The 475,301-nt window shown below is 40.7% G+C and overlaps 4 protein-coding genes and 1 long non-coding RNA gene across 30 annotated transcripts; 2 read left to right on the top strand and 3 right to left on the bottom strand.

Annotated features, from left to right (window-relative positions):
* Positions 1-88,857: 88,857 nt before the first annotated feature.
* SEC22B (SEC22 homolog B, vesicle trafficking protein) lies at positions 88,858-107,995 on the bottom strand. The gene is made up of 5 exons (XM_081257095.1): positions 107,754-107,995; positions 99,019-99,128; positions 96,150-96,310; positions 94,401-94,547; positions 88,858-90,807 (listed from the first exon to the last, which is right to left on the bottom strand). The coding sequence occupies exons 1-5, from the start codon at positions 107,826-107,828 to the stop codon at positions 90,653-90,655; spliced, it is 648 nt and encodes a 215-aa protein (XP_081113221.1). The 5' UTR covers positions 107,829-107,995; the 3' UTR covers positions 88,858-90,652.
* A 19,096-nt stretch (positions 107,996-127,091) lies between these two features.
* On the top strand, positions 127,092-426,856 carry PDE4DIP (phosphodiesterase 4D interacting protein; the record flags this gene model as incomplete). 25 transcript variants are annotated; one of them, XM_081219778.1, is made up of 48 exons in its annotated part: positions 154,808-155,510; positions 172,396-172,451; positions 177,583-177,728; positions 199,886-199,996; positions 228,899-228,975; positions 231,536-231,659; positions 231,796-231,971; positions 244,544-244,661; positions 268,985-269,116; positions 269,843-269,962; positions 270,208-270,300; positions 270,433-270,645; positions 271,533-271,691; positions 272,553-272,666; positions 272,856-272,993; positions 273,704-273,883; positions 275,041-275,235; positions 277,649-277,816; positions 277,988-278,069; positions 281,572-281,663; positions 285,899-286,015; positions 286,409-286,546; positions 287,768-287,880; positions 289,024-289,151; positions 299,639-299,727; positions 304,949-305,181; positions 307,812-308,247; positions 310,350-310,542; positions 311,435-311,554; positions 312,175-312,703; positions 314,180-314,415; positions 315,443-315,494; positions 316,614-316,837; positions 317,457-317,609; positions 319,632-319,817; positions 323,390-323,641; positions 323,990-324,121; positions 324,804-324,923; positions 326,391-326,580; positions 327,193-327,317; positions 344,589-344,828; positions 346,186-346,302; positions 346,858-347,084; positions 348,246-348,389; positions 349,491-349,629; positions 349,922-349,968; positions 350,880-350,931; positions 351,609-351,863. In XM_081219778.1, the coding sequence occupies 48 exons, from the start codon at positions 155,491-155,493 to the stop codon at positions 351,752-351,754; spliced, it is 7,392 nt and encodes a 2,463-aa protein (XP_081075904.1). The 25 variants fall into 25 exon arrangements, with proteins under 25 accessions (XP_081075896.1, XP_081075904.1, XP_081075888.1 ...); XM_081219762.1 differs by lacking the exons at positions 319,632-319,817; positions 350,880-350,931 and having other exon boundaries at positions 154,809-155,510; positions 244,547-244,661; positions 351,609-351,763; XM_081219785.1 differs by lacking the exons at positions 319,632-319,817; positions 350,880-350,931 and having other exon boundaries at positions 154,809-155,510; positions 311,438-311,554; positions 351,609-351,763.
* Positions 413,294-417,553, top strand: LOC308612504 (myomegalin-like; the record flags this gene model as incomplete). The annotated part of the gene is made up of 4 exons (XM_081224978.1): positions 413,294-413,400; positions 413,747-413,878; positions 414,561-414,680; positions 417,363-417,553. The coding sequence occupies exons 1-4, from the start codon at positions 413,319-413,321 to the stop codon at positions 417,551-417,553; spliced, it is 525 nt and encodes a 174-aa protein (XP_081081104.1). The 5' UTR covers positions 413,294-413,318.
* Positions 426,857-428,269: 1,413 nt separating the features above from the next.
* On the bottom strand, positions 428,270-441,628 carry LOC308607746. Of its 2 annotated transcripts, none has more exons than XR_014014040.1 (3): positions 441,549-441,628; positions 441,147-441,229; positions 428,270-429,564 (listed from the first exon to the last, which is right to left on the bottom strand). It is a non-coding gene; the product is annotated as an uncharacterized lncRNA (long non-coding RNA). The 2 variants fall into 2 exon arrangements; XR_014014041.1 differs by lacking the exon at positions 441,549-441,628 and adding an exon at positions 441,367-441,485.
* Positions 441,629-447,788: 6,160 nt separating this feature from the next.
* Positions 447,789-466,730, bottom strand: LOC308630027 (NBPF family member NBPF6-like; the record flags this gene model as incomplete). Its single annotated transcript, XM_081258417.1, is given in 19 exon segments — positions 447,789-448,516; positions 449,681-449,886; positions 452,351-452,444; positions 452,450-452,577; positions 456,232-456,490; positions 456,923-457,042; positions 458,289-458,439; positions 458,837-459,033; positions 459,808-459,849; positions 460,787-460,868; positions 461,155-461,391; positions 462,177-462,233; positions 462,861-463,570; positions 463,839-463,950; positions 464,549-464,600; positions 465,526-465,741; positions 465,744-465,880; positions 466,302-466,525; positions 466,689-466,730. Coding segments are annotated over 18 exon segments (3,057 nt in total). The 3' UTR covers positions 447,789-448,516; positions 449,681-449,689.
* Between the last annotated feature and the right edge of the window lie 8,571 nt (positions 466,731-475,301).

The following is a 475,301-nucleotide window of genomic DNA, read 5'->3' as shown; positions in this document are numbered from 1 at the left end:
TGAATCACTAGGGTTGTCGAGATCCTGAACTTGCCGGAGCGACAGACATCATCCAGTGAGATAGGTTTCGCCCCCACACACCCACACGTCCATCCACACACTCCCGGCCAGCAAGAGGAATGCGGTAGAGAGGGACCAGTGCTGTCAAAGAAGGTAAAGGGCCAAGACGCCAAAGTCCATTTAAAATGAACAGAGCCATCAACTGGGTTGTGTTGCACCCTTCATTCATTCATTCATTCATGCAGTCAGTCAGTCAGTCATTTAGCAAATATTTCTTAAGCGCCTTACTTTGAGTAGCGTTGTGCCCCGCACAATGGACTGTTACTAAAGACGCATGATGCACAAGCTAGTTTTGAGGGCTGAGACATTGCTGCTGCGGGCTGCAGGATTCAGGGAAGGCTTTCATGAAGGAGCTGGGATGAGAGCAGGATCTTGAAAGGTTAGTAAAACTGGCATAGGACAAGGAGATCAGCTAAGAATATCCCATTGTAAGATGTTGATAATAGCTAAAAATCGGAAACAACCTAAATGCCCACCCATAGAGGAATGGATGAATAATGTATGATATATTTGTAAAGTGAAACACAATACAGCAATTGAAAAGACTGTATTCATATATGTCAATAGAGATAAGTCTTAAAAATAAAAAGATAGTAAAAAAACTAATTGCAGAAGGAACTGTCAAGCATACCATTTCTGTATATTTAAATGTTTTCCAAACAATACTATATATTATTTATGAATACATAATACACAGTATATGGTAGAAGACTATAACCAGAATAATGGTTACTTCCCTGGCAGGAGAGTGGGGAATGTGATCAGGTATGGGTACAAGTGGGCTTGCTATTTGTAAGAAAAGAGCTGAAATAATCAAAAAGTTTGTGTGAGCATAACATTCCAGGGGAAAGCCATCATTAAAAGCAAATAAGGGGCTTCCCTGGTGGCGCAGTGGTTGAGAGTCTGCCTGCCGATGCAGGGGACACAGGTTCGTGCCCCGGTCCGGGAAGATCCCACATGCCGCGGAGTGACTAGGCCCCTGAGCCATGGCTGCTGAGCCTGTGCGTCCGGAGCCTGTGCTCCGCAATGGGAGAGGCCACAACAGTGAGTGCGAGGCCCACGTACCGTAAAAAAAAAAAAAAAAAAAAAAAAGCAAATAAGATAAGGAAATCAGTAGATGAGCTCTGGCACTATTTTTAATTTATTTATTTTTGGCTGTGTTGGGTCTTCATTTGTGTGCGAGGGCTTTCTCCAGTTGCTGCGAATGGGGTCCACTCTTCATCGCGGTGCTCAGGCCTCTCACTATCGCGGCCTCCCATTGCAGAGCACAGGCTCCAGATGCACAGGCTCAGTAGTTGTGGCTCACGGGCCCAGTTGCTCCGCGGCATGTGGGATTCTCCCAGACCAGGGCTCGAAACCATGTCCCCTGCATTGGCAGGCAGATTCTCAACCACTGCGCCACCAGGGAAGCCCTGAGTTCTGGCACTATTAGCAACGACCCACCGGAGTCAAGGCGGGAAAGGAGGTTGGCAGAAGATTATGCAGGACCTTGAATGACAGTCAGGGGATGAGGGGTACAGTTATCTCTCAGGTCATAGAAAACCATTGAAGGTTTTTGAACACGAGTGAGACTTGATGGAAAGGAAAGTTGCTCTGATAATCCTCTGCAAATTAATTGTCAGGAGCAAAAGGTGAACCGGAGTCCAAGGACCAGTCAGGAGCTTGTGAGACAGTCCAGGCATGGGGCGATGAAGGCCTGCAGTAATGAGGTAAATTCCAGAATGGAAAGGAGGGAATGGATCTGAGACAATCTTGAAGAAAAACAAAGGGGGGTGGGAGGTGGGAGGTGGGAGGGGAGGCAAACCTATGTGACTAGTTGGATGTGGGAGCTTATGATCCTGTTGGGAAGGGGAATCCTACCCACAGAGCCTCTCCCTTGCTCCTGCAGGACAAAATCCAAACTTCTACAAATGGTAAACATAAGGCCTTTACTTCACTGGGCTCCAGATCTTGTCCTCTCTGCCCCCACTGTGAACTTTACACAGTAACAGTATTGAATGACTTGAGATTCCCCTGAACATATCGTCTTGCTTCAGGCTCTGCACCTTCTGTCCCCTGATTTGGAATGACTCTTGTAGTCCCCTTCCCTCTTCCTCTTGGTGAACTTCTAATCCCTCATCCTTCAGGCCTGAGAAGGCGCTACAGAAACTGTTACGAATTTCCATCCCTCACTGACAGTCCCTCCACTGTATTGCTTCTTTATCTTACACTGTTATCTATTTTTTCACACAGGACCGTTTGTATTTCTATCTTCTCAACCAGATTAAGAGGGCCGTACGGGCAAGGACCATGGCCTTATTCATTCCCAGTATCTATCACATAAGAACTAGAATGTAAAACAACACTAAACGAGTGCAAGTCAGTATGATCATAGGCCTATGAATTTCCAAACCGGATTTTCATAAGCACTTTATAATAGAGAAGCAAGTACTATTATTGAAAGTAGTCAGCTTGGGATGCTAAAAACTCTTTTCAAAAATAACATAATTAGTCAAAATAGTTTTGGAATTTCCCTTGTACAAATATGTTCAGAAAAAAGATGATTAAATTACTTTTTAGGTGTTGACCCGTGGGGTTACCAGCTTGATCATTCACCTTACTCACTAAATACAGTTCATAATGACTTGGCTGTATACAAATTTTTGAAATCACCTACAAAGATTTGATTTGTCATTATTAATAGATCCAGAAGAATGTAAAAGTAATCATCCCAAAGAGCAGCTCCAGAAATGACTGTGGCTATGACAACATTATTAAAATATGTATGTGATTTCTCAAGGTGACTGTCTCAAGGAAAGCAATTATTTTGTTCACATGTAAGTTTCGTTGGATTTGTTATTAAGTTAAATTTATGGCATACATCCCCATAAGGACAAAAGTAATAAAGAATAAATGTCATGAATGGAAGTAGGGGAAGGCTATGACCAAAGAGGTATTTGAAGGGACGTGTTTTGAAGGAAGTTATGCATATAAATTGGTAAAAATGAAACAAAAAGGGAGCTGAAAATCAAGGGAAGAAATTGGAATCAGCAAAGACTGAGAGATGAGAGCAAGTAAGTCCAACCCATCAACTGTCATTCCGGTGAGTATTTACCATGGTCCAGATCCTGTATGAGGAGTTGAGGGATAAAGAAAGAGAGAGAGGAATAACAGACAATTAATATCCAGTGCAACAAGTAGAATGTTCACAGCTGAACATTCACAGCTGAGGGACTGTGTGTCATGTCCCAGCCCAGGGGTGGTCAGGGAAGGCTTCCTGGAAGACCTCAACAGCTGGACTAAGATTTGGAGGACCAGAAGATTAATGAGGTGAAGAAGTGGCGATTTCGCATGGTTAGAGGTCTAAGCCATCTCAAGCACAGGGAATGAGTGTAGAGGCAGGTGAACAATAGAGATGAGAGATTGTTCCCTGAAGTTAGGCAGGGGCTGTGGGCGTGCAGGAAAGATAGGCATTGGCTCCTAAGACTTGTAACTGCTTAGGTGAGAGAGGAAAGGTAGACCAAGGAGTCAGCAATGACCTCAGTATCTTGAGGTGTTATGAGCTATTCCCGGATACAGGAAATACAGAAGGAAAAGGAGGTTTTGTGGAATAGATAAGCAGGCAAAGGAGCAGTGTAGCTGAAGTGGAAAAACTGTGTTTAGCAGTAGCAGCTTGGGCTGTTGACTGCTTTAAGGAGAGCTGGGAGGAACCCGACTGATTAGCAGGATGGAATTGCACTGAAATATGCTTTCTACTATGGGTCTCTCCCCAAAGCTAAACCTAAATTCCACTGCGTGCATTTAGATGACTGTTTCCCTGATCCCTGCCAGAAGCCGGGGGTCTAGTGGTGGTGCCTCAAAACATGAATAGCATCTGAGGACAAAAGATGCCAGGATCTACCTGGTGATGTCAACCCAAAATGTACTCAGCAGTTTAATTACTCAACTAGATTGGGGGATGGCCTTCCCCAAGGACAGTACTTCTAGTCAAAGCAAATTCTAGTGTATAGGAGAAATTGGCAGGAAAACATTCAGGTGATCCTATAACTAAGCAGAGCTATTGCTATTCCTTAAAGTTCTATAGCTTGACTGATACAAAGGAAAGTGAGATCCCACAGACTTTCATCCAGGGGAAAAAAAATCAGTCTCCAAGACCAAATTAAAATCTATAGACCATTAGTAGTAGAAAAACATGAATAAAAGCCACCGCTAGGGCTTCCCTGGTGGCGCAGAGGTTGAGAATCTGCCTGCTAATGCAGGGGACACAGGTTCGAGCCCTGGTCTGGGAGGATCCCACGTGCCGCGGAGCAACTAGGCCTCTGAGCCACAACTACTGAGCCTGCGCGTCTGGAGCCTGTGCTCCGCAATAGGAGAGGCCGCGATAGTGAGAGGCCCGCGCGCCACGATGAAGAGTGGCCCCTGCTTGCCACAACTAGAGAAAGCCCTCGCACAGAAACGAAGACCCAACACAGCAAAAATAAATTAATTAATTAATAAACTCCTACCCCCAACATCTAAAAAAAAGAAAAAGCCACAACTTTTGGTTTTGTCAAAACTAAAAATATACATATATGTCTTTACTAATTATAATTCACACATAAAATTGCCTCCCAAGACAAATGCAGAATTAGGCACTTACTTGTTCTCATGTCTATTCTCTCAAACACAATAAGCTGAAAAAACCCTCAGTGGCAGAGATCCTGTGTTGTCTATTTTGCCCCAGTTGTAGCACAGTAGTTAGTGCACATAAGTGCTCAACAATACATGTTTTAGATAAATGTAGAATGAGGAGCATATATATCTATATGAATTGGCGAGAGGTGCAATATTAACAGAAAGTTTAGGTGTTTTGGAAAATCCAGTGCTAAATCAACTAAACACTATATATGTTGAAGAAGAGATTCTGGAGTTCTTATCAAGCATAGGTTGATGTATCAAGGCACTTCATAGCTTGACATATAAAGCTACTCCATACATCTCACCATATAACCCAGGGATGCATAATGAAATGTTTGTGGAAGAGGAATTAAAAGGAAGATTTTTTTGCAAACTAATGCCTTGCATTTGTGCAGTGCTTTAGGCTTTCCAAAACACTTTAAAGTGTATTATCTCATTTGATCCTCAAAGCAGTTGTGGGGAATAGCCAAGCCAGTCATTATTATCTCCATTTCACAGATGAGGAAACTGAGATAGAACATGTGTCTTGCCTAAGGTTAAATAAGTAATTGGTGACAGAGCTGAGACAAAACCCCACTATTTCTGACTTCTTATTCAGTCGCATTCCACTGTCCCTTCCTGCAACACTGTGAAGCATATCCAAGATGATATTTAGTGCGGGGACCTCTGGGCAGAGGTCTGGGCACAACTTCTCATCACTTCCCTTTCAGTACAGGACAAGCTGACCCACTTGTAACTAGGAAACCTAAGCAAGCGAATGCATTCTTTTATTTAAAAACATTTTTTGAGAGCCTACCTTCTGCAAAGCATGTCCTTGACTCTGTGGCAGTACAGACAGGAATCAGATCCAGCCCCTGTTCTCCAGAGATCACAGTGGGAGGCCAACATACAAACAGCATAACTACAACAGTGATAAAGCACAGGACTATGGGAAAGTAGAGAGCACTGTGATTAATTCTAAGGCCACTTTCATTTCGCCCTGTCTCCAGCCAGCAATATATAAATGACCTGAGGTGGCCTATACAACTGGAGTGTAAGCAGTATAAACACAAGAACCATTTCTTACTCATATTTATAATCCCACAGTAGTTAGTTCTATGTCTTGCATGGAATAAGTGTCCAATAAAGACACATTCTGAGAGGTCTTCAAGTTAAGCCAAACAGAGGACAAGTTCCAGAAGGCAGGAGTTAATCTCAAGATTCAAACTAGCTCTGAGAATTAGGAGCCAGTCAGACCCTCCAACTGAACATAGACCCAAATGAGTAATATAAGAAATCTTAATGGGAGCTTCTTGGCATATGTTTGCCCCTTTAGGAATGTGATTATCTCAATTTAATTGGTGTCAAGGAGAGGAAAATTTAAGATTGTCCTTTTATAATTAAATCTTCCTCATATGCATGTGCTCTGTATACTATATGGCAATGTCACCTATAAAATTTAACTAGAAATCCAAAATTCTCTGCTATCCATGAGATAAGCAGGAAAGTTAGTATAGGAATGCTCACTTTAGTACTACCTGACTTAAAATTTTCTTTTAAGTATTTTATGCTTCAATTCCTAAGTGGGTATATACTTTTTATACATAATGATGTAAAAGAAAATTGACCTGTATGTACCAGGATGTCACCTCAACTCAAGAACAGCATAAATCCACAACTGTGTAATTATCAAACCACAATATTATTGAATGAGTTGTAGCATTTCAGTCACTAAAATGGTTATGTAACTCCAGATATTTGTAAAGTGTTAAGGTTTTTGTTCTCAGAAAGTATTCAGTTGTTTCCACCCAACATTCTTATTTTCTTCCCTCACAATTAGCCAAGAAATTCTTGAGCAGTGAGGTCCAGGCATACAGAAAGTTTCCACCTTAAAATTTGGCAAAATGTTTAAACTATATGAGTGCAGATCACATCTAAGTCCACTTATGGGGCATCGAGAGTAAGGAAAAGAAATCCCACTTTTAAAAGTAAGAATAAAAAAAACCTTCTAAAGTAATTCATCAGGAGATAATTAATGGGTGGCAACGGGTATTTACAATGGAAGTGTACATGGCCTTAACAACAGGGTGTGCTCTGAAGACATTCTAATTAAAAAGGGAAAGAGTAATTTTGTAGGAAAGTACAAATCAGTGGTGTGTATGCATGCTAATGTGTACATAGACAGAGGTGGTAATTGCTGGGCTCAGAGCACGCATCTGTTGCTGAAGATAATGACCTTGTAAATATACCAATAGAGTTTCCAACAAAGCTGAGAGTATGTCATTATTATTTGCCAATGTGGAAAGGAATGTGAACTTGGAATTCAGCAGGTGAATCTGCTAGATACCAACTTGTTTTTGTTTTTAATTATTCTGATTTCTGTTGAGAACAGTATAAGATGAATATTTGTTCTCTTGCTCAGACCAAAGACCTGGTCATTTTTCTTTCAAACCGTTGACTCCCTCCCTTGTATCACACTTCTTGAAAGTCTAAGCGGGAAAAGAAGAACAGATGCTAGCGAGACAGAGAATGTTCCCCACATTACGATCTACATCTGAGTCCAGAAAAGTACACCTCATCGCTGAGAAGAGCCCTGTGGACAGTTCACATCTCCATTGGTTTCTTTTGCAAGGTATAGTTACCTCAAAAGAGCCTTCCTTAATTGAACTCTTATGGTCTGGAATACTTGCCTGTGTACTGATGACTGTCATTTAAGAGTATTTACTCAAGACAATGGTTAGGGGTATAGATATCTTTGTAGGTAAGTGAAGGAGTGGATAGGGTGAACACAGACTGATTTCTATCAACTCCAAGTGCTGAAATCAGTAGACAAACTTCAAGTTTTGAAAAGGCCAACTTGGAACATGCAAAATATAGTGTAGTTCCTTGCTCATCCACCCCTTGGGGTTTTGAGAAGAAAAGGGAAGTAAGAAGGGTTGAAGACAAGAAAAACAGAAGAGTGGGAGAGGAAGGTGAAAGGGTGCTCTGGAGTAATATGCACCTGTTTAGAAGTGGGGAAGTAGCATGAACACTAGCAAAAGAAGAACCAATGCGGAGTTCCTCCTTGCACGGCTCCTTCTTCCCTCCTGAAGGCTTGGGGTGAACCCACAGCACTATTCTAGAGGTAAAAGAGAACCTCACTCAGGACACCTCCCTGAATTCCCTCCAGATAACTCAGAGTGCCCCTACTCTAAATCAGTTCCCTCCATCATAAATATTTATGGGTAATTATCAATAACAACAATCATTAATAATGATAATGGAGTTAACTTTTATGGACAGCTTACTGTGTGTCAGGCACTGTATTAAACACTTTACCCACTTCATTGTTTATAATGCTCCAGCCAGTTTATGAGTAGCTATTAGTATTCCCATGTTGCAGAGAAAGGGGAGCCTGAGAAGTTGCCCAGGATCACACACCTGCTAAGCAGTGGCACAGCCCAGGTAGCTGACCACCTCCAGTGGCCCACGGCTGACCTCTGTGTGGTATATATGCCTGCCCATGGGTCTCCGCCTGAGAGATCCAATCCCATCCATTGTTCAGACCATCCACTTGAGCACTGTATAAGCTGTTCTCTTGTCATTTGTTTTAAGCCTGGTCTCCCAAACTTTTTGTGAGACAGAGCTTGTTCACATACCTCCTTTGTGCTCCCCTACAGCACGATGCCCCAAATCAGGCTTGTCAGCCTCCAACCCTGGGACATCTCGAGGACTTCATTTCCCTGCTTCTGCCCCCGAGATAAGAGAAGGTCAGACAATTCTGCTGGTTGGCTCTACACTACATTTTTTAATTCTGAAATACTGCCTTCTATGTGTACCTAATGAAAGAAAACGCCAGTAGAGAAAGAACCAATTCTATGTATGGCCATATCATTGTTTAAATTATAAACAATATATATTATATATATTTTTTAAATATATATATATATATATTTAAAAATTAAAGGAAAATCACCTATAATACCACCACTGATAGCATTTTGCTATATTTTATTCAGTTGTTCCTTCATATGCACATTTCAAATAGTTATAATCAATCCTGCTTTCTCAGCTAATTCACATAGCATAAATCTTGTCCTGTGTTGCTACATAGGCTACATAGTTATCATATGTAAAGTAACATGGTTATTGTCTGCACTATATTACAGCATTGATGACATAGAGAGCTAGAATGCTTTCTACGTAGGTGTCGGGATTTGTAGCCAGAGTTGTCCATCCTATTGCAGAAACAGCCTCTGCAGACAATCCACCTATACTGCTTCCATTGCCAAAGCCAGTGGGGTGAATGGGTGGGCCCTTCAGCAGCTGAAATGAATCAGCCCCAAAGACTCCCCCGCTGCTGCTCTCTAACCTCAGTCCTTCCCCCCCAGCCCCTTACCACACCTCCATAACTTTTACAAACCTTTCCCACTGTCCTCTAGCCTCTTTCTCTTCCCTGTTTCCTTCCCAGCAAAAGGCCTTACTTCCCACTTCACTTAAAGACATCTCCTAGCTCAAACATCACCTCCCCTGTAACCTTCCCTAGCCCTCCCCATTTCTATACTGGCAGGCCATCTAAAAACTCCCCAACCTCTCTCCCTTCAACCTCACAGCTTAACTCTTGTGCACCCACCTTTATTTCCTTTTCTTGTATCTCAGAGAAAGGCCTTTCCTCCATTCCAATGCTAATATCCTTCTGCACTGGCCATTGATTTCATCCCCTTCTGCCTTTTCCAAAACCATGTTGCCATTCATGATCCATCTGCCTCCACTGTCACTCTCATTCATCTCTCCCTCTCTGCTGGCTTAATCGTCTCAGCCAACAATTTTCTTCAGTCTTAACTCACACTTGCACAAGTACTTTCTATGGTAGGCTCAGGCACCTGTCTCTTTCCTTGCACTTCCCAACCTCTTCAAAGGGTAGTTTGTCCCTTTTGTTCTTACTTCTTCAACCCATGACAACTTCCTCTCCCTACATTTGTTGAGCATCTACTATGTGAAAACAATGGGGAAATAGAGATGAACAAGGCAGTCCCTACTCCTGAGGGGCTTCCAGCTAGTGGGGAAGACAGATACTAAAGCAAACAACACAATACAATAAAACAAGTTGCATAATAGTAATATGTGCAAAAAAGTATCTGTAGAAAGGCTGCCTGGGGAATATTGGAAAGACTTCTGAGGGAGGTGACACTTGAGTTAAGCCTTGCAGAATGAATTCCATATCACCAGGTAGAGACTATATATGTATATATATTGCATTGGGGAGAGCACACAACTGACAGAAGAAACGGCTTATGCAGAGGGCGGAGAAACCATAAGATTAACAATTCTTTAGGGAATAGCAGACAGCTCAGTTATTGGAAGGGTAGGGTTCCTAGTAAGGAATGCTTAGAGAAGAGATGGAGAAAGATTTGTTTAGGCCACTGGTTCTCAAGCTTTCATGTGTTCAGAATCACCCAGAGGGCATTTGAAAACAAATTGCTGGACTCCAGCTCCAGAGTTTTAGGGTGGGGTCTGGGTGGGGTCTGGGTGGGGCTGGGCAGCAAGTTCCCAGGTGATATTGACATGTTGGTCTGGAGACCACACTTTGAAAACCCTTGGCTTAGTAACCTGACTTCTGCTTGAATTGTTCCAGTGAAATTACTTTTAGATGTCACCAGAGACCTTCAAGTGCCAAATCCAGTGAACTCCTTCTCAGTCTCATTCTCCTTGACCATTTTGCAGCACTTGACACAATTCATTTCTTAATTGGTCTTCCAGCTTCCAGTCTCACCTTCTTTCAGTCCATTCACTACACTGATGCCCACAGGACTATCCAAAATACAAGTAAAATCTTATCACTCTGTACTTAAAACCCACCAGTGGCTCCCCATTCATTGTGGTTAGAGCCCGAACTCCACAGGCGGGGAACAGAAAACCCTGGCATTCTGGCCATACTTACCTCCTCTCCTGCTGTTACCCCATATGGTACAGCCCATATTCCAGGTACATCAACCTACCAGCCAGTTCCCAGACATGCTGTGGGCTCATGTACTCCTCACGTCTGCTCCTGCACTTTCCTTTGCCTGACATGCCCTTCCTCCCTCCCCTCGTCCACCCCATCTTCCCCTTGACCTGTGGAATCCTAGCTCAAGGACTAGCTCAAATGTTGTCTCCTCTGTGAAGCGTTCTTCAGCTTTGTTGCTGCTTTCCCCAAGCCCCTCTGCAGTTGCTTTCCGTATATCATACATACCACTTACCAGTTAGATGAATATATGACTACTACATTGGGACCTACTTGAGTGCACAGTCTGAGTCTATCTTATTATTTTGTTATTCTCATAGAAGGTGTTCAATGTAGATGTGTTGTGTTGTGTGAATGAATGTTGGTTACGTAGTACTCACTGAATAAATAGTGACTGGGGTAGACACACTGCCTGCCCGGTAGAACCCAGCAGTAGGCAGGCAGGCAAATAGGAGGAGTAGGAGGACATACAGAGAACCTCTGTTAATGAACAAGAGTCAAATGTGCCACTTCACAGCCACCTGACTCCCTGACTGGGAGGTTGAACCACAGGCTTTTATTTCCCATGACTCTCTCTTTCTTTGATGACACACTGGTTTGTCAGCTTCATGGGCTAGGCAGTTATGCAGCTGCCTTTCTTGCTTTCAGCAAAATGCTCTCCAGGGGACTTATCCAGACTAAGGAACAACATCTGTGGAGACTGGGCAGGAAACACTTTGGTTGTTTGGCTTGGTGAGCACACCACCAGCAGGCAGCCATTTCTTTTCATTCTTGTCCCACTGCTGACGGAATGCTAGAGATTCTTTACCTTTGAAAAGCACAGATTCCCCATTTTCTCTCTCTGTCTCTCTCTCTCTCTTCCTCAGCCCCTCCCTTACTCCTGCGCATTCTGATTGTGGGGTGACCAGATCCTGTAGAAATAAAACAGGCCTGGATTTCCATGGGGCCAGGCTGCATTCTCCTCATTCTCTAATGATACCATAAGGTTAGGAAACCATTTAGCAGCTAATGAGCTCAGAACACCCATGCTTTTTGGCACCTAGCCTCTTATCTCTGCACAGATATTCCTATGAGAGCAGCCATGTATTTAGTGACTCCTATATACTAGGTGTTTTATATACATGATCTCACCAGACCCTCACAACATTCCTGCAAGGCAGATATCTTTATCTCCATTTAACAGATAAAGACACTGAGGATCAAAGAATTTAAATAACTTGTCCAAACCCAACAAGCTAATAAGTGGTAAGGGTAGGATTTGAACACATGTTGTAATAATTCCAACACCTGCGTGTTTTCCTTTAGTCATATATCTTGGAGAACCAAAAAGACTGAAAGTTACAGAGTCAGCCAACGTCACAGCAGGGATTAAATTCAAGGTGTCCTGATTTCTAGGTCAGCCTACAAATACCCACTATATTGAAAGAACTGTTTGAATGGGTAAATATGATGTTCCAAGAATTTACAAAACTTAAAAAATGTATTGAGGCTGCAATGTGAAAATGACCCAGAATGGGAAAAGCTGTCTAATTATTTACCAGTGTCCCTCGTCTCTATTCTCCTATGGCCAATGGCCCCTCTCAGTTGGGTGCACCCGAGCAGAGATGTTTCCCTATCCCCTAAAGTGATACACTTTTCTGTGGCTCAAACCCCCCCACTCAAAGCAGTGTTTTAAAAATCTCCCTTCTCCTGTTTTCCATCCTCTGAAGTACGAAGTCTGACCAGGAAGAAGGAATAAAACTGTGACTGCATGCACAAGTAGTTTGACAAAATATAAATGATTGTTTATTTCTACAACAATGCCAAATTCAATAAAACAATGATGTTTCTTCTTTTCTGGTCAACTTGACACTTAACAAGTATGTTTTCCTGAAGATTTCCGTGTTCAACTGGTGCTCTTGGCATTGTGAATAAACAGAACTGATGATAACATCCATCAGAGTTAAGCACACAGAGTGGGTGATAAAAGTCAACAAGAAGCTGAAGGCAAGATTCACCCCCGATAAGCTGCCAAGAGTTGGCTATGGATTCTCAGCGGACACTGTGACTCATTCATCTTCCCCCTTCAGCCTTCCACCACCACCATCATCCCTGCTTCAGCACTCAGGACAAAAGCAGGAAAGCAGGAGAGAAGGAAAGCTCAGGAGTCAAGTACATGAGATGAATACGTAGCAGAGATGATCTGACTAGGATAAAAGGCGAAGACTCAGTGGTAGATTCTTAATGCATGCCATAAGAGAACAAAGAAGGGCCCTTTAAAAGTCAAAGCAAACAACCAAATAAAGGTCACGCTCTAGAAGAGCAAGCAGACACCAGTGATTACTAAGCTTCCTTTAAGCACCCTTCCATTTTCTTGTCCTAGCCTCCTCTAGCCCAGCCAAGGAGGTTCCAGAGTCTGTGCATTGTTCCAAGACTTGAAATTGTTTGCCTTGGATTATTCCCACTCCTGTATTTTCTTTGCCTCCTTTTCAAAAGTAGGTTAAGGATGTTCAGGTTTCCCTCAAGCATCTTAATCAGTTAGTCTTGATTACAATTGCATCTTTTAAATTGCCCAACCCATTGAAAGGCTGCCATGAAAGGAGCTTCTACAAACACAAGCTGGGCTGTGCTTTTCATTTTATTATGTTGCAAAATGTGAAGGAGGAGTTACCTCCAAGTGTGTAATTAGCATAAAAGCTACCCAAGCAGAGAAGAGAGAGGTGGGCTACTGCCTCAGTGGAAAACATTTCTATTGTTCCCACAAGGGACATGTCCATTGAGACTAAAATAAAGAGAAGCGTTTTGCTAACAAATGTGAAAGTGTTTCACACAGCTCATGGCTCATAATACTAAATGCTCAAAATGTGTTTGCTAGATTGGAATCTTCTCCATGATCTACTTCTCAGTCAAGTAACCAACCATGGTCACCTCCATTTCCTCACCCACTCTTCTTGTACTCCTCTTGGCGCTTGAATTTGTTCCTCAACATTTCTCCCATGACTGCCCTCCTAAGGAGCCATTTTAGACATTTTTAATTGCTCCCCCCACAATATATATATATATTTTTTTTTTTGCGGTACGCAGGCCTCTCACTGGTGTGGTCTCTGCCGTTGCAGAGCACAGGCTCCGGACGCACAGGCTCAGCGGCCATGGCTCACGGGCCCAGCCAGTCCACGGCATGTGGGATCTTCCCAGACCGGGGCACGAACCCGTGTCCCCTGCATCGGCAGGCGGACTCTCAACCACTGCGCCACCAGGGAAGCCCTCCCCACAATATTTTAATACCACAGATATATTGTTATATCAGTTTAAGTTCTGCATTTGTATCTGTACTCTACATTAAAAAATTATTTTTCATCCCCCAAGAACTATTCTCGCACTCCTGTTAAGAATGCATGACCTACCAAGCCAGAGTAGGCTGATCTAGGACATAACAGAAACAGATCACAGAACTAAATGCTGGATGAAATCGATTTCAGGGAAAATCCAGGCAGGTGGCAGGCATAAGAGTTTGTCTAAATCAGGCTTGAAATGGGTCAAGGCAGACAGCTGGCCATAAAGGTTTGCCAAGCAGGATGTAGGTTGGAGAAAGCAGCTTTGGTGGAAGACAGGAGAGCAAGGTTCAAGGCAGGCAGAGGCATGGAGAATACTGGTCTGTTGGGTCAGATAATGCCTCATATAGAGAAATCCCAATATTCAGAAAAGCTCCATGGAAGAGAAATTGCTCCCAGCTCTGAAGCCAGATTAGACAGTTACCTTTGATCCTAAAGAGCCCCTTGACTACCAGGCTGACTATGCCCCATTGATGAAAATCTCTGGTTATTATAGGGGAACACGTCAAGTTGGTCCCCACATTCCCTGAGAACCAACATCTCCCAGTACTTTGAACCTTCGGTATCAGATGAAAGAACCAAGCCTTCTAACCTGACTTGGAGCTTTGCTGTGGCGTTCATGTCCTCAGGCATTCAAACAGGTTGGTCAGATAAGAAGTCTGGCTTTCCTCTTCCTCAAGTCATCTACCTTCTGGAGAACCTTCCCCTCCTGACCTAAAAACAGGAGTGGACCCAGGGCCCTGACTGAGCACACCCAAAGCTGTGCTTCCTAAAGCCATTAGAATCTCTTAAAAGTCAACTCCGTCAGCCATTCTCGCTGATTTCCCAGGTCAGGGTCTCAGTGACATTTCTTACTGCAGCTCACACTCTCCTCCTTAGTTAATGGTCAGGCAGTCTACCTAGGGTCTTCATCACACTCTACTTCCTTGGTCCTCTGAACACTCACCTTCTCAGTCTCCTTATTCCTCCTTACCTTCCTCAAGAGCATCCTTTACCTTTGGTTCCTTCCCGTTGCCCTCCATGCTCATCCCCACGATGCTGATCTGTTCATATGTTCAATTTAATTTCATAAACATGGTTGAGCACTTGCTATATGCCTAGCATGGGTGTAAACAAGATATGGTCCTTGCACACTCTTCTGGGGGGAATAGATATGTACATAACCAAGCAAAACACAATGTGAGGTATGTAATACAGATATGTACAAAATATCTTAGCACCCCAATGAGGAAGTGATGAATTGTGTATTGAAGAGACTGTAACAGGCATGAATTTTCCCAGAGGGAAAATTTTTGATTTGTGCCTTGAAGAATGAATAGGGATTCATAAAATAGAAAAGGTGGAGGAAGGGCATTACAGATAGAGAGATGAGGATGGGAAAGTCACGGCATGATCAAGAAGGGTTAGAAAGCCCTTGTGACTTGAGGGGAAGTAAGTGTGAAAGTGGGCAGGTTTGGGGGAGGAGTGATAGGAGATGAGGCTGGAGAGTCCGGGACACACTTCAATCACCATTTAAATTTACGTTTCTAGGTAAAATGAAATGGATCATCACATTGCCCAACATATTTAAAAAACTAAATAAATTTAGCTCATATTTACTATATGCTGTGTACTGTGCTAGGTGCTGGTGATACAAAGATAAATAAGCTGTCCCCTTGGGAGCTCCTAGTAGAGAGATAGACACGTCTAAAAAATTAATATATGCAATACAAGCTAATCCATGCAGTGATGGTAGCTTGTACATGACACAAAATACAGAGGGACTGGCTTTGAGTGGAAGGATTAGCAGAGGATGCTTCAGAGAAAAAGTGATATGTGAGCTGAACTTTAAGAGATCAACTGGAATTGGATGGTGTGGTAGGCAGAATAATGGCTCCCCAAAGATGTCCATGTCCTAAACCTGTGAATATGTTAAGTATCATAGCAATGGGGACTTTGAAGATGTGATTAAATTCAAGGATGATAGAAAGATTATAGATTATCCAGATGGGCTCATTGTTATCATGAGGGCCCTTATATAAAAGGGGACGGGAGTGTCAAAGCCAGAGAAGGAGATGTGGCAATGGAAGCAGCGGTTGGAATGATGTGGCCATCAGCCAAAAAAGCATAGGCAGTCTTTAGAAGCTGGAAAAGACAAAGAATAGATTCTCTCCTAGAACCTCCAGAAGGTATGCCGCTCTTCTGACACTTTGATTTTAGCCCCACAAGACTTACTTCAGACTTATGATTTGCAAAAAAGCAAGCCAATAAATTTGTGTCATTTTTAAGCCACTAAGTTTGTGGTAATTGTTACAGCAGCAAAAGAACACTGATACATACGGAGCAGTAGGCAGGCTGTGGGATGGAGAGACTTCCAGACAAAAGGAATAGCATCAGCAAAGGCATAGAGGCACAAACTACATGCCACACCCTGGGGCAGGGCTTACAAGTAGTTTAGTGTTGCTGAGGCTCAAGGATCACCAGGTAAGGAGCAGAAGAAAAGGCTGGAGTGTGAGGCAAGTGCCAGATGATAGACGTCCTCATAAGCTCCTACCAAGGAGCTTAGGTGTAATTTAAGCTTAGAAAGTAAATCAGGGGGGTTTAATGGTTTTAAACAAAAAAGTCTAAGTACCACATTTTCAATTTGAAAGGAAGGTTGAATGGGAAAGAGCCTGGGGCAGGGAGACTACTTAAGAAACTACTGCAAATGTCCTGGGGAGAGATGCTGCAGCTTGAACTACAGGAGTGTAAGACAAGTCAGAATAAAGAGATATTTAGGACTCAGAGAGTGACAGACTACTGGGGGCAAAAACAAAGGGAAGAGTCAAGGATGACTCCAGAGTTCTGAACTGGACCTTAGGGGATGGCCATGCTGCCAGCTGAGAAGGGAAAAACTGGAGGTTACTCCCAATAATTCTTAGATTCATATTTTCTTTACTCCTGTGGCCACTAGGCTGATTAGTCCCATCAACCTATATTTAAATTGTCTTTAAATTCTCCGGCTAGCCTTTCCTCTCCTCAATCTATTCTCTATGTTGTAGGTAGAACAATTAACTCCATATTTAACAGATTCTTACTTAGTGCCTACCATGCGCCAGATACTGTTATAGACCCTGGGCATATTGTAATGAACAAAATAACTTAAAAAATAAACTAGTTTACATTTAATCTAGAAGGTCTTCTTAGAAGGTAATTTTGGACATTTCCATCACCAGTTCACATCTTCTACACTGAATTCCAATTTCCTCTCATTTTATAGCTAAATTTTTGGGATGTGCTGAAGCTCTCTGTCAACTAACTTGTCTCAAACTATTAGAAATCTTAATTTACAAATGGGTTGTGATCTGAATCTGTGCTTCTCAAACTATCTGGGGGCGGGGTGGTGGGGTAGTTGTATGGGTTGTTTTTTTTTTTTTTTTTTTTTAGTTTTTAAAAAATTTCCAAACTACTGTTTTCTGCTACCTGGTCCCCCTACACAAGACTAGTGCACAGGTCATGCCCCGTCTGACTCACTGTGTGAATTCCACAGCACCAAAACTCATCCATACCCTGCTCAGTGACACAAGTCCACTGATGACCTGTGTGTATGTCAAAGAATTCTTGATTTGCTCTGAAAATTTCTAAGTGCTTCCTCTCAATTTCTGTACCCTCAAGTTCAACACTGTCCATAGAACACATGCTGAATCCCCACATTTACCAAGTCCCTTAGTAAAATCGTTTTGAGGAATTTGAAACAAATTATATGGTGATTGCAATTTTCTGGCCCACTGAAGCCTATATTGGCCATGCTAGCTTATAGTTTTCCTATAAATAGACCCTAGACTATGTGGAGGCAGGAGAATAAAGACCTCTAGGACAGCTGTTTGGCAGATCACCTTTTTAAAGAGCAAACACTTCTTATTTCCCCCTCTTTTTCATGTTTTTTAAACTTCTTTAGTCAGCTACCTCCTTAACCCAATCCCAATTCACACAAATGAAGAAGAAAATTAATGTGAGAGTCCCTCAATTCTTTATCAAGTTCTTGCCAGAGATAATCCAACAACCTCAGTTTCACTAGCCCTAAATAGATGAAGCTATTTAGCATAAACCATAGTTTAAGTCAACCTCAGGCTTATGGATTGTATGGGTCTAGGAAATAAAAGGAGCCTTTTGTCTCTGATTCATTGGCTCAACGCTGGGGCTGGCTTATCCTGGACTTCCTCCAGCCCCCAATGAGTATGTTTGCAGCCTTATATTACAGTTCTCCTAGAACTTTTTTTTCAATCCTCCTCATCCTTTCTTCGCTTTTGACACCATTAACTCTTTCTTTTCAGTGAATAAACTCTCTTATTCGATGGCTTCCATGACTCCACATTGGATTTCTTCCTACTTTTTTGTTTCATCCAATTTAGTCTTTGTGATCTCATCTTCCTTTCTCTCCTCCTTTCCCAAGGGCCTTATGCTAGACCTTCTTCCCTCACTCTCACATGATGTTCTCACTCTCCAGATGCTCTCATCCTCCCCTGTGGACTCAGTTATCATCTAGATATCCTCATGACCTAAACTCTTTCCTCAGCATGATACACATAATTCCAACCATTCTCAACATCTTCATCTAAGTATCTTACAAGCATCACAAACTCAGCTTAATGTTACTTCTCAAAAACCTCTCCTTCCTGAATTTCATATCAGGACACTGCTATCCACTTAAACATTCAAGATCAGTGCTTGGAGTCATTCACAACTCCTCCCTTCTCCTCATTCCTCATCTTCAGTCAGTCACCACTCATCATTCCCCCACTGCTGTGTTTCTTCAATCATTCTCTTTTTCTCCACCTCCACTGCCTGACTTCATGCTCTCATCACTTCTCACCAAGACCATTCTCAGTTCTCCACAACCCTCAGTGCTGGAGGGTGGGTCTTCCCAGGACTCAGAGCTCCCAGTCCCATCCATCTCTAGAGCAGCCTCTGCTCAGTTGCTGCATTGCCCTTTCTTTTGACAGGAAAATCCAATCATTCATACTCTTGAATACTGACTTTCACAACTCTTCTTTCTTTAACTTCTTATAATACAATCACAAATTTTTTTCTTTTAATGGATTACCAGGACTTTCACACATAGGCCTTGACTGACTTTTATAGACTCTTCTAGTTTAACGACAACAAAAACACAGCCTTTATCAAACTTGTCAGCATTTCTCAGACTTCTGCATTCTATTCTTGCCACCAAGTATGAGCCAATGCCTGCCATCTGCCTAGATGGGTTACTAATCATCTAAAACTTGGTGCATATGCTTTATCTTCTGGGGCACTCCTCCAAGCACTGATCACTGCTCCTTCCATTGTGTTACCATAGCACTCTGTAAGGGCCTCTGTGGGCAGTTCATTCAATGGAGTTTTATGAGCAAGTTGCTGAGTTATACTCTAAAGGTACAAAGACGATGGTACTGCCATCAAGGAGCTTACCTTCAATTAACAGAGAAAGACATGAGTGTAAATAGCAAATATGTTTATTTATTTTTAAGAAATCAACATTACAAAGTACTACTGGTGCTGCAGGAGAAGTATAGGCAGGACACGGTGGACAATAAACAAAAGAGGGAGTGTCCGCTTCTACCTGTGAGACTGGAGATTGGAGGAGAGAAACCTAATGAAATATGTTATAAAAAAAGATAACCCTCCTAGCAGGTGATGAAAAGAGGGCATTCCGGGCAGAGGAGAGCATATGCAAAGGCCTGGCAGGATGAAGCAGCAGGTCATGTTTCAGGAAAAGCAACTGGTTCTCTATGGCTAAACAGGGGCATCAGCATAGACGCAGTAAGACAGGAGGTCAGAGAACAAAGAGAAAGATTTACCTTATAGGCAATGAAGAGCCGCTGCAGGATTTTAAGCAGAGACAGATAAGATGTTCCAATTTGTATTTTTAGAAAAATCATTCTAGCAATAGTGTACAGAAGATAACATAAAGCTTTTTTGGCAGGGGGAGGGAAATCTGTCAAAATATCTATTTTCCCTATTAGATCTTGAGCTCCTTGATGTCAAGTACTAAATCTCTTACATTTTTATCTTCCCGGTGCCTAACACATTCATTCATCAAGCAATAAGAGAGAGGCTTCATGATGTTTGTGCTGGAGTGTGGGTCTAAGAGTCAGGGGAACTGAGCTTTGGACCAGGCTTTGCCCCAGCCCCTGTGAGCCATCAACAAGTCACTCTCTGCTTCAGTTTCTTCATCTATAAAATGGTGGTTTATTCAAGATCATCTTTCAGTTCTCTTTTGCTCTAACATTCTGTAATTCTATAAGGGAGTTTCCTTTCTTCAAAGTTTGCAGTCAATATTTGGTAATGCAAAAAACAAATCTGTCTCCAGCTTATAGAGGTGAGTGTCAAGAGCTTAGTGCACCATGAAGCACAAGTTGACCCAAAGGTTATATAAACCATTCTCTGAATAGTGAGCTCTGATTCTGGTTAAACTATTCACACGGTAAAAGGATGGGTTCTTCCTGCTGAAGGGGTATAGAATTTTCTCTTCAAATGTTTATTCCTTTTTTAAGGAAAATACACAGAACTTAGGTTACTGTTATATAAGCCTTTAAGTGATAAGACAAATACATTTTGAAAATATTAGAAGCTTGAGAGACCCATCAGTTTTATCCATCTTGAATTAGTTAGTTCTCTACTTATCAGCTCAGCAGAATACACAGAGTTCTATCAGGTTCTCCATGGTCCTTTCATAATTTTAATACATCTTTGACTTGGTAGAATATCCTCTGACATTGCTGCTTCATCAGTTTAATACTGACCTGATTACCAGAATTTAAATTTCAGGATCTCTAGCAACAAAGTTAATATGTATTGACTGCACCAGCAAAGGCTTTTCTTAGCCTTCATACTATTTGATATTTATCTTCACAAGCTATAACCTTCAACTCTCTTCAACTTTCTTTTTTGGCTGATGATGTGACTTTACTATCTTTTACCTAGAGGTTTTTCTTAGTTTAAAACAAGCTTCTTCAGCCGCAGAGCACAGGGAGATCAGCTCGGTGCTTTGTGACCGCCTGGAGGGGTGGGATGGGGAGGGTGGGAGGGAGGGAGATGCATGAGGGAAGGGATGTGGGAACAGATGTATATGTATGACTGATTCACTTTGTTATAAAGCAGAAACTAATTAAAAAAATAAATAAATAAACTTAAAAAAAAAAAAAAAAAAAAAAAACAAGCTTCTTCAGTGTACTTCTCTACTCTGGTCTTTCTCCATTGATACTGGAATGTAATTATTTAAATTTAATTTATTGGAGATATTAAATTTTAAATTTTATATTTAATTTTAAATTTTATAATGTAATGTCTTATGAGGCTTTTCCTAGGAAATAATTTACTCTCTAGTACTGAGCTCAAATATATAAATTATCTAATTTCTTAATATACTATCCATTCATTAAACAAAATTCTCATTTTGACCACATTCTCATAATAAACAATGTGCCTGGATTTCTTTTTACTGTAAAACAGCTGATAAATTTGTTCCAGGGCATAATTTTACAGTGTGGCTTGTAAACCAGCCACAGTAATTTGAAGATGCTTCAACTGAGTTGTGCCTCCTTTATAGCAAACATTTAGACCAGGAAAGGAGGTTTGTTTATTAGATTGGTGGACACAAAGAGAAAGACAGTGGTGACACCACCCTTCCCTATTCTCTCACAGACATTCTCATGTCAGGTGGGCGAGTGTGGCCTGTGATGCTAGTAATCCCTTGGGCTTTGACTTAGCTGAGTGTGGACCATGTTTTCAGTTGCTTGGCTCGTTCTTAGAGAATAAGCCAGCGGAGTGGATTTGGGGCTCAGAATATCATCCAAACAAACAAGATGTGTGGTGCAGCAATTCCACCTCCAGAGAGGGGCTCGCCTTCTTACAGTACTCCTTTCTTGACCCCCTCAGCCCTCCTGTACATGGGAAGAAGCAGGTCTGTCCCTGACTGGTCCATCTCCCTGAGGCTGTCATTTCAGAAAGGGCTTATTTTCATTGGCTCATTTACCCCTAAACCCATAAAGAGCATCTAATTTTCATTTGTTGAACTACATATGAAATATACTTGGGGGTATAGGATTAATAACCTTGAGGAACCACAAATGTCTCCTGGCCAGGTCACCAAGCCCCGATGAAAGTTCTAAAATTCATGGCATATTTTGAACCAAAACGCACTGTCTGAAACTTAAACAGTTTAGAGTATAACTTTAGCTTCTCTTTTATCTCATGAAGAAGTTCAAAATAATGTTCTCTAGGAAAATCCCCAGTATACAGGCTGTACTTGCTTTTCCTTTCCTTATCACCAGAATGAGATTTTTAAATAGTTTTTAAAATATCCTATGCAAGGACTAATAATGGGAAGGAGAAATGTCGCTCCAGGTGAGTTTCTCCTCCCCATCACAGTCCTAGCAGAAGCTGGAGAAAATAGCATGATAAGAGTTACTAAAATGCTAAAAATCATAAATTAACAAATAATAAGTCTGAACTCTTTCCCATCCACTTCTTTTTCCTGGTTTTTCCTTAAAGGTATCAGATGTGAAAAGGCTAGTCTTATATCAAACCTGGGAGAAATGAGAGGGAATTCTGTACTGACAAGAAAAATAGCAAATAAGAAAAATGAAAGGTACTTTTTGTTATAAAGAAAGATTTTAATGTATATAAATAAGCAAATTTATAATCTTTTTCATTAGTATACAGATTGCCTTCACATACTGGCAAATGAAACCTGTTCAAAACAAGGTTCTGGTTATGGAGAACAAACTAGTGGTTACCAGTGGGGAGAGGGAAGCAGGGACGGGGCATGATAGGGGTAGGGGATTACGAGCTACAAACTACTATGTATAAAATACAATAAAATACAATAAAATAAAAATAGATAAGCTACAAGGATATATTTTATAGCACAGGGAATATAGCCAATATTTTATAATAACTTTTAATCTATAAAAATATGAATCACTATGTTGTACACCCGAAACTAATATAATATTGTAAATCAACTATACTTCAATAAAAACAAAAACAAAGTTCTGGGATGCTGGCCCAACTCATGAAAGAATGGCCTTCTACCATTTGTCCTCACAAAAGTAACTCTACATTCATTTTGTTTCTTAAAAATTTACTATCCAAACAACTACCTCTTGTGGAAAAGAAAGCAACAAAAGATGGTTTAAAAAGCTAAGCGTGTTGGGACGAAGTGAGAGTAGCATCGGTGTATATACACGACCGAATATAAAATAGTTGGCTTGTGGGAAGCAGCCTCATAGCACAGGGAGATCAGCTGGGTGCTTTGTGACCACCTAGAGGGGTGACATAGGGAGGGTGGGAGGGAGGCTCAAGAGAGAGGATATAAGGGGACATGTGTATGCATATGGCTGATTTGCTTTGTTGTACAACAGAAACTAACACAGTATTGTGAAGCAATTATACTCCAATAAAGCTCTATTTAAAAAACAAAACAGCATGTTGCTTTTAGAAACAAAGTTAACAAATTTCAAAGGGTAATAGGTACTCATCCAACAAATGGGTGCCAAACATTTAAACATCGAAGAGTTGTTTTAATAAACCATTTACTTGGAGATGTGTACTGGGAAAACTAAATCTGCAGAGCTCGGGTAGTATGGTGGCTGCCAGTGTGGCCTCGGGAATCAGACGGGGCGGGAATCCTGACTGTCACTCACTAGCTGTGAGATCTTGGACAAGTTACTTACTCTCTGTGCCTCAATTTCCTCCTAGGTAAAACTGAGTTTAATGAGATTTGAATGAGTTAATACATGTAAAATGATTAGAAAAGTGCCCGGCATAGATTAGGGCCTTAATAAATGTTAAGATTGAATTACACTGATTGATTCTGCTTTAAAATTCTTTGTAGGAATGAATGGCCTAAATTTTTAAGGGGGTATAGGTCTAAGACTGAAATAACACAGACCACAGATCTAGAAACTTTTAGAAGAAGCTCCTAAAATCTGTCTCCTGGAATCCTCATTGTTTACAAAAGCAGAGATTAAAATCTTTTCAGTTAGAACCCATACCTATAATCATATATCCATAATTAAATATGGTTTTAAAGGGAACTTTCATTTTGGCTCCTTCTCTTGTTTCTTCTACTATTCTTTTCCCCTTTTTCTACTGGTATAAAAAATTTTTTCAATTAATATAATTTGAGTTCCAGTTATAGAAAAGACAGTGGGCTACAGGCTGTATAGGAGTCTGCAGTCTGTATAGGAGAGAGAGAGAGAGAGAGTTTTAAATGGACTATTATAGAAATCTTACAAGTATGTACAACACTGTTACTAGGGAAAACACATTCCACAAAGGCAAAAAATTGTTTGAGTATTCCTCTCCATTCTATTTAATAAGTCAAGAAACCAGGGTTGTTGATTACACCAGCTCTGTTTCTTCAGTTCCCTTCTAGTAACTAAGAGGAATACTCTTACCATGGAAAATAGGACTAATCTCGTAGGCCCACTTGCAGGCTGAGTGAAAGGGGGCAAACACCCTAACTTGGGAAGTTCATAGCCAGGTTGCCCTTATGAGTTAAGTGGTTACCAAATGTAGTACCTAAAGGGTTTGGGGGGGATCATCGCTCCAGATTATCCGCGCACTGACCTCTACCCTTGCAGTGATTTAAAATCCCTACACTCTACTGTGGCTTTCCCCTGTGATTTATGGTTTGGCCATATAATAAAGGGGTGATGGATCATGCCCTTTCCCCTGTTTGCTGCTGCTTCTATTGAGTGATTTGAACCATACTTGTTTTAAGTGATTATTAAGCCCCATAATTTAGGCACACTGCTGCATTTAGGACTGAAAATCAAAAGTCCCTCCCCTGCCCCCCACAAAAAATGTCATAACTGTACATCTAGAAATTAGTTAAAGAAAGCATAAAGTAGTTAACTTGCTTATCAAACGTAAATAAATAATATCAAGTTGAGCATAGAAAATAAACACAAATTCCCAGGACAATATAAGTATTATATCAGCCAGACTGTGCTGTCCCCAACCTGATCTCTCTGCCCAAGCCACTGTCTACCTCTTGCAGATGCAGCCCTGCCCAGTCCTTGTGCCAGTGAGAGCCAGACATCATTCCAATTCTTTCTCCAGAAGAGAGGGGAGAAATCAGGAAATAGTGTATTAGGAGCTTGATTCCCAGCACCTAGCCCAGTGCCTGGCACAGTGCCTGGCATATAAAGTGCACTCAGTAAATATTGACTGATTGAACAAATACACTGCCAACCCCCAGAGCCAGTATCCAGTGGGACTTGGGATGGATTTTGCCTTTTGATGCTTCTTGTACATATTATTTCTCAGTTTCCCTACCTGCCTCTCACCATGTGTGACTGACCATCCTTGCTGGCCCTTCTGATCCAGTCATCTGCCCCTGGTTCCCCTTCCAAAACCCCTGGAAGGATCATAGCATATTCTGCAATACCAGCTGATGGACCAGAGGTGAGGGGGAAGGTGAAGTGGCCTGACCTTGTTACCTGGGTCCTACGGTTCCTTTTCCCTAAGCTAAGGCCTGTTTCAAGACCTCTTATGTTGCCCAGGAACCTCATGATTAATAACCCCTCATCATACTGTTAAGACTCCCCTCTCCCCAAGGCTTTGCACTGCTTCCTGACTCATTCCTTGGACACTCTTGTCAGAATCTTCTCCATGTTAAGACACAACTTTGACTCTTTTTGCCATAAGGTCTTTTACTCTCATCTGTTTTGCAGTTAAAATCCAATTATGAAATCCACATTAACTTTACTATAAATATGCTCAAAGCTGCAAGGGCTTACATTTACTTGATCTGTTTCTTTCTTTTTTTCTTCCTGAAATAAATTGAAGTTACCTCCCTCTTAGAGGAAATCCCCCTTTCCTCGTTTGATTTTTACGGGCTACTTCTAGCAGTGCATTGAATTCTGTCTCCCATGTTTCTAATCAGTCTTCACAATTTCTTTCCTTTCCACCTCTTTTTTTTCCGTTCCCATTTCTACCGTATCAGTTAAGGCTTTTGTTAGCTCTTGCCTCTGCTTCAGCAATACCTCCTACACGGTCTTCATACTTACTATACTAGTTTATTCTGGCCTTGGCTCTTATCTGTGGGGCCTGGGCAAGTTGCTTTTGCTCTAATCCCCAATTTCCTCATCTGTAAAATAGGCATATTATAGTATGTACCTTATAGGGTTATTATAAATGAAAGCACATATTCTAGGTTCCTCTAGGCTATAAATCCAGATGCTAATTAAAATCTTAATGGTTCTCATCCTTACCCAAATTTGGGGGAAACTTACAAAATGGATGAACTCAGTGACTATTTATTGAATACTCTGTGCCAGTCACTGAGCTAGACTCTGGGGACACAGCAATAAACACATAGACCTGGATGCTACTTTCATGAGTTTACATTCTGGAGTAGGAAAAAGACAACTTTTAAAAAAGAAGAAATAAGAAAAACTATGGTATGTGAAATGGTGATAAATGCTGTGGAGAAAAAGTTGGGGTGGGTGGTACTGGGGAGGTGGGGTGGCAAGGGTATTTGGTTTTATACAGGGTGTGAAGGTGTTGTTTGCACAGCACAAAAGATGGGAAAGGTATTGTTGAATCATTAGTGAGCAGCTCTTACCTGTGTTCTTGAATCAGTTATGCCATCATTTGTTGTTACAGTTAGCTTCACCTAACGCCATGACGCTGGCTCTGACAGCACCACGGTGAGCTAGAAGCCCACACCCATGCCTCATTTGGAGCCTTGCATTGTTCCCCTAGTCAACAATGCTTTTGAAAAACAGGAAGTAAGAGAGTCCATTTTTTGCAGCATTAATGCTCAAGGTAAAATGTTACCGAACTAACTGAAGTCTGCTACCGTTACCTTGCTGCAAATTAAAGAAAAACTTTTTCTGCCACCACAGCTGGCCCCATGGTGCTAGTTTTGTGGGAAATTTAGGGCTGGATAGCCCCTGTGATGCCTGTCAGCATCCTCTCTCAAAGTGAGAAAGGAAAGACTCTTTTCCCGGATGCTACACTCAGTTACCCACCGGGTGATAGGCCCTAGGGCATTTCAGAGTTTCACAAAATGGCTCTTGCTGTTACACAGAGGCCATTCTTTGTTTTCTTCCGGAAAGAAACACACGAGGAAGCTGAGTTAGGCCCTGCCACATAACAGCCAGACTGGCCATGGCCTTGCAGGACTAAAGCCCAGCCTTACCATTGCAGACTCCTTCCTCAACAGGCTGTGCTTTCCCTGGGGGCCCCACTATACCTGCCAGCCATGTCTACCTCTGGAACTACCCCCAGACATGGCTATGCACAAGCAAAACCCTCCTACAGCCAGAATTTGAGTTTTCCCCCAACAAATTCTTAGCCCCCTTGTAAATCAGTGGATGCTAATTATTGCTTGAGGGGAGGAGATATTGTCTTACTCCATGTCACAGACATATCTGTCGTAATTCTGGCCCAGCTGGGACTTTTTATCGCACAGTAAATAGAAACGCTATTTATAAAGTGACTAGAACAATTCTTCTGTTTAGTAGGTACTCAAAAATGAGTAACTATCATAATTATGTAGGTAGTTGAATTATGGGGAATTATACATTTATTGCTTATAATTTTTATTTTTTCAAAATGTTGGACAAAATTATGTATTATACAATCAGAGCAAACTCTTAAAGTTAAAAAAAAAACACAAATCTTGACATGTAGATGTTTCCTTCCCCTCCTTTTCATCTAAACTTCTCAGAAGAGTAGTCTATACTCACTATTTCCACTTCCTCAACCTGCTTCTATCTGGTTTCTACCCCAATCATTCCTCTAAAATTTCTCTCACTGAAGCCACCAACTATTTCTTAATGTCATGCCCTCAGGAATATGTTGGTGGGCTGTGAAGGGAAGGCACCCTCAGGCAAATGATAACTTGAAGCAGGGTGAATCTGAGTAGAAAGGAGGGGGCAAGGGTGCAAGATGTGAGGCCATTTCATCCAAGTTGAAAGCATGATCCAGAACCAAAGCTGAATCCAAACACTTACCTTGTCCAAGAGTCACGCAGTCTAGTTAGAAGCCAACTCACCTAAGTAGAAGAGAGTCCAGAAAGAGCCAACTGCAAACAGGTAAGAAGCTGACAAACCAAGGTAGTCCCAGAAGAAAGAGTGCAGAGATGGCAGGCCAAGAGGAATTCCAAACTCAGCAAGTTACCAGCTGCATTTACCTGGGCATTCCTGGGAATGCCTAGTGAAAAGTTCTAACTTACAAAGTCACTTTTCAGAGATGAGAGATGGGCTCCCAGGAGCACTCCTATACTGGATATGTCAACAAAGTGCCTGCCACACCCAACTTCCTCTTCAAGATGAAACTGCCCCACCCACAGCCCCCTGCTCTGAGAAGCAGAGCTAGATTGTTCTTTACCCAGGGATGGCTCCTGATTGGACCAGGAATTGGGCCCTGACATTAGAGATGCCCCTCCAAAAACCAGGGCTTGAATGGAAAAGGTGAGTTTGGTCAATCAGATTCTCTCCTTCTGGGATTTGAACTGGGAAACATGGAGATAATGGGGCAGTTAGCCATGAAAACTGGAGTTGAAAGGATGCCATACAATGGAGTGGTGGCCATGGAGGGTCATACTAAAGCTGCTACTTTACTACTCTACTAAAAACCACTTTCCTGCCACCCAGATTTACTAGGGTTCCTGTGTTCTTCATTGGGTCAACCCCAAATTCCTGTATTCTGTGCTAATATTTGTTAGTCACCTACTACTAGCTAGGCATGGTTCTAGGTGTTTGGGATCCATTAGTGAATGAAACAGGGAAGTAGTAGTTATAACAAACCCTTCATTACTTTGAGTAGGGTCTCTGTTTCAGAGGGCCAAATTAAAACAATTCCTCATGCCCTCACTCTTTCCCGTGGTCCAGTTGGTGAGGTCAGTCACAGTGTCATAATGAGTCTACTTCCTCTTGGGAATACAGTTCATGTTTATTCCCCCTCCTCTTTGGGGTTGTGGCTGGAGATTTAGGAGTAGAGAAAAGAATAGAAGGAGCTGGGAGATTGGACATGGAGGAAGTTAGCTGATATATGACAATGACAGCAAGGTGGCTGAATGCCCAGGCTTTAAATTAACTGGGGTTTGAAATTTGGCTCTACCACTTACTCATTATGTGATCTTTGGCAAGTCAGTTTTCTCAGCTATAAATTAGAGGTAAAATAGTATCCTCTTTATGGCATTGTTGTGAGGATTAAGTGAGAAAATATATGCCAAGCATGTAGCACACTACCTGACCCATAGTGAGTGCTCAAGAAATGATAGATCTCTTTGCTGGTGGTGTTATTATTATCAGCAATCCTTAGCTTTCATATTAGATAGGTAGAATAAATGTGTTAGGGGAGAATGAGATGGTATCCCATACTCAATCTTCCTCTCTGAAGGCTGCTGCTAGCAAAAACTTGGTATACTCATCAAAATTCCTTCAAGTTGGTGCATACCTTCCCAGGTACTCTTTAGCTGCAGGAGTATCAATAGTGCAAGGAAGAGGGGGTGCAAGAAAATGATAAGGATGCAAAATATTGTTGCACAGAAAAGTAATTCTGAAAAGAGGGAAACAATAAATTCTGAAAGCAAATTTTGTGGCAATGACACTAGACAGAGCAGTCAATTGTGTGTGTGCAGTAGAAGAATGCAGGTATTCCTTAAGCACTACTCTTGTCACCCATTTAGGGGTAGCAGGCAGGTGGATGTGGACCTGATAGGCCCAAGGGCTCTGGTTGGAAAGCAGTGCTTTGACAGACCATGGAAATAGAAACTCTCTTTTACCCGTCAGGGTGTAAGGGGCCGGAGTGGATAAAGGAGCAATGCAGGGAGGGAAGCATGCCTTCTTTATAAAGCTGTCACTGCCAGGACAGAGTAATGATTGGGCAAGAGAGGCAGACCAGAGATGGGAGTCCCATAGGTGGAGTCCTGGAGGTGTGTGAGGATCAGAAGGAGTCACAGCTACTCTTTAGGAAACCCAGGTAATATCTGCTTGAGGTCCAGGTCTTGTGGTAGTGTACCAGAACACATCATAGGCCACAGATTGTGTTTTGATAGAAGAGCAGATGGGTGGCTGAGCTGAGGCTACATTCAGGTCTTCCTGGCAGGATGTGCACCACCCTACTCTTATAGACGTCTTCCTAGTATTTCATACCTCTCTGAGTTGCACCCAAAAGGCTATGGATCTGGATTAGGAATACATGTATATGAATACATGTATATGACTGAAAGATAATTTGGGCTGAAGGACTGTGAAATATTCAAGTCAGACTCTTCCAAGGTTGATGGCCTCTGCTGCCCCTTGTATTCAGGCTTACAACCTAGACCATCTGCCCTGTGGTTCTGTTGCTGGGTGTGTAGCTGATGGAGCACCCAAGGCTCATAAAATAAGGCAAGCCACCTTGCATAGCATGAGCTAAGCTTCCAGGTTTGTAGTGGATGCTTCAGGCTACTGCAGACTGAGCTCACTATCATGCATTAGACCCTCTAGGCCTTGAAGACATCTTCAGAGCAAGCCATTCTCCTTCCCAAATGGGGATAATGGAGGACAGAACAGTGTCCTCCTTGGTCAGGAGCACCAGTGTCAGCAGCACCAGTCCCAACAGTGTTAGGTTGAACCAAGCTGGGTCCAGGCTACCTAAAGTTGGCACAAACGTTAAGAGGACAGATTCTGGAGCTAGACTGCCCACATTTGAATCCCAGTTTTTACTTCTTAGCAACTTTTTAACCTGTGTGACCTTAGAGGAATTACTTAACCTCTCTATCTCAGTTTCCTCATCTGTAAAACAGCAGTGGTAACAGCATATACCTCATAGGGTTATTATAAGCATTGAATTTATTAATACAGGCAAAGTCCTGTATTAATAAATTCAATGTAGAAGAGTTTCTGGCACATAGTAAGTGCCAGCTAGTGCTATAATGGGGCAAAGGTGAAGGGAGTCTTGATCTGCATGAAAAATATTGTCCAGCTCAGCACATCAGGCCAACTTCCCTCTCTTTTTAGGAAGTCATTACTAGGTCAGTTGCACAGAAAAGAACAAAATGCTATCAAGCCGAATTTGGAATGTCTATGTCAACTGACCAGGGGCCTCTCACTCTAGAATCATAGACACCTGGCTACACCAAACTGGAGTTGTCTGGAGATGGTTTTGGAGGTGCTGATGCTTCAGGTAATTCAGGATTGCCGGACTGAAGAATTATATGAGGCATAGTTGGACAGGGTATGTGTGGAGGTGTTCAAGTGTAGGTTAGGACATTGTCCAGGAAATGCAAAAACCACCCCCTGGACAGTCATGCAGGATACTGATCATTTGGTGCTGCCACAGATCAAGGATATCATGGTCTCTACAAACTGTCTAGACACTTCTAAAAGCCATCTTTCCCTCTTTGTCTGCCAAATGCAGCTGAGGGAAGGCAAACAAGGTTCTAGGCACTCAGGAGGTGTAATTTCATGGGTTCCCTGGAACTGCCCCAGGAGCATAGGAACCCAGACAGGATCAAGACCCCAATAATCATAGCAGAGGCCCAGTTCTCTGATTTTATTCTTCACAAAGTGCCCCAGTGCCTTCCTGGGAGAAGTGGAGACCAATAGATCCCAAGGCCTGTGAATCCCTACTGAGTCTCAGGTAATGGGGGATAGGACAATCCCATAGGATTGTCCAGTAAAATACAGGACACCTAGTTGAATTTGAATTTCAGATAAATAATGAATAATTTCTTAGTATAAGTATAGCCCAAATGTTGTATAGCACATACTAAAAAAGTATTTGTTGTTTATCTGAAATTCAAGTTTAACTGGGTGTCCTGTATTTTTATTCAGTAAATCTGGTAACCCTTGCTGGGGGGTTGTGGTCATAGAAAGGTGATGGATGTGTGCAGCATCCAACTGAACACAAAAAGCAGAGATGCTGGAGGATCCTAGAGCCCTTACCTCAGAGGGCACCCATAATACTGGTTCATTCAGTTCAAGCTGCTGCGAGTAGAGGAGATCTGGATACTCATCCACTCTAACGGTGAAGTTGGGCACTCCATGGACAAAGGGTTCTTACCAGTCAGTCATGGCTATGAAAAAGTCCCAGTGGTGCCCACAGTGTAGCCTTCCCAGCTGTAGTTGAACAGCTGTTCAGCGTCCTGCTTTCCCAGCAGACATGAAAAGTCCCATTTACATTAATGTCCTCTTGTCCCAAATATAACTGTCATAGCTCCATAAACTGCTGGAGCTGGATTAAAAAGCATGGCAACTGGGAGGGCTCACCTGAAGACTAAGAGGCTGCTCTGACAAAAGGCATTGTAAGGCTTGGCAAGGTCTGACCAGCAACCTGTGATCTCAAAGCCAGCAGCCCTACTGTCAGTAATTTGCCACATCATACAGCAGCCACCATCTGAAACCACACTCCTCATTTCAATTCTGGAAGCTGAGTTGCAGAGAATTAGCAGGAGACACAGCCCTGTGGATTGAGGGACAGTGTCCGACCTTACTCCCTCAAGTTGGGAGTAGGTAGTAACCAAGAGTAGGCATGTGGTGTAAGGATGGGTTTCCTAAGCAGAGAAAACAGGCCAGAACCTCAGACATGTACACACAGGTACAGAGTCCAAGAGCCGGGTCACCAAAACCCAGAAACATAGACCTACTCAAACAGGTCAAAAAGTCAAGGCAGTCTCTGGAGGCAGAGTTCAAAGAGAATGAGCCAGCAACATGTTGGTGTTTACAATGTCAGCATGTGACCAGCCACCTACAGTTGATATTTTACTCCTGGGGTTCTGGGTGGGGAATATAGCCGGTTATGGATGCTTCTGTGAGGATATAGGTATTTTCAGGGACTAGACCTAGCTGCCAACACCCATGGACCTTTCCCAGCCCTGATCTTCAAGTACTCTGCAGTCACTGCCTCTGTTAGACACTCTCTTTTCATTGTCACTCTCTACACACTTGGCTTCTGAGACTTTGCACTCTTCTGGTTTCCTCCTACTTGTTCCTTCTCTGTCTTCTTTAAGGGATCTTCTTCCTGATCCTTGAATATTCATATTCCTCAGAGTCCTACCCTTGACCCACTGTTCTTATCTTCTCTCTCTTTCTGTAGTGCCTGGATGTTCTCATTTGCTGTCATGGTTCCAACTAAGAGCATACTTCATTGAAATGTGGGTTGTGGAGGCAAAGCACTTGGGTCCTTTTTTGCAAATTCCTAGCTGTGAGACAGGCGAAGTTTTGTTTGCTTTTTAAAGCTTCTTTAGATTTCATACCCTTATCTACACAGTAAGGATAAACAACACGGACCAGGGATATGATGAGAATTAAGTAAGAAAATGTATGTAAATTGCTTCTCACAGTGCCTGACATAGTAAGTGCTCAATAAATATAATCATAATAGCTGTCACTTATGACTACTTATATGTGATTGAATCTCAGATCTTTGCCTCTAGCTCAGTACTCTCTTGGGAGCCACACTCATATAGTCATCTGTCTACTGAATATTTCTACATGGATGTTCCAAAGACACCTCATGTTCATTGGGTCAAAAATAAAACTTGCCCCCCCAAAAAAGGAGGAGAGGGTGAAAGAATCAATAAAGTGGGTTTTCAGGGGACAGCTATAAGGGGCAATAAAGTTGTCTTCTCAAGCTAAAACAAAAACAAACTTGCCCTTTCTCCTTCTAAACCTCCTCTCCTTCTCTGTTCTCTATCTCAGTTGTTGGCATTATCACTCATCAGTCCTGGAGTCCTAGAAGTCATCTTTGGCTCTTGTCTTTTCCTTGACGTTTCTCATCCACCTCTGCTCCTCAACAAATCAATCACTAGAATCTGACAATTTTGCCTCTTCAACTCTTTCACTTTATATTCTTCCCCCATTTCTTGCTAAAAACTTCTTGAAAATGTAGTGATTCAAGGCCAAGGCCCTGGCTCTGAGGAAGTTCATGACTTTGGTGACAAAGACAGAGTCCTGTGGTAGATTATATTATTGTTCAGAATATTCACTACCCCTGCCTGTGAGGCCTGTAGGAAGAATATACATCTCTGTCCCATTGACATCTGGCTTGGCTATTGACTTGAGTTGGCCAATGGAATGTCAACGCAAGAAACAAATTGGCAAATGGAACATGTGCCACTTCTGAGCAATTATGAGCAGAAGCTATAAGAGTTATCATGTTGTTCCACCATCATTCTTTCCTCCTGCTATGATACCATCATGTCCCAAATAGGGCCTGCTCCTTTAGTCTAAATGATGAATGAACAGATGAAACAGGGCTGCAACCAATACATGATGAACACACAATATGAACAAGAAATAAATCTTTTTTTGTGGTTAGGATATTGGGATCATTTGTTGTTGCATCATAACCTAGCCTAAACTGACTGATACAACTCCTTTCAGGATTATTTATTGAGTATTTTAAGCTAATGCACAAAGATATGGAAATCAGTGAGTCACAGTGACGTGAGGCATAGTGTTCTCCAACAAAGTAAGAAAGCTGGATGTCTGCCAAACATCACAAATACTTCACATATGAAGATTCTTCTTCTGGTCAAAGTTCTGTTTGGCAAAGTAAATTTTTACCATTTTGAAGATGTAGTAGCTATAGGACTTTCCAAAAGAGGCCAACAAAATCAGACTTAAAAAAAAACTCTGGGGCTTCCCTGGTGGTGCAGTGGTTGAGAGTCCGCCTGCCAATGCAGGGGACACGGGTTCGTGCCCCGGTCCAGGAAGATCCCACATGTCACGGAGTGGCTGGGCCCATGAGCCATGGCCGCTGAGCCTGCACGTCCAGAGCCTGTGCTCCGCAACAGGAGAGGCCACAACAGTGAGAGGCCCACATACCGCAAAAAAAAAACCCCAAAAAACCAACTCTGTTTGGTGTATGCATAATGGGAAGGGAGACAAAAGAAGAGCTGACTGAACTGAGAGATATCAGGGATTCACAGAACTGCATGTTAAAAGGAAATGGCATTGCTGTGAGTTTATTTATGACCTATTTCGACATATTGGAAGAAATGTCAGCAATTTGGAGGATGGTAACATAATTTGACAGAAAAAGAGCTTCAGTTTTCTAACTCTACCACAAACCCCAAATCGGCTTGACCATTTCTAGGGCACACATCTTTGCTTGGCAACAACAACAGTAACAACAGCAATAGTAATAACAAATATTGCGTAGATTGAACTGTGTCAGCATATCTAGAGATGTTAAAGAAAACATACTTTGTTGTTCTATGTGACAAATTTGTGTATTAACAGGGCTCTTCGAGACTAAAGTAGTCTTACTAAATATCAATATTTAGTACTTAGTCAATAATAAATACTCAATATTAAAGCAATTTCTAAACCTCAGCATATTGACACTGGGGCCAGATAATTCTTTGATGCAGGGACAGTTGTGTGCATTATAGGATGTTTAGCAGCATCCCTGGCCTTACCCATTAGATGCCAGTAGCACTCCCACATCTGTGACAACCAAAAATGTCTCTTGACATTGACAAATGTTCCCGAAGTGTCTTCCTGTTCTAAAGGAATGACGCTGGTGGTGGTAAATGAGAAACCATGGCATACTAAACTGAAAATACTTCCTAGTAGACAGGCCTTTGGTTTATCTAATTAGTTCAGGCAGTTAGCTCTTCACTTTGCTTATAAATCAAGCTACACCTGACCCAATACCTTATAACAGCTATTGATTGAGTACCTTATTGTAGGCAGTAATCATAATTTGCATAGTAACATGGAGATTAAGCACTTGGCTTTGGTGTCAGACAGCCTGGGTGAGAATCCTGGCTCTGCTATTTGTTTGCTGTGTGACCTGGGGTAAGTCTCTTTACCTCTACCATTGTTTCCTCATCTATGAAGTGAAATAACATAGCACATATGAACTAACCTAGGGCTGTTGTGAGAATTCAGTGAGTCAGTGCACATGAGGTGCTTAGAACTGAGCTGACGTTACGGAAAATAGTCAGTAGATGTTTACTGTTATTCTTAATCCTTACAGAAGCCTCCACAACTTAAGCAACATCATCCCCATTTTATACATGTGGAAGCGAATATTCAAGAAAATCAAATCCAAAATCACACAGCTGCTAAATTACTTGGCTGTCAAGAAGGGGAATCAGGATTCAAACTCCAAGACTGAAGTGTTTCTCACTACACCCCAGGCTGGGTGGAAGACAGGTTAAACCCAGGAGGAGTTTTCTTTCAGAGATAAAAATTGGAACTTGTCCACTTGGCTTGTTGTGTGTGCGCATAGTAATGGAAAGACCCACCAAACAGGCTGTGAAAAAACGGCTTTTACCACTGACTAGCTGTGAGAACTTGGGCAAGTCTCTCAAACATCCTGAGGCTGTTTACTCATCTGCAAAATGGACACAAAAACACCTGCTCTGTGTTCTTCACGGGTGGTGGTCAGAGTGATGTGAGAAAAAGTATGCAGCAGAGTACTGTAAAACTGTCAAGTGCTCGACGGCTGTCGGGCTGGATTTGTGCCATGGGGTAGGCACACCTAAGACCTGCCTTTCCTTGGTCCCGTCCAGCAGCTCCGCCAAAGCGAGTTTTTCGCCCCACCCCCACCCCCAACCACGGTCATTGGGCCTCAGCCACAGCAGACGGCCCTGGAGGCCCTGTGGTCCCCCATCCCCCAGTGGACAGAGGTTGGCCCTTCTCTGCCTGGTTCCAGGGTGGGCAATCTGCATGCAATGTGGATGCAGCAGCTGCTGCTTATCTGTAGTTAGTCAGCAACCCAGACAGATGAGGTGTCCGTGGCGACCTTCCTGCCTCAGTGAGTGTGGGAACTCGGGGCTTCCCAGGGCCGAGGGGTGGGAATGTAAACGAAATGGTCCCTGCTGAAGGCTGGCCTCGCATCCTCCCCCTGCTGCGCTAAGGAGGCATGAGAGATGTGGAGGCTTCTGCACCAGAGTGCAGAGGGGAAAAAGCCAGGGCTTTAGGGTGCCAAGGTTGCTCTACCTCCTGGCCCAATCCTGACTCCCCCAGAGATGGACACTTCCTGTCAAAAGTCCCACTACTGCCACTGTTTGCTGTCAACAAGGCAGAGTCAGAAATACCTCACCCTGGTGGAAACTCTTCTTCCCTCCCTCTTCCCCTCTGTATTCTGTAGGCAGTCATCTGTAAAGAGCAGGAGTCCTGATCTCTTTCTAGCAAAAGGCAGCCAACAAGAGGCTGAGAAATGTCTTGTTCTCAGCCCCCTTTCATTCATCAGCCGAAGATTGGGCCTAGGATGGGCTCTTCCCATGTTTGTTACTCTTTATTTTGATTTGCTGCTCCATGCCTTTCTTGTATGTTGGAGTCTTTCCTTCAGTTCCTTCCAGTTGCCCAGTCTACATTTCCTCACTTCTCCAATAGAGGAGTGTATCTGTGGCTCAGAGTGTATCTGTGGCAAAATGGTAAAACATTTTAAGTTCTGGTCGGTGTCTTCTCACTTTTTTCTTAATCTTCTTCCTCTTCATCTTTCTATTGGCCAGCACCTGCTCTGCATTTAACAAATATGCCAGACACCATAAGGGTGCTGGGGATACATCAGCCAGCAAGCAGGATAAAGTTGATGATTTTTCACTGCTTACATTCCAGCTGGGGAGAGATATTGGACAAGTATTCTCACAAGAAGGCATTCAGGGTGCTGTGGGTCCCTGTATCAGTAGGTGAAAACCTAGACCAGGCTCGGGAAGGTCTCCATGAAGAGCTGTTTGTGTTGAGCCTGGAAGCCTGGAGCATTATTCAGGTGAAAGATCCGGGAGAGGAGGGAAGGCAGGCGGGAAAGAGGACAATATATGTGAAGGTGATGAGGGAAGACAGCATTTGCAGAACCAAAAATGAATAGCACAGCCGCTTGTGGTACATGGCCTGGGCCTTGTCTCTCCCCCCACCACCCCTTGAGCAGTGCTTTATCTCTAAACACTTCTGGCTACTCACCCACCATAAAAACTGTCAGGAATGCTCTTCCTCTGAGGCTCTGCTTTTTTCCTCCCATGATTGCAGTGTCAACTGATAATTTCCTAAAATGGGCTTGGAGTCTGGAGACTTAGATTCTTAACTGAATTCCACCACTTAACTGTACAACCTGAACAAGTAACTTAGCCTCTCTGAGCTGTGGGTCCTCATCAGTAATATGGGCCAGTCATGTACTAATAGTAGCATTTAATACTGTTTGCTCTGTGCCAGCCCCCAATGCTAAGTAGTTTATTGCATTTAATCCTCACAAATTTCATCCTCATGAAGTAGGTAATATTTTTATCCCTTTCTACCGTCTCAAAGGGAAGTCTGAGTGTGACACTAATCACGGACATGCTCTGTAAACATTAAGGGTTAATGCAAAAATGACATAATATTACCAAGGTGTTCACAAGTGCATGTGCAATGAATAAATTCATTTGTTAAATGCCATAACAGTTCTGGGCTATACATAATTAAATGAGGGTCAAAATCTTTTGTGTCTGCCTCCTAAGCAAACCAAACAAAAAGCAGTAGCAAGAATGAGGTGTTGTCATCACCAAAGAGCTAACTGCATGTACTGCCAAACCACTGAAGGGAGAATTCCACAGACGTGATCCCGAACCTCTGAAGTTTACAGTCTGATGACCACCACTGCCCGGAATACATATGTAGACAACAGAGTGAAAGCTCAGAATCAGCTCATGAAGAGACACTGAGGTTGTCAAACCTATTGCCCACCAAGGGTAAGGGCCTTTCAAGGAGGCTGAATGAGCTGGGAGAAATTCATAAGCTTATAGCAGAATTCAAGGTTGGAGCTGAAGCCAGAAGGGTCTAAGTTTCTTGGTATTCTCCTTAGTACGTATCCCTCCACTTTTTTTTTTTTTTTTTTTTTTTGCGGTACGCGGGCCTCTCACTGCTGTGGCCTCTCCCGCTGCGGAGCACAGGCTCGGGACGCGCAGGCTCAGCGGCCATAGGCTCACGGGCCCAGCCGCACCGCGGCATGTGGGATCTTCCCGGACCAGGGCACGAACCCGTGTCCCCTGCATCGGCAGGCGAACTCTCAACCACTGCGCCACCAGGGAAGCCCCTCCCTCCACTTTTTATCACTTTATCGTAGCATTTTTCACTCCAAAGCCCAATTCTGGGAAATTATTTGTACATGACATATGCACTGTCATAATAATGACAAACTCTTAAATTGTCAGGTTCTGAAACCATGGATGTGCGTACAAAGTAATATGAATATATGTGTGTGCGCGTGCATGTGTTGATGAGCGTGGGCATTTGTGTGCTTGCTTGTGAGTGTGTGAGCGTGGCTTCCTACACTTGCACTCCTCCACTTGGCAAGAAGTGGCGCTGGCTGGCCCTGAAAGCAGCCAGTGTGGGAGGAGAACTGACATCAAAAACAAATGAGGTGAAAGAGGATAACGGTGGTTTGATACTCTCAGATCCACATGAAAAGCAATGAATAAGAAAGTCAATGAGCTGAAAATGACTTGAGTACAGGCACCTCCTTAGGATTATAACTCCTCTGAATGATTGTAATAAACATTTTCTTAAACTCCTTTAAAGTGCTTTGAAACTTTACTATCCATTTCTCCCATCAAAATATAGGTAGTCTATCTTGGAGGTTAAGAGTACATTCTGTGCTCAAGTCCAATGTCTTATTAGATTCTGCCACTTACTAGCTGAATGATATTGGGCAAGTCACAATTCTCTAAGCCTCTATTTCTTCACCTCTAACATGGGAAGAGTACCATCTACCTTGGGGAGTTCTTGTGAGGATAAAGGAAAGTAATATGTGGTGAGTGTTTTTGATGACATTTTATAGGTTACAAAACAGATGTGCAGAGAGGTTAACTTCCTCTTCTGGGGCCCCCCAGCTAGTTAGTGGCAGGGCTGGGGAAGCAGTCAGGCATCCCGTCTCTGGCCCAGGGCTCTTTCTACTCAACCACGTGGAGCACCAACCCCACACTGAAATAATTTTCAGGTCACAAGTGATTTTTTATGCATAACCTTTTTAGTTTGCACTTCTCTGCCAAATCCACACACTAGCAAGCTTGGAGCCCTGAAGGGAAGGGTTATGTAGGACCTTCTGGAAAATTAGTCTAGGTCTGAGGTGGCCGGAGGAGACCTAAAGAACTATATGTGAGAGAAGAAAAAAGACACCCCACCCTCTCACACTCCCTTCCATTGTGGACATGTAGATTATTTACTCTGTGGATTGATGTAATGCAATCTTTAATCCCATGTTGGCTACGCTCTACCACTTCCCTCCACCATCAGGGGGTGTGTGCTCAAGCAATGTAAACTCAGGAAAGTAATGCAAAACCAGGGAAATAAATCTGCTTTTTACACCTTTCACCCCACTTCAGCCTCCTCCTCTCTTTTTATTTCATCCCTCTCAAGCTTTAGAAAACCAGGGATAAATGCGTTTTCTATTATCTTTGCTCAACTCCCATTATGGAAATGATAGAAAGACAGCTGGACTAGGAGTCAGGAAGCCAGGGGCTTTAGTCCAGGGATGACATTGGTTAATCAGGCAAGTTAGATCAATTTTTCAGGCTTTGGTTCCTCATCTGTAAAATAAAAGGAAGAAACGAGTATTTACAGGGTGCCCACTCTTTGCCAAGTGCCTTCAATTATGTCACTTTATTTAGTCCTTTTAAAAAACAATGCTTGATAAGAATTTTGATCTGCATTATGCAGATGAGAAAATAAAGGGGCAGTGAAGCTAAGTAAATTGCCCCAGGCCCAGGTGGCAAAGAGAATCCGAGGTGAAAATTGAACCTAGGACCATCTGATTCCAAATTTTATGCTTGTGCCAGTAATCCAATACAATCTATGATGTTCCTTCCTGTTCTAATATTACGCTCCTCTGTGAGCACAGTTAATCAATAGTTGTCTGAGTTTGTCACAGTGAGTCATTCCTGCATGTCTTGAGGTCTTATTCTGAGTGGGCAGAGGACCTGAGGAGATTTACTACTGCCCTTATTTGATCAGCTGTATACCTTAATATTATAAGAAGTAGTTTTATCACCATCAATGGAAGTTTGATACTTACCTTCATCTTAAATGCTTCTCCCAATAAGGAAAACATTTCCTTAGAAGTCCTTCCCTTCCTTGGAAGCTTAATATTTATATAATTGACATTACCCTCGATTATTGAAGAGTGTTCATTAAGAAACCAAAGATATTTCACATTTATCTATTTAGACGCTTCTAACCCATATAGAATCAGGGGGTAGTATGAAAGGTACTGGATTCCTGAGATGGGGGAAGATGAGAATATTGGTGAGGAGCACAGGATGTGGAGGCCCCAGCTACTCACCATTGTATGGAGATCTGTCCTTCTCCCTCCTCTTCTCAGGTGCCTCTGAAGTTGGACTCAAAGAAGAACGTAACACGCCCTAACTGTAACTTCACTGCATGATGGCTGGGAGAGTGAAGTACTATAGTGGAGTGTACTTCATGCTACAGGAGGAGAGACAGGTATACTAAGTGTTACCTACTCCTTTTGTAGTCAGCCAGGTATACCATCAAGCCTAGTACTTTCACACTGTAGTTATGCTTTCTAAAGGTAAGGATGACGTTTATTTGTTGTTGCACCCTAAGGCTAGCCCAGTGCCTAGCACACAGTCAATAAATATGTGTTAAAAAATGAACTGGACAAGGCAGGCCAATAGGGAAGATAATTAGGGTAACCTAGGTCATCACTGGATTAAATGTTAGTTAGCAATTTAAATCTACCTGAATCATGTGTTAGTAGCTCCTTGAGAGCAGTGACCATATATTACTCATCTTTGTGTTCCCCAGAATTTAGCCTTGTATAATAGGGGTTCAAATGTTTCTATGGAATTAAATCATCTTTAGGGACTCCTATGACAGTGTAGTAAAAGCACCCTAGAAGGTGAGATGGTGGAGGGATGAAAAAAGTTTAAGTGATTTGAAGGCAGTAATGATAAGGACAATAACAATGATCACGTAATCAACCTTGGTGCTGGTGGAAGACCAAGTGCTCCCGGAAAGGAATGATACTAGTGCTGGTGAAACTGCAGCAAATGTCCAGGGAAGGGTTGTGGTGTCTGAGTCCTTTCTCTGCTGCTCCAAGGGTGCCAAAGTAGGGTCCATCCACATTGGTAATTTAGGGAAAGGGATTCCTGAACATTTCACTCCATTTTTCCCCCATAATATTGTAACTATCACCGATCAGGTTGTTATTTCTTTTTTCCTGGTCTCATATACAGCCACTTCCTGGATACATGATCCAGGATGAATTCCAGTGTCTGCCATCCTGGACCCACTACCACATCCCTCTTTCTCTCTAATGACAACTTTTCACCAAAGGATGGGGTGGGGGATTTCATTATACCCATGACTCCTCTCCTTGCCCTATCCCTCTAAAGATAGCCATGCTTAGTGATTCAAAGGTGATTCCCTATTCTACACTGTGACTGACAACTTCTACTAAAGAGGAGAAAAACCATATTTTTTAATCTTTACTGGGACAGCTCTGGTTAAGAGGGCATCTTGTTATGTAAGAAGCCCAGGATTGGAGAACAGAGGATGTAATGATGCTTCATAGACTTTTGGTTGTGGGGTCAACGTAGGAATTGACTCAAATCCCATTTACCATTGCAACAAAAAGAATAAAATACCTAGGAATAAACCTACCTAAGGAGGCAAGAGACCTGTACTCAGAAAACTATAAGATATTGATAAAAGAAATCAAAGACAACAAAAACAGATGGAGAGATATACCATGTTCTTGGATTGGAAGAATCAACATTGTGAAAATGACTCTACTACCCAAAGCAATCTACAGATTCAATGCAATCCCTATCAAATTACCAATGGCATTTTTCCCAGAACTAGAACAAAAAATTTCAAAATTTGTATGGAAACACAAGAGACCCCAAATAGCCAAAGCAATCTTGAGAAAGAAAAACAGCTAGAAGAATAAGGCTCCCTGACTTCAGACTATACTACAAAGCTACAGTAATCAGAACAGTACGGTTCTGGCACAAAAACAGAAATATAGATCAATGGAACAGGATAGAACGCCCAGAGATAAACCCACACATCTATGGTCACCTAATCAATGACAAAGGAGGCAAGTATATACAATGGAGAAAAGACAGTCTCTTCAATAAGTGGTGCTGGGAAAACTGGACAACTACATGTAAAAGAATGAAATTAGAACACTCCCTAACACCATACACAAAAATAAACTCAAAATGGATTAAAGACATGAATGTAAGACCGGACACTATAAAACTCTTAGAGGAAAACATAGGAAGAACACTCTTTGACATAAATGACAGCAAGATCTTCTTTGACCCACCTCCTAGAGTAATGAAAATAAAAACAAAAATAAACAAATAGGACCTAATGAAACTTAAGTTTTTGCCTAGCAGAGGAAACCATAAACAAGATGAAAAGATAACCCTCAGAATGGGAGAAAATATTTGCAAACAAAGCAACTGACAAGGGATTAATCTCTAAAATATACAAACAGCTCATGCAGCTCAATATCAAAAAAACAAACAACCCAATCAAAAAATGGGCAGAAGACCTAAATAGACATTTCTCCAAAGAAGACATACAGATGGCCAACAGGCACATGAAAAGATGTTCAACACTGCTAATTATTAGAGAAATGCAAGTCAAAACTGCAATGAGGTATCACCTCACACCGGTCAGAATGGCCATCATCAAATGATAAATGCTGGAGAGGGTGTGGAGAACAGGGAACCCTCTTGCACTGTTGGTGGGAATGTAAATTGATACAGCCACTATGGAGAACAGTATGGAGGTTCCTTAGAAAACTAAAAGTAGAATTACCATATGACCCAGCAATCACACTGCTAGGCCTATACCCTGAGAAAACCATAATTCAAAAAGACACATGCACCTCAATATTCATTGCAGCACCATTTACAATAGCCAGCACATGGAAGCAACCTAAATATCCATCTACAGATGAATGGATAAATAAGATGTGATACATATATACAATGGAATATTACTCAGTCATAAAAAGGAATGAAATTGGGTCATTTGTAGAGACGTGGGTGGACCTAGAGATTGTCATACAGAGTGAAGTAAGTCAGAAAGAGAAAAACAAATATTGTATATTAACTCATATATGTGGAATCTAGAAAAATCGTACTGGTGAACCTATTTGCAAGTCAGAAATAGAGGCACAGACATAGAGAACAAACGTACGGACACCAAGGGGGGGAAAGGGAGGGTGGGATGAATTGGGAGATTGGGACTGACATGTATACACTCTTATGTATAAAATAGATAACTAATGAGAGCCTGCAGTATAGCACAGGGAACTCTGTGGTGACCTAAATGGGAAGGAAACCCCAAAAGGAGGGGATATATGTATACGTATAGCTGATTCACTTTGCTGTACAGCAGAAACTAACACAACATTGTAAAGCAACTATACCCCAATTTAAAAAAAAAAAGAATATGTTGTGAACTTTTTCTCTGTTCAATAAATATGAAAATGTTGTTGTTAAAAAAAAAGCTGGCAGGGCTTCCCTGGTGGCAGAGTGGTTGAGAGGCCGCCTGCCGATGCAGGGGACACGGGTTCATGCCCCGGTCCGGGAAGATCCCACATGCCGCGGAGCGGCTGAGCCCGTGAGCCATGACCGCTGAGCCTGCGCGTCCGGAGCCCGTGCTCCACAACTGGCAAGGCCACAGCAGTGAGAGGCCTGCGTACCACAAAAAAAAAAAAAAAAAAAAAGCTGGCATAAATAGGAATAAATTAATGCCTTTGGTGGAGGGTGAGTAAGACTGCTTTAAAGTCTGGAGGGAGCAGTATCCTACATAGTTTAATAAGACAGGAAATATTCTTAAATGGAGCAAGAATGTTGGAAACATTTGGATGAGAAAACTGAGATGAATAAAGAAATGCAGAGAGCTTTAAAGTCCACATTGAAGGTTTTGGAAGATAATAATAACTAACATCCACCTAGCACTCCTCTAAGCTCTTTAGATATACCACTCTATTTAATCTTCACAAGTCCAGGAGGTAGATATTAGATTTATCTCCATTTTACAGAAGGGGAAACCAAGGTACCAACCTATGGAGTAACTTACCCAAGGCTACATACAACTAAGTGATAAAGAAAGCTGGAATTTGAAGCTTAAGCTGTATCTGGATCTAACATTTATTCAGCACAATGTGCTAGGTAGTATGCTTTAGTCTACATCTGGGGTGACCCCAGGAGACCTAAAGCACTATGAGTGAGAGGGGAAAAAAAATTCCTGTCACACTTCCCACAATTGTCAACATGTAGATTATTTACTTTGTGAACTGATATGACACAGTCTTTAATCCCACATTTTTTATACACATCCTTCCCGTACACGCTGTAAGTGTGTATACGTTGTGGTATTTATATATTCAAATACAATTTACCACCAGTCTTCAAGATCACAAGATCATGCCTCATTATTACCTCTAGTTTTTAGTATGGTTTCCATTAGCTGTTTCTGGGGGGAAACGAGCCAGTCCTTCCATTTTACAGATGGTGAAAGTGGTTTGGAGGAGGTCAATGGCTGGAGCAAGGTCACGAATCAAGTTAGCAGCATTTGGCTTAAATCAGGATCAATAACCTCTGTCTCTCCAGCCTGATCCTCAGAGGGTCTGCCTGTCCTGGGGCCTGGGCCACATTCCAAATTGGGTAATCTGGTGCACGTTGCCTGTCTGAAATTCCCCTTGTGGTTTTGCTCACATCTGGTGTTTTTCACTTCTCTTTCTAAACACGTGCTTTGATCCTATTGCTGCTACAGCAGAAAGATGTCCATAGTTCCAAGGAGCATAGTTAATTTAGTGAGAGGTGAAAGATACTCCTCTCAACAGGAGTTCTAAAAATAAACAGTATCAGGGCCTCACCATGTCATGCTTGAAGCACTTCCCGGAAACCTCCACACTTAGTAACTTCTTCACAGTGTCTCTATAGCCCCCAAACCTCTAATGTGCCTGGACTCCTAGCTCTCCAGCTCTTCTCAAGTGCCAGGCAGGTCTGAAGTCTTGTGTTGTCCTTCCTTTTGTTCATTTTCAAAGTAGACAGGCTGACGTGTGGTTAACTGTCTTCCATAAGAATTTTGTGGTCATATTTCTCCATTGGTTAACATACACTGAGCTGAGAGCTATGTATATTTACTTCCAGAAAACCTTATCTATAATTAGCTTTCCTGTTTTATTTATTTTATCAGACTTCCTTATTCAATCTGCCCTTTACCTAATCTTAATAAGTCTGTTTCTTAATTATAAAAGCATTTTTCTGTTACATTAAAAATTTTAGATCAATAAAGAATAAGAAAAAAATCCACAATCCTAGTACTCTAACATAGCCATTATTAATTATTTAGTTTGTTTTCTTCTAGGCCTATTGTCCTTGTATATGTATTTTTTATTTGTTCATTTGTTTTTACATTGCCAGAATCATAATTTACATGCAATTTTTGTGTTGTCTTCTTTTCACTATTAAATAGTATAACTGTTTCCCATATTGCTACAGAATTTTGCAGGTATAAAATGAAAGGGGACATGAAGGTTTTGGCAAGAGAAGTGGGCAAAAGCCATCAGTGACCTCCCATAAAGGCATGAATTGTGAATATCATTTGTGGGGACACAATTTTTCCCTAAGTTGCTGGGATTTCGAGTGGGGATAGAAAAGACACAGCTGAGTATGAAGAAGCAAAAAAGCCCCCAATTTTTGGAGACCAAGGATTAGTTTGAAGTCATACATGGCTAAATTCAAGATTCAAGACAATTCACCCTCCCTGCTCAGATAAGTCAGAGGCAAAGCTCAATGTTTTAGTAGCATCTACCTAAACAGTCTCCAGAAAAGAACATCTTATCACAGGTCTGGATAGAAAGGGGATGTCTGGGGAACAACCCTCCTCAGGAAAGAACATCTTCCCATGGGCTGTGGAAAGTTATAAGTAAATTGTGTTGCCCACACCATTCCCGGAGTGTTTTCAGAGAAGAAATGAGGAGGCAGGGCATTCTTCCTATTGGAGGCAATTGCTTGACTTCCTGACTATGTTTTCTACTTCATCTTGGTCCCTCTTTCCTTTTCAGTCGCCCCATCAGACCCCCACCCCAAACCGAGAAACATCACCCCAAATGGACTGTTATCTTCATTTAATTAATCTTCCTCCAATCAACCTTCCAACCTCTCTTGCTTTTCTTTGCCGACCCTCCCAAGCCCAAGGCATCCAGCCAGCTCCTCTGTACCATCCCACTCCCCATATCCACCCTTACCACACAAGGAGACCAGTGCTTAGCAGCCTTGGCAAAGCCTCCTTTTATGAACTGAGCAGTCCCCTAATGATGAACTGAAGAACCACAGGCTGTTATGCCCGGCTTTACTTCTTTGGAGCTGCTCTCCCTAGTCTAGGGACACCAACTGACATACTATGTGTCAGACACTTTAATCCTCACAACAATCCTGGAAGATTGGTATGGCTGTTCTCAAGTTACAGATGAAGCTAGAGGATTTGTCTACGTAATAATAAGTAATATTGCAGAGATGTAAGAGAATTGAGAAAATACCTAAAGGCGCAGGGGGAAATACAAAGCAAAATTACTCATCATCCACCTCCCCAAAAGAACCACTGTACACTTCTGTATATATTTTCTTTTATTTGTGTGTGTGTGTGTGTGTATGTGTGAGAGAGAGAGAGAGAGAGAGATAAGAGAGGAGAAGGAGAATCCCTAACATACACAAGTTTGTTTTGTTTAACAAAATTGGGATTATACTATTTCTATTAGTTTGCTAAGGCTGCCACAACTATGTACCACAAACTGAGCAGCTTAAACAACAGAAATGTATTGTCTCACAGTTCTGGAGGCTAGAAATCTAAGATCAAGGTGTTGGTAGAGTTGGTTCCTTTTGGGATCATGAGGGAGAATCTGTTCCAGGCCTTTCCCCTAGCTTCGGGTGGCTTTCTGGAATCTTTGTTGTTCCTTGGCTTCTGCTGCCAATATCTGCCTTCCTCTCTATATGGTGTTCTCCCTGGGTGCATGTCTGTCTCTCCACATTGTGTTCTTTTTATAAGAACAACAGTCATATTGGAGTAGGGACCCACCCTACTCCAATATGACCTCATTTTAACTTGAATAATTACAGTAACGATGACCCTATTTTCAAATGAAGTACTGGGGCTTAGGACGTCAACATATGAATTGAGGGTAGATAAAACTCAACTCATAGCAACTATTTATACAATATTTTATCATACTTTGTTATTTTCACTTACCATTCTATTGAGAACATTTTCTGGGACGGGTACATTTTTGTCAGCAAAAGGGACTAGAATATGCAGAGGGCGTGTGTGGGCAGGGAGAGAAGACCTGAGTGGGGCACCACGATGGGGAGGAAGCCAAAGCCATGGGGAGAAGGCAGGAAGTGAGAAGAGAATATAGAAAGTGCAGGAGAGCGGTCAGAACACTGATCAGCATCACGGTTTGCCTGCCTCACAGGTTTTCTGAGGGCTTCTCAGAAACATGTGTTAGAAAAGGAAAGCTGCCAGGACCACCCGGTCTCCTCCACGACCAGTTCCCCACCAGGCACCAGGATCCAGCTTGGAACAGATTCGGGGAGGAGGACACAAGAGGAAGCATGAAAACCATCAAGAAGGCATAAGCGTGAGGGCAGTTTTGGAAGGTGGATGTAGAAGGTTTGTCAACTAGGAAGCCCTATAACATGATAATTAAGAAGTCCTACACAGAGTCAGAGGAACGTATTTTCAAATTCTAGCTCTGACACTCATTCTCCTGTAAGATCCTCAGTCTTTCTAAGCTTCAGTTTCCTTGCCTGATAATAGGGGTTGAATATGGGTTGATGTGAGAATAAAAATGAGGTGACTTATGTAAAGAATTAACTGTAGTACCTGGCATGAAGAAATCACTTCATTCATTCACTCATTCATTCATTCAACAAAAATTAGTATTTACTGTTCAAGGGACGGTACTGAATGCTAAGTATAAGGTGGTAAACAAAACTGACACGGTTCCCGTCCTCATGGAATTGACACTCTGGAGAGAAAGGTAGATATTTAAGCAAATTAACGTATAATGAAACGAAAGCCTGTGATTACAAACTGTAAAAATATTTTGAAGAAAAAAAAATGAGTTCTAAGACCAAGAAGTGGGAAAGCAGATTTAGTTTTGTGGGGGTGGGGTGGGGAGGCCATTCAGGAGGAGCAGCCTGAGGAACTGATAGAAATCCGAGACCTAAAAGTCAAGCTGGAAATAGCCAGATGGAGGGGTGGGGAAGAGCGGCCCAGGTAGAGGGAAGAGGCCCTAAGACGACAAGAGCTGGTGCATTAGAGGAGCTGAAGGAAAAGTCAGTGTGACCAGAGTGTAGTGAGCAAGGGAGACAGGGTACACATGAGGTGGGAGACAGAGGCCAGATCTGGCAGGGAGTCAGTGGATCTCTGGGGATGCCTATTCTGCAGAGGCGGGTGGAGGAGAGGGCAGCCAAAGAGAGACTAAGAGAGATGGGAAAACCAGGAAGTGTGAGAGGTGCAGAATATGGGAGAAGGAAGGGAACCGAGAGACAGAGACAGAGAGCTAGCAGGAAGAGGTTTTAAAAATCAAAGGCTTAGGGCTTCCTTGGTGGCGCAGTGGTTGAGAGTCCGCCTGCCGATGCAGGGGAGGCGGGTTCGTGCCCCGGTCCAGGAGGATCCCACATGCCGCGGAGCGGCTGGGCCCATGAGCCATGGCCGCTGAGCCTGCGCGTCCGGAGCCTGTGCTCCACAACGGGAAAGGCCACAACAGTGAGAGGCCCGCGTACCGCAAAAAAAAAAACCAAAACCCAAAGGCTTAGAGAGGTTGAAGAAGATGAGGACTAGATAGGACCAAGGGTTTAGCAGGTAGGAAGTCCTGAGACCTCTGAGGGTAGCAGGTTCAGTGCGATGGTCGGAGTGAAAGCCAGATTGCGCAAGGTGGAGAGGCAGCATGTGGTGAGGAAGTAGAGGAAGAAAAGGAAGTTAGCGTGTGTTCTTTTTAGAAGTACTATGATGAAGGAAAAGAGAAAGTCGGGGTGATAGCTAAAGTGAGAATTTCTTCTTTGATCATTTTTTATTTTAGATGGGTAATTTTTGAGCATTTTTCTAGGCTGAGGAGAAGGATCCAATGGAGAGAGATTGAAGACAGGATGAGAAAAGAGGACTAACTCAGCTTTCAAGAGGCCTCATCCCCATGGATATTTAGCCTGCAATAGAAGGTGGCAGACTCTGGTGTCTTGATGGGGCCACAGACCTAAACAGTGTGATTTCAGTCATAGAGATGGTTAAGCAAAACTCTGTAGAAAGCATTTCCATGTTTTCTTTAAATTAAAATTATAAATCAAAATAGCCATATTTTTAAATTTTGGATTTTAAGGCAATAGGCATTTAAAGTAAAATTTCAAGAAGTGTATATCCAGACACAATTAAGAATTTATTCCACTGACACTTTAGTGCTATTAATATCCCCCTTAATGTAATGCTGTTTTTGTTTTTTAATTTGGTAGAATTATTTCTTTGCAATTACCTGGATCATTTCCTTGGGTCAAAATCCTCCTAGGTCAGCCCCAGATTTCAGGTCAGTTTGGCATCAACAGCTGTTTTAAAATTTTTTAAGTCTTAATTTCCCAGTTGCTCATAATTTTTTTTCCCTGCCTCAACAGGAGATGAAAAGACAATAGCTTTGCTGGGTTGATAGACTCAAGAAACAAGTTTCACTTTACCTTCCCAGCTTCCTTCTCAGCTGGGAATGATGCACATTCTCCATCTCACTTCCTCCCTTTTTCATATAGCAGAATAAAAAAGATAAATTACCAATTTTTATTATTTATATCAAAATTAAATATGCACATAGTTTAAAGAATTGAATAGTTCTACATTACTAAATAGCAGCCCCCCACTCCACATCCCCCCACTTCTCACTCTTCAGAGGAAATCACTTCTAATGCTTTAACTAATCCTTTTTTTTTGACTCACCATATCTCTAAATAGCTCCTTCTTAATTTAATCTATTGACTTTCTAATGTGGGAAATGGGGATTTAGCTTTCACCCTTTCCATACCACACACACACACACACACACACACATATTTCCTGGACTTATATAGCTATATCATTATTAGGTTGATACACAGTATTTACATTATTTTGACCAAATAAATACTACTCACACCTATGTTGTATAATAAATTATAATCATTTTCCTGAAAAACATTTTGCTTTCTCTGGAGTTAATAATTGCCTAGATTTCCTATGCATGCCACTAATTTAATCCCTACTGTCCTCCAGTTGTTTAAGTCTCCTCTCAATTCCACCTCTTCCTCTTTCTTGATTCACTCCACTGTTTGGGCAGAGCACATCTTCCAGTAGTTTCCTAAGAAACAGCGCAGGAAAGATAGAACAGCTGCCCTCAGTGCCTGCCCATGTTCTCTTGGTACCTACTAAATCCAGGCATTCTAAATTACCAGCACGATGTCCCTTTGCATGAGGGCTTTTTCTGGCCAGTGAAGGTTTGCTTAGGAAGTATTGGTGAATTAACCCCCTCCTCCCTAGGAGCAGCCCTTAATGAGAATTGGTAGATAAATACCCCAGCTTCCTCAGCTCTGAGTGGGGCTAACATTGAGGTATGATTTCTACACTGGCCTCCCAGAGTTCCCCAAAGGAATCAAGTTACAGCTATTCACAGTAACTTGCTGGTTATATTGGTTTCCTTGTTTCACTTCCCTACTGCCCTTCAGGTGTTTGCTGGGATCATCTCCAAAATAAACTACTTTTGCTCTTTATCTTCCATTTCCCATATCTCATCTCTCTGCTTTATTTTCTACCTTCCAAAGCTTCTACTGAGCTTTTTTATTTCTGTAATCATATTTAAATTTCTAAGATCTCGCTTTTGTTCTCTAAATGTTTCTTTAAAAAATAGCCTTCCATTCTTATTTCATGTGTGCACTATCCCCTCTTATCTCTCTGAGGATATTAATAATTTTTTGTTTTCTTGTCCTCTCAGAGATGCTGCTGTTTCCAAATGATCTTTAGGGCATCTCTCCAGTGTGTCAGGCTCCTAGAGAATGCGTTCCTATCTCCTGGCTGGATGCCAGGATTGTACAACCTATGTAAGGGAAGAAGGCAGAGGGTCTCTAGGTAATGTTTTCAGTATTTTGTCCTTTCACACAACTGTGCCTGGTCCTCCCTCTGTCTGGCTCTCCCATCAGAAGAAAAAAAAGAGTCCGTCCACCTGACAGCAGCAAGGGGAAAAAGGGGTCTAGGACCTCACTGCTTCTTGAACTGAATTTCAACTCAGCCTACTGTTTTAACCACAACTTTACTCACAAAACTCACAAAAGTACCTGGTGTCTCCAATTGCTGGGTACATGGAGGATTCTGAAATGTAAAGCAAGTTGCTGTAGCTTTCTCTTCTGCTGGCTTAGAACTCAGCTTTCTCTTGATTCAGGTATCACTCATTTATCTACATTCCAGCTATTAAAGTCATCCTGCTGTTGTCCCTTTCACATTCTCTTTGTCTTTGTAGGTTTATCCTTTTACCTAAGTTTTTATTGCCTTATATACGTATAAAGAAACTCTGGAAACACACATGAGAAACTAGTAACAGCGCTTACGTATGGAGAGGAAGGAGGTGGGTCCTGGGCCAATGGGAGACATGGATGAGGGAAACGTTTTGGTCTGTGCCTTTTTACATTTTTTGGCTTTAGAACCACATGAATGTGTTACTTCATCAAACATTAACTTGTGGTTGAGTTCTAGGAGGGATCAGAATACAGTGCATGAGTTTAATCTTCTGTCTTCAACCAGAAATCTCAAGTGTTGTTTTTCTAAATAAGCAGCTTTGATGTTGAGACCATAAGAAGCTTCCCAACCAAAAGGCCTTCTAAGCAAAAATATGGGCAAATTTGACTCCATAAAAATTAAAGATTTCTGCGAGGCAAAAAAAAAAAAAAAACTGGGTAAAGTGAGCAAGGTCAGAAGACCAAAAAAATTGGGAAAAAATATTTGTAAAAAATAAGGGCTAGTTCCCTTAAAATATGGAGTTCTTACAAAATAATTTAAAACAGATCAAAATCCAATTTAAAACAACAGGCAAAGGGCATGAATAGAATACATAGGTAAATAAATAGTACATATAAGAAAATGCTTTTTCTTTTTATATATAAGAAAAATACTCAACCTCACTTATGGTTTAAAGAATAAACATTAAGACAATGAGAAATCATTTTTCACCTATCAGAATGGCAACACTATAAAAATCTAATAACACATTCATTGGGTGAGAATATGGAGAGACATGGAGTTTAAAGCATTTTAGCAGGATTAAAAATTGATGCAGGGGCTTCCCTGGTGGCACAGTGGTTGAGAGTCCGCCTGCCGATGCAGGGCACACGGGTTCGTGCCTCGGTGCGGGAGGATCCCACATGCCGCCGAGCGGCTGGGCCCGTGGGCCATGGCTGCGCTGGGCCTGTGCGTCTGGAGCCTGTGCTCTGCGGCGGGAGAGGCTACAGCGGTGAGAGGCCAGCGTACCAAAAAAAAAAAAAAAAAAATTGATGCAATCTCCTTGTATAGTTTGGTGCTATCTGTCAAAATTAAAAAGTTATACCCTTTGACCCAGAAACTTCACTGTCAGAAATTTATCCTATGAATATGCTTGCACTGAGCATTAAGACATATTTAAGACATATTTTCAGCTTCTATAAAAGGGGGTTGTCTCTGTAACCCATCAGGGCCCATAAAGTGGGGTGTGTCCCAAATACAGAAAGTTTAGATAATGGGTTGTAGCAAAGAAAAGAGGGGTAGGGGAGGAAGAGAGTTTTCCATCAATTTTCACTTTGGTTTGGAGGAAAGTAAGAACTTCTCTCCTGGCTCCCATCTGTCATGCACACTTTCCAAGCTGGGTCTTTGCATGCACCGTATTCAGAACCATAGGTCTTCAGAGTAGAAAGGTCCCTATAGGTTATTTGGTTTAACAGCCTTGTTTTGTCATCGAGAAATCCAAACTCAAGTTAAGTTTGGGCAAATTCAAGTTGCCCAAGGTGACTAAATGAGAGTTTTGATGATGTGATTAGGGCCTCCCAGTCTGGGCCTCTGCCCTCTGTAGAATCTGTGCATGCTCGGTACTTTAGCAAGGCCTCTAATGAAGTATAAAGATGCAGATTTGTTTCTAGCAGAGCCTCTTCTTGAATAGCAGGTGCCACTTATTACAACTATTGTTGAAACATTTGTATAGGACTTCTAAGCTTTATTTTTAAAACAATTTTATCTTTAATTATTAAAGTAGTTTATTAAAAACAAGCTAATGATATAGAAGGATTTAAAGTAAATGATAAAATTTCTACCCTCATCTCCACTCTCCTACACCCTAGGAATAATCATTGTTAAAAGTATGGTGGGTATCTCTCAGTTCTTTTTCTGGGTATAAACACATATATTTATATTTATTTATAGATATATACAACATACAAATAGTCTTTTATAACTTGCTGTCTCACTGTACATATGTAATGGACATTGCTGAGACTGAATGAAAGTGGCAGCATGTCAGTAGTTACTGGTGGTCTGGTAAGCCCCTCATAGAAACACAGTGTCTGAGGGGGGGATGTCATGCACCATGGAACGCTGGTGGTAAGGTGATGTTTTTGGTCCAGTGGGCCTCACGGTGCCCCTCAAAGTGTAGTTGTCTCATGTAGAAAATCACCAACTTCAACTATATTGATGGATGCTTCAGAGCGTGAAGGGACCTCCATAATCATGTAGTCCAACCTCATTTGTAGGTAAAGAGCTATTTTCCTGAGAGGAGAGGAGGGAGAAGTGGTTAGGGGCCTCACTCAAGATCACCCAGCCAGGGAGAGTGACAGAATTGAAATTTCTCCAAGATCCTTGCTCATTGTATTGTGTTGTGTTGTTTTCTGAAGCTTTAGGAGGAAGAGGGAAGGCAGTGCTCAGTTTGAAAACATTCAGATGCTCAGACCACACTTTATTTCTCAGACAGCAGAGCTGGTACTCCATATCTGACTTTCTGCCCATGCTTCTTCCATGATGTTTTACTTTTGCCTGTTGTGTACATTAAACTACCATTAACTATCTTCTTTGGGACTTTCAGTCTTGCACTTTAAATTAATTAATAAATTTATAATTGAAGCATAGTTGATTTACAATGTTGTGTTAGTTTCTGTTGTACAGCAAAGTGATTCAGTTCTATATATACGTTTATAACTGAATATGTATATATTTTCTGTTTCATATTCTTTTCCATTATAATTTGTTACAAGATATTGAATATAGTTCCCTGTGCTATACAGTAGAACCTTGTTGCTTATCTATTTTATATATAGTAGCTTGTATCTGCTAATCCCAAACTCCTAATTTATTCCCCTCCCCCTTTCCCCTTTTATAACCATAAGTTTGTTTTCTATGTCCATGAGTCTCTTTCTGTTTTGTAAATAAGTTCATTTGTATCATTTTTTAGATTCCACATGTGATATCATATGATACTTGTCTTTCTATGTCTGACTTACTTCACTTAGTATGATAATCTCTAGGTCCATCTATGTTGCTGCAAATGGCATTATTTCATTCTTTTTTATGGCTGAGTAATATTCCATTGTATATATGTACCACATATTCTTTATCCATTCATCTGTAGATGGAAATTTGGGTTGCTTCCATGTCTTGACTATTGTAAATAGTGCTTCAGTGAACATTGGGGTGCATGTATCTTTTTGAATTAGAGTTTTCATCTTTTCTGGGTATACGCCCAGGAGTGGGATTGCAGGATCATGTGGTAAGTCTATTTTTAGTTTTTGTTTGTTTGTTTGTTTGTTTGGCCATGCTGTGCTTTATGTGGGATCTTAGTTCCCTGACCAGGGATACAAACTGTGCCCCCTGCAATGGAAGCACGGAGCCTTAACCACTGGACTGCCAGGGAAGTCCCTATTTTTAGTTTTTATACTGTTTTCCATAGTGGCTGCACCAATTTACATTCCCACCAAAGTGTAAGAGGGTTCCCTTTTCTCCACACCCTCTCCAGCATTTATTATTTGTAGACTTTTTAATAATGGCCATTCTGACCTGTGTGAGGCGGTACTTCATTGTAGTTTTGATTTGCATTTCTCTAATAGTTAGCAATGTTAAGCGTCTTTTAATGTATATTGTATGTCTGTATGCCATCTGTATGTCTCCTTTGAAGAAATGTCTATTTATGTCTTCTGCCCAATTTTTGATTGGGGTTGTTTGTCTTTTTGTTATTGAGTTGTATGAACTGTTTGTATATTTTGAAATTTAATCACTTGTCAGTCGCATCATTTGAAAATATTTTCTCCCATTCTGTAGGCTTTTTGTTTTGTTTATGCTTTCTTTTGCAAAAGCTTATAAGTTTGATTAGGTTCCACTTGTTTATTTTTGCTTTTATTTCTCTTCCAGTTTTGTACTTTTCAACGTTCTCATGGTACTTGCACTCTTTACTTCTCAAACACAGCTTTATTATTTGCTCAGGTCTTGGCAGAATATTGAACAAGACATGGGATTATATCAGATGGATGACAAAAGGAGGGGAAAAAGCAAAGAAAGACAACCAAGTTCATATAGATGCAAATTCATTTGTTTGGGGAATGGTTAATTGCTAGATACTGAGGATGAAAGTGGGATACAAATCAGAAATACGCACATCTCTTGCCCTTGAGGGGCTTACATTCTAGAACAGTTATGTGCAAATTCTTTTCATCATTCCACTCCATCAAAAATATTGAGCATACTTGTTATAAATTATATATGTTATACGGTACTAATCTTTAAATATTGGTAAAGCTTAATTTTCTTCGTATTTTAAAGAATAAATAGAAGCAAGTGTTTACATATTTCCTTCCCACATCTCAGTGTATTATCTTAGGCAACCCACTTTGGAGCTCACTGTTCCTAGGGGAAATCAGATGGATACTCAATAATACTGTAACATGAGAGAGTGTGAAGAAGGCTCTAATAGCAGGGTAAACAAAGTATTCTTAGAGCATCAAGGAAGCACTGCCAAAAGAAAGGAAAGTTGAGAATATTTGAGGACTTCTGACCTAACCCCCGAGCCCAACTTCCCTGGGCTTGGGCTAGGGATTAATGCCAGGCTTCATTTCCTAGCTGGTGTCTGTGTAAAGACTGCCTGATAAAAAAGCTGCACATGAAAGCCTACATCACCCCAGAAGCATCCATTTCCCAGTACCTTGAGCATGTGAGGGCTTAATAAATAACATGTCATTCTGTGATGCTAGGGACAGTCAATTCTGACCCATGGCCCAGAGCCACCTTCAACCATCTACACTCAGCAGTGGAGTGGCAAGTGCCCTGGATGTGGTGTAAGGAGGCTGAGCTGAATCCTGACTCTCTTACTAACCAGTTGTAAGACTACAGCCCTTTAGCCTCTCTGAGCCTTAACTTCTTCATCTGTAAAAAGGGTACAATAAACGCCTCCTAGGGTATTAACAATTTCTACATTTGTTGGGTTTTTCATTGTGCATAACATGTACCATCCTGTGAAATCTTCATGAAAATATGACAAAGTAGATGCTATGATTGTTTCCGTTTCACACGTGTGGAAACTAAGTTGTGGAGAGAGTAGATAATTTGTCCAAGTTCACACAGCTACAATGTGCAGAGCCTGAGTTCTGAGGCTTGTTGGACTCTAAAGCCCATGCCCTGCCCACTCTGCTCAGCCACTGACCTCACAATGCTGCCTGGAGGGGCAGATGTGTAACATGAACTCTGAAGTACACACAAGGTACACATAGGGTAAGATTTAGTTCTCGTCCTTAAGTCTAAATTCAAAATACGTTTTTCTACAAAGCCCTGAAGGTCAACAAAATAGAATTTGGTTAGAAAGAAAAGGTGGAGAAAGAGAACTTTAAAGTTAACTTCCTTACTTTTAGCCCCTTACAACAGTGTACGATAATCTGGAAAGAGCACTAGGTTAGGAACGAAGAGACCAGTTCTGCCCCAGGCTTAGTCTCCACCTTTGGGCACATCATTTAAGCTGAGTTTACTTGTCGATTAGGGGTCCGAGTAAATGAGCTCTACAGAGTCTTCTTGTTTGACAATACCCAAACTCCAATCTGAAAACACTCTGCAATGTGGACTCTCCCTGTTCTGCGGGGAGGGCACTGGAGAGAGGCCTGAGGACAGGAGGCGCTGGCCAGGTCAGCCAGGGCTTACCCAAACAAGGCCATGGGGGCAACAGAGAGGGTGGGTGGGCACTCTAGCCAGAGCTCTGGTGGGCCGGGCCAGTAATTTTAAGGAAACATTGCAGAGAAAGTTTCTGTTGTGGTTGTTCCCTCTGTTTACTTTGGGCAGTTCTGTCATTTTTTAACTGACCCTTCCCAGATGAGATCGTCAGTTTTCAGCTGAGTAAAGTCAGAGCCTTGAAACTGATGGAGTATTTGAATTCTCTGTGGCTCCGTTGTTAGAGGGAGGCCAGGGCAGCTGACCCCCCTCTCTCACCCCCGTTCAGGGAAGTGAAGCCAGGGCTTCAAACTTGCTGACAGTGGCCGGCAGCCTGCAAACCCAAACATCCTCCTCTCCTCTGCCTTGGTGTAGCAATGCGAAGAAAACAAAGCCACAAGCTTTCCAGAGCAGGGGAAGGCTCCAGCCATTCCCTTCCAGCCTTTCCCTCCTGGCTTCAGCTCACAGCCATGTGGGTACAAGGTTATAGTTACAGTTGAAAACTGCTGACATCTACTTTTCAGTCACTACTTTAAAAAAAAACAAAACAAAACCACATACATACACTTTCCTTCATGGCTTAAAACTTCACATAGTTGATTCAAACCCAAAGGTGAATATTTATTCTGTTTTGCTTTTCATATTTTCTTAAGTTTGAACAATATGAATGTGACGGTTTAAGAGTCAGAGAGAAGGAAAGCTCATCTGCTTAGTACTTTTCCTAAACTTTCCAGTTTCTTTTGGCTTCTGAAAAGCAAAGAATAGAGTCTTTTATGCGCCTAAGATTAGAAACATCTGGCCATCACATTTGAGTAAGGCTGGGCCGAAGTGGGGCAAAGCCAGGTGGACTGGCTTGCCTATTTGAATTATGAAATTCTAAGCACTGATGGCACTAAAAGTCACTAAATTCAACCTCTTCATTTTACAATTAATGAAACAGGCCCAGCGAGGTTAGGATTTGCTTAATGTCACACATCTGATAAGTGTCAGAGATGAAACCAGACTCAGGAGGTAACTGGGAGAACCTTACCCCCAGCCTACCACTCTGTTCACATACCCATGCATAGGGAGGGCTCGTTTATTAAAAAAATAAAATGAGGGCCTCCCTGGTGGCGCAGTGGTTGAGAGTCCGACTGCTGATGCAGGGGACACGGGTTCATGCCCCGGTCCGGGAAGATCCCACATGCCGCGGAGCGGCTGGGCCCGTGAGCCATGGCCACTGAGCCTGCGCGTCCGGAGCCTGTGCTCCGCAATGGGAGAGGCCACAGCAGTGAGAGGCTCATGTACCGCAAAAAAAAAAAATTAAATAAATAAATAAAATGAAATATTCTTAATCCCTCTATTTGCCATACCCAACTATTTCTACTTTTGTATCCACCCAGTTCTTATCCACTGGATATACAGTCTTCCTCAGGAGAAGATAGGAATTTAATGTTCATAGAGCACCTACTATGTGCCAGGTGTTCACCTATAGTTTCTCATTGAATTTTTTAGTACAACAGTACTATGAGGGAGGCGTTATCATACCTGGTTCACAGAGGGTGAAGCCGAGAGGTTATGTCCACTTGCCCAAGGTCACACAACTAGAAAGTGGCAGAGTCAGGATCTGAGTCCAGACCTCTCCAACTCTGCAGCTCCCAGACTGCACTACTCCCAGGCCACACTGCCACTGCCACCATGCACCATGGTGCATGCACCATGTGACCATTTATATCTTTATATTTTCCCACTTGCAAAATTACAAACTAGTTTTGATAATTACTACTTGTATGGAAGTATTCATTCATTCAACAAATATTTTTTAGACAGCTTCTCTGTTCAAGGCAAGTCAAGACACTGACAATATGGTAGCAAGCAACATACATAAATCCCTGCTCCCATAGAGCACAGATTCTATGGGGAGAATTGGATAGTAACCCAAATACATAAGTCAGATAAATGCAATGGGGAAGAATAAAGCAAGGAAGGGAAATAGGAAATGCTGGGAGCTGGGCGTTGGGGGCAGAGAGCAATTTTAAATAGGATGGTCCAGGGAAAGAAAATCTCACCTATGACATTTGAGCAGAGAGCTGAAGGTGGTGAGGGAACAAGCCAAATGGATATCTGGGAAAAGAGGGAAGAGTGGGTTCAAAGTCACTGAGGCAAAAGAAGGCCTGGTGTGTTCAGGAAAGAGTAAGGAGGGCTGTATGGTCAGAGTAGGGCGTGAAAGAGGAAAAGTAGCATCAGATGAGGTCAGAGAGTAATGGGGGCCAGAGGAGGTAGGGCCTGGGACCAACAAAAGGCATCAGCTTTAAATGAGAGGGGAGCCAAAGTTTTTACATAGAGGATTGACATGTTTAAGTTTTTATAGGGTTCCAATGACTATTGTGTTGAGAGTAGACAAGGGAGTGGGGTGAAAGCAGAAAAAACAGTTGGGAGGTCACTGAAATAATTCAGGTGAGAGATTATGTGACTTGAACCCAGGGTAGTAGAGAATGCAGTGTGAAGTGATGCCATTCAGGGTATTTTTTTTTTTTTTTTGCCGTACGCGGGCCTCTCACTGTTGTGGCCTCTCCCGTTGTGGAGCACAGGCTCCGGACGCGCAGGCTCAGTGGCCATGGCTCACGGGCCCAGCCGCTCCGCGGCATGTGGGATCCTCCCGGACCGGGGCACGAACCCGTGTCCCCTGCATCGGCAGGTGGACTCTCAACCACTGCGCCACCAGGGAAGCCCCAGGGTATATTTTGACCATGGAACTGATATGATAATCTACCATATTTACATGCCATGATGTCATAAAACATTTATTTTAGAGATTTAGGTTGTCTCAGCTGGTGCTGTTATAGATAACATCCTCATTAACATTGCCACTCACAGCTTTTTCATGTTTTATTTCCTTAGGATAAACTATCAGGAGTTGGATTCCTGAGGCAAAGAATGTGATCATCCTGACACCTCTTGTTACATATTGTCATATTCCAGAGTGGGCTCCTCCCACGGTACCTTAAAGATCTTTATTTTAAGTGCTCCAGAATTCCTCTCCCACTCCAGCATCTCTAACCCTCTCTCCCAGTATGGTTTTCTTCTTTTTCTCCCTCCCCTCCCTCTCCTTTTGGGAAACTTATAAAGGGGAAGGGGAACAAAGATGGACAAAGGTTAGGGCTGGCCACAGAGAGAGGTAAGATGGGGAGGAATTTCTTCATTTTTTCTTGTCTTACAGCCCAAAGAAAGGGCCAGCTGCTTCCCTTAGTTAGATGAGAATCTTCTTCTGTAAGAATCAACAAACTAACAATACTGCTTACTTGGAGATCTTTTTTTCTTCTGGGGAGATCAATGGACTTAACAATTTCAATTATCTTTCACAATGTCCCCTGGTGCTAGATCAAACTGCCTTCTCTGAACAAACATTCCTCTCACTAGGGTGGGAAGTTCACCAAACTTTTTGGCTCCCTTATTCCCCTCCTCCATCAGTTTGGTCCCCCTTTCAAAGGACCACCCTGCTTTACACAACTCCAAAGTGTACTTTATTCAATCCTTCTTATCCAATTTCATCTTGAGTATGGAAGAAAATGTTTTAATAATTTAATAAAAGTGGGGAATGAATTTTAGGATCAGTTTGTCAATTTCAGCTGATCCTAAAATTCATATGGAAATGCAAGGAACTCAGAATAGTCAGATGATCTTGAAAAAGAAAAAAGTTGGTGGACTCACACTTCCTGATCTCAAAGCTTACTGAAAAACTACAATAATCAAGACAGTGTGGTACTAGAATAAGGACAGACATATAAATCAATGAAACAGAATTAAGAATCTACAGATAAACCCTAACAGTTCAACTGATTTTTTTTTTTTTTTTTTGCAATACGTGGGCCTCTCACTGTTGTGGCCTCTACTGTTGTGGAGCACAGGCTCCGGACGTGCAGGCTCAGTGGCCATGGCTCACGGGCCCAGCCACTCTGCGGCATGTGGGATCTTCCCGGACCAGGGCATGAACCCATGTCCCCTGCATTGGCAGGCGGACTCTCAACCACTGCGCCACCAGGGAAGCCCTCAACTGATTTTTGACAAAGAGGCCAAGACAATTCAATAGGGAAAAAATAGTCCTTTCAACAAATAGTGCTGGGACAAGTGAATAACTATGTGCAAAAGAATTAATTTGGACCTCTACCGAAACTCAAAACGGATCATGGACCTAAATGTAGGAGCTAAAACCATTAGACTTGTAGTAGAAAACATGGGAGGAAGTCTTTGTGACCTTGAATTAGGGAACAATTTCTTAGATATGACACCAAACACACAAGTGATAAAAGAGAAGACTGATAAATTGAACTTGATCAAAATTAAAAACTTTTGTGTTTTAAAAGAGGACTGTATGAAGAAAGTGAAAAGACAACCCATAGAATGGGAGAAAATATTTGCAAATCATAAATTTGAGAAGGGACTTGTATCTAGAACTCTTACAATTCAATAATAAAAAGACAAAAAATCCAGTTTAAAAATGGGTAATTACAATAGACATTTTCCCAAAGAAAATGCTTATACAAATAGTTAATAAGCACATAGAAAGTCATTCAGGAAATGCAAATGAAAATCACAATGAGATACCACTTCTCACTCACTAGAATCGCTATAATAAAAAAAGGCAGACATTAACAAATTTTGGTGAGGATGTGGAGAAATTGGAACCCTCATACACTGCTTATGAGAAAGTAAATAGTATGATGCAGCCACTTCAGAAAACAATTTAGCAGTCCCTCTAAATGCTAAAAATAGAGTTACCTTATGACCTAGCAATTCCAATCCTAGGTTTCTATCCAAGAAAACTGAAAACTTATGTCCACACAAAAGCTTGTACATAAATAGTTCATAATAATTTTATTCGTATAATAGTCAAAAAATGCAAACAACCTAAAAGTTCATCAACCAATGAATGGATAAACAGAAAGTGATATAATCATACAATAGAATATTATTTGGCAATAAAAAGGAATGAAGTACAGATGCCACATGCTACAATATAGTTGAACCTCGAAAACATTATGTAGGTGAAAGAAGCCAGTCACAAAAGACCACTAATGTGTGGATCTCATTTATGTAAAATGTTTAGGAAAGGCAGATCTATAAAAAGAGAAAGTGGTTGCCTAGAATTAGTGGGAGCAAAAGGGTGAGGAGGGGGGTGAAAATAGTGAGTGACTATTAACTGGTATAAGGTTTCTTTGGGGGATAATGAAAATGTTCTAAAATTAATTAGGGTGATAGATGTACAACTCTATATATCAATACTATAAACCACTGAATTGTACACCCTAAACATTTGAACTTTACAGCATATAAATTATATCTGAATATGGTTATTTTTCATTCATTATTGGAAAAAGACACCAGGTTGTTCCATTCAATGTCCTCAAAAAATTTGTTCATGTAATGAATGAAGGAGCATGCTATGGATTGGCCTGAGGGGTTGCTAGTAATAAAAGCTGGAGGTGGAGAGGGGCCAGGGGAAGAGGAGGATGGACTAAGGGATGGAGGACGGACGATAAGGAATAGGTGAAGAGATGCGCCCAGAAATGAAGGCATAAATCATCTCAAGGTTGGAAAACCACACAGGAAAGGGAGAGGAAATGTGGGAGTGGAATTTGTAGGATATCTTTACTGCAAACTGTGTAGGAATGGGGGTGGGATGGCTCAAACAAAGTTACAAAGCAAATAATTACGAGGATAAAGACTGATTCGCTGAGTATATAAAGCTGTGTAGAGCTGATGGGAATTGTTTGATAAAAGGAATCATGATTGCTGTGGCCAAATTTGTTTCAAAGCAAAATTATAATGTGATCCTGTAAATAGCCAGAAAAGATAAGAAGTTAACCCTTCCTACAAAACTGTGGATTAGCATTAGGTAACTTCTAGGAAACTGCTCCTTTGTCTCAGCAGAAATTCATGTCTATAATATTATTTGTACATTCCCTTGCATTTCAAGAAGGGTATTTTTAGTTTCTAAAAATGTTTTCCCTAAATTAGAGCTTTATGGAGAGATGTTGGATCTGAATGTGTCCATTTTTTTAATAAGAATTTAAAATAATAGATAATAAAATAAGAAACAAAAATAGTATTATTTAATATTATTATTATTAATAATATTATTAATAGTATTATTTGGTAACAAAGTATCTAGTAAGACACACACATGCACACACACACAGACACCATCCCCCAAGGTTCAAAGCATGACAAGATACAAATCATACCACTATTTATTAGCCTCTTCCTTGTATGTCTTGGCCCTGCCTACTCAAGAGCCCATCTCGTCCTCACAGCTGTCATATAGGGTAGAAGACACAGAGACAGAACAGCTGTGACCAGGGCTTACTCATCTGTATAGTCACTAGATGATGATAGTTATAATAATCAACATGTTTAAAAGGGCTTTGCAATGTTCAAGCTACTACTGTGGATTTGATTTTAATTTAATTGTAATCTTCATAGAAACTTCTTTTTTTCCCCAGATGAGAGAATCAAAGTTTAGAATGAAGTAACTTGCTTAAGATCTCTCACCACACTCTTTCTCAAGTATGTGCACTTCCCTAAACCTCTCAATTAAAAAAAAAAAAAGAAGTCCATTCTTTACTCTGTATGTCCTCTAGCCAACCCCTCTTCTTTCATAAGTAAGCTTTTTCAAAAAGTAGCTCACATTCCCTGTCTCCCCCTTTGCACTCATATTGTGAATTTTCCTTGTCTAAGGAATGGAACGTATTAAGGCAGGTCACCGGCTGAAAGATGGCACCTGGGGAGCACAGTCACCCAGCTCCTGCAGCTTGTATCACACATAATTATTAAACATAACTTGAGGGTTTAACAAGAGGAATGTCCTTGACCGCTGAAGAAAGTAGGCAACCTCTGGGCAGGCACTCAGTCTTGGGAAGCTTGCAGCATTCCTCTGAGCTTCAAGGAGCTTCCCATTCTATGGCTACATTTCCCTCTCCTCCTTTCTGAGAGGAAGGGAGGAAAGAAGGAGGCAGGAAAGGAGGGAAGGAGGATAGTTTCAAAACAAAGTCATCTGACTACAATTCCATTCCCTTCTTCCTTGATTAGGATCCCTTCCAACTCACTGCTGTTGGTGTTGCTAAAACAGAGGCCAGATTTTTATCACTTGTAGCTCTGGCCTTGTGAGAGAAGATGGTCCATCTACTCAAGAATTGTTTCCCTCACCTCCTATCAAAGTGCCCATACTCCTCCATTTAAATTTCATTGATGATCTAGATCTTGGAAGATTTTCTGGGTTGAAGAGAAGAAAGAAGCTGAACATGACTGGAGAGGTGAGACTGCTGCAAGGGAAGGGGGTACACCTCAGGGGACGATTCACCTGCTCCCCAGTGCTCCCCACACTCAGTCCCTGTCACTTACAGGATAGAAAAGTGTGATGCTGAAAGGTCAATGGGTAACTTAATGGTCTTGGGTACACAGTAATTTCTCTCTCACCTCTCAGCGCACTAACCATACTTCCTGTTCTGTTATCTGAAGTGAGTCTGGCACTCTGTGAAGACACAAGTGCCCACTTCCAGCCAAGCAAAGCAGACTTTCTTCCAGACCAAGATGGTCACCCCTGGTCTCTGTGCTCTCCCTCTCCAGCTGCAAAAGTGGGGCCCAGCTCTCGCCTCCCAAGATTCTGAGGTAATGAGTAATGAGCTGCTGTGAGACTCTGCAATTCCAAGGAGTTCCCAACCTTACCAGTGATTAAAATCTAGACCTAGTTACTACACATTTTTCCATACTTTTCATCCCCTTCCCTATAATTCTGGCTGCTGAAGAATTAGTATCTCCTTTGACAGCAAAGGTGACAAGCATAAATAGTCAGGGTAGGCATGCGCTAAATCATAAAGTAGGTGGAATACATCTTTGATGCTCTCACCTCCTTCCCTTCCCCTTCTCCCTCTACTGAAGTCAGGAAAGAATCTAAAAATAGTCATTTATACCTTAATGTGAATTTAAAGCTCTCTAATTATATCTCACAGGGGCTTTATCTTCAGTTATAAAATAAAAAAGTTTTGGCCACTACTAAACCAGCCTTTCAGCCAGGTAGCAAAGGAGTTTTCAGGGAACATGGGAGCCTACATCTCTCACCCCAGGTAGAGAGCTCCTTTGAAACACTCATATACCCGGGATCTTCCTGCTCACAGAGCTGGACCATGTGGGGAGTTTGAGATAAATGGTCCACAGTCATTCATTTTAGGGACTTTCCCCCAGGCTCTACCTCTCTGGTGGCTTTTCTGTCCTCACCCACTTTCTTAGGCCAGTACCTGGTGACACTCATGGTGACCCAGGAAGGCTGGATCACGGGAAATGGAGAACGGCCTGTGCTGATGATTTATTAAGCTCTGTGGCTTCTTACTCCTCCACAAGACTCCTCATCAGAGGGTGCGGCTTGGGTCATGCTGGGCACTCAGCAGCTTTGTGGTGGGTATCGGTTTGTGCTTCCTCCCCCTTGCTTTCGATTCAATGCTTTCCTGTTGCAGTCTGAGCAGTTCTATTTAACCGCAGCCCCACAGCAGCTACCGCTGCATGCAAACTGGATCCACTGAGGGGCAAGTGTAGGGTAACCAGAGGGGAAGGGTTGAGAGGTAGGAAAGGGGAGTAGTAGAAACCAACTGGAAATGAACAAAAAATTCCAAAGATAGAATGTCATGATGAATAATAATCAAGAAAACATTCCAGTAATTTAAAAAATATGTTCTAGTTCACATTCAGCTATGGAAAAACTCAATCCTGATCTAAGTTAATTAGTTCAAATACATTTTCATTAGAACACACCCTTGGATGTATTTTTCAAAGAAATAAGAAAAACATCAGATGAGATAAGGTTAATTTGGGTTTTAATTCAAGAACTGATTTAAAATTAAGTATCCAAATTCAGTTCTGATTGAGGAATAAGATAAATGACAATTTGGGGGTAGAATTTAGACTGGATATGTTTGAGGCCCTACAATAGAGTGTTCCAGGCAAAGAAAAGAGTATTTGTGAAGGCCAAGAAGCAAGAGGAAGTACTGTGTATTTGAAACATTGGAATCCAGTGGGAGTGGAGCACAGACTGATGGCAGGTAGGCAGGCTGCTGATCGTGAAGGACTTATAAGCCATGCTAAGGAGTTTGGACTCTAGCCTAAGGACAGTGGGAAGCAACTAAATGATTTTAAACAAAGGAGGTGAACTTATCAGAATTACATTTATAAAAAGCTTTCTTGTGACTGGTGGAAAACAATCCAAGGGGAGAAAAACTGGAGGCAGGAAACTAGCAAAGACTTGCAAAAATCCAGAGGTGATCACTTTGGTCAGATGGGGATGAGGGTAAGTGGGTAGATCCAAAGAAACAGATTTTACTGGACTTGGTTATTGATTGAATGTGGAGGGTGAGCAAAAGAGTAATCGAGGATGAATCCTACGTTTCTGGCTAGAGTATCTGGATGGATGTTGTGGCATATATTTGGATAAGGAACATTAGAAGAGGAATAGTTTGAAGGAGCGAGTTAGTATGGTTTTAGGAGTTTCCAACTGGACAGGTTCTAGAAGGCAGTTGATACATAAGTCTGGAGTTCAGTGGAAGTAGAGATTTGGAAGTCATTGGTATATAGATCTCAACTAAAGCCATGGAAGGGGATGTGACTTCTCAGAGAATGTGTAGAAGAAAGAAAGGCTGACATAAGATGGGGTCCTAAGGAACACCAACACTTAAAAGTTCCTAAAGAAAGAGGAGCTTGCAAAGGATACTGAAGATCCATGACTAAGGTAGGAAAATAACAGTGTGTGAAAACCAAAGGAAGATGGTGGGTCCATCAAGAAGGTCAAGAGCATCAGATGCTGTGCAGTCAAGTAAGATAGAGACTGATGTATCCACTGACTGGATTTAGTAATATGGGGGGGGCATTACTGTCCTTAGTGAAAGCCCCTTCAACCCTTCAACACAGTGGGAGCCAATGTTGGATTAGACTGGGTTGAAAAGTGAGGGTGAAATGAAGAATAAGAAACAACAGGGTAGACAGCTCATTCAGAGAGGCACACATACTACTCCCTCTACCTCAAAAGCCCTTCCACACCGTTCCTACTTGGTAAAATCTTGCTCATTCCAAGGATATGGCCGAAGTGAAGGGGATTTATAAACAAATAAACAAAAATCTGAGATATATTTTTTTTCCAGAGGCAAATTCAGCCAGGGCTGGGAGTCAGGAAGTGAGTGACTTATTCTGTGCTCACCAGACAAGAACTTTCAACCAATAAAAAAGAGGCCTGTGCACTCCCTGGTGCCAGTGTGGGGGTGCTGGTCTACCGTAAGCCCAGAATGTGATGCAATGCTTAGGAACAGGAAGAGGTTTAGCTGGAATGGAAAGAGGACTCTGACTTGGGGAAGGCAACGGAGGGGGCAGAGTGAGAAACAGAGGAAAATTTTCAAAGTGCAGAGCCAGAAATGAACCGACAAGAGCAGAATGAATTGAAAAACTGTCACTGAAAGACTTTCTACCCCATCTCTGATTGTAGGAAAGCAGACAGAAAAAGCATCAGTTTCTGAATTGGCTCTTCTATCATTCATTAGGAAAGAGAAAACACCCACCCCTTGGGACTCTCTTGACATATGAGGCATCTCCCTGAACTTTCCTCTTTAAGCAGAGAACAGCTAGTCTGCTTACAGATGAGAAAACTTATCTGTAAAATGGGGAGCATGGCTATCAACCTCACATGAAAACAGGTATGAGAGTACCTTATATGCTATTACGAACAGTTCAAAAAAAAAAATCAGTTCAAATGTTAGCTGCCGATGTTCTTAGAAGGTATAAAAACAGAAGGATATTTTAAAACAAATATAAATAATAAAAAATAAGAAAGATAGATACAGATGATACAGATAATATTTGCTCCAAATGACACAGACACACTCTATAACAGACATTTAGATACCAGTGGAAATCATTCTTTGGACTTTTAGCCGGGCACCTGAAATGGAAAGAATCAGGCCTAAACAACTTACCTTCATCTTATTAAAAACATTTTTATTTAAAAACCGGTGCAATGTGAGATCTAAAAATCTGGGGTTAAATGGAAAAACTGGCTGGAGGTGGGGGTGGGGGGTGGGTTCTGGCTACACAGGTCAAATCATTAAAATGAGATTAAAGAAACATCCCCAATTATTTTCTTCAGAGGTTACAGAAAAGGAAAATATTATTTGAAATGAGTGAATGTTTGTTGTGGCATTTATAGTATCGGGATTTGCCTCATCTGTCACCTAAAGACCATCATTTTTTAAGGGCTGTTGTTCTCTTTACAATACAGTTGTTTTCCTCTCAAGGAAACACTGCTTTACTTTGAGGAAGTGGCAGACTCCTCATATTGGAGTTTTGCTGCCCTCTTCTGGAAACACTAAGTCATAGCCTGAGAAATGCACTGTGCTAAAGGATCCTAAATACTGCAGTACAGCCAGACTGCAGTATCAAGAATAAAATAATTATGAACTGGGTTGTTAGTTTTCAGAGGAACAGGCAGGGCTGCACTCATAACGAATGCTTTCCTTGATCAGTTAGAATAATAATAATAGTAATACAGTGCAGTATTTACAGGTCACTTCACAGTTCATAAAACCCTCAGAACTATTATTGCATTTTTACCTCCTTTTATACTCAAATAGTTCATGTGAAGTAGGCAGAGCAGATACCATTCCCATTTTTTCAACCATGGGAAATTGCGGTACATAGTGCCTAAATAACTTACCCAAAGTCTTACAGCTGCAGAGTGTGAGATGATCTAGAAACCAAGTCTCCTGACTCCCAACTTAGTATTTTCTACCCTTTCATATCCACAGACCACTGCTGCATGTGATGTCAGTAATTTGTCTCTGTTGCAGTTCATATAAATCTCTATCCTTCTTCAGCAATGTCCATTTTACACTATAATGTTCACATAATTGATGAAAATAAATATGTATATGATTCTAGCAAGGCTATGGTTATTGTAGCAAAAACAATAACAACAACACCCCCCCCCAAATATATCTACAAAAATACCACAAGCAAGTGGATGGGCTACAGCAGAAATTCTTAAACTTTTTCTTGGAAGTTCTTTACAGTCTTTTTTATTTTTAAAGAATCTTTAGCAAGCAGCGTTTTGTACTATTAACTCCCAACTCTACTCTTAGGGAAAATCGAGTTTGAGAAAGATGGAAGAAAAAGCAGAGTGTAAAAATGAAAAAAAAATCAAGAAAAACCAATTTGAAAGTCAAGTTACTTTTATTCTAAAGTTCTAGGTGTGCAGATTAACACACTCTGAATATTTATGCAAATAGCCAAAGAAAAGACATGCAAATGATAAGCTCTTCAGTCCTTACTACCACCCCCTGTGTGCCCAGTTCAACATACCTCAATGCCTACCTACACTATTTGTAAGGGAATCCTTGAGAGAAGTCTGGCAGGTGCAAACTGCCATCGGTTGGTTAAAACTAAGTCTTAAACCAGTTTCTTATCTTTAGCATGGTAAAATATGTCTTACTTTGTATGGCATATGGGTCAAGGTATTTATAGCTGAACTGGAGTCACTTTTCCAGATGACAAATTGGTAAGGAGTTAAGTGACATGAAAAGCTCATTTAATGTTATCCACACAACATACAAGCAACCACAGGCTCTGTGGTCAACTGGAAACATTTCCAGACTGAGATCTGCCAGTCTGACTTTTGTGCTTTCTCTTCAAGTCTAATTTGACTCCATGCCTTACTCTTCACCCTTTTACCTTTCAACTGTTTCTGTCCTAAAGAACAAATTTCATTGGCTATATTATCTTTCTTCCTCTTCCCCAATGTGTTTACTATATATACATAGAATCTTCCTGTTGGTCCTCTTTTTTGTTCTGACTTCTTTTTAATGTGACTCTCTCCTTTCCAATTCCCTTATTAGGCCTATACCATTTTACCCCACTTTGTTTTCCCCTTCCATTCAAATTATGTGTATATCCATGACTTAAAGCACAGCCCAGTTCCAGAAAACTTGTGCATAAATTTTTGTAATCCAATGTACTCATTCTGCAATTATTTGCTGAGTACCTCCAACGTGTCACTGTACTGAGTGCCAAGCACTCAAAGACATGAATATCAATTTTTCTCTACCTTAGGGACTTCACACGGTACACAGCCAAAGAGACAAATGAGTACACATCAACCACTATTTTAAATTGGTAGGTTCTATGCTGGAAATATGAACACGTTGCTATGGGAGGATGAAACCACAACTTCTCCCAGGTTGATAAGAAAGAGGATGTGAGAACGTTAGAAAGGCTTTACAAGGAGGTGTTAGAGCTGGGTCTTTGAGAGAGGAGCAGAACTTTAGTAGATTGAAAGTGAAAAGGAAAGGGGTAAAGTACACACACAAAAAGAAATTCTGGAGAGAAGGTCCCAATGAGCCAAGGCACAAGGTAAAGTGGTAATCTGACTGATTAGAGAAAGCTAGAGAATTCCATGTGGATGAAACAAAAGAGGTGGTGGGGAGTGGCAGATGAGTCTGAAACTATACAAGGTCACACTGTGGAAGGCAGACTGGAGTATGTGACCTTTTATTCTATAGGAAATGGGGGTGCGATTGGCTCTTTATGAAAGTTTTTGGTATTAACACTGTAGTAGTACTGGGTTGAAAGAGGGACGTGTGTAAGGAAAGTAGTAAGAAGGCTACTGCAAGAGTCCAACTTAAAGTTAATGAGAGCTTGAATCTAAGACAAAAAAGAAAGGAAGTGATGAATGAGAAATATATTGGCCATTAAGAAAAACAAGTTTTGGTTAACAGTTGAGAGGCGGAAGGAGAAAACAGAGGAGTCAAATGCAATTCATGACTTGTAGCTCAGGTAAAGGAGTTGCAGGTGATGTCTAAAAATTAGAAATACATTAGGAAGCACAGGTGAGGTTTTAACTTTGAAGGTAATGGAATGAAAGTAATAAGATGTTTTAGGTGCACTTAAGTTTTATGGGATATTCAAACACAGATATCCAATAAGCAGCAAAAAATTGGATCTAGATCTCAAGTTTAAGGATAGACAGGTATATTTGGAGCTATCAGTAATACAAGTGATAGTTGAAGCCCTAAATATAGAAGACAAACTAGAGGATCTTCTTCTTGAATTCTTGCAGTGTTTGAAATATTTTATAAAGGGATTCCTTAAAGCAGGGGCATATCTTCATTGACTAATAAGAGAACACAGTATATTATGAAATCAATTAAAGGTAAGATAAATTAAGATCTAAAAATAATGAGTAAGTATAACAGTTAATTTTAAAGCTCTTGCTTACAGAAGTAAAGTTGTAGTAAAATATCAACTGCTAAGTAAAAGCAGCATCTAGGGAAATGAAGTAAAATGGAGAGGAATAGAATAGGAGTGAGGAAAAAGTAAGGGAAAAAAAGAAGAGAATGGGCAAAAGGACATAAGAAAAAAAGGGGAGATTTATTTTTAAAAATCACTTTGCTAAACCTTAAGTGAATCAGATGTAGAAAAATGTTGAATTAACACTGAGATCAAATGTAAAAGTAATGGAACAAATAAAATAAGATGTATTACAGGAGATTAGCTCAAGATGGAGGAGTAGAAGGACGTGAGCTCACCCCCTTCTTACGAAACACCAACACCAAAACTAACTGCTGGACAACCATTGATAAAAAACGCTGGAACCTACCAAAAAAGGATACCCTACATCCAAAGACAAAAAGGAGGCCACAGCAAGATGGTAGGAGGGGTGCAATCATGATAAATTCAAATCCCACACCTGCTGTTAGGCGACCTACAAACTGGAAAACAATTATACCACAGAAGTTATCCCACAGGAGTGAAAGTTCTGAGCCCCATGTCAGGCTGCCCAGACTGGGAGTCCAGCAATGGGAGGAAGAGTCCCCAGAGAATCTAGCTTTGAAGGCTAGTGGGATTTGATCACAGGACTTCCACGGGACTGGGGGAAACAGAGACTCTACTGTCGGAGGGTGTGCACCAGGACCCAGGGGAAAAAAACAGTGACCCCATAAAAGACTGGGCCAGACTTACCTGCTAGTATTGAAGGGTCTCCTGAGGAGGTGAGGGCAGCTGGGGCTCATTGTGGGGACAAGGACACTGCCAACAGCAGTTCTGGGAAGTACCCATTGGCATGAGCCCTCCTTGAGGCCATCATTAGCCCCACAAAACAGTCTGTAGGCTCCAGTGCTGGGTTGCCTCAGGCCAGACAACCAACAGGGTGGGAGCACAGCTCCATCCATGAGTGGACAAGCAGATTAAGGTTTTACTGAGCACAGCCCTGCCCACCAGAGGGACAAGACCCACCTCCACCCATCACCAGGCCCTCCCATCAGGAAGCTTGCACAAGACCCTTAGACAGCCTCATCCACCAGCCTCACCCACTTCTGCAGACAGCAGAAGTCAGAACTACAATCCTGCAGCCTGTGGAATGGAATCCAAAATCACAGAAAATTAAACAAAATGAAATGGCAAAGGTATATGTCCCAGATGAAGAAACAAGATAAAACCCCAGAAAAACTAAGTGAAGTGGAGATAGGAAAACTTCAAGAAAAATAATTCAGAATAATGATAGTGAAGATGATCCAGGATCTCAAAAAAGAATGGAGGCAAGGATCGAGAAGATGCAAGAAATGTTTAACAAAGACCTAGAAGAACTAAAGAACAAACAAACAGAGATGAACAATATAAAAACTGCAATGAAAAATACACTAGAAGGAATCAATAGCAGAATAACTGAGGCAGAAGAATGAATAAGTGACCTGGAAGACAGAATGGTGGAAATCACTGCCACAGAACAGAATAAAGAAAAAAGAATAAAAAGAAATTAAGACAATCTAAGAGACATCTGGTACAACATCAACCATACCAACATTCACATTATAGGGGTCCCAGAAGAAGAGAGAGAGAAAGGACCTGAGAAAATATCTGAAGAGATAATTGCTGAAAACTTCCCTAACATGGGAAACAAAACAATCACCCAAGTCCAGGAAGTGCAGAGAGTCTCAAGCAGGATAAACCCAAGGAGGAACATGCTGAGACACAGTAATCAAACTGATAAAAATTAAAGACAAAGAAAAACTATTAAAAGCAACAAGGGATAGGGAGGGTGGGAGGGAGATGCAAGAGGGAGGGGACATGGGGATATATGTATACATATACTTGATTCACTCTTTTATACAGCTAACACAACACTGTAAAGCAATTATACTCCAATAAAGATGTTAAAAAACAAAAAACAAACAAAATAAAAAACAAACAAACAAAAAAAGCAACAAGGGAAAAATGACAAATAACATACAAGGGAACTCCCATAAGAATATCCGCTGATTGTTCAGCAGAAACTCTGCAGGCCAAAAGGAAGTGGCACGAAATATTTAAAGTGATGAAAGGGAAGAAACTACAATCAAGAATACTCTACCCAGCAAGGCTCTCATTCAGACTTGACAGAGAAATCAAAAGCTTCACAGAAAAGCAAAAGCTAAGAGAGTTCAGCACCACCAAACCAGTTTTGCAACAATTGCAAAGAGAAACTTCTCTAGACAGGAAAGACACCAGCAACTGAAAACAACCTTGTACATATGTAGACTGCTATATCAAAACCTATGGGATCAGCAAACCCAAAAGCACGATACACACACACACACACACTCACACACACACACACACGAATAAAAAAAAAAAAGGAAAAAGAAAAGAAAAGGCTACCCAAACACAACACTAAAGATGGTCATCAAATTCCAGGAGAAGAGAACAAGACAGGAAGGGAAGAAAAAAGACCTATAAAAACAAACCCAAGGGAGAGGGGGAAGATGGCAGAAGAGTAAGACGCAGAGATCACCTTCCTCCCCACAGATACATCAGAAATACATCTACACGTGGAAAAACTCCTACAAAACACCTACTGAATGCTGGCAGAAGACCTCAGACCTCCCAAAAGGCAAGAAACTCCCCACGTACCTGGGTAGGGCAAAAGAAAAAAGAATAAACAGAGACAAAAGAATAGGGACGGGACCTGCACCAGTGGGAGGGAGCTGTGAAGGAGGAAAGGTTTCCACACACTAGGAAGCCCCTTCGCGGGCGGAGACTGCGGGTGGCGGAGGGGGAAGCTTCGGAGCCGCGGAGGAGAGCACAGCCACAAGGGTACCGAGAGCAAAGCGGAGAGATTTCCGCACAGAGGATCGGCGCCGACTGGCACTCACCAGCCCGAGAGGCTTGTCTGCTCACCCACCGGGGCGGGCGGGGCTGCGAGCTGAGGCTCGGGCTTCGGTCAGAACGCAGGGAGAGGACTGGGGTTGGCGGTGTGAACACAGCCTGCAGGGGTTAGTGCACCACGGCTAGCCAGGAGGGAGTCCGGGGAAGTCTGGATCTGCCGAAGAGGCAAGAGACTTTTTCTTCCCTCTTTGTTTCCTGGTGCGCGAGGAGAGGGGATTAAGAGCGCTGCTTAAAGGAGCTCCAGAGACGGGCGTGAGCCGCAGCTAACAGCGTGGACCCCAGAGACGGGCATGAGACACTAAGGCTGCTGCTGCCACCACCAAGAAGCCTGTGTGCGAGCACAGGTCACTATCCACACCTCCCCTCCTGGGAGCCTGTGCAGCCTGCCACTGCCAGGGTCCCATGATCCAGGGACAACTTCCCTGGGAGAACACACGGCGCGCCTCAGGCTGGTGCAATGTTCTGCCGGCCTCTGCCGCTGCAGGCTCGCCCTCCATCGTGCCCCTCCCTCACCCGGCCTCAGTGAGCCAGAGCCCCCGAATCACCTGCTCCTTTAACCCCGTCCTGTCTGAGCGAAGAACAGACACCCTCCAGCAACCTACACGCAGAGTCGGGCCCAAATCCAAAGCTGAGACCCCGGGGCTGTGCGAACAAAGAAGAGAAACAGAAATCTCTCCCAGCAGCCTCAGGAGCAGCGGATTAAAACTCCACAATCAACTTGATGTACCCTGCATCTGTGGAATACCTGAATAGACAACGAATCATCCCAAATTGAGGAGGTGGACTTTGAGAGCAAGATTTATTATTTTTCCCTCTTTTCCTCTTTTTGAAAGTGTGTATGTGTATGCTTCTGTGTGAGATTTTGTCTGTATAGCTTTGCTTTCACCATTTGTTGTCATAGGGTTCTATCCGTCTGTTTTTTTTTTTACTTAAAAAATTTTGTTCTTATTACTTTTTAATAACTTTATCTTACTTTATTTTCTTTTATCCTCTTTCTTCCTTCCTTTCTTTCTCTTTCTTTCTTTCCTTCTTTTTCTTTCTTTCTTCCTTCCTTCCTTCCTTTCTACTTTTTCTCCCTTTTATTCTGAGCCGTGTGGATGAAAGGCTCTTGGTGCTGCAGCCAGGAGTCAGTGCTGTGCCTCAGAGGTGGGACAGCCAACTTCAGGATACTGGTCCACAAGAGACCTCCCAGCACCACGTAATGTCAAATGGTGAAAATCTCCCAGAGATCATCTCAAAACCAACACCCAGCTTCACTCAACGACCAGCCAGCTACAGTGCTGTACACCCTATGTCAAACAACTAGCAAGACAGGAACACAACCCCACCCATTAGCAGAGAGGCTGCCTAAAATCATAAGTCCACAGACACACCAAAACACACCACCAGACGTGGACCTGCTCACCAGAAAGACAAGATGCAGCCTCATCCACCAGAACACAGGCACTAGTCCCCTACACCAGGAACCCTACACAACCCACTGAACCAACTTTAGCCACTGGGGACAGACACCAAAAACAACGGGAAATATGAACCTGCAGCAAGGAGACCCCAAACACAGTAAGATAAGCAAAATGAGAAGACAGAAAAACACACAGAAGATGAAGGAGCAAGATAAAAACCCACCACCATACCTAACAAATGAAGACGAAATAGGCAATCTACCTGAAAAAGAATTCAGAATAATGATAGTAAAGATGATCCAAAATCTTGGAAATAGAATAGACAAAATGCAAGAAACATTTAACAAGGACCTAGAAGAAATAAAGATGAAACAAGCAATGATGAACAACACAATGAATGAAATGAAAAATACTCTAGATGGGATCAATAGCAGAATAACTGAGGCAGAAGAACGGATAAGTGACCTGGAAGATAAAATAGTGGAAATAACTACAGCAGAGCAGAATAAAGAAAAAAGAATGAGAAGAACTGAGGACAGTCTCAGAGACCTCAGGGACAACATTAAACGCACCAACATTCGAATTATAGGGGTTCCAGAAGAAGAAGAAGAAAAGAAACGGACTGAGAAAATATTTGAAGAGATTATAGTTGAAAACTTCCCTAATATGGGAAAGGAAATAGTTAATCAAGTCCAGGAGGCACAGAGAGTCCCATACAGGATAAATCCAAGGAGAAACATGCCAAGACACATATTAATCAAACTGTTAAAAATTAAACACAAAGAAAACATATTAAAAGCAGCAAGGGAAAAACAACAAATAACACACAGAGGAATCCCCATAAGGTTAACAGCTGATCTTTCAGCAGAAACTCTGCAAGCCAGAAGGGACTGGCAGGACATATTTAAAGTGATGAAGGAGAAAAACCTACAACCAAGATTACTCTACACAGAAAGGATCTCATTCAGATTTGATGGAGAAATTAAAATCTTTACAGACAAGCAAAAGCTGAGAGAGCTCAGTACCACCAAACCAGCTTTACAACAAATGCTAAAGGATCTTCTCTAGGCAAGAAACACAAGAGAAGAAAAAGACCTACAATAACAAACCCAAAACAATTAAGAAAATGGGAATAGGAACATACATATCGATAATTACCTTAAATGTAAATGGATTAAATGCTCCCATCAAAAGACACAGACTGGCTGAATGGATACAAAAACAAGACCCATATATATGCTGTCTACAAGAGACCCACTTCAGACTTAGAGACACATACAGACTGAAAGTGAGGGGATGGAAAAAATATTCCATGCAAATGGAAACCAATAGAAAGCTGGAGGAGCAATTATCATATCAGACAAAATAGATAAAATAAAGACTATTAGAAGAGACAAAGAAGGACATTACATAATGATCAAGGGATCAATCCAAGAAGAAGATAAAATAATTGTAAATATTTATGCACCCAATATAGGAGCAACTCAATACATAAGGCAAATACTAACAGCCATAAAAGGGGAAATTGACAGTAACACATTCATAGTAGGGGACTTTAACACCTCAATTTCACCAATGGACAGATCATCCAAAATGAAAATAAATAAGGAAACACAAGCTTTAAATGATACCTTAAACAAGATGGACTTAACTGATAGTTATAGGACATTCCATCCAAAAACAACAGAATACACATTTTTCTCAAGTGCTCATGGAACATTCTCCAGGACAGATCATATCTTGGGTCACAAATCAAGCCTTGGTAAATTTAAGAAAACTGAAATTGTATCAAGTATCTTTTCTGACCACAATGCTATGAGACTAGATATCAATTACAGGAAAAAGATCTGTAAAAATTAAAAACACATGGAGGCTAAACAATGCACTACTTAATAACGAAGTGATCACTGAAGAAATCAAAGAGGAAATAAAAAAATACCTAGAAACAAATGACAATGGAGACACGACGACTCACCACTCTTATTCAACATAGTTATGGAAGTTTTAGCCACAGCAATCAGAGAAGCGAAGGAAATAAAAGGAATCCAAATTGGAAAAGAAGAAGTAAGGCTGTCACTGTTTGCAGATGACATGATACTATACATACAGAATCCTAAAGATGCTACCAGAAAACTACTAGAGCTAATCAATGAATTTGGTAAAGTAGCAGGACAAAAAATTAATGCACAGAAATCTCTGGCATTCCTATACACTAATGATGAAAAATCTGAAAGTGAAATCAAGAAAATACTCCCATTTACCAGTGCAACAAAAAGAATAAAATATCTAGGAATAAACCTACCTAAGGAGACAAAAGACCTGTATGCAGAAAATTATAAGACACTGATGAAAGAAATTAAAGATGATACAAATAGATGGAGAGATGTACCATGTTCTTGGATTGGAAGAATCAACATTGTGAAAATGACTCTACTACCCAAAGCAATCTACAGATTCAATGCAATCCCTATCAAACTACCACTGGCATTTTTCACAGAACTAGAACAAAAAATTTCACAATTTGTATGGAAACACAAAAGACCCCGCATAGCCAAAGCAATCTTGAGAACGAAAAAGGGAGCTGGAAGAATCAGGTTCCCTGACTTCAGACTATACTACAAAGCTACAGTAATCAAGACAGTATGGTACTGGCACAAAAACAGAAAGATAGGTCAATGGAACAGGATAGAAATCCCAGAGATAAACCCATGCACATATGGTCACCTTATCTTTAATAAAGGAGGCAGGAATATACAGTGGAGAAAGGACAGCCTCTTCAATAAGTGGTGCTGGGGAAACTGGACAGCTACATGTAAAAGTATGAGATTAGAACACTCCCTAACACCATACACAAAAATAAGCTCAAAGTGGATTAAAGCCCTAAATGTAAGGCCAGACACTATCAAACTCTTAGAGGAAAACATAGGCAGAACACTCTATGACATAAATCACAGCAAGACCCTTTTTGACCCACCTCCTAGAGACATGGAAATAAAAACAAAAATAAACAAATGGGACCTAATGAAACTTCAAAGCTTTTGCACAGCAAAGGAAAACATAAACAAGACCAAAAGACAACCCTCAGAATGGGAGAAAATATTTGCAAATGAAGCAACTGACAAAGAATTAATCTCTCAAATTTACAAACACCTCATGCTGCTCAATATCAAAAAAACGAACAACCCAATCCAAAAATGGGCAGAAGACCTAAATAGACATTTCTCCAAAGAAGACATACAGATGGCCAACAAACACATGAAAGAATGCTCAACATCATTAATCATTAGAGAAATGCAAATCAAAACTACAGTGAGATATCATCTCACACCGGTCAGAATGGTCATCATCAAAAAATCTAGAAATAATAAATGCTGGAGAGGGTGTGGAGAAAAGGGAACACTCTTGCACTGCTGGTGGGAATGTGAAATGGTACAGCCACTATGGAGAACAGTATGGAGGTTCCTTAAAAAACTAAAAATAGAACTACCATATGACCCAGCAATCTCACTACTGGGCATATACCCTGAGAAAACCATAATTCAAAAAGAGTCATGTACCAAAATGTTCATTGCAGTTCTATTTACAGTAGCCAGGGGATGGAAACAACCTAAGTGTCCATCATCGGATGAATGGAGAAAGATGTGGCACATATATACGATGGAATATTACTCAGCCATAAAAATAAATGAAATTGAGTTCTTTGTAGTGAGGTGGATGGACCCAGAGTCTGTCATACAGAGTGAAGTAAGTCAGAAAGAGAAAGACAAGTACCATATGCTAACACATATATATGGAATCTAAGAAAAAAAAATGTCGTGGAGAACCTAGGGGTAAGACAGGAATAAAGACACAGACCTACTAGAGAATGGACTTGAGAATATGGGGAGGGGGAAGGGTAAGCTGTGACAAAGTGAGAGAGTGGCATGGACCTATATACACTACCAAATGAAAATAGATAGCTAGTGGGAAGCAGCTGCATAGCACAGGGACATCAGCTTGGTGCTTTGTGACCACCTAGAGGGGTGGGATAGGGAGGGTGGGAGGAAGGGCAACACAAGTGGGAAGAGATATGGGAACATATATATATGTATAACTGATTCACTTTGTTATAAAGCAGAAACTAACACACAACTGTAAAGCAATTATACTCCAATAAAGATGTAAAAAAAAACAAAAACAAACCAAAAACAATTAAGAAAACGGCAACAGGAACCTGCATATCAATAATTATCTTAAATGTAAATGAATTAAATGCTCCAAGCAAAAGACACAGACTGGCTGAATGGATAGAGAAACATGACCTGTATATATGCTGCCTCCTAGAGACCCACTTGAGACCTCGGGACACATACAGACTGAAAATGAGGGGATGGAAAAATGTATTCCATGCAAATGTAGATCCAAAGAAAGTTGGAGTAGCAATACTCAGATCAGAGAAAATAGACTTCAAAATAAAGACTGTTATAAGAGACAAAGAAGGACACTACATAATGATCAAGGGATCAATCCAAGAAGAAGATATAACAATTGTAAATATATATGCACCCAACGTAGGAGCACCTCATTATATAAGGCAAATGCTAACAGCCATAGCAGGGGAAATCAAAAGTAACACAATAATAGTGGGGGAGTTTAACACTCCACTTACACCAATGGATAGACCATACATACAGAAAATTAATAACGAAATACAAGCCTTAAATGACACATTAGACCAGAGGGATGTAATTGATATTTACAGAGGCTTCCATCCAAATGCAGAAAAATACACATTCTTCTCATGTGTACATGGAACATCCTCCAGGATTGACCACATGCTGGGCCACAAAGTGAGACTCAGTAAATTTAAGAAAATTGAAATCATATCAGGCATCTTTTCCTACCACAACGCTATGAGATTAGAAATAAACTACAAGAAAAAAAACTGTAAAATCACAAACACGTGGAGGCTAAACAATATGCTACTAAACAACCAATGGATCACTGAAGAAATCAAAGAGGAAATCAAAAAATACCTAGAGACAAATGAAAATGAAAGCATAATGATCCAAAACCTATGGGATGCAGCAAAAGCAATTCTAAGAGGGAAGTTTATAGCAATACAATCTTACCTTAGGAAACAAGAAAAATCTCAAATAAACAACCTAACCTTACACCAAAAGCAACTAGAGAAAGAAGAACAAGCAAAACCTAAAGTTAGTAGGAGGAAGGAAAATCATAAAGACCAGAGCAGAAATAAATGAAATAGAGATGAATAAAACAATAGCAAAGGGGCTTCCCTGGTGGCGCAGTGGTTGAGAGTCTGCCTGCCAATGCAGGACATACGGGTTCGAGCCCTGGTCTGGGAAGATCCCACATGCCACGGAGCAGCTGGCCCCGTGAGCCACAATTACTGAGCCTGCGCGTCTGGAGCCTGTGCTCCACAACAAGAGAGGCCGCGATAGTGAGAGGCCCGCGCACCGCGATGAGGAGTGGCCCCCACTTGCCACAACTAGAGAAAGCCCTCGCACAGAAACGAAGACCCAACACAGCCATAAATTTAAAAAAAAAAAAAAAAAAAGAGCTGGTGACACATACGTGCGCCGAGACAGCGCGAATTGGAGGAAAAAAAAAAAAAAAAACCTCAATAGGTTACCAGAGTAATTCAAGGTAAACTACAAATAAAGGATAATTGAGACAGCACCCAATTAAAAAAAAAACAATAGCAAAGATCAATGAAACTAAAAGCTTGTTCTCTGAGAAGATAAACAAAATTTATAAACCTTTAGCCAGACTCATCAAGAAAAAAAAAGGGAGAGGACTCAAATCAATAAAATTAGAAATGAAAAAGGAGAAGTTACTACTGACACCACAGAAATACAAAGGATCATAAGAGACTACTACAAGCAACTGTATGCCAATAAAATGGACAACATGGAAGAAATGGACAAATTCTTAGAAAGGTACAATCTCCCAAGACTGAACCAGGGAGAAATAGAAAATATGAACAGACCAATCACAAGTAATGAAATTGAAACTGTGATTTAAAAACTCCAAGAAACAAAAGTCCAGGACCAGGTGGCTTCACAGGTGAATTGTATCAAACATTTAGAGAAGAGTTAACACCTGTCCTTCTGAAATATTTCCAAAAATTGCAGAGGAAGGAAACCTCCCAAAGTCATTCTATGAGGCCACCATCACCCTGATACCAAAACCAGACAGACACCACAAAAAATAAAATTACAGGCCAATATCACTGATGAACATAGATGCAAAAATCCTCAACAAAATACTAGCAATCTGAATCCAACAATACAGTAAAAGGATCATACACCATGATCAAGTGGGATTTATCCCACGGATGCAAGGATTTTTCAATATCTGCAAATCAATCACTGTGATACACCACATCAACAAATTGAAGAATAAAAACAATATGATCATCTCAATAGATGCAGGAAAAGCTTTTGACAAAATTCAACACCCATTCATGATAAAAACTCTCCAAAAAGTGGGTATAGAGGGAACATACTTCAACATGATAAAGGCCATATACAACAAACCTACAGCTAACATCATACTCAATGGTGAAAATCTTTAAGCATTTCCTCTAAGATCAGGAAGACAAGGATGTCCACTCTCGCCACTTTATTCAACATAGTTTTAGATGTCCTAGGTACAGCAATCAGAGAAGAAAAATAAATAAAAGGAATCCCAACTGGAAAAGAAGTTAAACTCACTGTTTGCAGATGACATGATACTATACATAGAAAATCCTAAAGATGTTACCAGAAAACTACTAGATCTCATCAATGAATTTGGTAAAGTTGCAGGTTACAAAATTAACAAACAGAAATTTGTTGCATTCCTATACATTAACAACAAAAGATCAGAAAGAAAAATTCAAGAAATAATCCCATTTATCATCACATCAAAAATAATAAAATATCTAGGAATAAACCTACCTAAGGAGGTAAAAGACCTGTACTCCAAAAACTATAAAATGCTGATGAAAGAAATCGAAGATGACACAAACAAATGCAAAGATATACCATGTTCTTGGATTGGAAGAATCAATATTCTCAAAATGACTATACTACCCAAGGCAATCTACAGATTCAATGCAATCCCTATCAAATTACCCATGGCATTTTTCACAGAACTAGAACAAAAAAAACCTTAAAATTTGTATGGAGACACAAGAGAACCCGAATAGCCAAAGCAATCAGGTGCCCTGACTTCAGACTACACTACAAAGCTATAGTCATCAAAACAGTATGATACTGGTTCTAAAACAGAAATATAGATCAATGGAACAGGATAGAAAGCCCAGAAGTAAACCCACGCACCTATGGTCAATTAATCTATGACAAAGGAGGCAAGGATATGCAATGAAGGAAAGATAGACTCTTCAATAAATGGTGCTGGAAAACTGGACAGCTACATGTAAAAAAATGAAGTCAGAACATTCTCTAACACCATACACAAATATAAATTCAAAATGGATTAAAAACCTAAATGTGAGACTGGACACTATAAAACTCCTAGAGGAAAACATAGACAGAACACTCTCTGACATAAATTGCAGCAATATCTTTTTCGATCTGTCTCCCAGAGTAATGGAAATAAAAACAAAAATAAACAAATGGAGCCTAATTAAACTCAAAATCTTTTGCATAGCAAAGGAAACCATAAACAAAATGAGAAGACAACCTGCAGAATGGGAGAAAATATTTGCAAATGATGTGACAAGGGATTAGTCTCCAAAATTTACAAACAGCTCATGAGGCTTAATATCATCCAAACAAACAACCCAATCAAAAAATGGGCAGAAGAAAAAAAAAAGAAAAAAAAAATGGGCAGAAGGGCTTCCCTGGTGGTGCAGTGGTTAAGAATCCACCTGCCAATGCAGGGGACATGGGTTCGAGCACCGGTTCAGAAAGACCCCACATGCCATGGAGCAACTAAACCCGTGTACCACAACTACTGAGCCTGTGCTCTAGAGCCCACAAGCCACAACTACTGAAGCCCGTGCACCTAGAGCCTGGGCTCTGCAACAAGAGAAGCCACCGCAATGAGAAGCCCGCACACTGCCATGAAGAGTAGCCCCTGCTCTCTGCAACTAGAGAAAGCCTGCACGCAACAACAAAGACCCAATGCAGCCAAAAATAATTAATTAAAAAAAAATGGGCAGAAGACCTAAATAGACCTTTCTCCAAAGAAGACATACAGATGGCCAAGAGGCACATGAAAAGATGTTCAACATCACTAATTATTAGAGAAATGCAAATCAAAACTACAATGAGATATCAACTCACACCAGTCAGAATGGCTATTATCAAAAAATCCACAAACAATAAATGCTGGAGGGGGTGTGGAGAGAAGGGAACCCTCCTACACTGTTGGTGGGAATGTAAATTGGTGCAGCCACTATGGAGAACAGTATGGAGGTTCCTTAAGAAACTAAAAATAGAGCTACCATATGATCCTGCATTCCCACTCTTGGGCATATACCCAGAGAAAAACATAGTCTGAAAGGATACATGCGCCCCAATGTTCATTGCAGCACTGTTCACAATAGCCAAGACATGGAAGCAACTTAAATGTCCATCAACAGAAGAATGGATAAAGAAAATGTGGTACATATATACAATGGAATATTACTCAGCTCTTAAAAAGAATGAAATAATGCCATATGCAGCAACATGGATGGACCTAGAGATTGTCATACTGAGTGAAGTAAGTCAGACAGAGAAAGAGAAATATCGTATGATATCACATATATATGCAGAATCTAAAAAAAATGATAAAAGGAACTTATTTACAAAACAGAAACAGATTCACAGACTTAGAGAACATGGTTACCAGGGGAGTAGGGTGTGTGGCGGGGAGGGATAGTTAGGGAGTTTGGGATTGCCATGTACACACCGTTATGTTTAAAATGGATGACCAATGGGGACCTACTGTATAGCACATGAACTCTGCTCAATATTCTGTAACTACCTAATTGGTAGAAGAATTTGAAAAAGAATAGATACATGTACATGTATAACCAAATCACTTTGTGGTACACCTGAAACTAACACAACATTGTTAATCAACTGTACTCCAATAGGAAATAAAGTTTTTAAAAAATGTGTTACATGGGGAGGGTGGGAGGGAGGGAGATGCATGAGGGAAGGGATGTGGGAACAGATGTATATGTATGACTGATTCACTTTGTTATAAGCAGAAACTAATTAAAAAAATAAAAAATAAATAAATAATAAATTAAAAAAAAGTCCTCTAATTAAAAAACACATTTTAAGTGCAAAAAAAAAAATGTGTTACAAGCCAAGAATGAGAAAAGGCAAACAAGAACCCGAGAGCAAAAAATATTTAAAAATAAAGGGAGAAATGACAGATAAGTAAACGAAAAAGAGATGGAAATAATAAGATGAAATTGTATTTTTAAAAAGCCAAACTTTTCCAAAAAAAGACAAAAACAAATAACTTGGCAGGACAAAGTGAAATAGTGCTTAGGACAAACACTCCTGCATCATAATTTAGGAATAAACAGTATATGTAGTGGTTGGGTGTCTAGCAGTCCTGGATTTGAACCCAAGTACTTCAACTTGCTTGGGCAAGCTGGGAAAACGGTTATGAGGACTGTAATAATACATGAAAAATGACTAACACATATGCTCAATTAATGAAGGTTATAGAAGGTTAGTCCAGTTTTGATTAGTATACGGAAGTCAAATTTCCAACAATTTTTCTAATCTAGGACATGGATTCAATTACAGCACTTGAAATAAACTTTATTAGAATGGAGTGATTAAATTGCTCAAGACAGTTTTATACTGTTGGGTCAACCCTGTCTGTAATGATTAATAGGATGTGAGACTCAATTTGGCCCTTCTACCTCAAACTATGTCACACATGCTACAAATTTTTCTTTGGGACTTTTAAAAAGTACAAGCTATTTATTTGGTCCAATTAGTTAATGTGCATTTACAGTAGTAGCATCTTTACAACCACTGCTCTTTGCCTTTTTGCTGAGCTGTCTAAAAAGACAACCAGGTAGGGCTCAGTCAGTTCTGCTAAATACACTAACTAAAAGCCTTAATTGTGTGTCCACCAATATTCAAACTCTTAGGTCATGAAAACTCCCAATAAGATGGGAATTTAAATTGAGATGTTTTCTCATACATGTATTATTAAATACTATGTATGAAGAAATGATTATCCATTTGCCTTCTTAACTTGCTTTTGCAAGACTTCCTACTGATAAAAGTAGAAATAAAAAATTTAAGATCCTTGATTTTGATTTTGAGGAACTGGACCAAATATTTTTTTTCTGTAGAACAAGATCCAAAAATATTTAATTTTTTTTTTTTTTTTTTTTTTGCGGTACACGGGCCTCTCACCACTATGGTCTCTCCCGTTGTGAAGCACAGGCTCCAGACGCGCAGGCTCAGAGGCCATGGCCCACGTGCCCAGCTGCTCCGCAGCATGTGGGATCTACCCAGACAGGGGCACGAACCTGTGTCCCCTGCATCGGCAGGCAGATTCTCAACCACTGCGCCACCAGGGAAGCCCTGAAAGAATTTTTTTACGCCATTTTTTAAGAATGAATCTCATCCACAAAGTTAGTTCCAACTGTAGAATTTTTCTAGTTCACCTCAGCTGTACAGTTTTCAAGGTTTCTGGATTCTTTCCTTTGAGTTCCACATCCTCTATATTTGGAGTTCTTAGCTGGGGGATCATGGACCACAGGTGATGAACAGGCTTTGTAGAGTTCTTGAAAACCCTGGCATAGTATGTGATACTTGGTATACATGTACACATGAACATTGTTCTGGGGTAAAGGCACATACATTTCACCAGATTTTCAAAGGTTTTCCAAAAAGCTTAAGAACCAGTTAGACATTTAAATGAACAGATGTATGTACAATGTGCCAAATATTGCTATGTTAACACTTGTGAGATTTCTTAATTAAAACATGTTATGAAGTTCAGCGCCATAACCAAAAAAGCTACTTCTAAAGAGTAGTTCAACGTCTTTACTTCCTAGTGGTTCACACAATCCTCAACCCGCTGCAATCTGACTTGTGTCTCTACTGCTCTGGAATTACTCTGCTTGTATGATTACGCTCCTAATTGTTAAATTCAAAATACATTTTGTGGTACTTGTTTGATTTGACCTCTTGGTGGTATAGTATGATGGAGAAAAGCACAGACTCTGGAGTCAAACTGTCTAGGTTCAAATCTTAGCTCCGTCACTTGCTAGCTCTGCATCTTTGGATAAATTACTCAACTCTTCTGTGCCTCAGTGCAGTAAAGTTTCTTCATTCACATGGTGTGAACAGTATTTACTTCAAAATGTCAACATGAGTATTAAAATAAGCTCCTAACAAAGAAAGCATTGTGTAAATATTTCAGAATGTGGGATTATTCCTTTCTTGAAAATCACTTGAAACCTGTCTATGTCTCATTCTACTCTGATGGCTCCTTAGTTTCATCTCCCTACTTTCAGGCTTATTCCTCTCTAATATATCTTTTATAGCATGGCCAGAATGATCATTTGAAGTTATAAATCTGATGCCATCTCTTGCCACTGATGTTAGTATAGTCTGATTGACTTGCATGACAGTGTACCATCTACTTCTCCTTCCTCAAGTCTCAGTTGCCTACATTACCGTATGAGTTAAGTTGAACCAAGCTATATGATCCCCCAAATGGGCCTCACTCTTTTAACTCATGACTCTGCACAAGCCATTGACTCCGTCTGGGAAATCCCACTCTCCTTCTCTTACCACACCCCTTCCCACAGTAAATTAGGTGTCCTTTTTTAATGTGCCCCCGATAAACCTGAACAGTATTTATCATTCTATTTTAGATACCTGTTTGGTTTCTGGTTCATTTCATCTAGTCAGATCTTCCCACTTCCTCCAATAAAGAACAGAAGCAGGAGTCATGTCGTGACAGTCCTGTTCTCTCAATTCCTACCCTCATAATCTTAAACTACTTTCTTATCCCTTTGTTTATCATCCCCCACCCCAATTCATTTTTTAATGAACCCACTGAGTTTAGGTAGAAGTGTATCTATAGAAGATGTGCACGTAAATTAACTAGATAACAAAACTTCACACTAAAGGGAACATTCTAGAAGTATTTATTTCATTGCTGACTACTTGGTTGCAGCATGCAACTCTCAACGAGCTGCCACTCTCCACTCCTACAGAAGTACCAAATGCTATGGTACCACTACTTAGGTTTTCAGCCTTTCAAAGGCTTTTATTACCAATATCATTACTTAGGATGAGCCTTTCAGGGACTTCAAAGCACTTATTCTCTATAAAAAGTAACTTCTTATTTCATGCACAAAACTCCAATTGGCAGACATAGGTCCAAAATGGAAAGAAAAAAATTTTATTCTAGTTCTGTAAATTATCAGGAATAAAATAAGCATTTCTCCTTGCCTTGTTTTAAAGAAATATAATTTTTTTTCTCTATCAGGAATCAGAACAGTAGGTTTGATGATCCTGAGTTATAAAATTGCTTACTGGTTAAAGTTCTTTCCAAAGATTTTAAGAAGTAGGCTCATTTTCCTGTACAATTTAAAGAAATGTTTGCAGTATGTGTAGGAATTATAGGTTATATTGTAGACCCTTGTGACAATATTTAAAAGGCCTATTCTCCCCATTTAAAAAATTCTACCTCAGAAGGTAAAAGGAAATCCCCATTATCCCTGAGCAAAAAAGGGAAAAATCATAGGTACTTTTATTTGTTAATAGAAGCTACTGTAAATGAGTTACCTATTTCTAGAACATTCTCAGAGAATTACATAACTGAAGCAGATACAAGGTGCTCTCAGATTTTCTCAGATAAATGTATTTAGTAGTTTGAGTAGTTGCTCTGAAAAATTTCAATTTAATTAACTACGCAACTGAATATTTTCCATTTTGAAATTTGAGGATATCCTGAGAGGGACATGAAACTATTGGACATAGAGGAATTTAAAAAATGTTAGCAAATTGTGGCAGGAGGAAGAGTGGGGAAAATCGTAGTGGAGAAAAAGTGAGAAAGGGGCAGGACAAAGCTGTAGTCATGAGCCGGCCTCTCTTTGTCACTAAGTCAGGGGCCTCTGGCTACCAGTATGCTACATTCACTCTTAGATTAATATAAACCAGATGCGGAAAAATAAAATTAAGAATGTCCCAAACAAAACATTTAAGTCTTTTAAGGAGTAAATGACAGAAAACATTTTAGCTTCTTAATCACGGAGTGCTATAATTTCAAGGCATCAATATAATTCATTTAACCCTAAAGCAATTGTGCAATAAGCAAAACATCATAAATGGAAAACAACAAAGGTTAACTTCCTACAGGGGCCAATAGACAGGATCTCTTGCAGCACAGCAATTAACCTTCACATACTGGAGTCTTGTTTAAAAGGCCTTCAACAACTCAGATTCCTGAAAAATCACAAGTGTCACCAACAAACGGAATGTTGATTAAACAGAGTCCAAAAACTTTCCAAAGGGCTGCCTTCTCTGAAGGGATTTCAGACTGTTGCTAGCACAGGTTGGTTAAGCCAAATCTCACTGACGGCTCCATTAGAGATGAGAATGCCCAGTCAGTGCTGTTTTAAAAATGTAAAACACTGGGAGGGAAAAAAACAAATAAAACAATCTACTGTTCCCTAACATATATGGCTTAGCACCCAGAGAAAGCCTCTGCCCCCAAAAGATACTTTCTACATAGGGCTAAGCTTCATTAAATGAGGCGTAATCTTTCATTTTCAGGACATGTCTTTCCTTGCAAGGTCTTTAGAGGCAGAAGTTCCACTTGGATTCTAATACGCATCTCTGTGAGCTCAGCTTCCTGAAAACATACACCTGCTGGGTTCTAGGTTCTCCCTTGCCAGTGACTGGATTCACTACTTTAGAGCCACCAGAATCTCACATACACTATTAACATGATGAAAAATACAGCTACTGCTGCAAGTTTGGCGTAAGTGGAACGCATGTTCAAGTACTTCGCATCCTGGCGGTATTTCTTGGACAGACTGGACAAATTGTTAGCCTTCGAATCCAATGCTGTCAAAAAAGAAAAAAGGATAACATCAATTAGTCCCTTAAAGTATTTTATCAAATGTATTAAGACATAAAAATAACCAAAATCAGTGGCACTATTTCAAACCATGAAGCTTAAATTATCATTTTTATTTTAAGGGTAAGGTTGCATACACTGATTAACTCATGATCCTGAAGCACTGTAAAATCTACAATGCATTTTAAAATTATCAGGTCAATTTATGTTCAAATTCTTGAGACTGTATGCAGGCTCTGGCCTCAGATCCTGGTTCAAATCTCAGCTGTACCAGTCATGTGGTATTGGTCAACTCAGCCTCTCTAAGACCCAGCTTCTTTTGTCTATAAAAATAGGGATTATATAGTAACAATAAACATATCATAGGATGCCCGTAAAGTGAGCACAATGCCTACATACAGTAAACACTTGACAAATGTTAGCTGACCGTAACTATCTTCATAATCTCTTAATGGTCTAAATCATATTCGCTCATATTTTGACAAATGATAATCCAGGTAAGATAAAAGATGCAGGTAACCAGAAAATTCAAAGAACCAGACACTGAGTATTAAGCTATATCTCAATGGTGACTGCTACCAAATTTCTAAGACTTTCCACATAGTAAAGACTATTATTATGAAGATAAAGCTATCAGAAATTATATTTTAACAGATATAGGAAAGCTGTATTATAATGAAAATACAATTACAGGTGCTAGAAAACCACCAATATCTACTAAATTAAGCTTTTTAGAATCTTAGGCAAAATTTTTCTTTTTTCCTATAAGGACATTTGTAATGTCAGTATCTTCTTTTAATTGTTAACTGAGCACTTAGAGAAATAGTCAGCTACACACAAGCTAGACTGGGCTTAAAATATACGGCATATTTTTAATAATAAAAACAAACTCTCTGTTTGGCATAAATAAATTCTAATAAAACTTTTTACTTTTTATAAATTTTTAAAAACTATATTGCAATCTGAATTTATTTGTTCTTCCTTGGAGAATGCTTTTGGAATATTTGGAGTTGCTTAATAGAGACTGGTTTTGATTGAGAAATGTGGCATTACTTAATAACACAGGCATGCCAGCCATTTCCAAATTAGAACTTGTCCTGTAAGAAAAGCACCTAGTGTAAAAAAACAGTTAAGGGATGAGAAATAGCCATGACAATGCTGCAAGGAATCTTTCCAGCCAGTCTACTAGAATGTACAATCCATTGGACAGAGGTTTTTAACTACTACTGTGTTTATTACTATATTCCCAGTGCCTAGAACATGATCTGGCATACAGTCAGTGAAAAATACAGTGAAAAATCAATAAATAAATATTTGCTACATGAACCTAAATCTGCTGAGAATAACTGGGCAAAGAAATAAATATTAGGTCATATGAAATAATTAATAGTTAAGAGAATTCCTTTACACTGGAACATTTGGAAACACGTAGTATCATAAAGACAAAGCTGTTGCTTGGAGAAGTCATTTAGCAAATATTCATGTTATGGGCACCATGAGAAGTGCTAGAGGATACAATTATGATCAAAACATACATGATCCCTATATTTGTGGAATTTACAGTCTAATAGGGTGACACCTTTGAATAAAAAATAAAACCTATGGCTTAAAAGAAACAGGTATATTTAGGCAGTAAAAAGGACATAATTTGATCTTGCTAAAAGAACCCACAGGAACTATTCTTGGGTCATAAATGCAAAGCTGATTAGCTCTAAAACTTTAAAACTTAGAAAGAGAAAAAGGCGTAAAAGATGGACTCTTATTATACAGCTTAAAGAGGAAGAAAACATTTTTTGAGGTGGGCTAATCTTTCCACTGTCTTCATATATGCTCTGTTCAGCATATGCTTTTTCTTCCTCTTAAAATACCACTCTTCACTCCTTCCTGATCTATTAAAACTCAAGAAATCTTTCCTGTTCATTAATCTACTTCCTTCTACATTTTTATAGCTCTTATTGTCTATAGATCTCTATATAATGATTTAAAACTGTCATTCACTGAAGATGGACAAGGACTCCATAAGCCAACAAATTCTGCCAGGTACTAGCAGTGTAACTTTTATAGTAAGCTACTTTTCTGAGTCTTTCCTTCTTTATCTGTGAAACTGGTTTGATACCACCCACTTCACATGGGATTACTCTAAAGAATAAATAAGATATATGTAAAGTCCCCCTACCATATTGCCTAGCACAATGTAAGTGTTCAATTGATGTTTGTTCCCTTATACTATCTATAAATTACTCTGTGACAATCTTTCTTATCTTCCCAATCACATGAAGTTATTTAAGGGTAGAACTGTACTTCTTTTTTAATCAGCATACCAGCTTTGTAGCAATCAGCAGAGCCCTAGAAGAAAATCTGTTACACTTTTGATAAATTGACCAGTATATACATTTTGGATTTAAGAAAAATTCCTGTGCTGGTTTACTTTATCCCAAGTAGAACCTGTGAGTCTGTAATGATGAAAATTTACACAGACTCACTCATCCAAAATTTGATGTTTAAAGAGTTTGAAGCTATATGCTGGGACAACTGCTGACTACAAACATAAAGGTTAAAATCTGCAATTCATAATAAAGGAAAACCCATTATTCATGAATATGTAACAAGGCTGAATTCAAAAAATACACATTAAGGTAACTACTTGTGATGATTACTGTGAAAGAAATAAAAGAAGTATATGAAATAGATATGAAACACATACATACTACTTTTAAAAAGTATATGCTCACATTAAACACTTAGGTAACATTTAAGCATTAGGTAAACATATATATTTTTAGGTAAATTAGTACACACACATACACATAACACATTATGTGCTAAAAAACATTACATATGTAAGTGCTTTAAGAATTTGAAGGACAAAAGAGATTAATGCATTGTGGGATATGAGGATCAGGTAAGGCTTCTTTGAAGAGGCAGTTCTTATCTAGATCCTAAAGAAGGTCCAGAATGATAAGGACACTGACCTGGCTGAGGCAGAATATTTGTGAACTAGGGAGAATGAGAGACGTTTGCAATCTCCTTATCTTCCATTATAGAGAACACAGTGCCTTGCACATTACAAGTACTCAATTAATAATGACTGAATGAATGAAAAGTAAGTTGAGATGAGACTAGACCTTATCTTGCAGTCACAGGTTTTCAAAGTTTTTCAGCAGAGGAATGCCTTGATGAAAATAGCATTTTATAACATTTGATTTGGCAGCAGTAAAGTCTCCCAAAGTGGCTACTCAGGAAACTACTGCAATAAATCTTTGACAATTTCCTCTCGTTCTTCTTTTCATCTCCCTTAACTTATGTGTTTCTGTAAATATTGATTTAATTTTGTAAATATCTTGGAAACAGTAATCACTTCTGATATGGAATGAGACTACATTGTTCCAACTCAATAGAAACTAACCACACTAGGAAGAAACATATATATTGGAAGCTTGCAATGTAATCCATCTTTGAAAGATGAATTCTTAACAGTACTAGATAGAATCTGACAGCATAAAAGGTACTCCCAAATAAGCTATCCTTGCCTATGGAATAAGAGCCACTTATTCATAAGACTCATACTGCTTTTAGAGACCTGAGAGTGCTTCTCCCCGTTGTAGCACTTCTTCAATATTGGCCACCATGATCCTCTGCACATCTTGCAATTCAGTGTTGATGGAGCCTAGGTTTCTCCGAGCACGACTGTCAATGTAAAGCTTCTTGGTTTTCTGAATGTAGGTATCTAGAATGATGAAGAAAAGTGACTGTTAACAACTTCTTTCATGTCCATCAAAGAAGTAGGAAAGAGTAAATTCTGAGTTTCGTCCTGGATCTGCAACTGTTCGTGATTAACCAAGCTCTTGAATGAGTATCAACGGGACAGGCATTTCCCAAAATACTACTACAAAACTGCAGGCTCGTTCATTTTTGCCAATGTCTATATAACACAAAACTATGAAAAGAATGATTATTAAAGATTCTATTTTCAACTTTTGGAAAAAATCTTAAGATGTGCATGCTTGATACACTTCATTTGCCTCTAGATCTCCTCTCCACTCTTCTGGGCCTGCTTTCTGCCTATAGGAAGCTGACCTGCATGGATTACATCAATGGGTTCCTTGCCCTCTAGGTTCCGGTTAGGTTCAGCCAATGGGGGAGCCCCAAGAGTACGGAAGAAGGGGAGTGGATAGTGATGTCAAAGTATTTATTCCCCTAGCTCCTCCCTGAGAAGTCATCTTGGGCTGGCAGTATACCTGCACCAAAAGTTACTGCTCCTCTCAGATGGGCCTTTTCCATAAATTTTCTCCTTCTTAGTTCCAGAAACTGCTTTCTCTTACCCATTCAGGCTTAGGGATGATAACAATTACCATGCTACTGGTCTCAGGTTACTGTACCTTACAGTTCATCTATAACCCATTCATATCTCTGTATATAAATCCTTTAAGCTAATTTGAGTATACCAACTATTTCCTGTGTGACCTTGATATGGCAGTCTTATTTTTTTATTGGGTTTACTGAACTGCTATTGTCTACAAAAATAAAAGTTGCAAAACCAGACATTACAAAAATTAGCACTTGGAGAGTTTATAGTTTTGAAACACTGGAATGCTTTGCTAGATTTCTTTATTTCTAAAAAGCAAGAGGACCCATTTATCTAGCAAACTCGAAATACTTCAGAAATTCAGAGACAGTAAACCAATTTCTTTTTTAACTAAAAATGTCAGTGATGTAGTCTAATCATACTTGTTCTCACTTCCTCTACTTAAAGGCCATTTCCTTTGATCTATTGCCATCAGATACTTTACCAGATCTGAACAGTAATGAGTCTTTCTATAATTCTTATACAAATATGTACACCCATGCTCACTACTTCTGCATGTAGTAAATGTTATGCCCCAATACCAATATATCCTCTAGTACTTAAATTAGAGGATCTCGTTCACCATTCCTTCTGATTTCCATAAAATGAGTCTCACTATGAGTATGTGAGTGTGTGTGTGGCGGGGGAGGTGAGGAGGTTGGGTTGGGGGAAAAAAGAACTCAGTTATTACATGTCAATCTAGATCTTTAGACACAGTTTTTCATCCTAATGAAGAATCAAACTAAATAACAAAAAAGAGCAAAGGGCAACAAGTTCTATGAGGAAAAAATCAAAAGACCAGAGAAAATTACTTATGAGAAGGAAGCCTCATTCATTCAAAAGGAAAAAAAAAAAGACTAGGACTAGCAGGGAAAATCCAAAACTTCAGTAGGTAAGCATAAAAAAAAAAAGTGTCAAAATTATATCAATAGCTTCTTCATATCAACTACTCCCTTGATAGAGAGGTGAGGCGCAAAAACTTACCGAACTCAATAAAGGAATAGGGTCTAGACACAGTTGGCACCTTCTTCCCATGCTGTTCATCAAACTCTGAATGTAAATCTTCTAGGTAGGCAAAAGCCAACTTTTTAGGGAAGGCAGCTTCGCACAGAACCAAATAACACACCCCCTGTTCAATAATGTAGCTGCAGAGACAAAAAAAAAGCAAGAAAAAGTTGTTTGTAGATTAACAATACCTCCAACAATCTGAAATAGACTCTCAGTGCCATACAAACCTTTTTTTTTCTTTTGGTCATGCCACACAGCTTGTGAGATCTTAGTTCCCCATCCAGGGATTGAACCTGGGCCCTTGGCAGTGAAAGTGTGGAGTCTTAGCCACTGGACCGCCAGGGAATTCCCTATACAAACTTTTGAAAATATTCTAGCCCAAGCCCTTTGAGGCTAACTAAATCAGAAAGTCAATTTCAAACCACAAATCACTGGAATCAGAAAGCAAACATCTTCCCATTATTAGAAGTATATTCCAAAAGGAATATTTAGACATATTTATTCATTACATAATTCTTCAACTAAAATATCTTAATACCTAAGACTTCTTCTTGAAAACTCAGAGTTGTGACTCCATCTACCCTTTGATTATGTGTGGTAAACAAGTATATACACATTTAAATTTCTTCCAGCTGTAAGAAAAATAGTGGAACTGGAAATTTTTGTGGATACTTAAAAGTTGGAAGTTAATGTCACAATATTTACTGGGTACAGAAAATAATCTCAGGACTAATAATATTCCCGAATTTCCAGGATAGGAGAACTCTGTATTGACTGCAAATTGTTCAATAACAGAACTGACTCCTCTTGTGCGAGTGAGCTCCCTGGCAGTCTGGAAGAGGCTATATGACTACATGTCTGAGATAGTTTTGGAAAGAGGTTAGGTTACTCAGTGGTATTCAAACTTTTTAGCCATAGTACTCTTTATTTCAGCAAAAATTATATCCAGAAGACTAATATGTACAGCAAATAAAATCAGAAGTTCTTTAGCTTAAGTAGGAGTTTAAGGGCCCAAAGCATTACACATACCCCCACCCCTGTCCTTTCTATGTGGCTCCTAAGGCATCTTATGACTCCACAGAGCATAGTTTATAGCCTATTATATTATATGATCTCTCATGACCTTTAAAATAATAATAATAACAACAACAATAATAACAATAATACTGCTGTCCTATTTCTTGCTTGGGCACCTAAATTAACCAGTCTCCTTGCCTTCAGTCTAGACCATCTTCTAAACCACTAGCTTTATTCCTAAAAAGTAAATATGATATTGCTTAAAAACTCTAGAGGTTCCCTAATACCTATAAAATAAAATCATACACCTTGGTATAGTATTCGGAGCCCTCCAAAACAAGTGTAGGCTGCTTTCCATCATATATCCCATATATCCTAACACACCAAACAACATGTTGTTCTCCAATAAGCTAGGTTCTTTCACATGCTCGTGGACTTCTGCTTATATTGTTTTCTTCTAACTATAATATTCTTTTATGTACCTGGAGAAACCTTGTTCATTTTCCTATGCTCAATTCTACTATAATTTTTTCTGTGAAATTTCTCTCTATTCTCCCTCCCTCTTTCCCCTTTCCTGAAACTTACTCTCTATAAATGGGAATTTATTGCTTCTTTCTCTCTGCTCTACAGCACTTCTTGTCCTAAGGTATTACAGTATAGTTGTTTGTGTATGTGTCTCTCTCTGCTAATAAGAGGATAAGCTAAAACATTATAGGCAAGACTTAATACACTGTCTGGCAAAGAATAAATCTTTAATAATTAGTTCTTGGATGGAAATAAAGGAAGAGATGAGATTATAAAGAACCAAGCAGAAGAAAATCTCTTTTCAATTCCATGAGATCTTTCCTACATCTTTTTTGTTCCTAACGTATGGTAGAGATAAAAATACTATATAATGAAGTGCCTCTAATATTTTTTGATGTTGAAATACCTTACAAAACTTAATATTCACTACTTTCTTAACCAATAGGCCCGGGTTTTGTTTTGGTTTTGATTCTTTATACTTGTTTGCTTGTTCTTGATGAGTAGAGGGTTTGTTTGTTTGAGTTAAACAGAGCAGGTTCTTCCCAGGTCTATATTATCTTAGTATCTGCGTTCCTAACATAGTAAGGATTATTTAGCTTATTCTTTTTTATTTTCACCTGATCTTCTTGCCCTCTCTTTTCTTGTTTAATCCTTCCTGTTTTATCACCTTCAAACTTGACATGTATTAAACATTTAATACCAATTATTTGTAGATAATTTGAAATCCAATAAAGTCGCTTTGATCCCTCTCTCAGCTGTATGCATTGTCTATAACCACTGATTAGATGCCCTTAAATTATCTTTTATAATTTTCTTTTTTCTAAATAATAACTAACACTTATTGACTATTCTCTATGTGCCAGACAAGATGTTAAGTGATATACATGGATTCTCTCATAATCCTCACAGAACTATGATTCCCTATTTTATAGAGGAAACTGAGGCCCAGAGAAGTACATGTGAGTTGCTCAAGGTTACATTGTCAGTAAATGTTTGAGCAAGGGTACTAACCTACATGTGTCTGGCTCCAAGAAGCTCCCAAAGCAAAAGTTACCTATTACTGCATGATATGTATAGCATTTACTAGACACAGGATAACAGGTTGAATTATTGTATGGAAATTGAATAAAGAAACCAAAATTTCAGTTTTGCAGAATTAGAGCCAGGAAAATTGCTTCCATGGAGCGACTGTATTTTTAAAGTTACCTTTACTTTTAAAAAAGTTACCATTCTTATCAGGTGTTACTTGTATTTACTGTATTTCATATTTAAATAATCACAAAGAAATCAGGACTATACTCACTGAAAAGTCATGGCACCAGCTTCCAAGGTGCATCTGGTAGGGGACTGTTCATTCAACTTTCGAAAGAGTTGCTTAGCCTGACTCTGGTACTGTTGAAGGTCCCGGCCAGACTGAAAGAAGACACCTTCATTTAAGAATTTTCCACCAAAAAAGCAGTACCAATTTGTGAGAAGCATCATATTTTGAGGACACTATGTGAATATGGTCCTTCATTTACAGGTTAGTAAGATTTATTTTAACAAAATAAAAGTGGCCTATTTTAGAGAAAAAAGGAGGACCAAATCCCGAGTTTTTCAACAAAGTCACAATAGTTATTTGCTAAAAAGCAAAAGTGTACTCCTTAAGGCACTCTTTCAATCCAGTGTTCTTTCCACTATTACGTCAGTGACCTCCTCCTAACCCATTTCAGTTGCACAGTTACTAGCGCAGAACTGTACAACATGTTCCATACTCAGGGGAAAGTCCTGGGAACAACAGACTGAATGAATCATCTCATTTCTGTGCTGAAATATCAAGCAAAATCTTCCATAAAGTGTTACAGTATTGAGCATTTAAGCAAAACTGTGTGCACCCATGACTGCAAATTATTATGAACACTATAACTGCAATTAGGTAAAAATGAATAAGAGCAAGGACAAAGATTGGAAAGTCAAATATCCTTTACTAAATAAGTCTATTAGGTTCCTGAGTTTGGATAGCAAAAGTCTGGGTAGCAAGGGGTATGTTCATACAAAAATGAAAATAATAACATTTGGATGATAGAGTTACAGGCAATATTTTCCTAAACAATTTCTAAATGATTTTACAATATTTTTTAAAGAGAGGAAGAAGTCTACTGGGGGAAACAGCAATGTCATTTCAAAAGGAGAAAATCATACCTCAATAACCTACTAGATCCAAAATAGAAAAGAAGTGCATGAAGAATGGGAAGCAAATATACATTATTTATTCATCCACATACTGGGGGAAACAAACAAATAACTTTTGCCATGTGATGGGAAGGAATTGTTTTATTTTGAATTATTTAGTTTGAATTGAAAGATATAACACTGTCTCTCCTTGGTAGATGTTTAATAACTAAATGTTTAAATAGAAAAGTGTTTACACAGGGTTCTCCCAGGGATTGGACCTACGGTATAACTATGAGAAAGTACAGAGTGAAACTTAAAATTCCAGATAGTGAACCACTGAGCTGAGAGTAAAATCAGTCAAGGAAGCAATGATAAAATTGTGTAACTTGCAGATAAACAAATGTACAAGTATAGGATTCTAAGCTATATTTAAAATAGTGAACTGGAAGTGCAAATCAAAACCACAATGAGGGCTTCCCTGGTGGCGCAGTGGTTGAGAGCCCGCCTGCCGATGCAGGGGACACGGGTTTGTGCCCCGGTCCAGGAAGATCCCACATGCCGCGGAGCAGCTGGGCCCATGAGCCATGGCCACTGAGCCTGCGCATCCGGAGCCTGTGCTCCGCAACGGGAGAGGCCACAACAGTGAGAGGCCCACGTACGGCAAAAAAAAAAAACCCCAAAAAACCCCCAAACACAATGAGATATCACCTCACTCCTGTTAGAATGGCTATTATCAAAAAGACAAGAAATAACAAGTGTTGGTGAGGATGTGGAGAAAAGGGAACCCTTGTCAACTGTTGGTGGGAATGTAAATGGGTGCAGCCACAATGGAAAACAGTATGGAGGTTCCTCAAAAAGTTAAAAATAGAACTACTACATGATCCAGCAATTCCACTTCTAGGTATTTATCTGAAGAAAACGAAACACTAATTTAAAAAGATATATGCATCCTATGCTCACTGCAGCATTATTTACAATAGCCAAGATATGGAAATAATCTAAGTGTTCATCAACAGACAAATGGATAAAGAAGATGTGGTATATATACACAATGAAATACTATTCAGCCATTAAAAAAGACTGGACTCCTGCTCAAAAAACAAGCTCATAGATAGAGAATGGACTGGTGACTGCCAGAGGGGAAGTGGGTGGGGGAGAGGGCAAAATGGGTGAAGGGAATCAAAAAGCACAAACTTCCAATTATAAAATAAGTCATGAGGATATAATGTACAGCATGGTGATTATAGTTAATAATACTGTATTGCATTATTTGAAAGTTGTTAAGACAGTAAAACTTAAATGTCCTCATCACAAGAAGAAAAAAGAATAAAAATTTTCGTAACTATTTTTTCATGATGGAGGGTAACTAGGCTTATTGTGGTGATCATTTCACAGTGTCTACAAATATTGAATCATTATGTTGTATATCTGAAACTAATATAACGTTATATGTCAATTATAACTCAAAATAAGATAAAATAAAAAAAATAAATGGGAAATTGGAAATTTCAATATAAATAAGGAAGTAAATAAGCATGAGGTGAACCAGGGGAGTTAGGCAGAGACCACTAGAAGTATCGATTTGTAGTTTAACACTGTTTTTATGGCAACGATTTGTTATAAGGCTGTTCACTTGAGAAATACTCCTACATTAACATGTATATGTATATTGTTATATATTAACAATACTTTGTAACAATTAACATTATAATGTATATTAACATTATCATATTAAACAGTATCACTAATCTATATATTGTTTTTCTCATGACTGGCCAGCCAGTTGGGGAGAGTGAATACCACCATCACATGCTTTGAACTAGTGCACAATATCCTATGTTCCTAAATTTGAGTGGTACTTGCCAATCTGTTGGCTTCACCAATGTTGTTATGTGGCATTCCAAAGATATCTGACCCCACAACAGTAGATTAAAGGGATGCAAACAAAGCTGGAGATGCTACTAAAGTGCCAAGAAATAATACCAACATAGACCAATGATTTTCAACCTTGGCTTCACACTAGAATCACCTAGAAATCTTAAAAAAACTACTCCTGCCCAATCTCCACCCCCAAATCAATTAAATCAGTGTCTCAGAGGTGTTCATAAAATAATCACAACCATAAATGTTAATTAAGTTTTTTGACAGCTAAAGGCAGGTAAGCACCTTAAAGGAACTAGTTAAATAAATACATGGCAAATAAAAAGAATGAAATTCTACCATTTGCAACAACATGGATGAACCTAGAGGGTATTATGCTTAGTGAAATAAGTCAGAGAAAGACAAATACTGTATGTTATCACTTATAGGTGGAATCTAAAAAATAAAACAAATGAATGAATATAACAAATCTGAAACAGACTCGCAGATATAGAGAACAAACTAGTGGCTACCAGTACAGAGAGGGGAGGGAAGAGGGGCAAGACAGCAGTAGGGGGGATTAAGAGGTACAAACTACTATGTATAAGATAAAAAAGCTACATGGATATATTGTGCGGCACAGGGAATACAGCCAATATTTTATAACAACTTTAAAATAGTGTATAATCTATAAAAATATTGAATCACTATATTCTAAGTGTGAAACTAATATAGTAAACCAACTACACTTCAATTTAAAAAAACGGCAAAAAACTGTCAGTGAAATGAAGATTAGCACAAATCCTTTGACTTTATAGGAGGCACTGTAAATATTACTGCAATCTGAGAGAAAGAGACTAACAACTGTACGAACTACAAGAAACTATGGCCAAAAGCATGCTACAATTTCAGGAATTTACAATGAACAAAGCAGTGACTGCCAATGTATAACACTGGGGACATATCTACATAGGAATTACAGCACACCAACCAACATTTTACAGTGCTGGTTCAGTTGGCATTACCATTCCTGGGAACAAGATGCTGGCACAATCTTTCTGGTAGTTATTTTGACAATATGTATTAGAAATTTAAAAACTTTGCATAATGTTTTATCCAACAATTCCACACCTTCTAACACAACACTGTAAAGCAATTATACTCCAATAAAGATGTTAAAAGAATAACATATGGTATATATTTATATAATGGAATACTACAGAGCCATTAAAATGATGCTGTGTAATATTTAATGATATGAGAAGATATTCATTATACACTAAGTGAAAAAAATTAGGTGAACAGTATTACAGTATTACCCATTATTTGATTTTAAACACACACACCAAGATTAAGGTTAGACATCAAGTGGATATAATTTAAGTAGGGATTACTTAATTTTACCACTACTTTTAATGGTAAAAAAAAAAAAATCACCATTAACTTTTTGGTCCTTTTGTTTGTATATATTTACTGAATTTTCTACAATAATCAGAAATTAATTTTATAATGGGAAAATTATTCATTCATCCATTCCTATTTACTGCGTATTTGCACCCACAATATTAGGACTTGGGGCCAATAAGGGGAAGGGCTAGGATTTGAACAATATTAGGACTTGGGGCCAATAAGAGGAGGGGCTAGGATTTGAACCCAGGCATTCTAGCTTTGAAGCCCCTGCTCCTAAGCATGCTATATCACCTGTATAGTTAAAATTGCTTCAGTAATGGTAGATCCACCTTCTAGGTGATATCTTACTATTTAATATTAAATCTAATACGTAAGAAATGCTCAAGAAACCACATGGCAGCTCTGATCTAGATCTCACATAACAACATAATCATGGCTTTACAGATAAACCCTAGGTTCACTTTTTTTTTTTTTTTCTTTTTGTGGTATGCGGGCCTCTCACTGTTGTGGCCTCTCCCGTTGCGGAGCACAGGCTCCGGATGCGCAGGCTCAGCGGCCATGGCTCACGGGCCCAGCCGCTCCGCGGCATATGGGATCCTCCCAGACCGGGGCACGAACCCGTATCCCCTGCATCGGCAGGCGGACTCTCAACCACTGCGCCACCAGGGAGGCCCCCTAGGTTCACTTTTAAGATTACAGTCACAAAGGGCTCACAGTCAGCCAGTCTATCTAAAAATAGTTAGATTAGATGTCCTAATTCTGTTTTCTACTTCATCTAGAACAGACCTGATGAAACTTACACACAGTATAATGGAAGACAGCTGTTAGCAATCCAATAATGAAGTAGATGTGAATGTCTACACAAATTCTGAAACTAATTTGAGATCATCAGTATATTTAGGATGTGGTTCTGTATACAAAGTGCAGGAGGTACAGGCTAGTAAATTGCCACACACCACAATCCTTTTTATTGCTGTCACCTATGACTGCTGAACAAGTAGTTGTATCAAATGCCATCTTTTGCCTTTATAAGAATGTTTAGCTAAGCTCTTATCATTTGTAAATTCCTGTTGAACTCTATTGATCAAAGGCCAGGGGCACCAAGAACCAACCATTTTCTTCTAACAGCAATAACAGTAAGGTGATTAATCAACTCTCAATGATTGGGTGAGTGCGCCAGTTTAACTGTGCAAAAGACTATCTGCTTCTTGGGAGTTCCCTGCCCTGTACTCAGTTATATCTAACACCTTAAGAGAACATGGTTCATTTTGAGGTAGAACAGAAAGGTAGATAAAGAAATTGCAAACATCTAAAAAGGAGAAATATATCAGAAAGGAAGAAATAGATAGAATATCAGGGAGTCTAGGTTGGAAAAGAAAAGTTCATCTGTCTACCTGTCTTAGGCCTACATTTCTAGTTATAGCACAGAGGAAACAGTGCATAAGATACTCTGTATCTTTTTTGTAATGCTCTATTGTATTATTTGAATAACTGTTCATCTCCAGTAAGAAGACAGTTTGTACAAGGACTAGCATCTAGTAACCACCTAAGATATGGTATCTGTTATCAATGTAAATAATTGAAAGAATACACTGAATTATTTGGCCCGGACAATTAGGGTACTTAACTATAAAACTATTTGATCAAGATATCCATTTCTTAAAAAGTTATTTCCAGACTCCTAAGAAGTAAATACATTATTAAAATGTCTTAGAACAAGTGAAGCAGTTAGGTACTAAGCCTGTAGTGTAGAATCAAACAGATATTGATTAAAAAGAACAAACTAGTGGTTACCAGTGGGGAGAGGGAAGGGAAGAGGGGCATGATAGGGGTAGGGGATTAAGAGGTACAAACTACTATGTATAAAATAAATAAGCTACAAGGATATATTGTACAGCACAGGGAATATAGCCAATATTTTATAGTAATTATAAATGTGTATAACTATAAAGGAGTATAACCTTTAAAAATTGTTAATCACTATGTTGTACATCTGAAACTTATATAATATTGTGAATCAACTGTATCTTAATTAAAAAAATTTTTTTAAAACCAAAACAGTGGTCTCAACCAGGGGTGATTTTGCCCCTCCTCCCTGCAGGTGACATGCAGCAATGTCAGGAGATATTTTTGGTTGTCACAACTAGACGGAGGGTGGTGGTAGTGCTATTGGCATATAAGGTGTAGAGGCCAAGGATGCTGCTAGACATCCTACAATGCACAGGACAGTTTTCCCACAACAAAGAATTATCCATTCCAAAATGTCAACAGTGCCGAATAAAAAACCCTGATGACAGAACAATCAAATCCCTATGTTATGTACCTGGAACTAACATAATGGTTGTAAGTTACCAGGGAAGGAAGGAAGGGAAAAAAAGGAGGCAGGGAGGAACCCTGGTGAAAAATTCTGTTGTGCTACTTATTAGCTATGCGACTTTAAGCAAGAGACCTATGCTCTCTTAGCCTCAGAGATTCCTTATCTATAAATGGGGATAATAATAGTACCTATCCTAATAGTTGGTATGAAGATTGAATGAAATCATGCATTTAACAGGCTTAACACAACGGTTGGTATGTAGTAGGCACTCTTTAAATGTTCTGTATACTATTATAACAGTAAAAATAAGTCAAAGATTCATATTTTTGTGGATATTAAAAGTTTTGGAAAGACGTTATCATTCAAAGTCAAAATTCCTAAAGGAAATCACTATGGAATTACAATCACAAAAATATTTTTGTGTAAAATATCTTTCCTTGTCAATTAAACAAAGCAACCCATCTTGGTAAACTGATACCTAATTTGGAATTAAGAAACACAGTAATAAGTCAACTAATTTTTTCAATAAAGTATGAAGGCAGAGAATTAGAGCCTACTGATATATGGACTTCCAAATCCAATTTATATTCTTTGCCCACATTGGAATTCAAAGCAATAGTTGGAAAACTGACCAGATTTCTGTCCCCTTGGGAAAACTATTTCTTAATCAAACTACATATCCTTCAAGGAAAATTTCCCCCACACAATCTCCCTTGTTTCAAATCATGTTCCTGCATTCATTTTAACAATTTCACTGCTTCTGCACAGTCCTGGAAAATGTTTAACATTGGATAAGAGAAAAATATTTCACAATTGAAAATTCAGGGTATACTATATTTTTCAAATTTTACCTCAACTTAGACTTTGTCTTGTGGAATAAATAGAAAACATTTCACTTAGCATGACCTGCTAAGCAACTTAGCAACTTCACAATCTGTATCATTACTCTCCTAGAAGTGAACATAAACATATTTCCAAATCAAACCTAAAAAGGCATATAACCAAATAGAAGCTTTCCTAATTATGAGACACTACTGTTGGCTTAGATGTCATTTCTTCAGGGAACACTTTCCTGAGGTCCAAAAATCAATTTAGATACCTTTTCCATGTTCAACCACAGAAACTTCTTCCTATTCCATAGCAGTTATACTACATTATAATTGTTAGTTATCTGGTTTCCCCACTAAACTGTAAGCTCCATGAAAGTAGGGACTATGTTCCCCAAACCCCTGCATTAACACCATGCTTGGCACATCTGATGTGTTTAACGAGGTTTTTTTTTTCATGAATATATGAATGAAAGGTTCAAAAAAATGTGCAAAGTATTCTTTTTTTAGGCCTTGAGGTTTTTTTTTTTTAATTACATTACTTGGGTTGTATGAGAAAGTAAAATAAAGTTGAACACTTTAAATAAATTATATAAATTTCATTCTCAGCCTCCTTTCTTCAGGAACTTCCTGAACTTGCTCCAGGAACTTGTCTCACACCAGAAATTTGCCTTGTGATTTTGAGGCACAAAGCCTCTTCCTCTCAAGCTATCTAGAGGTTTTGTGTTGTTTTTTTAATCAACGCAATACATTTTTGAGCACCTACTAGCACAAGCTGCTATTGTAAAAGCTATGGGAAACACATAGATGACTAAGATTTCTCATTTGCCTGCTAGGAAACTTTGAAAGACAAAGGCAAAATTGTAAAATAAAGGTACAAAGCATCACAGGAATATAACACGAGGGTTATAATTCCAACAACAGAAATTTAGTAAGGCTTATTGGAGGTGGGAATTGGGCATAACTTTGAAAGAAGGTACTGTACTGAACTTCAAACAGGTGCATACATGTGGCAATAATACCTCATCTGCTTTCACTAGATGTCAGTAAACTAGGTCAAGGATCAGGTGCTACGGAAAGAGGACTTAACTTAGGAGCTGATTTTTCCCAGGACCTGTCAGTCAGCCTTATTAACAGCAAAAAAAAAAAAAAAAAGAAAGAAAGAAAAATCTTGAATATTAACAAAGTCCCTAAGGAATTACAGAACACTGGATGATCACAATCAGCCAAACCTATCCCTTCTCCAGAGAGTTTTTCTAAAAAGAAACAGGTAACACAAAAATCTACCTCCGCCTTCAGGAAAGATTTATTCTAACAGGTAGTCTTCTCCACTGCCAAAAGAGGAAAAGCACTTCAGAGGGGTCAGAAACGCCTGGGCCACAAGGGTCTCCCGCGTCCTAAGGAGGAATCCCGTGCTGAGAGCACAGCGCTCTGACAGGAACTTGGGGTCCCGGGGATCTAGCAGCTCACCTGTTCGTCCTCCTGCATCGAGGCGGCCAACGGGAGCCCGTCCGCCACTCGGGCGATCATCGTGAGCAACACCATCTTCACAGGCTACCGAAACTCAACACTGGCCCGGACGGCCGTAGGTGCGTCTTGACTTGCTCCGCCGCGACAACAGTTAAACCTCTACCTCAGTTCCCAAAGACCCAGCTGCTCGCGTCTCCGATTCCCGCTGAGGTGGCCGGAAACAAGCTCCAGAGCTCTCCACTACCGGTCCTCAGAATTGGCTTCCCACCGAGAACCACAGCTACCGCACACAAGTTCCGGCGTCTCTCCTTCCACCTTCAGAAACTTCCAAGGCCCTATCCACTTTTCTGGATTTCCAGCTTCGAATAAGCCTTGACGCGTGAGAGGGCATGGCACACAAACTGAAATAGAATTTTCTAGTTTCTGATACTTTAAGCTTGGGGAGAGGGCTGGGAAGGAGGGTGGGAGTTAATGGGTACTTAGATGAAGTGTATATGAAAAAACTGACAAGCTTATATACTGATATTTTCATATTTAATTTTTTATATTGTATATCCTGTACAAAATATTTTCTGTATTTGTATATTTCTAGGCAGAGATTTTTGTCTGTCTGTGTGAGTGTGCATGTTGTCTTGGGGTTTTTTGCTTGTTTATGCTGTATCTCCAGGTCCTTGAGCACTTTCTGGTAAAAAAAATACTAATTGCATGTGTGAATAAATGACCAAGTTACAGGACCTCAGAAATCACCTAGCTCAGTCACCCTTCCAAAAGCTGTGATCTATGGTGATAGGTAGCAGGACAGCCTTGCAAAACTTCCAGTAACTGCATTCACTCCCTATCAGAGCAACCTCTAGACAATTCCACTTGAGGAAGTGTTATCTCTTTTTTATTTGGTGTCCCTATCTCTAAAATGAGAATATTATCTGCCTCTCAGGATATTTGTGATTATTTAGCAAGAAAGTGTAGGTGCACACATTTTGTAAACTAAAAAAGAAGTTATATAAATGTTGTATTTATTATTTATACTAATAACTACACCTTATTAAGCACTAATTGGTGTTTGCATTAATAGAAACACTGCTAAGTGCTTTATGGATACTAGTTATTTAACCAAACAACTCAGCAATGTTATTTAATATTAGGTCCCCACTTTGAGTTGGAGAAAAAGCCTCAGAGAGTAATTTTTCTAAGGTGACACAGCTAGTAGTAATGGGAACAGGATTTGAGCTGAGGTTGAACTCCAAAACCTATGCTTTTAATCCTGATATGACTCTGTCTTAACATTTAACCATAGGTTAAAGAGCTCATGCTTTTGTTACCTCTTCTACAACTCTACAGCTATTAGGAGAAAACTAGTATTGTTTCTGGAGAGGATTTTGGGAGGAAGACCTAATGACTGACTCCACACAAAAGATGAAGGACTGGGATACAGACAAGACAAAAAACCTGATGGTGCTATTAACAGAGACAGTGAGAAAGTGAAACAGAAAGCAATCCTTGTGTATACGGGAGCCTAAGCTGGTAAAATCATATCTTACATTTAGAATAGCTCACAGATGTAACCTGATCTAACTTCCCTTCTGACCAGTCAACAAGGACATGTCTTCTACCACTGTCTCAAATTATGGTCACTCAGCCTCTGCTGCAACAATTCCAGTAATGAGAAATTAATAATACAAGTATTTTAACTAAGGGTATGGCTATGTGGATGAGAGAAGCAGAGAGAGAAGAATGCACGGAGAAGCAAATTTGGAGCATGAATCCCAGCCTCTTTCCAGTTCCTGAATCTAGGCTCTTCCCTAGGCCCATTGTTTGCCTGAAACCTGACAACAGCACGGTGAAATGGGTCAAATTCAAGAATCTTGGAGCTTGTAAACGGTGTACTGGGGGAAAAAAAAGGTAAACAAATTTGAATATCAGAGCTAACAGCAAATTCTTACAACTTATCAAAGAAACCGAGTAAAGCACATATATCTAAATCAAATTAAGCAGATAAAACAGAATGAGACTTTGCATAAAGCAGAGTCAGAAGATTAGAGATTTTACAAGTGAGATCAAAGGAAGCAATAGTTAGAGGCTTGTGTCCATTTATTTTTAAACAATTCTTGAGTGCCTAATTAAATGCCAGACACTGAGCTAGGTGACGAAGATGAATAAACAACAGTCCCAACAACCTGTGGCCCGTAACAACCCCCAGACCAAACACTGTCGCTTCAGAGAAGAGGTCTACAAGTAAACAGCAGCTTCTGTTTGAATTACATAATTGCAAAAATGAAAAAAGCATTTCTTAGGAGGTGACGCTCTTGGCAGACAAAAAAATAGATAACCACTATAGCTGGGCTGCTATCCAGACATATGCGCTAGTACGGCTGACCGGTTATTTAAAAATTGAAACGCTTTCTTTCAGATTAGTAAAAAGCACCTTCTCTAAGCTGCCTCTCTTCAGCCCGCACCTCCTACCAAACAGCGCCAAAACTCTTCGGGTTCCGCCTCAGCAATTCATCCAACTTAGCTTCTGATTGGCCGGTTTCCATGCCAGTCAGTTCCAAAACCTCCGCCTTCCAGGTGGCCATTGGCTACCTCCCGGAACACCAGAACGGTCCCGCCTTCCACCGTGGTGTCCGCCCTTCCGCCTCGTGTAGAACGCGCCTCTCCACGTAGGTCCTGACGTCGTTTGGAAGCAGCGACCCAGGTGCACGTACTGATGATGTCTGTGCTGGTGTTTATTTTGAATTATCATCCCTGACTGAACCTTCTTACAATGCGAGCTCCGTGAAAGCAGAAATGTATCTTGTTCAGTCTTCAGTTCGTTCACAGACTTGGTCCAGACATTAAAGTGAAAGTAAAGATTTGGGGGAGGAAGGAGGAAAAACGAACAAAGTGCACATTGTAAGTAATGTGAAAGCTCCTATTTAAAGTAATTACTACCTTAGAGACCCACTTCAAATATCGAGGCTTAGCAAAACTTCTCCTTGCCTTCTAGAAGCTACCTCATGCAACTGTCTTTCATCGTGTTTGTCCAGTTTCCCTACTTTGTCAGGAAAGCCAGGCAGAGACCAGGCCCATCCCTTGGAGTTTGAGAAGGTGGGGTTGTGAGGATAGTTGGAGTAGTTTTGATAGCATCTAAAATATTTTATTGAATTTAAAAGAAATTTTTAACATATTTCTTTCTTCCCCTGATAGCCTCTAAATCCTTTCAGCGCAGAAACAGTAGTCATTTCTTATTCCCCAGAGTCTAGTATCCTGTTCCTGGAACCTAGCAAATGCTCAATTAATGTTTATTGAAAAAATGACCGAATGAATGGCATGCTCATGGATTGAGAAAATACTTCATTAGTTGTACAGCATATGTGTACAGCATAATTCACAGTTGATACTGTACTAAATTGTACTAGGATAAAAAAGGTAAAACAACACTTATCAAAGAAACTGAGTAAAACACATATTTAAATCAACTTAAGCTGCTGAAACAGAATGATACTTTCCATTAAAGCAGAGTCACAAGGTTGTAGAGATTTTAGAAGTGGGATCAAAGGAAGCAATAGTTAGAGGCTTGTGTCCATTTTTTTTTTTTTTTTTTTGTGGTACGCGGGCCTCTCACTGTTGTGGCCTCTCCCGTTGCGGAGCACAGGCTCTGGACGTGCAGGCTCAGCGGCCATGGCTCACGGGCCCAGCCGCTCTGCGGCATGTGGGATCTTCCCAGACCAGGGCACGAACCCGTGTCCCCTGCATCGGCAGGCAGACTCTCAACCACTGCGCCACCAGGGAAGCCCCTCCATTTATTTTTAAACAATTTTTGAGTGCCTAATTATATGCCAGAGACTGAGCTAGGTGACGAAATGAATAAATAACAGTCCCAGCAACCTGTGGCCCGTATCCACCTCCAGACTGAACACTGTCGCTTAAGAGAAGAGGTCTGCAAGAAAAGTGAAGACATATCCATCACCATTCTCTACATTCATCCAGTTAGTTATTCAACAAATATTTATTGTTCAATTGGCTAGGAATAGCAGGCACTGGGTTATACAAAGGTGAACAAAAGGAACATGTTGTTTGCTGGTAGAGGTTACATTTTTCTAACAGAGACCTGGTTCTGTCTCTCTCCCGTTATCCCCCAAACCACCTCCACCTCCATTGCTTTCCCACCACTCAGTCTGGAATAATAAAAGCCTTGGGTAGTTCCTTCTTTTTTTTTTTTTTTCCCCCGAGTGTCTACCCAGCTTGTCCCCTCAGACCTGCAGCCCTATTCCCTTTCTGTGGAGTCCAAATGGCTTGAGTTGTTCCTAGCAGCCATGACAATTTCCTGATTGTAGCTGCCGTTGTCTAAACAACTTCAAGTGTTGTTTAGCTTCCTCCTCTTATAGTCCTTCAGCTCCTGCTTCTTTACTCTCTTCTACCCATACTGGTGTTTCAGAAATGAGTGAACAACTTTCTTTCTGAGTGATTTTCTTTCCAATCTTAAGGGTCAGATCTTTCAGTTATTACTAATCTTTGTTATCCTTCCTTATTTCAAAAAATTATTAGCCTGACTTACTTGGCTCTACGTGCCATAAAACCGAATCCAATATGACATTAAATGTGACTAAATGGGGAACAACCTAACTTACTGATGTTTCTTCTTTGTGGTAAATTCTGTCCTTTCCAAAGACACAATTTTTGTTAATCTGTCTCTTGTGTTCATCCTCCCCCAGCTTCCTAGCCCATCCTTTCACTCCATCACTATCTGATATGGGACTTTTTTCTCCCTACTTTGTTAGGGAGTATGATCCTCTGGTTCTGGGAATCTGACAGTCAGACCCAAAGGCCTATGTGCCATTTCTCGAAGGAGGCTTACCTCCTTCAGAGCCCTTAGGCAGATGTTAACCAAAATCGCAGAAGCAATTCCTTTTGTTTAAATCTGCTATTTATGCAACCTGTTGCTTTTTGAGGACATGACAATGGCAGCTTTGGGTTGGGGTTTTAGGGGATCAAGACAACAATCCTTTCTTCCTCTTATAAGTTGATATCAAATTGGGAAATAGACATAGGAACCAAACAGAAATAATAATACTACTTTTACTACTGATCAAACTAAGTGGGGAACATGGATTTACATCTGTGATGATGCAAAGGCCTTACTAACATTTTACCCCAGAATTAGGCAGACTTACCCATCTAGCTTAGAAACAGCAGGGCTTTGCTAAAGAGGCAGGCAGACTCTTTACCACACAGAGAGAGCAAACTAGAATGTACCTGCACTGAGGCCAGCATCTTCTCAAAAATACTCACCTATTATTGGATACAGCCCTACACAGAGGAGGACCTAGGCCCTACCAGGGGACAGAAGTGATCTTAGCACCTTTGTTTCCCTCTAGTTTAATGGCTGGAGGTCATAGACTTCCAGCTGTTCTCTCTCTGCTAGCCTTTAGCTGGGAAGAGGTTGTATTAAAATATACATTTTGTGGAGGATTTGAATTTTTTAAATTTTGGATGATACATGCCTTTTTTATTAGTCTCCTCATTCTGACTGTGTGTTGTATGTACCCCAGTTTATGAAAAAGTTCTTTCTCCAAAAATAAAATTATTAGATTTTTATATTGCTCTGGGGATAGGAAGTATATTTTTGTTGGTATCCATCATTTTTGTTACCACAAATGGCAAAACTTCAGCTTAAATTACTACAATTGAGTTTGGGTTTTTAACAAGTTTTATGTTGCTATTTGATTTTTTTTAATATGCTCTATGAAAAAAAGGTGATAAATACTGCTTAGAAAACCTAAAAATACCCATAGGACAGAAGCCTCAGTTGAACTTCTAAAGTGCTTCAGCACTCTGGGAAGCAGGTATTATGTATATTGGAGGATATTTGAGTGCTGTCAGAGCTCTTATAAAATTTCTATAAATTTTAAACCACTTTTTTTGAAGAGTGAACAAAAAGAACTCAAGAAGGTAGTTTACATCCATGTTAGACTGGATACAAATACCATTTACCACATTTATGTAAATGCACCAGAAGCATTTTGTGTGTTTTTTTTTTTAAGTTGGTCTTTGTAACTGTTGAAATTTGTCTCAAATGGAATTTTCTGGAGGTTTCGTTTTAGGGGAGGAGATGCTGGTGGGGACACAATTTTTTCTTGAAAATACATGGATCAAATTACAAATGAAAGAGGGCATATTTCTACTTCCCATAGAAATAAAAAGGATTATAAGGGAATACTATGAACAACTGTATGCCAACAAATTAGATAAACTAGATGAAAAGGATACATTCCAAGAAAGCCACCTAAACTGATTCAAGAAGAAATAGAAAACCTGAATAGACCTATAACCAGAGATTAAATGAGTAGTAGCAGTCATAGTAGCAGTAATAGTAGTAGTAGTAAAACTTCCCACAAGGAAGAATTCAGGTCCAGAAGGCTTAACTTGTGAATTATAGCAAATGTTTAAAGAACACTAATCCTTTGCAAACTCTTCCCCCTACCAAAAAAAAAAAAGAAAAACAAAACTAGAAGAGAGAACACCTCCCGAGTCATTTTATGAGGCCACTATTATTCTGATACCAAAACCAAAGACTTCACCAGAAATGAAAATGACAGACCAATATGCCTTATACAAAGATAAGTAGCAAAGTAGTAGTAAACTATTCCCAGCAGCATATAAAAAGGATTATACATAATGACCAAGTGAGATTTATCCCAGGAACACAGGTTGGTTCAACATATGCAAATCAATAAATGTAATGTACCATACTAATATAATAAAGGACAGAACCCACATGATCATCTCAAAAAATGCAGAAAAGCATTTGAGAAAATCTAACACTTTTTCCTCTTAGAAACAATCAACAAACTAGGAATAGAAGAGGTTTTCCTCAACCTGATAAATTACATCTATGAGAAACCCACAGCTAACATTATACTTAAAATGAGGGACTGGGGGCTTCCCTGGTGGTTCAGTGGTTAAGAATCCAACTGCCAGTGCAGGGGACACGGGTTTGAGCCCTGGTCCGGGAAAATCCCACATGCTGCAGAGCAACTAAGCTCGTGTGCCACAACTAGTGAGCCTGTGCTCTAGAGCCCGCGAGCCACAACTACCGAGCCCCTGTGCCACAACTACTGAAGCCTGCACGCCTAGAGCCCATGCTTCGCAATAAGAGAAGCCACCACAATGAGAAGCCTGTGCATGGCACCGAAGAGTAGTCCCTGCTCACTGCAACTAGAGAAAGCCTGCGTCAGCAGCGAAGACCCAATGCAGCCATAAATAAATAAATAAATAAATTTATATTAAAAAAAAAGTGGGAGATGGAAAGCCTTTTTCTCTAAGATTGGGAACAAGACAAAAATGTCCACTCTCCCCAATTCTCCTCAACATTGTATTCGAAGTTCTAGCTAGGGCAGTTAGGCAAGAAAAAGAAATAAAGCCAACAAAATTGGAAAGGAAAACTCTAAATCCGTTTGCAAATGGCTTGATCTTGTATATAGAAAATTCTAAGGAACCCACACAAAAATTTATAATTAATTAGTGAATTTATCAAAGTTGTAGGATACAAAATCAATATGCAAAATCAATTGTATTTCTGTGCACTAGAAATGAAGAATCCAAAAATAAGAATTCAATTCCATTTATAACAGCATCAAAATAAATGAAATATTTAGGTAAATCTAACGAAAGATTTATGCACTGAAAACTGCAAAACATAGTTGAAAGAAAACATCCCATGTGCCTGGATCTGAAGATTTAATAGGGTTAAGATGACAATGATCCTCAAACTGAACTACATATTCATTGCAATCCCTATCAAATCCCAGCTGGCATTTTTTTTTTGGTAGAAATTGCAAGCTTATCCTAGAATTTATATAGAAATGCAAAGGACCCTGAATAATAAAAACAATCTTGAAAAAGAATAGCAAAGTTAAAGGACTCACACTTCCCAATTTTAAAAATTACTGCAAGCAACAGTAATCAAGACAGTATGATACTAGAATAAGTATGATACTAGACATATAAATCAATGGAACATAATTGAGAGTCCAGAATAAATTTATACAACTATGGTCAACTGATTTTTTTAAATTTTTTTAACACCTTTATTGGAGTATAATTGCTTTACAATGGTGTATTTGTTTCTGCTTTATAACAAAGTGAATCAGCTATACATATACATATATCACCATATCTCTTCACTCTTGCGTCTCCCTCCCACCCTCCCTATCCCACTCCTCTAGGTGGTCACAAAGCACCGAGCTGATCTCCCTGTGCTGTGTGGCTGCTTCCCACTAGCTATCAATTTTACATTTGATAGTGTATATATGTCCATGCCACTCTCTCACTTTGTCCCAGCTTACCATTCCCCCTCCCCATGTCCTCAAGTCCATTCTCTAGTAGGTCTGTGTCTTTATTCCTATCCTGCCCCTAGGTTCTTCATAACCATTTTTTTTTTTTAGATTCCGTACATGTGAGTTAGCATATGGTATTTGTTTTTCTCTTTCTGACTTACTTCACTCTGTATGACAGACTCTGGGTCCATCCACCTCACTACAAATAACTCAATTTCGTTTCTTTTTATGGCTGAGTAATATTACCTTGTATATATGTGCCACATCTTCTTTATCCATTCATCTGTCGATGGACACTTAGGTTGCTTCTGTGTCCCGGCTATTGTAAATAGAGCTGCAGTGAACATTGTGGTACATGACTCTTTTTGAATTATGGTTTTCTCAGGGTATATGCCCAGTAGTGGGATTGCTGGGTTGTATCGTAGTTCTATTTGTAGTTTTTAAAGGAACCTCCATACTGTTCTCCATAGTGGCTATATCAATTTACATTCCCACCAACAGTACAAGAGGGTTCCCTTTTCTCCACACCCTCTCCAGCATTTATCGTTTGTAGATTTTTTGATGATAGCCATTCTGACTGGTGTGAAGAGATACCTCATTGTAGTTTTGATTTGCATTTCTCTAATGATTAGTGATGTTGAGCATCCTTTCATGTGTTTGTTGGAAATCTGTATGTCTTCTTTGGAGAAATGTCTATTTAGGTCTTCTGCCCATTTTTGGATTTCTTTTTTTTTTTTTTTTTTGCGGTACATGGGCCTCTCACTGTTGTGGCCTCTCCCGTTGGGAAGCACAGGCTCCAGACGCACAGGCTTAGTGGCCATGGCTCACAGGCCTAGCCGCTCCGCAGCATGTGGGATCTTTCTGGACCGGGACACGAACCCGTGTCCCCTGCATTGGCAGGCGGACTCTCAACAACTGCGCCACCAGGGAAGCCCTGGTTTGTTTGTTTTTTTGATATTGAGCTGCATGAGGTGTTTGTAAATTTGATAGATTAATCCTTTGTCAGTTGCTTCATTTGCAAATATTTTCTCCCATTCTGAGGGTTGTCTTTTCGTCTTGTTTATGGTTTCCTTTGCTGTGAAAAAGCTTTTAAGTTTCATTAGGTCCCATTTGTTTATTTTTGTTTTTATTTCCATTTGTCTAGGAGTTGGGTCAAAAAAGATCTTGCTGTGATTTATGTCATAGAGTGTTCTGCCTATGTTTTCCTCTAAGAGTTTTATAGTGTCTGGGCTTACATTTAGGTCTTTAATCCATTTTGAGTTTATTTTTATGTTAGGTGTTAGGGAGTGTTCTAATTTCATTCTTTTACATGTAGCTGTCCAGTTTTCCCAGCACCACTTATTGAAGAGGCTGTCCTTTCTCCACTGTACATTCCTGCCTCCTTTATCAAAGATAAGGTGACCATATGTGCGTGGGTTTATCTCTAGGCTTTCTATCCTGTTCCATTGATCTGTATTTCTGTTTTTGTGCCAGTACCATACTGTCTTGATTACTGTAGCTTTGTAGTATAGTCTGAAGTCATGGAGTCTGATTAATCCAGCTCCGTTTTTCTTTCTCAAGATTGCTTTGGCTATTTGGGGTCTTTCATGTTTCTGTACAAATTGTGAAATTTTTTGTTCTAGTTCTGTGAAAAATGCCAGTGGTAGTTTGATAGGGATTGCATTGAATCTGTAGACTGCTTTGGGTAATACAGTCATTTTCACAATGTTGATTCTTCCAATCCAAGAACATGGTATATGTCTCCATCTATTTGTATCATCTTTAATTTCTTTCATCAGTGTCTTATAGTTTTCTGCACACATGTCTTTTGTCTCTTTAGGTAGGTTTATTCCTAGGTATTTTATTCTTTTTGTTGCATTGGTAAATGGAAGTGTTTCCTTAATTTCTCTTTCAGATTCTTCATCATTAGTGTATAGGAATGCAAGAGACTTCCGTGCATTAATTTTGTATCCTGCTACTTTACCAAATCCATTGATTAGCTCTAGTAGTTTTCTGGTAGCATCTTTAGGATTCTCTATGTATAGTATCATGTCATCTGCAATCAACTGATTTTTAACAAGGGTGCCAAGATAATTCAATGAGGAGAAGAATAATCTCCTCAACAAATGATGTTGATATAACTGAATATTCACATGCAAAGGAATGAAGATGGACCACCTACCTCACACCATATATAAAAATTACCTCAAAATTGATCATCAACCTAAATGTATGACCTAAACTATGTATCTCTTTGGATAAAATATAAGAATGAAACTATGACCTTAGATTTAGCAATAGTTTCTTAAATATGACCTCAAAAGCGCAGCTGGGGAAAACAAAATAAGATAAATTGGACTTCATCAAAAGTAGAAACTGTTTTGCTTCAAAAGACTTAATCAAGAAATTGAAAAGACAAACCCCTACATGTGAGAAAATATTTGGTAATCATATATCAGATAAGGGAATTGTGTGTGTGTGTGTAATGTAAAATCATGCAGCCACTTTTGAAAACAGTTTGGCAGTTCCTCAAAAAGTTAAACATAGAGTTACCATATGACCAGCAATTCCACTCCCAGGTATCCACCAAAAAGAACTGAAAACATATGTCCACTCAAAAGTGTGTACATGGGGGCTTCCCTGGTGGCGCAGTAGTTGAGAATCTGCCTGCCAATGCAGGGGACACGGGTTCGAGCCCTGGGCTGGGAAGATCCCAAACACCGTGGAGCAGCTAGGCCCGTGAGCCACAGCTACTGAGCCTGCGTGCCTGGATCCTGTGCTCCACAACAAGAGAGGCCGTGATAGTGAGAGGCCCACGCATCACAATGAAGAGTGGCCCCCACTTGCCGCAACTAGAGAAAGCCCTCGCACAGAAACCAAGACCCAACACAGCCAAAAATAAATAATAAATTAATTTTTTTAAAAAGTGTGTACATGAACCTTCATGGCAGCATTTTTCATAATAGTCAAAAAATGCAAACGATCTGAAAATGTATCAACTGGATAAACAAAATGTGGCATTTCCATACAATATGATATATTTTCAGCAATAAAAATGAATGGAATTCTATGACATGGTACCTTGAAAATTTTATGCTAAGTGAAAAAAGCCAGACATGAAAGACTATATTATTGTATGATTCTATTTATATGAAATGTTCAGGATAAGCACATCTATAAAGACAGAAAGTAGATTAGTGGTTGCCAGGGGCTGGGAGGAGGGGGAGCAGATGATAGGAATGGAAATGGTGAGTGATAATGGCTATGGAGTTTCTTTGGGGGGGTGATAAAAATGTTCTGAAATTAGATAGCAGTGATGGTTGCACAATTCCGGGGATATACTAAAAACAAAACAAAACAAAAAAACCCTGTGAAATAAAAACTAAATAAATGGAGAGATATCTCACGTTCATGGATGGGAAGACTCAGTATTGTCAAGATGCCATTTCTTCCCAACTTGATCTACAAACTCAATACAATCCCAATCAAAATATCGGCAAGTTATTTTGTAGATATCCACAAACTGATTCTAAAGTTTATATGCAGAGGCAAAACACCCAGAATAGCCAACACAATATTGGAGGGGAAGAACAAAGTCGCAGGATGACATTACCTCAGTAATCAAGACAGTGTAACATTGGTGAAAGAATAGATGAATACATCAATGGAACAGGATAGAGAGCCCAGAAATAGACCAACAAAATATAGTCAACTGATTTTTTACAAAGGAGCAAAGACAAATCATGGAGGAAGGATAGTGTTTTCAACAAAAGGTGCTAGAATAACTGGACATCCACGTGGAAAATAATCTAGATATAGGCCTTATACCTTTCATAAAAATTAAATAAAAATGGATCACAGGCCTAAATACAAACGCAAAATTAGAAAACTAGAAGATAACATAAGAGAAAATCTAGACGACCTTAACTTTGGCGATGATTTTTTAGGTACACATAGATATGAGCCATGAAAGAAAGAATTGATAGATTGAACTGCATTTTATTTTAATTAAAAACTTCTGCTGGGTGAAAGGCACTGTCAAGAGAATAAGAAGACAAACTACAAACTGGGAGAAAGTATTTGCAAAGTACATATCTGATAAAGGATTGTTATCCAAAATATTCAAAGAACACTTAGAATTTAACAATCTTAAAAAAAACTATTAAAAATAAGAAGAAGGTCTGGCCAGACACAAAAGAAGATATACAGATGGCAAATAAGCATATAAAAAAGATACTCAACATCATATGTCATTAGGCAATTGCAAAATATAACAAAAATGAGATACAACTAGGCAATTGCAAAATATAACAAAAATGAGATATGACTACACCTACTAGAATGGCCATCTGCAAGCTGGAGATCCAGGAAAGCCAGTGGTATAGTCCAGCCCAAGTCTCTAAGGTCTGAGAACTGGAGTACTGATGGAGTATATTTCAGCTCAAGCAGTTAGGCAGAGGGAGAGGATTCAGCCTTCTTGTGTCTTTTTGTTCTATTCAAGCTTTCTATTAAGGCCACAAGGTGCCCAGACATCTGTTTAAACATTTTATCTGGGTGTGTCTGTGAGGGTCTTTCTGAAAGAGATTAGCATTTGAATTGGCAAACTGAGTAAAGTAGATTGGTCTCCTCAATGTGGGTGGGCATCACATTGATTTACTACACTTTGTTTATCCATTCATCCATTGATGGACACTTGGGTTGCTTCCACTTTTTGACTATTGTGAATAATGCTGCTATGAACATGGGTGCAAAATATCTCTTTGAGAACCTGCTTTCAGTTCTTTTGGGTACTATATACCTAAAGGTGGGATTGCTGGATATGGTAATTTTATTTTTAATTTTTTGAGGAAACACCTTACTGTTTTCCATCATGGCTGCGCCATTTTACATTCCTACTAACAGTACACAAGTGTTCTGATTTCTCCGCATCTTTGCCAACATGTTATTTTCTGGGTTGTTTTTGATAGTAGCCATCCTAATGGTGTGATTTTATGGGCTTTTTATTTAAAGTCTCTGTCATTTTAGGGTTTTAAAAAATATACTTGATATCAAATATTGAAGTCTTGTTTTAAAACAAATTTATTACTAAAGCAAGCAAACAAAAAACTAAAACAAGTTCATTATTATTAAAACTTAAAGAAAAAATCATGATTCAGATAAGTCACTCCTTCCTGGAGGAATGATAAGTGAAAGGGATGAGAAAGAATAAGGAGCATTCCCCTAAAAGGAGTCTAAATGGAAGTTTCTCTATTATGGAAAGATGGGCACTGTGGCAAAAGAACTTCCTCCTAATATTATCTAGCTTTTTTTTCTCTTAACCATTTGGGCTTCGCCATTAAGCCAAACCAGAGGTTGGCTTTCTTCCTTGGGGAGGAGATAGCAGTCTATTAGGGCAAGTTCTCCCCCACCTTCATGTGGCCCCACTCTGAAAACCACAGGAGGATAAATTTTATGCTAAGAAAACTCTGAAATGGGTCAAGCTAGTCCGTATTAACTTAATTCCAAAGACTTACTGTAAGCAAGGCCAAAACATATAATCCCTACTATTTCCTATTCCATTTGCTAGGTTAAACTATTGACCTGTTATGTTGTCTAATCTTGTACACTAAAAATTATGTAATGAAATAAAATGTCAGGAGAAAGACACTAAAATTGTACATTATCAGAAGATACTTCAAATTTGGATATTAACCTTTTTCATTATCAAATTTCCAGGAAAGAAATAAAGTTGGCAGATTAAATCTCCATCCCTTTGTAAATTAAACCCCATAGAAAATCCAGACTCCTTTACTTAAAGTTCACAGAAATTAAAATGCAAAAATCATTATTCTCCAATTACTTATTCTACTCAGTCTCAGCTAGCAGTGTTCTTAGACAGGTGCCTGGGTAGAATCAGAGTTCTTTCATCAGGTATAGCTTGAGCTGTTTTCACTGGAAATTTTATTTAGTATCCTGAATTTCAGGATTCAGTCAAAATTTCTCATGTCTCTTACTTTCATACAATCCAAAATGTAATAGGATACTTAATATTAAATTACTGAATTATTAAAAACATTAAATTAATATTAATTTAATCAAGCCAAAACATTAAAATAAAAACATCAACTCCAAGGCCATAGAGCTACCCAAACAAATGGTGTTATCAGAACACAGTGTAGTACTTGGTGAGATATGTCAGAACCACATAGCTGTTTCTAAACATCATAGCAGAAACTCAGTGTCAAGAATAGAGAAAGAAGAGAAAATCTTTACAGGGTTAGCTTCTCTGGTTTACTAATTGCTTTATGACAGTTATCTGCTTTATGCCAGTAATCTATGATTTGTAAACATAGTCTCATTGAGAGAAATGTTTCCCATGAAGAGGTTAATTATGGTATTGTGTTTAAAATGTGGCAGGTAGAGGTGGAACTCACCTACATAAATTGCTTCCTCTTTCAGGGAAGGACACTTGAGATCTTCCTGCCTTGTTACAAAATTTAGAAATTTACAGGTTGGCAGTCTCATTTTCAGCTTACTAACTATGGTATTGTTGACGAAAAAAATTGATCAGCAGTCAATCTAAGAAAGAAATAGAGAATTTTACTTGAGCCGACCTGAGGATTATAAGCTGGGAGACAGTCTTTCAGAAAGCTCTGAGGTCAAAGCACAGTTACAAAAGCTTTTGAGACAATGGGGTACACATCAAATGATGTATTATTGACAGTTTACACAATCTGATCTACAGGTGCAAAGCAAGTTGTGGGTCATGGGTCATCGCAGCCCCTTACAAGATTAAGAAGGAAGGTTATCTCCTAAGGAATTGTGACCCTTTATAGTTTAAGAAGGAATGTAACTTCCTAAGGAGGTCTGGTTAATGCAGATGCACAGCACACACTAAGGGGGAGGGTGGAGGCCCAAACAGGCAGAGAAAAATTTTATGTTTAAATTTTTCTTGTCTTGCCATAAAATATGAATTTTATTTCATCAGTCTAATGAGCTTATTGGTTTTGATTTTACATGAGCATAATCAAAATTTATTAATTTTCATTTCCCCTTTGAGCCCCCTTTTCTTGTGGCACCCAAAGGCTGATTTGAATATAGTCTCTGTTTAGTGACATAATTTCCTATACTCTCTTGTGCATGTTCATTTTCAGCCCTTGCACAATGAGTCCTGCCACTGTGTAAATGCTATGGAATTGACTAGGTCTATGAAAACTGCCTCTTGGTCAAGATTTACCCTTTGTTTTAATTGGAGAATTCTCTTTAGCAAATTTCAGAATTTTAGAAACTGCTTCTAATATTCTGAGGGATATTGGTCATTTATTCTACGTGGGATTTGCGGAACTTCTGGAATCTGAGAAGTCAATGTCTTCTACCAGTTTTAGAAAATTCTTGGTCTTTATCTACTGGAACATTTCTTCTAGCCCTTACTCTTTCTCTTCTTTTTCAAGGACTGTAATTACACATATATTATACTTTTTTACTGTATTCCACGAGTCTTTGATGCTGCACTCTTTTTTTTTTTTCTGTCCCTCATTTTGGAATCACCTATTGACCTATCTTCCACTTCACTGATTCTGACTTCTGCTGCATTCAGACTGCTGTTACACACACCCAATGGGTTCTTATTTCCATTTACTGTATTTTTCATATTTAGAACATCCATCTGATTTCTATAGATGCCAACTCTATATTGAAGTAAATTATCCATCTTTTCATCTTTGCCCATCTTTTCCTCTATTTTCTTAAACCTACTAGTCATAGTTAATTTAAAGTCCTGTTAGCTCTAATATCTGGGTATGTTTCTGTTAACTTTTAGTGTTTAGTCATTTGAATTTCATTTTTACCATGCCTTATAATTTTATATTGGATCCTATACATTGTGGATGAAAAAATTGTAGAGGCTCTGGATAATGTTATCTAACTTCCGAAGAGTTAAGTTTTGTTCTGGTAGGCAGAAGGAATACAAGTGGATCACTTTGATCCTATAAAGACTGGGTCTTAAGCTTTGTTAGATCTATTCTGTTTCATTACTGTACTACACTTACTCTAACGGTATGGCCTTTTTAGGGGTCTCAACTGAAAGCTCTGGCTGTCTTTCTACCTTGGAGAGGCTTGAAGTCCAAATTGTGTTGGATGCTGAAATCTCTACTTAGCTCATTACCCTCCAAACTGCTGTTTCCTGGTATGCTTTTTGGCATCTTGTTTTGCGTATGCTGGGTTTAGAAACTGGCCACTATCTTGAGGGGAATTTGTACTGAGATTATTGAGCTACTACTTCTCTGCCATTCTCCCCTGCCTGGGAGTCCTCCTTCAAGTCTCAGCCACTTTGGCAGCTCTGAACTTTGACATTTGAGTCTTCAGCCCAGTAATACTGCATCTTTTACTTGGCCTTTATTCTCTAGCACCTGATTTGGAAAATTCCCTCAGGAGAAAAATCCCAGGGTGAATATGGAGTTCATTTCATGTACTTCTCTTCTCAAGGATCATAGATTCAAGTCCTGTCTGCTTAGGTTACTAGTCAGTGCCTTCAAACTGTTGTTTTTATATTATTCTATATTTATATATGTAATACTTACATATTTATAAATATTTATATATTCTATTCTATCCCAACCCCCCCCCACCCAAGGCGGGGAAGAGTCAGTCTGATACATGCTCCTCCATCTTAACTGGAACTGCAAGTTTCAGCACTTCTTAGCTTTTGAGTTTAAAGTAACTTCACTGAACTGTTTATCTGCCTCAACTAATGAAGACAGCATATTCCTTTTAAATTTGGGAACCCCATTTGTTTCAATTTGTGTATTAGATATAATCTACCACTAGCCTATGGGCAAAGCCAAAGTCTGAGTCTGCTAGGAGAGAACTTCAGCTAATAGGATTAGAAGCCTGATTTCAGAGAATTAGGTGGCAAAGAATGTATGTAAAGCCAGGAAGTATAGACATCAAATGCATACAGTGTATATAAGCAAACTGGTTATGAACGGAAGTGAGAGATATGATGGTGGTTAGAGGGGGAAGGCTTTGTTTTAGCGATGAGGAAACTTGAGCATGTTTATAGCCTGGGCATGGAGCTAATGGAGAAAGGGAGGCCAAAGATATTAAGACAACAAAAGATAATTAAGAATTCCCTAGTAGAGATGAGAGTGATAGAGTAAGTTGCTTCAGTAAGATAGATTGGGGGAAAAAGAAAGGTAAAGATATAGATTAAGTTAGGAGGTTTGAAAGAAAGAATGAGATACCTGATAGTGTCATTTTCTGGAAGCAGTTGGAATCATGATGGGAGAGACTACTTAAAGAAATAGTAAAGAAGCAGAATGAAAGACTGGATGAGTTTCACAAGTGAGATACATCTCTGATGACTCCCAGTTTTGAGGCTTAGGCAACTCAGTGGATGGTAGTGTTGGGGTTAATAAAACAGAACTGAAGAGCAGATTTGGGAGGAAAAAATGAGTTAAGAAGAGTTCAGCTTTATTCACACTGAGTTAATCAATAATAGTGGCTGGGCTTCCCTGGTGGCCCAGTGGTTGAGAGTCCGCCTGCCGATGCAGGGGACGCGGGTTCGTGCCCCGGTCCGGGAAGACCCCACATGCCGCAGAGTGGCTGGGCCCGTGAGCCATGGCCACTGAGCCTGTGAGTCCGGAACCTGTGCTCCGCAACGGGAGAGGCCACAGCAGTGAGAGGCCCGCATACCACAAAAAATAAAATAATAATAATAGTGACTATTGCCTATGAACCTTGGGATCCATAGTACCCACTACAAAGATAAACCTTCTCCCTTGCAGGTCTTGCAGGTCACAATGGGGTTACCTCCCTATAAACCCATTGTAAGCTGAAAATATCTTAAGTCAAAATGCATTTTATATACCTAACTTACCAAACATCACAGCTTAGCCTAGCCTACCTTAAATGTGCTCAAAACACTTACATTAGCCTACAGTTAGGCAAAATCATCTAACACAAAGCCTATCTTATAATAAAAAAGTGTTGAATATCTCATGTAATTTATTGAATACTATACAGAAAGTGAAAAACAGACTGGTTGTATGGGTACAGAATGGTTATTAATGTATCTGACTGGGAGCCCAGCATCACCAGGGAGTATTACCCCATATCTCTAGCCCAGGAAAAGATCAAAATTCAAAGCTCTAAATCTGGTTTCTACTGAATGCATATCGCTTTCACACCATGGTAAAGTCGAAAAATTAAGTGGAACCAGTTAGCGGGGGCCTTGTGTATAGAATAGTGCATCAGGAGCATTCTGCTTTGCTGGAGACTCAGCTTCCATTCTTAGAGGACACTTGAATATAAGAAAAGGATTTTCAGAACAAACATTTAGTGGATGATTTATTTGACCTAGGAACTTTTTTTTAACCATGGAAACTCCCTCTGACTTGATGGTGGATACCAAGCTATATATACTTTACTATGAGTTCTTCATGAAAAATGACAATCAGAAAGTCTCAACAGAAAGGAAAATTGAGGTTGTTTAGGAGAAAGGTTTTTACAATAACTAAAAGAAAAATTGAAAAGATTTTAAATGAGGGGATAAGAAGGGAAGAGAGGGAAAGGAGGCTAGACAACAACCTGGAGAAGTAATGATTCTGAGGAGAATAACATAAAATATAAGAGGATGACTGATTTGGAGGGTGGAGGACAAAAACCAGGAAAATATGGAGAGAGGGAATGAGAAAAGGAGAAACTTTTTGAGGTTGGAAATTGAGGACGGTGACAATGAAGCAGACAGGAAGAAAAAAGAAAGCAGGTCTGGGAATGAAAAGCTCTCCAGGTTGAGGTGGTGGGTGGAGAGAAAAGTGGGAGATGACAGAGGGTTAAGAGGCAGCGGCGGGCGTTTGTGCGAGAGGGACCGAAGCAATCTGGGCGGAGCAGGTGGCCGAGGCAGCCGCGGAGGAGGCCTGGTCTTTCCAGGTCTCCACCACGACAGTGGCAACTGGAGTGGATGGTCATCCACGCCCAGAGGATGCGCCCTGGCAGTGCGGGAAGACCTTAGGAAAACCAAGCAAGGACGGTAACTAGGATTGGGCTGGCCAGGCCCGTGAAATTCATGAAGAGGACTGACAGCGGGTCCTGCTGCCGCCGCCGCTGCGACTGCGGCTGCTGCTGCCGCGCGTCCAGCCGGGCGCGCCACGCGCCCTACTGGTCCAGGGACGCGGCGCGAACCCCACAGTCCTCACGGCAGTCTCCTGGCCGGGAACGACGGCATCCCGAGCCGTCCGGGAGCTGGGCAGCAGCGGCCGAGGAGGAAGAGGCAGCCGCGGCAGCCGCACCCTGGATGAGGTGAGAGCGGCGCGGGAGCCCCGGAGGCTGCAGACCGCACCGGGAGTGGCGGCGCCCTTTGCGCTGTTTAGGAGAACCGCTTTCGGGAATGGGACCCATGGGCTGCAGCCCCGAGCGCTTGGGAGGGGTTGGCACAGGGTGACATTAGCTTGGAGCAAGTTGGAGGGCACGGCTGGGGACAGGGGGGTGATGGGGCTGGTGGCGGGGACGGGTCGGGGAGAGACAGTAGGGAGTTGCCTAGAAATACAGGTGTGGCGCTGGATTGTACCGGACTAAAGCTTAGGAAACCCAGTCTCTACCCCAAGGTCTTTGCTTAACGTGTAGTCAACGGCTTTGTTGGTAGAGGTGAGATGGAAGGCCATGCCAGTTGGGTCGAGTCAAAGGAGAGATGAACACATGATTCAGAAGGCCATGCCAGGTTGGAAGCGCTAAGAATGGTAAAGAAGATAAAGGACCAGGAAATGTGTGTGGGTGTACAGTTGAAAGAGTACCCATTGACTTATCGTATCCTTTTTTTCCCTTCCAATCTTAGATACAGACAGCAGGTTGGGGGTTGGTTCTTTCCTAGGCTACCTCTCTTCTCCTGCAGAGCTGGAGCCTTGCCTGTTGGCTGGATGACGCCCAGCAGGATGAGCCCCACCTAAACCCAGTCACTTCCGTTGCTCTGGCTTGAAAGACCAGACAAATTAGGCCTAAATTTTCTTCATGTAGCAGCAGCAGAATGAAAGTCTGCCATACATACTATTTCTTTGGAGAAGAGACAGATTGTGCTGCTGACTTTTTGAAATAAACATTTCCTTGTCAGAGCATCTTTAGCTTATTGTTTTATGCGAAACTAGCACTCATAAATCAAACTACAAGGCAGTAGTGGTTTCAGTATCTAAGCTGCCATTAACTAACTGGGATCTGAAAAAAGTTTCTTCATTTCTCTAGGCCTGTTTCCTTTGCATAAAATCAGGATTTGTGTCTTCTGAGTATTAATTACAGAACCAAATATTAATGGGATCTGTATTTTGTGTTCAAGACTATGTTTTATTTGTGAACGAGGAAACTTAATTTATTCACAGACAATTGTATTTATTCATCACACTGTCCACTGTTTGAGAAAACAGACTATTCAGTTAACAGTACTTAAAGGAATCACATTTCTATTAAGAAACTCATGATAAATTATTGCTTTTAAGAAGGAATGAAGCAAGAAGTATTCATTATTTGATTTTTTATAAAGTGGAAATTTAGCCCAAACATAATTACTTTTTTTTTTTTTTTTTTTACGTTACGCGGGCCTCTCACTGCCGTGGCCTCTCCCGTTGCGGAGCACAGGCTCCGGACGCGCAGGCTCAGCAGCCATGGCTCACGAGCCCAGCCACTCTGCGGCATGTGGGATCTTCGCGGACCGGGGCACGAACCCGTGTCTCCTGCATCGGCAGGCAGACTCTCAACCACTGCGCCACCAGGGAAGCCCCATAATTACTTTTTTAAACATATGTATCTATGGTGTGTTGAATATTTTTCACAGATTACTTTGGATTTTTTTTAAAGCCTGAAACAAAAAAAATTAATCTGAATATATATTTATAATTTAAAGTTTCTTAACTACTTTATATATACTGGGGTGAACTCTTTTCATCAAAAGAAGCATTACCATTGCAAAATTTTAAATGTGTCATGACTCCTTATCATAAAGATGTGATTTTTCTTACTGTCTTCAGTAACAAAAAGTTTGTAGTGTTAGAATTAGTTCTCTAAATTGTGGTTTAATTGTTAAAATAGAAGGTATATGCTTTCATTATTTCCTTAATAGTTATTCATCTGACATGTCTCTACATTCATCTTAGTTGATGTGATGAGGCTTGAAATGTTTTTAAACATTTCAGGAATACTCAAATGAAACAGTGTCAGAAACTTCATTGAGGTTGGTGTTACTCTGACCCTCATTTAAAAATCAGTTCTCTAGGAATGTGCAACGTACTTTTAAAAACATACCTGTCTTGGACTTCCCTGGTGGCGCAGTGGTTAAGAATCCCCCTGCCAATGCACGGGACTTGGGTTCAAGCCCTGCTCCGGGAAGATCCCACATGCTGCGGAGCAACTGAGCCCATGTGCCACAAATACTGAGCCTGCACTCTAGGGCCCGCGTGCTGCAACTACTGAAGCCCACCCACCTAGAGCCCATGCTCCGCAACAAACAGAAGCCATCGCGATGAGAAGCCCGTGCACCACAACAAAGAGTGGCCCCCACTCGCTGCAACTAGAGAAAGCCCACACGCAGCAACGAAGACCCAAAGCAGCCAAAAAAAAAAAAAAAACCCAAACGAAGCAAACAAACAAAAAATTACTCCATATTAAAAAAACAAACAAACAAACAAAAAAACCAAACTGTCTTAGCTATAGTACTAGAGGTTTATGAGTATTAGAGGCTTGCACTTGGGAAGGAGTGCCTTTGGTATCCAATTTTCTAACTCCCAATCAACTAAAAATGGAATTAAGCAGCTCATTTTAATTCAGTGTTTTTTTTTTTTTTTTAAATCAAGCAATGATGGTGGAGGCCAGTACAAAACTGGATGCAAAACTACCCTCAGGTAGTTGAGAATCTATAGTTCTAAACTCTGCTCACCTAACTACAGAATGGGAAAAGGGCTATAACAGTAAGATGGACTGTGGAAATAAAAAATAAATAAATACAAGACTACTATATAAACCTAGAATGGCAAATTACTAATATATAATGAGGAGTCATCTTAGGGAACTAGACCCTCTTTTTTTTTATTTAAGTGAGGTCTCTTGGCATACTTGCCACATTTGGAAGCCAAATTATAATCAAAAGGTTGTTTGTGAAACTTGAATTTAGAATAAGGAGAAATAATCAGTGAATTCTAAATTTAAAAAAAAAAGTAATAGCTTCAAACAGAGTATCAAAGGATACAGATAGGTTCTTTCTTCCCTGGATGGTGAGTGGCATTAATGATCAACCTCTCTTCTCATGCGCACCTTCTTTTTTTCGCTGACATGTTATTTCTTCAGGTAGTGGTCTGTTTGGCTTGGGAATCTTTATGTCTGTTTCAAGTGTCTGCATATTTCTTCTCTGAACCAGTTTGTCTTCATTGTAAAATTTAAATTCCAAATGACAAGCTTACTTGCCTTAGGCAAAATTCATGGTGGGGGTATAGGGAAGTGGGGCTGGGGGACCTTGTTATAGCCCCTACATACTGGTAATATGAACCACGTGGTTAATGGTAACTGGATATGGCGCTAAGAGGCAGAGGATCAGAGAGGGCTTCACACACACAGGAGATAGACTTTTTCTGGCTTAACAAGATAACGAAGCCAGGGTTGGATGGGAAGTAAATTTTATTTTATTTTTATTTTTTTTAACATCTTTATTGGAGTATAATTGCTTTACAATGGCGAGTTAGCTTCTACTGTATAACAAAGTGAATCAGCTATATATATACATACATCCCTATATCTCCTCCCTCTTGTGTCTCCCTCCCACCCTCCCTATCCCACCCCTCTAGGTGGTCACAAAACACCGAGCTGATCTCCCTGTGCTATGCGGCTGCTTCCCACTAGCTATCCATTCTACATTTGGTAGTGTATATATGTCCATGCCACTCTCTTAGGAAGTAAATTTTAGCAGAGGGATATAAACAAAATGTATGGCCCTGGGAAAATGCCTTATTGATGTGAGACGCATGCTGTGATAGAACTTTTCTATGAGGATTTAATTCAAACGTTTTCCTCTTTCAAGTATACAACTATTTAAAAAGAGGAATTAAGTGAGTTGCCAGATTATGGCAATGTGCCTCAATGGGCACTTGTGAAGCCTAGCAGATTGCACATTCTAGGTGGATAGCCTGGAACCAGCAGGCAACTATTGGAGGTTGGCGGTGGTGGGAAATCACGTCAAAGAAGGATCAGTATACTTCTAACATCAAACTTCAACCATTGTGTCTCTTTAGCCATCTCTCTTTTTGTTATATTTTTTTACTGCTTTATTGAGATGTAATTGACATACAGTAAACTGGGCAAATTTAAAATGTACAGTTTGAAAAGTCTCAATATGTGTATCAATACATACCTGTGAAATCATCACATGTCCATCATCCTATATTCCTTCTGCCCTTTTATAATCCCTCCCTTCTGTCTTGTCTTGCCCCAGTAACACACAGGCAACCACTGGTCCTTTTGTCACTATATGATAGTTTGCTTTTTCTAGAATTTTATATAAATGGGATTATACAGCATGAACTCTTTGTTTTTGCCTGGCTTCTTTCACTCAGCTTAGTTATTTTAAGATTTATCCATACTGTTGTGGGTATCAATAGTTCATTTTCTTTCATTGCTGAGTAGTATTCCATTGTATGGATATACCACAATTAGTTTATTCATTCACCAGCTGTTGGGTTGTTTCCAGTTTTATGGCTATTACAGATAAAGCTGCTGTGAATATTCGTGTACAAGTCTTTGTGTGTACATATGCTTTCATTTCTCTTGGGTGAATTTCTAGGAGCAGAACAGTAGGCATATGTTTAACTTCTTAGAAAATTGCCAAAATCTTTGTCAAAGGGATTTTACCTTTTACATTCCCAGTAGAGATGTATGAAGGTCCCTATTTCTCCACATCCTTGCTGACATTTGTTACTGTCTTTTTTTATGATAGCCATTCTAGTGAGTGTGAAATGGTATCTTATTATGATTTGGATTTGCAATTCCCATTGAATACTGATATTGAACATCTTTTCATGTGCTTTATTACCATCTGTATATTTTTGGTGAAGTGTTTTTTGAAAATTTTTGCCATTTTTTGTGGAGTTGTTTGCTTTTTTATTGTTAAATCTGAGAGTTCTTTATTCTAAATACAAGTTTTTATTATATATGTACTTTGTAACTATTTTCTCCCAATCTATAGTTTGTCTTTTCATTTTGGTAACAGTATCTTTTGAAGGCCAGAAGTTTTTAAAATTTTGCTAAAGTAAGTCCAAACTATCAAATTTTTTTAAGGATTTTGCTTTTAATGTTACATTTAAGACACCATTACTTAACCCAAGGTCACAAAAATATTTTCCTATGTTTTCTTCTAGAAGTTTTATAGTTTCATGTTTTACATTTAGATCTATGATCCATTTTGAGTTAACTTTTTTATCTAGTACAAGGTATTGATCAAGGTTCTTTTTTTTTGCATGTAGTGTTCCAACACTGTTTGTTGAGAAATCTATCCTTTCTCCATTTAATTGCCTTGGCACTTTTATTGAAATCAATTGACCATATATATGAGAGTCTATCTCTGAATTTTCTATTCTGTTCCATTGATCTATTTGTCTATCTTTAGACCAATATCATACTATCTTGATTACTATAGTGTTGTAAATCTTGAAATAATATAGTACAAATCCTCTAATTTCATTCTTCTTATTCAAAATTGTTTGGGCTATACTAGGTTCTTTGCATTTCCATATACATTTTAGAATCCACTGGTCAACACAGACAAAAGGTCTGCTGGGAATTTGAATGGGATTCTATTGAAGTCTATATATTAATTTAGAGAGAATTGATATTTTAGCAATATTGAGTCTTCTGATCCATAAACATGGTATATCTCTTCATTTGTTTAGGTCAGTGGTTCTCAACTGGGGACAATTATGCCTCACAAAGGACATTTGACAGTATCTGGACACATTTTTGATTATCCTAACTCACAGCAAGGGTGATACTGGCATTTAGTAAATAGAAGTCAGGAATACTGTTTAATAATCTACAATACATAGAATAGTTCTAACAATGAAGAACTATCCAGCCCAAAACATCAATAGTGAGTGAGGTTGAGAAACCCTCATTTAGTTCTCCTTTACTTTTTCTCAACACTGTTTTATGGTTTTTAGCATACAGAATTTACATATCTTACGAGACACATGCTTAAATTCTTAATATCTTTAATTCTATTATAAATCATAATGTCTTTAAGATTTCAATTTCTGATTGTTCATTGCTAGTTAATACTGTTTTTTGTATACTCATCTTATATCCTGTAGCTTTGCTAAATTCACTATTTAGTTCTAGTAGATTTTTTGTAGATTTCAGAGAATTTTCTACATAATAATTATGTCATCCACACAAAGAGAGGAAGAGGGAGGGAAGGAGGAAGAGACAGAGGGAGACAGAGAGACAGTTTTACTTCTTTCTTTCCAATCTCTATGTCTTTATTTATTTATTTAGCCTTATTGCACTAGCTAGCACCTCTAGTACAAAGTTGAATTGAAATAGTAAAAGCAAACATACTTTGCCTTGTTACTGATCTTAAGAGGAAGGCATTCATTCTTTTACCATTAAGTTTATACCTGTAGGTTTTTCATAGGTACTTTTCATCAGATTGAGGAAGTTCTCTTCCATTCATAATTTTCTGTGAGTTTTCATTAGGAATGGATGTTTGATTTTACCTCTGATGAGATGCCTATATCATTTTTCTTTTTTATTCTATTATGGTAAATTACATTGATTGACTTAAGATTATTAAAATCAACATTGACTTCCTGGAGTAAATCCCACTTAGTCATAATATACTATCCTTTCTATACCGTTGGATTAGAGCTGCTGAAATTTTGTTAAGAATTTTTGCATCTATGTTCAGGAGGGATATTGGTTTGTATTCTTCACTTGTAATGTCTTTGTCTGGATTTGGTATAAGGGTAATGTTTTCCTCATAAAATGAGTTGGGAAATATTCCCTCTTCTTCAATTTTTGGGGGAGAGTTTGTGTAGAATTGGCACTATTTCTTCCTTAAATGTTTGATAGAATTCAAAGGAAAATTATTAGCATAATGTCTTCAAGGTTCATCCATGTTGTAGCATGTGTCAGCATTCTGTTCTTTTTTAAAGGCTGAATAATATACCATTATATGTATGTATCACATTCTGTTTATCCATTCATTCACTGATGGACATTTGGGTTGTTGCTGCCTTTTGGCTATTGTGAATCTTCTATGAACACTGGTGTACAAATACCTGCTTTCAATTCTTTTGAGTATTTACCCAGAAGTGGAATTGCTGAATTATGTGTCAGTTCTATGTGGAACTCCCATACTATTTCCTACAGTGACTGCACCATTTTACATTACCAATAGTGCACAAAGGTTCTGATTTCTTCACATCCTCACCAACACTTGTTATTTTCTGTTTTTTGGGGCTTTTTTGTTTTAGTAATAGCCATCTTAATGAGTGTGAGGTGGAATCTCATTGTGGGTTTGATTTTCATTTTCTGAATGATATTTTCTAAGGTCTCACATTTACTCACATATTTCCCATTTCCAGTTTTCTTTATTAGTTTGCTTAGATCTAGATTTCAATCTTGTATCATTCCCCTTCTGCTTGAAAGAATTTCTTTAACATTTCTTATTTTTATTGTGCAGATAAACTGTTGGGGAATCCTTTCAGATTTTGTGTGTCTGACAAAGTGTTTTTTCCACCTTCATGTTTAAAAGATATTTTCGCTAGTTATCAGGACTGACTACATAATTTGTGGGGCCCAAAGCAAAATGAAAATGTAGAGCCCTCTGTTCAGAATTATTAAGGATTTCAAGCCATCAACAGCAGAATATTAGGGGAATTCCCTGGTGGTCCAGTGGTTAGGACTCAGCTCTTTTACTGCCAGGGCCTGGGTTCAATCCCTGGTTGGAGATCTAAGATCCAGAAAAAAACCAAAAAACAAAAAACAGCAGAATATTAAACCAAACACAGTCTTTTTGAGCGTAGTACTGTGTGACAATACAAGTTGCACATGCAAGAAGACTACTCTGCTAGTTACAGAATTCTAGGTAACATTTTTTTTCAGTCCTTTAAAGATGTTGTTATGCTATCTTTTAACAATTTTTCTGATGAGTATTCTGCTCTCATTCTTATCTTTTTTTCCTCTGTACATAATGGAGGTTTTTTCCTTCTGAATGTTTTAAAATTGTTCTCCTTTATCACTGATCTTAAGCAATTTGATTACAATGTACCTTGGTGTAGTTATTTTCATGTTTCTTGTGCTTTGGCTTTGTGGAGCTTATAGTTTTCATTAAAATTGGACAACTTTCAGCCATTATTTCTTTGAAAATTTTTTGTCACTCCTTCTAACTTTTTTCCTTTGGGAACTCTAGTAACACATGTATTAGACCACTTGAATTTTCCCCACAGATCACTGATGCTTTGTTCTTTTTTTAAAGTCTTTTTTCTCTTTGTTTTATTTTGGATTATTTTTATTTGTATGTCTTCAAGTTCACTAATCTTTTCTTCTGCAGTGTCTAAATTGCTTTTAATCCCATGCAGTGTATTTTTCATCTCAGATACTATCTTTTTCATCTCTAGAAGTTTGATTTGTGTCTTTTAAAAAAATAACTGCCATATATTTTACTTAACTTGGTCAATCTTTATTCTACCTTCTTGAATATATGGAATGTTATAAAAATGGTTTTAATTCTAACATCCCTGTCAGTTCCTAGTATGTTTCTAGTGATTGGTGTGATTGATTTTTCTCTTCATTTTGAGTAGTGTTTTCCTGCTTCTTTGTATACCTGGTAATATTTGATCAGATGCCACATATTGAGCATTTTATTGTTGGATTCTAGATAATTTTTTATTTCTGTAATTATTCTTGAGCTTTATTCTGGGACATAGTTAAGTTGCTTTGAAATAGTTTGACCCTTTTGAGTCTTGTTTTTAAGGTTTGTTAGGTGGAACTAAAGAAACATTTCATAACTTTCCCCTTTACTGGGCTGATACTTCTTTGAGTACTCTACCCAATATCCCATGAATTATGAAAATTTTTTCTACTTCTGTTGCTGGAATAACAAACTCTTCTCATCCTGTATGAGCCAAGAAGATTGTCCCTCTGATTCTCTTATGTGGTTCTTACCCCAGCCTTAGTTTCCTCATACAAACATGCTGATCAGTACACAGCTGAATGCTCAAGGGGGTTGCTTTGCAGATCTCTGGAATTTTCTCTCTTTTTTGGTACTCTGCTCTATGAACTCTTGCTACCTTGGCCTTCCCAAGTTCCTAGGTTTATCTCAACCTAGGGAGATAACTAGGCTCTGCCTTGGCTCCCTCTCTTACCACTACCAACTATAAACTCTCTCCAAGAAGTAAACTAGGGCAATTGTATGCCTCACTTTGGTTCTCTTTTCTCTGGGATCACTATCTGTGTTGCCTAATATCCAGTGTCTGAAAATCTTTCTTTCATATATTTTGTCCAGGTTTTTAGTTATTCCTATCAGCGGTGAGTGGTAATAAATATGGACCCTGTTACTTCATGCTGTTTGGAAGTAAATGTGGCTTTCTAGTTATCTTTTAAATTGCATTTTTAAACCCTGGCTATACATTTGAATTACTGAGGGAGGTTTTAAAAAACTTATGTACAGGCTCCACTCCAGAACAATTAAATCATTCTCTTTCAGATTGAGGCCCTAGCCTCATGTACAAAAGCATGTACAGCAAGTTTAGAGAACCACTGAATTAAAGAACTGTTGCATTCATAAACAGTTCTGAGAGAATTTTGTGTTCTGTGTTCTGTTCTTTTGTGTTCTGTCACTCCAACTAAGACACAAAGGTGGTTAGGTTTTTGTTTTTGATAAGCAGTGTGGAGCTATAGAAGGTTTTAAAGCAGGGTAATGATGTACTTAGATCTTTGTTTTAGAACCGTAAGTGTGCCAACTGTGTGGGAGATGGAGTGAAGTGGGTTGAGTGAAAAGAAGGGATAACTAAGAAGCTGTTACAAGTGGTTTGGGGTCTGAGGTTATGAGGTCCTGAACTTAGGCAGTTGTAGTAGGAATGGTGAAGAAAGGATAGATTTGAGAATTTCTTTTTTAAAAATTTTAATTAATTAATTAAAATTTCATTTTTGGTTGCATTGGGTCTTCGTTGCTGTGCACGGGCTTTCTCTAGTTGCAGTGAGTGGAGGCTAGTCTTCATTGTGATGCTCAGGCTTCTTATTATGGTGGCTTCTATTGTTGCAGAGCACAGGCTCTAGGCACATGGGCTTCAGTAGTTGTGGCATGCAGGCTCAGTAGTTGCGGCACAATCAGTAATTGCAACATGCAGGCTCTAGGGCATGTGGGCTTCAGTAGTTGTGGCTCGTGGGCTCTAGAGTGGAGGCTCAGTAGTTGTGGCCCACGGGCTCTAGAGTGGAGGCTCAGTAGTTGTGGCACACGGGCTTAGTTGCTCCATGGCATGTAGGATCTTCCAGGACCAGGGCTCGAACCCATGTCCCCTGAATTGGAAGGCAGATTCTTAACCACTGCTTCACCAGGGAAGCCCCTAGATTTGAGAATTTCTGAGGTAGAATTGATGGCACTTGTTGATCAATGAAGTATGGGAAATGAAGAAGAGGGAGGAAACAAGAATTACTCTTAAATTTCTAGGTCAACTATGGAATGATTACTAGTGTCATCTACTGAGAGATAATATGGTAGGAGAAGTAGATATCAGGGAAATGAATTACTATCATGTGGGACATCCAGAAGGAGGTGTCTTGCAGAACTGTATCCTGACCACTAAATCTTTCTGGGGCATAAAAGAGAGAAAACATTTAAGTGAATATCTTTTGAGTGTGTTGTATGGTTTTGAACAGATGTTCAAAAGATGTATCATTCTGCTTTTATTTGATTTAGGTTAATATTAAAATCTGTTTGCATTTCTTAGGCATACATCAGTCTACATTAAAGTAAAGTGGGTGTCTTCTAGATGATAAGATATCACGTCAGGGATTAGTGCAGACATTTGTTTCTCTTTCTGTTTCTTTTTTTTTTTTGGCTTTTTTTTTTGGAGGGGGGAGCATTTACTCATTCCTCCTTTCTCTGGGCAATAACTCTACATCTCCTTTGGAGAATTACCCTTTTTTTTTTTTGCCATTGCTTTACTAAAGTCTTATGCGATGGTCTATTAAAGTACCCTGCCCTCTTCTAGATAGGTGAGGGTAATGAGACCCACACTAGTATAACCTGACTCTCTGCATGGACCTCGCATCTTCATGGAGCAACACAAGAGTAGAAAAAATGGTTGGGACCAATTGGTTTCTTCTTGCTACCTGGGTTCTTATTGCTTCCCCTGCTTCTGTCCCTTCTGAGCCCCTTTTTTTTTTTTGAGTTTTCAACTGTTCTGTTGATTCTGTGGGTCTCCCCTTCCAGTATCCTCTTTTTAGAAACTAAATTTAGCCAAATTTAGTTCTGGTGAGGAGATAGACAGTAAACAAGTAAATAAATATACAAATAAAATGATTTCTAATAGTAATAAGGCTTACAAGGAAAATAAAGTAGAGTTATTGGTTAGAAAGGAACGGAGGCAGATGATGGGAGAGCCTCAATTGTAAAACCCTTAAGGTAGGAATAAGCTTGGTATGTTTGAGCAACACAAAGAAGACCAAGGCAGCTGGAACATGCTAAACAAAAGGAGAATGGCAAGAGATAAGGGGGATGAGGTGGGCTGGGCTAGGTCACCTGGGACCTTGTAGGCCATAGTAAAAAGTTGATTTTATTCTAAGGACATTGGGAAACCAAGGAAGAGTTTGAAGCAGGAGCATGATATGATCTGGAAAATGTTTTAAAATATCACCCTGCTATTGTAAAACAGACTTTAGGAGTGAAAGAGTGCTTCTAATAGCGGACGCAGGGAGGCTGCTTTGAAGACTATTCCAGTAAGTAGTACAGATATAAGAAAATGGTGATTTAAATCTTGGTGCCAGCAGTGGGGCTGGTAAGAAGTGAACAGATTCAGAATGAGTTGGAGGTAGAGCCAACAGGGTTCATTGGTGTATTGGATGAGGAGAATGAAGTTTAAAAAGGAGGTATCACAGGCCTCTTAAAAAAGAGTAATTTAACTCTAAAATTGCTCTAAAAATTAAGTCTATAAACAGAAAATAATTTTAATGTCAGTTTAAAAAGAAAGAGAATAATTTTTCCTCACAGTCTCAGGAATTAGTTCAGGTAAGGGCACTGACTCAAGTTAGTCCAGACAGGATTCTACAGGAACCTTCTGAAAGTGGCAACCTTTCTTCTAATGGATGTGAACCTGAAGAAGAATGTAAGCGTGGGCCTGATGGCAGATAACTTGCTACCTTGCAGACACTGAAAATAAAACCAGCACAGAAAATAATTGACAGAAGGAGAGAGAAAACTCCATTTTTGGAGTCTCTGTATTAAGCCATATTTGAAACCTCTGGTTGAGGTTTTTGCTTAACCTTAGTTGAAGTTTTATCCCCACTCAGTATGGGAGTGGTGGTGTTTAGGTGAAGGGACAAAAGGATGACAGTCACTCCCATAGAGAAGACCCTGGATAATGTAAAAAATACCTTCACAGAGGGTTGTGTATGTTGACCAGATGGTGCTAGTGTTTATGGTGGGAAGGTGTAGCAGGCGGGGAGATGTTTGCCTCAGGACACTGCAACCTCTTCTTCAAGTTACTTGTTCTCTCAGTCTTGTTTGCCAGAACATGCTCATAAGTATAGGGGATTTGTACTAGATCTCACAGGAGTTCCAAACAGAGTTCGTGATGTAGATTTTTGATCACTGACATCCATGGCAGCAACATTGTCATTGTTATTATTATTACATGTATAATTTACATTATTAATAATATTTATTGAGTACTGGCTACATGCCAGCATTATACATATCTTAAGCAATGTATAAGCATAAGCTCATTTAATCCTCACTACAATTCTGTGAGAAAGATGCTATTATTATCCCTGCTTTTTTAGAAAGCTTAAATAATTTGACAAGATCACACAGTTATGAAGTGGTAGAGGTGGTACTCAATTGGCAGGTGCTAAATTTTTGTTTCATGTGCATTAGAGTCATTATTTTTCTTCATCTTGTATGCTTTAAATTCTTTTTTCTTTTAATGGCCCTAGATCTGCTTTTCCTTAAAAAACAAATCAAAACAAACAAAAGCAACAAAAAGCCTTTGATGGAATTTAGATGAAAAATGGTTTGGTCTCCAAATTAGCATAACAAGCGTGAAATGTCATCTGTTTTAAAATAATAAACTGCATTACTAAAATCTGACCTTGTGAGGATTTGCTTTCAATTCATATGGCAAAATGCCTGAAGGTCAACACAGAAATGAATGACCTGTTTAAAACAAAAGGAGGTGTACCTAGACATGAGTGAGAGTCTATCAAAAAAGCATCAGATAGCTCCATATTCAGGTTAATAAAATTGGGTGAATTGCACATTTCAAAAGAGAATCTGGGACACTGTGCAAATAAAAAAGACTTAAAGCAAACTGGGCTCCCTGCCCAGAACAGTGGGCACATGTGGGGGGCTTTTCTCCACTGTGTGTGTGCTCTTGCACACCCACATTTAACCATACAACACTTGCCCAGGGAAAATGGAACCAATAATAGAATTGTCAACATGAACAAGTGATCTTAGTATACAAACAGAAACAATACCATATTTTGGCATCCTTTTAGTCTCCATAATATTCCAATCTATAACATCTTTTTGCCTCATTGCTATATAAATCTTGACTTTGGAATCTCCAACTAAATATTGAAACTAAAATGTACAGCTTTATTGTTGGTTCAATAAGAAGGCATTTCATGGATTTCACATATCTTCTAAAAGAAAAAAAATGTTCTTGGTAGTAATTAAGAGCATATCTGGAAAGAGAATGCTTAGGCAGTATATTCTACAGAATGGTCCTACAAAAGTATTACTTATCATTCCCTTCATTTTCACCATAAATCTACTTTCCAGTTGTGCAGCCTTAAATAAATGCTCTGAATTCCTTGTCCTTCTTTACTGTAAAGAGAATAGCTTCTTTGTGAGTGGGAGGGCTGGATCTCTAACTCTACAGCATGACCTTGGATTGAGGGAAGGTTCAGGAATCTGTGTATCAGTTATCTGTTGCTGCATAGAAAATTACCCCAAAACTTAGGGACTGTGATGGTTAATTTTATGTGTCAACTTGACTGGATCACAAGGCGCCCAGATGTCTGGCTAAACATTATTTCTAAGTGAATCTGTGAGGGTGTTTCCAGATGTAATTAGCATTTGAAATTAGTAGACTGAGTAAAGCAGATTGCCCTCCCCAATGTGGGTAGGCACCATCCAATCCACTGAGGATCTAAATAGAACAAAAAGATGGAGGAAGGGAGAATTTGTTCTCTCTCTCTGCCTAACTACTGAGCTGGGATATTAGTCTTTTGACCTCGGACTAGGACTTATACAGTGGACCCTCTAGATCTTAGAACAACACCATTGAATTTCTGGGGTTTCCAGCTTCCAAAAGCAGATCATAGGATTTCTTAACCTCCATAACAACATGAGCCAATCACTTATAATAAATCTCTTTCCAATACCAAGAGTGTGATTACCAAGGATTATTGGGGGCCCTCTTAGAGACTGGCTACCACAGTCTGCATCCGTTACCTGAACTCCTGGAAATTAGAGGAACAACAGTATTTATTCCTTCCCTTACTTCCCTCTAGAATGAGACTATTACAAATCAAGCACAAAAATCAAGGAGGAGTATAACCAGAGCTGAGGCTAAAGATTATGCCAAGCTATGTATGTCCCGTTAAAGATTTTTGACCGTATCTTCAGAACAATAAAAACCTCAGACCCTGCTAGCTCAGTCAGCTCTCCAAGCATCCCTGGAAGGTATTGCTGGCAGTGACTGGCTCTGGCTGTCTTCTTGGATGCCTTATGGTTGAGGGAATTGATTTCTGAGTAGACAGTGTAACTTGTTTGCAGCAAAAGAGGGGGACTGGTTGGGGAGCTCTGCCTTAGATAACCTATTGGGAGACCACGCTGTACATGTAGTTTAGTTTCTAATATAAATTAGCAAAGCTGCTTTCAGACTGGTCAGGGCTTGGGAGAGCCAGAAACTGGGGGAATATATGCAGTTTAAATAACTATTAATAGTGATATTAATGTTATTAATAAAAATAATAACTTGATTTTTACATTATTAACTTTCACAATCATTTTTCATTGTTGCATCATTTCACTCTTGAAGTAATAACTAAAATTTTATGTTTGAAGGATTACCAGAATTTCAACATGTAAATCATATAAGGAGATTTTCACTCCAAATAATATCTTGAATACTTACTTGTATCTGAGAGTGATTGTTCAGATATTAACAAAAATCTAGATGGCATACTTTATTTGTACTACTGGCATGTTATGCTGATTAGCTATTATGGGAACCCACATGAGCACAAGTTCAGAGATGTAAGAAACAATATGAAGTTAGCATTCAGTTGTTGGGTTTGCCAAAGCCAAAGCCAAATAGCAGATTTTGGCTCAATGGCAATGCCAAATTTTGATACATCTCTAAATTTCATACCCTCTTTTTACTCTTCTAGTTTGACACAGGGGCTAGTTTTTCTCAGCCTTCAACTTCAGCTCTGCAGTGGCTGCAGCTGTTTTCTCTTTTCCTTGCTTCAGTGAAACCTTAAAAGACTTTCACCTCCCTCCTTTTCAGCTGGCCCTCAAGACTTCCCTTCCCTTTACCCCATCCTCTCAGGACAGTTCCCTACTCACTCTGTGGATGTCAAGGAGCACCAGAAGCAAGGCCCAATCCCTAAAAATAAAGCTATTGGAAACTGAGCTAAAAAGTCAGGCCCTGCCTTCCATAAAAGAAAACTGGAAGCAGAGTCTGGCCCTCGGTGAAGGAGCTGTCAAGAACCTGGCAAATGGTTCAGCTCTCCAGGCTAATGTTCAGAGCTAGGACTCTAACATCCTGCCCAAAGAGTAGGTTTTTTAAAAAAAAAATTGTACAAGGGACCCAAGACTAGCAAGACAGGCTGTCCTTGTGAAGCCGATGTAGGTAGAGAAGCAGAAGGAAGGCCTCTGTACCTCACCACTAGGAGCCAGACAAGCCACATGAAGGAACATGCAAATGCCTGGTGCCTACAGAAGGCCTGGCAGGTAACATAGATGTTGAAGCAAGTCAGGTGTAGGATCATACGTAGGGGAAGTGTTGGTGACTGTGATTACCTGGATCTTTCATGTCCCAGCTAATGGCCAAACAAGATACATTGTAAGGCTGAGTCCGTAAGATAGGTTCTGCCAGCAGGGGCACCTGTAGGTGGTTTGCACTGTCACACCATCAGCTCTGGTACTCATGGGTGAGCAGCTCTTGCCAAAGGAGAGGCTCCAGTTTGATGAAGTTTCCTAAGCAGCTGGTATTCATTAGAGCCTTTATGGAGGAGGTAGCATGGCTACTTTGATTTCCAAAGCCACCTGCAGTTCATGTGACAGAAAGACTAAAGGTGAGGCAGATTTGGATTTTGAGTTGAGTGAGCAGGTACCTCAAACTGAGAGTAAGGGCTCAGGGTTTTCTTAAAAAGGATAGGTGCTTGAAAATTCCATTCTAGTTATATTAGCAGCAACTCATGAGGTAAACTGTTCTTTTTTCCCTCTTCCACCGTCTCCCCTTCTCATCTGTTCCATCATCTCCCTGATGCCCTATACAACCCAGAAACGTTCCCTTGAGCCTTAAAACTATTCGGGAAGGAGGTTGGAAGAGCTGGCCTTGGCTGATATAGTCACTTTTGCCCTGTGGTGTCTTAAAGATACCATCTGATATCTGGCAGTTCATTACACACAGAGAGCTGTTGCCAACAAGGTCAGCAGAACACAGCATTAGAGAGTACCTGTTTGGCTCTTGTCACACCACCTGGGATGAACAACAGGGTGCCGACCAGAGAGAAGCAAGTAAGGTGCTCACTGCCAGGATTATGCACATGCAGATCCTGTCTTTATTTAAGATTTTGACATTTTGTTCATTATGGATTTTTTGCAATAATTTAAGTTTTTAAAATATTGCATTTGAATAATGCATTTGTCTTGGTTACTGAGCTTCTGACATCTTTTAAAATTTGTACCACAGGTGACTACCTCCCTCCCCTCACCTTAGGTCCAGCCTTGAACACCTTCATGGTTGAATCAAAAGCTTGAACCAGTTGTCAGCCCATCAGTACCAGGAAACTTCTGGCCTTGATTTTTCCCTCCCTCTATCTCCTGAGAATTTACCAAAGCCAACAAATAGAAGATGAAATAATTCTTTTCTTTATATCACAACCTTTGATTTAGAGTCAGCTAGTATTTCTATACCTATTGGTATAGCACAGACCTAGCCTAAAAATGGGAAATACTTTTTGTCTAATTTAAAGATTATTTTAGTTGAAAAGAATCATAGTGGTTAAAGTTGGGTGTGTTTGTCCTTTTACTGAACTGATATGATCTAGAATGGGATTAACTCTTATGGCCACTCTACTCACGTGAACTTTGCAAGGATAAAGGACTGTTGGGGTATGCTCAGTTTTTGTCTAGGATTGCCAGATGTTTGATATTGAACTCCACAGCTCAGTATTTTGGCTTCTTCTATGCTAAGATGAAAATGAAAACAAAAGTGCATATACAAATGAGGGATTTTTCTCATTAAAATGTTTTCTTGATTGTATGAGTCTTTCTGAGGCTGTATCTCAATATTTCTGAACCCTTGCCAGCTAGAAGAAAGGACAAACAGCTGTTCTAAACTGCCAAGAAATTTACTTCCAGTAGTGCCAAGTGTAGAAGAGGGAATTTGTCTCTGTTGTATATTTCGCCTTTGTCCTTGGAGTGATTATTTTGATGAGCCCTCTTGGTTGTGCAGATTTAGGCCAAATAGCTACCAGGGAGAGCTACTGATATTAATTAAGTAACAATGCAAATACGTCAATCAGATTCTGTTTAATAGTGACAAAAGCTGACCTAGGAGAGCTAGTATATTCTTTTACATAATCACAGTAATTTAATAATTTTAGTTATTCTTAGGATATACACACTGAAATATTTAGGGGTGAAGTGCCTGCATCTTTCATATGGTTCATCAATAATTGTGTGTGAGGGAGAGAGAGAAAACAAATGTGGCAAAATGTTAACAATTGTGAATCAAGTGAAGGATTTGTAGAACTTCATTGTACTATTTTTGCAACTCTTCCATATGTTTAAAAATTTTTAAATTTTTCGCAAAATGGAAAGTTTTAAAAACTGATTCACATTGTAGATAAATACAACGTGAAAATGAAAACAAAAGTGCACATACAAATGAGGGATTTTTCTCATTAACATTTTTTTCTTGATTTTGTGAGGCTTTCTGAGGCTGTATCTCAGTATTTCTGAACCCTTGCCAGCTGGGTCTATATACATGAAAATGTATATATAGATACATCTATATGAAACATAATATATAAATGTGTATATATATATATATATATATATATATATATATATATATATATATATAAAGCCTTAGCTATCAAGGACACAGAACACCAGGGATTCTTAGTGTCTGCCAGAATTTTAAAGCCAGAAAAGTCCACCTTGATCAACTGGGGGACAAGCTAGTAGATCGTATGATACGAGAAACAGACAGGGACCATAGCTGTATGGCTGCCTTGTCCTTAGCAATATGTTTCCTAATTCAGAATCCAATCTGAGCTCGAAACCAGGATCATCACTGCCTTTAGTTATAATCTCCATGGGTTTTTTAAGCGGCCTAGGTTGCCTGATAACATGCTTCTTGGCCTTGAACTGGAGCTGCTTGTCCTGTCCTGGAAAATGACTCCGGTTTTAGTGATGGTGAAATTGTCATGAATGCCTTGAAAGCTATTTGTTAATTTATTCCAGTATTGTTTCTGGTTCCTGAAATTTATTAACCCTCACATCAGTACCTTCAATTTTTAAGGCCCAATATCTATGTTCAAAGCAAGGAGAATTATCCAGGTAATTCACACAAGTCTTTCTTCACTGTTCTAACCCCTTTTTCCTAGAAATTTACATACCACATTTCTTGCATGATTCCCCCTCCTCCAACATCAGATACACATAAATAGTGGGTGTTGAAAGGAAGGGGATTGTATGGGTAAATTACCACCAGCTGTCTGAAAGCTTGGTCATAATTTCTTTCCTTGAGGCTTTTGTTACAGCTGACAGACAAGGCTAGCTAGTGAAGTGTGAATAAACACACACACACACACACATACACACAGTCCTCAAGACAGGGGGAGAAGTTTTGAGATAAAGGGAGGAATACAAGACGGAGGAAGTATCCACTTTTTTGTCCCTGGAACTCCATCCAGGAAGTGGGAGAACCAGCTTATTCAGCTTCCTTGCCAGTGCCTTGGTCTCATATGATAAATCAGAGAGCTGAGAAATGGAAAATCTGCGTCACTGGCCTAGCCCGAGAGAGCAGTTTGGAGCAGAACTGAAATTAAAATTCACAACTTCTATACAGGGTTGAAATCCTGCCTGGTTTGCAAACATTAACAAAAGAATAGCTATGATTTATTGAATGCTTAAAATGTGCTGGGCAATGAATTAAACACTTTTCTTGTATTATTTCATTTTGTTCTCACAACTACCCTATTAGGTAGTCATTATCATTACACTTATTCTACAAGTGAGGAAACTAAACCACAGCGTTTAAGTAACTTGTCAAAATCACAAAGCTGGAAATTGACAGGGCTGATCTGAACCCAAGTCTCCCTTAGCCAGTGACATCAGCTCCGCTGCACAGTTCTTCCAAATGAATGGGACCCTAGGCAGTCACTCAGAGGAGACTGGGAACATTTCTCCTTCTACCAATGAAATTTTAAATTTTTAAATAAAACTACTGTCTTTTGCAATCCTACTATATGATAAAGTTTTTTATCCCTAGCATCCTTCAGGACCTTACTCAGACACTACCTTCTTTATGAAACCTTCTCTAATCAGATTTAATTAATCACTACCTCCTTTATGTTCCTCTTTGTACCTTTATGGTAGCACTTACACAATCCGATATGTATTATGGTTTGATGAATTCCTGCCTCACTTCCCACATTAGATTTTAAACATGTAGTACAATGCCTAGCACATGCTCTGTAAGCATTTGTTGAACCAATGTTGAATTGAGTGAACTAAGGTAACCAAACTGTCCCTGAGTTTTATCAGCTTGTGGGAATAAATGAAGTCTCATGAGCTTTGAACTCCCACCTTTTCATTTAGGAAATGAAGTATTTTACAAAGCCCCCTTCCCCATCGCAAGTATTTCTGCTTATCCCAAGGGGTGTTTCCCAGTCTCTCATAAACTGTTCCTGGTTTTGATTTCTGTTGCTCTGAGGCACAGCTGCCACTTACTATGTATAGTCCCCAGAGTCACACATCTCCCCAGCCCCTGCCCCACTCCAGCTACTGAAGGGCAGATCTTTCAATTCATATAGTACTTATAACCTTTTTTCTCCAGGTTACTTGCATGGCCTGGGTAACCAGGTACATCCATCCAAGCCTCAATTCTGCCAACTAGATTCCTCTGTTGAACTAATAATACAGATAACAGATTTGAATTTATGAACTCTATTGGACAGTTTTTCACCACACAAACCTCCAGTTTTACTATACCTGGGAACCTGTTTCTCTTACTGGCCTATCATTTAGTCTCTCTAAGGCCCCATTTCCTCACTTATAAAAGAGGGTTGCCTTGCTGGGATGCTCTCTTAACACTGCTGGGTTTCTCTTCATTGCACTTATCACCATCTGGCATATTGTAGTTATTTCTTTGTTTATTGTCTGTCTATCCCAGTAGACTGTAAACCCCATGAAAACAGGGTCTTTGCTGGTTATTTTTTTAACTGCTGTGTCCCTAGTATATAGAATAGTGCTTGACACATTACTGTCCTCAGTAAGTATTTTTGAATGAATGAATGAAATAATGTATCAGAATTATTGTGTACATTTTAAGGCATTGCTCCAGTTGTCTATTTCTGCATAATGATTTACTTCAAACAACACCATTTTATTATATCATGTGATTTTTGTGGGTCAGGAATTTGGACAGGTCTCAGCTGAGCAATTTGTCTGCTTCATGTGGCATTCACTGGGTCACTCAGTAGTATTCAGCTGAAGGCTGCTCTGGAGGTCCCAAAACAACTTCACTCACATCAGGCATAGAATCCGAGTGATGCCTGGTGCCTTCATGTGGACTGCTGGGTAATATTGAATATTTCACAGGTGGTCTTGGGGCCTCTCCTCAGTGTCTCTACAGCAAGGTAATCAGACTTCTTTCATGGCAGCTCAGTATATCAAGAGACCTAGGTGGAAGCTGACCCAACCTTAGAATTTATGACCTCACGCCACATTCTATGGGTCAAGAAAGTCACTAAAGCCAGCCCAGATTCAAAGGGAGGAGAATTAGACCCCATCTCTCAATGGGAGAAGTAGCAAAGAATTTTCAACCATCTTTAATCTATGATATTCTTGTACCTTTTGGCCATAAACATTACTATATGCATTGCTTACTTCCTCCCAAATCCCCCAGAAGTTTCATAACTTTTACTGTGTCGGTTCAAAAGTCCAGAATCTCACCATCTAAATCAAGTTCAGGTGAAAAGGAGGCTTCTGGGGTCTGTCCTCTGGGGTTTTTTCTTTGAGTCATTCTTCTTTTTTCATAGGAAATGGTCCTTTTCTGCAATTGGGTAACTTTCTCAGCCTGCTTCCCCTCAGTAGCTGGTTGAAGGTCCAAAGGTATCTTTTCATGCTGTGCTGTCTTAACCCCTTTCAGTCCTTGCTGGTACAATTTGCTTAAAAACTTTGAGGGCATCTTTTGTACTAATTTATAATCAAGTCTCCTAGACAAAAGACATGTCACTTTTTATTCTGAAACAAGGTCTTCTGTACCTTGGGCTGCCTGAGAGGCTGCTGTAAAATAATGGGCCCTTAAAATTTTAGAAGCTCTTTTGTCTAGTGGAAAGGCACACCCTTAAGATTCGTACTAGCCTCTTTGTTTAACTGAAATGGTATATGAGGTGCCACCTTAAACCTTCTTAAAGTCTTAACCATGTGTCTAATAGTTACATCTTGGATTTGATTTTTTTTCCCCCGAGACTACTTCTTATTTTGAAAGCTTTTGCTATTTGGAGAAACTGAAGATGAGAGAAGCAGTTTGATTTTTGAATCTAGCAAATCCTGGCTATATTTACTCTAAGTTCTGCTTAAAAACTGAATGTTTCTTTTTTTTTCTTTTAGCCCATCTTTTTCTATCCATATCTTATCATATGTGGTTAAAAGCAACCAGTTAGTACGTTTGAAATTCTGCCTAAAAATTTCCCTTGCCAGATCTACCGATTCATTAGGTGCATTTTCTATTTTCCACATTTCTACAGGTAATCGTTTTGCTAAATTTCTGCCAGTATATAACACAGGTCATTTTTTTTTCAGCCCCCAATAATATTTTCTTCACTGTCCTTCACAGTGTCTTTAGCAGTCCCCTCAGTGTCCTTCCAGCTTTCACTAACCCTCTCCTAGAGGTCTTTCCAGCTTCTGCTGCATTCAGGTCCCAAAGGCACTGCCACCTGTGTTAGGTTTTTGTTATAGCAACAACCCACTTACAGGTACCAAATATGGCTCCGCTATTTATTGCTACTTAGTAAACTACTCCAAAACTTATGGCTCAACGCAAAAAACATTTTATTAAATCTCATGGTTTTAGGGATCAGTAATTCTAGCATAACCCAGCAGGGCAAATTTACTCCATATAACCACAGCTGGAGCTGCTCGATTACATCCAGCTGATGGCTGAACTGATCTAGAAGGTCCCAGACTGCTTCACTCATATGCCAGACACCTTGGTGGGAACTGCTAGATGGTGGGCCCAACTAGGCCCCTTCCCATCTCCATGTAGTGTCAGGGCTTCTCCACATGGTTTCTCTAGCGTGGGAGTTTGTTATATGGCAGCTCAGGGCTTCAAAAGCAAGTGCCTTCAAGAGTCTTGCATGAAGGTGCAAGGCTTTTTTTTTTTTGAATTAGCCCTGGCAGGCCCAGACATCCCTTATATTGTATTCTATAGTCAGTTAAGTCTAAGGCCAACCAAGATTAAAGGGGAGGAGAATTAGATTCCATCTCTCAATGGGAGAAGAAGGAAAGAATTTGTGGCCATCTTTACCACAGACACTCTATCCTCGCCTGCAGAATGATTCCTCTCTGCAAAGGACATTTTTTAAACCCAAGGTTAGAGAGGTGGACATGGAGCTGTGAGGGACAAAGGAGACATCTGCTGACTAACCAAATCAGCTGAGCCAACTGCAGTGGGCAGTGAAATGACAGACGCTGCAGACGTTGTCCTCCTATCTAAGTCTCAGTGAATGTTAGGGGTCAAAATCAGGGAAGCAGTGCACATAGTGAGTGGTTAAGCATGACGTTATGGAGCTAGACTGGTTTCAGATCTCAGCTTTGTATGCTTAGGCAATATACTTTACCTCCCCGTGTCCCACAGTAGTCACTTACAAAACAGAGTTAACTAGAGCCTATCTCATCATGTTATTGTGAGGATGAAAGGAATCGGTACCTATAACACTTTTAGAAGAGAATATGGCAAAAATATGTTAGACATGGTTATGTTTATTATTGCCTTATAGTTCATGGAGTAATCTATATCAAGAGCAATAGTCCTGAGCTTTCCTGGTGGTGCAGTGGTTAAGAATCTGCCTGCCAATGCAGGGGACACGGGTTTGAGCCCTGGTCCAGGAAGATCCCACATGCTGCAGAGCAACTAAGCCCATGCGCCACAACTACTGAACCCTCCTGCCACAACTACTGAAGCCCGCATGCCTAGAGCCCATGCTCCACAACAAGAGAAGCCACCTCAATGAGAAGCCCACGCACCGCAATGAAGAGTAGCCCCCACTCAACACAACTAGAGAAAGCCCGTGTGCAGCAATGAAGACCCAACACAGCCAAAAAATAAATAAGTAAATAAATTTATTTAAAAAAAGAATCTGCCTGGCAATGCAAGGGACACGGGTTTGAGCCCTGGTCCAGGAAGTTCCCACATGCCATGGAGCAACTAAGCCCATATGCCACAACTACTGAGCCTGCGCTCTAGAGCCTGCGAGCCACAACTACTGAGCCCACGCACCACAATTACTGAAGCCCACATGCCTAGAGCCTGTGCTCTGCAACAAGAGAAGCCACTGCAATGAGAAGCCTGCGCACCGCAACAAAGAGTAGCCCCCACTCGCTGCAACTAGAGAAAGCCTGCGCACAGCAACGAAGACACACCGCAGCCAAAAATAAATTAAATAAATAAATAAAAAGAACAATAGTCCTTTTTACCCAGAGTCCAGCTGGGGAGAATGAAGGGAAAGGAAATTTAAAAGACTAAATAAATGGAAGGTAAAAGTACCACTGGAGTATTTGGAGCTGAGTATGAAGACAGAGATACTTTCCTATTTTTTGTCCCTTATCATCAATTTAGACATTTCCTGAAGCACAATCAATCGACCATTTCAAAATCAGTGTACTCAGGAAAGAATAACGTTAACTGGTTTAATTTATCAACATTATCTATCCAGATTCTTTGAGTTCTAATCCAGAAAACTGGGAGAGATACGCAAAAAAGAAGATGTGTGACTTTCTACCATAATGATCCATGGGATCTATAGTCTTCTCTCTGCCTTGGTCTCAAAATGAGTTAAAAAATAAAATGAAATGAAAAAAATTTTAAAAAGTGTGTCAGAATAGACCACATTATGCTGCAGTAATAAATAGTCCCCAAATCTCAGTAACTTAATACAACAAAATGTATACATTTTGAAATACAACAAAAATGTATTTCTTGCTCATTCCACATGTTCAGTTTGGGCCAGCAGGAACACTGATCATCAGAGTCACTCAGAGACCCCAGCTGATGAAAACTTCATCTTGACAAATATTGTCTTCAAGGATCAGTACAGCAGTGGAAATTGACAGTAACTGGTAGATTTTATTGTTGTTCCAAAATACTCACCCCTTCTGCACTCTGTGGGCAGAGTGTACTTTTCTGCACCAAGGACTCTGGACTTGGCCATGTGACTTACTTTGGGGAATGGAATATGGCAGAAGGGACAACGTACCCATTCTGAGCAGAGATTTTAAGAGACATGACAGTCTCTGCCAACTCTCTTACACTCCTGTACTCTACCATGAGAAGAATATTCCCCAGGTATCCACTGCTTCTTCAGTGGGGGTCCTGGAATGAGAGCTACATGAAGCAGACTTGAACCCATGCCCAACCAAGCCATACCTGAACCACAGATCCTTGAGTTGAACTGGATGTTTGTTGTACAATGCTGATATTTGGGAGCTCTTTGTTAAGCAGCATTGTTTCAGCAAAAAGATGACTAATACAATGACTCGACACAGCAGGATTTCATGACTAGCTACTACAGATAATGGTTTTCAAGTAAGCATATAAAAGAGGAATACTACTTACTAGTTAGTATTCTGAGAAATATAAAGTAAAATGAGATGACATTATTTATATACTATATAGATAGATATAGACAGATATCTAAAATACCTTATTACTATTAAGTTATTTGTTATCTATTAAATAAGGAAAAATTAAAATGCTAAATCCTAGTGCTCTTGAAGCTGTGCAATATGTTAAAATTAGAAGGTCCTTTTATCCTAAAATTCCTATACCTTAAGAAGTTATACTAGGGAAATAATTCAAAAGACTAAAATAATGAAGGTAGAAAAACTTCATTAAGGCATTGTTTATAAGAGTCTAATATTAGAAACAGCATAACTATGCAGTAATAGAATATTATTAAGTAAACTATGGTTACATTGATTTATATAATATACAATCATTAGAATAATAAATATGAATATTCTCTAACAATATGGACAAATATCTAATAACTGAAAAAGAGGATATAAACATGTCTAAGCTGTACGTAATTGTATCTATACAAATAGGTATGTAATATATATGGATAATAATTGTAGGGAATATGGAGAAATTTAAACTGTTGTGCTGGAGGAGTGGATATGTGGGTGAATATTTTCTTTTAAAATATAAGACAAAAGTTAGTTCTTTTGACAATACATTTAATTTTAAAAACAAAAAAAATTTTCCTTTTTCAATAATATACTCTTATATGTGTAAGGGAGAGTCAGCATTTGGGTTAAATGATATATTTTTAAAAGACTGGAAAGAAATTAAACTTAACTTTGATTATCTCTGGGTATTATGGGTAATTTATTTTCTATATACTTTTCTGTAATTTTCAAACCTTTTACAATGAATGTGTTATGAACTTAGTAAACAAGTTATTTTAAAAATGAATAAGCAGATTTTCTAGCCTCGCTTCTGGGACTCCACAGTTTATCTAGTTAGTGCTATAATTTCTTGGATGCAGCACATGTCTGGCTGTAGACAGAGTTCCTCTCCAAACTCAGTAGCCCATAATTTGATTTGAGACAAAACTAAATATAGTACCAACTTTCGTATGGAAGATGGAACTCTGACTCTCCCTGCTCCCCCTTTTTTTCTTTCTTTCTTTTTTGGCTTCAGAGGCAGCAGGAGATTTTTTTCTAGAGAAGTGACCTGTGAGCCTTGTCAATCTGGACAGGCTTGACCTTGTCAATCAGGTCAATCTGGACCTTAAAACATTTCCTGGAAACATTCTAAGCTCAGGAGCAGTGTGGTCTTAGGTACTAGTTGTGTTGAGGTTGGGGGGTTGTAGACTAGGGGCCTTTCAGACATTTCTTCTGAACTCTCACATGTTTTAGAGTTACCCTGCCCTCCCAACCCTTATTCTGTACTGATAATTAGGGGAACTAACCCAAGAGATGGGAGGCAGAATGCTAGTGTGCCCCAAGAATACAGGCTCCCCACAGTCTCAGCAATACTTAGGCATGCTAGGGTCCTTCCTGAGTTAAACTCTTAGGATACCTGAGAGAATCAATTCATTCTAGAGAAGGCTTATTGGTCTTTTCTTCAGAGGACATGTCTCCGGGGCCACACCATGTAGAAGACGGCCTGTATCAGAGCCTCTTGAGACCTTCAGCCTTTTTTTCTCAAATTTATCATCTGTGAAACGAATACAACTAAGTCAACATTGCCACATGTGGGCACTATAAAGCTTTCTGCAAATTAAAAAAAAAAAGGTCAGTGGTAATGCTAATAATAACAGTGATTATGTCACTTAATAAAAATGTCACTTAATAAAAAGTTTTTATTTTAGAGCTAAAAAGGAGCTTCAAGGCTGTAAGCCCTTTAAGTATAGCATGTCTGACATGTCTAAACTTTGTTACATAAATAGATGATACAGGGTCTCAGGCAGCACCATCCCCAAAGAGCCCTTTTCCATGATCTTAGAACAGTTATAGGGAAGATCCTAGGTCCTGATGGCCACTGTCTTGAAGCTTTTCTAGCATTCTGGGAAGTTCAGGAACCCTCTGCCCTCTTGAAGCTAGTGGAAGAGCCCAGTAGCCTCTGTGCTTGGGAAATTGAAACCCAGGGAGAGAGAATACCATAAAAGCAGGATGTCTGAGATGGAGGTAGCAAATAAGGCTGCAAGGTTTTGTAAGGATGCTTCCCTTACTGAGGAAGGTTCTTGGTCTCCGCATCAGTGGTGACACTAATATATCAGATCTCTAAGAAAATAACATCATGTCCTATGATCATTTAGTGTCTGCATCTGCATTCACCCAGGATTGCACCTAAAACCTTCCTAGACTCCAGCTCTGGCTCTGGGGTTACCTGTGGGTGGGGTGATTCAGGCACACAAAAGGACTTCCTCTCCAAATTTTCCCGACAGTTGGTTGGTTTTTTCCAAAGCCTCTCAGTGGGACAGGCGAGGGACAGAGGGCTGGGTATGGAGGCCTCTAAGCTCTCTGCTCCTCTGCCAGCATCATCCAGGCAGGGAAGAAGGAAGGGTGTGTTCAGCCGGCAGCGTGCAACCTGGGCCGGCTCGGCCCCAGCACACTGGCTGTGGGGAGCCCCGCCTCCCCTCGCGGTTGACAGCTCAGCTGGTGCAGAGCAACTCGTGCCAGCCAGTCGTGTCTCAGCCTGGGAGTGTGTGCGGACACCGCGGGCTGCCTCTGGCCCTAGCTCCCAAAACAGCTCCGCGCGCCGCTCCGCTCTACGTCCAGCTTCCTACTGAGAACAGTCCCTCCCTTGTGTCCGTAGCACCGTTAGCTGGAGCTTTGGCCACGTCAAATCGGTCTTCTAAAGAAGCGGGGAGCAGAGCTCTCTCTTCGCCGACACAGAAGGAGGGAGCTGGGGAGGAAAGGTTCTTTGCGCTGGAGAATCGTGGGCCAGGCTTCTCATTTTCCCAGGCTGCTTCCACTCTTGGGTGAGGAGCGCCCCGCGAGTAAGGTCAGCGCCTGGAAAATGGAGCAGACGTGGACAAGGTAGGTGAGCTGCTTCTTCCCCCCGACCCCCGTCGCGTTCCGGATTTGGTGTCCCTCCACCCCACCCCACTCCTGCCCTTGCGCCCTTTTGGAGAGGTCGCCCCTCGCCACTAGGGGCCTTTGAAAGCTTCTCTTTCGATTGTCTCCCCCTCCCTAATTCCCGGCCTACTTCTCTTGGTCCTCCTGTACATGTTCTGTTCTCTGGTGTTTTCCTGCTTAATGAATCTCCCTTCCACCTAGTTTTGATGTTAAAGATATCCAGTGAGGCTGCCTGGAAGTTTTTGTAGAAATGTTTCTCTGTCTTATAACTGTTCCACAGATGAGAGGGATTCCCCCAGGTCTTTCTTTAGAGATACCTTTGATGTCAGCTATCTTGAAAAATATCAGATTCCTTCTGACCCTGACACGGTTTCCTACACAACCTCTACTAGTCACATAAAGGCAACGGACTGAGTGAGCAGAGCCTGCAATGCTCATCTCCAGAGTCTCCAGTTGGAACTGATGCTGGGAGAAGAAAGGAGAAAGAAACAAACCAGGGTGCCTGTCATTGCTCAGGCTTTGTCGAGGTCGGGGTGAGAGCTGCTTTTAGGTCAGATTTTGGAGATGCACTGTGGAACTGTGTTTCCTCCATACCCCGTTGCTTCCCCCCCCCACCCCCAATATACTTTAAAATGGGGCTCATTCAAGGATAAGAGATGATGTCTTGAGACAAAGACTTCATTTTTGTTTTTAAGGGGGGAGGGTGATGGAAAGGCTATTCAGAGGTGTTTCTGTAACAGGTAGGCCTCCATCTCCAAGATTTAGCTTTGGAGAACTGGAGCGGGGCCAGATGCGTGTTCTGAGTCCTAACAGAGGGCAGACTGTACTAACACAGAAGGTAAATGTGGGGCTTAACAGTACTTTGGAAAAGACCTGGCGGATCTTAGCTGATTGTTCAACAGCAGAGAACCGTATAATGTGAACTTGGAAGAAAGGGCATATTGAAGGTTAGAGGGTATTGATAAGAAGTTCACTATCTAGATGTACTTTTTGCTCTTTTCTGCTCTTCACAGGCCTCTCCTAAAGGCTAGTGCTCTGTTCCGAGCATCACTAGATTAAAGGAGTGCAATCAAGAGACACGAGGGGACTGAGAACCATACTTGAGGGGTGACCAAAGGACCTGGGGCTCTTTAGTCTGGAGAAGTAAAGACTTGGGGTAGGGACATGGATATGGTGGCTCCCTTCAAATATTTGAAGAGCAGCTGGTGGTAGAGGGATTAGATCAATCAGATCGATTTGGAATCTCTTAGGAGGACAGTACAACAAATTGGAGCAAGTTGTGAAGATGCAAGTTATGGCTTACTGTAAAGGAAAAGCTTTCTAACAAGTGACCTGCCTGAACAGTAAATAGGTTCCTGACCTTGCCTGTAATTATTCAAGCAAACACTAGGTGACCACTTGATGGTAATGAGGGTGAGTGTATCAGGGATTCTTGCTCTCTATCAGTGTTTTTCACACTTAAAACAGTATTATTTATTAACTTGTTTGAACTTTAGATATAGCCATTTCAGACAAATTCAGAAATAAGTTAGAAAAATCACAAATCATATGTGTATAGTTCAATTAATTTCACAAACTGAGTATACCCATGTAATGAGCACTAAGATCAAGAACCAGCACCCCTGAAGCCCTCATGACCCCAAGGATAACCATTATCCTAACTTTTAGCACAATAGATTAGTTTTGCCTGGTTTTGAACTTTATGTAAGTGAAATTATCCACTGTGTACTCTTTTGTATCTGGCTTCTTTCACTAAATCTTATGTTGTGCAAATCTTCCACATTGTGTGTAGTTGTAGTTCATTCATTCTTGCTTCTATATAGGATTCTGTCGTGTGTAGATATATCAAATGTATTTATCTGTTCTGTTGTTAATGAGCATTTGGGGCTATTATGAATAGTATTGCTATGAACATTCCTGTACGTGTCTTTTGGTGAACATATGTACACATTTCTTTTGGGTAAATACACAGAATTTCTGGGTAATAGGAAATGCATGTTCATCTTTTGAAGATACTTTCAAATAATTTTCTAAAGTGGTTATGAAGAGGATATTCAAAGGTCTGAGATACAGCGTAAAGGTGCGCCACATCACTGGTCATTAGGGAAATGTAGATTAGAACCACAATGCCATTCCACTATGTACATATCAGAATGGCTGAAATGGGGACTTCCCTGGTGGTGCAGTAGTTAAGAATCCACCTGCCAATGCAGGGGACATGGGTTCGAGCCCTGGTCCAGGAGGATCCCATATGCCAGAGAGCAACTAAGCCCGTGTGCCACAACTACTGAGCCTGTGCTCTAGAGCCCGCAAGCCACAACTACTGAGACCGTGTGCTACAACTCCTGAAGCCCACGCACCTAGAGCCCATGCTCCGCAACAAGAGAAGCCACCGCAATGAGAAGCCTGCGCACCTCAACAAAGAGTAGCCCCTGCTCACCGCAACTAGAGAAATCCTGCACACAGCAGCAAAGACCCAATGTGGCCAAAAAAAAATTAAAAAAAAAAAGAATGGCTGAAGTGAAAAAGACAGAAAATAACAAATGTTGCTGAAGTAGAAGAGCCATTATGTTCACAATTTTTTTCTATCCCTACCCTCAATAAGAAATGTATTTACGTTACAACCAAGTACACTCCCATATGTAACTGAAACAAATGTGTCATGTAATAATACTTAACCTTACAACGTTAAGTGATCTGATCTTTCCCCACCCTATTCTTTTCCTTTAAAAAAAAATGCTTGTGTGACTCAATTTATTTCACCACCCAGTGGGTCACAGATGGAAAAATCCTGTAATCATATATTGTAACTGATGTCTCAGATACTTCCTAACTGGAAGCTAAGATCAGTTCATAAACATTTATTTTAAATGTGAGCCCAATACAGGTGAGGCACTGTGCTGAATGCTAAGAGTAAAACAATGAATGAGAGAGACGGTTTCTGTCTTTAAGGGTTTGACTTTGTTGTCTATAATTCTAATAGAGGCTAAGGCAGACATATGCATTGGCAGTTCTGGGAGCACAGTGGAGGAGCACAACCTGGGGGATTCAAAGACTAAAAATTAACTCTAAAGCTACCATTTATATTAAGCTTGCATTTGTTAGCTTTTGTGTTAATCCCTTTATGTACTTTATTTCACCTAATCCTCACAACCCTATGAGGTCTGAAGTCAATGCTATTATAGTCTTTTTTTTTTTTTTTTTTTTTTTTGCGGTATGTGGGCCTCTCACTGTTGTGGCCTCTCCCATTGCAGAGCACAGGCTCTGGATGCGCAGGCTCAATGGCCATGGCTCACGGGCCCAGCCACTCCGCGGCACGTAGGATCTTCCCAGACCGGGGCACGAACCCGTGTCCCCTGCATCGGCAGGCGGACTCTCAACCACTGCGCCACCAGGGAAGCCCTATAGTCATTTGTAAGACAAGAAAATTGAAGTTTAGATTTAAAATTTGACCAGGTAACACACACAGCTGAGGAAGAAATATAGCCTGGAACTATCTAATTCCAAAACCTATTCTCTTAGCTGCTTCACTTGAATTGAGTCTTGTAAGTGACTTGGTTTCTGAGTTGCTTCTGAACCCAGCTACTTATCCTGACTGTGATTAGGCTTATGAATAAGTTTAAGACTATGATTCTATTCCCAAATTTCATTCTTGGCAGTTCTGGAAATTCTCCTCTCTGAGGGGTTCTTCACATGAGCCTCCATATCCTTTATCTTGCTCAGTCTACCCACAAAGGACAGGGTGCTGAGTATTTGAGTTCTCAAACTTAAATATCTCCTACTCCCAGCTGTATATCATCTGCCCTCTACAAGTCAATGGGAGTATTTTTTCCCAGGGATGTTGCCTGACTGTTGTCAGTCTCTTTGGTTAAATCATTTGGAGAGAGCATGTTTTTTTTCTGGAATAGCAAATTAATAAGCTAGTTTGGTCCCTAACTGAACTGATATCCATGAATCGGGAAAGAGCTGTCAAAGGAATATACTCATGGAGGTGATGAGGAACCTGATGATGAAGGTGATTTGCTCACTTTGTTAGCCTAGTATCAACCAGGCAAACAGCTTCTGCTGCTCTAAATGTTTAGCATTCATGTATCTGGACTAGCAACTCCCTAGAGCAGTGTGAGTGTTTCAGAATCCCTGTTTGTATTAGTTTCCTTTTGCTGCTATGACAAATTACCACAAATTTAGTGGCTTAAAACAACACAGACTTATTATCTTGCAATTCTGGAGGTCAGAAGTCTGAAAATTGGTCTTCTAGGCAAAAATCAAGGTGTCAGCAGGACTGTGTTTCTCCTAGAGGCTCTAGGGAAGAATCCATTCCTTACCTTTTTCTAGCTTAAAGAGGCTGTCCATATCCCTTGGTTCATGGTCCCTTTCCAGCAATGGCATCACTCCAGCCTCTGTTCCTTCATCCTACCTCCTCCTCTCTCATTCTGACTCTCCTGTGTATCTCTCACAAGGACCCTTGTGATGACATTGGGCCCAATGGGGTACCCCAGGATAATCTCACCGTCTCAAAATCTTTAATCACATGTGAAAGTACCTTTTGCCATGAAAGTGGCAAAGTCACAGGTTCCAGAGATTAGGAATGTGGACTTCTTTGGAGAGCCCTTATTCAGCCTGCCACACTGTTAAATGCTGGAAAAGACATTACTAATTCTCTCCTTTTACATGGACATTTTCTTGTTTCTAGCATATTGGAAAGCTGAATAAAAGTCAGATAAGTTGGGCTTCCCTGGTGGCACAGTGGTTGAGAGTCCGCCTGCCGATGCAGGGGACACGGGTTCGTGCCCTGGTCCGGGAAGATCCCACATGCCACGGAGCGGCTGGGCCCGTGAGCCATGGCCGCTGAGCCTGCGTGTCCGGAGCCTGTGCTCTGCAACGGGAGAGGCCACAACGGTGAGAGGCCCGCATACCACAAAAAAAAAAAAAAAAAAAAAAAGTCAGATAAATCATATATGAACCTTATACAACTTCCCTGAACAAACAACTCAAGAAAAAGAGAACTTGAAATATTTAGGGGCTACCTTTAAGATTGAAGGTTAGGAAAGGAAAGCAAATTAATTAGTCTGTTTTGTTTTCTCTTACTCTGTAATTTGATTTAATAAAATGCAAGCATTAATTGTATTTGCCTGCCATGGCTGTGAACATTTGGAGAAGGGAAGTAGCATCCAAGAAAAATAGTGATTCGGTCTCAAAATTTTAAAATTCTTTATTTTGTTTCTCCTCTCCCACATGGTTAAAGTGTAGCCTTCAAGTAGGACAAAATGCCCATTTACCCCGCTTATGTTGCATTTAAAAGATACCCCTTCAAAGCTTATTTGCAATTATTCTGCTCAGTATTAACTCTCAGCCTAAAGGAAGCAAGGACATTTATTTCTCTTTGTATTTGTGGTGAGTTAGCAGAGAGTCCTGTTTACTAACGCATAGTTACAACCAGAGATGGCATTTCTCTCCATTTTATAGATGTGGCAGCTGAAGCTAGAGAGGGTAAGCAGGCGTTGGAGCATGAAGGTCTGGTTGATTCTGGTATCTTTGCTTACAGCGGTGCTGCAGCTTTGCATACAGTGCTTTTTATTAGGAAAATGCTACTTTTCATAATTCTATAATTGAAACATGTTTGGACATTGGATTTCCTATTTAACATTCAGCACTTCTAGCGATTAATTTTCTGCATTTGGGGTAGGAAAATCTCTGCCTTTGCAACTCTGATCTGCTTTTAAATAGGCCTGTACTTGGATTTAGGCTTGAGAAATTTATCTCAATCAGTGCTTTCACTCCCACTTTCTTATTTCCTATACACTAGATCAGACTGGACCCCCTTCTTCTTCTTGCAGCTTACATGCTAAGGCTGGATGTAAAATACCAGAAGTCTGGGAAGTGGTTATTTCTGTCTCTGAAAGGATAAGTTGGCTGACCCTCATCACAAGGCCCTCTGCATTCTGGGTGGCTCAGGGGTAATTTATACAAGGCTGTGTGGAGTATCCAACCATTTAGTAGATGCACTGGGACACTGCTCCTATTGAAATGGGCAGAGAAATTGAAATTTTATTCTATAAATAAAATTCCAAACTGGGCTCAGAACATTCCACAAGTTGTCCCTGGCAAAAATTCAAATAGCATTTAAAGTTAGAAGAAAGTTCAGAATAAAAGAGATGTCATGGTGACCCAAGGTAGCTCTATCCAATTCTATTTTAAAACATTCAGAGGCACTGAGGACTTGTTTTCCTCTGTTTCAGGACATCTTCTGAGCTTTATGATCATCAAGACAAGCATGATCTGAATTTTCTTTTTTTTCATGGCTGAAGCACTTCACTAGTCATAGACTATTATAACAACAACAACTTGTATTTTTCATAGCATTTTAGTAGTTTCTAATACATTTTCCCTTAATCTGTCTCATTATCTCCATTATCTCATTATCTTCTTTTCTGCATGTTCCATTCTGCAGAAACTTCTTTCTCCCTTTGCTTTTCCAAGGCCAACTAGGGAAGAGGTAACCTGCACCTGGTGTCTACTTATCCTGGCCAAGGTAGAAGAGTGTAAAGAAGCAATAACTGCTGATATATAGAAAGCATTGACTGACAAAGAAAATTGACTAATTTCTAGCACTTCATACAATTTGAGAATATATTTTCCACTTCATAATGTGGAATAATGTCATGTCATATTATAATACTTTACTTAATCATTATCCTATAGTGAGTCCTTTCGGTTTCCAGTTTTTAACTATTATAAGTAATTCTTGATAAACTCTTAAGTGCATAAAGCATCTTCTTCCATGGGATTATTTTTGAATGATAGATGTTCAGAAGTAGAATAACTGTGTCAAACACTTTTAGTTCTTGAAAATACATTGCAGATTGCTCAGGGTTTAGACTCATATAACTCATATTAAAATGAAGGATATTTCATTCCATTTAAATATCTTTTTCAAGACCTGAGTCCCTATATTGCAGAAGGGGAAGTGGAGGCACACTGACATAAAATGGCATATCCTAAGATAATCCCAGGTGAATCAGTAGCAACATTCTCAACTTTTAGCCTCTCCAGAGTAAAATGCTTCACTACTGCTATTAATCTCTGTTACCATCTTAAAGTGTTTCCTGAAATGATAAACAGAAAATTTCAATATAAGAAAGTCAAAGTGGATATAAATTACTTCAAAATTCTGCAAACATATTAGGATGTCTATTGCAAGGAGAGAAAAAAATAGATGCTGTATTTGGTTATGGGATTATGGATAATACCCCTTATATGCTGCTTTAAAGCTAAGTCAGTATATGTTTTTTTGTTTGTTTGTTTTTTGGGTTTTTTTTGCGGTACACGGGCCTCTCACTGCTGCGGCCTCTCCCGCTGCGGAGCACAGGCTCCGGACGCGCAGGCCCAGTGGCCATGGCCCACGGGCCCAGCCACTCCGCGGCATGTAGGATCCTCCCCGACCGGGGCACGAACCCGCGTCCCCTGCATCGGCAGGCGGACCCCCAAACACTGCGCCACCAGGGAAGCCCAGTATATGTTTTTATAGCAGAAAGAAATTTACATTTATTCTACCAAGTGACAACATGTAAAATTTGGAACTGAGTTGGTCTTAGAAAAGATTCTTCTGTGCATTATTTATAGATTTCCAGATTATTGGTGCCTTGGGGGCAGAGTTATTGCCAGCAGACCTAGGGAGCTGGTGTCTCTTTACTCATCCTTAGCTAAAATTATTATGAGTGGGCCTTAATATACCAGTTGTTCCCGCCTACACACCTAGCGTTGCCTTTGCTAGGATAACTTTGTTTATTCTTTAGAGGTTAGTTTCAGCATTATCTCCTTTTGGAATTATTTTTGGAACCTACTTCTGGATGTTCTCTATAGCTAGAGCACACTCTGCCTTCTCTGTTACTGCATGTGGCTAGTTAGTTTACTTGGTATTTTACATACTCTATAAGTTTATTGGAAGAAGGAACTGTCTTTTGTCTCTAAATCTTCAGTATCTTACAATATTTCTAGCACATAGCAGATCCTCAGTTAAGAACTTTCTAGAGAACAGTCCCTGCAAGGCTCATGTGAATATCTGTTTGGTAGGTGTCTCTTTACTATGGAATGGATACAGCAGGTTATCAAATCTTGATGCCATTATACATTCAAATTGTATTTATTCGTTGTTTAAGAAATATACATCAAATTCCTGTTACGATCTAGACTTCTTAAATGCTGGGTACCTGATAGTGAATGATATAAAAACCCTGCCTTCAGGGTGCTGACATTCTAGACAGGTCACAATGCACAAGTATATATTACTGCTGTAACTTGACCTCACAGTTCCTTAACTAATTCACTTCAGCACACCATGAACACAGCCGTCCTTTGTAGCTCATCCTCACTCCAAGTTCTCTATCCTTAGGATCCTTAACACTGAAATTATATTCCCTGACCACATGGTCAAGTCCTCCATCTCTTCATTCTTTCTGAATATTCAGTTTACCTTATCACTTACTCCTTCATATCGTCTAGGCCATCTGCTCTTCATTCATCTCCCTACTGACCCGAGACCTCAGGGTCAGCTATTTCGAATCATTTTCAGCACTGCTTTAGAATCTCTTACTGCTTTAACAGTCCCCCACCCTTGGTAACCCTCAGTTAATTTTATTATCCTCTGGGATTCTATAAGCTTTGTTCCAGTACATTGTAAAACCACACTGAGAAGGAAGACTCTAGATTCATTCTTTCTAATATCAGGCAGGTTAATGGGCAGCTCTTACTCCTTCTCCCCTGACTCTTCCTCTTCCCCTAAAAGTGCAATCCTCAAAACCTCTGATTTCAATAATAGGAGTAAAATCAAGATGCAAAATTGCATGTTTGGCATTATTTCTATTTTGTGGAATTCACACAGGCATATAAACTGAAGAACAACTAAAAAGAAATACATGAAAATCTTTCTCAATGTTGCCTTTAAGTGGTAGCATTTTTTATTTTTCCTGTACACATTTCTCCTTTCCAATATTTCTGGAAAGAACACATAATTCTTTAAAAATCATTAAAATCAGGCACTATAAAGGAAGGAAAAAGTAAAAGATGATGCAAATAAAAGATCAGGTGAAAACAGAAAAAAATCATCTATCTCTTGATGTTTGGTCAGGGGCTCTGAGATAGACTGAGCCACAGCCTCGGCATTCCCCAGTGCCTTGTGAATAGTGGTTGCTAATGAAAACTGCATTGCCCGGACCAAGAGTAAAAAGCACAAGCTAAGTTTTAGAAGTAGGTGGAGAGACCATATACCACCCCTGAGTGATGTGGCTGAATTCAGAGAAGATTATTTTCACATCTCTTTTGAAAGCGTGATGTCAGTGTCTTGGCTGATTCAGGGGACAGGGAAGATAATTTATTAGATATTTGCATGTCTAATAACCTCATAAGGCAAAGTGAGGAAAATAATTATTTGAACTGCCTTTTATCTGTTTACAGTATTAAGAGGTTACTCTGAACCTTGAGGAATAGCAGCATGAAAAATGTTAGTTCCTTTTAGGATAAAGACAGTGCAGGAGGAAAATAAGTCATAAAACTCAAAGTTGTTGCAGATGCACAATGATGCTTGTAGCTCCTGGTAGCTATTGAGGACTTAACACCACAGAAAACTGTCTCCCAGAGTTCCATCTGGCCACGGCCACACTCAGTGAATAGATCCTGTTGAGTGAAGGGTGTAATTGCAGCCTGTACTGGAGAAAAGTGGATGTTACTGTATCCATGCCAAGTCAGCTCACACTTAGTCAGCATGCAGAGGGAGACTCACAAGTGATGCTTTCTCTGTTCTGAGGGGCTTTGCCAGTTAAGCATTCCAGCTTGCAGAGGTTATAATGATAGGTCTTGAGATGAGAAAAAAAAATTATAATCTCGCTGTATTTATTATACAACAGTCTTGTGCTCTGCATCTGCGACTTCTACCGTATTTGCATTTGAATGTATGTTTTTGCAATTCTGTTGCCAAATGGGGGATGTTGGCAATATTTGGAGCAGACAAGATATACTCAGTGTCTCTCTTGGCAAGAGAAAAAAAAGATCTGAGAAGTCTCAGAGCTTGTTCACTAATGGCCTTCCCAATTTTGATTGTCTATTTCCATCGCCTCTCCTGGCTGTCAGCTTATTCCCTTTGTCTTTTAGGGACAATGCCAAGTGTTATTACAGAAAGGATTCAGGGGAGGCATGAATATTTGGAGGAATGTGGGTAGAGATAGGGATGTATAAAATAGTGGATGACTCACTTTTCAGGATAGAACCTATGTAAGAAGTCATACTTGCCACTTCCTTTTTATGATTTTAATTCACTTGTCACATGGCATCTGTTATACCAGTACTCAAATACTCCATTGTGAGCTCTGTATGTATTGGGGATGAGTTGGTGTCCCAAGAAACAAATCTGTGTCAGGATTTGAGTCTAAATTGGATCTCCTCCTCACAGCAGCACTGCCCACACTTCCCTTCACCTCACTTTCTCAGGGGTCATTTCCCTGGAGTCAAGGCAGTTACAAAGGAGGCTCCTGGCAAAAGTGTGGGTAGAAATAGGGCATGTTGGACGAGTAAAAGTTTGGAGTCAGACAGATACAGCTTTCAAGTTCAGGCTTACCACCAACTAGCTGGATAATCTTGGGCAAATTACTTCATTGTTCTAGGCCTCTTGTTTCCTCATCTGTAAAATAGGGGTAACAGTACCTACTGAATTTTGTGAGAATTGAATGAGATAATGCCTGGAAAGTATCAGTCAGTCAATAAATGGTGGTGGGTGGTGATGGTTGTCCACAATATAATGATAACTGTCATTTAATTCAAGATTAGTGCTGAGGAAAATTCCAGTGTAAGAAAACACGTTGAACTGTAAAGTTATGCACAGGCAGTCTGAAGACTATTACCTGTAGATGTCTTTGTTTCTAAGTTGGCACTACTTGTGAAACCCTACCATTCAAAAATCCTCAGAGCTAGAGCATCACGTATTAAAGAAAGTAGGCCACAGTTCTCCTTGTCCTTCTGGCCCTTTTATATCTGCAAGGGTTGATTGTGGATATAAATTTAAAACATGAAAAAGAGATGCTTGAACATTAGAAGGATTTCTTTTATTTGCATCAGAATCTAGAAATTCATGTCAAATGAGCTTTAAAAATATGGAATTAGAACAGGGTGTGTGTTTGGGCCCCAGTAAACAGCAAACTTGAGCAATCTTCCTGTCACACTACATATCCCTCACTATCTGAGACGGCCACACTGAGACTAATCCCTTACATATTTTATCTTTTATCAAGGGCCTTAAAAGAAGACCAGTGTAAATAGATCAGAATATGTTCCTTAACTTTTTAAAGAAGAATTAACCTTTTAGTATAAAAATAGTAAGAAATTTAAAAAAGGAAGATATTCACTCGTATTTTCTACCATTGTAAACCCCCAGCCTTTTCACTCCTCTGGATTCTCTGCTACTCTGTATAGCCTGTATCTGTACACATTTTTACTCTAGTATAAATCTTAGTCCTAATCCTTTCTTGCTGACATTATTTTAAATCACCTTTAGGGATTCTAAGTAGTTAGATGAAGCTGTAGTGTTTGAGGAGGGAAGTGTAGATGAAGAACCTGTTTTCCCTTTGACTCCCCCTAATACTCCTGCCTCAGGGTTAGAGTTTGGGGGAAGAAGGCTTGAGGAGGGGAAAGGTAAAAAGGAAGTTGGAAGGGGTCCTGAGGAGCAGTTAATACTTACTCAGGTTGGGGGGAGCAAAATAAAGCCCTGAACACACCCTTTATTTTCCTATTTTGGGGCCTTTGTCATGTTTCTTTATGTATTCATACCTATCCTCCAAGGCCTGAATTCAGTGTTCTCTGTTTTCTGTAGATTTCCTAGACCCCCCTCTCCTCATCGGGACAAAATTAATTGCTGTCTCATTTACGTTCTGAGATTTCTGTTTTCGATCTCATCCTTCTACTCATTATCTCTTTGAATCCTGTCCACCTCCCCCAGTAGACAACTCTGAGCACCTTGATTTCAGGGCATTTCTTTTCCACCTTTATGTTTTTGGAGCTTGTCATACAAGCAGCTCCTCAATAAATGTTTATGAAATGGGACAAAAAACTCTAAAAATAGCAACCAAGGCCCAGTTTTTTGCTCTAAGTGCCAGTATGGCAGATTGCTTTTCCTCCTCCTGAACTTTTGTTCATAATAAGAAAGCCATATAAGAAGGAGTTTGAGAGACAGAATGTGCCTCTGGGAGATGGCCTTTGTCCCTCAGCCTCACCGTGAAGGAAGGGTGGTGGCGCTCAATAAAGCGGGGGGTGGGGGGCAGACTGTGTGGTGCCCCGACGGCCTGAGTGTATGTGATTGCCTTGGGGAGGCAGCCTGAAAAAGCAGCCGCCACTTTGGGGGTTTGGACACTCTTATGGGAAGAAGTAGCCCTAGGTTAGTCATCTTAATAGGCTGACCAAGGAAAAGAAATTAATGGGGCCTCGACAGACAACAGCTCCTTAGATATAGTTTGGGGTGGTTTGGGTCTGCGATACTAGTATCTCGTAGTGTTCAAAGAATTGTTGCAGACCTGCTTTGTAATGTTGAAGTTGTATGATTGCCATCTTGCCCTTGCTCATGAATAATATGGTCCATTAACACAATCCATTGCTTTTCTCGGTCCACAAATTAAACAGACCAAAATACAAGGCAATAACATCAAATACGCAGTTTGCAAAGATGGTCTATGGCTGCCTTATAGAAAATATCCCTCTGCAGACTCCATCTTGGTGTTACCCTTTGGTAAGGAAGGACCCAAGTTTCGACCCCTCCTCCCAATGTTATGAGAGACCAGACTAGTGGGACCAGTGAGCTGCTCACATCTTGGAAAGGAGCCATATGAATGGCCATTTTCAAGAAAAGCAAAATTGAGTGCTTGGCTAGTCCTAATGTAATTGAAACTACCATACTTAGAAAACTACTGGAAGAAATCACCAGAGCACAGTTTGACAGCATCAGAATGTAGCAGATAGCTCTGAGAGGAGCAGTTATTTTCTGATCATCCTCAACCTAATCACCCTGGAAAACTGTAGGAAAAGCTAGTACTGTGGGATATTGAATGTTGATGTATTGTTTGGGCCCACTATCTTCAGAGCTCCTTATCAGCAAGTCAGGAAAATGTGGGTAATACACCAGGCAGAAATTAAGTGGGTGAACAGCTGGTAGGTGGGTTGTACTTGGAAAATGTTTGGTTCTTCAAATTAAGCAGGAGAGTGTCTCAGCAAAAATTAGTAAGTATGGGGAATTCCCTGGCGGTTCAGTGGTTAAGACTCCGAGCTTCTACTACAGGGGGTGCAGGTTCAATCCCTGGTTGGGGAACTAAGATCCAGTGTGCCGTGCAGTGCAGCCAAAAAAAAAAAAAAAATTAGTATGATTTTAGTGGAATTGGTATCAGTATTGACACATTGGTGAGGTAGCGAGCAAAAAGGTAAGGCTCACTGAGGGAGAGTTTAGTTCATTTATACAAGAAAAGCATGTGAGGCGAAACATGCAGGTAACATGTATTGATAAGGTAGAAGTATCTTTGGAGAAAGATTATATATGTACATCTATGCAGGAGAGCTGTAAGTGCCCTAGTGAACCACATGCTAGCTGAGCATGAGTCATTCATTGACTGATGTTTTTTTTTTAAAAAAACTAGAAACACTTGAATTTGAGAAACTAGGACAAGGGTATACAATTTTTTCTGGGCTTGGGTAATAGAGAAAAATTTACCAACATATGTTACTGCTGTGTGTGTGTGTGTCTGTGTGGCCAGGCTTGGAGTCTGTCTCTAGCATACCCCAATTTTCTTTGCACTTTGGTTTATCAGATATTGTCACAAATTGCAATCCCCTAGACATATACCCTGTGTTTCTTTACCATGTGCCCCTTCTCTGGGGAAGCATCAAATTCCTTACCAACCTTTCGGAGCAGCTGAGTGAGCCCCACTCTCTGGCAATATGAGAGGGAACTTGAGCTGTTAACAGAGTTAAAGTGATTTTTAAAAAATCTCCTGAGACTACAGAAAGCCCATTAACTCAGTACTCATCCAAAGTGACCTCTCTACCCTTCTGGTTATTGCTTCATAGGCAGGCAGCCAGCTCAGTGTAAGCGTGGGGCTGGGGAGAAGGTGAAGTATCTTGTGGCATATGCATCGCCTTTTTGTAACTTTCTCCTGGTCTAGAATGTGGACTCTTCGGAGCAAGGAGAATTGAATGAGATCATGTCTGGAAAGTTCCCCCATCCTTGGAAAGTATTAAAGTGGGTTTTAATACTATTAGCATCTAGGAGAATAGAATTGTGTAATTACTGCAAGGAACCTTAGAAATTCATGCATGTCTTTTACACATATTTAAGGAAGCTGAAGCCCAGAGGTAAAAGTGACTTATAAGCCCCTTAGTAGCTTACCATCCCAAATTAATGAATTGTGTACTAAAGCCAATAGGTAACCCAAGACAGTGTCTTAAAGCAGAAATGAAAATTTTGTCTGCATTTGATCTATACCAGGGTGACAGCCTCAGAGACCTAGAAGGAGCCAGGCTAGTATCATAAATGAGAGCACGAGCTAGGATTACAAGGAGAGGAAGTGACAGGAACTGTGGCGAACTGGAGAACATGTCTCTTCTGTTTAACGGCAGCAGATTATCCCTCTGTGTGGGAAGGCAGGCCCAGTACTGCCAGACCCATTCATTTTGCAAGAGAAGTTAGAAATGGATCAACCTTGTACTGACCAAATCAAGCATGTTGGATGGGCTGAATTTGGCCTGAGGAATGGCTTTGCTGCTGACAGCAGATACACAGCTACCCAGGTCTGTGGGCTGAGCACAAAGGAATCCATCCAGTGCATGAACAGCAGCAGCTAGTTATAAGTTTTTTCCCCACAAATTTTTTAAGACATTGTTCTAGCTGATAGTTTCAAAATCCTTGCCCTACTTTTTCTCAACAGAGGGAAATCCATAAGTAGTACGTTCATCTCTTTCCTTCTTCACTCTCAGGGAAAGTTTTTAATGAGAAGTGGAGAAGGGGAAGAGACAGAGGGTCTGGAAGAACCCCAAAAGCCGGTGATCTGCTTTTGAATACTAAAGAATCACCAGGTGGTGGGTATAGTCCAGCCTGCCCTGTCTGGTACTTTCATGTCCATCTGGAACTTAACAAAGTGAAGATTCATGCCAAGATCCAGCCCTGAGGCAGAGGAGAAAGAACACCAACAGTTTCTAAATAAATGCCAGGCTCTCTTCCGCCTCTCTGTGAATGTCTTCTGGCTTTTAAAAAGAAAAGCCCTCTAAATCTCTGGCAATATAATTATTTTTAGAACAACTAACTGGGAGGACCCAAGGGTTTAAGGAATAAGCTAAATGTTGAAAGCATCTCTCTGTAGGATTATTGCAATCACCTCTCTGTTTCTGCCTTCCCCACCCAGAGAGTCTATTGTCAAAACATTAGCCAGACCTTTCAAAACAGTCGTCACTCTCTTTTTATTGACTCACAAGACTCCAGTGACTAAATTTCTGTCAATGTCCCAAAGGCTTTATACAATCTGCCCTCTGCCCAACTTTCCTATTATTTCCTTCACCTCACCTCCTGCTACTTAGTCTGCCCAGCCACACTGGCCTCCTTGTTGTTCCAGAAATGCTCTGGCATGCTCCCTCCTAAGAGCCTTTGCATTTGATGTCCCCTGCTTAGAAGACTCTGCCCAAATACTCATATTATTTCTTCTCAGAGAAACTTTGCCTCCTGAAAATTGAAATCCCTTTCTCCTCCCCATAGCTCCAGGATTCCCTACCTCTATTACCTACATTAATTTTTTATAATATCTGTCCCCAATTGCTACTGTACATTTTGCTTGTTTGTTTCCTTTTACTATAATATTAGTTCCATGAGTGCAGGCATTTTGGTCTGTTTTGTTCACTGCTACATTTGTGGAGCTTAAAACTGGTGCCTAAAAACATAGTAAGTGCTTAACAAGTATTTGTTAATACATTTTGAGACTTTTTTTCCCCTTCTGTGCTAGGAATCGTGGCCTTCACTGTGCTGGACAGATACACCTCTGGCTACTGCATCATGGTGTTTTTAACATTTCCATTAATAGACTGTTTTCCAAGTTTTCTAGGTCAATTCTACTTCCTAAACATATTTTGATTTTTTTTTTTTTTTTTTTTTTGCTTCTCTCCATTTCTCCTATCCTATCCCTTAGTTAAAACTGTCACAACTTCTTGCTTTTCCCAACTACTTTTGTTCCCTCTACACAGTGTCACTCAGCAGCCAAAATGATCTAAAGTCTAAATCTGGTCACTTACCATTCATTCCCTCATTTAAAATCTTTCAGTGGTTTCCCATTGACATGCACATAAAACTGATATCCTTACCCCATCCCTCAGGGCCCTGCATGGTCTGGTTGCAAGATTGGCTTTCTCTGTTCCTCTAACAGGCCAAGTTCCTCCCTGACTCAGGGTCCTTACTGTTCCCTCATGATGGAACACTCTTCTGTTCCCGTTTTTCATCTGGCTGACATTCTCTTCCTCTCAGTTTAAATGCCCGTTTCTCTGAGTCTCTCTACTAGTTAAATTACTCTGCGTATTCCTATTGTAGCACTTGCTACAACAGTAATTCAGTGCTTGTGGAACTGTTTGTCCAATGGCTGTTTCTACAAATACCTATTGAGGATAGAAACCCTTCCTGTGGGGTTTGTCTTTGTCTTTCCAGCACTTAACACTGTCCCTGATACATAGTACTAGCTTAATGATTGTGGAGAAATAAATAAAAATAGATGTCTTGCCACCCAGGGACTGGACAATGTGTGGGGTGGTATCTCATCAATTAACGATGTATTTCTCTCCACAGAGATTATTTTGCAGAAGATGATGGGGAGATGGTACCTAGAACGAGTCATGCAGCAGGTAAGGAGGTTGTGGGCCTTGCTTTGCTAAATTCTTGGTCTCCTGCTGATCATAATTCCCTTAAATTATAGACCCTTTAATTTCACCGTGGCATGTAGTATATAATTCTCCATCTTCCCAGAACAGTGCAGTAAATCATAACTGAAACACTTATGCGAACTCTTCATACTTTTTTTTAATTTTTAAATTTTTAAAAATTTTATTTATTTATTTTTCGCTGCATTGGGTCTTCATTGCTACGCGCGGGTTTTCTCTAGTTGCGTCAGGCGGGGGCTACTCTTTGTTGTGGTGCACGGGCTTCTCATTGCTGTGGCTTCTCTTGTTGTGGAGCACGGGCTGTAGGCGGATGAGCTTCTATAGTTGTGGCACGCGGGCTTCAGTAGTTGTGGCTTGCGGGCTTAGTTGCTCCGTGGCATGTGGGATCTTCCCAAACCCATGTCCCTTACATTGGCAGGCAGATTCTTAACCACTACACCACCAGGGAAGTCCCAACTCTTCATACTTTTAACAGTTCTGTAATTGCAAGTTAAAGTCACTTGTAAAATGATTAAGATAGATTCTTCCACTGAAATGAAATCTCTAATATACCATTAAAATGAGTATAATAACAGGGTCAACCTCATAAATGAGATTAGAAAAGCTCTCAGAGCTTGTCAAGGAATAAACACCCAGTAAATATTATTATTATTAATGTATTCATAATAATATATCATTTCTGCACTAACATTAGCTAGGGGTCTACCTAAATTACAAAACCAAAGTGAAAATAACTCTCTTCTGGGAGCTATTTTTCACAAAAACTTTTAGTCACTTGGTGTTTTACTTACTTTGCTAAGTGAGTTGCCTTTTCACACCAGCCTTGAAGCACAGATTGTTCACATGCACAATGTAGAAAAAAGTTTTTAATTTGAATGTGTTAAGGACTTTGGAGTCACTTAAAATTAGCCTTTGTAATTGTGTATGTGAAATCTATAAATTCTACGGGCCTACCATACTCATTTTGAGCATCAAGAGTCTCCATTTTGAGGTAAAAATTGAAGGACTAGGGCAAAATAGAAGGGGAATGAAGAAAATGCCAACTATAAGCAGGATATTAGGCTGGGTACTTTCACTGATTATTTCATTTAATCCATATAAATGCTCTGTGAGGTAAACATTATTATACCCATTTTTTACAGAGGCAGTGATGCTTAGCAAAGTTAAAGAGATTTGCCTAAATTCCCACAATTAGCAAGTGGTCAGGATTCATACCCAATCTTTTTTTCTTTAACATTTTCGTTGTGTCCATATCCAATCTTCAAAGGCTCTTATCTTTTACCATATCCTATGAATCTAACTGTAATGTATTGTTATTTTATCAAATTTTCTTCCATTTAATTGCCTATTTAATTTCACCTAAATGTGGAAAAAATCATTTTTTTCTAACTTATTTTAATTAAAACATTTGCATTTACTTAGAAATATCAAGTTATTAACAAAACCATTACTATTACTACTATTATTATTATTAATTTGCAATCACAGTGTGGTATACAATTAACAGGACAACAATTATTTTGAACAAACTGAATCAAAGACAATTGAAAATGGGAAAAAACCCAACTCTATCTTTAAGTAATTTGTGCTGTGTACCAATAAAACCTGCTTTAAATTTCTGTTCTAATTTAAACCCCTGTACTCTATCAGGCAAGGTTAGTGGCTATTGAAAATACCATTAAGTATAGGGCTATCTAAAGACACAGTTGATAGTACATTATTTTTACAAACATGAAAAGACACTGTACAGTGTCCAGTTTAAAAACAAATCATATAAATCATATGGCCTTGCATTCCCCCCCCTTTTTTTTCTTTAAAATTGGTTATGTAATGAGTAGTTAAATACTTCTAGACAAGAAAAAACCTGCCCCTGGAACCACACTGTTTATCATCATTATTTTTTTTTTGATCTTCATCTTCTTCATATTTCTCTTTGTCATCATCTTCTTGACCCTTTTGTCTTTCTTCTTTTTCTTTCTTTCTTTTTTTTCTAAACAGGGAATGCTCTTCTTTTTTTTTTTTTTTTTTTTTCGGCCGTGCCCTGTGGCTTGTGGGATCTTAGTTCCCTGACCAGGGTTTGAACCCCAGCAATGAGCATTTAAAAAAAAATTCTGAGAAGTTGATTGAAGCATCTGGGGACTTTTTCTTGCATTCCTTCTGGAAAGTTTGTAGAAAGAAAGAGAAAGAGGGAAGGAGGGAGGGAGGCATATATTCTCCCATCCCATAGGTTGCCCTTTCATTCTATTGATGGTTTCCTTTGCTGAACAGAAGCTTTTTAGTTTGATGTAGTCCCACTTGTTTATTTTTGCTTTTGTTGCCTTTGCTTTTGGTGCCCATGCATATATGGTCCATTAATTTTCGACAAAGGAGATAAGAATATACAAGGGAGGAAGGAAGGAAAGAGAAAAGAAAAAGGGGAAAAAAAGAAAAGAAAAGGAAAGGACAGAAAAAGAGCATATTGTGGTATTTTTCTTCTTGGCCCTTTCAGAACGCCTTTGCCCATGTGTCTATGTCTAGTTAACTTTTCCTCAGTGAGGTACAGAGTCACCTAGAGCCCATTTCACTCTCATTTGCACTGACACTGTCTATGGATCTCAGTGTGTTGCTATGCCTGTCATTCTTTCTGATTAAAAAAAAAAATTGTTCAGTAATAAAGGTGCATTGCTTCTTACTGTCAGCCAAGAAAGATGTATTTTTCTGTCTTCTGCCTGAATCTACAACCCCAAGCCCACCTCAATCGGTGGTCATTTGCGTACCATGCTTGAAGTAAGCCCTGATTTCTTATTCTTTCACAGTGTTACTTCTCCAAGGCAGGCCTAGGGTGAGTAGCAGCTTAGCCTTCACTAGCTTCTCCCAGGGCAGTGCTTCCTTTGGTTAATGGAAAGACTGTGTCTCTTCCCCTTTGCCTGTTTTTCCCTGACTCTCAGGCCTGTTACAATCCCCTTCCCTGCTAAAATAACACAGTATTAGCATACTGCTAGGAAGGTTGAATGGAAGGAATGTGGGATTGGTTCTGCCACTTTTTGCAATGTAATCTTGGGCAAGCAAACTTGCTGAACCTTTATTTACTCATTAGTTAAATGAGTGTAATAATCACATCAGTCTATTTCACTGGTTGCAGTAACTATAAATGAAATTATTCCTATACAATAACCTAAAAGATCCTCTGTAGAGAGATTTTGTAGAAATACTTCTTAGCTAGTAGCTTGATTTTTTATTTCAAATAAAGCTATGGTTCAGTTATCTTTGGTCATGTGACACACCACGCTAAAACTTAGTGGCTTAAATACATATAGTTGATTCCGTTTGTTATACAGCGGCAACTAACACAACAGTGTTAAGTAATTATACTCCAATAAAGATGTTAAAAATAAATAATGAATAAATAAATAAACAAATAAATAAATAAAACTTAGTGGCTTAAAACAGGGGTCAGCAAGCTGCAGCCCATAGGCCCAATTGCCAGTATTTGTAAACAAAGTTTTATAAAAGCACAGTCATGCTCATTCACTAACATATTTTCTGCATGTTCTTTGAGCTATCAGGTCAGAGTTGAGTAGCTGTGACAGAGTTGATGCCCATGAGCCTAAAATATTTACTATCTGGCCCTTTAAGAAAAAGTTTGCCCACTCAAGCTTAAAACAACAGTGGTTTATTATTTCTCACAATCCTGGATGTTAGCAAACTGGGCATTTCTTCTGTTGGTCTCACTTGGGATCACTCAAATAACTGCCATCACTCAAATAATCTGACAGCTTTTTTTTAATGTCTTTATTGGAGTATAATTGCTTTACAATGGCGTGTTAGCTTCTGCTGTATAACAAAGTGAAACAGCTATAGGTATACATATATCCCTATATCCCCTCCCTCTTGAGCCTCCCTCCCACCCTCCCTATCCCACCCCTCTAGGTCGTCACAAAGCATCGAGCTGATCTCCCTGTGCTATGCAGCAGCTTCCCACTAGCCATCCATTTTACATTTGGTAGTGTATATATGTCAATGCTACTCTCTCACTTCGTCCCAGCTTCCCCTTTCCCCCCGTGTCCTCAAGTCCATTCTCTACGTCTGCGTCTTTATTCCTGCCCTGCCCCTAGCTTCATCAGTACTGTTTTTTTAGATTCCATACATATACGTTAGCATATGGTATTTGTTTTTCTCTTTCTGACTTACTTCAATCTGTATGACAGACTCTAGGTCCATCCACCTCATTACAAATAAGTCAGTTTTGTTCCTTTTTATGGCTGAGTAATATTCCATTGTATATATGTGCCACATCTTCTTTATCCATTCATCTGTCAATGGACATTTAGGTTGCTTCCATGTCCTGGCTATTGTAAATAGTGCTGCAATGAATATTGTGGTACATGCATCTTTTTGAATTATGGTTTTCTCAGGGTATATGCCCAGTAGTTGGATTGCTGGGTCATATGGTAGTTCTATTTTTAGTTTTTTAAGGAACCTCCATACTGTTCTGCACAGTGGCTCTATCAATTTACATTCCCACCAACAGGGCAAGAGTGTTCACTTTTCTCCACACCCTCTCCAACGTTTATTGTTTCTACAATCTGACAGCTTGACTGGGAATGAGGGTCCGAGACAGGCTTTCTCAAGTGTCTGGCAGTGGTGACTGGCATCTTCATTCCCCCTGTACTTGGCCTTTCCTCCCCATGGAAGGTAGTCTGGGCTTCTTCACAACAAGGTAGTCTTGGGGTTTTAGGAAGACAAGGACAGAAATGCAAGGCGTCTCAAGGCCTAGTTTCCTGAACGTATCCAACAGCAGCATTTTCATCACATTCTCTAGGTCAAAGCAAGTCACTAAGACAACCCAGATTCAAGGGGTAGAGAAATAGACCCCACTTCTTGATGACAGGAGAAGGAACATCACATGACAAAGGCGTGTGGACATAACCTAGTGTGCTGTGCTGGGGACCACTACTAATATGATCTACCACAGGCTACTGTATGTGAACTGCTTCTCTGTGTCCTAGAATTGGTTCATATTTTGCAGAAACCAAATTCTGCTGGAACATGCAGGTTGGGATGATCATAATGCCACTATTTTATACAATTTTCTGTTGTTCTGTTTCACTGGCAGCTTTTCTTAGTGACACCAAAGATCGAGGCCCTCCAGCACAGTCACAGACCTGGAGAAGTGGTGAGAAGGTCCCCTTTGGGCATTCCTTGAGAGCATTTGAAAGACCCCTTCAGGTGCAGACCCAGGCTCTTCGAGACTTTGAGAGGGTAAGTCACATGGGTGGATAATTGTTATCCCAGTTAGAAGGAGTATCAGGGGATAGTGGTGTCTTATAAAAATATGACCCATAATTTAGCTTGGATTATGGGTGTTTTTATCAAAATGTTGTCTCTTTCAATAGCATTTATCCCAATAAGCTTATGCACTGTTAGCTATATGCTGAGCACTGTGGTTCATGGGCAATTGCCCGTACCACTATTTCTGTCTTAACATTTTTACCCCTGGTTTACTTCTCAGATAAATTTAGTAAGTTTAAATGGCACCCCAAGAATCTGTAGGTGGGCCATAGTGAGCCCAGGAGACCTAGTCAGTCGGCTGGCATTATATGCTCTGCTGCTGGCTTGGACCACTCTGGATATCTGGATACCGTCTGCAGCATGAAGTGTCTCAGCCACAGCCATTTGCTTCTCAACAAGAATCTGGCATTGTTGCTTGAAACTCCTGATTTAACTCTTGAAGTGCTCTGCATCTTGATAGGTTTATCCTTAGATTTGGCCAAAAGCCAAATTACTGACAATGTAATACAGGCCCCCAGTTCCCTGTGCCCTGGTTTGATCCAAGGAGGTCTGCACAATAGAACCTACCTACTGGAACCTATCTACGGCCTGGAAAGAGCACCCAGGATTTCTTATATCCCTGTGTGCTAAAAAAGGAAACAGCTCTTTGGTGCCCCCTGGGGGTTGCCCAGGAATCAGGACACACATGAATACTGTGTAAAAATGCCCTGAGATGTGTGGGATTCTTTCATTCTTGAATTGATAGCTTTTGTTATATAAAATAAAAATTCCATTTTCAAAAAAAGGTTAATAAAGTAGTGTTGACATGGGTTTACCCTGTCTTCTTTCAATTTGTAAATAGAAATGTTTCACTAGGACCTAATGTACATCCTACCAGACATTCATGTAGACAAAGAATGTGTTCCATATAATGTGTGCCTGAGAATCTAAACAGCCCACTCTTGGTTTTTGTGCTCAGAGTTGTCATGGCCACCGTTTTTTTTTTTTAAAAAAAGACAGAGTTTGCAGGAATATTAAGTGGTTTTGAAGACTAACCCTCTGAACAGCTGTGGTGCTGGTGGTAGGAGTGGGGCAGTACCACCCACCCCCTTCCTCTTTTCTGCCTTTTGCATCTACTGCAGTGCAGAAAGGGTGAGCAGACCTGCGGCACTCCCCAAAGCTGTGAGGGTGCTCTCTGAAAGGCAGTCTGCCTGCATGCTCCTTTTGGTGGAGAGGTGATTTGGATCATAGAAATGAAGGGTGTCACCTCCACTGATCAGATGAATGCCCAGGTGCTGTGGGAGCGCGAAAATAATGGGCTGAGCTGGGTGATGAGCAGGGGTCAGCTGACTTTCAACTGTGGAGTCCTAAGTCTTTTTCTCTGAGCAATAAGGTCTAATATCGCTGGTGAGTCCTTACTCCTCAATGCTGGGAACCACTGACAGAAACCAAGGTAGGATGCAGAGAAAAGGCCAATAAGAGATATTTTACATGTCTCTCCCCTATGTGTCAAGCAGTATATAAATAACAATGAGGCTACAGCACATGCATTTGTCAGAATGGTCATTGTCAGTAAACCAAGCTGTGACCTGCTCACAGGTCTGTTCATTCTTACATCCATTCATCCATCCATTCATTCTGTAGACTTTGAATGATAGCACCTGCTGTATGAAGAATCTCCATGAAAGGATTTGAAAATCAGAGGAAACATTAGTTAGAAAAAAAAATGTAGGAGGGAGAGTGACACATTACAATGTCACCCTAAAAACTGGTAAAACACTAAATAACATGATATTTTCTCTAAGGTTTAAATCATGCATTCAGTAGCCTTGGGATAAAGGATGAGATCTGTACTCGGAAAGGGGAAAGGGACATATTAAAGGTTTGTGCCAGAGAAAGGTCGGCTCCTCCAGGGCATGAAGCAGATGTCAAAGAGATACAGGCCTGGGCTGGGCAGCCAGGAATCCATCTATCTTAGTCCATTCAGGCTACTATAACTCAGACTGGGTAGCTTATAAACAACAGAAATTTATTTCTCACAGTCCTAGAGGGTGGAAGTCCAAGATCAGGGCACCAGCATGGTTACCTTCTGGTGAAGGCCCACCTTCTGGTGAAGGCCCTCTTACTGGTTCATAGCTGATGCCTTTTCACTATGTTCTTATATGGCAGAAGGGGCTAGGGATCTTTCTGAAGCTTCATTTATAAGACATGAAACCCAAAGGCCCATCTCCTAATACAGTACCATCATCTTTGAGGTTTAGGATTTCAACATATGAATGGGGGCAAGGGGGACACATTCAGACCATGGCGCCATCCTTACTTCACTTATCCCTGCAACAAATACTTGATCACTTCAAATAAGATGCTATTCCTATCCTTAGTAATAGTCTATTGGGAAGTACAGACATTGCATTACTTACAATATAAGGTGTCCTTAAGGTAAAGATAAGGACAGTGTACTCTGAGATCTTGAGAGAGAATGTTTAATTTTATTAAAGGACAGAGAAGGGCCTCCTACAAGAGGACACCTCTCATGGGGCTGCACATTTAGTGAGGTCTTCAAAGTTCAGTTAGATTTTACCAGTTAGAGAAGAAGATTGTAATATTCCGGACAAAGGGGAAATTTGGGTGAAAGGAAGAGAAGTATATTCATGTGTAGATCTGATAAGAGACTGGGCTAGAGGGACCCTATGTTCTGAATGTTTGTGTTTGCTCAAAATTCATGTGTTGAGATACTAACCCCTAAAGGTGATGGCACTGGGAAGTGGGGCCTTTTGAAGGTGCTTAAGTCATGAGGGTGGAGCCCTCATGGATGAGATTAGTGCCTTATGAAAGAGGTTCCAGAGAGATTTCTAACCCCTTCCACCATGGAGGATACAAGAATTCTGTGACCCAGAAGAGAACCCTCACCTGACCAGGGTGCCACCATGATCTTTGACTTCCACCCTCCAGAACTGTGAGAAATAAACTTCAGTTGTTTATAAGCTACCCAGTCTGTGATATTTTCTTAAAGCAGCCTGAACAGACTTAGTCAAGGGAGGTAAGGAGGGAGACTTAAAACAAGGAAAGAGGAAGTTTATAGCAATACAATCCTACCTTAAGAAACAGGAAACATCTCGAATAAACAACCTAACCTTGCACCTAAAGCAATTAGAGAAAGAAGAACAAAAAAACCCCAAAGTTAGCAGAAGGAAAGAAATCATAAAGATCAGATCAGAAATAAATGAAAAAGAAATGAGGGAAACGATAACAAAGATCAATAAAACTTAAAGTGGTTCTTTGAGAAGATAAACAAAATTGATAAACCATTAGCCAGACTCATCAAGAAAAAAGGGAGAAGACTCAAATCAATAGAATTAGAAATGAAAAAGAAGTAACAACTGACACTGCAGAAATACAAAAGATCATGAGAGATTACTACAAGCAACTCTATGCCAATAAAATGGACAACCTGGAAGAAATGGAGAAATTCTTAGAAATGCACAACCTGCCAAGACTGAATCAGGAAGAAATAGAAAATATGAACAGACCAATCACAAGCACTGAAATTGAAACTGTGATTAAAAATTTTCCAACAAACAAAAACCCAGGACCAGATGGCTTCACAGGCGAATTCTATCAAACATTTAGAGAAGAGCTAACACCTATCCTTCTCAAACTCCTCCAAAATATAGGAGAGGGAGGAACACTCCCAAACTCATTCTACGAGGCCACCATCACCCTGATACCAAAACCAGACAAGGATGTCACAAAGAAAGAAAACTACAGGCCAATATCATTGATGAACATAGATGCAAAAATCCTCAACAAAATACTAGCAAACAGAATCCAACAGCACATTAAAAGGATCATACACCATGATCAAGTGGGGTTTATTCCAGGAATGCAAGGATTCTTCAATATAAGCAAATCAATCAATGTGATACACCATATTAACAAATTGAAGGAGAAAAAACATATGATCATCTCAATAGATGCAAAGAAAGCTTTTGACAAAATTCAACACCCATTTATGATAAAAACCCTGCAGAAAGTAGGCATAGAGGGAACTTTCCTCAACATAATAAAGGCCATATATGACAAACCCACAACCAACATTGTCCTCAATGATGAAAAACTGAAAGCATTTCCACTAAGATCAGGAACAAGACAAGGTTGCCCCCTCTCACCACTCTTATTCAACATAGTTTTGGAAGTTTTAGCCACAGCAATCAGAGAAGAAAAGGAAATAAAAGGAATCCAAATTGGAAAAGAAGAAGTAAAGCTGTCACTGTTTTCAGATGACATGATACTATACATAGAGAATCTTAAAGATGCTACCAGAAAACTACTAGAGCTCATCAATGAATTTGGTAAAGTAGCAGGATACAAAATTAAAGCACAGAAATCTCTGGCATTCCTGTACACTAATGATGAAAAATCTGAAAGTGAAATCAAGAAAACACTCTCATTTACCATTGCAACAAAAAGAATAAATATCAAGGAATAAACCTACCTAAGGAGACAAAAGACCTGTATGCAGAAAATTATAAGACACTGATGAAAGAAATTAAAGATGATACAAATAGATGGAGACATATACCATGTTCTTGGATTGGAAGAATCAACATTGTGAAAATGACTCTACTACCCAAAGCAATCTACAGATTCAATGCAATCCCTATCAAACTACCACTGGCATTTTTCACAGAACTAGAACAATAAATTTCACAATTTGTATGGAAACACAAAAGACCCTGAATAGCCAAAGCAATCTTGAGAACGAAAAGCAGAGCTGGATTAATCAGGCTCCCTGACTTCAGACTATACTACAAAGCTACAGTAATCAAGACAGTATGGTACTGACACAAAAACAGAAATATAGATCAATGGAACAGGATAGAAAGCCCAGAGATAAACCCACGCACATATGGTCACCTTATCTTTGATAAAGGAGGCAGGAATGTACAGTGGAGAAAGGACAGCCTCTTCAATAAGTGGTGCTGGGGAAACTGGACAGGGACATGTAAAAGTATGAGATTAGAACACTCCCTAACACCATACACAAAAATAAGCTCAAAGTGGATTAAAGCCCTAAATGTAAGGCCAGACACTATCAAACTCTTAGAGGAAAACATAGGCAGAACATTCTATGACATAAATCACAGCAAGATCCTTTTTGACCCACCTCCTAGACAAATGGAAACAAAAACAAAAATAAACAAATGAGACCTAATGAAACTTAAAAGCTTTTGCACAGCAAAGGAAACCATAAACAAGACCAAAAGACAACCCTCAGAATGGGAGAAAATATTTGCAAATGAAGCAACTGACAAAGGATTAATCTCCAAAATTTACAAGCAGCTCATGCAGCTCAATAACAAAAAAACAAACAACCCAATCCAAAAATGGGCAGAAGACCTAAATAGACATTTCTCCAAAGAAGATATACAGATTGCCAACAAACACATGAAAGAATGCTCAACATCATTAATCATTAGAGAAATGCAAATCAAAACTACAATGAGATATCATCTCACACCGGTCAGAATGGCCATCATCAAAAAGTCTAGAAACAATAAATGCTGGAGAGGGTGTGGAGAAAAGGGAACCCTCTTGCACTGCTGGTGGGAATGTGAAAAGGTACAGCCACTATGGAGAACAGTATGGAGGTTCCTTAAAAAACTACAAATAGGAGCTTCCCTGGTGGTACAGTGGTTGAGAGTCCGCCTGCCGATGCAGGGGACACGGGTTCGTGCCCCAGTCTGGGAAGATCCCACATGCCGTGGAGCGGCTGGGCCCATGAGCCATGGCCGTTGAGTGTACGCATCTGGAGCCTGTGCTCTGCAACGGAAGAGGCCACAACAGTGAGAGGACCATGTACCGCAAAAACAAAATAAAACAAAAAAACTACAAATAAAACTACCCTATGACCCAGCAATCCCACTACTGGGCATATACCCTGAGAAAACCATAATTCAGAGAGTCATGTACCAAAGTGTTCATTACAGCTCTATTTACAATAGCCAGGAGATGGAAACAACCTAAGTGTCCATCATCGGATGAATGTTAAAGAAGATGTGGCACATATATACAATGGAATATTACTCAGCCATAAAAAGAAATGAAATTGAGTTATTTGTAGTGAGGTGGATGGACCTAGAGTTTGTCATACAGAGTGAAGTAAGTCAGAAAGAGAAAGACAAATACCGTATGCTAACACATATGTATGGAATCTAAGAAAAAAAAATGTCATGAAGAACCTAGGGGTAAGACGGGAATAAATTGACAGACCTACTAGAGAATGGACTTGAGGATATGGGGAGGGGGAAGGGTAAGCTGGGACGAAGTGAGAGAGTGGCATGGACATATATACACTACCAAACATAAAATAGGTAGCTAGTGGGAATCAGCCACATAGCACAGGGAGATCAGCTTGTTGCTTTGTGACCACCTGGTTGGGTGGGAGGGAGGGAGACGCAAGAGGGAGGAGATATGGGAACATATGTATATGTATAACTGATTCACTTTGTTATAAAGCAGAAACTAACACACTATGGTAAAGCAATTATACTCCAATAAAGATGTAAAAAAAAAGAAAAAAAACAGAACAAGGAAAGAAGTAATATTAAAGATACTTAATCAGTAAAAATTAATTGATCAGTTAATGTGATTGCTTCTGAAATATTTGTTGATGTTGGAAGTTCTAGGGAAAAGAGCCTTTGATTCCAGAGTAAGGGATAATACACTAAAAATGTAAATACTGGCACATTATGGAAAATACATCATTGGTCAATTAACAAGTGAAAGTGACAGCATTTTTCTTCACTATATTGGTGCAGGAGGAAGGGGCAAAGGGAACAGAGCTTTGAAGATATAGTTTTCTTTCCTTTTCTTTTCTTGCATTCTGTATCCCCGACCAACAGTATGAGTGGGGTTAGAGAAGGATAGGCAGGGGTAAGGGGTCAGAAATAGTGACACAGATGAGCCTACTCAAGTTTACACTGGTAGAAGTAAATTAATAGGTATTGCTTCCCATGATAAAAGAGTTTTGCTTAGTATGTATGCTTCATTTGTACTTTTTGAATGAGTAAATGATTTAATTAATTTTTAAACCTTGTCAGCTTTGTTTCAAAGGCACTTCCCCCCGCCCCCCGAAGATACATTGATGGAGTGATCTCTATTCTTTCCAGAACTATAGACTTGAGGAGTGGGTTAAGTGCTTCTCATAAATTGCCTTATTTTGTCTTTATAAACCTGCATGAAACAAGCATCACTGTTCCTATTTTCAAGTGAGGGAACCAGAACTCATAGAGATTGTGACTTTTTCAGGATCATGGAGTTTAGGTACCATGATTACAAATCCTGACAGGTTGTTGGGTCATTTTACATAGTCATATGTCAAATGGCCATAGTCATATGTTGAGAAAAATTCTCTCCTATATGTTTTCTCACTGATCACAGCACGCACTCCACCTCCAGCATCTCTGGGGTGAGCGAGACTAGAGCAGCACATAGATAACACTAGCTAGCATGTGTTGATCACTTTCTGTGTGTCAAGTAGTGTACTAAGTATGTGCAGTATCATCTCATTTAATGCTAATGGAAACCCTGTGAAGAAAGCATGATTATTACACCAGTTTACAAATCAGGAAATAAAGGCACAAAGAGTAACAGAGGAACTTACCAAGCAACTCATAATGTGCTGAGAATACTCGTCATTTTTGTGACCTAAAATAGTACTTTCTATGTTGGTGGTAATAAAAGTGCTGACTCATATAGGCCTGGAATCATGAGCTCCGCCTATCTAGATGGGCACAGAGTGCAGTTCTATCTTCCCTAGGTAAACTGTAAATCCACTTTTATCTCCCAGTATTCTCCATCACATGCTTTCTATTCCATTAATTCTGAACTGCTTGCAATTCAAAGTTGTTTCATACTTCCAAGCCTTTGTTCTGGCTGTTCCCGCTGCCTAGAATAATTTTTCTCTCCTCTTCTTTACCTGGTTAAAGCCTACTCATCCTTCAAGTTTCAGTTCAGGTCCAGTTTTTTGTTTATTTGTTTTTCTTTTTAGGATGCCTCCCCTCATTCTCCAGTCTCAAAATTTATACCCAGACTCTAGGCAATTCAGAGGCAGAAAGCCTCTTGTTCACCTTTTTCTAGTCTCTAGAACCTGGCATAATGCTGGTACCTAGTAAATGCTCAGTAGATGTTCATCAATTAAACTAAATTTGTTGAAAAGTGTTCAAGATTAGGTGTTATATTGGATTTGTATTCCCCCTGGCCTCTACTTCAGTATTCACTGAGTATGTTCACAGTAAGTAAAATGATTCTAAATAGGGTATTGGTATATTAATTAATTGGTTAGGATAGGAAACTGAGAAGTCAGGAAAAATACATTTATTTTTATAAGTCCAATGCGCTATCCATTGTACTACAGAGCCAGGTGGGAAAAGTACATTTATTTATTTATTTTTTAGCGGTACACGGGCCTCTCACCGCTGCGGCCTCTCCCGTTGCGGAGCACAGGCTCTGGACGCGCAGGCAGAGCGGCCGTGGCTCACGGGCCCAGCCGCTCCACAGTATGTGGGATCTTCCCGGACCGGGGCACAAACCCGTGTCCCCTGCATCAGCAGGCGGACTCCCAACCACTGCGCCACCAGGGAAGCCCAGTACACTTATTTTTAATGGTGAGTTTAAAGGGAGATAACTGTCTACCTAAACTGGGATCATAAAATTATAAATGTAAAGTAAGAGAAAGAAAGCAGAGGCCTTTTGAAATATTTGACAGGAGTTATTAAGAAGATAATAATAATAGCTAATAATAATATTTATTGAGTGTTTATTAAACACAAGGCACTTTTTAGACATTTAACACATTTTATTTCAGCTCTTTTTCAGTTCATTTTCCTAACTTATGAGATAGATATTATATATTATATTACATCCATTATATGAGTGAAGAGACCAAGACTCAAAGAACTTGATGTAAGCTATTACAGGTATAAAGTGGCAGAGCCAAGATAATTCCAAGAGTCAAGGTTCTTGGGGAAATGAAAGGACCATTCAGAGAAGGAGAGGTTATATTAGTGCAACGTGTGCAATTTGGTTCTATGCAGAGAATCAAAATGGCAAATGCTATATATAGAAAAGCCATGGAAAGGGTAGGGGTCTGTGGCTTTAAGGTCTAGAGGAGGCCTCCACTGCCCTCCCCTGTTTACACATTTTCTAATAATGTTGTCTTTAACATGAAAATGCCAACAAGACCAGCTGCAGTGTTTGCTTAATTATAGTCTGAAGCTAGCTTTTCTGGGCAGTCTGAATCCAACCACAGTGAGTCAGCCTGTTGAGGCCCCACCCATCCTGGCAAATTTTTCCACTTGGGTCTTGAAGTCTGGGGTGTGGGGTGCGGGGAGTGAGTCCTAAAAGGGACTTTTCTACATTTATGGAGATCTGAGTTATCACGGCCTGGGTTTCTTGTTCTAGTTTAGGTGAGTCTGGGTCATGTGACTTCTGCCTTTCGGTCCAGCCATTTCAAGTGCTTCTTGAGTTTTTCTTTAATTACAGCTTGGGAAAATGAAAGCTGCTGGTGAAGTACATTTTCTTTCTTTTTTTTTTTTTTGAAAATGGCATTTATGTTCCTCAAACCACAGTGCCCCAAGCATACTGGTTTTGGTTTCACAAAGTCTTGAGACTTTCAAAAAGTTATTAGATGAGAAGGGAAGGGGGGATAAATCTGAAACTTTCAGCAATCGTAAGCACAGGATTTTTTCTTTCTTGTTAAACATGACTTTTAGGAGGGATTCCACACAGTCACTCCACAGAACTTCGGCAACATTTTCATTCCTAAGCAACACTGCCAAAAATAGGCATCAAATCAATCACATTTTTCTTAAGAACTATGAATAAAAGGAATGATTCTGAGTGCTGTAGAGGATGCAGAGATGTATATGAGTTAGCATTCTCAGAGAGCATACACTCTGATTAGGGACATAAGAAATTTAAATTACTCGAAATTTAATTTAAATAACATCTAAGGCACCAGTGGAAGAGATCACAAGATTAGAGTAATTGCCAATCAAATGTATGTCTTTAAAACCTAGATGTTAGGGTCTTCCCTGGTGGCGCAGTGGTTGAGAGTCCGCCTGCCGAAGCAGGGGACACGGGTCGTGCCCCGGTCTGGGAAGATCCTACATGCCGCAGAGTGGCTGGGCCCGTGAGCAATGGCTGTTGAGCCTGCGCGTCCAGAGCCTGTGCTCCGCAACGGGAGAGGCCACAACAGTGAGAGGTCCGCATACCGCAAAAAGAAAAAGAAAAAAAAAAAAACCTAGATGTTAGGACAAAACATTTTTTCTAATTTGTATTCATATGTATAGTAAACTTTATAAAGTTATAAATATTGGCTCACATTTGGTTACACAATTAACAAAGTAACTTTATCAAAAAGAATGAAATTACAAAAACTGAACAACCTTGAAAGTTCTGGAAGGTATGGTTACCAACACAGAAAAGAGCAGTCACTTCCACAGAGAAAATGGCACTTGAATGAGAATAATCCTTCTTATTTTTTGTTATCTCCTCTCTGTGTCCTCATTAGACTTGTTGTCTTCTCCTCTTCACTGTATGAAGAGAAGCTCTGTCTTTCTTCCTATGGACTTGAGGAATTTCCATTCCAATGATAAAATTTTAAAATAACAAAAATAATGATATCAATTAATATTTATTGAGTACTACAGGGTGCAGACCTCTGTGAATGCACCTGACTTGCATTATCTTATTCAGTTCTGAAAACAGTCTTTTGTTTTTTTTGCGGTACGCAGGCCTCTCACTGCTGTGGCCTCTCCCGTCGCGGAGCACAGGCTCCGGACGCACAGGCTCAGCAGCCATGGCTCACGGGCCTAGCTGCTCCACGGCATGTGGGATCTTCCCCGACCGGGGCACGAACCTGTGTCCCCTGCTTTGGCAGGTGGACTCTCAACCACTGCACCACCAGGGAAGCCCTGAAGACAGTCTTTTGAGGTTGATACAACCATTATTTTCATTTGTACAGGGAGGGACACTGCAGCTAGGAAAAGACTAGTGATTGCTAGAAAGTGCTAGAGCTGGGACTTTAACAGAAGTGTACCAATTCCAGAACCTGAACACTTAGCCACAATTTCATTATGCCTCTCTATGTGCAGCTGCTCCCCTTATTCATTTGTTTGTTCATCTACTCAGTATGTGGGTACAATCTATGTGCCAGGCCTGTTCTAGTTTTACATGCACAGTGATCAAGTATGAAAAGATGTGTGTTGAAGGATGAATGTTTCAGTGATTTTATACTAATAAAATATTAGAAACAATCTATTATTCATCAAGGCAAGGATTGATTATTTCAGCCATGGTACACATACAACAGAGCATCACAGAGCAATGTACTGACTTGGAAGGATGTCTGTAATAATAATAACAAATTTAAGATTAAACAACAGAACAACAACAATTTGAATATTACATAAAATAAGATCTCTTTAAAAAACTTTTATTTTTACACAATTTTTAAAGGTTACTTTCCATTTCCATTATTAAAAATATTGGCTATTTGTTATACAGCACATCCTTGAACCTATCTTACACCCAACAGTTTGTACCTTCACTCCCCCACCCCTATACTGCCCCTCCCTCCCCACTGGTAACCACTAGTTTGTTCTCTGTGTCTGTGAGTCTGCTTCTTTTATGTTATATTCACTAGTTTGTTGTATTTTTTAGATTCCACATATAAGCGATATCATAGTATTTATAAGATCTCATTTTTGAGGGAGAAAAACTAGAAATGTCTGGAAGGATATACACCAAAATATTTAAAGTGATTAGGTCTGGGTGATAGGATTAGCCATGATTTTTACCTTCTTTATAAGTTTTGGTATTATCTGCATTTTTAATCGTGTGCACTCCTTTTATTTATCTAATCATTCAACAAATATTTCTAAAGTGCTTACTGTATACAACATAATGTCTTAAGCACTGCACATACAATAATGGATAGGCAAACGTGGTTCCTGCCCTCATGGAGTTTACAGATTAGCCAATTACAGCAGAATGTAATCATTACAGTGCTGTGGAGGCACTCAGGAGGGACCCTTACCCAGACTTTAGGGTCAGATGGGCTTCCTTTAGTAGGTAATATCTAATTCAAATCCGTACAGGCTAGTTGGAGATAGTGAAGTCAGAGCTGAATGGAAATTGAAGGGGAATGACTTTCCAGGCTGACACTGCTACCCATGAAAAGTCCTGGAGACAGCAGAGAGCAAGTTCATCAACAGGAGGCTTTTTGTCATGGCTGGAGCACTAGAGTATAGAATGGGGTTCAAGCTGGTTTTATGTCCCCCTACCACCTGCTCCTCTCGGTCAAAGCCTTATTGTTACTGCCATGGTTATTCATGGTATCACTGTGAACTCAGCTCTTATGCCTAGACAAAGTCCTAATTGTGACTTTGAAATCACCTTCTTTCCTAGAGAAGGATGGAGAAAGAATTAATGAAAATCTAGAAAAATAGGTGAGGCCGTAAATTGACACGTTCCCTCTGAATACTAAAAGCTCAGCAAATAATCTTCCAGGGTCGAACCAGTTGTAAAGAAACAACACCAAGTCCTGCTCTTGTTGGTCAAGCCAAACTGTGGGAGAATCTAGTTTGGAGCCTAGGAATCCTTGGGAGCTCCCAGCATCAGTGCAGCTCAACTGTTGTTTGCCATGGAACTCATTTAACTGTCTCTGACAGTGCTATTTCTGGCTGGGCCATTTATTTTTGGTAACCAGGGAAGTTGTTATTTGTTTTGTTTTGTTTTTATATAGTTCGTAGTGCTCCAATATGATGATGACAACACCCTGTTATTCCAGAATCATTGTGGGTGGTGTGGGTGTGTATCTATGGTGGGGGAAGGCAGCAGGAACATCACTGGAACCCCTGCCATTTATCTACACAATGATGCTGCCTAAGACAGGGTTTATTTATTGACCTGATATAATAGCTCTGTTGTTAGCTGTCTTGCCATCAGGCCATGTATTTCAAGAAAAGACTGTGTAGAGGATGGGTATCAGTATGCTTTTGAGTTTAAGGGGAAAAAATGGAATGATATTGTTAATATTTTAGCATTTAAAAGACTAAAACTTCAGGGATTATGTTGAAATTTCAGAAATAGAGTTTCAGAAGAAAGATTTGTTTATTGTGCAACCCAAAAGAAAAAAAGCCAGATGTTTGTAGAGTTCTCAGTCTGCTTTCTGAGGCAGGCATCAACAGCTGACTTATGGAACACTGGACAGAAACCCTGTGTGGAAGTGAAAGGTTGATGAGTGGAAGGCCAAGTTGATTGACTTCGACTGACATTTTCCTTATTAGAATGTTCTGCAGAAGTTATGCATATTCTTCAGGGCAGCCTAAGGAGTATGTTTTTCCTGTCAAAATATAGGGTGGATCATGTTTTCTTTCTGTTTTATTTAAGGATTGTAACAAAACTTTAACTTTTGATAGAACATAGTAATCCATGAGTATTTAATATTGAGGGCCACTTAAAGTATACTTTATCTAGCCTTTATGTTAGGGCCCCATAATCTAAATAGGATTAATATACATTTAGAAATGGTCAGTTCTAAACCATTTGCTTTTAACTGAATTGAATTGAATTGAACTTGAATCTTTATCATAAAAAAATCCTTTGTAAAAGGCAAAGGACTGGACATGTTACTTCTCACAGCTTTAGTTTCTTTCTTCTTTTTTAAATAACAGCTTTTTTGAAATGTAATTTACATTCCATAAAATTCACCCTTTTAAAGTGTACAATTCCATATTTTTTGTATATTCAATGAGTTGTGCAACAATTACTACTATCTAGTTCCAGGACATTTTCATCACCCCCCAGAAACCCATCATACCCATTAGTAGTCATTTCCTGTTCCCTCTTCCCCCAGGCCCTGGAAACCACTCATCTAATTTCCCTATGGATTTGCCTAGTCTGAAAATTTCATATAAATAGAATCATGTAATATATGACTTTTTGTGCCTGGCTTATTTCACATTATATAATGTTTTCAAGGTTCATTCGTGTTGTAGCATGTGTCAATACTTCATTCCTTTTTATGACTGAGTAGTATTCCATTATATGGATATGCTAAACTTTGGCATTCAAACTTCTGTTTTTGGATATGTGGGATGTTTCTGCTTTTTGACTATGCGAATGATGCTTCTGTTTTGTGTGGACATATGTATCACTTCTCTTGGGTGTATACCTAGGAGTGGAATTGCTAGGTCATATAGTAACCCTATGTTTAATCTTTTGAGGACTAACTTTGGTTTAGTCACCTTGAAAATGGAGAAAACTATGTTTTATATAGGTTCAGGTGGTCAGATCCTCTGAGGTCACAAGCAGTATTATTTATAATGAAGGATACTTTTTGAAAAGATGCAGGGATCTGAGGTAGAATTGGAAGTACCTTATTAGTCACAGAGGAACCCTAGGTTCACAGGGGTCACTTAGTGTCAGATTAAGGCCCTGATGAGTAGGAAGTATGGGTCAGACTGCTGGAAGCTGTAGTCTGTGCTCCTCCACTTTCTAGCTAAGCAAATCGGCTAACTTCCTGATGTCTTACTTTCCTGGAGTATAAAATGGGGATAATAATATCCAATCCACTTACTTCACAGTGTTGTAATGAAGATACAATGAAATAATACATATATGGAAGTGCTTTGTATATTGTCAAATCCTATACAAGTGATTGTTGTTGTGAAGATAGTGTAATTATATCTAATTAATTTTGTAATACAAGTCAAAGTCATTCAAAAGAGCCAGTAATTAAACTTTTGTATTTCTCCAAGTTAGATTTTATCAGAAAAGCATAGGGACTCCCAGACACATAGATGTATTACAAATAAAATATTTATATGTGAAACAAGCCATCCTCCTCCTTCTCCTTGCCCCATCCCTTCGTGTCTATCTCTGCCGTCTAATCCAAAACAAGTAGGGTTCCTGGGTGCTAAAGAGCAGGAAGCACTCTCTAGCCATTGGTGTGACTTTCCCACAGGTCTGTTTTGAAAATGTAACAGTTAGCAAAGTCTGTTGAGGGTCATCCTTAGGTCCCCAGTCCTTGTTGCTGCTTTTGTCTTGGAATAACATGTGCTTTATTCTCACTTATCTCCTCTTCCTCTTCCTGCGCAAGGCAACCAGAGCACTCAGTCTGAACAGGTAGACTCCCACTACCTTTTAGGGCTCTACCATAAGAGAGCTAGTGGGGTGCTCTGAGATCTTTCAAAAAGTGACAGCTCTCTCATTGGTGCTGTCTTTGGTAATATCGTTTCTATGAGAAAATATGTTTCAAACATAGAATCTCAGGATGGCTAAAGACCTTAAAAGTTCTCCAGAACTAACTCCTAGTGGATGTGTGAAGATTGTTAACAATATCCCTGACAAGTGGTTCTTTAGTTTCAGTTGATTCCTTTTTGTGGCAGGAAATTTACTATCTCTCATAATGTAAGTGCTAAGTAAATATTTGATGTATGAATGTATGGATGGAGTGTGGCAATAAGTTCATTACATCCAACTCTACTAGAGAATTTATTCTTATATTTAATTGAAAGCTGCCTTCCTGTAATTCCTAGTTTCATTCCATTTAAAATAGTTTTTTTAAAATAATAAACTATTTCACAGACAAGAACATACAAAGAACAATAAAACACTTGTCCATGTATCCAATATCTAAATTTTTTAAAAAGTTTTTTTGATTTGGACCATTTTTTTAAAGTCCTTATTGAATTTGTTACAATATTGCTTCTGTTTTATGTTCTTTTGGTTTTTTGGCCACAAGGCATGTGGGATCTTAGCTCTCTGACCAGAAATTGAGCCCATACCCCCTGCATTGGAAGGCAAAGTCTTAACCACTGGACGGCCAGGGAAGTCCCCCCAATATCTAAATTTTAACACATATTATTTTCGCTCTATTTGCCTCATATTGAAAAATAAAAGTTCACATTACAGATGCAATTGCAACACTCTTAATAGCCTACCCCAATCCGACCTCCTGACTCCTTTCCTACAGTTAATTACTATTAAGTATTTTTCCGAAAGTCACACAATTAGAAAATAGCAGAGCTGAGATTTGAACCCAGGTCTCCTTGGTTCAAAAGCTATTGCCTTTTCCACAATTCTGTGCTATCCCACCTAGATAAATACGTATAATAGTGATAATATTTATTGCCAATTTGTAAGTGGATAGTAAAATGTCAAGTGTTGCTTAAAACACTATTCTCCTGTTCCTCTGCTTACCATATTAAGTTATTTAAGAATATTTTTATTTTCATGAAATGTAAAATTATGAATTATCACAGATATCAAATTAGTGGAGTTAAGTTGCAAAAGTTTCATTATATTTGAAAAGAATGTGTCAATTAAGATGATTAATCATTTTTAGTGGTGTGGAACTGTATGTTTAGGAGAGGGATTGGTAAGAGATTAATATGTTTTCAAGCATTTCCATTGTAAGAACTATCTGGGGGGTCTGAATATGATTAAGCAAATTGAGGCTGAGTTTTTTTTAAAGGCTGACTTGACAGTCGGTTATGTTAATGGGGCATGACATACAACAGCTGGGTTGTAATCTCCTACTATTGTTGGCATTGATTGAGTTCTTATTAAAGTCTTGTTTCCAGTCTGGACTAATACATTAAGAAGCGGTGGGAAGAAGAAATTAAGGAAGGAGCAGGGGAGAACTGTTAATGTTTGGAAAAAATATTTTCAGAGAAGAGTAAAGATTTTCTATATACTACATTAAAAAGGAAGAACAAAGATAGAAGCACTGCCCCTTGCTCAAGAACCTGCAGTGTTTATTTCCTAAGCAGTGCAGAACTTATCCAAAGTTCTGAGAGGCCCTGATTTAGGAGGTCTAGTGAGCAGCACAGGTGTGTGTGGTTTTGTTTGCTAAAGCTACAAAACACAAACAAATAAAACAAAACATAAGCAATAAGCGAATAAAGTAAGTAGTAAGTAGTTCCTCACCCTTTGTTCAAACTGAGAACCAGAATCTGCTAAAGGAACAAACTCAGGCTCCTCATCCTGACTTTCAAGATCTTTCTAAAATGGTTCTTCACTTCCTGTCCTCTCTGTTTACCCACTACAGGACAGCACATGCCCTTTGTTTCAGTCCACTTGGTCCTCTGTACCTTTGCTTATGTTTTACCTGCCTAGATTGCCTTGTATTCTCCCTCCAGCCTATACAAACGTGATTCATCCTTTAAGGAGCAAAAATGTCACTTCTCTCTGGAACCTTCTCTGGTAGCCTCTCTTTCCTAATTTCTGTAGTTTTTACTATTTGTACAGTTCATACTGCCCTTTGATTGTTATTTATCATATATTATTCCCCATTTATTCAGAACTCTTGTACATAGTTCAGATTCTGCAATGTGCATTAAAATTAGTCTGTTAGAATTAATTTACTCATAAAATTACCTTTAGATATGCTCTTCCTCCTACAAGATCTGCATAATCTTGTATACAGATTGAATTCTATTAGGGTTAAATCCAATGAAGTCAAAGTCAGCTATTCATCCATTCTTTTATTAAATATTTCTTGAGCACCTACTATGTGCCAGGCACCATTCTGTGTACAGATGATATAGCAGTGAACAAAATAGGCCCATATCCTGGCTTTCTCATGGAGTTCACATGCTAGTAGGGAGAGACAGACAAGAAACAAAATAAATAAGTAAACATAATATTTTAGAAGGTGATAGTGCTATGGGATTAAAAAAAATAATGAAGGGAGACATGGAGGGCTGGGGTGAGGCATAGGGTGAGTAACAGTTTTAAATAGGGTGGTCACCTCATAGAGGAAGTGACATTTGATCAAAGACTTGAAGAGGGTGAGGAAGAGAATGCAGATAACTAAAGAAAGAGCATACTATTGAGAAGGATCAGTAAGCTGAAAGGCCTTGAGGAGGGAGGGTGCTTGGTGTTTTTGAGAAACAGCAAAGAGAAACAGTGTGGCCGGGGCAGAGTACACAGGGGAAGAGTAGTAGGAAAAAAGTAGAAGAGAGGGTAGGGGAGAGGCTCCAGATTATGCAGGGCCTTGGGACTTATGGGCTAACAAAATGACTGACTTAGCCTTTCACTCTCAATTAGATGGGAAGCCATTGGGGGTTTCCAGCAGAGAAGCAATCTGACATTTTGTAACCCTCATAGTGATATGGCTGCCATGCTAAGAATCGACTATAGGGGAGCAAGGGTGGGAGTGGGGAGAACAGTTAAGGGGCTATTCAAATAACTCAGAGGAGAGATCACAGTATCTTGGGCCAGAGTGGCAAAGTACGAGTGGCAGTGGTGGTAGTTAGCTTCTCTATATGTGTTGAAAATAGAAATCTTGATAGACAGATTTACAGACAGATGAGATGATGTGCATGAGAAAGAAGGGTCAAGAATAATTCAAAGGTTTTGGCCCAAACAACTGCAAATATTGGTGGTTACAAACTGAAATGGGGTCCAAAGAAGAAGGAACATACGTGCTGGGAAAAATTAGGAATTCACTTTTATATATCATGAGCATGAACTATCTATATTCAAGCAGAGATTTCTACTAGGAAGTTAGGTGTAGATTGGAGTTCAGGAGAAAAGTCAAGATGGGCACATAAACTTAGAAATTTAAGTGAACAAAACATTATTTTTCTAGTCATCATTCTAGCAGATGTAGTTTCTTTGGAGCCATTAAAACAAACTTTTCTATATCATTGGAAAGTTATGAGAATAATATTGGGTTGGCCAAAAAGTTTGTTTGGGTTTTTTCGTAAGATCTTCGCCGAACAAACTTTTTGGCCAACCTAACATAAGCAAGCTAGCCCATATTTAACAGATCAAATCAGCAAAAAAATGAAATATATATGCAATAATTATCTATTCATTAATTTAACAAATATTTAGGGAGTGCGTCCTAAATATTCTGCAATGAGAATACAAAGACACAAAATATGCCTTGCCAGCCCTCAAAACACTCTAGTCTGACTGAGGTGATTGTATACTGCACAGTGGGAAGAATTAACTGGAGAGGTCTTCTTGGCAATTGTGGGAGCTGAAGGAATATAGAGAGACATATAAGTCATTGACCCTTGGGCAGCTTACAGACTAGTTGGAGAGGTAGACACATGAAAAAGTTAAAAGCTCTAAAATGTGTAAATAACCCTGCAGGACAACAGAAAAGCATTACCATAAGGCAGCATATGAGCAGTTGCCAAACGTTAGTATTTGCCTTAGGAGCTCAAGAGGAAAAAGTTTTTCCAGTGTGGCATAGCAGGGAAAGCTTCATTTGGGTGGAATTCAAACTTGAGAAAGTGACTTGAAAAAAGAGGCAGCGTGTCTTGAGAGGGTGTGATTTTTTTTTCTTTTATGCTGAGTGATGAGATGCCTGTGAAGGAGTTTTAAGTAAAGGAGATGACAGGATAAGATTTGAGTTTTGAAAATGTGTTTTTAAAATAATGGGTTTTCTTAGCTTTAATAAGGAGAAGAACTAGGTAGATGAATTCTGGCAGACATGATAGACACTGTTGCAAAAGTTTTTGCCATGAGGTTTGTCGTGAGAATGGCACATTCAAGTTGAACTATTTAGCAAAGAGCTGGTTATGTAGGGTTAGGTCTTGGGTGAGACAACTCAGTTGGAGGTTTGGGGACTGTTTGGGAGGCAAAAGTCAAAGCCCTAAAATTGGATAAAATCTCTAAGGGAGAAAGTGTGAAGAGAAAAAAATCAGAAGGCTAACAACTAATTATCATTTAAGTAGTAGCTTTAAAGAGCCAGGAAAAAAAGAAAAAAAAAAAAAACACACACAGGGAAGAGGCTAGAGAGATAGGAAAAGAACAAGGGATCACAGGGAATCAGAGAAAATAGGCTTAATGTGAAGAAAGAAATATATAGGTTGGATAAGAGCACCTGCATTCATATGCAATTTTACTTTCCATAAAGCTTCTATTAAATTATCTTACATAATGAAAGAATCCAAGTAGACATCAAAAGCATGATTAAACACTAATCTAGAATCTGGCACCTGGTTCCCCCTGTGCAAAATGGAGGTAATAATAACCAGGTTATTCCTCTAGGAGCTTAGACCAGGAAAGGACCATAAAATCACCATTTCCAACCACTTCATTTTATTAATGAGGACAGTTAGGCCTCTAGAGAAGTGTACTCCCAAGGTCATATGTCTATTTAGTAACAAAGCTGGGACCAGAAAAGGATCTTCTTGAGTCTTAGACTTTTCTCTTCCTCACTGTCTCTAATTAAGCCTAGGTGAAATTCATTTATTCTAAGAGCACAGATTTAATGAAATTAGCTAAATGCATTTTAAATGTGTGCATTTTTTTAAAAATGAGGAATATTTTGTCTTAAGTTACCCGTGGTCTAGGTAAGAAATGTGTTGCCTACTTATAATCTAGCTCTATTTGAGAGAATGCTCAGTTCTAATTATTCCCTCCTGAGGCCACTTTATTCACTCAAATTTTTTCTGTCTTTCAAGGCAAAGTGCAAGTGCAACTCCTAGTCGAAGCTTTCTTTCTCTCACCATCCTAATGAGAATGAATCACTCTTTCTTCTGGGTTCCCACAGATTCAGTATTTTTCAAACTTTAGGACAAAACTTATTAGTGGGTCATGGAATCAATTCAGTGGGTCACTCCCAAAAAGAGAAATGGAATAGGAAATATCAGAGTGCATCCTACATAGTGATCGTTAACATTACTTTGGGGAACTTTTACTTCAGTTGTGTGTGTGTGTGTGCATGCACTGGATTGCAGTGTGAAATGTAAAATGTTTGAATAACACAGGCCTGGAGGATTATAGTGTAAAACATATGCACCTACATCTCTACGGCCACCTATCTCTTGGAGGGCTGGGACTGTCTTCACCTTTGTATTCCTCATGCCCAACATACTACCTGCTGTGTACAAAAAGGGAGGTTGATTGGAATTATTATGAAGAGTGAAGAAAGAATTAGAAGAATGAAGAGCAGGTAGGTTGGGGAGGAACCTTATACTTGAATTAAGTATAAAGTTTTCGTTTCTTTTACTTTGGATGTTAATATTAATTTTTTTTCAAGCTAGCATTACTGCAACCAAGAGCCTGTGTTTGGTATCTGTGCTGTGCGGGTCTCCCAGTCACCTTCAATGTCCCGTGTGGTGTGGTATAAATAATACTTCCTGCCAACGTTGCAGCTGTCATTCAAGGATCTTAAATTGCTTTAGGAGCAGGATCTGGTAATGAGTGCCTAGCTCCACTTGGCAGGTGCCGGAGTTAAGAACTAGTGACTGGGTAAAATCTCTGGGCTCCAGCCTGACACCTCCCTCCATCACCTCCCACCCTCTTTTCGCCCTCATCCCTTAGAGGGAGGAAACTTTGACCCTGCCTCTTGGAGCTTGTGTAACTGGTAAACAGATTTTGCAAAGATTCCGCTGAACTAGAAGGTTGGCCCTTTCTTGGAGGTGGCTCAGGTGTGTATGGGGGGAGGGGCATGGTAATAAAGGCTATTTCTTTAACTGCCTCAGGGCTGGAAAGGTCCAGGGAATAAAACTGGGAAGGAACTGATGAGAGGTGAGCTTCTGGATCATCCAAGGAAATTAGAAACCCCTCTGATGAATCGTTCTTTAAGATTTGCACCTGACAGAGGGGGATATTTGATACATGGTCACCATTTTGTGGGTCATTCTGTGTCCTTGCAACCCAACCATCACCTTGAATTACTCCCATTCCCCATTTCCTGGAAGCTTCTGAGGGTCAGCCCCCTCTCTTTTCTGAGAAACTGTTAACTGCCTACAGTTGGGCCTGAGAGGCTGAGGGAGGGTGAGAGCCGAGTCCTAGCTTGGAGTCGGGTTACACCACTTGTGTCTGAGTTCACGCAGCATGTTCCTCTGTCAGGGATTCCGCAAATATCTCCCGAGGTAAAAAAGGAAAGCGCGCTGCGCTCCAGCACCCAGAGCAGCGAGCCCAGGCCCAAGTGCGGGAGGGAGCGCCAGCCATCAGGGGCATGTCGCCGTAACCTCGCAGCGTCGCCGCCGGCTCGCTTCATGCCGCGGTGCAGCTGCGCCACGTTCCTGGGCTGAGGCGGCGACTGGGCATGTGCGCCTCCCCATGGGTTGCCCACCATGTCTAATGGATATCGCACTCTGTCCCAGCACCTCAATGACCTGAAGAAGGAGAACTTCAGCCTCAAGCTGCGCATCTACTTCCTGGAGGAGCGCATGCAGCAGAAGTATGAGGCCAGCAGGGAGGACATCTACAAGAGGGTGAGTGCGGGGGCCTGCGGCTCGCGGGGGACAGGGGCTGGTGGTGGACACATCCAGATTCCGAGCTCTTCCTAGCTGGTGCAGTGCGAATCAGTGGGGTAGGCGGGTTCCCGGCCTGGTCTGGTCACCTTAACGCCAGTGTGACCTTGGACAAGCCCATTTCACCTCATCTGTGCCTGTTTCCTACTTTCCTACTCTGTAAAGAGAGCGAGCTGGATTAAATCAGAGGCTCTCGACCTCTGGTTTGGAACTGTGTAGCACAATCACCTTGGGGGCTGGTTTAAAGTGCCGATTACTGCCTTACCCCCCGGGGATTCTGATTTAGTAAGGGAGGGGGAGCTTAGAAATCTGCATTTTTAAACAAGCCCCAGAGGTGACTGAAGCTGGTAGTTTTCAAGTCACATGCTCTGCTTAGAGAAGGGACCCTTCTAGTTCTGGCACATGGGGGCAGGGGATGATGCCATGAGGAACAGGGCAGGGGCTGAGGACATTTCTGTTCCTTGAGAAATTCGTGTTTGTTTTTGAAGATGATTATGCAGATGAGCTTTTAGGACAGGGTCTTAGGCATTTTCGTCTTTAGGAATAGTTCACCTTAGAATGAAGAAAGGGTATTGATGGAATGAACAGCCGTTGGCCTTGGGTGGGGTGGGAGAGGGAATGGCGGCTTCCCTGAAAGGGAAGGGCTGTCTTGATTGATGGGGGAGTGGGGCTGGGAAGGAAGACAGAGGGGATTGGCTGAGTTGAGGGTGACATGAGACAGCACCTTGGTAAGAGGACATTAGGCTATGGTTTACAAGGATTAAGCTTCCTAACTGGTTGCCACAATGTTGGTTTCCTTAGCTTTCTTAGTGTCTGGGCTAGCAGGACCTGAAGTGGCCGAGCGACCTGCAGCTGGTGGCCTCTGACAGTTTCTAAATCTCCAGCTGTTTGCACTGGAGGACTATACCAATATTATCATTATCTATATGTGCCCTGTCCTGTCGAGAAGGAGTTTGGGAAGCATTACAGGCTGCTAGATAATACTTTAGATCAGAGGAATAACTGGTGTCTCTGAGACCCAAACCACTGTTTGGTAAATTCAACTAAGATGAACAGCTAAATCTGAGGGATTTAGCCCTATTTTCTGACTTTCCTGGATTTCCATTGTTTTAACCTGAAATTGATCCAGACTCATCTTTTGTCTTTTATGTGACTATATAGTGAATGTGCCTCAGTGGAGCTGCCAGGGGTCGAGGAGGATATTGCCAAGTGAGGGTTGGTAACTCAGAGAGAGGGAGAAGGGGAGCGTGAGTGCAGTATTTGCCTCGCAGTAGGAATAGTGAATGAATCTGTTCACTGTGCAGAGGGAGGGACATTTTCCCATTAACTGTCTCCAAAGCAAGGCGGAAGAAAGGGGCAATTTCTTAGATAATTTGAGGGAAAGGATTGTTTTAGCTTGAATCAAATGACCACTTGAGTCAGTTGGTATCACCCTCTGCTCTGCACTGGCTAAGGGGACACTCTGGGTGGGTGTGAGAGGGCACCGTTGCTGTCCTGGAGAAGTGTGACTGAGAGGATTATAGGAGCTGCGCTGGGGTATGGTGGGGGTAAGTGGGCCACAGGACATTGTCACATGCAGAGGTGACAACCGTTTGTTAGACTCCCGTATTGCCACTAGTCCCACTCAGGAAGTAGAAATGGCCCTGTCTCTTCCTGGTCTAAGAGCAGAGTAGTCAGGCAGCTACAGGCATCCTATAATATGGGGAATCTCAAACTACTGTGTCCCCTCCTTTCGCTTCTCACCATACCTTTGTTCCATTCGCCTGTCACATTACTCATCCTGTTTGGCTGTGATTATTTGGGAAGCACCGACAGCTTAGGTTAAAATGCCCTTATTTGGGAAGCAGAACACATAAAGCCGTTATCAATCATTAACATCATAGTTGAAGTTAGTTTATCATACTAGTGATGAGGGATTGACAGAAATCAGGGCAGTTGCATTTTGATGGAAGGACAAGGGGTTAGAAAACCACAGATCAGGAGCCTTGGACAGTTGGAGACCTGGGCGAGTTACTTAGCATCTCTGAGCCTGTTCCAGTCCCTGTAGAACTGGCATTAAGAATAATGCACAGCACCATAGGCCCTGAAAATTATTTGTTGAGAGTATGAATAAATAGCAGCCATAAAGATTAAATAAGAAGACATAATCAAAGCACTTTGTAAACTTCATAGCATCCTACATGTATGAGAGGGTAGTAGTTGTACTAGTAATAGTTATTATGATATTTAAAAATGATAAAGCAATTTGGTTCCTATAATCTCACCCTCAGACATTCCCATGAATGTGTTTTATGTTCATCCATGTTAGTCCCTTTGTGCTCCACAAGGTTAGGACAATTAATTAGCAGCCATGTTGGCAGAGACAGGGAGAGTGATGTGCAGTGCATCACATGGTAAGTCAGGTAGTTCAGATAAGAATTTAGAGCCCTGTTCTGTGACTAAACTTAGCTTGATTTTTTTTTAGTGTTGGAGGGACTCTTTAAATATAGTAAAAGCATTAAATCATGCCCAACTAAGTGAGAATCTGCAATAATTTGGGTGCTGTATGCATGGATTCTCTTAAAGAAAACCAGTATTTGTGAAACATATGTAATAAAATTCTATTATAAATAGTAATTTATCATTTCACATATTTTTACTACTGCAGACTTTTGTTGAGATATTTGTACTGAAGAGTAAAAAGTTACTGTCTTAGTGAGAGGCAATCAAGCATTTCACCATAATGACTACAGGGAAGGGAAATATGAGAAACTGCAGGAGAAAAGGACTGGAGAATGGGTTCTGTCTTTTTCTTTCCAAGTGGCAAGTCCTCCTTTATGTAGCTGATTGAGGGAGAGACTAAAGTAGATATACATAATTCTTAATTGTAAAGGAAGCTACAAGGCTGTTTAATTTTAAGAGAAGTTGTAAGAGTTACATAAAAACCTAAAAGTAGGGCTTCCCTGGTGGCGCAGTGGTTGAGAGTCCGCCTGCCAATGCAGGGAATACGGGTTCGTGGCCCGGTCCGGGAAGATCCCACACGCCGCGGAGCGGCTGGGCCCGTGAGCCATGGCCGCTGAGCCTGCGCGTCCAGAGCCTGTGCTCCGCAACGGGAGAGGCCACAACAGTGAGAGGCCCGCGTACCAAAAAAAAAAAAAAAAAAAAAAAAAGGAGCTAAGGATTTCTCTCTTTCAAGATGCTCAGAGAATTCAGAAATAAAATAATATTAAATTATACATAAGAGTTGGTTCTGCGAGACTGGCTATTTTTGGTTGAGTGATTAAGTTAAACTACCCTTTAAGCTTCAGCTTCTGTAAATATTTAAACACACAGAAGGAGGCTGCTTACCCTCAGCACAAAACAACTAGGGCATATACCTACATGATTAGGTACCACTGCCCCCTCTTGATAGAAAATATTAATCGTAGGTTCAGTTTTGGGGGAAGACAATATATAAAGCAAGAAAGTGAGAAACCGTTGCAGTACACAGAGATCCTGATTCTGGAGCAAAGTAAAGTGAGAAAACACTGTAAGTGGTCTACAGCTGAGCATGGCCCACTCCCAGGAAGACCGGCTTGTTAGCATTTCTGAACAGCAGCTGCTCTGGTAAATAATTTCTGGGCGGCAACTTGGCTGACTTCCTCGTTGTTGTTGATTATCTAATCCTGCATCTTCTCATGATAGCTGAGCATGCCCCCACTAGAAATATGCCCAACCCTGGAATTTGTGAAATCCACTGCTGTGTGATAAACACCCAATCCCCAAACAGCACACAAAACCACCATCCACTGTGTTTTGCCACACAATGACTACTTACTTGCTAAGCTTGTGTGAATTTATTATTATTCAAGATTGTTTTGAAAAGATTTAAGGTTCCATTCTAAGAATGGAATTTAAAATCTGACAGGGTCAGATCCAATAACAAAAGCGACAGGAGAAACTGAATGTTGTCACCCTGGATCAGATAGAGTCAATGTTTAAATATGACATAATTGATGTTGGACGGTTAAAGTCGATTTGGCCTTTAGACAGGAGTTGAAAGAGTTATGTTCCATTGTTTTGTGGTCTTTAAACTGCCTGACTTCTTTGAGCTGTGCTTTCTTATCTTTGAGACTGGATATTTTTCCTGAGCAAACTTTGAAGTTTATGCGTAGCTTATTTCAGCAGCTAGGTTTGTTTGTTTTTTGGTTTTGGGGATTTTTGGAGCTAGGTTTTTAAAATCATGATAAACAGCTCACTGACTTTACTTGCCTACCAAATTTTTATCATTTCTACTGTTCTACTATCACTGGGCATAGTAGTTACGAGTTAGGAATAAGACAGGCTTGAGATGGAATCTTGGTTCTACTACTTGCTACCTGAGTTAACTTGGGCAAATACTATAATTTCCCTGAGCTGAAGTAGGTCTTGTAATAATTTCTATCTTACAGGGTCTGGAGCAGGATCAAGTGAGCCAATCCTTTGAAACCAGCACAATGCCTCTCACATGGTAGTAAGCCCTCAAACAATATTTGCCCCGGTTGTGACAAACTGGGAGATGGAAGAATTATCCAGATAAATCCAGTTACTGGACACATCCAATTTGGGCCACATTTGAATTCCAAATCAGTTTCTTCTTCTTCAGTAGTGGATTTGGGACAATTTGTCCTATTTGTCTCAATTCTCCATTTTAGTTTGCCCATGTATAAATAACATAATATAATCGAAGTGTCCCTATTACAGCACAATTACTGTCACCCTCACATACAAATGTTTCTTCAAAAAAAAAACAAGAAAGGCTAGATTTGTTAAATTTTTTAACAAAATATTTAGTGATAATACAAAGTCCTTTGCTTTCACAAAAATCATTATGACTATGATTGATTATGATTCAAAATTTCTTATCATCTTAGTTTAATACTTTGTAGCTTGGCCTGGTTCTAAATTATTTAATTTTTAAGACTTAGCTTTCTTTTTAATGGAGATATAATTAACATATTGTATTAATTTCAGGTGAACAACATAATGACTCTATATGTATGTCATGAGATGATCACCACAGTAAGTCTAGTTCACATGCATCACCACACATGGTTACAATTTTTTTTTCCTTGTATGAGAACTTTCAAGATCTGTTCTCTTCATTGAATTTCTTTTTGGCTCAATGACTGATTTTCTTTAGTCCTAACCTGATTTCTTTAGGCTGTGGGAAATATGATGAGTAACAGTGTACGTGCAGACTTTCTGTGCTAAGTACCCAAAAGTTCAGTGAAGCCCCAAGGAACTCCATCAGGCCATATAATTTGGGAACCTTGACTTGAACCAATGGAGGCAATTACAGAAAAACAAGTATCTTTGAGGGATATCAAAATGTAGGGACACGAGTTTTGAACTCAGTCAGAAAACTTGAATTCTGTGTTCCTTTTTTTTTCTATTTTGACTGTGCCACATGGCTTGCGGGATCTTAGTTCTCTGACCAGGGATTGAACCTGGGCCACCGTGGTGAAAGCATCAAGTCTTAACCACTGGACTGCCAGGGAATTCCCAGAAAACTTGAATTCTGAATTTACCTTTTCCTACTACATATCCTTGGCCTGGTCCTTCACTTCTTTGAACCTTAGTTTCCTGAAATGGAAGCATGAATTCCCACCCTGCCCTCCTCCCTATATGTAAACATGTTTAATGTGTTAGATGTTAAATAAATGTAAAGGATTATGACCATCCTGCATACCTGGAGACACATACTAGAGAGTGTGCACCTTCTCAGATTACCGTCTAAAGTAACTGTTGCAGCTGCTGTTGCAGAATAAGTGGTTTTCTTATATTTAACAGAGTTGACTGTTTTCTTTTTATAGTTGGATACCTTGTTTAGTCAGCTGCTAAGTTTTTTTCCCCTATGTTTTACTTATGTGAACTTTAAGAAATGTGTACAGTAAGGAAGGGGGAAATGTAAATAAAGAGAAAGAAATAAGGGTGAATTTGGCCAAACTATTTTTAAACATTTCTGTGGAAGTCACAGAGTCTCGTGTGTCCATGTTTGTACATACTGTGTGTGCTGACACCTCATTCTCTGCTTTCTGAGGTTCTTAGAGGCTTGCTTGCGCATTTCCTCTTCTTTGGGGGAGTAGAAGTAGGAATAAAGTAGGGAGACTTCATTCATTAAATAGTTGTAACCAATAGTTGTGTTTTTGATTAAAATTTTTTTAAACTTCACACCCATTTGGATGGCTATGATAAAAACAAAACAAAAACAGAAAATAACATATGTTGGCCAGGATGTGGAGAAAGTGGGAACCCTGTGTATAGCTGGTTGAGAATGTAAAATGGTGTCACCACTGTGGAAAACAGTATGACAATTCTTCAAAAAACTGAACATAGAATTATTATATCCAGCAATTCAGATTCTAGGTATATACCTAAAATAAGTGAAAGCAGGAACTTGAACAGATATTTCTACACCCACATTCATAGCAGCATTATTCACTTAGCCAAAAGGTAGAAGCAAACTAAGTGTCCATTGACAGATAAATGGATAAACAAAATGTGGTATATACATACAATGGAATATTATTAAGCCTTAAAAAGGAAGGAAATTCTGACACACGTTACAGCATAGATGAACTTTAAGGATGTTATCCTAAGTGAAATAAACCAGTCACAAAAGGACAAATATCATATGATTCGACTTATAGGAAGTACCTAGAGTAATCCAATTCATAAAGACGGAGAGTAGAATGGTGGTTGCCAGGGGCTGTGGGGAGGTAGAGAATGGGGAGTTATTGTTTAATGGATATAGACTCAATTGGGGAAAAAATTCTGCAGGTGGATGTTTGCACAGTGTTAATGTACTTAATGCCACTGACCTGTATACTTAAAAATGGTTAAAATGGTAAACTTTATATTATGTATATTTTACCACTACAATTTTTTTTAAAGCAACTTTCCCATAACTATCATAGTTACTTTAAAATTTTGTGAAATCCTTAACAGATACAACTTTTGGCTTTGTTTTTGCCTAACACAACTCTTCTCTTTTTTTTTTTTTTTTTTTTTTGCGGTATGCGGTCCTCTCACTGTTGTGGCCTCTTCCGTTGCGGAGCACAGGCTCCGGACGCGCAGGCTCAGTGGCCATGGCTCACGGGCCCAGCTGCTCCGCGGCATGTGGGATCTTCCCAGACCGGGGCATGAACCCGTGTCCCCTGCATCGGCAGGTAGACTCTCAACCACTGCACCACCAGGGAAGCCCCTCTTCTCATTTTTAAGAGCTCTTAATTAGATCATAATACTTAACCTGTTCGGAAGAGGAAATTTTTTTCCTTTGAATACTTAAGACCTTTTCTTTCAATCACTAGGAAACAAATCTAAAACTAAATCCTGGAGCCTGATTTAATTTTAAACCACTTTCAACTATCTCCTTAACTGTGTCTACATAATTTGTACTTCTGCATGAACTTAACAGAAAGCCACTTCTTCCTATTAGTTATGTACATCCAGGTTTACACACTGACAAAAGTAGCATAATATAGTTGAAAGACTAGGCATTGTAAGTCCCTGTCTCAAGCGTTTACCTTATTTACATTATCACCTTGGCCATTCATTTACTCATGTCTCTACGCATGCATTCATTAATTCAAGCATCTATTGACTACTGTATGCCAGCTACTGTGCTAGATGCTGGTGGAGAAAGTTATCAACAAATAAATAAAAATGGTATAATAAGGGCTACTATAGAGGTATGTACAGATTGCTCTATAGTACTAAGGAGAACAGTAAAATGCACCAGAAAAGGCCTTGCCAAGCATATGAAGTTTGAATTGAATCTTAAAAAATAATAATAGAACAAGGAACAGGGTAAAGCATTTCAGGCAGAAGAAATAGTATTTACAAGGGCATAGAAACAGGAAAAAGCATTGCATGCTTGACACACTTCAAATCTTTCAGTATGACTGGAACACATGATATTGAGGACTTGTGGTGGTGGCTGGAAAGGTAAGCAGGGGACAGATCATGGAGAACTTTGGATTTCACCATTCATGCATTAATAAACATTAATTGGACACCTACTATATTCCAAGTACTATGCTGGGAAGTTGAGGCTTCAAAGATGCGTGAGACACAAGTGATATAGAGTATGGTAGGAGTCAGTAATAGAGATCGTATGAAGTATAAGGGAACTCAAATGAGGCATCTCTAACCCAACTGAATAGAGGAGATGGAAGGAAAATCTACAAAGGAGTCTTTGAGGAGATGACCCCTGAGCTTTGTCTTCAAAGGAGAGTAAGCATTGGTTAGTCAGTTGAGGGGGGCGGAGGGAGGGTTAAAAGAAAGAAGCAAAAGCTTAGACACAAGAAACCACATTGTATGTGTGGAGAATTATAAGTGGTTTTGTGTTGCTAAATTTAAGTTCTAGGCATAGAATGAGGCTGAAGGGTCTGCAGGGTGTAATCCTTTGTGCCATTTTAAAGAGTGTAGACTTTATCCTAAGGAGGATAGGAAGCCACTGGTGGACTTTAAGCAGCAGGGAACATGCTAGATCCTTCTGATGGGTGGGGAAGATGGATTCAAGGAAGATAAGACAGGAAGTCAGGAGAACAGACAGGCCAACCAAGAGATGATGAGGGCCTAAATGAGGCCCATGGCAATAGGAGTGGAGGAGAGGGAGCTGATTTGTGAAATATTTGGGAGGTAAACTATCTGTAGGACTTGGTGATTAATGGGATGGGAGGGTTGACAGAAAGGAATCAAGAAGACTGCCAGGATCCTGGCTAAGACAAGTCGCTTCTTCTGGGTCTCTGGTTCTTTAGGTATAAAACGTGTGGGCTAGGCTTCTCTGGTGGCGCAGTGGTTGAGAGTCCGCCTGCCGATGCAGGGGACACGGGTTCGTGCCCCGGTCCGGGAAGATCCCGCATGCCACGGAGTGGCTGGGCCCGTGAGCCATGGCCGCTGGGCCTGCGCGTCCGGAGCCTGTGCTCCGCAATGGGAGAGGCCACAACAGTGAGAGGCCCCCATACCGCAAAAAGAAAAAAAAAAAAAAAAAGTGTGGGCTGAACTGGGATTGACACTAACATCTCTCCCAGCTCTGAAGTTCCGTGATTCTGAGCAGCCTCTTTGGATATTCTCACCTTAACTAAGGTAGTTGCTTCCCTTCTCCCAGTCTCACAGCTCCTCTGATGCCTTCTCAGGAAGGCACGTGCCAGCAGAGCTGAGATGGCTTTAAAACTGCCAGTCAATGTCAGGAAAATCTAGTGCTGTTACCAGGTAGCTGGAGTTATAATTAGCCCGGTTGCTAGGGAAAAACTGAGATTCTGTAAGCATGGGCTGCCAGAAACAGCGTTTCCCAACTGGATGAATTTATTTGTTTACGAGAACAAAGAGGATATGGATGAATGTTTTTAATGTGTTTTTGGAGATTTCAGCTTTTGCCCAGGGTATAGGGTATGTTAAAAGCAAAAAATAGGTTTGTTGCTTGGGCTACTCAACATCTCATCTGCGGTAGGAGGAGTGGATCTGAGAAATCCACTTTGATATATATTTGGATAGCTGGAAAATGACTTATTTTCACTTGAAAGGAGATAAAATAAGAACATAGAATCAGTTTAGAGTTACAAAAGATCCTGGAGATAATCTGTATGCCCCCTTCACTTTTTTTTAAAATAAATTTATTTATTTATTTTTGGCTGTGTTGGGTCTTCGTTGCTGCACACGGGCTTTCTCTAGTTGCGGTGAGCAGGGGCTACTCTTTGTTGTAGTGCATGGGCTTCTCATTGTGGTGGCTTCTCTTGTTGTGGAGCGTGGGCTCTAGGTGCGTGGGCTTCAGTAGTTGTGGCATGCGGGCTCAGTAGTCGTGGCTCGTGGGCTCAGTAGTTACAGCACACGGGATTAGTTGCTCTGGGGCATGTGGGATCTTCCCAGACCAGGGCTTGCACCCGTGTCCCCTGCATTGGCAGGCAGATTTTTAACCACTGCGCCACCAGGGAAGTCCCCCTCACTTCACTTTTTAAGAAAGCTTTTTATTTTAAAGGAACTTTAGATATACAGAATAGTTGCAAAAATAGAGAGTTCCTATATACCATTCACTCAGCTTTCCCTAATGAGTAAAACCTTTATTTTAAAGATAAAGAGAGGGAGACCCAGAGTGGTAAAGTAACTCACCTAAGGTCACACTGCAAATTAATGGTCATGTTGAAACTAGAATCCAGGAGGCCTTGCTTCCTGTCCAGGCACTTGCAGTGACTTCCTCGGTCTTCAAAAAAAGTTCAAGGAATTTATATGCTTGTCAGAAGTTTAGACTTTCTTCTTCTTTGTATTGATAATCCTGGGCTAAAATAGGGTATACACAGCAGAAGCTAGAGTACTTCACAGATAAATGATTCTGTACCCTGTGCCTGCTGCCAAATATTTAGTTCCTCAGCCTACGTACCCCTTCCCTAGGAGTTTCATCATTATATGTTTCCAAAAGCCATGGGGATCTCTTTTTTGGGCGGGGGTCTGTGGGTGGTTTCTTCCTCCTCTGGCCTTTGCCATCTCATCTAAACAAGTTCAACTTCCCAGAGAAATGAGGCTGTGTTATACATGGAGAAGTTACAGAGCAGGGGGCTGGTACAAACTGGAAAGGGGCCCACCCTATCATGTTAAGTAGCAGCTAATCCACCCACACACCAAAAGACAGTGATCTGACTTGGTACATGCCGTTCTGTGGAGAGCTAAGTAATAGGTGGCTTTTTGCCAAGCAACTTTAGAACAGACTTTGGGCTGCACTGGGCAGTTATCATCCCTGTTATTTGGAAACTTGGCTCAAAGAGGTTGGGAGTGAATGAAAGGCACCGACTGCCTTGTCATGCCAGCTTTTTACCTCCCAACCTCACATAAGGCCCCACTGGCATGTCGGGCAGGAAGCCACCTCTTTATACACACAGAGCCTTAGCCCACATGGAGACTTGAGGAGGAAGCCCTCCTCTGAGGCCCCTGGGTGGACAGAGGCTGCCAGCATGAAGGCCATGACCTAGAGCTGCAAAAGGAGAGTCTGGGCCCTGGCTGAGGGCCAGAAGTAAGCAAGTCCTTCCAGGTCACTTTTCCTTGGTACGTTTCAGAGCTTCTTTCTGAGGCCACAGAGGTGGCTGCCCCTCCTAGAAATACTCCATCAGACGCCCCCATCCAGATTCTCTCTAGTCAAGCGGCGTGTATGCTCAGTACAAACATAAACCTTGTCCTGCCCACAACACAGCTCAGTTGATGACATGGTGTGTTGTCATCTCTCTGCTGCAGAGTCAGGAGCTCCTGAGTCCAGAGCTGGATTCTAGGGTCTTCCTGGCACAGAAATCAGATGAAGGTAGTGGACCTCTGGGTCTCAGAGGAGAAGGTCCTTTAGAGGTGGGGAGCAGTCTCCATTTGAAGTCTTTTTCTTTCTCTCCGATCCCTTCCAGGCTTACGGGATTATGAAGAAGCCCAGGTTGCTGCCAAACCATTTGAAGCCTCAGAGAACTCAGAGTCAGGATGGTCGTAACTGGTCCCTGCCAGTCTCTACAAAGCTGGGGGTGAGAGCAGAGAGGTCCCTTCAGCTGTGGAAAGCTTTGTTGTGTTGGGCTACATCAGGGGGCTTGCCTGAATTGCTGCAGGTGGAGGGTGGTGATGTCAGTTAGAACCAGAACTCCGCCTCAGGCTTTCTCTACCCTCCTTTGGCCCTCAGTGCTAACTTCCTAATTACTCTCTCCCCTCTTTCCTCTCCTGTTCTCCCTACTTCTTCGAGGTATCAAAGTATGTCACCAGTGCCTAAGGGTCTTGATATAAGATGGAGGGCAATTAATGGTCATGAGGAAAATAGCCTGAGGACACATTCTCTATCTATTTCTAGGCTACTTATCTCCAGGAGAGGTTTCTAGGCCCAGGTCTTGTCCCACCTTTTGGTATCAGTATTCTGTCCTTCTTCGTCTCGTATCCTCTCTCCTCTATCCCCAAATTTGTGCATACACATGGAAAATATATGCTAAATGCTTCACATTTAAACCCTATGGAGGAGGGGATCCATTTAGTGTTTACTACGTGCCAGGCACTATACTATGCATTTTACATATATTTAATCCCAACCACATAATAACTCTATGAAGTTGGTTGTCCCCATTTTTCACAGGACCAGATTTGCCATTAATAGCCTTAGGGTGTATACCTGGTATCCTAGCAGCTACATGGCCTAATTCTTCAGTTAATAAGCAAGGTCTTGGCACATTCTTTAGAAACTAAAGTTAGTGACTGTTCAAATGCAAATGATGTTTTTTAGGGAATAACTCTACATTGCGTTAAGGTGAGACTAAAAAGAAAAGAAGGAGCTCTAGTAAAATGATATCCATTTTCATGGTGGTTTTTACCAAGATTGTGGCAGGAAGAGGTGGCATTGTCTCATTGATGTATCTGCCCTAAAAGGTGGCATCGACCTTATTTTTACTTGTGAAACAGGTGCAATTGCCATGTGGAATGTAATAGAAACCAGGCTGTCCTTATCCCCGTACATGGCCCTGTCAGACTAGTGCTGTCTGGTGTAGAACTCCAGAAATTTAGAAGAAATTGAGAAATATTCAAACTCAAAACTTAGAACTTATAAATTAGAAAATGAGGCTAATGAGAAAAGGGCAATGGAATTGGGATTTTTAATTTGGGGAAGAACAAACTCAGAGGTGACCTAATAGAAAATTTTAGAAGTCTCAGTATGTGACAGACAGTGATTAGCTATGCTCTGTCTCTGCAAGAATAAAAATAGGTTGATCCTAGTTGAAATCTAAGCATTAGGCCTCGTTCATTTAAAAATATTTATTGAATATTCAATAACACCTACTATGTTATATTCGTAGTACCTACTATATTCATTCACCTATATTGATAGCACCTATTATGTTCCAGGTGCTATTGGAGGTGGTTATAATAATAATATAAATGAGCAAAACAGATGAGCATTCCTACCCTCATGAAATTTATATTCTATTATGAGGGGGAAGACAATAAATAAATATTAAATAACATATGTAGAATGTTGGCAAGTGGTAAGTCCTAATGGGGAAAAAATAGTAGAGTAGGGTAAGGGGGTCAAAAAGTATAAGAATGGAGGGGAGGTTGCAGCATTCAAGAGTGGTCAGGGGAGGCTACATTTAGAAAGTGGTCTTTAAAACACATTATCTCACTAGGCTACAACCAAAATAATGGCCAGGCTGAATTCTTATCTGGAGGCTTGACTGGGGATGAATCTGCTTCTGAGCTCACTTGAGTTGTTGGCAGAATTTATTTCCTTGTAGGACTCAGGGCCCAAACTTCTTGCTGAATGTTGGCTAGAGACTGCCCATAGTTCTTTGAAGCCACCTACTGTTCCTTGCCATGTGGACTTTCCCCACACATTCATATCATCAAGGCAGCAAGGAGAAGCTCTAGAGCAAGTCAGCTAGTAAGATATTCTTAATACTTAACATAGTCACAGGAGTGACAGTACGTCGCCTTTGCCATATACTATTGGTTGGAAGCAAGTTACACATCCTGCTGTACTCAAGGTGGGGATTACACAAAGACATGAACACTGGAAGGCAGGGATCATGGGGAGCCCTGTTAGAGACTGTCCACCACATGATTTTCCTGTATCTTTTTGTAACTTTATTATACAGATATGAGATGGGAAGGAAAGTCAATAAACATGAGAATGACCAGTGGATGGAGGAAGATTTATTCATGGGTTTACCATCACAGCATTTATAGCCCGTAAGGCTGAGCTGAGGCAATGAAGCCATCCCAGATTGGTGGTCTCTATGCTGAGCTCCTTACTCACCCTTTGTACCTGGCTGTTTGTGTTGCCATTTCCTTTGCTGTTTCTGTTTTCCTCTCTCTTTTTTTTTGTTTTGTTTAAATTAACTGTATTAAGTGTACAGTTTGATGAATTTTAACAAATATATATATATATATATCTACCTATGCAATAGCCACCCCACAATTGAGATATAAAACACTTCCATCGCCCAGAAAAGTTCCTGTGTGTCCCACTGGTGCCAGTCCTTTTACATCTCTGACTGCTGGAAACCATTGATCTGCTTTCAGTCTATAGTTTAGTTCTGTCTATTCTAGAATTTCTTGTAAATGGAATCAGGGAGTATAGATTCTGGTGTTAGGCTTCTTTCACTTAGCACAATGATTTTGAGGTCATCTATGTTGTTTGTATCCGTAGTTTATTCTTTTTTATTGCTGAGTAGTATTCCATTGTATGAATGCAATTTGTTTATCCATTCACCTGTTGATGAACATATGGATTGTGTCCTGTGATTGGCTATTATGACTAAAGGTGCTGTGCATATTCATGTACAAGTCTTTGTTGTATTTCTCTTGGATAAATACCCAGTAGTAGAATTGTTAGGTCATATAATAATCATGTATTTCAATTTATAAGATACTATCAAACTGTTTTCCAGAGTGGCTATGCAATAGAAAATAGTTTTTAAGCAACGACTTAAAAGAGATGAGGCAGTTAGCCAAACAGATAACTGGGAGGGAGACCATTCCAGGTAGAGAAAGAGCAGGAGAGCCATGGAGGCTGAAACAGCATGAGAATGGGCGAGGATGTTGGGAGATGAGGTCCCAGAGGTAATGGAGATTGTGCACATCAGATAGGCCCTAGTAAATAATTTTAAAGACTTCAGCTTTTACTCTGAGTGACAAGATGACACTCAGCCAGTGACAGTCCTATCTGACTTTTGAAAGATCGTTGTAGTTACAGTATTGAGAATAGCCCATAGAAAGGCAAGGGTAGAAGCCAGAAGGGCTATTAGGAAGCCATTGCAGTCGTCCACATAAGAGATGGTGATCAGGCTAAGGTAATAGCAGTTAATGTGGGGAGAAGTGGTGAAGGTAACACCAAGATTGCTGATGGACTGGATATGGAATGTGAGAGAAAGAAAGGAATCAATGACGACATCAGGGGTTTTGGCCTAAACAACTGGAAGGATGGAGTTGCCATAATTGAGATAGGGAAGGGTATGTATAGAGCAGGTTTGAGGGTAGAGAGTAGGAGTTCCGTTTTGGACATTTTATGTTTGAGATATTTGTTGGACATTTCCAGTGGCAATATCATGTAAGTAGTTGAGTGTATAAATCTGAAGTTTTGGAGAAAGGGTTGGGCTGGAGGTATAAATTTGGGAGTCATCAGCATATAGAAGGTATTTAAAGTCATGAGACTGGACTTCCCTGGTGGCGCAGTAGTTAAGAATCCACCTGCCAAATAGAGACACAGTTGTAGAGAACAAACGTATGGACACCAAGGGGGGAAGTGGCGGGGGGGTGGTGGTGAGATGAATTGGGAGATTGGGATTGACATGTATACACTGACATGTATAAAATGGATGACTAATAAGAACCTGCTGTATAAAAAAATAGAATTCAAAAAGTAAAAAAAAAAGAATCTGCCTGCCAATGCAGGGGACACGGGTTCGAGCCCTGGTCTGGGAAGATCCCACGTGCTGTGAGGCAACTAAGCCCGTTCACCACAACTACTGAGCCCACGCTCTAGAGCCTGCAAGCCACAACTGAGTCCGTGCTCCACAACTACTGAAGCCCAGGCACGTAGAGCCCATGCTCTGCTACAAGAGAAGCCACCACAATGAGAAGCCCGTGCACCACAATGAAGAGTAGTCTCCGCTCGCTGCAACTAGAGAAAGCCCATGCACAACGAAGACCCAATGCAGCCAAAAAAAAAAAAAAAGCCATGAGACTGTACAGATCGCCAAGGGAGTTAGTCCTACCAAGGTGGAAGATAAAAGGACCAAAGACTAAGCCCTGGGTCACTCTAACTTTAATAGTTTGGGGAAAGGAGGAAGAACCAGCAAAGGAGATGGAGAAAATGTAACCAGTGAAGTGGGAAGAAAACCAAGAGAATCTGGATTCTGGAAGCCAAGTAAAGAAAACATACAATGGAAGAGAGGGGGATCAACCTTTTGAAATGCTGCTGATTGCTCAAGTATATGATGACTAAGAATTGACCTTTGGATTTGACAACATGAATGTCATTAGTGATCTTGATTAGAGTAGTTTTGGTAGTGGTAGAGGCAAAAGTCTGATTGCAGTAGGTTTAACAAAAAATGGGAGAGGAATTGGACTGATTACGTTGAGGAGTTTTGTTGCAAAGGAGAGCAAAGAAATGGAACAGTAACTGGTAAAGGTAAGGAGTCCATAGAAGATTTTCTAAAAGATAGATGAATAATAGTATGCTTGTGTACCAGTAGAATTTTCCAGTAGAAAGTGAAATATTGATTAAGGAGACTTTCTGGATGCTACTTTTGAGAAGTAGAGAGAATGGGACCTAATGCCTAAGTGGGAGGTTTGGCTTTAGATGGGAGCATGGATAGTTATCTGTGGTCACACACAGAAAGACAGTTTGTGAGCACAGATGCTAGTAGATGATGGATAGATATGGTGATAGGAGACTATAGGGGTTTTCTTCTAGTTACTTCAGTATTCTCCATGAAGTAGGAAGCAAGCTTTATTCTCTCACTATGTATTTTCAAATATATTCCTAGCGTGAGTCAGTCTCCCTCATGTGTGCTAATTCCTGCTGACACATCCTTGTTCACGCCTGGAATACCTGTATCCTTTTTCTCTGCTTATTCCAAACCCTACTCAGGTGTCAAAGTCCAACTTAGAGTCTACCTGCTCAGGTGGGCCTTTCATCATAATCAATCCCTGAAACCATCTTTTACTTTCTGTGCTCTTCCAGCAGTTATAGTTCAGATATATTATTTGGCACATGTTTAATCCCTGGCTGGCAATTATCTTTCCAATGTGTACCTTGCTTATTTCTTCTTCTAGATTATAAGTACTTTGTGGGTTGGATTGATCTCAGACTTACTCTATTGCCTTCAACATTCTCTTCAACATTGTTGAGCCCATAATAGAAACTCAGAAAGTTGGTGTTGATTGATTGCAAACACCCTGGAAGTTGCAGGTGAGGCTCATCTGTACTTGTGAAAAAGGAGGCCACCTTTCCATCCTTTGATGTCTCCTCCACCTGAGAGCCCACAAGCTGGCTTTGGAGCGCTCCAGGTGAACCTCCAACTCTTCCTGGAACTAAGAAGTCTCTCCAAGAGAAGGGTTAGCAGAAGTAGGAAGCAAACAACTTGAGAAAAGAAACAGTATAGGAAGAGGAAATTCTTGACAGTTAGAATGGTTTAAGAGAGGGTTGTGTTTTTATTTTTAACAACACCCATTCATTGGATAAATAATCATCTTCCATGTGTGGGCACTTCTGTGTTTGGGCACAGTGCTAGCAATAGGGATGCAATGGTAAGGAGATAGAGGGGGTCCCTGCCATCCTGACACTTGCAGTTTAGTGTCTGAACATAGTTTGAGTAGTACTGTGACCTGACTTCTTCAGTGTGGTGCCTATCACCCCCTAGATAATTTTGCTTCACTTATAATTAGCTAGAGTCATTTCTGTTTTTTGTTGGTTGATGAATACCATAACTCCATAAAACTCTTACAGGTGCTCTTAGACCATGGGATTAATTGTGATGCAGGTCAGGACATGTCTTCATGTAGTGTACTTAAAACTAGTACATCTTTTTTCTAACATTTTGTAGAACAGCACTGTCCAGCAGAAATTTAATGTAAGCCACAGATGTAATCTATCTATCTATTTACCTACACCAGGTCTTAGTTGAGGCACGTGGGATCTTAGCTGTGGCATACAGGGTCTGGTTCCCTGGAGCAAGGAGTCTTAATCGCTGGACCACCAGGGAAGTCCCCACAGATGTAATTTAAAATTTTCTAGTGGCCACATTAAAAGAAAAGTAAATTAATGTTAATAACATATTTAAAATATCGTTTCAACATGAAATCAACATTAAAAAATCATTAGGATTTTATGTTCTTTTGTTGTAGCTAGTCTTTTCAATCCAGTGTGTATTAAGTCTTTGAAATCCTTACAGCACATCTCATTTTGGACTAGTCATACCTTAAGGGTTCAATAGCTTCATGTGGCTCGTGGCTGCCATCCTGAATGACACAACTTAGAGTCTACAGTCTAAGTGCTGCCCCTGTTCTCAAGCACAGGTATTATTTTAGAGGAGTTGCCTGATCATAGGACCTGACTTCAGGACACAGATAGGCTTCCAAGGGAGGAGTGACTGCCAGGTGTTGGAACTTAGATTCCATTTTGTAGTGCAAGTTTCAATGCAAGAAAAACTGTCCTGGACTTTGCAGAATACCAGTGAGTGGCTTTATTCTTTTTGGAGAGTAGATCAAAGCAAGTGTAGATCCAGAATGGAGAGCTGAATTTGGGGATAAATGTCAGATCATGTTAGATGACACAGATAATTTAAAAATGTTTAGGGCTTCCCTGGTGGCGCAGTGGTTGAGAATCTGCCTGCTAACGCAGGGGACACGGGTTTGAGCCCTGGTCTGGGAGGATCCCACATGCCGTGGAGCAACTGGGCCCGTGGGCCACAACTACTGAGCCTGCGCATCTGGAGCCTGTGCTCCACAACAAGAGAGGCCGTGATAGTGAGAGGCCTGCGCACCGCGATGAAGAGTGGCCCCAGCTTGCCACAACTAGAGAAAGCCCTCGCACAGAAACGAAGACCCAACACAACAAAAATAAATAAATAAAATAATAATTACATCTGCAAACAGCCTTTAAAAAAATGTTTAGACGGCCTTAGGTTTCCTATGTACCAATTTATCTGTAGAAAAATTAATATAAATTTTATACTTTATAACTCCCAATTCTATACCTGCTACCCAAAGGGAAGTTAAGGAAAGCACAGGATGGTTCCCCTGAACTCCAGTTTCTAAATAGCTGAGGGAAACAAATCATTCTGAGCATCTCTTTTATAGCCCCTTCAGTGGGGCCGGGTTCCTGTCTCCACACAAGGTGTCCTGGGATTGTAGGGGCTCCAGCCTCACCCCTGACTTTCATAAGAGGCCTGCACTTTTCTAAATTAAGCCCAGCCAGTCCTATTTATGAACAGAGAGGCTCCAGCCAAGTGAGAGAGATTCGTCCTGCTAAGGAATGTGCTGGGGACAGGGAGAGAATCACTGAGATCACTGGTATTTATATGGATGTTTTCTCACTTGCCAGCTCAGTTGGCCAGATCAACAGAGGCTTTTGGGACTCTACCAAGATTTTAACAGAGTGACTAAGAAGGGTTTAAGTTGATCATTGTGTAAACCAAGGCAGTGTGTATACTGGGACCTCTGAGCTCAGAGTGTAAATAAAAAATGCCCAAGACAACTCATATTTTTCCCCATGTTTTTAAATGGACTTTATTTTTTAGGGCAGTTTTAGGTTTGCAGCAAAATTGAACAGAAGGTACAGAAAATTCTCGTATGTCCCCTGCCCCCCTCCCAAATCACAGCCTCCCCCACCATCAAAACCCAAAGCTTTTAGTTAATCGTTTTATCATTTAACCTCGTTTTAATCTATCTTTCTTGGGTTCCTAAACTCAAGGTTGACCAGAAGTACCAATCTCTGCTTGTGATTCATACATCTTACTACCTTTGGGGAAACTAATGTTTATTGAACACCTACTATATGTCAGGTATTTTCATTTACATCCTTTCATTTAATTTTCACAGTATCCTTGAAAGGTAGTGATTGTAAGCACCTGAAGGAACTACAACTTAGGTTAAGTGACTTATTTCTAGAATATAGAGGATGAACTATGTGGAACTGTGAAAAATGGTTGAGTATTTGCACTTTCATATGATTCAGCCTAACAGAATGTGATAGTAAGTATTTGAACCCAGGCCAGTTTAGTTCTAAAGTCTATACTCTTCACCATACTGCTGCCCAAAGTACAAGATTCTTTGTTTTCCCTTGGCAGCTCTGTAGTTTGAGATTTATATTCCTCCTCCCTTAAAAGATTAGAACCAGGGAGCTGAAAGGAAGGGCAACCCAAGGTATAACACATGTTGAGTTGGGTCTAGGAATGTTTCTTTGGAGGCTAAAGCCAGGAGTTACAGGATGGACTTGCATTGATTTATGTATCTGCTACTATTTATATCTACCACCTGTGTGTATTTCCATGCAGCTATTTGATTCTGGGTCTCTTTTGTTTATCACATTCTACTATAATTATCTGTTTAATTGCCCCCATAGGCTGTAAATTCCCTGAGGACTGTGATTGTATCTGCCTTGCTCTTTTTAATACTTATTAGAGTGCCTTACATATCCAAAGGAGATTCTCAATAAACATTTGATTAAAAAAAAGTGAATAAATAAATGCTGCCATCTCACAAGTTAGCTACCTGTCTTCTGCCCAGTGAGTACCCTTTCTGTCAGTCTCTGTCTCTCACACACATACACATGTGAGCCCTGGTTGTGTCTGTCCAAATACCTGGCTACCTTAGAACTCATCCACAGCCTCAGTGCTTACTCAGAGGTGGGTGTCTGTGTTTGTCTAACCAAGGTAAACTGAGCTGGGAAGGAATTGATATTGTTTTCAGGCCTCTACTAAGGACTAACATGGTTTGGGCTTGAAAGAGTGACCTGAACAGAGGAGTTCAGTCATCCGGATGTAGATCCTTGTACTTTGTATTGTATAAACTGAAACTTTCCACTTGGTGTTTTTCCATTTCTTTGGGGAACTGGACACTAAAGCAATCTCTGGCAGGAGAGTGCCTGGCCTTGTAGTCTTCTGCTTACTGAGGCTGGGGACACTGCCCTGCTATCCTTTTCCTGGCAATGACCTATTCTTGTCACATGTTGGGGCAACCTATGTGTCTAATTTGGGGCTTGATTGCACTAGTGGATGACAATGAACCTGGAATCTGTAGAAAGGCAGGGTCTGCACCTCTGAATGAGGTCTTTCCTCCACCTGAGGGTCTGAGGACTTTTATGATTTTCACTTGAACACCTTCTGGCTAGGTGTCTTACATCAACAGAGGAGATGAGCAATGTAGGTGGTATTATAATTCTTACGGGCAAGAGAGAGAGGCTCTGATTCAAATTAATTGACTGTATTAAAACATAAAGCTCTGGGAGTGACTAGTCTAAGGTCACACAGTTAATGACAAAGCCAAATAGTTAGACCCTCTAGGGTCTTATTTTTGCTTTAAAACTAGGTGAATGAAAGGAAATCTCATCTACAAAACAACTCACTTGGAAGCTACTAAAATGTGTTTCCAGGGATTGTGTAGCAACAAAACCCTTGCCCCTTGTTCAGGACAGATAGAAGAACCCCTTATGAATATATTCAGTACTTCACCCTGTTTTATAGAGCTAATGCTTTGCCCCAGTGGTTTCAGAGAAGTCTGGAAAAGAAATTCACTGTGAACAAAAATATTTCTGAGCTACACTTTTCCTAGAAAGGATATGGTTCTAAAAAGAAAAGAAAACATTTAAAAATAAAACCCATCCACTAGAGTGACTTTTCACTTTGGGTTAATAATCAGGAATTATAAGAGGATCTCCTCACAAGAGTTTGAGACTCTTCCTCCTATTAAACTATTTCTTTTCAAATTCCTTTAGTCTACAGAACTGATTCAGAGTAAGATCTGGCCATATTTATTTTTGTCCCAAGTAAAAACTCTTCCATGATAACCAACAAGGACCTACTCTATAGCACAGAGAACTCTGCTCAATGTTATATGGCAGCCTGGATGGGAGGGGAGTTTGGGGGAGAGTGGAGACATATATATGTATGGCTGAGTCTCTTTGATATGCACCTGATACTATTACAACCTTGTTAATCAGCTATACTCCAATATAAAAGGAAAAGTTAAAAAAAAAAAAAAAAACTCTTCCATGGAAGGCCTGCTTTTCTCTGGTTTGTTTCGTACTGACTTACAAAGGTGCAGTACCCATTTCCTTCACTCACTGACCCTAATTCACATCTTATCACACTGAAAAGCACTTTGGTTCTGGCAATCTTTAATCTCCAGTGCATAGTTACTTGCTGATGTTATCAGTGAATGTATACTGGTATGCTGTCAAGGTTTTTTTTTTTTGAGTACTCTTCCCCCAGCAGCAAACTATGAGATATAAAGTAAGACATAATCCTTGTCGTCAAAAGAGCTTGAAAATCAGTTGAAACACACACACACACACACATGAAGTTTAATACCAAAACAAAAATGTAAGTTAGCAATTCAAGACAAATGGTAAAGTGTTTATTCCATAAACATATATGGAAAGCTAATGAGGGCAAAGTACTTTTCCAGATATTAAAACCTAGAAGGGAAGCCAGACATTTTAAATAACTAATCGAAGCAGAGTGAATTGAGTGCTATACTAGAGATAGGTGTCAGATGACCGAATCCTGGTTTACTCAGGACAGTCCTGATTTCGCCAGTTGTCCTGGTATAATTGTGATAGTGCCTCTTTTCACTTTCAGAAGATTCCCAGTATGGATGCTAAGTTATAGTCATCTTAGTTGTAAACAGTGGAAGTGAAGAGAAATGAATTATTAAGTTCTGACTAGGGGATTAGGGAAGGTTTCCTGGAAGGGGGAGTGGGGGGTGCTTGAGCTGAACCCTAATGAAGAACAGTTTTAGAAAGAAGAGAGGGACTTCCCTGGTAGTGTAGTGGTTAAAAATCTGCCTGCCAATGCAGGGGACACGGGTTCGATCCCTCGTCCGGGAGGATCCCACATACTGCAGAGCAACTAAGCCCATGTGCCACAACTACTGAGCCTGTGCTCTAGAGCCCTCGTGCCACAACTACTGAAGCCAACTAGAGAAAACCTGCACACAGCAACAAAGACCCAATGCAGCCAAAAAATAATAATGATAATAATAATAAAAAGAAAGAAGAGAGAAGGCATCACAGGCTAAGAGCAACTCAGGCAAAGCCTTGGTGGCATCCAAGGGTACTTACATGATTGATTTCTCAATCAGCAGTAGCCCTTAGTTTAGAGGTGAAGAGGGTGGCCCCACCAAAGGCCAGCGGTGTCTTGGAAACTATCTTGCCATAAACTACTATCACTCAGAACTCTGGTTTTCAGAAAAGATAGCCATTGGATAATGACTGATGTTATCTCGGTGCAGTGTCAGACCAGAAGGGTGCAGTTCCAGCTGGGTAAAGTGAGCAGGGAGGGGAGGGAGAAGAAGAGGGAGTGTGAGGCAATGTGAGAGTTGAAGAAGACTGGAAGAGGGTTGGAGGTGAAGTGAGAGAATTGTGATTTTATTAGCTCCGACTGCCCAGTTAAAGAAGTTGCAGATTCCTCTCTAAAAGAATCTTGTTTGTAGTTTATTTCTGCAGATCTTCCTTCCTCCCTATGACTCAGTTGTATTCTGAGTCCCCCAGGTTTAAGAGGCAGGTTTATTTTCTTTATCCCTCAGTATTCGGAAATGGACTCAGCACCACTGTTTTATGTAAGTCTGATGGCTGAAAGGAGCTGCTGTAGGGAGCCAAACGTTCTTTGCTATCTGTGACCATAGTTCAGGGAATTCCAGAGGTGAAAAGGAAAACATTAAAGAAGAATGTGGATATCTACCTCTTTGTGATGAAAATGCCCTTTCTAACTTTTCATTAGGAAATTTTTCAAAAGTAGACAAAGATAAAGAGAACAGTGCCTCCCATGTACCTGTCCCGAGTACTGGGGACCTGTGTACCTGTCACCCAGCTTCAACAGTTACCAACATTCTGCTGCCTCTCTCCTCCCTTCTCCTCACAGCAACTCTCAGACACTACAGAACTGCATCTGGACAGACATCAGAACGCACCTCTAACCAATAAGATCTTTGTTTTTAATTATAACCATAATACCATCATTGTACCCAAAAACTTAAAGATAATTTCTTTTTTAAAATGTAATAATAGTCTTTTTTTATTTTAAAAAATTTATATTTCATATTGGAGTATAGTTAATGTACAATGTTGTATTAATTTCAGGTGTACAGCAAAGTTACTTAGTCATACATATATATATTCTTTTCCCATATAGGTTATTACAGAGTATTGCATAGAGTTTCCTGTGCTTTAGAGTAGGTCCTTGTTGATTATTTTATATATAGTAGTGTGTATATGTTAATCCCATTTCTATCATTTTTTAGATTCCACATATAAGTGATATCATATGATATTTGTCTTTGTCTGACTACTTCACTTAGTATGATAATCTCTAGGTCCATCCATGTTGCTGCAAATGGCATTATTTCTTTTTAATGGCTAAATAATATTCCATTGTATATATGTACCACATCTTTATCCAATCCTCTGTTGATGGACATTTAGGTTGCTTCCATGTCTTGGTTATTGTAAATAGTGCTGCTGTGAACAATGGGGTGCGTGTTTCTTTTTGAAGCCTGGTTTTCTCCAGATATGTGCCCAGGAGTGGGATTGCTGGGTCGTATGGTAGCTCTGTTTTTTGTTTTTTAAGGAACCTCCATACTGTTCTCCATAGTGGCTGTACCAATTTAAGGTACCATCTAATGCTTGGTCCGTGCTCACCTCTCTCTAAAATGTCTATTTTAAGGTCTGGAGATCTTAATTAGTAAGTCTGAGTCTCAGAGTAGACTAGGCCCAAGAGTCGAATGGCCCTTTTATGGGGGAGGATGAAAGGTAGAAGAGGAGGCTGGAATTCTAAGCAGTATTTGGAATTCTACTAGTGACTTGAGTTGCCCTGCAGCAAGTTATTTTTCCTTTTCCTGCCTCAGATTTAGCTACCTTTTATCTTCAATGAGTTAATAATATACCTCTTAGGGAATATTCATGATTTAAAACAGAGAAGGTCTTTTAAAGACTTCAGATAAAAAGTTTTCCTGTATAATTACACAGCATTAGCCAATCCTTTTTTTCTTCAACAAACATATTGTCATTCCACTTCTGCCTAGGTGTATCTGTTCCTGTCAGTTGGTTGGTTCACTCATTCAGTGCATTTACTAAACACGAAGTTGCAAAAACACTGAGGGCCTCAAGTTAGTCACAGCTGCTAGATATTTGGGTCAGGCATTATGCTGGGTACTTAGGTTATTTCATTTACCCCTCACTATACCGCTCAAGGTAATTTTTGTAACCCCTTTTTATTGATGAGGAAATTATGTTCTAAGAGGTTAAATAACTTACACAAAAAAGATCACCCAGTTAGTAAGTGGCAGAAATGGATTTCTGCCTTTCTAGGTCTGCTGTCCTGAAACCCATGTCCCAACATCGCAAAGCCAAAAGGCACAAGCTTACAACCAGCACACCTGGCTAGTTCCACCACACCATCATTTTTCTCTGTCCCAAGGGAATCTGTAATTCAGAAGTGTAAAAGGGCAGGTAGAAAGACATAGCATTATTTGGTATGTCAATGTTGAAGTACAAAAAGAATGATAGTTATGAAAAATCAGAGGCATATGAAATGATTTTTAGTGGGGGAGATTGGTGGAGTGTGATGGCAGATAAGGCCGGATAGGTAAGTTGAGGTCAAATTTTGAGTAGACTCCATTTTAAAGCTGAGTAGTGTAAAATTTAATTGCCGTGCAATTAAAAACCATGAAAAGCTTTCTGAGTAAAGGGAGTAAACTAATCAGAAATATGCTTTAGGAAAAATTTAAATGGTGGAGAGACTGAGGTTGGGGAGATCAGTTTTGAGACTATTCACTCTGATCCCAGTGGTAAGGAAGGAGTACCTCATAGGGTGGTAACCATGGGTGCTGGAGAGGAGGGGCAAGATTGGAAAGAGATTTTGAAATACCCAGTGCTAACTTCTGTTAGAGATGCTTGAGGGCAACGTATAGTTTTGCTCTTTAGTTCAGATATAATAATGATGTTCCCTGGGTGCTGGACACTGTTCTAACTGCCTGTGTGATATGCAATACGTAATCATCGTTATCATTTAATTATAACCACTATAACTTCCTAGGGCTTATTTTATTTTATTTTATTTTTGCGGTACACGGGCCTCTCACTGTTGTGGCCTCTCCCGCTGCGGAGCACAGGCTCCGGACGCACAGGCTCAGCGGCCATGGCTCACGGGCCTAGCCGCTCCACGGCATGTGGGATCTTTCCGGACCGGGGCACGAACCCGTGTCCCCTGCATCGGCAGGCGGACTCTCAACCACTGCGCCACCAGGGAAGCCCCTTTCTAGGGCTTTTTGAAACATTTTTTATAATTTAATTGAAATAAAATTCACATACCAATACAACTCACTTATTTAAAGTGTACAATGTACACATCTGTTTATAGAATATTCACAGAGTTGTGCACATATCACAGCAATCAGTTTTAGAACATTTTCATCACTTCACAAAGAAACCCCCAACCCATTAACCATCACTTCCCAATTCCCCTATCCCCCCAGCCCTAGTCAACCACCTATCTACTTTGTTTCTCTAGATTTGCCTATTCTGGACATTTCATATAAATGGAATCATACAATGTGTGGTTTCTGTGACTGACTTCTTTTACTTATCATAATGTTTTCAAGGTTCAGCCATGTTGTAGCATCTACCATTCCTTTTTATGGCCAAATAACATTCCATTTTGTTTATCTGTTTATCAATCCACGGATGAAATTTTAAAAATTATTCTAGAATTTTGCTGTATGAGATATCTGTGCTTGAAATAAGTGAGCTACTGAATGGACTGTAGAGAAGTTTCTAGCTTAATACCATATTTCCTTATCTACAGTGACCTTCTCTACCCTTGTATATCTTACACATTAAACCTTCCCTGGGTTAGGCTATATCCTAAACTTCCTCATCAGTGATAACCTTTAGCATTTTAAATCCATACCTCAGAATTTTGCTCCTCTCAACTGGACTGCAGGCATACTGAGTATAAGAAACAAGTGTCAGGCCTCTTCATTGTTCCCCACAAGACCTGATAAGTCCCTTTCCACATTAAGAGTGCTGTTAGCAGTGGAGGAGAGGGGTCTGCAAGAGTCAGAGCAGACCCTTTAACATTCCCTGGCTGTGACCACACTTCTTTAGTTTAAACTTCTCCCTCTCCCATTCCTAGAAGTGTCTTGTGGAATACTGGTGGGACACAGTATGCAAACTATCGACCTAGTTAATATAATGGGTAATAATGCTTCTAATCTAATGATGAAAGGACTGATACATTTTGCATTAAGATCTTTTTTTTCCTACGGTGGTCAGGCAAAACAGTTTCTCTTTTGATTTTTTAAAAAAGCAGTTTTGTTTTGTTTCGTTTTTTTATGATTCCTGGTGTCACAGCTTCTGCTGGGGCAAAATTTTGAAAATCTCTATTTTTAAAAGGGTTAGGCACATTGTGGATTATATGAGCAGTAGATCAATTTACAGAGTTAAAATTGAAGCCTTGGAAAAAAATTTTTTTTCTATTTCCTTCATGTTGTATTTATATGGGATGATGGATATTCACTAAACTTATTATGGTAATCATTTCATGATGTACGTAAGTCAAATCATTATGCTGAACACTTTAAACTTATACAGTGCTGTATGTCAGTTATATCCCAATAAAACTGGAGGGGGTGGAAAATTTTATGGCATGTTAAGTAAAAGGATAGAGTCTTAAAAAAAAAAAAAGAGAATCCTTGGAAAGGAATCAGGTAATTGGTTACTGGTTTCTTTTAACCCAATTCTATATTGAACTTTGCAGTACACACCAGGGTGGAAATCAATTCAGGAGAATCCTGTGTTTAACATGGATTGGCGTTAAGACTCTGTTCAAGTGATGTGTCCTGAAACAAAACAAGCTACCAACACAGAGAAAATCTGATTAAACACAGTTAATCTATAAACTCATTGTTAGCCCAGTCCTCTAGTTCTAGGTACTAATATCATAATGAAAGTTTATTGTATTGCTTATCATTTAAGTTCAGCTTCATCATTGAAACTTTTCCTTGGGTTAGGTGGGTGGATATTCTTCTGGAGAGTAGAAGGAGAGAAAGGTGCTCTCCCCCCAGCCAGCCACCCTCTCTTGAGTACATGCATTTCCTTGGATATCTTGACAAAGAGCTGATAAGATAAGAAACTGCAGTTAATTTTGGATCCACTTCAGCTATTCTTGGAATTTAACAATTTAAATATTTACTAACGGAGAATGGAGAAATGTGATTAACTATGTGGTGATTTTTCTGCAGAAAGAGGGTAGAGAGGGTTAGAATTTAATGCTGTAAATTGGAATGTATGTGCATTTCCATGTGGTAGATTTTGTAAAGCCCATGAAATTACCTTGATCCACCAGAATAATTGATCATAAGATTTAGGATCTAACCTTGTGGGATGAAACTGTTTTAGCAGTTCTCTGTGAGACTTGTAAACTTTATTATATTGTCTATTTGCTTGAATAGACATAGTGCTAAAGCCTAGAGAAGTAACTATATTTTTTCTTTTCTCTTTTTTTTTCTTTCCATCCTTTTCATTTCTCTTTTCTACTTATGTAGAAGAATAAAGCTAACATGAAGAATGTTCAGATCAGATTGCCTAGGATATCCGACCTTTGGTGTAATAATTTTCTTTCCTTTCTATGACATATGATTAATGTAATATGTGATTATGACTGAGAACTTCAGCTATCCTAGTCAGGGAGGGAAAACTGTTGTTTTTATAAGTAATAACAGTGAACACTTAAAAAAAATTGAACTGTAGTTGATTTACAATATTGCATAAGTTTCAGGTATAAAGTGATTCAGGTGTGTATATATATATATATTCTTTTTCAGATTCTTTTCCATTACAGGTTATTACAAGATATTGAATATAGTTCCCTGTGCTATACAATAAATCCTTATTGTTTATTTTATACACAGTGGTGTGTATTTGTTAATCCCATACTCAATTTTTCTCTCCCCACCCCCACCCCGCCTTTCCCCTTTGGTAACCGTAAGTTTTCTACGTCTGTGAGTCTGTTTCTGTTTTGTAAATAATTTCATTTGTATATTTTAGAGTCTACATAAAAGTGATATAATATTTGTCTTTCTCTGTCTGATAGAGGGTCTGTGGCAGTTAATGACGATTAATGCCTGTGTACTTTTCAGAACATCGAGTTGAAGGTTGAAGTAGAGAGCCTGAAACGAGAACTCCAGGACAAGAAACAGCATCTGGATAAAACATGGTGAGTTGCAGTTTGAACTAGTTGAGCTCTTGGTCCTTTCCAGTCTGGCTCATTAACTGAGAGCAATAGATTTGGAACCAAATTCCTTACCCTTAACTCTGGCATTTGAATGCTGCATCCAGTTAAGAAACTGAAACAATGTGCTTTTCTTTCCTTGGGCTCCAATAAGTCTGAGAGATGTTGACATAGATTGGTAAATTCATCAAACCTAAGCTTATAAACTTCCCAGTCAGTAATCTACTAATAACATCCAGGGCTGACATAGACTTTGGCGGAAATGGGCACTCTCATATAGTGCTGGTGAGAGTGTGAATTGTGATAACATTTTTGGAATGTGGTACTACCTATCAAAATAAAAAAATTAGCACTTCCCTTGGTCAAATAATTCCTAAAAGGAATCTATTCCTTATAAATAAAAGCAAGAGTATGAAAGGATAAACGTATAAGGATATTAACTGCATCATTATTTGTAATGGCAAAAAAAGAACTAGGAACAACTATACATCAATAGGGCAATGGTTGAAAACATTTTGATATAAACATACTGTGGAATATTATGTAGTCATTAGAAGGAATGAGTTAGCTCTATATTATTATCCTGATGGGAAGTCCCTGATAGACTAAGTAAGGGGGAAAAGTGCTGAGTGATATTTAGAGTATAAGCCCCTTTGGGTAAAGACAATCTATGTGTACATGTGTTTGCTTGAATATGAATAGAAAAAAACTGCAGGGTTACATACCAAACTCTTTAACATTGCCTGTATCAGGGGAGTGAGAGTGGAGTTTGTGATGGGGAGAAGACTTCAATTTTTTTTCTTTCCATACCTTCTGTATTGTTAAGATGGTTACTTTTATAATTTACAGTTTTTATAAATAAAAAACCCTTAGTTTTAAATGACAAGTACTATTGAAATTGTTACTAAAAATAATTTTCAGATTATATCCTAGAATCAGTATACATTCAATCTGATCTGGCGTTCCTTCTATCTCCACAGTATTTCTTGATGCTTAGGATGATAGTCCAGAAACATCAGAATACTTAAACCAGACTCAACTATACGTAGTATGCTGGAATTACTCAATACTTACTAAGGCATTAAGTGAACTAATAGATTTTAGGAAAACTTATAATAACAATTGAGTTACAAGTTTTGAGATTTGTGTAGTGCTTTTTAAAAAAAATTATATCATTTCAGCTTTTAATTAGGAGGCATTATCCTATTTTTAACAATGAGAAAACTAAGGTACAGAGTGTTAAAGTCTTCTCAAATGAGTGGCAGAGCCCACATCTTCTGGCATCAAGTCCAAGGCTCTTCGGACTTCACAACAGCTGTAGCCTATTAAATCAGGCATTCCTGGCTGACTTACTCAGAAAATGTATAACTTCCAATCTTAAGACATTGTAGTTAGCTGTTGTCTATTGCATTTATCAAGGAATATGTAGTCAAAGTTGATGATTCCTGAGGTCTATTTAAGGGTCTTAGGTTATTCTCTTGACTTGTGTCCCTTGTACAACAAAGACCCTTCTACCACCAAAAGGCTGCATAATGACATGGGAACTCAAGATAAATATAGTCTCTGGGACAGTGCTGAGTAGTGTCCACTATCGACCAAGGAATTCTATAATCTTTAGGGAAGTTCCATTTGGTCACCATGGACACAGCCTTCTGGGGCAAATATTAAAATACTACTGGGCTTGGATAGAGCAACTTTGATTTATCATGAGCCTATGAAGGTTCAATATCATTCTCTGCCCTGAGAACAAGAAGATTGTCCATGGTTCTCAACAAATGGCTTAAAACAAGAATAAAACCAAACCGGAATTAAGATCATTCAGCACCTGATACTGCCCCCAAATTTCTAATCCTCAGACATCCAAAGGCAGCTGTTGTTAGCTATAAATAAGCTGGTGACACCTTACCCGCTTCATGCTAGCGCCTGGGCATTCATTCCTAAGGACATCAGAGAAGTAAAGCTGGGCCAGAACCCTGAGCTTCCATAGATTAAATGTCTGCTTTCTGCATGGGACTGTGGGAAAACTGGATAGAACTCTGGGTAGGTAGCCCAGATTCAGGACAGTCTATGGGTTACTGGCTGTAAAGGAGAAAAACATTTCTGTGGCTGTCCAAATGGATATTCTATTCCAGCAACCTAAATGGAAGGAACACTCTAAATTCAAATAGCAAGACAAGCAAGGAACTAGCAAAGCACTCTGGGAGAGCAGTCTTAATGGGAAAGTCCGGGGACAGATGATGGTGAACATGGATGCTGAGTTCTAAACCATTTGATGACTACCTGCCTTTCATATGCAAGATTCTTCTCTTGAAGCTATAGCAGTAATGAAGCCTCTAGGTAGTCAGGTATATTCTGATTGACAAGCAACACAAATCAGAGTTCCTAAAAGATTACCTGAAAAGTTGGAAAGCACAAATAATTGCAGAGGAAAAAAATACTTCATTTCTTTTCTCATCAATGGGACTCTGAATTACTGAAACAGCCTTAATGGGTCCACTTGCTAAATTATGTGACTGGCTCTGACTGGCCAATGCTCTGGTTTTAGCACTGATGTGGAGAATCTCAACAGCCATAATGAAGCTGAGCTCCGGCGCCAGTTTGAGGAGAGACAGCAGGAGACGGAGCATGTTTACGAGCTCCTGGAGACTAAGATCCAGCTTCTGCAGGAGGTGAGTATCCACGGCTAGGGGTCCCCTTTTACCTCTTTTCCGACTGCTCTGCCTCCTGGCATTCACCTTTTCCCTCCCTAAAGTACCTATGTTTGCAGCCTTTCAGGTTTTGTTCTTTTCTCGTTCCTTTTTACAGGAATCCAGGCTAGCAAAAAATGAAGCCGCACGGATGGCGGCTCTGGTGGAAGCAGAGAAAGAGTGTAACCTGGAGCTCTCAGAGAAACTGAAGGGAGTCACCAAGGACAGGGAAGATATACCAGGAAACCGAGTCAAGCCCAACCAATACACTGAGGCCCTGGCCCAAAGGGACAAGTAGGTGCTTTTGGTGCTCTATTTGCCATTTGTCTTTTGCCTGTTCTTGAGCCTGTGTGAGTATATAGCAGCTGCACTGTTCCCTTTGAAGGACTTACGGTGGACCTTCACCATTACCAAGACTTTATTGTTCCCACAAGTAAAGAAATCTCTTTTTAGGGCTGCATCTTTAATGGTATCCATTAACAGAACTGACTAGCTGGCAATCAGGAGACTTAAGTAGGTATAAGTAGAACAATGGTCAAATGGTAGTAAACAAGAGACATGGATTCACTTATTCACATTTACTGAGCACCAGCTATATGCCAGACACTGGGCTAAGCACTCAGGTTACAGAGATGAAAGACCCACTTCCTGTCATCAAGACACACGTTACACAATTTTAATAAGTTCTCTGATAGAAGTAACATGGGATGCTCTGGGGTGTATAGAATTGTCATCTATTCCAGACTAAAAGAGCGAGGCGCCATTGAAAGTGTCCTGAAGGAGGTGAAATCTGAGATGAGTTTTGATGAGTGAATAGGAGTTATAAGAAAGAGTGTAGGAGGTGAGTGGGGAGGGGGAATGTCCTGTACAGGAGGAGACACCATTGAGGGGAGATACAGGGAAGGGCATATTTCAAGACGTGTAATTAGTGCTATGTAACCAGAGCAGAGGGTCTGGGGAAGACTAATGAGAGATAAGCTGTATTGGGAATAGGGGGTCTGATTGTGCTGGCTTTGTATATAGTAAGGAACTTGAGTTTTCTCATAAAGTAAGTGGGCATTTGTTGAGGCCACCACTGTGTCTTGGTTACTGCAGCAACTTCCTAACGGTTCTCTTTACTTCTGGTTCTACCCTCTGCATTCCATCCCAATCTAACAATTCAGAGCAGCTTTGAAGTGGAAAGTTCAACAATATGAAATTGACAAATGATTTAGCCTCTTCAAAGCATGATACTATGGTGGCATAAAAAGCCTTAAGTGGTTTTTCACTGAATAGGTGAAAACACACACAAGGTATGCACAGTGACCAATGTGACCTTTTTGAGACACAAATCTGATCATATTATTGCAGAGCAATTTAGAAAGTTCTCCAACATCTTTAGGAGATAAAATCTGTTCTTAGTGTGGCCATCAAAGCCTGTTATGATTTGACCCCTGATTTCCCCCAGACCCATCCCCTACCAGGACCCCTTCATATATCACTGATGCCAGACTAGTAATAATAATGCCGACTAAGGTTTGTTGGGCTCTTGCTGTACAGCTGAGCTGAGTACTTTACATTCTTGTTTAATTCTCCCATACAGTTTAATTCTCTCAAAAAGTTAACAATCCCATGAGATAGGGATTATTATACTTTATAAATGAAGAAATTGGCATTTAGAGAGTTATGTAACATGGCTTCAGGCATTGCTGGAATCAAAACCCTAAAGGCACAGCGCCTCCAGAAGCATATACTGTGCTATGTCAGGTCCCCAGAATTTTGCTCATGCTCTTCCTTCTGTGGGAAACGTGTGTTTTCCCTTCCTGGTGAGCTCCTAATTCATTCTTCAGAACTCACTAAGGCATCAATGGTTACTTCTGTGAAGGCTTTTGTGACAGCAGAATTAAGTCTTTATATTGTTTTGTTTTTAAGGAATTTTGCCTTTTAAAAAATATTTATTTATTTATGGCTGTGTTGGCTCTTTGTTCATGTGCGAGGGCTTTCTCTAGTTGTGGCAAGTGGGGGCCACTCCTCATCGCGATGCGCGGGCCTCTCACTATCGTGGCCGCTCTTGTTGCGGAGCACAGGCTCCAGACACGCAGGCTCAGTAATTGTGGCTCACGGGGCTAGTTGCTCCGTGGCATGTGGGATCTTCCCAGACCAGGGCTTGAACCCGTGTCCCCTGCATTGGCAGGCAGATTCTCAACCACTGTGCCACCAGGGAAGCCCTATTGTTTTGTTTTATATGCACATCCATTAGTGTACAGTTCTCTGTGTGGTGTTGTATTTTCTTCAGATCTTCCCTGCTAGGTTCCCTGAGACTGTCTCAGTCCAATAAATGCTTGTCAAACCAAAAAAAGAAAAAAGAAACAAATGCATACCTGACAAGTAAATTGAGGGAGTTCATATCAGATGGCCTTGAATAGCTTTGTAAAGTAGGAGACTAGATTATCTGTAGAGACTGAGGGTCAAAGGGATGAATGAGGTATGAGCTTGAGAAAAGTAGAGACATTCTAGCACAGATACCGTGGGGAAGTTGATATGGAGTCCACATTCATCATCATAATTATCATTATAGCTTGCCTTTGTATAAAGTTTTTAAAGTTCTTTCTGATCCCCAAATCTTAGCTGATCCTCATACCTTAATTTTAAGAGATTCCTACTTGACTTTCTGATACCCTTCACCTTTCTGCCAAACTATTTTCCTGCCAAGGTGCTATCACTATCTTACATACACAGGAATAATAAGCAAAATTGGAAACATTTCATCTAGTACCAGCATATTTCCTAGGATAGGTATCTCTAGTACTCAAAGACTTACACACAGAGAAACAGCAAGATATGCCCTGCACGTAGTAGGTGATGAATAACTGTCGAGTTGAAACTGTGGTTTATATACATCATCACAGCATGCACAGTCTTTGACAACTGAATTCTAGTCTGAATTTCCAGCCTCTTCTCCAGCCATTGTCTCTTCCCACCAGCCTTTCCCCCTTTTCCCTTCCAGTGATGCTTCCCCATATGTCTCATATCTTCATGCCTTCATTCCTTCATTTAAACTCCTCCCTCTGAGCCTGGAAAATAACCCAGTCTTCACAATCTCTTCTCCTGAGCTTCCCCCCAGACTCCTCCAAGTCAAATGAATTGCTTCTTTATCTTTCCTCCTGTAGCTCCATGGCAACACTCAGTGTACTATTTGGTATATACCTCTGGTGTGGTAGCACTTATTATATTCTATCTAATATATATAGCTGTTGATATAGCTGTGCCTCCCCATTTCCCAAACTCTTGGCACACAAACCAAAAGAACTTAAGTTTCTATAGAGCACTTCCGGGTAAGATGGCGGAAGAGTAAGACGCGGAGATCACCATCCTCCCCACGGATACACCAGAGATACAGCTACACGTGGAACAACTCCTACAGAACACCTACTGAACACTGGCAGAAGACCCCAGACCTCCCAAAAGGCAAGAAACTCCCCACATACCTGGGTAGGGCAAAGCGGAGAGATTCCCGCACAGAGGGTCGGTGCCGAGCGGCACTCACCAGCCCGAGAGGCTTGTCTGCTCGCCTCGGCGGCGCTGGAAGCTGAGGCTCGGGCTTCGGTCAGAGCGCAGGGAGAGGACTGGGGCTGGCGGCGAGAACTCAGCCGGAAGGGGGCTAATGTGCCAAAGCTAGCCGGGAGGGAGTCCGGGAAAACTCTGGAGCTGCCGAAGAGGCAAGAGACTTTTTCTTCCCTCTTGGTTTCCTGCTGCACGAGGAGAGGGGATTAAGAGCGCTGCTTAAAGGGGCTCCACAGACGGGCGCAAGTCACGACTGAAAGCGCGGAGCCCAGTGACGGGCGTGGGACGCTGGGGCTGCTGCTGCCGCCGCCAAGAAGCCTGTGTGCGAGCGCAGGTCACTGTCCACACCGCCCTTCCGGGAGCCTGTGCAGCCCGCCACTGCCGGGGTCCCGGGATCCAGGGGCGGCTTCCCTGGGAGAACGCACGGTGCGCCTCGGGCTGGTGCAACGTCACGCCGACCTCTGCCGCTGCAGGCTCGCCCCGCACTCCGTGCCCCTCCCTCCCATCCGGCCTGAGTGAACCAGAGTCCCCAAAGAGGCTGCTCCTTTAACCCTGTCCTGTCTGAGCGAAGAACAGACGCCCTCCGGCGACCTACACGCAGAGGCGGGGCCAAATCCAAAGCTGAGACCCAGGAGCTGTGAGAACAAAGAAGAGAAAGGGAAATCTCTCCCAGCAGCCTCAGAAGCAGCGGATTAAAGCTCCACAATCAACTTGATGTACCCTGCATCTGTGGAATACATGAATGGACAACAAATCATCCCAAATTGAGGAGCCAGGAGTCAGTGCTGTGCCTCTGAGGTGGGAGAGCCAACTTCAGGACACTGGTCCACAAGAGACCTCCCAGCTCCACATAATATCAAACGGCGAAAATCTTCCAGAGATCTCCATCTCAACACCAGCAACCAGCTTCACTCAACGACCAGCAAGCTACAGTGCTGGACACCCTATGCCAAACAACTAGCAAGACAGGAACACAACGCCACCCATTAGCAGAGAGGTGGCCTAAAATCATAAAAAGTCCGCAGACACCCCAAAACACACCACCAGACGTGGACCTGCCCACCAGAAAGACAAGATCCAGCCTCACCCACCAGAACACAGGCACTAGTCCCCTCCACCAGGAAGCCTACACAACCCACTAAACCAACCTTAGCCACTGGGGACAGACACCAAAAACAACGGGAACTACGAACCTGTAGCCTGCAAAAAGGAGACCCCCAACACAGTAACATAAGCAAAATGAGAAGACAGAAAAACACACAGCAGGAGAAGGAGCAAGATAAAAACCCACCAGACCTAACAAATGAAGAGGTAATAGGCAGTCTACCTGAGAAAGAATTCAGAATAATGATGGTAAAGATGATCCAAGATTCTATTTCCCAGATCCAAAATCTTGGAAATAGAATAGACAAAATGCAAGAAACAGTTAACAAGGACCTAGAAGAACTAAAGATGAATCAAGCATCGATTAAAAACACAATAAATGAAATAAAAAATACTCTAGATGGGATCAATAGCAGAATAACTGAGGCAGAAGAACGGATAAGTGACCTGGAAGATAAAATAGTGGAAATAACTGCTGCAGAGCAAAATAAAGAAAAAAGAATGAAAAGAACAGAGGACAGTCTCAGAGACCTCTGGGACAACATTAAACACACCAACATTTGAATTATAGGGGTTCCAGAAGAAGAAGAGAAAAAGAAAGGGACGGAGAAAATATTTGAAGAGATTATAGTTGAAAACTTCCCTAATATGGGAAAGGAAATAGTTAATCAAGTCCAGGAGGCATAGAGAGTTCCATACAGAATAAATCCAAGGAGAAATACGCCAAGACACACATTAATCAAACTGTCAAAAATTAAACACAAAGAAATCATATTAAAAGCAGCAAGGCAAAAACAACAAATAACACACAAGGGAACCCCCATCAGGATAACAGCTGATCTCTCAGCAGAAACTCTACAAGCCAGAAGGGAGTGGCAGGACATAATTAAAGTGATGAAAGAGAAAAACCTGCAACCAAGATTACTCTACCCAGCAAGGATCTCATTCAGATTTGATGGAGAAATTAAAACGTTTACAGACAAGCAAAAGCTGAGAGAGTTCAGCACCACCAAACCAGCTTTACAACAAATGCTAAAGGAACTCTCTAGGCAAGAAACACAACAGAAGGAAAAGACCTACAATAACGAACCCAAAACAATTAAGAAAATGGGAATAGGAACAGACATATCGATAATTACCTTAAATGTAAATGGACTAAATGCTCCCACCAAAAGACACAGATTGGCTGAATGGATACAAAAACAAGACCCATATATATGCTGTCTACAAGAGACCCACTTCAGACCTAGAGACACATACAGACTGAAAGTAAGGGGATGGAAAAAGATATTCCATGCAGATGGAAACCAAAAGAAAGCTGGAGTAGCAATTCTCATATCAGACAAAATAGACTTTAAAATAAAGACTACTAGAAGAGACAAAGAAGGACACTACATAATGATCAAGGGATCGATCCAAGAAGAAGATATAACAATTGTAAATATTTATGCACCCAACATAGGAGCACCTCAATACATAAGGCAAATACTAACAGCCATAAAAGGAGAAATCGACAGTAACACAATCATAGTAGGGGACTTTAACACCCCACTTTCACCAATGGACAGATCATCCAAAATGAAAATAAATAAGGAAACACAAGCTTTAAATGATACATTAAACATGATGGACTTAATTGATATTTATAGGACATTCCATCCAAAAACAACAGAATACACATTTTTCTCAAGTGCTCATGGAACATTCTCCAGGATAGATCATATCTTGGGTCACAAATCAAGCCTTGGTAAATTTAAGAAAATTGAAATTGTATCAAGTATCTTTTCCGACCACAATGCTATGAGACTAGATATCAATTACAGGAAAAGAGCTGTAAAAAATACAAACACATGGAGGCTAAACAATACACTACTTAATAACAAAGTGATCACTGAAGAAATCAAAGGGGAAAATAAAAAATACCTAGAAACAAACGATAATGGAGACACGACGACCCAAAACCTATGGGATGCAGCAAAAGCAGTTCTAAGAGGGAAGTTTATAGCAATACAATCCCACCTTAAGAAACAGGAAACATCTCGAATAAACAACCTAACCTTGCACCTAAAGCAATTAGAGAAAGAAGAACAAAAACATCCCAAAGTTAGCAGAAGGAAAGAAATCATAAAAATCAGATCAGAAATAAATGAAAAAGAAATGAAGGAAACGATAGCAAAGATCAATAAAACTAAAAGCTGGTTCTTTGAGAAGATAAACAAAGTTGATAAACCATTAGCCAGACTCATCAAGAAAAAAAGGGAGAAGACTCAAATCAATAGAATTAGAAATGAAAAAGGAGAAGTAACAACTGACACTGCAGAAATACAAAAGATCATGAGAGATTACTACAAGCAACCCTATGCCCATAAAATGGACAACCTGGAAGAAATGGACAAATTCTTAGAAATGCACAACCTGCCAAGACTGAATCAGGAAGAAATAGAAAATATGAACAGACCAATCACAAGCACTGAAATTGAAACTGTGATAAAAAATCTTCCAACAAACAAAAGCCCAGGACCAGATGGCTTCACAGGTGAATTCTATCAAGCATTTAGAGAAGAGCTAACACCCATCCTTCTCAAACTCTTCCAAAATATAGCAGAGGGAGGAACACTCCCAAACTCATTCTACGAGGCCACCATCACCTTGATACCAAAACCAGGCAAGGATGTCACAAAGAAAGAAAACTACAGGCCAATATCACTGATGAACATAGATGCAAAAATCCTCAACAAAATGCTAGCAAACAGAATCCAACAGCACATTAAAAGAATCATACACCATGATCAAGTGGGGTTTATTCCAGGAATGCAAGGATTCTTCAATATACGCAAATCAATGAACGGGATACACCACATTAACAAATTGCAGGAGAAAAACCATATGATCATCTCAATAGATGCAGAGAAAGCTTTCGACAAAATTCAACACCCATTTATGATAAAAACCCTGCAGAAAGTAGGCATAGAGGGAACTTTCCTCAACATAATAAAGGCCATATATGACAAACCCACAGCCAGCATCGTCCTCAATGGTGAAAAACTGAAACCATTTCCACTAAGATCAGGAACAAGACAAGGTTGCCCACTCTCACCACTCTTATTCAACATAGTTTTGGAAGTTTTAGCCACAGCAATCAGAGAAGAAAAGGAAATAAAAGGAATCCAAATTGGAAAAGAAGAAGTAAAGCTGTCACTGTTTGCAGATGACATGATACTATACATAGAGAATCCTAAAGATGCTACCAGAAAACTACTAGAGCTAATCAATGAATTTGGTAAAGTTGCAGGATACAAAATTAATGCACAGAAATCTCTGGCATTCCTATATACTAATGATGAAAAATCTGAAAGTGAAATCAAGGAAACACTCCCATTTACCATTGCAACAAAAAGAATATAATATCTAGGAATAAACCTACCTAAGGAGACAAAAGACCTATATGCAGAAAATTATAAGACACTGATGAAAGAAATTAAAGATGATACAAATAGATGGAGAGATGTACCATGTTCTTGGATTGGAAGAATCAACATTGTGAAAATGACTCTACTACCCAAAGCAATCTACAGATTCAATGCAATCCCTATCAAACGACCACTGGCATTTTTCACAGAACTAGAGCAAATAATGTCACAATTTGTATGGAAACACAAAAGACCCCGAATAGCCAAAGCAATCTTGAGAATGAAAAATGGAGCTGGAGGAATCAGGCTCCCTGACTTCAGACTATACTACAAAGCTACAGTAATCAAGACAGTGTGGTACTGGCACAAAAACAGAAAGATAGATCAATGGAACAGGATAGAAAGCCCAGAGATAAACCCACGCACATATGGTCACCTTATCTTTGATAAAGGAGGCAGGAATGTACAGTGGAGAAAGGACAGTCTCTTCAATAAGTGGTGCTGGGAAAACTGGATAGGGACATGTAAAAGTATGAGATTAGATCACTCCCTAACACCATACACAAAAATAAGCTCAAAATGGATTAAAGACCTAAATATAAGGCCAGACACTATCAAACTCTTAGAGGAAAACATAGGCAGAACACTCTATGACATAAATCACAGCAAGATCCTTTTTGACCCACGTCCTAGAGAAATGGAAATAAAGACAAAAATAAACACATGGGACCTAATGAAACTTAAAAGCTTTTGCACAGCAAAGGAAACCATAAACAAGACCAAAAGACAACCCTCAGAATGGGAGAAAATATTTACAAATGAAGCAACTGACAAAGGATTAATCTCCAAAATTTATAAGCAGCTCATGCAGCTCAATAACAAAAAAACAAACAACCCAATCCAAAAATGGGCAGAAGACCTAAATAGACATTTCTCAACAGAAGATATACAGACTGCCAACAAACACATGAAAGGATGCTCAACATCTTTGCTCATTAGAGAAATGCAAATCAAAACTACAATGAGATATCATCTCACACCAGTCAGAATGGCCATCATCAAAAAATCTACAAACAATAAATGCTGGAGAGGGTGTGGAAAAAAAGGAACACTCTTGCACTGCTGGTGGGAATGTGAATTGGTACAGCCACTATGGAGAACGGTATGGAGGTTCCTTAAAAAACTACAAATAGAGCTACCATATGACCCAGCAATCCCACTACTGGGCATATACCCTGAGAAAACCATAATTCAAAAAGAGACATGTACCAAAATGTTCATAGCAGCCCTATTTACAATAGCCCGGAGATGGAAACAACCTAAGTGTCCATCATCAGATGAATGGGTAAAGAAGATGTGGCACATATATACAATGGAATATTACTCAGCCATAAAAAGAAACGAAACTGAGCTATTTGTAATGAGGTGGATAGACCTAGAGTCTGTCATACAGAGTGAAGTAAGTCAGAAAGAGAAAGACAAATACTGTATGCTGACACATATATATGGAATTTAAGGGAAAAAAATGTCATGAAGAACATAGGGGTAAGACAGGAATAAAGACACAGACCTACTAGAGAATGGACTTGAGGATATGGGGAGGGGGAAGGGTAAGCTGTGACAAAGCGAAAGAGAGGCATGGACATATATACACTACCAAACGTAAGGTAGATAGATAGTGGGAAGCAGCCGCAGAGCACAGGGAGATCAGCTCGGTGCTTTGTGACCGCCTGGAGGGGTGGGATGGGGAGGGTGGGAGGGAGGGAGATGCATGAGGGAAGGGATGTGGGAACAGATGTATATGTATGACTGATTCACTTTGTTATAAAGCAGAAACTAATTAAAAAAAAATCTAGAAACAATAAAAAAAAAAAAATGCTAGCAAACAGAATCCAACAGCACATTAAAAGAATCATACACCATGATCAAGTGGGGTTTATTCCAGGAATGCAAGGATTCTTCAATATACGCAAATCAATGAACGGGATACACCACATTAACAAATTGCAGGAGAAAAACCATATGATCATCTCAATAGATGCAGAGAAAGCTTTCGACAAAATTCAACACCCATTTATGATAAAAACCCTGCAGAAAGTAGGCATAGAGGGAACTTTCCTCAACATAATAAAGGCCATATATGACAAACCCACAGCCAGCATCGTCCTCAATGGTGAAAAACTGAAACCATTTCCACTAAGATCAGGAACAAGACAAGGTTGCCCACTCTCACCACTCTTATTCAACATAGTTTTGGAAGTTTTAGCCACAGCAATCAGAGAAGAAAAGGAAATAAAAGGAATCCAAATTGGAAAAGAAGAAGTAAAGCTGTCACTGTTTGCAGATGACATGATACTATACATAGAGAATCCTAAAGATGCTACCAGAAAACTACTAGAGCTAATCAATGAATTTGGTAAAGTTGCAGGATACAAAATTAATGCACAGAAATCTCTGGCATTCCTATATACTAATGATGAAAAATCTGAAAGTGAAATCAAGGAAACACTCCCATTTACCATTGCAACAAAAAGAATATAATATCTAGGAATAAACCTACCTAAGGAGACAAAAGACCTATATGCAGAAAATTATAAGACACTGATGAAAGAAATTAAAGATGATACAAATAGATGGAGAGATGTACCATGTTCTTGGATTGGAAGAATCAACATTGTGAAAATGACTCTACTACCCAAAGCAATCTACAGATTCAATGCAATCCCTATCAAACGACCACTGGCATTTTTCACAGAACTAGAGCAAATAATGTCACAATTTGTATGGAAACACAAAAGACCCCGAATAGCCAAAGCAATCTTGAGAATGAAAAATGGAGCTGGAGGAATCAGGCTCCCTGACTTCAGACTATACTACAAAGCTACAGTAATCAAGACAGTGTGGTACTGGCACAAAAACAGAAAGATAGATCAATGGAACAGGATAGAAAGCCCAGAGATAAACCCACGCACATATGGTCACCTTATCTTTGATAAAGGAGGCAGGAATGTACAGTGGAGAAAGGACAGTCTCTTCAATAAGTGGTGCTGGGAAAACTGGATAGGGACATGTAAAAGTATGAGATTAGATCACTCCCTAACACCATACACAAAAATAAGCTCAAAATGGATTAAAGACCTAAATATAAGGCCAGACACTATCAAACTCTTAGAGGAAAACATAGGCAGAACACTCTATGACATAAATCACAGCAAGATCCTTTTTGACCCACGTCCTAGAGAAATGGAAATAAAGACAAAAATAAACACATGGGACCTAATGAAACTTAAAAGCTTTTGCACAGCAAAGGAAACCATAAACAAGACCAAAAGACAACCCTCAGAATGGGAGAAAATATTTACAAATGAAGCAACTGACAAAGGATTAATCTCCAAAATTTATAAGCAGCTCATGCAGCTCAATAACAAAAAAACAAACAACCCAATCCAAAAATGGGCAGAAGACCTAAATAGACATTTCTCAACAGAAGATATACAGACTGCCAACAAACACATGAAAGGATGCTCAACATCTTTGCTCATTAGAGAAATGCAAATCAAAACTACAATGAGATATCATCTCACACCAGTCAGAATGGCCATCATCAAAAAATCTACAAACAATAAATGCTGGAGAGGGTGTGGAAAAAAAGGAACACTCTTGCACTGCTGGTGGGAATGTGAGTTGGTACAGCCACTATGGAGAACGGTATGGAGGTTCCTTAAAAAACTACAAATAGAGCTACCATATGACCCAGCAATCCCACTACTGGGCATATACCCTGAGAAAACCATAATTCAAAAAGAGACATGTACCAAAATGTTCATAGCAGCCCTATTTACAATAGCCCGGAGATGGAAACAACCTAAGTGTCCATCATCAGATGAATGGGTAAAGAAGATGTGGCACATATATACAATGGAATATTACTCAGCCATAAAAAGAAATGAAATTGAGCTATTTGTAATGAGGTGGATGGACCTAGAGTCTGTCATACAGAGTGAAGTAAGTCAGAAAGAGAAAGACAAATACTGTATGCTGACACATATATATGGAATTTAAGGGAAAAAAATGTCATGAAGAACATAGGGGTAAGACAGGAATAAAGACACAGACCTACTAGAGAATGGACTTGAGGATATGGGGAGGGGGAAGGGTAAGCTGTGACAAAGTGAAAGAGCGGCATGGACATATATACACTACCAAACGTAAGGTAGATAGCTAGTGGGAAGCAGCCGCATTGCACAGGGAGATCAGCTCGGTGCTTTGTGACCGCCTGGAGGGGTGGGATAGGGAGGGTGGGAGGGAGACGCAAAAGGGAGGGGATATGGGAACATGTATATGTATAACTGATTTAATTTGTTATAAAGCGGAAAAAAAAAAGTTTCTATAGAGCAGAGATTGTGTGTTTTCCAACTTTATATTCCCAGTACTTGGTAGTGTGCATTGAGTTATATACATAATGGTTACCTAATAATTGTTTTTTGAATGGAACAATAGCAATTTAAAAAACTCTACAACTTCTGGCCCCTATTCCAAGAATTTTATATCTATGGTCTGTAGATCCATGGATTAGCTTCAAGAGGTCTCTGAACCTGTGACAATGTAAGCAAAAAATCGTTTGTGTGTATATTTGGGGACTGGGGCAGAGAATACATGGCTTACTGAATAAAAGTTTCAAAGAGTTCAATGACTCTTTGTAAAGTAAACACTTACTGTACTGGACCATGCTATCTTTGGAGTGGGCTGAAAAATGAAAGTAGTAATTGTACCATGGCCATAATTGTTCTTACTTTTTCTTTGCTCCAGAAGAATTGAAGAACTGAGTCAGAGCCTGGCTGCACAGGAGAAACTTGCAGAACAGCTATCTCAAGAGAAGCAACAACTGCTACATCTGTTGGAGGAGCCAGCTGACATGGAAGTGCAGGTGAGGTTTGGGCTGTACTTCCTGAGGCACAAAGCTTCAAGCTTTCAGGAGCCCTATTTTACATTTATATGTATTCGTTTTCTATTGCTGTGTAAGAAATTACTACAAATTCAGTGGTTCAAAACAACATGTATTTATTATTCCAGTTTTTGTGGGTCAAGAGTCCAGGCATGGTTTAGTTGGGTTTTCTGCTCAGGGTCTCACAAGTCTGAAATCAAGTTGTCAGCTGGACTGCTTTCTCAGCTAGAGACTCACTTAGGGAAGGTTCCACTTCTAAGCTCCCTGAGGTTGTTGGAAGAATATCTCTGTGTGACTGTAGAAGTTATGGCAGCTTGCTTCTTCACAGCCAACCATGGAGAGAGACAGTCTCTTGCTTCTCTCCCTTCTAGACACTCTTTTAAGAGGTTCATCTGATCAAGTCAAGCCCCTCAGTGTACTGTCCCTTTTGGTTAACTTAAAGTCAACTGAGTAGGGACCTTAGTTACATCTGCAGCAACACCCCTTCACTTTTGCCATATAGCAGTGCATAACTGTGTAGCAATATCCCTCACCTTTGCTGTATTCTATTGGTTAGAAGCAAGTTACAGGTTTCTTCACACTCAAAGATTGTACAAAGGTGTGGATACCAGGAGGTGGAGGTCATAGGGGCCATCTTAGGATTCTGCCTGCCACCCTTTGATGTATAACTATAGAGAATGTATAGCGTGGTTTTATTATTGAAGAGAGAACCCTCACTGCTGTGAAAATTATTGCATTAATCTGTATTGTTGTTCTTGGAGGTTACCTCAGAGGGAACTCCCCTCCTTCATTCAACTTTTAATTTACTAAAAAGATACTTTCTGAAGGAACCCTAGAATGTATCTGTGCCCAAGCAACATACACAATTACTAGGTATTCTTACAAATCTTAGATCAATGATAAAGCAAAATATGTGCAGTTTAATTTATTGGTCACATATACAAAGGTTGGAATCAGGATAAAAAGAGCAGTGCTAAAAATTAGTATAAAGCAGTGTTTCCTCACCTTTCCTGTGTCATGACAAAAATAGCAAATAATAATAAGAAACATGTAGAAAAAGGCATGATTTACAACATAATCAAATTGCTTAAAACCAGTGACTTTTTCTCATTTTTCTCATTATCCACTGCTCTTTTTTTATCACTCAAGTAATAAATAGCAATTACCTAAAAGTCTGCAAATCCAAATAAGCAAAAAAAAAAAAAAAAAAAAAGAAAGAAAGAATTACAGTTTTCAATAGCTATGATAAGTATAGAAGAAAGGCAATGATTTGGTACATTTTTTAAATTGAGCCCCTGCAATAAATTCACTTATTAATTATAATTTTAAAAAATAACGAATGATAATATTTATAAGGTGTAGCAGTAAATGGATGGAGCTCCTCACTTGAAAGTGACCATCCTGGGTGCTTAGGCCACAACGAGGGCAGAAGAAATCACTATCTTGGCTACACTGTAAACACCTTGGACTCTGGATCCATTTTGGTTGGAAAGCTCTGGTTAACAAACTCAGGAAATGATGTGTATGCATATAATTTGATAGATATGAGTAAAAATTAAAGTTTATAGGCTTTTTGCAAGATACATATTGAAATGTATGGAAGATCCCATAACATTTTTTAATTAGGAATAACTTGGCTGGGAATTAGGAGAAGTAGGTTTCTATCCTGATTCTTTCTTTATTAACTGTATGACCATGGATACCTCACTCTCAGCCTCTATATGTGTAAAATGGGAAAATTAGCCCAATCTCCAAAGTATCCTACAATTTTGACATTCTATTCTAATGAGTCCAGCATCATTGGGGAAAGTGCATAGTCCCCAAGGTAAGCACTTCGAAAGAAAAATACGTAAATTCTGAAATAAAATCACTCTCATTGTTCTAGTTTTATAGTTACAGACATATAGAAACATATATTTAGGTACACATACTTATTTTCATTAGTATCTTTGGTAAGCACTGAAATGGGTATATGTAGTTCAATATTTGCAATGCTAATAAGGAGAAGTGTGTTGGTATCAGTTTTTAAAACAGACTTGAAGAACAGAAAAATTATAATTTCAAAGAGACTAAATTATTTACAATCTATCCTAAAGGAATGCTTAGAACAAGGTTAAGTACAGCGTCTAGAGGATAATAACATTGGGTGAGCAGAAGAAAGAAATACATTGTCACATAAATTGTGCTAAATTTATATGCTTCTTTAATGTTGCTGGTACCTATAAAAATTTATTATTATTGTTATTGCCCAACTCTTTGTACATTTATAAACCTGATTACATCATGCTGTGAATTCTGTCAATCAGTGTTTCCCAACATTTTTCAGAGAAAGTTCAGTTTCATAGGAGCTGATTATGTGACTATGTTACTCTGAAGTAAAGTGACTGAGGCTGGTCATGGTTGGAGGTGATTACCTGTGTCCACCTTCAGAGCCTCCACCACCTGAGAGCTAAGGGGCTGGCATCTCATCACAGTGGTGGGCCATTTTGAGGCACACTGGCCAGAATACCCAAGCTGGAAAGCTCTGCCACAGGGGTCCTCTGACAGTAGGTCCTCTCAAATGTGGAGGACAGAAAGCCTCCCATAGCTCATTTTCTAGTTTCTCCCTTTGGGTCTGTGCCTTATGAAGAAAAAAAACAAAAAACTAGGCACCAAGTACTGCTCATTGTGCGTAGAATTATTTTATATTATCATTTCTAAAACAGCCCAAAGAAGCCTGGCCAGAGAGTCAGCCTTTTAGTGAGTGTTCAGATAATCCTCTGAAAACTTCCTTCTCTCAATGTGTGTCCAGACTCCAAAAGAAAGGAAATGGTTTTGGTCACTGTGCTTCTATCTTATACTCTATGGCCTAGACAGAAAGATTGAAATGATTTCTGTAATACCTTGGGAATATTTAGCCATGCTCAAGTGGTTCAGATTGACTTAACGGAAGGAAACATTCAAGTCCCAGTTTAAAGAAAGAATCTTGGTCCTTCAATAACGGATTCTAGTATGAAGTCTCCTGGATTTTATCTGGGGAAGCAGAGTGGTATGAAAGAATGAGCTCAGGTTTTGGAATTTGATCTCAGTCAGCATCAACACTTTTTATATGTATGGCCTTGGACAAGTTACATAACCCTTCCAAGTACAATTTCCTCCTCTGTAATGTTCATCTATTTGTAAGGGTTAGAAATAGTATATGTGAAGTGCCTAGCACAGTGCTCAAAACACGGTAACTACTGTTGTCCTTATAACTACTGTTGTCTACGGTAACTACTGTTGTTAACAACCTGAAAGAGAGTAAGGCTGTTCTTAAAATGAGTAGTGGCTAAAAAAGACATAGTCAATGAGTCAGATATTGTAAACTTCATTCACGTTGTAACTATCTTTGTCTTACAAAAGACAATGACAAAATTATTAAGTATAGCAGTATTAGTGAGATTAATGGTCACAGTTCTCCCTCTGGACCTGTTAGCCTTGCACATAGAAAAACTGTTTTATAGGCAAAGACCAAACTCAAAGTTGTCTATTTGTGTTATTGCTCCCCAGGAAGACCACAACAGAGTGTGAATCATTCAGGGCAAATTGATCACAATGAGAATTATATCTCACTTTTGTCCCCTAGACAAAAAGAAATGTTGAAGCACATTCTATAACATCTTGGGATCATGTAGTCACACTCAAATGGTTCAGATTATTATAATATAAAACCTAGAAGTAAAGTCACAGGATTTCTTAAGTACATTCCAAATATAATTTAAAATATTTATCAATGAATATTCAACAACTTTTCTGTAGTAATAACATCAGCACAATATGGTAGCATTTTCTATGTGCCAGGTGCTGCTCTAAATACCTTATATAATGAACTCAAATTAGTTTAAGCCTCAAAGCAATCCAGCGAAGTAGATACTGAACTACATGAAACATAAAAAGAGATTAATTTATAATAAACTAATGTTTATTTTAATATGTAAATTCTTGGGCACAACTATATTAAAGGATATAAAGAAATAGGCAGGTGCTTGTATGGGAAGTCACAGCTTCAAATGCAGTCTGGTGCAGGCATGTTATATTGGCAATTCAAAACTGGCAAGGGACAGTGCCGTTAGTTATGATCCAGTGGCAGTGCCAAAATGAAAAACTCTTGGTAAATTTCCAAATAAACAAATAAATTAAATAATGTTCCTTTAATTTATGTAGCAGTTTAACTCATAGAAAAGTCAGAGTATATTAACGTTGTGTTCATATGTACAATAGAATTAAGTCCTAGGTCCAGATGATTATATAAACAGTTTGATTACCTGCATCACTGCCCAGTGGAATATTTGAAAGTCATTCACATTTTGGAATAATGCTTTGTCTTGCCCATTGAAAGTTATGTAGCCCCCCTAGCCCCACTCATCATTGAAACAAGAAATGCCCCCGCAAACTTCCAAAATGCACTCTAGGATATGGCTGCTCGATAAGAACCACTGGTCTAGGGGGTCCTGGCCTTCAAAGCGTTTAAAGCCCAATAAGAGATTGGCATGTAAACAAAGAACTAAAATGCAGTGTGATAAATGAAGAGAGAGCAGTATACTCATAGTGCTAAGAGGACCCAGAGTTGAGAGGGATTAACTCTATCTTTGGAAGTCAGAGAAAGCCTCACTTGGAAGTCAGCCTTGACCTGGGGCCTTAAAGGCTGAGTACACCAGGCAGAAAGTAGGAGAAGGGCATTCTAGGTTAGGGTAACATTATATACAATGGTGTGGAACACACCTAAGGAATTGGAAGTAATTGATGTTTTCAAATATATGATAAGTGTTGGAGAATGATGGAATATATAGCTGGAAAGTCCCATAAATGTCAAGCTAAGGACTTCATGTTGTAGGCAATGAAGAACTAAAAATTTAAAAATTAAGCAAAGGGAATAAAAGCTTATGAGTTGCATTATACAAAGGCAATCCTGGTGGTTGTTTAGACAGAAGACTGAGCAGATAACTGATGTCACCTTTTGAGATAGCAAATCATGGTTTGATGCAGCTAGTAACTGCTTCAACTAGCCCATTCTGTGAATTAGATAAAGGTAAAGAATATTGTAAAACCAATTATAAAGCACTTTGTCTAAACAGTGATGTGTGACAACTATTTGTGACACCTGAAGTCCTTGCTAGGGGTGTTATCGTTGCTAACAGTAGCAGCATCTTAGTTCTACTGTATTATACTCAAACCTGAGTCTGCCATGCCACTTCTATTACTCCACCACAGGAACCATACCTCTACAATGCAGAAGGCACAGGTTCAATTTCTAAGCCCTGGGTCTGCTCCATAGAGGCTGAAGAATTCTCTCATTGCCAGCAAAGCCATCCCTTGAACCCCTTATAGATGTTAGGGAACAGAGAAGCTTGAGTTCTGAGGCCTGAACTCCAACCCCTCACAACTGGGGACACCACAGTTGGGCTTTAGAAGAAAGAGAGCTCGCAAGTCATACGCTTCTAGGTGTGAGTTGTCCAGATGAAAAACACTTATCTTACTCCACCTCCCAGAGATAAATACTTCTCACGTGATCCCAGTATGAAAGTCTGAACTGGGAAATAGTCTCTGAGTACAGGAAGTTTTACTTCAGAGCCTTTCTTCCTCAAATAAGTGAGACAGTTTTGATAAAGATTATTTGGTTTAATTGATTTTATTATCCCTCTAGTTGTTTGACTTTTCCATTCTACCAAAACATTGTTCAGCATCCATTTTAGCTGGAGTGTACCTGTAGAATACTTATGAACTTCTTTTATATAATTAACTTCATAGAACAACAAAAATGCCACAAACTTGACATGCCACGGATTGACAACACTCCATGTATGCTCTCAATCCTCCATGGCCATTCGGATCGACAGCCTGTGGTGACCAGAGGGCTCAGGAGCTTTGTGATGGCGCTGTCATGCTGCGGCAACTTGTCTACCTCTTTCTCACTAGGGAGTCAGAAAATCTAATGAAGTGCAGTTTACAAAGCGTTTTTCTCTTCCTTACTGAAGGTATCCACAGAGTTGCAGGGAAAAGCTGGCAATCATTCCATCCCTTCTACAGAATGGTGGAAGCTTTATCTCAAAGAACATTTTAAATGAAACCAGACCTGGAGGGTAGGAAGGTGGGGGTCGGGGGGGTGGGGGAATGGCGGCGGGGGTGGGGAGGGGTGGTGTGGTGCGGAGGTAATGTACTTGCAAAGGAAACGTCTGGAGGAATCCTTGTTTTGTTTCCTCTTTTTTCTCTCCATCTTTCCCCCCAGTATTATATAAGCACTATTTATTAATGTGTAATTACACTGTGGTTGGCCTAAAAAATGAAACAGGACAACAGAATTAGGGAGAGGCATCCATTAAACCATCAGGACCTTCCTACTCACACAAAGCAGCAGACAGTCAAGCCATTGCATTTATGCCTTGTCTGGAACCTAATGTAAATAGCACTGCATGCAGTGAGGCAGATTTCCTAAAATAGCAAACATTCCAGTGTTACCGTGGAGAGATCTGACGTAGAGGTTAAGGCAAGAATGCTCTCTAAATGCTCAAGGCAGAGACTGAAAACCTGGCAGGGATTAGCAGCTCAGGCAGCTTCAGCCAACTTCATGTAAGAAGAATATTTTTTAGAGCAGCTTTTCAATATCCCTTTCTTAAGCTGATGAATATTGAAGCTGGAGACTCATTTACAAATCCTCATTCAACGTCACTGTCTCCCAGGCAAACCTTCATTGGTAACATGTCTCAGAAACGGACTTTATCAGATGGAAAAAAGAGGGGCTTCTTCATAGCTTTATTTATTGAGCACTTACAATTGCACAGGTACTGTAAGGTGAAGGAAGAGGAAGACAAAGACATAAGGTTTAGTCTCTGACTTCTAGGGATTACAATCTAATTGGAAGGTAAGAAAGTCTCTGATGGAAACAAAATACAAGGCAGGAGAGAAAGGAAAAAATCAGGGGCTGGGGTGGGCCGTGAAGATTCTGGTCTGTAAGGAATGAGAAGGATTTTAATAAGACATAAAAATATTAGGCATCAATTTATTTATTCATTCAATGATTATTTACTTAGATCTGGGAACATACTGATAAAAGTACCTCAGAAGATAGCAAGATGAGTAAAGTGTGGTTCCTCTTCTTAAGGAGCTTACCAGCTAAAGGGAAGAAGGCAATATGGAAAAATGACACACATATTACTATAGGAATAAAAAGTGCTTTGGAAGGTCAAGGAATAGAAAGATGTCTTTTGAGGGGATTAAGAAAGGCAGCTTAAAGAAAATACTTGAAGGTTGGTTAGGATTTTGACAAGAGGAGATGGTAGTAATGGGAAAGAACATTACAAGTAGATAAGAGAGCGGTAGGGAAGTTCCAGGTAAGGAAGCAGTAGTTGGAATAGTGAGGGTGTTCAGGGGGACAGTGAGTTTAGGCTAGAAAGATAGGGTGATACTAGAGTCAGAGGGCCTTGGATGGCAGGTCAAGAAGTTTATGATTGTGGGTAAGTCATTAGGTCTCCAGGTTACTATGCCAGAAAGTGATATATCTGAGATCTGTTTTAGGAAGATTAGTCTGGAAGGAGGAGTGAGTAGAGGAGAAAGAAGGTGAGAGGACTAACTATTATGGAACTCTATTAAGATATGAAGTCACTAGACGGTAACCAAGAATGGAAGTTTTGTGCTAAGGCAAAAGAACGAAATAAAATTTTAAGATATAATAAGTCATTCATTCATTCATCCGTTCATGTAATCCAGTCCATGACTGTTTATTGAGTGCCTACCATGGCCAGACACTGGTGCAATTAAGTGCTGGAGAAACAGTAAGAATAAGCATGGCAGAGTCCTTCCCCTCAGGGAGCTTACATTCTAATAAGGGAGCTAGTTAAATAACCACGTAATCAAACAAATAATTGCAAACTGTGATAAATACATTGAAAAAAAAAGAGCAAGGATCAGAAAACTTTTTCTATAAAAGGCCAGAGAGTAAATAATTTAGACTTTGCAGGCCATAAGATTTCTGCTGTTGCAGCACAAAAACAGCCATATGCAATACATGAAGGACTTGGCATGGCTGTGTTCCAATAAAGTTAATTTACAAAAATAGATGGGGGTCGGATTGAGCCCACAATCCATAGTTCCCTGATCCTTAAGAGAGAATTAGGAGGAAGGAGGGGGAGGCACTATATTTAAGGGGAAGACGTCAATCAATCTTTCCTGGGGTAATTTTGAGATGTCTCTAACACATACAGGTGCAGATACAAATAGGTAGTTGGCCATTTGAGAGTTGAACTCAGAGGAGAATTCTGGAATAAAGATATTCTTTTACTGGTTCTGAACACCAATTCCAACACGTGTATTGAGAGCAGGGACACTTCCCACACAGCACCGAGCAATTCTTAGACACAGAGTGTCCAAGAATTCAACTCAGTTCTGACACTGTCTACCTGGAGGTAGCATCAGAGGCCACAGGTTAAGGATTCAGTCTTATAAGACTGCCTCCACACCCCTCCCACTGCTCCCTCCCTCCCCACTCCTCCCCACCCCTGGACTTCAGACAACAGTTGCAATCCCAGTTTATCACCTGTGCTTCTGACCAGCAATAGATTAGAGGTTCCAGCAACGCCTCCTTGGACTTCACCAGTCACAAGTCCAGATGTTACATGTACTACTGACTGTCTTTAAATTTAGAGGTTCACATGACCCCTTCCTCAGGTTAGATTAGTTTGCTAGAGCAGGTCACAGAACTAAAAGAAACATTTTACTTACTGGATCCCTGGTTTATTGTATCAGGATATAACCCAGGAACAGTGAGATGGGAGATATGCATAGGGCAAGGTATATGAGAAGGAGTGTGGAGCTCCCAAGCCCTCACCAGGCACCTCCCTGAATTTCCACATGTTCACCAACCCAGAAGCTCTCTGAACCCAGTCCTCTTGGGATTTTATGGAGGCTTCATTACAAAAGCATGATTAACTCATTGGCCATTGTTGACTGACTCGGCCTCCAGCCCCTTTCCCTTCCCTGGAGATTGGAGTGTGGGACTGAAAGTTCCAACCCTCTAATCACATGGTTGGTTCCTCTGGCCACTACTGCCAAGCCACCACCCCCACCCCCCCACCCCAGTGTCCTAGTGACATTCCAAAACTCACCTTATTAACAAAATAAAAGACCTTTATCACTTTCATCATTTAAGAAATTCCAAGGGTTTTAGGATTCTATGCCAGAAAGGGGGACAAACCAAATATATATTATTATAAATCACAATATTACAAATATATTGGAAGATACTCATATAAAGGTAGAAAAGGATGAGATGATATTGAAAGAGAATAAAGGTGAAAAAGGCCTAGGACTGACCCTCATTGAACACCTACAAAAAGTTCATAGTGGATATGACTCTTACTCTGAATTCACAAATTTAGTTTTAGGAAATATCACATTTACTTTCTTTAAATCAATTTAATGTTACCCTGAGTCCCTATCCTAATCAGGCTGGTGGGAAATTAAATTCCATTCATTTGGTTCTTCCTCCTCCCCACTCTCTCAGTTATGTGAAGGTGAAGGTCCCTGGGCTTTATCAGGTGTCAAAGCATCAAGGAGACAACTCTGATCATTGGTCCACCACTGAAGCACCCCTGCCCCAGCACATACAGTTCTACTAATCCTAACTGCTTGCTACATTGGACTCTTTATGGAGCCCCTTGACCTAGAGTCTAGCCTCTCTAAGTCACCCAGTGCCTTCTCCCCAACAGGTCCTGCTTCTTCTGCAGGGCACTGATAATGGAGGTGGGTCCTTGTTACTCTTTCACCCCCTCCCCAGTCTCTTCCCAACTGGGGTGAAATCTCACCCTCTCCTCTTTTGTTGACCTCAAAGACATTACTCTCTTCTCTTCCCCACTGGGACACCTGGCTTAATCTTCTCAGTGTGTTTAGAATTTTATCCAAGTCAGGAAATTCATTTGACTTCAGGCAATCTCTGCTCTTTGCTCTGCAAAAAATCCCATGTCAAGGGAATGCTAAGGGCCTTACCATCAGACTAGGAAAGAGGTAGGTAGGGGTATACAAGTAACATATCTGTATCCAAAAATTTACCCTGTCACCATTTGGTTAGAGAAGAAATGTGAGATGAGCTGATAGAGAAGTAGATTAGGATCTTTTTGTACAGATATTGAAATGCCAAGCTAAGAGTTTTGGACTTGGTGCTATAGGTAGTGGCAATTATGGATCTTTACTATGAATATTCTAGAAATAATATGCAGGGTGATTAGAGGGGTAAGCTTCTAAAGCTATGTGACATGATTCAGGTTTCAGGTTTTAAGAACCTGAAAAGGACAGTGTAGGGAAAATGCAAAACAACATTTCTGAACACACTAGAGATGTTTAGAAATAGAGTCAAAAAGAATTTAGCATTTGGCTTGATAGGGAAGGATTCTGAGGAGTTAAAGGTAACAACTCCTTAGTTTACAAGTTTACCCTATTGTAGAAAATGGTATGCCTGACCTCATCTCTCCTGATCCTTCTCTAGATGTTGACAATGTTAACTACCCCTCTCATTCTTGAAACTCTGTCCCCCTCTCACCTGTGTTTTGATTGTGGAAGAGCTCAACGTAGTGTTTTTCACTTAGTTTTTTCCTCAGTCCCTAAATACTGCATGTCCCATGTCAAATTTTGTATTATCTTTTTGCAAATGGACTCAACTCCCACATTTCTGTTTGTTTAGGCATTTTTTTTCTACCAGTCTTCCAGGCCAAAAACTTTATCTCTATTTTTAACCTTTTTTTCCTTCATCCTCTCTGCATATATGTCATCAAGTCCTGCTGCTCATTCCTTCAAAATGACTCTCATATTTACCAGTTTCTTTCCATTTTTATACCAGACCTTTTTTATCTCACGTGTGAATAATGGCAATGGATTTTTTTTTAAACTTTATTTATTTTTGGCTGTGATGGGTCTTTGTTGTTGCATGTGGGCTTTCTCTAGTTGCAGTGAGCAGGGGCTATTCTTCGTTGAGGTGTGCAGGCTTCTCATTGTGGTGGTTTGTTGCGGAGCATGGTCTCTAGGCAATGGATTTTTAACAGGTCTTCCTGTAACCATCCCAAAACCTGTTCCCTAAAACTCCAAGCCATCCTGTTGTCTGACTCATTTTCCTAAAACAAACTTTTCATCATGCCATTCTTAGCTTAAATTCATAACAGAAAGTCCAAATTCTTTTGCCTTTCTCAAACATTAACCAAATTCTAGTTGCCAATTCCCTCCATAGCATAGTGTCTGGCTTTCAGTTCGCCCTTTATATATGTTCTTTGAATGAGTAATTACTGAGATGTACAGAGTGTATGTATAGATGTATAGAGTAGGATGAACCTGGCCACTCAGATATCCCACAAAATCTTTCCCTTTACTGACAGGCTAGCATCATATTTAACCCAACTTCCAAGACTTTTGATGATGCTGTTTTCTTTTTCTGGAGTCCTTTCCTTGGTTTCCTCCATTCTAAGATCCATCTCAAGTCCCACTCTTGCCCCCTTCACCTGTACCAGCTCCTACTTAACTTCTTCTGCACTTTCATTGAAGTTGTCGGTACCATTTAGTTTACCAATCAGTTATTCTGATTGTAGCATGCACATTCTCTCCCCTTCAACTAAACTGAAAGTTCTCTGAAGACAGAGGAAAAAAAACAAAACAAGAACTGAGTTTGCATAATTTTTTGCTCATCAGTTGATTAACAAATATTTTGAAATTCACTTAAACAGCTGTGGATATTTAATAACTTGAAAGACTGCAGTGTTTACTATTTTAAAATCAATTCTGCTGATAACCATATTATAGCAATCTGTAGTTGAACTTGAAATCTCCCAGTTTTAAAACAAGTGTTTTGAAATGCTGTGCTATTAATGAATGCAAAGCATGATTGTTTCTGGATTCTTAAAGATTTCCAACCAACAGAGGGAAATCATGAACATGCTTGTGGTGTTACCATAAAGCCTAACTGGCTTTACTTTGATATTCTTGCATTTCCTCATCTGCTTTTGCTTCTCTGCCAGAATCACTCCCCCCACCCACTGTGGCATAGTTTTTAGTAATTAGAACAGCTATTTCCAACATCATAACTAGGATAATGAAAGCTAATACAACTGGTTTGGGACATGGGGATTTTTCACCTCTTGGAAACTCCCTCCCAGCCCAGAATTAGGTCTTAGAAACACTACAACACAGGGAGTACAAAAGTAGCTACGGTTCGAACAGAATCTTCCTGGGCCCTCAAATCTAGAGATCAAAATAGAGATAGTGCAAAAGATCCCTACCATAATAATACTTAGGAATCTTGTTCCAAATGGGCATATAGTTCTCTAAATTCAACAATTTTGTACGTAGTTCTTCATTAATGGGTTTTTCCATTTATCTGCAGAACTTCTGATCCTTTGGCTGACATTTGTCTGAATACACTTTAAGAGAGTTCTAATTCAGTAGTTTTCAAAGTGTGGTTCTCAGCAGCATCTGCCTGCTCTGGGAATTTCTTAGGAATTCAAATTCTTGGGCCCCTTCTCAGACCAACTGAATTAGAATCTTGTTAAATCTACCATTTAACAAGCCCTCCAGGTGATTCTGATGCATGCCAAAGGTTGAAAACCACTGTTTAAATTCAATATGTTTATTTTGTAGCTTAGGAAATTAAGGGCCAGATATAAGTGATTTGACTTAGGATAGACAGCAAATATGTGCTTGTGAATGCATTTATCAATCCATTTTGAGGGCAAACTGCTGATATATAAAATTAATCATTTGTTTAACTTATTATCGCTTATCATAATATGAAACCTGTTCTCAGTCAGATTTTCCTTTATTATGTAACTTTTGATAAGTTTTAGAAGTAATCATCCTATTCTAAATCATCACAAAAGCCCTAGGTCCCACCTTAACAACATGCTTTGCTTCCATCGTAAATGTATGGTGTGTAAATGTATATAAAACAATATTTTCCAACACTCATATGGATAGGAACTATGATGTTTTGAAGTCGCAATTGGGCCTTTTATAGAATTTCTTCTGGGCTATATTTTCCCAATTTTCAAAGCTGTTCTTATGATAAAGTTATAGGGGTTACTTTCCATGAAAGAAATCCCTCAGATTAAAAATTTATGGGTAATACATATTTTCATAATAATTTACTCCTTATCTTTTTTTTTTTTTTTTTTTTGCGGTACGCGGGCCTCTCACTGTTGTGGCCTCTCCCATTGCGGAGCACAGGCTCCGGACGCGCAGGCTCAGCGGCCATGGCTCACGGGCCCAGCCACTCCGTGGCATGTGGGATCTTCCCGGACCGGGGCACGAACCCGTGTCCCCTGCATCGGCAGGCGGACTCTCAACCACTGCGCCACCAGGGAAGCCCCCCATTCTTTTTTATTGATGGTTAATATTACATTATATAAACATATCAAAATGTGTTTATCCTGTCTTCTTCTTAGTAACACTTTTTTTCTTATCACAAAATCAATACATGCTTATAGAAAATTTTAGAATACAAATGAGGAAAGAAGAAAATTCTACTTTCTTTGAAGTTCTACTTTCAAGTTTTACCACTCAGACTCTGATATAAGTGCCTTAAATTGGCACAATTCTTAGTTTTAACTATAGAATATTTCCTAATTTTAAAACACTTAAAAAATAATATATGAATATACATTCATTGCCCCAAATTCAAATGATACATGGTATATAGAATAAAAGTAAATGTTGCTGTTCAGCTCCCCATTTTCTTGCCTCCCCATAGATAGCCAGTGTTGACTAAATACAAAATCTTGACCAAGATAATATTGATAAACCATGAAGTGCTGAATTTATTATCACATAATTTTCCTTGTTTCATTTTTTAATTTTTATTTTCAATTGATCTGTACAAAAGTGATCTTTTAGTTTTATAATACCAAATGATCATGTTTAGGAGTGGTTCTAGTACTCTAGTTTACTATCTGTTTTGAGATATGGTCTTTAAATATGTTCTCTGGGAGTGAAGAGTGCTGTCTTCAAATTTTCTTTGATTGTTGAGTGATTTATTTCTATCTGTTGGAAGCCTAGATATGTATGTATAGCTCTTTCAGTATGTTGATCTTTACTTACATATTCTTTACAAACATATTCTTCAATAGTAAGTTGCCTTTTCTCCATTTGTACTGACTTGCTCTTCTATACCAACTACCCATATGTTGTCATTAAAGTTTAGAGACTACAGGTCAGGTGAATACAAAGTATTATTTAGAGTTTGCTCCCCAGGAGCACTTTGTTTCATTAATTACTTTGTTTCATTAGCATTTTCCCCAATAGGAAAAAATGGCTGGCATCCACATTCAAAGATGAGGCCTTGATTAATGTCTTAATTTGCACTTTTTGCACTTTTGAGTCCTTGCTGTTCTTTAGGATAATACTTAAGACAGGGTATGGCAGGGTAGTGTCCTGGCAGGCCAGAAACTCCTTGCCTCTCTATAGATCACTATGGATTCCAAAGATTGTTACGATTGTTACTTAATTTCTTCTGACTCTGAAGCTCATATCCCTAGAGGTAGGCAGAAATGCACCTGTAGTGAGTTTTACTTGGAACTCTATTTTACATTCTTGGTTTTGGGACCAGAACATGCCTCTTTAGGTGAAATCACAGATGCAAAGTTCTGTAGCCTACTAAAGCCAAAGCTCTAAGAGCTGTTCTAATCTCTCACGATGGAGCTACTAAGATTTTGTTTTGATGATTAAATAAGAGAGTGATACAATTTTATGTGTGCAGAGCCCCGTAAAGCTTTAAAATTACTTTAAAATATTGCATTATATTAAAATAATAATATTAGCTATTATTATTGACATGATATGAGCCAAAATCTGTTAAAGCACTTCCCCCAAATCATCTCATTTAATGCTCAGTAAGAAGTTGGGGGTTTATTATGGGCTTTCATCGAAGGCCTCTGAATGTCTCCAGGTTTAGGAGTATGGGCTGTGCCCTGGAGATGAGGTTCAGAAATACTTTGACTGTTGCTGGCCTTATTATCTCACAAAGCCAAGTTAGTGAAATCTAGCATTATTTTAATTGGGAAACGTCCTGCTCTGGGAAAACTCCAGATGATCGTGTGGGACTGTTTTTCCTCCCATCTGGAGTTTGCATACCTCTCAAGCCGGGGAGAGAATTGTTTATTATAAACGGACGTTGACACCTCGATTCCACCTAGAGAGCTCCAGCTTCCCTCCACTCTTTGTGTGCAGTCTAAGTTCTGTACCCAAGGCTGGGTGACTTACTACTAGATGATGCTGAATAAGACAAGATACTAACTGAAGTCAGTGAAATTCCCAGCCCCACTTCTGCAGACAGCAACACTCTCTGATACTCTGGACTCTTGCTCAAATAAATAAGGCCTTTTGTTACAGTGTTTGTCTCCCCTCCCCACCCCCAAAATAAGGCCTACAGTCTACCTGAACCTGAAAGAGGATTCAGTGATGACAATCTACTCTCAGGTGTCTACATTCTTGAAAAAGCTCATTTTCTCTGTTATCATCAAAATCTTGGTTAACCAGCTGCATTCATGTGGCTTTTGTTGGACTCCTTCTCAGGTGACTGACTGCTTTGTGCCCTCTCTTGATTTCTTTTCTAAAAAAGGGCAAATCATCCAGGACTGCTAAACTCAACCGCAATATCACGAGGGGAGAAACACTTGTCCTCTTTTCTAGGTGCTCCCAACAGTCGAGGGGGAGGTTGAACTGAGCCTCCTAAAATCCGCCCTACTTGCCACCTCCGGTTTATCAACCCATTCTCCCTGGCCGCTTGTGAAGACCTGGGGCCTTTTAATCCAGGCACTGGACTGGGTAGGGAGAGGAGGGGGGGAGCTGCAGGCGGGAGGGAGGCGGCGCGCAGCGGTACCTAGTGGCGCTGCCAGGCTGCTCCATCCAGAGTACGTGGCATTACCCGTGGAGAGAGGGGGAGGGGATTCGGCTTTCTCCTCCCCAAGCAGAGCCTTGGGACATGCCGCAAGGGCGGAAGGGAGGATCCGTGAGGGAACTGGTGCGCTTTGGGGGTGAAATTTTAGCAGATAAAAGTGGCCTAAAAGAGGTCAGCATCCATCCTGCTCTCCACTTCGGTACCCACTGCTAGCCAGGTCTGTGCTCTACCGCGAGGAGCACTAAGTCGTTTGGGGGCGAGGGGACGCGCTCGCCACCCCGCATGCGCAGAGCGAGGAGCCGGCCTCCGGGACTACAGCTCCCAGAGGAGTTTGCCGGTGGCCGCAGGCGCCGAGCCTCTGGCGCCATCTTGAAATCTGATCCTCAATCTCTGAGTTTTTGCGTCAGCCGCGGGCGGCCGCTTGTGGACCGCGAACCCAGCCAGCTGAAAGGGAGGACATTGAGGACGACACCGCGGCTGGTGGGAGAGACAGCTGGAGGAGACATGGCAGGTTCTGAGCGCGGCCTGCGCTGCTGTCACTTAGCATCCGCCTGAAGTGTTTCCTCGCCCGCCCCCTCCCCGAGGGGCGGGGCTGACCACTCTGGTACCCAGAGCTCGCGCGCGGGTGGCAGCGAAGCGCCTCTGCAGAGTGGGGACCCCATCGGGCTGTTCCATGCCGGCCGGAGGCCACCGGGGCGGGAGACGGAATGCAACCAAGCGCCAGTGAGTGATCACCGAGCAGCAGCCGCATCAGGGAAGCTCGGCAACCGCAGGAGGGAAGATGAAGGAGATTTGCAGGATCTGTGCCCGGGAGCTGTGCGGAAACCAGCGGCGCTGGATCTTCCACACGGCATCCAAGCTCAACCTCCAGGTTCTGCTGTCGCACGTCCTGGGCAAGGATGTCTCCCGGGATGGCAAAGCTGAGTTTGCTTGCAGCAAGTGTGCTTTCATGCTTGATCGGATCTATAGATTCGACACCGTCATTGCCCGGATCGAAGCCCTTTCTATCGAGCGCTTGCAGAAGCTGCTGCTGGAGAAGGACCGCCTCAAGTTCTGCATTGCTAGCATGTATCGGAAGAATAACGATGACACTGGCGCGGAGACCAAGGCGGGGAATGGAACGGTTGACATTTCCGGCTTACCCGATGTAAGATACTCTGCACTGCTCCAGGAGGACTTTGCCTATTCAGGGTTTGAATGCTGGGTAGAAAATGAGGATCAGACTCAGGAGCTACACAGCTGTCATGCTTCGGAAGGCCCCGGAAACCGACCCAGGAGATGCCGTGGTTGTGCAGCTTTGCGGGTTGCTGATTCTGACTATGAAGCCATTTGTAAGGTGCCTCGAAAAGTGGCAAAAAGTATCTCGTGCGGCCCTTCTACCAGGTGGTCCACCAGCATTTGCACTGAAGAACCAGCATTGTCTGAGGTTGGGCCACCGGATTTACCAAGTGTGAAGGTACCCCCAGATGGAGAAAGCATGGAAGAAGGGACACCGGGATCCTCTGTGGAATCTTTGGATGCAAGTGTCCAGGCTAGTCCTCCACAGCAAAAGGAAGAGGAACCTGAGAGAAGTGCAAAGGAACTTGTAAAATGTGACTGTTGTTCAGATGAACAGGCCCTACAGCATATGTGTAACCACAAGCTGGAGCTAGCTCTTAGCATGATTAAAGGTCTTGATTATAAGCCCATCCAGAGCCCCCGAGGGAGCAAGCTTCCTATTCCAGTGAAATCCAGCCCACCTGGAACCAGGCCTGGCCATATCATGACAGATGGAGTTAGTTCTGGTTTCCTTAACAGGTCTTTGAAACCCCTTTACAAGACATCTGTGAGTTATCCCTTGGAGATTTCAGACCTCCAGGAGCTGTGGGATGATCTCTGTGAAGATTATTTGCCACTTCGGGTCCAGGTATACAAAATGGCTGCATAGTGCCTTTCTGATTGAAGTTAGCTAGGCTCAGGCTTCACATGATTTCTGTCTAGGTGAAGGTTAATAATATTCTAGACTTGAGAAAATTAATCATTGAGCCCATTTGTGTCCCCTTTAGTAAATGTGATTCATTCAAATAATTTGTTTTTCACAATCCTCTTTATAAGATTATCTATTGGCTTTCCCATTAATTATCAAAATTGCACACCTTTTAAGACAAAAAGAGAAAGATTTCTAATCACCTTTACCCTATAAAAAACATTTAATCTTATTTCTGGCACTAGAACTCTTTCCTCTTACTTCCTTTTTCTATCCCCTACCCCCTTCTTTTCTTGTTTTCATTTTTAGATTTATGAATGTTTCTCCTATTCTGTAAGGGAGTTAGTTCTGCTATTTAGCCTTCCCTAGAGCATTAAGCCTTTCATCGCACCTGTGCCTCAAACTGATTAGAGCTTAGGGCAAAGGTTTGGGGAAAAACCTATTAATCCACCAAAGTATTGTAACATCAGGGCAATATTTAAAATAAATTAAGAGGTCATTTGAGGACTAACGATGACTTGTTCATAAAACAGACTTGGGAAGTCAAGTATCGTCATTTAAAATGTTAAGGCAAAAACTCATTACAGCCAGTTTGTATACTGAGCTCTGTTTGAAGAAGTTTGATATTAAGTAGGGATTCATCCATTATCAGATGATAGGAGAGTTTTTTCCGTTGTACTCATGAATTTCTTAATGACTGGAAGATGACAGTTGATCTTAATCTGAGCTGTTCATGTCTGCCCAGTTGATTTCATACCAACCTTTTAAATTCAGCTACTAGTACAGGGACCTGACAGATGCTATTTTGTTTCTACAGCAACAGTAAATGCTAGGTTCAATTAATTTTGTGAAACATCTGGCATGTTCTACTTGATACAGATTCTCTAGTGATACCATTACAAAGATGGACAATCTAGAAGGCATTTTTGGAAAGCTTGCTACCAGTCAACATCATCCCAGAAACTTAGAGCTTCTAAATGAAATTGTTGATTGTCACTTGAAATTAAAAAAAAATAGTTCTATTATGTATAATATTTGCATGTCAATAAGAAAGAGGAAATGGGAGAAATATTTTTGAATTTGCACAAAATTGTCAGAAGTAGCATATATTAATGTGTTACATAAAAGTATGACTATCCAAAAGTTTAAAACGTGTTTTTATTTGTATAAAATGTTTAGTATGCCTAACGCTTGTGTACTTTTCTTTTGCTTCCTTTTCTTTCATTGAGCTTTGCAGCTAAATTTGGGCTTTACAATACAGTATTTCTGTGAGCAGACATAGATGTCACAAATTAAGCATAGTGTTTTCATATTAGGATCTAAAAATAGTTTGGACAGGCTGGATGGGAAATAAGCTTTTTTTCCCCCTTTCAAATATGGCCAATATTGTAGAAAGGTGAAGACTTAGAAAATTACAGGTAAAACAAGAGGAATTTTTTCTCCATATTAAATTAAAAATACTCTTTTGGTGCCTGGGCTCAACAAATTTTGGAGCTGGGAAGGAGCTTAAAGATCATCTCATGCAGTCTCTCAATTTAGAGATATGGAAAGCTCATGGTTTAAATAACTTAGCCCAGGCAGAGCCAAAGATTCCTAACCATTCTCAGCCAAGACCTTTTTATTCTGTATATTAAACCACATTGTCTGATGTACCTTGAATTAAATAAATACTTGTTTTAAATTCAGGACCTTCTTTCTATACCCTAAGGATTGCTGGAGGATTCTTTAGGAATTCTGTGAAGAAATCTGGCATCCTAATGAGCATATTTAAAGTATGGTAACTGTACCTTTAGGTCAAGCCCCTTTTCTTCACTAAATTTAGGCATCAAAAAAAAATAGACCTTTAACACAGCAGGGTTTGACCTTTCTGCTGTAACCTGGCTTACCGTCTTTACTGTTTGTAGAATAATAAAACATTGAGAGGAGGAAGAAAACATTCAGCTTGAAGAATCATGGCATTTGATTGTTGTGCTGTTTTCTCCAATAATTAAGAAGTGGAAGGAAATAGATTAATTAGGCTCAAAGTGTTTGTAGATAAAATGTATGTTTTGGATTCTGGATCTGCTGTGTAAGTCTTGACTTTTAAGCTCCCTAAGGCCTGTTGTGCTTTATGGCAAAAGCAGATCTAAGTGGGACAAAGGCAGACTGATTTTTGTCTGTTTCTGAACAAATGTGGATAGAATAGAAATAAGTGTAAATTATTTTTGGTAGTTCTCTTTTTAGTTTGTAGAAAGAAAAAACTTGAAAGAAAAAAAATTTCCTTTAGCTAAATTCTGCTACAAATATGAAGAAAAGCTCTTATCCTAAGAGCAAGATTGTTCTGTAAGGTCATTTTGATTCCTTTGTTTAATCTGGTTGCTGTTAAATATCACCATCAGAATGCCTCCTGGTTGCTTTTCTTTTTCTTTCTCTCTTTCCTTCTTTCTTTCTTATATTAAAGAAAAACTGCAACAGCGTAGTTCTCCTGCTTACTAATTTTCTGACATTATGCAAACTGATTGATTTGCCTTCTACAGAATTTATGTCTGAAGACCCAATGTTGTCAAATAGCTAAAGAAAGGTTTGAAGCCTTATTCTAGGTGATAATTTCCTTCTTTATTGTCTGGCCCTGAACTACAATAGAAAAGCTGTCATAGAAGGGGTGTGGTCCCTTGGTAAACATTAATTCAGCTCTGGTTCACGTGCAGTTTTCTTTTCTACCTAGATTCAGAGAGTAAGAGATCTTTGCTTCAAGCCTTGCAATGCCAGAGTCGGCTCTTGTATGACTATGATAAATTTATCCCTTTCTATAGCTTAGCTATGTAACCCAGATCAGGCCCTTTGGCAGGGGTAAGCATTAGATGCTGGTCAAAGATTAGGCCTTTAATTTTATGCTAGTTGATAGTTCTTGTGTATCCCCTATTGCTAACAATAGGATAGAAAATTATAGTAGTTTGAGCCCTGTGACTTTCTATTATGACTATGAAAGTGTCAAGAAAACTGCTGTTAATCCAGAAGATCTAAATAATTGCCTTGTAGCCTAAAGGTCTTATTTTATGCAACCTTAGGCCTGGAAGCAATTCTCTTTTCTGATGCTGAAAAGCATTTGTCCTGAGTCAAAAGCAACTGAATTTAAAATTATATTATGATTACAACATGATTTTAGTAACTGATAGCATGGAGATTAACACGGATTCAACCAAATCAAGTATTACTTATTTCAGGCTCTACAAAATCTTCATAGGAGTGGTTGGTTTATGTACTTGATATTTCACAAGAATTCATTATGAGCTGTTTACTCAATGGGACTTTGCTAGGTACTCTTTTGGCAGACTTATCTGAAAGGACATTTTTTTCCTGAGATTTAAAATAATAAAATATTATGAATAAAGAAGAAACAAACATCTTCTAGCCTTTAGGTCAATACATTACATTTACCAAATTAGGGGTTTCCTGTGATGATTCATGCCAAGATGGGTTCAGATGAGATCCAGACTCATTATGTACTTTTCTGTGGCATCCTTTGGATTTAAAGTTGATGTTGAAATGCCTAAATTAAACATCTACCTTTTAATCTATTTATCTGGTCTTTTTCTAAGAGAGCCACTGAGAGATTAGAGCAATGGTCTGGGAATTAGGAGACAGGCCTGTTTTTGTTAATTTGCTTTTGTTTTTATTGTTCTGTTTACTTTATTGAACAAAAACTTTTGGTCCGTACAATATTCCAGGCATTATGGTAGGCAATGGGTTTATAAAGATGAAAAGGAAGTTACCAACTTAATTGCATTTGGTTTAATTGGATCCTTTTCCTGATTTCCAGTTAACTTTTGACAAATTACTTATCTGTCTAAGTTCCCATTTCCTCAAATGTAAGACAGGATTGGACCAGATGGCTAATTTATAAAGTGTCCTTCACAGCTCTAAGATTCTTTGGTGTACAGTGATTAAATAGGGCCATTTAAAACTTGAAGCTATTTAATTCTGCTTGTTATAGTTTAAATTTGAAAAATATCTTGTAATAGATGTTGTTGGAAATTTGTTTTACACCGAGGAAGTAAGAAGGCAAGTTTGGTAGAGAATGTTTTATCGTTAAATAAATGATAAAATTATTTATCAGTTAGAATTGTTGTAAATATCTATTAAAATAGTTACCTCTCCCATGGTGTGACATAATTCACATCACTTCAAGGGCAAGGCTCCCTGTTATACCCACAACAACAAATATCTCCGTCTTTTCTAGGAGTCATTATCCTTGCTACTTTTCTCTTTCTCCCTGTCTCACCATCCAGTCCTGTTGACTCTACCTTCAAAACATATCCAAATCTATCCATTTCTTTCTCCCTCCATTACTACCACTATAATCCAAGCCACTATTATCTTTCCCCTGCAGTACTGCAGCAGCCTCCTAGCTGGTCTTCCCATTCCTACTGGTACTCCCAACAATCTATTCATCACAGAGCAGCTATTTAAAATTTAAATATGATTGATTACTTTTCCGTTAAAAACCCTGCAGTCCATTCTCATTTCAATTAGAATGAAATCCAGCTTCATTACCTCCGATGTAGGTTCTTTACACCAGATCTGGCCCCTCCTTGCCTTTCCACCTCATCGTGTATTACCATCCATTTTGCCCAGTATGCTGTAGCCCTGTGCTTTCCAGAAAGGCAGCCACTAGCCCTGTGTGGCTATTGAGCACTTGAAATTTGGCTAGTCCAAAATGAGATATGCGGTGAGTGTGAAGTATAACTTTAATTTTAAAGACTTATTATGGAAAGAATGTAAAGTATCTTGATAATTTTTCTATTGAATACATGCTTATGATAATATTTTAGGTATAATATATTGGGTCAAATAAAATGTTTTATTAAAATTAAGTTTACCTATTTATTTTTACTTTAGTCAATGAAGATACTAGAAAATTTTAAATTACATATGTGGCTCATTATATTTCTCTTGGAAAGTGCTCCTCGAACCACGTAGGCTTTTCTCTTTCCCAGGGGCATATCTACCTGAGGTCTTTTCCATTAGTTGATCCTCTGCCTGGATTATTATTCTTCTGTTGATTTTGCAGAGCTGGTTCCTTATCATGTAGATCTTCATTTAAATGCTGCCTCATCAACCACTTTAAAGTAACTTAACAACTTTGTCATGCTTTCCTATTTTATAGCATAGGACTTGTCACTAGCTTACATTTTGTGTATTTCCTTGTTCTTTTATCATTTAGCTCCCCACTCCAACTCCCACAGTGCTTTGCATATTAGGGGTACTTCATAGATGTTTTAAAAAATGATGAACAGCCCTGGAAGAATAGAAAAGATTTTTCTTCTGAAATCTCTATACTTCCAGTCAGTTGCTGTCAGGAAGGGGTTTAAGGTAAGCTGAAACCCCACTGCCTAGAAGGTGGTAATCAGAGTTTGAACATGTGAGGTAAAGAAAAAATGAATAGCTGCCTTTTTTCTCTTTCTAATGGATTTGTATTTTCCCTAATTGGAGTGCAGAGGAGAAAGGGAGGGGGGATAGGCAGGGAGAAAAGAGATGGAATTTAATGCCACAGTGAATTGCTAAAGTTTTATTTTTGTATCTTAGCTCATAATGAATATTAGGTACAGTTCAGTAAGTTTATCTTAGTCTGATCATCCCAAATATAAAGAGATGTTTTTTTCTCCTGAATCTTTTTGATGAATTGATATTCCTATAAAACATACCTCCTTCCCAGACCCTATGGATTTTAAATTTTATCTTAATTTTTGTTACTTTTTATTTTGAAATAATTTCAGCGTTAGAGAAGTCATAAGAGAAGTACAAAGAACTCACAGTCTCACCAGTTGCTATATGTTGCTACATTTGCTTTATCACTCTCACTGTTTATAGACACATTTTTTTATTCCTGAATTATTTGAGAATTAGTTGCAGATATTATACATCTTTACGTTCAATAAGCATATATTTCCTAAAGACAAGGACATCTCTTACATAACTACAGTACAATTACCAAAGTTAGGAAATTTAGTATTGATTAAATACTATTATCTAATGTATGGTCCATATTTGAAATCTACCCATTTTTCCAATAATGTGAATAGGCATGTTGTAAGAAAGATTGTTGAACTATAACTTTTTCTCCCTTAGGGATGGTGTGAGTTTGACCTTTTGAATTCCCTGATTGAAAATAGGATAAAGCAAATATTTGGTCATCATAAGCATTTAAAAAAATCCTCTCTTCTTTTAAATCTCTGAATTACTTGCTTTAACTGCATAGTGTTTGTGTAGGTTCATAGAGAAAGGTGGGGAGGGGAGCTAGAGAGGAAGTGAATCGGTGCTCAGAATACGGAACAGGACTGGCTTCAGGAATTACTGATAAGCCATTCAGCAACGCTGGTTTTCTAAGTCTCTGGCAAAAGATGCCAAAGACATTTGAAGATAAAATTAAACTTTATTGTTGGCTACGCTTAACTTAATCGTCTCGCTGCTTCTTCCTAGCCCACGACCGAAGAGTTACTCAGACAACCAAAGCTGAATTCAGGTGAGACCAGTACAACTCAGCAGGCTGTATCTGATTCCCATTTGACAGAACTCCAGGAAAAAATCCAGCAAACAGAGGCCACTAACAAGGTATTGGAGATCACAGGGTTTCTTGAGAATGCGACTGGCTCTAGCTGGGTCTGTGTTAACCTCTCTGAGTAGGACCTGGGAGATGGGTACTGTGTATGCCTGGTGCTCTGTGGAATATATTCTTAAAAGTGTAGTTCTTTCCTGTATCTCTCATCAAGATTTTAGCCTGTTCTGCACAGATCAGAATTTCTGGTGCCTTTTAGGTCTGAAATTAAAACTTGAGTGCAATTTTCAACTGTATAAGGCACTGAGACAAGAGGTTCATGCTTTTGATTTTGGTTTAACTTCTTACCCCTTTATAGCCCTTGGGTTTTAACATCTGCTTAGAAGAAAATTCCCACAATTTGGGACGCTGTGCTCCTGGCTTTGTGTACCCTTGTTGTGTCCTGTCCTGTAGTAGATAGCAGAACCTCCTTGGTCTTTGTGTAAAAGGTCCACAGTGACTCATGTGGACAAGTACCCCCAGTATGACTGCCGTCATAGAGAAAGCACAGTGCATGAGAACTGAAGCAATTGAGTATTAAAAGAAGCATTTCACATTTCCTGCTACTTTTCTCTTGCTGATTGACTTAGGACTTTAATGGTTATGCTATGTGGGGAAAAATTAATAAGGTAATATTCCCTAAGAAATCCTTTAAACCTAGATTTGAGGAAGGACTTCATGGTTGCATTTGAGGTTAAAAGAAATCATTGACCTGCCAAACTTTTTTTCTTTGCTGAATTCAGGTTCTTCAAGAAAAACTGAATGAAATGAGCTGTGAACTAAAGTCCGCTCAGGAGTTGTCTCAGAAGCAAGATGGTACAATTCAAAACCTCAAGGAAACTCTGAAAAGCAGGGAAAATGAGGTAAAATGTTTGGCAGTCAAGGACCCATGAGGAAACAATTTTTCCCATCAAAGTAGACAAGTATTCTATAATTTATTGAATTGGATATTGTCAGACTAACAGATCTTAGCCTAGAGAAACAGTAGTGTCTTCTAAATTGGAATTTTGGAATAGTCCTGCTACTAAAATCTGTACAGTACAGGCGAGATAACAGAATTTATACTTAGCTTGCTAACATTTTTGGTACTCCCTGTCTTTGTTTTCAGACCGAGGAGTTGTACCAGGTGATCGAAGGTCAAAATGACACAATGGTAAAGCTTCGAGAAATGCTGCACCAAAGTCAGCTTGGACAACTTCATGTACGTGAGGGTCACCTGGGACAGGCATCACTTGAGGATGTGCCACTCTCAGCCACAGTTTTGATCTTGTTGTTCTTCTCAGCTGCTCTGTGCTTGTCCTCCTTGTGATAATGATTTTCACTCTCTTTTCAGAACTCAGAGGGTACTTCCCCAGCTCAGCAACAGGTGGCTCTGCTTGATCTTCAGAGCGCTTTATTCTGCAGCCAGCTTGAAATACAGAAGCTCCAGAGGGTGGTACGACAAAAAGAACGGCAGCTGGCTGATGCCAGACGATGTGTGCAATTTGTAGAGGCTGCAGCACAGGAGAGAGAACAGCAGAAAGAAGCTTCTTGGAAACATAACCAAGTAAATCATTAATCATTTTGTGGCACTGTGTAAATGCAGACTTTGCCCTGATAATAACTTTTTATAAGAATAGCTTGTGTTGAACCCTTGAGTCACTTACTTAATCTAAGTATTTCAGCTCAACATTTGTTGCCCTTATACCGTGTGCCAGGTATTGGGCTGTGTTCTGGAAATACAAGGGTGAATATCACAGGCTCTTTCCTCTTAAGTTATTTGTAATATAGTATGAAAGACAGTCAACATAAACAGTATTTCAATGTGGTAAATACTGTAGAAGAGGCATATAGGGGTCCTGTAGGAATATATACAAGGGGCCGGGGAAGGGAATCAGGGAAAGCTTCACAGAGGAGGAGATATCTGAGATTATTCTTGAAGGGTGGGTAAGAGTCAGTGAGACAGAAAAGTGGGAAGAACAACCAAGTCAGAGGAATGGCGTATACAATTAGTCACGTATGTTTTTTTAAATAAAACACATAATTCTTAAATGGTTTCTTGTTAGCTTAGAGCAAATGCCATCTTTTTTTTTTTTTTTAAGATTTAAAAGGATAGGTAGGAATGTTGTATCCTTGAGCTTACTGTAAAGTAAAGGATCCAGGTTTATGGTAGAACAGAGTCCCACTTAGTACTTATATAGGTGTATCATTTTTAAGCCAAAAATAAGTATTGAACTATAATATCAAATTTACATCCTACCCCCATCCGCGGTTCCCATGATTTCCCGCATCATATTTGACTCAGGTGTAGTAGTATCTCTATAGTAATTTTAAGAATGGCACTTTTTGCTACTTTATCTTTTGTTCTCTGTGCTTTGAAAGTTTTAAGGCCTCCATATCTAATGACCATGTGAAATTTTTAGATTGTTTGAAAAGGGAATCTATTTAATTCAGGAATTGCGAAAAGCCTTGCAGCAGCTACAAGGAGAATTGCAGAGTAAGGGCCAACAGCTTCATACCCTGGAGGCTGAAAAATACAATGAGATTCGCACCCAAGAGCAACACATTCAGCACCTCAACCATAGTCTGAGTCACAAAGAGCAGCTGCTTCAGGTGAGTCCACAGAATGATTTCAAGTAAAACTGGGTTCCTAGAGCTCGGGAATTTATGTTCATATCATCTCAAAACATTAGTCCACCTGTGTTGAGTACCTGCTACATGTAGAACATTAAGAGGTGGGAATCTGGAGGATTCAGAAGAAATAGAAAGTACAATCCATCAACCAAGATGCTAACCAGCAAGTGTAGGAAACAAGAAATATAGATCTGAAACACTTAAGCAATAAATATTCAGCAAATAGTTATTAAGCACCTCTGAGTTAGATACTAGGCTAGGTATGAGGAAAATGAAGAGAAGATATGTCCACTGCTCCCACTGAAGACCTTTGTGTAGAAATTTCCAGAGTTATGTAGATGATTAAAATGAAAGTTATAGGAAAAAATGGAGCGCTTAAGAAGAGACTGATCAGTTCTACCACCTACTCTAAGCTTTAGTCACACTGGATCCCTTATATTTCGCTGAGCATATGACTTTTTCATGGTATACATATGTTGTGCCAGTTTTTTTCTCTGATAGAGATACCCCACAGCCTCTTGGGAAACTCCTAGTCCTTTAAGACTCAGAGCAAATGTAACCTCTTTTGTGAGAACTTTAGTGACACCTTCAGGCAGAGTTAGGCAATGCAGCCCGTGTTCCCCTAGTAGCTTGCTACATGCGTATATGTACACACCTGCGTATATGTGATGCAGAATAGTTGACATTCTGTATGTCTGTCATCTCTGCTAAACTGTGTTCCCCTTGAGAGTGATCACATTTTGCTTTTTATCCTGAATCACTAACAAATTCCTTGACAAAGTGGAAATTCAGTTAATACTGAATAAATGAATAAAGGAAAATATTTTTTGGTCTCATTAGGAATTTCGGGAACTCCTGCAGTATCGAAATAACTCGGACAAAACCCTTGAAGCAAATGAAATGTTGCTTGAGAAACTTCGGCAAAGAATACAAGATAGAGATGTTGCTCTAGAGGTATGTACCATAATTTTGCTCATGATGCTGTGGATTATTTCATCCACAGGGGGACTTTAGAAATGTATTTACTTAATTTGCTGCTTTTGGGAGTTGGTTTTCCATTCCTTTATATTTGGAATCTTATTGAATAAGAGTGATCAGAATAGTGACTCTTGTGGAGCTTTGGGATGCTGACTTTGCTTGCAGCGGGCTATAGACGAAAAGTTCTCCAGTCAAGAAGAAAAAGAAAAAGAACTGCGTCAACTTTGTCTTGCCATGAGAGAGCGAGATCATGACTTAGAGAGATTGCGTGGTATCCTCTCCTCCAATGAAGCTACCATGCAGGTAAGAGCAAAATCTGTCATGACTTGGTATCCCTCTCTCACTTGGATTCTAAACCTGAAACATCTCCCCTTCCATCATTTTCTGAAAACCAGGATATTTGCTTTATTAAAAAAAAATACAAAAGCAAACAAAAATAGCAGTCATTAGTTCTGTCATTATACATAAGGGAGTGAGAAGTTTTAGCACTTCTACTGTGAACTTTGTGGGAGGGGGCAGTGAATATGGATTTTTATACATAGTTCTAATTTATTTCTAATCCTTGCTAATATTTATATACTTTTATATAAACGTTGCTCAGATGCAGCTATTATATTGTATTTTTCTCATTAATATTATGTACATGTCTGTGTACAGCCACAATCAGAACACTTGTTTCTCTTATTAATGTTTACTCTGGGCTATTTTTGTATATTTATTTTAGAGTTTAAATATCTAACCATCTGACACTTCTTGAAGTTCTTCACTTCCTCCAAAGTACTTCATTTAACACATACATTACACTTATCTCTCTACAAACTAGATGAGAGTTTCTAAAAACAACAAATAGACTAGTATGGCATTGTTAGATTAGATACTACGTTTTTTCCTTTTGCAAAAGAAATTGATAGATAACTTAGGAGATAATGTAAAGGTGGATCAGGTTTCCTGTTTATGCTGAGGAGTGTGGGGTGGCCCTTTAACTTAACTGGCTGCTTTCTTTGTGACTGTAGTGTATGGAGAGTCTCCTGAGGGCCAAAGGCCTGGAAGTGGAACAGTTGTCTGCCAGCTGTCAAAACCTCCAATGGCTGAAAGAAGAAATGGAAACGAAATTTAGCCATTGGCAGAAGGAGCAAGAAAGTATCATTCAGCAGCTACAGACATCTCTGCATGACAGGAACAAAGAAGTGGAGGCAAGAATTTAGTTAACTTAAGGGCAGTTGGTTTAGTGTTGACATAATCTCAGTCTTGCATTAGGACTCTTGAGGTCTGAGAGGCCGGTGACCCAAGTCTTTAATCCCATCCTGTCTCTGGGCAGGTCACTGGCTTTCACTGGGACTTTTTTTTCCTATACCTATAAACTCAAGGGGACAATTATCTTTCTCAAAGAAGTTATGTGAGAATTAATGAGATCTAAAGAATGTACCTACAATACAATAGCTAACCTTTGTTATGGTGCTCATGCTGCGTCAGGCAGTTTTTTTTTTTTTTTTTTTTTTTTTTTTCTTTTTGTGGTACGCGGGCCTCTCACTGTTGTGGCCTCTCCCGTTGCGGAGCACAGGCTCCGGACGCGCAGGCCCAGCGGCCACGGCTCACGGGCCCAGCCGCTCCGCGGCATGTGGGATCCTCCCAGACCGGGGCACGAACCCGTATCCCCTGCATCGGCAGGCGGACTCTCAACCACTGCGCCACCAGGGAGGCCCTAGGCAGTTTTTTAAGAGCTTAATGGATGTCAATTCATTGAATCCTCACAAATCTATGAGGTACATACTATTATTCCTCTTTTACAGACAAGGAAACAGACTTCTGAAGTGAAGCAACTTGTCCAAAGTGACATAGCTAATAAGTGGCAGAGCCCCTGTGCACCCCAGGCAATCTGGCTCCACAGTTTTAACCCCCATGTATTACCTCCAGTGTAGAGCTAGCAGCTGTGTCACCATGCTAATAAATACAGTGCTTCTTATTTTTTTCAGCTGATCATTTCGTGTTCCCCCTATAAAGTCAAACAGGAGTAGATAAATGAGATAAATGAACCGAGTGCCCCTTTATCCACACCTAACATTATTATGTGCCCTGAGCATTATAGGGCAAGGACTTATTTTAGAAAACAATATGTAAGTTGCCATTCTAAGTATTTTTTTCTGTATTGTTAGTGTTCATTCACTGAGCATGTATTGACAGTCTTTTATGTGCCAGGCCTATGCTGGATCTGCGGGAACAAAAATGAATAAAACATCATACTTGCTCTCTCTTCTATGATAGATTCTTTTAAGCCCTTTGATATAGATAGTAGATTTGATAGTAGATGGAATTCTTTCCTCCAAAACTTACACTGTCTCTCCTGTATTAGGATCTTAGTGCAACATTGCTCTGCAAACTTGGACCAGGACAGAGTGAGATAGCTGAGGAGCTGTGCCAGCGTCTACAGCGAAAGGAAAGGATGCTGCAGGACCTTCTAAGTGATCGGAACAAACAAGCGGTGGAATATGAAATGGAGATTCAGGGCCTGCTTCAGTCCATGAGCAGCAGGGAGCAGGAGAGCCAAGTAAGGACTAATGCCCAGTCCAGAAGAGTACCACTTTGTGCGTTTATAGTTCACACTATAGGAAGCATTAGAACTTTATAACGTGTAAAATTTACGTCATTTTACAGTCCATCCTGTTAGTTCTTTTCCTTCAGCCTATTAACTAGACTACAGTTTTACATCAGTCATCAGAGTATGAAATATTTCTAGAACACTTTGCATTTGGAGGGTGCCTAAATAATACATGTCCCCACTCATTAAATTCATTATGTACATTTTCTTTTCCTTAATGTTCTGATAATTTTGACAGGAAGGAATATAGGATTCTGGAGTGTTTTGATTTTCATTCTAAATTATCAAGATTTGAGTGATATTTTGTTTCTAGCCAGGGTATGGGAAAACTTATACTTTACATATTTTCTCTTAATTCATGTAAAATCTGAGTTATTTTTAAGAGAGAGAAAAAAAGTTTGTTTTTTCAAAGGCCATGATGAGAATAAACAATCTCATAGTAATATGGCATATAGTAATTTCAAAATAATGGTACACAAATATTTCAAAAGTAAATTCTTAACTTACCCTCCTTTTCACGTATCTTTCTCCTAAAGGCTAGAGAAAGTCTAGTATAGTTGACTTGTGCTGCATTTCAGGGACCAGTCACTCAGAATTCTCCCTAGTCAGTTCTCAGAGGGAACTAGATTCTTATCATTTGCCTATGTTATTTGACAATAATATTCTCTAATGCTTCCTTATATTATGGGATGGTTATATTCCACTCATCCAATTCTTAGGCCCACTGAAGTAAATACACATTTTGTTAGATACATGCTGCCATGTGCTGCAGAAATTGCTTCTAGAATAGACCTAACAAAATCATTGTGAATTATTTAAGTCTTTGGCAAGAGGCTAACAGGTCTTTGAGTTTTCTTTTTCACCCCTTTGTAATTTGAAAGAATTAGCCTTATAACACTTAATATACCGCTGGTAGTAAAATAATGGAATCTAGGAGATGCCTGAAATTACAAAAGATTTTCAACTCAAGAAAAAGTGTAATGATTGTATTCTTCTAGATCTGCTTCTCGAATTTTATATGCAGAAAAATCCCTTGAATAGCTTTTTAAAAACATAGCCTCAAGAATTTGCATTTCTTACAAGCTTCCAGGTGATGGTGATGCTGCTGGTCCACGAGCCACACTTGGAGGAGCAGTGCTAAAAACAGCACTGTTAGAAAAAGAGTACCAAGCCAGATAGATCATGTATGTGGCACAAGATATCTTGTGTATTATTCACTCTGTTTCTTCTCATAATTTCACAGAGATTTTTATTAAGGCAAATTAATAATGTACTGTTACTTCTAAGATGGTTATGTCCAAATCCCTAAAGAGTCTGAATTTTACATACTAAAACTGGAAGGTTATTCTTTTATTTCCCTTTGAAGTTATGACAAGAGCTCAGCTTCTTATTTAAAATAGTAGTAATTCTCCCAGAGACAGTCGATGCTATAATATAGCTAATATATTCATCATCTTATACCTTCTTTTAGTCTTAGTTTATTATTTCTAGATTTTCTGATTAAATGCAGACTTTCTATGTGGTAATGGTCATAAAAGAATGTTCTAAATTTTTTCCTTATTGTACCATCATATGTCTTAGAAAACTGTGGGATTGAAATGAAATAAACTGGGTTTGGTGATTTTGAGGTTCAGATTCTCCTGATCATGTGGTCTGATAAAAATGTTTCTGTGTAATTGATTCATTCAATAAATAGGTCTCGAGCACCTATGAATTGAGTGCCTGCTATGTGCCAGACATTGTTCTGCGTGCTTGGGATTCAGCACTGAACAAAACATAGTACTTGCCCTTAGAAAACTTACATCCAGTTGGGGCAGGGCGGGGGGCTGGGGAGAGAGAGAGAGACAATAAATAGATATATTGATTACTGGTAAGTGCGTTGTAAAAAAAAATTAGCATGACCGGGGAATTAGGAGTAGAGATGAGATTGCTGTTTTAGATACGAAATGCAGACTAGGCCAATCTGATAAAGTTGACATTTGGCAAAGACCTTAAGGAAGTGTACCAAACAAATGTTTGGGCAAAGACCATTCAGGCCAAAGGCACATGAGTAAAGAAAGACATATGTTACCCAATTCAAACCAGAATCTTAATACCTTAGCCTGATAGTTCTAGCAGAACAAGTTTAGATTATTTTATCTGTAACAGATGTGTTATATTCCGTTTTTCCAGTATTGTGCCTATGAGAGACTTTCTTTCCACTCATTGACTATGGTTTTTCCTATAAAATAAAAGCAAGGAAACTATTTCTTAGGGCCCCACTGGCTTTTCTTAAATGGTTGGCTTTTAACAATGACATCAGAACACAAATTTTTTTTTTATTAGAATATCTCTCTAATGTTATGTGTAATTTCCTTACTAGGCTGCTGCAGAAAAGATGGTACAGGCCCTAATGGAAAGAAATTCAGAATTACAGGCACTGCGCCAGTATTTAGGAGGGAAAGATTTCATGATGTCCCAGGCACTCATCTCTAACCAACCAGCTGAAGTTACCTCCATCAGTCCCCATCTTGGAGAGCAGACTGATCAAGTAAGAACCATAGACTTGTATAGATGTTTATGCCAACTGCATTTTCTTTTTATATCTGAGGCATACGTATGATAATTTTAATATCAAGTTGTGCGAGAATGTTCCAAGTCCTTGTCATTGTGATCATGGTTCCTGTATCTTCCTAAATCCCCTGACTCTTCTAATTTTTAGGGTTCAGTGCCTATACCCTCCAGAGATGATACCTCTTCATTGACTGACAAAGGGGATACTAGCATACCCAGGTCTGCGTTAGGTAAGTATCACATTTCATTTCATTCAGGAACCTCTGTCTTTCCTTCCTGTAACTCTCTGTTAATAGGTTCGGCCAAGACTCTCTTTCTCTTCCTACCATAATGGAAAAAATAAGTTTGGATTCCACCGAAAGGCTGAAGACATGTGTCTTCTAGGGAGAACTGCCCTTGCCTTATTTTGAATTAAAAGTATTGCTCTGGCTACACGATTTGGCTCAGAGAAACTGCATCCTAATTCTCTTTTTCAGTTAGCTTTGCAGGGATTCAAGAATGCGGGAGGCAGTGTTTCCAAACCTGCACAGCAGGACCACGGGGCTGACGCTGTCTCCTGGGTACCTTAAGCAGGCTGAGGCTGCTCACTGTAAATTGACATAACCCACATTACAGTGTTGGGAGGGGTAGGCAGTGCCAAGCTCCCCTCCATCCAAGGGATGGTTATAGACCTTGAACTCCCTAAAAACAACTGAGCAAAGCTCAAATGGGTGCCTTAGAGTCTCTGACTTTCACAGACCAAAAGGTTGGGATCTAGGAAAGCATCAAAGAAACTATTATCCAGTGAGTTCCAAAAATAGGGGCTTATAGTGCTATGATAAGAAATGTTGTGGACTTGGACTTACGATTTTTTTAAATGATTTTAAGAATGTATAAACTTTATGTTATAGTGTAGGGTATTATGGAATTCATAGATAGGTTGTGCAAATAGTCATTTTTTAGTGGGAAACTTTATGCTAGTTAAAGAATAAAGGATGCTGGATTTGTTTAATTTACTCCATATTTACCTTTTTTTAAAAGCATCTTTCCCCAATTTTTTATTTTGCAAATTTCAAGCCTATAGAAAAGTGGCAAAAATAGTACAATGAATACCCATACACAGTTTTATTAAGATTCACCAATTGTTAACATTTTGCTACTTTTTGCATTATTTCTTGCATGCACCCACACACAGATATAATGTTTTTTTCTGAACCATTTAAAAATTACTCACAGACATCATTGACACTTTATCCCTAAATACTTCATTATGTACTTCCTAAGAACAAGGGCATTCTCTTCCATAGCTACAATATAATTATCACGCTCAGGAAATTTAGCTTTAATATAGTCCTAGTATCTAATGTACAGTCTATATTCAGAGTTCCCATTGTCCCAATAATATTCTTGATATCTGGTTGTTCTCTTCCCTCAGGGGTCATGCATTGCACCTACTTGTCGTGGTTCTTTTGTCTCTTTTAATCTAGAACAGTTTTCTAGCCTTTTTTGTCTTTTTTGACATTGGCTTTTTTTTTCAATTGAAGTATAGTTGATTCACAATGTTGTGTTAATTTCTGATGTACAGCAACTTGATTCAGTTTTTTATATATATATATATTCTTTACCATATTCTTTTACATTATGGATTATTACAGGATATTGAATACAGTTCCCTATGCTGTACAGTGCGACCTTGTTGTTTATCCCTTCTGTATATAATAGTTTGCATCTGCTAACCCCAGCCTCCCAATCCAACCCTCCCCCCGCCACACAACCGCAGGTCTGTTCTCTGACATTGGCATTTTTTTAAAACTCTGGGCCAGCTAATGGCCCTCAATTTGGCTCTGATTGTTTCCTCACGGTTAGATTCAAGTTAAACATCTTTGGCAAGAATACTACATAGATGATGTCTTTCTCAGTGCATCACATCAGGAGCGCATGGTATCAGTTTGTGTTATGCTCGGTGATATTAAGTTTAGTTGTTTGGTTAAGGTTGTATCTGCCAGATGTCTCCACTCTAAAGGCTCATTTTCCCCTTTGTAATTAATAAGTGATCTGCCAACATATGCCTTGAGATGTTGATAGTTCTGCTTTCCCACAGTCATTCACCCAGTGGTTTTAGCATCCTTTGAGCTTGTTTGAACTCACTATTTGGTAGTTTAAAAAAGAGATTTTCTATTCCTAAAATTCCTTCTTTGTTTAGTAGTGTGTATTCTCTTATAAAGAAGAGACGCCCTTTCCCTATTCTTCCTACTCCATTTGTTTATATCAGTATGGAGTAATGGGTTCTTTTTTTAAAAAAAATCATTTTTTATCCATTTCTGTCATTATTCCATTTGATAACCAAATTATCCCGGATTTGGCCAATTGGAGCCCCTTCAAGCTGTTCCTCTGTCCTTTCAGTATTTCCCCATCTGTTTTTGAGCACTTCCATACTTTCTGGCACAATAAGCTGTTCTGTGATTTTCTTTTACTTTGCCTACCTCGGCCCTGAAATTATCCATTACTTCAAGGAGCTCTCTGGTTCCTTTTAGTGGGTAATGACATTTATATACTAATATCTGGACATAAGATAGGTTCATAGCTACAGGTATGTCATTTGCTTCTAGGATCTTTTAAGTGAACAGAGCTAAGGATATTTATATGTATATGTGTGAGAGTGTGTGTGTGTGTGTGTGTGTGTATGTATACACATATATATGTATATATATACACATATATATGTATATATATATGTGTATACACACACACACACACACACACACACACATATATCTCCATTTGATACTGATTCCTCTAATTCCAGTTAAACAATACAAGTTCTTTCTTTCTGTTATTTCGTATTTGTATCTGCCTTCTCCCAACATTGAGAAACCTGGTTACCTGTAACATCACTATATTTATACATTTGCACAGTACACAAAAATAGTTTCAGAATAGCTACATGAATACCACTATCAACACTAAATCTATTAAATAATGTTTAAAATTTCTTTACAATTCTTTTTATCCTTAGAATATTTCCCACCAAGGGTGTAGAGTTAGAATACTGAGTTCAAAAATTATTTGGATTAATTTTTTTTATTATCTTCTGGGTGGTTATCTTATCAATTTGTTATTTTGTTTCATTTATTTATGTTAGTATTCAGTGTTTGGCTTTTACTTCTTCATTGTGGAACTAACTTTACACGTTAGTAATAAAACACTAACGTGCTTCAAAGCTCAAAAATATAGAAAAGTGTACTCCGAAGTCCCATCTACTTCCCTGTCCTTTCTCTCCTATTTTTACTCATCCCCTGAAGACAACCAGTTTCATTTCTGAAGTGTCCTTCCTGTGTTTCTTTTTGCAAAAATAAGCAGATTAGTCCTATGTGTATATGTGATGTGTATGTGTATGTTCTTATTTCCCCTTTTCCTAATATAAAACATACTTCACTAGATGTATTCTTCTGTGCCCAGCTTGTTGTACTTAATATCTTGGATATCACTCCATATCAGTTCATAAAGATATTCCTCATTCTTTTTTATGGCTATATATAGTATTTCACTGTGTGGATATACTATGTTTTATTCATTTTATAGGCTTGTAGGTTGATTGTAGTATTTTGCTATTACAAATAATGCTGCAAAGAACAACCTGTGCATATATGTTTTGTTGTTGTTGGGTTGTATCTTAAATTCCTTAGAAACAAGGCAGCAAAGATCACATTATGTTGATACTGATTGTAACTAGCATTTTGTATGCATTTTTAGGAGACTTGGATACAGTTGCAGGGCTGGAAAAAGAACTGAGTAATGCCAAAGAGGAACTTGAGCTCATGGCTAAAAAAGAAAGAGAAAGTCGGGTGAGTTTTCTTGTTAAGCCTAATTTCTTAATTCCTGCTTTTTTCAAAATACTTCATATCTAAAAGAGTAAAATTCTCCAAGTATAGTATCTGGGTCCAAATGCAAGTTGAGCCTTTTTTGTTTCTGGAGAAAAATAGAAATCTCTTTATATACATATTTCTCACCAAGATGCTCTTGTTATTTATATTGGGGATCATTAAAACTTTTTAAGTGCTGAAAAAACACAGCTTTCTCGGCCCATTGCTAACTGGAATAAAATAATTACAAAGGATTTGTGAAAAAATGAAGCGCTATATAATTGCTGCTTAGAATTATGACATTAGATCCATGAAATTAGTTTTAGAAACATGGAACAAGAGAAATTTGAGAAGGACCCACGTTTATCGAGTACTTGTTATATGCAGTGCACTGTACTGTATATTTAAATTAGCACTAATACTTACAGCTCTGCTAAGTAAGTCATATTGGCCCTATTTTATAGATGAAGAAGCTGAAACAGTGTTTTAAAACCTGGAGGTGGTGAAGAGTTATATGGCTATAAAATGCGAAAGCTAAGATTTAAACTCAAGTCTTTTGTGACTCAAAACACTTCCTAAGAAGTCATTTCCTGGAGCAGATAATTTTTCCCATTCATATGCCCTATTTCTAGCAATAGAGGTTTCATCAATTTTCTTAGAAGAGGCCTCTCGGCCTTACAGAATCCCTTCCACTTCTTCTTCCCTATACAGCTAGTTGTTTGTACTATGATGTAGAAGAAGCATTAGGTCCACAGTATAGAGTTATAGACTAAAACTGAAAGCCTTTAATGTTACTATGGCCTTTATTTTAGAAGATCAGTCAGTGTCATGGGTTCCTAAATTAAGTTTAGCTGGCTAGTCTGTATAGCTCCTTAGTTTTGTTCTACCTCTTTGTCATAGTTACATCTATAATATAAAACCTGCATTCATATTTGTGATGAAATTATCTTATTGTACCTCTAATTTCTCTTTTCATTACCATATTTCTCCTTACAGAGTTATATGAATCAAGTTTTGAGGATATGAAATTGTGTGGCATTTAAAAAATACCAGTTTAAAAAATCCCCTAGTTCCCCTCCTTTTTCTTGGTTCTGGCCTAGCCATTATCATGTCAGATAATTTAGTTTCCACATGCTGTTCCTGTTTATCTCACATATACTCAATTAAGAGTAATGTTACTTTTGGTTTTGTCCTGTTTTCAGGATCATAAAATTATAATGACTATAAATGAATATTTTGAAGAAAAATATTTAAAAGAAAAAAATGGGTATTTTGAGTGAGTTATATTTAGCTCTATTGCTAACGTCTGTATGTTCTTAATCAACTACAACTTCTCAATTCAATGCTATGTATTTTCATTATCACATTTCCTCTAATATTAGGTATTTACCAAAGCCATATAGATTTTCCCAGTTTTTTCAACATTCCCCCTACTCCCTTGAGATAATAGTAGTGGTTATGATAATAGTTATGATAATAGTTATCATTCACTGATTGCCTGCTATATGCCATGCACTTTAATACATTTTCTCTATTCTCACATAACCCTGAAAAGTAGATATTATTCCGATTTTACAATTGAAGAATCTGAAGCTCAGTTTAAATTGCCTTGTTCGGGAGATTATGCCAAGATTTAAGACCCATGTCTATCTGACTGCAGACCTTTAGCATGCTGCAATAATGTTTTTTCTTTATGTTTTCATGTTTCTTCAATGGTGCAACTACCTCAATATAAAATGGCAGAGGTCTCTGAAGAGAGCCTAATAAAGAGCACCCCTTTTTCCATACCCAAGATCTGAACAAAATGAGAAATGAAACAAAATAGTGGCAGATAGTTTGGTACTTTATCAACTGTATTACTGATAAAGGCTTACATAGAGAATTTAATGCAAGAACCAAGTGGGCCTGCTGGCCAATCCCCAGAATTAGGTAGACTTATCTGCCCAGACAGGCAACGCTGGGCCTCAGCAGACCATTCTGCATGGTGGGGAAGAGCTTGCCTTTGGAGAAGCAGTAGCTTCCTACAGGCAGCTGTCTCCCAAGAAGAGGAAAGGTGGAACTAAGTCAAGCTTGCTTGGTTTATTCTTCCCCAGTCTACTGTTAAGTCCCTTTGCCTGCCCAGGGTTGAGTGAGTAAAGGGGTGGAGAGAGGTCAGGAGTTACAGTAACTGAGCTCCTTCAACAAGTAAGGAAATATGAGGAGAAGCATTTCCTCTTAATCTGCTGCAGTAGCCCAGAATCATCAAATACCTTTGTATAGTTATAAACCATCATAAGCCCACACAGTGATTCTATAAGCATTGATGGAGTTAGAAGATACACAAGTAGGACTTCCCTGGTGGCGCAGTGGTTAAGAATCCATCTGCCAATGCAGGGGACACAGGTTCGAGCCCTGGTCCAGGAAGATCCCACATGCCACGGAGCAACTAAGCCCATGTGCCACAACTACTGAGCCTGCTCTCTAGAGTGTGTGAGCCTAACTACTGAGCCCTCATGCTACAACTACTGAAGCCCGCACACCTAGAGCCCATGCTCTGCAACATGAGAAGCCACCACAATGAGAAGCCTGCGCACCTCAGCGAAGAGTAGCCCCCGCTCACCACAACTAGAGAAAGTGCGTGCGCAGCAATAAAGACCCAACGCAGCCAAAAATAAATAAGTAAATTTATTAAAGAAAAAAAAAAGAAGATACACAAGTAAAATTTTTATTGCTTATAACTTACGTTTTATATTACTTAAGGAAAAAGGAGCTGCTTCCTTTAGGAAGCTTGATTACACCTTAAACTAGCTGTGTGTCATCCATCTTCACTTATCACAACTACTTTTAAAAAATTATCTCAAAATATTTCCTTAAAATGTTTACTTACAAATAACTTGCCATTACCATGAAGCATATAAGACATAGTCTGGTGGCTTTGAGTCTACTTCCTTGAGTTTACATTCTGGATCTACCACTTACTGGCTGTGATTTTGAACAAGTTCCTTAATTTCTCTCAGCCTCAGTCACCTCATCTGTAAATTGAGGAGTAGAAGAGTAGTTATCCTGTAGGGTTGTTGGGAGGATTCACTCATTCTTTCATTCATCAGCTATATGGGTACCTTCTCTAAGCCAGGGCAAGTGGTGGGGATGAATGGGGAACAAAATCAACAGAGTCTCTGACCCTATGTAATTAATTCCTACTGGGGAGATTCAGACAACAAATAATACAATTACAGATTGTCATAAGCCATATGAGGGAAATAATAGAAAGTAACATGTATGGGACCATTTGAGATAGAATGGCTAGAGAATGCTCTGAGCAGATGCCGTGTAAGCTGGGACTCGAGGATGAGAAGGAGGCAACTCAGGAAGATATTTCAAGCAGAGGGAACAGTGGGTGCAAAGGCTCTGAGTCAAGAGAAAGTCTGGTATTCCTAGAACAGAAAAAGTCCACTGTGCCTAGAAAATCATGAATGAGGTAGAAAATGGTTCATACTGAGGTTGAAAAAGTAGGCAGAAGCCAAGTCATTAGGTTTGTTAAAAGGATTAAATATATGCAAAGTATTTTTATATAAGGCCTGGAACACAGTAATAAGCACCTAGTAAATGTTAGCAGCTGTGGAAATTATCATGATTTTTAGTGAAATTTGTCATAATCGAATATTTGGCTGTCATTTTCTGGTGAGGAGAGATGAAAGATACAATATTGAACGTTTAGGGCCTACAGTGTTAACTTTTGAAGGACTTCTTCATAGGTGGTGGTGTGTTCTTCCATCAGGAGGTGTGTAATGTTTGGTGATCTCTTGTGATATTGATGATCGATGCCTCTATTAATTCATTAAGGCTTACAAAAATGGAGATGTTCTGTTTTTTAAATCTTTTAGCTGAAATACTTATGTAAAGAAAAACATCTATTCTTGCATCTGCTAATGGTAACCCATTTTCTAAAGTAGCATAATAAGCTCATTAATTAAACAAATTTGGTATGTTTTGTAGTGCTAACAAAGATGGAGGATATCATTAAAACCACATTACAACTTCCCATGAAACACCCCTTAGTACTGCACAGTGCAGTTTATTGATCTGATCCAGTAGCGCACTATTCATGTTCTAGTTTCTATTTGCACTACTGGCTGATAGTGATAAGATATGGAAGTGCATTTGCTTCAATGTTAAAATGTAATTGTGACACATATTGTTTCCTCTACCCACTGACTTCAGGATTTCTTTCTCCACAGATGGAACTCTCCGCCCTCCAGTCCATGATGGCTGTGCAAGAGGAAGAGCTGCAGGTGCAGGCTGCTGATATGGAGTCCCTGACCAGGACAATACAGATTAAAGAAGACCTCATAAAGGTCTTTCAAAGCTTTTTAAAGACTATTGGAAATTATTACAGCCCAGAATACCTGTAGGGCATCTTCAGACAACACTTGGATACATTGAGTCTTCTTATGCACTGTTAGTTTGAGCCTCTTGATATTGCCATATTCTCTCTGGTTGATGTCAGAGTTGCTAAGATTTCATAAAGAAGCTATTGTTACCGCCACACGGCTTATTAATATCCCACTTAAAGTATAGCAGACTATTTCAAGAGATTTGTTACTTTGTTCCTGTGCTGAATAGTGTTTTTATTACTTATTGGGTTGGCCAAAAAGTTCATCTGGGTTTTTCCATAAGATCTTATGGAAAAACTCAAACTTTTGGGGCAACCCAATATTTTTATTACTATACCTGTTTTTGACTTTTAGGACCTGCAAATGCAGCTGGTTGATCCTGAAGACGTACCAGCTATGGAACGCCTGACCCAAGAAGTCTTACTTCTTCGGGAAAAAGTTGCTTCAGTAGAATCACAGGGTCAGGAAACTTCTGGAAACCGAAGACAACAAGTAAGTTATTGAATTACAAACCTTATTTTTTACTGTGAGATAAACAGTGAACAAGCCGTCAATCTCAATTACTTATGAAGGTGTCTGTCGATGGAATTTCATAGAAAATCTGTGCTCTAAAGTTCCCTGCCTTGGTCGTAGCAGCCACAGATGCTCTCTTCTCACACGTGTAGTTCCTTTGTAACTGCTGCCCCATATGTGACCTCTCTTTAATGCCAAGCTTCTTAAAATGACCTGTTTGCCTGTACTCCTCCCTGTCTCCACTATCATCTCTCTCACTAACTACTCATCTCATTCCAAGCTAGCTTTTAACTCTACCAGTTCACTTAAATAGATCTCTGTGGTTATGCACTATCGTAGCTCATCTTCTTTATAGCACTTACTGTAGCTCACAATATGTGTCTGTGACTCATGAATGTCTTTTCCCCCCACTATATAGTAAGCTTATCCTTAGAACAGAGTCTGGTACACAGAAGGTGCCCAATAAATGTTTACTGAATGAATGAAGAGTACTAGTAAGTCCTATTGTATGTTTCCCTCTTGCCCTTCCTTGCTTTCTCTCCCACTCCTTCTTCTTGGCCTCTTTCCTGTCCTTCTGGCTTCACTCTCCTCTTTCTTCTTCTTGCTCCCATATTTGAATTCTGCCTGATAGGGTTTTTTTTTTAATTAATTTATTTTATTTTATTTATTTTTGGCTGCGTTGGGTCTTCGTTGCTGCACGCGGGCTTTCCCTAGTTGTGGCGAGCGAGGGCTACTCTTTGTTGTGGTGTGCGGGCTTCTCATTGTGGTGGTTTCTCTTGTTGCGGAGCACAGACTCTAGGTGCACAGGCTTCAGTAGTTGTGGTGCATGGGCTCAGTAGTTGTGGCCTGCGGGTTCTAGAGCGCAGGCTCAGTAGTTGTGGCACATGGACTTAGTTGCTCCGCGGCATGTGGGATCTTCCTGGACCAAGGCTTGAACCCGTGTCCCCTCCATTGGCAGGCGGATTCTTAACCACTGCACCCACCAGGGAAGCCCCCGATAGAGTTTTAAAGATAAAAAAAGATAATATGGCATTGACTTGAAAACTGTAACATACTATATATAGAAAAGTTAAGTCAGTAATGAGATAGTGAGCTTTTTGAGTCATAGTTCATGCTAATACATTCTTTTGGTCTCTTTCTCAGGATTAACTATGGCTTCCTGTCTCTATTTGCATGTTGCTTCTATTCTTTTTCCCTCAGTTGCTGCTGATGCTAGAAGGATTGGTAGATGAACGGAGTCGGCTCAATGAGGCCTTACAAGCAGAGAGACAGCTCTATAGCAGTCTGGTGAAGTTCCATGCCCATCCAGAGAGGTAAGAGAGTGACTACACTGTTTTTCCTTTTATTCCTCATTAAGTGCAGATGCTTACAGATGCTTACAGTATATAAGGAGGGAGATAAAGAAAAGCATAATTGGGACTACCCGACTTGTCACTAGTTGTAGGGATTGCTCTGAGCCTCAGTGTCTAAATCTAAAGTCAGGAGTAGCATCCATTTCATGTAGCTATTGCAAAGATCAAATGAGGAGACATGTCAGGTGTCTAAAATAATGCTTGCATATAGTAAGCACTCATTGTATGTTTCTTCCTCTCTCTAATCCATGTCCTATTAAAGGCTGCTTCGTTATAAGACTATAAAGGGCACTGATACTCATTGAATATAACTGAAGAAGATATAATTGTTGTTATGGCTAATATTACCCCAGGATTACTCATAGCCATGATGATGAATCTATTTTCCTGTACCTCTTGATTTTTGGTCATGTATATTATATCCTTCTGGTTCATTTTATATTCCCTTAATTTTTTTTCTTATTTTGCCTTCCCTCCTAGCCCCTTTCTCTCTTTCCTAATTTTTATTCTTTTACTATTCAGTTTTTTCTAATTTATTTTTGAGTTAAAAAATTTTTTTTTCTTTCTCCTTCAAGAAAATGAAGGCAGAGGAAAGGTAAAATAGGACCACGTGTGGAACTTTATAAAGAATCTCTGCATCTTTGTGAACTGGATTCCTTTTCAGAGCGCTATCAATTTTTGGTAACAAATGAGAAAACAAATATCTTCAGTAGCAACCCTACTTGGCTCAATATCGATTCAGTTTGCATTTAGTTTTTCCTGGGTTTTGGCTTTTCAGAAACAAACGCTCTTAGTTAAAAAATGAAATTTCTCTTAGTGGGCTATAAGGGTGTGAGATAAATATTAGGAACTGTAATTTTATGTCAAATTGGCCCAGAATCTAGGATAAAGGGACAAACTTTACAGAAAGCAGGCCTTGCTAATCTACCAGCATTGAACACAAGGGCCACAACAAAGAACACATTCATTTACTGTGTCCTAGAGAACAATTACTCCAAAAGTCTCATGGCTCAGAGTGGCACTGATGGCTCTTTGGAAACATCTATGGACTCATTACATTGATGGCTAATCCATTTTCCTTCCATGTGTGGCATGTTTAATCAGCTCTGAGAGAGACCGAACTCTGCAGGTGGAACTAGAAGGGGCCCAGGTGATACGGAGTCGGCTAGAAGAAGTTCTTGGAAGAAGCCTGGAGCGCTTAAGCAGGCTGGAGACCCTGGCCGCCATTGGAGGTGGGGAACTGGAAAGTGTGCGAGTTCGTCACGAGCATGCCTTCTGAGCACTGGCGGGTCAGACTGCAGCCCGGGATGGAGACCCTTGTTTGCACTAACCAGAGAGCCTTGTCTGACTTTGGCAGAATTAAACAGTGACTTACTAATGATAGAACTGGTACAAGTAGCATCAACTACAAAGTGAAACTCACTTTAGTCTACCTGTATTTCACTGTACATAGCTGTCTATAAGTTGAATCGTGGAGGTTACAAAGTATATTTGCACACTATAAATCATTCCATTTTAGTTTTCCCACCTGCTTTCATTCTTTTCCCCAGCCCTTCCTTCTTTGCCCTCATCCCTTCTACAGGCCAATAAAGTTTATTCCTCCCCCACTTTCACAATCCATTTCATATGTTCCATATCATGTCATAAATGCATGCGTGTGTATTATTTTTGCCATTCAATCAACTCCTGCTCTTTGAGTGAGAGCAATTTTTTAATCAAAAGTTTCAAGATAAGAGAGAGATAAGAGATTGAGAGTCTATAAGAATGACTTTGCAAAAGTGGTATAATCCTTATCAGAAGGTAACCAAAGCCAAGTCTTGCAATAGTAGACTGAAAGTATTTGGAAGGCCAAGTTAAAGAGCAGAGGCAAAGACTGTTAAAGTGTTTATAGTAAACCTTTACCTCTAATATTGTTTCAGAGTTGATTATTGAATGACAGCGAAATTAGATTAGGTGCAGATTAGATTCCATTAAAATTTTTTTCTTTAAGGGTGTAGTATTTAGTCAGAACACAACTTTAAGAAAGCTCCCAGGTCTTCCAGAGTCAGAATTCTCTATATAAAAAGATAATTTCAAACGTAATGTCCCCCTTTAAATTCAGTATTTCACCAAATAACTCATTATGACTAGAAGAAAATATTTCTTGTATTTTTTTCATTTGGTAATGGCACTAGATGGAGTCCTGTATTTTTTACATTTTAGTGCTCTTGCATTTCTCCATATTACAATAAGTAATAGGCTTCTGGCTTTGATGTGTTTTAATAGTTTAGAAAGAAATGTTGCAGATCTTTCTAGGTTTTGGTCATTGTCTCAATGCTTTCTTATTTCAACATGACATGTAAGGAAAGGGGACCTTGAGATTATACTTCTGGTATCTTAAATGTCAAGAGTATAAAAAGTAACCAAGGTTACTTTGTAGCCTTGCTAACCCATGAGGTTTGTTATTTCTGCTGGAATTAATTTCCTAGATTAGAAGCTGAGGTTTCAGTTTTTAAACATGGAATTTGGTGAATATGGATTGAGGCTCCTTAGCCCCATAAATGTGACCGAGTACCCTTTCTAAACGAGGGTGGAGCACAATGGTTTTTCTTTTTTCCCTCCATTTTTCACATGACACTTTTATTTCTTTCACATTCATGTGTTGACATGGCTTGCTTACCTTATAAATTCTGTCCAAGTTTCTGTAACCTTAGCCACTCCTGTAACAGATAGAGCATCTGTCACTCTAAAATGGACAGGGAAGAAAATATTCTACTGGAGAAACACCATGGAATTCTCTGATTAAGTATTGATAGTTTGTAAAAGATTGGTAGCCGTAAGCTTTCCTCTTAATGGAGAGCTTTTCAGTTTAATAGGCTTTGGGTGGTTCAGGGGTCATTTAAGAAAGAAGATTGGAAGTATAAGCAGAATCATCCATTTTTTCTTAGTCTTCCAATGTTTAGTGACCCTTTCCAGCTCTGTAACATTGTAGAAGTAAAGAGGAGGGTAATCGAGCTGTAGAAATATCACCCCACCAAAGACTAGCCTGTCATATGATTACAAGGCATTTAAGAAATGCCTTTCCTTATTTTTACTAATAGACCAATGACACTTTCTAAGTTTCCTATTAAGATTCAACCATGGGTGATATTTGGGTTCTAATGGCTCATAGTGATTACAGTAATTTATGTAAACTACTACTTCTGTTTCTGTCATTCTCCAACGAGAATAGGAATTTCCCTTGTTATCTTGAACAGTTGCTAAGTGTTAGAAATATTAAGGTAATGGGGTGAATAATGAGAAACTCAACTTCCTACTGAACAGTGGACAAAATACGTAGATTGGGGGAGAAAGTAAGTGAATTCTAGTCCTGATTTGGATCTTGAAAAGATAGAGTAACTTGTGCTATAGCTACTTACCTTTGATATTGGTCCTTGGGAAACATTTTAGAAAATTAGGTGATTTAGTGGCACAAGAGTAATTAAAAGTTTGGTCTTGATAAAGTAGATGTGACTAAAATCTGGTACTGACTTTCTGGTCTGTATAGCTGGAATGAGGCTTGCAAACAGTGCTAACTGGAGAGAGCTTGCTGGTCTAACAATTTTGTGTGGTAATTTGGCATCTTATTAGAGAACATGATTCTAATGAATTTTGTTCTGTATTCCACAGATAGATGATGCTTTGGCCACATTATTCATATAATCATATTTACCATGCTATAATATGATTCCATTCTCTCTTCAGGGGCACAGACATTTTCTCTTACTGAATTATTCTGCTTTTGCCAGGAATTTTTCAACCTTACAATAATTTTAGATAAAGCATTGTGTGCTTACAGAACCTTGTGCTTGAATAAAAAGCGTGAAAGAAAATGAAATGAAATTCTCACTCAGGCTATGCTTAATTGCAAGCATAGAACTTAAATTGAGAAAAACGCATATTGATGGATTTGGTCTTTCTCACATTTCCTTTTTGGTTGTAATGGTTGTAAGAGGTCAGGGTAGTTGAAGTCTATAGTTTTTAGAGCTAGAGAGTTGAAAAGGACCTCCAAGAAGATATATTTAATGAGTGAAATGGAGTCCTTTTGACAGATATTTCCCCCTAAACTCTTTTGTATTACAGGTTTAAACTATATCATTGAAGTCTGGTGATTGCTAGTGCCTAGTATAAATCGACATTTTTCTGGTGTTCTCTTTTTAGCTATTTAGCCAAGTTATAACTTTTTCTGAAAAGGCCTGATGGGACTATTTTAACATTGTCAACCTTTTACTTTGATGGGGTGTACTTCTTTCCTTATCCCCCCTGACCCAACCCTCTCCCACACCCACCTCTCTTCATTCAGTTGTGGATGGTAGCAATATTTTTGGTTCCTCCACTTCCTCCTTCATGTTTTTAAAAGATTTGTCTTTGTCATTATGTATAGTGAGAGATCTGTTAAAGATCAAGGAAATCTTGACCTGGATAGGATATTAGATCCAAGCCACGAGTTTCCTTAGGAGGTTCTTTTGTTTATTCTACTTGCACAGTTTATACATAAATGGCAGATATATATAAAAGACCTATCACTTTTGTGCTTACTTATGCTTCTAATTCAGTATCTGGTTGAGAGGTTTGGTTCATAGCTTCAAAACAGTTCAAGAAAATTGATTTCAGTTCTCTCTGCTTCAGTCTTCTAGTTGGATCTAGAGTCTTCTGATTAGGGAAAGAAGGAATAGATCAGATTACACCCAAAATTGCTCCTTTCATTGAGGAATAAAGGTTGACTGACCTACCTGAAGTCACTTCCCTTTGGACTGTAAGCCCTAGAGGAAACTATAATTTAATACCTTTGCTTTCCTTGAGCTAGTATTGGAAAACTCTAGTTCCTGTTGTTAGGATAAAGTTACTGATTTCTGGTTTCTTGGTCTTTTTATTTGAAAACGTCACAGACTCTTCATGTCCCTGAAAAACTCAAGTTGCCTCTTCAACTAGGGTCTCAGTAGTAATTCTAGAGGCCTGCAGGCAGTGTGCAGGGATATATGACAAACTTCCTAGGGAGTCGGGAAGGAATACAGTGACCCACATACTTTTAAAGTCCATTTTCCATCCTGCCTCATAGAAATGGCACTAGAGGTGGGATAAATGAAGTTAGCTTTCTTTTTCAGATACTAACATCCTCTGAGATACAATCATATAGAGTATTTTCTCATTTCCCTTTGGGGTAGAGCTCAGAGGGCTTTTCTTCTCCCTTTGGTAGTATAGAACCATTTATACTGTAGAAAGAATAGCTGGGAATACGGAGCCGCATATAAGCCAACCCAATTAAAAAACAGAAGGAATGAGTCAGTGGGATAGTACATCAGAGTGATTTCTGTGGGGTAATAGTTTCTGCATCTTAATGCTTTTTGGACTATGGATTTAAGCCACTCTCCCACTAGACTTTTGGAGCAATAACTTTTTTACGCCTTTTTTATTATGGTTGAAAGACTACCATGTTGCTTTTAAGTAGTTTGAGTATTGACGAAGGTAAGTTCTCAACTTCTTTCTATGTAATCACTGAGCCAGGATGAATTTCCCAAAGAAATTTCCCAAATAAAGCAAATTTATAATTTGCTTCCAACAAAGGATGAGAAGTGGAAGGGACACATAAAACTGTAGAGCAATACTAATACTATTAGTATTGCTATTGACAATACTAATTTTATCAGATTTCAAATAAGAATAATTAAACTTATAAAGTGACATACTAATTCTTTTTGCATTACTTTCCCTTTTTGTTGTTTAAAGTCAAATTCCAGAAATAAAAATCTTTATCATACTGTTTTCTTCTTGCTAAAGCTGGAAGGATAAAATAGAAAGTTCATCAACATCAGAAAATGTTTGATCTAAAGTAATATGAAGAGTAGGGTTGTTAATTAAGTACATGAACCAAATGGACTTCCTTGTTCCCTTTGAGAACTCATGATTGTCTAGGAAATGCATATAGGTTTGTTTTTGGTATATTACATGAGTATACAGTGCTTCCTTTTGCAATTATCAGAATCACTGCTCTGAAATACCAACCTGTCTCTCAATCTGTGAACTTTAGAGCCATGTGTATATACAAATATGTTTTATAAACCATGAATTTCTGTCTTGTTTCCATGAAGTACTATCAGTTTCATAATAAAAGCAGGTTTACTTTTACCACTTAAAGTTTTGGTCTTAGGGCTGTTGAGAAAAATTAGAGTGATTCATAACAATTTAAATGAAGAAGGAAAGTGATATGTTAAATAATCCAGTAACGTGGTGCTAGATTATTTCTAGGACTATTTCCCCACCAAAACAAGCTGTAAATTTTCATTTCTTCATGGCACTGTGTTGTGTTAAATTGTGTTAACATTTGTGCTGAAATGGAGCGTGTACTTTTTTATATATAAGTGTTAGAATTTCAGCTACTTTAGTTGAGACACAGAAAATTGTCACTGATCCAATAAAATTATCAAAGGCCAAACAGTAACTATTTGGTTTCATTCTTAAAAGATTTATGAGAAAAGTAGAGAAAGCTCATATCTTTTTCTTTCCCTTATAGGAGAATCAGTCTATTGATTATTGTAATAAAATTCCAAGTCAAATAAGGCTCAAGAAATTTAACTAAAGAAAGGATGAGGAAGAAACCTGAATTTTTCTACTCTCAAGGAAGTGAGACTAAAGAAACAGCATTATACTTCCCCCAGAAATGTGAAATGGACTACTTTACCTTAAAAAAACATTTCTTGCTCTCCTTGCTGAAGGAAAGTAGTAGAAAGTGGGATGAAAATTCGAGGAGTCCATTGTTTTGGTGGGTGGTGCTGTCCCTGTGTATATTCCTGGAAAGGCCTGTTTCTTGTGTTCTTTGAGGAAAAAAGAGATCATAAGCAGGAAGAATTCCTTGACATTACAGACTTTTAAGTCACTGAAAACAGTTGCCTTCTGAATTGTAAGCTTGTAAGCTGGAAGGGTACCTAAGAGATGTTGCAATTTAAAGACAAAGATATACCATGAAGGGGCTTGACTGCAGACAACAGATTTCTAGCTACTTCAGTTCCAATATCAAAATCTGTCTAGTTAAAGAATTTTATTTCTTGGCAGAAGCTTATGGAAGATTATATGAAATCTTAACATTTTCTTATGGTCCAGAAGGGAATGGATGCAGGTAATACTGCAGTTTGATAGGAGACCTTTTTTTCTTTGATCCTCTCATGTAGCATCATAATATTTAAGTCATCAATAGTTGGTTCATGACGTGAACAGGTGAGAGTTCTTGTAATGAGCACATGGCAGAGTGCCTAGGAGTGAAAGTGAGGTGAACCCAGAGGACATAAGAGCCTGGCACTGAGGGAAAAACAGCTGGGCACTTGTCACTGCAAACTTGTTCGTGCTGTAAAGTTTAGCTCTTTGAATCCCCTTTCAAAATAGTCAAATAGGACTCCTATGTTCTGAGTAACTTTATGGGAAAATATTACTCCTTTTCTGTTGGTTGCGTATAAATGGCTTAAAAAGGAAACAATAATGATGGTAGAGTAGAATTTGGAGAATATGGTCTTGTTGCAGCCCAGTTGGGACTCATTACTGAAGAATTAAAATAACACTTCATGACTTTCCCTCAAGGCTTATTTGTGCATGATGGAGTTTTAAGGCAGTTATTATTTAATGATGATGAATCCTATTTGTAAAACCGATTCAAAAGAGTTCATCTTAATCTACTGATAGATCTGTGTTTTTTCAACTGTCCTGCAAAGTAGGGAGAACATAAGAGTGTTACTTCAAACCTCCTGTTGGGGAAACATATTCAGCAGTGAAAAAATACAGATAGACTCGATTAAGATCATCCAGTAAAAACATTAGGTATAGAATTTTCTTCTGCTGAGTACTTTTAGGTTCTACGGTCTTTTTCTACCCTCAACTTTTCAGCCCATAGACCAGTTTACCAACAATAATTTAAAACAGTAATAATAATGCAATATACTGAGTACACAGTATATGCCAACCACTATTCTAAGCCCTTCAAAAGCACCAAACCCTTGAAAGTTGACAGGTGTATGGAGTGGATATTACTATTAACCCTAATTAATAAGTGATGGAACTGAGTTACAGAAAGGTGGTGATTTGTCTAAAGTCACGTATCTAATGATGGGAGCAAAAATCTAACCTAGACAATCTGGCTCCAGAGTCCATGTTCTCAATAATTATGCCATCCTCAATTTAGAAAGCACAGAAGTATGAATTTTTGCCTTGATGAAACAAAAGACCTTATTCTTGCATACCACTTAAATTTTTGCCCAAGGATTTTTTTTTTTTTTTTTTTTTTTAAATTAATTTATTTATTTATTTATGGCTGTGTTGGGTCTTCGTTTCCGCGCGAGGGCTTTCTCTAGTTGTGGCAAGCGGGGGCCACTCTTCATCACAGTGCGCATGCGGGCCTCTCACTATCGCGGCCTCTCTTGTTGCAGAGCACAGGCTCCAGACGCGCAGGCTCAGTAATTGTGGCTCACGGGCCCAGTAGCTCCGCGGCATGTGGGATCTTCCCAGACCAGGGCTCGAACCCGTGTCCCCTGCATTGGCAGGCAGACTCTCAACCACTGCGCCACCAGGGAAGCCCTGCCCAAGGATTTTATAGTATTATAGAAGTTTATTTCTATACATTTTATAGAGTCAGGTAGTTGGTAGAAAATAATTTTCTAAATCTAAGAAACAGAAGTTTTGGTACCACCTCCATTATGTGTGGTTCAGAACCTAGAAACTTGGAAGAACCACAACTTGAGAAACTACCATCGAAGCCTCAAATAAAAGGTTTTAATAAAATTTCCAGTCTAACATGTAAAACTTAATCCTGGAGATAAAACCTGGAGAAGCAAGTTAAATTTGAATGAACAGATTCTTAGCTTTCAGAAATTCTAAAGGTGGCAGACCATTTTATTTATTTATCAAACATAAGCACTCACTTCATCAATATATAGTACCTTTAAGTTAGAAATTTAAAGTACTATTCCAACTTAGTTCTGAAGACAGTGTTTTGTTGCTTTGTGAAAGCACAGAAAAGTGTATCCTCCACAAAAGAGAAGTCCTTTATTGTCATTTAAAAAAAAACAGAAATGGTAGAAACAGAAAGAGGAATGGCTAATATAAACTTATAGATAGGACCTTGTGTGGGATAACTTATTCCAATGTTTTCTATAAACTTTTTTTTAACTTTACCCCTCAAACAAGCACACACAAAAAAGGCTTTAGCATTCTACTTCAAATTGGTAAAGGGCTGAGCAACTCTTAAAGCTGCCCTGAAGGAAGTATGGCAGACTAAGCTAGATGAAAAAATGAATGAGGAAAACAAAACCCCTAGTAGTAGAATGTCAGGATGAAACGGGCATTTTTGCTTTGTCTCCACTTAACTCCTGATGAAGTCAAAATCATGGTATCCTGCCCCAGAGTGAATTAAAGAGGGAACATTATGTAGAAATGGAGATGTGGCATCAGAAAGGTTGACAAAGGTAAGTGGAGGGCAGAAAGGGTTAGACAAAAGCCTTCAAGGCCAGTGACAATCACTCTTTCTAATCCCCACTTACCTTACTTCTGGAACCTAGTACAGGAATCATCATGGGATGTGGGCCCAGAGTGGTATGGGGGTGAGGATCCTGACCTCATAGAGCTGAACCTTCTTCAACCACAGGATCATTCTCTAGTCCAACACTCAGAAGGGGAACAGTGTGAAAAGTGTGTTTTCTTAATCTATCACTGAGTGGGACAATTCATTTTCTTTGCGGGGAAAGAAAAACATTCTGATCTCTATTGCTGTACAGGGAAAGATTTTCCAAAATGAGCATAATACGATAGGGATGTCCTCAAGTGAATTAGCATCCTGGGTTCAGTGAGTTTCCAAAGCAGCCACAGCTTAGGAATTGTGTTCATTCACCTCTACACAACCAGTGTTCTGAATAAGATGGTTCTAGGGCTGGTTTGAAAAAGTAAGTATTGGAAATCCCTACTGTACACAGCCTGCCAAGGATCTCTAAAGATGCTGAATGGTAAAGGTGCCTCCTTGTGAGTAGGGCTTTATTGAATAGAGTACTGCCTTAGTCCAAAGTTAACACAACATTCACAGTAAAGACCAGGGAATAAGTCAAAAGATTAAGCTGTTAGGAGCTTAATGAGATTGGCCTGGGCCATTGTGAATCCCTGGTATAAACTTGCAGATGCCAAGAGATGGAACATAAGTGTGAACTGGCCCTGTTCACCTTACCTGTTGAGGGTAGTGAATGCTCATTATTCACGCAGAGCCTTTCATTCACAGATGTCTGAGCTCAGGAGCAGGTTCTTTACTCTTGGAGGAAGAGACAAAGATCTGATTTGTCACCAGAGGGAACAGTGAGTTGCCTCTGCCTGAAAGCCCAGAGACTTGCCATCTTTGGCACAGCTCTTACCTAGAACTAGCTACGTAACCTAGGTCAAGCCACCTAATCTCTTTGAGGCCCAGGTTTCCCGGCAGTCATAAGAGGAGTTTTAACAGGTTGGTTGCTGAGGCCAGGGTCAGAACTAGATCTCAAAGTTCTCTAACTTGGGCAGGTTCTGTAAGACCCGGGGAGTGTCACGGTAGATTTTCTTTGGTTTCCAAATGAATTAACCACTATAAATACCTACACTTTCAGAAGAAATCAGTAATGTGGGCCACTGGTCTCAATCTAAAATTTGATGAATGGTCTTATTTTAACATATGTGGAGAAGAAGAAATGCCCTAGATTTGTGCTGTCTGATATGGTAGCCACCAGCCATGTGTGGCTATTTGAATTAAATTTAAATTAATTTAAATTAAAAAATCAGTTCCTCAATCATGCTAGCCACATTTCAAGTGCTCAGTAGCCACATGTGACTAGTGCCTACTGAATTCAACAGCAGAGACATAAAATCACAGAAACTTCTATTGGTCAGCACTGCCCTAGACCTTTACCTGGACCATGAACTGCAACTACTTGTCCCTTAGTGCAGGGCATAGATGTTTGCACCCCAGGGTGACTGTGTTCATCTTTGGGGAATGGAAGAATGGAGTAAATTCCATTTGGACAAAGCAGTGCAGGAAACCCTTCAGGCACAGGATGTTGGCATTGGACAAGAGTTTGAGGGAGGTGGGAGGAGGGGAGGTTAGAGGAAGGGGTTAGGAAACAGCTGAACTGTTTGTTCTCTGCCACAGGGCTGGACTAGACCTGAGCTTCTGTAGGACACAGGACACTTAGAGGAGGGTTCCTCAGCAAGATTATCACCCCACTCATGACTGATCCCAGCAATGGAAAAGTGTGAGAGGAGTCTGGTTGCCCTAATCCCAAGGAAATCAGGGACCCTCTCAGCACTCAATGGTGGGAAAAAGTTGTCACGTTGGGCCCGTGTCACAATAGGGAAAGTTATTACATAGACAGTCAGTGGCTGGAGGGGAATAATTCTGTCTTTCTGGAAATGAGTGAGGGGGGTAACCACTCTATCTAACAGTCTGCTTCTTAGGTACAGGTCTGTGCAGTCAAGCCAGCTTATGTTTTGAGGTTTAAGCTTGAGTGTTAGCAAGAAAGTATCAGTGATATGGTGAAAAAGCTTTTCTACAGAGTTGGTACCTTAGTGCTGCTTTCCCTGCTGGCTAGGGGGCCATCCACGTGGGGAAGGGAAGAAATCAGAGGCAGATGGCAAAAAGAGTGTAATTTTAGCTGCTGTCTGGAAAGCACGTGTGAAGGGAGTCACCTTTGTCTTCTGGACCTACTTCTAGGTGCAGCTGCAGGGGACGACACAGAGGATGCGAGCACGGAGTTCACCGACAGTATTGAGGAGGAGGCTGCACACAATAGCCACCAGCAAGTAAGTCCAAGTCAGGTGCTGGGGCCCCAGGGTGCAGAGCTCATAGCCCTTTGGGGACTGGTGGTCTCCTGCAGCCCTTGTGGGCCTGGAGTGAGAAGCTTTCTTTTTAGATAAACCACTTCCCAGTCTTCTTCCTGCCCTCCCAGCCACCTTGCCAACTCCTATCCTCACTCCATTTTTCTTTCCAATCCACCCATTTTACTCCTTGTATCTTGTGTTCCTGCTCCCTGCCCCCTCCTACCCTCCTTTGCTCCTATGTACCGTCTATAGCTATAGCTTCAGAAGAATTTTTACTTACAACAAGACCTGAACACTTACACTCTTGGGCTTTTGTAACTGAAACACATCACAGAAGACAGGGAGTCATCGAAGGGCTACTTGGGGAGGTGGCAGGCCTAGGACCTGCTTCAGGAGAGTGTTTTCTGAGGAACTCCAAGAGGATCGGAATACTTCCAAAGCAGGGATCATTCTCAGTGAAGTCTCACTATATAAAAGAGAACCTTGTTGGACAACCTGACAATCTACCCAGGTTGTGACACGTCAATGACCAGCAGATGACACTTCAAGAGCAAGCCCCTGTCAAACCTCAGAACTTGGTACCCAAGGCTAAAACATTGTTCCCACCAACCATCAGTGAAGGTGTAATCAGCATTTTCTCAAGCTCAAGAGCAGAATGTCCTAGACCTCAGAGATTAAGTCACCAACAGTGATCCCATAGCACCCACTGGAACTCCTATGTGTCTTCACCTTGCCCAGTGACATTTAGCAATCACATGTCCTGGATGGACCAGGCCTGCGACTCTCTGAGTTTTTAAGGGGAAATTGGATCATTGGTATCTGTCCTTCTGCAGAAGCAGCTGGGCTTTTCCAGTGATAGTCTCCTTGGAGCTATTAGGGAAACTATAGGGGACATGAGGCTTTCTGGGTCTGCCTCTTCATCTCCTGCATAAGAAAAAGAGGAGACATCTAATAAACCAACGGAAAGACCCAAGTGAGCAGTCCCCAAATCTCACAGGATTTGGCACAGTCTTTGACTCTTAAGGACACAAGCAGTTGTCTGGAATACCTCACATCCTCAGCACAGTTTCTTTACCTTCTACCAAGATTCCCTTTTTGCTGCTCTAGACACACCTGACCCTAACTTCTCCCTTGAGTTCCTGCATGAACTCCACTTCTCTTTTTGCTTGGACAGCTTCTTCTGAGTCCTGCTAAGCGGTACTTGTAACTTTAATTATGTACGCCACTGCCCCTCTGGACAGATCCCTTACCTCTCACTCCCTGATTTCACTGAGGATCTTGGGTGAGAGAGAGGGATCTGCAGGATGAGAAAATATCCACTCTAACACAGAGCTAGATTGGGATGTCAGCAAATCACTGATGGTTATTGCTACTCTGGGTCAGGGTTAACTTCAGAATAAGTGAATAGGAGACACAGATATGGAGAGAACCAGATTCCGACTGATGTGGTCCGAACTATCCCTGATAGCACGAGTTCTTCACTCTGCTTCTCAGTTATAGGCAAACTGGTTTGTAAAGTCACTTCTTCCTCAACCTTCTTTTCTATAGCTGAGCGTGGAGAAAATGATCAGACAACATTTTGAGGTCAGTCCAAGCCTGGAATAAACCTTTACATTGGGGCATTTGTACTTCCCTTGCAATGTCTTCCCTATCACCTGGCATAGGAGATACTTATTAAGTTAGACAAGTATTTACCTGTTGGATGAAAAATATCTTGGGTAAGCACTGTTTTTCTCTGTATCCCCTTTCCTTGAAAATCAATCTTCAGTTTTGGGGAAAGAGGTGTGTGAAATCATTGTAAACTTACTTCAACTTTTCTGAAGTTTGTTGGTGTGACTCTCCTGCTACCAACTAAATAAAGCTTTTTTTGTCATAACTGTTTTGTGTCCAGATTCTCAAAAATGTGTTTGCTTGTTTCCCGGGAACTGGTCCCTTAAGATTGAGCTCTGAGCTTCTCCTATTTGTGTCCTTGGGAGGTAGACCTTATTCTCAACACCTCCCTTCCCACCTCAAGCATAGGCACACTTCTCCTAACAAACACATCCAACTTTGTGTGCCTTTTAAGGCAAGAACCACCTTTTGGCCAAAGCAGATTGGTTCATCTTTATTTTTGGACTCACCCTCCTCAGGAAGTGCCAGGCCTGGCTGGCCATGATGGTACTTGTCCTCAGATACCTCTCACACAATTCCATTCCCAATCAAATGTAAGATCTGTAACAAATACCTAGGAAGTTCCTGTGAAAGAAACTAGAGTAATCAATCATTGCCTTTCTTCGTTCGAATTTTTGCAATGGAGAAAAGTTAATCAACAATCAAAATCGCAAAGGAGAGTCAGTGATGAACTTGAAAAAAGATAATTTTTAATACCCTAATGCTGTCTGAGAAATGAACTACACTGTGGGAGGTATGAAGGAATAGGCCTAAAACAAAACCACTCTATTCAAATAAGAGACCAGATCTGCACATTGATCTCCATGGGGCAAATGAAAAGCCAGCACACACAAAAAAGTTGAATTATACCATGGAAGCAAAAGAATAAATGAATTAGGAGATGTGAAAAACAACCACAGCAACAACTACCTATAAGAGATGTAATTAACAATAGAACTAAAGGAGTCATACTACCACCACATACACTGGAAGCCCTGGGGTTTTACTTCAGGAAAAACAATAGAAATACTAGCTTTCCGTAGATGTTAAAGAAAAAAAATAAAAAGGTTAGATCCTGAGTCACTTTTCATGCATTTACATTTAAATTTTACAGACAAGGCAGCTAAAGTAAACTCCCTTGGACATGGAAATATGAAAAGGCAAATTAGCCTGGGAATAAATCAGACCTCTGTTTTCTCATTTAAAAGTAAGAAATCGGACCAGATGAACCTTAAGGTCCCTTCTGGTATTAACATTCCATGGGTCTTATTTTTTCTTTTTAAAGAAAGTAGGTATATTTAAATCAATAGATGATAACATACATCTAGAAGGCACTTTAAAAATAGATGGTATCATTAAAGTTAGACATTTTTAAGCAGAAGGAACCCTTAAGGTTTAGAAAAGAATAAGTGTGTCCACATTCAAAGCTGATGACATTGTTTAGTTAGTTGCAAAGAGTTTATTTAGAAAGGTAATGTCAATTTAAACGAAGGGTGAGGTCATAAACTTTCAAAAGTGGTTTTATCCAGTCCCCCTTCCTTTATTTTGACCCAAGTGCTTCGTGGCACATGTGGGGATGGCCACCAGTCCAACTAAGCCTGGCAGTAGAACCATAGAAACACATTCCCAGGAGCCTCTCAAATCTCAGGCTTACAACCCCAGGTGGGATTGGATGCCTAGGAAATGAGCACCTGTGTGAGGCATCTCTTTCTTCTTTGACGTGGGTGCGTATCTCGCACATCTCTTTACAACCTCAACTGCTATGCTACTAAATGCTTTTACACATACGTGCCATATGAATCAACCCCGCAACATACCTGAAACCTAGATTTTATCATGCTGTTACGAGGTCCAAAGCAACAGTCAATGGCTTTGTGCCAAGCCAAGCAGCTGTTAATCACTGATCCATTTAAGCTCCTCTGAGCCCTGTTCTGTCCAATATATCAATATTTCTGACCTAAATGAAGCAATAAAGCACATAATTAATTCTACAAATCATCCCTAATCAAGTGGCCACAACATGATTTATGGAGATGCACATAAATATTTTGATGACTTTGATGATTGTGAAATGATTCTGTATAGCGGGAATGAATTTGTGACAGGTACAAGTCATTATAGAGATAAAAGAAAACAATATGACCCAGAAATAGCTGTGGGGAGAGTTGAAAAATTGGGAGGTCAAAATTGACCTGAAGTTAAGTAAAACCCAAAAATGCTGCCACTGAAAGGAAAAATAAGCCAATATGACATTGGGATATAAGATTAATATTCAACAGACAGGCAAGAAATTCACATACTAAAATGATTAGTCATACACTAAGTAGATTATCATACTCATGTTTTGGTTTCTAAACTTTTAAAAGCATGGGAAAAGCTGGAGAGGAGCCCAAGACGAACAATAAAAAAGTTTAAAAGTTAAAAAAGTAATTTTTAAAAATTATTTATTTATTTTTATTTTGTTTATTTTTGGCTGCATTGGGTCTTCGCTGCTGTGCGTGGGTTTCTCATTGCGGTGGCTTCTCTTGTTGCAGAGTGTGGGCTCTAGGTGTGCGGGCTTCAGTAATTGTGGCACACGGGCTCAGTAGTTGTGGCTCACAGGCTCTAGAGCGCAGGCTCAGTAGTTGTGGCACACGGGCTTAGTTGCTCCGTGGCATGTGGGATATTCCCAAACCAGGGCTTGAACCCGTGTCCCCTGCATTGGCAGGCAGATTCTTAACCACTGTGCCACCTAGGATGCCCTAAAATATTATCTGAGGAAAAACTATACAATCTGCTTTAGTTGAACATTAAGGAGTAACTTCAAGAGTATCCTCAAAAAACAAAGGTGATGGGAAATTGCTTCTGCTTGTTTTCTTCTCACGTGCTTAGATTTGTAGAGAGAGTTTGGCTGGCAACATCAGCATAAGGTGATAACCAACAAGGGAAATTGGTTGCTAGGCAGGTAGCCTCACTTTAACTTCTCAGCAATTGTAGAATGTGATTCGCCTGTTGCCAATGAAATTAAGGTTGCTTTGTCTTAACTGTAGCTCCGCCTATACCCTGATTCTCTGACTATGACTCCTGATTCCTGAGTGCCCAGATCCTTTCTCATAATCATCCTTTTTGGAGTCTGAGTTACAGCCTCAGGCTTTGAGCTTTGGTATCTTAGCCATGATCTTTGCAGTCAAGGACTCAAGTGTTGAGCTGATGAAGCTTGCTGACTGTGAGAAGACTCCCGGAGAACTCTGTCCCCTTAGAAAGAGAAGAATCACAGCATCCACACTCTCCAGTCCTGTTTAAACCTCATTTGTTTGCTTTTGTTCTAAATTTGTTGTGTGCTTGTGTTTTTTTCCTCACCCACCTCTGCCCGTGGCAACAATTCTCCCTGCTTGTGTGGTATGTCCTCTCACCCAAGCCAGTCTCCAGGGCCCTTATGGCTGAGGAGTCCTAGAGGGGGAGTTCCTTTTAGATCTGCCTGTTTTGTTCCCCTAGAAGTCTGCCTTTGTGATCTGATGTTCCTTGTAGATCCTCTTCAATGTACTAACTTCTTTAAACCATGATTTTCTTTCAGCTCATCAAGGTAGCTTTGGAGAAAAGCCTGGCAGCTGTGGAGACCCAGAACGTATCTCTTGCCCCTCCGTCCACAACAGGAGGGGACAGTAACAGGGGTCTTCAGGAGGAAATGCTCCACCTGAGGGCTGAGATTCACCAGCTCTTAGAGGAGAAGAGGAAAGCTGAGGGGGAACTGAAGGAGCTAAAGGCTCAAATCGAGGAAGCAGGATTCTCCTCTGTGGCCCACATCAGGTAGGATGTGCACCAGAGAAGGGGAGCCTGCTGATGGAGAGGCTACCATAGCCAAGGGACTCACCTTGCTGCTGCCAAGGCATTTGTGCTGCCATGGGGCTTCTTGATCCACATCCCATGCTCCGTGCATTAATTGTTCTATAAATTCTTAGAAAAGTTAATAATATTGGATAATGGGGATTATCAATAATTACCATTCAAACTATTCAAATAAATCTGGTCTTAATTCAGTATAATAATGTCCATTATTAGCTATACATATATGACTGCCATGAGTGGAAATCTAGTTGTATGACTCGCATTGCTCTTTTGAATTGACTGTGACATGTAAGGAATCTTCTGCTACCCAAGATGCTTCACTGCTATATGCAGAACCAGAATAGTCCACGAGGAGGAGGATTTATACAGAGGCCCTTCCACCTCCACTCAGCTCTCTCTCAGCAGCACAAATCCTTAAATCACAGAATAGCAATTTTAATAATCTCTGCTGTTTTATTTATTTGCAAAAGTGGTAAGGAGCTTATTCACTGGCTAGATTGACCACTCTGTCTTTAATGGCTTTTTTTCAAAAGATGCTTGGGGAACATGCTGATAACATAGGGCTAATCCATTTATTCATTCATCCCTGAGGGTCATAATCATATGGCCTGCTGTTTAGAACACAGCTGTGCAGATGTACAACTTCTAATTCATGCCCTATTGTTTCCCTGCCTATTATGTGCCACTTAAATGTCCCTGAATCATAGAATAATATTAGTACAGAAGAGGACCTTGGCATCCAGCATAATGTCTTATTTCATAGTCGAGGAAACTCTGGCCTAAAAAGTTCTGGTAACTTGCTCAAGGTTGCATAATAGTCCCTGGCTAGACCCCTGGCTCCCAATTATTAAATTATAAACCTTTTCTTCTATACTGTATACTTTGTCAAACAATTTTTGAAATACTCTTGTGATCATCCTTAATGTTGGTTCTTTTACTCTGAATTATCATGATATTTCTTTTCTTCAATTCTACTTAAGTTAAAGCTTAAGTTTGACTTAAACTTTGTTATATGTAAACTTTGTTGTGCTATCATGGGTGAGAACAATGCATCTCTTTTGATCCTACAGTTGAATATACAGTCCAACCAAATGTAGTACCTTCATGAATTATTTTCCTTTTTCCTCAGAGTTACTAACCTAAAACTGATTGAACTCTTCATCCAACCTGAAGAACCACTGATACTGTAGAAGATAGAATCTATGTAATTCGTAGTCCCTCTTGTGAGATTTTGTTGAACGTTGCTGTTGTTAGTTTGTATTGTGAACACAGCAAATATAAAGTTATGACATAATATTAAATATTCTTTATACCACACATGTGCCCCTTTCTTTCCCTTTTACACATCAGTTTTGATAAAATACCTGTCCCACTTTTCTCCATTGAAACTCTCATAGACGATTTCTCTGACTCCTGTGTCCTAAAGCATTTTCATCCTTGATTCATGGTAGACAAACTCTGCTCTATTCCAAAACTTCAGGATCTGAGAAACCCAGTCTAGGGGCATAGCCAACTGCTGGTCCTTCAGGCTATGAATTATTACTTCCTTTGCCTCTTCTGGTCAGCAGTTCTCAATTTAACGTGCTTAAGAATCACCTGTGGAACTTAAGTAAAATGTCGATTTGTAGGCCTTAGCTCTAAAGGTTTTTAGACAAGCACCTCCTAGGATTCTGCTGTTAGTATTCCTCAGGTCTGCAGCTAGTATGAGCAGGATTAAATGACTTCTCTGTTGCAGACACCGAACCAGCCATGCCACTTATGTAATTTCATGTAAGCATCCAATAACTCCACTAGGTCAGTGTTAGAGGTTAAGTGAACTGCCTTTTTAAGTAAATTGCCTTTTTAAAGCCGTATATTTTATTGCTTCCACCCAGTCCTAGTGAAATATTTGGTGGGAGGAAAGGCTGCGTCTAGAATGTCTTGGTGAAAATTAGTTATTTAGTCCATTTTATTTCCTCAACAAATATGAATATTTTATGCGCAGCTGGCACTGTGGAGGTTCTGGAGATACAGGGTGAACAGGACACGCAGAATCCCTGTGTTCATGAAGATGATCTCCTATCACAGGAGCCAGACGTAAAGCAAATAATTAACATAAGTACATTTGATTATAGTTGTGATTAGTGTTGTTTATTTCTTCTGTGTTCTTAGGTCCAAATTTCTCATCCAGTAGTTGAAAAGTGACTGATGATAATTAATAGAACTGTAGAATCCATAATAATAAATTTGTCCCAATGTCCTTTTTATTTTTTTCTTAACAGTGTAGTTACCCTTGTTTTTTCTGGAGGCCACTGAAAATTAGAACATGAGGCTGCAAGCATGAGTAAACACAATTAGACTGGGTGTCTTGAGTCCTAGATTTTTAGTGATGATGATGCCACCAAGTAGCTAGGGGAGTGCGGGTAATCTCTTGCTCTTTCTGAGTCTTGGTTTCCTCGTGTATAAAATAAGGGAGTTGTTGTAGGTCTCTGAGGTCACTTATGCTCTGGGGTGTCTCTGAGTCTCTGATGGCCTGAGGTGTGGGTAAATGGGGCTATTAGGAACTGAGGCCAAGACCAGACCTGGCCCCTGATTATGTATGTTTCCTGTAGGAACACCATGCTGAGCCTTTGCCTTGAGAATGCAGAGCTGAAAGAGCAGATGGGAGAAGCAATGTCTGATGGATGGGAGATTGAGGAAGACAAGGAGAAGGGCGAGGTGATGGTGGAGACTGTGGTTGCCAAAGGGGGTCTGAATGAGAATAGCCTTCAGGCTGAATTCAGAAAGCTCCAGGGAAAACTGAAGAATGCCCACAATATCATCAACCTCCTCAAAGAACAGCTGGTGCTGAGCACCAGGGAAGGGAACAGTAAACTTAATCCTGAGCTCCTTGGGCACCTGGCCAGGGAGATCGACAGAATGAACACAGAGCTGGTTTGCTCTTCTGGAAAGCACCAATGCCAAGAGGAGGAGGGTGTGACCGTGAGGCCTTGCCCCAGACCCCAGAGCCTTGACCTTGGGACTGCCTTCACAACGGATACCCACCAAGTAAGTGTGGGATTAGATGGAATGAAAGACCCTTGGAGAAGGGTTGGAAATGTCAGTTTCTACCTTAAACAGTTCTGCCCTGTGGGTCAGGAGGTACCAAGGGAAGGGCACCTTTGCACCACAAGTAGTGATGATAATATTCCTCACACATCAACCTTTAGAAAGGTTTTTTACAACATTATCTTATAAATATTACATGAATAATTAATTTTCCATAAATATATGAGTGCCTAATTTTCCAGATAAGAGACTAGACATTGGAAGCAGGCAATAAGGCTTTGTCTCTGTCCTTCAGATATTCAGTATGGTGGGAAAAGATGGCACAAAACCAGATCATTTCAATAGGATGCAATATAGGGATACATGGGGTTTTAAGGCAGCCAGACAAGTGGTGTGTAATGACATCTCTTCCTTATCACTGCCATTTTCGTCACAGCTCATCACAGGTGTCTGTCCCTGAGCCTCAGAAGGAGTTATCAGGATCCTCTAAGGGGAGGCAGCTGAGCTGAGGATTAAGTAAAATGGAGACTACAGAGGATTCTTTTTTTTTTTTAATTGGGGTATAGTTGTTTTACAATGTTGTGTTAGTTTCTACTGTACAGCAAAATGAAGTAGAGTTCCCTGTGCTATACAGCAGGTTCTCATTAGCTATCTATTTTATACATATTAGTGTATATATGTCAATCCCAGTCTCCCAGTTCATCTCACCGCCCTCCCCCTTTCCCCCATTGGTGTCCATATGTTTGTTCCCTACATCTATGTCTCTATTTCTGCCTTGCAGACCAGTTCATCTGTACCATTTTTCTAGATTCCACATATATGTGTTAATATATGATATTTATTTTTCTGACTTACTTCATTCTGTATGACAGTCTCTAGGTCCATCCACATCTCTACAAATGACCCAATTTCGTTCCTTTTTATGGCTGAGTAATATTCCATTGTATATATGTGCCACATCTTCTTTATCCATTCATCTGTTGATGGACACTTAGGTTGCTTCCATGTCCTGGCTATTGTAAATAGAGCTGCAATGAACATTGTGGTACATGACTCTTTTTGAATTATGGTTTTCTCTGGGTATATGCCCTTTAGTGGGATTGCCGAGTCATATGGTAGTTCTATTTTTAGTTTTTTAAGGAACCTCCATAGTGGCTGTATCAATTTACATTCCCACCAGCAGTGCAAGAGAGTTCCCTTTTCTCCACACCCTCTCCAGCATTTATTGTTTGTAGATTTTCTGATGATGCCCATTCTAACGGGTATGAGGTGATACCTCATTGTACTTTTGATTTGCATTTCTCTAATAATTAGTGATGTTGAGCATCTTTTCATGGGCCTCTTGGCCATCTGTATGTCTTCTTTGAAGAAATGTCTATTTAGGTCTTCTGCCCATTTTTGGATTGGGTTGTTAGTTTTTTGATATTGAGCTGCATGAGCTGTGTATATATTTGGAGATTAATCCTTTGTCCACTGATTCGTTTGCAAATATTTTTTCCCATTCAGAGGGTTGTCTTTTCGTCTTGTTTATGGTTTCCTTTGCTGTGCAAAAGCTTTTAGGTTTCATTAGGTCCCATTTGTTTATTTTTTTTTATTTCCATTACTCTAGGAGGTGGGTCAAAAAAGATATTGCTGTGATGTATGTCAAAGAGTGTTCTTCCTATGTTTTCCTCTAAGAGTTTCATAGTGTCTGGTCTTACATTTAGGTCTTTAATCCATTCTGAGTTTATTTTTGTGTATGGTGTTAGGGAGTGTTCTACTTTCTGCAGAGGATTCTGAGAGGACAACTGGGCAGGAATGCAGGGAGGGATGAGTGGAGGTTTCCACCCCTTCTCTCTTCAATCATTGAACAAACATTTACTGAGAGCTCCTCTTTGTAGATTCAATTGGCACCATGCTATGTGTTGCAGATACAGAGATGAATAAAACATTACCCCAGCTCTCCAGGAGCTCATTCCAGAAAGCAAGTAACTGCCAAATGGGATGAGGAGTGCTGTGACAGACACATGAATAAAGTCCACAGGGTTCGCAAGGGGTAGCAGCCATCACTGCCTGGGGGATGAGCTCAGACTGCCCTGACCCTGTGTTGGCTCTTTTCACAGCTGGTCAACCAGCCCCAGGCCCGTAACTCTGGACCTCAGTCAGAATTTAGCCTCCCAGGATCCACCAAGCAGCTGCGCTCCCAGTTGGCACAGTGCAGACAACGCTATCAAGATCTCCAGGAGAAGCTGCTGATATCAGAAGCCACTGTCTTTGCCCAGGCCAACCAGCTGGAGAAATACAGAGTCATGTTTAGTAAGTCTTAAGTTCACTTCACCAAAGAGTCTGTCTTCTCCCTGAGAAGCTACATGCTTTGCAGACTTCACTTTTCTTTCCCAACCTCATAACAAATTTCATCCTGACCACGACCCTAGGACTGTGGAAGTGGATACTTAACTTCCATTTGCAGATGGCAGAGAAGAGTAAATGAATAAATCAAGTTTGCAGTGACAGTATAGGGAGGAAATGGACTAACACCTAGATTTGCTGATTTCTGGTACAGTCAACAAACTGCCTTACCTCTCTCAATGTATGCTAATTGCTTCTCTTCTGCTCCTCTTTGCACCACATCAGATTCTTAAAAATATACCATCATTGTTGGTCTAGGATCAGCGCTTTCTAATAGAACTACTTCTGTGGTGACAGAAATGTTCTATACCTACGTCATATGTGGTTATGGAGAACATGAAATGTAGCTAATTCAACTTGGGAATTTTAAGCTTAATTTTAATCAGTTTAACATAAAATAGTCACATGTGGCTAGTAGCTACCTTACGGAACAGTACAGATCTAGATGTCTTTGAAACTCTGAATTAGTTCAGCTCCATTCAAACATTTACTGAGCCCCTGAGAACAAAGCATTTACTAGTTTCCCTGGGGCTTCTAGAGATGACTTAAAGATGTCTGGTCCCAGCGAAGCCCCGTTATCTGTAGATGGGATCATCAATGGCAAACAGGCTCCTCCTGGCGGAGGGAAGTCCTGCTGTCTGGAGCAGGTGGTCTCTTCTCCCACCTAAGTCCAAAGAAGCATCTATCCCGCTGTGGATCTAACCTCCCTGCACCCTAAGGGCCAGGGTATGTGCCACGGAGGGTGAGGGTGTATGTGGGAAATTCAGGTACTCTGTAACACCCCCTGTCTCTTCCTAAGCAGGTGAATCCTTGGTGAAGCAGGACAGCAAGCAGGTGCAGGTGGACCTCCAGGACCTGGGCTATGAGACTTGTGGCCGAAGCGAGAATGAGGCTGAACGGGAGGAGAGCACCAGTCCCGGTAAGAGCACAAGTATGGGGTTCACCTTCCCTCCCTAGAGGCAGCCTTCACCTTTGGGTGCTGTTGGCGAGTCCCACATGCAACGAGGAGTAGGGATGAGGGGGTATGGTAGACTGAAGAGGACACAAGACCAGAGAGGGACAGGAAGTTTGGAGGAGAACTCTTGCCCAGAATGAGGCTGAGTGTGAGTTTGAATTTCTACAATTAGTTTTCAGCATACTGCTGTTAATTAAAAAAATGTTCTATCCAACTGTTTATTATAGAAAAAATACTAAGGTCTATTTATTAATGAAAAGACCAGATGAGCTTTGGGGGAATAGGCAAACCATAAGTTTTAAAAAAATATTCTTCTATTATAAAAGTACTGTGACTATAGGGACATCCATCAAATTGAAATCAAGGAGAAAAACACTTGAGTAAAATAGAAGGTGACCACACCTGACTTGCAGGGCTCTTGGGAGGGTAAGAAATACTGCATTTGAATGTTAGTACAGTGCCAGCACTGAATAAAGTACTGCTTCAACTTTTGCTCTAGTAATTATTGTCCTCAAGACCTTGAAGGGAGTAGCCTCAGCAGCACACCCAGCTTTAATCAGGAAGATGTCTTTGTCTTTTCTCAGAGTGTGAGGAGCATGACAGCCTCAGGGAAACTGTCCTAATGGAGGGGCTGTGCTCTGAGGAGGGACACCTGGGCTCCACACTGGCCAGCCCCCCTGGAAAGAAGCCCTTGGAGAGCCAGCTAGGGAAGCAGGAGGAGTTCCAGGCATATGGAAAGTCAGAAGACATCTCTGTCCTATGTAAGGACATCAAAGATCTGAAGGCCCAGCTGCAGAACGCCAACAAGGTCATTCAAAACCTCAAGAGCCGGGTCCGGTCCCTCTCAGTTACAAGCGATTATTCATCTAGTCTGGAGAGACCCCAAAAGCTGAAGGCTGTTGGTACCCTCGAGGGATCTTCACCTCATAGTGTCACTGATGAGGACGAGGGGTGGCTGTCTGATGGCACTGGGGCTTTCTACCCCCCAGGGCTTCAGGCTAAAAAGGATCTGGAGAGTCTGATCCAGAGGGTGTCCCAGCTGGAAGCCCAGCTCCCGAAAACTGGAACAGAAGGGAAGCTGGCCGAGGAGCTGAGATCAGCCTCGTGGCCTGGGTAAGGAGGGTACTCTTTGGACCATTACTTGATTGATGATGTCTAAGTTTATGTTTGAAGGAGGGTAGCCCGGACAGGTAGAAGAGAGAAGCCATCAGGGCAATCAGAGGAGCATCTATTTAAATGGTAGCCCTAGGTCTGAAGAAAGGACACGTGACCCCTGCTGGGAGATACCAGGTCCCTGGGATTTCCTCTTAGGAATGTATTCTTAAAGTGACAGGATATATGATATAAGTAGTAAGACTGGAGTCAGACTTCCTGTGTTCGAATCCTAGCTCTGGGACTTACAGGCTATGCAACCTACTCAGTCTTTCTGAGCCTATTTCTTTACCTATTAAATGAGGATAATAAGAAAACCTATCTCAAAGGGTGGTTATTAGGTTTAAATGAATTAATACAAGTGCTTATAATAATGCCTAGCATATATTAAAACTCTCAACACTATTTGCCATAATTATTATTGTTTTTGATACTTTGTGGTGGAAAAACACCAGGGTAGATATCCCTCTCAGTATCTGGGTTATCTATGCTGAGTAACAAACCACCCCAAAGCTTAGGGGATTGAAACAATAATTTATGTGGATTGGCTGGGCTTAGAAGTGTAGCTCTCACTTGGGGTCTCTCATGCGGCTGCCATCAGATGGAGGTTGGGGCTGGAGTCACTGACATGTCTGGCTGGACACGGCTTCTTCATTCATGTGTCTGGTGATGTGGTGCTCCTTGGCTTCTCTCTTTCTCCATGTGGCTCCTTGTCTTCCGGGACCTCTCCTCCTGGCCTGGGCCTCTCATAGTACAGTGGTCTCAGGGTAGTTTCACTACAGCATGGCAGCTGGCTTCCAATTGGAAGTTGCCAGGCCAGTTAAGAGCGACTCCTGGACTTGGTGCAGTGTTACCTCCACTATGTTACCTTGGTCATGGTGGTCACAGAACCCACCCAGATTTAAGGAGGTGGAGAATAACTTCTGCCCAATGATGAAAGAGGGGCACAGCCACATTATAGAGGAGCACATGGAACGGGAGCTTGAGTAACGGCCATCTTTGCAAAATACAGTCTGCCATAATATAGATGGTCTTTGAAGTAGAAGACATGAAAGGACCTATTTGGATTTTTAGTATTTATTGAGCACCTACCCAATAACTATATTTAGTATTTATTGAGTATCAACTGTGAGTCTACACTATATTGGTGCTGTAAGGGATGTAAAATATGGCACTGTATTTACCCCCACAGAACTTATTTTTCATTTTTGGACACATGACTAACACATAAAACAGTGGAAGAATGGTGGCATACCATGTTGTTTGATGCAAGTTTGTCAGAACAGAATTTACTCTTAAATACATTGTTTGATTTTTGTGCCAGAATTCAGCTCAAACTGAGGAACTCTTAGAGATGTTCTCACAGAAATGACTACAGAAGACCCCATAACTTAACTCTTTTCCATTCTTACCCTTTCCTCTTCTTTCCTACATTAGGAAATATGATTCCCTGATTCAGGACCAGGCCCGAGAACTATCCTACCTACGCCAGAAAATACGAGAAGGGAGAGGTATCTGTTATCTTCTCACCCAGCATGCAAAAGATACAGTAAAGTCTTTCGAGAACCTCCTAAGGAGCAATGACATTGACTACTACTTGGGGCAGAGCTTCCGGGAACAACTCGCTCAGGGAAGCCAGCTGACAGAGAGGCTCACCAGCAAACTCAGCACCAGTAAGTTGGCCACAGGGCTTTTGAACACTCTCAGTTCCTCCCAGAGCCCAGCCCCAGGTGACCGCCACACCTCCACCACAGCCTTTTAACCCAGGTTCTGCTTCCACTTCATTTCCCAGGGGTCATTACAGAATCAGGATTGGCCCGTGGGAAGCACCGAGGAGGAACCACAGGGTCAGAGAGGCCATGATTACAGCATCATTTATGGAATGTGACCTTTAGGGAAGGAGGCTGAGTCCATCTAGTGCTAAGAGGGAGAAAGGGAGAAGAGATCAGAGGACTTCACTGTAGTTAAAGAAGCCCTGAACCTAGACTTTCAATATGCAAGCTCTAGCCTGGATGCTGCCATTAAGTTTCTTTGGGCAAATGACTTAACCTTTTGGTATCTCTGTTTCTTCATCTATTGCCTGGTATCGCACATGAATGTAATTCAAATGCAGATGAAGCACTGTGCCCTTTTGAACATGGTTTGGGCACTGAATGTCATAGTACAAGGGCTAGGAATATTGGTAATTATTGAAACCCTTGACTCAGAATTTCCTGAGAGCACCCGCGGGAGAACAGCAGGATCAGTCTTGGGGGCCAACCATCCCACATCCTAGTGGCAGGTGCAGAGGTGGGACAGGGCTGTTTGTCATCTCCTCAAAGCAAGAGTAGGTTCTACATGAAAGCTGTGATGGGTCACAGAGCTGGTCCGTATGGAAGTCAGTCTGTGGCAGGCTTGGAGGCTGGAATTTTCCAGAGGGAAGCTAGCCAAGTGCCTTTTAAACTTTTTTTGTGTTGATTTAGGGCAGAGGAAGTCATGATGGTGATTACCAGGTCAGGGAAGGTCTGCCTGGTGAGCTCAGGAGAACCTGCATGTCTGTTCTCTAAAGATACAATCTGAGATCTCCCAGAGCAATTCTCCCACATATCCTGGACACACAGAGCAGTCACTGTTTTGCACCCAAATGGGCTCCTGCATTTATAATGTGTGAAGTGAGACCTGTTTAATTTCTTACTGTTTCTTTCTGAATTTGGTTTGCAGAGGATCATAAAAGTGAGAAAGATCAAGCTGGACTTGAGCCGCTGGCCCTGAGGTAATTCAAATAGGATCTGGTAAAGGAATCAGGAACAAGGCCTAAGGGGTCAAGGGTGGCTGCAGTTTCACAATTCAGGGGGAAAAAAGGAAAATTCTGATTGTAATGAATTCATTTATTCATGGAACACATTACTGTTCTTTTTAGCCTTACTCTCTTTTGATATAGTTCTATTGATTTCTGTTTGTATATTTATTCAAATTAGTAACCTAGATTTATTATTATATTATTAGCTTAGTAACCTAGAGTCAGTCTGACTTAAAAGTAAACTAACCAGGTTTTAAGGGTCCTTGGCACCCCAAGGATCTCCTCTGCTTCCCCACTGTGTGTTTAAAGACCAAGGTGTGTTTTTGCCAAGTTGCCTTACCCCAAGTTGAGTTGACAGCTAGTTTAATGGCCACACAATTTCCTTGGGAAAAAAAGAATTGTATTACAGTGTCTAATTTAAAAAAAGTGCTTGACGTTGCAGATCCCGGGAGGCTACAGTGTCTTAGGAAACAGTTTTCATTAAGTCACTGGATATTATCTCATTATGTGCAATAAAATACAGGCTCAGAGTCCTTTGTAGTCACTAGTTCACGCCCCTTTGTGTCGTGAGTGTGCTTTAGACCACTCAGTGCTTCTCAAAATATCTGCAGTGAAGGACAAAGTATTTTTTGTTTGTTTGTTTTCATTTCTAATCCATCACAGACACACACATTGTCTGTATCTCAGTCAACCAGATGATTCTACTTATCATACTCCTAGATGTTGTGGGAATGCCACACTGCTATGTTTCTCAAGGCTTACCTTGCATTTTTGTACTTACTGGAGACTGGGAACCAATGGTTCTTGGACTCCAGCTGTACTGGGGACCATATGTTAAGCAGCAGTGCCTTGGAGCGCCAGCTGAGCCTCTGCTAGTCCTCAGTATATTGTGCGGCCAGTGCACTGGGTGGCTCTTGCTCTCCTTCCCTCTGCACCTGACCTACTTTCCACTCCTAATCAGAGATGGATAATTTCGTTTACCCTTTGCAGGAATGGTCCCCTTGACTTATGTGGCTTTTCCCACGTGCCCTAGTCAGGACTAGCTAGTCCAGTGACTTTGGGTTCAGCTGTTGTCCTCCTTCACCCCACTAGGCTCAGCAGGGAGCTGCAGGAGAAGGAGAAAGTGATTGAAGTCCTGCAGGCCACGTTGGATGCACGGTCCCTAACGCCCTCCAGCAGCCGTGCCTTGTCTGACTCCCACCGGTCTCCCAGCAGCTCTTCCTTCTCGTCTGATGAGCCGGAAGCCTGCTCTGACATGGACATAGCCAGCGAGTACACACACTATGAAGAGAAGAAAGCTTCACCTTGTCACTCAGGTAGCCTCCACTTTCTGAGTGGAACCACCTTTATCTAGGCTGAGAGGAGACCTCCACATCCAGGCATTATAGATGCACCTTGGTGTGTATCAGGCCGAACCGTGCCAAGCACAGGCCCCAGTGGGTCAGGATCTTTGCTTTGCTCCTGACTCTACAAGTTACCCCTGTCGCTGGGTCTCCACCAGCATATGGATACTGCTGTTGGACAAGGCGAACGACAGTGGGGAGAGTGAGATTATGGAGACTTCTCTTCCCCACTGCCTCATGAGCATACAATCTGTCTGACTGACCTCCTTTTTTAAGATGGGATATCTTATCCCTCCAGCTAGTTGCAGTTCCTGAACCCCTGAGTTTCCGTGGGTGTCCACAGATGCTGCTGGACTTGCCTGGTATTTTTGGAGGTGCCATTTTCATGGTTTCAGGCTCTGAGCCCCACCGTCACCTCTAAGGTTGCTTTCCTCACTGAAGGAACTGTTTGCCAGTAAGGAATGAACACCGCTGCCAGCGCTTGTGCTTGATGCTCTCCCTGAACACCAGGCTCTGCCCTGGTTAAATATAAGGCCAGATTCCAGTTCTTTGTAGAACATCAAACATGTTCTTTCATTCATGGGTTTTGTAGATTCCATCCATCATTCGAGTCATTCTGCTGTACTGTCTTCTAAACCATCAGCAACCAGTGCGTCTCAGGGGGTTAAGGCCGAACCCAGCAGCAACCCCATCAGCTTGCCAGCTCCCCAGAATCCCCCCAAGGATGCCAGCCAGGCCCATCCAGGTATGCAACAGCTAGTGGGGCAGGGTCTTCATCTCCTCTTCCTCAGCTGCCTGTTTGACTTTTCTTCAGGGACAAGAAAAGCATCATTAGGAGCTTATGTATCAATACATCAAATCCTAGAGAAAATCAAGAGACCTTCCAAATTAGCTAATAGTGTCTGACTACTCTTTGTTTTAAATATTTTAGAAAAGTAAATAATCCACAATAGACTTTGACCTACATATCAATTTTGACCAATAGTTGGCTAATCATTCTAAAAGAAGCATCTTCATTTCTTTCTCTCATTTTACCCTGGGAATCAAAGAGGCAAAATGTTTCTCCTAGGATTACTGTAGCCAAAGAACAAAGGGAAATTTACATCCGCTGCTCCCTTATATGTGTTCCCCATTTTATCTGAAGAGGAGCCTCTACAGTAGGTAGGGCTGCTTACTTCATAGCTAAGGATGTTTCAGTATCCTTAGACAAGATTCTGTTCATATTACATTATCATTCATGGGCTTCTGAATGGGTTGGTAGTCCTTGATGTGTATATGGTGTGTATCTTGGACCAATAGTTGTACATTTCATTTACCTGCCTCAGCTTAGTTACCAGTGGGTACATGGTTCAATCACAGCTCCACACCAGCAATGGCAGAGAAAGGGCAAACATTGTTCTCACCTCCTACCACCCAACAAGATGGGCTGGCTGGCTGCCTTCATTGTGGTTGTGGTGAGGTCGGACTCGTGTAGAGGTGCCCCCAGAAGAACAGCACTTTCCTTCTGCCACCCTTGTCTCTCTTGAGGACAAGTCAACCAAAATCTTAAGAAAAGGAATGTGTTCAACTCTTCCTGAGCCTGGGCTCAAAGTTTCTGGGCCAGAGTGGGCAGCAGCTAAACCAGGAAATCACTGGGAAAAGCTATTCACCTAGCACTGTAGACATCTGTGTAAATGCTTTGCGATCAAAAAGAGCAAAAGGTCAGGGGTTTTAAAATCAGAATGCCTCCCTGAAGGAGCCCTGGTCTGTGTCACTTGGTAATTCAGGGGTCTTTGCTGTACTGCTCTGATACTATGTCAGTATCTTGGGGTAAGGGATGTTTTTCAGAATGTGATAATTGTCTTTCACGTGAGACATTCTCCACAGGTCTGTCTTGGTTTCTTCTCCCTCTGTGAGCTACCTGCCTGATAACTCTTTTTAGGAAGAGGAGACAGATTGAAACATCAGAACTTCCCAGGGTTCCTAAAGACCTGTCTATAGATGGACTACCTAATGATCACCTGTGAAGATTTTTTTAGAAACAAATTTCTAAGCCCTACTGCCAGAGTTTATGATTCAGTAGATTGCAGTAACAATGAAAGAATCCACATATTTTAAGAATTTTTCTTAAATTATTTGAATGTCCAGAAAGATTTGCAAGCCATTGTTTGTAAGTCAGTATGCCAAGGCTTTTATTTTTCCTTTGGTGAATGGACACATTGATTTGGGATTCTGAAGTTTGTTTCCATCAGTGTTGAATTATATGCATTAGTCATGCAAACTTCCCCACTATCCTAGTCTACTTCTGCCCTCCTCAGAATGAGTCCTGTTGCTTTCAGAAGAGGAGTTCTAGGTGTAGGGAGAGTCTTGTCACAAGGGCCAGGACTAGCACATGCTGGTAGCAGCACTGCAGGGGCTCTTGAGAGCATCCAGGCACAGCCATCCTCACCTATCCATGTCCAGATGGCTAGGATGGGGCTTTCATGGCTGCCTGGGTTATGGTAATGCCACCTTGCGTTTTGTAGCCAGTTGTTTTCAAGATGAGCATAGAATGTGTATGCAGGATAGCCCTGGCAGGGAAGGAGGAGGAGGGGGTCAGCTAGGCCAGCATCTTGGGTAATAGTGCTTCCCCTTGGCCACCTCAGTCATCACCACATTGACTGATAGACACTCCCCAAGGAGATGTTTGGTCAGGGAATAGTTTCACCTTCTCAACCTTTCACCCATTCTTTTCTCTGACTTTCTCTCTAATGGTTTATCTCCTTTCTCCCTAACTTTCTGTTTCTAGGCCTTCATTTTCAATCCATACCCACGCTGGTTAGCCTTCCCCAGGCACCACTGCCCTCAGCTCCACCCAGCTTCCTGCCTTTCAGCTCTGCTGGCCCTCCCCTCCTTGGCTGCTGTGAGACACCCATGGTCTCCTTGGCTGAGGCTCAGCAGGAGCTGCAGATGCTGCAGAAGCAGTTGGGAGAAAGTGAGCACTTCCTGCTGCATTTGTGTTCTTGCGAATGATGGACCCACACTGTGTTTCTCTGCATGGCTTTGGCTGGATGGCAGAGTTTTAAAAAATAACATAGGGGTACACGTTATCAGTGGACGATTGAGGGAGGCCTGTGCTTGCTGTTTTTGGAACTATATTTACTGTTATCTTTCTCATGTGTGTGCCTCATCAATTAACAGGTATATACGTTCATCAGGCCCTAGACCTGGTGCTCTCCCACTGCTGATACTGTGGGGTACCTTCCACCAAGTGTGTTGAAGCCCTGACACATTGGCAACATGTTCACTGGCAGGACATGGGAGAGAGGTTTTTTGCCTGCCGACACAGGATGAAGTGGCCAGAAAAAGATGGCCACATTCAGTGGGATCATTTCCATGGCAATTATATCCTCCTCTGTGAAATGTTTTTAGTCAAGTTCAAATTCTGACATCATCAGGTTCGGGGCTAAAAGGATGGTGGAGGAGGAATTAAGAAGGGGTGCCAGGGCTTCTCTGGTGGCGCAGTGGTTGAGAGTCCGCCTGCCGATGCAGGGGACACGGGTTCATGCCCCAGTCCGGGAAGATCCCACATGCCGCAGAGCGGCTGGGCCCATGAGCCATGGCCACTGAGCCTGCGCGTCCGGAGCCTGTGCTCCACAATGGCAGAGGCCACAACAGTGAGAGGCCCGCGTACCACACACACACACACAAAAAGAAGGGGTGCCAAACCTCTCTTCCCCTTACACGAGGTTAATTTCTGTTTCTGCACAGGTGACATGAGGACAGCTAGAAACAGAAGCACATACTGTGATGTGTGATTGTGGATTCTGTCAACTCCCAGATATAATCGATGTTATGTAGTCACAGAATTCATAGAATATGTAGTCATCTTTTAAAGAAAGGTTTGATGTAAATATGGTCTGGATGCCACATCATAAAACATTTTGTTTTATCTTAAGCTATAAGCTATCACTTATAGCTTAAAATAAGAAAAGAACCTCACGTGATGAATTTGCTCTCTAGTAGTGCTTAAAAAAACTAGAAAGCAATTTGAAATTACCTTAAAACCACACTCTGTGCCTGTAAAGAAGAGCTTGGATGAGGCAGAAATTGATGGTAGGGTCACTGTACAAAGGGTGTCCAGCGACCTAAGACCACAGCTAGGAATCTGCATATCTGAAGCCCCAAAGGTCATTCGGATCGGCTTATTTATCAGCTCTGAAAATGGATACACTGTCCACTCTGACATCAGTTTGATTTCCAGAACCAGCTAGACTGAGTCGATTTTTAGAAGAGTTTGTACATCTTCCTTTCTGCAGGAAGTGAAGTCTAAGAGGCTACCTTCTGCTTATCAGCATTACACAGGTACAGCAACCTAGGTTTACCTACCAACGTGAACATGGTTTTACCCTGTTCCCTGCCAGAGCAGTAACTAAAACTCAGGGAAGTGAGGTTACTTGTTCAAGATCACTAGTAACTGGGAGAAATGGGCTTGAATTCAGACCCCCTGCTCCCAGTTCCATATTTCCATTACACCTTCTCTATGTAGAATGGTTTTGTTACAATCCTGCTCAGAGCACAGAGCTGAGCTTGACTGAACAACTCTGGAGTCCCCTTGCAACAATCTTTTCTCTCTTTAGAGATGAGAGAAAGGTGCTGTTCTCTCTGATCTAGAACTTGCTACTATAGCACACCTGGAAGCAACAACTGATGGATAACAAATTTGTTCCATGCCAAAAGGCAAGACTGTTCTCTAGATGACCTTTCTTTTCCTTGACACCTTTTCCTTCATCTTTCCACACTGTCAATTTGTCTTTGCCCAAAGGGAAAGATGGAGGAAGGAGAGCACTGTGCATGAAAGGGTCTGTGATGTGGGTTAAATTGGAGTCATATCCAGTCTGTGCTATTGGCCAGAGTTTGGGTGGTCCCAGCCTTGGTGAGGAAGGCTATAGCCCTTTCTTTTTCCTTGTCAAGCACAGTCCTCACCAGCGCTCCTCCTTTGCTTTGAAACAAGCTTCCAACTGGACAGTGGTGCATGGCGGCTTCTCAGGCCACTGTGGGGCTAAAATTTCCTTGTGCAAGAGTCTGTGTGGTGTCTTTGCATGGTTTAGGGCATGTGCTCTGTATCGTGTGGCTGGGAAGACTGGAACATGAGAATACTGATCACTGTTACTGATAGACTTGGCACCTCCTATGACCTTGGTGAGATAGTAAGCTGACTGTCGACAATCACTGACTTCCCCCTCTGCCTGTGTGGGGTTGGGGTTGAAGGAGGTGTGAGAGAGGCACGAAGTCACATTCTTTAAAATACTGACTATAGTTTAGATGCTTACATGTTTCATCTCCCTCTTTAACTTCCTGTGATCCTAATGAATATCTAGTATTTTGCAAATTGGGGAAGGGGAGACCCATGACAGTACTTCTCAAACTTTCCTGCCTATTAGAATCAGCTGGAATGATTTTAAAACATCCAGTGCCCAAGCTGCACTGCATACCAATTAAGGTAAAATCTCTGGGGGTCCAGGCCCAGTACATGTTTTTACATTGTCTCAGATGATTCCAGTATGTGGCCAAATTTGAGAAAGTTATAAATGAGGATCAAAATTAGCAACTGCCAATTACATTAATCCCTCAAAGGGGGTTGGCTTGGTTGCAGGGACCCATGACCTCACTCCTCACTCCTATTTCTTAGGTGGAGCTACCTGTTTACTCTGCTGCCCACATTGATAATCCCTGGAAGAAAGTAGCCTTCTGAATGTGAATATTCTAAACTATGGCCCTGTTCACCTCTTTCCCTCTCTCCACCAAGTTGGGCTTCTTTTTACACAGAAGCAGAGATAATGGGAAGGCCCATGATTTCATAGGATCTATGAAAGCATCAGCCTCTGAAATGAAAGGTCCTCCCTCCCCCATGGAAGAGTTTATGACTCTTTAGACATGAGTGATGACATATTTCAGTTCCTGGAATCATGTTGGGTAAGAATGAAATCACCTCTTGCCTTACCTAGAACCTCCCCCAGCCTCAGCAAAGAAGTTCCTCACTCTGGAGTAACTGGGGCCACCACATCTAGCTGGATTTATACCCCCTTTCTCTTCTGACAACCCCAAAGGAAAACCGAAAAGCTGGCAGTTTAGCTTCTGGGTACAGCAAGTACTCATAGGGACACAAATATTCCCGTTCACAGGTGTGCTCAATGCTATGGCCCATCACACTCTTAACCTCTGATTTTCCCAGTGAGTTCTACTTCTGGAACTTCCCTGGATTCTGTCTTGAGGAATTATCACAGGAGCCAGGATGAGGGCCACTGGACTTCCCTTTTGTGTACACTGGTGACTTTCTGATACGTTATTCATCCCCTACCTCTTGGTGTCTCATGCTAGCAAATACAAGGGGTGAAAAGTTATAGCCCCTAGGATGGGAATCCTCATCTAATTGGTATTTCACAGCAGACTGGGACCTCTGATAGCCCATGTGTCCCCTTTAGTGTCTGTTCTTAGCAATCACATGCTTCCTTGCCGATCCTTCTGTTCTGATACTGCTTCTCATTCGTGTTTCTTTCTGCCCAGGTGTCAGCAATGTTCATCCTGCTTCCCCAGCCACATTGCCAACCAACCATTTAGAAGCCAGCTCTTCCCACTACCTCAACACTGCCCAGCCCCTCTCTCCTCTGAGGGGCACCATAGAACTGGGCAGAATCCTTGAGCCTGGGTACTTGGGCAGCAGAGGCCAGTGGGACATGATGAGGCCTCAGAAAGGGAGCATATCTGGGGACCTATCTTCAGGCTCCTCCATGTACCAGCTTAACTCCAAACCCACAGGTAAAGCACAAAGCCAAGCAGGTCAATTATTTTTTTAAATCGTGCGAAACCCCTTACACTTACCAGTTACCATGGTAACTGTACATGTACACTTACAACTCCCTTACACGTACCCCTGTATTGGAGGAGGCCCATGGGGCTTGGTTAGCACCAGCTGTCCAGTGTTTGAAGCCAATTTACTCTTTCAACAAAGTCACCTGAGCTTCTGGATGCCCATGAGAGAGACCGGTGATGTTTAGGGATCTTGCTGAGAGGCCACTGGCCAAACCCCACACCCCCCATATGGGCCCCACTAGTGACCAGGATTCTCCATCTCCCATCTCCTCTTGTCCTGCTGGGTGACCGCAGGGACTGACCTGCTAGAGGAGCACCTTGGTGAAATCCGGAACCTGCGCCAGCGCCTGGAGGAGTCCATCTGCATTAACGACCGCCTGCGGGAGCAGCTGGAACACAGGCTCAGCTCCACTGCCCGCGGAAGCGGTAGGAGAGGCCCAGGGCTTCCTGTTTCTGGTTGTAATTAGGGAGCTGCTGAAGGTCAACCCCTAGGCAGAGCTTCGCAGATTTCAAAGCACCGAGGTCTGCTTTTCTGTATTTGCTCCTTACATCAGCAAGGCAGGGGGCAAGTACTATGTTCCCGTTGCAGCTTACCTGAGCTCAGAGAGTAACTTTCCTCACGGCAGATCTAACCAGGTCTGGTCCCCAGAATCCTCTGACTTCTCTTCCATCCTAATCTGCTCATATCTGCCTGCTGACTTCTGTGCCCTGGTCCTGTGATTGGCAAGTGGTACAGCCAGGTCTGCAGGGCCTCCTCCAGCCACTTACCGAGGTGGCCTTCCTCCCCACCCTCTCCCCCAGGCTGCTGACACTTGGAGGCCGTCCCTTCCACACGCCCTTGTCCTGCCCACACCGCAGCAGCAGCTATTTAGGGGAAAGGGCCTCCTGAACAGCTACAGCCAGGGCACGTGATAATGCACGCAAAGAACCCACTCAGAGGAGCCACAGGAAAGCCAGGCATTCAGCCCATCAGGCTTTAGGCCCAGGATGCGAGTTCTCTGGGTTTTCTGCTGGGTTGGGATGGTATCTTTGGAGATACAGAATGAGCAACACAGAGAGTGTCTGTTACCCAAATGTGTAACTTACCTGCTTGCACTTCCTGGGACAGGACCCACCTCTAACTTCTACAGTCCGGGCCTGGAGTCCACACCTCAGCTCTGCAATGAGAACAGAGTCCTTAGGGAAGAAAACCAGAGGCTTCAGGCTCAGCTCAGTCATGCTTCCAGAGGTGAGTGGTCAAAAGCTGCAAACTGTGGTTACTCTTGGGTCCCTTTCCTCCCTGGCCACTCCAGTCACCAACTGGAGAAGCAAAGAGACAAGGTGGAGAGAACAGAGCTACTCAGACCTACCAACCTCAAACTCCTGTAGCTATTCTCAATCTAGAAAGGGCTATTTCCTGACAATTCCCAACCACAGGCCCTTAGACTCCTAGGACCCAAGGACAAGGCACTCTAGGAAATCCACCACCTCTGTGCAACCCGCCTGCAGATATTCAGTCATTAGCTATCAAACTGCATACCTTAGTGCCTGTTCTACCTGCCCACAACTCACAGCTAGTTTGGACCCAGGACAGGGAGCAACATGAGGCCTATACACTCTCTCAGGTTTCTCCAGACTTGGCAGCCGCTCTGTGTGTCCCTCCCATGCTGATCTGCTATCCCCATGTCTCCTCACTACCTCCTACTCATACACTCAGGGCTCCTCTTTGGTCACTAGTCCTCATGACTCTGTGTCTGAAGATGCTAGCAAAACGTCCTCCAGAGCTTTCCCAACACTGTTCAGTGGGCATCCACGTGTGGGCCTCATTTCCTGTGTGGCCTGGTGGGGCAGCTGACCTTAGTGTTAATTGACTTAATGGACTCAATATACTTTCAATTAGAAATTATTTTTATTTACGAATATTTATTGAATAGCCATAACAGACAAAGAATAGTGGCTAAGAGGATTAAGCCCAGAATGAAAGAATGCTTGTGGGAAAGGAAAAAGACATCAAGAGATATTTCTAAATTAGCGTCCTCAGAGCAAGAAGATGTGAGAGGAGTGATCCCTGCTTGGGAAGATAACAAAAATTATAAGATAAGAGAGAAGGCAGAACTACTAAACTACCATTGCATGCCTGGAAAGATCAGAACAGACCTCACAGGTGAGAAGATAGTAAGATTTAAAAGAGCTCAGTCTGCCAGGCCCAGGAGATTCCACCCCAGACGACTGACAGCACCGGAGCCTTATTCTCAGAGTCCCTGTCAATAGTCTTTGAGAAACCATGAAGATCAGAGGGATGCTGCAAGACCAGGAAAGAACAGATAGCTCTATTTGCAATATGATGAAAACAATATATATACTAAAAACTGTAGTCAAGAAATTTTGATGTTGATCCTTGGCAAAATTCAAGAATGGATTACTGCACAGAAGGTATGTGAGGACTTAGAAAACAGTGAGCATCAGGAAGCAGTGTTTTCTCTAAAAGCAAGGTGGGACGTATTAAATCAGAGGATCAAAGGGCATTGCAAAGAAAGAAGTTCCCATCCCCCTGAGTGTGTGGATATAATAGCATACCCTCACTTTGTCTCTCCTGGCAGCATAAGCTGGCCTTCCTTTTGCTTTAGTTCTGTTTGTCAGGATGGATGTGCTTGGGCTCATCTTGCTGCTGACTTTTGGCCCTACAATATATGTACTCCTGTGTTCTACTCACCAGAGCACTCCCAGGAAACAGAATGCCTGAGGGAGGCTCTGCTGACCTCTCGATCCCGGCTTCAAGAGCTGGAAATGGAGCGGGAGCACCAAAAGGTGGAACGGCAGCAGCTTTTGGAAGACTTGAAGGAGAAGCAGCAGGAGATCTTGCATTTCGAGGAGGAACGACTATCTCTCCAGGAGAAAGACTCCAGGTTAGAGGGAGCCCATTGATAAGGAAGGTGCCCCATTTTCAGATTTAGCAAAAGGGATATTGGCAAGACGGTTAATGGTCTTGCCATTGAGGTTTTTGGAAACCTCAATATCCCCTCTGCTATTCCGGATTTATGGGTAACTTTGAACAGAAGGAAGGACTTCTCTGGGAATGTCTTTTTCACTCCAAAGTTGAGAGAGTATAACCCTGTTATGGAAGGCTTCAGCATATCAGATTCTGGAGAAAGTACATTCTCGTGCTTCCAGTTAGTTTTAAGATATTAGTCCCGCCATAACCTAGGAAGCTTCTACACCAGCCATGATGCTAGTCCCCAGCGTAAACCCTGTAACTGCTTAACAACATGAAAAAAGCAATGTGGGGCAGTACGAATACAAGGTAGTGTGTCCTAGGTATGGTAGCTAATGGCATGACTCCAAGCAGTTACTTTACCTTCCAAGCCTCTGTTGCCACATCTATAAAATAAAAACGATGGTCTTCATGACCCCTGAGTTGACATCTAGGGCTAGAATTCTATGATGCAGAAGTTGGCTCACAGCCTCTTGCCCTGGTGGGGCCCCACCAGCTCAGCGGACCCTTGCTTCTCCCCTGACAGGCTGCAGCATAAGCTGGCCCTCTTGCAGCATCAGTGTGAAGAGAAACAGCAGCTTTTCCAGTCCCTCCAGTCAGAGCTACAGATCTACGAGGCACTTTATGGCAATTCCAAGAAGGGGCTGAAAGGTATGTTTTCCCTTCTTCCCCACCCTATGAGCTTCTTGCTCTTGCTAAGGGTCCTGGTGAAGTCTTTACCTTGGGAGTTGTGAAGATCTTGGAAACCTATCTTTCTCTGTCTCAGAAAAAAAATCCTCAGTCACTGAGGATCCCAATAAGAACAGAGGGGAGCTCTCACACACAAAGCCCAGAGGTTGGTGACATGAGCAAGATCCAGCCTCGACATCCTTAAAAATAGGCCACAAGAGTCGAACTATACCCACCTGCATGGTCTGAGACAAGTTAATCAAAGTCCAGATTATACAGTAATTCAAAAAAAAAAACCACAGAACTGTCCTGGTGATATCATCATTTGAAAACGTCTTGAATGTTGTGAATTCTGACCACCCATGTAGCCCATGTTGCAGAAAACCTGCTCTTACCCCAGTGAGAAAATTAAAAGTTTTTTTTAAGAAATTTTTATTCTGGAATTTTTGTCAGAAAAATAATTTGCAGATATATTCTGCAAGTCTTTTTAGTGTCTTTGAAAGACAAAACTTTTAAATTTTGTTGAAGGTCAATTAATCAAATTTTTTGTTTTATTATTTATGCTTTTCTTTATGTCCTAGCTAAGAAATCTTTGTCTATCTCAAGATCATAAAGATTTCCTTGTATTTTTCTGCTTGCAGTTTTATAGCTTTTGCTCTTATGTTTAGGACTGCATTTCATTTTGAGTTAATTTTGTATGCGAAGTGAGAAAAAGGTTAAAGTTCTTTTTTTCCCATATTGATATCCAGTTTTTCCAGCACCATGTGTTACAAAGACTACCATTTTTCCATTGAATTACCTTGGCAGCTTTGTTGACAAGCAAGTGACCATAACTTCTGTTAATAATATTTTGTAATTTTTAGTATATTCAACTTTCATATTTTAACTTATACATAAATATTTCTCATGTGTGTGGGATAACATTTTTATTTCAATTGCCAAATAATTGTTTTTTTTGCTAGGATATAGAAACACAATTGACTTTTCATCACCATGACTACCTTCTAATTGCTTGGCAATCTATTGAAAAACAATTGCCAAGGCAAAAAAAGAATCACTTCTCAATATATGTGTGAGTCTATTTCTGAATTCTCCATTCTGTTCCATTAATCAATATGCCTATTCTTACACCAATACCAAGCTGTCTACATTGTTAGAGTTTTATAGTAAATTTTGAAATCAGGTTGGGTAAGTCTTCATACTTTGTTCCCTTTTTATTTTTTATCTCTTTTTAAAAAATTTTTTAAATTTATTTTTTATATTGGAGTATATTTGGCTTACAATGTTGTGTTAGTTTCAGGTGTGCAGAAAAGTGAGTTATACATATATCAATTCTTTTTCAGAATCTTTTCCCATATAGGTTATTGCAGAGTATTGAGTTCCCTGTGCTACACAGTAGGTCCTTGTTGATTATCTATTTTATATTAAAGTGTGTATATGTTAATCCCGACCTCCTAATTTATCCCTCCCCCCAACCCTTTCTGCTTTGGTAACCATAACTTTGTTTTCTAAGTCTGTGAGTCAGTTTGTTTTGTAAATAAGTTCATTTGTATCATTTTTAAAGATTCTACATATAAGTGATATCATATGATACTTGTTTCTCTGTCTGACATACTTCATTTAGTATGATAATCTCTAGGTCCATCCATGTTGCTGCAAATAGCATTATTTCATTCTTTTTTATGGCTGAGTAATATTGCATTGTATATATGTACCATATCTTCTTTTTTTCTTTTTAGACATTTTTTTAACATCTTTATTGGAGTATAATTGCTTTACAGTGTTGTGTTAGTTTCTGCTGTATAACAAAGTGAATCAGCGATATGTATACATATATCCCCATATCCACCCTCCCTTGCATCTCCCTCCCACGCTTCCTATCCCACGCTTCTATGTGGTCACAAAGCACAGAGCTGATCTCCCTGTGGGATGCAGCTGCTTCCCACCAGCTATCTGTTTTACATTTGGTAGTGGATATATGTCAGTGCTACTCTCTCACTTCGTCCCAGCTTACCCTTCCCCCTCCAAGGGGGAAGTCCCTCTTGTGTGTCCTCAAGTCCATTCTCCACGTCTGTGTCTTTGTTCCTGTCCTGGCCCTAGGTTCATCAGAACCTTTTTTTTTTAGATTCTATATATGTGTTAGCATATGGTATTTCTTTTTCTCTTTCTGACTTACTTCACTCTGTATGACAGTGTCTGGGTCCATCCACCTCACTACAAATAACTCAATTTCATTTCTTTTTTATTTTATTTTATTAACGTCTTTATTGGAGTATAATTGCTTTACAATGGTGTGTTAGTTTCTGCTTTATAACAAAGTGAATCAGCTATACGTATACATATATCCCCATATCTCCTCCCTCTTGTGTCTCCCTCCCACCCTCCCTATCCGACCCCTCTAGGTGGTCACAAAGCACAGAGATGATCTCCCTGTGCTATGTGGCTGCTTCCCACTAGCTATCTATTTTGGTAGTATATATAAGTCCATGACCCTCTCTCATTTCATCCCAGCTTACCCTTCCCCCTCCCTGTGTCCCCAGGTCCATTCTCTACATCTGCCTCTTTATTTCTGTCCTGCCCCTAGGTTCTTCATAACCATTTTTTTTCTTTAGATTCCACATATGTGTGTTAGCATCTGGTATTTGTTTTTCTCTTTCTGACTTACTTCACTCTGTATGACAGACTCTAGGTCCATCCACATCACTACAAATAACTCAATTTCATTTCTTTTTATGGCCAAGTTAATATTCCATTGTATATATGTGCCACTTCTTCTTTATCCATTCATCTGTCGATGGACACTTAGGTTGCTTCCATGTCCTAGCTATTGTAAATAGAGCTGCAGTGAACATTGTGGTACATGACTCTTTTTAAATTATGGTTTTCTCAGGGTATATGCCCAGTAATGGGATTTCTGGGTCATATGGTAGTTCTATTTTTAGTTTAGTTTTTTTGAATTTTTGTATTTTATTAATTTTTTTATACAGCAGGTTCTTATTAGTCATCAATTTTATGCACATCAGTGTATACATGTCAATCCCAATCGCCCAGTTCATCATATTTTTAGTTTTTTACGGAACCTCCATGCTGTTATCCATAGTGGCTGTATCAATTTACATTCGCACCAAGAGTGCAAGAGGGTTCCCTTTTCTCCACACCCTCTCCAGCATTTATTGTTTGTAGATGTTTTGATGATGGCCACTCTGACCGGTGTGAGGTCATACCTCATTGTAGTTTTGATGTTCATTTCTTTAATGATTGGTGATGTTGAGCATCCTTTCATGTGTTTGTTGGCAATCTGCATATCTTCTTTGGAAAAATGTCTGTTTAGGTCTTCTGCCCATTTTTGGATTGGGTTGTTTGTTTTTTTGATATTGAGCTGCATGAACTGCTTGTATATTTTGGAGATTAATCCTTTGTCAGTTGCGTCATCTGCAAATATTTTCTCCCATTCTGAGGGTTGTCTTTTCATCTTGTTTATGGTTTCCTTTGCTGTGCAAAAGGTTTTATGTTTCATTAAGTCCCATTTGTTTATTTTTGGTTTTATTTCCATTTCTCTAGGAGGTGAGTCAAAAAGGATCTTGCTGTGATTTATGTCAAAGAATGTTCTTCCTATGTTTTCCTCTAAGACTTTTATAGTGTCTGGCCTTACATTTAGGTCTTTGACCCATTCTGAGTTTATTTTTGTGTATGGTGTTAGGAAGTGTTCTAGGAAGTGTTCTAGTTTCATTCTGTTCAATGTAGCTGTCCAGTTTTCCCAGCACCACGTACTGAAGAGGCTGTGTTTTCTCCATTGTGTATTCCTGCCTCCTTTAACAAAGATAAGGTGACCATATGTGCATGGGTTTATCTCTGGGCTTTCTATCCTTTTCCATCATTGATCTATATTTCTGTTTTTGTGCCAGTACTATACTGTCTTGATTACTGTAGCTTTGTAGTATAGTCTGGAGTCGGGGAGCCTGATTCCTCATGTTCTGTTTTTCTTTCTCCAGTTTTGCTTTGGCTATTTGGGGTCTTTTGTGTTTCCATACAAATTGTGAAATTTTTTGTTCTAGTTCTGTGAAAAATGCCTTGGTAGTTTGATAGTGATTGCATTAAATCTGTAGATTGCTTTGGGTAGTAGAGTCATTTTCACAATGTTGAGTCTTCCAATCTAAGAACATGGTGTATCTCTCCATCTGTTGGTATCATCTTTAATTTCTTTCATCAGTGTCTTATAGTTTTCTGTGTATAGACCTTTAGTCTCCTTAGGTAGGTTTATTCCTAGATATTTTATTCTTTTGTTGTAATGGTAAATGGGAGTGTTTCCTTAATTTCTCTTTCAGATTTTTCATCATTAGTGTATAGGAATGCAAGAGATTTCTGTGCATTAATTTTGTATCCTGCTACTCCACCAAATACATTGATTAGCTCTAGTAGTCATCTGGTAGCATCTTTAGGATTCTCTATGTATAGTATCATGTCATCTGCAAACAGTGACAGTTTTACTTCTTCTTTTCTGATTTGGATTCCTTTTATTTCTTTTTCTTCTCTCATTGCTATGGCTAAAACTTCCAAAATTATGTTGAATAATAGTGGTGGGAATGGGCAACGTTGCCTTGTTCCTGATCTTAGAGGAAATAGTTTCACCATTGAGAACAATGTTGGCTCTGGGTTTGTCATATATGGCCTTTATGATGTTGAGGTAGGTTTCCTCTGTACCTACTTTCTGGAAAGTTTTTTATCATAAATGGGTGCTGAATTTTGGTGAAATCTTTTTCTGTATCTGTTGAGATTATCATATGGTTTTTATCCTTCAGTTTGTTAATATGGTATATCACACTGATTGATTTGCGTATATTGAAGAATCCTTGCATTCCTGGAATAAACCCCACTTGATCATGGTGTATGATCCTTTAATGTGCTGTTGGATTCTGTTTGCTAGTATTTTTTTGAGGATTTTTACATCTATGTTCATCAGTGATACTGGCCTGTAGTTTTCTTTTTTGTGACATCTTTGTCTGGTTTTGGTATCAGGGTGATGGTGGCCTCGTAGAATGAGTGGGAGTGTTCCTCCCTCTGCTATATTTTGAAAGTGTTTGAGAAGGATAGGTGTTAGCTCTTCTCTAACTGTTTGATAGAATTCACCTGTGAAGCCATCTGGTCCTGGGCTTTTGTTTATTGGAAGATATTTAATCACAGTTTCAATTTCATTACTCGTGATTGGTCTGTTTATATTTTCTATTTCTTCCTGGTTCAGTCTCAGCAGATTGTGCTTTTCTAAGAATTTGTCCATTTCTTCCAGGTTGTCCATTTTATTGGCATATAGTTGCTTGTAGTAATCTCTCATGATCCTTTGTATTTCTGCATTGTCAGTTGTTACTTCTTTTTCATTTCTAAGTCTGTTGATGTGAGTCTTCGCCTCTTTTTTCTTGATGAGGCTGGCTAGTGTTTTATCAATTTTGTTTATCTTCTCAGAGAACTAGCTTTTAGTTTTATTGATCTTTGCTATTGTTCCCTTTATTTCTTTTTCATTTATTTCTGATCTGATCTTTATAATTTCTTTCCTTCTGCTAACTTTGGGGGTTTTTTTGTTCTTCTTTTTCTAATTACTTTAGGTGTAAGGTTAGGTTGTTTATTTGAGATGTTTCTTGTTTCTTGAGGTAAGATTGTATTGCTATAAACTTCCCTTTTAGAACTGCTTTCGCTACATCCCATAAGTCTGGGGTCATCGTGTTTTCATTGTCATTTGTTTCTAGGTATTTTTTGATTTCCTCTTTGATTTCTTCAGTGATCTCTTGATTATTTAGTAGTGTATTGTTTAGCCTCCATGTGTTTGTATTTTTTACAGTTTTTTTCCTGTAATTGATATCTAGTCTCATAGCATTGTGGTTGGAAAAGATGATTGATATGATTTCAGTTTTCTTAAATTTACCAAGGCTTGATTTGTGACCCAAGATATGATCTATCCTGGAGAAAATTCCATGAGCACTTGAGAAGAAAGTGTATTCTGTTGTTTTTGGATGGAATGTCCTATAAATATCAATTAAGTCTGTCTTGTTTAATGTGTCATTTTTGTTTCCTTATTTATTTTCATTTTGGATCATTTCATTTGTTTCCTTATTTATTTTCATTTTGGATGATCTGTCCATTGGTGAAAGTGGGGTGTTAAAGTCCCCTACTATGATTGTGTTACTGTCGATTTCCCCTTTTATGGCTGTTAGCATTTGCCTTATGTATTGAGGTGCTCCTATGTTGGGTGCATAAATATTTATAAGTGTTATATCTTCTTCTTGGATTGATCCCTTGATCATTATGTAGTGTCCTTGTCTCTTTTAATAGTCTTTATTTTAAAGTCTATTTTCTCTGATATGAGAATTGCTACTCCAGCGCTCTTTTGATTTCCATTTGCATGGAATATCTTTTTCCATCCCTTCACTTTCAGATTGGATGTGTCCCTAGGTCTGAAGTGGGTCTCTTGTAGACAGCATATATATGAGTCTTGTTTTTGTATCCATTCAGCCAGTCTGTGACTTTTGGTTGGAGCATTTAGTCTATTTACATTTAAGGTAATTATTAATATGTATGTTCCTTTTACCATTTTCTTAATTGTTTTGGATTTTTTTCTGTAGGGCTTTTCCTTCTCTTGTGTTTCCTTCCTAGAGAAGTTCCTTTAGAATTTGTTGTAAAGCTGGTTTGGTGGTGCTGAATTCTCTTAGCTTGTGCTTGTCTGTAAAGGTTTTAATTTCTCCATCTAATCTGAATGAGATCCTTGCTGGGTAGAGTAATCTTGGTTGTAGGTTTTCCTCTTTCATCACTTTAAATATGTCCTGCCACTCCCTTCTGGCTTGCAGCGTTTCTGCTGAAAGATCAGTTGTTAACCTTATGGGGGTTCCCTTGTATGTTATTTGTTGCTTTTCCCCTGCTGCTTTTAATATTTTTTCTTTGTATTTAGTTTTTGATAGTTTGATTAATATGTGTCTTGGCATGTTTCTCCTTGGATTTATCCTGCCTGGGACTCTCTGTGCTTCCTGGACTTGATTGACTACTTCCTTTCCCATGTTATGGAAGTTTTCAGCTATAATCTCTTCAAATATTTTCTCAGTCCCTTTCTTTTTCTCTTCTTCTTTGGGACCCCTATAATTCAAATGTTGTTGCATTTAATGTTGTCCCAGAGTCTCTGAGACTGTCCTCAATTTTTTTCATTCTTTTTTCTTTATTCTGCTCTGCAGTAGTTATTTCCAGTATTTTATCTTCCAGGTCACTTATCCGTTCTTCTGCCTCAGTTATTCTGCTATTGATTCCTTCTAGAGAACTTTTAATTTCATTTATTGTGTTGTTCATCATTGTTTGTTTGCTCTTTAGTTCTTCTAGGTCCTTGTTAAACAGTTCTTGTATTTTCTCCATTCTATTTCCAAGATTTTGGATCATCTTTAGTATCATTACTCTGCATTCTTTTTCAGGTAAACTGCCTATTTCCTCTTCATTTGTTTGGTCTGGTGGGTTTTTACATTGCTCCTTCATCTGCTGCATATTTCTCTGTCTTCTCATTTTGTTTAACTTTCTGTGTTTGGGGTCTCCTTTTCTCAGGCTGCAGATTCGTAGTTCCCACTGTTTTTGGTGTCTGCCCCCGGTGGTAAGGTTGGTTCAGTGGCTTGTGTAGGCTTCCCGATGGAGGGGACTGGTGCCTGTGTTCTGGTGGGTGGGGCTGGATCTTTTCTTTCTGGTGGGCAGGTGGTGTGTTTTGGGTTGTCTGGGAACTTACTATGATTTTAGGCAGCCTCTCTGTTAATGGGTGGTGTTGTCTTCCTGTCTTGCTAGTTGTTTGCCATGGGGTGTCCAGCATTGGAGCTTGCTGGCCGTTAGGTGGAGCTGGGTCTTAGTGTTGAGATGGAGATTTCTAGACCTCTCGCCAATTGATATTACATGGGGCCAGGAGGTCTCTGGTGGTCCAATGTCCTGAACTTGGCTCTACCACCTCAGAGGCTCAGGCCTGACATCAGGCCAGAGCACCAAGACCCTGCCAGCCACACAGCTCAGAAGAAAAGGGAGAAGAAAAAGATAGAATAAAAAATTAGTAAGGTAAAAAAAATTTTTAAGGTAATAATAATTAAAGAAGAGGGCAACGAAACCAATAAACAAATCCACGAATGATAACAAGTGCTAAAAACTATACTAAGATAAACATAAAAACCAGAAACAAGTCAGGTGCAGGCAGTAAGCCCCAAGTCTACAGTTGCTCCCAAAGTCCATCCCCTCAATTTTGGGATGATTCGTTGTCTCTTCAGGTATTCCACAGATGCAGGGTACATCAAGTTGATTGTGGGGATTTAATCTGCTGCTCTTGTGGCTGCATGGAGAAATTTCCCTTTCTCTTCTTTGTTCGCACAGCTCCTGGGGTTCAGCTTTGGTTTTGGCCCTATGTCTGTGTGTAGGTCGTCCTCAGGCATCTGTTCCCGCCCAGACAGGACAGGGTTAAAGCAGTGGCTGATTAGGGGGCTCTGCTCACTCATGCCAGGGGGAGAGAGTGGTACGGTAGTCATAATTGGAATGCAGGTTGAGCCTGCAGTGGCAGAGGCCGGCGTGATGTTGCAACAGCCTGAGACGCACCGTATGTTCTCCCGGGAAAGTTGTCCCTGGATCATGGGACCCTGGCAGTGGCAAGCAGAACAGGCTCCTGGGGGGAGGTATGGATAGTGACCTGTGCTTGCATACAGGATTCTCGGTGGCTGCAGCAGCAGTGTTAGAGTTTCATGCCCATCTCTGGTGTCTGAGCTGATAGCCATGGCTCGTGCCCATCTCTAGAGCTTGTTTAGGCAGTGCTCTGCCTTCTGCAGGCAAATGGGGAAGTAATCCCCTCTCCTTGGACACCCTGAAACAATGGTCTCTTGCCTCTTAGGAAGGTCCAGAGTTTTTCCCGGATTCCCTCCTGCCCAGCTTTGGTGCACTAGCCTCCTTCAGGCTGTGTTCACACAGCCAACCTCAGCCCTCTCCCTGGGGTCTGACCTCCGAAACCTAAGCCTCAGCTCCCAGCCCCCACTTGCCCCGGAGGGTGAGCAGACAAGCCTCTCAGGCTGGTGAGTCCTGGTCAGCACCGACCCTCTGTGTGGGAGTCTCTCCACTTTGCCCTCTGCACCCCTGTTCCTGTGCTATCCTCTGTGGCTCCAAAGCTTTCCCCACTCCCACCCCCACTCTCCACCAGTGAAGTGTCTTCCTAATCTGTGGAAACTATTCCTCCTTCACAGCTCCCTCCCAGAGGTGCAGGTCCCATCCCTATTCTTTTGTGTTTGTATTTTCTTTTTTTCTCTTGCCCTGCCCAGTTATGTGGGGGCTTCCTTGCCTTTTGGGAAGTCTGAGGTCTTCTGCCAGCATTCAGTAGGTGTTCTGTAGGAGTTGTTCCCCATGTAGATGTATTTTTGATGTATTTGTGGGGAGGAAGGTGATCTCCACGTTTTACTCCTCCGCTATCTTGAAGGTCCCCCACCTACAATATCTTTTTTTTTAACATCTTTATTGTAGTATAGTTGCTTTAAAATGTTGTGTTAGTTTCTGCTGTATAATAAAGTGAATCAGGTATACGTCTACATATATCCCCATATCCCCTCTCTTTTGCGTCTCCCTCCCACCCTCCCTATCCGACCCCTCTAGGTGGTCACAAAGCACAGAGCTGATCTCCCTGTGCTATGCGGCTGCTTCCCACTAGCTATCTATTTTACATTTGGTAGTGTATATATGTCCATGCCACTCTCTCACTTCGTCCCATCTTCCCCTTCCCCCTCCCCGTGTCCTCAAGTCCATTCTTTATGTCTGTGCCTTTATTCCTATCCTGCCCCTAGGTTCATCAGAACCTTTTTTTTTTTTTTTAGATTCCATATATATGTGTTAGCATAAGGTATTTGTTTTTCTCTTTCTGACTTACTTCACTCTGTATAACAGACTCTAGGACCATTCACCTCACTACAAATAACTCAATTTCGTTTCTTTTTATGGCTGAGTAATATTCCATTGTGTGTATGTGCCACATCTTCTTTATCCATTCATCTATCAATGGACAATTAGGTTGCTTCCATGTCCTGGCTATCGTAAATAGTGCTGCAATGAACATTGTGGTACATAACTCTTTTTTTTTCCTTTTCAAATGAATTATTTATTTATTTTTGGCTGTGCTGGGTCTTCACTGCTGCGTGTGGGCTCTCTCTAGTGTCGGTGAGCAGGGGCCGCTTCTCCCTGCGGTGCACGGGCCTCTCATTGAGGTGGCCTCTCCTGCTGTGGAGCACGGGCTCTAGGCATGCAGGCCTCAGCAGTTGCAGCACTTAGGCTCAGTAGCTGTGGCTCACAAGCTCCAGAGCACAGGCTCAGCAGTTGTGGCACACGGGCTTAGTTGCTCTGCAGCATGTGAGATCCTCCCGGACCAGGGATCGAACCCGCGTCCCCTGCATCAGCAGGTGGACTCCCAACCACTGCACCACCAGGAAAGCCCCATAACTCTTTTTGAATTATGGTTTTCTCAGGGTATATGCTCAGGAGTGGGATTGGTGGATCATATGGTAGCTCTGTTTTTAGTTTTTTAAGGAACCTCCATACTGTTCTCCATGGTGGCTGTACCAATTTACATTCCCACCGACAGTGTAGGAGGGTTCCCTTTTCTCCACACCATCTCCAGCATTTATTGTTTGTAGATTTTTTGATGATGGACATTCTGACCAGTGTGAGGAGATACCTCATTGTAGTTTCGACTTGTATTTCTCTAATAATTAGCAATGTTGAGCATCATTTCGTGTGCTCTTTGGCCATCTGTATGTCTTCCTTGGAGAAATGTCTATTTAGATCTTTTGCCCATTTTTTGCTTGGGTGGTTTTGTTTTTTGATATTGAATTATATCTGCTGTTCCTATATTTTGGAGATTAATCCCTTGTCAGTCACAGTGATTGCAAATATTTTTTCCCATTCTGTGGGGTGTCTTTTCATTTTGTTTATGGTCTCCTTTGCTGTACAAAAGCTTTTAAGTTTAATTAGGTCCCATATCTTTATTTTGGGTTTTATTTCATTACTCTAGGAGGTGGATCCAAAAAGATCTTGCTGCGATTTATGTCAAAGAGTGCTCTGCCTATGTTTTCCTCTAAGAGTTTTATAGTATCTAGTCTTACATTTAGATCTTCAATCCATTTTGAGTTTATTTTTGTGTATGGTGTTAGGGGATGTTCTAATTTCATTCATTTACATGTAGCTGTCCAGTTTTCCTAGCACCACTTATTGAAGAAAGTACCTTTCATCCATTGTGTAGGCTTGCCTCCTTTGTTGTTGATTAATTGACAATAGGTGCATAGGTTTATATCTGGGATTTCTATCCTGTTCCATTGATCTATAAGTCTGTGTTTGTGCCAGTACCATACTGTTTTGATTACTGTAGGCTTGTATTATAGTCTCAAGTCAGGGAGCTTGATTCCTCCAGCTTTGTTTTTCTTTCTCAAGATTGCTTTGGCTATTTGGGGTGTTTTGTGTTTCCATACAAATTTTAAGACTTTTTGTTCTAGATCTGCAAAAAATTCCATTGGTAATTTGATAGAGATTGCATTGAATGTGTAGATTGCCTTGGGTAGTGTAGTCATTTTGACAATATTTATTCTTCCAATCCAAGAACATGGTATATCTTTTGATCTGTTTGTGTCATCTCTGATTTCTTTCATCAGCATCAAAGATTTCAGAGTACAGGTCTTTTGCCTCCTTAGGTAGGTTTATACCTAGGTATTTTATCCTTTTTGATGTGATGGTAAATGGGATTGTTGCCTTAATTTCTCTTTCTGATCTTTTGTTGTTAGTGTACAGAAACACAAGAGATTTCTGTGTATTAATTTTGTATCCTGCAACTTTACAAAATACATTGATGAGCTCTAGGAGTTTTCTGGTAGCATCTTTAGGATTTTCTATGTGTAGAATCATGTCATCTGCAAAAAGTGACAGTTTTTCTTTTTCTTTTCCAATTTGACTTCCTTTTATGTCTTTTTTCTCTCTGATTGCCACGGCTAGGACTTCCAAAACTATGTTGACCAAAAGTGGCGAGAGTGGACATCCTTGTCTTGCTCCTGATTTTAGAGGAAATGGTTTCAGCTTCACACCATTGAGTATAATGTTAGCTGTGGGTTTGTCATATATGGCCTTTTTTATGTTGAGGTAAGTTCCCTCTGTGCCCACTTTCTGGAGAGTTTTTATCGTAAATGGGTGTTGGATTTTGTCAAAAGCCTTTTCTGCCTCTATTGAGATGATCATATGGTGTTTATTCTTCAAGTTGTTAATGTGGTTTATCACACCAATTGATTCACGGATATTGAAAAATCCTTGCAGCCCTGGGTTAAATCCCACTTGATTATGGTGTATGATCCTTTTAATGTTTTGTTGGATTCAGTTTGCTAGTATTTTTTTTTGAGGATTTTTGTGTCTATGTTCATCAGTGATACTGGCCTGTAATTTTTTGTGTGTGTGGTATCTTTGTCTGGTTTTGGTATCAGGTGGTGGTGGCCTCATAGAATGAGTTTGGGAGTGTTCCTTCCTCTGCAATATTTTGCAATAGTTTCAGAAGGATAGGTGTTAACTCTTCTCTAAAGGTTTGATAGAATTTGCCTCTGAAGCCATCTGGTCCTGGACTTTTGTTTGTTGGAAGTGTTTTTTTTTTTTTTTTTTTTTTTTGCAGTACGTGGGCCTCTCACCGTTGCGGCCTCTCCCGTTGCAGAGCACAGGCTCCGGACGCGCAGGCCCAGCGGCCATGGCTCACGGGCCCAGCCACTCCGTGGCATGTGGGATCCTCCCAGACCGGGGCACGAACCCATGTCCCCTGCATCAGCAGGCGGACTCTCAACCACTGTGCCACCAGGGAAGGCCTGTTGGAAGTGTTTTAATCAGTTTCAGTTTCAGTGCTTGTGATTGGTCTCTTCATATTTTCTATTTCTTTCTGGTTCAGTTTTGGGAGATTGTACCTTTCTAAGAATTTGTCCATTTCTTCTTGGTTGTCCATTTTATTGGCATATAGTTGCTTGTAGTAACCTCTTATGATCCTTTTTATATCTGTGGTGTCCATTGTAACTTCTTCTTTTTCATTTCTAATTTTATTGATTTGAGCCTTCTTTTTCTTCTTGGTGAGTCTGGCTAAAGGTTTATCAATATTGTTTATCTTTTCAAATAACCAGCTTTTGGTTTAATTGATCTTTTCTATTGTTTTCTTTGTCTCTATTTCATTTATTTCTGCTCTGATCTTTATGATTTTTTTCCTTCTGCTATCTTTGGGTTTTGTTTGATCTTCTTTCTCTGGTTGCTTTAGGTGTAAGGTTAGATCATTTATTTGATATTTTTCTTATTTCCTGAGGTAAGGTTGTACTGCTGTAAACTTCCCTCTTAGAACTGCTTTTGCTGCATCCCATAGGTTTTCGATCATCATGTTTTCGTTTTCATTTGTTTCTAGGTATATTTTTTAACTTCCTCTTTGATTTCTTCAATGATCCATTGGTTGTTTAGAAGCATATTATTTTGCCTCCACATGTTTGTGTTTTTTTAGTTTATTTTTTTCTTGTAGTTGATTTCTAATATCATAGTGTTGTGATTGGAAAAGATGCTTGATATGAGTTCATTTTTCTTAAATTTATCAAGGCATGCTTTCTGGCTCAGCATATGGTCAATCCTGGAGAATGTTGCATGTGCAATTGAGAAGAATGTGTATTCTGCTGCTTTTAGATGGAATGCTCTATAAATATCAATTCCATTTGGTCTAATGTGTCATTGAAGGCCTATGTTTCCTTATTGATTTTGTCTGGATGATCTGTCCATTGATGTAAGTGGGGTGTTAAAGTCCCCCACTATTGTGTTACTGTTGATTTTTCCTTTTATGGTTGTTAGCATTTGCCCTATATATTAAGGTGCTCCTATGTAGGGTGCATATATATGTACAATTGTTATATCTTCTTGGGTTGATCTTTTGGTCATTATGCAGTGTCCTTCTTTTAGTCTCTGTTTTAAAGTCTATTTTGTCTGATATGAGCATTGCTACTCCAACTTTCTTTTGATTCCATTTGTATGGAATATCTTTTTCCATCCCCTCACTTTTAGTCAGTATATGTCCCTAGATCTGAAGTGGGCCTCTTGTAGACAGCATATATATGGGTCTTGTTTTTGTATCCATTCAGCCAGTCTATGTCTTTTGGTTGGAGTATTTAATCCATTTACATTTAAGGTAATTACTGATATGTATGTTCTTATTGCGGTTTTGTTAATTGTTTTGGATTTGTTTTTGCAGGTCTTTTTTCTTCCCTTCCTCTTTTGTTCTCATCTCTTGTGATTTGATGATTATCTTTAGTGTTGTGTTTGGATTGATTTTTTGTGTGTGTGCATGTATCAATTGTAGATTTGTGGTTTGCGGTTACCATGAGATTTTGAGATAGCAGTCTATATATATATACACACACACACACACAAGATTTTTTTAAGTTTTAAGTTGCTAGTCTCTTACTTTCAAATGCATTTCCAATATCCTGCATCTGTACTCTCCTCACAATTGCTGGTTTTGATATCACATTAGAGTGTGGATGATTTCCTACCTTTACAGTATATGTTTGCCTTACCAGTGAGCTTTCCCATTCATAATTTTCTTGTTTCTCTTTTTGGCCTAGAGAAATTCCTTTAGCATTTGTTGTAAAGCTGGGTTGGTGGTGCTAAATTCTCTTAGCTTTTGCTTGTCTGTAAAGCTTTTGATTTCTCCATCAAATCTGAATGAGAGCCTTGCTGGGTAGAGTATTCTTGGTTGTACGTTTTCCCCTTTCATCATTTTAAATATATTGTGCCACTCCATTCTGGCCTGCAGAGTTTCTGCTCAAAAATCAGCTGATAACCTTATGGTGATTCTCTTGTATGTTATTTGTTGCTCTTCCCTTGTTGCTTTTAATATTTTTCCTTTGTCTTTAATTTTTGTCAGTTTGATTAATATGTGTCTTGGCATGTTCCTCCTTGAGTTTATCTTCTATGGGACTCTCTGCTCTTCCTGGACTTGGCTGACTGTTTTCTTTCTCGTGTTAGGGAATTTTCAGCTATTACCTCTTCAAGTATTTTCTCAGGCCCTTTCTCTCTCTCTCTTTTCCTTCTGGTACCCCTATAATGTGAATGTTGGTGCATTTAATGTTGTCCCAGAGGTCTCTTAAAGTGTCCTCATTTCTTTTCATTCATTTTTCTTTATCCTGTTCCAAAGCAGTGATTTCCACCATTCTGTCTTCCAGCTCACTTATCTGTTCTGCTTCATTTATTCTGCTATTGATTCCTTCTAGTGTATTTTTCATTTCAGTTATTGTATTGTTCAACTCTGTTTTTTTGTTCTTTAGTTCTTCTAGATCTTTGTTAAACATTTCTATCTTCTCAATCTGTGCCTGCATTCTTTTTCTGTGATTTTGAATCATCTTTACTATCATTACTCTGAATTATTTTTCAGGTAGATTGCCTGTCTCCACTTTACTTAGTTGTTCCTCTGGGGTTTTATCTTGTTCCTTCGTGTGGAACATATTTCTCTGCTTTCTCATTTTGTCTAACTTTCTGTGTTTGTCATCTTTCCACAGGCTGCAGGATTGTAGCTCTTCTTGCTTCTGATGTCTGCCCCCTGGTGGGTGAGGTTGGTCCAGGGGCTTGTGCAGGCTTCCTGGTGGGAGTGACTGGTGCCTGCCCACTTTTGGGTGGAGTTGGGTCTTGTCCATCTGGTGGGCAGGGCCAAGTCATGGGGTATGTTTAGAGGCAGCAGTGGACTCTGGATGACTTTATGCAGCCTGTCTGCTGATGGGTGGTGCTGTGTCCCCACCCTGTTGGTTGTTTGGCCTGAGGCATCCCAGCATTGGAGCCTGCAGGCTGTTGGGCAGGGCCAGGTCTCAGTGCCAAAATGGCGACCTCTAGGAGAGCTCATGCTGTTGAATATTCCCTGGGGCCTCCACCACCAGTGTTCTTGTCCCCACAGTGAGCCACAGCTGACTCCTGCCACCTCAGGAGACCCTCCAAGACCTGCAGGTAGGTCTGGCCCAGGCACCTATGCAGTCATTGCTTTGCCCTGGGTCCCAGTGCTCATGAAACCATTTTGCACTCTCTAAGACTGGAATCTCTGTTTCTCACAGTCCTGTGGAGATCCTACACTCAAGCCCCACTGGCCTTCAAAACCACATGCTCTGGTAGCTCCTTCTCCCTATTACAATACCCCAGGCTGGGGAGCCTGACATGGGGCTCAGAACTCTCACTCCTGTGGGAGGACCTCTGCAATATAATTATTTTCCAGTCTGTGGAAGCGGGTATGGGATTTGATTATATCATGAAAGCACCCCTCCTACTATCTCGTTGTGGCTTCCTCTTTGTCTTTGGATGCAGAATATCTTTTTGGTAGGTTCCAGTGGTTTTTGTTGATGGTTGTTCAGCAGTTAGTTGTGATTTTGGTGTTTTCATGAGAGGAGGTGAGCTCAAGTCCTTCTACTCTGCCATCTTGTCCTGCACTCCTCTTAATTTATCCCATTTAGTGAGAATATTCATATAGCTCTTTGCAGAAATATTAATGTGTTTGGTTAAGGCCTGTGGCTCTGATGCAACTGGGTGCATGTATTATATGGTATATGCATCCTATAGCCTTGCTAAAAACCAAAACAAATTTTATCTTTTTAACTACATTTGGCTTCAACATTTTTAGATGAGCAATTGTGGCCTTGTAGAATATTTCTTAGATCTCTTCTTCCCCCAGTACATAGAAACAGGCTATGAGTGGTGAGTGGAGGTAAAAAAAACTAGAAGAAATTGAGAAGTCCAATTAGTTATGATCCCTGGTCTGTGGTACCCCACTCCCATTCTTACATGCTGCCAAAAGCCCTGATGCCTTCCTCTTCCTCTCCCTTTGATTCCTGAATGTGGAGGTCATCACATCTCCTTCTATAGTTCAGTATTGATCTCCTGCCCTGGAAGAGCCTGCTGTCTAGCCTGCAGGACTAACGTTAATAAGGTGAAATAATAGGCTTGACTTATCTGCCAATCAAATGCCCTCTAGATGGACGAGGGTCATTTGAGCCTCCAAGGAAACTCCATGCTGGAGTGTATGCCATCTGAGTGTGTACCAGGCCCTGCATAGGAAAAGTGACATATCCATCATAGGTGTGTTCCTGGGACCCTGAAATTACAGTGGGGTCCTTGGCAGAAAGGAATGTCAGAGGAGTGTTCTGACAAACGCTTGGAAATACTGGTTCAGTGCCACCAGACCCTCCGACCTCTCTCTACTTTCAGCTTACACCTGGGATGCCTGTCACCAAGTCCCTTTGAGCAGTGACTTGAGCCACCTGGTGGCAGAGATCCGAGCTTTGAGAGGGCAGCTGGAGCACAGCATTCAGGTGAACAACTGTCTGCAACTACAGCTTGAGCAGCAGTTGGATCGTGGTGCCAGCAAAACCAGCCTCAGCCCCTCCTCTGTTAACCAGAAATTCCCCACCAACACTGACCCTGGAAACAAGCAGCTGCTCTTCCAAGGTAGGAAGGAAAAGGGAATCAGGAAGCCCTCAGCCAGTGGGGAGGTCCCCAGGATGTCTATGGTGGAAGGGACAATCTCGCCTCTTCCACGCTCCTTAAGGTCAGGGTGAAATCGAAGATGCTTCAATACAGTGCCTTGAGAGCATGGGATTTAGGGTCAGATCTGGCTCCAGGTTCTGACTTTGACACTTATATGTGGTTTGCCTTGTGTTTAAACTCCTCAGGTATTTAAGCCTTAGTTTCCTCATCTTTAACATGAGGATAATAATATACACTGTGCATAGTTATATGGAGCATTAAGTGAAATAATTTACAAGTGCCTGATGCAATAAGTGCTCAACAGTTAACAGCTGTATGTATTAATGCCTAGTCTTTATATTTGCAGAGTGCTTCAAAATATACCATGTTTTCAAATAAATTTTCAAATAATTTCATCAGAGCTAGGGCAGATTTTACTATCTCTGTATTTTACATGAGAAAATGTAGGCACTGAGACAATTAACTGACATGCTAAGGTTTACAGGAGTTAAGAGGCCAATCCAAGATTCGAAGCAGAAGTTTTGATCTGCTCTCTGTGTTCCTCCCACCTCACTATGCTCTGTCTCGGTGTTGCTTCTCTTTCCTCTCATGCTTTCCTCTCTCAGAGCCTCCCCACAGCACCAGCCAGGACTCATCTGAACTGGCTCAGTCACTCCTCCTCATCATCATACAGCACAGAGTCCTGAGTTGGAAAGCAGGTTCTAAGCCACATTTGCCTGAGCAGGGTCATTTCTGTCTCTTCGTGATATTTTCCAATTCCTCCCCTGGTGGAATTACTGCCTGGTCTCCAATAGGGCATCTCAAACTCACCAAGGCTTATGTCTCCTATTCTTCTTATACTACTACGTGCTTTCTAGTATGTCTCTTTCTTATACTACTACATATTTTCCAGCACTGACTCATGAGAATGGTGATTACAGTGCTGAGTTTAATCGCCCATAAATCCATTCATTCTTTGACCAAATATTTTTAACTTATATACTACATATATTTATACATATTTATATTTAGCTAAAAAGCATTGTATTAGACACACTGCATACAATATTATATTCAAATCAGGGGTTAGAAAGATATATCTAATAATTTTTCAAACTAGAAGTTGCTTTCTTATGGAACAGTGTTCAATTACAGGAACATCTTGCTCCAAATTAAGTGGTTTGCTTGCCAATGGTTTTGACTGTGGTACATGGGTGATGGTTACATAAGAGGAGAGTCATGTTGCCTTAGATATCCAGTAGTGAAGATAGGCTGTGCATGTGTTTCGGGAGCAGTATATTCCAGGGTTCCTAAAGTTGTGGTTATCTTTATTCCCTAGACTCAGCTGCCTCCCCTCCAGTTCGGGATGTGGGCATGAATTCTCCAATTCTGGTCTTCCCCAGCTCTTCTTCTGCTGCTCATGGCTCAGAGACCACAACCTTCAACAGGACAAATGGTAAATAGGGCAACTACAGGACTCAGGGTCTAATGATGGAAAATGACTAAAGCAAGTAACCTTTGGTTCTCTATATGCACATTATCTGAATTTAGAGATCTTTCCTGCATGTCCCACGGCCTTTAGCCCTACTCATTCCACCTCCTGTGGCTACCTTTTTTGTCATTATTCTTCCTCCTGTGGTTTTCCTATTGCTCTGGTATTTCTTCATTGCACTATAATCTCTTCCTTCTTGAAAGTGCTCTCTGTATCCAGATTAATTTCCTTGTCTGTGTCTTCTCAACCCCCAAATTTAAAATTTTTTAAATTTGTCCTGAATATTTCATTTATCAATAAGGATAAAATTTGCCTCCTGGCAATTTTATCATTATGGGATGATGTAAGAAAGATTATAAAACTATAGCACCCAGAATATCTATGGACTTCACACTTGTAGTTTCCAAGACTGTCATTCTTGTTTCTGGCCTCTTTCACTATTTGATGTCCATTTTGGATTGAACTGAGGATGATTATGAATAACAGTGGATTCTGTGTTATTGTGGTTTTATTCTTCAGAGCTGGGTTTGGATGCTTCTCCAGTAATGAAGAACCCTCCCAAGCTGGAGGGTGATGCTACTGATGGCTCCTTTGCCAATAAGCATGGCCGCCATGTCATTGGCCACATTGATGACTACAGTGCCCTAAGACAGCAGATTGGGGAGGGCAGACTGCTGGTCAAGAAGATAGCGTCGCTCATGAGATCAACCTGCAACTTCCCTGACCTTGAAGCTCCAGGCACAGAGGTAATCACATTTTAGCTCTTAGGTGCACCTTTCCTTAGGCCCTTTCTTCTTCTGATCTTAGCTTCTTCTCCCTCTATTTTTTTTTTCTTGCTCCACATCTCCCATCAGCTGAGGATACATCTTCCATTTATATCCAGCGAGGCCTTTTATCTTCATCTGTTAATTTCAGTACAAGCTCTGCTCTGTTCCAGATGTAGCTGACTTGCTATTTCCCCTCAGAACCACAGAAAAGCATGTGCAGCATTGCTGTCCTCATCAGTAGAGCACGTTAAGCGTCAACATACACACAATGCTGTACTGAGTACCCTTTGGTAGCTTATTATCTGCTAAAGTCATGCTGGCATATGACCATCTGTGGGCAGAATAAAATCACTTAATCAGTTGGCTGGAAAATGAGAATCTGCATCCATAGGGGCCAAATATGCAGAAGGGGTGAGGAGGGTGGCAGCCATGGAATTTCTCTGCTCACACTGAGCAAGGGGGGAGAGCAAGCAGCAAGGCTTCTCAGAGCCCTTCCCCAGGGAGAGATCCAGGTACTAGATGCTGTGCTGTCTGAGCTACTGGAGATGCACAGGCATGTAGGGACAGCCCTGCCCCCAGGGGCCCCCACAATAGAGAGGGATGCCCACACCTGAATAAATAAATATAACCAGGGGCTCCAGGCACAAGTTTACAAGGGCTCTGGGTGTGAGGGCATGAACCCAGAATCGGCTGTTATCCCAGGCAAGGAAAGTAACAGGTTCATGGGGGGGTGCCAACAGGGGATATGTAAGTTTCTGGGGGAGAACATGCCAGGTAAAGGGAGTGGCACCTCAGTCCTTCGAGCTACAAGTGGTGCAGCCCATTTGAAGCATAAGGTGTGATTTACGGAAGGACAAGGGGGGGCCAGTGCAAAAATAGGGACCTTAGACTCTGGAGCATGAAGCAGGACTAAAAGCTAAAGAGTGTGGGGAAAGTTGGAATCAAATGAATTCTTGCAAATCGAGAGGTCCCTGCTGAGGTCAGAGAAACTTGGCTTGCAGGTTAGAAAAGGGTTTCACAGGTTTAAGCAGGCTTGTGTCTATGCCTCACCCACAAAGGAAGCTGAGGCCTATGCTCAGCAAAAAAAAAAGTGATCTCTCAGCCCCGGGGATGCCCATGGCTACCTCCCCCTTTTCCCAGGTGATGGGCAGTGAAGGCATCCACGAGCTCAGGAACAGCGCCAACGCCCTTCACCACCGACTGGAGGAGTCGGCCTCCCTCCTCACCATGTTCTGGCGAGCAGCCTTGCCAAGTTCCCACAGCCCTGCGCTGGACAGCAAAGCGGTAAGGATCCAGCATCCCCTACTGGTTCTGCCCCCAAATATCCTTCTGCCTCCTAGGTCAGCAGATCCTGAAGATCAGGAGCTGAATGGGCAGCTGGGACAAAGGGGACCTGAGGGGGGCGTCCCTGGAGGGAGACCTCTCCCCCGTGGTGGCTGCTTTCAGTGCAGCCCTGCCTCCATCCCCTCTCCCCGCAGCCCTGACCCCCAGGATAAGTAATCAAAGAGCAGAAGGAAAGGACATGGAGGAGGCAGAGACACGAGAGCCCTGGTAACCCCTAAATGTTCCGTTTCTTTAACTTTCTGAAGTTTGGCTGCGCTGAAGTTCAGGACCATGTTAAAACATCAACATCTCCTTTCCCTTCCTAGCCCACCCCCACCTCCAGGTCCACATAGTCAGGCAGGATCACAAAATATCACCAGGAGTCACCCAGCCTCTTGTAGCCACCCCCTGGAATCCCAGAAAACCACTTACATCTGCGTCTCAGGGTCAGGCCTGGGGAGAGTCAGGCTCCCCCAGGTGCTCTCAGATCTCGGACTGCTTTCTGGTTGGTGACCTTGGATAGGCAGGTTTCAGGATCCCTCCCAGGGGTTCCAACTCCAGACTAAGATCACTGACACTTTAGGGGCCCCAATTATGTTAATTCCAAGGAGGGAGCATTTTGCCATCTTGTGGTTGGCAGATATATTTACAAACTTACTGTCTCAGGCCAGCCCCATCTCCCCAGGCGTGATATCCAGGTGTAATATTCCTAACGACCAAGTCTTACTTGTGATGCCCAAGTGATATAACTATGTCAGCACGAAATCTGAGCTCTTGTTCACAGCTGGGAGTTTCAGTGTGGCCCGGAGTCAGGTTCTCTGCAGCAACAGGAGTGTAGCCTGTGCTAATCTGCACGGGGGCTTCCAGGTCCTCAGTGTTCCCACCTCATGGCCCATCCTGAGCCGTCACCTGCTGGAGGGATTGAGAGGTTTTAATGAGGGAAATCTGCTCCAAAAATACTTGAGAAGATTGTAGAATCCTATTGGGAGTTGTAAAGAGCCACCAAACACAGGGTGCTTTAGGCCTTCTGACCATTGACAGAGAGCCTGTTTTTCTTCCCAGGGAGAGTCCATGAAAAGGGAGCTTCTGGAACTGAGAACCAAACTATCCAAACAGGAGAGTCTCCTTCAGAGCACAGCTGAGCATCTGAAGACCGCCAACCAGCAGAAGGACAGCATGGAACAGTTTATCTTCAGCCAGTGTGGGTGCCCCCAGCCAGGGAATGGGACAGGAAATGGGGGTCCTTCCAGGTCCGCTACCTGTGCTGTGAATGGACAGACACCAGAGAGGTTAGGGGACGGGGGAGACTGATGTGGCATCTCTAAACCTCCTGTGCCATCAGTAATCGTGGAGGCAGAGGAGGGGACACGGGGTGGGGGGGCAGCAGGGGACCCAAAGCTGAGTGTCCAGAAAGACAAGCTTTAGAACACAAACCCAACGCAAGCGTGGGCCCACTGGTCATTTCTGCCTTGGGGGCTGCTTTCTTGTTTCAGTGACCAGGACACACGATGTTTTGAAGAAGGCAAGGAAGAATTTGGAGGTAAGGAAACTACTGCACCAGTCGGAGCCATAGAGCCCGCCCCAAACTTATCACCGTCTGTTGTCAGAGTGTGCAGGTGATCCTTGACCTGCTCTGACCTTCCAGGAGGAGATGTCTGGTCCATCTGTGGGAGCTCAGGTCCTCATGAGCATCCCTCTAGATTCCACTCTAATCAGCTCTCCACCCCAATGAGCAACCTCCCTTGACCTCTTGGTTGACCCTTACTTTGTCATCATCTTCTCTCCTTACTCCAATTCTGTCTCCTTTATGCCGGGTCAGGAGTGGGGAGAAATGCAGTTCAGTTGATTCTCAAGGTCAGAGGACATATGTGGTCTGCCTCTGAAGGAGCTCTCAGTAAAGGGATCCTGAGGCCAGTCAGGTGTTCTGGGGTTTCCTATACCATTATATGAAAAAATAATGGAAAGATGCTACCTAATAAGTTGATTTCACTGCACACTATTGGGCTGAAAACAGCAATTTGATTTGGATATCTGTTTATCTTTAAGCAGCAACACAAAAGAAAATCCTTGGGTCTTATTGATCTGAAAGAGAATTTGGTAATAAGTAAAAACTGAAACATAAAGGGCAAGATATTATCTCTATGGCAGACCTTCTCTACTTTTATTTAAAACACTAACACATTCTCTAGCAACCACTTTGATGAAAAACTTGAGGTCTTAGAAATGGCCTAAAAATCAAAAACTAAACCTTTTACCTTGGACTTTAAAGCTTTGCTATAAGCAATTAAGCAAATTCCTAGGAATGTTCCTAAATTGTAACCTAAGAGAATGTTGACCCCACAGTATGAAAATGGGTTGGGCCATAATTTAACTCTGTTTTGTTTGTTTGTTTGTTTTGCTAATTTCTTCTGTTTTTCTCTGATGATTCCTCTCTTTCCTGAGCCTTTTTAGAAGAACACTTACAAGATTGCCTCTGTAAAACCTTATTCCTGCCTCAGCAAAGGTAACCCAACAGCCTCTCATACCTGCTGGCTTCCCTAGTTTGGAAGTATCCTTCCCACTTCCCCTAGGCCACTGGAAAGGGCCCAAGGCCTGGGATCTAATCCCAGGCTTGTCACTAAGTGGCTATGTGGCTTTGGCTGGCCCCAGTCTCTGTGAGCCTGCTGACCCTCATCTGTAAGAGGGGACACTAGAGTTAGACGATCTCTGAGGTCCCTGCTGACCTGGCCCCTCCCCCCCATCAAGTAAACAGAACATAAATTTAACAGGGGGACCTCCCTGCAAAATATCCTCTCCTTCCTAAAACAGGGTGCTTCTGTATGTGCCTGTTTCATACTAAGCACTTCTTTTCCTGGGAGATCGCAAAAGCCATCCTTTTGTTCCAAAGTGAATTGGAGAGTGAACTGGCCCCTGAAGAGGGAGTGGTAGGATCCAGCCACCTGGTGTGCAGTGGCTTTGAGCAGAGATATGACCACAGGAGGTGGTGGGAAGCTTTTCCTCTAACCTGGTGGCCCCAGTTGCTCCTCCAGACCTCATCGCGTCCCCTCAGCTCATCCTCGTGACAGGCGCTCACCGTGCTCCTGGCTTCTGTCACCACTCAGTGCTCTCTCCAGCCTCAGTTAGCCACCAACAGTGCCTGATAATGGACTCTTACTTCGTTTGTGTTATTTTCATCTGCAGGTGAAATCCCTAAGGGCTCTGCCGTGCACTCCAGTCCTGTGACCCTTGCCTTCCAGGAGCCAAGCAAGAAGCGAAGCCACCAGAGGTCCTTAAAACAGCAGGAAGGGTGGGCCTGCCCCCCTTCTTTGCAGCTCCCAGTCTGCTGAGGAGGATCTGGGCCCCACTCCTCCACACCTGCTGGAGGGTCTGAAAGGAGTTCGAGATGTGGCCTGATGGGGCAGGGCGAAAGGCAGAGGGCCTCTCCTGCAGTTGAGGAATAACCAGCCAAGGTCCACTGGGCCCAGCACTAAGAAAACAGGCATAGTTTGTAGAAGACCTTGTGACACTGCTTCTGAATGCCCCAAGGGTATGGGAACCAGCAACAGCACATTTCTCGCCTTATCCTCAGAGGGTCAACTCAGGGGAAATAGGACCTGCTTCCTAGCAATGGAGCCCCACACTGGAGCTCCACAGCAGATCTAAAAAGCACAGGACTGAGCAGCAGTGCCCTGCAGGACAGTGTTGGCAGACCTAACCTGGGCCAGCGAGCTGGGTCACAGTCAGGCTGGGGATTGGTCTACACTGCAGCACCTGAGTTATTTGAATCCACGTGGTGAGAGCAGTGATTCCCAGATGCCATCTCATGCTTAGCCTAGGCCCCCTATTTCTATTCTATTATGATCTCCAAAAAGTGTACTGACCTTACTCTAAATATGCTGTCCCATTTTGTCATCCCAACTTCTCTCTGGGAACTAGGGACTAATGGCCACACCAAGCCCATTGAAAGTCTTGTGTAAAGCAAATCAGTGATCATTTTTAAGTGACATGTGAGCAACCCCCAGTTGCTAAAGCCTAGTCTGTGTCTTCACAGTGCTTTAGAATGTGTGTGTGTATAAATGTATGATATATATTTATATATGTTGCTATAGTGATATGTTGAAGGCTAACATAACTGGTGGATAGGGTCAGTGGGAGGAAATGAAACAGTCTTTTTGGTGGCTATTAAAGCAAAACATGTATAAAGGAATAAAGTTTTCTTCACCTGCTTAGTTTCTAATTTCTATACCAGTCCTCAGGGTGAGTGTGTAAAAACAGGAAAGACAGACTGTCATTAAAAAGCTAACTGTCTGAAGCAAAATCAAAATGGCGGAGTAGGTGGATATGGAGCTCCTCTCCCCAACAGACATATCAAAAATACATCTACATATGGAGCACTTCTCCTTGAAAAGTGGCAGAACTCCTATAAACCAAAGCTGCAAGAAAGATCTACATGTAATTAATTGGGTAGGAAGGGGGAAAAAAAGAAGACCTGGGTCAGCTCCTGGGCCCCTTGGTGGGATCTGCAAGGAGTAGGTCCACAAGGGTAGACCCTTGCCCTGGGGAGTGAGCAGGTCGAGTCACAATATGGGCATCCCAGTCCTGGGGTCCTGCATGGAGTGGCCAGGCCCCCTTGCCTCTTGGGAAATCTGCTGAGACAGAAGGGTTGGAGAAGACTAGACTCTACTCACAAGCAGTGCATGCTGGCTTGCTGACAATCAGGGCAGAGAGTGTTGCACTGGGAGCAGCCCCCTTGCTGTATTTCCCAGTCCAAAGGGGCCAATGCCCTGGCCCCACTCACTCCACACCACAACCTGGCACAGAATCTTGCCAGAGACTGGATCTAGTCGTGCAGAGACAGACCAGGACATCTGGGGTGTGATCTAGGAGTAACGTCAGATGCCATAGTCAGCAAGGGCTCAGGGCAACAGGTGTAAATGCAGCAAACATTACTGTGTGTCCATGGTAGCACAACAAGAGTACGCAAGGGCCAAGCAATGAATCTTGAGCAGACAGGCCCTGGGAGAGGATATGATCTAGCTAGGCAGAAACAGCCCAGAGGGCCTGGGGTGTGGTCCAGTTGGGGCTGAAACGGCCATTGTGAGCATGCTCAGGAGTACACAGTGGTTTGTCTTCCAGCTCAGCACTAGATCTGGGGCAGAGAGGTCCTGGGTGAGGTCTGACACAGAGGCAGCCCAGATCTCAGGTGGCAGCGTAGCCACCTCAGTCCCTGCAGCCACAACCTCCCAAACTCCAGGCCCAGCCCACTCCATGCCACAGTCTGACACTAGATCTGGGATAAACACAATGGGGACACAATCTTGGGCTGCCTCTGAGTGGAGCTTTAGATGCCTACACAGGTGGAGCATAGGTCCTCTGTAACCACACAGGCCTCACTTTCTTCAGCACTCACCTCCTTTGGGGCAGGGCATGTACTCAAGGACAACAGAGGCTGATCAAACCCAACCCTCAAGGCTTCTACTCCAACTGGGGAGCACACCCTGCCCCTGACAGGGCCATGACATGGAGCAGAAAGGGACCCCCACCTCACATCCAGCACAGGCTCTAGATATTACACCACCATCCACACCCTGCTATCAAGGGGATAATGGCCAGCACACACTGAGAAAAGGCATGGCTGGCATTCATCCTGAAACTAGCCCTCACACCAAAAATATTAGACTCATGGAAGCTACACAGGGACACTCCCAAATAAACACAGCCATTCAAGATCACAGTAGATAACTGTTTCTCCTAAAATCATAGAGACAGACAAATTTAAGTAAAATGAAAAGAAAGAGGATCTACTCCCAATTAAAAGAGCAAGAGAATTCTCCTGAAAGAACAAATAATGAAACAGACCTCACCAGTCTACTAGACCTGGAGTTCAAAAAGGAGGTAATAAACTCAACATAAGAAAAGCTATTTATGATGAACGCACAGCCAATACAATAGTCAATGGTGAAAAGCTAAAAGCCTTCCCACTAAAATCTGGAACAAGACAAGGATGCCCACTAACCTCTTCTATTCAACATAGTATTAGAAGCCCTAGCCACAGCAATCAGACAAGAAAAAGAAATAAAAGGTATTCAAATTGGAAGGGAAGATGTAAAATTGTCATTATATGCAGATGATATGATGCTATATATAGAAAACCCTAAAGATGCCACACAAAAACTACTAGAACTGATAAACATATTCAGCAAGTTAGCAAGATACAAGATTAACATACAGAAATTGGTTGCATTTCTTTACACCAACAATGAAATATCAGAAAGGGAATACATAAAAAACTATACCTTGGGTTTCCCTGGTGGCGCAGTGGTGGAGAGTCTGCCTGCCAATGCAGGGGACACGGGTTTGTGCCCCGGTCCAGGAAGATCCCACGTGCCGTGGAGCACCTGGGCCCATGAGCCATGACCACTGAGCCTGCGCATCCAGAGCCTGTACTCTGCAAAAGAAGAGGCCACAGCAGTGAGAGGCCCGCGTACCACACAAAAAAAACTATACCTTTTAAAATCACAACCCAAAAAACAAACTACTTAGGAATAAACCTCACCAAGGAGGTAAAAGACGTCTACTCTGAGAACTATAAAACATTAATAAAGTAAATTGAAGATGATTCAAAGAAATGGAAAGATATCCCATGCTCTCTGATTGGAAGAATTAATATTGTTAAAATGGCCATACTACCCAAGCAATCTACAGATTTAATGTGATCCCTATCAAATTACCCATGACATTTTTCACATAATTAGGACAAATAATCCTAACATTTATATGGAACCACAAAAGACCCAGAATTGCCAAAGCAACTCTGAGAAAAAAGAACAAAGCTGGAAACATAACCCTCCCAACCTTCAGACAATACTACAAACCAACAGTAATCAAAACTGCATGGTATTGGCACAAAAACAGACACATGGATCAATGGAACAAAATAGAGAGCCCAGAAATAAACCCACACACCCATGGTCAATTAATCTTTGACAAAGGAGGCAGGAATATACAATGGGAAAAAGGCAGTCTCTTCAGCAAGTGGTGCTGGGAAAGTTGGACAGCTGCATGTAAATCAATGAAGTTAGAACACATCCTCTCACCATACACAAAAATAAACTCAAAATGTCTTAAAGACTTAAACATAAGACATAACACCATAACACTCCTAGAATAGAACATAGGCAAAACATCCTCTGACATAAATCGTACCAATGTTTTCTTAGGTCAGTCTCCCAATAGAACTAAAAACAAAAATAAACAAATGGGACCTAATCAAACTTACAAGCTTTTGCATAGCAAAGGAAACCATATACAAAATGAAAGGACAACCTACAGAATGGGAGAAAATATTTGCAAACAATTCAACTGACATGGGCTTAATTTCCAAAATATACAAACAGCTCCTATAATTCAATAATGAAAAAACAAATAATCCAATCAAAAAACGGGCATAAGACCTTAATAGACATTTCTCCTAAGAATACATACAGATGGCCAATAAGCACATGAAAAAATACTCAACATTGCTGATTATTAGAGAAATGCAAATCAAAACTACAGTGTGGTACCACTTCACACCAATCAGAATGGCCATCATTAAAAAGTCTACCAATTTGGGCCTCCCTGGTGGCGCAGTGGTTGAGAGTCCGCCTGCCGATGCAGGGGATACGGGTTCGTGCCCCGGTCTGGGAGGATCCCATATGCCGCGGAGCGGCTGGGCCCGTGAGCCATGGCCGCTGGGCCTGCGCATCCGGAGCCTGTGCTCTGCAACGGGAGAGGCCACAACAGTGAGAGGCCCGCATACCGCAAAAAGAAAAAAAGAAAAAAAAAAAAAAAAAAAAAAAAGTCTACCAATTACAAATGCTGGAGAGGGTGTGGAGAAAAGGGAACTCTCTTACATTGTTGGTGGAAATGTAAGTTGGTGCAGCCACTATGGAGAACAGTATGGAGGTTCCTTAGAAAACTAAAAATAGGATTACCATATGATCCAGCAATTCCACTCCTGGGCATATATCTGGACAAAACTACAACTCAAAAAGATACAGCCACCCCTATGTTCATAGCAGCACTATTCTCAATAGCCAAGATATGGAAACAACCTAAATGTCCATCGACAGATAAATGGATAAAGAAGATGTGATGTACACACACACACACACACACTGGAATACTACTTAGCCATAAAAAAGAACAAAATAATGTCATTTGCAGCAACATGGATGCAACTAGAGATGATCATGCTAAGTGAAGTAAGTCAGGAAGAGAAAGACCAATACCATATGATACCACTTATATGTGGAATCTAAAATATGACACAAGTGAACCTATCTATGGGGCAGACTGACGGACATAGAGAACAGACTGGTGGTTGCCAAGGGAGAGGGGGTTGGTGGAGGCATGGAGTGGAAGGTTGAGGTTAGAGATGTAAGCTTTTACATGTAGAATGGATAAACAACAAAGTCCTACTGTATAGCCCAGAGAACTACATTCAATATCCTATTATAAACCATAATGGAAAAGAATATATAAAAAAGAATGTATATCTATGTATAACAATCACTTTTCTGTACAGCAGTAATTAACACAACATTGTAAATCAACTATACTTCAATAAAAAAGGAGGCAATAAAAATGCTAACTGAATTAAAAATTATCGACAGAAATGCAGGTCACCGTAACAAGGACCTAGAAACTATAAAGATAAACCAATCAAAAATAGACAATTCAGTTGCCAAGATAAAAATCCAATCTAGAAGCAGTGAATAGCAGACTAAATGACACAGAAGAATGAATAAATGATCTGGAAGATAGAATAATAGAAATCAACCAATCAGAAGAGGTGACAGAAAGACAAATGAAAAAAAAAGAAGTGAAGGCAACATACAAGATCTATGGGACAATAGAAAATGTGCCAACCTTCACATAATAGGGATTCCAGAAGGAGGAGAACGAGAAAAGGGGATTGAAAATGTATTTGAAGAAATTATGGCTTAAAATTTTCCAAACCTAAGAAGGAAACAGAAATCCAGATACAGAAAGTACTGAGGATCCCAAACAAGATGAACCCAAACAGATTCACATCAAGACATATCATACTTAAAATGGCAAAAGTTAAAGAGAGGATTCTAAATGCAGCAAGAGAAAAACAAAGAGTCAGTTACAAGGGAACCTCCATAAGGCTGTCAGATGATTTCTCTATAGAAACTTTGCAGGCCAGAGGGAGTGGCATAATATATTCAAAGTCCAGAAAGGGAAAAACCTTCAACCTAGGATACTATACCCAGCAAAATTATCATTTAGTATAGACGGAGAGATAAAGAGTTTCTCAGGCAAGTAAAAACTAAAAGAATTCAGCAATACTGAACCTACCCCAAAAGGAATACTGAAGGGTCTTCTCTAAATAGAAAAGAAGCAAGAATCTATAGAAAAGGAAAATCACAATAGGAAAGGTATATATAAAAGGACTAAAGATCACTTAAATAAGCCAGTAGAGATTTAAATTTTTTTAAATTGTAAAAACAATTATAAATACAAATCACAGTAAGAAGATAAGCACAAAGATGTAAAATAGGACATCAAAGTCACAAAATGTCGGGGAGGGGATTATAAAAATGTAGATCATTTAGAATGTATTTGAACTAGTATGATTTCCAGTTTAAAGCAAGTAGATATAGCTATGGGTCAACATACTTGAAAACCAGGGTAACCACAAATAAAAAATATACAATAGATTCACAAAAATTAGTAAGAAAGGAACTCAAGCATACTATAAAAGAAAATCATCAAACCACAAAGGAAAAACCAAAAGAAGAAATGAACAAAGAACTACAAAAACAACTGAAAAACATGGATTAAAATGGCAATAAGTACATACCTATTAATAATAACTTTGTCAATGGACTAAAAGCTCCAATGAAAAGACAGAGTGGCAGAGTGGATTAGAAAAAAAAAAGAACTACAATATGCTGCCTATGAAAGACACTTGAGGATGAAAGACACGTAGATTAAAAGTAAGGGAATGGAAAAAGATATTTCCATGCAAATAGAAACAACGAGAAATTGGGGGTAGCAAAACTCATATGAGACACAATAAACTTTAAAACAAAGTCCATAAAAAATGACAAAGAAGGATACTATATGATGATATCGGGATCAATACTAGAAGATATTTCACTCATTAACATATATGCACCAAATATAGGAGCACCTAAATACATAAAACAAATACTAACAGACATAAAGGGAGAAATTGACAGGAATACAATAACAGTAGAAACTTTTAACACTCCACTGACATCAATGGACAGATCTTCCAGACAAAATCAATCAGGCAACAGAGGTCCTAAATGACACAATAGACCAGTTGGAGTTAACTGATATCTACAGGACACTACATCCCAAAACCCCAGAATACACATTCTTTTCAATTGTGTGAGGAATGTTCTCTGAGATAGATCACATACTAGGTCACAAAACAAGCCTCAACAAATTTAAGAGGATAGAAATTATTTCAAGCATCTTTTCTGACCACAAGGATATGAAACTAGAAATCAATCACAGAAAGAAAAATGGGAAAAGGATAAACACATGGAGACTAAACAACACACTACTAAAAAACCAATGGGTGAATGATGAAATCAAAAGAAGAAATCAAAAAATATCTTGAAACAAATGAAAATGAAAACAAAACCTTTCAAAAATCTATGGGATGCAGCAAAAGCAGTTCTAAGAGGGAAATTCATAATGATACAGGCCTCAGTCAAGAAACATAAAAAAATCTCAAACAACCTAACCTAAACTCCTAGAAGAATTAGAACAAGAAGAACAAATAAAACCCAAAGTCAGCAGAAGGAAGGAAATAATAAAGGTCAGAGAGGAAACAGAGATTAAAAACAAAATGAATAAAACCAAGAGCTGGTTCTTTGAAAAGGTAAACAAAATCAACAAATCTCTAGCCAGGCTCACCAAGAAGAAAAGAGAAAGGACTCAAATAAAAAATAAGAAATGAAAGAGGAGAAATAATAACTGATAACACATAAAAACAAAAAATCATAAGAGAATACTATGAACAGTTGTATGCTAAAAAATTGGACAACCTAGAAGAAATGGACAAGATTCTAGAAGTGCACGCACGGCCTGCCGAAACTGAGTCAAGAACAAACATAATTTGAAGAGACAAATCACTAGAAGTGAAATGGAATCTGTAATTTTAAAAAATTCCCTGCAAACAGAAGTCCAGGACTGAACAGCTTTACTGGGAATTCTTCCAAACATACAAAGAAAAACTTATAACTATCCTTCTGAAATTATTCGAAAAGATTGAAGATGAGGAAACACTCCCAAATTCATTCTACGAAGGCACTATCACCCTGATACCAAAACCAAATAAAGACACTACAAAAAATAAAATTACTCAGAATTCCCTGTTGGTCCAGTGGTTAGAACTCCATGTTTCATTGCCGAGGGCATGAGTTCAATCCCTGGTTGGGAAACTAATATCCCACAAGTCATGCAGCACGGCAAAAAGAAAAAAAAAAGATGAATATAGATGCAAAAATCCTCAACAAAATATTAGCAAACTGAATCCAACAACACATGACAAGGATCATACACTACAATCAATATGGATTCATTCCAGGGTTGCAAGGATGGTTCAGCATATGCAAATCAATGTAATACACCACATAAACAAAAGACAAAAACTCATAATCATCTCAATAGATTCATAAATATCATTTGACAAAATTCAGCATCCATTCATGAAAACAAACTCACCAAAGTGGGTATAGAGGGAACATACCTCAACATAATAAAAAACCAGTTATGTCAAACCCACGGCCAACGTAATACCAAATGGGGAAAAGCTGAAAGCCTTCCCACTAAATTCAGGAACAAGACAAAGATGCACCCTCTCACCACTTCTATTCAACATAGTATTAGAAGTCCTAGCAACAGCAATCAGACAAGAAAAAGAAATAAAATATATCCAAATTGGAAGGGAAGAGATAAAACTGTCAGTATTTGTAGATGTCTGTATAGAGACCCCCAAAGACTCCACAAACTATAAGAACTAATAAATGAATTCAGCAAGGCGACAGGATACGGGATTAATATACAGAAATTTGTTGCATTTCTTTATACTAACAATGAAATATTAGAAAAAGAAAGTAAAAAAAAATTCTCATTTAAAATTCTGCCAAAAACGAAAAAAAACCTAGGAATAAACTTAAGCAAGGTGGTGAAAGACCTATACACTGAAAACTGTAAACACTGATTAAGGAAACTGAATATGATTCAAAGAAAAGGAAAGCTATCCCATGATCTTGGATTAGAAGAATTAATATCATCAAAATCACCATGCTACCCAAAGCAATTCTACAGATTTAATGCAATCCCTATCAAAATACCCATGACATTTTTAACAGAACTAGAACAAATAATCCTAAAATTTATATGGAACCAGAAAAGGCCCAGAATTTCCAAAACAATCCTGAAGAACAGAAGTGGAGGCATAACCCTCCCAGACTTCAGACAATACTACAAAGTTACAGTAATCAAAATGGCATGGTATTAGCACAAAAACAAATATATAGATCAATGGAACAGAGTAGAGAACCCAGAAATAAACCCACACACCTACAGTCAATTAATCTTCAACAAAGGAGGCAAGAATATACAATGGAGAAAAGATAGTCTCTTCAACAAGTGGTTTGGGAAAGCTGGACAGCCTCATGTAAATCCATGAAGTTAGAATGCTCCCTCACACTGTATACAAAAACAAACTCAAAATGGATTAAAGACCTAAATATAAGCCATGACTTCATAAAACTCCTAGAAGAAACCATAGACAAAACATTCTCAGACATCTATCATAGGAATATTTTCTTAGATTAGTCTCCCAAGGCAAAAGAAATAAAAGCAAAAATAAACCAATGAGACCTAGTTAAACTTAAAAGCTTTTGCACAGCAAAGGAAACCTCAACAAAATGAAAGACAACCTACAGAACGGGAGAAAATATTTGCAAACAACGTGACTGACAAGGAGTTAATATCCAAAATATAAAAACAGCTCATACAACTTGATATTGGAGGACCCAGTCAAAAAAAATGGACAGAAGACTTAAATGGACATTTGTCTAAAGAAGAAATACAGATGGCCAATAAGCACATGAAAAGATGCTCAGCATTTCTAATTATTAGAGAAATGCAAATCAAAACTACAATGAGGTACCACCTCACACCAATAAGAATGACTATCATCAAAAAGTCTACAAATAATAAATATTGGAGTGGGTGTGGAGAAAGGGAACCCTCCTAAACTGTTAGAGGGAATGTAAAATGATGCAGCCACTATGGAAAACAGTCTGGAGCTTCCTAAAAAAATAAAAATAGAGCTACCATATGATCCAGCAATCCCATTCCTGGGCATACATCTGGAGAAAAACATACTTTGAAAAGACACATGTATTCCAATGTTCATTGCAACACTATTTACAATAACCAGGACATGGAAACAACCCAAGTGCCCATCAACAGACGATTAGCTTAAGAAGATGTAGTATATATACATATATATATATATATATATATATATATATATATATATATATATATATATACATACAGTGGAATATTATTCAGCAATAAAAATAATGAAATATTGGCATTTGCAGGAATATGGATGGACCTAGAGAATATTATACTTAGTGAAATAGGTCAGACAAAGACATATAATATATCACTTATATGTGGAATCTAAAAAATTATACAAATAAACCTATTTACAAAACAGAAACTGACTCACAGACGTAGAAACTTATGGTTACATAAAAGAAAAGGGAAGAGGGGAGGGATAAATAAGGAGTATAAGATTAACAGATACAAACTACTATATATAAAATAGATAAGCAAGAAGGATTTACACTATAGCACAGGTAACTATATTAAATATAGTGTAATCACCTATAATGGAAAATCATCTGAAAAAAAAATACATCTATATATAACTGAATCACTTTGTTGTAAACCTGAAACTAACACAATATTGTAAATCAATAAAATAAAAGCACTACTGGGAGGAAAAAAATGATATAACATACATAAAGAGCCTGTCAATATTAATATATATCTCTTGCCTTCTACTACAGGGGAACCGTGAGAAGAGTTACAGCATTGGAAATGGGCTCAGTGGGAAAATATAGGTGACATTTTGAGATCCAAGGGGCAACCTAACATACATGTAGTCAGTCTCTGAGTTCCAACTCCACGTGATGAAAGGAAAGAAAGTGACAAGGGAAAACAAGTGCTAATCATGCACCTATTATGACTCAAGCACTCACTTGGACTCTAGGGAGTCAAGGATAGTGAATAATATCAATACATGGTCTTTGCATTCCTAATCCCAAATAGCAAATTATCTTGTAGCATACTAAATACCCGAAGTCTGGAAAATTTTATATAACATTATTTAAAGACAGAATATTAGCCGGAGTAAATAATTACAAGCTAGTCAGCTTAGTACCATTTGTGGGAAAATACTAGGAAGAGCTTTGTCAAGGGAACAACTTGACAATTATAAGGTAATTTGATTAGGAACAGGCAATATGCTTCTAATGAGAATGATACTATAACAATTCACTGGTTGACTTTCTTTGAAGTCATTTACTACCATGGTGTCAGACTTCAGACCAATATTCTTCCTATAACTATAAAGGATTTGGAGCACTAATCATATGATAGCTAGTAGCTTAAGATTTTTTTAAAAGGGTGGAAATAGAACAAAGAATTTAAAAATAGAATAAAAAAAGAAGCTCATGGTCTAATGCTTGAAGTCTAAGTTTAAAAGAATGTTTTTCCCTCTGTCATATTGTAAGAACCGCCAGTGTAAAGATATAAAAGAAGTGGCTTTTAAATTTAAGATGCCTTAGAATCAGCTGTGGAAATTGTAGAAACTACATCCTGGGCTCCAATCCCAAGAGACTTAATTGGTGTGGGGACCTAGATCTGCATGTTTCATATAAGCACCCCCAAGTGGTTCCGATGCAGGTGGGCTGCATACCATACTTTAAAACATATAATTCTGTAACATTGAAACAAAATTATAAATAAATTTGTTTTCCTTTAATTAAGAAACTTTAATTGAAAAGTTTATAAGTCTCACCATAAACGTTGACATAAAGATCTTAAAACGTTCCTTGGAAAAAGTTTTCAGTTATGTTCTTTTGCCTTCCAGAATTAAAATAAAGCTATAACTCCACAATTGTATCCTAGAGGCAGTAATAAATTAAAACAACAACCTGAACCAAAAACTCAACCATGATCATCACAACCACCACTACCACCAACAATAACAAAACATCCATCAACAGACTCAGGTCTGAGGTAGAGACATGCCCCACTTTCATAGTAGATGGAGTGACCTTGACTTCTGATTTTAGACTCGGTTGTTTAAGTATTTTCCATGCTTTTAGCTGTCAGTACAGAGGAACTCACTGGCAGAATCAGCAGAATGGATGAACAGTCAGCCAATCTATGAAGTGTTACTTAAAGACAAAGTAGTCAAAATTTGAGGACCTCTTGCCCTGCAGTTATTCAAGCATCCCAGCAATTCTTCCTAAATCTCTGTGCTGCCAGGGCTGGAAGGCATTGATGGTATAATCAGTAATCAATAGAAAACTCAAATACTGCTTCTAAGAACTTCATTTTATGGACACAATATTTATGAAAGCAACAACATATAAATCATATAAATCTCAGATCTGGTCAGGATCCAGTCACAAATTATTTTGGGGGGAAAGTCTTAAAAGCCATTCTTGCATTTCACTCTTTGAAAAGTAATACTTCACCCTAATAAAAAAAAATGTTGCATGAAAGAATGCTCAACATCATTAATCATTAGAGAAATGCAAATCAAAACTACAATGAGATATCATCTCACACCAGTCAGAATGGCCAGCATCAAGAAATCTAGAAACAATAAATGCTGGAGAGGGTGTGGAGAAAAGGGAACACTCTTGCACTGCTGGTGGGAATGTGAATTGGTACAGCCACTATGGAGAAGAGTATGGAGGTTCCTTAAAAAACTAAAAATAGAACTACCATATGATCCAGCAATCCCACTACTAGGCATATACCCTGAGAAAACCATAATTCAAAAAGAGACATGTACCAAAATGTTCATTGCAGCTCTATTCACAATAGCCCGGAGCTGGAAACAACTTAAGTGTCCATCGTCGGATGAATGGATAAAGAAGATGTGGCACATATATACAATGGAATATTACTCAGCCATAAAAAGAAATGAAACTGAGCTATTTGTAATGAGGTGGATAGACCTAGAGTCTGCCATACAGAGTGAAGGAAGTCAGAAAGAGAAAGACAAATACCATATGCTAACACATATATATGGAATTAAAAAAAAATGTCATGAAGAACCTAGGGGTAAAACAGGAATAAAGACACAGACCTACTTGAGAATGGACTTGAGGATATGGGGAGGGGGAAGGGTAAAGCTGTGACAAAGCGAAAGAGAGGCATGGACATATATACAGTACCAAATGTAAGGTAGATAGATAGTGGGAAGCAGCCGCAGAGCACAGGGAGATCAGCTCGGTGCTTTGTGACCGCCTGGAGGGATGGGATGGGGAGGGTGGGAGGGAGGGAGATGCATGAGGGAAGGGATGTGGGAACAGATGTATATGTATGACTGATTCACTTTGTTATAAAGCAGAAACTAATAAAAAAATGTTGCTAAAAATATATCTTTTAAATGGAAGATTCTCCAACATTTAACTTTTCATAAATTATATTCTTTCCTTCTATGTGTCAGAGAAAGAGCCCATTCTTAAAAACAAAATAAATCAACCTGCGTGACCACCAATGTCTTCAAATTTGCCATAATTCAAATAAGAACCATACTGGGTCCTGTGCAGGATATAGGGTGTGAGTCCCCTAGAAAAAAATGGAAAGGAAAGAAAATGGCAGTTACCTAATATAATGCTTCAAACATGTACAAATATCTCTTGACTTGTCAGCCTAAGAGAGACAATCAATCTGAAGAATTTATACAGGGTTTATTACTGCTAAAGTGAATGAATGAGACACTTGAATTGGTTTTCTATTGCTGTTGTAACAAGTGACCATAAGTTTAGTGGCTTAAAAGAATTTACACTTATTATATTTCAGTGCTATAGTTTAAGAATCCAACAAAGATCTCACTGGACTAAAATTAAGTGATCAACAAGGCTGCCTTACCTTCTGGAGGCTCTAGGGAATAATCTGTTTCCTTGCTTTTTCTAAAAAATTTTTAGAGGTGACCCACATTCCTTGGCTTGTGGCCCCTTCCTCCATCTTCAAAACTAGCAACAGCAGTTTTTAGTTCTTCTCATGACACATCATTCTGACTTTCTCTTCTATCTCCGTCCTTTAAGGCCCCATGTAATTACATGGGGCCCACCTGAACAGTCCAGGACAATTTCCTCATCTCAAGGTCTTTATCCTAATCACATCTGCATAGTTTCCTTTGCTATGTGATGTAATATACTCACAAGTTCCGCGAATTGCGTCAGGGACATCCTGGGGGGTCATTATTCTGCTGCTCACAATACTGTTAACTTAGGTGCCAACTATTATTGGAATGAAAAACAAAACAACAAAAATGCACCTTTTCTAATGTCAACAAAGTTTAGTAAAATTAAGACACTACAAAAAGGCACAATCTAGAACAGCAAATCAAGACAAAGCCAAATTAGAACCCTAGAAGTGTTCCTGTGATGTCCATAAAATTGCACAGGTACTAGTCTTTTTAGATTAGGTTGTTTTCTTTCTTGTTTTTCAGCTGTGGCTTCCCCCCGTCCAAAGCCTGACTATGTTGGCGGAAATCTCATCCAAGACAAAGAGCATGTGGTGGTGGATGTGAAGTTCGCAATGGAGTCACTGAACCTGGGACCCCACTAACTTCTGACTATGAACTTTCATTTGGTCTGAATGTGACAGATGGGAGGGTTTACTCAGACCTACCCTAGCATGAACAAAGGGATCCTTGTGTGTCTTCCCCAGGAGACCACGAGGGGGTAACTGTGGTCCTTCCCTTGGAACTTACTTTGTAAAGAAGCAGGCACCAAGATAATGTGTCTGGGATCCTGTGGACCAGAATTTAGCCATCCATGTCCAGAAATTCCTGACTAATTTAAGTGCATTAAAGGGCCTCCCGTTTCTGTAAGACCAAAGTGAGTTTCTCTCTCTCTTATTTGTTAGGTAGGGCCATCATTTGGTTCACTTGAGGAACCTGTCGCCTTTGCAAGTCATTAGATGCGCTAAATGCAGTAAATGTTCTCTCACTACATGACACTAAACCCCACCCATGCATTGTATTCCCTAAACCTCACTAAGTGGAATCTTAATTTTTTAGAGTCATTGCCCAACCACACATTATTCATTTTTTCAAGTCTATCCCTCTGACTTTTCTCTTGAATTTGCTAAAATCTAAATAGAATCTATGAAATGAAACACAAGGCGGGAGCCCATACTAAGGATTCCTGACAGTCAAAGATGACAGTTTGCAGCCGGGACACTTTCTGCAGGAGACTCTGTAGATGCTTTGACCTGACTCTTCAGGAAATAGAAAGCCAGGCACTGTCATTGTTCCTGCTCATATCTTCCCTTTGACCAAGATGAGCCTATTGGTGTCTGCTACTGATGTTCTCACCTACAGATACCCAGGCTGAGCTGAGAACCGTCACTTTAAACTCTTTTCAGTAAAGATTTATACACATGCCTTCTGTATCCCCCAGTGGAATTAGCAATGATTTACCCACAAGGGCTCAGTAAATGTTTTCATGGAGCTCAACTAATTAGAATCCAAGTTATCTAGATGAGCAGAAATGTTACATTTTATAGAACTTGATAGGACAAGTAGAGGAGGGAATTAGGAAGTGTTGGGTTATTTTTTTCAAGAGAACAGAAGTCACTGGGTTTTTCAAACACTTGAATATCAAAAACCAGGATTTTAGTCCCAGACCATCCTATAGTCTCACTGCAAACTTGGAATTTGCTTTACTCCTTTTTTACTTTAGTTATTTGATCTAAAATTTGGGGTTAAAACACCACGTTCTTCAATTCTAGAAATATAGTCGATATTCAAATTATTTTTGATATTGAGAGAATCTTGAAGTCTGGAAAGTATCTAAATTCTCAGAGAGAAAACCATTAACCACGAATTATTATGACAAGGGTGGTACTATAGGACATATCAAACTTGCCTCGTTATCTCTCCAGCTGGCCAGGACATAGTCAGTAACTACTGATATTAGAAGTTTTCTCTGGAGACCTTGGCAGTGTTGACTGCTTTGAGGCAACATGGAGCCCAGGTGTTAGTTGGATCCTGAGAGGCTCAAAGCTAACTGAGAACCAGGGTTCTTGGACCAGAAGAGACCATGCAGCTGTTGGAAAAAAAGCAGAAGGAAGACCAGGACCATCCAAGAGGTCATGCCTAGCCAGCACTGACCACTTTGTCTGATGAACCCACCACCACTACACTTCTCATGATTTTGTTGTTACTAGATGGAGAACTCCATGAAATTTGGGATAATATTTTATTCATCTCTGTGTGCATGACTCCTGGCGCTGAGTCAAGCACTGAGGAGGCTCTCGGCAATATTTGTTCACTGACTGAATAAACATGATTGCAAATCCCCACTCATCTCAACTACATTCCTGCCCAACTGTCCTGTCAAGGATGCTCTGTTTTCTCCCAGGATGTAGCAAACCTCTTCCTTAGAGAGGAGCCTTCCCTATACTATCCTTGTCCTAGGACACTCACCTGTGGTGACTCTGATGAAGACACGACTGTCCCCAGGGATTCCTCTCAATGGTTCACTCTGTCATTAGGAAGAGATGTCCTTGGCCTCCCCTCCCATCCTCTAGGCTGCCTCAACACCCCAACTGAGGAGGGCCATCACCTTTTGTTGACACTATGCACTTGTATTCTTCCTCTCACTGCTTTAATTTCCTCATGGAAATATTACCGATATCTGAACTCCAAGTTGTTAACACAGAATAAGGCAAATTAAGCACTCAACATACAGTTAAGAGATGTTGTGTATAAAGCCTTCCAAAGTGTAAATGCAGAAGAATATTATTACTATCTCTGCTTTAGAAACAAGGGTCCCCTTAGCCTGGTCCCTGGTAAGAATGAATAATTCTTCTCCAAACATTATTTATCCGTCTTAGTGCACACTTACTTGCAGGGCATCACTGTGTGGGCAGTTCCAAGTTTGAAGTTTGAGGGGTCTAGGGCAGAGCACCAAGGTCCCATCCTCCTCCCCCTGGAATTGGTGCTCCCAGCAGTATAAACCAGCCCTGATCCATCCTGTGGATCTCCTTGGCAGGTGCACAAGTTCACTGTGCAGTATGTTACTCTCCCAGTCCTCCCTGCTCAACTCAGGCTGCTCCTTGAGGACCTGGATGATGCTGTGTGCATTCCTCACTTTCTCTTGACTTTTTTGAACTCAACTGGTCCTTATTCTCACCTTCCTTGGCAACCACCTCCTCCACCATTTCCTTGCTTTTCTTTGGGTTTTTCTCATCCTCCAAACCTGCTGATTTTCCTTCTTCTGTCTCCTGCCTCAGTTCTGTGTTTTCAGTGTGTGGGCTCAGTTCAGGTCCCTGTAGGAGATACACAAACAAGGAACTGCCTGCAGTTCCCAGGACACAGTTAACATACATCTCAGTCCCTCATCCACTCAAAAAAAAAAACTGAACAAGAAGGGACTTTGGAAAATTTGAATACCAACCTTATCTTACTGATGAGGAAAATAACACCCCGAGAGATACAGAGATTTTCCCAACTTCCCACACCACTTGGTGGCAGCAGAACCACCACACAAGTAAGTCTTGGCCACAATCTTTTCTATCCGTAAGCACCAGGAACCGACGATGGCTGAGTATCAGGGGACATTGGATCAAAATACGTATTATCCACCATTAAAACAAAAATATCTAAGGACCATTCCTAAAAATAATTTTTTTATCACCCTTCAGTAGTCCTATATTTATACTTAGTTTTCAATCCTGCTGACCCAGTAGAACCAAGGAACACATGAGTATTGAATACATCACAGTATATATATATATATATATATATATATATATATATATATATATATATATATATATATATATATGATTCTCTGTAACACATCTGGCTCCTGTGCTAGAGGTCATCTTCCTGAGAGCAGGCACTCTGTGTGCCTTGTTCATCCCTCCTCCCCACTGCCTCCTCAAGAGCCTGCCAGATAGAATATTCAGTAAGTATTTGTCAAGCACATAAATACCAGGTACCAAGAGTAACTAGCTTTTACCAATGTCTTCTAGTCCCAACCATATTTCCATTCAAATTTTATCCTAGGTCAGTGCTAAAGCAATAAAAGCACAATCCTAGGAAAAGCAGTCCAAGATGCAAATACCACCTCCACCAAGTACCAAGTATGCTTCATATGATGATTTCATTACTCTCTTTGAACATAGTGATCTCATGTGTAATAGAGAAGAATATATAATGTAAAACAGAGAAGGCAGTATTATCCTTAAATGAGTAACTGTGATATCATACAGCAGACAGGGTTCCAATCCCTGGGCACTAGCTGCACAGTATAGAATGCCTATATTACAGTCACTACAGGGCCTGTTAAAAACTTCTGGGGATAAGGCTCAAAAAATTGCATCTCAGACTAAAATTCCAGGGAGATTCTCATGCAAGGAAAAAGCCCGACCATTAAACAAAGTCTAGAATGTAGATCCCAAAAGCCTAGTGGAAACAAGAATGACTCAGCTGGATCAAAACAAGTCCCTTGTCATGGTAGCCTCTCAAGAGGAAATGTACCCTTTCCCAAGAAGGGTCTCCACCTGAGATGAAAAACAAAGAGGACCCTGCTTTCCTAGTCTGGGCTTTTAGTGCCTCCACTGTCTTTTAGGTGTTCTCCTCTGCTCTGATCGCTGGAGCATCTCAGCCCTCATATGGATCATTTCTTTATGAAGACCTCTGTTTCTCTACTTCTTGAAGAAACAGATGACAGAGATCAGTTCTGGGGCTCCACAGTTCTAAGCTTTCTCCTGAGCCACTTTCTTTCAGGTGAGCTGAAATAAATCGTGGGGGGTAGAATTCAGGTCAATAAAGAGGATCCCAGAGGAGCATGAGACCATGAGGGCAACCCCTCGTGGGAGATGGTCAGAACCACGATGTGGTCAGTATCAACCCTATTTGGGGGGAGGATATACTGGCCAATTGTGTGAGCAGAGAACACAGCCACGTCATTCCAGACTTTTGATATATAGAAGATTGATAATAAATGTGTGTTGCTTTAAACCACTCTTTGTAATCTGTTAATATGCAGTGATAAGGAACAAATTTAGGTGCTTATCTGTACTCTCCTGATTTTTTAATTTTTACAAATATGTATGCAAATCCCTGTAAAGAAAAACAAGGCAAAACAAAACCAAAAACAAACAAACAAAACAAAAAAATCAAAGAATCACAGTAAAAAGCTTGTGTTCACCTTCATGTGACTATTCTCAAGCCCTCGTAACATGTAGGACACTATGAAGGAAACTTCAGGTGCTGAAATAATGTCCCTTTATTGTTAACAACCAAACCTCTCAAAGACTACAGAGGTACAACACTTAACTTCATGCAACACTATCTGTGAATCCATCATCTATCTCTATTTCCTATGGCAGGTTTTTTTTCCCTTAGCTGTCTGTTCTCCTGAGTTCACCAGACAAGATTTTACAGCAAGTACCAGTTAGCAGCGTAGAGATCCAACTCAAAGAGAACAATAGATCAGCCACTGATATTAACTTCCCACAAAATTCTTTGAATGCAATCTCACCTCTTATTTTGGCCATAAAAAAGAAAAGATCTATTTTTTAAAAGTCCTATCCTAATGAGAATTTAAACTTAAATATCTCTGTTTTCCATTTTTATTCTGCTCATGCCCAATCACGGAGACCTCACTCCTCACAGTGAGTGAGTTCCAAATTTGCTGTGGCCTGGGCTTTCTGTCAAAGGAAGTCAAGTCAACCCAACTGCAAATCTCTCTGGTGAATCCATCACTCACCCTCAAAATCCAGAATAAAGTGTGAATGCAGCAGGCAGCAGCATCCACCCAGCAACAGTGATAGGTTTGTACTGCACTTGGCTCACATTATCTGAGATATTGGTGCAGCGTAAAATAGAAGAGAACAGAGAAAGATTATATTCATTCCAGCTTTTACAGGATGTCACTTAAGGTGAACCAAAGAATGTAAACACATTTGAGGAAATCTCTCGATAAGAAGTTAATTGTTGGCCAAAATAAATTGTAGGTAAAAGCCATCGTGTTAGCAAGAGGGGAGAAAAAGGATATTCTCATACATGGTTGGGAATATGACTAGGTAAACTTCTTTGTAAGGTAATAGGGCAGGATTAGCAAAATTAGATATGTACTCACTAATATATTTCTAAATCAAACAATTTTCTTTAAAGGAACATATACTACAGAAATACACAGAAATGACGGACATAGATGGACCTCCATATCTGTGGGTTCTGCATCCACAGATTCAACAAACCACCCACCTGAAATATTTTTTAAAGGATGGAATAAACAGCAGCCTAGGTGATACTGAAGAAGGCATAAGTGATCTGCAAGATAGGATAACGGAAGTCACCCAATCAAAACAGCATAAAGAAAAACAAATTTAAAAACTGAAAAGAGCTTAAGAGACTTCTGGGATAATATGAAGTAAATGAATATTTACATTATAAGGTTCCCAGAAGGAGAAGAGAGAAGGGGAATGAAAATGTATTTGAGGAAATTATGGCTGAAAACTTCCTAAAGATGAAGGTGGAAACAGATATACGGGAACAGAAAGCACAGAGGGTTTCCAAACTAAATGAATCCAAACAGACCCACACCAAAACATATCATAATTAAAATGGCAAAAGTTAAAAATAAAGAGTGAATTCTAAAGGAAGCAAGAGGAAAACAAAGACTCATATATAAGGGAATCACCATAAGACTATTAGCGATTTTTCTCAGAAATTCTGAGGTCCATTTAACACCCCACTTTCACCAATGGACAGATCATCCAAAATGAAAATAAATAAGGAAACACAAGCTTTAAATGATACATTAAACAAGATGGACTTAATTGATATTTATAGGACATTCCATCCGAAAACAACAAAATACACATTTTTCTCAAGTGCTCATGGAACATTCTCCAGGATAGATCATATCTTTGGTCGCAAATCAAGCCTTGGTAAATTTAAGAAAATTGAAATTGTATCAAGTATCTTTTCTGACCATAATGCTATGAGACTAGATATCAATTACAGGGAAAGATCTGTAAAAAAATACAAACACATGGAGGCTAAACAATACACTACTTAATAACGAAGTGATCACTGAATATATCAAAGAGGAAATCAAAAAATACCTAGAAACAAATGACAATGGAGACATGGCAACCCAAAACCTATGGGATGCAGCAAAAGCAGCTCGAAGAGGGAAGTTTATAGCAATACAATCCTACCTTAAGAAACAGGAAACAACTCAAATAAACAACCTAACCTTGCACCTAAAGCAATTAGAGAAAGAAGAACAAAAAAACCCCAAAGTTAGCAGAAGGAAAGAAATCATAAAGATCAGATCAGAAATAAATGAAAAAGAAATGAAGGAAATGATAGCAAAGATCAATAAAACTAAAAGCTGGTTCTTTGAGAAGATAAACAAAATTGACAAACCATTAGCCAGACTCATCAAGAAAAACAGGGAGAAGACTCAAATCAATAGAATTAGAAATGAAAAAGGAGAAGTAACAACTGACACTGCAGAAATACAAAAGATCATGAGAGATTACTACAAGAAACTCTATGCCAATAAAATGGACAACATGGAAGAAATGGAGAAATTCTTAGAAATGCACAAACTGCCAAGACTGAATCAGGAAGAAATAGAAAATATGAACAGACCAATCACAAGCACTGAAATTGAAACTGTGATTAAAAATCTTCCAACAAACAAAAACCCAGGACCAGATGGCTTCACAGGCGAATTCTATCAAACATTTAGAGAAGAGCTAACACCTATCTTTCTCAAACTCTTCCAAAATATAGAAGAGGGAGGAACACTCCCAAACTCATTCTACGAGGCCACCATCACCCTGATACCAAAACCAGACAAGGATGTCACAAAGAAAGAAAACTACAGGCCAATATCACTGATAAACATAGATGCAAAAATCCTCAACAAAATACTAGCAAACAAAATCCAACAGCACATTAAAAGGATTATATACCATGATCAAGTGGGGTTTATTCCAGGAATGCAAGGATTCTTCCATATACACAAATCAATCAATGTGATACACCATATCAACAAATTGAAGGAGAAAAACCATATGATCATCTCAATAGATGCAGAGAAAGCTTTCGACAAAATTCAACACCCATTTATGATAAAAACCCTGCAGAAAGTAGGCATAGAGGGAACTTTCCTCAACATAATAAAGGCCATATATGACAAACCCACAGCCAACATCATCCTCAATGGTAAAAAACTGAAACCATTCTCACTAAGATCAGGAACAAGACAAGGCTGCCCACTCTCACCACTCTTATTCAGCATAGTTTTGGAAGTTTTAGCCACAGCAATCAGAGAGAAAAAGAAATAAAAGGAATCCAAATCAGAAAAGAAGAAGCAAAGCTGTCACTGTTTGCAGATGACATGATACTATACCTAGAGAATCCTAAAGATGCTACCAGAAAACTACTTGAGCTAATCAATGAATTTGGTAAAGTAGCAGGATACAAAATTAATGCACAGAAATCTCTGACATTCTTATACACTAATGATGAAAAATCTGAAAGAGAAATTAAGGAAACACTCTCATTTACCACTGCAATGAAAAGAATAAAATATCTAGGAATAAACCTATCTAAGGAGACAAAAGACCTGTATGCAGAAAATTATAAGACACTGATGAAAGAAATTAAAGATGATACAAATAGATGGAGAGATATACCATGTTCTTAGACTGGAAGAATCAACATTGTGAAAATGACTCTACTACCCAAAGCAATCTACAGATTCAATGCAATCCCTATCAAACTACAACTGGCATTTTTCACAGAACTAGAACAAAAATTTTCACAATTTGTATGGAAACACAAAAGACCCTGAATAGCCAAAGCAATCTTGAGAATGAAAAATGCAGCTGGAGGAATCAGGCTCCCTGACTTCAGATTATACTACAAAGCTACAGTAATCAAGACAGTATAGTACTGGCACAAAAACAGAAAGATAGATCAATGGAACAGGATAGAAAGCCCAGAGATAAACCCACGCAAATATGGTCACCTTATCTTTGATAAAGGAGGCAGGAATGTACAGTGGAGAAAAGACAGCCTCTTCAATAAGTGGTGATGGGAAAACTGGACAAGGACATGTAAAAGTATGAGATTAGATCACTCCCTAACACCATACACAAAAATAAGCTCAAAATGGATTAAAGCTCTAAATGTAAAGCCAGAAACTATCAAACTCTTAGAGGAAAACATAGGCAGAACACTCTATGACATAAATCACAGCAAGATCCTTTTTGACGCACCTCCTAGAGAAATGGAAATAAAAACAAAAATAAACAAATGGGACCTAATGAAACTTCAAAGCTTTTGCACAGAAAAGGCAACAATAAACAAGACCAAAGGACAACCCCCAGGGGCTTCCCTTGTGGTGCAGTGGTTGAGAGTCTGCCTGCCGATGCAGGGGACGCAGGTTCGTGCCCCGGTCCTGGAGGATCCCACGTGCCATGGAGCGGCTGGGCCCGTGAGCCATGACTGCTGAGCCTGCACGTCCTGAGCCTTTGCTCCACAGTGGGAGAGGCCACAACAGTGAGAGGCCCACGTACCGCAAAAAAAAGGAAAAAAAAATGAAAAAGAAAGACAACCCTCAGAATTGGAGAAAATATTTTCAAATGAAGCAACTGACAAAGGATTAATCTCCCAAATTTACAAGCAGCTCATGCAGCTCAATAACAAAAAAACAAACAACCCAATCCAAAAATGGGCAGAAGTCCTAAATAGACATTTCTCCAAAGAAGATATACAGACTGCCAACAAACACATGAAAGAATGCTCAACATCATTCATCATTAGAGAAATGCAAATCAAAACTACAATGAGATATCATCTCACACCGGTCAGAATGGCCATCATCAAAAAATCTAGAAACAATAAATGCTGGAGAGGGTGTGGAGAAAAGGGAACACTCTTGCACTGCTGGTGGGAATGTGAATTGGTACAGCCATCATGTAGAACAGTATGGAGGTTCCTTAAAAAACTACAAATAGAACTACCATATGACCCAGCAATCCCACTACTGGGCATATACCCTGAGAAAACCATAATTCAAAAAGAGTCATGTACCAAAATGTTCATTACAGCTCTATTTACAATAGCCAGGAGATGGAAACAACCTAAGTGCCCATCATCGGATGAATGGATAAAGAAGATGTGGCACATATATACAATGGAATATTACTCAGCCATAAAAAGAAACGAAATTGAGCTATTTGTAATGATGTGGATGGACCTAGAGTCTGTTATACAGAGTGAAGTCAGTCAGAAAGAAAAAGACAAATACCGTATGCTAGCACATATATATGGAATTTAAGGGAAAAAAATGTCATGAAGAACCTAGGGGTAAGACAGGAATAAAGACACAGACCTACTAGAGAATGGACTTGAGGATATGGGGAGGGGGAAGGGTAAGCTGTGACAAAGCGAGAGAGTGGCATGGTCATATATACACTACCAAACATAAAATAGATAGCTAGTGGGAAGCAGCCACATAGCACAGGGAGGTCAGCTCCGTGCTTTGTGACCACTTAGAGGGGTGGGATAAGAAGGGTGGGAGTGAGGGAGACACAAGAGGGAAAAGATATGTGAACATATGTATATGTATAACTGATTCACTTTGTTATGAAGCAGAAACTAACACACCATTGTAAAGCAATTATACTCCAGTAAAGATGTAAAAAAAAAAAAAAAAGGAACTCTGAGGTCCAGAACTAACTGGCATGATATATTCCCTTTCCTTTTTGCTGAAAGGGAAAAACCTGCAACCTAGATTTCTCTACCCAGAAATATTATCATTTAGAATAGAAGAGATAAAAACTTACCAGAGGGACTTCCCTGGTGGCGCAGTGGTTGAGAATCTGCCTGCCAATGCAGGGGACACGGGTATGATCCCTGGTCTGGGAAGATCCCACATGCTGTAGAGCAACTAAGCCCATGTGCCACAACTACTGAGCCTGCACTCTAGAGCCCATGAGCCACAACTACTGAGCCCATGTGCCACAACTACTGAAGCCCATGTGCCTAGAGTCCATGCTCTGCAACAAGAGAAGCCACCACAGTGAGAAGCCTATGCACCTCAATGAAGAGTAGCCCCCGCTCCCTGCAACTAGAGAAAGCCTGTGTGCACAGCAACGAAGACCCAACACAGCCAAAAATAAATAAATAAATAAATAAATATTTTAAATTAAAAAAAACTTATCAGAGAAGCAAAGACTTTAAAAGTTCATCAATACTAAACCTACACTAAAAGAAATGTTAAAGAGATTTCTCTAAGTGGAAAAGGAATAAGACTCTATATGAAAGGGAAATCCCATTAGGTTAGGGAAATATATAGTAAGGACTGAGGATCAACCACTTAAGTAAGTATGAATATTAAAAGAGAAAAGGTCTACTTTCATACCACCCTGAACATGCCCTATTTTGTCTGATTTGGAAGCTAAGCAACGTTGGCCTGGTTAGTACTCGGATGGGAGACCACCTGGTAATACTGGGTGCTGTAGGCTTAAAAGAAAAGAAGAAAAGAGAAGAATGGCAAAAGCAACTAAAACTACAATAAACAGGGGATAAACATGAATATGTAAAATACAACATCAAAAAATGAAATGCGGGGGAGAGGAGAAGAAAACATAGATATTTTAGAGCGTGTTTAAACTTAAATGACTAGTAGTGTAAAACAAGTAGATATAGGTCAACATTTATGAACCCCATGGTAACCACAAATCAAAAGCCTACAATAGATATATGAAAACTAAAAAGAAAGGAACAAAAGCACACTGCTAAAGAAAATCTTCAAAACACAAGCAAAGAAACAAAGAGAAGAGGAAATGAACAGAGAAGAACTACAAAAACAAATGGAAAACAATAAAATGGCAATAAGTACATACCTGTCAATAATTACCTTAAGTGTTAACAGACTAAATGACCCACTCAAAAGACATAGGTAGCTGATTGGAAAAAAAAACCTTCTATATGCTAACAGACACTCATTTCAGAGCTAAAGACACATAGAGACTGAAAGTGCATGGATAGAAAAAGATATTTCATGCAAACAGATACAAGAAGGAAATGGGGGTAGCGATACTCATATCAGACAAAACAGACTTTGAACCAAGACTATAATAAAAGAAAAAGAAGGGTATTATATAATGATAAAGGTGTTAATACAAGGAGAGGATATTATGCTCCTTAACATATGCACACCCAATACAGAAGCCACTAAATATAAAAGCAAATATTGATACTAACCAACATAAAGGGAGATATTTACAATAATACTAAGGGAATTTGATCCCCCACTTACATCAATGGACACACCATCCAGACAGAAAATTAATAACTCAACAGTGCTCTTAAATGATACAATAGAGCAGCTGGACTTAACAGACAGTAGGACATTACATCCAAAAACAGCAGAATACACATTCTTGCCAAGTGCACATAGGACATTCTCCAGGATAGATTTCATGCTGACCACAAAACAAATCTCAACAAATTTAAGAGGACAGAAATTATATCAAGCAGTTTTTTCAACCATAACTGTATGGAACTAGAAATCAGTTGTTGAAAGAAAAATGGGAAAAGAACAAACACATGGAGACTAAACAACATGTTATGAAAAAGCCAATGGCTCAGTGACAAAGTCAAAGAGGAAATCAGAAAATACCTTGGGACAAATGAAAATGGAAAGTACACACCAAAACCTATGGTATGCAGCAAAAGTAGTTCTAAGATGGAAATTTATACCATTACAGGCCTTCCTCAAGAAACAAGAAAAATCTCAAATAAACATACTAACCTATCACCTAAAGGAATTAGAAAAAACACCAAGCCCAAAGTAGCAGGAGGAAAACAATAACAATGATCGGAAAGATAATAAATAGAGACTGGTTGAAGATGGCGGTGTAGAAGGACATGCTCTCACTCCCTATTGCAAGAGCACTGGAATCACAACTAACTGCTGAACAACCATCAACAGGAAGAAACTGGAACTCACCAAAAAAGATACCCCACATCCAAAGACAAAGGAAAAGCCACAATGAGATGGTAGGAGGGGCGCAATCACAATAAAATCAAATCCCATAACTGCTGGGTGGGTGACACAAAATGGAGGACACTTATACCACAGAAGTCCACCAACTGGAGTGAAGGTTCTGAGCCCCACGTCAGGCTTCCCAACCTGGGGGTCTGGCAATGGGAGGAGGAATTCCTAAAGAAACAGACTTTGAAGGCTAGTGGGATTGGATTACAGGACCTTGATAGGAATGGGGGAAACAGAGACTCCACTCTTGGAGGACACACACAAAGTAGTGTGTGCATTGGAACCCAGGGGATGGAGCAGTGACCCCACGGGAGACTGAACTAGACCTACCTGCTAGTGTTGGAGGGTCTCCTGCAGAGGTGGGGGGTGGCTGTGTCTCACCGTGAGGACAAGGACACTGGCAACAGAAGTTCTGGGAAGTACTCCTTGGAGTGAGCCCTCCCAGAGTCTGCCATTAGCCCCACCAAAGAGCCCTGGTAGGCTCCATTGTTGGGTTGCCTTAGGCCAAACAACCAACAGGAAGGCAACCCAGCCCCACCCATCAGAAGACAAGTGGATTAAAGTTCTAATGAGCTCTGCCCAACATAGCAACAGCCAGCTCTACCCACCAGCAGTCTCTCCCATCAGGAAACTTGTACAAGCCTCATAGATAACTTAATCCACCAGAGGGCAGACAGCAGAAGCAAGAAGAACTACAGTCCTGCAGCCTGTGGAACAAAAACCACATTCACAGAAAGATAGACAAGATGAAAGGGCAGAGGGCTATGTTCCAGATGAAGGAACAAGATAAAACCCCAGAAAAACAACTAAATGAAGTGGAGATAGGCAACGTTCCAGAAAAAGAATTCAGAATAATGATAGTGAAGATGACAGAAAAAGAATGGAGGCAAAGATCGAGAGGATTCAAGAAATGTTTAACAAAGACTTAGAAGAATTAAAGAACAAATAAACAGAGATGAACAATACAATAACTAAAATGAAAAATAAACAAGAAGGAATCAATATCAGAATAACTGAGGCAGAAGAACGGATAAGTGACCTGGAAGACAGAATGGTGGAATTCACGGCTGCAGAACAGAATAAAGAAAAAAGAATGAAAAGAAATGAAGACAGCCTAGGAGAGCCCTGGGACAACATTAAACGCAACAACATTCGCATTATACGGGTCCCAGAAGGAGAAAGGAGAGAGAGAACTGACCGAAGAAAATATTTGAAGAGATTATAGTTGAAAACGTCCCTAACATGGCAAAGGAAATAGCCACCCAAGTCCAGGAAGCGCAGAGTCCCATACAGGATAAACCAAAGGAGAAACACACTGAGACACATAGTAATCCAATTGGCAAAAATTAAAGACAAAGAAAAATTATTGAAAGCAACAAGGGAAAAATGAAAACACACAAGGGAACTCCCATAAGGTTAACAGCTGACTTCTCAGCAGAAACTCTACAAGCCAGAAGGAAGTGGCATGACATATTTAAAGTGATGAAGGGGAAGAACCTATAACCAAGATTACGCTACCCGGCAAGGATCTCATTCAGATTCAACAGAGAAATCAAAAGCTTTACAGACAAGCCTAAGCTAAGAGAATTCAGCACCACCAAACCAGCTCTACAACAAATGCTAAAGGAACTTCTCTAAGTGGGAACCACAAGAGAAGAAAGGACCTACAAAAACAAACCCTGAACAGTTAAGAAAATGGTAATAGTAACATACATATCGATAATTACCTTAAATGTGAATGGATTAAATGCTCCCACCAAAAGACACAGGCTTGCTGAATGGATACAAAAACAAGACCCATATATATGCTGCCTACAAGAGACCCACTTCAGACCTAGGGACACATAAAGAATGAAAGTGAGGGTATGGAGAAAGATATTCCATGCAAATGGAAATCAAAAGAAAGCTGGAGTAGCAATACTCATATCAGATAAAATAGACTTTAAAATAAAGAATGTTACAAGAAACAAGGAAGGACACTACATAATGATCAAGGGATCAAACCAAGAAGAAGATATAACAATTATAAATATATATAAATGCAACATAGGAGCACCTCAATACATAAGGCAACAGCTAACAGCTTTAAAAGAGGAAATTGACAGTAACACAATAATACTGGGGGACTTTAACACCTCACTTACACCAAAGGACAGATCATCCAAACAGAAAATTAATAAGGAAACACAAGCTCTAAATGACATAATAGACCAGATAGATTTAACTGATATTTATAGGACATTCCATCCCAAAACAGGAGATTACACTTTCTTCCCTAGTGCACACGGAACATTCTCCAGGATTGACCACATCTTCGGTCACAAATCAAGCCTCAGTAAATTTAAGAAAATTGAAATTATATAAAGCATCTTTTCTGACCACAGCGCTATGAGATTAGAAATCAGTTACAGGGAAAAAAAATGTAAAAAACACAAACACATGGAGGGTAAACAAAACGTTACTAAATAACCAAGAGATCACTGAAGAAATTAAAGAGGAAATCAAAAAATACCTAGAAAACAATGACAATGAAAACACTGTGATCCAAAACCTATGGGATGCAGCAAAAGCAGTTCTAAGAGGGAAGTTTATAGCAATACAATCCTACATCAAGAAACAACAAACATCTCAAGTAAACAATCTAAGCTTACACCTAAAAGAACTAGAGAAAGAAGAACAAACAAAACCCAAAGTTAGTAGAAGGAAAGAAATCATAAAGATCAGAGCAGAAAAAAATGAAATAGAAACAAAAACAGCAATAGCAAAGATCAATGAAACTAAAACCTGGTTCTTTGAGAAGATAAACAAAATTGATAAACCATTAGCCAGACTCATCAAGAAAAAGAGGGAGATGACTCATATCATTAAAATTAGAAATGAAAAAGAAGTTACAACAGACACTGCAGAAATACAAAGCATCCTAAGAGACTACTACAAGCAACTATGCCAATAAAATGGAACACCTGGAAGAAATGGACAAATTCTTAGAAAAGCCTGACCTTCTGAGACTGAACAAGGAAGAAATAGAAGATATGAACAGAACAATCACAAGTAATGAAATTGAAACTGTAATTAAAAATCTTCCAACAAACAAAAGCCCAGGACCAGATGGCTTCACAGGTGAATTCTATCAAACATTTAGAGAAGAGCTAACACCCATCCTTCTCAAACTCTTCCAAAAAATTGCTGAGGGAGGAACACACCCATACTCATTCTATGAGGCCACCATCACCCAGATACTGAAACCAGACAAAGATACTACAAGAAAAGAAAATTACAGACCAATATCACTGATGAATATAGATGCAAAAATCCTCAACAAAATACTAGCAAACAGAATCCAACAACACATTAAAAGGATCATACACCATGATCAAGTGGTATTTATCCGAGGGATGCAAGGATTCTTCAATATATGCAAATCAATCAATGTGATACACCATATTAGCAAATTGAAGAAAAGCCATATGATCAACTCAGTAGATGCAGAAAAAGCTTTTGACAAAAGTCAACACTGATTTATGATACAAAAACTCTCCAGAAAGTGGGCATAGAGGGAACCTATCTCAACATAATAAAGTCCATATATGACAAACCCACAGCAAACATTATTCTCAATGGTGAAAAACTGAAAGCATTTCTTCTAAGATCAGGAACAAGACAAGTATGTCCACTCTCACCACTATTATTCAACATAGTTTTGAAAGTCCTAGTCACGGCAATCAGAGAAGAAAAAGAAATAAAAAGAATACAAATAGGAAAAGAAGAAGTAAAACTGTCACTGCTTGCGGATGACATGATACTATAAATAGAGAACCCTAAAGATGCCAACAGAAAACTACTAGAGGTAATCAATGAATCTGGTAAAGTGCAGGATACAAAATTAATGCACAGAAATCTCTTGCATTCCTATACACTAATGATGAAAAATCTGAAAGAGAAATTAAGGAAACACTCCCATTTACCATTGCAACAAAAAGAATAAAATACCTAGGAATAAACCTACCTAGGGAGACAAAAGACCTGTATGTAGAAAACTATAAGACACTAATGAAAGAAATTAAAGATGATACCAACAGATGGAGAGATATACCATGTTCTTGGATTGGAAGAATCAATATTGTGAAAATGACTATACTACTCAAAGCAATCTACTGATTCAATGCAATCCCTATCAAATTAACAATGGCATTTTTTGCAGAACTAGAACAAAATATCTTAAAATTTGTATGGAGACACAAAAGACTCCGAATAGCCAAAGCGGTCTTCAGGGAAAAAAAATGCAGCTGGAAGAATCAGGCTCCCAGACTTCAGACTATACTACAAAGCTACAGTAATGAAGACAATATGGTAGTAGCACAAAAACAGAAATATAGATCAATGGAATAGGATAGAAAGCCTAGAGATAAACCCATGCACCTATGGTCAACTAACCTATGACAAAGGAGGCAAGGATATATAATGGAGAAAAGACAGTCCTCAATAAGTGGTGCTGGGAGGATTAGACAGCTACATGTAAAAGAATGAAATTAGAACACTCCCTAACACCATTCACAAAAATAAACTCAAAATGGATTAGAGGGCTTCCCTGGTGGTGCACTGGTTGAGAGTCTGCCTGCTGATGCAGGGGACGCGGGTTCGTGCCCCGGTCCGGGAAGATCCCACATGCCGTGGAGCAGCTAGGCCCGTGAGCCATGGCCGCTGAGCCTGCGCATCCGGAGCCTGTGCTCTGCAATGGGAGAGGCCACAACAGAGAGAGGCCCGCGTACCGCAAAAAAAAAAAAAAAAAAAAAAAAGATTAGACACCTACATGTAAGACTGGAGACTATAAAACTCTTAGCACAAAACATAGGAAGAACACTCTTTGACATAAATCACAGCAAGATCTTTTTTGATCCACCTCCTAGAGTAATGGAAATAAAAACAAAAATAAACAAATGGGACCTAATGAAACTTAAAAGTTTCTGCAAAGCAAAGGAAACTAAAAACAAGACGAAAAGACAACCTTCAGAGTGGGAGAAAATATTTGCAAATGAATCAACAGACAAAGGATTAATCTCCAATATATATAAACACCTCATGCAGCTCAATATTAAAATCACAAACAACCCATCCAAAAATGGACAGAAGACCTAAATAGACATTTCTCCAAAGAAGACATACACATGGCCAAGAAGCACATGAAAATCTGCTCAACATCACTAATTGTTAGAGAAATGCAAATCAAAACTACAACGAGGGGCTTCCCTGGTGGCGCAGTGGTTGAGAATCTGCTTGCCAATGCAGGGGACACGGGTTCGAGCCCTGGTCTGGGAAGATCCCACATGCTGTGGAGCAACTAGGCCCGTGAGCCACAACTGCTGAGCCTGCGCGTCTGGAGCCTGTGCTCCGCAACAAGTGAGGCCGCGATAGTGAGAGGCCCGCGCACTGCGATGAAGAGTGGCTCCTGCTTGCCACAACTAGAGAAAGCCCTCGCACAGAAATGAAGACCCAATACAGCATTAATTAATTAATTAATTAATTAAAACTCCTAACCCCAACATCTTCTTTAAAAAAAAGAAAAAAAAACTACAGTGAGGTATCACTTCACACCAGTTAGAATGGGCATCATGAGAAAATCTATAAACAATAAATGCTGGAGAGGGTGTGGAGAAAAGGGAACGCTCTTGTACTGCTGGGGGTAATGTACATTGATACAGCCACTATGGAGAACAGTATGGAGGTTCTTTAAAAAACTAAAAATAGAATTACCATATGACCCAGCAATCCCACTACTGACATATACCCAGAGAAGACCATAATTCAAAAAGACACATGCACCCCAGTGTTCACTGCAGCACTCTTTACAATAGGCAGGACATGGAAGCAACCTAAATGCCCATCGACAGATGAATGGATAAAGAAGATGTGATACATATATACAATGGAATATTACTCAGCCATAAAAAGGAACAAAATTGGGTTATTTGTAGAGACGTGGATGAATCTAGAGACTGTCATACAGAGTGAAGTAAGTGAGAAAGAGAAAAACAAGTATCATATATTATGCATATATGTGGAACCTAGAAAAATGGTACAGATGAACCAGTTTTCAGGGCAGAAACTGAGACACAGGTGCAGAGAACAAACGTATGGACACCACAGGGGAAGTGCCGCAGGGTGGTGGTGGTTTGATGAATTGGGAGATTGGGATTGACATATATATATATATATATATATATATATATATATATATATATATATATATATATATATATATATATATATATATATATAGTGTTAACCTTAACACTAATATGTATAAAATGGATAACTAATAAAATCCTGCTGTATAAAAATAAATTAATTTAATTAATTTTAAAAAAAGGGATCCTACATGCCCCATGGTGAGGCCAAAAAAAAAGATAATAAATAAAATAGCAATTAAAAAATAGAAAAGATAATGAAACTAAGAGCTGGTTTTTTGAAAAGAAAAACAAAATTGATAAACCTTTAGCCAGGCTCACTAAGAAGAAAAGACACAAACAATGAAATAATAAATGAAAGGAGAAATAACCACCAATACCACAAAGATACAAAGAAATCATGAGATTATGGGGCTTCCTTGGTGGCACAGTGGTTGAGTGTCCGCCTGCTGATTCAGGGGACACGGGTTCATGCCCCGGTCCAGGAAGATCCCACATGCCACGGAGCGGCTGGGCCCCGTGAGCCATGGCTGCTGAGCCTGCGTGTCTGGAGCCTGTGCTCCACAATGGGAGAGGTCACAACAGTGAGAGGCCCGCATACCGCAAAAAAAAAAAAAAAAGTGAGTACAGAGGGAACATATCTCAACATCATAAAGGCTATGACAAACTCACAGCTAACATCATACTCAGCAGTGAAAAGCTGAAAGCCTTGCCCCTAAATTCTGGAATAACTCAAGCATACCCACTCTAACCACTTCTATTTAACATAGTACTGGAAGTCCTAGCCACAGTAACTAAACAAGAAAAATAAATAAAAGGCATCCAGATTGGAAGGGAAGAAGTAAAATTGTCTCATTTGCAGATGACATGATATTTTATATAGAAAACCCTAAGATATCCACCAAAAAACTCTTAGAACTAATAAATGAAATTAGTAAAGTTGAAGGATACAATATTAATATACAGAAATTTGTTGCTTTTCTGTACATCAATAATGACCTATCAGAAAGAGAAATTTAAAAACAATCCCATTTAAAATCACATCAAAAAGAATAAAAAACTTAGGAATAAACTTAACAAGGAGGTGAAAGATCTATGAGGTGAAAGATCTATATGCTGAAAACTATTAATGAAGGAAGTTGAAGATGATACAAGGAAATGGAAAGATATACCATGCTCTTGGATTGGAAGAATTAATGTTAACGGCCATACTACCCAAAGTAATCTAGAGATATAATGTAATCCCTATCAAAATACCTAGGACATTTTTTACATAATTAGAACAAATAATCCTAAAATGGATATGGAACCACAAAAGACCCAAAATTGCCAATCAATCCTGAGAATAAAAGAATAAAGGTGGAGGTATAACACTCTCAGACTTCACTATACAGTAATCACAACAGCATGATACTGGCACAAAAACAGACATATAGATCAATGGAACAGACTGGAAAGCCCAGAAAAAAATCCACATGCCTATGATCAATTAATCTACAACATAGAAGGCAAGAATGGAGGAAACACAGTCTTTAATAAAGGGTGCTGGGGGGACTTCCCTGGTAGTGCAGTGGTTAAGAATCTGCCTGCCAGTGCAGGGGACACAGCTTCGAGCCCTGGTCCAGGAAGATCCCACATGCCATGGAGCAACAAAGCCCATGCACCACAACTACTGAGCCCGTGTGCCACAACTTCTGAAGCCTGTGTGCCTAGAGCCTGTGCTCCACAACAAGAGAAGTCACTGCAATGAAAAGCCGCACACTGTCATGAAGAGTAACCCCCACCTACTGCAACTAGAGAAAGCCCGCACGCAGCAACGAAGACCCAACATATCCATTAATTAATTAATTAATTGATTGATTTTAAAAAATATTTTAAATTAAAGGGTGCTGGGAAAAGTTGACAACTACATGTAAACAAATGAGATTAGAACATTTCCTCACACCATATACAACATAAACTCAAAATTGATTAAAGACCTAAATGTAAGACTTGAAACCATAAAACTCTTAGAAGAGAACATACTCTTTGACATAAATCACAGAAATATTTCTTTGTATCTGTCTACTAATGCAAAAGAAATAAAAGCAAAAATTAAAAAGTTGGACATAATTAAACTTAAAATTTTTGCACAGCAAAGGAAACCACCTACAAAATGAAAACACAACCTATAGAATGGGAAAAAAACTTGCAAATATGACTGACAAGGTGTTAATATCCAAAATATACAAACAGCTCATATAACTCACTATCAAAAGAAACAACCCAATCTAAAAATAGGCAGAAGACCTAAATAGATATTTTTCTAAAGACGACATATAGATTTTCAACAGGCAAATGAAAAGATGTTCAACATCACTAATAACAACTCTAAGATATGCAAATCAAAACCACAATGAGATATAATCTCATACATGTCAGAATGTTTATCATCAAACTGTCTACATATAACAAATGTTGGTGAAGATATGGAGAAAAGGGAACCTCAGTACAATGCCAGTGGGAATGTAAATTCATGTAGCCACTATGGAAAACAGTATGGAGGTCCCCCCAAAACTAAAAATACAACTATCATATTATCCAGCATTTTCACTCTTGGGTGCATATAAAAAATCACCAAAAACACTAATTCAAAGACATACATGCACCTCAATGTTCATAGCAGCACTATTTACAATAGCAAAAAAATGGAAGCAACCCAAGTGTCCGTCAACAGACAAAGCAATAAAGAAAATGTAGTATATATATACACAATGGAATATTACTCAGCCATAAAAAGGATGAAATTCTGCCATTTGCAGCAACGTGGATGTAACTAGAGAATATTATGCTTAGTGAAATGAATCATACAAAGAAAGACAAATACTGTGTGATATCACTTATGTGTGGAATCTAAAAAATAAAATGAATGTATATAGCAAAACAGAAATATAGTCAAAGATACAGAAAACAAAACAGTGGGGTTTTTTCTTCTGTTTTTAATTATGGTATAGTTGATTTACAATATTATATAAGTTTCTGGTGTACAACATAGTGACTCACAATTTTAAATGTTATACTCCATTTATAGTTATTATAAAATATTGGCTATATTCCCTGTGCTGTACAATATGTCCTTGTAGTTTATTTTGTACATAGTATTCTCTATCTCTTAATCCCCTACACCTGTCTTGTCCCTATCCCCTCCCCTCTCCTCACTGGTAACCCCTGTTTTGTTTTCTATATCATAATTTTGTTTATTATACCCTCCTCACAAGTCTGTGTATTAACCTGTAATCATATAGTATATATTCTCTTACACCTGGCTTTTTGGCTAAAAATTATGGATTTAATAGTCATTAGTGATTCCTCCCTTTTCATTGCTCCTCCTTTTCATTGAAATATACGAGAATTTAGTTATTTAGTTATCCATTCCATTAACGATATACATTTGAGTTGTTTCCAATTTTGGGCTCTTTTACAGAGGAAGCTATGGTTCTACTTGTGCAAGTATCCTGGACACAGTGTATTACAAAACATGGAGAGGAATTCTGGGATGCTGTGTTATGCCTATCCAAGCCTTTATAGGGTAAAAAAAAAAAACCTATAAAGCAAAGTGTGCAGTTTATACAATTCATATGAACAACAAAAAACAAAAATTTTTTTGAAAATTTATTTTATTGAAGTATAGTTGACTTACAATGTTGTCTTAATTTCTACTGTGCAGCAAAGAGATTCAGATACATATATATATATTCTTTTCCACTTGTGGTTGCCAAAAAACAAAATTGAATGTATGTGATGTGTTGGATATATAGATTCAAGGTTACATATTAAAGCTCTAGTCAATGTGTTTACTGTGTACATACTTCCCACTCCACTGAAGTTTGACATCTTCAGAAATCCACCTGAGTGACCTGGGACTGCTTGTGTCAATTCAGCAGGGAGACCCTATGACTCCATGGCTTCACTTCCTTTTCTCTTGGGAGATATTTATGCTTTGGATTCTTCAGCACCACAAGACAAGGGTGGCAATGAAGGCCTGTGCAGGTGAGGGATTAGAGGGAACAGGTCTGTTATGGATGAGGGACTTGGGCCTGAGCTTGGGGAGATCTAGTGAAAAAGAAAAGAAACCCTAGAAGCAGGATATGGGAGGAAGGAAGAGAGGCTGTTTATATGGGAAGAAAGGAGGCCAGAGGATGAGGGACCAGGACAGGATGTGTTTGTGCAGCATCAGGTAAGGGGGAGTTGCAAAGATGGGCTGCCATTCTGGGGCCAGGGAATAGAACCACCTTGGTATTCAGCTCTCCCTCCTCCTCTGCCCCTCTTACTCCTCCCAAATCATGCCTCTCCATCCACCTTCCCTTCCTCCTCCATCTCATGATGGCACACAGGGGGCCAGTAGGCACAGGAAAAGGTTTTAATTCATTTTAAGATAAGAAATTTTCTTTTAAGTCAACAAAATATTTTAACATAATAATAATACATTTTTTTGAGGGTGGCAAAATGTACTTTTAAAATATTTTATGAATGAAGGGGCCCACAAAGTCAAAAGTGGCCAGGGCCCATGAAAGTCATCCTGTGAATTGTATACTTTAAATGTGTGCATTTGGAGAAGCAAGAAGAACTACAATCCTGCAACCTGCAGAACAAAATCCACAATCACAGAAAGTTAGACAAAATGAAAAGGCAAAGTATTATGTCCCAGATGAAGGAACAAGATAAAACCCCAGAAAAATAACAAAATGAAGGGAGATAGGTAACCTTCCAGAAAAAGAATTCACAATAATGATAGTGAAGATGATCCAGGATCTCAGAAAAAGAATGGAGGCAAAGACTGAGAAGATATAAGAAATGCTTAACAAAGACCCAGAAGAATTAAAGAACAAACAAACAGAGATGAACAATACAGTAACTGAAATGAAAAATACACTAGAAGGAATCAATAGCAGAAAACTGAGGCAGAAAAACGGTTAAGTGAACTGGAAGACAGACGGTGGAAATCACTGCCATGGAACAGAATAAAGAAAAAAGAATGAAAAGAAATAAAGACAGCCTAAGAGACCTCTGGAACAAAATTAAATGCACCAATATTCTCATTATAGGGGGTCCCAGAAGGAGAAGAGAGAGAGAAAGGACCTGAGAAAATATTTGAAGAGATAATAGCTATAAACTTCCCTATCATGGCAAAGGAAACAGTCAACCAAGTCCCGGAAGTGCAGAGAGTCCCAGGCAGGATAAACCCAAGGAGGAACATGCCAAGACACATGATAATGAAACTGACAAAAATTAAAGACAATGAAAAAATATTAAAAGCAACAAGGGAAAAATGACAAAGGATACAAAAACAAGACCTGTGTATATGCTGTCTACAAGAGACCCACCTCAAACCTAGGGACCCATACAGACTGAAAGTGAGGGGATGGAAGAAGGTATTCCACGAAAATTGAAATCAAAGGAAAGCTGGAGGAGCATACTCGTATCAGAAAAAAATAGACTTTAAAATAAAGCCTGTTATAAGAGACAAAGAAGTACACTACATAATGATCAAGGGAACAATCAAAGAAGAAGATAAACACTTGTAAATATATATGTACCCAACATAGGAGCACCTCAATATATAAGGCAAGTACTAACAGCCATAATGGGAGAAATCAACAGTAACACAATAATAGTGGGGGAGTTTAACATCCCACTTTCATTAAATGGACAGATCATCCAGACAGAAAATCAATAAGGAAACACAGACCTTAAGTAACACATTGGACCAGTTGGACTTAATTGATATTTATAAAGCATTCCATCCAAAAGCAGCAGAATACATTCTTCTCAAGTGCACACAGAACATTCTCCAGGATTGACCACATGCTGGGCCACAAGGCGAGCCTCAGTAAATTTAAGAAAATTGAAATCTTATCAAGCATCTTTTCTAATCACAAAGCTATGAGATTAGAAATAAACTACAAGAAAAAAACTACAAAAAATACAAACATGTGGAGGCTAACCAATATGCTACTAAACAACCAGTGGATCACTGAAGAAATTAAAGAGGAAATCAAAAATACCTAGAGATAGGGGCTTCCCTGATGGCGCAGTGGTTGAGAGTCTGCCTGCCAATGCAGGGGACACGGGTTCGAGCCCTGGTCTGGGAAGATCCCACATGCCACGGCGCAACTAGGCCCGTGAGCCACAACTACTGAGCCTGTGCATCTGGAGCCTGTGCTCCACAACAAGAGAGGCCGCGATAGTGAGAGGCCCGCGCACCACGATGAAGAGTGGCCCCCGCTTGCCGCAACTAGAGAAAGCCCTCGCACAGAAACAAACACCCAACACAGCCAAAAATAATTTTAAAAAAATATATATATATATAAAATACCTAGAGATGAATGAAAATGAAAGCACAATGATACAAAATCTATGGGATGCAGCAAAAGCAGTTCTAAGAGGGAAGTATATAGCAATACAATCTTACCGCATGACACAGGAAAAATCTCAAATAAACAACCTAAACTTACACCTATCGCAACTAGAGAAAGAAGAACAAACAAAACCTAAAGTTAGTAGAAGAAAAGAAATCATAAATATGTGCAATTGTAGTGAATTTTATCTGAAAGTAAAGACCTATACATTACTCCAAACAAGGGAGGACTCAGCTGTTGTAGTCCTTTGTCCCTGTTGGCATTTCACAAGAAGCTTCCCTGCTTCAGGGAAGCAGGACCTATCGAGGGCCCAGAGTAGATTCTTCAATCTGAGCCTTTAGCTCTTTTAGTCCAGCTTCAGCTTATCTCTTCTCCTCCCAGTGCTGGAGGTTGTCAGTATTTGGGGGAAGAATGTTTTCTTGAAAACCATGGTTACTGCCTCTTCTATTGGGAGAGATGGGGAAGAGATGCATTAGGCATCTTATCAGTGACCCAATTTTCTCCAAGCCCATGTGGATAAGCTGAAATGAAATAATGGTTTAAAGAGGTCAGGTGAGGAGGAGTTGAAGATGGTGGAGTAGAACAACGTGGAGCTCACTTCCCCCCACAAACACATCAAAAATACATCTACATGTGGAACAATTCTCACATAATATCCACTGAAACCTGGCAGAAGATCTCTTATACAACGAAAGCTGCAATAAAGATCCCATGTAACTGGGTAGGAAAAAAAGGGGGAAAAAAGAAAAAATGAATGAGGATGAGACTTGCACCCCTGGGAGGGAGCTGTGAAAGAGGAACAGTTCTCTAGCCCTGGGAACATTCTTCACTGGTTGGAAGGTCCACTTCAACTGATAGGAAGCAGGCGTGGTCTGGAATTTTCTTGAGAGAAGTGTGTGGGTACTGGCTTGCTGCCAGGCAGAGTAGAGAGGGACTGGCACTGATGGCTGCCATGTTGCTGCACTTCCCAACCCAAGACACATGCCTGCTGGTGCACGGAGTGGCTGGGTGCTGAAACTCAAGCTTCAGCAGAAAGACCTGGGAAGACGACTTGGTTTGGCTGCACAGAGACAGCCCAAAAGGCCTGGAGTGTGGTCCAGGTCACCATTAAATGTGTGCACAGGACAGAGCACAGGTCTGCCATAGGATCTCCACTGTCAGCGTGTCCAAGGTTGGGGCATAGCTCCAGCCCTAGTGGGCTTTGATAGCACAAACGTGGACCTGACGTTTGAGCTGATTATTGAAGTTCCTGCATTGGGGGTGGGTCTAGGGGCGGCGCCAGCAGTAGCGGACTTTGAGGGTGCACACACTGGGTGGTGGGCAGCATCAGAGTCCAACTTCCTGGCAGACAGCCCCTGGGGAGGAATACACAGCAGCTCCTTTCCCATCAGGAGCACTCCAGTCCCACCTACCTCATACCACAGCTGAGAACTTGTTCTGGAGACTTCTACTCCAACAACCAGAGAGAAGCCCCTGTCCCTGACAGGTCTGTGACAGCCACAGAGCAAAGAGGAGGCCTACCCAACATCCAGCGCAGGCTCTGGTCACCACAACACCAAACACGCCCCCATCAAGGGGATAATGGCCAGCACACTCTGAGGAAAGACATGACTGGCATCCATACCAAAACAGCCTGTGCACAAAAAATGTTGGACTCACCCAGTCTACACAGGAATACTCCCACACAAAAACAGCCTTTCAAGACCACAGTAGATAACTGTTTCGCCTAAATTCATACAGTCAGAGAAATTTAACTAAAATGAAAAAGCAGAGAAACTACTCCAAATTAAAAGAACCAGAGAAATTCTCTGAAAGAATAAAAACAATGAAACAGACATCTCCAGTCTACCAGACCCCAAGTTCAAAAAGGATGTCATAAAAATACTGAGTTAAGAAAGACTATCTTAGAAATGCAGATCTCTGCAACAAGGAACTAGAAACTCTAAAGAGGAACCAATCAAAATTAGACAACTCAGTTGCTGAGATAAAAACTGAACTAAAGGCAATAAATAGCAGATAAAATAATGCAGAAGAACAAATAAGTGATCTGGAAGCTAGAATAATGGAAATCACCAAAGAACATCAGCAGACAAATGAAACAAGGTTCCACTGTATAACACAGGGAACTATATTCAATATCTATTCTATATTCAATAGTATGGTAATAAACCATACTATTATGTATTATATATATATATAATATATATTATACACTTTGCTGTACACCAGAAACTAACACAACATTGTAAATCAACTATACTTCAGTAAAAAAAGACCAAAAAAAAAGAAAACTACATACGAGATCTATAGGATAATATAAAGCATGGCAACCTATATGTAATAAGGATTCCAGAAGGAGAAGAAAGAGAAAGGGGGATTAAAAATGTATTTGAAAAAATTATGGCTTAAAACCTCCCAAACATAAAGAAGGAAACACATATCCAGGTACAGAAAGGACAGAGGGTCTGACAGAAGATGAACCCAAACAGACCCAACCAAGACATATCATAATTAAAGTGGCAAAAGTTAAACATATAAAGAGAATTTTAAAGGTAACAACAGAAAAACGAACAGTCAGTTTCAAGGGAACACCATAAGGCTATCATCTGATTTCTCTACAGAAACGTGGCAGGCCAGAAGTGAGTGGTATGATATATTCAAAGTCCTGAAAGGGAAAATCCTGCAACCTAGAAGAGCCTAGTCAGCAAGATTATCATTTAGAATAGAGGGAGAAACTAAGAACGTCTTAGAAAAGCAAAAACTAAGAGAACACAGTAATACTAAACCTAACTTAAAAGAAGTATTGAAAGGTCTTCTCTAAATAAAAAAGAAGCATTATTCTATAGAAAATGGAAAACACAATTGGAAAGGAAAATACATAAAAGGATTGAAGATTACTTAAATAAGCCAATACATAGATTAAAAATTTTTTTTAATTTGTGAAAGTGATTATAACTACAATGAACAGCAAAAGGATAAATATGAGATGTAAAATACAACTTCAAAATCACAAAATGTGAGAAAAGGGAGTAAGAAAATGTAGATTTATTAGAAAGTGTTTGGACTTATATGATCATCAATCTAAAGCAAGTAGATATAATTATGCATTAACATACTTGAAAACCAGAATAACCACAAATCAAAAGCATACAATAGAATTACAAAAACCAAAAAGAAAGGAACTAAAGCATAATGCAAAAGAAAACCATCAAACCACAAAAGGAAAAACAAAAAGAAGAAAGGCACTAAGAAGAACTACAAAATCAGCTGGAAAACAAGGTTTAAAGTGGCAATAAATACAAGTGAATCAATAATCACTTTAAAGGTCAATGGACTAAATGTTCCAATCAAAAGACAGAGTGGCAGATTGGATTAAAAAAGAAAAGGAACCTAGGGGGTGGTGGTGGTGTGGTGGTGGGATGAACGGGGAGATTGGGATTGACATATATACACCAATATGTATAAAATTGATAACTAATAAGAACCTGCTGTATAAAAAAATAAAATTAAATTCAAATTAAAAAAAAAAAGAACCTACAATATGCTTCCTACAAGAGACCCACTTTAGGGCAAAAGACACACATAGATTGAAAGTGAGGGGATGGAAAAAGATATTTCATAGAAATGGAAACAATAAGAAAGTGGGAGGGATCATTAAACATCTCACTCAAGACTTCCTGGACAAGATGGCAGAGGAGAAGGACCATGAGCTCACCTCATCTCATGAGCATACCAAAAAACTAACTACTGAACATCCATCAATAAAAAAGACTGGAAACTACCAAAAAAGATAGTCTATTTTCAAAGACATAAAGAAGAAACCACATGAGATGGTAGGAGGGGCACACTCACGATATAATTAAATCCCATACCTGGCAGGTGGGTGACCCACAAACTGGAGAACAATTATATGGATGCAGTTATCCCACAGGAGTGAGAATTCTGGGCCCCACACCAGGCTCTCCGCTTGGGGGTCTGGCATCAGGAGGAGGAGACACCAGAGCATGTGGCTTTGAAGGCCAGCAGGACTTGACTGCAGGAGGTTCACAGGACTGGAAGAAACAGAGACTCCACTCTTGGAGGGTGCATACAAGTTCTCATGCACACCAGGACGCAGGGCAAAAGCAGGGACTTCATAGAAGCCTGGGCCAGATCTACCTGCTGGTCTTGAAGGGTCTACTGAGGATGCAGGGCATGGCTGTGGCTCACCTTGGGGACAAGGACACTAGTGGTGGAGGTACTGGGGGGTATGCATCAGTGTGAGCTCTCCTGGAGGCCAACATTTTTGCTCCAAGACCTAGCCCCACCCAAGAGCCTATAGGCTCCAGTGCTGGGACACCTCAGGCCAAATAACCAACAGGGTGGGGACACCACCACATCCATCAGCAGACAGGCTGACTAAAGCCTTCCTGAGCCCACAGCCACCCCTAGGCACACCTCTTGACATGGCCCAGCCCACCAGATGGCCAAGACCCAGCTCCACCCCTCACTGGGCAGGCACTGGCCTCTCCCATCAGGAAGCCTGCACACGCCTTTAGACCAGCCTCACCCACCAGGAGGTAGACACAAGAAGCAAGAAAACTACAGGCCCACAGTCTGCAGAACTGAGTCTGAAAACACATACCAGAGACTACCCTGGCACCAGCTGGCCCCTGGCCCTTGGGTGATGAGAAGGGAGTGTACTGTTGGAACACATAGGACATCCCCTACAGAGGGTTACTCCTCCAAGGCCAGAAACATAACTAACCTTCCACATACATAAAAATACAAATAGAAATTTAGACAAAATGAGATGGCAGAGGAATATGTTCCAGACGAAGGAACATGATAAACCCCCAGAACAACAACTAAGTGAAGTGGAGATAGACAATCAACCTGAGAAAGAGTTCAGAATAATGATCTTAAAGATAACCCAAGAACTCATTAAAGAATGGATGCACAGAGCAAGAAGTTACAAGAATTTTTTATGAAGAGTTAGAAAATATAAAGAACTAAACACAGTTGAAGAACAGAATAGCTGAAATGAAAAATACACTAGAAGGAATCAATAGCAGAATAAATGAGGCAGAAGAACCAATAAGCAGGAGGACAATATGGTGGAAATCACTGCCATGGAACAGAATAAAGAACAAAGACTGAAATGAAATGAGGAGAGCTTAAGAGACTGCTGGGACAAAATCAAATGAACCAACATTTGCATTATAGGGGTCGCAGAAGGAGAAGAGAGAGAGAAAAGGCCTCAGTAAATATTTGAAGAAATGATAGCTTAAAACTTCCCTAACACGGGAAAGGAAACAGTCACCCAAGTCCAGGAAGTGCAGACAGTCCCATACACAATTAACCCAAGGAGGAAAATGCTGAGACACATAGTAATCAAATTGAAAAAAATTAGACATAATGAGAAAATATTAAAAGCAACAAGGGAAAGGAAACAAATAACATACAGGGGAATCCCCATAAGGTTACCCCCATAAGGTTAACAATGGATTTTTCAGCAGAAACTCTACAGGCCAGAAGGGAGTGCCATGATATATTTAAAGTGGTGAAAGGGAAAAAACTTACAGCCAAGAATACTCTACCCAACAAGGCTCTCATTCAGATTTGATGAAGAAATCAAAAGCTTTACAGACAAGCAAAAGTTAAGAGAATTCAGGACCACCAAAACAGCTTTACAACAAACGATAGAGGAGCTTTTCCAAGCAGAAAAGAAAAGGCCACAGATAGAACAAGAAAATTACAAAATGAGAAAGCTCACTGGTAAATGCAAACAACAACAACAAAAATCAGTAAAGGTAGGAAATCAACCACACACAAATCTGATATCAAAACCAGTAATCATGAGAGGGGGAGAGTACAAATGCTAGATATTTGAAATGCATTTGAAAGTAAGAGATCAGCAACTTAAAACAATGTTGTATATATATAGACTACTATATCAAAACCTCATGGTGGGGAGTTACCTGGTGGCATAGTGGTTAGGATTCTGGGCTTTCACGGCCTTGGCCCAGGATCAATCTCTGGTCAGGGAACAGATCCCACAGGCTGCATGGCATGGCAAAACAAACAAACAGAACAAAAACAAACAAACAACCTCCTTGTACCAAAACACAAAAATCTATAATAGATATACAGGCAGAAAAGAAAAAGGAATCCAAACAACACTAGAGATAGTATTCAAATCACAAGAGAGGAGAACAAAAGTGGAAAGGAAGAAAAAAGACCTACAAAATCAAATCCAAAACACTTAATAAAATGGCAATAAGAACATACATATCGATAATTACCTTAAATGTAAACAGATTAAATGCTCCAACCAAAAGACATAGACTGGCTGAATGAATAAAAAATCAAGACCCATGTATAAACTGTCTACAAGAGACCCACAACAGATCTAGAGAAACATACAGACTGAAGGTGATGGGATGGAAAAAGGTATTCTATGCAAATGGAAATCAAAAGAAAGCTGGAGTAGCAATACTCAAATAAGACAAAACAGACTTTAAGATAAAGACTATTACAGGAGACAAAGAAAAATACTACATAATGATCAAGGGATCAATCCAAGAAGAAGACATAAAAATTGTAAATATATATTCACCCAACGTAGAAGAACCTCAATATATAAGGCAAATGTTAACAGACATAAAAGGAGAAAATGAGAGTAACACAATAGTGGGGGATTTTAACACCCCACTTACATCAATGGACAGTCATTCAGACAGACTATCAATAGGGAAACACAAGCCTCAAATGACACATTAGAGCAGAGAGACTTAACTGGTATTTTTAGACCATTCCGTCCAAAAGCAGAATATACATTCTTTTCAAGTGCACATGTAACATTCTCCAGGATAGATCACATGCTGGGCCACAAAGGAAGCCTTGGTACATTTAAGAAAACTGAAACATATCAAGCATCTTTTCTGACCAGAATGCTATGAGATTAGAAATCAATTACAAAATAAAAATTTGCAAAAAACCCACAAACATCTGGAGGCCAAACAATATGCTTCTAAACTACCATTGGATGACTAAAGAAATCAAAGAGGAAATCAAAAATACCTAGGGACAAATGAAAATGTAAACACAATTATCCAAAGCCTATAGGACACAGCAAAAGCTGTTCTAAGACGAAAGTTTATAGTGATACAATCTTACCTCAGGAAACAAGAAAAATCTCAAATAAACAACCTAACCTTACACCTAAAGCAACTAGAGAAAGAAGAACAAATAAAATGCAAAGTTAGTAGAAAGAAAGAAATCGTAAAGATCAGAGCAGAAATAGAGATGAAAATAGAAAAGATCAATGAAACTAAAAGATGGTTCTTTGCAAAGCTAAACAAAATTGATAAACCTTTAGTCAGACTCATCAAGTAAAAAACGGAGAGGGCTCAAATCAATAAAATTAGAAATAAAAAAGTAGAAGTGACAACCAAAACCACAGAAATACAAAGGACCATAAGAGACTACTATGAGCAACAATATGCCAATAAAATGGACAACCTAGAAGAAATGGACAACTCTTAGAAATAAACAATCCTCAAGGTGGAACCAGGAAGAAACAGAAAATATGAACAGAACAATTGCAGTACTGAAATTGAATCAGTAATATAAAAACTCCCAAAAAACAAAAGTCCAGGACCAGACGGCTTCACAAGCAAATTCTATCAAACATTTAGAGAAGGGTTAACACACATACTTCTGAAACTATTCCAAAAGAAATTGCAGAGGAAGGAACACTTATAAACTCATTCTATGAGGTCACCATAACCCTGATACCAAAACCATACAAAGATAACACACACACAAAAGAAGAAAATTATAAGCCAATATAACTGATGAACATAGATGCAAAAATTCCCAACAAAATACTAGCAAACCAAATTTAACAATACATTAAAAAGATCACTCACCATGATCAAGTAGGATTTATCCTAGGGATGCAAGGAGTTTTCAATATCTTCAAATCAGTCAGTGTGATACACTACATTTAAAAAAATGGAAGAATAAAAACCATATGATCATATCAATTGATGCAGAAAAAGTTTTTGCTAAAACTCAACATCCATGTATGATTAAAAAAAACTGTAGAAAGTGGGCAAAGAGAGAACCTAGCTCAACATAATAAAGGCCATATATGACTAATCCATAGCTAACATCATACTCAATGTTGAAAAGCTGAAAGGATTTCCTCTAAAATCAGAAAGAAGACAAAGATGCCCACTCTCACCATTTTTATTTGACATAGTATTGGAAGTCCTAGCCACAGCAATCAGAGAAGAAAAAGAAATTTAAAAATTCCAAATTGGAAAAGAAAAAATAAAACTATTACTGTTTGTATATGACATGGTAATATACATAGAAAATCCAAAAGACACTACCAGAAAACTACTAGAGCTCATCAATGAATTTGGTAAAGTTTCAGGATACAAAATTAATACACAGGTATCGCTTGCATTTCTATTCATTAACAATGAAAAATCAGAAAGAGAAATTAAGAAACAATCCCATTTACCATCACACCAAAAAGAAAAAATACCTAGGAATAAACCTACTTAAGGAGGCAAAAGACTTGTACTCCAAAAACTATAAGAGGATGATGGAAGAAATCAAAGATGACACAGATGGAAGGATATACTGTGTTCTTGGATTGGCAGAGTCAATATTGTCAAAATGACTATACTACCCAAGACAATCTGCAGATCAAATGCAATCCAATCAAATTACCAATGGCATTTCTCACAAAACTAGAACAAAAAATTTTTTAATTTGTATGGAAACACAAAAGACCCCAAATAGCCAAAGCAAACTTAAGAAAGAAAAATGGAGCTGGAGGAATCAGACTCTTTGACTTTAGACTACACAACAAAGCTACAGTAATCAAAACAGTATGGTACTTGCAAAAAATCAGAAATATAGATCAATGGAACAGGATAGAAACCACAGAAATAAATCCATACACCTATGGTCAATTAATCTATGACAACAGAGGCAAGAATATGCATTGGAGAAAAGACAGTCTCTTCAATAAGCAATGCTGGGAAAACTGGACAGCTACATGTAAAATAATGACATTAGAACATTATCTAACACCATACACAAAAATAAACTCAAAATGGATTAAGGAACTAAATATAAGACTGGATACTATTAAACTCCTAGAGGAAACCACAGGCAGAACACTGTTTGACATAAATCACAACAGTATTTTTTTGGATCAGTCTCCTAGAGTACTAGAAATAAAAACAAAAATAAACAAATGGGAGCTAATTAAACTTAAAAGCTTTTGCACAGCAAATTAAACCATAAACAAAACAAAAAGAAAACTTACAGAATGGGAGAAATTATTTGCAAATGATGTGACTGATAAGGGATTGATTTCCAAAACATACAAACAGCTCATACAGCTCAAAAACAAAAACAAACAATAAAAACATACCACTCAAACAATGGGCAGAAGAAATAAATAGACATTTTTCCAAAGAAAATATACAGATTGCCAACAGGCACATGAAAATATGCTCAACATCGCTAATTATTAGAGAAATGCAAATCAAAACTACAATGAGGTACCATCTCACACCAGTCAGAATGGCCATCATTAAAAATTTTACAAATAATAAATGCTGGAGAAGGTGTGGAGAAAAATGAAACTTCCCACACTGTTGGTGGGAATGTAAATTGATACAGCCCCCATGGAGAACAGTATGGACGTTCCTTTAAAAACTAAAAATAGAAGGAGAGTCCAGATAGCGGTGGAGTAGGAGGACATGGAGTTCACCTCTCCCGACAAATGCATCAAGAATACATCTACAAATGGAAAACTTGTCACAGAGCACCTGCTGAACACTAGCAGAGGACCTTGGACACATAAAAGGACAAGAAAGATCCCCGCATAACTGGGTAGGATGAAAGAACGAAGAAGGAAATAATGAAGAGGAAAGGAAGAGGGATGGGACCTGCAACCCTGGGTGGGGGAACTGAAGGAGAGGTTCCTGCATCTTGGGAAGCCCCCTCACTGGTGGGGAGATCAGTTGGGACAGAAGGAGAGCTTCAGGGGCTCAGAGGAGAGCACAGCAAATGGTCTGCAGCTGGCATGAAAGAATGAGACCTACACAGATGGTCTGTGCCATAGCCCAGCATGTCCCAGCCTGAGATGTGTATCCACTGGTGTGGATGGGGGCCTGGTGCCAGAATGTGGGATTTGGAGAGCAGACCTGGTGAGAGGACCACTGTTCTCTATGAGGAGACAGCCTGAAGGGAGAGGAGTGAGAAGCTCAGCAACCAGGAATGCTTGTGGAGGAAGCCTGGACCACCACAGAAGTGAAGCATCATTGTTGAGTGACGTGCAAAGGGCAGGGCCACCACTGTAGGCTCTCTTCCCATGTGCCAGCCCCTGCCTCCCCAGTACTAAGAAGGGCTCCCACCAGGGTGGGCACTCGCACCCCAGGCTGCTGTCTCCTCTGCACCCCCTCCCCTCAGGAGCAAGCTCTTGTGCCCCCAGCTGCCATCTCCTCCATGCCCCCTCCCCACTGGTGCGGGCTTGTGTGCTCCAGGGCAGCCTCAGGAGCAGACGTCTGTGGGTGGCCCACATGCAGAGGTGGGGCTGAAACCACAGCTGAGACCCAGGGGCCATTCAACTAAGGAAAAAGTGCTGAAATCTCTCCTTACAGCTGCACAAACTGGATTTACACCCTTGCAACTGGTTTGCAAACTCAGCACCTGCAGAACATCTGAGCAGACAGTGAGTGCTCCTGCAGCCAAGATGGGTCTAGCTTTAGCAGCTGTGGACATTGTGGGCACATACACTTGGGAGTTGGTCCAGGCCAGAGTCTGAGCTGCCCCCATTGCACACACAGTGGGTCCAGATCCATGATTACTACAATCCTGGGACCTGACTTCAGTAGATCTATGCTGGTGGCCTGATGAAAACAATGCCTGAGAAACACCAGGGCCAATTGCCTGCATAACCACGGATAAGGTGGGTCTGAGAGCAGTGCCAACAACAGTGTCGTCTAAGAGCTCATACAATGGATGAAAGGTAACACAATAGAGCACACCCATGGGTGAACAGCTCCAGAGTAGGAACACTCAGTGGCTTCTCTCCCAGTAGGCATGCTCCAATCTCACCTACTTCACACCACAAGTCAAAAATACAGCTAAGAAACAGATCTGGGGGCCTCTACTCCAACAAATAGGAAACAGACTCTGCCCCGACAAGGCAGTGACAACCAGAGAGCAAAGGAGAGGCTCTGCTCAAATCCAGTGTGGGCTCTGGTTACCACAGCATCAGTCACACCTCCTATCAAGGGGATAATGGCCAGCATAACTCAGGAAAGAGGTGGCAGATATCTCTACTAAAAATAGCCCTTGCACCAAAAAATGTTAAACCCACACAGGCTACACAGGGAAGTTCCCACATAAAAGTAGCCCTCCAAGACAGTCTGAGTGTCTGGCATCATGAGGAAGAACCACCAGAACATTTAGCCTTGAAGGCCAGCAGGGCTTGAGTGTAAGAGCTCCACAGGGCTGGGGAAAACAGAGACTCCACTCTTGGAGGGTGCACACAAGGTCTCATGTGCACTGGGACCCAGAACAAAGCAGTACCTCCATAGGAACCTGGGCTTGACCTACCTAGAGGTCTTAAGGGATCTCATGGGGAGGCAAAAGTGGGCTATAGCTCACTGTAGGGGCAAGGACACTGGTAGCAGAGGCCACAGGGAATAATGATCAGTGTGAGCTCTCCCAGAGGTCTGCATTTTGGCACCAAGACCTGGCCCCACCCAACAATTGCAGGCTCCAGTGCTGGAAAGCCTCAGGCCAAACAACCAACAAGTTAGGAACACAGGCCCACCCATCAAAAGACAGGCTGTCTAAAGTCATACTGAACTCACAGCCTCCTCAAGACACAACCCTTGACACGACCCTGCCTACCAGAGAGACAAGACTCAGCTCCATCCACTAGAGGGCAGGCACCAGTCCCTCCCACCAGGACACCTACACAAGCCCGTGGACCAACCTCACCCACTGGGCGCAGACACCAGAAGCAAGAGGAACTATGATCCTGCAGCCTTTGGAAAAGAGACCACAAACACAGAAAGTCAGACAAAATGAGACGACAGAGAAATATGTTGCAGACAAAGGAGCAAGACAAAACCCCACAAGAACAACTAAATGTAGAGGAGATAGGCAATCTACCTGAAAAAGAATTCAGAGTAATGGTAGTAAATATGATTCAAAATCTCAGAAAATGAATGGAGGCACAGACTGGAAAGATAAATGTTTAACAAAGAGAAAGAAGATTTAAAGAACAAACAAACGGAGATGAACAACACAGTAACTGAAATGAAAAATACACTGGAAGGAATCAATAGCCAAATAACTGAGGCAGAAGAACAAATAAGTGAGCTGGAAAACAGAGTGGTGGAAAACACTGCCACAGAACAGAATAAAGAAAAAAGAATGAAAAGAAATGAGGACAGCCTAAGAGACTTTGGGGACAACAGTAAATGCACCAACGTTCACAATATAGGGGTCCAAGAAGAAGAAATGAAAGGGAAAGGACCTGAGAATATACTTGAAAAAATTATAGCCAAAAATTTCCCTAACATGGGAAAGGAAAAAGTCACTCAAGTCCAGGAAGTGCAGAAAGTCCCATACAGGATAAACCCAAGGAGGAACATACCAAGACACATATTAATCAAACTGACAAAAAATAAATACAAAAAAATATATAAAAAGCAACAAGGGAGGGCTTCCCTGGTGGCGCAGTGGTTGAGAGTCCGCCTGCCGATGCAGGGGACACGGGTTCATGCCCCGGTCTGGGAAGATCCCACATGCTACAGAGCGGCTAGGCCCGTGAGCCATGGCTGCTGAGCCTGCACATCCAGAGCCTGTGCTCCGCAACGGGAGAGGCCACAACAGTGAGAGGCCTGCGTACTGCAAAAAAAAAAAAAAAAAGCAACAAGGGAAAAGCAAGAAATAACATACAAGGGAATCCCCATAAAGTTATCAGCTGATTTGTCAGCAGAAACTCTGCAGGCCAGAAAAGAGTGGCATGATATATTTAAAGTGATGAAAGGGAAAAACCTACAACCAAGAATACTCTACCCAGCAAGGCTCTTGTTCAGATTTGATGGAGAAATCGAAAGCTCTACAGACAAGCAAAAGCTAAGAGAATTCAGTACCACCAAACCAGGCTTACAACAAATGCTAAAGGAACTTCTCTAGGAGGGGAAAAAAAGAGGGCACAACTAGAAACAAGAAAATCACAAATGGGAAAGCTCACTAGTGAAGGCAAACATAAAGTAGTAATAGAAAATCATCCAGGCACAAAATGATATCAAAACCAACAACCATGAGAAGAGAAGAGTATAAATGCAGGAAATGGGAATTGCATTTGGAATTAAGATACCAGCAACTTCAAACAACTTTGTACATATGTAGACTGCTATATCAAAACCTCATGGGAACTGCAAACCAAAAATCTACAATAGATACACACACACAAAAAGATAAAGCAACCCAAACACAACACTGAAGATAGTCATCAAACCACAAGAGAACAAAGGAAGAAGGGAAGAAAGAACACTGATAAAAACAAATCCAAAACAATTAAGAAAGTGGCAATAGGAACATACATATCAATAATTACCTTAAATGTAAATAGATTAAATGCTCCAAAAGACATAGACTGGCTGAATGGATACAAAAACAAGACTGGTATGTATGCTGTCTACAAGAGACTCACTTCAGACCTAGGGACACATGCAGACTGAAAGTGAGGGGATGGAAAAAGATATCCCATGAGAATGGAAATCAAAAGAAAGCTGGAGTACCAATACTCATATCAGACAAAATAGACTTTAATATAGGGAGGGTGGGAGGGAGATGCAAGAGGGAGGGGATATGGGGATATATGTATACATATAGCTGATTCACTTTGCTATACAGCAGAAACTAGAACACCACTGTAAAGCAATTATACTCCAATAAAGATGTTAAAAATAAAATAAAATAAAAGTGGGCAGAGGACTTGAATAGACATTTTTCAAAAGAAGACATCCAAATGGCCAATGGGTCCATGAAAAGATGTTCAACATCACTAATTATCAGGGAAATGCAAATCAAAACCACAATGAGATATCCCCTCATACCTGTCAGAATGGCTATCATCAAAAAGATGACAAATAATAAATGTTGGAGAAAAGGGAACAATTGTGCACTGTTGGTGGGAATGTAAACTGGTTCAGCCATTATGGAAAACAGTGTGGAGGTACCTCAAAAAATTAAAAACAGAACTACCATATAACCCAGCAATTCCACTTCTGGGTATGTAGTCCAAAGAAATGAAAACAAGGTATCAAAGAAATATATGCACTCTCATGTTTATTGCAGCATTATTCACAATAACCAAGATATGGAAGTAATCTAAACTTCCAGCTACACAATGAAAAAGTTCTGGGAATCTAATGTATAGCATAGTGACTGTAGTTACTAATACTGTATTGTATATTGAAAGCTGCTAATTCAGTAAATCTTAAATATTCTCACCATAAGACCAATCAAAAAATTGTGATTATGAGAGGTGAAGGATGCATCAACATTATGTACTAAAAATATCACAATATGTACATGTATCAAATCATCACATTATATACCTTAAACTTACACAATATTATATGTCAATTATATCTCAATAAAGCTGGGGGAGTGGAAAAAAATTTTAAATAAATAAAAAATAAAGACTCTTACAAGAGACAAGGAAGGACACTACATAATAATCACGGGCTCAGTCCAAAAAGAAGACATAATAATTGTTCTTATATATGCACCCAATGTAGGAGCACCTCAATACATAAGGCAAATGCTAATGCCATAAAAGGGGTAATCGACAGTAACACAATAATAGTGGGGGATTTTAACACCCAACTTATACCAGTGGACAGAGCATCCGGACAGAAGATTAACAAGGAAACACACAGACTAAAATGACAAATCAGACCAAATGGAATTAATTGATATTTTTAGATCATTCCATACTAAAGCAGCAGAACACACTTTCTTCTCAAGTGCACAAGTAACATTCTTCAGGATACATCTTGGGCCACAAACCAAGCCTCGGTAAACTTAAGAAAACTGAAGTCATATTTTTTCAACCACACACTATGACATTAGAGGTAAATTACAGGAAAAAAACTGTAAAAAAACAAATGCATGGAGGCTAAACAATGTTACTAAACAACCAATGGATCACTGAAGAAATTAAAGAGTAAATTTAAAAATACCTAGAGAAAAATGACATGAAAACAGAATGATCCAAAACCTATGGGATGCAGCAAAAGCAGTTATAAGAAGGAAGTTTATAGCAATACAATCTTACCTCAGGAAACAAGAAAAATCTCAGATAAACAACCTAGACTTACACCTAAAGCAACTAGAGAAAGGAGAACAAACAAAATCCAAAGTTAGAAGAAAGAAAGAAATCATAAAGATCAAAGCAGAAATAAATGAAATAGAGACAAAACAATAGAAAAGATCAATGAAATGAAAATCTGGTTTTTTGAAAAGATAAACAAAATTGATAAACCTTTAGCTAGACTTATCAAGAAAAAAAAAGGAGAGGGCTCAAATCAATAAAATTAGAAATGAAAAAGATATAACAACTGACAGCACAGAAATACAAAGGAGCACAAGAGATTTCTACAAAAAACTACATGCCAATAAAATGCACACCTAGAAGAAATGAACAAATTCTTAGAAAGGTACAATCTTCCAAGACTGAACCAGGAAGAAACAGAAAATATGAACAGACAAATAACAAGTACTGAAATGGAAACTGACTTAAAAACTTTCAACAAACAAAAGTCCAGGACCAGATGGCTTCACAGGCGAATTCTGTCAAACATTTAGAGAAGTGTTAACACCTATCCTTCTGAAACTATCCCAAAAAATTGCAGAGGAAGGAATTCGCCCAAGCTCAACTATGAGGCCACCATCACCCTGATACCAAAACAAGACAGAATACCACAAAAAAGATAATTACAGGCCAACATCACTGGTGAATATAGATGCAAAAACACTCAACAAAATACTAGCAAGCCAAATCCAACAACACATTTAAAGGATCAAACACCATGATCAAGTGGGATTTATCCTAAGGATGCAAGGATTCTTCAATATATGCAAATCAATCAATGTGACACACCACATTAACAAACTGAAGAATAAAAACAATATGATCATCTCAATAGATGCAGAAAAAGCTTTTGACAAAATTCAATACCCATTTATACTAAACTCTCCAGAAAGTGGGCATAGAGGGAACCTACCTCAACATAACAAAGGGCATATATGAAAAACCCAGAGCTATATTCATTCTTAATGGTGAAAACCAAATCATTTCCTCTTAGATCAGGAACAAGACAAGGATGTCCACTCTCACCACTATTATTCAACATAGTTTTGGAAGTCCTAGTGACAGCAATCAGAGAAGAAGAAGAAATAAAAGGAATCCAAATTGGAAAAGAAGTAAAAGTATCATTGTTTGCAGACAACATGATACCATACATAGAAAATCCTAAAGATGCTACCAGAAAACTACTAGAGCTCATCAATGAATTCGGTAAAGTTTCAGGATACAAAATTAATACACAGGAATCTCTTGCATTTCTATACACTAACAATGAAAGATCACAAAGAAAAATTTCCATTTACCATCACATCAACAAGAATAAAACACCTAGGAATAAACTTACCTAAGGAGGCAAAAGACCTGTATTCTGAAATCTGTAACAGTGATGAAAGAAATCTAAGATGACACAAACAGATCAAAAGATATACCATGTTCTTGGACTGGAAGAATCAATATTGTCAAAATTACTATACTACCCAAAGCAATCTGTAGATTCAGTGCAATTGCTATCAAATTACCAATGCCATTTTTCACAGAATTAGAACAAAAATTTTTGTAATTTGTATGGAAACACAAAAGACCCCAAATAACCAAAGCAATCTTGAGAAAGAAAAATGAAGCTGGAGGAATCAGGCTCCTCATCTTGAGATTATAATAATCAGTAATATTATTGATTAATATTACTGTACTAAGCTACAGTAATCAAAACAGTTTGGTACTGGCACAAAAACAGAAATATACATCAATGGAACAAGATAGAAAGTCCAGAGATAAACCCAAGCACCTATGGTCAACTAATCTATGACAAAGGAGGCAAGAATATACAATGGAGAAAAGACAGTCTCTTCATTAAGTGGTGCTAGGAAAACTGGACAGCTACATGTAGAAGGATGATATTAGAACACTCTCTAACACCATTCACAAGAATAAACCCTAAATGGATTAAAGATCTAAATGTAAGGCCAGATACTATAAAATTCTTAGAGGAAAACATAGGAAGAACACTCTTTGACATAAATTGGAGCAATATCTTTTTGGATCCACCTCCTAGAGTAGTGAAAGTAAAGTCAAAAATTAAAAAATGGGTCCTAATGAAATTTAAAAGCTTTTGCACAGCAAAGGAAATCATAAACAAAATGAAAAGACAACCTACGGACTGGGAGAAAATATTTGCAAACAATGCGACCAACAAGGGATTAATCTCCGAAATATACAAACAGGTCATGCATCTCAATATCAAAAAGAACAAACAACCCAATGGAAAAATGGGCAGAAGATCTAAATAGACCTTTCTCCAAAGAAGACATACAGATAGCCAAAACGCACATGAAAAGATGTTCAACACTGCTAATTATTAGAGAAATGCAAATCAAAACTACAATGAGGTATCACCTCACACTGGTCAGAATGGCCATCACCAAAAAGTCTACAAATATTAAATGCTGGAGAGGGTGTGAAGAAAAGGGACCCCTACACTGTTGGTGGGAATGAAAATTGGTGCAGCCACTATGGAAAACAATATGGGTTCCTTAAAAAAGTAAAATAGATTTACCATATGATCCAGCAACTCCACTCCTTGGTGTATGTTGAGAAATGACAAAAACCCTATTTGAAAAGATACCTGCATCCCAATGTTCATGGAAGCACTATTTACAACAGACAAGACACGGAAGCAACCTAAGTGTCCATCGACAGATGAATGGATAAAGAAGATGTGGTACATATAATATACACACAATGGAAATTAGTCAGTCATAAAAAAGAATGAAATATTGCCATTTGCAGCAACAGATAAACCTAGAGATTATCATACTAAGTGAAGTCAGAGAAAGACAATTATATGATATCACTTATATGTGGAATCTAAAAAAATAATGCAAATGAATTTATTCACAAAACAGAAATAGACTCACATAGGAACAAACTTATGGTTACCAAAGGGAAAATAAGAGAGAAATTTACCAAAGGGATAAATTAGGAGCTTGGGATTAACAGATGTACACTACTATATATAAAATAAACAAGGTTTTACTGTATAGCACAGGGAACTATATTCAATAACTTGTAATAACCTATAATGGAAAATAATCTGTAAAAATATATATGTATAACTGAATAACTTTGCTGTACACCTGAAACACAATATTATAAAAAAAATATACTAAAATTTAAAATATATATATAAAGACGTCAGGTGACAAAGAGGTCGTATCTGAATATGGCAGCACAAGCAGCTCCTAAGTGAAGAGTCAGCCCTAGGGAATGGTATACAGATAACTGCTTCCTCAGCCATGTGAGATCTGGAGCCATTTGTGGGTGGGAGGACAAAGAGAGGTACAGCCATGAGGTAGAAGTGAAGGATCCAAAAGTGTGTGAGAAGAGAAACAAGCAACAGTGAATAACTCTAATGAAAACAAAGGTGTTTTTGAATTATGCTGGAAATGAGAAGGCTGTGATTCTTCTGGTTTAAATGCAGCACCCTGAGATACACCCTGTAAGTCAGGAAGCTTTATCAGACCCCACATCACCTTAGAATGCTGGCCACAGAGAACAGGGCTCAATAAGTCAGAGTAAAGGCTCTTTATCTCCTCTCTGAAGGCCTCCAATGAAGGAGACCATCCTTCCCTACAGTCCCTTGCAATTTCTGGCTTCCTGCAATTTCTGACCCTTTCAAACACTCTAAAATCTGAGAATTTCTCCTTGTTCAGTCTTGTGTGTACAGAGAAAACCAACAAGGCAGCAATATTTCCCAGTAGCTTTCATTTATTGAGGGCTATATTCAGGTCATTCATCAGTCTGTTCCTATTTGAATTGTCCTTGGTGTTTTTTCTCAAAGAAAAATGTAAAATTTTACACATTCTTCTTTTAGTCTGTGCCAATCTTTCATATACTTCTGAGCGTGGAGACAATTTGAGAATAATACTCTACTTCACTTAAGCTTATGACTAGTTAATTTAGCAAAGGTATATTTCTCCCAACTTAATTATTCTTGATATATCCCATTATAATGTTGATTCAAATTCCCTCCATGGCAACATATTGGGTTTTATATAACTTGAAGTCAGTTTTGGCCTGCCTATCCCCCTACTTCCTCTTCTGTTGACTGTAGTTTTTTTTTTAAGTTTCTATGAGAATTAAACTCTATATGTAACTTATGAATTTCATTACAGCTCCACAGTATCTCTTTCCTACTTGTCAAAGGCATTTAAAAATTTCACATGTCTCCTTGAATACATGTAGTAAATCTGATGTTACTTTTATCTGCCTTTGGACAACCAGTATATTCAACAGGAGAAGATGCAAGGGCAGTTTCTATGCAACAGGTGCTGGATCTACCTGGATTGGCACATGCCAGGAACCTATGGTTGTGTTTCAGATGTACATGGGGAAATATAAGCCATGATCAGGGGTGGAAAGGATATATTCCACACAGTTACAATAATGTTTAGAGGCACAGCAGCTGGGGTCAGGAAGAGAGATGGGGGCAAGACAGAGAGTCATCTTCTAACTTACATCATCCCATGGTTTGTGAGCCTGAAATGTGGGAAGTTCACCTGATATGTGTGCACTATAACTCTGCTGGGATTGGCTAGGCTGGTGGTTTCACAAGGGTGACAATATCCACAATTTCCAAGTGTTCCACTAAGCATTCATGACTAAGTGAAGGAAGGAGTGAGCAGATTGCTTTTCAAAGTTGGGGTCCCACCTCCATCACAACTCCCATGTAAACTGAGGGATTACACTGCTGTGTGGGGAAACTCAAAAGTGTATCTGTAGCAGAAAAAAAAAGTTAACCAAATTCTTCCTAAACTGAGATAATTGAAACCTAAAAAGTTAAGTGACTTGCCCAAAGTCACATTGCACTGATCTATTTGAAGTTTATTAAAAATAACCTTAATACCATATATTAAGCAATTATTACCAAGCTTATTAAAAACCTCTGAAGTGTTGGCCAGAACTTGCTCAGTGAGGAAAAGCTAGTTGAGAGTGATGATTTATTTTGTACTACTTGTACAATGGGAACCATTTTCTCAATAGGACTCAACTAAGGTAGTATATGTTCTTTATAAAAATGTTACCATGAATAGAAAAATCATCATTGTCTAGAAAAAAAATCTGAGATGACTTATTGAGAACAAAAGAGTGCTGCTCAACTCCACTGGTCCACAGAGAATCAGCAGTCTTTTCAGGTAAACAAGCTGTACATATATTTCTGTCTCTAAGATTATGTAATGATATAGAGACCTTCAATTTACAGGTTAAATTGACTGAAGATGATGACAAGGACCACAAGGCAACAGGGAAATATGGCTTTGGGCCTTTGGAGTTGCAAATGAGCAAATGCATAAGAATACATTATTTTGGAAGAAACCTTAGCAACATATTTGGCCATAAAAGCCACTGAACACTTAATCCATGACTTCACTCCTCACTCCTATTTCTTAGGTGGAGCTACCTACTGCCCATATTGATAATCCCTGGAAGAAGGTAGTCTTCTGAATGTGAATATCCTAAACTATGGCCCTGTTCACCTCTTTCCCTCTCTCCACCAAGTTGGGCTTCTTTTTACATAGAAGCAGAGATAATGGGAAGGCCCATGATTTCATAGGATCTATGAAAGCATCAGCCTCTGAAATGAAAGGTCCTCCCTCCCTCATGGAAGAGTGTTTATGACTCTTTAGACATGAGTGATGACATATTTCAGTTCCTGGAATCATGTTGGGTAAGAATGAAATCACCTCTTGCCTTACCTAGAACCTCCCCCAGCCTCAGCAAAGAAGTTCCTCACTCTGGAGTAACTGGGGCCACCACACCTAGCTGGATTTATACCCCCTTTCTCTTCTGACAACCCCAAAGGAAAACCGAAGAACTGGAAGTTTAGCTTCTGGGTACAGCAAGTACTCATAGGGACACAAATATTCCCGTTCACAGGTGTGCTCAATGCTATGGCCCATCACTCTTAACCTCTGATTTTCCCAGTGAGTTCTACTTCTGGAACTTCCCTGGATTCTATCTTGAGGAATTATCACAGGAGCCAGGATGAGGCCACTGGACTTCCCTTTTGTGTACACTGGTGACTTTCTGATACGTTATTCATCCCCTACCTCTTGGTGTCTCATGCTAGCAAATACAAGGGGTGAAAAGTTATAGCCCCTAGGATGGGAATCCTCATCTAATTGGTATTTCACAGCAGACTGGGACCTCTGATAGCCCACGTGTCCCCTTTAGTGTCTGTTCTTAGCAATCACATGCTTCCTTGCCGATCCTTCCGTTCTGATACTGCTTCTCATTCGTTTTTCTTTCTGCCCAGGTGACAGCAATGTTCATCCTGCTTTCCCAGCCACATTGCCAACCAACCATTTAGAAGCCAGCTCTTCCCACTACCTCAACCCTGCCCAGCCCCTCTCTCCTCTGAGGGGCACCCTATGGTGGGCAGAATCCTCGAGCCTGGGTACTTGGGCAGCAGAGGCCAGTGGGACATGATGAGGCCTCAGAAAGGGAGCATATCTGGGGACCTATCTTCAGGCTCCTCCATGTACCAGCTTAACTCCAAACCCACAGGTAAAGCACAAAGCCAAGCAGGTCAATTATTTTTCTAAATCATGTGAAACCCCTTACACTTACCAGTTACCGTGGTAACTGTACATGTACAATTACAACTCCCTTACACGTACCCCTGTATTGGAGGAGGCCCATGGGTCTTGGTTAGCACCAGCTGTCCTGTGTTTGAAGCCAATTTACTCTTTAAGCAAAGTCACCTGAGCTCCTGGATGCCCATGAGAGACCGGTGATGTTTAGGGATCTTGCTGAGAGGCCACTGGCCAAACCCCACACCCCCCATATGGGCCCCACTAGTGACCAGGATTCTCCATCTCCCATCTCCTCTTGTCCTGCTGGGTGACCGCAGGGACTGACCTGCTAGAGGAGCACCTTGGTGAAATCCGGAACCTGCGCCAGCGCCTGGAGGAGTCCATCTGCATTAACGACCGCCTGCGGGAGCAGCTGGAACACAGGCTCAGCTCCACTGCCCGCGGAAGCGGTAGGAGAGGCCCAGGGCTTCCTGTTTCTGGTTGTAATTAGGGAGCTGCTGAAGGTCAACCCCTAGGCAGAGCTTCGCAGATTTCAAAGCACCGAGGTCTGCTTTTCTGTATTTGCTCCTTACATCAGCAAGGCAGGGGGCAAGTACTATGTTCCCGTTGCAGCTTACCTGAGCTCAGAGAGTAACTTTCCTCACGGCAGATCTAACCAGGTCTGGTCCCCAGAATCCTCTGACTTCTCTTCCATCCTAATCTGCTCATATCTGCCTGCTGACTTCTGTGCCCTGGTCCTGTGATTGGCAAGTGGTACAGCCAGGTCTGCAGGGCCTCCTCCAGCCACTTACCGAGGTGGCCTTCCTCCCCACCCTCTCCCCCAGGCTGCTGACACTTGGAGGCCGTCCCTTCCACACGCCCTTGTCCTGCCCACACCGCAGCAGCAGCTATTTAGGGGAAAGGGCCTCCTGAACAGCTACAGCCAGGGCACGTGATAATGCACGCAAAGAACCCACTCAGAGGAGCCACAGGAAAGCCAGGCATTCAGCCCATCAGGCTTTAGGCCCAGGATGCGAGTTCTCTGGGTTTTCTGCTGGGTTGGGATAGTATCTTTGGAGATACAGAATGAGCAACACAGAGAGTGTCTGTTACCCAAATGTGTAACTTACCTGCTTGCACTTCCTGGGACAGGACCCACCTCTAACTTCTACAGTCCGGGCCTGGAGTCCACACCTCAGCTCTGCAATGAGAACAGAGTCCTTAGGGAAGAAAACCAGAGGCTTCAGGCTCAGCTCAGTCATGTTTCCAGGGGTGGGTGGTCACTCCCAGGCCCCTTTCTTTCCTGGCCACACCAATCACCAACTGGAGAAGCAAAGAGACAAGGTGGAGAGAACAGAGCTACCCAGACCCAGCAACCCCAAACTCCCATAGCTATTCTCACTCTAGAAAGGGCTACTTTCTGGCAGTTCCCAACCACGGGCCCTCAGACTCCTAGGCTCCGAGGACAAGGGCTCTAGGAAATCCACCACCTCTGTGCAACGCCCCTGCAGATACTGTCATTAGTTATCAAACTAGATTCCAGTTAGTGCCTGTTCTACCTGCCCACAACTCACAGCTAGTTTCGACCTAGGAAAGGAAGGAACATGAGGCCTATACACTCTCTCAGGTTTCTCCAGACATTGCTGCAGCTCTGTGTGTCCCTCCCATGCTGATCTGCTCTCCCCATATCTCCTCACCACCTCCTACTCATACACTCAGGGCTCCTCTTTGGTTACTAATTCTCACGATTATTGTTGGGCTGCACCGTGCAGGTCTGCAAGCCTTGTAATTCCCCAGCTGCAACACCAAAGAAACAGCCCATAGACAGTGACAGAAACAACAACATTCAACGGATACAGAATCTTACAGTCCTAAACAAAGGTCCTGGAGCGACGCTCCACAGTGTTCAGCAAACAGCAGGCAGAACAAGGCAGCAATCTTCACTACTCGGGGTGAGGGAGGCGACAATTTATAGGGAGAATGGAAGTCAGGTTGGCTCACCAGGGAAACCAGAGCCTGGGGGCGGGGGCAAGCATGTAGGTGGTTACTGCTTAAGCCCTATAATTAAGCAAATTGGATAGTCATGTAGGTGAAGGAGGGGCAAGCATGTAGGTGGTTACTGATTAAGCCCTATAATTAAGCAGATTGGATAGCCATGTAGGTGAAGGAGGGGCTGGTCAGCAAAGAATGGACAGAGAGCAAGAGAACAGCCATCTTGAATGGTCTGACCATACAGTTGTGTCTGGAGGTGCCAGCAAAACATCCTCCAGAGCTTTCCCAACACTATTCAGTGGGCATCCACAGGTGGGCATCGTTTCCTCTGTGGGCTGAGGGGGGATTGGGGAGCCGACCTAAGTCCGACCTAAGTGTTGATTGATTTAATTAGATCAATATGTCATAATTAAAAAATTATTTTTACTTATAAATATTTATTGAATAGTCATAAAAGACTAAGAGTATTGTCCAAAGGATTAAGCCCAGAATGAAAGAATGCTTGTGGAAAAGGAAAGAGACATCAAGAGTTATTTCTAAATTAGCCTCCTCAGAGCAAGAGATGTGAGAAGAAAGGTCACTGCATAGGAAGATAACAAAAGTCATAGATAAGAGAGGAGGCAGAACTTCTAAATTACCATTGCATGCCTGGAAAAAACCAGATAGACCTCACAGGTGAGAAGATAGTAAGATTTTAATGAGCTCATCTGCCAGGCCCAGGAGATTCCACCCCAGACGACTGACAGCACCGGAGCCTTAGTCTCAGAATCCCTGTCAATAGTCTTTGAGAAACCATGAAGATCAGAGGGATGCTGCAAGACCAGGAAAGAACAGATAGCTCTATTTGCAATATGATGAAAACAATATATATACTAAAAACTGTAGCCAAGAAATTTTGATGTGGATCCTTGGCAAAATTCAAGAATGGCTTACTTCACAGAAAGTATGTGAGGATTTAGAAAACAGTGAGTGTCAGGAAGCAGAGTGTTTTCCCTAAAACCAACGTGGGCCATATTAAATCAGAGGATCAACGGCATTGAACAGATAGAGGTTCCCATTCCCCAGAGCATGTGCATGTGGTGAGCAGATACTCCCTTTTCCTCCCCTGGTAGCATAAGCTGGCCTTCCTTTTGCCTTGGTTCTTTTGTCAGGATGGAGGCAGACCTCTCCTCCACGGTGGCTGCTTTCAGTGCAGCTCTGACTCCATCCCCTCTCCCCCAAGCCCTGACCCCCAGGATAAGTAATCAAAGAGCCCTGGTAACCCCTAAATGTTCCGTTTCTTTAACTTTCTGAAGTTTGGCTGTGCTGAAGTTCAGGACCATGTTAAAACATCAACATCTCCTTTCCCTTCCTAGCCCACCCCCATCTCCAGGTCCATATAGTCAGGCAGGATCACAGAATGTCACCAGGAGTCACCCAGCCTCTTGTAGCCACCCCCTGGAATCCCAGAAAACCACTTACATCTGCGTCTCAGGGTCAGGCCTGGGGAGAGTCAGGCTCCCCCAGGTGCTCTCAGATCTCGGACTGCTTTCTGGTTGGTGACCTTGGATAGGCAGGTTTCAGGATCCCTCCCAGGGGTTCTAACCCCCAAATAATATCGCTGACACTTTAGGGGACCCAATTATGCTAATTCCAAAGGAGGGGTGTTTGGGGAATTCCCTGGCAGTCCAGTGGTTAGGACTAGGTGCTTTCACTGCCATGGCCCGGGTTGAGTCCCTGGGTGGAGGAACTAAGGCCTTGTAAGCCGTGTGGTGCGGCGGGGAAGAAAAAAAAGAAAGGGCTGTTTTGTCATCTTGAGATTGGCACAAATATTCAAATATTTACCAACTAGCAGACTACCTCACGCCAGCCCTGCCTCCCCAGGCGTGATATCCAGGTGTAATATTCCTAACGACCAAGTCTTACATGTGATGCCCAAGTGATATAACTATGTCAGCACGAAATCTGAGCTCTTGTTCACAGCTGGGAGTTTCAGTGTGGCCTGGAGTCAGGTTCTCTGCAGCAACAGGAGTGTAGCCTATGCCAATCTGCACGGGGGCTTCCAGGTCCTCAGTGTTCCCACCTCATGGCCCATCCTGAGCCATCACCTGCTGGAGGGATTGAGAGGCTTTAATGAGGGAAATCTGCTCCAAAAATACTTGAGAAGATTGTAGAATCCTATTGGGAGTTGTAAAGAGCCACCAAACACAGGGTGCTTTAGGCCTTCTGACCATTGACAGAGAGCCTGTTTTTCTTCCCAGGGAGAGTCCATGAAAAAGGAGCTTCTGGAACTGAGAACCAAACTATCCAAACAGGAGAGTCTCCTTCAGAGCACAGCTGAGCATCTGAAGACCGCCAACCAGCAGAAGGACAGCATGGAACAGTTTATCTTCAGCCAGTGTGGGTGCCCCCAGCCAGGGAATGGGACAGGAAATAGGGGTCCTTCCAGGTCCGCTACCTGTGCTGTGAATGGACAGAGACCAGAGAGGTTAGGGGACAGGGGAGACTGATGTGACATCTCTAAACCTCCTGTGCCATCAGTAATCGTGGAGGCAGAGGAGGGGACACGGGGTAGGGGGCAGCAGGAGACCCCAAGCTGAGTGTCCAGAAAGACAAGCTTTAGAACACAAACCCAACGCAAGCGTGGGCTCACTGGTCATTTCTGCCTTGGGGGCTGCTTTCTTGTTTCAGTGACCAGGACACACAATGTTTTGAAGAAGGCAAGGAAGAATTTGGAGGTAAGGAAACTACTGCACCAGTTGGAGCCATAGAGCCCGCCCCAAACTTATCACCATCTGTCATCAGAGTGTGCAGGTGATCCTTGACCTGCTCTGACCTTCCAGGAGGAGATGTCTGGTCCATCTGTGGGAGCTCAGGTCCTCATGAGCATCCCTCTAGATTCCACTCTAATCAGCCCTCCACCCCAATCAGCAACCTCCCTTGACCCCTCGGTTGACCCTTACTTTGTCATCATCTCCTCTCCTTACTCCAATTCTGTCTCTTTTATGCCAGGTCAGGAGTGGGGAGAAATGCAGTTCAGTTGATTCTCGAGGTCAGAGGACATATGGGGTCTGCCTCTGAAGGAGCTTTCAGTAAGGGGATCCTGAGGCCTGTCATGTGTTCTGGTGTTTCCTATACCACCCTATGAGAAAATAACAGCAAGGGGCTTCCCTGGTGGCGCAGCGGTTGAGAGTCCTCCTGCTGATGCAGGGGATGCGGGTTCATGCCCCGGTCCGGGAAGATCCCACATGCCATGGAGCAACTGGGCCCGTGAGCCACAACTACTGAGCCTGCGCATTTGGAGCCTGTGTTCCACAACAAGAGAGGCCACGACAGTGAATAGGCCAGCGCACCGCAATGAAGAGTGGCTCCAACTCGCCGCAACTAGAGGAAGCCCTTGCACAGAAACGAAGACCCAACACAGCCAAAAATAAATAAATAAATAAATAAATTTAATTAAAAAAAAAAGAAAATATGAAACAACCAATCACACGTAATGAAATTGAAACTGTGATTAAAAATCTTCCAACAGGGGCTTTCCTGGTGGCGCAGTGGTTGAGAGTCTGCCTGCTAATGCAGGGGACACAGGTTCGAGCCCTGGTCTGGGAGGATCCCACATGCCGCGGAGCTACTAGGCCCATGAGCCACGACTACTGAGCCTGCGCATCTGGAGCCTGTGCTCCGCAACAAGAGAGGCCGCGATAGTGAGAGGCCCGCGCACCGCAATGAAGAGTGGCCCCCGCTTGCCACAACTAGAAAAAGCCCTCACACAGAAACGAAGACGCAACACAGCAAAAATAAATAAATTAATTAATAAAAACTACCCCCAACATCTTCTTTAAAAAAAAAAAATCTTCCAACAAACTAAAGTCCATGATCAGATGGCTTCACAGGTGAATTCTATCAAACATTTAGAGAAGAGCTAACACCATCCTTCTCAAACTCTTACAAAAAATTTCAGAGGAAGGAACACTCCCAAACTCATTCTAGGAGGTCACCATCACCCTGATACTGAAACCAGACATAGATACTACAACAAAAGAAAGTTACAGACCAATATCACTGATGAATATAGATGCAAAAATCTTCAACAAAATACTATCAAACAGAATCCAACAATACATTAAAAGGATCATACACCACAATCAAGTAGGGTTTATCCCAGGGATGCAAGGATTCCTTAGTATACGCAAATCAAACAATGTGATACACCATATTAACAAATTGAAGAATATAAACTATATGATCATCTCAATAGATGCAGAAAAAGCTTTTGACAAAATTCAACACCCATTTATGATAAAAACTCTCCAGAAAGTGGGCATAGAGGGAACCTACCTCAACATCATAAAGGCCATATATGACAAACCCACAGCAAACATCTTTCTCAATGGTGAAAACCTGAAAGCATTTCCTCTAAGATCAGGAACAAGACAAGGATGTCCACTCTCGCCACTGTTATTCAACATAGTTTTGGAAGTCCTTGCCATGGCAATCAGAGAAGAAAAAGCAATAAAAGGAATCCAAATTGGAAAAGAAGAAGTAAAACTGTCACTGTTTGCAGACGACACAATTCTACACATAGAAAATCCTAAAGATGCTGCCAGAAAACTCCTAGAGCTCATCAATGAATTTGGTAAATCTTCAGGATATAAAATTAACACACAGAAATCTCTTGCATTTCTATACACTCACAACAAAAGATCAGAAAGAGAAATTAAGGAAGCAATCCCATCTACCATCACATCAAAAAGAATAAAATACCTAGGTATAAACCTACCTAAGGAGGCAAAAGACCTGTACTCTGAAATCTATGACTCTGATGAAAGAAATCAAAGATGACACAAACAGATCAAAAGATATTCCATGTTCTTGGACTGGAAGAATCAATATTGTCTAAATTACTATACTACCCAAAGCAATCTGCAGATTTAATGCAATTGCTATCAAATTACCAATGCCATTTTTCACAGAATTAGAACAAAAATTTTTGTAATTTGTATGGAAACACAAAAGATCCCAAAAGCCAAAGCAATCTTGAGAAAGAAAAACAAAGCTGGAGAAATCGGGCTCCCCATCTTGAGGCTATAATACAAAGCTACAGTAATCAAAGCAGTATGGTACTGGCACAAAAACAGACTTATAGATCAATGGAACAGGGTAGAAATCCCACATATAAACCTATGCACCTGTGGTCAATTAATCAACAACAAAGGAGGCAAGCCTATACAATGGATAAAAGGTAGTTACTTCAATAAGTGATGCTAGGAAAACTGGACAGCTACATGTAAAAGAATGAAATTAGAACACTCCCTCACACCATACACAAAAATAAACTCAAGATAGATTAAAGACCTAAATGTAATACCAGACATTATAAAACTCTTAGAGGAAAACATAGGAAGAACACTCTTTGACATAAATCACAGCAAGATCTTTTTTGACCCACCTCCTAGAGTAATGAAAATAAAAACAAAAAGAAACAAATGTGACCTAATGAAACTTAAAAGTTTTGCACAGCAAAGGAAACCATAAACAAAACTAAAAGACAACCTTCAGAATGGGACAAAATATTTGCAAATGAAGAAACGGACAAGGGATTAATCTCCAAAATATAAAAACAACTTGTGCAGCTCAATATCAAAAAAACAAACAATGCAATCAATCAAAAAATGGATGGAAGGGGCTTCCCTGGTGGCGCAGTGATTGAGAGTCCGCCTGCCGATGCAGGGGATGCGGGTTCGTGCCCCGGTCCGGGAGGATCCCACATGCCGCGGAGCGGCTGGGCCCGTGAGCCGTGGCCGCTGAGCTTGCGCGTCCGGAGCCTGTGCTCCGCAACGGGAGAGGCCACAGCAGTGAGAGGCTCGCGTACCGCAAAAAAAAATAAATAAAAAAATAAAAAAAAAATGGATGGAAGACCTAAATAGACATTTCTCCAAAGAAGACATACAGATGGCCAAAAAACACATGAAAGGCTGCTCAATATCACTAATTATTAGAGAAATGCAAATCAAAACTACAATGAGGTATCACCTCACTCCCATTAGAATGGGCATCATCGGCAAATCTACAAACAATAAATGCTGGAGAGGGTGTGGAGAAAAGGGAACCCTCTTGCACTGTTGGTGGGAATGTAAATTGATACAGCCACTATGGAAAATGGTATGGAGGTTTCTTAAAAAACTAAAAACAGAATTACCGTGTGACCCAGCAATCCCACTACTGGGTATATACTCAGAGAAAACCATAATTCAAAAAGACACATGCACCCCAATATTCACTGCAGCACTATTTACAATAGCCAGGTCATGGAAGCAACCTAAATGTCCATTGACAGATGAATGGATAAAGAAGATGTGGTACATATATACAATGGAGTATTACTCGGCCATAAAAAGGAACAAAATTAGGTCATTTGTAGAGACGTGGATAGACCTAGAGACTGTCATACAGAGTGAAGTAAGTCAGAAAGAGAAAAACAAATATCGTATATTAATGGATATGTGTGGAATCCAGAAAAATGGTACAGATGAACAGGTTTGCAAGGCAGAAATAGAGACACAGATGTAGAGAATAAACATACAGATGTAGAGAATAAACGTATGGACACCAAGGTGGGAAAGTGGTGGGGTGCACTGATGGTGGTGGGATGAATTGGGAGATTGGGACTGACATATATACACTAATGTGTATAAAATAGATAACTAATAAGAACCTGCTGTATAAAAATAAATAAATAAAAGGAAAAGAAAAAGAAAAGATAATGATGGGAATACAATAAGAGACATTAACACCCCGCTGACATCAATGGACAGATCCTCCACACAGAAAAATCAATAAGGCAACAGAGATCCTAAATGACACAATAGAACACTTAGACTTAATTGAGATTTTCAGAAAATTACATCCAAAAAAAGCCCAGAATACACATTCTTTTCAAGTGCATATGGAACATTCTCTATGATTGACCACATACTAGGACACAAAACAATCCTCAACAAATTTATTAGGATAGAAATTATTTCAAGCATCTTTTCTGACCACAATGGGATGAAACTACAAACCAACCACAGAAAGAGAAATGAGAAAACGATTACATGGAGACTAAACAACATGGTGCTAAAAAAACCAATGGGTCAACAATGAAAGCAAAGAGGAAATTAAAAAAATACCTTGAGACAAATGACAATGAAAACACAACCATACAAAATCTATGGGATGCAGCAAAAGCAGTTCTTAGAGGAAAGTTCATAGCAATACAGGCCTTCCTCAAAAACAAGAAAAATCTGACATGAACAACCTAACCTAGCACCTAGAAGAATTAGAAAAAGAAGAACAAACAAAACCTAAGTTAGCAGAATGAAGGAAATAATAAAGATCAGAGAGGAAATAAATAAAATAGAGATTAAAAAGTAGAAAAAAATCAATAAAACCTAAACCTACTTCTTTGAAACCATAAACCAAATCAAACTTCTGGCCAGCCTTACCAAGAAGAAAAGAGAGAAGACCAAAATAAACAAATAAGAAAATAAGAGAAGAAAAACAACTGATACTGTGAAATATTGTAAAAGAGTACTGTGAACAATTATATACCAATAAATTGGACAACCTGGAATAAATGGACAAGTTTCCAAAAAACAGACAGCCCACCAAAACCAAATCAGGAAGAACAGATGATCTGAACAGACTGATTACTAGAAGTGAAATAGAATCTGTAATAATAATAATAATAATAAAACTCCCTGCCAACAAAAGTCCAGGACCAGATGGCTTCACTAAGGAATTCTTCCAAACATACAAAGAAGAAATTATACTGATCCTTCTCAAACTCTTCCAAAAGACTGAAGAGGAGGGAACACTCCCAAAATCATTCCATGAAGCCACCATTATCCTGACCCCAAAACCAGACAAAGACAATACCAAAAAAGAAAGTTACAGGTCAATATCTTTGATGAATATAGATGAAAAAATTCTCAATAAAATATTAGCAAACCAAATCCAACAACACATAGGAAAGATCATACACCATGATCAAGTTGGATTTATCCCAGGGACACAAGGATGGTTCAACATGTGCAATTCAGTCAATGTGATACATCACATCAACAAAAGAAAAGACAAATATCACATGATCATCTCAAAAGATTCAGAAAAAGCATTTGACAAAATTCATTCATGATAAAAACTCACTAAAGTGGGTACAGAGAGAACATATCTCAACATAATAAAAGCCATTTATGAGAAACCCACAGCCAACATAATATTCAATGGTAAAAACCTGAAAGCCTTCGCACTAAATTCCAGAATAAGACAAGGATGGTCACTCTCACCATTTCTATTCAATATAGTATTGGAATCCTAGCCACGGCAATCAGACAAGAAAAAGAAATAAAAGATATCCAAATTGGAAGAGAAAGGTGAAATTATCATTATATGACAGGTGACATAATACTGTATATAGAAAACCCTGAAGACTCCACAGAAAAACTATTAGAACTGATAAATGAATTCAGCAAGGTAGCAAGATACAAGATTAACATACAGATCTGTTGCACTTCTTTACACTAACATGAAATATTGGAAAAGGAAAGTAGAAAAACAATCCCTTTTAAAATCACATTTAAAAAACCTTAGGAATAAACCTGACCAAGGAAGTGAAAGACTCATATGCTGAGAACTATAGAACATTGATATAGGAAACTGAAGATAATTCAAAGAAATGGAAAGATATCCCATGCCCTGGCATTGGAAGAATTAATATTGTTAAAATGGCCATACCACCCAAAGCAAACTACACATTTAATGTGATCCATATCAAATTACCCATGACATTTTTCATTATAACAAGGACAAATAATCCTAAAATTTATATGGAACCACAAAAGACCCAGAACTGCCAAAGCAGTCATAAGGAAAAAGAACAAAGCTGGAGGCATAACACTCCCAGACTTCGGACAATACTACAAACCAAAATAAATCAAAACAGCATGCAACTGGCATAAAAACAGACATATGGAGCAGTGGGACAGAATAGAGAGCCCAGAAATAAACCCAAACCCCTACAATCAATTAATCTTCGACAAAGGAGGCTACAATATACAATGGAGAAAAGACACTCTCTTCATCAAATGGTATTAGGAAGGCTGGATAGCCACATGTAAATCAATGAAGTTAAAACACACCCTCACACCATACACAAAAATAAACTCAAAATGGCTTAAAGACTTAAATATAAGACATCGCACCATAAAACTCCAAGAAGAGAAGATAGGCAAAACATTCTCTGACATAAATCATACCAATGCTTTCATAGGTCAATCTCCCAAGGCAATAGAAATAAAAGCAAAAATAAACAAATGGGACCTAATCCAATTTATAAGTTTTTGCACAGCAAAGGAAACCATAAGCAAACCAAAAAGATAACCTATGGACTGGAAGAAAATATTTCCAAATGATGCAACTGACAAGGGCTTAATTTCCAAAATATATAAACAGCTCATAAAACTCAATAACAAAAAAAACCAAACAAAATGGGCAGAAGACCTAAATAGACATTTCTCCGAAGAAGACAAACAGATTGCTAATAGGCACATGAAAAGATGCTCAACATCACTAATTATTAGAGAAATGCAAATCAAAATTATAATGAGGTACCATCTCACACCAGTCAGGATGGCCATCATTAAAACGTCTACAAATAACAAATGCTGAAGAGGATGTGGAGAAAAGGGAACCCTCTCTCACTGTTGGTGGAAATGTAAGTTGGTGTGGCCACTATGGAAAACAGTAAGGAGGATCCTTAAAATACTAAAAACACTGTTACCATATGATCCAGTGACCCCACTCCCAGGAATATATCCAGAGAAAACTATAATTTGAAAACATACATGCACCCTAAGGTTCACAGCAGTACTATTTACAATAGCTAAGACATGGAAGCAACCTAAAGGTGCATCAACAGATGAATGGATAAAGAAGCTGTGGTAGATATACACAATGGAATATTACTCAGCCATAAAAAAGAATGAAATAATGCCATTTGCAGCAACATGGATGGACCTAGAGATTATCATAATAAATGAAGTAAGTCAGAAAGGGAAAGACAAATATCATATGATATCACTTATATATGGAGTCTAAAATATGACACAAATTAACTTATTTACAAAAGAGAAATAGGCTCATGGACATAGAAAACAAACTTATGGTTACCAAAGGGGAAAGGGGGTGGGGGATGGATAAATTAGGCATTTGGGATTAGCAGATACAAACTATAAATATAGCAGAAAAATAGATAAAAAATAAGGTCTTACTGTATAGTACAGGGAACACTATTCAATCTCCTGTTATAAACCATAATTGAAAAGAATATGAAAAAGAATATATATCACTGAATCACTGTGCTGTACACCAAAAACTAACATAACATTGTATGTCAACTATACTTCGATTAAAAATAAAAGAAAAAAAAATCAGAAAATAAAACTTTTACCTTGGACTTTAAAGCTTTGCCATAAGCTATTGAGCATATTCCTAAGAATGTTCCTAAATGTTCCTCAGAGAATGTGGAGCCCACAGTGTGAAAAGGGGATGGGCCATGAATTTTTTTTTTTTTTGTAATTCCTTACGTTTTCCTCTGATGATTCCTTTCTTTCCTGAGCCTTTTTAGAAGAACACTCACAACATTGCCTCTATAAAGACTTATTCCTCTCCCAGCAAAGGTCACCCAACAACCTCTCATACTCACTGGCTGCACCAGTTTGGAAGTTTCCTCTCTACTTCCCCTAGGCCACTGGAAAGGCCCAAAGCCTGGGATCTAATCCCAGGCTTGTCACTAAGTGGCTGTGTGGCTTTGGCTGGCTGCAGTCTCTGTGAGCCTGCTGACCCTCATCTGTAAGAGGGGGCACTAGAGTTAGATGATCTCTGAGGTCCCTGCTGACCTGGCCCCTCCCCCTCCTCATCAAGTAAACAGAACATAAACTTTAATAGGAGGACATCCCTGCAAAATGTTCTCTTCTTCCTACAACAGGCTGCTTCTATATATGCCTGTTTCATACTAAGCATTTCTTTTCCTGGGAAATCACAAAAGCCATCCTTTTCCTCCAAAGTGAATTGGAGAGTGAACTGGCCTCTGAAGAGGGAGTGGTAGGATCCAGCCACCTGGTGTGCAGTGGCTTTGAGCAGAGATATGACCACGGGAGGTGGTGGGAAGCTTTTCCTCCAACCTGGTGGCCCCAGTTGCTCCTCCAGACCTCATTGCGTCCCCTCAGCTCATCCTTGTGACAGGCTCTCACCGTGCTCCTGGCTTCGGTCACCACTCAGCACTCTCTCCAGCCTCAGTTAGCCACCAGCAGGGCCTGATAATGGACTCTTACTTTGACTGTGGTATTTTGGCCTCCAGGTAAAATCCCTAAGGGCTCTGCCATGCACTCCAGTCCTGTGACCCTTGCCTTCCAGGAGCCATGCAAGAAGCGAAGCCACCAGAGGTCCTTAAAACAGCAGGAAGGGTGGGCCTGCCCCCCTTCTTCACAGCTGTCTGCTGAGGAGGATCTGGGCCCCACTCCTCCACACCTGCTACAGGGTCTGGAAGGAGTCAGAGATGTGGCCTGGTGGGGCAGGGCGAAAGGCAGAGAGCCTCTCTTGCAGTTGAGGAATAACCAGCCAAGGTCCACCGGGCCCAGCACTAAACAAAACAGGCATAGTTTGTAGAGGACCTTGTGGCACTGCTTCTGAACGCCCCAGGGGCTTGGGAACCAGCAACAGCACATTTCTCGCCTCATCCTCCGAGGGTCAACTCAGGGGAAATAGGACCTGCTTCTTAGCAATGGAGCATGTGGTCCCCATGCTGGAGTTCCACGGAAGATCTAAAAGCTCAGGACTGAGCAGCGGTGCCCTGCAGGACAGTGTTGGCAGGGGCCCGATGACCTGACCCAGGGCCAGTGCAGTGGGTCACGGTCAGGCTGGGTGTTGGTCTACACTGCAGCACCTGAGTTCTTTGAATCCACGTAGTGAGAGCAGTGATTCCCAGATGCCATCTCATGCTTAGCCTAGACCTCCTATTTCTATTCTTTTTTGATCTCCAAAATGTGTACTGACGTCTCTCTAAGTATGCTGTCTTGTTTTGTCATCCTAACTTCACTCTGTGATTTGGGGACTAATGGCCACACCAAGCTCATTGGAAGTCTTGTGTAAAGCAAACCAGTGATCATTTTTAAGTGACATGTGTGAGGTCCCCAGTTGTGCTAAAGCCTAATCTGTGTCTTCACAGTGCTTAGAATGTGCTTATGTGTGTATAAATGTATAATATATATTTATATGTGTTGCTACAGTGATATGTTAAAGGCCAACATAACTGACAGAGAGGGTCAGTGTGAGGAAATGAAAGTCTTTCTGGTGGCTATTGAAGGGAAATGTATATAAAGAAATAAAAAGTTTTCACTGCTTGTTTTGTTTCCCATTTCTGAACCAGTCCTTAGACTGAGCAGGTGAGAATAGGAAAGACAAACTGTCACGAAGAGCTCACCTCACTGTCTAATGCTTGAAGTCTAAGTTTAAAAGAATGATTTACTCTCCCGTCATTTTGTAAAAATCTCCAGTCTAAAAATATAAAAGGGTAGTTCTTACATTTAGAGTGCCTTAGAATCAGCTGTGGAGATTATAGAAGCTACTTCCTGGGCTCTAATCCCAAGAGATTTCATTGGCGTAGGGCCCTAGAATCTACATATTTCACATAAACACAAGCAGATGTTTCTGATGCAGGTGGGCTACAGATCACAGTTTAAAACACATTGCTCAATAACACTGAATCAAAATTATAAATACATTTCTTTTCCTTTAATTAAGAAGCTTTAATTGAAAAGTGTTTAAGTCACACCATAAATGTTGACATAACGAACTTAAGATCTTCCTTTGGGAAAAGACCTTATGCATTTTGCATTCCAGAATTAAAATAAAGCTATCATTCCACAATTATACCCTAGAGGTAATAATAAATTAAAACAACAACACAAGCAAAAAATTCAACCATGATCACAACCACCACCAACAATAACAAACATATCCATCAACAGACTCAGGTCTGAGATAGAGACATGCCCCACTTTCATAGTAGATGGAGTGACCTCAACTTCTGCTTTTACACTTGGTTGTTTAAGCATTTTCCATGAGTGCCTTTGGCTGTCAATAAAGAGGAACTCACTGACAGAATCAGCAGAATGGATGAAAAGTCGGCCAAACTATGAAGTATTACTTAAAGACAAAGTAGGAAAATTTGAGGGCCTCGTGCTCTGCAGTTATTCAAGCATCCCAGCAATTCTTCCTAAATCCAATGGAGAACTCAAATATTGCTTCTAAGAACTTCATTTTATGGACATAACATTTATGGAAGCAACAACATGAATCATACAGATCTCAGAGCTGGTCAGGATCAAGTCACAAATTACTTACGGGGAAAATTCCCAATAGCCATTCTTGTGTTTCACCCTTTGAAATGTAGTTCTTTACCCTATTAAAAAAGTTGCCAAAAATATATCTTTGGAATGGAAGATTCTCCAATATTTAACTTTTCATAAATTACATTCTTTTCCTCTATATGTCAGAAACAGAACTCATTCTTAAAACTAAAATCAACCTGCATGACCACCAATGTCTTCCAATTTGCCATAATTCAAATGAGAGCCATGTTGGGTCCTGTGCAGGAAATAGGGTGAGAGCCCTTTAGGAAAAAAATGGAAAGGAAGAAAGACGGCAGGTACCTAATGTAATGCTTCAAACATGTACAAACATCTCTTTTTAAAATAAATTTTACTTATTTATTTATTTTACTTATTTATTTTTGGCTGTGTTGCGTCTCCGTTGCTGCGCGCAGTCTTTCTCTAGTTGCGGTGAGCGGGGGCTACTCTTCATTGCGGTGCGAGGATTTCTCATTGTGGTGGCTTCTCTTGTTGCAAAGCATGGGCTCTAGGCACACGGGCTTCAGTAGTTGTGGCTTGCGGGCTCTATAGCACAGGCTCACTGGTTGTGGCACACGAACTTAGTTGCTCCGCGGCATGTGGGATCTTCCCAGACCAGGGCTCGAACTCGTGTCCCCTGCATTGGCAGGCAGATTCTTAACCACTGTGCCACCAGGGAAGCCCAAACATGTACAAATATCTCTTGATCTGTCAACCTAAGACAGGCAAACAACCTGCAGAATTTATACAGGGTTAATTATATCCCCCCAGATCTTATTACTGCTAAAGTGAATATGCTAGACACTTACTGAATTGGTTTTCTATTTCTGCTGTAACAAGTGACCATAACTTTAGTGTCTTAAAAGAACACATTTTTATTATATTACACTTCTGTAGGTTAGGAGTCCAACAAAGATCTCACTGGACTAAAATCAAGGGGTCAACAGAACTGCCTTACCTTCTGGAGGCTGTAAGGGATAATCTCTTTCCTTACTTTCCTAAAAAGTTTTTAGAGGTCTCCCACATTCCTTGGCTTTTGACCCCTTCCTACAACTTCAAAACCAGAACAGCAGGTAGAGTCCTTCTAATTTCACACCATTTTGATCTTTTCTGCCTCTCAATTCTAAGGCCCCATGTAATTTCATGGGGCCCACCTGAATGGTCCAAGATAATCTCATCACAAGGTCTTTACCCTGATCACATCTGCAAAGTTGCCTTTCCTATGTGGTGTAATATAAGAACAGGTGGGGGAATTACAGCAGGCACATACTGGGGGAGACAGTATTATTCTGCTGGTCACAAAACTATTAACTCAGATGCCAACTAATATTGGAACTATGAAAAAAAAGAACTTCTCTAATTTCAACAAAGTTTAGTTAAAATAAGACACTACAATCTAGACCAGTGAATCAAGATAAAGTCAGCTTAGAACCCTAGAAGTGCTTCACTGCTGTCCATAAAATTGCACAAGTACTAGTCTCTTTAGATCTTTTTTTTTTTCCAAAATGTGGCCTTTTCCCCCCTCCAAGGCTGACTCTGATGGTAGAAATCTCATCCGAGACAAAGAGTGCGTGGTGGAGGAGGTGAAGGTGGTGGTGGAGTCGGTGCACCTGGGACCCCACTAACTTCTAACTATGAACTTTCAGCTGGTCTCTGTGGAACAGATGGGAGGGCTTTCTCAGACCTTCCCTTGCATGAACAGCAGGATCCTTGTGCGCCTTAGCCAGGCGGCCAGGAAGGGGAGCCACAGTCCTTCCCTTGGAACTTGCCTTGTAAAGAAGGCAGGCACCAAGATATTAACTTGTCTGGAACCTTGTGGACCAGATGTCAGCAATCCATGTCCAGAGGTTCCCGACTTTTGGTCACACATCCCCGGGGTCGGCCTAAGGCCCGTGCTGCCTGGGTTGGCTGTGGAGGATGAGCTCCTCAGGCAGAGCCATCTTGCTCTGTCTCCTCCAAACCAGGTTCTGACCAGAGAGCAATGTGTTCGTGTTTCTCAGGCTGGTGGAAAATACTCCCTCATCGTCCTCTCAGACTGGGGCAGCCCCTTCCCATGTTGGCCTGCTCTGGGTGGGGGAAGGGATGGAAGGATGGGAGCAAGAGGGGCAGGGACAAGGAGGAGGAGTGGGAACAAAAAAGCCTGGGGAGAAGATAGGGGAGGATGGCGAGGAAGGGGAAGGCGGAAGCTGAGGAAGAATAAGAAGGACGATGACCAGAGCGTGAATGCCATGGAGGCTCTAGCCTCTGGTCCCAGAATGGCAGCTGCCCTCTCTTGAACTTCCCCTGACCTCATGCTGGACACACACACACCCCAGCCTCCTCTCTCATCCTCCAGACTTCTTTATTCCCACAAGAGCAGCCTCTCAGCCCCTGCCCCCTCCCATGCCCTGATTCTGGGGATTCTTTCCTTTTTCCCTAGGTTTCCCCAGAGCTAGGCACAGATTCCTCAACAGCAGCCAAACCCTGGTCTGTGGTTCTGGAGAGTCCAAAGCACGGAAATCTCTCATGAGAAAAGGAAATGCAGGCCACATGGGGTCATGGGGTCACTCTGCAGAATCTCAGTCCAGCTGTCCAAGTCAGGCTAGGTTGAAATTTGGGAGGATGTCAAACTCGTTCAAAAGAAACTCTAAGAAGACCCTTGGTGCAGGTCATTGCTACATGTAGCAAATTATGCTATTGAAATCCTAAACCAGGTGATCAATTCTCATTCCAAAGTCATGGATCAGCCTTAAGAAGGGCAAAGCAGGTGGTGAGTGCTAATTACAGGAAATGAACAAAACTGGGGCAGATCCCAGAAAGGACCACGTAGGAGAAGCTGCTTAGGCCAATGGCTAAGTAACAATCTGTATTAGTCAGCCTGGGTTTCCAGAAAAAAATACTATAGACAGGGTGGCTTAACCAGAAATCTGTTTTCACACATTCTGGAGACTGGAAGTCCAAGATCAAGATTCGAAGTTCCGAGAAATACAGCTACACGTGGAACAACTCCTACAGAACATCTACTGTACGCTGGCAGAAGACCTCAGACCTCCCAAAAGGCAAGAAACTCCCCATGTACCTGGGTAGGGCAAAGCAGAGAGATTCCCGCACAGAGGATCGGTGCCAACTGGCACTCACCAGCCCGAGAGGCTTGTGTGCTCGCCCACCGGGGCGGGCGGCGCTGGGAGCTGGGGCTTGGGCTTCAGTCGGAGCGCAGGGAGAGGACTGGGGTTGGCGGCGTGAACACAGCCTGAAGGGGCTAATGCGCCACAGCTAGCCGGGAGGGAGTCCAGGAAAAAGTTTGGACCTGCCGAAGAGGCAAGAGACTTTTTCTTCCCTCTTTGTTTCCAGGTGCACGAGGAGAGGGGATTAAGAGCGCTGCTTAAAGGAGCTCCAGAGACGGGCGCGAGCCGCAGCTGAAAGCGCGGACCCCAGAGACGGGCGTGGGATGCTGGGGCTGCTGCCGCCGCCGCAAGGCCTGTGTGCGAGCGCAGGTCACTGTCCACGCCCCCCTTCCGGGGAGCCTGTGCAGCCGGTCACTGCCAGGGTCCCGGGATCCAGGGACGGCTTCCCTGGGAGAACACACGGCGAGCCTCGGGCTGGTGCAACGTCACGCCGGCCTCTGCCGCTGCAGGCTACACCCACACTCGGTGCCCCTCCCTGCCCCTCCCTGCCCCCCGGCCTGAGTGAGCCAGAGTCCCCGAAGCGGCTGCTCCTTTAACCCTGTTCTGTCTGAGCGAAGAACAGACGCCCTCCGGCGACCTACATGGAGAGGTGGGGCCAAATCCAAAGCTGAGACCCGGGAGCTGTGAGAACAAAGAAGAGAAAGGGAAATCTCTCTCAGCAGCCTCAGAAGCAGCGGATTAAAGCTCCACAATCAATTTGATGTACCCTGCATCTGTGGAATACATGAATGGACAACGAATCATCCCAAATTGAGGAGCCAGGAGTCAGTGCTGTGCCTCTGAGGTGGGAGAGCCAACTTCAGGACACTGGTCCACAAGAGACCTCCCAGCTCCACATAATATCAAACGGCGAAAATCTTCCAGAGATCTCCATCTCAACACCAGCACCCAGCTTCACTCAACGACCAGCAAGCGACAGTGCTGGACACCCTATGCCAAACAACTAGCAAGACAGGAACACAATGCCACCCATTAGCAGAGAGGCTGCGTAAAATCATAAAAAGTCCACAGACACCCCAAAATACACCACCAGACGTGGACCTGTCCACCAGAAAGACAAGATCCAGCCTCATCCACCAGAACACAGGCACTAGTCCCCTCCACCAGGAAGCCTACACAACCAACTGAACCAACCTTAGCCACTGGGGACAGACACCAAAAACAACGGGAACTACGAACCTGCAGCCTGCAAAAAGGAGACCCCAAACACAGTAACATAAGCAAAATGAGAAGACAGAAAAACACACAGCAGGAGAAGGAGCAAGATAAAAACCCACCAGACCTAACAAATGAAGAGGAAATAGGCAGTCTACCTGAAAAAAAATTCAGAATAATGATAGTAAAGATGATCCAAGATTCTATTTCCAAGATCCAAAATCTTGGAAATAGAATAGACAAAATGCAAGAAACAGTTAACAAGGACCTAGAAGAACTAAAGATGAATCAAGCATCGATTAAAAAACACAATAAATGAAATGAAAAATACTCTAGATGGGATCAATAGCAGAATAACTGACACAGAAGAACGGATAAGTGAGGTGGAAGATAAAATAGTGGAAATAACTGCTGCAGAGCAAAATAAAGAAAAAAGAATGAAAAGAATTGAGGACAGTCTCAGAGACCTCTGGGACAACATTAAATGCACCAACATTCGAATTATAGGGTTTCCAGAAGAAGAAGAGAAAAAGAAAGGGACTGAGAAAATATTTGAAGAGATTATAGTTGAAAACTTCCCTAATATGGGAAAGGAAATAGTTAATCAAGTCCAGGAGGCACAGAGAGTCCCATACAGAATAAATCCAAGGAGAAATACGCCAAGACACATATTAATCAAACTGTCAAAAATTAAACACAAAGAAATCATATTAAAAGCAGCAAGGGAAAAACAACAAATAACACACAAGGGAATCCCCATCAGGTTAAGAGCTGATCTCTCAGCAGAAACTCTACAAGCCAGAAGGGAGTGGCAGGACATAATTAAAGTGATGAAGGAAAGAAACCTGCAACCAAGATTACTCTACCCAGCAAGGATCTCATTCAGATTTGATGGAGAAATTAAAACCTTTACAGACAAGCAAACGCTGAGAGAGTTCAGCACCACCAAACCAGCTTTACAACAAATGCTAAAGGAACTTCTCTAGGCAAGAAACACAACAGAAGGAAAATACCTACAATAACGAACCCAAAACAGTTAAGGAAATGGGAATAGGAACATACAAATCAATAATTACCTTAAATGTAAATGGACTAAATGCTCCCACCAAAAGACACAGAGTGGCTGAATGGATACAAAAACAAGACCCATATATATGCTGTCTACAAGAGACCCACTTCAGACCTAGAGACACATACAGATTGAAAGTAAGGGGATGGAAAAAGATATTCCATGCAAATGGAAATCAAAAGAAAGCTGGAGTAGCAATTCTTATATCAGACAAAATAGACTTTAAAATAAAGACTATTAGAAGAGACAAAGAAGGACACTACATAACGATAAAGGGATCTATCCAAGAAGAAGATATAACAATTGTAAATATTTATGCACCCAACATAGGAGCACCTCAATACATAAGGCAAATACCAACAGCCATAAAAGGGGAAATTGACAGTAACACAATCATAGTAGGGGACTTTAACACCCCACTTTCACCAATGGACAGATCATCCAAAATGAAAATAAATAAGGAAACACAAGCTTTAAATGATACATTAAACAAGATGGACTTAGTTGATATTTATAGGACATTCCATCCAAAAACAACAGAATACACATTTTTCTCAAGTGCTCATGGAACATTCTCCAGGATAGATCATATCTTGGGTCACAAATCAAGCCTTGGTAAATTTAAGAAAATTGAAATCTTATCAAGTATCTTTTCCAACCACAATGCTATGGGACTAGACATCAATGACAGGAAAAGATCTGTAAAAAATACAAACACATGGAGGCTAAACAATACACTACTCAATAACGAAGTGATCACTGAAGAAATCAAAGAGGAAATTAAAAAATACCTAGAAACAAATGACAATGGAGACACGACGACCCAAAACCTATAGGATGCAGCAAAAGCAGTTCTAAGGGGGAAGTTTATAGCAATACAATCCCACCTTAAGAAACAGGAAACATTTCGAGTAAACAACCTGACCCTGCACCTAAAGCAATTAAAGAAAGAAGAACAAAAAACCCCCAAAGTTAGCAGAAGGAAAGAAATCATAAAGATCAGATCAGAAATAAATGAAAAAGAAATGAAGGAAACGATAGCAAAGATCAACCAAACTAAAAGCTGGTTCTTTGAGAAGATAAACAAAATTGACAAACCATTAGCTAGACTCATCAAGAAAAGAAGGGAGAAGACTCAAATCAATAGAATTAGAAATGAAAAAGGAGAAGTAACAACTGACACTGCAGAAATACAAAAGATCATGAGAGATTACTACAAGAAACTCTATGCCAATAAAATGGACAACCTGGAAGAAATGGACAAATTCTTAGAAATGCACAACCTGCCAAGACTGAATCAGGAAGAAATAGAAAATATGAATAGACCAATCACAAGCACTGAAATTGAAACTGTGATTAAAAATCTTCCAACAAACAAAAACCCAGGACCAGATGGCTTCACAGGCGAATTCTATCAAACGTTTAGAGAAGAGCTAACACCTATCCTTCTCATACTCTTCCAAAATATAGCAGAGGGAGGAACATTCCCAAACTCATTCTACGAGGCCACCAAAACCAGGCAAGGATGTCACAAAGAAAGAAAACTACAGGCCAATATCACTGATGAACATAGATGCAAAAATCCTCAACAAAATACTAGCAAACAGAATCCAACAGCACATTAAAAGGATCATACACCATGATCAAGTGGAGTTTATTCCAGGAATGCAAGGATTCTTCAATATACGCAAATCAATCAATGTGATACACCATATTAACAAGTTGAAGGAGAAAAACCATATGATCATCTCAATAGATGCAGAGAAAGCTTTCGACAAAATTCAACACCCATTTATGATAAAAACCCTGCAGAAAGTCGGCATAGAGGGAACTTTCCTCAACATAATAGAGGCCATATATGACAAACCCACAGCCAACATTGTCCTCAATGGTGAAAAACTGAAACCATTTCCACTAAGATCAGGAACAATACAAGGCTGCCGACTCTCACCACTCTTATTCAACCTAGTTTTGGAAGTTTTAGCCATAGCAATCAGAGAAGAAAAGGAAATAAAAGGAATCCAAATTGGAAAAGAAGAAGTAAAGCTGTCACTGTTTGCAGATGACATGATACTGTACATAGAAAATCCTAAAGATGCTACCAGAAAACTACTAGAGTTAATCAATGAATTTGGTAAAGTAGCAGGATACAAAATTAATGCACAGAAATCTCTGGCATTCCTGTACACTAATGATGAAAAATCTGAAAGTGAAATCAAGAAAACACTCCCATTTACCATTGCAACAAAAAGAATAAAATATCTAGGAATAAACCTACCTAAGGAGACAAAAGACCTTTATGCAGAAAATTATAAGACACTGATGAAAGAAATTAAAGATGATACAAATAGATGGAGAGATATACCATGCTCCTGGATTGGAAGAATCAATATTGTGAAAATGACTCTACTACCCAAAGCAATCTACAGATTCAATGCAATCCCTATCAAACGACCACTGGCATTTTTCACAGAACTAGAACAAAAAATTTCAAAATTTGTTTGGAAAAACAAAAGACCCCAAATAGCCAAAGCAATCTTGAGAATGAAAAACAGAGCTGCAGGAATTAGGCTCCCTGACTTCAGACTATACTACAAAGCTACAGTAATCAAGACAGTGTGGTACTGGCACAAAAACAGAAAGATAGATCAATGGAACAGGATAGAAAGCCCAGAGATAAACCCACGCACATATGGTCAACTTATCTTTGATAAAGGAGGCAGGAATGTACAGTGGAGAAAGGACAGCCTCTTCAATAAGTGGTGCTGGGAAAACTGGACAGGGACATGTAAAAGTTTGAGATTAGATCATTCCCTAACACCATACACAAAAATAAGCTCAAAATGGATTAAAGACCTAAATGTAAGGCCAGAAACTATCAAACTCTTAGAGGAAAACATAGGCAGAACACTCTATGACATAAATCACAGCAAGATCCTTTTGGACCCACCTCCTAGAGAAATGGAAATAAAAACAAAGATAAATAAGTGGGACCTAATGAAACTTTAAAGCTTTTGCACAGCAAAGGAAACCATAAACAAGACCAAAAGACAACCCTCAGAATGGGAGAAAATATTTGCAAATGAAGCAACTGACAAAGGATTAATCTCCAAAATTTATAAGCAGCTCATGCAGCTCAATAGCAAAAAAACAAACAACCCAATCCAAAAATGGGCAGAAGACTTAAATAGGCATTTCTCCAAAGAAGATATACAGACTGCCAACAAACACATGAAAGAATGCTCAAGATCGTTCATCATTAGAGAAATGCAAATCAAAACTACAATGAGGGCTTCCCTGGTGGCGCAGTGGTTGAGAGTCCACCTGCCAATGCAGGAGACACGGGTTCGTGCCCCAGTCCGGGAAGATCCCACATGCCGCAGAGCGGCTGGGCCCGTGAGCCATGGCTGCTGAGCCTGCGCGTCCGGAGCCTGTGCTCCGCAACGGGAGAGGCCACAACAGTGAGAGGCCCGCATACCGCAAAAAAAAAAAAAAAAAAAAAAAAAAAACTACAATGAGATATCATCTCACACCAGTCAGAATGGCCATCATCAAGCAATCTAGAAACAATAAATGCCGGAGAGGGTGTGGAGAAAAGGGAACACTCTTGCACTGCTGGTGGGAATGTGAATTGGTACAGCCACTATGGAGAACAGTATGGAGGTTCCTTAAAAAACTAAAAATAGGGCTTCCCTGGTGGCGCAGTGGTTGAGAGTCCGCCTGCCGATGCAGGGGACACGGGTTCGTGCCCCGGTCTGGGAAGATCCCACATGCCGCAGAGCGGCTAGGCCCGTGAGCCATGGCTGCTGAGCCTGTGCGTCCGGAGCCTGTGCTCCGCAAGGGGAGAGGCCACAACAGTGAGAGGCCCGCCTACCGCAAAAAAAAAAAAAAAAAAAAAAAAACTAAAAATAGAATTACCATATGACCCAGCAACCCCACTACTAGGCATATACCCTGAGAAAACCATAATTCAAAAAGAGACATGTACCAAAATGTTCATTGCAGCTCTATTCACAATAAGCCCGGAGATGGAAACAACCTAAGTGTCCGTCATCGGATGAATGGATAAAGAAGATGTGGCACATATATACAATGGAATATTACTCAGCCATAAAAAGAAACGAAACTGAGCTATTTGTAATGAGGTGGATAGACCTAGAGTCTGTCACACAGAGTGAAGTAAGTCAGAAAGAGAAAGACAAATACCGTATGCTAACACATATATATGGAATTTAAGAAAAAAAAAATGTCATGAAGAACCTAGGGGTAAAACAGGAATAAAGACACAGACCTACTTGAGAATGGACTTGAGGATATGGGGAGGGGGAAGGGTAACCTGTGACAAAACGAAAGAGAGGCATGGACATATATACACTACCAAACGTAAGGTAGATAGATAGTGGGAAGCAGCCGCATAGCACAGGGAGATCAGCTCGGTGCTTTGTGACCACCTGGAGGGGTGGGATAGGGAGGGTGGGAGGGAGGGAGAGAAAAAAAAAAAAAGATTCGAAGTTCCTGCCAATTCACTTTATGCTGCAAGCTCTCTTCCTGGCTTGTAAATAGCAGATGCCTCGCTGGGTCCTCACATGGCCTTTTCCCCTTGCTTGAGCTGGGATAGGGCAGGGGTCCAAGCTCTGTTCATTTAAGGACATTAATCCTGTCAGATCAGGGCTCCAAGCTTATGACCTCATTTAATCTTAATTACTTCCTTAAAGATCCCTTCTCCAAATACAGCCCCACAGGGATTAGGGTTCAAGATATGAATTTGGGGGGCGGGTGGTGGAATACATACACTCAGTTCCTAACACTGTCCCCAGCCTCCTCCTATGAAGCTGTTTGCAGCTCTCAGCTCTGGTCCCTGGGAACTTCCCAGGCACTGGGGCCTCAGATTCCTCTCCCCACAGGCTTTCTCCTTCTCTCTCTCTGACTCAAATGCCTCAACACGGGGCACAGCTGTTGACTGGCTGACACTCAAAGGCAGTGGACTGAGTTGCTTTCACCTGGCTGACTTTCAGAAGAGAGGGGCCACCACTGACTGATATGTTTGCAGAAATGTGTTCACTGAGGAGACTGGCTGTGGTGGCAGAATAATGCTTCTCCAAAGATGTCCACATCCTGGTCCCTGGAATTTGTGAACATGTTACTTGACATGGCAAAAGAGACTTTGCAGGTGTGATTAAATTAAGGACTTGAGATAGGGAGATTACCCTGGAGGGTCCAATGGAATCACAAGGGTCCATATAAGTGAAAGAGGGAGGAAGATTTGGTGTCAGAATAATGCATTGTGAGAATAACCTGATCAGCCGTGACTGGCTATGAAGATGGAAGGGGGCTGTGAGAGTAGAATGTGGGCATCTTCAAGAGGCTGGAAAAGGCAAAGAAAGAGATTCTCCCCTAGAGCCTCCAGAAAGAACCTCACCTCCACTGTCAGATTGATTTTAGCCCAGTGAGATGCATCTTGGACTTCTGATCTCCAGAACCATATGATAATAAATGTGTGTTGTTTTAAGCCACTAAGTGTGTGGTAATGTGTTACAATAGCAACAGGAAACTCCTACAGTGGACACTGGTAGATAGAGAGGATTTAAAAGCCAGTTCTGGGGCTTCCCTGGTGGCGTGGTGGTTGAGAGTCCGCCTGCCGATGCAGGGGACACGGGTTCGTGCCCCGGTCCGGGAAGGTCCGGCATGCCGCGGAGCAGCTGGGCCCGTGAGCCATGGCAGCTGAGCCTGCGCTCCGCAACAGGAGAGGCCACAACAGTGAGAGGCCCGCGTACCACAAAAAAAAGAAAAAAAACAAAACAAAAAACAGTTCTGGTGGCTATTTGTTACCATGGCTTTAGAACAATTATTCTATCCCCAGAAATGTGAACTTTCAAAGTTTTCAATTCTCAGTGTAGATAATGTAAATAATACTGAGTGATGTACCAACCATCACCATATAAGGAGTCGAAACCCTCACCTTGTGCTCAGGGTAAACGTCTAACACCATCCAAAATAGGGTGTGCACGGGTGTATGTTTGGGACAGGGTAGCAGGAGCTTCAGAACTGGATTTATAATGCTCCCCACAGGGCTGACCGCAGGGTGTTGGGCACAGGAGGGTCTTTTGTCATATCTAGGCCATCTAGTATCTGAGCCCCCTTTGTTTGTATGAGAAACTTCCCACATTCTGAAACTTTTAAGGATCACGCATTCGCTGTCTTAGTTTTCCTAGGGGCTAAGATGTGGGTCTATTACCAAGAGCTGGCAAATCCCCATCAGCAACAACTACTCCAGCATTTGACAGGAGTTGAGAGACACAAGGAGTAGGCCCCGGGGAAATTTTTTCTGTCCCCTGCAACCGAAGAATCTCCCCACCTCAAGATCCATAGTTTAACACCGACCAGGTGCAGCAGAAGCCATGGAGCCATTGGCAGTGTCTAGTGTCCAGGGCCAGTAGTGTCACCTGTGCAAAGCTACAGGGTCTGTCACTCAGCAGGAGGCACTTGTGTCCTTTCCATTTGGTCTGTGTGCTCCCTTCCATTGGCCTTCTTTATTCCTCCCTGTTTGTATAGCCTGGTTCTCCAGTTTGCTGGAGATTCTCTGAGCTATTACTATCCCTGGAATAAAGTATGTTTCAGATAAAACGAGCCAGAGTTTATTTCTGATGGCTGCAGAGAGAGAAAGGAGGGAAAAGAGGGAACGCAGGGGGAAAGAAAGAAAGCTTCTTCCTGGAAGTTGGCTGGGTGCTGAGTTCCTTTGCTGTCAGCTCCAGGATTCTCCAGAAGAGTCAGCTTCCCCCTTAAGCCAAAGGCACCCTCAAGAATCAAGTTACGCCACTCCTTGCTCTCTGGTCTGAAAACACAAGTTGACTGCTTTCGGCAGTCTCCCCGCTCCCCGCCCTCAGGTCTAACCCAGTCTTACCCAGGAAGAGAAAACAAACAAACAAACCTCACGCTTCAAGCAAACACGTCATCTTTCTATCCCTTATCTTGGTCATCAGCTTCTTTTTCAGAATCTTCATTTCTTGTATTCTGTATGGTGGGGAAAGGAAAAACATGGTCCCTGGGATACCAAGAGAATGAAGTAGGAAGGAAGTGCACAGAAAATACACCGAGTAGCACTCTGAGACGTAACCCTGAATCTGTATGTTTATACACAAGACACATACATAAATATATACTTGTATCCATTGTTTTACAATTTCTTTACTACTTAAAAAATTTTTGGATCAGCGTAACACACGATCCCAGAATTCCTTTCCCCGGCGTGTAAAGCAAGACAAAAGGTAAGAATTCGAGGAGGCTGGCAAAATCCACCGGTATCTCAGATAAAGGGTAAGAGGCGTATTACCTCGGCTTGGTGGGCTCCCGAAGTGGGCGGGCATGATGATGTCACTTCCCCTTCAGCAGCCGGCCCGCCCATTGGTCATCTCGGCAGGGCGGGGACAGGGCGGGGGTTGGAGGAGAGGAGCCGCCTTAGAGGTCAGGAATGGGGCTTGGTTTATGTAAATCTTGCAGCGTAGGGATACAATTCCCCGCGAGCCACTTCCCGGGCTGTGGAAATTTTCCGTAGAAGTTGTTTGGATTTTGTTAGCAGAGTCGTTAGGAGGGGCTGGGAGGCGTGGAAGGGGAGGGGCTGCGGAGGGTGGGTGGTGAGCGTGTGTGTACAGTGTAGGAGTCTAAGGCTGTACCGGGGCGCGGGAGAAAGCAGTTCATACTTACCTGGCAGGGGAGATACCATGATCATGAAGGTGGTTTTCCCAGGATGAGGCTCACTCATTGCACTGCGAGTGTGCTGACGCCTGCGATTTCCCCAAATGCGGGAAACTCGACTGCATAATTTGTGGTAGTGGGGGACTGCGTGCGCGCTTTCCCCCAGCAATTGGTGTTTAATAAAAGAATGATCTATTGAACTGAGAACAAAGCGTGAACAAGTTTGAGCTATCTTGCAGCACAGTAATTAAAAATCTATTTATTGATATGGCAGACGTGGATTCATTTTTTGTAGAGACCACCTAGCTGTCGCGAAAAAAGGTCCGTAAGCTGTAACTACTGAATTCGCGTGTTTCCCGCTTATACTGTGCAAATAATAAGTATCAGGGCAGTCAGATCTTCGCTTGTTGTTACGAAAGAAATTCCACGCACAGAAGAGGAGACCTAACACAGACGAAAGTAAACAAGTTAAAAATTACATTAAGTAGTGTTATGATAAGTTATAATTAAATAAGTTATAATAGTCTCCCTTTTAGCTCCTGCGTTGTAGTTAGTGGGTGGTGCGGTCCTTAGTATTCATTCGCATAGTTTTTAAGTCCCCAGTATTGCCCCCCCCCACGCTTTTTAATTATCGTGGACTTTGGCGGTGTGAGCAAAAGCGTTTTTCTACTCGGCGTTGTAATAAACTCTTTTCCTGCATGAAATTTTTCAGTGCGTTTCTGCCGCAGGATCACAGCGGTGGTACTACCATGTAATTAAACCTTTTCCGGTTCCGATCCGATTGTCAACAGAATAAGAGCAGTTTGTGCCTAAACAAAACCGGCAGCGCCCCGCGATGATCTCAAGAAAACAACATCTCACGACGTTTCAAAGGTTGTTTGAGGATGTTCCGAGCTTCCAGGGAAGCGAGAAAAGGGCGACTGCAAAAAAATGGGAAAAAAAGTTTTGTTTTCCCTAGCCGTGATTTTCTCCGGAGCGGAAACTAGGACCGCTCACAGCGCAGAGAAGCCCTGAAACACCCTGAAACACACTTCGTTATCGCTCATCAAGCATGGGTTTCGTCTATTTTTATTTTTTATTTATTTTTTTGCGGTACACGAGCCTCTCACCGCTGCGGCCTCTCTCGCTGTGGAGCACAGGCTCCGGACGCGCAGGCCCATCGGCCCACGGGCCCAGCCGCTCCGCGGCATGGGGGACCCTCGCGGACCGGGCCACGAACCCGCGTGCTCTGCACCTGCAGGCGCACTCCCAACCACTGCGCCACTACGGAAGCCCGCATTTCGTGTATTTTTACGACGTAGAAACCTGAAAGAGATGGCCGCGGGCAGGCGAGTCAGGCGCCTCCTGGCGTCGCGGAGGAAGCGGGCCCCGGGCGAGGTTACGAAAGGGCTCGACGGGAGGCCGCTCTTGGGCCCGCGGGGCTGTGCATTGCTTGGCTGAGTGGCGGGAGCAGGGGAGTAGGCGGTGGAGGGTTCCATGGTGTAATGGTGAGCACTCTGGATTCTGAATCCAGCGATCCGAATTCAAATCTCGGTGGAACCTTTCTGTTTAGTTAGAAGAAGGGGATTTTTTTACTCCTAAGATGGGACGTTCTTTCCCGCTCCCGCGTCCCGAGGAGGGGCGATCCTCACGTTCCATGCGGACGGGGCGGGCAGGTAGGGAGACGAGCCCGCGGCGTCTCCCCTGGGCCCTGGCGACTCTGCCCGTCGCTAGCCATCGGAGGCCCCGGCCCCGCCGCCCAGGGGCGCAGTGACTGAGCCGGTGGCACCCCCTCGTCGGGTCACCCTGGGTCTCGAGGGCAAGAGGCAGAGGCTGCGCCCACTGAGTCCTGCCCCGCGAGGGGGCTTCGCACCGCACGTCTTGTAACTAACTGCGCGCTTGTCCCTGTCAGTAAAGGGTCGCGGTGCGGGGCTGTAACGTCGCTGAGTAGCCAGGGTGACAGCGCTTTCTTAGCTTTCGGATCGAGGGTTCCAGACCTGGATGGGAAGTACTGTATTATATTCAAGTGCCCTACTTTATTCCGAATTTTAATTGATTCTATTCCATTTTGTTCCGATTTTTTTCAGAATTTCTCACTCCTAAGTCTAAATTGGACAAGGAAAGCCGCTGTTAGGCTAAGATTTGAACCATGACTCCAGGGAATCTCGTCGTTTCATTCCAAGCTGAGCCCGAAGGAGAAGGCCAAGGATTCCGGCGTCTGAGGAGAGCAGGGATCCCTGACCCACATCCACCCAGGCCTTTGAGACACTTGAGCAGATCTTAAGTCAAGGCTAGACTACAGTGAATATGCCTTGTTTGGTTAGATTTGAGTTGGAAACCACATTCATTTTTTTTTATCATTATCAAATTAAATTAATCTTTTAAATGTCATCTCTAGACATTGAAAACACAATGTAACAAATGAACCTGTGTATGTCTTCTGTGGAACAACCATATTGGATAAGAACTCTCCGAAAAGACCATAAAACACAATAATTTATATATACCCGAGGACTGTGACAAAATTTAAAAAACTGCTTTCCTCAGTTGTGTTATTATTGGCATTGTTGGTATTTATTCTTTTGTCTATATAATGCGGGAGAAAGCAAAGGAGACTGTAAAAGATATTGTGTTTCTATTATGCCCAGTGTCCTTAAAAACAAAAATACTGGTATTAGAGAAAAGAGTTTCAGATGAAAGATAGACGTTCAATAAAAAGCCTGTAGTTCTGAATTTGAATTATGAATGTGAATATATGTGAATACATAAATACATACAAATATGAGTATGTATTTCCTAGCTCTGTCCACTGGAAAAGTCTAGAAAGAAACCAATTCCAATGAGTATCTTTAGGTTACACAATTTGATTTGGGAATATAACGTTTTGCATAAAAAGAAACCAGAGATTCTTAGAGAAATGACTGAGTCCAGGTCAGGGGCAGAAAATATTCAGGATGAGACAGAAGCACCTTGTCATACTGATATCAAGAAAGGTCTCAAGGGCTTCCCTGGTGGCACAGTCGTTGAAAGTCCGCCTGCCAATGCAGGGGACACGGGTTTGTTGCTCCGGTCCAGGAAGATCCCACATGCCGCGGAGCGGCTAGGCCCGTGAGCCATGGCCGCTGAGCCTGCGCGTCCGGAGCCTGTGCTCCGCAACGGGAGAGGCCACAGCAGTGAGAGGCCCGCGTACTGCAAAAAAAAAAAAAAGAAAGAAAGGTCTCAAAGACTATTAGAATCTTATCAAAAGGACGAAGGAGCCAGCTTAAAGTCACTTTCACTGCTGAAAGAGAGGATAATTGGAGTATCAGTAAAGACTATAGTGCAATGAATTGAAATACTTCAATGTGTTTGAAACTTTGAATTCATATTAGCACAGGGGAAAAAAAAAAACAACTTGTGACCACAGAGGATGCTTGGGGAATTGCTCATTAAGCTGCAGTTTTCTTTACAGAGAGTACCACTAAGTAACTAAACAGTATTTAGTATTTAAGGGAAGTTTCTTTTTATACAAGTGTTCCACTTAAATAATACATGACCACGGAATATCACCATTTTACTCCACCATTTTAATGGATCTAGGCCTTGAACGCTGAGGGCTGCTAATATTATTAGAAGAGACACACAGGACTTGATGTGCCTCCTGATCAGAGAGCACACACCATTTCTGAGGTAGTCTTGCCAAGATAGCAAATGTGAATCTCATCAGTCTCTATATCAGCCAGGTCCAAAATAGGGGACACTAGACACATATGGCTATTGAATACTTAGAATATGGCTAGTAGGACTGAGGAAGTGTATTTTAATTATATTTAATTTATAATTCATGTGAATGTAAACTTAAAAGCTGAAGACATGCACAATATTTTTCTATTAAACACAACTTTAAAACTTTGGTAGAATTATATTTCCTTTAATGTGTAGTATTAATTAGCTATGTAGAAGATTATATTTGTATTGTTGTGTGCTTATACTTTTTACTTTTCATTGTGGCTACTAGAAAAATTTTAATTACATATGCGGCTTGCATTTCCATTACATTACAGCACTGCTGTAGATTCTACCACCAAAAAGAAAGTATGGAGGACAGAAGAAATTATTAAAGTACACCCAGTTATACAATTTAGATTGTGGGAATGCTACAGAACAAACAACTCGGTTTCTTCAACAAATGAATGCTTAAAGAAAAGAAAAAAAGGACAGCAAAAGATCAAGAGAGAGCTAGAGCAAGAGTGAGAGAGCAAGAGCAAGAGAGAGAGAGAGGAAGGGAGGAAGGAACAGAGGGAGGAAGGGAGGGAGGGAAGGAGGGAGGAAGAAACTGAGGGGAAACATATGTAAAAGACTTAAACACATATCCTACTGATTACAGTTTGTGGATTTTATTTGGATCCCAAGAAAGAATACTAACAAAAACAATAATGGGAAATTTGAACACTATTTTATGATGTTAAAGATTTTGAATTAATTTATGAATAATTATAATGCTATGATGATAATACTTTCAAAAAGAGTCCTCATTTAGGGAAATATGCTGAACTAATTACAGATGAAATGTGATGTCTGAGATTTGCTTTGAAGAATATAGGAAAAGGTAAGTGAGTGGATTATAGTAAAACAAGTTCAGCCATAAATTGGTATTTGTTGATCGTGGCTGACAAAGATGGGGATATTCTGTTATATAATTCTGTCTATTTTGTGTACTATTGAAAATCTGCATTTGAAAAAAAATGATAGGAGAGCAGAGGTCCACACAGGATAATGGCAGCTGAATCTCTCCACATGCATTTCAGAGGGCTAGGGACTAACAGAGAGAGTCAAGGACACCAGTCAAAACCCTGCCCCAAACAACCAGAGGCCAGAGTGCACTGTGGACTCCAACTGGTTCGTTTTTAGCTATGTCTGGGAGCCACACAGCAGTAGAGGGACCAGCAAAGACTCTGCACATAGAGGAGAGGTCAGAGGGAGGGCATACTCAGGAGGGAATCCTGGTAAAATTACTCACAGAAAGAGTATGTAGATAAACTCAGAGGATGCCTGAGACCTGGTCGACTAAAGCTCTGGTGTCTGGGGAATTGACAGGAAGGGGTTCGACGGTGCAGAGGACCAGAGGGTGACAGTCTTGGGGAGGCACAATTACTGGGATCAGGTGTGAGACCAAGCTGAAGGCAACATCCTTTGGATGCTTGTGGCGAAGAAAAAGAGTGAAGCAACTGGTAGAAATTAAAGATCCTACTGGAAGAAACAGAATACCAGAATCAGGAGACACACCATGGCTTTCCCCAAAACCTTACATCTGCTAGAGTAACTGCACAAGACAGAGACATCTAAACCTAAGATATCGACTAAGCCACTCAAAGCACTCATCTGTTCCTACCTAGAACTGCAGTTTCTCATTCAGGTACACCTAGTCATGTTAAAATGAAAATCATACAGCAGACATTTATTCCAAGGTGACAGAAGAAAAAAGAACATAGAGAGTCAAAAATTTCAGCTCATAAAAAGATTCCCTTCAAAATCAATCACAAAACATAGGAAAAATGTAAAATGGCATCCATATCTGAATTGTTTCTGAACAAAGCATTTGTAGATACACACGCACACACACACGCACACACACACACACAAATACATGGGGAAAAGCTCCAAAATTTCACATAAATACACAGCACAAAATAGTAGACAAGAAAGAAGAAATGAGAAATTAGAATTGACAAAGATTAGAAAAAACTGAAGGAAAAGAAAATTCTCTGAAAAAGAGGCTAAATGACAAGGTACATAAGGGATGATATTTATCTAAAATTATAAGGGATACTGAATTAAAAAATGAAAGCATCAAACAGAATAGAAATGAGTAAAAGATAATGAGAAAGGTTCAAAGAGAAAGTCATAGAGACCTGGGAGAAACAGAACTGGAATGGTCAACTCCTATTAGACATAAAAGATTTTTTTTAAAAAGAAAAAATTTCCTGTGAAGCTCCAGACCACCCTTTGCCCTCAATGTAAAGAAAATAAATTTATATTCTACATCTCAACAGAACTTAAAAACCAAGACCATATTTTTTTAAAAATTAATAAATTCATTGTAGACAAGTCCTTTGTATTCAGTCAAGCTGTCCATGTATCAAAGCAATAGAAAACAAGTATTAAATATACTTAGGGAGTCCTCATTCCATCATCGGAATCTTTAAGGATAAACTCCACTCATCAAGAGTTGACTGAGGAAACTTTTGAGTTTTGTACAGCTGGTCATCATTGAATATATGTAATTGTAGATTTAAGCCAGTGTGTCATGGGGCCCTGCTCTGCAGACAGCCTGGGCATACCCTTGGGCCTCTGCAGGGAGGCTGCTGGCACTCCCAGGGTGGGGCAGCCATCCTGTGCCACTAGGGGGTCTAAAGGGCCCGGTGGGCCCCTCCTCCAGCTCCTACCGCCAGTTCCCTCATTAAAAAGAATGAAGGGGCTTCGCTGGTGGCGCAGTGGTTGAGAGTCCGCCTGCCGATGCAGGGGATACGGGTTTGTGCCCTGTTCCAGGAAGATCCCACATGCCACGGAGCGGCTGGGCCCGTGAGCCATGGCCGCTGAGCCTGCGCGTCCGGAGCCGCAACGGGAGAGGTCACAACAGTGAGAGGCCTGCGTACCGAAGGAAAAAAAAAAAAAAAACTCACCCAGTTTTTATTTTATAATAGCATGATTTAGAACTTCTCAGTAGACCTACACTATTTCACACCATTCTTTTTCTTCTCTCCATCTAGTCCAGCACAGACTTCTTTCCCACTGGCCCTAAGGATTTTTTGGTCTTTCTCTGACACTCTCATATAAATAACTTGTCTTCTCAATTAGATTTGTCTGAAGCAATGATTATATTGGATCCTTGTGTACTTCCCTGGGTCTTCATAAATCTGGCCCAAAATTTATTCACTACAATGCTCTCCTACATTCCTTGGCCTCAGATTCCAACTGAGTTCATTTTTCAGGATTTTTACTGAACATGTAGAAGGAGTAATTTGAAAAAAGGGGAGAGGTCTGAATGCCTATACACTTCATGCTCTTATGCATATTGAAAACCTGGCCTCTGCATCTCCTTTTGGCCATCGTCCCTTTAGGGTGCCATCTACTGTCCTCTACCTACTGCCAGCTCCAGTGAGTCCCTGGAAGCCCCATGCACAGTAGCACAGAATGGCCCACCTGGGGCTGAGGGGAAACCTGACTCCAGGCCAGTCCAGCACTCCCACGTATGACCCAGGTTCTTAGTTTTTGTAATCAGGGCTCTTTTTCCTGTTTCATTTCTTCTTATTCATGTGCAGAAGTTGAGGGTTAAGGGTTTTCCTAGATAAGGTTCTCCAAAAGCCAACCACATGCAAGTGATTCATTAACACATGGTCCTGGTAGAAATAGGCAGTGGAGTTTGGGAGCAGAGAAGAGAGAATAAGGCAAAGAAACCAAGAAAGTGTGTGATATCTGGCAAAATACCATGTTTTCTGTGACCTAAATGATGCTCTTCTGATGAGGAGGACCATGGATCTGGGCTTCCCTGTGGCTAAAAGGAAAGGGCAGAGGGAATATCAGGACAGCAGCTATAGGAACTCAACAGAGTTCAGAGTGCAAACAAGAGATGGAGATGGAAGGGCCTGGCAGGGTGGCAGCCCCCATGGAAAAGAGAGGAAAGAGCAGATGAGGTAGCATCAGCTGTTGAGTGAACAAATGAGGAAGAGAAAAAATAGTGGGTGACTGAGCTATGATCTTAGGTAAAGAGTATAAGGAAGAAGTACATGTAAGAGCCTCAGATGTGATTACCTCTGTACCCTAAGCCTGAAGGCCAGGAAGTCGGCATGCTAGTCTCCACTTGCTGAACAGCAGTTTTCTTTGGATAATCTTCTGTTTCAGGACACTTAAGGCATTAATCTTGCTACAGACCAGACACTCATGCCTGCTGGCAGCTAAGACCTCACCCTCCAGCTTGGGAGAGTTCTTCTTTCCAATGGAAGCATCCAAACCCAGCTCTGAAGATAAAACCACAGCCAACAGGATCTGTTGTTATTCATGATCTTACTATGACTTACTCCCCCACCCAAGAGGGACATCAAGTAAGGAAAGTATCCAGAAACAAGAAAGGCCATCTGAAAGTCTATGGTGAGTGGAAACCAATGGAGACATTTTTATATTTGCTTTTTGTTGATCTTCCTAACACTACCCAGTACTGGTAAGACTACCACAGGGCAAACATGTCCCCAAATGCCCCCCCAAAAAAAAAAGTCAAGAAAAATAAAACTGATTTTAAAAGAGTTCCTAGGTAGAAAAGACAAAGGCAAGAAAATCATGCCAGACATAGGTTGTACTACTGGGAGGGAAGAGATTGTACAGCTCAAGCAAAGTCAAAATTGAAGGAAAACCTCATGATAGAAAAGAACTGGGGAGGTCTAAAACTAGAAAAATTTTCAAATGTGCATCCATATATATTTCACATATATATGTATCCATACTATGTGTAATACGTGTACATACTCAATCTAAATAAGGCATGGAAGATACGATATAATGCAACAACACAAGTGTGTGTGTGTGTGTAATGGAACAAATGCATGAGGGTGTTGAGATACTGAATGGACCATTCTAATATCCTTCTGATGAGCTGAATTTGGAAAAGGAAAAAGAAGAACAAGAAGAATGAGAGAGAAGCTCTGGTGGGTGACAGGAGCTATTAGATATGGGGGGCAGGAATCACTGGGTGGAGGAGTGTGAAAATAAAGGGCATTAAAATTATCCTTTGTGGGCTTCCCTGGTGGCGCAGTGGTTGGGAGTCCGCCTGCCGATGCAGGGGACGCGGGTTCGTGCCCCGGTGCAGGAAGATCCCACATGCCGCGGAGTGGCTGGGCCCGTGAGCCATGGCCGCTGAGCCTGCACATCTGGAGCCTGTGCTTCGCAACAGGAGAGGCCACAGCAGTGAGAGGCCCGCGTAACAAAAAAATATATATATATATCCTTTGCTGCAAAATCTGCTGTGAAGCCTGGATTCATCTCAGGCCTCCGTGGAAAGTGAGTGGGAGACAGAGTGACTGAGCCAGTGGGGTTAGGTCTTGGCTGGTAATGTGGGAAGCCAAGGACAAGAAGAGGAGAGACTAGAGGGAAGAGAAGACAACTAAATACCACAAGACCTAATGGCTCTTGTCAGGGCTACGCATCCCCTACATTCCCTACATTCCCTGAGCACTTTCTATGAGACTCTCCATGGTGCCACAGGGGTGCTCCATCTTATCTCACCTCCACCTGAGGACATGGGTCTCTTCTCATTTCTCAGATGAGGTCATCACCTGAGGGATGAGCACCAGGCAGCCCCAGGCTCCAGTGCAGATGTGGAGAGAGGTGGAGGGTAAGATGAACACGTCCCAGAAGAAATGGATGTGAGGGTTTGGAAGCTCTTTTAAGAAAATCTGAGCAGAGGTGGATCCCAAGGAGAAGAAAACTGAGGACATGGCCATGGAGATGAGTGAAGATGATGAATTAAATGGAGTGGCATATGGCTTCCCTGGTGGCACAGTGGTTGAGAGTCCACCTGCCGATGCAGGGGACATGGGTTCGTGCCCCGGTCCGGGAAGATCCCACATGCCGCGGAGCGGCTGGGCCCGTGAGCCATGGCCGCTGAGCCTGCGCGTCTGGAGCCTGTGCTCCGCAACGGGAGAGGCCACAACAGTGAGAAGCCCGCATACCGCAAAAAAAAAAAAAAAAAAAAAAAAAGGAGTGGCATAAAATAGACCGACCAGTACACCTCATGGGTGAGGGTGGCCCTTTATTTTAAAAAGAGGGGGAAAAGGGAAAATAACCTGGATACGAAAACTAAACTGGAGGCTGAGTTGTGTGGCCAGGGTTTACATTGCTACAGAATGTTACTAACACACTGTTACTGAGAGCGCCTAGCAGGGGAAAATTGACTTGAGGGTGGATGTTGAAAGGAGAGGAAAATACTGGCCAACCTGCCTTTCTGAGGAAGCAAGGGAAGACGGGTCCCAGAGAAAGTGGGGATCAAAAAAGTGCTCTACCTCAGAGGAAACAACACATGTGCAATCATTTTGTAAGTGTTAAAGCACCAAAAAGACACAATGGTTAGATGTTATCTATTCATAGTTGTTATCAAACCATTTTTACTGATCAGGCATTCTGGACATCATGTTGCTTAATATTCCCAACGACCATGGAATGGGGATATAATTTTCCAAGAGTTCAGATGAGGGATGTGAGATGTGAATACCTAAGGAGATAAATAACTTGGCCCAGTTAAACAATCAGGAGTTTGCAAACCCAGGGCCTGAGGCAGAGCTGGTCCTAAATCCCAGGCTCTTGCTCACCTCACTCTGTTAGAGCATCACAGATTTCAACCAGACCTACAGCGGGCATGGGAAAGGCCCCATTGCCCCCTCCAACCTCAACCCTGAGACAACTAGAGCTTCCTAATCCACTTTTATTTTTTACCTAGGAAGAATGGTCTTTGGTTTCCAGAATCAGGGTTGGCAGTAAAGCCCCAGATGGTGGAGGAAAGACCGAGTGTGGCTTTTCTGCGCCCACATCGAAATGCTGGTCCAGCTGCAGTTGCAGATAATTGGTCATGTGGGTGCTTTTCTGCAGCTGTGCTTGTGAACTTTGTACCCCTGGGCCTTGGAAACTCAAAGGCCTTTGGTGACAGTCCTCCCAGGTGTCACCTGAAAGGAAAAGAGGGTTCAGTAGGACCAATCCAAGTTTTCCTGTGCTAATCCCTCCCAGAACACCTGTTTCTGATGTCCCTGCCTATGAGTGAAACCACCCAATAACCCAGACAATAAAGGCAGACATCATGTACATGAAGGAGATGTCGTTTTTATGGCTGTGCCTGGGGATGCTGAGATGGCAGGTGCTAGGCTGCAACATCCTTGAAATGAAAAATCACCCACTTGAATCTAGAGGGCTTTGGATGGCATATGAGGTCACGCCTATTATTCAGCTATTAGCCTTAGTCCTGTAGCCTAGAGAGAAGGCTCTAAACAGGCCTCATGGCATGCGGGAGAAAGAGTTGTTGATATCTACCCACAAGAATAAAAGTAAAGGGGAAGAAGTATGGCCTAAAGCCTTCAGGTACCAATAGAAAAAGGAATTGAGAATCTACAGTATATGGACCAAGTTAATAGAATGCTTCACAGTTCTGGAACCTTTCAAACTTCCTTACGTTTAATTTTTGTTTACCTTTCCACTCACCCATACATGTGTATATTCTATTGCCACATGGGGCAGAGTGGGGACGGATGGTATTAGCAGATAGAAGTAGTGTAGTAGAGGCCTGAATCCCTCATTGGAAGCTTAGGTACACAACCCTCCAGTGGGGTCTGGAAAGTTCTCCTAATCAAATATTTTGATATTTCTCCTGTGAAATGAACACATTCTCAGAACGTGGGCTAACCAAAGGTATCAAGTACCCTCATCCAGTCCAGGTCAGGCTCAGGTGGGGTCATGGCCCACAGGACCTGCTCCAAATTGCTGTGGGCCCCCCCTCCTCCCCCCATACATCCTCATCCTCAGCGAGTTTTGCTTAACTGTTTCTTTACAGTGTCTCATACATCTGTTACCACTTAGTCTTCCAGAGAGCATCCATGACTGACTCTCATCAATGATTCATCCAGTCTCCTTCCAACTGCTTTTTCTGATTCTGTCCTCTCCACACTACCAAGGGTCACCTGTCTTATTACCCCCAAATCCTGTTTCATCACATGCTCCTCGGCTTGTGGAAATTCATCCTCCCTCCTCTACTACACAGACTCTAAACTCCTCACCTGCCTTTGTGGTCCTCCTGCCTTCTGGCCCCTCTTTCTTCTGCAACATCACTTCCCACAACTCCCTTCTACAAATCCTCCTGGACTCGGCTGGCCCCTCCCTCACCCCAGCCCTGCACCAGGAGCCTCTCTGAGCTTCCAGGGCTTTTTCCACAAGCAGATCTCTCAGTCCAGCGTGCCCTTCCTATTTCTTCCAGGCAGAGTTCATTAATCATTAATCATCAATTTTAGGACACTTAATCAGATTTTATGATAATTCACATTGGGCTGAAGGGTAAAACCTCTTAAATTAACAAATCTGGTGGGTGAAAGAATTGTCACAACCTGGTAACCCCATCCTCCAATGTGATTTTGAATCAATGTCTAGGATTGTTTTTAATTATCACTGTGTAATTTCATCACGTAATTTTATTTGTCTACCTATGCTTTGAATATTCTTTGCATTTGCATGGGAAAAGGACAAAACATTTTATCAAACATCGACAGTACTGACCAATATTATTACTCTGTGGGGAAGGCTCCAATACAAGGTCAAGTTGTAATTTAAAAATCAAGTGTTTGTATGGTTTCTACAGGGTTTCTCCTTGTACAGAGCGGATGGGGCAGACCCGACAACCTGTGCCCATGCTGCTGCATCACAGCTAGCCACACTGTCCTCAGGTTATCATCAGAACCCAGACACAGGTGGATCTGTGTATTATTTACATGTTCCATTCATTCCTCTCAGCCCATCTGTCTGGGGGAATTTGGCCTCTCCTGGCCCATTCTGAATGATGGCCTGGCAGGGCTGTGCCATATCACTCACATCTCACTTCTGAGACGTGTGTCTGAGAATTTCTTCTCCTCCTCATGGAAACTCAGACCCAGCTGTTGGTGTTTCTGAGATAGAGCTCTGCAGCTGTTTAAGGGCATCAGCACAGCCAAATTCAAGGCCTCCCTGGACCCTGAGTGAGAGCAGATAATTCTGGGGGCAGGAGGTTCTGGGAGACATGAACCTCTCACCCCTTGCTGATTGTCCACGGAGAGCTTCGTGGAGCTGTGGCTTCACCTGGAGGGGCTGGATGAGGGGCTGGATGAGCAGCCGGCTCTGCTCACGGGACAAAGTGCACTGATGGATTAGGAGCTGGCAGATCTGAGCGAGGGACCACAGGAGTTCTCTGCGCCAGTCTGGCAACTTTGTGTTTAAGATTCAGATAGTTTCAAATCATTTGGTTCAGGGCAAAAAGGAAAAGGTGAGCAACATGCTCTCTTAGTCGCTGACGGGTCCGACTGCTGAGGAGTGGATAGAGCGTGAGCCAGGGAGTCAGGCCAAGGAGAGACCAGTGTCCCACAGCCCAGTGGCCGGGAGTCTTGGGCAAGTGCAGGGACCTTGATGAGCCTCAGTGCCCTCGGCTCTACCATGAGATAACACACCTACCTGAGAGTGTCCCACGAGGACTGAATGGGTTATGGCTCACATGGAGCTTGCTTAGTAAGGTGCGTGGTATACAACAGATGCACAATAACCATGTGTTCCATTTCTGGTTTGTGAACTACTGTAATCCTGAGAAAGACTTTGCTTCTCTGTACCTCAGGGAGGAACAGGAAACAGGAAAGAAGATGGTCCCAATGTGAAAAGGCACACACTGAACAAGAACCATTTTTCATGGCCAATTTAATTATAAAAGAAGACAGATATAGTCCAATCCAAATGCTTCTCATAGAAGAAAAGTCAAAAAAATGCCCGAGAAGTAACGCAAACCAGGGTTTAATCTACACACCCCATGAACTGCTGCCCAAGGGGATCTTGCTCATAAATTAGGCCAATAACCCCATCAGGTGTACAGGTTGTGGATAGTTTCCATGAGATTATGCCACTGAGACTACACACATGACTGAAACTATAACCCACACATGGAAGGCTCATTGTTGCCATACAAAGGAGGAGAACCATGGCTATTTCTGAAGGTTGGGACACCAGAGCCAGATCTTTGGCTTCATGGAAATCACAGGGTATGGACAGGATTTTATATTCAGGATCTGGTATGCAAATGCTTCATAGGGAGGTAGGCAGCCCAGGGAAAAAGCCTGGAGCTGGCAAACAATATAACAGACACTGCAAATATGGAGCAGACTGCAAACGTGTGGAAAGCCAGAGACTTTGTAAGAAACGTCAATAAATAAAATTAGAAACATAATTTCATGAGTATGAGGATCCTTATCTTGAAAAAAGAGAGGTCTGTTAAACAAATTCCTGCAGGTGAGACCATGGCAGCCGAGATCCTGCCCTTACCCCTCCACTTCCCCTCTCTAGCCTGACTTGATACCGAATGCCTGCACTGGTGAGGGGGGTCCAGGTGACAGAAGTCAGCCTGGGACAAGAAGAATGAAAAGGCACATGATGGATGCCTTTTAAAAATTAAATCCAAGAACGTAATTCAAATCAACATGAGTCTGAGGACCTGTTTACGGGGATGCCGCTCATAGCCTGTACTGGTTGTTGTATACAAAGAATACAGATGCTACCTCGTGGCCTACTAGGATCTTAATGCTCTTTATAATGGGAGTACTCACCATTTACATTTGGAGCCGAGGAGAGCTCCCGTTTATCTGACTGGAATGAGGCACTTGTGTAAGGCGTACAGGAGTCTGACAGACGATGGCCAATAGAACCAGCCAAATCACATTCATCCAGTGAGTCCTGCTGGACTTCATTCTCTTCTACCACCAGCAGCTTCAGACTGAGCTTTGTGGGGTCGGGAGGACTGATGATTAAACAGCAAATATTCGTGAACACGGAGTCCGGGCGGGTTTTGATGGGAGGGTTAAGGGACTGGTCATGTTATGGGTTTGGTGTGCGTTGTGTTGGAGAGTTTCAACCGAGGAGGTCAGTAGACGGATCTGGACCAGCCATCTCGGTCCTTGTAATATTAAGCCAAGAACTGCAGACTAACACTTCGGGTATAAGCTCAAAGCAAAGTTTACTTAAAGCATAGACACACTCTCGGAGAGAGAGCGGACTGGCTTCTGCGAAGTGAAACCAGCCCAGCTATACGGGCGCGGGGTGTTTATAAGCGCTTTGAACCCAAGGGTAGGAGTTGGGTTAACATCCAGTGACAGGGTCTTGTCACGTGAGTGACGGGTTATACTGGGCATGCTTTTACCCATAATTCCATGTTTTTATCCAAATTCGCTAAGAAAAGCCCATGGCGGGGGTGGGGGGGATTGAAACCACATGTAAATTCTATTATAATGATGACATAACGAGGTTGGGGTTATCTCCGTTATCGCTTGGCTCAAACTGCGCCTGCGTGCCTCGGGGAATTCCCCTTCGGCCAGGTGCTTCCTGCTGCTTCAGGACGTGCTGACCGCTGTAGCTAGCTGCCTGACAGTCACAGAAAAGAAATGGGAAGTCCCCATAAAGGGAGGTATAACAATCCTCTCCTATCTAGGGCCGGAGGGTGCTTGCAAAGGGAAAGAGAGAGAGAGGGAGGGGGAGAAAGTGAGCATGAGGTGCTCTGAGCACTGATCAGAAACGAGCCCAGGAGGAAGGAGACTGAACTACCCCAGTACACAGTAGTCACATCACACATGCCCTCAGAAACCATAAAGGCGGCTTCAACTATAGCATAAGTTTTTGGTGAAATTTACATGTAGCAGCCAAGTGAACAGGCTCTGGCCTCCTAGAAGTCCTGTGTCTTCAAGGCCAATTTCTCTAATACTGAGATGTGACACGAATTTTTTTTCTCATTCCTTTCCTTGCCATCAAATACCTGCCAGTGTGGTAAGGCCAAACAGGCAGAGGCAGATATGCATCTCATGCTGCTTTTAATAAAACGGAGAGAACAGGAGACTGCAAGAAATCGGGTGGCTGATTAGTACCCCTGCATCAACTGACTGTAGGTTACTATAATTGAGAGGGGTTCATAAAGGGGCCTATACAAGTACCACAATGAAAACAGACAACATTATTAAAAGGGATACTTTGTGGTTGTCAGAATGGAAGAAATACACATAGTCAGCACTTTCAGATTTCCCTGCATCTGAGATGACCAGATGTCACCACTGAATTAAGACCCATGTTTCTTCATAGTTACCTAGAACAGATAAGGTCTTGGTCTTCCTCTTCCTCAAGAACAGTACAATTTCCTATGGATAAATTCAGACAGGGCCGGAAACATTAAGCAGATCATCCTGTATATGATAATAATCCAGTATCCAATACTACCATGGGGACAAAAACATCACCAGTGGGACGATAGGATATTTTAAGAAGAATATTCCAGGAGGCCTCAGGTTGTGTCTTGTGTACCTGCCTTGGTTTGCTTTCCTGAGCCATCAGCCAAGATCTCCCTGACCTGGTAGATCCTCACCACAGTATCCTCTTCCAAGTCTGAGTAAAAAGTTAAACACATCTTTCCCCCACAGATTCTGGGGAATAGCTCACCTGCATTCTAACAGAATACTGTAATATTCAGGCTTTTCTCATCATACGCTGGCTGGTTTAGCAGAATGATGGACGGAATCTACAAAATCTTGAATCAAAATGAATGTTTGTTGCTACACTGAATCTTTGGCCATTCATGGGGTAGGGAAATGCCAGGGCTCTGCCTTGGTTCATGGAAACATACAAACAAGGTGATGGTAGAGGTCTTCGTGTCCTGGTGTTCAGATGACTGCTTCACTAAGGCAGCCAACTTAGAGGAGACAGACACTGGGGATGACAGCAGTGACACAAGGGAAACAACAAATCCAAAGATGGAATTAAGGCTGTCAACGTCTCTGGAAAGGCACAGAAATTCAAGGGACATTTTTTGGGTATGAAAATGGGAGGCTTGTACGTAAGAAGAGATATTTCATGGGAATCAGGAAAAAAGACAGTCATCCTTGTGCACTTGCACACCTGCAAGTGAGTGAGTTTGTCACACCTGCCTTGGTCCATTATCTAACTTGGGGCCTGACCCATAGGCTTGGCCTGGATGAAGAAGAGAGTACAGCTCTCTGACCCACCTGATGTCTGTGCTTAAAACTCTATCATAGAGCCTGATTCAAATCACTATGTCTACAGAGCTTGTACACAGGGATGACAAATCTCAGCACTGCCTGAGGCATGGGATACAAAGAATATAGAGTCTACCTGGGAGTCCAGTTGGAGTTTTATCACATTGATAAAGAATACTCAGTGGTTACATCCCGAGCATAAGAGACATCCACTTCCTCAAATGAGAAGAAGGCAGCACTTGTATAAGGCCAGAAGGAGTCTGACAGACCAGGAAGAACTGAGTAAATCAAATAGTATTCATCCAATGAGTGCCATGGGACACCATTCTCTACCATCTGTGGCAGCTCCCTGCTGAGCCTGGTGGGGAGGCAGGACTGAAGATTAACCCAAGAGGGATCAGCAATCATAGAGTCCTATCTGGTTCTGATGGCATGTTTAAGGGAGTGGTGAAGCAAGCCAAGGGCCTGATCCTTTAAAGAGGGAAAAACTCCCTTTTGTGTGGGGGACAGAGTGTGTTTTTTCACAGGGGCAGGAAATAGAAAGGACACTAGGTGCCCAGTGCTCTGGCCAAATAACAAGCTGATGAAGAAAGAGACTGAATTATCTCTGGATGGTACAGTCATGACTCACAACATATAGAGTCACGTATCAGTGGCTTTCACCCTTTCATTTACATTGCATTGAGTGTCATATGGAACGGGCAAGTGCATACAGTTTTGGGGCATCCTGGTATCTCAGAAATCTCATGCCATTGAGGCCTCTCTAAATACTGTGGCATGGTATAATAATATTATGGTCTATTTACATTTCTTGCTATGACATACATGCCAACATGCTAACGCCAAACAGGCAGAAAACAGATATGCATCTCACTCTATAAACCACACTGGAGATAACAAGTGAGTGCAAAAAAATCACTCTGACTTAGTTTACCTGGGTCAACTGGCTTGGGTTATAAACTTGAGAAGTTAATAAGAAATGGGAAACAATATAAGTACCACAATGAAAGCAGAAAACATTACAAAAAACGATAATTCGTGGTTGGGAAAATTGATGATACAATATATTCAGCACTTTCTGCTTTTCCCTGGACCAGAGACCTGCAGATGTCATCATTGTATTAATGGCCCACAAATATTCAAAATTACCTTGTGGCAATAGCCACTGGTCATTGTGATCAGTTTGGTTTTCTACAAATAAATTAACAGGACAGTTACATCAGGCAAAATCCCTTCACAAATGCCCAATCCTGTGCCAATCTTCACAGTGTGATAACAGGCTATTGTGAGAGAAATAGTCCAGGAGGCCCCAAACAGAGCCTCATAAGAAGGCACTGGGTTTCCTTCTTGAGCCACTGGACAAATTTCCTTGATATGACAGGTCATCCTCAGAGTATCCTATGTCCCGAGTCTGTGCAAACGGCTAAACAAATCCTTTTCCCCACAGATCCCGGGGAAATACCCAGCTACCATCCTAGAGCGTTGCTGTAATAGTCAGGCTTTTCTATCTGAAATGCTGTTTGTTAATGGGTTAGATGAATTATACATTGAGATTAGATGGGAGTGGAATCTACACACCATCAAGTCAAAAGAATCTTCAGGGACTTCTCTGGTGGCACAGTGGTTAAGAATCCGCCTGCCAATGCAGGGGACATGGGTTCGAGTCCTGGTTCGGGAGGATCCCACATGCCACCTAGCAACTAAGCCCGTGCACCACAACTACTCAGCCTGTGCTCTAGAGCCCGCAAGCCACAACTACTGAGTCCTCGTGCCACAACTACTGCAGCCTCTGCACCTAGAGCCCGTGCCCTTCAACAAGAGAAGCCACCGCAGTGAGAAGCCCATGCACGGCAACGAAGAGTAGCCCCCGCTCACCGCGACTAGAGAAAGCCTGCGTGCAGCAACAAGGACCCAACGCAGCCAAAAATAAAATAAATTTATAAAAGCAAAAAAAAAACAAAACAAAAGAATCTTCAATACTACAAAAAAACAATGGCTGGGAACTTCCGGGACCCTGCCTTGCTTCAGAGAAACATACCAAGGATGACAGTGGGGTTTATGTTCTGGTTTCAGAAGACTCTGGACAAGATAACACAAATGAAAGGAGATAGACTGTGGGTTGACAGACGTGAATCAATGTAGTGACATCTCCAAAGATAGAAACAAGACTGCCATCAGACTCAGACACATAAGGGGACTCAGGGACATTGCTCAGGAATGAAAATTAGAGCATTTCATTCGCGATAAGACAATTATTCAAAATTAGGAGGCCTGAAAGTTACTTCCTGTGCCACAATGTAGAGGTACATGTGAGTCTGGCAGGACCACCTTGGGTCCAGTGATTTGCCACAGGGACAAACAAGACTAGGAACTGAGAAAAGTTCACTAACTTGTAGAATGTCTTATTTTAAATGCAGTTGTAGAGTCTGGTTCAAACCAGCCTTCAATATGTAAGCATACAGTCTATCTAAGTGGATTAATTCTCTCAGAGTAGACTAACAAAGATAACGCAGATTACCTGGGAGACCAGTTGAAATCTCATCCTCTTTAGCATGGGAGCAACCACAGGCTCCATCCAGAGCAGACCCCACTTTCTCTTCATCGAATGCAAATTTTTCATCACTGTAAGGCTGGTAGCAGTTAGAACCTTCCTGGGGAGTTGAAGGAGCCAAAACACATTCATCTTGGGATTCCTGGAGCACTTCCTTCTTTTCAACATCCTGTAGGTTCACGCTGTGTCAGGTGGCAAAGGGATGACAGAAGATTAAACTAAGAGGAGCAGACACCATGCTGTCCTAGCTGGTGCTGATGGAAGGCATAGGGAGTGGACACAGAAGGCAAAGGGGAAGTCCTCTTAAAGAAGGAAATAATTATCCTCTTGTATGTGGAGTGTGGCTTCCATGGTTGGGAGAGGGAGAGACCAGCAGATGCTCTGGCCACACAACCAGCTGTTGAAGGAGGAGACTGAACTCTCCCTGCATGCTATAGTCATGACCCCCAGCACACAAGGAGGACCAAGATAGTGGTTCCAACTTGTGTGCATACATTGTGTTGATCTGTATATGCAGTGCCCAAGTGAATACAGCTTTTGAGGAATTATAGACTCTAGATATTCTGCCTTCAGGAACTATTTTCTCAGTATTTTGTTATAATATGAATTTCTTCTAGTTTCTTCACTTGCAATCAAATATTCACCAACATGCTGATGCCAAACAGGCACAAGGCGATATGAATCTCACTCTGCTGTTAACCACACAGGAGAGAACACTTGATTACAGGAACTCCCAAGTTTGGCTATTTCACCTGGGTCAACTCACTGTACGTTACTATACTTGAAGGATTAATAAAGTGAAACCCACAGAACTACTGCAATGAAAATAGACAACATTGTTGAAAGGGATATTTGGCTGTTGACTGAATGGATGAAAGAGTTCTATTTAGTAATTCTGTTTTCCCCTGGATTTGAGGTCTCCTGTTGTCACCATTGACATTCACAGCCCACAAATCTTCAGAATTACCTGGGGGACATTGGCTCTTGTCCATCCACTTGCTTATGATCATTTTGATTGTCTAGTAAGAAATTCAGAGGCAGTGGGTCACAATAAGCAAATCACGCCTCACACATACCTACTCAGTGAACACACCACAAGGACATTAATATTCTCAGTGCAAGAACATAATACATTAGCAGAGACATTCCAGGACACTTAAGTTAAGTCTTAGAATTAGACTGGACCCCAGACCCATCAGGGAAATTTTCTTATTGATCTGGTAGAGCACTCTCCCAATATCCTTTGTTCTGAGCCTGTATAAAGTTAATAATATATTTTCCCCAGTGATCCTAGAAAATGAGCTGAGTTATTTTCTAGAATTGTTTCTACAATATTGGTTAGTCCCATCAGATTATGTGGCTGCTGATGGTTTAGAGGAATTTATACTTGAGACTAGAGTGATGGATGAATTGTATAAACCCTCAAACCAAAAAGAATCTTTGGTGCAACACAGAAACCATGCCCATTCAAGGCTGAAGGGACTGCCAGAGCCCAGCCTTGCTTCATGGAAACATCCAAACAAGGCAGTGGTACAGCTGTCTGTCCTGGTTTTCGGATGACTGCTTAGCTAACAGAAGCCAACATAGCGAAGATGGAGACTGGGACTGAGAGCAGGGAAACCAGGGAAACAACCTTTCCTAATGTATGTGCAAGTCTGCCATTGTGTCTGGATAGGGATAGAAAGGCCAGGGACATTGTACAAAAAAAACAAAAATTAGATCATTGCCGGTGACAAGACACATTTGATCCAAACTAGGTCTGACAAACACCTCCTGTGGATTTCCACCCAAGGTGGATGAGAGTTTTGTCACATCTGATTTGGGTCCAAATGCCTGACACTGGTGCCAGGGTGCAAAGGCATGACTGGGGCCTAGAAAGGGATAAAGGCTCCCTGAGCCACCTGATGTCTGTGTTTCATAATAGATCCCTTTCCCTGACTTAAGCAAGATGTGTCTATAGGGACTATCTTCAGAGATGAACTTCCTCAGTCTACACGGGTATGGGGAACAAATATGGAGGCTACTTGGGAGATCAGTTGGAATTTCATCCTCTTTAGCATGGGAGCAACCACAGGCTCCACCTGGAGCAGGGCCCACTTGTGATTCATCAAATGCAAATTTGCCATCACTATAAGGCTGGTTGCAGTCAGAACTTCCTTGGAGAATTGAAGGAGTCAAAACACATTCATCCTGGGATTCCTGAGGCACTTCCTTCTTTTCAACCTCCTGCAGCTCCACGCTGTGCCAGGTGGGAGAGGGATGACAGAAAATTAAACGAAGAGGATCCGACCCCAAGCTGCCCTGGCTGGATTTTTTTTGTTTTTTGTTTTTGTTTGTTTGTTTGTTTTGCGGTATGTGGGCCTTTCACTGTTGTGGCCTCTCCCGCTGCGGAGCACGGGCTCCGGACGCGCAGGCCTAACGGCCACGGCTCACGGGCCCAGCTGCTCCACGGCATGTAGGATCTTCCCGGACCAGGGCACGAACCCACACCCCCCGCATCGGCAGGCAGACTCCCAACCACTGTGACACCAGGGAAGCCCCCTGGCTGGTTTTGATGGGAGGCATCGGGAGTGTCAGAGAAACCAAAAGGGCAATCCCATTAAAGAGGGAAGGAACTATCCTCCCACACGTGAAGTGGAGTGTGGCTGCCATGGGGCAGGAGAGGGAGACCAGCAGGTGCTCTGTGCACTGGCCACACAACGTCTGATGAGGAGTGAGACTCAACCATCCCAGTATGGTACCTTCAGGAACATGAAACACAAATGAACTTCCATACCAGATGCTACCCCCATGGTCCTAAGTCATGTTCAATTTAAGATAAAGTAGTCAAGTGAATATGGCTATTAAGGCATTATAGACTCCCAGAGATATTATGCGTTTTTAGGAATAGAAAGGCCTCCGAGGCTTCTTTCTCTTACTATTGTCACATGACAACCAATTTTTTTTCTAGATAGTTGTCCTGATGCTTAATTTTTCTGGTTACTTCTCTACTAATTCCTTTGCTAGGTACCTTTCTCCCAAGGACCTAAAACAACTGTGTAGGAGTAGATATTTATCTCACCTTGAAGTTCCTTTAGGAGCAAATAGATATTCTGTGTGTGTGCAGGAAATCCTAAGGGTGGTGCATTCACCTTGGGTCGTACATACAAGTAGCACGGAGACAACAGACAACCAAGTTAACACGGCCATTTTTATGTGGGTTGAGTGAAGTAAATCAATACAATCTGCAGTTTTGCTTCTCCTTGCATCTGTGACTCTCTTGACCTCACTTACTGTTCTTTCTGTGACCCTGTCCATAATTTACCTACCCATTACCAGCTGCTGCTAGTTCACTGTTACCTGGGTGTGAGTGTCTCTTCTGCTTGTTCATCCTCCTCATCTTCATGAATTTCTGCAGACAAATTCAGAAATATCCAGTCAGCTTCTTTCCACTTCACTCACTACCAACACAGCAACTCACATGGTCATAAGAGTCATAAATACCTATGTATGAATTAGTACTGTATGGAAGTTCTAATGCATTGTCTTTAAACAATTGCCCTAGCATGGATATCTGATCCATCAGGCAGTCTGACTCTAAACCAGAGGATCACCATCATGACACCTTCTGCCTGAAATTGGACAAACATTTTAAGTGTCCTTCCTCCCTTATATCACTGCATACTTGTCCACCTTCCATCTTGACTTCTACAGCTGGATCATCCATCCTGCCACAAATTCTGCCAAAGACACAGGCTCTATAAATCTTCACAGCTCTCACAAGATCCCCTCCTTTCTCTAAGGAGAAGAACCATGTCCCACATCCCCCAACCTGGGAACATCCTGGGCTCTTCAAGGTGGCTTCTGTTGGTTATCAAGGGAAAGTCTCTCTATGGAAAGTGGTCCAGTCTAAACAACTTTCCCAACACCGAGTCTGACTACATCAAGTACCTTATCTGGCACCACACAGTGAAGGGCTTTCTTTTTTCTGCAGTGCATTTGTAAATATTTCCCCATTTCATCACTACAGCTACCATCAACAGATTATTTGATCCATTTTACAGAAGAGGAAACAGATACTGGGATAGGAAAAAATCAATCACTCACTCACCGTTACTAAAGACAGCCCTCAGGCTGGACCCTGGGAACTTTCATGCTTAGTCCAGGGCTCTTTTCACTCTAACAAGCTGCCTCTTGTCACATCGTCCTTTCTGTGCTTTAACACTGGGCGGATGCTGCCTCCTGCCCCAAAGGCCATGGTCCATCAGGGAGGAATCAGACAGTTGGAATACTATGCCCTCCACCCTGTGCATTTCTCCTCTGTTCTCCCACTCAGCCAGTCCTGCTCCTATCATAGCCGCAAATGGGACATGAAACAGGAAAGCTGATAAAAAACATTCCTAGTGCAGGTGTGGAGTCTCTTGTGAGCAGGGGACCTTGGAGCAGCTCAGTGTTATCAGGTACTGTGGCCCCCTTAGCTGGGCTGAGCTTGTGGGCAAGGTGCTCTGCCAGCCTGTGTCCCTCAGTCAGCCGCTCTTGGAAGTCCTGCCCCGGTGGTTGTCGAGGTCGTCGTGGGTGAGGAGGTCCTTGAGGTGCTGCTGGAATAGACCAGAGTCATCTTTCACTTCCCGTAATGTCCACTGTAACCGGGTCAGCTCTCGTGCCTCACTTCGAGTTAGGATATCACAGGTCCTAAGGTGGGACAGAAGATACAATTTTAAAATGCAAAGATGACACACTCCTAGGGATTTCTGTGAGAACATCCCCAAGCAGTGTGGACAGATACAGCTGGTGTGAATTGGAAAAAAACATGAGAATGACAGGGTCAAGAATGGATGACAAGGTGTAGTCAGTCAGGAGGGGGCTGTGATTTAAGGTAAATGAGGTATTGATTGCACAACATTGTGAGGGTACCAAATGCCACTGAGTTGTTCACTTGAATTTGGTGAATTTCATGATATGTGATTTTAAGTCAATAGTGTTTTTAAAAGCAGAGTAAATGAGGCTCTGAGTAACAGTTGGAGTCCATAATTCACCAACTGGTGTTCTCCTGCTGGTTTATAAATATTGTGCCATGTGCCTGCCATGAACATCTCTGCCCTCCTTACCTCACCTCTCAGCTTGTGTGGGCTTCTCTGCCAGCTTCTCCGCTAGCCTCAGTGCCTCAAACAGCAGCTTCTCCCCCAGCACAGATTCAATGATGTCCTTAAATGCTTCATACTCTGAGGAAAGAGAGACGCTGCCTCGGGGGAAAGCTGGACAGGCTGCTGTGGTCACTGCCTTCAAGGGAAGAGGCAGGGTCCATCCCAAGGACAGATGTAACTTCGGTACCAGGCTCTACGCAGGGATTTCCACATCTGATTCCCCAGCCTCCCACCTGCATGGCATTCGGTTACTCCCTGTTTTAGAGGTAAGGAAACAGAAGCTCCAGGGCACAGAAAGTAACTAGACAAGATGAACTGGTGTTTGGCAAACTGACACTGAATCCTGGGCCACTTACCAATACTTTCAGCCTCTTAGGTGAAACGCTGAGCAGGAGCATTCCTGGTGATTCCTGTGTGGTTGGGAAGACCCCTAGGACTATAGGACTGATGGTTCCCTTGTGCTGGGATTTCAGTAATGAACAAGTATCTCAAAGGTAAAAAACTCACCTGGCTACACTTGTGTGAAAGAGAATACATGAAACCATAAGGACCTGGGAAAAAATGTGCCCAAATACTATGAAAGTTTGTGTTATTAGACATAGAACTTGAACTTACTGTGTTACACTGGGCCAGGGACTATTGTCAGAGCTTTGTCCAAATTTACTCATTATTCATTACAACTCATACAGGTAGCCCATGGTTTCAGTGAGGAGCAGACTCATCCTTAAGCTCCTTTTAAGCAGGTACTATCCCCTGCTTCCTCCAGTGTGTAACCACCATGTCACCCCAGGGTAACTAGCACAGGGCTTTGCCAATGGGACCTCAGGGAAACTTGAACTGATGGAGTTCATCAGCCCCAGTCGTTTAGCCAACAGTGATGTAGGATCAGATAGAGAACAGAAAAGATTCCAATTGACACAGTTTAGCTTGTTCCTGAGAGAAATAGGCAGTTCAGTGCCTGAACCAAGAATCAGTATCTGGGATTTTAACTCTAATCTCACCCTACAACTCACCGCAAACCTGGAAAAGTGGCTCAAGTCTTTGTGCCTGAGTTTCCCCATCCTCAGGGAACTGAGGGTAAAATAGCCACTTCTACCTTTCCTGGATTGTGGTCAGAATGAAATTCAAAATGATAAAGGGAATAGGAGACGAAGTCTGGAGAGTTTTTGTTTCTCAGAGGGAAGACAATGACCATTCATCACTTTGGTGACCATTCATCACTTTGGTGACCATGATCCCTAGGACTTAACTGTATTTCTACAGCTGGTTGGCCAGGGAGTAGGCAGTAGCTTGGGATACAAGGAATTTCTCTGGGAGGTCTTGGAAGTCCTGCTTCTTCTTTGCCAGCTACAACTGAAGCTCCTGGTTGATTTCCATGATTGTAAGTTCTACCCTCGGATCAGATAAAGGGGCAAGAGATACTGCCATGGTGACATGTGGCAGAAAAGGTAGAGCCAGGGACTGGGGAGAAGAAACCCAAACATATGATGGATTAAAAACATGTGAAATCACATAAGCTTAATCAGGACTGAGGGATGACAGAAACTGGAATTCTTAACTCACTGTTGGGAGAAACTTGAGGGTTTGCAACCGCAAAAACAAGGTTCATTATGCCAGCGCTCAGAGCCAAAGGCACCGTCTGTAGCTCACACTCAGACAGGAGTGACAGAGGGGGACCCAGCATGCTAGGTTACCATCTGGAGTTGCAATAACAGAACTGGTAGGTGGGGGGGGTGGTCATGGAATCTTGGGGGTACCTGCCTTCCAGTTGCCTAGGCCATGCTAATACACAAGGCTGCCTGGGGTCTTGTGAAGGTCATCATTGATAGCAACCAACCCCTCAGCAGTCACTCTTAAGTTGTCTACACATGTCCTGATACCACTTACCTATCTCCTTCCAAAAAATATCTAAGCGGAGTTCTCACTGTTCATTCTTTTGTGTATAAAAAAATTCACAGGAGGAATAGTTTGCCAACAGGTCTTAGTTTCTGAAGAGCTGTCAGGAAGTCATCCCACCTTCTCTTTAAACAGATCTTAAGGCTTTCCCACAAGGGAGAGACTTCAAACTTTTACACTGTCATGAAGTTCTTCGACCCTGCTGGAAGGTGTGGAAGGAGTCAGAGATGTGGCCTGGTGGGGCAGGGCGAAAGGCAGAGGGCCTCTCCTGCAGTTGAGGAATAACCAGCCAAGGTCCACCGGGCCCAGCACTAAGCAAAACAGGCATAGTTTGCAGAGGACCTTGTGGCACTGCTTCTGAACGCCCCAGGGGCTTGGGAACCAGCAACAGCACATTTCTCGCCTCATCCACCGAGGGTCAACTCAGGGGAATTAGGACCTGCTTCCTAGCAATGGAGCATGTGGTCCCCACGCTGGAGCTCCAGGGCAGATTGAAAAGCTCAGGACTGAGCAGCGGTGCCCTGCAGGACAGTGTTGGCAGGGGCCCGACGACCTGACCCGGGGCCAGCACAGCTGGGTCACGGTCAGGCTGGGCGTCGGTCTACACTGCAACACCCGAGTTCTTTGAATCCACGTGGTGAGAGCAGTGATTCCCAGATGCCGTCTCGTGCTTAGCCTAGACCTCCTATTTCTATTCTTTTATGATCTCCAAGTAGTTACTGACCTCACTCTAAATATACTGTCCGATTTTGTCATCCTAACTTCTCTCTGGGACTTGGGGGCTACTGGCCACTCCAAGCCTGTTGAAAGTCTTGTGTAAATGAACCAGTGATCATTTTTAAGTGACATGTGAGCGGCCCCCAGTTGTGCTAAAGCCTAGTCTGTGTCTTCACAGTGTTTTCCAAGGTGTGTATGTGTGAATAAATGTATGATATATATTTATACATGCTGCTATAGCGATACGTTAAAGGCCAACATAACTGGTGGACAGGGTCAGTGAGAGGAAATGAAACAATCTTTTTGGTGGCTATTAAAGCAAAATGTGTGTAAAGAAATAAGTTTTTCTTCCCCTACTTTGTTTCTAATTTCTGCACGAGTCCCTAGGCTGAGTGGGGAAGAATAGGAAAGACAAACTGTCACGAAGAGCTCACCTCACTGTCTAATGCTTGAAGTCTAAGTTTAAAAGAATGATTTACCGTCTTGTCATTTTGTAACAATCCCCTTATCTAAAAATATTAAAGGGCAGTTCTTACATTTAGAGTGCCTCAGAATCAGCTGTGGAGATTACAGAAGCTCCTTCCTGGGCTCCAATCCCCAGAGGTTTCGTTGGTGTGAGGCCCTAGAGTCTGCGTTTTTCACGTAAACACAAACCACATGTTTCTGATGCGGGTGGGCTGCGGATCCCAGTTGAAAACCTATTGTTCTATAAGACTGATTCAAACCTATAAATAAGCTTGTTTTCCTTTAATTAAGAATCCTTAATTGAAAAGTGGGTAAGTCACACCACAAACTGACATAAAGATCTCAAAGCATTCCTTGGGAAAAGTCCTTAGTTACGTTCTTTTGCTTTCCAGAATTAAAACCAAGCACTTGCTCCACAATTATTTCCTAGTAACAGTTGAAAAATTAAAACAAACAACAACATGAACAAAAAACTCACGGACTTCCCTGGCGGTCCAGTGTTTAGACTGTGAGCTTCCACTGCAGGGGGCACGGGTTCGATCCGTGGTCGGGGAACTAAGGTCCCGCAGGCCCCGCCGGCGTGGCCAAAAAAATAAATAAATAAAATAAAATAAAAAATAAAACAACTCAAACATTGTCATCACCACCGCCACCAATTACCAAAAGACCCATCAAAAGACTCAGGCCTGAGGTAGACACATGCTCCACTCCCGTAGTAGATGAAGTGACCTCGACTTCTGCCTTTACACTTGGTTGTTTAAGTATTTTCCGTAAGTGCCTTTGGCTGTCACTACAGAGGAACTCACTGGCAGAATCAGCAGAATGGATGAAAAGTCAGCCGAACTATGAAGTATTACTTAAAGATAAAGCAGTAAAATTTGAGGACCTCTTGCCCTGTGGTGATGCAAGCATCCCAGCAATTCTTCCTTCCTCCCTGTGCTGCCAGGGCTGGAAGGTATTGATGATATAATCAGTAATCAATGGAGAACTCAAATAATGCCTTTAAGAACTTCATTTTATGGACATTAACATTCATGAAAACAACAGCATATGCATCGTGTAAATCTCAGACCTGGTCAGGATTGAAACCGTGTACGAGGCCCCGTGTCCTTGTCTTTCGAAGTAAAGTGCTGACTCAAGAGTTAATGATTAGGGAATGTGAAGGTGTAGAAACAAAGAACAGCTGTCGGGCTGGGGAACGGGCGACAATTTAGACTATAAATCCGCCACATGGCAGAATCACCGAACTCCCAGTTCACTGAAGCTACAGATAAAGGCCTGACACACACTCCTAAGTGGTTTTACAGGGAGCAGACCCCCTCCAGATGGAAAGTGCTGCCCACAAGCACACAGACCCTGGACTGGTTGAGACCAGAAGGTTGATGACGCTTGAAACTTCACCTTGATGCCAGCCAGTCCGAGAACTGTCTGCGAGCTGATCACGCCCTGCTCCTCGAACACTGTAAGACTCCTCACTACGCCCTCCAGGGTGGGTCACACAGTCTTGAGGGCATTAACCCGCTGTGGCCCCCTCTGCCTGGCAAAGCAATAAAAGCGACTCTTTTCTACTTCACCCAAAACTCTGTCTCTGCATTTCTCTTCGGCACCGGTGAACAGAGGCCAAGTTTCGGCAACAGGATCCAGTCACAAATTACTTTGGGGGAAAATTCCTAAAAGCCATTCTTGTGTTTCACCCTTTGAAAAGTAGTTCTTCACCCTAATTTAAAAAAAAAAAAAAAAAAAAAAAGTTGCAAAAAATGAATCTTTGGAATGGAGGATTCTACGGTATTTAACTTTCCATAAATTATATTCTTTCCCTCTATGTGTTAGAACCCATTCTTAAAAGCAAATGAAATCAACCTGTGTCACCACCACTGTCTTCCAATTTGCTGTAATTCCAGTGAGAACCATGTTGGGTACACCTGTGCAGGAAATAGGGCGAGAGTCCTTTAGGGAAAAAACGGAAAGGAAAAAAAGATACCTAATGTAATGCTTTAAACATGTACCAGTATCTCTTGACGTGTCAACCTAGGACAGACAGACGACCTGCAGATTTATATAGGGTTCATTATGTCCCCCATCTTATTACTGCTAAGGTGAATGTGCTAGACACTTATTGAATTGGTGTTCTATGTCCGCTGTAATAAGTGACCATGAGTTTAGTGGCTTAAAAGAACACACATTTATTATATTACAGTTCTGTAGGTTAGGAGTCCAACAAAGGTCTCACTGGACTAAAATCAAGGGGTCAATAGGGCTGCCTTACCTTCTGGAGGCTCTAGGGGATAATCTGTTTCCTTATCTTTTCTAGAGATTTTTCTAGAGATCTTTTTCAGAGATTCTCTGAGCTATTACTATTCCTGGAATAAAGCATATTTCAGATGAAATGAGCCAGAGTTTATTTCTGATGGCTGCAGAGAGAGAAAGGAGGGGAAAGGGGAAAAGCAGGGGGAGGAAAGGAAGCTTCTTCCTGGAAGTTAGCTGGGTGCTGAGTTCCTTTGTTGTCGGCTCCAAGATTCTCCGGAAGAGTCAGCTTCCCCCTTAAGCCAAAGGCACCCTCAGGGATCAAGTTAGCCCGCTCCTTGCTCTCCGGTCTGAAAACACAAGTTGGCTGCCTTCTTCAGCCTCCCCTCGCCCCGCCCTCAGGTCTAACCCAGTCTCACCCAGGAAGAGAAAACAAACGAACAAACCAACCTCGCTCTTCAAGCAAACAGGTCATCTTCCTATCCCTTATTCTGGTCATCAGCTTCTTTTTCAGAATCGTCATTTCTTGTATTCTGTATGGTGAGGAAAGGAAAAACATGGTCCCTGGTATACCACGAGATTGAAGTAGGAAGGACGTGCACAGAAAATACACCGAGTAGCACTCTGAGATGTAACCCTGAATCTCCATGTCTACAGACAAGACACATACATAAATATATGCTTGTATCCATTGTTTTACAACTTTATTTCTTAAAAACATTTTGGATCAGCATAACACACGATCCCAGAATTCCTTTCCCCGGCGTGTAACGCAGGACAAAAGGTAAGAATTCGAGGAGGCTGGCAAAATCCGCCGGTATCTCAGATAAAGGGTAAGAGGCGTGTTACCTCGGCTCGGTGGGCTCCCGAAGTGGGCGGACAAGATGACGTCACTTCCCCCTTCAGCAGCCGGCCCGCCCATTGGTCATCTCGGCAGGGCGGGGACAGGGCGGGGGTTGGAGGAGAGGAGCCGCCTTAGAGGTCAGGAATGGGGCTTGGTTTATGTAAATCTTGCAGCGTAGGGGTACAATTCCCCGCGAGCCACTTCCCGGGCTGTGGAAGTTTTCCAGAGAAGTTGCTTGGATTTTGTTAGCAGAGTCGTTAGGAGGGGCTGAGAGGCGTGGAAGAGGAAGGGGTGCGGAGGGCGGGTGGTGAGCGTGTGTGTACAGTGTAGCAGTCTAAGGCTATACGGGGGGGCGGGGAACGCAACTCATACTTACCTGGCAGGGGAGATACCATGATCATGAAGGTGGTTTTCCCAGGGTGAGGCTCACTCATTGCACTGCGAGTGTGCTGACCCCTGCGATTTCCCCAAATAGGGGAAACTCGACTGCGTAATTTGTGGTAGTGGGGGACTGCGTGCGCGCTCTCCCCTGGCAATGAGTGTGCTAACGACAGAATTAAGTGGAAGTCACTAGTGGGGCCCCGTTCTCATGAACATAGGTAGGTGGAGACCGGTGGCCGCTCTCTTTTTTCACGCGCGGTTTTGTTGTGGGTTTTCTTATTCCCGGGTGAGAAAGGGGTGCTGCTGCAGCACCGCTGCGGTGGCGAGTAAGGAAGGGGAAGGGTGCGCGTTAGCCGAGGTTTTTTTTTTTTTTTTTCTTCTTCTTTGTTTTTCTTTTTCCCCGGGAGAGATAAATAAGTACCAACGCTCCGCGCAAGCGCCGGGTGTTTGCATTAGTGTTTACGAGTTCGCGTTTAGCTAGTCTGTACGTCGAAAGGACTCCCGGCGAGTCTCCGCAGTTTGCTTCCCAGCGTTCAATTTTGAAGCGGGGGTGCTACGCCCCACGCAGGCCCGGGCACGGAATCTGTGCTCCTGCTTGAAACAACCAGTACCAGGTGAGGGACGTGCAAAGAAAGTTTTCCCGGAGGTGGGTCGTTTGGGCCTCCCCGGTAGTGCAGTGGATAGGACTCCGCTGGCCACTCCCAAGGAGCACGAGTTCTAGTGCTGGTCGGCGAACGTCCGACACGCTACAGGGCAAGGGAGCCCTCGTGCGGGCAACTAGTGAAGCTTGCGCGCCTGGAGCCCGCGCTCCCGCTGTCCGCAGTGAGAGAGAAGCCCGGTCGCAGCCACCGCCCCAACGCAGCCGAAACTGAATAGAGTCGGTTTATTAGAAAACAAAGTCCAAAAAAACGGCGGAGGCACGGGCCCTCTGACGAAAAAAGGACAGTGAGTGGTCCCTGAGGGGGTAAGCAATGGCTCCAACTTACTGCCTGGAGAGTTTCCCCAGCAACGCACTCGGGGACAAACGCCGTGGACCTTGCTGAGCTGAGGACGTCGAGCTGTGCGTCCAGGGAGTCCGAACGAGCTCCTGTCCGCAGGACAGACTCCCAGGGAGGAGATAGATGCTCGAAGTAAATCAGCGAGAAATGCAGCAGCGTCGCCCGCCACGCTGCAGCTCTGCGAGGAAACTCGCCGAGGTCGGCGGAAATTTTTGACAGGACCAAGACTCGCACAGAGAGTGCTCCTCCGAAGCGGACAGACTAGAAGGAAAAAACAAACAACCGCAACCAGAAAACATCGTAATTCACGAGGGCATGGGGGTAAGAGTACTCAGGAAGGTCTTGCCGCAGTAGCGGAAGCTAGTTAGCCCCAGACTGAGCGCTGCTCGGAACCACTTCGCAAATCATAGAAGCAAGACCGGAAACGATCGAACTGTTTGCAAGTAACTTATGTGTGTCCGTGAGCAAAAGTTCAGCATTTCCAGGAACACGCAAGGCACCCATTCACAATGCCTTTGGCATTCCATCACAGGTTCTGAGGTAGCCAAAGAGCCAGGGGAAAAGACCCTCTCCATAATGCAGAGACACATCGGCCAATTTGCAAATGACCCAGAGCTGACACCGATGTTAAAAATCACCAGAGAAGGACATTAAAACATTTATTCCAACTGCATTCCGTAACTTCAAACAGTTAAATGGTACACACGGGGAACATTTTAAAAAGACCCGCTCTAACGTAAAGAGGTGAAAACTACACTGAGAGGAAAGGTACTGCAAGGGATTAAGAGCGAGCAATTCGAAAACGCAGAAGAAAGAATTTTGAATAGGAATCGCATTGACTCTGCCTTGATTTGCAGATCACTTTGCGTAGAAAGCGACAGTCCCAAATGAGAGGGCTGAGGCGTCCTGAGATGGGGCGGTGAATACTCCGCGCAGGTGGTGCCATGCAGCTTGATTTCTGACGTCGCAGCTTGAGTGAGGGATTGCCGCCACCCGTGTGCGTGTGCCTTCATCCTCTGGCAGTTGTCCTGGAACGTACAAGGCAGGTGACTTAGTGAGAGCAGCCCTCCAGGTGCTGCAAAGAGACCAGGGGCACCAGGTAAAGACCGGGAGCAGGCGGAGATGAGGTGGGTGGAGATTCCGGGAGAGGGGCGCTGGGGAGGAACTGAAAGGGCAGGCGCATAAAAGCGACAGCTGAGACCTCGCTTAGCAGATTCTGAGCCAAAGTCCGTCCCTGGGTGGGCTCGAACCACCAACCTTTCGGTTAACAGCCGAACGCGCTAACCGATTGCGCCACAGAGACGGGCAGCTGCGAAGCTTTCTTGTAACATCCTGGAATCAGGATGTATTCCCCGTCCCTTCCAACCCCAGCGGAGGAGAGATTCAAATGTCTATCTTGTCCAACCTCGCCGGCGCCAGGGACA

This window comes from Mesoplodon bidens, assembly GCF_964165515.1.
Source record: "Mesoplodon bidens genome assembly, chromosome: 2".
In the NCBI taxonomy this organism is placed as follows: domain Eukaryota; kingdom Metazoa; phylum Chordata; class Mammalia; order Artiodactyla; family Ziphiidae; genus Mesoplodon; species Mesoplodon bidens.
The sequence above is the reverse complement of the archived record's forward strand: the minus strand, read 5'-3'. Positions and strand labels throughout refer to the sequence as shown.

Coding starts and splice junctions, on each gene's coding strand:
- SEC22B (XM_081257095.1), bottom strand. CDS start 107,828: ATGGTGTTGCTCACGATGATCGCCCGAGTGGCGGACGGGCTCCCGTTG. Junction 99,129..107,753: donor CGATGCAGGAGGACGAACAG/GTGAGCTGCTAG, acceptor GTCTTCTTTCAG/TCTGGCCGGGACCTTCAACA. Junction 94,548..96,149: donor CTATTCCTTTATTGAGTTCG/GTAAGTTTTTGC, acceptor TCATCATTCTAG/ATACCTACATTCAGAAAACC.